We start from the raw sequence: 576,716 nt of genomic DNA, 5'->3' as shown, positions 1-576,716 counted from the left end.
ATTTTAGGCTGCTACAGCAAAACACAACACTCGGGTGGCTGATAAGGAACAATTATCGCGCTCTCTGCTTTCCGCTGTATAGATGGCCACGGTGGGACTGTCCAGTCTCTGGTTACATGCAAACAGTAAAGCATGTAGCCCTTAAGGCCCAGGCCAAGACTGACCAAGGCAACATTTCAGACTGGCAGGTAAACTCAGGAGGGGAGGCTGAGAATTCAAGAGTAAGGCATTGCCTATCTATTTACCCTTTGGCCCATTAATCTCCCCTTTGGTTATGAATCAGATAAATTCGCAGAAATACAAGTGGTGCTTTATGACATTACCCACTGTCTTAGATATCAATTTGTCTGCAATGGCGGAAACAGTCCTCCCTCACCAACAGGAATTTGGCTACATGTATTACTTACAATTAATTAAATCTGACGTCTATAAATAAATATACTATGACCTTGTGATGGAATTGTATGAAACTAGAAGAGTGACGTCATCTATAAATGAGACATCATTGGCATCATTTATTGAAAGAAATGGAGGTCAAGCAACGATTACAGTATACTGCATTGTTTATGAAAAAGAAGGCATAGCGGCACAGTTGCTTTTATTCTCTTAAATAAAATTGCTCTAGAAAAATAGCAAATAAAAGAGAAAAAATGATTTCTCAGAATCTAGAAGCTGAAAATCTGAGGTCAGAGCAACAGTATGGTTGAGTTCTACACGCACTAATTCTCTCTCTTGGGCTTTTCTTATTGGAACACTAATAGCATTCCTGAGTGAGCCACGCCTGCCCGGTCACCTCTGGAAGGCCTTGCCTGTCAATACTGTCACAGGGGGACTTGTGTTTGGGCACTTGAATCGGGAGGGACTTGATAGGCTGCCTTGGCTAATGCGTCTCGCACATTTATCATCCATTAACTACTCAAATATATTCTATTTGTAATGTGGGGCACTGTATTAGTTGTTATTAGTTTTTACTTATGCAGCCAACTAAGTAAGACAAGCAGTATTTAAAACCAAGAGAAAAATCAAGTAGGTACTGAAAATGTTTGGCTTTTTGTCTTCTGAAACGGGTCAGACACACAATCTATGAATTACACGGTACGATGGCAGAGAGGAATCGTTCTTTTAAATCTAGGGCCTGGGGAGAGGGTCAGACACAGCTCGGGTGTAGACTGCATATGCAAGACCCTGGGTCCAATCCCCAGCAACCTCCAAATGAAAAGAACATAATAAAGTAACTAAGCTTAGCATTTGGAGCACAAAGTGGATTGTCATCGAAGGGGAAAAGGAACACACCCATGTGGAGTTTCATTTGTAAGTTTCATTTCTTCTTTCAAAATCATAAATATAAACTATTTTCATGAGTTGACTGTGCTTTTTTTCATTTTGAGAACATATGAACTGAGAGTCGAATTTGTTTAATCTGACTTATTACATAAACAACGTATGGGAGGAACTTCCACAAATGCTCACGCCCTAGCGCATTAGGTTCATTTTTCTTCGTTGCTTTCCGTATCAAGCCTATTTATATGACATGTTTTGAGTTGCAGTTTAAGATTTTCGGATGTCATTAGGTCATAGCCATCTGACCTCTTTCCTTATCATACTACACATCCTTCTGGGAGAACTTTTAGCCCTTCAGTAAATGTTTGTCAAGAGATTCTCGGGTGACAGGCACTTTTGTAGGTGCGGGAACAATGATGAACGAGACAGATAAGGTCTTGGCTTTCAAAGGCCTTAATTCTATTCAAGAATAAATATCTAAATCGGTAAGTGAGAACAATTTCAGAAGTTTCATGGTGGACGGCCGTCTTTAGGTGAGGGAAGCTCCCTTCTCTAAGGAAAATTGATCTGATAGCAGATTAAGGACACAAAGGCCACTCAGTGAACCGAGGGCATCAGGGTCAGTACATACAAAGGTTCCAAGCAGGATTAAGCTTGGCTTGTTATAGGAAGCAAAGGGAAGGCTGCTGGGGATGGATTTAGCGAGCTAAGGCCCCAAGAAGCAGGCAAGAGTCCGCTTAGTAGACCTTGTGTGGACTTTGGATTGCATTCCAACTACAGTGGGAGGTCTTTGGAAGATTTTAAGCCAAGACAGCACAAGTTCTGTCCTAACTCTGAGATTACTCTCATCACCTAATGAAGAGTGGATTACGGTAAAGCCAGATTGCATGCAGGGACACCGCATAGGGGGTTGTGTCTGTTATCAAATCAAAAAGAGAACAGTGGCTGCAACTAGGATGATGGTATGTGAAACAGACATAGATAAAAGGATTTAAAATACGTTTTGAAGGTAGCATGTACAACCTGTTAATGGATAAGGCTGAAAGAATCCAGACTAGAATGGATTAAGTCCCAGTTGGTTTTTTTTATTATTGTTTATGCAGTCTTTTAGTTAGGAACATATATATATATGTATATAATATGTATACACACATATACATATATATATGTGTATATATATATATATATGTGATGGTGTTATTTATCAATCTGGGAAAGTATCGTAGTTATTGATGTGAAGAGATGCCATGACCAAGGAAAGTTATAAAAGAAAGCACCTAACCAGAGTCTTGCTTACAAGTCTGCAGGGTAAGTCTATGACCATCATGGCAGAAGCGTGGCAACAACCAGGGAGCCATGGTGCCAGAGCAGTAGTGGGAAGTTTACATCTACTCCACAAGCAGCAGGCAGAGACCGGGCCTGCCATGGGTTCTGATACCTGAAGCCCACCACCTACATCCTGTGACATACCTTCTCCTAGAAGACTATACCTGCTAATCCTTCCACCAACTAGGCACAAAACATCCAAATAGATGAGCCTGTGGGGGCCATTACCACTCAAACTATCACAGAAAGGATGATATTTAGGGTGTAACTTTTTTTAAAATGTGCATTGAATTTTTTGTGTCTGCTTGAAGTCCAACTAGGAATGTCAAGTATATCAGGGAAATTACTGGATGTTTACGTCTATGTATTTCTATATTTAGGGCATCATTAATCACAGTAAGACTGAAAGCCATGCACTGGAAAACCACAACCCAGAGACTGAACTGGGAAAGAGAAGTAAATAGCAGATCATTGACCCTCCAACTCTCGGAGGTCAGCTCGAGGTGAAGTGGCCACCTGTAAAAACTGAGGGGTTCCCTTCGTAGGTTAGGAGGAAAATCAGGCCAGCCTGAAGTCACCAAAGCCCAGAGCACACGCTGAGTAAGAAAGGAGAGCCCTCTCATCTACGTGGCATGCTCTCAACAGGGGCAGTAAGACAAGAGAACAAAGGGAAAACCAGCAGTTTTGACAACATCTAGTTTTGGGTGATTTGGGCATGATTGATTTCAGTGGTGTTTTAGCAACTGAAGGCAGCATGGAGTGGGTTGAAAGTCAATGGATTCATTGTAATTCCAGTAAAAACACAAATAGGTTATTTCTTTACAAGATGGTTCTAAAATATACATTGAAGATCAAAAGACAAAAAGAAAGAAAAGAAGAAAAAAGAAAGAAAGAAAGAAAAAAAAAGAAAGAAAGAAAGGCCAAATTGTAATAATGACAATGGAGTTTTTCATATCGAAATACTAACAAGCTAAAGTAGGAATACGGTGTGGGGTGTACATGGCTCAGCTTTCAATAAATGGCATGATTGGCTATGACATGGAAAGACTCAAGTTGGATTTTTACTTGGCAACATTCTTAAAAACTTCCACAAGGACTGAGAACGTAAAAGGGAAGAGCCAACTGTTACACTTATCCTTTTTCTGAGAAAGTGTCTCACTGTGTAGACCTGAATATTCTGGAGCCTGCTATATGGATCAAACTGACCTTGAACTCAACAGAGATCTGCTTCCTGCTGTCTCCCCAGTGGTGATGTCAAAGGTGTGCACCCTCATGCTGGATCAATTTTTATATTTTTAGGCAAGACTTTTATGATGTCAAGGTAAAGAAGATGTCTTAAATAAGTTACGTAATGTCCTAACCACCAAAGACCAATAAATTTGGTACAACAAGATTTAAAATACCTGTTGCGTAAAAGACATTCGTCAAAAACTAAAAATCCAAAAAACAAACTTTGATAGGAAGCGATAATTGCTACAACTGAAACCAATAAGGGATTAGAATCATGGAATAGCTAATGATCTACAACATCAAAACCAAGTGAGTTGATAAAAAAGGCAAAGGTTGTGCAAAAGAATTTCACAGGGAATTCAAATGGCAAACATACGTGAAGACACACTCAACATTTTCAGTGATAGAAGTGGAAATGAAAATGATTTTGGGGGTGCCATTTGGCATGCATTACACTGACCAAACAGTAGCAAGTGTTCGAATGCACAAACGCTTCTTTTATCATTGCATTTTGTTGATGTATTTTGTGTGTGTGTGTCTGAGTGGGCACACACCTGCCACAATGAACATGTGGGGATTAGAGGACAACTTGTGTTGGGTTTTGTCTTCCAACATGTGGGTGACAAGGTTTGGGCTCAGGTCATCAGGTTTGGGAACAGGAATCCAATGTCGCTAGGTCCTCCTCTGAGCCAGAGACAGAAACTCTTTAAGATAGTTCTGAGAATCCTAATTGGCATATCAATTGGGAAAATAGTTTAGCATTATCTAATACAGCTGAATAATCTCATTGGCTCTACTTCAGCAAATTTATCTCCTTTATAGGATCCAAGAAGATAGTCTTTTATAGCCCTACTCTCATAGCAATCGGTATCCAGTACTCAGAAAATGTAAAATTTAAAAATTATAAGATGCTCTTTTTCATGTCACCTCCTAGGTGGTAGGTGGGGTCGAGATGAATCTGAATACCCCCTTCAGAGCCACTGGCTGTCAGAAACTCGCTGACGTGGGGGATAGATGCAAGCTTCGTACTTTCTATGAGAAGCGGTGGCCACAGAAGTATCTGCAGATGCTCTGGCTGAGAAGGAAGGGCTACGTGGTCTGAATTTGTGGTGAGAAGGACAAACAAGGTTTTCCCATGAAGTAGGATGTCTTGACCCATGGCAGACTGTGCCTGCTGTTGGATACAGGGCATTCTTGTCATAGACCAGTGGTTCTCAAGCTTCCTAGTGCTGCGACCCTTTAATACAGTTCCTCATGTTGCGGTGACCCCCAGCCCTAAAATTATTTTCATTGCTACTTCATAATCGTAATTTTTCTACTGTTATGAATCATAACGTAAATATCTGTTATGCAGAATGACTGATATGTGATCCCTGTGAAACAATTGCTTACCTCCTGAGGGGTCATAACTCATGGGTTGAGAAACACTGTGATAGACCTAGGAGAACTGGAGACAGGAAGTACCTTGTCATTTGGGGCCCCGGAGAACTAGTAAGATCTGAAAAAAAAGCTTCTGAGTCTCTGTAAAGAAGATGACGTCCACTAATAGGTCATCAGAAAATCCTTAAACAAAGAAGGTGATAAGGCCAGGACCAAAGCCCTCCAGATCCAGCATCTTAACATCCATGTGTCCTGCAACACAAATGCCAGAGTACTGATCTGAAGAAACACACAGTAGGAAGAACAAGGAGGAGGCTGCAGAATGTGCTGAAGTTTTGGTCAAGGAGAAAGAAGCCGAAGTGAAACACCAAAAACAGATTGCCAAGAGACCTGGCTGTCCTCACTGAGAGCTTCTACTTTTGAGTCTGAGTGCGGTCGAAAAGAAGCCTTTAAGAGGAACAAATAATTCACCAGACCTTGAAAACATTTATAAGACATTCTTATAATGCACTAGATATGTCAATGGAATGTAGCTGTGTGCAACAATACAGCTTTAAAACAAAAAAAAAACAAAAACAAAAAAACAACAGCAAACTTTTGAAAATCAGAAAGGTGGCCTTCGGGCTGTTTTGTTTCCCAAATATAGATCTAAAAAAACTATCTTGAAATTCAAAAATCCAAGCAATGACCCCTTTGTTCTGTCCGCAGCAGACAGTTTCTGTATGACAAATGTTTTACATTCAGTCTATGCCTAATGCTGCTGCCACAGTGAAAAACTTCTGAACTCCTTAAAAGGAAGGACAGAGAGTCTAAAACCTTAGGCTGCTCCCTGTAGCATAGCACAGAATGATATGCCCTTCCAAGTGCCGGCGCTCTCTAACGCTCTGGCTGTGCTTCTCCACGGTTTCCCAAGGCATTTGGAGTTCTAGCTGCTATTGATTCCCCTACTTAGAATTCCCAAGAGCGCCAGGCACTTGGCTGGAGAGCATCATGTCTGTGCACTTACAGTTCCCGTCTGCCCGAAATGTCCTCTCTGCCTGCCTGCCTCCTCTCTTTAGAAAACGTGTTTCCAACCATACTGTGGAACTTTGGAAGCCATCTCTGAGGTCTGAGCTGTGTCTCTTTGCAGTATCCATTCAAGTTGCTAAATTCTGAAGACCTCAATCCTTGCCCTTGGCTTACCCAGACCGGGGGTTGGGGCGGTTGCTTCCTGAAGCTGCTAACTTGAAGGAAGCTCGGGGTTCTCATGGTGCCTGATTGACTGGTGGAAATTCTTCTGTGGGCTTTTGTCTTGCTGACTGGCAGCTGTCCTTTAGACTACCTGGTCCATTCCCTCCCCGTCAAAGCATTTGCTTTTGGGCTTCAGTAGCACATTGTAGAGGCTCATACAATTTGTGGTGTGGAGTGCAACCTGTCACTTCTGGAGGTAAGTATCTGACCACACTGTTGTTAGCCTCTCAGATGAGGAGTTCATGCTTTATTTATCTTCAGATGGCACCTGTGTTGATCACAGTCAGCACGCATTCCACAGGTGGCTATGAAGGCATCCGATGAATAAAGCCTTACTACATACGTATTCTGCCACAGTTGTAATATTTTGGCCTCTAAAGCTTACAACAGCACTTCTTTATGGACTAAACCCCAAGGCCCTGTTAATCTGGCCCCTGTCTGCCTTGGTGGCCTTCTCTCCCTTCCACACTTGTCACCCAGTCACACTGAGTGGCCTAAAGATCTTAGTGCACTCTTTATTTCTTTTTCCTCTTCTTCTTTTTCCTCCCCCTCCACCTCTTCTGACGACAGCTTTCTTTCCTCTCCTTCTGATTTATTTCCGGAGCCCTGAGCGGGTTAATACAGATGTCTCATTTAGGCTGAACACTCAACACTGATTCTCAGTGCCTTGACAAGTTAAAGTTTCTGCATCAACTGCTGCCCATGTAAATGAGAAGCTTCTTTGACCAAGGGTGAGAGCAGCCCTAATCTATGGGTCTACTAGAAGGTAGCGTTTTTTTTTGTTTTGTTTTGTTTTGTTTTGGTTTGGTTTGGTTTGGTTTGGTTTTGGCTTTTATGAGACAGGGCTTCTCTGTTTCGCTTTGGAGCCTATTCTGGAACTAGCTTTTGTAGACCAGGCTGGCCTCGAACTCACAGAGATCCACCTGTCTCTGCCTCCCAAGTGCTGGAATTAAAGGCTTGCACCATCACCACCAGGCTCAGAGGGCAGTTTTTAACAACACGTCTGTTTAGCAAAACAACTGTAGCGGATACTCCTCCAGGGTCTATGACCTCCCAAACCATAGACTTTTGACCAGGTTTTCAGTACCAGGCATGAATCCCTTCCTGTCAAACCAGCCTCAAGTCCAACCAGAAAACAGCTGGTGACCCCTCAAACAGTCGTACCACTCTGAGACCCCCGGGCACATTTTGCCTGGCAGTTTGGTATTGCAGCATTCATAATCTATCACTGGATAAGTCCATCGATAAGTTCCCAGGTTAATTCCAGCTTCTCTATGAGCTACATCCAAAGTGTGTTGCCTTCAGCAACTGGGTCTTGCCATCTCCTTATGGAGGGCCACAAAGAACAATGGTAATAGACTTTGCTACTTGGGGTCTCTAGTGCCTCACTGACCACTAACTTGTAGGGAGGTAGCCTGTGCCTGATAGTGAGATTTTAATTTTATAACCCATGTCTTCTCTAGGTTGCATTGTCTATTCACGCAAATTATCTATGTTGCAACTGTTACTTTTCTATTTTAATTAGATTATAAAATAATGGATTTCCATAAGGCTTTATTGGCTACTAAGATAGCTTCCAACTTTCTCTGGTCTAACTAATATGGCAGCTCATTTGTTTTTCAAATACCTTATTTTCTTATGAAGGAAGTTATTTTTTTACCATCAGAAAATATTAAGCATAAGTTGGTAAAGAAACAAACGAATTTTAATTTTTTTTTTTTTTTTTTTTTAGTTTGTTACCAGTGATGGGGGACCTACGGTCCTCAGGATGATTTGGGAGTCATAATACTTTTAGAAGGCCAGTTACATAATTTGAAATCTTTCCTTAATAATTTACAAATCACAGTGCTAATGACCACACCTCTTAGGTCTACAGTAGCTGTCATTGCCTCCAGCTTCTCTCTGAGGACACAGAGAAGCTAGAATGCAGATGGGCATCTGACCACCACAGAACGAAACATGACTGAGGAACAGCCAAGAGCAGGCTGGGGGTTTGACGTAAAAATGGAAAGTCAACTTGAATCACGTTCGTTGAACCAAATCAATGTCCATTTCAGTACTTTTATTTGGAAACTTCTGAAAAATACAGGAACGTCTGGGTATGTGGAACAAACAAACATATTCGTGAAAATGTGTCTAAAGTAGACATCCCCAGACTGAACATTGTTTTCCTAATTACCTTTTATCTTGTAATAGCTGTATTTCCAACTATGGTAAGATGTTCAGGCCATTTTATTTCCCACAGTGTCTGACTTCCACAGTTTCAATAGCTTTTCAAACTCTTCCTATAGAGTTTCCATCTATTTAAATAAGATAGAGACTGAGGTGATGGGGGCTGGGGGGGAGGTGTTGGGAAATGATAAGCCAAGTCTTCCTGGGCTTGCATCCTCATCCACCACTTGACTAGAAGACATCCAAATTCCTAGGGCCTTCCATGTTTTAGTCCAAACTAGCTTTTGGCTTTTCTGAGTTCAAGATCAAACAACACAGCCTCACTACCTCCTGAGGTAGAAGTCATCCTGCATTTCACCTTCAATAGTGAAAAATAATAATAACAGGGGGTGATGTTACCCACTGATAATCCCAGCACTTGGGAGGTGGAAGCAGGAAGATAAGGAGTTCGAGGTCTTCCTTGAACTTGAAGATAAAGAATTCAAAGCCAACCTGGGCTACAAAAGAATCTGTTCCTAAAGAAAACAAATAGAGCCGGGCGATGGTGGCGCACGCCTTTAATCCCAGCACTCGGGAGGCAGAGGCAGGCGGATCTCTGTGAGTTCGAGACCAGCCTGGTCTACAGAGCTAGTTCCAGGACAGGCTCCAAAGCCACAGAGAAACCCTGTCTCGAAAAACCAAAAAAAAAAAAAAAAAAAAAAAAGAAAACAAATAGACTAAGCTATAATAAAAACATTTTTCTATGACTTTAAATCAGCATTCAAAGTAATGGTTTTATTATGGCATTTTCATATATATATATATATATATATAGTTCTTTGTCTTCTTCTCCCACGGACTTGCCCTGTGCCTCTTTCTCTCTTGCTGGCCTCTTCCTTCCCCTGTCTCCCCTCCTGTTTTCTTGTCATGACCACCAATACTCTGTCTAAGAACAAGTTGGGAATTTAATTGCTACGACACCTCATAGAATATTTTTTGCATTTTATTAATTATGATTTGTGCATTATCTGGCCTCTAAATCTCTGCAGAATCTCATTTGAACACATTTTACAATCTTTGTTTACATCGAGTTCGGAAATAAATCTCTTAACATATGCAAAGTGGACCCAGCTCAATTGAACTACAGGACCTGGCTTAGACACGGCTAATGACTGCCCTTCTTACAGCTCATTATGTCTGTTTTTAATTTTATATTATTTCTTGTTGTTTAAACCAGAGTCAAGGAATATTTGCTCTAAGCGCAGATTCTGGACCTTCCCACATGCCTTGGGCTCAGTTTGCAGATAATAAAAGGACCGCTGTCTGCCCTGCTCCTTCAGGTCTACCCACAATTCTGCAGAATAAAAGGCATTCATACACTCCATGCTTTGCTTTCTTTCATCCAGGCCGTCCCTCCAATTTCCTCTCTAAAAGGACGTGGGGCTGTTTATAAAACGTCTCTCTATTTAGAAGTTCTCCTTAGGAGGCAAAAGTAAATCTCAAGGTTCTGCCGTGTTTGGCGTTCTGCATTTTTGCTTTCTGACAGTGTTTTGTGAGCAGCGGCGACACTGGAGAACATGTTACTATTGAAAAGGGAGGCAGAGGAGCCAAACCGGTGTTCCCATTGCACCAGAAACCTCTGAGGAAAGCGCCCTTCAAAAGCAACAAGCGCTCTTTTCTGCGGGCTCATTGGCTGGAAGCCAGGACCACCAGGGTCCGGTTTAACTAACTGGGAGGAATTGTTTGGAAGGGGAGACAGAGGTCACTCATCAGGGCAGCCCATATTTGGCCATCTCAGCACTTTAGAAGTTATGTTAGACATTCGAAGTGATGAAAATCAAACAGGGGCCTCAGCCGGGGCAGCTGGGCGCTCTCGGGAGAGCAGATCTGCCTTGTACTGTTCCTCCGATGAGGTCAAGTGAAGAATGTTTCACGACGCTCAACCGACAGAATAAATGACCCAGTGAGTCACGACACGATGCAATGCATATCTTAAGTACAAGCCAGAATTTGCCATGTAATTAGAATGCGGCTAAAAGGGAGTGCCGTCTTCTGCTGTTGTGATTACAAGTGCAGCTGAAGGAGCATTCACTTCCTGCAGCCATGCTCAACCAATTTTACACTCAATGAGGAACTTTCATTCAGTAAATTTTTATGGAGACATTCTAATTCACAACTCTTTATTTGTGTTTTCATATTTCAGATGGAGTCTCGAGACTTTGCTGTGGCTGGTCTCCAGCTCACGGGCTCCAGGGATCTTACTGCTTCGGCTTCTCAAGAAGCCAGGGTTGCCGGGTGGTGGTAGCGCACACCTGTAATCCTAGCACTCGGGAGGCAGAGGCAGGTGAATCCCTGTGAGTTCGAGGCCAGCCTGGTCTACAAGAGCTAGTTCTAGGACAGCTAGGACTGTTATACAGGAAAACCCTGTCTCAAAAAACCAAAATAATAATAAACAAATAAAGAAAGAAAAGAAAAAAAAGGCAGGGTTACAGATGTGTTGCCAAGAGGGCGTCTTCTTTTTTTTTTTAAGCATGATTATTTAAATTGCTTCTCTGTGAATTTCATATCACGCACCCCAGTCCCCTTCCCGATCGCCTTACACGCTTGCAGCATTCTCTCCCATACACAAAAGAAAATTTACAAAGAAAGAAAAATAAAACAAGTAATAAATAAAAATATTAATTAAGAACAAACAAGCCAAAAACACAAAATGAAACAGAAGCAACAACAAGAAAGCAAAATAAATACAAATGAACAAAAACCCTACCTCACTCCTCCATCTTTTTGTCTCTCCCTGGCCTCTTCATTCACCTTAGTGGCACTGGAGCTTCTGTATGTCATGCAGTATACACATTTGTCCACACAGCTTTACCTGCAAACGTTCAGCGTGAGATATGGTGTTGGTCAGGTTCAAGGCCTCTGGCTTCTGGCACCATCAGTACTGGACCCTCTCAGTGAGTTTCAGTAACTCTTCTCGGCTTTCCTGCTGTTATTCCGAATCCTGGAGATCCTGCAGCTATGGTTCCACAGGACCAGTCTATAAAGGGGACTTCTAATTCAAACGTCTAATTCTGGCTGCAACTACTATTTTGTTTTTAATGCAAATATTAAAACTGGAACATTATACTGCTAGGTCGTTTTCTGAGTCTGCAATCTATTTTTCCGTGGGCTGGCAGAAAGAAAACAACTTGAATAACATCTACTACTTAAGATGGAGACAGATTTTTAGCTGGAGACACAGTCCTGAATAGGAGAGAAAGGATCTCTGTTCATACGAAGATGTCAATCGACAAAGGAAACCAGATACTAAACAAGCAAACAGATAATTGCATTTCTGACCATTCTAAGCTCTAAGAATCAAAGGAGATGTACCAGAGACTGAGTGGCAAGGTGAGACATGGCTACTTTATGGTGGTCATGAAAGAGGCACCAAAGACCCCTCAAGTCCAGCTGGGGAAATGGTTAGCTTTGAAAAACAAGAAAGATGGTCAAGTCATGTGCTTGGATACAGAATTGAATTTTGGGATGAAGGGGAGCAATAGGTTAAAGATGAAGGTAGAACTCAATAATTATTTGCAGCTCTGTTTTATAGATAATTTCCACTGGACAGCAGTCTGGAGATGTGTTGTAGAATATTATTTTAAGATGTGATGTATTCGTTTATGCTGTGGGATATTTGTTTGATGATGCAAAGATATGCTATATTTGTTTAGCTCTGTGAAGCTGTGTTACTTTGCCTGACTGAAATACCTGATTGGTCTAATAAAGAGCTGAACTGCCAATAGCTAAGGAGGAGAAAGGATAGGCGGGGCCGACAGGCAGAGAGAAGAAATAGGAGGAGAAAAAGAGAAGAGTAAGCAAAGGAGAGGGGAACAACTGGGGCCAGCCACCCAGCTACCCAATCAGCAATGGAGTACAAAAGAAAGGTACACAGAATAGAGAAAGATAAAAACCCAGAGGCAAAAGTTAAGCTGAAAAATTGAAGAAAAGCTGACTAGAAACAAGTCGAACTAAGGCTGAGCATTCATAATAAGCCTCTGTATATTTGTTTGCGATCTGGTTGGCAGGCCCCCACAGTGTAAGAGTCATAAGAGTAGAAGGAAAAGGAAGCTAAACTAAAAATGAGAGCAATTGGTGTATAAAATGCATACAAAGGGATGGGGGGGAAGAAGAGCAGCGAACAGATGTGGGCCATGGGATACTCTACTGTGCAATGACCCAGGGGAGTAGGTCATAGAACTCAGTGAAGTAGCTAGTGGAAACCAAGCCAAGTACCAAATACAAAATTCAAATGTGTCGAAATATGCTGAAAGCGGCAATGCCTGCCATGCTAACTTTCTGGTGCAGAGAAAATGAAAATAATTTTATCTGAGGTAGACGATACTATGAAAAACCAAATGAGCACTTGTTTTCACAGGGGCTTTTATATCAAGCAGCTCTCTCTGCACTGCGAATGACCTTATAAGCAGTCAGGATCTGTAATTGGCCTCAGTGTGGGGGTGTCTAAATTCTGAATACACATCATACCTCTATTTTTTTTTCATTATTTTGAAATCCCAGTTCAGTAATACTGGGTCATTTTTCCTTGTGGTTGTGTAGAAGTTGAAGAGAGGCTGTACATATCTGGTGTGGGATTCTCCTCTGTATGCTGTGAATATGTTTTATCACCACTGGTTAATGAAGAAGCCGCTTTAGGCCTATGGCAGGGCAGAATATTGCTGGGGTGGGTGAGAATCTGAACAGAGACACAGAAAGAGAGTAGGTGGAGCCAGAGAGATGCCATGTAGCTGCTGAAGGGGATAGATGCTAGAACTTTACCCGGTAAACCATAGCCGTGGGGTGATACACACAATAATAGAAATGGATTAATTTAAGATGTAAGAGCCCGCTGGAAATATGCATAAGCTATTGGCCAAACAGTATTGTAATTAATATAGTTTGTGTGTGATATTCACATCCAGGTGGCCAGGAAACGAACAAGCATTCTCCGCCTACACATATCTAAGATCTCTGAATCAAATCTATAGACATTTTGGCCTAATCCAGCCAACTAGGAAACAAATGCTTAGGAGCCTTCTTTGGGGACAGCAGTCATGATTGTCTTTAGATAAGCTAAGCAGGACCCAGTCTCATGGCTTTAGAGGATGGCCTGGGCTTCAGAGGCAGCTGCAGCTTTGTTCAAATCCTAGCCCTACCATTTTTCAGGCTGTGTGTCCAGAGACACGTTGGCTAAGGCCACTCTAATCATCCATTGGATACTGACAATTCTGGCCAGCCTGTGGTGAGGCTGGCGAGGTACTCTGTGCTCGGTGACTCACGGTGTCTCAGGGGGTAGCGATGAGACTGAGGTGCTCAATAGTTATTGATCTGCTCTCTCCTTCCATCTCAACAGCTCGTAGTAATAAGCTAGGTTTCATTACAACTCCCAAATGGTCTTCATTCCAGCCCCATCCCCATTCGCTACAAAGTTTTTTAAAATGCAGGAAAAATAAAGAGGAAACTAAAACGTTAATCTTTAAGGTCATTCCCTGAGTCTTTTTTGTGAACTGGCAGAGAAAACCTGGGTAATTTCTACTGCTATTTCAGTATGCAGAAGAGCCTCCACAAAGAAATAACACTCTTTATAGGCCTTGTTAATTTCCTCAGTATTGCTGCTGTGCTGCTAATAACCCAGAGTTTAAAATCTAAAATAGCCATTAAGAACAGAGACATCGCCTATCAATTTCTTGCTAGATTGCCCCACTGCATACAGTACCGTGATCCGTCGCGGAGCCACTGACCCTTGCCTGCTACAATCTACTAATCAGCCAGAATATACTAAGACCTTGCTGAGTGGCCGGCAGACTGGACCCTGGAAGGGCCGTGAGAAGTGAGAGCCATAGTGCACACTCCGGGCCCTCACTCTGGCATACACCAAGGTTACCCAATCTTTCCATTGGCAGAGAGGCGACCTTCCTTCCATGCCACACTCCCAAAAGGTCTTTTACTCGGACGGAGAGACAACCTGTTTACAGTTCCGGAACTGTTTAAAAATAGGAACTAAGGGAGATCTTTTCCCAGACAGCTCTCTCATGGAGGAATAAGACTCCCCGCCTTTCTGTTGCATGTTTTGAAAGCCACATTAATCCACGCTTAATTCAAATAGAACTTCCGGTGAAATGGGAAGCTTCTCGTCCTTATCAGAGGTGCCACTATCTAGTAGAACTTATCATTCAAATTTTCACTTCTATTGAAGTAGATACAAACATTTACCTCAGAACACTTACGCATTCTGCATTACGAAACAGTGCCTTCACAAATGCCATTACCGTTTCACTTCTAGAATTTTCCTTATGTGTGTAAATGCTTCTCTGTGCAGTTGTGCATGCCTGTACATATGTGGAGGCCAGCTCAATGTTCAATATCTCCCTCAATTGCTGTCCACCTGATAGTTTGAGACAGGACCTCTTACTGAGCTTGGCACCTACCAATCTGGCTAGACTGGCCACCATGACACAAGGATCTGCCTGTCTCCATGACTGTGGCTTTTTCAGATGGCTATGGGAACATCGAAGTCAGGTCTTCATCCTTATGGGGTAGGTACTTACTGACTGAGCCATTTCCCTTGGTCATCAGGCTGGAGAACCTCTCTAGCTTTGTTTTATTTTTTATTCATTTTGGGGGGGGGGAGTTTTTACTCTTATAAAATTTTTATCTATTTATTTAATATGTATATGAGTGTTTTCTTGCGTGTATATGAACCACCTGTGTGTCTGGCTGGTACCCATGGAGGTCAGAGCCTCTGGAACTGGAGTTACAGATGGTTGTAAGACACCATTTGGGTGTTGGGAATTGGGACTTCTCTTAACTGCCGAGCCATCCATCCAGCCCAATTTTGTCTCTGATGACATTGATAATTAGATGTCCTATACTGTCTAGTTTACCAGGAGAGTCCTTAACATGTTGACCAATTGTTTTAAATTCCTTGTCTGATTATCCCACTTTTTCTCCCACTCATCTCCTCACAGTGTATTTGCTTGTTTGTTTGTTTTGTTTTGTTTCTGTCTTTTAGTACACCTTGTAATCTCGGGCTGAACACCAGGCATGCTATGCCTGTAGTAGGTTCTGAGGTAAAACATGCCTTCAGTGAGGATTTCTGCTAATCTGGCTTAGAGTCAGGCTTTATGTGAAGCTTGTTCTATAAACTCCAAATGATTCAGATACTTCTAGTGTCTTTATTTCTGAGTCCTCTCTTAGCTTTGGAGTGTGTCTGATTTCACAGTTCTTTCAGCTGTAACCCACTGAGGGTTCATTCACTCTGTGGTGATGGGGTGTGGGGGAGGGGACGTGCTCTATCTCGGGAGTTTGGTAAGAGCCAGGGAAAGAGCCCGTAGATTTGAAGATGGTCCAATAGATATTTCCCAGATTGAGACACAAAAAGAAAAAAGAACTAAAAACTCCAGAACATTTAAGAGCTGAAAAGAGCATCAAAATGGATCATACATATATAACTGGAACATTGGCGGGGGAGTGTGGGGCGACGAGACAGGAAATTATGATCACCTGTTTGGAACTACTATTTTCATGGTAAGTCAAGTGTTATCAGATGTGTAATTTTCAGCAAAATGTCAACGATAGCTTTAAAAGGGAGATGGGTTTCTGTGCTATCAATTCTATGTGTGTGAGCGTCTGGTTGCGGAGGCTTAGGAGAAGCGTAAAAGATTTTCTGCACCGAAAGAGTTAAAGGATTGTTTCAAGTCAAGGATGAGTAATCTTTTCAGAGTGTGAGGAATTGGGAATAAAAAAGATACAGGAGACAGCAATGATATAAGAATAAAACCACCTCCAGACATCGAGCAGATGGTGAGTATTTTCTACTATAAGATTTGCCTAATGCTGTAGATTCCAACACGTCCTCATTAAATGGATATATATTTATCCCAGGGAGCACAGTATGGCTGTTAATAGAACGATGACAGCGAGGCTTATGTAGTATGAGTCACATGCGTAGAAAAGCCATTCATTCACAAGGGTCCCATTCACTGAGAACTGAAACTTTCACAACTTAAGGTGATTGCAGAATGACTGAATGCCACTCGGCCTTTTCGTAAACCTTCTGACTTCTCCTGGCTGAGAATGCTCAGCGGTCTCTTGTAGGTCATGTGCTGCTCATGGGACTCACCTAGCCTGAGTTACAACATCTAGGCCGCACCATGCTCAAGAAGCATTAAGTTCTTTAACGTGTGTCAGAGCCAGAGGGTTTCGGGAACCCTTAAGTTGATGATGCAATTGACCCCGGCTTCCTGTTTAGAGAGTGGTAGCTTCCAAACCAATTGACTAGGCTTCACTCCAAGCACACCTTGCTAGTATGGAACTCACTTTCCTTTAGGAAGATGCTGTTCAGTGGATCTTCTCCAAATAACCCATCAAACGACTTCTTGCATAGCAATTTTGAAGGCTTAAGTCTAAACCAAGCCCAGGAGCTCACAAAATCTTCAGTTTGCATGCTGAAGGAACACAGCGGGGGAGCGTTCTATTGTAAGTAGCTAGGCACACCGTGCAGCTGGAATGAGACGAGCACTCAAGAGCTCACAGCGTGATGCCACTGAATGTTTGCTGTCTTCAAGAGGGAAGCTGGGGAAGTTTTGTTTCTCTGGTTTTCAAAAACATTTGCAACCAAGCACGGTGAGGAGGAGAGGCAAGCCAGACAGTTCTAGGAGACAGAGCACCTTTTGCCATCTCATCAGGGAAGGGGACAGTTGCTGTGGGACAGTGGTCTTTCATCCTGTCACTTGTATTATTTTTAATAAAATGCTGATTGGCCAGTACCCAGGCAGGTAGTATAGGTGGAGCAACGGCGACTAGGCAGGAAGTAAAGGCATGGCAATGAGAAATTATGGGAAGAGGAAAGTTTCAGTCACAGCCATCATCCAGATGCAGAGTAAGCAAGATGTGACTGCCTCGCCAAATAAGGTACCAAGCCACGTGGCTAACATAGACAAGAATAATGGGCTAATATAAGATGTAAGAATTAGTTAATAAGAAGCCTGAACTACTAGGCCAACCAGTTTATAGTTGATGTAGACTTCTGTGTGTTCCTTTGGGACAGAAACCTCCGTCAACAGACAGTGGCAGCCAGAGTCCCTGAAATAAAGGGATATCGAAAAGGAGAGGGGAAAATAAATCTCAAGTTCAATCTTAATTTAGGTCCCAAAGTAAGTAAACAACTGTCCACATAATTCTTGCCCTCTCTCTGCTCCCAAAGTTTGATTTCTTTACCAAACCATCAAGAATCATGGGCTGTCCAAAGTGAGTAACGGAAAACCTACAGTTCTCAGCATTTGGTTTAAAATGCACATGGAGTCACATTATGGGGGGTCAAAATGGCATCTGTAAAATCTAAAACACCAGGCTTTAGAGCCGTGTATAAAATGTCCCTAATTCCACGGAAATGTTGGGAGCGTCTATCTTTTAATATCAGTATTAATTGGGTGGCCACGCTTGACCACTCTTGTGCAGACAAAAGAGGGAGAATTGTCTTACGAGCTTGCCAATCTCAGAAGACTAGAGTCAGGGTTGCTTGTTAGCCAGCACCTTCTCAGGAGCCAGTTTGACGCTTCTCAGAGAAATTGCAGCGCCTCTGCGGAAATGAAGCTCTCTGCTGAGATCTGCCTGCAAGGGCATCAGATTCTCGGTGATGATTTCTGGCTTGTGCAAGAACTGCTGTCCTTGCGTGTTCTGTGCTGGCTCTTCTATTGATCTCCCCAGTTCGGGTTTTTTCTTCCCAAAGGACTGGAGCCACCCGCCTGATGTGACCTCACGTAGCGAATGCAGACCCACACAAAAGTGGCACAGGGCTTCCTGGTTCCGAAGCACATTCAAGGACAGAACTCTCCCTTTACCTTTCAACCTCAAGCTCGGTGGATTTATCGGGATGGTGCTGACATTAAAACAAAAATGAAAGATAACATCTGAGTCTAACAGCTGCCAAAGTTTAGACTCGTGTAAAACTGGTCTGACATCACACATTCTGCATGTGAGTTCCACGAGGACCTGGCATATGGAGCTAATACAATAACATGCATACAAAGTCCCTGTGGTTTGCGGCATGATGAACTCCAGAACGGGGGGGGGGGGGGGAATGAAGCCAGGAAGGAAGGCTACTCCATTTGCTGAACGGAGCTGGCTTTGGATACAGTCTCGGTCTCACTGAGCTACTTGTTTCACTAGGGAGATGCCAGACTCGGTGGCGTGGTAGCAGGAATGAGCTCTATGATAGGACTGCTGAGCCACCCTTTTCTGAAGCGGGGAGAGAGGGGGAGGGAGGGAGATCTCACAGTGCTCTTTGCCTTTCTCTATGGAAAAAAGCGTGTGGATGAAGGATGGCTAGGTAAAGCCAGGTTACTCCTTACAGACAGTGAGGGAAATACATGTGAAAGGAGAGAACATACTGTCTCGATACAGAATCCTGGCAGGACACAGCACTCCTTAGCAGGGAGGCTGGAGTTCTGCCCAGACACGGTAGCATTGGTCAAATGGGTAACACTCCACACTGACCCACAGCTGTAAACAAAGGCACATGTCTTCTCTTTCTTCTGCTGAAACAAGGACTACATGCACTCCGCAAATTGCTCCGGGCTGCTCTGACGGGCTAGACGTGTGCCCTAGAAAATGAAAAATGTCCTCATTGAATTTTTTCAAAGGAGAACCAAAGGCACTTGAATACCTCTTGGCCAATCAACCACATAGAGGAAGACTCTAGGGGAACAGCCAGCAGCACCTTGACCTCCGGTCTGCTCGGCAGAGCCGAGTTTCCTTCCCCACCATCACCAGTTGGGGACGGAGAGTACGCAATGCAAGTGCTGTGTCCTAAGAAAAATTGTGTGATAGATTTCAGGCCAAGGGACTTATAAAATCTAGCTGCATCTGCAGAAGAGAATTATGAAGGAAATAAATACAGGAGGCTGAGCCTCCACCTTCAGAACACTGAGAGAAAGCAGGGCAGGAATTCAAGGCAGGAAGCTGGAGGCAGGAACTGAAACAGAGGACACACTGCTTCCCGGCTTGCTCTCTGGGTCTTGCTTAGCCTGCTTTCTTATACAACCTGGGACCACTTGCCAAGGGGTGGTGATGCCTGCGGTGGGCTGGACATCAGCCAATCATTATTCCAGAAAATGTCCCAGAGACTTTCCTCCAGGCCTATCTGATGGAGATATTTTCTCAACTGACATTTGCTCTACCAAGATGATTCTAGCTTATGCCAAGTAGACAAAAAAACTAAGCAGCCCAGAGAGGAAAAGAATAAAGATGTGAAGGAAACAGAAATGTGTAAACTCTCAAATTATTATTGGAGAATTGTAGAGTAAAAGCCCGGCCTCCTCCAACAAACTCTACTTGGCTACCTAAACTGATAGGCCAATTAAAAAGCAAGCAAATGATGTGTGTGTGTTGGGGGGAGGGACAGAAAAGGGGAAAGGTCACATTATTCAATATGACCACACTGGAAGATGGAATTAATAAAGGGGTACAATGACCCCCCCCCAGTTCATTCTGAGGGTACTAACATGAGATTGAGGGTTAAACAGAGGTCAAAGGTGTGCATAATCAAGATCCAGTCCCAATCAATACTGACCCATCATTGTCTCGGAATTAGCAAGATTCCTGCAAGGTCCCCCAGTCAATCGTTAAGCTGTTAACCCGTTAATTGCTGAGGGGGCAGCCTCACTTTAATGGATAATTGTCCTACCGTGGGGACAGGTGCATCTGTCCTACCAGGTTTTATACTCTTCCTAAAATTCAGAGCGACTTAAGTAGAAAGAAACCCGCAGTTTAATCTGTTTTCAGACAAAGTACAGGCTCTAAACAAAAGCAGGCTCCAGGTTCTCTCCGGGTGTTTAGCTACTTTGTGGGCCAAGTGAGGGGTCAATGCCTCTCAAGAGAAGCAGTTTCTAAGTTTCTCAAGGTCAGAAGAGTAGCACACATTAGCCCTATGAAGTCTGTAAGCATGAACAATTCAACATTAGCTAGCTGCCTTATTTTTACTCACGGGCAAACCTATCTTCATTTTTTTTCTTAAAAGAAATCATTAGAAAAATACAGTATGTATAGTGGGTCTTTTGAAACACTGTCTCTTGAAGCCCAGAATGACCTCTAACTCCATGTTTGGATTTCTGATCCTCCCATCTGCCTTTCTCACGTTCTGGGATTCCAGGCGTGCAGTAACATACCTAATTTTATGTAGTGCTGGGAATCAAACCTAGGACTTCAAAATCACTCTGCCAAGTGAGTTACACCCCCCAGTCCAGTTCATAGACACTTTGACTAAAATAAATCTTCTCAGTGAAAATGAAAACTTTCTGTTAAGCTAATTGAGACTCCAGAACACATTGAAGGGAGCTTAACTCTGTCATCATTCTAGGGTACATCAAGCAGCTGGCTTTTGACGTCCGAGTTCTGATGAGTTCTATTGCTCCCCGCCATCAGGACACAGCAGTGGTCCTCCCCGGGTGGGTCGTGACCCCCGCAAGGGCTTGCACATCGGAGATTTGCATTATGATTCATAACAGTAGCAAAATTACAGTTACAGGGTAGCAGCAAAAATAATTTTATGGCGGGAAGGGGGGGGGTCACCACAATGTGAGGAACCGTACTAAAGGGTTGAAGTACCGGGAAGGTTGAGAACCGCTGCCCCAGAGATTATTGTCACAGACAGGAAAGTGCATGTCCCAGGAATTCCCATCTTTGAATCTCCTGGGCCCACTGCCGCTAAAGTCAGAGTCTATTTTGGAGCTCCAGGCAGGTTCTAGAATCTTCTCTAATTTCCCTGATGGAATTAAACAAGCTACACAGTGCTAACAAACTGTGTGGCCACATCTGCCTCTGCCAGGCACACGGTAGCCCTGCCATGTGCAGTTAGGTTACCACACACTAATGCTATTTCGTGTTTTCTGCACATTCTTTTCCAAACCAGTGGGCTCTGCCAATTTGTCCACAGGGCATTTAATCCCTAAATGAAGTTACTTCCTCTTTTGCCTAAGAATGCCCCCCGCCCCCGTGACAGGCAAAAAGGAAACAGAAGCAGTAGAGGGAATAGAAGCAAGACCTCTCTTTTACTGCCTCTTAGATGTAAAGAAAAGAAAAAAAAAAACCCTGTAGGGTAATATATAGCTTCTTTAGTGACTGCCATTCTGTTAGGTTTCCTGTCTAAACCAGAGAAAATAAAATGTCACTGTTTTAGCTGAGAGGAAAGGGGAGAACACACATGTACTATACATATACACACACACCACACACACTACACACACACATTACACATACACACACACACCACACACACTACACACATGTTACACATACACACACACCACACACACTACACACACATTACACATACACACACCACACATACACACACCACACACACTACACATACATTACACATACACACACACCACACATACACACACCACACACACTACACACACACACTACACATACACACACCACACACATACACACACATACACCACACACACGCAGGTGGATGGTGTGGAATTTAAGCACACCTGGCAAAGGACTAATCCGCTCTCCAGGGGCTCTGCACGGGGAGGGGGAGGGGAATCTGCACGGTTCTCCCTTAGCTTCCTGTCTTGGCTTGCCCACTCATGTCAATGCACCAGGCTGCATGCTACAGCCCAGAGAGCAAGTCTTTTGAGATCAAGCATTCCCTGTCCCGCCCCCACTTTTCAATAAACCAGTTGCTTACTGTTCGGAGGCTCAGCTTCTCCATCTGACTCTGGGGGTCTCTTGGAGGCGCGGGAGGTGGCAACTCACTCAGTGAGCTACTGTGAGATGTGGCTTAATTAACACAGATGTGATCTGTGAAAGTGCTCGCTGCACGCTGCTGTGGGAACCTGTACAAATCATTTAAGTCCTGTCTCACCTGTAAAATGGAGCTATAATAGCCCCTTTCCTTAAGCCGTGAGGACGACTGAATATATTAACATCTGTAAAGTACTTAGCAGTGCTTAGCTTTAAACATTTTCTGCAATTTCTATTGATCAGAGAGTAAAATTCTGCTTATTTTCCACATGTACTTCACTATACACTAGTTTAAATACAGTAGAATTGATGTAGATAGTTAGATGATGGATAGCTAGATGATAGATAGATAGATAGATAGATAGATAGATAGATAGATGATAGATGGATGGATAGATAGATAGATAGATAGATAGATAGATAGATAGATAGATGATAGTAGTGTTTTGACACATAAAATCGTTTATGTACAACTGCTATCTTGCTGTAACTCTCTGAGTATGTATGAGTCTTAGCCAATTCTTCTGTTACAGAATACCATAGACTGGGTCATCTAAAACGAACATTTATTTGGCTCATGGTTATAGAGACTGGAAAGTGCATGATCAAGGGGACTGCATCCTGTGAGGGCCTTCTTGCTGCATTATAGCATGGTAAGAGACATCACGTGGACAAAAGAGAAAGGTTTATGTAGGCAGGTGCTTGCCTGTGTGTGTGTGTGTGTGTACGCACATACACTCAGGAACTCACTCCTGAGAGAACAAACCCATTCTTGCAACCATGGCATTAATCTATGAGAGAGAAAGAGAGACAGAGAGAGAGAGAGAGAGAGAGAGAGAGAGAGAGAGAGAGAGAGAGAGAGAGAGAGAGCGCTTTTACATCCTACATCAAACTCTCCTAACTCACTTGGAGGTTGCACCATTGACATTTTGGGGGAGGGCTATCTTGTGCGTTTGGGGTTGTTTAAAAGTAGCATTTCTACCCGTAAATCCTCATAACGTGTCCTACCACCCTTGAGCTGCAGTCACGGCAGCTCGGAGTCTTTACATATTGCCAGATGTTCCCCAGTACAATGCTGACCTTTGTTCAGAAACACTCCAACTGTGCTTGTGCTATCTTCTTCTGCTTCCTTGAAGAAGCTTTTTGGCTTTGCGTTTTACATTTAGATCCATAACTCCAAAGGAATTCCTTTTAAAGACAGGATCTCCAGTAGACCAGGACAGCCTCAAAGTCATTATGTGGCTGAAGACAACGCCTTCCTGCCTCTACTTTCCAGATGCACGAACCGCCACATCTGGTTTATACAGTGCTCGGAACTAAACCCAGGACTTTGTATGTGCTAGGTAAGCACTCGGCCTGTTGAGCTACACTGTCCACTCTACAAGAGTTTTGTATTTGGCGTAGGGGTTGACTTCTTTTTTTTTCCATGTTGAATGTTATGGTCTGATTTGAATGTCTGCAACCAACTCCAAATCCATATTTTGAAGAGCTAACCTCCAATGTGATGGTATTCACGGGTAAGTCTATTGAGAGTGATTAACGTTCTCTGTAAAAGGGGTCCTAGGGGTCCATGATCCTACTGCAGCCGGGGGCTGTATTGATGTATTTTTCCACTGAAGGCCATGAGAATGTTCCTGACTCTGCTGCTGCCTGAGTTCTTGTTGATGTCCATGGGCTGTGCCACTACCAGGGACCACATCTGGATTCATGTCCTACTGTAGCTGGGAGCCTCTGCAAGAAGCTACTGGACACCAGTGAGATGGTTCATCAGATAAAGGCCCTTGAACCTTGAGCCTAATCAACTGAGCCTCACCCCTGGGACTCTCAGAGGAGAGAGGGAGAACCAACTACAGCAAGTTGTGTTCTGACCTCCACTTGTCCACCATAGTACATGTCTCTCTCTCTCTCTCTCTCTCTCTCTCTCTCTCGCTCTCTCTCTCTCGCTCTCTCTCTCTCTCTCTCACACACACACACACACACACACACACACACACACACTAGCTGGAATTGTCATTAGAATTGTCCTCTAATCAACATGGCAAATTTGAAAGAAGTAACATCGTAACAATACCGAATCTTCCAGTCTACAAACATGGTATCTCTTGTTTGGCTCCTCTTAGCTCTTTTTTCTTCAGTGTTCTGTACTTTTCAGCTCAGAAATCCCACTTGATTTTCCTAACCCCCGAGCTGTGGGTGTGTGTGGGTGTGCATTCTCAAGAGCAAGTATCTGAGCATGTACGCGATGGCTAAGGGTATTGTTTTTCAGATTTTGAATTCTAATTGTTGAGTGTCAGTGAGTAAGAACAGCATTGATTTGTGTGAGTTGACTGTACCCTTAGACTTTATTAGACTTATTTATCAGTTCTCAGAGCTTTTGTGTAGGTTGCTTAGGAATATTTATGTGGATAGTCATGTTATTTATGATAGTTATGTTATTCACGTATAGAGACATTTATTTCTGTATTTTGTCTCATTATAATGACTTGCTAGGATTTCCAGGGTAATAGCAGACAGAACATATCCTTATAATATTCACCACATGGGAGAAAAAAAAAGCTTTTCAGTCATTTAACATTAAGTTCTATGTGAGCTATATAGGTCTTCTTTCTTTTCTTTTCTGTTTGGATCTCTTTTTGTGTTTTGTTTTTGGTTTTTTTAGACAGAATTTCTTTGTGTTCCCTTGACTGTTTTTTTATTAAAATATTTATTTATTTATTATGTATACAATATTCTGTCTGTATGTATGCCTGCAGGCCAGAAGACGGCACCAGACCCCATTACAGATGGTTGTGAGCCACCATGTGGTTGCTGGGAATTGAACTCAGGACCTTTGGAAGAGCAGGCAATGCTCTTAACCACTGAGCCATCTCTCCAGCCCCCTTGACTGTTTTGGAACTCACTCTGGAGACCAGGCAGGCCTTGAACTCACAAAGATCCACCTACCTCCTGAGTGCTGGGTTGAAAAGAATCCGCCACCACCACCAAGCTGAGCCTATTTTTACTGTTACCATTATTGTTGTTGTTTGAGACAATAATGTCTTGTGTATCCCAGGCTGGCCTTGAACGCAGTATGTTTGGGAGAATTACTTTGAACAGCTGATCTTCCTACGTCTACTGTCAGACCCAGATTTTAATCTTTTTTTTTTTCTTTTTGGATTTTTCAAGACAGGGTTTCTCCGTAGCTTTTTGGTTCCTGTCCTGGAACTAGCTCTTCTAGACCAGGCTGGCCTCGAACTCACAGAGATCTGCCTGCCTCTGCCTCCCGAGTGCTGGGATTAAAGGCGTGCGCCACCACCACCAGGCCCAGATTTTAATCTTTAATCTGCAAACATACTGTTGTACTTCGAAAGTCTTTCCAAGTTGAGCAAATTTTCCATTGCTTACATGGTTACCATTTAGTCCTAGTGTATTGTACATTGTACTTTTATACACTCTGTATTTAATATGTTAATGTTTTAGTGAGGATTTTTTTTCTCATCAATATGCATGAGGGATATTTGTCTGTAGTTTTCTTTTCTTTTGTTTTCCTTTGGCTTTGCTTTCCTTAAAATACTGGCTTCAAGCATCCCAACATTCAGAAAGTGGAAACAGGAGAGTTGTGACTTTGGGCCAGTGTAGTAATATGGGCGGCGGCAGGGTTGCGTCCCCAACACCCCAAGCCGCCTGCCCTGCCCGGCTAGCTTATGCCCCGAAATAATTACACGGAAACTGTATTCTTTTAAACACTGCTTGGCCCTTAGCTCTAGCCCTTACTGGCTAATTGTCACATATTAATTTAGCCCATTTCTAATCATCTGTGTAGCGCCCCTAGGTGCGCTTACCGGGAAGATTCTAGCCTAAGTCCATCCTGGGTTGGAGCTTCATAGCGTGCGTCTTCCCTGGAGCAGGTAGCATGGCGTCTCTCCTGCGTCTGCTCCCGAGAGGAGAGCTGTGGAGTCTGACCTCACTTCCTCTTCCTCCCAGCCTTCCCTTCTGTTTACTCCACCCACCTAAGGGTGGGCCTATCAAATGGGCCTAGCAGTTTCTTTATTGCTTAAACAATGAAATCAACAGATTGATATATGACACTCCACATCACTTCCCCTTTTTCTGTTTAAACAAAAAAAGGAAGGCTTTAACCTTAACATAGCAAAATTACATATAACAAAACAGTTATCAAGTAAAAGTTACATCAGAAACATTTATACATATAACAAAATTGACCTTAAATCTCTATAAATAAAGCAAAATCTATACTAATGCAAATTATTCATACCTATATCATATCCCCCTTTAAATGTAAAAGAATGTTTATAAACCATATTTGGGAACATGGGCGCAGTTTTTCTCTCCAAACTGCTTCCTGCTGAATGGGGGCATCGTTAATCAGATTATTTAGGGTGTAACCTGTGTGCCAGGTTTATCTCAGTTGGCAGTTGAGCAAAGCAATTTTCTGAAGATGTTCACAGCAACCCTTCAGGAGGACGTGGTCCATCATACCAAATCGGAATAGAAGAAATCCATAGAGTCTCATCCTCTGTGAAAACAAAAGAAGACTCTCTCCAAAGCATCATATCCTTAGACCCAAATTCTGAAATCGTAATACCCTTATATCCATTCTGGTTTAGCTTGGCAGCCCAGGTAATGAAATGTCTCTCTGTACTTAGCTCCTTCACAGTCAAAAATTTTAAAGAAAACACAATGTACATAATCCAGACTCTCTGTGAATTTTCCATCTTTACGCGGCTTATTTTTATTTATATCTATAACTATCTGTACTCTGTCTCTTTAAAGACTTTACTTTTACTTTTTTCTTTTTAAACCATTAACTTTATTCTCTATATTTTTTTTTTCTTCTCTCTCCCAAGCCTACGTACATTCATCCAACAGTGTGACTCACTTAGTGGTCTGAATCTGTCCTATTGTGAATCTGCAATTTTTTACTATCCAGGAGCACTTTTGATTTGCGCCTTTAAATCACTAGGCGCTTAAGAATCTAAACTGTGACATTCCTAGGTTAACTTTTTGCTTTTTGAGCGTATATCTGTAGACCAGGCTGTCTTTGAACTCTCGGAGATCCGCCCGTCTCTGCCTCCCAGGCATTGGGATTAAAGGTGTTTGCAACTACACCTTGAACTCACAGAGATCTGTTCGTCTCTGCCTTCTAGGCACTGGGATTAAAGGCGTGTGCTCCCACACCTTGAACTCACAGAGGTCTATCTCCCTCTGCCTCCCAAGTGTTGGGATTAAAGGTGTGTACTACAACACACAACAACTCTCTTCCTTTTTTTTTTAAGAACTTCAACTTTTAGCTTGCATATATTTTTAACACACTTTAAACCATTTAGAAATTTTCTTTGTCTCTGAATCTCTCTTTACTGTATATCTCTCTGTTTTTTGACCACATGAGTCTTTAAATTACTGAGCAATATCAGTAGGACTAAAGGCGTGGCTTTGACGGCTGGATCCAGCCCATTCCTTAGCTTTCCAGCCTCATGGCTGACGTACAGGCTGCAGCCATGTTTATAGCCACACCTGGCATTTCAAGGTCCCTGCCAGCCAGAGAGCTACAACAGACAACACTCAAGTCCTCTCTCGGTAGCCAGCCCTCCTGCCTCAAACAGTCAGAGTTTGCCCTGGCAGGACAGCACAGAAAGCCGGCATTTTTAAATGGCGCAGCTTTTTTCCTGCTACGGCTGAAAACCGAAAAGCATGTGTTCAGCTTTTCATCAACACTGTTTAAGTGTTTTGTGGCAGGACCTCTTAATGAGCTGCAGGGTTTTGCAGCTAAAGTTGAGTCAGGAAGCCTCTCTTAGATGAGAGCGCTTGCTTGCCTCTAGCAAGCAGAGTAGACCCAAGAAATCGCTACTATCAATAAAACATGCTTTACTCTTTCCCAAGCTTTTTCAGGCTTTCTGTGGATTCAGTTGGCCACACGTCTGGGAGTAATAAGGAGCGGCGCTCAGCACTTTAATTCTGAGACTGAGCGTGCAGCACAGAAATTCTTTTCATCCAAGTTACATCCAAATCTGACACGCAGAGCACTACGCATCCTGAAAACACATCTCTGTATGGCAGCAGGAATCCGCCATGCTCTTCCGCCTGCCTAAGCCTGATTCTGCCTTCTGCCCAGGAGCAGGCGGGGAGCTCTGAGTCATCGTCACGGTCTCAGAGCACTCTCCTTCCGATCCCAAGTGGGAACACAAACATAAAGCCAGAGTTTGCACTGGTGGCACAGCCCCAGGAAGCAGCGCTTTAAGATAACACAGCTTTTTTTCTGCTGCTGTTGCTGAATCAGGAAATCTCTCTACGGCACGCCACCAACAAACAGCAAAAATCTGTGTTAAACTCTCTCTCCCTTATTTTTAAGCCTTCTCAGGTTTTTTAAGTGGGTTTAGTTAGCCACACGTCTGGGCGTCATTTGTAGTAATATGGGCGGCGGCAGGGTTGCGTCCCCAACACCCCAAGCCGCCTGCCCTGCCCGGCTAGCTTATGCCCCGAAATAATTACACGGAAACTGTATTCTTTTAAACACTGCTTGGCCCTTAGCTCTAGCCCTTACTGGCTAATTGTCACATATTAATTTAGCCCATTTCTAATCATCTGTGTAGCGCCCCTAGGTGCGCTTACCGGGAAGATTCTAGCCTAAGTCCATCCTGGGTTGGAGCTTCATAGCGTGCGTCTTCCCTGGAGCAGGTAGCATGGCGTCTCTCCTGCGTCTGCTCCCGAGAGGAGAGCTGTGGAGTCTGACCTCACTTCCTCTTCCTCCCAGCCTTCCCTTCTGTTTACTCCACCCACCTAAGGGTGGGCCTATCAAATGGGCCTAGCAGTTTCTTTATTGCTTAAACAATGAAATCAACAGATTGATATATGACACTCCACATCAGGCCAGTCTGGGCTACGCCATGAGACCCTGTCTAAGGATATGAGTGGGATTAGGAGAAGCTGAGTTCCACCACGTTGCCCAGACGGACCTTGAACTGTTATACTGAAGCAATCCTCCTGCCTCAGCCTTCTAGGCAGTTAGGAGTGAGCGTAAGTATGTGTCACCCACGCTCCACTTGTCTGGCTTTCGAATGAGAACAGTGCTGGTCTCAAAATGAATGGCAAAGTTCGCTTCTCTTCTAGTTCTGACTCAGTTGTGTTCGATTTCTTTGTTTCGTTCGTTATTGACTGGTAAATCTCAGAAGGGAAACCAGCGATACTGCTGTATAACTGCTGTATGCCTCATGACCTCTTTTTATGTCTTCTTTCGACTTTTGCTTTTGGCTTTTTCCTTGCTTTTTATTTTATTTCTTTATTTTTTATGGATCTCATGGACCCCGGGCTGGCTTTGAACTCCCTGTGTATATCCAAGAAAAGCCTCGAACTTCTGATCCTCCTGTCTCCACCTCCAAGTACAGGAAACATCCACCACCGCACCTGGCATTCTGTGGTGTTGGCTGTTGACTGTGGGGCTTTAAACAAGGTGATCAAGGACTCTACCAACCCAGGCCCTGGAAGGTGGGTTTAAAGTGTAAATTAAATTTCTTTCATGAAGATAGAATTTTTCAGGTTATCTATTTGGTTGTTTTTGTTTTGTTTTGTGAGTTTCAGTAATTTGAATCTCTCAGAAAGTCCATTTCTTCTATGTTATCAAATACGTAAGTACCCAGACTACCTCGTTAATGTCTGGGGATTAGGAGATGATATTGTCTCTTTTTGTCCCTCTTATTAGTAATGTGTGATTTTTTCTTTTATTCTTGGTCATGTTGGCTAGAGGTATATCAGTCTTTTTATCAATCTTGTTAAATTTTTGTTTCAATAGTTTTTAATTTTTTTGTCTATTTCGCTGGGGTATTTTGGTTTTTGTTAGTTAGCTAGTTTGTTTTAATTGCTGTTTCATCCCTCGACTTCTATATAACTTGGATGAACTTTGGTTTTGGCTTCGTTATTTTTCTATTCACCAAAGGGAGAAGCTTGAGTCACTAGTTCAGAACTGTTTTTCTTCTGACCCCCTGGCATGCTAATTCCTCCCTCAGCAGGATTCTGCTTATACTCCCCAAGTGTTGGTATGTTATCTTTTTTTCTTTTGATCAAGAACATTTATGAAATATATTTTGAAAATATATTTATTTTGAAAATATATTTATGAAATATATTTTGATTTCTAAATAACTGAAGCGTTTCCCAGGTATCTTCCCGCTTGTGACATCTTTAATTCCGCTACTAAGAACACATGTTATATGGCTTCTATTCTTTCAAGTTGGTTGAAATTTCTTTTGTGCCTAGGACATGGTATTGTGTGATGAATGTTTCTATGTATTTGCAGAAACAAAACAAAAACAATCTTCCAGGTATTTCTGCACCTGTCAGTTGATCTCCTTGGTGAGGCCTCTTCAGCCGTAGAAGCTGACTTAGTGCCTCTTTTGTTGGTTCCTGAAAGAGGCACATTGAAGAGTCGAATCTGGTTTTGTCTTCTTTTCCAGCTCTTTTACCTCACCTGAGGAAGCCTGTGTTGGGGGAAGCTTGTATTTACTACTCCGCTGATAGTTGATTTTGTTTGTTTGAAAACTGAAATCCATTATCATAGTATTATTATTATTATTATTTTGTCCTTGGTAATATCTCTTGTTCTGAAGCAGACTTCATGTTGTTACAGGTGTCCTAGCTTTGTTTTGATTGGTTTTGAACATTGTATTTTTCTTCATTGCTTTACTTTTAAGTGAGGTCTTTGCAATAAGGGTGAGTTCATTTGTTCCACCTGTCCTTTTGCTTCTTTTGTTGCTACTGTTAATTGAATACTTTCTATAATTTTTTATACTTTTATTAAGTTTTCCCTTTTCTTTTGTGGCTGCTTTTTAGCATCCCCCAGGGGGTAAATATACATCTTTAGTTAATGTAATCTGCTTTCAAATATTATAGTACTTACTATTGCATAAGAACCCAGCCACAAGAAATTCTTATTTTTCTTTCATTTCATCCTGCGATAGTCCATTTGCATAACAGAATACCAGGATGCTCCTTAGGAAATGACATTCCTTTTTTTTCCCCTCTAAATGCATCCAATACTCTCTCTCCCTGCCATAGGGGTTCATGAATGTCAATATTATACAAAGATATGTGCTATGGTTTGAATATATTCCCCCAAAATTTATGTGTTGGAAACTTAGTCCTGAAATCTCACCAATGCCATTCAGAGGTAACACCTTAGGATGTAATCAAGACTAGATAAGGTCATGAATGCAAGGCCCCATAAAGGCATTTATAAGAATCAGAAACCAGATCTAACATAGCATGCTTGCCCTGCCTCATCGTATGATGACTGCTACCATGTTATAATACAGCGAGAAGACAGATACTGGTATCACATTCTTGAACTTCTCCAGACCCATTAGCCAAGAAAATTTCCGTTCTTCATAAATTACCCAGCCTCTGGTACTTTGTGATTGCAACAAAGAAGTATGACAGTTTGTGTGTGTGTGTGTGTATGTGCATACTTGTGAGTATGTATGTCTATCTGTGAGTGTGTGATGTGTGTGTGGTATGTGTATGTGTGAGAGTATATATATTTGAGTATATGAGTATGTGAGTGTGTGTATGTATGTCTATATGGGTGTGTAAGCGTGTGTATGTGTATGACAGTGTGTATGTGTGTATGTGGGTATATATATATATGAATGCATATGTGTGTAAATGAATGTGAGTATGTGTGTATATGTGAGTGTGTATATGTATGTATGTGTGAATGTGTGTGTACATGTTGTGAGCATTGTGTTTGTGTGTGTGTGCATGTGTGACTGTGTCCATGTGAATGTGTATATAAGTGTGTGTGTGTGTGTGTGTGTGTGTGTGTGTGTACTATGTCATCCTACTTGGTCTTCTCCAAGCTCCTGAGGTCTGTGGTTCTGTATCTGCCATTAGTGTTTGCCATTCTCATCGTGATGTCTGCTGCAATTGACATTACACAGCGTTAGCTCTGGGGGGCTGTGCTCTACCTTCCCGTCACTCTTCGTGTTTCCAGCTCTGTGGCACTAACGATCTACCTTGGAACTCACTAATTGCTTCCATGGCCGTGTGAGTCTACGAGCGAAACTGTCTTAGTCACTGCTTCTTGTGGTTTTCCCCTTTGAGCAAGCGTTTCCACCTGATTCTCGCAGCTTCTGTCCCAGCGGACATGTTCCTCCTGGGCTTACATGTCACCTGCCTCTTACATTAGCATAGTTAACAAACTAGCTGTACTCTAAAATTCTTGACGGCAGCGATTAGTCTCGCAAGTCTTTCTAGTCTTCCACTCCTTGCAGAAAGTTGGAATACTTCTTTAGAACATCTAAGAAGCACTTGCATACAGGGTAGAAACTTTTGCAAAGACATATTGATGAGGGGACTAATTTCTCCCAGCATCATTTCCCCCAAGCCAGGAGGCACTTTTAGGCATGGGGTTATTGCTGTGGACCCTGACACTTTCTTAATAAACAAGGCAGCAGGCCAGCCTCCATGGCTCCAGGCTCCAAGCAGACAACCACACGTGGAGTTTCCAGAGCTACCCCAACCCCAGGCTAGTCCATGACCCCAGGCTTGTAAACACACTTTTGGCTTAGGTCTACATCTATGGATCACAGCTTCATGCCAACTCCTGAAACTCCAGGTACAGGGACACACCCCCAGATCCAAAAGGAGAACTAGTCCTAGGGTTTCACTTTCAACAGAACTAAGGGATAGGCCTGCCTCAGTAGACTCTTCTGTCCTCCAGATCCAGGCTCTGGACCTGTTTCCTCCCAGGCCAAGGTTCCAGGTCTTCCTCTTGACCAGCCTGATCTCAGACTTCAAGCCAGTTCCCTCTACCTAGTGTCTGTGCCGACCTCCATGAGCACAGGTGACCCTGGCTGGACTCAGTGACCTCCACCTGTGACCCCATAGATTCTTGGACGACTCCTCTAGGCTGCAGCTCCAGACTGATTGGCTCTTGCACACTAAAGACATAGGCCTTTCCCTGCAGACTCAGGTTCAAGACCTACCTATGCCGTGTATGCAAGTTTCAGGCCAGCTCCCAGGACCTAAGTACCAGCTCAGCGTCTCAAAGCCCTGGCTCCACAGCCACCCCCCTCCCCAAGCTACAAGCTTATTACAATAAGACTCACTCTCCAGGCCTCATCCAAGTAATTCAGCCCATATGCTCTATCCAGCCTAGGAAGGGAACGCCTGTGTTTTCTTTACCCAGTGAGTAGTGGTCAATATTTGCATGGAAGGGAAGATGCGTCCCAGCTGCCATCAACAACAAAGAGAAGCAGAAGACAGTCCTGTTCATTTATTTCTTCTCTTATTCTGTGAAGTAGCCTGAGCTGCTTTCTGGTAGGAGGCTTCTGCCTCGAATCAAAAATGGTTTAACGGAATCACAACAGGAAATGGCTCTTGTTACATCCTAGCTTGCTCCAGCTCTTATTGGGGCAAACAGAGCATCTTATTTCCACTTCTTTAGCTATAGACCTAGCAGGTAGCTGTCCTGGGGGCAACACCTCGCTGGACTTTGCCTTTGGAATTTCTGTTAGGAGAGCGACCTCAAGGAAGATGAGTGTTTTTGAAAGGAAAACACAGTAAGCTGGAGTCCTGTCTCTAAATGTAGCTAATTTCTATTTAATTGGCCAGTAACTGCATTTAAAATAAACACCAGTTGGTAATCAAAAACAGGAGGATAAAGGCTGAGCAATTGTGTAAGCAAGATAGAATTACTAAGCCAAAACAAAGTTGGGGGAAAGTGGGGAGACGTGCTGCTTCAGAGAAAACACAGGAGATGAGGGACAGCTGTGGTCCCGCCGGCCTCATAAAGACAGGCAGGAGCTTCTACGGTCAGCAGAATGGAGCCTAATCACCAACTGGTCTCCAGTTAGAAAGCATTTGTTCCTTTATTAGATAAAAATTTAAAGCACTCATAAAGGGCAGTTTTAAAACTGTCAGGCAAGATGAGCTTGGCACACCCTGGTGCGTCCCCAGAGACAGAGAAAAAAGAGATCGGATGGGTTTCTAGAAGATCCTCTGCTCCCCGCTGGCCGAGGGCTGGCTGCCGGGCTTGCAGACAAGCAAGACTACCTTCCTCCAGGGGCCCCGATGTGCCAGGGCAGAGCAGGGAGAGGCATGCTTGTACTCCGTGCTTTCTGCACCACCCAAGATGCACAAATATGTCTTGCACAGGCTCGTTCCCGTGGCCCTGCTGTTTGGCGCTGAAAGAAGGGGAGAGAGGAGAAAGGGAAGGGCGGGGGTGGGGGATGACAATGTCTTGAGAAGGACCTTGAGGACCTGAGCAAGCTCTTCAACTTGAATCTCCATCATTTTAGGTTAGACTCAAAGCCCAGACCTTCCTCGATTCTGTCTCTGAAAGGCAGATTACACACTCTCCTAATTAGCATGAGTCCCTCAACACCCCCCACACACAGAGATTGATTTCTTTTTTTTTTTTCCCCAAAGGCAAAATTCACGTCCCTGCTTACTGTTTGATTCATTTGGAAGCAAAGCATATTCATCAAAGGGACTAAAAAGCCCTGGGAGGTTGAGCAGAGAAGAAGGACTATGTACAAGGGTCACAGTAAGGAGTATGTCTCATCAAATCAGCTGCCCAGGGATATTAAAGGGCTTTTTAAAGGGGGAACTAATAAGGTCATTCAGTGTTTACTGTTTTCTACGAGCCTTAGCTAAATTAATCCTAGCATACAATAACCCTGTAAGGTACAATAATGATTCCTGGTATTTTGAAAGTAATCGGTGATCCACAAAGAGGGAGTTAATGCCCCCCCCCCAGAACCAAGATTAAAACCCACACATTGAGGGAGGTTCCACTCCCTTCCTGTGATCGAAGGCCAGCTTGTTTGTTTCCAAGCGAGACCTTGGGTGAGCCACACTTGGTCCAAGAGGCCCCGCAGCCGCAGGAATGGCAGGCAGCACTCAGCTGAGTTTGTCAAGCACAGTTCTCCAAAGGCTGTGGGCATGCAGGTTTGGCTGTGGGGGGGTTGGTGAGGTGGTTTGCTAGTTACATAGTCTTGTAAGCTGTCAGAGTCAGCTGTGTCCACCCCCCTCCCCCACTCCAAACACACACACACACACACACACACACACACACACACGAGGGACTCAACCCGGTGAGGCCTGCCCTGGGCCACCCACACACTGGCACGCTTGTGCGCATGGAAGCCAGCTCCCACTCCGCATTAGCTGTGGCGTGGACTCTTAGTCACATCTGCAGATGCCAGAGGAGCGAAAGCCTGTAATTTTCATAGACTCCGTTTCTTTGAGTTAGAGGGGAAGATCGGTGTTGAATTTTTTCTTTTCATCGTCATTGGTTTGGGAGGGAAGCCAGGGCTATCGACAAGGGCAGCGGGCTGGTGAACTTGAAGCCTGGGACCCTCTCCCAGGAATAGTGGACTGCAGCGCCCCCCCAACCTCCGCCCCTCTACTCCCCCCCCCCCCCCCGGGCTTGCTGAAATTTTATTTCAGAAAACAAAGGAGCACCCCAGTTCCTGTATAAGGGGGTGGGGAGGCTGTAAAGCCATCTGTAGTCAAAAACCAAGCGCTAAGGTCACACTGAGTCTGCCAGAGTCTGCAGGAACCATGGGGCCACCATATTTGCATATGCTAGTCCCCCTTCTCTTCTGTTCCCCACTGGAAGAAGAGCTTGGTCCATTCCATTAAAGATGACTAAATATTTTATTGACTGAAACGTGGGGGGTGGAGCTGGACATAGACGTATTTGCAGGGCTGATTTTAGTTGTGTTTATATTTTATAGATGGAATCCCTTTTAACTCCGTTCTGAAAGACGCAGAACAGCTCTGGAATTCAGACACTTGATGGGTAACAACCGTAGAAGCGTCATGGCAACATTTGGACACTTTGAAGATGATGGCAGGGACCTTAGTGGTGAGGCAGGAGAGAAGAGCTCTTTCCTAATTATGACATTTTAGTAGCTGGGTACAGACTTCAAAACACAGGACAGACAGTAAAATCTGAAACTCTGCCGGAAAGATTCGTCTGCCAGCCGTCACAATGCGGAGAGTTCATCTTTTCATCTCATCAAGTAAAAATAGCCCTCAGTTCCCCAGTAGATACCCAGTTAGTTCAGGGGGTGGGGGGTGGGAAAAGGCATGCACTCTGGACACGCATTCTGCAGGCGACTCTCCTTAGGGACCCCATGGTTTGGGCCAGCGAGGGAGGTGCCCTCTGCCCAGAGCTCTGAGTCCACAGAGATCAGCTTTCAAGAGAACAAAGGGCAGGCTTCATCTGCCCACACCCACAGGCCCCTGGACAGGGGGAGTGCCATTCCAATACCCATCACATGGCCTCTCGGGCATAAAAGCTTTTAAATAATTCTGATTTTGAATATCAAATTGACATGAAAAGTGCATTTAAGAAGAACAGGCCTGCCTGACCAATGCTGAAGAGCAAGTTCTAAGCAAATCGCTTGGGTGGTCACTTGCTCATTTACAGCCCTGGTTTCCAATTTGGGCTGTGCATTATATTGCTTGGTATAAAATTGTGATATCCTGTAATGTGTGTGCTTGCACGCGCGCACACACACAACACACACTCAAGAAAGCAGAATGTCATCAATCTAGGTGAGCCCAGGCATCTGTATTTTTAAAAGCTCTCTATATATGATTAAGGCTGTAAAGTGATTTAATACAGAGTGTTTTAACTAGAGTGATTTAATAGAGTTCAAGGCGTCTTTCAGTCAAGCTCCAGGCTGCTTTACTTTTTGACTTTTTCTTCCCCCACCCTGCCTTACCTTCTCTTTTGTGAAACCTCCCCATCAACCTCACCTTCGCCGGTGAGTCACTGCTCGTTCCAGAATCACAGAACACTTTGTACATATCTATCTTAACCAGCGCACTTCTCACAGTGCATCAAAGATCCGAGCAAATAGGTCAGCGTGCTCCTCCTGGCCAAGAGAATTTAGACCCTTTGTCGTTTCTGCAGTGAGCACGCAGGATGTTTGGCAGGGCATCCGAGTCTATTGATCAAATGGGCAAATGAATGGATGTCTGTCTTGTGTATGATTGCTGCCCAGCCGTATTGAACCCAGCATTCTGAAGCCAGGCCCCACTGGGGGGCTCTGAATCAGCAATCTGGAGGTGGGAGATCTACCACCTGCCACTCAAACCTGCTCCGTACGATAGCAGCACCTCTATTATATGGGAGCTTGTTACAAGGGCTTAATGTCTCAGGCAATTCGTATGCAAGTCACAGTTTCAGTGATATTTTCCAGTAGCTCCCAAAGGACTCCTACACAGCCCGTCTGCCCCTCAGAAGAAGCCACTGTTCCAGGCCTCTGGTGAACACAGAAGACCCTGAGTGGTTTCCTTCTAGTTTTTGATTTTTCCCTATTCCCAACCTGAAGAGCTGTTTCCATTCTTTGAAGCCAAAAGCATTCTTTCATATCCTGAACATCTTACTATGACTATTCAGTCAGTTAATATTTGAACACTTCCATTAGGTCTTAGTGTAGTGATCTATTCTGTCTCTTTAAGAGACAAGCCACGCCCACTCCCTCCCCCACCACTGACGCAGGCGGATCTTCCTTCCTGCTTATAGCCTAAGCCTCTTCCTTCTCTGTCTCCCTCTTGGAGAGGCAGCTTCTTTCTCTCCCCCACTCTGTGTCTCCCTTCTTTTCTCTCTGCTCTTCTCTCCTTCTCCTTTCCCCCTCCATAACTCACTAAATAAATATCCAACCTGACTCTATATGGTGTGTCTATCTGGCTGTCTCTCACACACACCCACAACCCCCCCACTCCCCCCCACCCCCGCCACGTGGCGAAACAAACCATCCAAGGGGAAATACCTAACATTCCAACCATTGTAGATGGGCTCATCCAACGTCCCTTAGCCTAGCACACACCCATCCCATCTCACCATACAACCCTAGACAAATTGCCAGCCAATCAGGGGTTCTGAACCTTAGAAATCCCCCTCACCCCAACCTCTGCTATAATAAAAACCCCTCCCCAGCTGGACTTGTGGCGCTCTGACCTCACGGCCATGTTGGATGGATGGAGGGTCCAATCTCGAGTTTGAATAAAGGCTCTTTGCTTTGGCAAGTAAGTGTGGGTTCTGTGGTGGTTTGGGGGGACCCTGTGATCTGATTTCTGTTTATAATACTTAAAATATTATCAATGAAATCATCTATATTCAGCTTTTTTCTTGAACTGAATTTTTTCTGACATTTTTAGTTGGGAAAAGTTTCGTATAATTCCAAGGGGGCATGGGGACCGTCTAGAGCAATCTTCCCCAAGGCTATTCAGAGCAGCTGACTTGGAAATAGAAACTCTGGGCTATTTCCCTGAGCCAGTCCCCTCTTCCAGGAAGGAAAAAAACCCTAAGTCATTGAACTAGAACAAGCACCCTTAGGACTGGGATTTTCTTTTCCCTTGCTAGAGAGGAGAAAATGAATGTAGTTTGCTTGAATCCCTACAGTGGGAAAACCCATTTATCTTTTCCACCTTGCTGGGCTTCTCCACGCCACAGACACAGCCCTTTGAATCCCGCTTGCACTGTGGAATTCGCTTGATGCTACCTGAAGGGTTAAGGAGGGAAAAAAAGATGAAAACGGATCCTGTTCTTTCTTAGCAGCCCGGGCTGACTCAAAGTAGGGGAAAGGCTGGTCACGCTGCCCGGGCTGTATTTACTGACCCGATCTCTTAAGTGCTCTCTCCGTCTGTGCCTGTGTGTGGGCAAGACCGACAAGATCAACCTGAACTTACTCTGGAAAAAAAATGGTGCTGCCTGCTTTGCTACATTGTTAGGAGAAAACAGAAGTTTTGTTTTTTGTTTTTTTGTTGTTGTTGTTGTTTTTGTTTTTAAAGAAGTTTAAATCCGAACATAGTCCAAGAAGGCAGATCAGATCATCAGAGAAGTAGTCATGAGTTCTAAACCTTTAGCTGCCACCACCCCCCCACCCCCCCACCCCCCACCCCCCGACCCAATGTTTAGATGTTCTTTCCTTTAGAGCCTGTTTTGTTTTGTTCAGTTCGGGTTTTTAAGAGAAAAACAACTGTTAGACCTTCCCACCCTCACTTCTGTGATGGAAGAAGTGGTTATAATCTCTCGGGCTCTTGGCCTCTGAATCTTGAGTGAAGATTCAGCCTGCACTCAGGTACAGCCCACACTGGGCCTGGGGCAAGTCAAGAAACTAGGCGCAGGTGAGTCCACACACACCACCAACCCCCTGCCCCCCAGAGACCTCCAGTTCCGTGTGTCCGTGTGCTTCACCCGGCTCGGTGCGCTTTCAAGCCTTGGTGTGGAGGAATGTGAGATATTCTGGGTAACAGGCCCCGCCCACGCTCCACCCCAGGGTACCTTTTTACTTTCCCGTTGAGCTTTTTTTTAATCATTATTTTCACTTTCATTATCTTGCTGGTAGAACACCCATTTCCTCCGCAGCTCAACGTGGGGCGTTTCTAATTTGTACTTGAAGGAGAAATGGACCCATACTCCGAGGTAACTTGTGTTCTCTCTGTGAAGCAACGTGGTCAAAGGCATCGAAGAGTCATGTCCCTCGTCTAGACGCGTAGGAGGGCTAAGCCTGATGCGCGAACTTGGAGACCTCCTAGTACCGGTCGTTTTATGACAGCAGTGGCCATCCAAGCTATGTGGGCCGGTGTCAACCACTGGGAGCAGATGGGTTTCAATCGGAACATTTGTTTTGTGTTTCCTTAGGCACTTCCCCCTCTACTCCTGGCAGCTCCAAGCCTCTGGGCCTTCTAGGTGGTCCCACGTCTTCGGACCACTCCCTGACTCTTAAGGCCACAGTCTGGTCCTACAAGAGATGGGCTGTGGAGTGATTCTAACAATACCGTCTTTATTTAAAAGAGTGCAGTGGAAGGTCAGAAATCAGGCAGCAACAGCAAATAACCACAGGTGGGGTCAGAGGTCATCTGTAGGCGGACAAAGCTCAACATTCCTCAAGTGCCCCGTCCTAGCAACCGCACAAAGAGGCTTCTGGCGCAGGGAAGGACGATCATCGCTGGTGGAGGTGTGTGGGATCAGACAGGTCTAGGAATGTTCTCCTGACCCGCCCATGCCCACACGCATGGGCACTGAGGACCAGCTTAGCTTCCTACACCAATGACGGTGATTGGCACGATCCCACCTTCAGGATGGGCCTGGCGTTAGAGAACTTCAGCACTTGGGAATATAAACATTTACTGTGTGAATTTCACTGCTGCTGCCTCGGAGCAAAGGCCAAAAAACGTGTCATCTGCAGGCAGTCCCCTGATCTTGATCTAATTCACACACACACACACACACACACACACAGAGAGAGAGAGACAGAGAGACAGAGAGAGAGAGAGAGAGAGAGAGAGAGAGAGAGAGAGAGAGAGAGAGAGAGAGAGAGAGAACAATTTATGTAGGAAGAAAAAAGGAAGGGAGGGGAGAAGGGGGAATGTAGGTGATTTTAGAGAGAAAACAGTCAACAGAGTAGGCGACAATGCAGAACACTCTGAAAGTGTAAATGAACAAGAAGCACAACTTTAAAAAGATCCCTTCATTTAGAAAGTAAATACCAACAGAAGGCTCTGTGTGGTGAGGAATTTGGAGTTATTGACTGGCAAGGCGGCTCAGCTGGGAAAGGCACTTGCCATCAAACCTGAAGACTTGAGTTTAGTACCTAGGACCCACACAGTGGACGGGAAGAACCAACTCCCCCAAGCTGTCTTCTGATCTCCCCATTAGCCATGGCACTCAGTGCACCGCCACCCCAAATAAATAAATGTACCATAGTAGCCAAATAAAAGTATTGTTTCCTCAGGTGTTTACTCTAGAAAGCTAGTAAGATCTCATTTAGAATGGAAGCTTCACCTTTAATCCCAGCACTTGGGAACCTGAGTGAGGCAGGTGGAATTTTTGTTGTTGTTTTCGGTTTTTTAGCCAATCACCTATGAGGCCCTGGGTTTGGTCCCAGGGTTATAGACTAGCCAATCACCTATGAGGCCCTGGGTTTGGTCCCAGGGTTATAGACTAGCCAGTCACCTATGAGGCTCTGGGTTTGATCCCAGGGTTATAGACTAGCCAGTCACCTATGAGGCCCTGGGTTTGGTCCCAGGGTTATAGACTAGCCAGTCACCTATGAGGCCCTGGGTTTGGTCCCAGGGTTATAGACTAGCCAGTCACCTATGAGGCCCTGGGTTTGGTCCCAAGGTTATAGACTAGCCAGTCACCTATGAGGCCCTGGGTTTGACCCCAGGGTTATAGACTAGCCAGTCACCTATGAGGCCCTGGGTTTGGTCCCAGGGTTATAGACTAGCCAATCACCTATGAGGCCCTGGGTTTGGTCCCAGGGTTATAGACTAGCCAGTCACCTATGAGGCCCTGGGTTTGGTCCCAGGGTTATAGACTAGCCAGTCACCTATGAGGCCCTGGGTTTGGTCCCAAGGTTATAGACTAGCCAGTCACCTATGAGGCCCTGGGTTTGATCCCAGGGTTATAGACTAGCCAATTGACTGTTAAAGTCCCTGAGCTGAGAACTAGAACACTGATAGTAAAAGTAATAACAAATTAACCAAGTCACGAGAAAAAAGTAATTCAGTGGACCCAAGGAAAAATAGGGTTGACTTAGTTTTCACCTCTACGCTAAAAAAAAAAAAAAGACTTCACAGCTGGTGAGAACTCCATGATCAAAAGCATCTGCCTCACAGTCCTGAGTTCATCCAAAAACCCACTAGGTGGAAGGAAAGACCCAACTCTCAAAGGTTGTGCTCGTGCGTCTCTGTACACTTAGTGAACACACATGCGCGCGCGCACACACCCACACGCCCTAAAATTAAAAATGGAATTTTGACTGGGCATGGCAGTGCAGCTTTTTAATCCTAGCATTCAGGAGGCTGAGACAGGCAGATCTCTATGAGCTGGAGGCTAGCCTGGTCTACATAGTGGGTTCCAGGTCAGCCAAAACTACGTAGCGAGACTTTGTCTCAAAAAAACACAAACAAACAAGTCAAGGGAGAAAAGACCACTCCATCTTCTGATCTGTGAACTCCAGCTCTGGGTCCCTCTTGTGCCACCTTACCTCTGTGCAGTGCCGGGTACCATAGCTCGGTGATGAAGAAGGTTGAAGCCCTGAATTTAATCCAGAGAAGGGAAGAAAGGGCAGGGCTTGGGGGTGGGGGATAGAGATGACAGATCAGGAAGAAAAGAAGAACAAAGGAGGGGAACGGAAGGTAAAAGGAGAAAGAAAAAGAGATGGCAGTCATGTTTTATAATAGTTATCTGACGTGCCCCGTCTCTGACACAGCAAGACCATGTTGTCAACTGCAAAGTTCATATCCAAGGACTGTGCAGTTGAGTTTTTTTTTAAATCTTGTGTTTTAAGCATGTGTATGACTTTGTGTTGGTTCACAGACTTAGCTGTCTGAGGCTGCACAGGACCCACGGGCTGCAGCTCGAACACACAAACATCAGAATCAAGAGAGTTTTAAAGAAACTTCATCTTCTTTGAGGGGAATGTTGCTTATAGAAACCTCTCACCTGCCAGGGAGTAATTTGGCCTATTTAAAGGATGCAGGTGTGTAGCAGTATTGTGAATTGGGACGTACTCCGGCACAGAAGGCTGCCAACGTGCCAAAGGCCACGCTCATAATCCACAAAGAGACAAAGTGTTCCTTCCTCTCCCTCAGATGCACAAGAGAGAAGGTTCTCGGGGCCATGTTCTGGAGATTAAACTTGAAATATGTTCTGTTCTTTTCTATTCTGTAGCGAGAGAAATGCCAGGTCCTTTTACCACCTTGGAATCAATGCAGCAAGCTTCCCTGGTAAAGGGAGCTATGGAATAAGTTGTCTCGTTAAAACAGAAAGGAGGGCGAGAAGAGCAGGTGGAGAGGAAAGAGGGGCAGAGGGCCAGAGCGGCCGTCTCTTCATGGGTAGGGTGGCACACGTGGAGCAGATGGTATTTGTTTGGATCGGGGAGAAACAGGTGGATGCTGTTACCTATGCTGGGCCACTGTCCCTGGCCTCTTGGCCTCTGCCAGGTGTTTATCTGTGTACAACCGCCAAGTGTGCGGGTAGCTAAGGAGGGTGGCGGGATGGCTTTGCCAGAGACTGGGTGTGACTGGTATCAGCTGCTCGCACTAATACTGTGAACTGGCAGCGCTGAGGAGAGAACAGAGAAACGAGGGGGAAATTAAATATAAAAGGAAAGGAAAGGAGGGAAGGGGAGGGGAGAGGAGGGGGCAGGAAAGACTTTTCTGGGCATCATGAGCTTTACCATCAAGCTGGCTTTCTCCCTCTACCCCCTCCCCCATCCCTTCCGTATGGGGGAAAAGCAGAAAGGAGCACAGAGGCCAACAGTCTTAGCAGGGGGTACTGAAGAGACTCCTTCCTAACCCCTGTCCCTCCTGCCCTGAGGATAAAGGTACCTGGAAGGAATTTCAGGAAGGGTAGAGTCTCTCTGTCCCCCAGCTGGACAACTGCCTGAGCTGTGGGCATTAGGCCTCCCCTGTACCCACCTAAGAAAGAAAAAGAGAATTGGGTGAGGAGAGGAGCTGAGGCATGGGAGGTGGCAAGAGAAATAGCTGGGCTTTGTTGAGTTGTCTGGATGCATCCAGAAGGCCGTCCCATTAGCGGGGGGGGGGGGGGGGAGAACTCAGGAGAAAGAGGCTGCATGGTTACCAACAGTGCTGAAAGGCAACCTGAGAGGTCCTCTGAGCTGGGTCTCAGGGATGGAGTGACTGTCTGCCCCGTTGATTCTTCCTACTGCAGGGGACACATCTAAGGGCGTCTCAAAGCTGAGAGACAGAAGCAGAACACTGACTTAGTTATGGGAGTCTTAACATGGACAGACTGCAGTTTAGCATCTAAAGAGACAAGAAGAGTAAAGGAAAGAGGAGTGACATTCCCACGAAGTGTGGGGTTGTCACTCATGCCGGGGACAAGCCAAGTTGGAGGGTAGCAACAAGTAAGAGCATTTCATGCTTATACCCCACTGAGTTGCTATGACAGAGCAAACATCTGTGTAGTCATAAGCAGTGGGAGGCCTGTTGAAGCTCGGACTAGACAGAATTCCATAGCCTTTCCCCCACCCCCACCCCACCCAGGTACAGGTTCTGCCTGCAGGGATATATCACTTGAAAGATGGCGGGTCCCATGCCTGAGTCTCTATGTGTTCAGTCTTGTCTGTGGGATGGCTAAATTAGTCAGCCTGGGCCCTTGTCTGAGTCCTCAGGGCAAAGTGGGAGGAAGGACTGAAAGGAAAAATGAGGAGAGAGAGACTAACTCACAAAACCGGGTGAGATGGTGGGGCCAAATGACTGCTCTAAACCAAGCCACGTTTATTGTAAGGCGCGCTCTCTAGTTCAGAGAGCAAACATTCTCAAGAGGCAATGACAGAGACGCGCAGGAAGGTAATGGCACATGGCAAAGGGTCTCCAAGCAGGGCAGTGTCTTCCCTGCTGGAAATGCTCAGAACTGAGACAAATCAGGACAAAAGCCTGGGAAGAATACATCCCAGCCTCGCATTTTCCCACCGAGGGCAGGGAACGGGATGCAGCAGCCGTCTGGTAACGATCCAGTACCAAATTACTCCCAACTTACTGGCCTGAAAGAACAGTAATTATTTGTCCCTCTCAGGGTTGCTCAGAGTGGCTCAGAATCTTGGGGTCAGCCTAGCCAGATCATCCTAGCCAGACATTTCCATGAAGTTGGCATGATGTCATCTGAGGCTCGGTGGCCTAAGAACCCAGTTCCCAGGAGAGGCACCACCGCTGGGTAGTCACCTATCACAGGTCAGCTGGGTAGTTGGCGCTGGCTCAGCAGGAGGCTCTATACATGGGCTTTTCACATGAGATTGAACATCACTGATGTCCTCTGGGAAACAGCACGCAGCCCCACAGTAACGGCTTACGTGAACTTGTACTGATTTTAATTGAGCACACGTGAACATGGACTTCTAGTCATGTCTGAGTTCCTAATCTACCAATAAAAACAAGTGTCGGAGTTAGGGTTCGGCAGGACACTGCTGGACACGGTCACTGTGTGGCCAGCAGAGATCTGCGGTCTGACTCGCTAAGGATGCAGCTGTGTGCGGGTTATTGCAGCTTTGTGTTTAACACTGACAGGGAGGGTGGGATGCTGTGCTCAGCCCTTTATCTGCCACGTCTTGTTCAGTTCTGACTTCTTACAGTCAAGTCTATTGTTTCCCTCCCTTTTATAGGTGAGAAATTTGAAGCTTAAGAGTGACATCCAGTGATTAAGAAAAGGGTCCATGGGCGGGTGAGAAGGATCAGCGAGCGAAGATGCACCAGCCTGACAACTTGACTCACGTGTACGCTGTGGCATACCTGCCCACGCATAATAATCAGGCACGCACACACGTGTGCACACACACACACACACTAACAATAATTTTTTAAAGAAAGGGCTTTATTATACGCAACATCTATTTAACAAAGCAGGTTAGTTGAGAACAGTTTATAAGACATCCACTCAGAGCAGTTCACAGGGGACTTTTTGAGGACATTAAGGAGTAATTGGCGAGTCACTTATAACATCTGAACACGGAGATGCAGTTCTAGTCTCAGAACTCAGGAGGCGGAGGCAAGTAGATCTCTGTACATTTGAAGCCAGCTTGGACTACATAGCAAGTTCCGGGGCAGCCAGAGCTACGTAGAGAGATCCTGTCTCAAAAATAAATGAGTCAATAAATAAATAAAATGACCTTATCCTATGACCAGGCACATCAGTCAGGTGACGCTGGGGGGTGCCTCCCAGCACGACCGTGCATTCTGGGACACAAAGGTTATAAAGGAAGTTCTGAGAAGGTTATCTGTTGGAACAGTTATCTCTCTCGGCTGTCGTCGGAGTTCTGTGGGACCCTAGGGAGGTCTGTGACAGAGGTGAGGGCAGTCTCTCTATAGAGGCATCGCCGTGGTGTGAGAGATTCCCACAAAGCTTTTCTCTGGCCAACTAGGCAGGCTGGATGAAGAGACACAGACTTATGCCTCCTTTGGGGTGCCCACATGCCACAACTGCCCGCATCCCTGTCTCCAGACTAGAAGGACACATTCAAAGAAGTCTTTCTTTGGGAGGAAAAAAAAGTGTCATCTTTGGACTTGAGGTCAGTATGGACCTCATTTGCTCTCCCTCTGCCCCAGTTTGAATGTTTTCTTAGCCCTGGCCAGCCAACGGATGGGAAAACTTTGGCGTGGATTCTCTCCCAATGCTGTTCTAACAGACCTCTTTGGATCCCACTCCCTCTCAGTGGGGGTGACATCGTACTGTGGAAGAGAAATGTCTCTCAAAACTGCCGGGAGCCTCTGAGATTGTGTAGTTTTCATGGGTGTGGTGTGTATGTATGGTGGAGGTGGGGTGGGGTGGGGTTCTGATGGGGTGTGGGTTCATTCAGGTAAATATTTCACAAGCCAACATATGCCCCTCAAGTCCTGAAATGATGCTGGGGTAATTTATGCCCCGTGGAATGTCAGTATCTACAAAGAGCTCTGGAACCTCATGGCTTTCTGGAATCAGACCATGATGTGAAATGTTTCCATTGTGACCCTAAGAGACTCTAAGGCATCCATTGTCCTTTGGAATGTCATGGTTCTCTGGAACCCAGACCCACAATATAAAATGTTTCAGTTTTGACCCTTGGCAGCTCTAAGGAGTGCCTTCATTCTTTCCAGCCTGGGAATGACTCTTGCTTCCATTCAGCAAGCACAGGGCTGAGAGAGAAAGAATTCCACTTATCAAAATGGGTCTGTGAAAACTAGAATTGGCTATGGATTTCAATGTTCTGTAGGATCGGAGGGCAGGGTGTTATCTTTTAGAGGGATGACTTCTTCAGGGTTTACTGTGTACATTGCAATTGAACGGGGATGCTGAGTCTCCCTGTCCTTTTTAACAAGCAACCATTTCCACCATTAGTGACTCCAGGAGGCATCTGTTGCCTGCTCCTAATACACCAGGAGAAAAGCTATGCAATGAAGAATTCAAAAGGAAAGGTGTGGTGTTTATGATATTGTAATATTTTATGCCATCCAGAAGTCAACGTCTGTAAAGACGGCATGTAAGAAGCGGCTGTTGTTTCTGGGAAGAGCATATGTGAAACAGCGTGTGTGTTCCCACTGTCAGGAGTTCCACAGGAGGACCATGCTACACAACTGTAACATATACACAGAGTGCCTACGTCGGTCCATGCAGGCTTCCTGGTTGTGGGTTCAGTCTCTGTGAGCCCCTATGAGCACCCAGGTTGATTATGTGAGCCTTTCCACGGTGACCTTGATCCCACCACCACCACCACCACTCACTCTCTCTCTCTCTCTCTCTCTCTCTCTCTCTCTCTCTCTCTCTCTCTTACATTCTTTTCTCTTCCTCCTCCGTGGGATTCCCTAACTCTCTAATGTTCTGCTGTGGGTCTCTGTCTACATCTGCCTCTCTGATGACAATTGGTCCAGGCACCAATCTGGTTGCAGGCAGTTCAGGCTACTTATCAAAGATGATAATTCTTAATACCATCTGAATTAAATAAAGGAAATAGCAATATAATTTCTCTTCTTTCTTTCTTTTCTTTTTCTTTTTTTCTTTTTTTTTTTTTTGAGACAGGGTTTCTTTGTGTGGCTTTGGTGCCTGTCCTGGAACTAGCTCTGGTAGACCAGGATGACCTCGAACTCACAGAAATCTGTCTGCCTCTGCCTCCCAAGGGCTGGGATTAAAGGCGTGTGCCACCACTGCCCGGCTAGCAATATAATTTCAAGTGGATGTTCAAAACCTTAAAAAAAAAAACATTTATTTAAAAGTTTTCAAGCATACATAAAAGTATAGAAAAGAGTTGGCTAGCAACACACACACACACACACACACACACAAACAGCCTTGCCTTTGTGTAATTTTGTTCAGTTTACTTAGGTGGTGAGCAATGGAATGATTCCCGTGGTGACCTAGGCTTTATCAGTCTTAACGCTCCTGGGAGATGATGCTATCTTTTACCAGAAAGGGAAGAAAGCTTCTCAGGATCTGTTAACAGTGATGACCTTTACCCAGCTTTCTGCCTGTCCAGATTTCTTGTCATCTCAGCTCCTTAGGTCTGTATGATATGTCCACAAGGGTGACCACTGCCTGGACCAGTTAGCTCAGAACAGCTATGATAACATATCAATGACACTGGGGTCAACTCCAAGTCCAATAGGTAGGTGTGTGTCTGTCTGTCTTCCTTCTTTTTTTCCTTCTTTCCCTTCCTCCCTCCCTCCCTCCTTCCCTCCCTCCCTTCCTTCCTTTTTCAAGACAGGACCTCACTATTTGCCTCTGGCTGTCCTGGATCTATGTAGACTAAGCTGACCTCAGAATCATAGAACTCCATCTGCCTCTGCCTCTGTGCTGGAATTGAAGCATTCACTACTACTAACAGTGTTAGATGTGCTTTCTAGGAGAGCAGAGGGGCTTTGCTGGTGTGAGCACAGGCACGGTATGGGCCGACCGAGGCCCCGCCTGCACCTTGGCCACCACATCTGGTGTGTGGAAACCACTGTGCAGGGGATCCTTCCAGTGGGTGAAGTGCCAACAGGACTGGAATCCTGCAGCACCCCTGAGTGAAATGGTTGGCCCAGGGGAGCATGGAAGCATTTGACATCCCCTCACCTTGCCTCCCAGCCGGACTTGTACACCTTAACCGCTTGGCAGAGTCTTTGGGCAGTTGTAGCTCATCACTCTCAACCCCGGAGGAAACTCCCAGCAGCTCGGGTTTATTTATTCATGAGATGACACTCAATTGAAAACAGATCCTGCTAAGAACGAGTGGCCCTAGTCCCAGCAGGCAGACCGCCTTCCAAGCCCGTGGTTAATGATTACTTTGTTGTTGTTGTTGTTGTTGTTGCTTAGGGTTTTTGTTATGTTTTGTTCTGGGTTGATGGTTTATGTTGTGATTGTTCTGAGTTTTGGAGACAGGACCTCACTGTGAAGAAAAATAAATAAAACCAAGCACCAGTGTGATCCAGAGTTCCAGGGTAGAAATCAGGATAAAGACCCACTATTGCCAGGTACCTAAGCAGTTTAATTCCTCTCTCTCTATCTCTCTCCCTCTCTCTCTCTCTCTCTCTCTCTCTCTCTCTCCCTCCCTCCCTCCCTCCCTCCCTCCCTCCCTCCCTCCCTTCCTCCTATTATTTTTTTTTTAATTTAACTTTTTGAGACATGGTCTCATTGTGTATCCTGGATGGTCTGGAACTCACAGACATCCACCTGCCTTTGCCCCCAAGTGCTGGAATTAAAAGTGTGCACAATCACTTCTGCCCTAACTGTGTTTTGAACATTTATTCTCTCATCCACCAGCTCTCATTCCTCATCGAGGAAGCTCCTTTTTGCAGTAGACAGAGACTGTTGCAGAGACCTACAACTGGTCAAACTGAAAAGGACGGCTCATCAGGGGTGCTCAGCCCGACTTGATACATTTACAACACAACCCCACATCTGAGGTCAGGGAACATGGAGGAAGAGGGTGCAGAAAGAGCTTAAGAGCCAGAGGACCCGGGGTGTCTGCTCCAGGATAGGGGAGCTGCACCCATGAAATCCTAATGAAGACCTGTGTAACGTCACCACCAGTTGACATTAAAGTGGGTGGGGAAATCTCACATGGTCACCACCCAGATAAAGAACTGTAAGCAACCAATAGCTGCTGAGAGGGGGCGGATCAGTTTGTCCAATCCCAGTGGTTAGCACTAAACATGTCTACAATCAAACAACACTGCTAAATGGGTTCTGCAGAAATCAGGGTAAAGGCAAGGTTAGATGGCTCCTGGAGGCCTGTGCTGCTGGGAATAGACTCTTTCAAGAGCCCCATCAAAGTCACATGAGGCCTGGGATGGACAAAGAACAGATTCAGGCCAGAGGGAACAGCAGCAGCCTGCGTTCTGTTCTTGCAGTTCTTACACCTCTTGCCCTTGGAATTTGCCAGGAAGCCTCCGAGAAAATTCCATATGCAGTCAGTCTAGGATGCTGTGCCCGCGGAATCCCCCTGCGCTCTCCTCCCAGGCCTTCTAGAGGAGGCTCTTCCCAACAGAGTTGGGGGACTTATTGCAAAACTACCCTAGAGCCCGCCTGCCAGCCAATGGTCACTTACATTCCTACTGGATCTCTTTCCTGCCCAGTGACACCACCTGGAAGTCCATAATGCCTGGAACAGTGTTCTGGGCCTACAAAGTGGAAAGACTTATCTCCCAAGGCCTTGCTTGTATTGTTACTTTTCAGTCACTCTAGGGATGTGACGTCTTAGGCACTCCAGACTCGTGACACCTCAGAGGGTAGAGAAGTTATAAAACAGCTGCCATTTTTCAATAAACCACTCTAACTTGTTCCTGAGAGGCAGGGAGGGTAACCGGAGGGAGGGCAGGAAAGGAGACTGTTGGCCACTAGTCACAAAATAGCAAGCAGACCAGGGTCCTAATGGTTATCAGCAAAACTGCAAACATTTCCTCTTTAGCTAGGGTGTGTTTGGGGGTTTATTTGTTTGTGTGTTTCTGAGAGACAGGGTTTCTAAGCCCCAGGCAGATGGCCTGTCTGGGATTACAGGTGAGCCACCGAGCCTGGCTGCACAGTGGTGAATGCAGACACAGGGTTCCTGTGTCTAGATGAGCTCTTTACCCCCTGAGCTGCATCCCTGGCTGGATGTTTTACCTTTCTTAGGATACAGTTTTTGTTCCTTTTGAGACAGGGTGTGCTAGAAACTGTCTTGTTGTTTGCTTGTTAGAGCTGGGAAAGACGGCTAGAGCGCTTGTTGTCCCTGTACAGGACCCAAGTTGAGCCCCCAGTGCTCACTTCATGGCCAATAACTGTGGAACTGTAACCCCAGTTTTAGGACCCAACACCTTCTTCTGGTCTCTTCATGCATGTGGTACACACACACACACACACGAACAAATCTTAAATTTTATTTTTATTTTAAAAAAATAAAAAAACATAGTTTTCTGTCACACTTTGCTCTGACAGCCTTCAAGACTCTGCCACAAACGTATATTGAGTTGTCCTCTGTGTTTTTATTAATATAGCAAATAATTTTATGGGGGTCATTTGACATGCGCCCGAAGAACCTAGAAAAAGGCCCACAGTCTCTGCCTACTTATAACACCTCAGAAAATAAATGCCGGCCACAGGTAACATTGTGTACCTTGTGTATGACTGAAACCCAGCAGCCCTGAATATGGTCTACATTTGCTCGGGGATTCTAATCTTGTCAGATTAAAATAAGGAGCCAGAGAAAAGGGCTGTTCTCCCAAGCCCCAGGATGTTTCTCTGGCTCCTCTTAGCCTGTGCCTCCGTACAGTCAGGATTGACCCAGCATCAGGTTGATTACATGGCCCTGTGTTTACACATGCATGCCCTGAAAGGCCAGCCCTGAGGTAGCAGCACCAGGGCAGGCTACAGAGCTCAGCACATTTATTTGCCCTTCCGACTAAACAAGACTCTCCAAAAACTGGTTCACACACATCCCTGGGAGACAGGCACACAGTGTCAAATTCCTGCTTTGTCAAAGATGAATTAGACACAGAGGGGCAAGTGGTGGGCCAGGACCACACAGCGAGCATCTTAGTTGCAGATTCCGAAAGTACCCGTGGGGCCGGGCGATGGTGGCGCACGCCTTTAATCCCAGCACTTGGGAGGCAGAGGCAGGCGGATCTCTGTGAGTTCAAGACCAGCCTGGTCTACAAGAGCTAGTTCCAGGACAGGCTCCAAAACCACAGAGAAACCCTGTCTCGAAAAACAAAAAAAAAAAAAGAAAAACAAAAAAGAAAGTACCCGTGGGGCTAGCCTCGGGTTCCTCTGCTCCAAGTCCAGCAGTTTGCTGTACTCTGGATAGCTTACCCAGTGGACTGTCTTGCAAGCTACATTGGCGCTCACTTACGGCATGTAGCACTGGCCAAGCGTAGCCCCTTAGCTGGCCAGGGGCTTTGGTTCTGTCTCGGAACTGCTGAGGGAGAACAATGGAATCTTCATGAGGGCGAAGGAGTAAGATGTTACCTACATCCAGCTGGCTGCCCACTGGACCTAGACAGAAGAATTACAAGGAGGAACGGAGGAAGCCAAGACCTCATCTGTGCATCTATTGTTATGGTTTTGGTCCCTTTAAGAGACAAGCCACACCCATTCCCCTCCCCATCCGCTGAGGCAGGCTGATCTTCAGCTTCTGGCCTGAGCTCGCTCTCTTTTCTATCTTCCTCTAGGAGAGGCAGCTTTGCTTCTGCCTCTCTCCCCATTTCTCTGTCTCCCCCCTTCTCTGTCTCTTTCTCCTCTTCTCTCTCTCTCTCTCTCTCTCTCTCTCTCTCTCTCTCTCTCTCTCTCTCTTTCTCTCTCCCTCCCTCTCTCTCTGTCCCCCCCTTCACCCTTCCTCCTCCATAACCCCCTGAATAAACATTCAACCTCACCCTGCATGTTGCGTCTATCCATGTTTCTGCCTTCTGCCCGCCTGCCATGTGTCTCCCTGCCTGGAACCAGCCATTGTTCGGGGACCAGCAGCCATCTCTGCCTGGGACTGGCTGCTCCCAGGGCCCGCTGTCTGCTGCCACACGGCCCGCCACCACCACCACCACCGCTCGGGCCGCCTCTTTGGGACCGGCAGCCATTTCTGCCTGGGACTGGCTGCTCCCAGAGCCCGCTGCCTGCCACCACATGGCCCGCTGCCACCGTTTGGGACCTACAGCATTTCTGCTGCCTACTGCCGTGGGGATCTTGCAGCATTTAAAAAAAAGAATAACATCTATGGTTCGAGCTGGGCCGAAGCACAGACTCCTGTGAGCCATTCGTCTGAAGGACTGGCTTAGCGAATCCAGCCTTTGGAAGGGACAGCTCTCGTAGTGAGCATTTGGTCATGGGAATGGCCTTGGTGGATCCCCTGGAACTACTAACAGCGCTCCATCCCGCTAGGCAGGCTGTGTTACCGTCTGTCCTCCTCCTGGCCCTGATTATGTTATTTAGGAGGAAGCTTATTTCCCAAGCAGAAAACTGAAAGCAAACAGATACATTTTAAAATCTTTTGAACAGCAGTTTTGCTGGGTGGTGGTGGTGTACACCTTTAATCCCAGCACTCAGGAAAGCAGAAGTTGGCGGTTCTTCCTGAGTTCAAGGCCAGCCTGGTCTACAGAGGAAGTTCCAGGACAGCCAGAGGTACACAGAGAAACCCTGTCTCAATAAATAAATAAACAAACAAACAAACAAACCAAAACAAACACCCAGTAGTTTTATTTTGTTTTCATTTGGGGGATGAGAGTCTCATGCTATAGACCAGCTTGGCCTGAAATTCACATCAAGCCTCCTGTCTCAGCTTAAGCATGCAATGATAGTCAGGGAACACACCCAGCCACGTATTTGAAATTCTATAAGGAGACGTGTCAGGAAATCTCAAGTGGGACAGAATTCCAGCATGACCTCTTTTCAAATTCTAGTACATTTTATAATCACAAAGCAATACACCATGCTTCTTTGAAATGTATTTCATAAAAGGCCTGAAAACTGTGTTATGAAAGAGAGAAGGATCTAGAACTCTCCCGATCAATATTGGGTCTCAATAATGGGCATCACGCACTGCCTCTAGAATGCACTGGTCCGCCACATTGCCACATTGTCTTTTCTTTCCAGGTTTGGAGAAGATGCTGCCCAAGTGCCCAGATCTTGGAGGATCCAGAACCTTGCATCATTCTTCTGGAGAAGGCCCGATCATTTCTCACTGTTAATATTGGGAAGTTTCTAGCCAGAGAGCCTGGGCCCAAAGGAATCATTGACAGACCCAGAGACATCCTTTGAAGTCGGGGATTTCAGCTCTGTCTCCCACAGCGTCACCCAGCCCCACCACATTCTCCCACAGAGGCTGAAGTTCACACAGTCCCTGGGCTACTGAGGTTAAAGCTCAGGTCACTAAGAAGTTCCCATGATCCTATACGCTCCTGAGTGCACGCCCAACCAGGAAGGAGAAGAGCTGAAAGGTGAGGTTATCCTTAGGCAGATAGTCTTTTGTGGGCTGCTCTCTCTCTCCTTGATTTTCAAATCTAGGTGGCCACACCCAAAAATGACCTAAGGATTTCTCAGTAGGGGTGCTGGGGAACAGTCACCTAGCTGGCGTGGCTGTTATTCAACCTCCAAAGCTTCTCTTTCACAGCAATTTATATAAGCTTGAGGAAACGCTATTATTTCTATTAAAGAACCAGCGAAGGTGGCCCTGATGGGGATAAAGTGTGTTTGAGGCGTGGCACTCATGCATAGAAGCCTACACGTAACTCCCACATAAGAAATGAATAAAAACAAACAAAAAAAAAAACAAAAAATGAGAGAAATGAACAGCAGACTTCTGAGTAACACCCATTTTCTGGCAATAAAGGGGAACTTCCTTCATATAGTTAATTGATTAAGACTGAGAAACATTTTGCAGTGAGAAAATGTAGTTGCTGTCCCCGGTATCTCCCAGGGTATCTACTGCCTGGAAAGCTCAGATGACACTGTCTTCCTGGTGCCAGGCCAGGGACTGGGTGGGACAAAACAAATACCAAGTCATTACTGAAGTTTCCCACTGGCTGAATCCAATTAATTAGGCCTAGCCAAACCTGCCAGCCACACCCAGCACCCAGCTGAATAACCCTTAGGATTCAGGAACACCCCTTCAACAGCGAGTGACTGCAGATTCCTCGACACAGCGCGCCAGACGCCAAGTCCAAAGCCTCCGCTTTAGAGATCATTAAAAAAAAAATGTTCTTTAAACCATTTTACAGACGGTCATTTATATGTTTCTCTGACCCATGGTATGCTCACAGCCAAGGATAACGTAACTTACTTTTTAGGCCTAAATCAAAGGACTGGATAGATTCTTCCAGCCCTATCTGTTTTCCTGAAGTTGATGTCAATCTTTTCTCTCCAAACAAAGCCTGTGGACTGGTAGGGGAAGTGCCAGAAACTCCTCTGGGCCCTGAGCTTTGAACATATGAGTTAGAGAGTTCTGGGGTATCCCGGAGTAAACTCATGTCCTTGCCTACCAAAGGTACCAAAAGTACTCTGGACCCACTGTTTCCACCAAGCCATGTTTATTGAATGCCAATTACTGCCAGGTACTGGATGGAAAATATAGAGTTACCCTTTCTCCCATCCAAGTACTAACCAGGCCCGACCTGCTTAGCTTCTGAGATCAGATGAGTCGGGCACGTTCGGGGTGGTAGGGTCATAGATGAGAGTTACCCTTTCTGATCTCCCAGGATTCCCTTCTAGCTGGTGGGCAGGTAGGGAAAAAAAATGACCAAAGAAAAGAAGGCACTTCTGAGAGCAAGTGATGCTTAGATATTTCAGAGGACGAGGCTGGAGAGATGGCTCAGCCGTTGGGAGAACTAGCTGTTCTCCAAGAGGACCAGAGTTCACTTCCCAGCACCCACATGGCAGCTCACAACTGTTTGTGACTCCAAGATCTGACGCCTCTCACATAGACATACATCCACACCCATACACATAAAATAAGAATAAATAATTCTAAAGAAATCAGAGGCCTGCTGGGGTGGAGCTCAGTGGTAGGGCACATGCTTAGCATGGGTGAGACCCTGGGTTGGATCCCCAGTAGCTCTCTCAAAAGAAGAGAGGGCTAGCATTTGAGTGAGCTGATGATGATACGATGTACTCTCACACTCTGTTATACTTCTCTATTGGATTTATTTTTGCCACAGGGTCTTACTATATAGCTCTGGGTGGCCTAGTACTCACTCTGTAGACCAGGCTAGGCACAAACTCCCAGAGATCTGCCTGTCTCTGCCTCCTGAGTGCTGAGATTAATAAGGACTGTGCCACCATGCCCAGCTTACACATCCTGTTTTAAAAGCAACTCCGCGCCGGGCGATGGTGGCGCACGCCTTTAATCCCAGCACTCGGGAGGCAGAGGCAGGCGGATCTCTGTGAGTTCGAGACCAGCCTGGTCTACAGAGCTAGTTCCAGGACAGGCTCCAAAGCCACAGAGAAACCCTGTCTCGAAAAACTAAAAAAAAAAAAAAAGCAACTCCGCAAAGGCATTGTCCTCGGGTGCCTTGATTTTGCTGAAGGGGAGGTATTTGGGGAAATGCAGACATGTTGATTCGATCTCCAAGGTAAGTGACAGTATAGTATGTATCCAAACTTAAAATGCTTGAATAGAAATCCTTTGATTTATCAAACTCACTTCTATGAACTTAGTCTGTCAAAATGGAACATGCTCACTCAAAACAAAACAAAAAACAAAACAAAGAAACAAAAGCCAAAAAAAAAAGAAGTAAATCATAGAACATTCATACAACAGAAGACTTCAGAGCCATTAAGAAGAGTGAAACTGCATTCCAAGACTGTGAAATGAAAAAAAAAAGGCAAGGAACACAAACCATGTGTTTAATATTCCATCATCTCTAAAAATAATATGTATTCACCAGGATGGTCCTCGGAAGGATCTTGTGGGCTAGAGATGGAGGGTCACCCACAATAGCTCAAATAGTCTGCTTGCCAACTGATGGCCTTTTCGGGATGCTAAGAGGATCTTGAAGGCGAGGACCTAATCATTGTATTAATCCATTGGTGAATTCGTGAGAAGACACAGTAGAAGGCGGGGCCTGACTGGAGGAAGCAGGCTGCTGGGGATTCACCTCTGAGGAGTATTAATTGTCCTGGCCTCTTCCTCTGTCCCCATCTCTGTTGCCTGATCACGAGGCCAGTGAGTCCGGTTTTCTCACGCCTTCCTTCACAATGACTACAGTCCTATAGCCACAAATCAAGCTGATGGTGAGCTGAAGTCTCTGAAACTGTGATCCCAAACACCCCTTTACTCCTTCCGAGTTGTCTACGTCAGGTTGCTGTTTACCTGTTTATTTGGGGCACAGTGAGAAAATGCCGCCCATCCCAAATATAGAAGAAATAGAGGAAATATTGCTTCCTCTGGAAGACTACATGCTTGTTTCTGTTTGCATTTTTGTGCACATATCTGGCTATTCAGAAAAGTTTTGAAAAGGCGTTGCGGTATTGGGCATTACACACATAACTTCCACAGTTTGTTTTGTGTGTGTTTCTACTTGATGGCTCTGTCTGTCTTGAATGTAATCTTATCGGTAGGCAAACACCCCTAATCAGTCAGCACAGAGGATGGGGAAGATCAAATGTAAGGAATGTTTTGGAGAAATGTTTTCTCTTGGGGAGAGCTCTCCTCTTTGGAAGATGGTACGCTTATCTCAAGCCATTCAAAGATTGAGAACTGAGTCTGGGAGGCAGCGGGGAGGGGGAGTCTTAAAAGATATTTGCAGTGTGCCTTTATGGTCTAAAAACAAACTTCTTCCAGCAAAAACGCCACCCCAGTTCCCGCTACTACTGAGTTGCTGGGACACTGTGGTGACAGACTGGTAAGAGCGGAATGCTAAGGACTGGGACGAAAAGCGTGTGTTTTTTCAAATGCCTGTATTTTGAGCTAACTCTGGTTTCCTGCAATGTTGTGCTAGGGAAGGTCAGCCAAGAATCCTCATAATCTGTTCATTATGAGAATAAAATCTGTCTCACGTTAAATGAAGCCGGTCTGCATATGTAAAAGTCTTATTTGAAAGAAAATTTGCCACCAAGAACCTGAACTAGTGATGGAAATGACTTTCAGTCTCTATTTTTAAGAGGCATTAAATATGTATCTTAGCGGAGATGTGAGGAATTGACTTGCTTTGGGGCAAAATTTCCATTACCTCTGAGGCAGCTGTGGGAATGCGTGCAGGGGCCGAGAGCTTGGGGAGTTGGCAGGGTGAGTGAGGCTGCTGGGGAGCAGAACTGCTCATTAGAAAAGGCCACGGGACACCCCGAGAGCTGCGCGTGTGAGGCTGAGTCAGAGAGCCCAACCTGATCACGGAGTGCAGAAACAGAAACTGCTAGTCATGAGCCCAGCGATGCAGACTCCATTTGGAATCAGTCTTTAGTCTGCCTGCTGGGAAGCTGGGTGGGGATGAAGCTCGGGAGTTGAACCCCAGACTCCCCGGCAGCAGGAACCCCAGGGAGAAATCCAGGAGAAACCCTCCAGGTGGCAGGTCTATCTTCTGTGTTGACAGAGCCTGGTCACAGAGGAAGAAGTTATTCAATATGGGTCACTACAGAAGGCTGAGCTAACCTCTCAATCAGAATCCTGGCCCTCATGATGAGGCTTCAGAGAAAGCCTTCATTCTTCCGGTCCTTGATGACAAACCCTCTAATATTCTGGGGGAGAGGGACTACATGGCATGTGGTGGTGTGGGCACGAGGCAGTGGAAGTGGGGAGGGAGGGAGGGAGGGACGGAGGGAGGGAGGGAGGGAAAGAGAGACTCCAGAACTCAACTCCCATCACCGAAAAGACTCTTGTGGGGAATTCTGAATTTCAATTTTATTTCTCTTCTCTTTTCTGAAGCTCTTTGGGGTCCCTCAGATGACCTTCTTTGTGACAAAGGTCTTAGTACTAACAATGGACTAGTTCTTAAATTGTCATAGGATCATAGAAATGGCCGAGGTCTGAACCAGTCATTTTTCAGGTAAGGAAACTGAAACCTGGAGGAGTGGTTAAGAGACTTGGTCAAAGCTCACAAACTAGCAGGGACTAGAATTCAAGCTCTCATTCTCCCAGGAGTCCAAAGGACACTAACTTCTCCCCTTCGCGTTTTACACACAGTTCTATGCACTGTTTAGAGCTATGTGTTCCATTCCCCGGTCTCCAGAAGAACACGTGCTGTTCTCAGGAACGACACAGCAGACAGGACAGACCAGCAAAGCTTATATATATATATGGGTCTGTAAAACAGAACTGTATTAAAGAAAACTGGTTGCTGTTCTGAGATGGGGCCTTTTCCTGCAGTACAGACTGGTTGAATTTGAACTCACGGCAACCCTCCTGCTTTAACCTCCTCGGTGTTGGAATGACAAGAATGGAGTGACCATTCTTGGCTTGCAGGAATTTAACGGCTGAGACGGAAAATCTGATCCCAGCTCTAGCCAACACAATGAAGGTCAGCTGTCTGGCCTCAGAGAAGTCTCGCCTGCTAAGCTCAATCTAATTGTCAGCCGGGACGAGGACTCATCCCTGAGTCACTGCAGGTGATACTCACGCGGCACCTAGCGAAAAGAACCCGGTGTTTCCAAGTTTAGTAAGTCTGAACAAATGGCATAATTTGACAGTAAGTACATTGCATTTTCCCAGAATTTCCTGGCTTGGCAGTTTATCTTGATCGAATCGACTAAATTATTGCCATCCTGGCTGTCTAGGTAAACAGAGAATGAAAAATCTGGTGTTTTTTTCAATCACTTCGTGGAGCACATTTCCCAGCTAGGGCGAGACAGCTGATTTTTGCTGAAAGCGGGGGAGGGTCATATCATACCTCCTTCATTTGGGGGCAGGGCTGCGACACTTGGCAGATAGTTATCACCCTAACTGTTGTAGGTGTCTTATCTTAATCTTCATTAACACTAAATTAACCTTATTCTTTAAGAATGAGCTTCAAGGCTCTTTGGTTAACAATGCTTTTCACGCAAGCCTGAGGGTCTGAGTTCAATTCCTGGAATTCAGTGTAGAAGGAGAGAACTCATCCTGCCCCCCAAGGTTCTCCTCTGACTACTACATGGAAAAATAACAAATAAAATAAAACTAAAAAAGAATATTTTTCAGATATCCTGCACTTGGCTGTGGCCACTTAAGGAACATTATATTGAGTGCTTGTTTGAAGCACCTGGCTTCTAAAAAGGCAAGCAGATGTGGCTGTATAGTCCTAGACCTCTCCATGCTGAAGTGGGCATATGGCTTTAATCGGGTCTACAGAGGAAGACCCCATTTCCACTACGACCACGCCTAACAGCAACAACCTATCACCAGCGTCAGGCCCCATGACTTAGCATTGCTAGCTTGACCATGACCACCTCTGTCCCCATCGCTACCATCGTCAGTCTCCATCAACACGAAGGACCACCACCACCACAGCCATCGCTACTTCCTTACTGGCTTTTCCTGTGGGAACTCTAGCGACAGAGCTGCCAACACGTAGAATTCTTTATCCAGGATTCTATAGGCATGGCTGTCAGTTCTTTCTTTCCAGCCTTTTGGCTCACTAGACACTTCTGAAAAAAAAGGTCTTACAGTTTGGATATGAAGTGCCCTCCCCTCAAAGGCTTATGTCACACTGTGCTGGGAGGTTCTGGAAACGGTAGGAGGTTGGACATGGCTGGAGGAGGTAGCTCATAGGGGATAGAATCTTTGGGAGAATCTTGTCGCTGGGCTCCTTTACCCACCTCCCATTTCTATAGACCATGAGACGTCTCTACTATGTCCCCATTGCCACCATGTACCTTAGTACAGGTCAAGGGACATGAGACCAAGTGAGCATTGCGACACCACAGATTCAAACAACCCTTGCATTCTTTGTTGCTTTCATGGCTATTTTGGTGTTAGCTACTCAACAGAAACCAAGACGACAGAATAAAACCCAGGACCCACACCTACCCGCCTGTCTTGCTTCCACACAGCCCAATGAACAGGCTGATATTGGCTTATTTGGGGCTAATCCTCAGTGTTACTATTTATGTGGTCATGGTTCTGGCATTATTCCTTCCCTTTCATCCTGTTTGACCACTGTTGTTCCTAGAGAAACCTCCTTGGCTTATCTGTTCGATTTGGAAGACCGCATCACTATTTGAATCTTAAAAAGTGGGCTTGGGAATCCTAAGGCTTCTTTTGCTCCCTTTGGCCTTGAGTCATTCTGTGACAGAGAACTTGAAAGCCAGAAATCTTTTACCACTCACCCGGCACCCAGGTACCAATCTGTAGTGACTCCTAGGTCCAGTTAGCTGTTCATCCATTCTGCCTCCTGATGGGAGGTGTCTGTTGAGCCAGAACACCAGGAATAGGATTGTCCTCCAACAGGAAGACGTTCCAGTTCACGGCAGTCTCTTGATCCCGCACTACTGCCCACCCGACGGAAAAACATAAGCACGGTGTATCTTCAAAATAAGACCAGCTTTCGAGGTAGCTTTCCTAAGGCCACCACTGTTCATTAGATATGGCCTACTTTAGGATGTACAGGGAAGAAAAGCCACTTTTTTTTTTAAAGAATGTGCTCCTGTATTAGGAACACTACTATAATAAGAGCTAGAGGCAAAAATTGTAAATAGAACTCCCTCGCCATGTATAAAATAACAAACCAAGCTAGTTGTTCGGCTCAGTTTCCTAGGCAGAATGAAAGTAGGGACGATGGCAACAGCCAGCAGCGACAGAGTGTGAATTCCACAGCCAGCTGCCACTTGTTACTTAGAATTTCATAGAATTCTCAACAGGCATTGGGGAAATTTCAGATTTGGAGCGCGTTTTAATTATCAATTTATACTTGAACGGTTTGCCGATGGAAGACTATCCAAATATTATTAGCTACCCATTCGCTGCTACTCTTACTATCCTACTGATAAAACCCACTCTAACGGGTTATCTTTTGGTTCTAAAGGCTAGTCTTAAAAATCAGGCACTCATTGACATGGCTGTTTCCTCCAAAGCTCTAAATAAAAATCTATTTCATTTTCTGGCTTCTGGAGGCCGTTTATATTCCTTGACTAACGACTTCAACCTCTATCTCTGAAGCCTGTACATAGTATCTTCTCAATTGCTCTCTGACCCTTGTCTTTTTAGAAGTATTCTTTTGTGGGGCTGGAGAAATGGCTTAGCAGTTAAGAGCACTTGATGGTCCCGCAGAGGATCCGTGTTCCGTTCCCAGCACTCACATGCTCACGACCTTTTTACTCCAGTTCCAGCAATCTGATACGTGACTTCTGTAGGTATGACGCATGCGTGTGGTGCAAATACACGCACACAAAACACTCGTCACAGAAAACATCTTCAAAAGCACTCTTTGAGGACACTGGGCTTAAATGGTTATCATCTGAATGTGGTTTATCTATACTAGAACTTACACAGGCGTTCAGGCCTCAAGGTGATAGGATTAAGAGGTGAGGCTAGAAGGGTGTTTGGGTCATGGGGCAGGGCCCTCATGAATGGGCTGCTTGATTCTCAAGAATGAAGTTATCAAGGTAGTCTGTGCCCGCTTTCCCTTTTACATGTAACCATTTGCTTTTCTGCTTTGTGACAACACACAAGGCCTTTGCCAGATGAAGCCTCCTGAGTCATGGGCTACGCAAAATTTTTCCTTTATGTATTACCATGTTCCAAGTATTGTTATAATAATAGAGCAAGCCATTACCCCATCTTAAGATCCCTAATCACCCATGTAAAGGCCATCCACCACAATATTGACAAGTAATATACTGACAAGTTCCTGGAGTAGGATTTGAACATCTTTGGGAGCTCTGTTCACCACACCACTGCTCCTGCTGTTCCTTTTACTCTCCTATTAGTGGTTAAAGTTTTATTGCATACCATAAGCTAGACACTGTTCTGCTTTGCATTCTTCATTTCCCCACAGTTACTAACATTGTGACTTTCTGGAGCAGACAGGCCTGTGACTAAGCTGCTGCTGACGAATGGCGGTCGTTTATCATAAAATTGGGTAACAGTGATTCATAAAAACCTGCATTCCCACTCATCTAGCGTGACGGGTATACACTAACAAATTAATGATAAGACTACAGAAGCTGTAGCTCTAGAAAAACGCAGGTATGGATCTAGAGCCCTGTGGAGAAACTCACACTTAGAATGAATCCTGGTACATTACACGTACCAGGCTCAGTCCGCTTAAAAACCCGAGAACAATGCTAGTTAAATTTATGATGGCTGTCCTTAAATGCACAGCAATGATGCCAGTTTAGAAAGTACAACTTAAGCCCTTGAACGAAATACTGTTGCAATGTGGGTTTGGGGCTATGGCTCAGTAGTACAGCATTTGTCTAGCGTGCACAGGGCTCTGGGTTTGTTTGCTCCACAGCACCATAAAAACAAACTCTACAACCTTCAAGTGGGGCTGACTTTTGTCAAAAATCCATCAGTGATGCTCAAAAAATGTGCAAACTAATGATTATACAGAAGTGCCAATTTCACTGTGTGACGTTAGCATGCCATCGAGCATCACCTGCTTGGAGTACAGTACGCCTCGCACTCAGCGGTTAAATGCAGTACCCAATGACCTGGGGGGCTGTTCCAAGTGCAGTTCTGCTGTACCTAACCCCAGACCCACCAAACAATTTGGCACCCAAGACATGGAAAGCATTCGAGGGGTTTAGAGGCTTTTGAACACCTTACTTAGGTGAGCCAGTAAGGTAACTAATTCAAGGGATTTTTCAGATTGCACAGAGTTAAGGAACCCCAGGGATCTATAAATAAGTTATTTAAACACGAAGTAGAAGGTCTAGCCCAGTAATTCCCAGCCTAATTTTAACTCTAGTAGCACAAAGGAACCCACTAATCCGAGTGAAGTTGAAATGTAACACTGCTTGCTTTTACCCTTTTTAGCGTGCTCTTAGTTAGCCCTCAAGACCCATCACTGACAGGTTTGGTCTGCCCTGTTAGTCTGTCTTACTTTATGGCTTAGTCCATTCCTAGAGTATCTTTTGGAAGACTTACTCCTACCCAGAACTGTCAGGTGACACTTCTGAAGTGTTTGTCAGCAATATTTCCCAAATGTGCTAAACCCAACCATTTTAAATATGACAGAATTTCAGACTTTCCTGACGTCACTTAATTGCACTTATAAACCTAGTAATTAATATGAAGTACAGAAAGGCTAAAAGCTATTGGAACTTCATTCTGCTTCATTAATTTGCCTGCGAGAGAACAGAAATCAGTAAGCAGGCTGGACAAAGCTGTTTTTGAAGACTCAATACTATCCTAAGAAAAACTTAACTATCCAGTTTTTAAGTTGATAAGGAGATCGTATCAGTTATTTACACAGAAGTTTACAAAAATCCTAAGGCTATTTCTATTATTTAATCTTTTGAAAAAGCCTTCCAGACAAAAATTTATGGTTCAGGCTTATAGTCCTAGCCACTAGGGAAGCTAAGGCCAGAGAATCCAAAATTCAAGGTCAAACTGGACAACTAGTGAGACTCAGTCTCAAAAGGTAAAAAAGGCTTGGAGTTCTAGGACAGACAGGGCTACAGAGACCTTGTCTCAAAAACAGAAAAAAGAAACATCTTACCTAGTATAGGACGATACAACACTGAAATATCTCAAGAGGCTGTGGACTCACTTCTTAGATGTTTCAACCATATTTTAAATGAAATGGTATATAAATTATAGTTGTGCTGGTAGGAAGAAAGCCACTAAATGCCTTTTAGTATGTTTCAAACCCATAGAGCCATTACAAAATTCAGACTGACTCTCTCTCTCTCTCTCTCTCTCTCTCTCTCTATATATATATATATATATATATATATATAGATAGATAGATAGATATAGATATAGATATATATATACACACACACATATATATATGTGTGTGTGTAATTCAGAACAATAAAAACAACATTTACTATAGAAATTTAAAAGTCTGTAGTCAGACTTTCTTTTCTGTCGTCAGTCCCAAATAACAGCAGACTTATTATCAATTATGAAACCTTGGCCTTAGCTTAGGCTTCTAGTTCTTACAATCTACCCCACTCATGTTCCTCTCTGCTCTGCCTCGTGGCATTTCAGCTTTCTTTCATTACGTAGGTCTGACTTCCTCTGTATCTCGTGTCTTGTTGGCATCTCTCTCGCACACCTAGCTTCATCTCCAGGTTTTTTTTTAATTTTTATTTTTCCATTCAATTATTTACACTTCCTTCCCTCCTCCCAATTCCTTCCCGCTCCCCAACACCCTCTCTGCCCTCTCCTGCCCTGCTAGAGAGAGGGCCGGGAACCCTGCCCTGTGGGAAGTCCAAGGCCCTCTCCCCTACATCCAGGCTTAGGGAGCTGTGCATCCATATAGACTAGGGTCCCAAAAAGCCAGAACATGCCATAAAAACAAGTCCCAGTGCCTTTATCAATGGCTTCTAAGTCAGCCCCCATTGTCAGCCACAATCAGAGAGTCCAGTTTGATCACATGCTCATTCAGACCCGGTCCAGCTGGATTTGGTGAGCTCCCATTAGAAGAGGCACACTGCCTCAGTTGGTGCACCAACCCTTCGCGGTCCTGACTTCCTTGCTCTCATGTCCAGTTTTCTGTCCCTGCCTGGAAGTCCTGCCTAGCTGTTGGCCATTCAGCTCTTTATTAAACCAATCAGAAGGAGTCTTAGGCGGAGACATCTTTACAGCATAAACAAATATTCTGCTACGAAAGTCATTATCGCCGGGGCATTTAATTAGACTGAAATCTTGAGTTTACGATTCCTTTTTATAGTTTCTTCATACAGTTAAAAGTGGCACGTTCAAACTAGCTTGTGTTTTCCTTGTAGATATTGCTGACATAAAACTTGCCCCTTGCCCCAAATACACATCTGCAAATGAAAATACTCATTCTTTTCTTGTGACCTACAGTTGACAACTAGGCAATATGCTTTCTTCAGTTCCCAAGCACAAGAGTTGATAAGCAGCATGCTCTCAACAGGTCTCTTCAGATTCCACCATAGTCTAACACCACAGCAACCCACTCACCCAGCCAATCAAGCAACTGCTCAACATTTACAGATGGTTAACTATTTAGTGACTCGTTATTTTATATGGAAACAGAACAAAGCAGAAGTTTTAAAGAATTAACTTTTATTTTTGCTTAGTTTTATTAAAAAAATAAATATGTCATAAAGCTTTTGTTTCTTTTAAAGAGAAAAAAAGGAACAAGTTCCATAAAATCAAACAAGCAATGGTAACATGTCTTAACTTGAAAACGACTGGGGATCACTGGTTCACAAGTTATAATCGAATGAATGACTCCTATGGTTGCTCTTTTCTTCCTGCCAATGGCAGGAAACAACAAGATCAACTAGGGCAAAATAAGTAGTTGTGTGGAAGCCCTGGCAAGTGCTTAAACAGACTGCTTCACTGAGACGTGTACAGCTTTATCTCGCTTTAAATAACAGAGAAGCTCCTGTAAAGTTTGGGTAAATGAGACAGCCACAGACATACAAGGAAAGCTTGATATCTGAAGGACTTCTGTGGCAAATGATTTCATGAACAAGCACTTTCACTTCAGTCATTCAGGTTTTGCTTTGCTTACAAGTACTACCTCTGGGAATCGAGGCAGCAGCACATTCACCCAACAACGCTCTTGCTGGGCCAGTGGCACAATTTCCAAGTTTGTGTTTCTATTAAAATAAGTAGTGTAAGGTACAGAGTCAGCCAAGAAATCCAGTGCATCTGGCAAAGCAGGTACATGGATGGGCTTGCTGTCTCTAACAATTCAACTCAGCAGATAAGGCTAAGAATATGCTTTGTGCAAAGCACAGTAAGCAACCTCTTTGCTTTGGATGTGGATGTCTTCTGTCTAATGCCTCCCCAGGGGTAGGCTTGGAACCAAAAAGAAGTACTTTTAACCCTCAAGACTATGTTTCACCAACATAGCTGTCCAACTTTGAAACTAAAGTGGGCAACAATGGAAGAGACTGAGTTTTCCATGGCTGAATTTTAACACATGTATCACAACCCACAACTAATTAATGGAAATTTTGCTGGTGACAATTTTTTCAAATGGTGCTTTTATTGTTATTATTTTACTTCCTCTGAACAGACCCTGAAGTCTCAGGAAAATTCTGGAGGTTTCTGAGTGGGTGACGTATTTCAGCCCTGGCCACCTAATGAAAAACTGTTCTTGCCTACCAGGAGTACGTGAGTTTATTCTCCCCGAGGTATAACACACGATGCTTTGGGAGGTAATAAGCACGGTAGTGTCAGTTCCCATTGGTTTTATCTGTTAAGTACACAGAATCTTCTCTTTGCTCACAGCCTCTACGTGTTTTGACCAAACTTCTGCCAGCCCCAAGCAACATTTCAAAGGCTAGTCAGTTGTCTTTGTTTTTGTCTCTGAACACTGCTAACACTGCTACCTACATGTACAAGTGTGAATGCACTCTTTACTCTTCTCCACACCAGTACACTAGCAATTAGTAAATAATTAAATAGTGAGCAGTCATTTAAAACCCACTGTTTCTTTTAAAAATTACTTTCTAGCACTTAAGAAATTGGGCCTGAAAAGAATGCTGCTTCTGTTCAATGCTGTTTCCCACCCAGCCCCACCCAAGCCTGCTACAAACGCTGCTGAACTTGAGTTCATATCCAATAACTTAGTAGTACCAAGGCTTTCAGATGGAAACAGTGAGTTCATATCCAATAACTTAGTAGTACCAAGGTCTTCAGATGGAAACAGTGTTACTGACTTCTTCATATTGGATAACAAAATAAGGGTAACTCTGGTCATCATTAAAAATGACAAAAATCTGAGGCTCAAAGAAATTATCCACACAAGAGTCATACAAGTCGCTGGTGACACTGCCAGGATTGACTGGAGGGGGCCTTCGCATGCCGTGACTGCCCATCGTATACCTGCCAGTCAACACTTTGGCCAAAAACATGAAGTGGACTCCTTTGGAGGATTTCTTAGAAAAGTTATGAGAGTAGCTTGCCTTCTTTGCAAAATAACTGCCTTGTCCAAACATTGTAGCGTGCTTTCCACAGACGCGAGGGTCAAAGTTGTGCTTGCAGATCCCATCCACCACATCCTGGGATGTTCCGTGAAATAAGTGTCTCTCATTTATTATTCGGTCACGGCCAATCATTTTTCTGTTCATATATTCTTTTTTCCTAATGCAAAAAGTAAACAGGCATTTAGAAAAGGGCATGTAGATTATAATAATAAACAATTCAAATTTTGAATAATTTATAGTTTTTAAGGGTAAGGATATAGTAAACTAGCTATGAAAACAAAATGCCAAAAAAAATCATACTATAGTTTATTATAGGTGTATTATGAATGTGTGCCTATATGGGAAATATGAATATTATTTTATATAAAAAATATTGCACTACACAAAGGTTTATTGTGTTCTATACTTAACAATTGCTATATTAAGAAATGCTCTCTTAAATTTTTCCCATCTCTGACTCACCTTTTATATTTCTCCCAAAGAAACTGGTTTTGGACTCTCAATATTTGTAAAATTCTGTATTTAAATTCAGGTACAGTCTTATGAAAAAGGTTGTAAATGATTCGGTAACTTTTATCCTCTGCAGAAACAGGCACTTGGATGAAGTCCTGAGATGGATGCATATAAACCCATGTTTCAGGGTAAAAGTTTGCTGAAGTTACTCCATCTGGGCAGATGATTTGTGACGAAGTTGCTTCAAGAGGCAGAGAAGCCTGAGTGGGAACCCCACCAAGTGTCCTAAAATGGAGAAGACACTCTAAGTAAAGCAGTCAGGATTCAGTACAGCTATCTCATGGTATACAATGCTTTGCATTAGTGTCCAGTTTTATAACTCAACAGCTTAAGTGCTTATGTATTAATATGTTATTCATTTACTGAAGAAAAAACATAAACCTGAGTGTGGTGGTGTCTGCAGTGACACCAGCTCTCAGAGGCAAACAAATATAACCTCAGGTCAGCCTGGAAAACTGTCTCAAAACAACTTAAAAACCCAAACAAACAAGAGCGCTAATAAAGAGAGGTAGGCTCAAGTAATGAAATGATTACCTGCAATGCCCCCTTCTTCCTGCCTTCCACCCCTAAACAGAGCCAGCAGACGCCAGAATGTGCGCTGTTCCTTCAATCTCTAAGTTCACCTCTGTCACTTTCCAAGAAAAGTTTAAATAAACAGTGGGTTTGTTCTTTCCTGCCTGGTTCATTTATTTAAATCATACTTTTCAGCTATTTCAAAACAAGGAAAAGGGAAGAGGCCAAGAATAGGAACTCCTGACCCTGAGACCTAGTTTCAGCAACAGGGTACTGTAACACTCCTCAATACGTGGTGGTCACAAGGAAGGAGCAATTTCTGCCAAGTGGGTTAGGAAACTGTCATTTTCTAAAGCTTTGTGACACACAGGTACTGATTCTACTACATTGCCATTACACTCTTAAAATACGGCCTATTAAGAAGCTAAAGCTATGGAAACACAATTGCCTTCTCTAATCCTTGTCTACTTCAAGTAAGTAGTAGCTGTGCCTTTAATTCAATGTGCCCTGAAGCCCTTTTGTAAGTAACAGTTTTAAGTGAGTGGATTCAGGATTTAGCAAATCCTCCCACCACTGTCCCCCATCTGAGATCCAGGGGCACACTTCATTAGCTCCTCCAACCTTTACAACAAAAGATACACATTTCTTATCTTTTGGACCATGAGCGCTCTGACAAATTCCTTTGAAGACTTGGTACAGGTATATTTTCCTGTGACAATGGTTGCATTTTTCACTGGTATGTTTTTCAAAAGAGAAGGTCCACTGCTTTAATCAGAGTCTCAAAAAGTCTGGCTCTCCTTAAAATGCCATCACGGTTCTGAACAAATTATAATAAAGTATTTAACTTTTAGCCCCTCCTTTTAGCCTGCTTTGAAAGGTAGGTAGTAGCCCATCTGATTTCAATAATGGGTTTGATAGTTCCAACAAAGGTAAGATTATTCCCAAACATTCTACTCGAAACATATTTGCTATTTACAGTTGGGATACAAAATAATGGGCTTCATTCTGATGTTTCATAGATGCTGTGATGGTTAATCTTACATATTCAGAATAACACAGGAAACAAACCTAATGGCATTCTGAAAAGACATTCCCGACAGTTGGTCTGGGTATCAGACTAAGTAAAAAGGAAGACAGCATTCTTTCTTTCTGTTAAGAGACACAGCACAGCCAGCCATCTCGCACACCTACCTTAACTTCCCTGTCATCACCGACTGTATCCTCAAATTATGAGCCACAACAAACTGTTCCTTCCTTAAATCTTGTTTTTGTCAGGTATTTTGTGAAAGCGATGAGAAAAGTAAATAATACACATGTGTGTCTTTGTGCTCTGTTTACTCCATTCCTCACTATTGCCCCATCCTCCTTCCAGACTCCCTGTTCCACTTTCACACCTGCCCTATATGCACACTGCTAAACCTAGATTCTGTCAGTGAGTCTGCTTTATTTCCTTTAGTACGAGCTCCAGGACAATGCATTTCTTTTCAAATGACTATTATTTTTCCTTGTGGATGAATAAAACCCAGTAAACATATAACATATTTTCTCTATTTATCGCTGATGGGCATGGAAAGATGATTCTTTATTTTGACTATTACTAGTGCAAATATGCAGATATTCTAGATTCTACATACGGGTAACATCTATTCTATTCCCACATATACATGCTTTCATCAAGCTAACATTCTAACCCTACTCAAACATCTAAAGACATGTATGATGGACTTTTATGACTAGCTCCCTGTCAAAAAAGTGTGTATGTGTATCTTTATACGTACATGTATGTTTCAAGCAATGTTTCAAATGTACCACTAAGAATGCTGTTTCTGTTCAGCTTGTATTATACCAATAACATACTGAATGCTTCAAAAACCTCCAAAGAATAACTTTCTGATTCCAACCTTACTCTTCTTACCTCCCTTTACCGTTCTGAAATGTTTCCTAAATCAATTTCAGTACTGAAATAAAAAGGGATTAATTTTTATCCCTCTAAGGGAAGAGTCAAACTAAGTTTAGCATTCTTGTAATCATGAGACGATCACATGTAATAGATGTCCTGTCAACTTTAAGACAGGCTCCTCAAGCCCCTTATCTTGACCTGCTGTTCATGCTACTTCTGCTCAAGTACTCTAGGAATATTAAAGAATAGGCTCTTTTTCATCAGCATCAGGAAAATTCTTTAAACAATGGAAGATGCTGGAAATTTATGACCTTTACATCCATTGTTTCCATGACTCTTTGAAACTAACAGTTAAAAGTAAAACACAAAACATTCTCTCTAGCTAAGACCACGACCTCTGAAATCTGCTTTTTGGAACCAATGCCCCTTCCTCCATCTCCCCATTAGGAGGGATTGTCCTCCAGCTGTATTCCAGAAAGGCAGATAGGATGCTGCATTTAACCCTTCACCCTGGCCAACCCACTCCATGTTTTCTTCTTGAAACATCTGTCTATTCTCATTGACTTGCTGATCTCTCACTTTAATCCTTTTATTATCACTGTTTCAGACAGGAAGACTAAAACAAAATTTTTAAAAAGAAAAAGCAAGTCAATATTTTCTTTTTTTGGAAGTCTGCATTATATAAAAAGCATATATCTGTGCTTATATGATTTTTACATTTTATACTTTTAAAATGAGTAAAAAGTTTTTTTTTAAGGCATAATCCCTTAAGTACTTCTTTTTCACCATTTAAAACTTTCCCAGCACTGTAGCATCTGAATGAGGATTTTTACCCTAAGAGAGGAGCCACATCTAGCTTCTTTTAGCTCAGCATGCCAAGCTGCTGGTCTTACTAATGAGTTGTACTGTCTCACCAGGAGGACAGTATGTTCCTAACTACTGGAGGTAGACAGTAGCTCCAGCTGAGCTACTAGTAAAATCCCAGCAATAGCATTTTTTATTACTTCTAATTAAAAAAAAAAACAAGCAAAACTTATACTTCTAAAATTACCTTATTACAAGCTGATTTTGAACTCTAATTGTTTGAGGAATTCTTTTTATTTTGGAGTTTTGTGTACTTGTTGTAAGACAGGGTCTCCTTTGGTTGCCTAGGTGAGTCTGTATTTGGTATGTATCCCAGGCTGGCTTCAAACTCAAGGATCTCCTACCTTTTCCTCCTAAGTACCAAGATTACAGCTTGAGCCATCATGACCAGCTTGACTTCTCCTCTTTCAGTTCCAGAATTAAACTCATTAAGTGCTTACCATGAATGACTTGAAATAAAAATAATAGGAATATGAAAACAGCACTTTCACCTTACAGATCAAAATGGACCAAGTGATATTTCAGTTCATAGAGCCCAACTATACATAGTATCTATCACTTTCCAAATCAAATTCTAATAATGGTGTCTCTGGATAGAAGGCTATGATTATCCTAGACCAACGTTTTCACACTCACATGTTTCATGAAGCATGTGTGATGTCAGAGGGCAACTTTGGAGAGTCAGTTCTCTTTCCACCCGTGGGTTCCAAGAATCAAACTCAGGTCGTCAATCTAGGCAGCAAGTGCCTTTACCTACTGAGTAAAACCAGCCTTTCAAGGCTACTGTACTAATGGTGGGATGATCGTCTTTCAGTATCTACAGAGACATACCAGGGGACTGTTTGGAGGCCAGGAAAGAGGCAATCGGGAAAATGAAAGCACTCACCTGCAATTCAGAAGGCTCAGGTACACCTAACTCCTTTTATTAAGAAACTATATTTTTAGGAACTAGGACAGATAATTTCATTATCACAAGAAGCTATGCCTTACATAAGAAAGAAAGAACATAAATTATTAAAATTTGCTCAAGGAAGAAAGAATGGAGGACACTGCCTTACTGAACTCCACTCAAGTCCCCTGGCCATTTATCTGGGTGGGAAGTAATTTTGTAGTTTGAATTTCCTGAGAAGCAGCAAACTCTGCTTTACTCCAAACATGTTACTTTAGTTGTAGGAAAATGTTAGCTGCACCCTGCTTTTCAGTTCAAAACTCCAATAAAAAAAACTCATGCTTTTAGGGTTGGGTGAACTATAGTTACATGGATAGCTATATATTTGAACTTGGATGTACTGAAGAATTCAATCTAAGGTATGAACAATTTCATGGTAATAGTAACCAAGATAATTCTCTTAGATTTGCAGTCCAGTAGAGCGTTTACACAAACAGAAATAAGAATGAAGAGTAAAAACGACTGGATACTTACTGTAAATATGGGATCAGTATGAAACAGGAGCGGAAAAGGGGTCTCCGCTTTATTTCTCTCCGGAAGAATGAGTTGTGAAGGATGTAGTGGTTGTTCCACATCATAAATCTAACTTCTTTCAGACCCTGAGAGTTGGCGTCTTCAATTAATCGAACAACAGACTATAGAAGAGAAAATAAAAGGTAAATGAAAACCAAGTTTATAATCTCTATAAGAAATGAGAAAAGTAACTGAAAGCAAAGAACAGTTCCCTTCACTGCTAACATCAAAGGAATCTCAATAAATACAACAGACCAAATTAATTTCTCTATTTAGGACTTCTGTCCCTCAAATATGTAAAGTAGAAGATCTTCCTGTTCACAAGCATGGATATTGGCTCATGGCACAATGAGGCTCAGGGGTCTGTCCTATTTTCAGTCTTAATGACGTCCTACAGACTTTCTTGATTGACATTTGTTAAGGAAGTTTTCAGAAAGGGAACTGAAGGAGCAATGCCTAAATTACAAAAAAGAATCACACACACACAAAACCCAAACAAGTGTTAAGCAGCCTAAGAGCCCTGAGAGTAAAAGCACAAGGCCGGTCCAGATATTCCACTGAGACAGCCCCTGCCCATCTGGAAGGGAGATAACCACAAAATCAAATGTGGTTCCATAGTGTGTTAAATTGGGGCAAAGGGACTTCTCATGTTTTTAAAAAACACACACATACCAGAATCTCTTTTTGTAATTATACAAGCGAAATTAACAAACTAACAGATGGCTGGAATAAGAACTGATCTCTAACATTCAGTTACAAGCAAGGCTCTGTGACTGATGAGTTCTACCTCATCCTATGGGTGCCTGTGTACATGATAACCATAGCTTAAGAGACATAGTCAAGCACTTCTCCCATGGACTCAGACTGACTTTTGGTCCATTTGGCTTCTAAAAATGTTAAATTTAACAAGATTCAATTTCTATAAGCACAGAAGGCAGCTATATCCAAAAGTTACACCAGTTCTCCTCTCATTAAAACTATCATGAAAATGGCACCAAGTATTTCATCTCTATACTGAAAGATTCTGGAAAAGTCCTTTAGTGGCATTCTATGTGTGGGTTTCAGAATAATGCAAATAAAAATACTTTTAGAAATATGAAGAGAGAAGTTTTACCTGTACCAGCAAGACTTTTACATTTACATCCTTAAGTTTATGAGAATGAGATATTCAGTTCTACTTAGTCACTGTTGGGAAGGAAAAAGACATAGGAAAAAACGTAAAGTATTTAAAAGGAAAAAGAACATGTAAATACCTCAGGATACTCTCTCCATCCAAAGTGGTCTCTACAGAAGAATTTCCAAAATGTGTTGTAAAGAGAGCTTGTATTCCTACAGGGTGGTGTGCACAGCCTTCGTAGTTGGTCAAATTCAGTTGTTTCAAATACAGTCATAGCATTCAAATCTGCCCAAAAGTCTTGTCCTCTAGAAAGACCCAAGAAAAAAAAGACCTGTTAAATAGAAGTACCTAATCATCTTATTGGGTATTAAGAATATCTAATATATATAGTCTGCTGTAGGATTGTCAAAATTTGTTTTACTTAGTATAAAAGAACATTTTTGGTTGTTTCCCTAACATCCATTCTCTACATGCTTGTTCCTAACTATACCAACATTTCCAGGTCATATCCTATGGTATGATTCAAACAGTTGACAATAGTAATAAACCATGGTCATCACTGGCTCAAGCTATCAATCAATAAAACCCTTGCTGCTTCTGCCTGGTTAAGATGAGCCAAAGTCTTCCTGCCATCAACCAATTATGAAGTCAGTTGGAACAATGAAACTGACAAAAACCAAACAAACAGGCAGGAAAACAAACAAAAAATTCTCTTGAAACATGACCCCCCTTTTCAGAAGCATCAGGTTATCTGTGCCAATTTAAGTACACATTATTGTCTTAGGAGATATGGGAAAAGATAACAGAAAGCTAAAATGACACCAGATGAAGCCAGTTCTGTTGATTCAACAAGCATCAATATTACATTTTATCCTATAAGTGGGAAGACATTAAAAAGTAGTTTTTTTTGGTCATTTTGTTATTTAGCCCGTTACTGCTAATTAAATCTTTACAGACATCTCCATATTTACTTTTCTTTTGAGACAGGGTCCAAGCTGGCCTTGAACTGTTATGTAGCTAAGGGCTAGCCTTCAACTCCTGATTTCCTACCTCTACCCCCAAATGCTGAGTTTACAACAGGTGCAGATGTGGCACCATACCTGGTTTACATCTTAAACTGTTGGGAGACAAGTCCACTATAAGAATTAAATCCACTTAAGTCATTAATTGACAAAGAATGGCCTAAATAAAACATGTTTCCTTAGTGAATCATTAAAACATCTGAACCATTAACTTTAAGACACTGGTAAAATGTTCACTGTACTGTGTTCTGTATAAATGCACGTTTGCAAATTACCCAAGAAAATATCTTTTAAAACAGAATAACATTACAGATATTTGTTACTAAGTTCCACTCTCAATGCAGACCTCTAAGTGTGTATCTATAAAACAGGACACTCCAGATCAAGCAGACCTTTATATGTGAAATCAAGTACTGGAATAGATTTTAAGAAGGGTATTCATTATTACCTATTTGTTAGTCAACCCTGCTTTTGGTACAGTTGTCTCAAGGACTGTAAATGAGTAGCAAAATACCCTCTGTAGTCAAATGTTTGAAAATCAAACTGGTTACAAGTTAAACCACCTCCTGTGGCCTTGCTCCCTGAGATGTGCTCAGGCTGACATGGGGGCTATGGTGAGGATGACAAAGCACACTCCCACACCAATGAACCCTCTCCCTTTCTCACTCGAGTATCTACTAACACTTCTCAGTGCACACACACCCCTGGAAACACTCAAGGAAAATCTATGACTCCTTCGTCCGTCCCATCATAAAATATGATCAGGTCCTACTCTTTGGGAAACAAAACAAAGCAAAACTAAACTAAAGCCACCTATATAACTGAAGATACCCAAAATAAGCTAACCTGTAAACAGTATTATGTTCCTTTAAAAATTCCTAAAGATTCTCCTGCCCCAAAACAAATTTCTTGCTTAGAAAGAGTACTAACTAGGATTTGGTCTTAAAAACAACATTCAACTTAAATTAAGCATAAAATGGAAATAAAATGTAGTTGAAAATAACATTTTTGGGAAAAAATAACATGAATATAGAAGAGAGACTATTAGACAGAAGTAGCAGGGAGGCATAAGGAATAAGGGTAAGGAGACAAATTTCCTCCAAGTTCATTACAAAATAACGAAACACATTTATTCGGTATAATTAGGAATTTTCAAAGAATAAGGGGCATATCACATTTGGACACTATTTCATTTAAAATTATTTATAACTAGTAATATTTAATTTAAAAGGAACAAGTTCATAGGAAATTCTAGAAAAAGGGAAAATTAACCCTGAAAATAAAAATTCCTATGCTTAAGTCCAACTTCATATTACCCTGCCTGGAGCAATTTTCATGTCACTTTATAAAGGAGACTCTGACGTTACAACTGAGGAAAGATAGAAATCTTTCTCTCTCTGAAGGACATTTCAAGTCTCTAAACATATTTCCGGTTAACTTCATTTCCCAGTGACTTCTTCTCAAAAAGCTAATGAACTGTTGTTCCTACTTTCTGTTGTTTAGGTAGGTTTTATTGTGGACATCACTTTAGGAGTTTCTGTATAAGCCTTTATCACTTAAACTTCGTAGATAATGATTTGCATGAGAAAACACTTATAAACATGGCTTTTGCCACATCTTCTATGCATTCTAGTCCTTGGGGCATTATGAAACTTCTATGACAAGCCCTAATTTTCTTTCATTGAATTGATTTATTAAAATACTGTTATACTATATTTCATTTCCAATGTTTTTCCAGACTTGACAGAGATAAAATAACAAAGGTGATAAACACTGTCTGGTGCAGAGAATTGTCTGTATTCTGTCAATCATGTTTTAGATAACCACTGATTGGCCAGGCAGGAAGCATAGGCAGGAAAACCAGACAGGAAGTAGAAATGATGCAGAGAACAGGAGAATTCTGGGAAGGAGGAAGTTGATTCTCCCCACTCTTGCCCAGACCACTGAAGCAGCAGGATCTGCCCCACTGAAAAAGGTACTGAGCCACATGGCTAATATAGATCAGAAAAATGGGTTAATCAAGATGTGAGAGTTAGCCAGTGAGAGGCTAGAGCTAATGGGCCAATCAGCTTATAATTTATGGAGACCTATGTGTGATATTCTTTGGGGCTAAACAGTTGTGGGGTACCGGGCATGACACCCCCCACACCGTTCATGTTACAACTGTCTTTTTTCTTCTTTATCAAGCCATTATTTCCTAGTACCAGAAATCAGTTATGAGTCATCCATGCATGGTCATAAATGGTGGGCTGAATTAGACAATGCACAAAGAATTAAACAGAAGTGATCTCAGTTTTCCAGAGTTCCAAAGAATGGTATACATCTGTCCATATAAATTCATTAGTAGTGAATAATATATTCAAACAGTTTGAGTAAATGATAAACATGCAGAATTACAGGAGAAAAATTGGCTATTTGTATCCAGGAATGGACAAAGGTCAGGAAAAATAAGACCTTATTAACACAAGTACAGAAGAGAAGAACTTTTGGGAGTTTAAATATTATGAAAAATCAGCTAGCAAAGGGGCTATGTAGGAGAACAAGAAAAACAAGCTCTCTCAACTGTTTTACTGCTTAGAGCATGAAAGCAATTTAAGTTGTTGGAGAAGACCTTCTAAACAGTGCCTAAGACATGAAGGAAGTGCATACCATGTCCAGGCAATGGGAGAGCAGAAGTTAATCCAGGATCTTGGAGTACAGAAGATCAAGAGGGAGAAAGCAGAAAGATGCAGTAAATACAGGACGTGTGATGCAGAAGAGAAACAAAGCTATCAAAGAAGGAGAAGGTGTTACCACAAAAGCAGAGCACACTGATCCTGCAGATGAGAACCCTACTCTTATAGGAGAGAATTCCTACTAAGAGGTGGCCAGAATGCAAGGGAGACGGGTGCTGTACTGTAGAACCTAGTTATAACCCCATCATCAATCAGAGGGACAAAAACACATCCTGTGAACAAGCTTTACTAAAGAATGAAATTAGAAACTATTACATGTTTGCTAACGAACATACACCACACATACTTGTTAAAAATAACTTGATGCCGGGCGGTGGTGATGCACGCCTTTAAACCCTGTCTTAAAAAATTAAAAAAAAAAAAAAGACAGCAGCCTGGTCTACAGAGCTAGTTCCAGGAAGGCTCCAAAGCCACAGAGAAACCCTGTCTCGAAAAACCAGAAAAAGAAAAAAAAAAAAAAAGAAAGAGAAAATTAATGTGAAATTCTGGAAAGGACTCCATTCTCATAATTTAGATTCTTTTTTTTTTTTTCACCCAAGACGGGGTTTCTCTGTAGCTTTGGAGCCTGTCCTGGAACTAGCTCTTGTAGACCAGGCTGGCCTTGAACTCACAGAGATCTGCCTGCCTCTGCTTCCCGAGTGCTGGGATTGAAGGCGTGTGCCAATTTAGATTCTTAACAAAAGTTAGCTTATCTCACAAACACATTCATTCACATACTAATTAAGCTAACATTTCCAGATGTATCTTACAATGTTGTACATTGTACGCACCAGTACCCAGCCATACATTGTATGTATGCCCCACATACCATTTCTCATTCATAATATGTGTATGTATATGTGTGTATGTATGTGTGTGTATACACACACACACACGAATATATATCTATATATGTTTCAGATACTAAGAAAGAAAGCGAAAAGATACCACAATGTGAAAGATAAAATGGAGGTGAAGAACAATCAAAACCAATACAGAAATAGGTGCTGACTGAAACAGAAATTACGTTTCTTGCTCAGATCGTTTTCTATTTGTGCATTATGCATTTGGGAACTCAGCACACAATCTAACAGTCTTGAACAATTTTTGTACTTCTAAAGTAATTAAGGGACTGGTGAGTTGGCTCTGGGGTAAATGCATTTGCTGCCAAGCCTGACATCCCCAGGATCCACATGGTGGAAGAACTGACTCCAACAAATGGTCCTCTGACCCGCCATAACTGTGCTAGAGTATGTCTTGTCGTCCTTCCCCCCCCCACACACAGGCAAATTTAATGTAATAAAGTATTTGAAACCATGAAAGAAATAATGACAGTTAAGAAATAATTTTAAGAAGATCCACTGACTATGTACTAGATTATGCACAGAAGATTGAAGAAAGTCAAAATGCCACAGAACATTAGCTGAGAGAGAAGAGCAAGCCACTACTCGAGTGTGAAGTGCACCATAAAGATGGCCTGAAGATAACTCAGAAGTAAATGGCAGAGTGTGGTGGTGCACACCTTTCCATCCTGCACTCATGAGACACAGTACACAGGAAATTCCAGGCCAATCACATAGTGAAATCTTGTCTTTTAAAACAAAAAACTACCAATCAATGGCCTGCCAAAGGTATCAAGAGAGGTAAGAAGGGCTGTCTCAGAATGTGAGACATGTGAACTTGAGTCACCGAACAGACCACAGGTGACTTCACATGTGTAGAAGTAACTAAGCAGGGCATGAGGGTAGAGTGCACGAAGCACACGCAGTTCATGTGGGAGGTCAGAGTGTCTGTGTGTGGGGGAGGTGATTACAGATAAGACTGGACTGGAGAGATTGGCTGGAGCCAGATAAGAAACAGCTTTGTGTGCTGGGTTAAGAGGTTAGGGCTTGATCCTATGGGCAGGATGGTTTTCAACAAAGCCCACGGTTCCCTTTTTTAATGCTTACTCCAGTGAGATGATTTTTTTTTTAAACAGGAGATGATGGAAAGAGGAGGGAAGAGTAGAGACCAATACTCTTTTGCAAGATATTAGCATATAGCATATTTATTAATACTCACTACTCTAAGTTTAACGGTTATATGAGACAAATGTTGACAGACCAAGAAGGCAATAGAAGGGAGCTGTTTAAGGGGTTAGGATCAAACTACATAAAGAACAATTACATGTGGGCAACAAAGTCCAGCCCATGATGGCCTGGTGGTAGCACACACATGTAGTATCAGCACTCAGAAACAGGCAGAACTGTCAAGTTTGAGGCCAGTCTGAGCTACACTGAAGACTTTCTCAGAGTCCAGAATGTGTCCATGTTTCTAATCTGTGTTCTCACATGATGATGTCAATAAAAATTGTAGGCAACACAACACTTGTAAGCGGGAAGATGATGCAAATACAAATTAGAACTCAGACTTCAGCAAAAAAGCAAACTAAGAATAAACTTTTCGGAACATTACCCTGGTCAGTTTTAACGAGATCAACTAGACTTCAGAACCTCGGCTTTCTGCCTGTTAAAGAGTTAACCGATTTCTACAAGGATAAATCTATGACCTCAAACATTAGCACTTATCCTAATCAGCTGAGCTAACCTAACCAGTCACAATTAGCAAGCCCTCTTATTTTATTGCTACCATGTAAAATGAAAACGTCTCCTTAAGTTGAGGGCCTTAATGGTAGAGGAAAAGATCAAATGCTGCCTGGAGAGTATGTCGGCTCTCCTGGCTTAAGACAAGCTTGACAGATGAGAATGTTTGCTGTTGCTGCTTAAGAAATTTCACAGGGACACAAAATATAGCTGGCTTTTGATACCATGGCTTTGATGTTTCCAGAACTCAATTATGCTGGAGTATCTACCCGCTTACACACACCTTCAAGATGTTCTTACAAGGAGATGAGAAGCAAAGACATGGTGTATAACATACCAACGTATTTTGTGAAAGTACTGTACTTGTTAGACTTCAGAGAACTATGCACTTTATTCCTTACACCATGCAGTTAAACTTAAAAAAATGAGTAATATCCCCTTTGCTAAAAGTAAGATTTTTTTCCTTACCTCAAAGTAGACAATAAAAATGCTTACTATCTACATATGCTGAAGGCACAAATACTGGTTAATTTTAATTTGAGAGGAGAGTATTTAATCCAGGGCCTTATTATGCTAGGCAAGAACCTACCCACTCAGTTATCTCTGGTCCCTTTTTTTTTTTAATTCTTTGTGACAGAGACTAAACTGTCTTAGGCTGGCCTTGAACTTGCAGTCCCCCTGCCAGATCACCAGGCCTGGGTGGTAACAATTCTTCAAGTACAGAGTATTTAAAGAGGGCCACAGTTTTCTATATCAGAAGCACTATCACTGTCAATTATCAAACCCTGTTACTGATTATTATTTTTGCTAACATTGCCTTAAACAAATAGTAGAGAGCTCCCAGGGGATAAAATAAAACATTTATAAATGCTGACAACCCATGCAACATCTTTCACGATTCACTAGAGGCATAAAATTATAAGCAATTTATATACTTGGATTCCTTTTGTATTTCAAAGTAGCGATTCATACGACACATATTCATACGACAAATTACAGAGTTTACATTATCCATAGGGATCTCAGTAGTTATGGGGAGATTAAAAAGCAGATGTTGGAGCTAGAGATACGGCTCAGCGGTTAACAGCACTTGCTGTTCTTGCAGAAGACCTGGGTTTGATCTGAGCATCCACATGATGGTTCACAACTATCTGAAATTCCAGTTCCAGGGGATCTCTTCTGATCGCTTTGGCACCAGGCATACACATGGTGCATATACAGACATTCAGGAAAAATAACAAATCTTTCATGTTGATTATGAATTAAATATGTCTACTTTTAAAGAGGCTAATCTAGCAGAGGCAGGATTACCTAGGCTTAGATCACTCAGTAAAACTACAAACATAAAATCAGAATCACAGACTTATCTAATGTTTCGAGTTTGGGGTAGGAAGTAAGGGTATCCCCATTTTAAGATACAACGCATTTTTTAAAAGTGATCATTATTCAAAATGATGCCAATGTGCGCTGCCCCCATGACTATCCTGGACATGAGCCACACGTCTGAGAATTTCTGAGAAGCAGGACATCACACTTGTCTGCATGTCAAACCTCATGCCTGGTTTACAGGTCAGACATTTAGTGTGTGGTCCTGAGTCATTCTAGAAGAGAACATAGCATAGGGGGTGGGAGAGTGGAGATGAAGTGAGGTGAAGAGATAGGACAAAGGGGAGGTTAATTAAGTTTCCTAAGTGAAAGAATACTGAAAAGAATATGGGGAATGGAACAAAATGCAGTTAGTATTTATGGCTTATGCTAAAACAAATAAAACAAAAAAAAACTATGATACGAAGACAAAGCCACTTGAATTCATTTACAGGTTTGTTAAAATTCTACTGATCCTATATTTGAAGTTCCTGAACTCCACACTAGCACCCATTTCCACCAATGCAAGCACTAAAAGCAAATTATGATATCCATACTCAAGGAATAAAATATGAGAGGCCTTTTGTAAATTTAAAACTGCAGATTAAAGCAAAGAACACAGGCAAACAAAATTTCTAATGTGATGTGAATAAGTCTAAAATCTTTTGTAAATAAAAAGTATACTTGTAATATTTTACTGCTATCTATTTAGAGCACTAGGATTAAATTTTGCACACTGAAGATCCCAGAAACATCATACAGCCTTAGCTCTGATCCAAGTTCAATCACATGTTCTAACTATAAGTGAAACCTATTTCATTGTGGCCTAAAAAGGAAGAAGATTTTAATTTCTATGAGAATAGCTGGGATCAGAAGCACAGATTGTTTTTTAAAAAACATGCAAAAAGTTGTATTTATACCTGATGTTGCTTTAAACTATGCAGTTAAAAATGACTGAAATAGGTAAATATTCTCTTTGTTGAATAAAATAGTTTAAAACAGGAGTTTCAAAGTGATCAATCAAAACTGTGTGCCATATATTCAAGGCACGTTAATTCAGTTTTTAAAAATTTGAAAATAGAAAAGACTAAAATAAATTTATTTATAAAATGCTTCTACACAAATATTTAATAGTATATATAAAATGCATATAAGTGATAAAATCTTTAAATCACTTTAAAATAATCTCAAATTAGAACTCATTTATACATAAACAAGACACTAGTTATAAACATCATAGAACATATTCTAATATTATCTAGAAAGATACAATGTAGTAGTCCAATTTATTTCTAGTTTAATATTTCAATTACAAATGATGCTTTAAAAGAAAAAAGCTATTCCAAATTTTATTTAGCCTTGTCTTTTTTCCCCAGTTACGACAAATAAATTTAACTGGTAAATAGGAGAAATGGAGAGAGACTTACTGATGGCTGTTTATGTATTTGGTGCTAACAATCTAAAGAGAAGTTAACAAGTTTCTGCAGACTAAAGTTTAGTGGACACAAACTAATGCACAGAGAACCCATCACTGACAGCTCCTCAAGCAAAGGCTTGTGGGAGGGATGAGGAAGTTTTTACAGAAAAGGTATTGAGAGACTTTTAAAAAAAGAAAGAAAAAAGAAAATTATGGGTTTTTACAAATAGTGATCAGAAAAATCTTATCCACGATCTTAAATGGTAATTTTTGGGAGGAAAGAAGGTGTCTATAAAGTCAGGTTTTTCTGATGAGTTCAATTTTAGGGAATAGTCTAAAGTTTTCTTAATTAACAAATTAATTGTAGAACATTTTTTGCAACAATTCTGATATATGATGGTGTTGGGATAATCCAAATATCAGAAAGTAAACAAGAAGAGTTTATCTTTATCCAGATTCAAGAACACCATTTATTTTTTTTAAATAAATGACGGTGAGTATTAGGAAGAAAAACCCAGTATTTCTTCTATGCTTATTTTTTTTTAATGTCTAGAAAGAAAAAGCTAAGCCAGGTGCCAGAAACCCAACCACAGCAGGAAATTATTTAGGGTATTTTGTACTGTTTGCACTGTCTGTGCCCTTATCAGCTGTGGGAGCTGGGACAATCGGAGTAAACAAGAGCCTGAAAGCTCATCCTTGGTTTCCATCCCTGCCACTCTTTGAGGCCTGACCAATCAGTGCTGGTGAAAACTTGGAGGAAAAAAAACAAAACAAAACTTTGAGATATTTCAAATCAGAAGGAATAGGGTGGAAATCTCTGAAGAGGCAAAGAGGAATCCTCTTTAAAGAGAACAGCACAGCTAATGTTAGAGTGCTGTCTCAACCAACACAGCACAGCCTTTATTTAAAGCATAGGACTTGAATTTGTATAAAGAATACAAATTTACTAAACTCGCAGACAACTTAGTCATGAGAGTTTGCAATCTGCTCTGTCCATAACTTCTCGCAGTACAAACACTGGATGGAGTATGAGGAAGGCAGCAGTCACCCCACCGTTCTCACTCTTTTAAAGGTTGTCCTCTGCAGTAACCACAAAAGGGTTCTTTACTGGTCAAGTGGGTGCTCAAGCTAGTCAGCAGAACAAAGCAGGGGAAGACTGAAAAGACAGGCATATTTTATCGTGCAGAACAGCAAAGAGGAATGCCTAATTACCTTTCTATGCTTGTCTTAAAAACAATAATTGGCTAGGTCAAAAAAATAATCGATGTTTTATATTTGATAGTTAGAAGCTTTTCGATAGCATTAACTTTTAAAATTTGCATCTTCTTGACCATAGAATTGGTTCTATTTAGTTAAGTTTGCAATATTTTTTTGTACAGACTGATAAATCTACAAAATACAAACTGAGATAAATTCATTTGCTTTTAAATAAAAATCTTTACTCTCAAAACTGCACACCACATTTCAAAATCCACTCCTTGAAAATTCAAGCTCTTTTATTTACAATTTGAGCTTTCAGTTATTATTTTTGAGATTGGGCAGGGTGAGGTTTACCAATTGTAGGAAAAAATCAGCGGAGGGTCTTTATGCAGTAGAATTCTGGTCCCTAGAAAGCCTGCCTTGTCATAAATAAGTATAAAAATACTAACCTCAAACCCAGAATCTAACAAAAAGTGGCTCAAAACCTTTAGCATTCTGCTCTCTCTCTCAAAGATACAAAACTATTCAATTATAAGAGAAACACTGCTTATTTTAAGAACTGAGTTTCTTTCAAATTCACCGGTGTCCACTTTGAGTCTGCTTTTCACAAAGCTGCGCCACAATCAATCACAATGGAACGCAAAGCAAGATTTTTTGCCTTTGTAAAGTGATATACACACTCACTAAGTTTTCCCTCCACAACACAGAGACTGGTAATTACTGAAGGTTGCTGATCTAGGGTAAAAAGGACTTGACAACCTAATCTAAATACATTCCAGAACCAAACCCATCAGACAAAGAATGCACAATCTGGTGGTCTCAAATTGGGTGTGGGGGTGGGGATAAGAAATTAGGAGGCTACAGAAAACAGTTATATTTTACAAGGGTTGGATTTTAGTATCATTTCGTCTGTAGTTAAGGTCTATACATAATGTAAACTGCTTCACTCTTTAGAGAAAGCATTCAAATATGGAATAAGGTGACGGTCACTAATCAGAAATAGAATTTACCTTTGCTTTATAACTAAATGTAAGTCTAGAATTCTATCTAGTGCACCAGAAAAAAAAATCAAACAGATTTACAGGGGCACAGAAGAGTTAAAGTATCTTGTATGCCTGAGTTCTTTCTTTATACCTTAATATTAGTGTTACTAATATTCCTTTTTAAATAATAAAATAAAAATTAAAAGCTTTGGATTCAACCAGATAATAAAATATATTATGTATCATGCTATTATATTCAGGAATTGCCAGATAGTCTTATGAGCTTTGATTTTTACTGTCTGAATTAGAAATCTTTGCTTTTTCCAAGATTCATTTTCATTACATCAGGAAAAGCCTGACCCCAACCTGAAGCCAGGTGACAGCTGCTTCAAAAAGTAACCTACTTATTGATGAAAAGCCAGAAAAGTAAATGAAAGACTGCTATTGATTCTCATGATAGCTCTACACAGACCCACTAACTTCTCTAGATTAGTACAGATAGATGCCAATTAGCTTTATTTCATATGTAAATAGCAGCATAAAGAGGTAGAAAAAATAAGTCACTGCATGGCTTTATCATAATAGCACAAGGCACCCATTTTGAAAGTCACTTCAAACAAGTTCTTGCTCATGAAGTTCTCTCTTTCTTACACAGGAATTTTAAAAATAAATTCAAACTCATACAGCTGTGTATATTCAAGAAATACCAAGAAGTCACAAGGCACAGTTAGCTTTCAGCTGTTCTTCTCTGTCCAGTGTGTGCAATAACACATAATGAGTTAGTCATACATCATCACAGCTGTGGAGACCATAACTAATTTGGCTAATTTAACTATTCCAGTCAAGTTCAGTCAGGCACTTGCTGTAGTTTAGATAATTCACTGTCATATTAACCACAACATAAGCTTTCTATGATTACTATATGCACTTCTTTTGGTCTTCTTACAGAGTCGCTCAGATGTCATCTACTGGCATTTCCCTTAGATAGATTTTTGAAAAGACTCATGAGAACTATTACCAATAAAAATACACAGCAACCAACATTTTAAGCAAGTAAAATTCTATTATCAATAAATACTAAGCAAACACACATACCAAACTCTGAACTAGTGTGACAACTCAGGCCTATAATCACAGCATTTAAGTTATGGAATGAGGACTGCCATGAGTTCATTGCCGGCCTGGGCTACAGAGCAAGACCATGTCTCAAAATAAACAACAACAAAAAAAAAACTTCTCCTTGAGAAAAAATAACTGGGGGTTCACCCCATTCCTCTTTCAACAAACTGAGAATTAGGAATACTCATTGGTCACAGTCTCATTAGCAAGTCAGTCCCAAACCCAGCTTGTGGTTCCCTTCCTTAACGATGAGTAGCAGTTCCTAAGACATGTTCTATGTTCTGCCTTACTTGAAAATGAATGTAATGTGAAACTAATGGAGATCTTGGTTGTTAAAGAGATTTGCGCTGCCTCCAGTTTCAATTATCAACAACAGTATTCCAATTAGCAAGGATCCTTCAAACTTCTTAGTTCTGCCACTCAAAAAACCACCATCTTCTTACTATGATGAGTATCCATACTGTTGGAGATCACTTTCTTAATAAAAAATACACTTAGTGTTGTTGCTTTCTGATGCATGACCATGGACAAAAGAAGTCTAAAAACCAAATTTGGAGTTCAGACCCATAACTAATTTTCAGTTGATGTTGGCAATAAACACTTATGATGTACAAGAGCAGAGATTGCAAACAGGAACATATCACAACTTTGCTACAATGAATCAAATAGGTATTTTTTCCCCCAAATCTCATAAATGTGTTTTTAGTATATAAGCATCATCTTAAGAGCTGAGAGGAGCTGTGAACATATCTGGCTCAATTTCCTACCCAATTTCATTCCTGAAAACAAAATAAATATTACACATCCAATTTTGATTAACTTAGGACTTAAATCCTCATAAGTGCAAAGAAAAATAATTTTATCTGCATAGTTTGAAACTATGACCTGTCTCTGCTAGAGACCCAGAACTATGAAAGTCCCTCAAAGTCCACAAAATGACATATGATATAGTGTATAATTAATTGAGTCATATAAACTACTCCAAACCAGTAGAACAAACAACTGCCATTCATCCATTATTCCAGAATCCCAAGACTGCGTCCAATATGGTCATATACACAGCTGAACACACATTTCCTGGTTATGTGCAATCTGCACAGATAGACCAGCTTTACAGGCCTGACCACAGAGATTAATAGCTTTAGCCAAATAATGTGGTAACCATGTGAACCTGGGCTGCTCCAGCTTGTTTGTGAATCTCTCAGCAAGGCTCAACATGCCGTTATCTGCATCTTGTTGCCAGGAAACACAACATCGCTTTGGAATACAAGGAAAACCAGGTTGCAATGACCACAGGTCAACTCTCCAAAACCCTAATTTTTTGACAATTATTTATAATCTTATATTTCTTCTTGTAGTACACTGAGAATTTCATTACTAATTAACAGTTCATGTTTCCAGTTATGTTATTACTGCAGGACCACTTACAATGTAGTAGCAGCAGTATCAATTATAATACGACTCCCTCATATTATTCCTCTCCTAAGTGTCATATAAGTATTACTTAACATCATTAATACTAATTTGGATACCAAGCTCCTACTATAATTACTTTATAACTGATCCTATAGTGTATGCTAAGGGCTCTAAATCTGTGTACTTTTCAGCAAAATATAAATGCCCACTATGTTGTTGACCTAAGAATTTTTGGACCTTCTGGGACCAAAATGACTGTCTTGCCTTGCTCATGGTTACAGAATGTAATGTGTTAGATAATGGTCCTGCTAGTTTCTTTCTGACCAAGTCAAACAGAAACTTAATGTACCAAACTGTTCAAGTACTCAGTGAACTGGAAATCTGCTTCGTAAGTGAAGTGAGAGGCCACTGTTCTGAAGTGCCTGCAGTCTGGAGACGGAAGGATTAGTGTGGCTTTGAGAATCCGTAAACTTAATTACTCTTGACAGAAGAATTATAATTACTAGCTCAGGGGCAATATAGTTTTTGAACAATACCTTATTAAAATGATTTTTAAGAAATGGGGGCTGGGGTGATGGCTCAGTTCTCTTGCAGAGGACTAAGGTTTAATTTCTAGCACCCACATGGAGGCTCATAACAGTTTCTAACTACAGTTCCAGGGTATCCAAAGTCTCATCAGGCTTCTGCAGGCACCAGGTGGACATACATTCATGAAGGCAAAACACTCATACACCATCAAAATCATAATAGCATAGATACAAATATATACATATATGTCTTACATATATGTGTATATGGGAAGAACGTCTTCTTTTTTTTTTTTTTTGGTTTTTCGAGACAGGGTTTCTCTGTAGCTATGGAGTCTGTCTTGGAACTAGCTCTTGTAGACCAGGCTGGCCTTGAACTCACAAAGATCCGCTGTCTCTGCCTCCCTAGTGCTGGGATTAAAGGCGAGTGCTGGGATTAAAGGCGTGCGCCACCAACGCCCGGCTCATGGGAAGAACTTCTGAGTTACTCATATAAAAATTGTTTAGTCAATCTAATGAGGGCCACAAAAAGCTCCAAATATTTCCCCTATTTAAAAATACTGCTACCTAACAAATAAAAATTTAAAAACTAGATAAATTAACTATTCACTTGAAGATTCATGTGGATTTTCTTTTAAAGGCAAGGTGATTACTAGATTCACAATGCTCAATGTATATACAACTTTCATTCACGCACACACTAAACAGATACATCTAAATTGCTCGATTCATAAAAACAGACTACACACTAAAACTCAAACACCATGAAAAAAATCAGAATAGCATAAAAGCCATAAAAGAAAAAAAATAAAACAAAAAACTTGGTACACTACTGAAAGAAACCACCATGCCAAACTTCCAGGGTTTTTTTCCTTCTTTAGAACATTTAACAATTTTTTTTTTTTTGGGTTTTTCGAGACAGGGTTTCTCTGTGGTTTTGGAGCCTGTCCTGGAACTAGCTCTTGTAGACCAGGCTGGTCTCGAACTCACAGAGATCCGCCTGCCTCTGCCTCTCAAGTGCTGGGATTAAAGGCGTGCGCCACCACCACCCGGCCCATTTAACAATTTTTAATTATAATACGTACCCATACTTCATTCTCATTCTATCATTTTCTGGGTTACAATAAAATCTTTCCAAGTGCTCCTGAGAATCATTGGAAACACTCTGCCACTTCTGAGTAGTTGTCCTTCTGATCTGCCAATGATAGGGCAATCTGGTGTGATGTTTCAAACAATCCCTGCCATAATCGCAAACGCCTTGCAGAAAGTCCATACAGATTTCAATTCCATTCTCTTGGTGAGTGTGGTACTGTAGCTGGTTTACTAGCTCAAACACAATGTCAAGGGAAGCTTCCTCACTTTTGTCTTGGAAGAGCTCAGTACTCAATTTATCACTGGTATCCAAAATGTACTGGATTGTACAACTATCGTCTTGGAAAGCTCCTGGAACAAAATCCATCACTTTATCTATGCAGTCAGGACTAGTGGGAACATCACCCGAAACAGGATGCAAAAGATCAGTTTGGAAATGTCCTGGGGTAGAATCTGCCACTGTCCCACTGATGGTTTCTGGTGGAAAACTGTGATCCTGGATCGGAACCACCTGCTCTGGAGCATCAGCAGAGGGATGAGCTTCTGGTAATTGGCCCTCAATATTTGTCCCGTCAGGAATCAGGACGGACATACTGTTTTCTGCCGGTGAACATGAAGGGTTAATTTCCAGGGGCTTTTTCACCATCTGTTCATGTAAGGTGCTTTCATCTGCATTTTGGTCTCTAGCTCTGAAAACTCCACCAAGAGAGCCAGATTCTAGCAAGGTATTTAATATTGGCCTCAATGACCTCAGGGTTCCAGTTCCTAATCTCTTTTGATCCTGTTTTTTCTTAAAACAAGTTTTCAATGGAGTGATCTTCTCAGAGATTCTCATTTGGCATGAGAAGTCATCAGGAGGAGAGGGAGGCTGTACTACACAGTCTGGCTCAGGTTCGGTGGTTTCCATTTCCATGGTGTGGAACAACTCCAAATTTACCTCAGTATCTGCAAAACCTACAGGGGAAGGAAGGAAGATGATCATTTGAAAACTGACAACTGAACCCATTCATTCATTAAAACATTGTGCTGGTCTATGGTTAAGTATCTTCAATCACTGTTTGTATTATATTTAGTTCTTACAGGTCAATTTTCATTTTTATTGAGCAATGAAGACTCCAAAGCTAAGATAAAACCTGTACTAGATGGTAGTAGATGAGAATGTATCTTTTAACAGGCATGTATCACTCACTCATGGGCTGTGATTCTAGTGAGGTATGAATTTTTACTGTGAGGTAGAAGTAACTGTCTCTTCTAGATGATGAAGCAGGGAAACCACATCTCTACTTCACTTTGTGGTTCCCTTCACAGTTGTTATGTATGATCTGTCTCATGAGTTTGCAAAAACTTAAGTTTCTTGGGGAGGGAAGTTCATCAAAAGGATAAACTTTAAAAGTCAAGAAGTGAAAAGAGTGGGTGGGGGAGGGTGTGTGAGAACAGACATAGAGCTTTCAACTGAACCGGGATAGAGAGCCTGCCAGAATTCTAATGTGCTGAAAGTCCAGTACTTAACTCCCAAATGTTAAAGATCTACTTTTATAAGTAACAAAAACATTACCAAAACTGAAGGAATATCAGGACACACTTAACTTCAATAGTCATTGTACTGTGTGTTAGAAACCAATACAACATGGATTATATGAAGGGTCTGCTAGTCCGTGTCTTTACAAGTTACACATATCCATTTTTTAAAAATCAAATGAAAGCATATTATAAGCAAAAATATAAATATAAGACACACATTCAGAATCTGCAAGAACCAGCCTCTTTAAAATGAGTGCGAGTTCCAGGTATTTACTGAGATTGTGCCAGATGAGAAGGGGCAGTGTTGAACAATTAGTAGTCTTTTTTCCTTGTCCAATAGACTGAAAGAGCTCCTTGATGCTGGAACGTACGATTTAATCAAGCATGCATCTTAGCGGACCCGCACAGTGCCTAGCACGGTGCTCTACCAAGGATGTCCAGAAATGTTTTGTGGCTGCACTAGAAGAATGGGCACACGTTAGCTGCTTTGCTCTTGGTTGAAGGTCAGAACCAAAAGTGATAAAACTGCGTGCTTTAAAAAAAATAAATATAAAATCTAGGAGAGATTTATAAGTCTATGACTAAAAATGTTTAATAAAACTCAGAAAAATACAGGGCATGAACAAAGTGTTAGTCTAAGTACAAAAGAGATTTTTTTTAAAAAAAGAGTTCAGTATGAGCTGGCTGGCATTGTTAGAGAAAGCTTCGCGAAGGAGGGAGCTGACATGAGACATAAATAACTGGAAAGCAGCCAAGCCAGGCGTTATTATTCATCATTCGGTGCTCTTGCCTCAAGGCTCAATTGGCACAGACTGTGGTATTCCCTCTCCGTATCGAACCGGTCTGTGCCTTCCCCCCACGCACGCACATTATCCACTCCTATCACAATCCAGGCAAAACACTAAAGCCATCTTATTTATACGTGCACACACGCTCGCACGCTCTCTCACACACGCACGCAAACACACACGCACGCACACAACTTTTCCTCTTACTGCCCCCTTCACCCAACTCGGAAACAGAACCGGGAAACAGAGGAGTAGAGTACGGAAGCATCAGTTCCTCAATTAGTTTGCATAACAGAAAAATAAAGACTGGAAGGACGTTTCCTCCGGTCGCCCGAGGCAGGCAACCCAACCGCGCTACCCTTCACCTCCTGACACCCGGGTCGTCTGGCACTCCCGGCTGATCACACCTTCCATGGAAACCGCCCGCTCCAAACAGCCCGCCGGGAGACGCCCGGGCGCCGAGCCCGGGTCCGAGCGACGCCTCCTGCCGGCCGCGACGGTCTGCGCAGCCAGCACCGTCCGCCGCGCCCGTTCCACCCGGCTCCGCACTCCGGGGTGTGGGTGAGCATCCCCGCCCTCACGTTGTTCTCAGAACCGCTCCCCCCGACACAAACACTCACGGTCCATCTCAGGACCCGACCTCCCCACCTCCCCCAAGCCACTCACCCTTCCTCCAGCCCTGCCACCGGGGCTGCGGGACCGAGCCCCAGCCGGCGCTGCCCGGGTGGCGGGCAAGAGGCAGGGGAGCCGTGCGCACTCAAAGTTGCCACCAACACAGCCTGCAAACTTCTGGGCTGCAGCCCGGCACACGCGCCGTCCGGAACTGTCCCGCAGCGCCGAGCCCTCCCGCAGGGGCTGCCCGGGTGGCTCGTCCCCGGGGGGAAGGGAGGAGGGGACGAGTCGCCCGTGTCCCCGCAACCCTCCGGCGCCGGCCCATCGAGACACCTGCCCCAGTCCCGGTGACCGGAGCCTACCCCAATGCCACCCCGCCACCTACGGCCGCCGGCGCGACCAGCTCCCACGAGCGGTCGGACGGAGCCGCCGCTGTCCCGACGGGGACTTGGGGCGGCGAGGCCGGCGCCCGCCATCCCGCTGGGGGGTCCCTCCGCGGCTCGCAGCCCCTTTACCTCAGGCGGGTTGCCCTGAGAACGGACCAGAGACGCTCGGCTTGGCGGACCGGGTCTGCGCCGGCGGGGCTGAGCTGAGGGCGGGTGGTGTCCGGTGTCCTAGGGGTCGTTGGCGGCGGACGAGGCGAGCCGCGGGCGGGTCATTCCGCGGACCAAGGCGCCGACAGCAGCCGCGGCGCTCCGGGCTCAGGCTCGCTCTCCTGTCAGCTTCAGCTCGGTTTTAAGCGGCTTCCGGTCTCCTCCTCCCGCGGCGTTCTCGTCTTGGGGGGCGGAGCTTAGGTGTCGAGGGGGTGGGGTGGGGTGAGGGGGCCGGGCGCTCAGTGGGTGCCGGGAAGCGGACCCGCCTCCCGTGCGCGTGCGCCGGCCCCCGCGCGCGCCCGCCCGCTCGCCCGCGCGCCCGTTGGTGCGTGCGGCGGCTCGGTGCTCCCGGGAGGGGGCGTGTCCCCTGGAGAGCCGCTCGGGGGGTCCCGGGGGGTCTGTACGTGCACGCGGGGGGCCTGGGTGGGTGTGGGGCGGCGCGGGCGGCGAGCGCCGCGTGGGACGGGCTCCACCTGCCTGCGGACGGACGCAGGGTCACGGTGTTCCCGCGGCGAGCAGGGCACGCGATGCGAGAGAGGACGTGAAACGGAACGACCGGTTTCGGTGCGGTTGCCTTTGTGTGTAGACGCCTCCGGCTGCTTGAGGGGGAAGCGAGTGGCGGCCGCCGCTGCCTCGAGACCCGGGTCGCCTCCGGCCCCGCGCCGGACGGGCGGGAAGGCTGCGCTCGCCCCGCCGCGTGTTCTCGGACACCGACTCTGCCTCCGCCAGTTCGGGAAGCCGGCGCTGGGGTTTTCACAATAGAGATGCGTGTGCGCGTGTTTCACAGCCCACGGACCCGGGATGACTAATTCATGGAACAGCTCAGAGCATCTCGGACGCGCCGAGCGTGTCCTGGGTTTAAAGCTGTAGCCCCTCGTCACCCAGACCCCACGCCTGCCCTCAGAAATGGCGGGGGGGGACCTCAAAAATGGACATGAAACTCTCATCTGCCGTTGGAAAGGACCGGCGGGTTGTAACTTCATGTGTTGAATAGGCTTTCCCATAGTAGAAAGGAAATACTATATTAAATTAGTATAGTGGGAATTTCGGGAAAAATGAAAAGGTTGCAGTTGTTCCGTTTTTGGAATCCTGGGAAAATAGACGCGAAGAGGAGGCTGTAGTTCCCAGGTTTTATGACACTGATAAGCCTGATTAATGATCACCCAGCAGTGTTTTAGATTGCATCAAGTCAAGGCCCTCAGACTGAGGTGGGAAGGTTGGGGCAGAATTCAGAGACCAGTACTTAAGCAAAATATAATTCTAGTTTTTTTTTTAAAAAAAAATATATATACATATAATAAGATCGCAGTATTTCCAGCTTTTAAAAATTGTAGCAACTTCACCTACAAACTTAATGATTACCAAAAATTTTTGCAAAAACAATTTTTTTTACGTGATTTTACGTTTTTATGTTGGACTGCATTCAGAGTTAACCCGGGAGCACACATGCAGCCCTCATGTTCAGTCAGGTTGGACATACCATATTTGGGTTTAAAGCTATCATCTTACTGTTTATTTTTTGTCTCATCTATTTTGTTGGTTTGCTTTGCTTTTTGTGCTATTTTTAAAATTCCATTCTCGTCCAACCATTTTTTTGTTATACATTCCTTATACTTTTAGTAACGTTTCAGTTACTGCTGTGTAATGAGACCAAAACGTAGTTATTTAAAACAATAACTGATTTGTTGGTGATTCCAGACTTTTTCCTCAGGACTCCCGTCAGGACACAGTACCAGGAGCTTGTTTGTACAGCGTGATGGCCGGGGCCTGGCTAGTCTCCTCAGAGGCCTTAGAGAGTGAGGTTGGAGCTGGAGTCTCATACAGAAATAAGTTGAGGAGAGCCGGGCGGTGGTGGCGCACGCCTTTAATCCCAGCACTCGGGAGGCAGAGGCAGGCGGATCTCTGTGAGTTCGAGACCACCCTGGTCTACAGAGCTAGTTCCAGGACAGGCTCCAAAGCCACAGAGAAACCCTGTCTCGAAAAACCAAAAAAAAAAAAGAGAGAGAGGGAGAAATAAGTTGAGGACGTGGAAAATACAAAGACAGAAACTTTTTTCTTCTGTGTGGATTCTCTTCCTGGCTGGTCAGGGCTTCCTCATAAAAGGATAATCTGGGTTACAAGAGAACAAGCCTCAGTATGGAAGCTTTTGCTTTTGCTTGCTTTGTGATTACTAATATTTCATTGACCCAAGCAAGTCACATGACCAAGTTCAGCATCTAAGTGAGAAGGTTCTTTCTATGAAAGATTGTGGGTCATTTATTAGGGGTAACTTACCTTAATTCAACTAAGGGTTGATACTTAGATGTTCCTTTCATAGCTAGTTTTATTCTTTAAATACTGGTTTTCAGAACATTGGAACTCTCATACTCTTAAAAAAAAAAGTTGGAGGGGAGAGGACTGAAAAGACGGCTCAGTTAAGAGTGCTCGCTGCTGTGGCAGAGGACCCAGGATCCCTTCTCAATAGACCCATGGTTGCTCACAACATTTTGTAGCTCCGGTTCCAGAGGATCAGATGCCTCTTCTGACCTTAATGAGTTTCAGGCACAGACATAGTACAATACATAGTGTAAGCAAAACATTGTACACATAAAATTAAAGATTTTTTAAAGTTTGGAATATGAATGTTTAAAAATTATAGAATGCTTTGTGAATTTTTTGTCATTCTCGCAGAGGTCCATGTTAATCTCGTTGCCATTTCCAATTTCAATATATTTGCTGTTGAAGTGAGCATGGATTCATACACTTGATGGGAAGTACCAGGTTCATCATGAGGGCTCTTAGAGCCTGCACTCTGCGCTTCCTCTAGTAACTGACTGAAATTTTGGGGTTTTCTAGGGAGGGTAGGAGTATATTTCTTCAATGAGAAGAAGGGAGAATTGAGCCATACAGTTCCACTTGTCCTTTCCTCCTTTATTGGAAAGTTCTGATTCCTTTTTTTTTTTTCTCTTGAGAATGAAGGGTGTCAGGTTGCCTAGCTAAAAAATTAACATCCCAAGATGCCATGCAGTTATGGGTACCCACAAGGAGATGACAATTCTAGAAACTGGTCAAATGGTAATACTCTTCTAATACTGAGCCTCTCCTTCCCTCCAGCTCCCTCCCGCCCGCTCCTCTTCTGACACATGGATGGAAATAGTGTCTCATGACAAAAATAAGAGAGAGCCTAATGTGGAAAACACGAAGAGGGAAGCCATAGGCTGAGGATGCTTGGAAGGAAAGGAGGAACCCGGGTCATTCGTGATATCCTGAAGCCGTTCCAGCAGTCCTGAAATGGCTACTACTGTCCCCCAAATAAGCCTGAATTCGACTCCACTGCTTCCTGGAGAATGTAGCTGAACATAGTCTTGGCTCGTACATCAACCGTTATATGTTACCTTCTTCTGAGTGTTCTTGCTCCAATAGTTTACAACTTAGATAGTAATGACTTTGTGTGTCAGAAATGCAAGCACTATCATAAAAGAATGTATCAACTCCTATACCAGTTTTCTGCTAAGTCCTGATATTTCAAACTATTATTAGATCAAGAAACATTTATTAAAGGAAATAGAAAGTAGAGAGAAGAAGCAATACCTATACTTGAATCTCCTAAAGTCTCATTTTAGCATTTTGATATAATTATGTTCTCTGCCTTATTTTCAAGTACTTTTTTACCTTATGACAGTAGTGTATATTTATATTATTTTACCTAATGTTATACTATAAATAGCTTTCCAAGTTAGCACAAGTTAGCAAGGGTGTGGCTAAGTAAGAAAACAAATACATATACTTTGGTAAGTGACATAATATATGCACACAGAGTGGTCCTAAAAATACCCAGAAGGGCCGGGCGGCGGTGGCTCACGCCTTTAATCCCAGCACCCGGGAGGCAGAGGCAGGCGGATCTCTGTGAGTTCGAGACCAGCCTGGTCTACAAGAGCTAGTTCCAGGACAGGCTCCAAAACCACAGAGATACCCTGTCTCGAAAAACCAAAAACAAACAAACAAACAAACAAACAAACAAACAAACAAACAAATACCCAGAAGGGAAATTAAGGAAGTAGCTGGCTAACTATAACATGTTTTGGTTAACTAGTTCTCGTCACTGAACATGTCAATTAACTTTTAAAAATTATTATTGTGTGTGCAGAGCACAGTGTGTGTGTGGGTGCACACATAGCATATTGTAGAAATAAGAACTTTATGGATTCAGCTTTACATGGATTCTGGGGATCAAACTAATGTTACCAGGCTTTCACTGTGACTGCTATATCACTGCCCTCAATTAATTAAAAAAATGTTTAATTCAAGTCAATGGATTAAGCATGAGCAAACATAGAGGTAGAATGTATGGCCTATGGCATCTTAGCGGACGTTTTTCAAAACTGGAAGACATACCATGTAGCGTGTGTGTGTGTGTGTGTGTGTGTGTATGTGTGTGTATATATATATATATATATATATATATATATATATACCTTTTATTTGTGGCCATATATTTTTATAAGTCATTTAATTCTTCTGAAATATGAATATAGAATGGAAATATTTTCACTTCTAGGCATTCTTTTCAGTGCCAATTTTCACGATTCTTGGTGTCTGGATCTGCCTCTGCATAACGGATCAGTTTCTTTTTTTTTTTGTTTGTTTGTTTTTTTTTAACGGATCAGTTTCTTAACAGTCCCCCTAATACTCACTATTTCACGTAAGAACTAAGGCTTCCTTCTGAAACTTCAAGTGACTCAAAGCCTCTAGTTCTCATTTCCTTCAACAGTAAATGTTATCAAGTCTAAATGTCGGCATCCTGTTGCTTTCGGTTTTTGCAATTATTAGTACTCGTTAACTTCCCAACACGCTTCTCCAGGAAGTAGAATGAGTTTTGGTTGCCACACCAAGTAGGAAACAATGACCAACATGGCCAGGAGAGCTCAGGAAAGACTTGAGATTTCAAACAGAAATCTGTCCTGTAGAAGAGCTGAGCTGAGACCACATAGAGAACACGATTGCGCAGTAGTAAGCCAGGATCGCCTAATCTATGAGTGCTAAATTTAAGTTTTGTTTTCTATGGCTGTGTGAATAGTGGATGGTTTAGGTTGGCTTAAGGGTTTTTCTAAATACGTTTGGTAACTGGAGACTTAAAAGTCATATTTTCGGCAGGGCGGTGGTGGCGCACGCCTTTAATCCCAGCACTCGGGAGGCAGAGGCAGGCGGATCTCTGTGAGTTCAAGGCCAGCCTGGTCTACAAGAGCTAGTTCCAGGACAGGCTCCAAAGCCACAGAGAAACCCTGTCTCGAAAAACCAAAAAAAAAAAAAAAGTCATATTTTCTAAAAACGACGGAAGACCATTCCATATTTGGAAAAACATTTCTTAGAATCTTTTCTTTCTCTTGAAATTCACTTTTGTCCCTTTGCCTCTAGTGAGGCGGCAAGTACTTGTGCCTGGGAAACTAAAGGTAAAGACCTGGGAGAAAATTAAACATAAAATCCCAGTACAAGCCGGGCGGTGGTGGCGCACGCCTTTAATCCCAGCACTCGGGAGGCAGAGGCAGGCGGATCTCTGTGAGTTCGAGACCAGCCTGGTATACAAGCGCTAGTTTCAGGACAGGAACCAAAAGCTACGGAGAAACCCTGTCTCGAAAAATCAAAAAAAAAAAAAAAATCCCAGTACAATAAGTGCTAAATGTTTCAGCAAGTTCGCATGCTCTTCTGGTTATCTGAGATGTGCAATTTCACACGTTCTTCTGGTTATCTGAGATGTGCAAGTTCACACACTTCTGGTTATTGTGAGACGTGCAATTCACATGCTCTTCTGGTTATCTGAGACGTGCAATTCACATGCTCTTCTGGTTATCTGAGACGTGCAATTCACATGCTCTTCTGGTTATCTGAGACGTGCAAATTCACATGCTCTTCCGGTAATCTGAGACGTGGAATTCACATGCTCTTCCGGTAATCTGAGACATGCAGTGTATATTGCCTCGTCAACTGATGACCTTTTTGTTTTTGTGCGATTCAGAAAATCTGGTGAGCTCTTCTTTCCCTCCAGTGTGGACCTGCTAAGTAGTTCTTGCTGCATATACTGAAAGTGCTTTCTAATGTAATTGGTTCGGGGTCTCTATGAGGTGATTCCCTCAAAGAAGTTCCCAGATATTTTCCTGTTCTTGTATTCAGTCTTGTATACCTTTCTAAGTATGTATCGCTATGCAGTAGTTTCGTGATGTATGTTAAGACAGCCTCTACTCTTATCAGTTTGTCATAGTGAAACTGGGGAGCCTACCATCCAGAGGAGTCAGGAAAGCCTGTTACAAGTTCGGCAGTCCTAGCCCAGATCTCTGGAATTGGAATCTCAGACCAGGCAGGGGAGTGGACGCTGGTGCTCCCGAGACACTACTATTCTAAGAGATTTTCATCATTTGGAACACTGGAGAGCCAGGAGGAGGTGGATGAAAAGTGTGGCTAAATAAGAAAACAAATACATAAACTATGGTAAGTAACATAGTAGATATATACAGGAACAGGGCTTAAAAATATTCAGAAAGGAGGTTCATTTTATTGTCAGAAGAGAAATATTAGCTTCAGACTTCCTGAACTATGTTTAAGTATTGTTCCTAAAAATGTTTATAAATACAGTTGTTTCTACTTAGAGTACATCTAAAATTAAATAGGAACATAAAATAGGAAACCTACTTTTTAAAAAAAAAAGTTTATGTGTATGTATTTGAGTTTAGTTTGGAAGAGCCTGTATGAGCCAGAAGAAGGAGTTGGATCTCCTGGTCTGGAGTTACAGGTGGTTGTGAGCTGCCATGTGGGTGGTGGGAACCAAACCCTGGTCCTCTGCAAGAGCAGCAAGTGCTCTTAACTGTTGAACTGTCTCTCCATCCACAAGAAACCCTATGCTTTACAAAAGTGAGATCCTCCAGTAAGATCCGGATAAGTATATACATAAATCATCTGAATTAGCAGCCTTCTGCTTATGGGAATTTATTCTAAGGCTATAATTAGGGTTGTGTGCATGGGTTTGGTTGCAAAGCAAATAAACTGAGTAGGTTTGAGTGGCTCATTTTCCCCCAGTCCAAGACCCCGTTTCTCATTTCTTATATCATTAGGAGACATTTTAGACCACAAATACTTTACATGTTAACTGTTTAGCATCTGAAGAAAACCAACATTATTTGTGAGGACCGCCCCCCATTTTCCCCTTTTCTCTTCTGAGACAGGGTCTGACTTCAGACTCACTATGCAGCAGTGGATGAGTGTGAACTCCTAGGCCTTCTTCCTCCGTCACTCAAGTGCCTCAAGATTTTTATCATTTTCACCAAGTAACAGAATTTAGGAATTGAGTTCATTAGACCCTGGCCAGCTCTGTTGTCCAAGTTCATTGTAGCTTTAAAGTTTTCATCGCTGTCCACACTCAGATTTGTGCTTTTGGCTGAGTGGAGGAATTACTGTGGTGTCTGCCACCTTCCTTCCTCTGGTTCTCCCTCTAGGTAGTGTTCAGCCCAAGGATTTCAACCTGGCCAGCATCTGAGACTTATTTCTGAGTGTATGCATTGTATATCCATTTGGAATCTGTGTCCAAGGCCAATGAAACCAGAGTTTCTCAGATGAGGCTTGTGTACTGACAGCTGCCATATTTGTCTTTCCCGGAACTTAGCGGAACACGGGATATAAATCAGATAGTCACTAACCCCTTTATTTATTCAACACAGTTTTGAGCATCAGCATTCTAGGCTTATTTACTTATTTTGCATGCCGTGTTCTCGGTGTGTCTAAGTGTTAGATGGTACAGAAGAAAACAAATCGCAGATTCTTAGTAATGCTATAACTGGGGAAAACAGACAAGTCGTTCTCCCCAGTGTATTGGATGATGCTGAAAGCTGTAGAAATAAAACGTGGTAAGGTTAGAACAACCACTTCAGCAAACAAGAGCATGTGAACGGTAATTATTCATAGTTATATCTGAGCAACATAGGTTAAATTAAGACTGTCCTAGATAAAAAAAATGTATACTCATCCTACATTCCTACATGAATCTTTTTTTTTTTTTTTTTTTTTTTTTTTTTTTTTTTTTTTTTGGTTTTTTGAGACAGGGTTTCTCTGTAGCTTTGGTGCCTGTCCCGGAACTAGCTATTGTAGACCAGGCTGGCCTTGAACTCACAGAGATCCGTCTCTGCGTCCCGAGTGCTGGGATTAAAGGCGTGCGCCACCACCGCCCGGCTTCCCACGAGAATCTTTAGAGTGCTGTTGGAAAAGGAATGAGGTACTGAAAAAAAAAAGTCATGAAGGTCTTCTATAAGTAGAAGCTTGAAGAAAGGAAGGAGTAAGCAACAAGAGTTTGAGAGGAGGATTCCCAGGTAACCCGTGCACCGCATTCAGGTTCTGAGACAGGTGCAGGCTTGGCACGAGAGAGGGAAATCCCAGGAGCCAGTTAGATCAGAGCAGAATAAACAAGGAGATTGCTTAGGCCTTTAAAGCCAAAGGCAATGTCATTTACAGTTAAAAGGAACAACCCAGCGGGGCGGTGGTGGCTCACGCCTTTAATCCCAGCACTTGGGAGGCAGAGGCAGGAGGATCTCTGTGAGTTCGAGACCAGCCTGGTCTACAAGAGCTAGTTCCAGGACAGGCTCCAAAACCACAGAGAAACCCTGTCTCGAAAAACCAAAAAGAAAAAAAAAAAGAAGAAGAAAAAGGAACAACCCTGGCTTCTGTGTGGAGAAGAGCTTTGTAGGCTGGAGAAAACGCAACCAAGATTAGTTAGTCCCAGGCAAGAGGCTACGGTGGTAACTGAGGTCCTGGGTACACCCTGAGTGCTGCTGAGAGGGCTTGCTCATCCATCGGGATGTGGATGACATTGAAGACCCAGGTGGGATTCCATCTGTAGCTGAAGCAGCTAGAAGAATGGGAGGAACCGGCTTTGGGAAAGGAGGAGGAGGACTGGAGCTTTGGTTATTACTGCCGAGACATTCTAGGTAACACCTGAAGAGGTGCTAGAAGTCGGTTAGGCAGTGGCATCTACCAATTAGGGGAGAAGTTGGAGTTCTTTGTCATTGTAACCAAGAATGTCCTCAACTGTATTATTTTTGCTGCATCAATTTGTGTGTGTGTGTGTGTGTGTGTGTGTGTGAGAGAGAGAGAGAGAGAGAGAGAGAGAGAGAGAGAGAGAGAGAGAGAGAGAGAGAGGATAACTTGTGGAATTGGCGCTCTTTCCTTATGTGAATGAATCCCAGGGATTGATTCTGGCCATCCAAAGTGTGCAAGCAACTATCTCCCTGGTCTGAAAGCCCTCATTTCTAAGTCTACATAGCAAACACACTGGTTTCTCCATTTGACATTGCTCTGTGGCAAACCCTTCCCTGGGGACTCACCCCACATAGAGAACACATAACAGACCAAAGTCCAAATTGGTGAACCGATGGGTTTTATTGGGGTTACCTACAGACACATGGGGTGAGGGGTTTTTACAGAAGCTGAAATGACTCAAAGACAGCTGCATAACCAAGGTCCACCCAGCATGGATGACAGCTCACAAAAGCCAGGAAACTGAAGCACACTTTTAGCCTGCAGGCAGCTCAACAGGCTGGAGAGTATCTTTTCCAAGTGACTCAATTGGTCTAACCCTCTTCCTGGCAGCTCAGCTGCTTTCTGCTTCTTCCAGGCAGCCCGTCTTCTTCGTTGGCAGAGAAGGGAGATTTATTGTTACAAGGCCTTTAAATGGGGTGCCCTTGCCCTTGATTTGTCCCCACGTTTATAATGGGACGCAGTGGGGTTTGGTTCTTGGTGAGTACCAAGCTGGTAAGCACAACTAGGAAACAGAAAAGTGAAGAAAGTGTTCTTGCAGCAAGCGAGGCACACGCTGGGATGTTTCCCAAGTAGAACTCTGAACAAAGTCTGGGGTTTTAATAGAGGACACTCATGCATGTTCTTAGAGGGAAGAGTCATCATCATATGCTCGGCTGGAAGTCATGCGTTTGTAGATATCACATGTTCAAACCGTGGCTGCCGGTAATCGTCCTGGGCAGAGAATTTAGTATTATAGTCAGCCACATTTGTTTTAATTCACCTAAAAGGAGATGCGTATGGTGACTCGGCAATTCTGGCTGGTTCCTGGTTTCTCTGGCGAGTTTTACAGAAAGTGAAGGGTAATTTGAGAAGGACACTTAACAGTCAGAGGAAAAGATACTCCACCCTCACCCTGAGCATAGGTGATTGTTGTCACCGGTGCCTGCCTCCTGCCTAACAACTTCCTGTTTCTCCAGCACAGGCAGACTGCAGTCCCTAAGAACCAGAGCTGATGTAAAGCTCCCAGGGCCTGCGGACTGTGACCTGGCAACCCCGTTTAAGGAAGCCGGCTGCACAGTGAATGACACGGGGCTGATGAAGTGAAACAGGTGACATTCCCATGCTCTTCTAGGGCTAAAGAAAGAAAACTAGCAAAGCCAAGCAAATTAACATTTGAAAACAAAAAGCTGGTACAAACTTATGCAGCTTTATAGTAATGGAAGCTGACTCTGTCTCTAAAACAAAAACTTACAGTATCAATTTGAATTCCTATTATTTATTGGCATCTTGCCTATAGACTTTAAAGCCGCAGCTGTCTCTTATTATCAAATGTTAAACAGATGGAAATTTATTGTACCACTGAAGTCTATATTAAGCCAAAGAAAATATTTGCAACATTATTTACTGTATGCATTATTTTGACTTCATCATGGTTCTATTTTTCGTTTTCTGAAGAGTTAGAGCTAATTAGAAGTCAAGAATCTAAATTATTTTTTTCACCACATTCACTGAATATATTTACACTGAAACTATGGCAATCTTTTGGTTTGAAAGTTTTACTGAAGAATAGTCTTTCTTTGGTTAAAAATAACTTCTCGTTGAAATGAATTCTGTGTGACCATAGAGAGATGGAAACCAAAACTGTTTTTCTTAAACTTCAAAGGGAAAAGCCAGGAAATTTTAGCTGCCTCAACAGAACACCAGGTACAGACTGGAAATAGATGGGCTAGTTGCATAAAGTGACCCAGGGGGGTAAAAAAAACAAACAAACATAAAACCCTCAAAGATTGATGTACTTTGTATTTATCTCACTTTTGTTGACTGTCTCTGTAAGAAGTTACTGAGCATGCAGTGTCTGAGCAAATGAGACAAAACCTGTTGTGCCTTCATATAGCACACGTGATAATATACATTACTCAGATACATAAATCAAGTTTTTAAAAATGTGTGTATGTGTGTGTGTGTAAGATGGATGTGTGTGAGCATGGGCTCACAGTAGAAGTCAAAGAGCAATCTCTAGAAGTCAGTTCTCTCCTTCCACTGTGGGTCCCGGAACTGGAACACAGACCATCAGGCTGAACTCAGCTAGGCTTACCCAGCTGTTACTTTTATTCACGGAACTGTTTGTCCGTCTCTACAGTTAAAAGTTTTGAACACTGAGGAAGTTCAGACATTCAGTAATTGAGACCCTATCTAGACTGGGGAAGATATGCCTGGTCAAAAACCATTTGGACATGAACGCTGATGATTAGATAGCAAATAGATCAAGGGGCAATGTGTTGGAGTAGTTAATAGTGATCAACAGACAAGCACAGTAAGTGAAAAGTGGTGAAGGTGTGGTATGCACAAGAGAACCAGTGTGCCTGGAAGCCACTGAAGTGAAGAAGCAGGGGGCGCGGGGGGGGGGGGTGTAGGGGGTATGTAGTTCAAGCTGGTCTTAAATTTACTATATATCCCAAGCTGCCCATGAACTCAATAAAACTTAAGATCCTCCTGCTCAGTCTTCCAAGTGATTGGTTGTAGGTATGCTCAGTCACATACGGCTGAGACTAAATAGTGTTTCGCTTGCTCAGAGGTAACATGACAAGAAAGAATCAAAGGGACAGATCTGGGAGAAGGAAAGTTGGAGAGGTAAGTAAAACACTTGGGCCCATGTGGTTCAGAGAGGTGGCTGGGATGCTGCGCAGAACTTTGAACAATTAAGAGTCATAGAGATAAAATGGAGATCTGAGGTCAAGGGGAATGGCGTAAGGCTTTGGGTTGGGAACCAAAGAACTATCTAGGAAGAAGGGGTCAGCTGGAAATTGACCAACCGTTCCAGAGAGTTAAACCCTTCTCTCTCAAGTTCTCTAATGTCATTAGTTGGACTGGGTTAAAGATGCTTTAGGATTCCCATTGATTCTAATCTTTTGCTGCAAGGTAAGTCCTTTGAGAGAGATAATATTCTTTAAGACCTGGAGCTATTTTTATGATTATTCGAATACAATACATTCACCAAAAATAATGTTCATAAGCTGATGGGACAGCTCAAAGAACATCGAAGCCAAACTGGAGATCTTACTGAGCACAGCAGGTCAATCTGAACAACGGTGAAATAATGGCAGTTCTACACATATTTAACTTAAAAGAAATTAAAAAATATACAAAAATATTCCAAAAGTGGGGGGAGTATAAGAGAAGAGAGCGAGCTCTTGGGCGGTTTCATTTGTTTGCTTGTCCTTTGAGAAACAAGTATACGTAAAACCCAGGTTGACTTCGGTTTTTTTTCACTTATATACATATATGAAACCATCAAAGAATAAAACTTTGATAAAAGAACTGGGACTGCAGCCATTAAACACCACACCTAGCTGAGAAAGTTCTGCCCAGAAGAACAATAGCTAGGAAATGTGGACAAACTGATAGAATTAGAAAATCATTTGGCTAGCTAATATGATAATTATTAAGATTACTAAGTTGATATAAATACTGCTAGGTGAAAGGTTAGAAGATATTCAGTCTTAAAGTAATCTGTATTGTCCACGCTTTTCCAGCGAGGCTACACCTCCTCCACAGCAGCACCACCAGTGAGGACCTAATGTTCAAATACCTGAGCCTATAGTGGACATTTCTCATTCAAACCACCACAGTGAGTTTCAAGCTTACTAGCAAGACCTGTTTCAAAATAAAACCAAAATATCCATGTCATGAATTCCAAGTTGTGGGATTTCCTATAAAACTGAAAACCTATTCATATCATGAGAAATAAAAAACTATTTTGGATTGAAGGACATTAAAGGCTATGTTTGATTGTTACTTATATGGTGGATATTTTAAAATATTACAGTTATATTCAGGTAAGTTTTTGTTTTAATTTTGTTTTGAGACAAGGTGCTCACTCCCTGTGTAGCCCTGAATGGCATCAAACTCACAGAGATGCTTCTCTCTCTCTCTCTCTCTCTCTCTCTCTCTCTCTCTCTCTCTCTCTCTCTCTCTCTCTCTCTCCCCCCCCTCCATTTATTCATTCATTTTTATTTTAGTGGGTGTGAATATGTGTATGTGTGTGAATGTGAGAGAGAGTGAGTGTGTGTGTGTGTGTGTGCGCGCGCACGCACGCACGTGCACACACACGCAATAGTGCATGTATAGAAGACGAAGAACCACCTGCGTGAGCTGATGCTCTCCTCTCACCCTGTGGGTCCTGAGGATTTGAACTCAGGCTTCTCAGGTTGGTGGCGAGTGCCTCTACTTGTGAGTCAGCTCCAAAGTCTTTGTTTTTCTTTAATTACATCTATTTATTTATCTATGTATATTTATTTATATGTGTGAGGCAGACAACTTGGGGGAGTCAGTTCTTCCACCATGTAGGTCCTGAGACTAAACCTCAGCCTATTTTCCTTCATAGCAAGTGCCTTTATCCATGAACCACCTACAATAGCCCACCGTTTGCTCTTAAAAGAAAGGGGTACATGCAGAAATATTTAGGGGATGAAGAATCATATGTAGAGTAAGATCACATGCTTCGGGTGCATCTAAATGTTTATACATACAGAGCTACAGCACACGTCCCTCACTTTGAATAACTATAGAAATGGTGCAATGCTTGGTATGGCTGAACACCTGTAATTCCCAGGAGGTGGGGCAGGGGGATCAGTTTAAAGTCATTGTCGGCAGCTCCACGGTGAGTTCCAGGCCGACCTGCATTACATGAAATGGCTTGACAGGTGAAGGGAGAGAACCAACTCCCCCTAGTTCTCTGACTTCCACATGAGCACCGTAATATATACCTGTGCACATACAAACACATACAGATAAGTGAGAAAAAAGAAAAAGCAGCTGGGAGTGAGGAACTGGGGTGAATATGTCCAAGATAATTATATACATATATGAAATCATCAAAGAATAAAACTATCATTGTCAAAATAGTGACTCATTTATAAAATGTAAAATGAAAGTAAAACTGGTTTTTATTTAGTACATAGTCAGTTAAAAAAAATTAGGAACACTGGGCTGGAGAGATGGCTTAGCAGTTAAAAGCACTATTATTCTTACAGAGGACTGAATTTGAACCCAACACTTACATGATGTTAGAGAAGCAGAATGGTTCATACATCATGGAAAGACACATAAAAGAAGAGAGGTAAATGGAGAGGGTTGGGCAGATGTTAGAGGTCTGCTTGCCATCCCAGGCCATGGCGATGTCCAGATCAGGCTGCTGCCAAGGGCCATGCCTGGGTCTCTGGTCCTACAGTAGCCAGGGTCTGTGATGATATCCATGGCTCCGTTTACCATTGAGTACCCTGCAGACTCCAGTGGGCTGGGCCGCATCCTGGGTCCGAGATCGGGTTCACTAGCCATGCTGCCACTAGGGCCGTACTGATCTGGATGGCCTTTGCCGTTACCTGGGGCCACAGAAATAGTAACGAGGGCGACTAGCTTCCCATACCTTTATCCTTCACTGTTATTTTCCTTTCTGTGATAACGAATGTTATCATGGAATTAGGACTCTAAAAAAGATACATTGAAAGTCCTAACAAATCATGTTTCAAAACATGAGTTTGAAATGCATGGAGTTAGTGAAAACGAGGGCATATTAAGTGGGCCCCAAACTAATAGAGTTACTTTTATGTGGAGATGGCTATATGCACAACAGACCCTCAGGCAGAATGCTATATGATGACAGAGTAGAGCTGCAAGAAAGGTGTCACAGGTTGTCACCATACCACTAAAGGCTAGGACAGGGATGTCACAGGTTGTCACCATACCACTAAAGGCTAGGACAGGGATGTCACAGGCTGCTACCATACCACCAGAGGTTAGGACAGGGATGTCACAGGTTGTCACCATACCACCAGAGGCAAGAACAGGGATGTCACAGGTTGCTACCATACCACCAGAGGATAGGAAAGGGATGTCACAGGCTGCTACCATACCACCAGAGGTTAGGACAGGGATGTCACAGGCTGCTACCATACCACCAGAGGTTAGGACAGGGATGTCACAGGCTGCTTCCATACCACCAGAGGTTAGGACAGGGATGTCACAGGCTGCTACCATACCACCAGAGGTTAGGACAGGGATGTCACAGGTTGTCACCATACCACCAAAGGATAGGACAGGGATGTCACAGGCTGCTACCATACCACCAAAGGATAGGAAAGGGATGTCACAGGCTGCTACCATACCACCAAAGGATAGGAAAGGGATGTCACAGGCTGCTACCATACCACCAGAGGTTAGGACAGGGATGTCACAGGTTGTCACCATACCACCAGAAGCTAGGACAGGGATGTCAAAGGTTGCCATTATACCACCAGTGGCTAGCACAGGGATGTCAAAGGTTGCTACCATATCACCAGAAGCTAGCACAGGGATGTCACAGGTTGTCACTTCTAATCTCCAGAACTTAGAAAATAGATTTGGGTGGCAGCTTGTTAGAGCTTTTCTAGAAAACACAGCGAGATGGACATATTCCAAAATGTTCTTTCCTACATTCTGTCCATGGCCTGTCCTTGCTCCTTTGTACCAAACTTATAGTCTCTCTCAGGACAGAGAAACCCTGTGTGAATCAGTGGATGTGTTCAGCATAGCAACAAAAAAGAAAGAGAAGAAAAGGAGGGAAAAAATCTCATTTCTTCTAGCATGCTGGAGCTGAACTTAGCACACATTATCTGTTCTTGATGGGATGCCCGACTTCTGCCTTTGCTGTTGAGAAATGAATCGGTCCATATGAGATAGGAAACTTATTGGAGGAGGTGTATATGTAAGATATACCTACATGTTGCTTAGAAGGTACCTCCCATGAAGAATGTTCAGGCTTCACAAATGCTGAGGAAGCTCCTCCGTGCATGTAATGGTTCCTGTCCCCCACGGCCCCCCACTCTTTCTACTTTCACTGTGTCTCCTTGCTTCTTACCCAAAGGAAATGCTTGGTTCAAGAGTTGTTGGAAAGACCACACTAGCTCGCTTTAGGAAGGATTAAGTTCCTGATTTATTTAGCAAAACCTACAGAAAACAATCAACAGTGAGGTGTCGCTCAGAGAAGGAACAAAGAAACATACTATGTCACATTCGGCTTTCTGAGGTCTCCAATGACTCCTTATTCCGATATGTCAGACCAATACCACTAAAATATCACTTAGAAAAATTAAGTTTTCAGGAAGTCCCCAAGGGTTCAGGCGAAGGACTAAAGGGGTTTGAAGATTCCTGAGGGAGCATCCAGTAGTTGTTGCCAGCTTAGGAATAGTCTAGGACTTACGTGTGGAAGAGGGGCCGTGGGCTAAGCTTTTTCTTTTGTTGCACAACCTTCAGGATGGACTGGAGGAGGACTGAGTATGTTAGAAGGACATATGGGCTAGAGATACACGTACTTGATTCTAAAGCTTAACCCAGCCCTCCGTAAGGTAGTTTTACTCAGACGCTCTGGAGCTAATGGAATCTCACTGCATTTAAAACTTAGCTCATCCTCCAATTCCATCTCCCTCCTCCAATTTTGTCTCCTTCTCTTCAATTTCCTTTTTCTGTGCTCTCCTACAAAAGAAAAGTCTTTTGTGCTGATGCAAAGTGCTTCCTTTTGCGCGCTCTGCAATCACTCTCCATTCTTCTGAATCCTCCTGAAGCTGCCTGGTCGAGGCCCTCCGTGACCCTGGTGATGTCCACCCCAACAGTCACTGTTCATTTCTCATCAGCATTCAGACGGCACACTCTCCAGCTGATTCGCCTCTGCTTTTAGCCTCCGGTACTTAACATAGTCTGTTTTCCCTTCTCCTTCTTTTTTCCTTCTCTGTTTTTTCATAGTCTCCCCTGCAGCAACCTCCAAAATATAAACTTTTCCTGACATTTCTTTAAATACTATTAATAGATACTAATACTATTAATATTGTACTGGTAGTAGTCTCCAAACTCCTAAGTATAAACACTGATTGGTTGTGGTTCTCTTTTGCTTGGTCTCTGTAAAGCATCTGAAAAATGGCATGCCTGACCTTCATTTTAGTTTTTTGTGTTTATTTTGTTTTGTTTAGTATTTATTTGCACATATGTGGTTGTGTGTCTGTGTGTATGAGAGAGACAGAGAGACACACACACACACACACACACACAGAGAGAGAGAGAGAGAGAGGAAAGTCACTGCATGTATTTGGACGTCACATGACAACTCGTGAGTTGTGAGTTTTTGAGAATGTGGAGTCTCTAGCTTCTGTGTTTCTCCCACTCCAGGCTCCATGGCTCCAGTGCTTTCTGCAGATTCTGTCTTTGCTTCCTGGCTCACCTACAGGCATTATAGGTGTATGCTACTGAATTTGGCATGTCCATGGGTTCCAGGGACTGAATTCTCCTGACTTTCATCCCCACTGAACTGTCTGCCTGGTACTAATTTGCTTAGTGTGAGACTGAGTCACACTCAGGTGCACAGACTGTTGAATAGCTAGGATGGCAGGGTTATGTCACCATGTATGGCTGGTTCAGCCAAACTTGCGAATTGCTTCAAATCTTCCTTGCCTGACCTGCTCTTCCCTGTATTTCCAGCTTAGTAAATGGTTCTTTAGTTTATTCAAGCTCGAAACCTTACCATTCCTTTATCTTGCACATCTAAATACTTTGTGATATCTATGGTTTTCTAAAAAAAAAAAACAAAACAAAACAAAACAAAACCCTCAAATCTGGTACTTCTGTTTATTCCCCTCCTATCGCTTTGGTTTAAGTCAACACTTAGATTCTGGCCAGCAGCATCCACACTGATGGCTCAGATGTACTTCTCGGGACTCTGTTCCCAAACTCGGCCCCAATATCTTTGCCAAGAAAGAGCTTGAGAGTCGACTGTTAAGAATTGAATGTGCCCTCAGGGGCGTGCACGGAGTGCCTTTTGCTAGTCTCTCCAATCTCACTGTATTCTCTTCTTTCCACCCACAGAGCTTCAGTGTGTTGGCCTTTCAGTTTCTGGGACCAGCCCAACTCTTTCCCACCTCGAGATTTTGCATAAATGGTTCCCTTTTCCTTGAACACTCTCTGTCTACTACTTGGCATGTGTTCTCTTTGATTGCACTTGACATTTGGTACAGTGATTGGCACATAGTAGGCTCTTATAAAAAGTGAATCTAACTGGAACGTTTAATGAACAACCTGGTGTTATGTGAAGAGTGCGTAAAGAGACTGTATTAGTCATGCTTCTCTAGAGGAACAAAATGTATAGAATGACATGGAGAGAATGATACATAAATCCCATATGTATGGGATTTTTAAAAATGGCTTACAGGCTGTGGTCCAGCTAGTCCAGCAATGATTATCTGTGAATAGAAGGTCCAAGAATCCGTCAGTTGTTTGATCCATAAGGCTGAATGTCTCAGCAGGTCTTCGGTGTTCACCATAGTCCCAGTGACATATGCTCTAATGACAGTAAAGGAATGGACGTACCAGTGAGAGCCAAAGCAAGCAGGCAAGTAGATCAAATTTTCTTTATCCATGTCCTTTACGTAAGCTGCCAGTAGAATGTGTGGCCCAGTTGGATCTCCCTGACACAAAAGATCTGGATTAAAGGTGGATCTTCCTACCTCAAAAGAGTTGATTAAAAGTAGGTCTTCACACTTCAAAGTACTTAATTGAGAAAAACCCCTCACAGGTGTGCCCAGCCACTTGAGTTTTAGTTAATTCTAGACGTAGCCAAGTTGAAATCAAGAGTGGTCATCACAGGGACCATCCCCATGAGCCAGAAAAATGCTCTGTGGAACAGTGGGATGATGTTTCTATAGATACCCTTGACTGGTACTTCTTTTGTCTTAAGGGTTCTGCTTTTCTGTTGGTAGATTAAAAATAATTTTTGACAGAGTGGTATTTAGGTAGCATGAGACAATTTAACTGCTCTCACAAGAAGAAAGATTATAATTTAGATAAATAACAATTTATTAACAGTCAGTGATATTGGAGAGGAGTGCTTGCCAAATGGTTAGTGTAGACTCATGGGTCCTGACATTCTCACCACCAGAGATTGAGCTCTTTATACCTTTCCAATAATATCTCATGTTTTCAGAGTCTGCTAAGCAAACTACATTTACTATGGAATAATTAAATTTCTATTTTTAGTCACATTTAACCTCTAATTAGACATCTATAACCCTTATGTAGAGAATTGAATGGTAAAAAGTATGATGTGGGATGTCCTTCTGTATATGTGTTGCTCTTATTGGTTAACAAATAAAGCTGCTTTGGCCTATGGTAGGGAAGAAGATAGCCAGGCTGGAATAGACCCGTGCCAGAACCTTACTCAACCACAGCCTCGTGGCAATACATAGACTAATAGAAATGGGTTAATTTAAGATGTGAGAGTTAGTTAATAAGAAGCCTGAGCTAGTAGGTCAAACAGTGTTATAATTAATAAAGTTACTGTGTGATTATTTGGGTCTGGGCGGCTGGGAAATGAAAGAGCAGTCTCCTAGAAAAATGTAAGCCAAAACTAGGGCCAGGTAGTTCATTTAAGCATCATTAGAATTTTCACTAGGATTCTATATTTAAAACACTTTACCATACCCCATATTCTATTCATAACTTTAACATACATATTATGTAAAGAAAATGCACAGCTGGGTGATGGTGGTGCATGACTTTAATCCCAACACTCGGGAGGCAGAACTCACTCTGTGAGTTTGAAAGACCAGCCTGGTCTACAGAGCGAGTTCCAGGACAGCCAAGGCTACAAAGAGAAACCCTATCTTGAAAAACCAAAAAAGAAAACAATATGCAGAGTTTATCTTTTACGTGTAAGTCTCACCATTGCTTTCTGCAAATTATTAACTGTAAGTGAATTGTATTTCATGGGGGAAGGGGGTAAAAAACTTTTTTTTACCATGTGATATTTTGAAAATAAGGTAAGTAAGGTTTTTGTTGTTGTTGTTGAAACAGTGGCTCATGCAGCCCAGGCCGACCTTAAGCTTGCTGTGTGGCTGAAAATGATCTCAGAATTTCTGATCCTCCTGCCTCCGTCTTCCAGGAACTAGGATTACAGGCATGCATTTAGTGTGTGGGTAGTGCAGGGATGGAACGCAAGGGTTTTGTGCATGCGAGGAAATGCTCCACTATTTCCTCAGGCTGCAACTCACTTTCTTTTTTTGTTTGTTGGTTTAAACTTGAAATTGAACCCAGGGTCTGGAGCATGGTAGGTATCAAGTTATATCCTCTGTGTGAATAAACTTTCTTTTTTTTTTTCTTGTTTTTTTTTTCTGGAACTATTGGGTAACCTTTTATCTATCCTGCATTTATGGTAGGATATAACATGATAAAACTAGTCAAATCCACTTTATCCACAAAAGTCTCTGTTCTTATTCTGTATTTCGTAAATAATTGTACTCATTTGCAACAGCATACATTTCCCCAAAGCAATTTTTGTCACAAGAAAGAGAAATATGTAAATATTTTATGTACATAAAATGAACACTCATCCATGTGCTTAAAAATGTCTGAAATGAACTAATGATACATTTTAGGCTGTTGCTTTGGGAATATTTCCTAAAAGCCAATCATTCTGAACCAAACTAGTGCTTCTAAAGAGGTATTCAGAATAATGAAGCCAAGAATGTTACATAAGTTCTAAAGAGGAGGTGTGCCAACCATACAGTTTTGGGGCAACTTAGCACTGGAATGCAAGAAATTTCAATTCATAATTTTGCTAACAGGTGCAAAATCTTGTATTTTTATAGCTTCTGTGTGGGAAGCAATTTGTAGTGGAGTTGGTGGCAATTTTATCTTACTAGACAAGTGCTTGATAGATCAAGCATTTTAGGTACATAAAATCATCCCAAAATGGATCTAAATTTTGCCCTTTTTTTCCTGTCAAGCTATTCAAAAACAGCCCCATCTTAAACCCATTGAGGAATTTATAGATAAATACTTTTCTTCCCGTTTTTGCCACCGATGAGATGGAACAGTTATCCTGACTTTTCTAACGTAACATCGTCCCTGCAAATCCGTAAAGCAAAGCTGCAGGGTTGTTTTTCTCTGTCGAGTACAAATGAACATTTTACTGTGCTAAAACTTACAAACTCACCACCTTTAATTATGATTCCGTGTCACCAGTACCATTCGCAACATTGGACAGCCGTCACTACTATTTCCAAAGCGTCTTCCTTCTCTCAAGGAGAAACTGCAAACAAACACAAATATTTGAAATGGGCGTTTCCTCTCACTGCCCACTGGCTTCCTCCCACACTGCTCATGTCTGGTTCTAGCATGGCATTGCATACATGACAGATACCTGGATAAATGTGTCGTTAATGAGTAAACTGTTCAATAAACGCTTACTTAACCAGTTGAGAACTGTGCAGTAATGTTGGGAAAAGATGGAGCTCTGGTTGCTCCATGCCCTCACCAACAGTGGCCGTGTCAGCTTTACGTTTTAACCTTTTAAATGGCTATACTGTGGCTTTAATCGACACTTTTTTGAAGACTAATGATATCGAGAATCTCTTGCAATTTTTATTACCGTGACAAAATGACTGAGAGAAAAAACTACTTGAAAAATGTGTTTTGGCCCATGATGTGAGTTCAGTCCACTGTTAGCTGGGTCCTTCGTTTCTCAGCCACTGGGAAGCGGTCCGTCGTGGTGTGACAGCCTGCAGAGCAAACTGCTTGTCTAATGGTGGCCGGGAAGCAGAGAGACACTGAGAGATCAGTGTCACGGTCTAACTCTTCACTTCCCCGAGCTAATGTCGCTTCCCAATAAATGCCATCATGTTGTGGATCCATCAGTGAATTACCACACTGATTAGGTCACAGCTGGCAGATCCAGTCACTTCCCCAAAGCTCATCAGGTGGCAATCAAGCGAACAACGTATGAGCCTTTCTGAGAACACTGGATTCAGACCACAACAGTATCTTTTCCTTGGTGTACTCAACCGTCCCAATATCTTGTTTTACAAAAATCATCTGTTCTGTGTTTTATCAGATTGTTTTATTTTACAATTAAGCTGGCTGATACATACCATAGCTGTTTTTAATATATTATAAATATGGGTCTCTTGTCATGTGTATAATTTGCAAATATTTCTTCCCACTTTGTGGTCTATCTGTTCACTTCCTTGATTTGTCTAAGAGCAGAAGTTCTCCATTTTGATGAAGCTGATCGGTTACGATGTCCTTGCTTTTGTTCTAAAGACTCTTAGTCTATCCCAAGTTTGCTAAGTACCTCCCAAGTCCCCCCCCGCCCCGATAGTCTTCTTGAATCGAATTTATGTCTTCTAAGGAAGTGATCCATTTGTTTACTTTTCCTGACCTTGGACCACACCATCAGCTATTCAAGACACTTAAACATTTTCTATTTCTTGAGACAGGGTCTCTCTCTGTAGCCCTGGTTGTCCTGGAACTCACTATGTAGCCCAGGATGACCTTGAACTCCTAGAGATTTGTTAGATCCAAACTGGCACCCCAAAATGGCAGTGCTGGTGGCACTGTCCTGACCAGAAGGACATTGCCTAGGTAAACAGAAGGATTGTTGTTATGTAAACAGAAACCTAAAGGTGGGTTCCTGTTTTCCAGGAACCTCATTTAAACTACCAGGAACCTTCCTTAATATATGACTCCAAAGGTCAACTCTCTTGGGCAATGGCGTCTAGTTCCCAAGGAATCTGAACAGGCTATATCAACTCAAAGACTCCACCCTGCCATCTGTCATATAAAATATACTTTTATTTATTTATTTATTTTGGCATTTTGTTCTTTTCTCTGCCCCCTAGCCTTGGCGATTGGCAATTTGATGTCCAATAAACCTTTCTTTCTAATCATGGGGCAGTTTAGCTCATTGGTTTCACAGTTCGGCCCTCACTAGCGGGCTCTACCTGCCGTTCCTGTGAGTGCCGAGATTAAGCTATGTAACGCCATGCTGGCTCTAGTTTCTTCTTTGATTCGTAGGTTATTTTAGGAATGTGCGGTAGAACTTGGAAAGTGTTGGTTGTTTTCCAGTTACCTTTATTTGATTGATTTCTAATTAAATGTCTTATGATCAAAGAATATACTTGGAATAATTTTCATTTCTGAGGCTAGCTTAAAGGTGCAGAGTGCATTCGTCATCTGCCTTTTACGCATGTGTGAGAATGTATTCTGTTTGTTGAGTGGACTAGTCTATAAATGTTTAAAAAATTCTAGCGGATTGAGGGTGATGCTCCAACTATTCTGTGCCTTTTCTGGTTTGCTGTTTACTTGTTCGTCTCCGGTTGAGCTGTGATTGCGGATTTGCCTACCTTTTCCTTGGGGTTCTTTTCAGCTGCTTCTTACTGCTCTAATAAACCCCACAGCCAAAGGCAAGCTAAGAAAGAAAAGGTTTACCCAGCTTACAGATTGGGGGGGGGGCGGGTCTACTATTTTGGGGGAGGAAGAAGGGTGGCAGGAAATGGAAAGATCACCTCTTGATCCACAGCAGCGAGGATGAACTTAACGTGGGGTGAGGCCGTAGATAGACTCCCTAAATATCACATAACCTCTCCAAACAGGATCACTGGCAGGGACCAGATGTTTACATACGTGAGCCTATGAGGGACATTTCCCAACCACCATAGTTCTGTTAGTTTTCATGTCATGTGTTTTGAAGCTCTGATGCTAGGTGTCATGAAGTATATTCTGCTGTGGGTGATTGAAAGCCAAATGTCTTCAAGGTCTGTCTGAAAACTGGGAATTTATCTGAAAATTCCGTAGCTGTTGTAGGATGAAACCTCACTGGAATTCCACCCTATTTCATTTTTACTATTTATTCATCAATGACATCAAAGATAATACCTTTATTTAACTGTACTTTCGGAACTCTACAGCTGTGACCCACCCAAGAGTCTACCCTGTGACTGGAACTCCGCAAGCCAGCACACTGTCTGTGACTGGAACTCCGCAGGCCAGCACACTGTCTGTGACTGGAACTCCACAGGCCAGCACACTGTCTGTGACTGGAACTCCGCAGGCCAGCACACCGTCTGTGACTGGAACTCCACAGGCCAGCACACTCTACATGACCTTGTCACGCCACCCTGAAAAGCACCTCTTAGAGAAACCAGGCCTGCTGCAGACTCGTCTCGTTTACTACCTGCTCTGAGACCAAGACAGCACTGTCTGTTGCTCCGTGGCTGGAAACAGTTGCTTACACGTTTTGATTAGAAGAGGAATGTATGTTCTAGACCCAGTTACTCCAACATGCTCAAAAGTAGAAGGGGGGCATCTCTGGGCTTTGGAGGGAGGGGTAATGGTGGACAAATATGACCAAAATACATTGTATAAATGTATGAACAGCCGGGCGGTGGTGGCGCACGCCTGTAATCCCAGCACTTGGGAGGCAGAGACAGGCGGATCTCTGTGAGTTCGAGGCCAGCCTGGTCTACCAAGGGAGTTCCAGGACAGGCTCCAAAGCTACAGAGAAACCCTGTCTCGAAAAACCAAAAAAAAAAAAAAAAAAAATGTATGAACATCTCAAAGAATAAGTAAAATGTTATTTAAAAAGAAAAAAGCAAAGCAACAACTCTTGAAAGAAGACAATACTGAGAAGGTACTACAATAATCACAAATTATATCTTACACAAAGGAGAACGTCTTTTAAAAAGAATGTCTTTGAAAAATCCTAGTGACAGCTGTAGTGATACATGCCTGTAATCCCCATTAACACCACTTGAACCCCCCCCTTACAGCAGTTATGGACGAAAAGCAAGATCATCAAGAATATTGCCATCCTGTTTCTGCTGAAGATAGCGTCTCAGTCGTTCAGTCCTATGTCACTAAGAATGAAACCTCTCAAAGCTTTTGATCTACTTCTCTCTAGTGTTATTTGACCCAGAAGGAAAAGTTGGGATTTATTATAGCAAGATAAAGGAGGAAAAAGAAAATAATCACGAATCTCATGAGCATCTCATATTAAGCTTTTATAATATCCCTATCATTCAGTAGGACTTGAGAATGAACAACCCTAAAACCTGAGGGTTTCTGTCTTAAGGCAACATAGGTTTGTTTCTTGCTCATGATACATTTCCATTGCTTTCTGGCTTTAACTCTGCTCTCTGGGACTTAAAGTGATGGAGCAATTACTGTCTGGAACATTGCTGGTCATTATGCTGTACACAAAGAAAGAACAAGACAAACTGGGTACTGGTTCTGCTCTTAGATAGTCCTTGTCAAAATGCCACAAATCATTACCACTAGGACATCTTTGGTTAAATCAAGTCTTAGGCCCCACATTAATGACAGAGGGACTGAGAAGTCACCCCAGGAGGAGTTTCAAATGTTAACAGTTGAGCCTACCATTTTAAGCAAATATTTTCTCCTTGAGTCTTCATAACAACAGCCTTCTAGAAATAATCACTATGATTGTTCCATTTTACAGGTGGATGAAGGTTAGGATGATAGCTGGGAGAAGTCAAAGGCTACCAAATGGCAGGGCCTGGACATGGCGTATCAACCCGGCTGGTGCTGTAATGCCATGGAAAGAGGAAAGAAAGACTGGAGATGTTTGAAAACGACAGCACAAGAGACAAAGGGGGACATGAAAACAAGAAACCTCTCCCTATGGAAATCAGACCTGGTGGTTAAAACTGAATGGGGAGGCAGAGGGAGGAGGCGCTTCTCCCACTTCTTCCCAGCCCACCTCTCGCCTGCTTCTCCTGTATGGCGTGCCCCTATCTAGTGTCACCCAAGAAAACCTGGGTTTTCCTTCCCCGCATTCTAAAGCTCCCACTCAGTTTCTTTCGTGGTCTATGCTAATTGACTATTTCTTACTGTGAAATGAAATAAGTCATTACACATATCTAGCACTGATAATTAACTTAGCAAAGGCTAGGTATTTTTACCTTGATAATGCCAGATATGTCATAAAAATCCCAACAAATTGGCCACTTTCTGTTATCCTCCCTTGGGGTGTATATTTATTATGTACACACACACACACACACACACACACACATGCACACACAACATTTGTGTATGCCTTATGAAACAGAGCCAGTATCCAACACTTTCTAAAGAAATTCTGTGAGAACTAGAGGCGAATGTGGCTCATTAATGAAAGTGAAAAAGCAGGGTCTCACTCTGTACCTGGCTGACCTGGAACTTGCTGTGTAGAGCAGGCTGACCTAGAACTCCGGGCGATTAGTCTGCTTCTCCCTCCCAAGTGCTGGGACTAAAGACCACAACACCCAATTTGTTTTTTTTTTTTTTATTTTGTTTCTAGCGGCAGCGGTCTACTCTTAAAATGCTGGTGTTTCTCAGTACAAGTAGAGAACCGTGTAGTAACCCTGAACTAGATCATTAAAGTCATGACCCTCCTGCCTGTGCTTTCCTGAGAACGGATCTGAGCTTGTCCCGGCAGTCAAGGAGCACGCTGCAGCTGCCTGCCACACAAACCTCTGTTGAGAAAGACGGGAGGCTGTAGGTGGAGCCCCAAAGTCCCTCTTCTAATAGGGGACGCGAGACCTTCCCTTCTTCCTGGCTGCTGGTCATGGCCCCCTACTTCTTGATTAATAAATCCACAAGGAGGAACGACCTGCACTAGGCATCCACGTGCTCTGTATTATTTGTTTTACAAAGGATTGGATAATAACTGCTGTACAACAAGCAATTAACTAAAATACAATGCAGTGTAACCATTAAAGATGTATGAAGGCTGAACTAGGGAGATGGCTCACTCAGAAAACCATTTGCTTTGAAAACCTGTGGTCCTGGGTTTAGCTACCAGCTCTTACTAAGAAAGGCCAGGTGTGGTCACATGCCTGTAATCGCAGCACTAAGGAAATAGAGCCAGGAGGACCCCTAAAAACAACTTAGGCACCCAGTCTAGATGAATAATATAGCAAGCTCCAGGTTCTGAGTGACACTCTGCCTAAAATAAAATTATCCAATTCTTCATAGCTACTCCAGCAATGTGGAACATAGAGAGTGGTTTTGGTGACAACACACAATCCCTGAGGTTCCCCACCGTTGCTGGGAAGGATGCAGTCAGACAGATTTTGACCTGTCAAACAGACATGACAAGATTGTAAGCAAGATCTTTTCCCTCTTATTTAGGCTTATTGTGTCGTACAGATGGAATATTTATGTAATAAAAGTTCTACTTTTAGACTAAAGAAAAATAGGACACGGTGACCCTTTCCTGTTCTGTGTCTCATTGGACATTGGATTCCATTTCCAGATCGTTAAAATGCAAAACCCCAAACCATCTTCAGTTTTGGAGGATTGCGATGAATATATTATTAGACTCACGTAAGTTTCTGTTGCTCTTTCCTAAGAGAGTTTATGTATTGGTAAGTAAGTGGTTCCTATAGCAACCCAATACACTGTGAATTCAGCAAACCAATCATGGTGTCTTAAGTTTCAAGGAACAGACATGAGAAGACATAAGAGAAATTCACATTATAAAATTATGGTAGTCATACTTAAAAAAAAACAATCTCTGCATTTTGTTTTCAAATACATTTCAGAGGAAGAATAGCTATATTTCAAATGGCTGTTTCTAGTGAGATGGTGCATGCCTTTAATCCTAGCACTTGGGAGGTAGAGGCAGGCTGATCTCTGTGAGTTCAAGTCAGCCCGTTCTACATCACAAGATTCAGGCCAGCCAGGACTACACAGTGAGATCCTGTCTCAACCAAGCAACCAATCAATCAAATAAAATAAAATGACGGATTTAGAGGCTAAACTGGAAAAAGATAAGATGTAATTTGACTTATGTTTCCAGGCTTTTAGATACTCTTGTATTTAACTGTACTTTTTTCAGATTAATAATTAGACTCATCCCATCATATTTAGAGATCAGTTGCTAAAAAGGGGCCAGGAGATTAAAAAAAATGTTCAGCATATTATTTGAAACTATGACCTAAATATTGTTTTTAAACGAATGTATGCCCTATGTCCTTACAGTATGAATACCTTAGTACTCTATCTGTCTCATATTCATAACGGTAAAAATAGAAAAGATGAATTCATCCTCCCAAAGCTGGGGCGTGGAAGAATGGAGCAAAGGAGGAGGCAGGTGGGCCCTGTCTTTAGTGGCTGTTCTGAGTGATGAAAGGTAGGTCTTAACGTCAGGCCTCTCATGAGTTATGGGTTCCCTGATAGATGGGAATGCACTGGCAGCAGAAAGGAATAATATACCCTCCCCTAACTCCCAGAACAGCTTTCTTAGTTTTTCCATATTGAGGTTGAGACAAACTTTCCAGGTAGATGAAGATGTAATTACTGGTTTCCTTTTAGATGCTTCCTTAGCCTCAGAGGTAACACTGGAAACTGGAAACCCCTCCCCCTCTTTCTTTCTGTGTGTGTAGGCAGGTAGGTAGGTAGGTAGGTAGGGTGGGTGGAGGTAGTAGCAGAGGCAGGGGAATGAGGAAAGAGAGGAACATATCAAAGAGGATCATGAGCTCAGAGCAGAAAACATTCCTGTGCCTGCACAAGAAGAGACAGCCAACTGGTGTGAGTATGTTTGTGTTTCTCCTTTTAGATCCATTCATTCAGGAGCCATCTCCCTGGAGACTGGGGAGATGGTGGGAGTCCTGGGGAATTCTGGCAGCTCTTTGTGCTGAGTTTCTGCAGAAAGAGAAGAACACGAGATAAAGGAAATGCCTGCGGCCAGTTCCCAGGAAGAGGCCAGACTTAGGAGAAGAAATGGAAAGATAAGAAGGACCCCTGACCTGAATAAATTAAAGACATTTCCAGATGTACTTCCCTCCCCGTACCCTCAGCCTCAGGGACCTAGCATTGCTACCGGGAGAGACATCTGGCCCTCTATCTATGGCCCCTCGAGCTATGGGTCAGCAGAGAGACATTCCTCACACACTGCTCTCACCTTGTTTGTAGCTAAACCTCAAAATCCCCAGCCTTAAAGGGGACTCTTCCCAAACGGCGGAGGAGTCCCAGCAGTGGTTGGAGAGCTGATAAATTTCCTAACAAGCACTTCGGAAACCCTATGCCAGGTCCCAAGCCACCTTTCCGCTTCTATCCTTGTTGAAGGCAGAGAAGCCCGTGGAGTGGGGAGGACACATTATAGTTGTCTCCTGAGCAGCTCTGTCATGGCAAATGTGAAGTAGTTCATCCGCCTTCTAGCTTCCGTGGTCTCATTTATACCACTATTTTCTGAGGAGAGTGTGTTTTGGCAGGCTAACAACAAACGCCTGGTAGATAAAACCGGGCAGCATAGACCTTGTAGCCGTGAGGAAGGTCACCTGTTGAGCGAGGAGACATTTCCTGTGCATCCCGTGCTGGGTGTGGGAGGACTGTACGTGTGCTCTCGGAAGCTGGGTCACCACATCTGGTTCTGTGATTTGACACCACACACTGACAGAGCGAAGCACGCTATGGATTCACAACGTGAGACAGTGACTCCAGTTCTCTTTGTGGGGGGACAACACACAGGAGACCGAAGTTTGGAGCGAATAGAGATCTTCAGCGGCCTTTGTAATCCTTGCTTGCTACTATTATTCTTAAGTCACTGTCTTAATAAGCCACTGCCCTGGAGTATTTGACTGGTTTCTGGTTAGACTTTAATTTCTTTGCTTTGCTTTTGTTGCATTTATTTTTAAACTGATTCCTGTTCCTGCCTATTGATGCGGTTTTCCTTTTCTGTTATAATCATGTATTAGAAAAGAAAGGCCAGTAAAAACCGAAAGATCTCTTTTAAGAAAGAAATAGTTATTTTTACCAGGAATTTGGGGGTTCCCTTGGTGGGTGCTTAGTCTTGTTCATAAAAGAATTTAAAAGCAGACTGGAAAGAAGTTCAAGGACCCTTTACTAGAGTTTGAGAGAAAAATAACAGGGCAGGCAGGCCATAAATCTCTGTAGCCATCAAGAAAAGAAAGATGGACACAAAGAAGAGAGAAAGCCATGGCTATTATGTTAGGATCCAAGAAACAGGCAGGTTCAGTGTGCTGGCTAGTCTTCTATCAACTTGACACAAGCTCCAATTATCTGAAAGAAGGGAACCTCAATTGAGAAAAGGCCTCCGTGAGATCTGGCAGTAAGGCATTTTCTTATTTAGTGATTGATGGGGTGGGTCCAGCCCACTGATGGTCCTGGCTTCTATAAAAAGCAGGCTGAGCAAGACAAGGGGAGCAAGGCAGTAAGCAGCTCTCATCCGTGCTCTCTGCATCAGATTCCTGTCCGGTTTGACTTCCTCCAGTGATGGACTATACGTGGAAGTCTAAGTCAAATAGACCTTTTCCCCCTACAACGTCGCAGCAACTGAAACTCTCACTAAGCTATTCGGCAATGGAGACAGGCAGGTAGCTGCACGGTGGACAAGTTGGGTGGGCTTCAGAAAATGTGAAAATGTCTAGAGGGTCGTGGAAAGGGAGGATTTATTAAGAATAGCCCTTCTGAGTCTAGGAGCAGGCAGTAGAGGGCTGAGCGGAAATGCCCCCTCAGCAGCAGATATGGGACTGGCTATGGGAATTGTGTGTCCAAAGCACTGCCACCCCGCCGGGTCTGAACAGCGAGGCCTTTCCTTGGTGTGTTCCCTTTATTAGATGGAGCCCCGGCAGGAGGGGCTTCTTTCCTACGTTAGTCTGACGCTGCAGTCTCCAGGCCCCGCCCTTCCATCACAGTTGTGACTTTTCACAAACGCACAAAAGCCGGAGAGTTTGAGGAGCTCGGCTTGTGCGTCCACGGAGAGCAAACGGCTCGGGTCACTTTCTACTTCCAATACTTTCTAATTTGTCATTAAGTTTTATAAAATCTAGTAGCTAGATTATTACAAAATTATCATGTTTTGGGCGTGGAGGGGCGGCCACGTTGCTGCGAATGTTTTCGAACAGTTACTCGTTGACTACAGGCTTCTGTAGGGCAGCGTTCCATAACACTTGGAAATAGCTCGCTACTAGGAAATGAAAACAGAAACAGAACCTAAGCAAAGTCAGGTGAATCCAGGAATCGTTTCGTACTGAAAGCAAATTGGCTTGTAACTGAATGAAGCCCGGCAGTTCACGGGGCTTTTTATGTATTTGATTGATTGATTGATTGATTGATTGATTGTGTAACTGGAGGTTGAACCCGGAGCCTCACAGTAGCCTCGTGTCAAAGCAAAGCCACAGCTTTCACCTCAAGGGGAATTCTGAAGGCAGATATACGTCACAATGGTCTTGGAATACAGACGCAGGTCCAATAAATACTATGCTTCACGGTGCTCGCGGTTTCCCCGTTTTTATAGTTAGAGGACGGAGGAGAGCCATACGTTAAGGTATTTTTCACAACACTGCTGAGAACTTCAGGTAGACAGACTGTAGCAAATGGGGGAAATAATCGCTATGGCTTTAGACATTATCTGGTGATATTCTTGGGGACAGGGTTGACAGAAGCTGGTGCGCTATGAATACAACCCAAAAGGTCTCTCATGATCATCCCAGAGAGGTTAATGGTAGGAATTAGGAACGAGACAGCTTCTTCGTTCAACCTAATCAAGGTCACGGGCTCAAGGGAGCCAGGTATCTGCACGCCCTGGTGACGTCGTAGTCAAGTCCGAGAATAATCTGGAAGCTTTATAATAAACTCTAAGGAGCCAGTGAATAGAGTCTGGAAACAGAAATGAGAAGGGCCCTGACTCATCAAGATGTCAGCCAATCTCTAGTTTTTGTTCTCTGGCCCTAATTCCTTCTGCTGGTTGCTTTTGGCAGGGGGTGGGGCAGGGCGTGGTGTTATTGGCTTATTCTGAGTATGCAGCCTTTTGCCAGCTCCCTCCACCAATCAGAATTCTCCATCTGCATGCAAATTGACAACCAGGTTCATCTTGACTCTGTGCCTCATTTACATATGAGCAGGACCAAATTAGCATATTCCCCCAAATATAAAAGAACCTTGGGTCCAGCTTTCTACCTGGCAACCCACTTTGGCCCGCCCTCCCGCCCCACCCCTGCTGCTCTATGTCTCAATAAAACCTCATCCTCTCGCTCTCACACACTCCTCTCAACCCTGAGACTACAGACTCAACCTGACCCAGGGAACCTGCAACATTAAACATGGTGGTGTGCAATGAATGGCTGTTAGGAGGGCTGACAATAACCCGAGATAATTTGATTCCAGATTTGTAACATCCCTACTCTGCAGTCACACAGTTCTAATAAGGACCCAACTTGTAGAATCCTTACCGTAGGTGTGGCTCTTCGTCTGGACTCTTAGCTCACACAAGCCAAGAGTCCATCGCTAAGCTCCTTCCCTTGTTCTCTTTCTACTTTTTTTTTTAATTGACCCTTATTTGTTCAGACTGGCCTTGAACTTCTGTAGCCCAGACAGGGAACTGACTTGCCTTCCTCTTGCCCCAGGCCTCCAGCCCCCAGCACTGCAGTCCTGTGACACCGGATGGATTTATTTTGTTTTCGGTAGCACCTAGACATTCTTTTGCTTATCTAACAGAAAGTGTTTGCTGTGTACAAGATATTGTACAAAACCCCAGGAAGTGGACATGGGGGGAGTAGAGAACGGGGTCCATTTGATAAAAGATGATTTAAGAAGAACCCCCTAGGAGTTTATAATGTAAAACAGAAGATAGTAAATATTACAAAGTACTCACTCGATAGAACCATAAATAGGGTTCTAACTACAGCAAATAGTAGAAAGAGCGCTTGCTCTGTCCCACTCCCCTGCCTTTTAATGCCTCAGAAAGTTATGTCCACAATCGTGGTGGGTGCTACCATCCTCAAATCAAGAGACCATGAACCAGGAATAATAGAATCCTTCTGAGAAGGTATTTGACACCTACCATAACATTCATCTGATCTGCAAAGTTGAATTTTCTGATTTTCTTTATCACGCATGGGTCCCTTGTGAAGACTCTTAGGAACAGGAGAGTTTGATGGCCGTAATTTACATGTGTAAATTGAGAGGTCTACATTTCCACAGTTCACTATTTGCCTGGGTTTTATCTCTGACTGCCACCGGTCTACTGAACACATTTGTCAATTTCAACCAAGTAGAAAATCTCCTTGGCTCTCCACTCTACTTAGAACAATGCCTCCAGACCTAACTGGACTTGGGTCTGCTCACAGCCTGTGCACAAGAAGAGATAAGCCGTTGTACCTTGGAACTGATGGGAGGGCTGGAGTTGGAAACAAGCTGCACTATGGAGATTTTCGAAACTTAGGCACATTCTATGCTGGTCAGAAATTGTTATTTGGGTCATGAACCAAACAAACAAAAGAGGTAAGATTTTTCTGAAGTAATTTTATAGTTTACTAAAAGGTGTTAAAATATTTGCATGAGTTGGGTGGTGGTGGCTCACGCCTTGAATCCCAGCACACAGGAGGCAGAGGGAAGTGGACCTCTGTGAGTTCGAGGCCAGCCTGGTCTACAGAGTAAGGCTCCAAAGCTACAGAGAAACCCTGTCTCAAAAAAAAAATTGCATGAAAGGTTTGTAAAATGTTTGTAAAAAGACAAAATACAAGGAAATGTTTTGTTTGAATCAGATCAGTGAAAAGAAACTCTGCTCACATAGAGCTTACATTCAAGTGGAGAGGGCTGGAGAGATAGCTCAGTGGTTAAGAGCATTGCCTGCTCTTCCAAAGGTCCTGAGTTCAATTCCCGGCAACCACATGGTGGCTCACAACTATCTGTAATGGGGTCTGGTGCCCCCTTCTGGACTGCAGACATGCACACAGATAGAGTGTTGTATATATAATAAATAAATAAATAAATACATACATACATACAATCAAGTGGAGAAAACTGGGCAAATGAAGTTAATTAAATGTTTACCATTAGTTTACCATGTTGACAGCTGTAGTAGTGATGATGACTCACCACAACAGAGGAAAGTAGAGGGGACCTGGATGCTAAGAATTTAGATAAGACGGGCAAAGGGAGGGCTCCGTCTTAATAAGGGAGCCTTTCAAAGCCTCCCTTGGAAGGCATCACTAATACCCGAGGGAACTGAGGGAGTCAACCATGGTGGCACCTAGGGTACAAACGAATGGGCAGAAGGAATATCAAGCACAGTGGCCCCGAGGCAGGAGCATACCTAGTGAGTTTGAGGCAGGTGAGTGGGCTGGATAGTTTTACGTTAGCTTGAAACGAGTTAAAGTCATCTGAGAAGAGAGACTTCAAATGAAAAAAGAAATGCCTCTGTAAGATCCAACTGTAAGGCCTTTACTTAATTAATAGCCAAGGCGGGAGGGCCCTGCCCATTGTGGATGGTGCCATCCTTGGGTTGGTGGTCAAGGGTTCTAGAAGAAAGCAGACTGAGCAAGTCAGTAAGCAGCTCTCCTCCATGTCTGTTTGAGTTCCTGTCATGACTTCCTTTCCTGGTAAACAGTGATGTGAAAGCCCAAGCCAAATAAACGCTTTCCTACCCAACTTGCTTTGGCCATGGTGATAATGGTGACACACACATACACACACACACACACATATATATACATATATATGTATACATACATACATACATACGCACATATATATGTTAGTAAGCCGAACTAGGACAGTGGGCATAGGGTGGCCCAGCTAAGGGCATCGCTCCTTGGGAAAATGTGTCCACCTTTCTGGTAGATATCACCTGCCCTCCTTAGGGGTAATTTGGGGTCAGGTACACCTTGGTAAGAGAGATAAATAAGGCTGACTTAAATCAATATTGGGCATGAGCAAACACAGGAAGAACGAGTCTGTCCTTGAATCCATGTGTCAGGCGGAGGGGAAAAAAAATCCCCACTTAGCATCTCGTGCATGCAAACCCTTGTGTATATATGCGTAAAGCTATGGAACGTGTGGCTTTCACACACACAGATCAAAGTTACGTAACAGCCCATCTGTCAATCAGCATAAGGACATACCCCATTCCCACCCCAGGAAACCAACTCCTCCAGACTGAGCTCATTAAGAGAACCTAAAAAAGAACTCCCGGCTCCCGAGCCGCGTGTTTGCTCAAGCCTGTTCTCGTGCTTGGAGTGCCTCTCCACGTTGGCTCCTACTTCTCCTAAATCTATATTTCCTTTCTGCTCTGCATGCCTCATCCAGACTCCAGCTTGTTGTTTGAACCCAGAGACCCTGGACCTCACATCACGGACCACCCTGAAACCCACTGTAGTAACCGATGCCGGCAACAAAAGACAGGAGTGGGGGGGGGATTAAAACACAGTGGACAAACAGGAGTTCTGAGGCAAGCAGGGTCCGAAAACATGGGGAAGACTGTGTGAGCTCCTATAGGGACTTTGGCTTTAGACAGCGTGGAGTGAATAGCCATGCTACAAGGTTCTAACGTGAATTTTAAGGGAATCACTGTGAATGTTAGATAAAGAATGAGCTTTGGGGGGAGAAGAGTGAGGCCTGAGAGACCATTTAGGAGACTAATGCTGTTGCAGGCGAAGATGATGGAGGTGAGGAAAAATGGCCAGACTTGATATATTTTGGTTTTTTTTTAAAATATTTATTTATTTATTATGTATACAATGTTCTGTCTGTGTGTATGCCTGCAGGCCAGAAGAGGGCACCAGACCTCATTACAGATGGTTGTGAGCCACCATGTGGTTGCTGGGAATTGAACTCAGGACCTTTGGAAGAGCAGGCAGTGCTCTTAACCGCTGAGCCATCTCTCCAGCCCCCAGACTTGATATATTTTGAAAATAAAGCCAGCCATCCATGTGGACTCTTCTCTTTCTGTCTCTCGCATTTGTGAACATAGAGTCACAGGCAGAGTCAGTAAAGATTTCATGGATAAAGGACTAAGCACTGTGTCTTCTACCAGGGAGAAGACTTTGGGAGAATTGCCTTGGGGTAAGGAAAGGGTTGAAATTCACTGCTGGACATGCTGGTTTATGATAATTCATTCAGTGTCTAATAGATAGATTTCTAAGTCAGAAGTTCAGTGGAGAAGTCCAGCTAGATATACACATTAGGGAATCACCAGCATCAGGATGGCAGTTAGAGTCACACAATGAGAGGAGGGCACCAAGAGCCGAGGAGGATCACCATGAGTTCAAGGGCAGCCTGAACTGCAAAGCAAGAGCTTGTCTCAGCAGATAACAGCCCCCATACACACACACACACACACACACACACACACACACACACACACACACACAGAGAGAGAGAGAGAGAGAGAGAGAGAGAGAGAGAGAGAACCAGAAAAACCAGTTGAGTAGTTCGGAACAAGGTAGGAGACAGGAAACCAAATGAGATACCGTGGACGTAGATGTTGGACTCCGGTAGTACAGCTCAAAGACCAAATAAGACAAAATATAAGAACTACATATTGGGTTTTGCCATAGAGTGCGGGCCAGAGATTTTGACTGAGCATTGGGGAAGCGGTAGGGCAGATCCTCTAGCTCACAGCTGTGGGAGCAGGAGAGGGAAACCACAAGCCGTTACCGAAAACTCTTCCAGGAGTTTTACTAGAATGGAAACGGGAAGAACAGAGGAGTCGGAGAAAGACAGAGGACGCTGTTTGGATCCTGGAGGCTGATGAGAATGACAGAGCCTGATGAAAAGGGTCTGGTGGAAAGAGAAACCCATGATGCAAGGCAAAGGAGAATTGCTAGCGACGCGCTCTTGAATAAATGAAGAGTGAGGATCTAAGGCCACATTCAGAGCAGCTGGCTTCTGCTAAATTTATTCACAGTAACCAGCAAGCTGGGTTTGGCTATACTCTGTCGGTGGGTGGTGGTGATGTTGGTGGCAGCTTGTTGAATTCTCTTCTGATTGTTTCCATTCTCTCGGTGAAACAGGAAACAGCTACCAGCCTACCCTGGAGCTGGAGGTTTGAAGAGAGAAGGAAAGGGGTGGATAGTGTAGGAGAGTAGAAACAGAGCATGAATCACAAGCTCTAACAGTAACTTTGAGGGTTAGGACTATTGATTTGTATGATGTCCCGTGGTTCGCGAAGTATTAGGTTATCTGAAATAAGTCCACCTGGAGGAAGTGAGGGCAAAAATCATTGGCTCCAATTTAGAGGTGAAATTGTACTCTTAAGAGATACCGTGATTGCCAAATTCGTATGATTGCTGCAGCTTGCCTTAGATCCTCTGAAACTTGGTTTACTTAGATCCCTCTGTGCTGCCCAGGGGCCATCAGTAGTACAGAATGAGGAGAGAAAGTTACTGAGGATTGGACAGTAGTAATCTCAGGATGCTTCCAACTTGCCCAAACCACTGGAAGGAGCCAAGATTTTCAGGTGAAGAACAACAGGAAAGACATGCTGGACCGGAAGGGTTAAAAAGAAAACTTGTAAGGAAGTGTATTAGTCAGGGTTTTGTATAGTAACAGAATTTATAGAATGAACCTCTCCCTCTAAATATATATAGGAAGGGGATTTATTAGAATGACGTACAGGATGTGGTCCAGCTAATCCAACAGTAACTGGCTATGAACGGTAAATCCAAGAATCCAGCCATTGCTTGGTTCGCAAGGCTGGATGTCTCGGCTGGTCAGTATATGCTTCCATCCGGAAAAAGTAGGCCCTAATGCCAGCAAAGGGACACACTTGCTAGCAAGGTGAGATCAAAAAGCGAAAGCTTTCTTCTTCCACGTCCTGATATGGGCATCCAACAGAAGGTGTGGCCCAGATTAGGTCCAGATTAAAGGTATATCCTCTTACCTCAAAGACCCGGGTTCAAAGTAGATCTTCCCATTTCAAAGGAAGCAGAAATCTCTCACAGGTTTGCCCTCTCTTTTTGGGTTTTAGTTAATTCCGGATGTATTCAAGTTGATAAATGATCCTGAATAGCCATCCCAGGAATGTTTGCAGTGTAAGCAGACAGACTTGGTTGATACAGGAGAGAGAGAGAGAGAGAGAGAGAGAGAGAGAGAGAGAGAGAGAGAGAGAGAGAGAGAGAGAGGTGTGCAGGGCCCTGGGGGTGGATATCTAGATTTCTAGCTTATGCTGGATACAGAATCTCTAACAATCACACTCCAAATCTCTGCATGGCAACACCTGACTATGTATGTATGTATGTATGTGTGTATGTATGTATGTATGTCTTGCTATGTAGCTCAGACTGGCCTTGAGCCCACAATGCTTTTGTCTCTACCTCTTAAATGGTGGACCTACAGGTCAGTGCACGGATTCCTGACACCTAGGCAGAAACGTCTGAAATGTGAGGTCCCACCAGGATGCCCATGTCTCTAGAGAGAGGACAGGCTAATAGCAGGCATCTGTGCAGAGGTAAGAAGTGAAGGTGGTAGAAAGCTGGAGGGAGGCAGAAAGAGGGCTCAAGAGCAGCTCGTTGGGGATGTCCATGGAAGTATCGCAGCAATGATCTGAGGTGGAGGAAGAAGAACTGGAGATCCATGCTGGTCAAAGGGCAAGGCATGGGTGTTCTGTTAGATCAGAGTCTGCAGAGAACAAAGGGCCAACGAATAATGGGAAAAACCGAAGGTGTTTTCTAGAGCCAAGCTCTTCCTATTTATCGATTGGATACGTTTTAATTTTTATTATCATTTTATTTATTATTTTGTGTGTGGGGGCACATGCCACTATGAGGTCAAAGGACATCAGCTTGCAAGAATCAGTTTTCTTCCATTATTTGGGTCCTGGTCACTGACTGGTTGGCTTTCTGGCACCTTTACCTGCTGAGTCATCTTACCGGCCCCTGACTTAACAAATGTTTATTGAGAATCTGAACATTATCCTGGTCAATGGAAGTGGACCAAATGAAGATATTAACTAGCCTCATGGAGCTCGTATTCTGCTTAAAAGCATAGAATCCACATGGATATTAGTTGTGGTTAATGCTCCAATGGGAAATGGTTCAGGTCCGTGAGTAGAGAGTAGGAGCCAGAGAGCCTTCTCTGAGATGGTAGCATTTAAATAGAGTCAAAGAGGAAGTGAGCAAGTGAGGCAACTGTCAGGGAAGCGCATTCCAGGCGGAGAAGAATCCAAGAGTAAGGCTGGGTCTGGCATATCTCCATGAATGTCCAAAGAGCTAGGTTACTGATTGGAGAGCAAGTCGGGTGGAAGAGCGGGAGACATGGACCAGACCACAACAACCAGGCAGGCCAAACTGACTTCTGATGTCAGTCCGAGTGTGAGGGGCATGCAGAGTTTGCAACTAGGCAGTGATGTGGTGTTACTGCTGCTTTAGAAGGACCAAATGACCTCGAGAGTGGGCCAGGGAGGAAGGACGTCACAAATGCCAGCAGGTAGTAGGGGTGGGGCAGGGGTGCGCTAATGGATGCTCAGGTGTGGGAGGAATGTGGAAGTAGTGGATGATGCTGGAGGAAATAAATAACGAATAAATATCAGAGAGTGAGATTCTAAAGATGCCGTGATGAGGGGGAAGAGCGGACTGTTACAGGGCAGTAAAACCGTCTCCTCTCAGAGGTCGTTTAGAAGTGCTGAAGCGCTGGGCGGTGGTGGCGCACGCCTTTAATCCCAGCACTTGGGAGGCAGAGGCAGCCACAGAGAAACCCTGTCTCGAAAAAACAAAACAAAACAAAACAAAAAAAAAAACAAAAACAAAAACACACCCCCTGGCCTTCATCTCCAGTATTTTTGTTTTGCTCCTGTAGGTCCATGTAGTGTGGCTGCCCGGGAATGAGTTGTGAATATTGAAAACAAGTCCTTTTGGGGGAAGAAACCTGGTTGTGTGTTTCTACTTCATGACAGTAAACAGGACGTCTGCAGACCGAGACACAGGTCTAGAAAGCAGGGCCTCTTGCCTCCTTCTCCTCAGCCCCAACACCATGCTTTCCTGGATCTGGAGTTGGAGTGTGGGGGTGCCCGCTCTGGCTCCTCGCTCATCTGCATCACACTGGGTAGGTTGGTCCTCTGGCTCTCCAGTGTGCACAGTGACACGGAGTCAGTATTCTCCAAGTCCCGCCTGGGTCATTGCAGGGCTCTTCTAAAAATTCCCAGGCTCTCCTTGCTTACCAGCTTGAAGTGTGTCTTCTCATTTCGGACCCAGCAAAGATGTCATAGCTTATCTTTAAACATAAAGCCATCTTCTTTTCTTCTCATGCTTTTGACTATATTGTTCCCTCAGACCCTGTCCCCCATCTGTCCCAGCCCTTTGAAACCCCACCCAATATTCAAGACCCATTTTTGTTGTTGTTGTTGTTTTTGTTTTTGTTTTTGTTTTTCCAAGACAGAGTTTCTCTGTGTATCTTTGGCTGTCCTGGAAATCACTCTGTAGACCAGGCTGGCCTCCGGCTCATGGAGATCTGCCTATCTCTGCCTTCCAAGTTCTGGGATTAAAGGCGTGCGCCACCACCACCCAGTTCGATAAGACCCATTTCAAACATCACTTTTCCATTAAGGGTTTCAAGAGAGGCCATCTTCCTTAAAATGCCATTATAGCACGCACATTCTAGTGGCGCTTGCTAGACTCTTTGTTGGGGTTATCTGTGCGCTTAACTGATTCTCTCCTCCCTCCTCACAATGGTCTGGAGCTGAACAAGAACGAAATTCTTTTCCTCTTTTTTTTTTTTTATTTTGTATCATCTGAGGACCTCAGTACAATGTCTTGAACACACCAGGCAGTTAACAAACACTGAATTGGATTACTCTGTAAAAAGGACAAAAGAATTCTGAGAAAAATGTGCGTGTGGGAAGAGAGGCTTGTAAGCGAGCATTCACAAAAAGTTGGAATGCTCTGCTGGGATTAGCAGAGGGACAGCCAGGGAGATAGAGGCGTGGTGGGCAGCAAGGCCCCAGCACTGAAGAATGCGCCAACCTAGGGGCAGGACGGTAAAGTCATCCAATCTCAGCGTGGCCCTGCTCCCTGGACCGGCGTCCTCCAGCCTACAGAAGTTACAGGTGCTGCGGTCTCATTCAAGTTCAGACTCTTGCTCTAAGCTCTTCTAGACGGCTTGGGGAACCCTCTCGTCGGTAGATTTTACCTGGAAGTCATGCGATCATAGATCAACCGGCCTCAATATTCTCCAGACCTCTGACTCTCTCCCTTTAGTTTATTTTGGATGTTTAGTCACCAAGAAATCAGCCCAAAATCTGTGAACAGTACCTAACTGTCGAAATCAGTTGGCACGTATTCACGATCCCCAGCTACTTCAGCTGTAGTAAGTGAAAAGAGCCTCTCCAAAGACCGATGTCAGCTGCGCCCTTCTAGATGCAGGGCAGAACCAATGGGCGTAGGTTTTCAACATCGCAGCCCTGGGGGTTCTTGCTCAGAGGCTTGTCATATGACCTGGAATCTGAATTTTATTTTATCCTGTAGCTCAGGTTGGCCTGCCTCAGAGTTTCTGTGTAGGTAAGGATGGCCTTGAACTTCAATTGTTTGGCCTCCTACTTCTGGAACGTTGGGATTGTAGGTGGGAGCCACCACACCTGACTTCTGCGGTAGTGCTGGGAATGCAAGAACAGCCCCCTATCAACTGAACCTCAGCCCTGAATCTGAACTTTATTACACCTCCTAGGCGGTTCCTATGCAGCCTTAGGCCCTGCTGTAATTTCTCCCCTCATAGATAGACTCTGAGACCATAACACCTTGTCGCCCACTCCCTGGTGATTCTACTAATATTAATAAAGAGCCTTATCCTTTCACTGCGTACTGACTTCCTGTGGTTCCCTAATATCCTTTGAGGCTGGTGTTGTCAATGAGCCACCCCCATTTTACAGGAGGAGAGTTCCTGTACAGGAGACAGGGACTTGTTTAAGGTCTCACTGTCAATGAACGAACCAGAATTTGTACTCCAATTTCTTGTGTCCTGATTCTGCCATGTGTTCACTGGAAAAGAAAGGTCCCCCCACCCCGCAAATAAGTATAGTGTGGCTGGAAGGGACAGGCATTCTAAATAAAATTCTACATGGTTCTAGCTTGATATTGCTTGCTGTTACCTAAGAGAAATGAGTACACAAAGGTAGACATTTTTTTCCTACAAGGTTTATAAGCTTTGTAATGATTGGTTGAAACTTTAAAACTTTATGAAAGGGCTCAAATGAAGAAAATAAGAAAGAACAGAATAATCCAATTACCCTAAAATTAAACTGGAATAACGAAATTTAACTTATAGAAAAATCTATTTATTCAATACCCAGATTCAACAACAATCACAATTTTGCAATATTTGCTTTACGTGGCTTCTTTCTCCCTCTTCCTCTTCATCGTTATCTTGCTGAAGCTTGACATTTGAGTATGTTAAATCCCAGACATCATGTCCTCTTCTCTTTGTCTACTTCTGGATGTCTTGTTAAAAAAAGCATCTTTGTGTTAAAGGAAAGGGCTCCTTAAGTCACAAAATAGCAGAAACACAGTAGGCCACACAGCCGGGCACCCTGGCCAGTCTGAAAGATGGGTTCTCAATCACGCTGACTGACGAACACATTTGTGCTCCTTTCAAGCCCTTTGATATAACTGAGTGTTGATTCAGTCCATTTGTCGTCTACCAGCTGCTCTTGGATGCCACCTTGCCTGCTCTGAAACCGTCAGAAAATGAAGTACGCGAACTAGCTTCCAGACCGCAGGTAGGGCCGCTCCTAACGCCCTCCCCACAGAAAGATGCAGAATATCTATCCCTGCTGCCATCAGTCTGCACCACAATGATGAGCACGGAGGGAGGAAGCCACGACTCTAGCATATACCAGGCATTACCAGCCACTACTTGGGTGACCATATGTATGATATCTGCTTCATGCTAGGGTGGTCCCTGGTCACACTAGGTGAGCAGTACTCTGATTCTACTTCTACAGAGGGAAGGAGGTTGTGAGGACAAGGCTCTTACTGTTCATCAAATCTATCTTCCCCTCATGGTACTAACTGACAGACCTATTGTACCATAAAATCAAAAGCAAGAGCCCCAAACCCCAAATCAGGCAGGTTTGTCTATAGGGTTCATCCCGTACTGCTTCGTGGAAAGCCTTGCGTGGTCCTCCTTCATCTTCCCTGCCAGCAGCTCTACCTTCCTGCTTACCCTGGCAACGCAGTCTCACGAGACTCCAGAATTAGACTGGTATTCGTCTGAGTGCGTTCTCCTTATCCATTGTTCAGTATGAGGCGGGTGTAGTAGCCATGATTTTGGCTTAAGTCACCTCACCCTTGAGTCTATTTCGGGTAGATTGTGGCATATATAAACCTCAGATGATTTGGGGAAGCAGCGGTACCCAAACCTTGGCACACATTTTCACAAACACCTACTACTTCTCGCTTTCCACTCAAGAAACAGATACTGGACCACTTGGTAGCTACATGAGGCCTTTGGTCTTGGATGCTGCCACCACCATGCTGATATTTGACACCTATTGACTCACTTAATCAAATTCTTCTCTCGCAGGATCACGTCCCTGTCCCATGCGGGTGACTAGGGACTGAGGTAGCCAGTGCTACAGTTAGTTTTCGGCTCAGAAGGGAACTGATGTCATTTGACCCCGTCCCACAAGCCCTTAAATTGAAAACAAACCACAAATTGCATTATTTATAGAGCAAAGGTTTTGTCTTTGCGATGCTAGAATCAATGCTGAAACAAAAATCAGTGGCTTGGTTGCTCAATTTTTGCAAAAGATTATTTGGCTCGGGTTCCTGTCTCATGACAAATGACAGGAGCCACTTGTTAAATTCATGTTCTTTTGAACTGGAATAGAGGTGGGATGAGACCAAAGGAAATGCTTAGGATGCACAATGAAGACGGCACTCACTCTCGGGGCAGACAGCAATCACACCCCACCCTCATACAGTCAGGAAAACAAGTGCTTCCTTAACTTCTCCACCTTTGCCTCAGACAGAGGGTGGCTTAGGGTCAGCTGAGGACAAAATTTTGATCATCATATGACTCTGGAGTGTCTCATAGCCCAAGTCTGGGCGATTCCAATTCAGTACAGTTGGGGTGCGGTTCGGGCATGGTTTCATGTCAGCTTCATCTCTTAAATATGCAGTTAGGTTTGGGAGCCATTGGTGTCGTGTTTAGAATACCACAATTGGAAGGTGATTGATTGTTCTCGCATGATTTCTGATGCTGTGATGGGAAAAAAAATAAAAGTAACCAAAACAAACCTGGGGAAGGAAAGGGGTTTATTTGGCTTCTATGTGGCAGTTTGTTACCAGGGAAGCCAAGGCAGAAGCTCAAGGCAGGAACGAAACAGAGACCACAAAGAAATTCTTCTTGCTGGCTTGCACGGCTACTTTTTGTATAGAACATAGGCATCCTTGCCAAGAGAGAACAGTACACACATCTGGCTGGGGCCTTCTCTACATCAATCAGCGAGTAAGACAATATCCCTCAGACATGCCCACAGACCAATCCGATGGAAGCAATTCCTTAGTTGAGGTTCCGTCTTTCCAGGAGACTCTACCTGGTGTCAAGTTGACAAAAGATTATTCAGAGCAGTGAATCTCCCTGGAATTAGGTATTTCCAGATCGAATTCTGTATATAGGATTGTGCTTCCCTACAAGTAAAATAAAATCCCTGAATATTGGTTTATACAATTAGAGCTTTATTTTCTGAACCATGGATGTCCTTCGCAGTAGGTAACAGTGAAAATCTCTGTATTCTCTTAGACTTTCCTCTGCTGTTTGTTTCTCTCTACATAACTCACTGTCTCATAACTCACTATGTGGACCAGGCCGGCCTTGAGTGTTGGGATTTAAGTGTCCACCACCAGCCAACTCTTTTCTTTTTTTTTAAATATTTATTTATTTACTTATTATGTATACAATATTCTGTTTATGTGTATGCCTGCAGGCCAGAAGAGGGCACCAGACCTCATTACAGATGGTTGTGAGCCACCATGTGGTTGCTGGGAATTGAACTCAGGACCTTTGGAAGAACAGGCAATGCTCTTAACCACTGAGTCATCTCTCCAGCCCCCTGCCAACTTTTTTTTCTTTTTAAACATTGGGAGCTGGGTTCTCATGCTTGTTTATCAAGCCCTTAACAGATCAAGCCATCTCCCCAGCCCCCAGAGAGCACATTTAAAGGTACAGACTTCCCGGGTCTTACCACTAAATGTTCTGTTTTAATTCTTTTATGGAGTTCAAGCATCCTTATTGTCAAACATGACTTTAAGTGTAGCAGGAAATGGAGCCGTTCGTTTAGGCCAACCACAGCCTTTTTTCTCTGAAGCTGGTATTAGGGTTCTCTGAGTAAGAGGGAAGAAAGAAAGTAATGGGACATAAATTCCGACTGTGATATCCAGATCTGTCTGCATTTTTGGAACACTTGGGAATCCTTAAGAATTCCCAGGTACTGGGTACATCCCAGACCACTAATTCACTGAGATTGACACTAGGGCCTGAGGATTCTGATGCTCCCCAGATGTCTAATAAACAGGCAAGTTTGGAGAACCCCTAGTTAAGAGAAGATTGCCGTGAAAATGATGACGTTTGAGAATCGTTTGCAGAGGGAGGTGTGAAGGAATGCTGTTGGGATGGGAGAGGGGCCTGATTTATTGAATTCCAGCTTTCAAATATGTGAGAAAAATCCAGTAAGAATGCCGCTGTCTCTGAACTGACGAGCAGCGAGAAGGAAATGGGATTAGTGGGGTCAGAGCCCTTGGGTTAGATGCAAAGAAAAATGTCCCAGCTGCAAATTGTTGCAAAGAGATCTGGTGTGGTGAGGACCAAGTTGCACAATCCTGTCATTGAAGAGCAGTAAAAAAAATACTATAGATTTCCATCTGTTTAGAAGGCTCTGATGCCATTCTTTATAGAGGCGAAGAGGTGCCTGGGGTGACCTGTCTAGTTTTCTTTGAAATATTTTTATTTTACCCCCTGTCTCATTTCATGCCTCAACTTAAAAGGCAGACCTCTGCATTAACAATTCAGAGAAAACATAACGCCTGCCTGCCTATCTGCTTCAATGGACAAAATATCTGACAGCTGGTAATAGGGTGAGATGCCTCCAGCACAGACTGCTTGGATCTCGAAAAGGCTATTTCGAGCATCTCAACGACAAGCACACTGCCAAATAGAGAGGGCCATTCACGTTTTATTTAAATAGGTTTCTGTATTGGAAAATGTTAATACCATATTAAGGATGATTCACCATAGTGTCTGAACTCTGCTACACACACACACACACACACACACACACACACCAGAATAACTATTTTCATGACGTATAGGAATATAGCTATACCTAAACTGTTTTCTTTTATGCATGAAAATGGTTGTTGAGAATAGGACCCGTCCCCTGAACTGTCTTTATTACTCTTCTGCAAGGCTGGAAATAGACTCACCCTGACCACACCTAATCACTTTTGCCAGTGGTGCACACTAGCCCTCGTGCAAGGGTTTCAGCTGCAGAGGAAAAAGCAAGAGACCTTCAGGGACGTAAACTATGTAAGACTTAGCCTGTAGTGGGTCTCAGGCAGAAGATAACCTGATGGGATTAAAGGCAGGAATTAGGAGTGTTTCCTTGCATTAGTCCAGTGATCGCCAAACGGTGCTGCACAGCAGAATCCCCATGGGGCACCTTAAATAGTTTGATGTTCAAATCCTTATCTACAGCGTTTAAACCAGAACGACTGCACGCGGAAGTCTGGTATCAGTAGTTTGTTGTTTTGCTCCTTTGAGATACAGTTCAGGCTAGCCTTGAACTTAGAACTTTCCTGTCTCAACCTCCTGAGTGCTAAGATTACAGTCCTGAGCCACCATACCCCAGTAGCATCCGTAATTTTATTTATTTATTATTTATTTCCATTTTACTTATTTATTTATTTTAATGTGCATTGCTGTTTCACATAGGATCAGATAATTGTGAGCTGTCATGTGGGTGCTGGGAATTGAATCCCAGTCCTCTGGAAAAGCAGTTAGAGCTCTTAACCACTGAGCCATCTCTCCAGAGCCTCAGCAATGACCTCTATGGAGTCAACTTTGAGAACCACTGTTTTAGTCACCTTATTATGGGATCTAGAATCTTATAGGAAAGTGCCTAAGCTTCTTATTCAAGAGTAAATGGAGAAATTAAGTAGAATTTTCTCCTTGCTAAGCTTTTCGGGTGTTAATCTCTACTTTTCTAATTCCTCTGTCGTAAGAAACATCATTAGTTAGCTCTACAGAATAAAGACACTTTTCCCAGACTCCCTTGCAGCAGGCCATGGCTATAGTCGCAGTTTGGGCCCAAGGGATTAAGCGAAAGCAGTGCCTATTCTGATGATTGTTAAAAGAATAGCAGGTATTTGTTCCACCCTCCAGTTCCTGTCAGCTGGAATGTAAGCATCATTTCGTGTAATAGCCAGGTAATGAGATGACTTGGAGAAAATGCAAGCCATGCACACAAAGCAAGGGGTCCAGTTCCTAGGTGGGTATCAGACCGACCCTGACTGAGTATTCCGGACGTGTTACAAGTAGGCGAGAAAAACAGACTGTCTTTTGCATGCGCTCTTACATTATAGCTGAAGTTAAGCCTAACAAAACTAATGGTTCTCAATTTCATTATATATCAAAAACACTTGGAGTGACAAAACCTGCCAAGCAAGAGCCCTTTGACTGCCTCGCAGCCTTGGCAGCCTCCCAGCAGGAACCCATAACTGCCCCAGGGCAGAGCAAAGGCCAGATCGGAACACTACACTATGGCTGTCTTGTCAGTCCCTAACTTGTGGGGTTGCCCAGATACTGATCTGTAGCAGCGGTCCTCAGTGTGGTGAGGGAGGGAGAAGCACCTCTGTCACCGATAACCGCTCAGTGCAGTGTAGCAGGCCGCAAAAGGAGTGGTGCACACGCACACTCTCTTGGGAGAATGTTAGACGCTCTCTCTCCTGGGCATTCTTTCCTGATGCTGGACTCTAGGTTCAAAACCGCTCACGACGCTGCTTTATCACCCGTGGGCAGTCTTAATCATGGCTAGAGTGGGTTGAGTAGGCACCGTGGAGAGTGGACAGTTCGGAGGTACCAGTCCCCAGGTCTATTTACCAACAAGAGCTAAAAGGCACCTGAAGAATTCCAGAGAGTAGCGAGGAGCAGAGACTGGAGAGCCGAAACTACAAAGGACTGTGAAGTCCAGAGGATGCAAGCGCGTGCATGGGACCACAACAGACAACGGGCTGCAAAGAGAGGTTTAAGAGCTGTAAGGACTGGTGGGAACGTTTGTTTTCTACTGAGAGACAGAAAGGGAGTGGAGAGGTGGGGAGGAACTGGGAGGAGCAGAGGGAGGGGAAACTTAATCAGGATACAATATGTGAGGGCAAAGAAATCTATTTTCAATAAAAGGGGGGAAAAGGGGCTGGAGAGATGGCTCAGAGGTTAAGAGCATTGCCTGCTCTTCCAAAGGTCCTGAGTTCAATTCCCGGCAACCACGTGGTGGCTCACAGCCATCTGTGGTGAGGCCTGGTGCCCTCTTCTGGCCTGCAGGCATACACACAGACAGAATATTGTATACATAATAAAATAAATTAAAAAAAAAATAAAAGGGGGGAAAAGTTACTAGGTCTGGTGATTGAGGCACTGAACCAAGAGCTGAGAGTTCTGCCTCTCTAGACCAGAGCTCCTGCGTCACTGGGAACTTCGAGTTTCAAAAGAGCCATGACATTCGGAGTTGTTTCTTGCCTGAGGGTCAAGATGTGAACTTTCAGTTGTTTCTGACACCACATCTAGTGCTTCCCATGACAGTGGGTAGTCTTGTTCCTCTGGAACCAAATAAACCCCTCTTTCTGTAAGTTGCCTTGGTCATGTTGTTTTACCATGACAATAAAAAAGTAACCATGCGAATAACTGCCATTATTCATATAATAATGATAATTAAAGACAATAACAGATGTTGACAAAGTTGTAGGGAAATTGGAACCTGTACACATTTCTGGAAGAGATCATTGGGAAACTGTTTGGCTGTTTCTCAAAAATAAGGAGTGATTTTAAGACCCAGCAGTTTCCCTGAGGTACATACCAAGGGAAATAAGAATAGAGTCACGCAAAAATTTGTATGATTGTTCATAAAGCACAATTATTCATAGTACCCAAAGAGTAGGAATATATATTAGGTGATGAGTAAGTAAACGACACATTCTATACTATGAAGAAGAAGTGCATATTCATGCTACGGTATGAGGGAATCTTGAAAGCATTGTGATAAGTGAAAAAGCTAGGTCACAGATACCTGTATATTAATAACACCACACCCCAAACCAAAACAACTTGGGTAGGAAATGGTTTCTTTCAGCTTATACTTGGTAATTCTTCACTGAGGGAAGCCAGGTTAGAAACCCAAGGCAGGAAGGTGGAGGCAGGAGCTGAAGCTGAGGTCACAGAGGAATGCTGTTGACTAGCTTGCTCTTCAAGGCTCGCTTGTTCATCTAGCATCCCTGCGCACCTTAGGACCACCTGCCCAGGGGTGGCACCACCCACGGTGGGCTGGGCCCTCCCTTGTCAATCATTAACCAAGAAAATACCCCCACAGACCTATCTACAGGTCAACATGGTGGAGGCATTTTCTCAGTTGAGGTTCCCTCTTCCCAGATGATCCCAGTTTGTGTCAAGTCAAAAAGCCGATCAGCACAGCCGTTACAGTAGCTTTTGGTTTCCGATCAAGCTCATCAGGTGATAAAGAAAAAGAAACCAGAGGCATTGCTGAGTCATTCTTTCCCGCTCCTGTTAGGCGACCCAGAGTAAACTCAGCTCATTCTAATAGTAAATGTTCTGCCATATTTTGAACATACAATGTATGAAGTATGACCTCAGCTGAACATGCTCCAACATGCTCCTCTCCCCTGGAAAGAGGAATCTTTCCTGTATGGCTGACTGCCTGTCTGTTTGTTTAGACACACATTGCAGGTTAGTAAATCTTCCTTCACTCTTTGACCCACCGAACGTGTGCTCACTGAGATGCAAACCATAGCATCAGGTGACACCAGGTCCCTACCCCTACCTGTCCTGGCACAGAATCAGTATCAATAAAAGTTTATTTAAGAAAAAGAATTAATTTGTATTTTCTGCATCATTTTAATAGCAAATGAATGCTTTAGTCCTTTCATTTGCTGGATTATTGGCATCATCTAAAAATTAAAATTAATTTTAAAAAGTCATCTTAATTATTATCCATGCAATATTAACGTGCCAAGCTCTTTGTCGTATCCACTCAGCAATCTCATCAGAAGACTCTTATTTTTATCCCCATTTTCTGGATGAAAAAAACTACTTGAAATTTATTTCCCAAGCCACATAGGTAGGAAGCAACCAAATGAAGGTAAACTTAGCTAAAAGAATTATTTATTTTACATGCACTGGTGTTTGCCTGCATTCACAACTGTGTGAAGGTTCCAGATTTCCTGAAACTAGAGTTCGAGACAGTTGTATGCTGCTATGTGGGTGCTGGGAATTGAACCCAGGTCCTCTGGAATAACAGCCACTTTTAACCACTGAGCCATCTCTACAACACCTGTATACAAGGTTGTTTTTTTTTTTTAACCTCAGTTATTTCTGTTACGATCTGCAGCCCATGTCCTGTCACTTGGGTACCCTGTCCCTATAAGAGACAAGCCCACTCTGAACCCTCCCCTTCTGCTGAGGCAATCAGATCTCCTGCCTCCTCCTAGCCTGTGCTCTCTCTTCCCACCCCTCTTCTGAAGAGATGGCTCTGCTACTCTCTCTCTCTCTCTCTCTCTCTCTCTCTCTCTCTCCCTCCCTCCCTCCCTCCCTCCCTCCCTCCCTCCCTCCCTCTCCTCCTTCCCCTCCCTTCCATAACCCATGAAATAAACTCTATACCCAAACTCTCTATGCATGGCATATCTGTCTGTCTCTCATGTGCCATGGTCTCCCACCCACCACTGTCCCACTTGGGACACCTCTCCCTATACACACACAGACTCACAAACACACACTCACCACCATACATACACAGACACACACACTCACTCACCCCTCTCACACCCACCCCTCCCTATACACATACACACATACACACATACACACACTCACGCCCCACACTCACCCCCCCCATACACACACAGACTCACAAACACACACTCACCCCCCCCATACACACACAGACACACACACACACACTTACCCCCCCCCCATACACATACATTTTCATAAACAGAATTCAGAGAAAGATGCAAGCCAGTTGCTGTGAGGAAGCCGGTAGCAGTTTTATGCTGGGCTTTTCCTAGAGCCAACAGATTTGCTCAAGGGAACACTGTAGGAGAGGGGCAGGGAAAGATCTGTTGCAAACCAGTAGGGAGTGAAAACCATATTCTTTTGAAGTTACATTTTGTTCTTACCTCCTGCCGGTTGGGTTGCTTATATGTATCCGTCAAGCCTCAGCGTAGGCCTTTTTTTCAATGCTTCATTGAACAAGTGCCATAGGACACTGGACGTTTCCTGGAATTGACTCATCCCATACAGTATGGAATATTTTAGGTGCCAAATGAAAGAAAGCCTCCCACCTCCTTGCTGTAGTTCAGACAGGCTTCTTTGGCAACCGTACGTAAGAAAAGACAACTTGGCAGCGTTAGGTGTGGGAGAGCAGGGTGAGCCAAAAGCGGGGAGGGCTCATAGGTGAGGCAACAGGCTAGTTCCAAGACCCCCCCTTACCTCTTGGAGGACTCAGGACTTGCTCCGTGTACCCTGGAGGAGCCCACCTATGCTTAACACAGATCTGGGTATGGGGGCAATCATCAATGTGTTCTTTTCTTTCTAATGCTACCTTGGAACACCAAATATTTTTGTAAACAACAATTTAGCATTATTATTTAGTCAGAATTCATCTGGGAAATATTAGAAAAAACTAAACACACATTTACTACTTTAATATGGCAAGAACTAAAACGTATGTATTTGTTAAGGATTCTGCCCTTGAGTTTGATACCTATGAAACTTTTTGTCTTCTGGTTCATAATAATTCTGATCTTGAGGAAGGCAGGACAGTGCAATATATAAGGTTCCAGAATTAAATGAAGCTGTGAATGACAAAGGCCTTAAAAAATAGCAGCTTAGAGAAGGTAAAACTTTCTCTCCCTGTTCTTTTCTTTCTTTCTAATTCTCTTTTCTTATTTTTTCTTTTTGGTAATATCTTCCTGTTTTGTTTTTATTGTGTGCATGCATGGTGTGTGTGTGTGTATGTGTGCATGCATGGTGTGTGTATGTGTGCATGCTCACGCACGTTGACACACATGCCAGAGAGCATGCCACAGTGCACAACTGGAGATCAGAGGGGTTTAAGGTGGCAGATCTCTCTTTCTCTCTCTCTCTCTCTCTCTCTCTCTCTCTCTCTCTCTCTCTCTCTGTCTGTCTGTCTTTATGTGGGGTCTGGGGCTCAAACTCAGGTTGCCAGGCTTGTGTGACAGGTGCTTTTTTTTTTAACCTGTTGAGCCATCTTACTGGCCCCTTCTTTTCCTGTTCTTTAAACTAATCTATCAGCAATCAATCCAGATCGCTAGGAGATAGCATTGCTTCCAGCTTTGTCTTTCTGCCATTTTGGGGCTGTGGCAGCTCTCAGATAAATAATTAAAAGAAAGAAATTGACAACGGAGTCTGAGAATATAGCTCAACTAGAATGCTTACCTAGCATTCACAAAGCCCTGAGATGGATTCCCAGCACAACATAAACCTGGCAAGATGGCACCAAGAGTGTGATCCTACCATCAGGAGGTGGAGACAGGGACATCAGTTCACTCATCCATGTCTATATAGTGAGTTGGAGGAGCTCTGTGAATCCAGCCTGTGAATCCTATGCAACGATATCATGTTAAACAAAAACAAAATGTTTATTAAAATAAAAAATACTTTTAGGGACTTTCAGGGCCTGGATGCTGGCAAAACCCTGATAACATTTCCAGTGTTCTGGTCATCAAGGTATCACTTTCAGTGTTTACTCTCTCTGTCACCCAGAAATCTTTTTTAAAAGGTAAGTCTGACCACATTATTCTGTGCTTAGCTTTTAATATTTTCCCCTTCGATTTAGCGTGAATTGGAGGAGAGGCGAGGACCTGCTTCCCTGAGCGCTCCAGATGCCCCCGCGTGCCCTCATGCCTCCTTCCCCTGTACTGCAGTGGATGGCACCCACACTGGCCTCCTTGCTGTGTCCCCAGCAGGCCAGATTTAGTCCCAGGAGAGTTCTGGCACAGTTCATTTTGCTGCTTTTATCTCTTTCTCATAGACATCAGTCTCACAACTTAGCACTGGCTTGTTGGTTATTAGCTCTCATCCTCTTTACTGTCTAAGCCCTCATCCCCACTCAAAATATAATGATTAATCTCAGCCTCGAAGATGTGCTCCTAGATACTTAGTGCTCTCCCTCCCTCTTTCCCCCCTCCCTCCTCCTCCTTTCTTCCTTTCTCTCTTTCTTTCTTTTGGTTTTTCTGAGATAGGGTTTCTCTGTGTGCCCCAGCCTGTCCTGGAACTTGCTCTGTAGACCAAGCTCCCTTGAACTCAGAGATCCACCTACCGCTGTGATGGGATTAAAGATGTGCACCATCACTGTCCAGCCTAGTGGTTTTTTCTATCTTAAAGTTCTCTCATATTCCTAGAACTTAGTATAATGCACAGCACATGCAACAGATTTGATTGCCTAGGAGCAACAATCCTATTGTTTAAGAAAGGATTTTCCACAAATAAATGCGAGGAATGGATTAGATGATATAAATTCTATTCTGAAATAAGCTTGGTTGGAGAGATGGCTCAGCTGTAATGTACTTGCTGTCAAGCCTGATGCCATGAGTTCAGTCGCTGGGACCCATTTGGTAGAAGTAGAGAAATGATTCCTCCACGGTCTCCTCTCACATCACACCTCATAGGTGCTCATGTGTGTACATGTGTCCGCACATGCGTACACACACACGCACACACAGATTAACTAATTAAAAATTTTAAAGGGCTTACCAATCTCTTTTTGTTTTTGTTTTTGTTTTTCCAGACAGGGTCCAGCTTTCTGGGAACTCACTCTGTAGACCAGTCTGGCTTTGAACCCACAGAGATCCATCTGCCTCTGCCTTCTGAGTGCTGGAATCAAAGATGTGAACCACCACCCACCCAGCTACTAATCTATTTTGAATAGAGCTAGTTAGCATCACTACACTAACTGAGTATGTGTCCAGTTGAATTAAAGCCTTTTAACCCCTCCTAAAATATAACTTTTTTTTTTCCTGATTAGGAAAAAAAAACTTTCTAGTCTAAAAACAGTAAGGTGAAAAGATTAATATATTTGAACTCACAAACTCTGCTAATTTCCTTAGGATATGTTTTTCATTAGGTATTATTTCCTTATATTTGAATTCACAGAGAAATGCAAATTAAATGCAAAGCAAACTCCTATAACATATCTATTAGAATAGCAGCCCTTCTCACGAATCTGAAAAGCAAAAAACAAAACAAAACCAAGAATTCCAAGTTTCACCTGTAGGTAGCTACATACCTCCCTGTGGTAGTTTGAATGCAATTGGCCTCCATAATCTCATAGGGAGAGGCACTGTTAGAAGGCGTGGCTTTGTTGGAATAGGTATGGCCCTGTTGGAGGAAGTGCATCACTGCAGGGGCAAGCTTTGATGTTTCCTATGCTATGAATACCACTCAGTGATTCTATCGACTTCCTGTAGCCTGCAAGATGTGGGATTCTCAGCTACTCCTCCAATACCACATCTGTATGCTTGCTGCCATGTTCCCTATCACGACGATAGTGGACTGAAATTTCTAAAACTGTAAGTGAACCCCAATTAAATGTTTTCCTCATAAGTGTTGCAGCCATGGTGTCTCTTCACAGCGATGAAAGCCCTAACTAAGACACTATCATACAATCCACAGTGTTGTTTGGCTTTTCATTGCTACAAGGAAAACACTAAAGCGAATTTACCAAAGAGAAGTTGTATCTTTGTTTCTGGTTCCCAGGTTCTGTTAACCGCCCTGATTGCTTTTGGCCTGCGGAGAGTCAGCACGGGTGTAGGAGTACGTGGCAGAGCAAACTCAGGACAATAAGGACGTCAAAGAGACTGGGGTTCACAGTCCTTTCAAAGACATCCACTGACCTCCCACGAGGCCCCATTTCCTGAGTGTCTCCCCATCTCCCAGTTCTGTTTGTTGGGATCAAGCCTTTACTGCACAGCCTTTGGTGGAGGACTTTGAAGATCAAAACTATAGAACCAGCAATCACGCTTGTGGGTATTTACCCATGAGAATAAAATTGTTTGTGCAAACGCTTACGTGTATGTGAATGTTTGTCGCAGCCTTTCATTATTGACAAAAGCTAGAAATAACTCAGCTGTTCTCCAACTGGTATAGGGATAAACAAAATGTTGGGATTCTACACAACTGAACGTTACTCAGTCATACAGAAGAACAAAGTACCAGCACGCAATAGCATGACTGGCTCTCCAAATGCTTTATATTATAGAAAGAAGGCATCCTCAAAAATCTGTATTTTGCACGATAGAACATTCTGGAAAAAACTAGACATTATGGGGACAGAAAAGACTTGACTGGCTGACAGGAGCTGGAGATGGTAGCAGGGCCCAGTGTAAGAGGGCATGTGGGGGGTTTTTGTTGAGGTGGTGAAAGGTTCTATAGTGAAGGTATGATACTGCTTACCTAAACATAAGCACTTGTGGAAAATTCACAGAACATTGTCCTAAAAAGAGCTAACTTTCTTGTAAATAAAAAATGCCACAGTAAATCAAACTTTTAAGGAAGAATAAAACAAAACAAGACTCCTTCCCCCCAAGAAAGGATTCAGGAAAAGCATTTAAACTGAGAGGGATTTAATGGGGAGGGAGGAGCCAAGGATGGGGGAGGAGTGGCATTTGCATCTGTCCTAAATATATACATTTTTCTTTTTAAATTTCCATTCATATTATGTTAGAAATTAGAACAATTATAAAAAGTAAAATGAAAGAGCATAAAAATGACGAAAGAAGCATTACAAACCATTTCCACGATTAATACGTAAACAGTGTGTGAATCTGGAAGGAAGAACACTGGTGGCTAAATGACAAAGGTGAACAAGAAGTTAAGACTGGATACTGAGGCGCTCAGGATACATTCTTCCCTATTGCCTTTTATAAAGGTATCAGGGTGTATTATATGAAATGCTCAAGTAGTTAACAAAAAACATTATGATGGGCGAAGAGGAATTTACAGAATGTGGGCTCAGTGTGCAGAGATCTATGTGCTCAAGCAGTTTGGGAAAGGGTGTAATTGGTTCAAATCTTTCCAGAAACCAGTTTGGCAAGTCTATATCAAGACTTTGGGGTGTGTGTGTATGGTGGTGGTGGGGGGGCGGTGCTTGAGAAATGGTTTAGGGTTTAAGAAATAATATTTTTGAATTTAGCTCCCAGTACCTCATGTGCCTATAACTCTAGCTCTAGAGACCTGATGTTCTCTTCTGCCTCTGGGGACACACACACACTCATACTTAAAAATTAAAATAAATCTTTTTTAAAAGGGAATAATAAGTAAGTGTTTATGCATTTTGTTTATGCAGTTTTGCCACTGGGAATATATCGTAAAGCTATAAACAAAGATAATGTTGTCGGGATTTCTGTCCTGCCCAATTCCTGCAGTCGTTACGCCCCAAAGAAATCACACAGAGGTCTATATTAACTATAAACTGATTAGCCTATTAGCTCAGGCTTCTTATTAACTCTTATAACTTATATTAGCCCATTATTCTTGTCTATGCTAGCCACATGGCTCAGTACCTTTTTCAGCGATAGAGTCACATCTTGCTTCTTCTGTGGCTGGTCAGGACTATGGAGGAATGGGCTCCTGTTCTCATTGAACCACCTCTACTTCCTGTCTGGTTGTTCCACCTATACTTCCTGCCTAGCTACTGGCCAATCAGCATTTATTTAAAATATAATTGACAGAATACAGACCATTCTCCCACACCGCTATAGAAGAGCAGTTTTATTAAGGGAGGCACAAAGTTTGGAACAACCTACATGTTAACATTAAGGTTGCAGCCAGAATAATTTCAGCTTATTATTTTGATAGTAGTATAAGGTAAAATTAGTGAGAATGCTCTTTTTGAAGAATCTTTAATAATAGAAAAGCTAATGAAACAATATCAAAGAGTAAAGAAGAGTATAAAATGTCTTGTCTTGGAGATGGCTCTGGGGTTAAAAGTGCTCCTCGTTGCTCTTGCAGAGTATCCAAGTTCACTGCCTAGCACCCATTTGGCAGCTCCAACTGCCTGTAGCTTCAGTTCTGAGGGACCAACACCCTCTTCTGGTCTCTGCAGGGTCCCGCACACACATGTGCAAATAAATGTTGTGGAATAATCTTTTTGTACACTGTGAAGATGTGTCTTTTTCAAAGCACCTTCTGATTGGTTTAATAAAGAGCTGAATGGCTAATAGGCAGGAAGAGGTTAGGTAGGATTTCCAGGCAGAGAAACAATCCAAGCTAAGCCTGGGTGTTCATAAGTAAGAATAAGTCTCTGTATTTATTTGGGAGCTAGGTAGTGGGCCCCTAAAGAGTGAAAAACAAAACAAAACAAAACACAACTACAGTGGGTTTTTGTGTTTGTTTGTTTTTTAAGATAAGATTTCTTGGTGTAGTTTTGGCTGTCCTGAGACTTGTTCTGTAGACCAGGTTGGCCTCAGAGATTTTCCTGCCTCTGCCTTCTGAGTGCTGGGGTTAAAGGCATGGACCACCACTACCCAGCCAAAGATGTAATATTTGGGAGCAAAATACAATACCACTAATGTCAGAAATATGTTAGACGTTTTATTAGAAATTAAATTATGGTTTTTGCACTTCTATAGTTTAACTTCATAGCTTTTCAATATGAAATTTTAGGTACTAATATTTATCTATTTTACATGTACAAGCATGTGCCTCAGGGTATGTATGTATGTATACCACTGTCTTAGTTAGGATTACTATTGTTGTGATCAAACCCATAGCCAAAGCAACTTGGGGAGGGAAAGTTTTATTTGGCTTATACTTCCACTGTAGTGTTCCTCATCAAAGGAAGTCAGGACAGGAACTCAAACAGGACAGGATCCTGGAGGCAGGAACTGATGCAGAGGCCACGGAGGTGTACTGTTTACTAGCTTGTTCTACATTACCTATTCAATCTGCTTTCCTATAGAAAGTCTTATAGATTTCCTGCTCAGGATGGCTCTACCCACAATGGGCACCCCCCACCTCCCATACCAGGCTATCAGTAATTAAGATAATATCTTACAGTTGGATCTTATGGAGGCATTTTCTTGACTGAGGTTCTCTCCTTTCAGATGACTCTTGCTTGTGTCAAGTTGACATAAAAATTAGCCAAGACAACTTCCTATGTGCAAATGCTCTTGGAGGCCAGAGAGCATCAGATTCCCTGAAACCGGAGATACAGCTGGTTGTGAGCCTCCCGATGTGGGCCCTGGGAACTGTAGCCATATCCTTGTAATAACTGCAAGTGCTCTTAACCACTGAGTCATCTTCCAGCCTCCACATTGAAGGTTCTAAGAATGCGCCATCTAATACAGTGGGCACTGGTCATATGTGGCTATTTGAGCCATTCCCACAGAGCCACAGAGCGAGATGGTAGCACAAAATACATGCCAGAGCCGGGCGATGGTGGCACACGCCTTTAATCCCAGCACTCGGGAGGCAGAGGCAGGCGGATCTCTGTGAGTTCGAGACCAGCCTGGTCTACAAGAGCTAGTTCCAGGACAGGCTCCAAAGCCACAGAGAAACCCTGTCTCGAAAAACCAGAAAAAAAAAAAAATACATGCCAGACTTTGAAGAGGAAGAAAACAACAAGCAAAAACCTATTGTTTGTCCTTTGCATTGATTACATTTGGAAATAATATGCTCTTATAGGTTAAATTGAATGTCTTATTAAAATTAATTTTAGCTTTATTCTCTAAGTCACTAGAGAATTTCAAGTTAAACCTACGGCTTGCTTAAAATCTCTTCTCAATCTAGCCTTTGAGCCTTATTTTCTCCTTGTGTTTGCACACGAACGAACAACACGACCTTTCCCTTTGTCAGAAGATAAGGCAAACCCACTTTTCATCCCGCGCTGCTCTGCTTCGTAGGCTGTAGCACCTTTATCCACCTTACTTCTTGGTCAAAGGCTATTCATCATTTGAGCCCCGTGCTCAAATGCTGCTGAAATCCTCTGTGTTAATCAAGGGTCCTCTATAGCTGCAAACTAAGGACATCACATTGAGAACCTGAATTGAATAGCCCTTTCTCCCCCTGTACCCAAGGCTGGGCCATGGGAACAGCAGCTCCCAAACATTTCCACTGTTTGGCTTTCTGTTTTGTTACGTGTGGTGTGGTCACAAAAGGGCTGCGTCACCTCCAGCCATTAATCTGCATCTCGCAGAGAGGAGAGGAAGAGACCATTTTCATTCCATGAAATTTCACTCGTATCTCATCTCCTTGCCTTGGATTCTGTCAAATGATGCCCCATTTTGCAAGAAAATACGGTTCTTCTGGGTTTGCTGTTGTTTCTTTGCTGTTATTTATTGATCTGGTTGGCTTTGGTTTTTTTTTTTTTTTCCTGGATGCATTGCTGTCAGGGCGCAGCAGTGAGGCCAAGGGGTTTCTGAGTCACGCTGTCTACGCGTCTTTGGCTTCTTTCGGCAGAACTGATTTCCCTGGATGGTGCTCCACACACACAGAGGAGTGTTACTATTTTTACATTTCCTTTCCTAGCTGCAAAGGGACCTGCCTTCTCCTGTAAGCATCATCTCTCCTCCGGGCGAGGTACACAATAGTTTATCACATTTTAGTTTTCTTAATTACCACACATTCCGGTCAGCCTCTGGGGCCTTTTCCTTTGTCTCACCCAGTGCCTGGAGTCTGAGAGCTTTGTAGAAGCTTAATATTCAGATGTGGGGGGACAAAAAAAACCCACTGGCTTCTGTATATACAAGGAAAACAGTGATATAAAAACCTCAGCCAAGGTTTAGCTAAATGTCTATAAATCATAGTTATGTCCAATATACTGATGTTATCTTCAGTGTCCACAAATGTTGTTATAGATATACTGTGTTATGATCTGGCTTTCATGAACAGACATGATTATACAGAGAAGATAATAAAGTAGCCATGTAAGGGATGACTTTCAGTAGAGATTTTTTTTTTTTAGTAGCTCCCTGCATCCTTTCCAGCCAGAATATCAATTCAAATCTTTCACAGAGTTTTGTGAATTCTAAATTAATAAATTGGCAAAGCCAGGTGTAAGCTATTCCCGCTAATAGCCTGAGTCGAAGTGGGCTGGTCCTCTTCTCTCCCTGCCCCTCTTAGACGTGAATAAGGAAGGAGTTAGCCCTTTCTGCTGGATATAACCACACCAATGAAGAGGTGGAGGCCCACAGAGCAAAAGCAGAGGAAAAAAAATGATTCAGGCCTGTGAAATCCTTTGACTGCCCTGAGTCAACAGTTCTGACTTCTTTCTGGATGTACAGTTATGCGTGCAAGAGAATCCCAAACTGTATTCTCTTTATAATAAATTATATATTCGAGGGATGGAGAGGTGGCTCAGCTCTTTATTCTTTTATTGAAAAAAATTCACATAAAACATATTTTAATCATGTTCCCCCCCCCCACTCAGTTCCTCCCAGGTTCTCTCCACATCCCTACCCACCCAGGTTTATGTTCTTTCTCTCTCTCTCTCTCTCTCTCTCTCTCTCTCTCTCTCTCTCTCTCTCTCTCTTGCTTTTAAAAATAAGCAAAAATAAAATAGTAAACACGCACTGAAAACTTCCACCATAAAAAACCCAGAAATCATAATAAGCAAGCAAAAGACCAATAAGGCAACCACAACAACAATAACAACAACAACCTGTACAAACAAAATAGGACAAAAAGTCTGCAAAAATACCATTTGTTTGTTTTGTGTTCATCAACTACTTCTGAGCATGGGGCCCACCCTGAAGTGTGCTTACTATAGCCAGTGAGACTCCGCTGGAGAAAATGGATTTTCCCGTTGCTAGCAGGTGCAATTAACTGCAGATAACTTCTTAGTTAAGCGTGGGAGCCTGTGTCTACTTTCTCCTCTCAGGGCTGGGACCCCTTCTAGCCTGAACCTGTGGAAGACTTGTGTGTTCTGTCACAGTCTCTGGGAGTTCCCATGTGCATCAGTCACGTGGTGTCCGGAGACCACAGTTTCCTTGAAGGCATTCTACACCCACAGTTCTTACAGGTTTCCTGCGTCTCCATGAAAGAGCCTTTATGAAGACATCCCATTTAGACTGAGTGCTCCAAAGTCTCTTATTCTCTTACCTTGCTCAGTTGTAGTTCTTTATGTTAGTTCCCATCTACTGCCAGAAGCAGCTTCTCTGATGAGGGCTGAGTGAGGCACTGATCTATGGGTATAGCAGTATGTTATTAGGCGCCATTTAGTGCTTAGCAAATTAACAGTACTAGGTTTTCCCCTAGACCCATGATCTAACTAGTCTCAGGTTCTTGGCTACTTTGGTAGTGTCGAGTATAGGCTCCATCTCATAGAGTGAGCCTTAAACCCAATTAGAAAGTGGTTGGTTACTCCAATAACGTTTGTCCCACGGTTGTACCATATATCTTACAGACAGATCACCGTTGTAGACCATAGGGTTTGTAGTTGAGTCAGTGGTTACCTTTCTCCCTCTGGTATCCTTCAGAGTACCGTCCAGTACCATGAATGCTAGTCAGTGAGGGTGAAGCTTCTAGTTAGGCACTGGATTGACTTCTCTGTGTTCGATGACATATGTAAGTGTTGTCTTCTACAACAGTGCCTTGCCATCAGTTTGTGGAGAGCAATGCTTGGCAATGGCCTGTGATGTTTGGGGTTTTCCATGGCGTTCATTTGGCCATTGACTCAACAAGATGGAACTCATTTCTGGTGCTGGAGGTTTTACTTGGCGGCATAAGATATATAGCTGGGGCATTGTCTCCTATATTATTTGGTGACTTTATTTGGATTATTTTATTTGTATATAATTTAGGAAGTGTCTTCTGAAGTAGGTGTCCGTATGTCTCATCAAGTGATCTAAAATGTTAGTTGCCACTCTCCGTGTTCCCTCCCTCACCCTGTTTCTTCCACCCTCCCCTCTAACCCTCCTGTTTTAGTTTCCCCTTTGCCATTCCATAACAGTGATTATACTCTTAAAAATTCTACCCCACCAGTGTGGACCACACATCCAAACACATGAGCCTGACTCAAAGCATGACATGGTTCTAAAGGCTGGTACAAGACCGTAATAAGATCGTGCATTAGCAAGTGTTGTTTCTTCTGAGGCCTTACTGTGCTCTGCTGTTGGCTTCTTTCCTGCTGTGTCCTTCTCCTTGTATATGCCAGTTTTCAGAGTCTCCTTGTGTGTCCAAATTACCCCTTCTTATAAGGTACTAGTTTGCATTTGAGGATCACTTTAATGGCCTTGTTTAAACTTGAATCACTTATTTAAAGGCCCTGTCACATCCTAAGGTACCAGGGGATTAGGCTGCAACTAACAAATTCTTGAGGGAAACAATTAATACTCTAATGCTTAAAACTGTTACCACGATGATAGAGTTCAGATCATGACCCGCAGTTCCCCATTCCAGCTGTGCTTTCTTTATCAAGACGAAAGGAACATTGACTGTCCTGCAGTCTCAGTGTGGGCTCTAAGAACTTTCAGCAATAATAAAACCAGCATTTTGAAGGAAGTGGAGGTGGAGATTCGTCACCAGCGTAGCTGGGAAGTATAGGAACCAGAACATTGCAGTGTGACTCACCTCTGTGAGGGTACAGCTCTGTAGAGGAAAAGCTTTCGTTGGATTAATCAGAAAATGGGACGTCTATCACGTGCTAGTCAGAGCGGCTGTCATTGATGAAACAAAGGACAATGAAAGTCGGTGGAGATGTGGGAAAAGAGGAGCCCATATTCACCGATGGCAGGAGAATAGACTGTTAGAGCTATCACAACAAACACGGTTTGATATTTCTCAAGGTCTTAAAAATCCAGCTTCCATATGACCCACCTATACTATTTCTGGGCATACAGCCAACAGACTCCATATCTTACACAGAAGTCCTTGGGTATCCTTGTTTATTGCTGCTTTATTCATAAGAGCAAGGAATCAGAATCAGCCAAGATGACCATCAACAGAATGAAAATTACACAGGGACCGTGCGAAAGAAGAAATCCAAATGGCTAAACAAAAATATTTTTTTAAAAAAAATCTGTTAAACATCCTTAGCCATCTGAGCGATGCAAACTAAAACTGCTTTGAGATTTCTTCCTACTCCAGTCACAGTGGCCACAAGAATAAATAAACAACAACAACAACAAAAATGATAACAAGTACTGGGTGGATGTGGAGAAAGAGTAATACCTGCTCACTGTTGGTAGGTGTGTAAACTGGTGCAGCCACATGGGAATCACAGTGCAGAGTCCTCTGGAATACACACCTGTTACTGTTAACTGGGCTCAAACCTGTGACTGCCTCAGTCCCAGAGAACCCAATTCTGTCATTTTCCCTAATGGACATGGTATAAACAGCCCCCTAAGTTCTCACTCTTATACCTGTAAGTTAGGGCATCTTTCAATCTTCATCAGAGAAGCTGCCTTTTTCAGTAGATCACAACTAACACTGAGATAAATGACTCATCTATATCCAGAGACTAAGAGATCATGGGGTGCTCAGCTTTAAAATGAGATATCTATATTGTTATGGCAAAAATAAAACAGCGCTGTTCCCAAAGTGGCTGTAGTGAGCAATAGGCCATGAGTAGCTGTGGTAGGAAAACACTGCAGTTCCCTGAGTGGCCCGTGGGTCATGAGGGCCAGCAGGTCTCAGGAAGGGAGCAGTGGGGCAGGTGAGAGATAGAGACATGCCATGTAGAGAAAGTGGGTATTTATTTAGTGGGTTATAGAAGGGAAAGGAAAAGGCGGTAAGGGGAAAAGGGGAAGGACAGAGAGAGGCAAAGAGAGAGAGAGAGAGAGAGAGAGAGAGAGAGAGAGAGAGAAACACAGAGGAGGAGGTGGAGGAAGGGGAGACTTGGGGAAACAGGAGAGAGGCAGAAGCTGCCTCTTTGAGTGAGAAAGGAAGGAACTCCAGCTGGAGGCAGAAGGAAGATTTGCTTTGCCTCAGAAGATGGGGGGGGGGGTCTTGTCTCTTAAAGGGATAGGACAGACCATTACATTCCCATCTCTTCTTTTATAATAAAATGGTGGGAGGTTAAGCACAACAGGTTAAAGAAATTGGGACAGCGAATTCTCAAGACTGCTTCCTGCTTATTACCACCACAGCTCCTTGTGTCCTGCCACCCGCTGCAGCCCCTGGGAGACCTTCGCCATTTTATTTTTACCATAACATATAGTACATCCCCTCTGTTCCCACGGCTTGGGGATCATCACAGAAGAGGAAAAAAGATTGTACGAGTCAGCAGTAGTGGATGCCTGCAATGAAGCCATGTTTGTCAGGCATGACCAACCATTGCACATACGTTCAAGATTGGAGCAAGACCAAACCAATTGAAAAATCCCCGAATTCAAGGGAAAGGCTCATAAAGTTTCCCTCTAATTGAGGAGCTGTTGGTAACTGCTGGTTACTGGTGGAGCAGCCTCAGTTTCCTTCAGGGGCGTGATCTGGCTTTAGCGACACTGGGCACACACATGGTGCACAGATATACATGCAGGCAAAACACCCATATACATAAAATAAAAATTAATAAAGAGCAGCTGTAAATTCAAAGAAGACTAAAGGAAAACTAAAGAATACTGGATTTTGTATGATTTCCTGAATATTCCAAACAAACACGCAAGCAGCAAAGGCAAGAGAAATAGGATTACAACGTATCTGTGAACTCTTGCAGTCAACAATAGTGACAAGGCATTCCCTTGAGTGGAAGAAAATATTTCCAAATTATATGTGTTATAAGAAACTAAAATCTGGCATATTATAAGAAACTTCTATGCCATTAACAAGGAACCCAATTAAAATATGGGCAAATGACTTGAATGGACAATTAGCCGAAGAACCTTTACAAATGACCAACAAACATGCGAAAATGGAAATTAATATTAATTATCTAATTGATATAATATTTTTAAGAGAAATATAAATCAAAACCACAGTTAGACATGATTCCATACCCATTAGAATAGTCAGTATCTAGAGAACAGAAAATGGCTGGATCTATTGATGATGCGTAAGAATTGCCACCTCTGTGTGTCACTGGTCGGAATGCTAAATTGTGTAGCTATTACGAAAAGCAGTATGGGGTTCTTCAAAACATTAAAACTAGTGTTACCATATAATTGGGTTATCTCACTTCTGGATGTATATTCAAAAGAATTCAAAGCGAGCTGTCAAAGAGATGTTTGCATACACATAATTATTATAGCCAAGAGGTAGAAACTACTCAAATGTCCATTGACAGGTGAACCGATAGGTGTGGTACGTACAAAGAGTGGCCCAGGAAGATAGTTCAGTGGGCAGGCCCTCTTTCTTCTCAAGCATGAGGACTTAAGTTTGAATCGCTGGCATCTAGGTATGGTTATCGGTGCCTGTACTCCCGGTGCTGGGTGCAGGACGCCAGCAGATCCTGGGGAACTTGCTGATAGCCAGCCTGGCAAAAGGGTGGCTTCAGGTTCAGCGAGAGACCTTGTCCTAAAATACAAGGTGGAGAGCAGTAAAGGGGGAACTGGAGGTCTTCCTCTGGCCTCTGTACATGTGTCCCTGCATAGGTGAATCACACACACACACACACACACACACACCCTGTGTTGTTCAAGGCAGTCTTATGCTTCTTAAAAAAAAAAAATGGAAATCTCGACACGCGCTACCGTGTAAGTAAACCTTGAGGATACTATACTCAGAGGAATAACTCTCACGAAAGGGCAGTTCGTGTGACTGTGCTCAGATGAAGGGCCTAAAGTAGTCAAAATCACAGAAGTTGACAGTTGACAGGTGGCAGCTAAGGCTGGGGGTGTGAGTTGGGGAAATCCATATTTAGTGGGCGTGGAGTTTCCCACTGTTCCAGGGGGGAGGGGGAAGAGGGCAGCCCTGCAGACCAAATCCGAGGCTTTGCACAGTGAGGCAGACCCTCTCCAGCTAGGCTGCACCCCATCCAACAGTGTCAGGGTTTTTTTTTTTTTTTGAAAAATTTAGGAGGATCTTCAGGAAAACAATAAATATGTGTGACAGTGTAAATATTGAAATATGCATTTAAAAGCAAGTGGCTATGTTCTCAACCTCAGTAACAATCTTAAAGTCTAGATCACGCTTATGGTATGTTCTGATTTACAAGGGCATTTATTCCGTTACTGGTAGTGTACAATGGAACTATTAAAATAACACTTAGGTTATGAGAAATGTGTTTCCCCCGCGTTTTTCCCTCAAAAGCGTTTTGAGCGCAACTAGCAAGTTTATATATTGACTACGGAGAGCGGCGTCAGCACGTAGTGTTCAAACATGGCGTCTGTTCTTGCCTGTCTAGCGGCTGGCAGTCAGTACTCAAGCGGGTGAACTTTGGCAAACTGAGAGCAAGCTGCTGCCCTGGGGCTTCCTCCCCACGGAGGGAGCACAGTTCTCTTAGTGCAAGAAGAGGCAGTCCTGCTTTTCCGCAGAGCTGGCGTCCTGCCTGCCCCCTCCCTCGGAGTGTAGGCAAAGTTCTTTTATTTTGTACTTTTCTCCCAGCGCTGCGGGGAACAAAGCACGTCCTCCTGTCGCTGTTTTGAAAGCAGAGGCTCTGAGCCCAGGCTTGGGGAGCGCTCAGCCTCTGGAACATTCACTAGCTCTTGCAGCGTGCAGCCAAGTCACCTGCTCTGAGTCCCCCAAAGTTTCTAAGCACAGGCGGTGCTGGCTGGTCCTGGCCCGCAGGAACCAGGCTGTTTGGTGAAGTGTTTCATCACCAGGAAGGAGCCGTTTGAGTTGATTGGAAACATCTCCTTCCCGCCTACTCTCCACCCAGAGCGTGTACCCTTGACTCTGATAATAGACTTATAATTATTGCACGATCAGCATGTCCCAGCGTCCGGGCGTTTCATCCTGCCAGCCAGCCGTTCTGGAAGGAGTAGCAGGGCGGCTGGGTGTGGCCAGATCCCAGCTCATTAGTCGTTCTGAAGGGCTTTGCGCTTGGCTTACAATCTAGAGCTTTCTGGAACTGTTTAATGATCGTTTTCCACTCATTTTTGCCTCCTGCCGTCTTCCTTCTGTAGAGCTGAGGTTGCAGGCTATGTCATTACATCCCAGCCTGGCCTGGAAATGGTTCAAGAAGTAGATCGAAGCTATCATTGACCTTCCTTCCTGGCTTCCTTTACCAAAAGCCCTAGACTCCACCCCACATTCCCCCACCCTACCCCCAACCCGGCACCCCACCCTCAGCCACTCCAACGAAGAAGTGACAGGTTCCCCTTCTGTAAGAGTGTGACGGTGTGCTGGGGGCCGGGTGTGGTGGCACACACCTTTAATCCCAGCCCCGGGGGAGCAGAGGATCTCTGGGAGTTGAGGCCAGCCTGGTCTACCTAACAAGTCCCGAGACAACAACAGCTACATAGTGAGACAGGCTGCTGTAGTATTCCTACAGTCAAGAGCACTGAAGAAGCGAAACTTGCCTCCATCTCCTTGGATCACGGAGCACCAATGATAACAGAATATAACAAGTGAAACTTGCCCTGAGTCACAAACAGTTTTACTACTAATCACAAAGTTTGGGAAAGGTTTGGCTTTTCGGTTACAAACCGGGAGATATTGAAGACACAGCAGATGAAACTCTTCTGTGGGAAAACTTCGGCTCCTGTGTGCGCTCGGTTGTTTTCAGTCTCTATGAATCAATAGAGGCTAACTCTATTTGCGCCCGTAATTGAACAGTTGTGATTTGCCTCAGCTAGACCCATGAATTACGGTGTAAATCTCAGATACACTGCACAGAAATTAAGAGTAGATTTGACCTAAGGACATTTTGCTTGCTTTTATTGGTGTATACGTGTGGAGATCATAAGGGCGGCGGGCTTGAAATGATTACAAAATTCGCAACTGGGAAAATAGCTCAGTTGGTAATATTTGTTGTATAAGCGTGAGGACCTGAGTTCAAATCCCCAGAACTCAAAAAGACTGGGCATGGTGGTGTGGGCCTGGAATCCCAGTGCAGGGGAGATGGAGACAGGCTGAGCCCTAGAGTTTGTTGGTCATTCAGCCTAACTTAACAGATTTTATGTCCTAGTTAGAGATTCTGCTTAAAATCACGGTGGAGAGGGCAGCCGCTGAGGAATGGCACCCGAGACTGACCTCTGGCCTACACACACACACACACACACACACACACACACACACACACACACACACACACGAAGGAACCTGTGCACGTGCGCATGCACGAGCGCACGCACACACGGGGAGGGGGCAGGGGAGGAGGAAGAAAATGTTATGATTTTTTTTTCTAAAGGATTATTTGTGGGGAAAGCAGGTCTCTAATCATGGACAAAGAGATTTGTCCGTCCTCACTCTCCTGTCTAGTTAGGGCCGTCACAGGATGGAGAGAGGTGAGGAAGGCAGATCTGAGAGGCAGCTGTGTGTAGGGTGTGTAGGTTGCTGTTCTGGTTTCCTGCTGCCCAACCCTTCGTTGGAAGAGACACTTTCCTGCTCGAAATCATAGGAGATGGCTGAGCAGCCAGGACTGGACAGCTGAGGCTGATGTGGTTTATTAGTAACATATATCGTTTCAGAGAGGGATACAGGCCCCTCCTCATGCGTGCAGGATCACAGGGGAGTTGCACTAAGCCTATGTGTAGTGTGCTTTGTGCTATGTGCAGCAGGCTTTGTAGGAACCAGGGGCCGGGGAACCCTGACTCCTGATGTAACTGGCTTCTTTAAATAATTTCATGGATTTGCAGAGAAAGAAAGCCCTGTAAGGCTGAGGACGGGGTAGCAGGTAGTTGATTCAGTGAATGGGGGATTGAGGCAGGCGGGAGCCTTTCCCCAGGGGGCAGGGGCATCTCTGGCAAGGGCAGGACAACTCCCAATGAGGGTTCTGGGGGCTTTGTAGGGCATCTGAACAACACAGGCTATTTTCCACCTCTCCACTATCAATCTGAAAGGATAGGGGAGCTGTGGGTTACAGTGCAGACAGAGCCAAGGCCAAGAGTCATGCCATAGAGGCCATTCATCAAAGTGGCACAGAAAAGACATCAAGAAAGTCTGCTCTCCAAGATACAGATCTCTCGGTACGAATTGCCAAGTTCCTAAGGAAACTGATCTTTATCAAGAAGGTCATAATGGGGCCTGGGGAGATGGCTGAGTGAGTGAAAGGTTTGGCATGCAAGCTTGAGGAAGTGAAGTTCGGATTCCCTCGGACCTACATAAAAGCCAGATGGTCTAGACCTGTCTGTAATTCCACTGCAAGGGAGGTAGTTAGAGACAGGGAATCCTCAGAGACAACTGGTCAACCAGACTAGCCGAGACAGTGACTTCTGACTCCAGGGGAGAGACCCTGCCTCAATATATAAGGGAGACAGTGATCGAGGAGACATCTGTTAGCAACACTTTGACATGTATACGGACATATATGCTTGTGTACCCTTCACATGTACCACACACATCTGAATATTTGTGTCCGCAGAAGTTAAAAGTGTAAGCCCATAAAGGCCTGGAAGAGATGTAAGACAACAACTCTGAGATCAAAGGGCCCCTGAAGCCTAAGGGAAGTAAATCCAAGATCCCAAAGGATGTCAGCTGTTAACTCAACCCCTTTCCGACATCTTTCATTCCAAGCTTGGGAAGTGTGCTCCAGCCTGCATGGCTAAGGGCCCCAGGTTCTTCCCGCAACGGCCAAGAGCAGGGCTCCCTCCCAGACCAGGCTAGGATGAATTTTTAGGAGAGAAAGTTTTATTTGGTCTCAGAGTTTTGGAAGTTTCAGGTCTAGGATCACTTGGCTTTCTTGTTTTGGACCTGTTGAAGCTGCAAATTTTGGTGGAAAGATATGGCAGAGCAAAACTGCTTATCCCATTCACGGTGGGAAAGTGAACAAAACTGCTTATCCCACCCACAGTGGGAAGGGAAAGAAAGTGGGCGTGTCCCGCAGCTCCACTGACCCCTTGAAGGAAGGTCTCTGATTAAATGAAGACACCTGATCAGGCCCCACCTCTTAAAGGTCCCTCCACTCCCCACTGTGTTAAGCTGGGATGGAGTCTAACACACGAACCCTGGGGAAATTTCTAGATCCGAACCAAAGGAGCTCCATATGGAAGATTCTGCCTGACAGGGTGGGGACAGGAGGACTGGTGTGGCCACCTGGGTGCCGATGGGCTTCTAGAAGTATTTAAGGTCCATAAACTGGAGGCAGCAAAAGGGGGTAGAGGCATGGTTATTGCCTGCGAGGACCTTGATTTCTCTAGTTGGAGTGAGAATGGGGGTTGGGGACATACGGTGTTAAGCTGTAATGTGTGGCTCTGACTCTAAACACAGGAGTGCAGAATATAGAGGAAACTGGCTACATTAATTGGGCTACACAGACTTCATTAAAAAAATATGGTACGTGAAACTTTGCTAGACCGTCAAGGGTGGGTTAAATGCAAAACTGGGGGTAGCTGAGTACCGGGCAAGGCATTTTAGGAAAGAGCGAAAGTTAAAAATAAGTTCCTACGTATGTTTAAAGAGTGTCCAATTCTTTATTCAACATATGCTTCTTAAAGACCTTGGTTAAGGTCTGACCCATGTTAGTGGTGCACTGTGGGCATCCTCTGGCTGGGGCTTGCTAGCCATAGATGGCCTCAAATGTGGACACAGTTTCCAATACAACGGAACAACTGGTGGCATTACAATACTTTCAACTTGTAATTTTAATTACTGTAAGCACCTTTAGGTAGATTGTAAATTTTAGTACACAATAACTTTAACATTCTATCTATCTTTTTATCTATCATCTATCTTTATCTATCTCTCTGTCTATCTATCCATCCAGTGGTACTAGAGATTGAACCCAGGGCTAACACATTCTAGGCAAACCCTTCACCACTGATCTATAAGGTGGGTTGTATCTTCTTTTTTTCTTTTGAGACTAGGTATTTTAAGCTCATTAAGCTAGGTTTGAATTCATTATAGAGCCTAACCAGGCCTCTAACTTGTGATCCTGGTTGCTCAGTCTCTGTCGTAGCTGGGATTATAGGCATGTGTCATCATGCATTTTAAAGTGTATTAGAATCCACAGCTTGGTGGCATAGCACTTGCCTAGCAGAGCCCTGGATTCAACCCCTCATCCTCCCCCACTCTCTGCTCAAATACAAATCAAGGTAATTGGCTTTAGAGGCTCTTAACTCCCCAGAGACCATTGGCCAACCTTTCCCTGTGGCCCTATCTCGCCCATCTGGGTGGCTCTTCAGGGCTCATCCCTAAACTGTACTCCTTGGAGCATGTTGAGCAATTCATGTCTACACTGCTGGAGCACAGGGGGCATGTTCCTTCCTGTGGAGCATTTGGTACTTAATGCTCCAGCCAGCTGAGCTACCCAGAGTGTATGGCAACCACAAAGAAAAAAAAATAAGCCTCTAAATTACTGAAGGAGCGCTATGTTCTTTCCAGGACAGGGCAGTCCTTTTCCAGTTGTCTAGCATGAGTGTGTACCCTTGAAGATATTTATCAGAGACTTGGTTCACCTCTTGTTCTTGGCAACCATAGAGAAAGATGCTGCCAGCATGCCCTCAGGTTTGTGCTTGTTTTGAATCTCAAATAACCTCTTTACAGTGAAGATAAAGGGGAGTTCTTTATGACTTGACTTTTCTTCCTTAGTGATTATTATATGAGATACACATATATACATATATAAGTATATATTTGTGTTGTTTGTTTGAGACAGCATCTCTAGTCCTAGGCTAAGACCAAACTCATTTTGTAGCTAAGGATAGTCTTGAACTTCTGGTCCTCCTGTCTCTACTTCCCAAGTGTTGGGATTACAGGTAGGCACCGCACACCCAGCTTATGCAACATTTTACGTAGTGCTAAGAAATGAACCCAGGCTTTGTGCATGCTAAACAGACTCTCAATCAACTGACCTCCATTTCTGCTTCATTTGATTTGTTTGTGACACCAAATAGTTTTTCTGGTAAAATATAGAAAGACAAGAAAATGTACCATTCCTCTGGGAATCAACAGCGATAATAACCAAAGAACACATTAGCCATCCTGAGAACTGTCTGCAGAATTTAAAGGCAGCTGTGACCATTTTGGGATGACTGGATGGTGACAGTCTCAGACCTGAATCTCAGGAAATCCTGAAGGATAGGCTAGCTTCATTAGAAGGAAGTTGTGCAGATCCTGTGATAATGAATTTGACTCATGATACCTTACTAGGAAAAGGAAATGCCCAAAGGCCGTTAATGAACCAGCAACACATAGAACGTCTTGGAACATGGCATGCTGTACAGTACATTTTTGCAGATGGGACAGCTCGGATCTGATCTTTCCAAATGGAAATTATTAACAATCACAAGACAGACAAAGCATCACTTATATGATAAAAAAAAAATCTGACCTCATCTTTGGGCTGTGGTTTTTTTTGGATCTCTGAGCTGCTTTGAATGACAACTTGTGCTTAAAACCCACCAAGTAGCTCTAAAATATAAACCTTAGATATGAACCTTAGAGGGCACAATAACAAAAAAAAAGTGATGACTAGCAGATTCTCAGCGTTCACACCATGTGATACTTGCTCGACCCCTACTTTGGGATCTGGGTATATTGGTGCCACAGGTTTGCTCCCAAAGTGCTGAATGAGCATTTGATCAAGGAGGTCCTTGGGCCTCAGGCCTCTCCTGCTGTGGGGCAATGGTCTTGTACCCTGTCATTTATATTGTATTGTTTTAATAAAACACTGATTGGCCAGTAGCCAGGCAGGAAGTATAGGTGGGGCAGCCAAAACAGGAAAATTCTGGGGAGTGGAAAGGTTCAGTCTATAGTCATAACCCAGACACAGAGGAAACAAGATAAAAATGTCTTGCTAATAAAAGATACCAAGCCACGTGGCTGACACAGACAAAATTACGGGCTAATTTAAAAAGTAAGAGTTAATAAGATCTTGGGCCAGTAGGCCAATCGGTTTATAATTAATATAGGCCTCTGTGTGTTTTCTTTGGGACTGAATGGCTGCGGGACCAGACGGGACAGAAATCTCTGTCAACACACTCCATCTAAGATTAGAAAATGCTGCGGTTTCCAATTTCTCTGTCACTCACAGAAATGTTCTGTGTAGAATACAAAGCAGCCATATAGGATAATTCTATAAACATAATGCAGATGGAGCTTTATTTTGGTTTAGTTAGTTGATTTTGCATGACTTTACTTGTTCTACATTCAAACTTTCTCATCTTCTACTTTGAAAGGAAGCCACTATTTGCCAGGTCCTGAGAACCAGGGTAAAGTCAATAGAATAGTCCTATCTGGGGCACAGTGAAGGGGCTGCTAATACTCAATAATCTAAATAAGTAATATTTTACTATAGTTTAAAAGATGGTAAGCCATGGCTTGAGAGTCAGTTGTCTATTTTTGTGGATGAAGTTCATTGTGACCAGGGTGAGAATTTGAGCGAGTCAATCAATGATAAACAGTCTTGCAAATGTCCTTATTTATATTTTTCGAATATTTTCAGTATAATTTTAGCAGTAATTTTTTAAAACAAAGAAAAGCACTATTCGAGGTTTCCAAGCTGTCTTCAAACCTCACTTTGACTGATGGCAACTCATCAATGACCAAGTTATCCTAGACTCCACTCCTCAGACGTCTCTTTCTTTCTCAAGGTGAACAGTGGCCCCGTCATCTTGACTTTGCAACTCATAGCTGTCTTGATCCCTAAATGTTCTTTCTCATAGATTTATATATTTTGAAATATTCCTTATTCCTCCCTTCTAATTGTTAGAATAAGATCTTTCTAGGATGTTTACTTTTTAAAAAGGCACACTTCATCTGGATTTGAAGGAATCTTTAATAAGTAATCTGTAGCAACAGTGTGATTTGTGGCAGTTCATTAGCCTATATGGAGCTCACTTTCAAGACCAGGATTTCCTGACTGAGTCACACCTTGCTTTGCAGCTGCAAAAAGAAGCACTAAGTAACCTCCTTGCAAACTATATCCCACAAGTGAATGTGCACACACATGAATGAACACACACACTGGCACATGTATGCCACACATACACATACATGCACGTATGCATATATACAATACATCCCTACCACACATGGCACACGCACACCACATGTTCACCCTACATACGTAAACCTATATACATCACACACAAACATATGCATACACACGTGCACACAAACATACAAGCATGCATGGAGACGCACACCACATACATGTGCACATATGCATTTATACACATGAATACATATATTATACTCACATATTTGCACACACATGAACACATGTACACCACATAAACACACATACACACATAAAAACACACAGATCACATGCACACGTGAATAAATATGTACATGCACACATGGGCACACACTACATACACATGCATATAAATAAACACATGTGCACACATGCATATATCCATTTCACACACATACATACAGATATATGCACATAAATGCACTTACAGACATAGACACATGCAGGCAGACACATCCATACACTCTCTCATATACACCAAACACACATTCACACATGCATACGTATATACATACATACATACCACGCACATTCCTGCACATCCACATTTACCAACACACATCTCACACATGCATACCCACACACCACAAACATATGCATTCATACCTGCATGTTTGCACACATACATATGCACACATAAACATTATATACACACAGGTATACACATCCACACCACACACACATACAACACACACACATATATATATCATATACACATGCACATATCATACCCCACATCCCCCACCCCACATATCAAACACATACATGAACGCATTTATACACTCATGTGCATACACACAAAACATATGCATATACACATTCTGTAACACATGCAATAAACACATGAACATACATATGCATATCATGCACATCCCAATACCAGAAACACAAATACATGCATGCATATATACACACACCACACCACACCCATATACATACATGCACACAACCCCCCACATGTATGTACATATCACATACACAAACACATGCACTCGGACACATGCATGTACACAAATGCTTGTGCACACCTCTCCCGCCCCCGCCCCCATATAGACACCAGTTTCAAAACCTTACCCTGTTGAAATTTGCTGACTTTAATCTAAATATTCTCATTCATCTGTGGGCTTTCAAATGGATACTTTAGCATGTCTGGTGAGAACACAGGACCATACCGAAAGCAGGTCACACCAGAAAGGAGCCCACCTTACTGTTCTTACTCTATGTATACATATTTGAAGTGCATAGATCAATGCTTCAGAAATAATTTTGGTTTTGACATGCTTACTGCCAGGCCCGGGAGATGACTCAGAGGGTAAATAACCACGGCACAAGCCTGAAGATCTGAGCTTGATTCTCAGAATTCACATACAAATGGAAGGAGAAAGTCGACTCCACGAAGTTATCCTCTGATCTCCGCATGAGCGTCACGACACAGTCACACCCACACACCCACACATCACATACATACAATAATAAATAAAAACAAAGTTCTGAAAATTGTCGAGGCCCAATTCCATCTTTAAAATGCTAAATCTAAATCAGTGATACTCATTTTTAATATGGAACACTGCCTGAATTCTGACAGCATGCTTGAGACAGAATACTCACTCCGTGGAGCTGACCTTGTAACCTGCACGCTATTGAGGTCAGGATGGCTGGCAAGGACCTCTTCATCTGCCTCCCTGCCAATACTGTGACCCAGAGAAGGAAACCACAGCAACGAGGGGACTGAGGGCAGAAAAGTATGAGAAGCTGAAACAAGCAAGGAACAGATCTGCCTGGGAAACCCGTGGGTCATCTGAGCTTCCAGAGGTGAAGTCAATTTAAAATTATCAGCTCGCTGACTGTGGGAGAGCCGCTACATGTGGCCGCCTTTCCCCTCTTTTGTCCTATGGTGGACACGGTATTTACAGGTAGTGAATGCTTACCAAGCCCCTAGAAGCAGAGGTAGATTTTTTTTCCCCTCAGGTGAGGAACTTTCAAGACCATCTGTCTCCCTGATTTCTGCCTTGCCTCAGCTCCAGGGCTCCCTCCGTTATTGAATGACCCTGACTGAGCCCTCAACATTCAGTCCTAATCACAGCACCTCTTCCCCTGGCCTCTGGCTTTCTGAGTTGTGTCCAGCCAGACCTCTTAGCTTCTGAGCTGGCCTGAAATCCCACTGTTCCTATTTCAGCTGGACAGCCTTCTACATGCTCGCTCTTTCTACCATTGGTGCACCTTATGGTTCCGGACACAGGCATAGGCCTGTGTATCACCACACCTGAACGCAATCAATGCATAATATCCTCCCTTGCCGCCCCCTCCCCACCCCCCCGCCAGTCTCTGTAAGCTTGCCGTGTCATCCCTGGGTCTCTCTAGGTTTTGCCTGCTCTTAACCAGTTTATGAATAAAATTATACCATTCTCGCTCCTTTAGGTGCCTCATCTTTCGCTCTCAGCACTTGGGGAATTCATCCGCCAGGCACATAGACTCCGCTCGTTCATCTTTTCCATCCCTCACTAGCACGCTGCTGGGTTGGGTGCACCACCGTTTATGAATTGCTCTGCTGCTTCCTAATGTTCTTTAAGGACTTAAAATTGTAGAAAAATCAGGAGGCCATTTCCTGAGGCCTGGTGTGAGGTGGGGGTGGGGTGGGACGGTGCCCACCTGGCCCAGAGTCTGCCCTCGGCAGCCTGGATTGTGGGACAATGAGGAGGGACTCAGCCAGAGAGAAAATCAGCCCCGTTTATTTATTTATTGTGAGAAATCAGACCATTATATTCAGGTGAGTTCGTTTCATATATTTTTCAAATGCTTCTGCAATATTTATGTAGCCTTCCTTCCAAGGAACTGAGAATACATTTAAATAATGAGCTGCCGCAGCGCCCCGGTAAACAGCCTGTTGGGTTTACAAATGAAGCATTTTGGATGAAAGAAAGAACTGGAGGAGCTCAAAGCAGGCTTGCAAGAGGGAAGCTCACCAGGTTTACCCTCTGCGTTCTTTTTCCTCCAGCTTCGAGGCTGTCAGTCTACGGGGTAAGGCAACAGACTCCGGGGCCAGAGGCCTTTGGTGCAAGTGTGTGCCTGCCCCGCTGCCGCCACTGGAACTCAGGCAAGTCTCGGTGTCCCCCTCCCCAGGGCCTCAGCTGGGCCACTTTAGGATGGGATAATAGGTAAATTAGCTGGCGAGGCAGAGTGACCTGAACAATGTTGTCATATAACAAGCAATTAAGAAATGCCAGCTGCTATTATTGTCTTGGGCCCTATAAATTATCACTTTGCTCATTCTCAGAAAATTAGATCACATTTAGGCATTAATAACTCTTAAGGCTTCAGCTGAAAACACCAGGACGAACGAAACATTCCTTATCCTCCTGAGGGACCGAGCATTTCCAGAGGAGGCTCGGAACCGGTGACGTCATTTTACAGGGTGAGGAGGAAGGGTTTAGAGAAGCCAAAGGAAGTTTTACTCAAGGCGTGTCAACACATTAGAAGGCTTTAAATACACGTATTGTGTTAGAGGCACTGGCTTGCCTCCTTTGCTTTGTAGAATACACTCTAAAGAGACAGGGTGGGAGACATTATGAAAGCTGAAGCCCCTTCTGGAATGTTGCTAAGGAAACTTAGGGATCCGAGGCCGCTAATTAAAATTAATTCAACTGATTGTGCATAAATTGGGTCCTAATGAGAGGAGAAATTGCAGGAAAATAATTAAAGAATGACAATATTTTCTCAGAGCAGAAACAAAAGCCACGCAGGCTGTACACTCTCGGTTCATGTGTTTCTCTTCAGCTGCAGCTGGACAGAAAGGAAGAGGCGTGGGGAGCAAAGAGATGGGAAATCGAAATAAAACCTTTCATGTGGTTGGCTCAGTCTGGGCAGGGCAAAGAGGACACCTGTGGGGAACCGAAAACGAAGTCTTCCCGGGCATTGAAAGAGGAGGCATCTCAACAAAACCAGTCTGGAGGAAAATGCTGAGTGCCAGGGAAGGATTGCTCTGTGCAGCCAAAACGACAAGAATCTAAATAGTGGGGAATCAGATTCAGGAGAAACAAACTGTATCTCAATTCCTCACGTCCTTAAAAGATTCCTCTTTAAGAATGTGCTCAGATTTTACTCTGCGGAGAGAGGGGTGGGGTGAGAAAAGAAAAGAGATACGCAGGAAGTCTGAGAACTTCTATGTATTAAATTTTTCAAAAGACATAAGTGTTCAGTGAGACTTCCTGGGAAGATCAAACCCCAAGCGGCTCCCTTCATAGTGAGTTTATTTTAAACATTATGGAGTTGGGTCCTGGGCCTTCTGGAGATCATAGCCTGGGAACCGACTTGCAATCGTTTTTTGTTTATCCGTATTAGGCTTTAATCTGTTTTTGAATTCTCACTTTTAAAAAATGTTTAAAATAATTCTAATTTCCAGGTGAGAAGTAGCGGCCCCTCTCCAGCTCAATGGAGCCCAGGCTGGGCGTACCCCCATCTCTGTTACCGCAGGCTCTGGGTGATTTCCTGCAGGATCTCACGTGCTGATGGTGTACCTTCTTATCGTAGGTAGCTTTGGGGGTTGAGGTGGGACATCAGAATAAAATCTGTTTTGTGTGTTTGAAGGCAGTGGAGGGAAGCAGGAGAGAATCCTGTAGAGTCTCCTTGATGATTCTGAAGACCTAGTCTTTGCTCCTCCCGCCTCTAAATGGAAGCCAATCGCTTCTCGTGTTGCTATTGCAGTATAATATGTAGATAATCACCTCCACTATGAACTTCTCCAGGGCAGGGGGCAATCCTAGTTATTACTGTTTCTGGCTCTGCATCCCTCAGTATGACACAAAGTTAGTATCTAATAGATATTTGTTGAATAAATAAAAGCTTTGATGGCTGGAATGGTCCTCACCTCTAAGATGCACCTGAGAAAGTATTTGTTATAAGGAATAACTTGATTCTCTAGATATGGTCTCTCCCCGCCATATGTTGTATTCATGCTTTTGACCCTCTGGCTCAGGGGAAGCTCAGCTCTAACCACTAGCATCCTGGCCAGGGGACTAATCTAGCAAACTAGACCACCGCTGGTGCCCTTCCTGGTCCTTTAAACGAGTCTCCCGGGAAATGAGCCAAGAGTCTCTGAACTAAAGAGCAGCTGCCCAGTTTGGGGCGTGGAGTGGACACAGAGGATTTGTCCCTTGCACGTCTGAGCAACGTGAAGTCTTTAAAGGAGGATACACCCAGCTCCCACACACCCAATGAATACTTCAGTGTGAGCCAGCTGCTCTCACTTTGCTGAGAAAAAACTGCTTCTCAGTGTTCCAATGGACTTGCTTGGCCGGATTTTCCGCAGGCTGGTAATGAAGACAATGAGTGTTGGCTGTTTGGAAACCCAACTTATAAATGGGTGATTCTAAACTCTGGCCTCCAGGGCCAGACGAGCCGAGTGAAGCCTGCTGGGGAAGTCGGCTGGGATAGCTGTCCTCAGGGGCTAGGAACTGCAGCTAAAGCAGGAATTTGTGCCCAGTGTTGCCAGGCCTGATTTTCCAAGGGATGCCAGATACGCAGATTAGATGGGCATTTCCCGATGAAGCAAAACAAAACGGATCCAACTGCGCAGGCAGATGGAGCGCTTGCCCCTCAGGTCCTTGAAATCTGCAGTTCAGTCGGGTGAAGGATTTTGTCACCCTGTGACTGGCAACAGAAGACCTCCATCCCTCCATCCCTGTTCTCTACCTTTTCTTGGCTCTATTCTTCACTAGACATTTTGGAATCCTTACGAAAACAAGAACCACATAAAGGTAAAATAGTTAACTCACATGTGGAAGTGAATTATTAGTATTAGCATCTTAATTCCCCTGCAGGCAGCTGAATCTGTTATAAATGCTAACATCTGTATACATATGACCATGAACTGCGAGTTTACGTACATAAACAGGCATGAGTGTTTATTTTTTAATCACTGATAATTGTTATTTTCTTTAAGAATATATATTTTAGTTCCAGAGTGGGTTTGAGTTTTGTAATTCTTTTTTTCTTTTCCATAACCATGGGATGGAAATGAATCCTTTGCCCAGAGTTGTTTTGTTTTGAATGTGGGGAAATGAGACTACATTTCAGGCTTTGATCCCCGGATCAGATTATTTTCTGTCTCACAATGAGGTCACAGACAGGACATGGGAACAGAGCAAATGCTGAGAGCCGGCACTGGCCCACGCAAAAGCAATCCTTTAGGGCCCTCTGCCTTGATTGCTTTGCTTTTATAAGAAGAATGGAAATAAAACGCCAGATAATACCGCTTCTTCTCCGTTGTGTGTCTTATATGGAGAAGCTGGAGAGCCGTGATGGAAGGTTGAACCATTAGTAATTCCGATTGGGAAGTGTTTAAAGTGGAATTCTTTCCCCCATAATTTCTGTGAATGGTGGTAGGGTGAATGTCTATAAGATACCTGGAAGAGAGGTTGAGGAGATGGTTCACTGGGTTCAGAGCACTGGCTGCTCTTGCAGAGAACCAGAGTGTTCTTCCCAGCACCCAAGTTGGTGGTTGTCAGCTAACTCCAACTTCAGGGGACTCTGACACTGTGTTCGATCCCCCAGGGGCACACACACACACATGCACACGCACAGGCACACACACAGAAAAAGAGAGAACGAGACAGACAGACCGACATCACATCATTGGAAAAGTACGTTCCGAGTGCAGAAACAAACCCAAACACTAGTATACAGTAGTAATGCTATTACCTTAAACTACATTTATGATTGAAACTCAGATAGTCCACGTGTGACTTGGGCTCAGCCGTGTCAGCATTTCTTGCATGCTTGTTTGAAATATGAGGTCAGAGCCACCCCTGGAGGTGCTGCCTTAAAACCTGTATGACAGCATCCCCGGCCCTTCACATGCTTTGCCGCCATGGAGACACACTGCTCTATGACACACACCCCGGCCATTCACAGGTCTTGCCACCATGGAGACACACTGCTCTATGACATATACTTCGCACTTAGAGCTTTCCATATTTTAAAAGTCTTTAGTGAGATAAAACTTGAATTATTTTGTACCATGACTAGAATATTCCCTCTATCTCTGTTCCATCTGCACTTTTATCTATTTGATACATATTTTGAATCATTTTAACTGAATAAAGAGAAGAGCTTTAGTCCGCTCCTAAAAATAAGGGCACGAGGCTGAGGAGATCCATAACTTCAGTTCCAGGGGACTTGACGCCGTCTTCTGACCTCCATGGGCACCAGGCACATATGTCATACACACACATATATATGCAGGCAAAACATTCATATACATAAAAGATAAACAAAAACTTGAAAATAAAATCCCCAATATCATGGATTTTATAACTTTGCTATACTCATTCCATTATGTTATAGTTGGACATAAATAAAAAAAATGCATGTTTAAAATGTGCCTTATAAACCATTGAAGGCATCTTGGCATCCCGTTGGCTCTTTGAGGCCACTTTCCCAAGAAACTCACTAGTAGCATACAGTTGGTGTGGAGTGACTTTGAGAAGTAAAGACTCGGGTTGGGGGTGTAGCTTAGCAATAGAGTATCGCATAGAAAAGATCCTGGGTTCCAAACCCTGGCCCTCAAAATAAAGATTTTTTTTTTTAAAAAATCTATCTGCATAATTACTACCCATCTTTTCTATTTGGGCCATGCGGGTGGAGGCTATGTGATGTGACTGAAAGTGGTTACCAGTCTCCCGTATGTTCCTTTCTTAGCATGTACCTGTACCAGGTCCCAGCAGCCCCTTTTACCTTTAATTAAAACAAAGCAAAATGCGTGTGCAGTTGCCACAGTGAGCGTGTTGGCAGTCAGAGAACAACTTCCAGAAGGTGACTTTCACTTTTTGCCTTGCGACAGGATCTCTCCGATTTCTGATGTTGTGCCTGCTGTGTGTTCTATTTTAGTTGGCCTGAGAGCTTCTGGGAAATTCTTCAGTCTCCTCCTCCCATCTAACAGTGAGGTCCAGGGACTCCAGATGTACACCACTGCATACGCTTTTTATGTATAGATTCCGGATAGCAAACTCGAGGCACCAGGCTTGTTCAGCTAGAGCTTTTGTCCCCTTCTCTTTTAAACACCCAGCCACATATAATGAACAACATTGCCAAAATTTGTGCTTAGCAGGGAAGCTGGGGCCGAGAAAGACAATGGTCCTGTCTGGTCGGCTGCTCTAGAGGGTTGAGATAATCTGAGTAGAAAGACACGTGGGCAATGATGAAGCGTTGCTCAGAACACCATGGGAGGGCTGGAGAGATGGCTCAGTGGTTAAGAGCATTGCCTGCTCTTCCAAAGGTCATGAGTTCAATTCCCGGCAACCACATGGTGGCTCACAACCATCTACAGGTCTGCTGCCCTCTTCTGGTCTGTAGACATACACACAGACAGAATATTGTATACTGTATACATAATAAACAAATAAATATTAAAAAAAAAAGAACACCATGGGAAAGCACAGAGCATTGTACTGGCCCTCCTGTGGGATCCAAGCAAGACTTTTTCTGACAAGTGGGGCTGGCCAGGGAATCTGTCAGGGATCACACACTGAAAAGGCACTGACAACGCTGTGGTCAAAAACTGTCAGGCGAAACCTCTCAGTCTCATTGGTAATGTGGAATAGGAAGGATAGTTTCCTCATTAGGTCATTCAGAAGATAAACACGAAGCCATGTGTGTTTATATGTGAGAATCATATGTCTACACATTCAGAGATATAGAGGGAGGCCGTGACAAGTAATAGATGCAACTCTATGCATTTCTCGTTACATTCCCAAAGGAAATAAAAAATATGTCCATGTCCACACCAAAACATACACACAAGTGTTTATAGTATCGTATTAATACTCAAAAACTGGAAATACTTCCGTATCCACCAACTGATGAATGGACAAACAAACCACTATGCATTATGTATAGACTATTATGTATGCCTACATAATGCAGCATTATTTGGCAATAAAAAGAAATGAAATGTTGATGTCAAACATGATGGCATACTTCTGTAATTCCAGCACTCAGGGTGCAGAGGCAGGAGGACTGTTGCAAGTTCCAGGACAGCTTGGTCTACATAGTGAGTGTCTAGGGCAGCCAAGGCAACATAGATTCTGTTTAAAAACTGGTGTAGGAAGTCCTTCTGTATTTGTATTGCTTTCATTGATTAATCAATAATGAAACTGCTTGGCCTAATAGGGCAGTACTTAGATAGGCAGGAAGACAGAACTGAATGCTGGGAGGAGGAAGCCAGACAGGGAGAGCCACCATGAAGTCGCCAGGTCAGAGACGCTGAATCTTTCCCGGTAAGCCACGACGTCATGGTGATACACAGATTAACGGAAATGGGTTAGATCAGGATGCGAGAGTTGGCCAATAAGAGGCTAGAAATAATGGGCCAGGCAATAATTTACTTAATACAATTTCTGTGTGGTTATTTCGGGTGTAAGTTAGCCAGGCTGTGGAACAAGGCCGCTCCTCCTACTACAAAAAAAACACAACACAACAAAACAAAAAAGAGTCAACAAACACCCCCAAACAAAATCCAAACAAAAACAACAACAAAAGAAATGAAATATTAACATATGCTACATGTGAAGGAACTTTGAAATATTAGTTCTAATGAGTCAGCAACAATATGTACGATTTTATATGAGTCTATGAGTGTGGAACGTGTAGAGATTGTAATAGATGTGAAGATCTACAGTGGTGAAGAGTGGACTAGTAATTGCCTATGGGCGAGCTGGGGAGGAGAAGAGATCAGTGGATACCAGGTTTCTTTTTCTGAACTAAGGAAATGTTCTACATTGGTTCCAGTCGTGGTGAAAAATACCACTAGCAAAAGCATGGAGGAAGAAAGAGTTGATTTCTGCTTGCAGGGTCTAGTCTGCCATCTAAGGAAGCCAAGGAAGGATATCTAAGGCCCAGATATCTGGTGTGGGAAGTCCTTCTGTATATGTGTTGCTTTTATTGGTTAACGAATAAAGAAGCTGGTTTGGCCTGTGGTAGGGCAGAATAGAGCTAGATGGGAAAACTAAACTGAATGCTGGGAGAAAGTAGGTGGAGTCAGTGAGATGCTATGTAGCCCCTGCAGGAGACAGATGCTGGAAGCTGAATGGAACCTTACCAGTAGACTACAACCACATGGTGATACACAGATTAATAGAAATGGGTTGATTTAAGATATAAGAACTAGCTAGCAATACACTAAGTGATTAGCCATGCAGTGATTTAATTATTATAGTTTGGTGTGATTATTTTGGGTCTGGACAGCCAGGAAATGCATGAGCAGCCTCTGCCAATAGAATAGCACCCACCACCTGGGGTATGGATTCACATAAGACCTAAAAAATACTTATGGGAAAAAAAAGAGTGCTTCTAGACCCACAGAAAGGGGAGTCAATTAGAGCTTGTTAGTAGCTGCATTCTTTTCAGATAGGCTCTGTTTGCTGTGGCTCCTTTTACAGAAGGCTTACTGGCTCAGCATAAGAAACAACAGCTTCCTGGTCTATGCTGGCAGCATGAACTCAGGCTTTTTCAGTGGGCCAAGCATTTAAACGGGGTTTGTGAGCAGAGTATTACAAACTGCTTAATGGCATGACATGATGAAACCACTGCATACCTGGAACTGGGGTGGTGTGCATGGCTTGCAGAGGCACTGAACATGTCTCTGCCATGTTGGACTGGGCAGAGGCAAAAGGCAAAGCAACCTTAGTCCTAGCCACACTGCTTAGCATTTTAAGAAGTGGTGCTGATCAGAAAAGGATTAAAGAAAAGCAATAAAGACAGATTCAGATTTTTTTTTTTAAAAGAAAGACCTCTAAATGGATCACAGGGTTAAATAAATGTATGAAGGCTTGGGAGATAGAAGAAAAAGTAAAGGGACCATAAAAAAATAGTAATATAAAAGAGTACAGACAGTCATAGATTAAAGGAGTAAAGGTAATAAAATAGAAATTAAGCTTGTATAAAAAGTAATAGAGTAAGAAAAATAAGCCACACAAAGATGGAATATGGATAGAGATTCTGGTTTATGTATATATTTTTGTGTTTCCTTTGAATTTTTTGACTGCAGAGAAACATTTGATTCTGGGTGCTGCTAAGTTAAACCAACATAAAGGTATCTTGACTTCAAAATTTGGGTCTAACAATATGTTGCTTTGGAAAAGAGATTCTGCTTTTATTTCCATAGAAGACGGAAACCAGTGGATTCCTTCAAGAATAATGTGGTTTGATGGACCAAGACCCCTGAAAGTTCTCCATGAACTCTCCAAAAGAAAATACTTTGCCCAACAAAAAGCAGGAAGCAGTTTGGAGAGAACTACACCAAAATTCCCTAAATAATTGTTTTTAAATATTTGTTCACATTTAAAGGGGAATATGATATAAAGATGAATACTTTGCATTGGTATGGATATTGGTCTACTGACACAAATTCAAGGTCAATTTTGTTATATGTATATTTCTGCTCTTGATTAAGATATTGTGTTTTTGTAGCTCATTTAAAGATGTAATGTATAATTGAGAAATACAGGTTAATAGATAGTTGTCTATAAAAGTCAAGCTTGTAGTCATGTTAGTTAGGATTTGGGGATGCACAGAGCTATATTTCAGATGGATAGGTATTCTTCAAAACTTTCAAAGACTAACAGAATACAGCATTTAAATGTTTTAAGAATATAGACTTTTCCTGACAATGAGACACATCTGCTCCTGGCAGCACCAATTTACTTCAAGAGGATGATGGGCATCAAAAAGGCTCCTTATGGAGTTGATTAGCCATTTGGGCAACAAACTGCTCTTGCCTGGACTGCTTAATGTTATGCTATATGATCTGGACATGCAGGACCCACAGAAAAATGACAGCTGAAGTTGCCTAAAGAAGGTGAGATGGTCCTTCAGGGTTCCTGCTTCAAGGAGAGTCTGCCAAACATTCTACAGGACACGGAAAAAAGTTACTAACAAACTGCCAATATAGGTGGAACTATCTTTGAAATTTCCTGCTTCGTGGAAAAGTCTGCCAGATACTATGGGCCAGTAGCTGAAGATGGACACCCCAAGGTTACAGAACTTTGGATAACTGTCCAGGGAGCAGCAAGATGTCTCTGTCATTTCTAGAGTTTTGAAAGTTGCTCACTGACTTCCACCACTCTATCATGGCCTGCAGCTTGTTTGGACTTTCAGCAAGTAGTGCTGTATCGTCCGCAAAATGCAAGTTATTGATTCACACACCACCTGTCTGCACGCCTATCTGCTCATGGAAACGCTCAGTCATAATTCCCATACACACGAAGAAGGACAAGCTGGACTGCTCAAATTACAGGGGCACTAGTTGTGCCATAGCAGCAAGATCTCCTCCTCCATTATCCTGCAAAGGACGAAGGGTAGAACAGAGGAAATTCTAGCAGAGTCCCAGCATGGATTCAGGGCTAACAGATCTTCACTTTGAGGCAACTAGGCAGAAAAACACGAAGAACTGGAAAGAACTTAAATGTCTGTTACATCGACTTCAGGAAGGCATTCGATAGCATTTAGAGGGAAGGACTTTGGGAAACAATGAGGTTCTACAGGTATCCAAAGAAAATCCTAAGAATACTAGAAAATGCCTATAAAGATACCATTGCATCAGTCAAAGCCTGGGGAGAACTAAGTGATGAGTTTAAGACAATTGTAGGAGTGTAGCAGGGATGCGTCCTCTCACCACCTCTCTTTATTATATTCCTGGAATTAATAATAGCAACAGCTGTGATGAAACACCATGACCAAAAGGGAGGAGGAAAGGGTTGATTTCAATCAGTTTTTTTTTTTTTAAATAACAGCTCTTCTTTGAACTGCAATAACTCAAACAGGGCAGGAACCTGGAGGCAGGAGCTGATGCAGAGGCCATGGAGGGGTGCTTCCTACTGGCCTGCTCTGCATGGCTTGCTCAGTCGGCTTTCGTATAGAACCTAGGAGCTGCAGCTCAGGATGGCACCACTCACAATGGAGCGACCCATTTATCTCACATTCATCACTACTTAAGAAAATCCCTACTGGCTTACCTAGAGGCCAGTCTTATGGAAGCGTTTTCTCAACTGAGGTTCCCTCCTCTCATTAGACTGTGTCAAGTTGGCATAAAACTCTACGACACAAGCATGGAGGCAGGAAGTAAAGCAGAGGCCGTAGAAGAGTGTTGCTTACTGGCTTGCTTATCTAGCTTTCTCAAACAATCCAGGCCAACTAGCCCAGGGATGACACCACCCACAGTTGGCTGGGCCCTGCTACACTAATCAACAAAATACCCCACAGACATGTCCCAGGCCAGTCTGGTAAAAGTGAGTCTTCAGTTGAAGTTCTTTCTTCCTAGTTGTGACAACCATGGATAGCCATCACAGAGATGTTTTGAAATTGGGCTGGGATGTATAGCTCAGCGGCAGGTCACTAACCTGGCATGCACAAAACCCTGGGATGTAGGGGGAAAAAAAGAGTAAATTAGCAATGGCTAACTATAATTTTGTAATCATATGGGATGTAGAATATGTTGCAATAAAGCAACTTCTAAAAAGTGATAGATAACACTTTCAGAGCAGAACCTAAGCATGTTTACAATTAATTGATTCCAGTTAATTCTTATAGTACTCAATGAGTTAGGTACCACAGCAAGAAGGAAAGCCCCAGTCCAATCTAAGAGACCCTGGAAGTTCCCAGAGGAAACCACCCAAGGCCACACAGCAGTTGGTGGATGGAGCTGGCTCTTGAACACACACTTAATGTGACCCTGCACTCCTTTGGCTGGGAAACCATTAAGAGCTTTAGTTTTTAGTTTGAGATAAACCTAGGTTTTGATCTTGACTCTGATGCATCCCAGCTGAGTGATCCTGGGCCAGCTTTTCTGAACTTGGTTTTCTGATATGGCCAATGGAGATAATAATAGGGCATAGCTCATGGGATTGGGGTTTCGCACTGGGACTATCTATAGCAAGCTGTTATTAGCGATGAAGTTCTTTTATGTAGTGCTATCACTGGTTTGAGAACTGAAAAGCACCACACAAACCAGCACAGCAGGCCGCCGAGCACTGTTGCAAGTGGAAGAGTCAGCTCTTTCTTTCTGCAGGGGCGGAATTCTGTTTTTTTTTGTGTAGAAATGCCCCAGTAAACCAGCACGCCAGCATGCCACCTTTTTACATAATAACATAGCTCGAAGCACAAGAAAAGTTGAAGTTTTAAATGAGGATAAAACTATTTACCATATGTGCTACATGTTTGAAATACGGGGAGTTTGGCTTTGCAATGCACGAAAATAAAGCACCATGTGGGAAGGAAAGAAGAAATGTGTCGCTTGCCCAGTGCTGGCCTGCAAGGGCAGAGTGACCTTACGCAGAAGAAAAATGCCAGTAATTTTTAAACTAATCTAATTTTAAATTTCTGGATTTTTTTTTTCATTTCGTTGTGTGGAGACAAATTATTCTTGGAAGAAGGAAAAACAAAACAAAACCAAACCTAGCGCCGTTGGTGCTAAAAGAGACCATGTCAGTTTTGCCGGCAAATGCCAACCGCACAGGGCCACTGAACTCATTTGGAAGCGGGGAGGGGAGTGAGTCAAAGCCATTGTGGTCCTCTGAGTGCCCAGCGGTTTCTTTGAACCCAGGTTGTGACTAGAATTTATTTTTTTTTATGTTTTATTTTGGGCTTGGCACGGTTTGCTAGGGTATGATTCAGCCTAATCTCTCATCTCCTGTTACGTTCCTGCTAACTCAATGCACCCGCTCCGGCCGGCGTTTCTACCCAGTGGGCAATGTACCGCACTGCCGGTTTGGCTGCTCGGGTCATCTTTGGTTCCTCCTCTTCTCCCCCCAAATCAGTCAGTGGGTACCCCTGGTAGGCTTCCTCCAAAACATGGCTTTAGTCTCTTGCTTCTCTTTAACTCCTTTACCACAAACCCAAGCCGCCTCCTCTATCTCCTGCTGGAGCCAAGACCAGAGTCTTCTAAATGTGCTCTTGGCTGCTGCCATGCTCCTCATGGCCAGTTCTCCGCAGAGCAACCCGAGAGGGATTTATTTAAATGGCTAATCATTTCAGTCACCTGCCTAAAGGCTGATATTAGTGGGGGGAAAAATCCCCAAACACAATTAGAAGTTTTTAAAAGGTGTTAATCGTTATTAATCTCCAGGAGAAGAAAAATGGAGGCTATAATGGGATTCCATTACACATGACAAAATGGCTAAAGTTGAAAGGATGACCAGTACCGGGAGGAGGGGGATGAGCTAGAACTCCCTCCCATACCATGCAAGTAGATGGGAATGCACCACGAGCCTGGAAAGTTGCTCGGCACTATACCTAAGTGTCTATTTCCTGGGTTTTCTGTCTTAGTCCCGTTCTACTGCTGTGAAGGCATACCATGACCGAGAATCCAGATAAAAGAAATCACTTTATTGGGAGCCTGCTTATAGTTTCAGAGGGTTAGTCTATGTTCATCACGGTGGGGAAGAAAGGTCACGTGAGTAAAGTGTGCAATCACAAGGATAAGCCGAATGTGGCAAAAACATGTTTTGCCATAAAGGCGTAGAATAACGACAGCTGAAGTGAACTCACTCCTGTCTACTACACCGGGGAGAAGTGGGAAAACACTTGCCTAGAACAATCCTGGATTTTAAAGAAGCTCAGTTCACAAGACTACTGTTTTCTTCAAGTTTTCTCACAAACATTCAGAATTCTCACATAACTTCATGTTTGGACTGTGTTCCGACATATCTATGTTGGGTTTGGGGGATGGTTCCATAGTGAATTGCTGGCCGAGGCATTAGTGAGGTCTTGGGATCAATGCCAATGAATTGCATCACGGCCTGGCTCCTGTTTTCTTTTCCTTACTCTGAACTATTCTTCCATGGCCTTTTTAAATAAAGCATTTTATTTTATTATTTTGTGTGTGTGTGTGTGGGGGGGGGTTACCTGAATGTACATGAGCCACATGTGTGTGGTGCCTACAGAGGCCAGAAGCAGGTGTCAGCTGGGACTGGAGTTACAGACGGGTGTGAGCTGCCTTGTGGGTGCCAGGGATTGACGCAGGATCCTGCGCCGAAAAGAAGGGCAGGATAGGTGAAGGAGCTTGAGGACTCTCAAAGCCTATCCACTCTTCAGAACGCAGGCATGGTTTTCCCGGCACCCAGCTCACAACCACCTGTGACTCCAGCTCCAGATGATCCCACGCTGTCTCTGGCTTTTGTGGACGGCTGTCCACCCATGCACATAGTCACAGGCATTTGTCCATCACACAATGAAGACAAATCTTTACAAAATGAAAAAGATCTTGTGTTTTAGTCTCCACCGGAGCTAGGTTCCCTAGGTGACCCAGCTTCCACGAACAGGGATTCAGAAGGTAAAAACAAATGCCGTCATGCGGTGGCCACCAAGTCCTAGAGCAGGAAGGGCGGAGGGGGTGCTCGTCTCTGGTGGTGGTTGCGGGAGTTTTAGAATCCTGGCAGTGATGCCAGAGGAGCTGAGCAGCAGCCAATGGCTGCTGGGGAGTTTCCGTCCGTGCTGGATGGCCCATGCTTTCAGAAATTCTGTAAACTACCTCAGACCCTAAAATAACCCCTTCCTTCTTAAACCAGTGCATCGCAATAGGACGTGGTATACGCAAGGCTGCAGGTAAGCCTTAAGCACCTCAGGCACTGTAGGATTCTAACTCTGATTGGAGGACCGGTAGCAGGTGGTTGATGCATCATGAGCTAGACTTAGTCAAGTGGAAGCAAAGGGGTAGAAGGGATTTAAGGTGAAAGGAACGGCCTGCGTGAATGAGAAGCTCAGGAGAGGCAGAGCCCTAGCTAATTCTGTAGGCTCCTCACACAGCATGAGGTGTATGGGGTGATGATGTTGCTTTGCTGGGTGCAACGCAAATGGTCTTGAACAATGTGAAAGCATCGTCATTGTGTTTTGTCTGCTCCGCGCCATGGCTGTGTTTTCTCTGTTCTTCCCTACCCAGGTCTTTGCACACTCACTCTCTGTCTCTGCTTCTCTCTCTCTCTCTCTCTCTCTCTCTCTCTCTCTCTCTCTCTCGCGCGCGCGCGCGCGCGCGCGCGCGCACACACACACACATATACACACACACACACACATGTGCGCGCATGCGCACGTGCCCTCACTCCCACCCCTAGCGGGTACATAGGAACTTGTCTGTGGAGGAAGAAAACTAAGTAGAAACAACAACAAAAGAGAAAGACAGAAGACGCAAGAGGCAGAGAAAGACGGGAAAGGGCAGTGTGGCTCAATCTCAGGATGTGTAGGCTCACTCTTGTCACACTAACCTGTTTTGAACAACTCATTTTTACTCACTTTCGTCTACACTCCTTTTCCTCCTCCTCCTCCTTCAGCCTTTTGTCCATTTCGGTCATTACACTGTGTTCCACTGGCTTGAAATCTCTCCATTTCCTTAACCATGGGATTACTTTCAAGATGCCAGACCCTGTTCTCAGAGTGTGGACCGGGAAAGAGGTGGCGGCAGAGAGCTTGCCAGCTTCCGGGAATGGTATTTTAAAAAGACGTGGAGGCGAGAAAGTACACACCGTGTTTAGGAATTATCAATTAATCTCGTTTGGCTGGAGCTGAGGAACAGCAGGAACAGAAATAACTACATAAAGATCTCATGGCGTGCTAATAGTAGGCTATGTGGAATGAAAAGTGCTGTGTGAATTTGTATGAGGCACATTGCGTTAAAAAAAATAAGACGGCGACATGAACAGTATCGTGTAGCAGTCACACTGGCAACTCCAGTTCGCTGTTCTCGAAGCTCCACGTTAACTTCATCAGTGCATCAGGAAGAATGACCACACCCACGGACATCTTCAGCAGAGCATGGAACATGAAAGAGCTGCAAAAAGTCACCTGAAGGAAGACTGGCCACAGGCAGACTGAATTGTATACAGTTGTCCAGCCTATGTATAGATTTGGTTGCCGTGTGTGTAGTGGGGTGGGAATGGGTGCTTCTTCGCTTCTCCTTCAGCTTTTGGAGGAGAGGTTTTCCTGGTTGGTTGCCCCGTATTTCATAGAAACAGGATCTGTTGTCAAGAAGGTGTAATGAGGTAAAGCATTATCAAGTGATTGATGCTGGCCCTGAGTGGCTTCGTGTTTTGGAAAGACTAGGTCCGCGCCTTTCAGTCAATGCCCGCTCTTACCTAGGTGCTCGAGGTGTAACACATTGCTTCATAAAAGACTGGAGGCAAAGAGTGTGACTTTGTAACCACAAATATTAGCGAAAGAGGCAAAGGGTGCTTCCGAAGCTTCAAGGCATGAAGGAAAAATTTTAAAAGCAGAATGTACTTGGCCACACAAAAATTACAAATTTCTCTAGATATGTTGTTGCCTGGCTCAAACCTGAAATAAACGTAGAAAAAAATTCTGTGCTAATAATGAACCACACCCAATTATTATACAAACAGCTTATGCTTACGAGAAAGTAAAATTGACAAGATTTTTTTTTTAAAAAAATGGCAGAATAAAATTTCCTAGCAGCTTGTGTTGGGTATTTTTCAGACACCCAATTAAAATAAACAAACTACAAGGTGGATAGACTTCTGGTTGACCCAGGGGGAAGCTGGGAGTTAGAAGAGCACGTGAGTCAAGAAATACGTCCTTCCCAGCACCCTCTCAGCCAAGGTCATTACTGAGCCCCAATTTCCTCCTGGCAGCCACCCCACCATTCTCTGCCGGCTAATACTCCTCAGGGCAGCGGGAGCGTGACTAGCCTGTATGGTGTGCTTTCTGAGGGGACCACCGGTGTGGTGCCGGTGATTGGTTTAGGATGGCAAAGTCTAGCTACCAAAACGAGGGAGAAAAGATCTAAGGGGCTTTGGGGACAGGCTGTCTCGTGCTTAGAAACAGACAGGGTGCTGCCGTTTCTTTTTTCTTGTGGCAAGATCTCAACATATAGTCTAGACTGGCTTTCAACTGGTTGTGTTGTACAAGGTGGCCTCAAAGTCACGCCCTTCTGCCTGTGACTTCCGAAGGCTGCAGGTCCAGGTGTACCCCCCCTGCCCTACAGACAGTGCCCCTCTTGCCCCTTCGTGCTTTTGTCACTGGAAGAGTGACAGACATCTCATGATTACATAGGTTAGGATAGAGCCGAGAGTCCTCAGGAAAAAAGGCCAAATTCTCGTTGGATTCATTACTTCTGGCCAAGTGGCTTTAAATGAGGGTTTCAGTTCTAAGTTCTGGAGAGATGGACCACTTCTTAGTTCTCAGTCCTGCCTGTGAAGACCGGGCATTCCATGCTCTCAAAGCCAAATAGCAGATGAAGACCTCAGAGTTGATCCCGAGGAAGCCTACTGTGCTAACAGAGATTAAGTGATTAACAAACATTTCAGGAGAAAGGTTCGATTTCCTTAGCAAAGAAAGGCTTATTCATTGAGATTAAGGCCCCATTCAAAACAAAAAACAACAACAAAAAACCAAAAACAAACCACCACCACCACCACCAACAGAAAAAATCCTCTTCTCCCTAAGAGTGAAACCAAGCAAGGCACAGACATTGTATTGTGTCCAGTTATACTTTTCAGTATTTGAGAACATAAATGACCATAAGCTTTTAAAATTATTATCATCATTATTCTTGTGACTATTAATTATCACATTTGGTTATTTATTTTTGAAGGGGAGGGGTGTGTCACAGCTTGTGAGAAGGTCAGAAAACAACTTGTGGTACTCAGTTCTCTTCTGCCGCTGGGTGGGCTGTGGGGGATCGAACTCAGATTCTTAGGCTTGGCAGCAAGTATTTTAATTGTAGAGTTATCTGGGTGGCCCTGTCACATTTTTTTAAACTTTATTTTTATTTTATACATATGAATGTTTTGCCTGCATGCATGTATTGCACAGCATGCATGCCTGGTGTGTGTGGAAGCCAGAAAAAAAAAAGCATTGTGTCTCCTGCAACTGAGGTTATAAATGGTTGTGAGCCACTATGTGGGCGCTGGGAATTGAACCCTGGTTCTCTACAAGAGCAGCCAGTGCTCTAACCACTGTGCAATCCTTCTAGGCGCTTATTTTTAAATCTTTAAAAAATAGTTTTTATTTTAAAAAAAATTATGTGTGTGTGTGTTTGTCTGCGTGAGGCCTGCCCTGTGTGTCTAGGAGTCGTTGCTGCCAGAAGAGGGTGTTGGATTCCCAGGAGCTGGAGTGACTGGAAATTATGACCTGTTTGATACAGATGCTGGCACCCTCGTTCTGGTCCCCTGCGAGTGTTTTTCACAGCTGAGCCGTCTCTCTGGTCCCTGTCATAGCTTTGAAAAACTAGCAGCAGTGTCTGTCATTTATCATTGGAGGGGACCTCTACACGGTGGGCACTTGGCAAAGCAAGCGAATGCGTTAGCTGTGAACCCTATGGAAATTATGTGATTATTTTTAGCTTCAAAACAAAGCTCAAAGAACCCCCTGGCTTGCTGAGGTCTCACAGATATCAAGGCTAGATCTCTAGGATCCTATGGCTGATCACTGATAAAGTCGGAAGGCCTCCAAAAAATGGAGACTTTGTTGTTGTTGTTGTTGTTGTTGTTGCTAGAATTGGGAATTTAATATAAAAAAGCATTAATCATTGGGAAACCTCCAATCTTAGCCCTCACAACATATTTATTTTGAATTTATCTTGCAAGGGAGCAGGCAGCACCACAGGTTCTTGTCAGTATTGATTGCCTGTGAGGGTTTCCTTCCAGGTATGGAGCCAGGGTTCAGCTCAGACAGACTCCAAAGGCCGCACCCTGGCAGACCACAGGGATTCAGCTTGAAAAGCCATTTTACAAATTAAAGTGATAGCTTCATAATGTTCATGCTTCTTAACCTTTTAAGTGAAATATTTTGACAAATTTGTAAAAAGCTTCAAGAATAAATGTATTGCCTGGCAGTGGTGGCACATGCCTTTAATCCCGGCACTTAGGAGGAAGAGGCAGGCAGATCTCTGAGAGTTCGAGGCCAGTCTGGTCTACAGAGCGAATTCCAGCACAACCAGGGCTACACAGAGAAACCCTGTCTGAAGAAAAGAAAACGAAAAAAAAAAAGAAAGAAAGAAAAGAAAAAAGAAAAAGAATAAATTAAGGCAACAGTGAGAAATTAGAGTCTAATCCAGATGATTTACTACGGGGCCTTGTTAGTTAAATTATAAAATGCAACCATTATACTAGTTTTTATGCAAAACTGGTTATGTGATTCAATGTCAAGTGAGAAAACTGACATGGGAAACCATTTATAAAGTAGCCAGACGTGTAAAAAAGAAAAAAAAGTCCTAAAAGAAACACATTAAAAAATAATAGGGGTGGGGGGAGGTAGTGCAGAGAGTAAAGGTGCCTTCCACCAATCAGTGCAGAGGGTAAAGGCACCTTCCACCAATCAGTGCAGAGTGTAAAGGCACCTTCCACCAATCAGTGCAGAGGGTAAAGGCGCCTTCCACCAATCAGTGCAGAGGGTAAAGATGCCTTCCACCAATCAGGGCAGAGTGTAAAGGCGCCTTCCACCAATCAGTGCAGAAGGTAAAGGTGCCTTCCACCAAATCTGACCAAAGTTCACTTCACGCATGAGAGAAATAGAAAATTGACTCCTGCAAGTTCTCCTTCGACCTCCACGAGTGCCTTGGCATGAACTTCTTTGCACACACATTCACAGAAATAAGTAGGTGAATGTAAAATTGTTTTAAAATACCAGGGACTTGATGTTGACATACTGAATCCTTTTTTTTTCCAATTTATGTCTAATTTCTTGTATTTATATAGTAAATTCACCAATGAATAGTACTTTTGGAGTAGAAATAAAATGAAAACTCTGCTTTTTAAAAAAAGTTTGAGTCTTGGAAGAAGTCTTCATTTAGATAATAAATAATCCATTATTTCATAACATAAAGAATTCATAATTCATTAGATAGTAAATAATTCCTGGCGGATGGACAGGTTCCCTCCTGAAGACAGGGTCGCTGACTCCGGGGCTCAAAACCAACGCTGGGAGAGAGACCTACCGTGCCTGGCCTGGCCTGGCCTCTCCGTTTTCTAGCATCAACTCAGGTCAAAGGTCTTGCCTTATGGTAAGCTCACGTGATCAATACCTAAGTAGTGGGCATAGTGAGTCCTACTCAAAATTCACGCACTGACGCAGCTTCTGGGTGGCTTTGTATGTTTCTGAATCATTAAACCCGGACACAGTTATCCTGGTGCAGAACTTCCCAATGCTCTCCGATGCTCTCCGCTGCTAAATAGCAAAATAAAACAGCACCGTGGAAGCATCACAAGGCTCATTGTAGCTCATTAAAATTCACCCTTTTGAGGAAATCTTTATGATGCTTATATTGTCTGACTTGTGTCTCTTCCAGGTATCTCTGGGTTTTTCTTTTGCCTGCTCTGAGGCTCCTCCCTCTACACTTCCCCGAAGTCTCCACCCTCCACCTGATCTTGTCCACAGCCTCCCGTTGTCTCTACAGCTAGTTGTGAGTCCTTCGCCCGTCAATCAGTTCTATTAGTTCTAGCTGTCTGCTCTATCGGAGAATCTCCCTAAAAACTCCTAAGATGACAGAGAAACGGGTTCAATACGAAAGTCTTCAGCCACTTCCCTGGTGTGTACGAGGCCCAGTGTTTGATCTTTAACCAGGTATAGAGCAGAAGATACATTTTGGGGTTGAGGATTTAGCTCAGTAGCAGAACAAATGCCTAGCAGGCATGGGGCCCCCGTGTTGATTCCCCAGCACCAAATGTTTTATTAGCTTTTATTTTTGAGTAACTGTGACCCTGAGCAGGGCTTATAAGAACCGCACTTTTAAAGCGGCACCTTGCCCTTTGCCTACCGTTCGCATGTGGGTCTGGAAGTCTTTGTTCTGTCTTCAAACCACAAACGGTCTTACTTTGAAAGCGCATCCCCTCTGCAGGCGTTTCCCCGTGATTTTAACAGCTCATTGGTGCCATATGTGAAAGCAGGCACTCAAAGTATACAGTCTCTCCGGACCATCCCAGCTGGCTGTACCTTGGCGAGGGACCAGGGTGACTCCAAGTATGATGTCCGTTCCAGAGATGAATGAATGTATAAATGGATAATGTGATAACCTCCAATTATCTTTCCTAGGCAACCCTGCCTTTCCTGTAAACGCTCTGGCCCTCATCTGGTTCGCATTACTTTGCACTGAGAATCAGCACGGCTTGCTGTGGTCTCATCAAAAGATCTGTGGGGCACATTAGCCACAGCTTCCTCTTTTCCCCTTTTAGCCATCGGTCTGCCTCTTAAGCACTGTTCTCTCAAGTGGGTCAGCTTGGTTAAGTATTGTCATGTCCCCCAGCCCCGGGCCCTTGTTGTGTTTGGACAGATGTTAGACAATCGTTTTGGCTCAACAAATGTTTTTGAGTATCAGCTACGCAAGAAGAGCTGTGTTCGGCACAAAGCGGTGCAAGATAAATAGAACAAGATCTCCAGAAGTCTTTCTCTCCCCTCAGCTGGCTTCCAGGCCTGACCAGAACATCCAGCACAGTCAATGAAAACGATTGCTTTATGTGTGGAGCTCAGGGGGAAAAGCAACTCGGGATTGGTTAGTTGGCTTTTAAACATTTATTTATTTATTTATTTATTTATTTATTTGTGTGTGTGTGTGTGTGTGTGTGTGTGTGTGTGTGTGTGAGAGAGAGAGAGAGAGAGAGAGAGAGAGAGAGAGAGAGAGAGAGAGAGATGCTTGTGTGTAGATACCCTCATATTCCAGAAGAAAGAGATGGACCCTCTAAAGTTGGAGCCACAGGCGGTTGAGCTACCTAGCCGTAGGTGCTAGAAACCAAACCTGGTCCTCTGGGAGAGTGAATGGCAAGTCACCTTACCTACTGAGCCACCTCCCCCGCATGTGGATTTGTTCTTGATTCTTCCCGTTAGGGTAACTATAGCCATATAAACTTAAGTATAGCCATACCCCCCAGCTCGATGATGAATATTCCAAATGTTCTCTAGCCATTGCTTCCTACATGAAATGTCCTTCTCCTCTTCAAACTAGAGTGCTCTGGCCACTTCTAAAAAACCGTGTTGCATTCTGGGGTGGGGTGGGGGATACGGGCATAGCAAGGCACTCGGGTGGAGAGCAGGGAATAACTTGAGTGGAGCCCGTGCTCCCCTTCCACCATGGGAGTCCAGTCCTGGGGGTCAGACTCCAGGCATCTTTAACCTGCTAACAATCTTGTCTGCCCTGCAATGTTTTTATTTTAGGGGGAACGTTCCCTCCCCCCCTCTTTCCATTTAGGAGTCTCCTCAGGCAAAAATGTGATTTAAATCCACATAAATCATGTTTCCCTATACAACTGGTTTTCTGTGGAACTCAAGGAAAACGTTTGAAACACCTCCCAACAATATAGTCTATTGTTATTCTTTCCTCTTCCACAGCGAGTTAGAAAGTGTAGCCATAATTACTATTATTATTATTAATGCTGACATTGATTTTAACTTTTGACTTAATTTTTTAAGTTCAAATTGAGAACAGACATTGTTTAGCATTCATTAAATAGTACTTGGGCACTGTAGCTGGGTAGTGGTGGCCCACACCTTTAATCCCAGAACTCAGTAGGTAGAGTCCAAGGCTAGCCTGGTCTACAGAGCAAATTCCAGGACTACACAGAAAAATCCTGTTTTGAAAAATCAACCAAACATAAATTGGGTATTGTAGTGGTTTAGATAAGAATGGACTCCATAGGCTCCTATAATTGTATGGTTAATTGTCAGGGAATAGCACAATTTGAGAAGGATTAGGAAGTGTGGCCTTGTTGAAGGAAGTGTGTCAGTAGGAGTGGGTTCATAGGCCCAAGTCAAGCCCAGTGTCTCTCACTTCCTGTTGCCTTCAGATCCAGATGTAGAACTCTCAGCTATTGCTTCAGTGCTGTATCTGCCTTCGAGTTGCCCAGCTCCCTGCCATGATGATAACGGACTAAATCTCTGAAATTAAGAGCCAGCCCCAGTGAGCTGCTTTCCTTTATAAGAGTCGCCATGGACATGGTGTCTTTTCACAGCCATAGAACAGTGACTAAGACAGCTGTTTTTCTTCCACATAAAAGCATCTTATCAGTAGCAAATTAGCGGACCTGGTGCCATCTATGCAAGGTCCACGGAGCAAAGACCAGGGCCATCCAGCGCAGTCGGTCCTATCAGGTCCCCGCCAAGCAGCACCGTCTTATGATGCTGGGCGTCCTCCAAGTGCTCAGTGCCTTCTTCAGAACCTTACAGGCCTGCCTTCGGAGAGCGAGCTCATCCCGTATGCGAAGAAGGGCGGCATAAGAAGAAGGAGTCTGACGGGAGACAAATGATTAACTGCGCGATTTCCTGAAAGCTGTACCAGGGGCGCTATGGACAAACAGGACCTCTCAGAACCGGTAACACAAACTTAGACTTCAGAAACTACGGGTTAGTAAAAGTGGAGGAGAACCAGCTTTTAGACTCTGACTTTTTTTTTAAATTATTCCCTTATAAAACAAACATTTGAAAGTTCACAGAATTTTTAACAAATTCAGTCTTTTCTTTAGGGTGCTCTGCACCTATGAGCCGCAGTGTCCTTAGTGCATGGCAAGAGAATTACAGAATGGCCCTCCTTAAGTTAGCAAAGGCTGTTTCTTTTAAGCAAGGGAAAGTAGGGAGGATTTGATAGGAGGTGGGTAGTATACAATACCGTTTTAAATATTTAATATGCTCATGGGACTTATAAATGCAGAATGGACTTTTAGAGTAGGGATACTCTCTTTTCTAGAACTAAGATGAGTTCAGACTAATTTACTTGAATTAAAATGTTAAGCTTCAGGCTATATTTAGATCTAAGAACATCCACATTTATAGCCAGACTTTGTCTCCTCCATCCCTTTCTTTCTCTTCCTCCCTCCCTCCCTACCTCCCTCCCTTCTTTCCTCCCTCCCTTCCTCCTTTCCTTCCTTCCTTCCTTCCTTCCTTCTTTCTTTCCTTCCTTCCTCCCTTCCTCTCTCCCTCCCTCTCTCCCTCCCTCCCTCCTTCATTTCTTCCTTCCTTCCTCCATCCCTCCATCTCTTCCTCCGTCCCGTCTTCCCTTCCTTCCTTTTTTCCCCATCTTGAGTAGAGGGCCCAGGAGCCAGGGAGGAGCTTGAAGGATTGTGGGATCAGTGTTTCTGATCAAGCTGCATGTTATAACTATCTGGGGAGCTTTACTTTTTTTTTAATCCCCTGCAAGGTACAGCCCAAGCACTAGACATCTTTAAAAACTATCCCCAGATGATAATAAAGAGCAATCATGAGGAAAACATCTAGAAGAGAAAAGTAATCCCCCCCCCTGATTTGCCACACCTTTAATATCTATTAGAAAATACATAATTACCAAAACCATGGATTCCGTGATATAAATGCTTAAGATGAAATACACGGGAAGTTAGACCTCAGTTAACCTCAAGAAAAATACTGAGTAAAAAGTCCTGGGAAGCAACTTAGAAATCTCTGTTAGAAACAAGTAGAGAAAGAGCCAACAGCCCTTCTGGTTCCCCTTCTAGGAACCAACACTAGGTAACTTTCCTCTCAGAGTTCAGCTTTCCGACGGGGGTGTGCCGAGCTCCATGTGGTGTTCCGTAATAGTAACTCTCAAAAGCGCTGTTAAGCCAAGAAAGCAAATTGAGACAATTCTAAGTGCCATCTGTGCTATACACAGTACACGTTCAGTGATTCCATTTAAAGCTGGGGATGAAGTGAGTGTGGCTAGGTGCTGGGGACCCGAAGCCTGAGAAGCCCCTGAGGTGTGGCCACAGTAACTAATGGGATTAGATTCCTGGGACTGTAGGTAGGATTTAGACAGTCTGAGGAGCAGAAAAGCTTCCTCCAACATAGACAACTTTTACTAAGGAAGGATCACGAGGAAGCTGGGGCGTGATGGCGCCAGGGTGGCCGTTCTGCTGGCACCTGCAGGAGGTAAGCGTCTTGAGCAGGCAGGGTCGTCTAGCAGGTAGCTCATGTGCCCTATGTGGTCCAAGACAGTTCTAAATGCGGTGCAGTACGAAACTGGAAACATGCTTAAAACTGCATGAGAAATGTGTGTGTTTTCATGACTCCACTGCACAGTTCCAAAACCTGAACTTTACAGATGACTCCACCGTGTCCCAATGTCAAAACGCTGCGCCCGTAAGAACCTGATGTTCTCTGAGAATCAGCCAGGGAGCAGACATAGGATAGAGATTTGGAGGGGAGTGGAGAGCACTTGCAAGGCCCACTGCAGAACTTGTTGCTGCATTAGCAGTGTGTGACTGTTCTCGGCAGAACATTAGAGAAAAAGAACACAAGGCATACACAACCTTTACGATGTGCTGTTTGTCATTTGGAGGATTCAAAGTTGAAAATTCAAGAGCCAGGGAGGCATTAGATTTGGTTGGGGAGTGATTACGAATTAATGAGTGAAATCCCTTGTGTATAGTTGTATTCTAAGCCTAAAAGGAAGACAATAAAACACCTTATTAATGTAAAAATGTGCTTTTGTAAATAAAGAGAACACCATTTCACAAACTTTAGTGAGTAAAAACCCCTTATGTTTTTGCCATATTTACTTCGTAAAAACATGGCAGGCTCTCCCTTTTCTGAGTTGCAGTGACATGTTTACAGATACATGTATGGATTAACTTCCCACACTTGCCACATTTGGTCTTGCTCAATCTTCTCTTCTGGTTTCATTCTGAATATTTTGAAGTTATAAGAAGTATGTATATCTGAGTTAATTCATGAGTGCTTGAGTATTTGGATTTTGCATACGTCCCCTCCAGGGTGGTGAGGAGGGTAACCAATTGACAATTTTGCCAGAATCTGAGCACAGGGGCCCAGGGGCTTCAGTGACTAGAATGTTCGAGTCCCCCAAAAATGGGTGGAGGGTTGATAACTAATGTTTCCTCTCCTCCTTTACTGGTGACAACATGACTTGTGAGGTTGGCTGAGGGGGTCATGTGTGCTCTATGTTCCAGATTCATGGAGGGAAGAACATGGTAAGAAAAGGCAGGGAAACATATACAAGTATAGTAGAAGGTCACTTGTGTGTTCCTGGCTGCCCAGACTCCTGAAATAACCACACAGAAACTATATTATTGGCAATATTGTTTGGCCAATAGCTTAAGCATACTTCTGGCTAACTCATATCCTAAACTAACCCATCTCCATTAATCTGTGTATCTCCACGTGGGTGTGGCTTACCGGCAAAGTTTTGGCATATCTCTGGCTGCGTCTCCATGGCTTTTCTTTGACTTTGCCTTCTTTCTTCCAGCATTCAGTTTAGTTTTCCCCACCTAGCTCTATTCTGTTAAACCACTGGCCCAAATATCTTCTTTATTCATTAACCAATAAAAGCAACATATAAACAGAAGGACCTCCCACATCGTATGAGGAGCACAATACACTTCTATTATCTTCCTTTCAACGTTTTCCTTAGTGTATGGAGCATTCATACTTGTTGACTTCCTAGCACCCCCACCAAGCTTTCCTCACTGCTTCCATCCCTTTGAGGAAGTTGTTGTGGCATCTCTTAGGTTTGGGACACCTTTATTTTCCCTGAACCTAGTATCCCAAGGCTTCCTGTATCCTAAATTTAGTATACTAAGATTGGTTTCACATGTCTTTCTCCCTTTCATCCCAGGATAACATAAACTAAGGTAAGTGCCTACTTTAGTTTTTCAGGCCAAAGAACTTCTTGGAGTGTAGCCTTTCATGTTCAGGTTAATTATTAATGTCTCACTGTTCCCTTTCTGAATGTGGGAGGTTATAGAATATAATCATCACTCCTCACTCGAATACTTGACCCCAGACCAGTCTATGTGACAGTTGCCAGAGGGGAATTCACATACTTTAGCCTAATATACCCACTCCTAGGAATCAATGCCAAAGAAATAAATTGAGACACCTGGCATCTTCCAGAAGGCATTCCTGGAATCCCCTGTGGTATGGTGTTCTTTCCTCCCCACCCAATAGACAATATTTACGTGAATGTTGCTGTGCTTATAGTAGAAAAGAATAAATGCCATCAAAATTTCTTCTAGGCAAGAAATGGCTTGATTAAAGTGGATGATAACATATTAACCATCTCAGTATTTGGATAGTGTGGTGGTTTAAATAAGACGGCCACCCTAGTCTCCTAGATTTGAATACTTGGTTATCAGAGAGTATCACTTGTTGAAAGGATTAGGAGGTGTGGTCTTGTTGGAGGAAGTTAGTTACTGGAGGTGGGCTTTCAGGTTTTCAAAAGTCCAACCCCAGGCCCAGTGTCTCTCTCTTCCTGTTGCCTTCAGATCCAGATGTAGAACTCTCAGCTTCTTCTCTAACACCATGTCTGCCTGCATGCTGTCTTACTTTCCACCATGAGGGTAACAGACTAACTTCTGAGACTGTAACTAACTCCTGATTAATTTTTGAATAAGAGTTGGCTTGGCCACGGTGCCTCTTTATAGGACAATGACAGGTAGCAATACTTAGTGACAAAACATTTCTGCTTTAGTCTTAAATTCAGTAATTAAAACTTGGAAGTATTATTGCTAACTGTGTAACTATGCATACAAGTGTGTATATATGTGCAAACATGTATATGTACATGCCCATTTGATCACTCCAGGGTAGCAGAAACACAGCTATTCATTTACCTTCTCTGACTAGTTATCTTGAATCTGCGTTTATTTCACAATTGGAAAGGAAGAGGTAGTATTGTGAAATAAATGAAAAAGGAAGTGATTTAAGAGGAGGCCCCGATGAACAAGGCAGCTAGCAGCCTTCTCCATCGATCCCGATGGGAGATGGTGGGATAAAGTAAGGTGTGGTCACAGGTCGACCCCTACTGAGGGTCACACTACCCAGTTCCGCCACCAGGGCTCGCTCCTCTTCCCTTCTCAGGACCCTGGTGCCTGCAGGGATAGAACCTTAGACCTCCTGTCTGGTTGGGTGTGGCTTTGCTGCTCTTTCTCCCTTCTTTGGAGGACCTCGCTCCTACCCTTAAAGACAATGTAGCAAACCTATGCCCAGCCAGGTCTGGCTCCCTCAAGCGGCTTTGTCAAACAGATGTTCTGTCTTTCTGACCAAGGTGATTGGATTAACCTGGGCTTCCAGAATCTTCCTTGCTTAGTTTGTCTCCAGACAAAGTACCAAGTTCAAATTTGGGATCAAGAACTACAACGATTACATAAGTTGGACAGTCTTGTGACCAGCTTCCTTTCAGGAATATATTTTTTCTTGTTTTAATTGTTTTTATTGAGCTATATACTTTTCTCTACTCCCCTATCTTCCTTCCCTCCCCTTCTACCCTCTCCCATGACCCCCACACTCCCAGTTTACTCAGGAGATCTTGTCTTTTTTATCTTCCTATGTAGATTCATGTAGGTCTCTCTTAGGATCTTCTTTGTTGTCTAGTTTCTCTGGGTTTGTGGCCTGTAGGCTGATTTTTTTTTTTTTTGCTTTATTTCTAAAAGACACTTATGAGTGAATACATATTATATTTGTCTTTCTGGGTCTGGGTTACCTCACTCAATATGTTTTTTTCTAGATCCATGCCACTTGCCTGGAATTTCAAGATGTCATTATTTTTTAACGCTGTGTAGTATTCCGTTGTGTAAATGTATCAAATTTTCTTTAACCATTCTTTGGATGAGGGGCATCTAGGTTGTTTCCAGGTCCTGACTATGACAAATAATACTGCTATGGACATAGTTGAGCACATGTTCAGCACATAGTTGAGCACTGTTCCTCATCAGGAGAAAGATGCTGGCATGATCAAGGGGCAGACATCTAACATAAAGTCCTCCAGATTCACCCTGTGCCCTTGGACTCATCAAAGATGGAGCTTCCTTTAACTTACCTAAGCTGATGTATTTCTTCATTTCCTTCATGGTTTTTCTTCCATTCTCCATTTCTTCTTTATTTAATTTTTTCCTCCCTTAAGCTCCTTTGGGAAGGGCTTCTATCATTTGTTACTGGAAAAACTCTGACTCCAAACACTTACCTTTTCTTGGCTTCTGTGCTCCACTGGAAAGACTTATGCTAAGCAAGTCTGGACTCTACAGAGCTTCTGCCCTTAGAGGTTAGACATTTCTCTCCCCTTTCCAGTAAAGGCATTATATTAGACATATTTAATTTCATATTTTATAGTCACTAAGAATTATATTTCAAAAGCAGTTTAAATGATAGACATGGGAAACCACTTATAATATATGAGCTCAATTATTTTCAGCATATAAGAGGTAATCATAAAAAAAAACCAGAAGGAAATAAATCAAAATATCACAGTAGTTATATATGAATTATAAGATTATGGATGGTTTATATGTTATGCCTTCCAACTTTATAAATGGACATAATTATTTCATGATTAGAAAGTAATAAGCATTATTAAGGTAAATACATAAATTATGATGCATTCATCTAAAAGATAATTTTGTAGTCATTGAAAATAGTGTTTTAGAAGCATTTTTAGTGACATTGAGAAATGCTAACATTGGAGCTATTGGAAAGGTAATCAAAACTACATTTAATATTAGCTATGTACACATGTCTAGATATATGGGAATGACTAAAGGAGTTATTTCAGAGTGTTAATGAAAGTCACCTGTGTTGAGATCATGGCTATCATCTATCTATCTATCTATCTATCTATCTATCTATCTATCTATCTATCTATCTATCTATCTATTATCTATTATCTATCTATCATCTATCCATCATCTATCTATCTATCTATCTATCTATCTATCTATCTATCTATCTATCTATTATCTATTATCTATCTGTCATCTATCCATCATCTATCTATCTATCTATCTATCTATCTATCTATCTATCTATCTATCTATCTATCTATCTATCTTTAATGCTTGTTTTCTAACATTCAGAATCAGGGTTCTTTTATAGTTGTAGCTGTATTTGAGTCTCGAGAGAAACAGAACCAATAGTACATACACACACACACACACACACACACACACACAAATTAGTTGTGGAAATTCTTACTATAATCATGGTGGCTTAGAAGTCCCTCAGTCTGCTGGCTCCCAGCTGGTTGCTCGGGAAAGCCGGTGGTGTAGCTTTAGCCCAAGCCCAAAGCTTGACAGCATGGGGTGCCGATGTCTGAGGTGCAAAAGCTCCCCAAAAGATAAAGCATTCGCCCTTCCTCAGTCTTTTTGATCTATTTGAGCCTTTAGCAGATTGGATGATAGCCACCTCCACTGCTGTGTGAACTTTTCTGTTCAACCTCCCGATTGTAATGTGGATGTCTTCCAGAATCATCCACAGAGACATACCAAAAAATATTTTATTCTAGCTATTACGGCATCCCTTAGCTCAAGCAAATCAACTCCCTCCCTACTGTCTCTGCTGTAGGAAGTTGGACATGCTCCCGTTTTCTTCTGAGTAGAACCTGAAATCCCCTGTCTTTACCAAAGGTTGAAGCGGATGGGGAAACCTTTTAAACTTACACTTAGGTGGATCTTTCTCCAGTGAAGTTCCTCCCCTTTTATCTCCCAATTTATTCTCTCTCGCCCTCTCTCTCTCTGTGTCTCTCTCTCTCAGTCTCTCTCACTCTCTTTCACGCACAGATGTTTATTTATGAATAATTAAGAAAGAATTTCTTAGAAAGGGCGGGACTAAGTCTGGAAATGAGGCAAAGGAGAAATATTTACACGACATATTTTGAATGTAACCATATGTCTTGCCAGCTGCTACGTACGCGTTTCCACTTAATCTTTCCCAATTTACCATGAAATGGGCACAGCCTTTTTCTCTGAAGTAGATTGGCAAACATGGAGCCTTGGTTGGAATAACTCCTACAACTTCATGTAACTAAGAAATGCCTTAGGTGAAGTTTGAATTGAGGTGATCTTACTGAAAAGCCTCCGCTGTTAACAAGCTGTGCTAATATATACCAGGACTTGTTTCGCTTGGTTAGAACTGGTGAAACCTTTGCAAAAGGTTTCATTTCATGCTTGCAGCAACCTCAGGAACCTGTTATGGGAAGTGGGGCACTGGGAAGGTAATCGGTTTGCCCAAGACCACACAACTATCATTGCGGTAGGCTAAACAGACAATTCTCTCTGATTCTAAAAACCTGCAAGCCCAGATAACGAAAACAACATATGTAGTATATAAAGGTCCCAGAGGGGTGGCTAGAGTTGTAATGAAAACATATAGTAACATATAATAAACATATAGATGAGGCAAAGGACCTCATCTTCCTCAGAGGCAAAGGGAATGGTATCAGGAGATAACGTGTATGAAACTATCATCAAGTGCTATTTATTTCCTGGATACAAATAGCTCAGGCCATTGGCTAGGTGTCCAGCTTTGGTTCCTAAGGAACACTGAGGTTCTGTAATTACATCATCATTTAGAATGGTGGGTTCACTCTCCCCAAACTTCACAGAGGGATTTACACACAGTGTGCTGTCCTTCCACTGTGGTGGGTAACACTTTATATAATGTTCCTTTATCTGAAATTCCCTACTGCTGACTATGGATTTGGGACATGATGAGAGAACCGGTATGCTAAGTGAAATAGGCACTGAGGTTAAATAAATATCACTAGGGAATGTAATCTTATGATTTTTATTCAATGGGTTGTTCTTAGATGCGGCGGTTGAGTAGAGCCTCAAAATGAAGACTCCTAAAAGATGCATGACAAATTATGACTGGCTTTTGTATTATTGAAGCTCTTCCAGTTGAAGCCCATGACCTACTTTATCTTATGTTTTGTTGCCATAGAGCTTGGGCTAAATGTGTAACAAAAGAAAATTGATTTCCAGTATAAATCTTTTTAATTTTTATTGTGCCCCACCGCGCTGCGTGGATGATGCATGCGTGATGAGCCTCACAGTTAGCAGACTCCAGGGGGAGTTTTGCGAGTTTCAGTGTGATAGCTTTAGTCAGTGCTTATTAAGATAATACGTTTTCTGTTGATCGCTATCACTCTCTTAAAGAAGCAGGGAGCTCTATGAATATCCTTAGGCAGGAAGGAAATGGGATTTTCTGATGACTCCAGATGAGGGTCCCTCATCACGAGGGTCACATCAGTCCTAAAAATGAAACCAGTATTTATCTGGAAAGTACATGCTTGAAGCTCAGAGACAAACACTTGCCTTTCAAATGCTTCAGTGCCTTGTTTAATTTAAAAAAATCAACTCCACACTAAACTGTGCAGGGTCTCAGACCTTGTTTTAACAACAATAACAACAACAACAATCTTTGTGTATTGAGTAGTTCTGAGGCATTCTGAATGATGTAGTAATTACAGGGACCTGGTAAAGACAAGGCCTGACATTTCCTCGAGTACACTATCCACGATAAGACCCGTTTCTTTCTATTATGCGAGGCTTTCCCATTACATCTTGGTTTTTCCCCACTCCACCTTTCGAAAGTCTCCCTCAGTCTCAGAGTTTCACGAGGCAGAAATAACCCTGAAACCTGTGGTGTGTGGCCTTAAAAGATTTCCTGTTGATTCTATTGATTTATCCGCTTAGTCTATTTACCTCCGTTTGAGTGCCTTCTGAAAGGGGGAGCTTTTGAGGTATACTGACGGCATCACTGTTTCTTTTTCTTTATCTGGTGTGATCTGCTCCCTGAGGTTATGTTTCTGGATCTTACAGGTATTTGATAATGTTACCTTATTTTCGAGGAGGCAACATATAAGTTGGAGGACTGTGTTGAGCATCGATGTAGTCATTTGTATGTGGAACCTGTTTATGCTATTCATACTGATACTTTTCCTATACATTTTTTTTTCACTTTGGTGATGAATGGTTTGATTCATTGCAAGTAACAGTGGTCTCTCTTAGGCCTACGGAGAGAAATGAGGAAGCCCTGAGGGTTCCAATCCCTCCCTCCATGAGTTTGCAATTGCCGGGGAGTGACAGTTTTTATTTTGCCCTTTTTCTCAGTTTGCTTTCCTGCTTCTGTGTATCTCTCTGAACTATCTCTTTCTGGGGCATGACTTTTGGATTTACTGAGACTGACAATCCAGCATGGACGAGCCCAAGCCTGCTCACCTAGGGGCTGGGCACAAGTCTCCCTGTTTGAACATTCAGAGGTGCAGTGTGACTTTGATTCTGCATGGTAATTAGGGTACAAGAAATTGTCTGGGGCTTCTGGCTCAACACTGGGCTCCTGGGGGCAGGTGGCACATGTTCTTAGAGATACCACTGATATAAAAGATGCCAGAACTCATCTGTAGTTAACAATGTGTATACTGAAGTCATGGTTCCTAGTTTTGTAGTTTGGTCTACCAGTTATAGCTGTGGGATCTTAGGAAAGTTCTATCCTCCCTTTCTTCAGCTGGTGAATGCAGATAACAATACAAACTTCACAGGACCGCTGTAAAGGTAACGTTAGACCATGCGTGTAAAGGAACTAGTGTAGACGTATATGTCTAACAGGGACTCAGTAGAGGCTGGTCATTATAATCATCATAATTGACGTTGATATTTGCTTACCTGTTGTACCTTTCGTATTGTTGCTTCTCAATTAATATTTGCTGAGTAAGTATATATCATAACGCATCAGTCCTTGAAAAAAATGTAATTTGGCTAAGTAAGTAATTTCCCAGGTGATAAGGGAAAACATTAAACATGAATGTAAGTATTTCATATCCTTTCTAAGGATATCCCATAATAATTGCATTTCAAATGGTCTTTAAAACAAAAAAGCGCCTTCCCCTCCCCCACCCCACAGTAGCCCTGGTTATCTCATTTGTTGTTCTTTACAAGACTTAGTGAAAAGTGAAAAGTCATTTTTAATTGAGTTTTTTGTTTTCTTGGTATCTAGTTTCGCTAGGTTAGGAAACTTGCAGTGTTTCAGCCTTAGGAAAACGTATTAATTACTAAAGTGACAACCTTTCCTACATGAATTTACCAGTAATGGAGGAGAGAAATCTACTATTCCTATTTGCAAGAGTAACAAATATTATTGCTTAGAAATGTTCACCATTCTGATAAGTGGAAAGCGATCCGAGAGACATATAAAACCTGAGACCCACATATTAGAGCCAGGCTGGCACAGAATTGAGTCCTTGTTGTTCCTTCCTGAAGATGAGTCACACTGAAATACAGTCTCTATTAGAGTTTTGCTTGGATAGACTTTGTTGGCCTCTTCTATTGACGTATATACTGTCCTGTTTGTTCATTGGGTCACAAGTATATGCCCAGTCCTTAGATCATGATGGTTTAAAGAAAAGAAAAAGGTAATTCAGGTGCCAAAGAGCATCACTTCAGCCCTCCCGTGTGAGTTCATATCGTCTGTCACCTTCATTCTTACCATCAAAAGCTTTCTCTGTAGTAAGCATCAAATGCCTATTACATTTCTCTAATTGATGCACGAAAAATTACTCCCCCTACATTTTTTCTTTTAATGTTTCTCTTCCTCTACTTTTCTCAGTTCCTCCCCACCTTCCATCCCATCCAGATTCACTCCCTTTGTCCCTCATAAGAATATAAATAAACTTCTAAGAGATAATAGTAATAATAATAAGATAAAAGAAAAGCTAAATCATCCGATTTGGACAAAACAAACCAGCAGAAGGAAAAGAGCCCAAGAAAAGGCACAAGAAACAGGTAGAGACACAATGACCCCACTCATCCACAAGCTTAGGAGTCCCATAAAACACTAAACTGGACTGTGGGGTAAAAAAGAGAGAAAAAATATTTTAAAAAAATAAAATAAGATATTTTTTAAAGCCCCGTTATGACATTATGAGACAAGAAACCTCCAAAGATGCTGCTGAGTGCATTTTCTGTTGATTATCTACTGCAGGGCATGCACTCTGCCCTTAAGAGTAGTTTGTTCCCCCACTGAGACTCCCTCGGAGAAAATGAAGGTAGATTCTGGGTATGTTTCTCAGTCATTTGAGTTTCCTCTTTTGGGAATGCTCTGTTTAGATCTGTACCTCATTTTTAATTGAGTTTTTTGTTTTCTTGATATCTAGTTTCTTGAGTTCGTCCTATATTTTGGATATTAGCCGTCTATTAGATGAATAATTGGTAAAATCATCCCCACACTGTAGGCGGTCACTTTATCTGAATGATGGTGTCATTTGCCATGTAGACGCTCCTCAGTTTTCTGAGGCTCCTTTTATTAATTCTTGTTCTTAGTGCCTGTGCTAATGGTGCCCTGTTCAGAAAGTCTTTTTCCTATGCTAATGAGTTCAAGGCTAGTCCCTGCCCTCTCTTCTTTTAGGTCCAGTGTATTTGGTTTTATGCTGAGGTTCTTGATACATTTTGAGTTGAGTTTTGTGCAAGGTGATAAGTATGGACTTACTTGGATTTTTCTAATGCAACCACCAGTTTGACCCTAGCACCATTTGCTGATGATGCTGTTTTTTTTTTTTAAATCAGGTGTTCATAGGTGTGTAGATTTATGTCTGGGTCTTCAACTTGATTCCATTGATCAGCGTGTCCATTTTTGTGCTAATTCCATGTTGTTTTTATTACTATAGCTCTGTAGTTCAGTTTGAGGTTGGAGATAATGATGTCTTCTGCAGCTCTCTGATTATTTAGTATTGTTTTAGCTACCCTGGCTGTTTTTTTCATATGAATTGGAAGATTGCCCTTTCAAGACCTGTGGAGAATTGTGTTGGAATTTTCATAGGGATTGTATTAAATCTGTTTTTTGCTTTGGGTATGATGGCAATTTTTCTATATTAATCCTACTGATCCATGATCTTAAGACAGCCTATATTTTATATTTTCTTGTATACAGATGCACTTGTTTTCTCCCATTATTAAGCATCGATCCCAAGGCTCTTTGCATGGTAAAGAGAACTTTACCACTGAGCTACATCCTGGACCTTTATTCTTTTCAGTTTTACAGCATGCTAAATTTTTTTATCAGCTAAGTCCTTTTAAATCAGTTTAACTTTTAACATTTTTAAAAACATTTTTATTATTTTTAATAGTGTGTATGTGAGGATGATTATACACACATGTGTGTGACTCTTGGATGCCAGAGACATCAGATTCTCTTGGAGCTGGAGTTATAGGCAGTTGTCAGCCTTGTAAATGGGTGCTGGGAACTAACCTTAGGTCCTCTGTGCGAGCAGAACCTTAGGTCCTCTGTGCGAGCAGAACCTTAGGTCCTCTGTGCGAGCAGAACCTTAGGTCCTCTGTGAGAGCAGAACATGCTCCAAACAGATTTTGCAGCATCTCTTCAGCTTCGAATTTCAGAAAATTTTATTTATATAACATTATTAAGCTTATCTATTTTAACTATTATCTTTCTCAGGCATAATTCTTTTTAGCCTCATCATTATTGTTTCTGATTTTCTTCTTTTAAAAACTATTTGGATGATGTGTCTCTTGATCTTACAGTTTTCTTTCTTTTCTTTTTTTTCTTTTTTTGTTTTTTCAAGACAGGGTTTCTCTGTAGCTTTGGTGCCTGTCCCGGAACTAGCTCTTGTAGACCAGGCTGGCCTTGAACTCCCAGGAACTCCCAGAGATCCTCCTGCCTCTGCCTCCCGAGTGCTGGGATTAAAGGTCTGCCCCACCACCACCCGGCGATCTTACAGTTTTCTAATTTTTCTTTTTTTAATGCTCTTTTTATACCTTACCTTATAGTCAGAAGAAAACACAGTTATAGATATAGGTCCCCAAATTTGTGTTTATGAGTTGGTCAGAGATGGAGAAATGAACAAAAAGAAATGGCCATCAAAGCCTCGTCTTTTAACCAGAGCACAGAAATAAAATGGGTGTGGTTTACGAAAGCACCCAGATTGGAGAATGAAGAATGTAGAAAAGTTTCTCTTTCTGTCACTAACATGCAATGCAGGGAAGAGCTCGGCAGCATCGGGGATAGACCCAGAGATTCTGAAATGAGTGCTTGCCTTTTGCTCTAAAATATTCTAGGTGGTCCGTTTTTAATTGTTTTCCTTTTGCGGTGAAGTGGGGGAATGTTCACTGTTGATATTAGATGGACTTATATTTCCAGAAAACTCATTCTGGAACCTGTGTAGAGAACAGATTTCAAAAAGGACTGAAGATAAAAATCTCAGTGAGGATCAGGGCTCTGCAGATCAATTGCTGTTTGGATAAAGCAAAAGAAAAAGATATATACAATCTGCTGCGAGGGAAGCTGAAAGCTGAGGAAATTTCACCCAGTGAACTGGAATGTTTGCAACGATGTAGTGAAGAGAAACGTTTGCTGGGACGTGATGTGGTTGTGTATGTCTTTCTAAAAGAAAAGTGATCAGCTAAAATGGCACCTGTGCTACTACAGTCATTTTGAGCTTCAGAGGAGTCTTACCAAAAGTTGTCCTCAGTTTTATTTAGAATATCATCAGAAGCCGTGGTACTCTAAAAAGGCTTAAGGTGAAATAAAAATAAAAAAAATAGTAGAGATTTGTGAAATGAGACAGGTCTTGAATATCATCATTTGAAGACCATTCCTTCATCACGAAGAATTCATGACTATGGTGACTTCCTTAGGTCTAGATTTTGGGTGAATGGGCTCATGCCCAGGAGAATAGGGCCTGTCTCTCACCTCCAGGTTCTCCATCTGCGATGGGCACCGTGATGTGCACGTCCAAGGCTTCTAGGTGTGCGATGAGGGATGTAATTCACCTGCTAGAGTGCTTGTTTAACCTGCAAGAAGTCCTGAGTCCCATTCCCACGACCTGCTATAAAACCAGGCACGTTGTGGGACAAGGAAGCTCTTGGAGGCAAAAAGATCAGAAGTTCAAGATCATCTTCTTAGGCATCATGACTTAGAGGCCAACCTGGGTAACATAATAACGAAATAATGGATTTGTACAAGTGTTAGATATAACTTCCTTCTGCAGTGTTCAATGTTAACCAGATGGCCACACGTTCATTGAATTACTGAATGCACGTCCTGTCCTGTGTGGCCTCATGAGCTTTTTACTTTCGAGTTCCTAAGAACTGAAATAACAGAGGCTGTCAGGGGCTAAGTGGTTTTGCTAATTAAAACAACAACAACAATAATAAAATAGAAAAATTTAAAGTATTCTTCAGGCAGTGAAGATGGCTCAGAGACTAAAGGTGCAAACCTGACAATTTGGTTCAATCTCTGGGACCCAGAAAATGAAAGGAGAGAATTGACTCCCTCAAGCTGTCTTCTGATCCACACACCTAGATTGTGGCACGGCCCTCTAATCAATCGATCAACCAACCAACCAACCAATCATTCAATCAATGTATTAAATTTAAAAACAAGAATTAACAAGTACACATGTGAAATAAAGTACCAATAAAGTTCGTTAGTTAAAACAGTAATGCTTGTGTGGTTGCTCAAGTCAGTTATCCAAGCTTTTCTGAGAATGAAGCAGGCAAATTCGAGACTAGCTTGAGCTACCATGAGTGCCAAATAGATAATACTAAACTACAAATCCCTCCATTCCTTGCGGCGCTCTAGCGTCAAGTGCCTTAAGGAATGCGGAAGTCGTGTTCTCACGTCCAATCGTGCCTCGAGGCTTGCGTAACGGCGGCAGGCTGGCCAATCCTGAAGCAGCGTCCCCTGCGGAGTCCCGCCTCCACGTTGCGCTGACGGGTCGCGGGCGGATACGCGCCTCGGAGGGACACGCGTCTCTCCGTGTCCTTCTGGGTTTCCTGCTCCCCGTCTCAGGTCCTTAGCTCTGCCATGGCTCCTAAAGGCGGCTCCAAGCAGCAGTCCGAGGAGGACCTGCTCCTTCAGGACTTCAGCCGCAACCTGTCGGCCAAGTCGTCGGCGCTCTTCTTCGGCAACGCCTTCATCGTGTCCGCCATCCCCATCTGTGAGCTGCGGGCGGGCGGCGGCGGGGACGTGGCGGGCGCGGTGGGGGAGGCCGGAGGCCGCGGGGAGGCGGGGGTCGGGGACGGCGTCCCCGGGAAGTCAGTCGTGGCGTGCGTTTGAGTCGGGCGCGGGGTCTGGCCCGGGTTCTCCTACCGGTACACGCGTGTGGCCGCCTGTCCGTTTAGTGCTCCAGATGAGAGACCCGAACCGATATCCCTGAATTAGCAGCGTGGCCCGTGGCGAACCTCTCCTCACCCCCGAGCATCCTTTTGATTTTGCAGAATGACCGAAGCCAGGCCAGGGCCAGGGTCAGAGGTCACCGGTCAGCTTTGTGTAGGATTTTAATAACCCTGAGAGAGCACCTCTAGACTTCCCGTTTGAATGGGAAACTGCAGACCGGTCAGGCCGAGGCAGTTTCCAGGCTCAGGTGTTAGGAGTTTCTGTCTCCTGGTCCACACTGCCACACCGTCGCAGGCCAATCACATCCAAACGTATTTTTTTATTTAGGCCTTGCAAAAACGCAGTGTGCAGTGAACGGGGCGTGGAGCCCCCTGCTTTGCTGGCCCGACAAAGCATTATTTTGACTTCAGAGAGCAGCCACGTCAGCAAGTAGACCAATGTTTTGGGACGGCATTTTATATCAGATAGTATAATAGTACCCCATGAATGAAATTTAAATTCTTATTTGTGACTCTTTTTTAAATTATTTCCAGTTCTGTTTCAAGTTTTTTGATGAAGAACTCTCTAGACAAGTCTTAGCCCCCACAACTCAAATTTATGAATGGGGAAAGCCTGAACTGCGACTAACCCTGTTTATTGGATGTCTCACTTCTGGGGAAGCTGCCCAGTTTGGGTGGGATTTACCAACTCTTTCCCCTGGGTTAGCTATAACTAATCTGGCAGGCTTGTGTGAGGGGTAGTAATGCCTGTTCCCTTTTGTGTCCCTCCCTTCCTTTTGTCTCGACTCAGGGTTGTATTGGCGGATATGGCATATGGATCTTATCCAGTCTGCTGTTCTCTACAGTGTGATGACATTAGTAAGCACTTACCTAGTAGCCTTTGCATACAAGAATGTGAAATTTGTCCTCAAGCACAAGTAAGTACCTTTGTCAAGCGTCCCTGTGATACTCTGCATGGAAGAGAGCGCTTGTGTAGATGCTCTATAGTTAGAGGCATTAGTTCTACGTGTCTCTTTCTATTTTGGGAAGAAGGGAAATCGATACCTGCAGAATTGATAACCCCTCGAGCCACCAGACACTTCAGTGGAAATAGGTGTCAGAGGGTGGGATTCGAGTCTTTAAAGCACCAGTTTGGAATCGCTGGTGTCATCAGAAAAACAGATCTACCCAGTAAATCATGTTAGGAGAAGCTCAGTGGAGTTCTTTCTAGAAATTGTTCTGGGAACTAATTTTGGAAGCAACTTTTTTATCTTATGTGCATTGGTGTGAAGGTGTCAGATCCCTAGAACTGGAGTTACAGACTGTTGTGAGCCGCCATGTGAGCACTGGGAATTGAGCCTGGGTCCTCTTAAAGAGCAGCCAGTGCTCTTAACCACTGAGCCATCTCTCCAGCCCCTTTGGAAGCAACTAACATTTTCACTGCCAGTTACATTTTTTTAATCTCATAAGTGTATTCACTGTAGAAGATAATAATATTTCTTGAATTTTAAGATCACATATATTAAAAGACAGATTATCTTAATAGTGTTTAGAGAAGAAAACCCAAGTTTTACCTCAGTAAATGTTTATGTTACAAACATGTGTATAGTTTGCTTTCCTAAAGTAAAATAGAAGACTACAGACTTAGGAGTGATTGTAATATTTGTTTGTTTATTTGAGCTAGGGATTATGTAGCCCAGGCTGATGTGGTGAGTGTGTTGGGATTATAGGCATGAGCAACCATACTCGCTGTAATTTATTATTTTAGAGTGTCGTGGTCCTCTTGGGAAGCTGAGTATGAATAATATTTAATATGAAAAGATGTTCTCTAGAGTTACTTTCATATACACTTTTGGGGTAACAGGATATTCTCTGGCTTATTACAGTAGGACCTTTAGAATTTGGCTTTTCTTTGAAGTAATCTTTGTTATGATTTACTTGCCTGAGGGGGGGGCAGAAGAGAGTGTTAGATCCCTTGGAGCTTGAATTACACATATTCTGAGCCCCTGAAATGGGTGCTGGGAACTGAACTCAGGTTCTCTGCTAGAGCAGTGTGTGTGTGCTCTTAATTGCTGAGCCATCTCTCCAGCTTCTATAGTAATTTTTAAAAAAGGAGTAGAGATTTTGAGCTTAAACATGCTGTGTATTTAACCTTTTTTTTTCTTTCATTTCCTGTAGTATCAACACTTAATTAGAAATTTTTTGTTTGGATTGATATAGCAGTCTCCATCAGGTCTCTTGAAGCAAAATCATAGGGTCCGCTCTGACAGGTGCTGTATAAAGCTGTTTGATATTTTTTCCTCCTTACATCATTCATATCTTATCTTCTAAAATTACACATACAGATGAGGAATTGGAGAGATGGCTCAGTGGTTAAGCATAATGTCTGCTCTTCCAGGGACTCAGTTTCAATTCCCAGCACCCACATGGTGACTCACAACTTTTTATAACTCTAGTTGTAGGGAATCTGATGCCTTCTGGCCCCTGTGGTCACCAGGCATGTCTCTGGTGCACAGACATATGTGCGAGCAAAATAATAAAATAATAATAAATAATAATAATAATATTTCAAAGATCTTAGCCAAAAGACTGGGAAATAGCATATTCCTCTTTATTTGTGATTTTTGTTTTGTTAACTATCTTTACTCATCAAGGTCCTTTTTTCTAATACAGTAACACCAAAAATCCTTTCAGGTTCTTAGAATCAAAGTCATCTGCCTCCTTCCTCTGCAGCCTAACCCCTTCAGAGTTAGACGTAGCCTTCCTGTCATCCTTTGAGTGTGTCTTGTGCCCATTTCTGTTCAGGACCTCCATGCTTTCTGTTCTTTCATGTCTGTTATTTCAGGACTCAGACAACCTTTCCAGAGAGTCCCACCTGACTTTGATCTTTGTTTTGTTGTCTTTATGCTAGACTCTTGCAGTTGACCCAGAATTAGTGGTGTGTTATGGTTTCAGGTAGCAGGGTTTTAGTTAAGAGGTGGGCAGCAGTGGCCTGAGCAGCTGCTGTCCTGGGCATGCAAAGTCTCGGCTTCATGGTTGCAGTTCTGCTAGACCAGCAGACTAATCAGCTCATCTCTGCCGTCTTTCTGTCTAGCAGCCTCTTTGCCAGCTACCGTTTCAAGATTGAGCTCATTTTGTCCTCTACTCTCCTGAACTGGAGACATGGTTGTCTATGATAGAGAATCCATCAGAAATAGAATCTTGCATGATTGTCCTTTATAATCCCTTTGTAACTCAGTCCCTTTGGTGTTTATTTTGAATGCCCCTCACTGTCTATATACTTCTTTGGGATTAAATTGTTCTTTTTTACCCGAGTCCTACTCTAGGCTTCTTGAGACTGCTATATCTTTTGCTTTATATCTCTTAGAATGGTTAATGGTACATTTTAGTTTAATAAATTTCACTGGCTTGCTGGCTTAGTAAACTTCTAAGTAGAATTTCCTTTAGTCATAGTCTTGAGGTAGTAAGTATTGTAGCTGACATAGAAACTATAGATTTAGGGCTGGTGAGTTGGCTCAGTGGGTAAAAGAATTTATGTATGCATAAGTTCATATATATATGCCCATGCAAGTCCAGTGACCCAAATTTGTTTTTCAGAACCTATAATGGGAAGAGAGAACCAAGTCCCAAAAGTTGCCCTCTGGCCTCTGCATGCCCATCCCCCCAGTAGTCCTAAAGTAAAACAGCTATAGATTTACACGTTGTGATGTGTAAGGCTTATTCAGCAAGAGCTTGAATGCTTGTAGGTTGTGGTGACAGAGAAGACAGCTCCAGAGTAAATAAACCTAAATTCCAGTGTTTGCTCTGCTGTTCTTAAATGTGTTTGTTGTCTTGAGTTATATAGTTTTCCTATATATTTTTACTCTAGAGGTGTAGGATTAGGATTCTTACAGTAACTCAGAAGCGGGAGTGATTTCTTTCTAATCTGTTGCTTTCATTGGTTAATTAATAAAGAAACTGCCGTGGCCCATTTGATAGGCCAACCCTTAGGTGGGTGGAGTATACAGAACAGAATGCTGGGAGAAAGAAGCTGAGTCAGGCAGTCGCCATGATTGTCCCACTCCAGACAGACGCAGATTAAGATCTTCCCTGGTAAGACAGCTCATGGGCTACACAGATTATTAGAAATGGGTTAGATCAATATGTAAGAGCTAGCCAATAAGAGGCTGGAACTAATGGGCCAGGCCGTGTTCAAAAGAATACAGTTTCCGTGTAATTATTTCGGGGCATAAGCTAGCCATGCGGGCGGCCGGGTGCCAGGAACGTAGCCCGCCGCTCCCTATTACAACAGTGAAATAGGATCACATGTGTGACATGTTGTTAAACATAGCATCCAGCATGTAATATATGTTTTGTTCAAGGTTGGCATGGAAACTTTTGTTTTTAGAAAGATGTCATGATGTAAATAGAGTTTATAAAGACATTTTAGGCATTTTGTTTTAGGAAATTAAATGTGTGCTTTTTTTCCCCAAAGGTTCTGATGTACTGTTGAAAGAAAATAGAGTAGAAATAATTCCCCTGAGCTGTCTCAGTGGATAGTATGCTAGGCCCTGGAGTGACTTCTCTTGTTGGAAACTGCCCGAGATATGTTTTCCAGCAGACTTAAGACATCTGGTACTGGACAAGACTCTCTTTTGGATAAACCTGGTGGCAAATAATAACATGCTAGACCTAGAAGAGAAGTTGGTTTAGGGTTTTTCAGATAGATTTGCTGTGCATAATATCCATAAGGGGGTTTATGTAAGTAATTATTTTGAAGACTTAGGTCTTTTAATCTGGCACCTAAGAGTGTATGTTTTGATGTTCAGCTACGGATCATTCGTCCATTCCCATCTCTCTTTAGAGGCTTGCTATAGGGGAAAAGGCGTGAAGTTAAGTTCAGGAAATGATTCTTTGTTTGCTAGAGATGCTGAGAGAAGATTCTCCCTCTAGAACCCAGCTTCTCAGGAATGAAAGAGACGACAGAAAGGGTGATTTTTATGTAATAAAGTCATGTGAGCTTGGGTCTTTGGAATAAAAATGTACCCTGGAGAGTTCTAAATATTTCACCCCACAACTCATCTGTTTTCCTTAGCTTTACCTCCCTTGAGTTATCAATTTGGGGGTTATAAAGTTAAAAAGTAACCATGACCCTTTAAAAATATTTGTCCATTGACTTTTCCCTTTTATGCATTTCAGTTCTCTCTTTGTTCTTGTGAAGTGGAGACATGGGGAAATCAGCTATAGTTCTCACTGTGCATTGAGGCTCTAGATTCTTTTGTTTGTTTGTTTGTTTTGTTTTTCTAGACAGGGTTTCACCGTGTAGCCCTGTCTTGGAATTCGCTTTGTAGACCAGGCTGGCCTCAAGAGATCCGCCTCTGGAGTACGTGGATTAAAGGAGTGCACCACCACTGCCTGACTAGACTCTAGATTCCTGAGGCTCTCATGGTTGAATGACTGATCTTGGGTGTTCTACAGGAGTCCGTCCGTATTTCTCCAGTTTTCCTTGGTGTACTGACCAGAACTAAACACAGTGTGGTAATGTGAATCTGAGGACTTGAGCACAATGACCAGACTTCGTCTGTTCTTCCTGCTGGGCTGTCGTGTTGAACACCTTCATAGTGGGAGCACTGTGGGGCTGGTAGGGACCCTGTGGAAGTTTGATGTTGTCATTGCTACATTCTCTCCTATAGGGACAGCTGTAGCTCTCATTCTGTGAAAAATACACTACATTGAATAGAAGTGTCTTAGTTTATGGGTGACTATATTTTATTTAAATATACCACTTTCTTAATCACCCCACCTGATAAAATTCACCTGTAGAGTTTCATTGTTGTTTTGATCTGTATACATTTTTGAGACAAGATAGCACGTAGCTGAGGCTGGCCTTGAACTCTTGAACCTTATGCTTCCACTTCCCAAGCCCTGGGATTATAGGCATTTGCTATCATGTCCACTGGTGAGTATGCTTTTCTTACCCTACCCCCCAAATAAGATCTGGAGATTCCGATCTGAGTTCTTGATCAAACTTTCTGTCTGCCTCTCTTAACTCAAGCCAATGGCTAATTTAACTAAAAGGCTATGGTCAGCCTGTAACCTTTTTTTTTTTTTTTTTTAATGAAATTGTCCTTTGGATTGGAGCTATAGCATAGCTTTAAGATACTCTAGTATTTTCTTTCATGTTTTAAATCAAGACGTCTGTTTTGTACTATACCTTGGAATTTAATCACATGAGTAATAAAACACCCCCTGTAATCACAAAGATTCCCAGTGAGTTGTGCTAATAGCATTTGACTTTTATATTCATATTAAATACCCCCACTTTGGAAAATGTTCCCTTTCAAGCAGCAGTCAAATCCCATAACTAAGAAACTATCTTGAGGGTTTCTTGAGCTTCTTTTAGGCTTGTACAGTGTAATAAATTTGGAACTTTCTGTCTAGTTTATTTTCTTGAAATGTAAAAGTATCATTCAGTCGCCAATCTAAAACATGAGTACAGAGTGTTTTGCAGGACTGACTTTCTTCTCTAGAGCATGTAGAAACCTTTTTCTTCCTGTGTTTTCTTTCAGAGTAGCACAGAAGAGGGAGGATGCTGTTTCCAAAGAAGTGACTCGGAAACTTTCTGAAGCTGATAACAGAAAGATGTCTCGGAAGGAGAAAGATGAAAGGTTCGATGTGTGTGTGTGTGTGTGTGTGTGTACATTTGTATACTTATGTGTGTGCCCTAGAGGCCCAAGATGATGTCAGATATTTCCTCCATCACTCTCCACCATGTTCTCTTTTTTGCTCAACCAGGAGCAACACACAAGGGTTGGTGGCCAGCAGGCCCTGGTGAAGCTCCTGTCTTCTCAGGGCTGGGGTTACAGGGTGCACCGGATGATGGCTGCTGGATTCTGAACTGTGCTCATCATGACTGCTCTGCAAGCGCTGGTTAATCTCCCTCGAATCCTTGTTTAAAGTGTTACAAAGCTTTGGAAAAAATAAGTTTTTGAGTTCTCATTAAAGATGATAGATGTTGGAATTGTATAAGTAGTAGTAACGGTGACAGTACTAGCTGACATTTTTGGGTTTTTGTTACCACTAGAACCTTTTCTTTGCACTATCGACACACAGCTGATTTGTTCGAAGTGTTAGGCATACATCCACAACATGAGTCCTGCGTTTCTGGCTCAGGAATCATTACTGAAGAAGGGAGAGAAAGATTTTAAGAACTAGAGGAATAGGAAATTTGCTGTGAGATTGTGGTCTGCTAGAAATGTCAGAGAAGTTACACGCATGAACTCTGATCAGCATGGATGCCTAAATGTGACCTGAACAAGGAAGAAGACATCTATAGACAGTGATGTGGAAGGGAAAGCTGAGGCCCCAGCCCTAAACAAAGAACTGCAGGCAATTAGAATGCCGAGGGGGAGAAGTAGTCACACTGTGGGGAAGCCGCATGGTATGCAAGCCCTGTGAAAAAGAAGTCTTCCCGGCACCACCGGTGGAAGGTCTTTATCAAGTAGACCCTAATTTAAAGAACACCAAGTAACTTAATGAACATTGCTTCTGCAGTGGTTTGGAAAGGCACCAAACATGAATTATCTTCTCTGGCTGCTTTATAAAACTTAGGATATTAAAGTCATGGCAATGGAGGCCTTTGTAGGGAGCAGTCAGAGGTTTGGCTGCATAGCTCTTTGGTTGTGTAATTTTGAATAGAAATGAAGTTAGAGAATCTGTAACCTTATAGCCCCCTCTTCCTAAATCATGTAGGACAGTATTTGTTAAACTTGGGTACATGCCATAATTAACCAAATTTCACAGTAATTGACCCAGCTATCAAGGTTCTGGAGGTCGTATTGGAAATGGCAAACCCGTCTCACCTGTCCACTGCGAACTTGGCTGCTGTGCTCTATGTACTGGTTTTTGACCCTGGCATGTCTCAGAATGTGCCACGGTTAGGTAGTCGCTAGCAGTGAGTCAGAATGGGAACTGGAAGTGAAACTTCTTAACTCTTCAGAGTTGTGTCGGGTGGATGTGTAAAGTGCAGATTATTCCTCTGTCACCAGTATCAGTGCTGTTAGTATTTCTCTCCCAGAAATGGTTTACCCCAATATAGACTCAATTGCTCTGGATAACAGATCAGAAATTCATTAAGATGGTAAGTTGCTCTTGGAGGATAAACTACTTCCAAGAGGTTTGGTGTAAGAAAAGGTGCAGCATCTGTGTCTCTCTTCAGGCTCCATTTATAGCTGTTTAGGTGCGTATCTGTCTTACCTGTCGTGCGCTCGCCTCAGGATGGAAAGAAGCAGTTAGAGAGAGGTTCAACAGATGTTGGACGTGTGGTTGTTACTTCCTGATTTCACGAATCTCTTTTGTTTGTATTATCTGCTTGTAACAGTTGCTGTTTGGTCTTCCTTTTCTCCTTTCTTAGTAAACTGTTCCTGAAGAATGATTCCTTGAGAGGTATTCTCCCAAGCTAATTTTTTCTTTTCTTTTTTTTTTTTTTATTTTTATATTTATTTTTCGAGAGCCAGGTTTCTCTGTAGCTTTGGTGCCTGTCCTGGAACTAGCTCTTGTAGACCAGGCTGGCCCCGAATTCCCAGAGATCCACCTGCCTTTGCCTCTGCTGGGATTAAAGGCGTGTGTCACCACTGCCTGGCTTCAAGCTAATTTTTTCTACCAGTGAAACCTTGGTGGGCCCATTGGTAATGATACATTAGGGTTTTTTAAATTATTTCAAAATAACTAGTATGTGGGTGAACCAGAAGACATTTGGATGGTCCTAACTTGTATACCTTGTGTAACATGGGAGCTAGGGTAGCACTGTGGTCAGACTTTCATCTCGGTTGTTTTGGAGGTGATTCTGTTTCAAGTCATGGTAGGAAGAGAGTTAGGGAGACCTGCTCAGATGTCACTGGGGATGATTTTAATCAGCAGGGTAGAAGCATGCCATAGCTCACTGAGTCTTATGCCAGAGTTTAAAATAGCTGTGTTGATTCTGAGTATATTTTAGCATTCAGGTGCATTGGGCCTGTGCGCCTTACTGTGCTTGATTTCTTTGAACAGTGTAAGAGTGGTAAAATATATTTCCTCCAGTTTAGATTGACATTTACTCTTCTTTGAACTCAGAATGGTTTTAGTTGTTGGCTATACTTTAATGTAGTATTCTTCCTGTTTCCCAAAGTAGAGTACGTTTATTAAGTTGTAGTGTTTGTAAAAATCAAGGAAATAAAGCGGAAGTGTTATTAGAGACTACAGATTCCCCATGGTGAAGATGGGTGATAATACCCTCATTTTAACTCCTGTAGCCAAGCTTCAGTTTGGATGAGAGCACATGATGTGTAAAAGTGTTGGTTAGTAGTCCCTGTGGGGGTGAGTGGGAAGGCTCTGTGTCATGCAATCAGAGTTGGTTGGCTTCCGGGGAGGACAAAGCGTCTACAGTTGCAGTTTTTAGTCTTTTTTGATGACGCCACAGTGACGCCGCATTTCACTTTTACCAGGTATAATAATCTGTACATACATACAGATGTTTCAGAAACAGTAATTACCATACTGTGTGTGGTGGATGCTTAGGTTTGTTGTTGTTGTTTCTGTGCATTAAAGAATAAAGCAAGTCTCAGCTCACTCGGTTAATTTCTTTAGGCATTGAACAACTTCATTTCATACCCCATCAGTGGATCATAGTCTACTCTTTAAAAAAATGACTTTATGAAGTTAATTGGCCAAGTGGAATAAAATCTGCCTTAATCAAAAGCATTCTGAAATATCTTCTTGGCTGATTTGGAAGAATAAAAGATAAATAAATAAGGGAGCACTTGAGACAGATTTAAAAGTAACAATTTTCTAGAAGTTAGGAATATTGTCCTAAAAATCATGTGATTCCTCTTTCACGTTAGTAACGACAGCCGAGGATAGACCTGGTGAGATGGTGGCTTGCTGTGTTCTTGGCGTTATCCCTTTAAGATGCAAAACTAAAGGCTGAAGCCCTTGATTAGAGATCCTTGAGCTAGGATGCAGCCAGAGAGGCTAAAGCCAAAGAAGCCCGTGCAGTACCAACTATGGAGACTAAGTGCAGACTTCACCAAGGCTCTCAGCCCTTTGGCCTGTTTTACGACATCATCTAACATTTGTGTTAGGCCACATCCATGGCAGTCCTGAGAAATGTGTGGCTGGTCCACAGGCTTTAGGGTGAGACTTTTAAACAAAGACACCTATTTTAGATGCTTATAAAATCTTGTCAGTTGCAATGAATGTCATCCCCGTCTGCTGTAGTGTTGAGTGTTTGGGAAAATGGTAACACGCCCAGTAACTGCTATTTAGCATCAACAAGGAAAACAGAATTCAGTGGAAAAAAGGAGATAATTTGCTCTAAATTTAATAGTGCAAATGCATTCTTACCCTTGAAAGCAAGGAAAAGTTTGTCTTGTAATAAATGAGAACCACTTGGTATTTAAAGTTTTTGGTCATATTTATAAACTTGTTTATCCTGTTTTTGCATCTGTAGAATCTTGTGGAAGAAGAATGAAGTCGCCGATTATGAAGCCACAACATTTTCCATCTTCTATAACAACACTCTGTTCCTGGTTCTGGTCATTGTTGCTTCCTTCTTTATACTGAAGAACTTCAACCCTACAGTGTATCCTTTTAAAAGTTCTCAGAACCCTATAAATAGTAGTTTGCTTTATTCTTAAGCTGTCTGGTATGTTAGTGGAAACAAAAACTTGTCAGTTAACTAGTATAACTTTAGGCCGGTGTCTGTAGACTTAGAACTAAAAGTTTCTGGCTTGACTTAGTGTTTTTTAAGTTTGTAAGTTAGTTTATGTAAGTAGCAAGTATAACAGAGCAGTTGTATATTGTGTGTGTGACTTTGTCTACTTACTGGAAAGGAGTCAGGAAGTAGACGGTCTTCACTAGTTCCATTGTATGTATCTGCTGGCTTTGCGGGTTTGGTGCATGGCCAGGGGAGTTACAAATGCCAGGCGCATTTTATATATTCAGTATTCAGGATGCTTTGAAATTGAGCTTTGGTCAAGAGTCATTTGTCTTTTATTAAAGGGATTTCTTTTTTTTATTAAAGGTGTTACCCAGGAAAATGTAGCCAGACTTTTAATAATCAGAAGTTCTGGTATAATAAAACATCAGACCCCTTCCAACTCGTGTCTTTTGGGAATACCAGTGGGCCTTGCCAGAATGGCCCCAAAACGGCTTGTTCACAGAGGCTGCAAATAGCATGAACTTTGTGAACCTCCTTCCCTTATAGGCCAGCTGTAGCAGGACTCAGGACTCTGACATGAGGATTTGTCTCCTTTACTGTTTGGTGTCTGATGTTCTTTGGCCAGCTCTTCTCATGAGGCCTTAAGTGGAACCAAGATGTGTTCTTTGTGATTGTTACTTCTAATTTGACTCAAGTGTCTTTTCAGTATTGAAACATTGCTTGTATTTTTTCATGCTTTATAGCCTTCATATTGTAAGTTGTGTTTACAGACAGTGAAACTACACGCACATGCTTGTGTCAATAAGGAAAAGCCCCTTTATTGTTGAAAACTAATTTGGAGGTCTCTCTTTTTCCTTAACCTTATTTCTGCAGGAACTACATTTTGTCCATAAGTGCTTCATCTGGACTCATCGCCCTCCTATCTACTGGCTCCAAGTAGACCCTGTAGCTTGGCCCCCTGCCTTTGTATCTATGGGTGGCCTGTGGTGTATGGAAAAGTATCAGGGTGGCCAGGCTGGGAGACACACACAAGATGTTTTTATAGTCTGGAGCTTGAGGGATAAAAATGCAATAGAATGTAATTTAGTGTTTGTTTATTGGTTCTTTTTGACAGATTGTTGAAATTAAATGAATTAAGGGGAAACTCAGAGTACCAGGACATTTATTAAGGCAAGAAGTCTTGCGATGTGCTGTAATCACAGAGAAGAAAATAACTTGTTTCCTACAGCTGTCAGAGGTCATGGTAACCTGGACTGAGCTGTTATTATTTATAATAGGAGGAAGAAGTTAATAGCTGGTTCTCTGTGTTCCAAGCACAATATTACAACTTTTGACTGTAAATCTCAGAGTGAATCCTCTTCCCAAGGGATTAAACAGAAGTCTCTGAGTTTGTAATTTATAATAACTCAAACACATGGCCTCTCCACTTCGACGGAAAGAACCTTAGAGCTTTTTTTTTTTTTTTTTAAAGAAAGGCAGCCAAGGTAGTGACCTAAAAATAGTACCCGGCTATGAGTGTTGGCCTGTGAAGCTAAAGCACACACTGTTCGGCGGTATGGCTTTGGCCCTGGGCGGTAGGGAGGTCAGCTTGACCCTGCCTTGTTGGTTTGATGTGTGAAGTCACTGGAATCATTGTTTTCTGTGAGCAGGCTCTCAGCACCACAGGCATAATCGTAAGTGAGAAAGCACATCTTTCCTGATTATTGACACTTGAGAGACCAAAAGACTTTTTTTATGAACTTAGCCCTGGAATGCAGTGACCTCTCCAAGGAATTTACAGTGGTTTAAAAGGATTGTCAACATTTTTCTATGAGGACTTTAATAAATTTGTCCACTTTTGCCCAGGGTTCCTGTCAATTATGAGCAAACTCTGATCATAGGTTTTGGGGTCTAGCAGAAGAGCAGCCTCACATTGTGTCCCCCACCCTACAACATGTGCAGATTGCTTGTTCCATGATTTCCAGATTTGCTTAACTTTACACTTAGGGTCATTGACTTCATATTTCTGTTTACTGTTCACCACACCTGGGCACTTCCTATAAATGGCACCTCAAAGGGAAATTACTCCTAATCCTTAGTTTCTACCTGTAAACTTAAGAGGAACATATGATACTATTTGTAACTTTAAAGATGTATTTACCAGGAGTTGAGCTATTTTTGTCCTGGTAGATGAAGTTTCAGTAGTCTGCATTACGAACTTAGGAGGCCTGGAGGAGTGTCTTTATATGGTCACCTTACTTCTCATGCTTCTGGCCGTGTTCAGCTCTTTGTTGTGGTGCATTGTTACCTAAGTGCCATCACCAGGTGATGTGGAACGAATAGGAGATGAGGAGAGATGCAGTGCAGAGTGTATTTAGGTAACACACATGAGGTAGGGTGCTTTGTTCTTCTGTTTTAATCAGTATTTGGCTGGTAACAGTTTGTGTGCAGGGTGTTTATCTAATAAAATAATTGGGTGGAACATCAAGCTCCTTCTAAGTGACTGCTGCAAGTGTGCCACTAGGTGGCAGTGCCTGTGTGGATGGGAAGAAGGTCACCACCATTATTTGATAATATTGTCAGCAGCTCAGGAATGGTGAAACAGAGGTGCCAGCCTCAGATTTTTAATTCTCTTTAATTAGTAACCAAAATTTGCTGGGTGAGTAATTTTGCAGTTTTTTTCTGCCTTGAATGTTTCCTACAGCTGTCTTTTCTTTTAACTCCCAAAATGTCCTCTGTCTCTGCACCCCCAGAGAAATTTCTGTGTACAAAGTCATAGCCAGATCTGATGGCTCCCTTAAAAGATTTAATGTCTGAGTTCTTCACACTTAGAAATGTGGGTCCTGTTCCCTAGTCTATTCTCCATAGTCGACCGTGGCAAATAGAATTATGAAGTGTTGAGTTAGACACATAGACAGTAAAATCCTATGGCAGAGTTTCTGTTTTAAAAGGACCCCCTATGTAACACCAGTAAAACAGGACACTCAAAAGTGCTTGCTTTTTTTTCCATATCTGTAATAGGTAGAATATTAGTGTTAAGCATTTTCATTTCTTGATTTATTCATTGCTTAATAAGTCTTGTATCTAGATTTACAACTTGTACTGTTTGGTATATTGTTTGAACTTGGGGAGAATACTTTGAAACAGGATGTGAAGTTAATTGAAATAATGGAGGTTGAATTTATACTCAACATTCTTACAAAAGCCTTGTTTTCAACAAGTATGATTAAACTGTTTTTAAAAATGTGTTTTTTTCTGCAGTTCTTTATGTGAACCATGTGAGTATCTTTATCACATGTTTTATATTAACCGTCTTTCCTATGAAACATGTAAATTTTTGAAGTTGTCTTCTAAGTGTAGTCTAAGCTGGCCAGAAACGTAAGGTCCTCTTGCCGCAGTTCAAGTGCTTTGATTACAGGTGTGTGTGCGCCAGCACTCAAGGCTTGCAGTGCAGATTTGTTTGTTTCTATTTTTTTGTGGGAATGGGGATGGTTGAGAGATGGTCTAATGTAGTTTAAGTTGAACTCTTGATCCTTCTGACTCTGCCTCCTCAGAACTGGGCGTAAGAGTGTGTACCACTTTCTCGCTTCAGCCTGTTTTGGTCTCTGTGACTTCAGTCAAGCATTCAGTGCAGTATAGCTGTCGATTTAATTCATTTAGATGATTATTGTTTATTTCATGGTGACATTTTATTTGTATTTTATATACAAGAGAATGTATGTATCTTAAGCCTTATAATGAAAGACCCAAAAGATCTATTATGGGATTGCACAGATGCCTTTATTACTCTAAGCAAATGAATTGATTTTCCTTTAGACAGCACTCCACTCATTTATACATACAGTAGTTCAGTGGATTAAATTTACAATGAATAGCTGGAAAGTTAGTCTCCATCATTAGTCACATACTCATGGGCGGACTTCCAAATTGCCTATTACACTCTAGGTAATAACAATCGTGTATTTGTTGATGTCTTTCCCTGTTAGCTTAAGATACAGAACTTAGCCATATGATAAATATCTGAAAATGATTTTAAGTTCATGTATTTCTTGTGTAGATCTTAAAGTGATGGAGAACTTGCTGAGAGGTAAAGTAGAATTTTGTCCATTGACAGATGGACAAATAGAGTTAGAAAATGACCCCACCTTTACAGAAAGGAAAGAAAAACTCATCCTGTGATTTCTCCTTATTTGCAGGTATAGTCTTAAGTTTTCTCAGGTGGGATGCAGGGAGGCGAAGTATAGAGTAGACTGGGTGTATCTCAGCTTCTGAGCACAAAGCTGAGCCTTTATTTCATGCAGAGAGCTCTCATGCATACAGTGTAGTGTTGTGTGATAGAATCAGGAGCTTCTGGAATATTTTGCTTTTTCTCTGGGCAAGTTAATTCATCCAGCATATGTCGAGAAATGATGGCATTTTTTTTACATTGCTTATGCTTTGCTTTTCATGTTAATAACGCCTCAAAAAATACCAAGCTGTATATTATAATGTCCCAGTGGTAAACTGGACACTTGCCTTTCTCGGTATTTATAGGTTTAATTAAAAAACTCAGCATGTGTGTATTTTTAAATCTCAGATACTTAAATTTGTAGAAGTTGTGCCTACAAGCGATTGAAAGTATATATACGCAGGCTTTAATAAAATGTAAAAAGTGAACACAATATTCAAAGCTGTTTTCATAACATTGTAACCCTTTTATAAATTAGCTATTATGTATCTAGTAAAGATGGGGTGTTCGTACTTTTATACCTCTATGTGTAAACAGACACTCTAGAATCCTAACAGGTTACCCCAGATAAACTGTACAGGGCCAAGCAACATGTAACTTCAACGATAGTGAAAGCAAGTACCTAGAAACTTTAGAGTGACAGGTGACTTAAAACCTACTAATGTGAATATGAAATATGAAAACATATGTAAATTAATTGTTTGTTCTCCCAAGCAAGACTAAAGAGTGAGGATATCCTGTTTCCTATGTAGCCCACATACTGTTCTGTTCTGTGATCTTTGCTCTTTTGAAAAAAAAATAGATATGTACAGCCTTCTTTAAGTTACGAATGTCTGAAGATAATAGATTCCCCTATTCCAATCTTCCTTCCATTGCAGAAGCATGAGCTGCGTAGAGCAATGCAAGGATCGGGGACCAGTTCAAGATAAGAAAATAGAATGGATTTTCTGGGCTGTGAATTTTCATGTGTTCAGAATTCAGGGTGCACAGTGGTAGCAACAGCAGAAACCTCAGAGAATCCTGGGACACCAGAGGTTAAGCAGCAAGCTGCTAAGTGATGGACAAGTGTCTAGTAAGGTCGTTCTGCACTGCCTAGCCACCATGATTTTACCCATGCAGTTTCCGTGCCTCATGCATTGCCTTATGACCTATAGTCCTTTTTGCTGTAGGGCTTGTTGCGCAGTATGTTGTCGATCTCATTTACCACATGTGATGTCATCTTAGGGAGGACCTGAGGAGGAGGAGAAACACCAAGGACGGTGTTAGTGTTGAGTATTCAACATTAAGTAGTCATTTCTGCTTGCTCTATGTTTGCAAAGCCGTAGCTGGAATGAAGCCCCACCCTCATACCTCGCACTGGACAGAGCTTCAAGCCAGGGATTGTGTTTGTTGACTCAAGAAATGAAAACATAAGTGAAGTCTCATAGTGACACAGAATAGCGCTCTATACAGTGGAAATTCAATGTAAGTAATCTACATTGGTTTAATTTTTAGTAGGTAATCCAGCTGTCCTAAAATAGTATAATTACATTTTTATTCCATTGTATCCACCTAACACATTTTATTTAATCTTTGTATCATTTTAATGTGAAATTAGTATAGAAAATTAAGGAACTTTGGGGGTATTAGTAAGCCCTTCAAATCCTGTGAACATTCTATACGTACGAATACACACACATCTATAAACTCAGGTGTGCACACATTTGGACAGGCCGTCACCATCATTCATGCACTCAAATAGCCGTATGTTGCTAGAAGCTGTGGCAGTGGATAGCATTGATGTAGGACTGAGAATAGAGGTCCAGCTATTGACTTAGAACTGTTGAAGATGTTTGCAGCTTCACAGACTTCCCAGATAGATGGAAGGTGTGGAATTGAGTAGTGAACTGGAGTGATACACGGGTAGACCAGTGGGGATGGTAAGGATGAGGGAGAAGAAGCTGATGTGTAGGGCAGCTTGAATGCCACTGGTGGCTTCATCCTGTGGGTTGTGGGGGGAACTCTAAGCCAATGTTGTAACCATGTTCCTCTTGTTGTGGTGACCCTAACCATCAAATTATTTTTGTTGCTACTTCATAACTATAATTTTGCTACTGTTGGGAATTGTAAACATTTGATATGAGACCCCTGTGAAGAAGCTGTTGAACCTCCAAAGGAATCAAGACCCACAAATTGAGAACCACTGTTCTAAGGACTTGGTCCCATTAGATACCTGGGGGAAACTGGAAGGATAAGTTGGAGGAGGGTGAAAGGGATCAGGCATTACAACACAGTCTTAAGGGACAGTACAGGACTTAAAAAGGCTAGTGATAGTGGAGTGGGAAGTGGGGAGTCACTGTGGAGCAGGAGGTGTTGTGTGCATGTGGGCTTCCTGTAGAACTGGCATGCATGAGGCCTCTGCTCATTCCGGGCCAGCATTTATTATGAGAAGGAAACCAAAGGGTACACATTATACCACGAGACAAGGGACAAAGACCAGCTTTTTCTGTGGAATAGCCTGACCCTGTGTAGAGAGGCTGGGTAAGATGCAATTAGGATGACCAATTCTGAGGTTTGGGCCTCACCCTTTGCTGCAGTCCTACTGGCCGAGGTGACCTTGTCTCTACTCCAGGACTGTCCTTAGCAGCCTGGGGGCTTGGCACAAGAGTGTAGCTCCTCCTCCGCCCGGAAACTTGTGGTTCTGGTTAAGGCTTTTCTACCTGAAGCTGACTAAGGAGTTTTGTTTCCCTGCCAGCTAGCTCTGGAATCTAAGGTTCTAAATAGCTAGTGTTACTTGGAGAGTTGACAGTGAGACTGGAAATCATAAACTGAGTTTAGTGGAAGAAAACTCCAGTGGGCTAGCCATGTGAGACAAAAACAACTCTTCAAAATACATAGAGCTAGGAACAGTGAAGACATTAAAGTACTTGAATAAAACCTGGAGATGTGTGTACTGTTAAAAGTCAAGTGTTTTCTAGAGGAGCCATACTTTCAGAATTTCATGTGAAATCACTCTTTAAAAACACTGTGGGTACTTTATAACATCTTAAGCTATTATGCAGATCTAATGAGATTAAAATTGTACAACTTCTAAACTATTGTGCGGATTTAATGAGATTGTACCAGTTGTTCAGCCTTATTGTTACGCTGCCTGGAAGACTCGGCGGTTTACAGGGAAGTTTGGCTATTGTTGCTGGGACTGGGTGTCCTCAAGGAGGCCCTCCAGGACTGAGTTCTTTGATGATGGGGATTTTGTAGGGTGGACCACTATTAACTGGGATGTATGTGGGGGTCGGGTTTGAAGTGTTTGTGGTGACTGGAGATGAGAATCCCAGGGGGAGGGTGTGTGTGTGTGTGTGTGTGTGTGTGTGAGAGGATGTCCGGTCCTCTTGGAATTTTCCTTTCCTTATGGCGGCCAGCACACTTTCTGTGCCTTTGCAGCCAGTCCCATCGTCAGTGTTTGGCTTCCATAGCTATCATATTTAGTCTACTTTTCACCACATCCAGGGCTTCCATTACATCACGTCTAGACTCTTCCGTGCTGGTGCTCGGGGTTAAGGAGAAGGGAGTTTGGGAAGCCCTTGTGTTAGCAGTGAGGCTGCCTGGGTATCATCCCTTTCCTTTGCCCTTCGGGCATGGAAGTACCCTTTCCCTCACTGCCCAGGGCTCCTCCAGCTCAGATCTAGGGCTGTTTCTTCGTGCCTGCCCCTGGCTGTGACTGCCCCTGGGATTGGAGATCATAGTGTTAGCATGATAGGAATTCTGCATTTCTCTTCCTGCCAAGATTTTTGTCTGTCCCTCCCAAATCTACAAATCCACCCACTACACTTCCATTGCCTAGGTGATGACCACATTCTGCTTTCTTTGGGGGCAGCCTCAGGAATCTGGACATTCCCATGGAAGCACATCTGCCCTCTTTAAATCCTGTAAAGGATCCCATACCCATAAGCTGTGTTTCCTCCCAACCTAGGTCCCTTACATTGCTCTACCTGTTCCTTGAATATATATATTCTCTTGGGCTGTGGGAAGGCATGGAAGTCAGTCCAAAGACTCAGAATAAGCATCCTATAGGGAGGGGCTTTTGCAAAGATACTATGTCAAGTAGGCCTACTTGTTTCCCAGTTGCTGTTTGGTACCACATTCTGTTCGCTTAGTAGCCCTGAAATATTATACATTTTTTTTATCAGTCTCCTAGTATGTATGTAAACTTGTAGAAGCCTGGACCGTATTTTGTGTCCTGTGGTTTTGTCAGTACCTCTTACATAGTGAGTTCTCAGAGTCCAGCTTTAAAATGTAGATTTCTTAATTTCTTCTTTCTTAGCCCACCAGCAGTTTGAGGGCAGGATGTCACTTGTACTCATTACAGTAACCCAACCTGCTAGGTGCCAGATGGAATAAGTACCTGGTCTATTAGTGGAATTGAAACCACTGAGTCGAATGTCAGTTCTTTTGGGTACAAATGCGCCCCTGCCCCATCATCTTTATGTAACCCTATCTTTGGCCAGTGCATAACTGAAAATGAACGGAGATGGTGTGGCTCATTAGAGGGGACATTCCCGGGGCAGGCAGGGTCAGACCCCCACAGAATCCAGGAGAAACTGTGGCTGGGCAGGGTTTGGGACCAGGCAGAGGATTACCCCACCGCCTGATCCTGAGAAAGGTGGTGGCTAGGCAAGCAATCTGTACCAGTCTCTAGAGCATCCTGGTCTGTTTCTAAACGGGGTTTTAAATACCCTCGTCTCCACCCTCCTTCCTGGAGAGGTGGCAGGGCTTGTCTTAGGAATAGATGGTTAGAGGAGAAGCCATGACATTGTATTCCCCCATGAGCAGAAGGGAAACACTTTGTTTCAGCAGGCTATATCTAAGTAGTCGGTAGGCTCAGCCTAGGTGTCAGCAAAGTGGAGGGGGCAGGCTCAGGACTGAGACATGTTGAGTGGTGAAGAAAAGGACCCATCCTATCAGGCCACTAACCCCACCCCTTTCCTTAGATGACCTGGGCATCTTCTGTTCTTCCCTGCATATTTCCCAGGTGCTGTTGTAACTTCAATCCAGCACCCAGCCTTCAGGCCATCACTTGGGGGCAGATGGGCCACTTGGATTCTCTTCTAGGGGGATGTGATCTGAAAATTCCAAACAGGAATTCATTTCCCAGTTACTAGTGGAGTAATAACTAGGGCCATGTAGTAGGAAGTGGGAAATCAGTGGGGAAAGAGAGTCAGAGGTCTCTGATCTTCAGCCTTCCAGTCCAGCAAAGGGGACAAGCAGTTACCACACATCTTATCCTAACTGATATGATGAGTGGATATCACAGGATGCTGTCAGATGACCCGAAAGGAGTAAGTCGATGTAGTGGGCTGGCAGTAGTTTGTGACAGCAACAAATGAATGAATGGTGTGTGCATATCGTCTTGGAAGTGTTACATACTCAGGCAGGCAGTTAAACATTCTCTGTGGCTAGACTTAGGAAGTTGTTTGCCGGGTTTGTCATTGGAATGTGCTGCCCCACAAAATATGAACCACTGTGGAATCGGAGGAACGTGTTTGTTAAATAAGCGGAGGGCAGCCCTAGATCCCATGTGTTGTGTAAGCGCGCTGTTGCTGCTTACAGCTTCCTGTCCCCCAATACCTTGTCCAGGACTCTGCCTGGGGACACACTGTAGCATTCCTGGAGTTTGCCGGAAAGGGCTGCAATACTTGCCTGAATGGCACCGAGGTTTTCAATGAGCTGTTCGGGAGTGGATGATCCCAGGAGCACAGAACTCACACCCTCGTTTCTCAGGCACCATGCTGGAAAGAGCAGAGCACTGGGTCAGGATTATTGGTGAACGCAGAAGCATCAGGTACAGCTATGTTGTAGCCAAGATTTACTAACCTCTGTGTGTGTGGTGGTGGTGGGGGGGGATGGAGGGTACACAGTGTTCTCTGGGATTTAAAACTGGGACAACACCTCACCTCTCTTGCTCAGAGTCTTAATGAAATCAGTCTATGCGTTTGAATAGTAGGTTTGTTCTCTCCGGCTTTCTTGTATTTTGCCTCAGGTACCGGATTATTCAGTACAGCTAGCTACCCATCATAGGAGTACCTTATTCCTGAAAATACCTGGCACCGCTCACTTTCTCGTTTTTGTCCAAGCTGACCTAGAACTTTCTTTGTAGCTCAAGGATGACCTTAAACTTCTGATTCACTGCCCCTACCTCCTGAGTCCTGGGATTGGGGGCGTGTGCTACCATCCGAGGTTTATGTGCTGTTGAAAAACTCAGGGCCTTCTGAATGTTGGACAAGCACTCTGCCAACTCAACTGTATTTCCAGCCTGGGAATTTAAACATTAAAGGGGAAGGGAAGGAAACGCTTCATTGAGGTAGAAATTACATATCAAAAAGAATTGTATCTGTTTTAAAGTGTACATTAGCTACCTTTTTAAAAAAGTTTACCAGCCCTCGGTAATTTTAATGTGTAATCATTAGTATTTTAAATTCAGTTTTAGTAGAAAGTTCCCATCACCCTAATAAAATCCCTCATGCCTACGGGCATTAATTGATACCTAGTCCTACTTCAACCGTAGGTAAGCACTTACTCCTTGTTTTTAGATCTGTCTTCCTGAGCATTTTATTTAAATAGAATAAAGACATTGCCTATTGTCTTGGCTATTCTTCACCTCGTGTGCACATGGTCTCGCGCTTCCGTGGTGTTGCGGTGTATCCTTGCTGCAGAGGGATTGTGGCGGGCTCCATCCGGCTTTGGCTGCTGCTCTCCTTCCGCCCTCAGCTCTCCCTAGACTCACTGGTGTTCCTACTTTATGCTTGGGCTGCCCCTCTCTCAATACAGATCCCCTACTCCTAGCCACAGCCGCTCTGACATCACTTTGCTGATTTCAGTTGTGTGGGACAAGACCACTTTCCTTTAAGATGACAGGCATTTCTTACCCTGGCAATCTCATTTTCGATTCTGCCGCTTTAGCTTCAAGGTTCCCTGCCAGGACTTTTGTGTTTCATGAACACTGCTTTGTTAATCTCTTTTTTCCTAAACATGAGTGATTTTTTCCTCCTCTGGGAGCCCTTTGCCCAGAATGCACTTTTGCCCTCATGTTTCCTTTGCCTCATTAGCATCTCATCCTTTGAGGTGCCTCGAGGTCCTGTATTCTTCGGAAAACCTACTCTGAATTCCAGGCCAACATGGGCACTCTACACGTTAATTCCCTGCCCCATATCCAAAACTGTAAACCCTGTACTCACGTCTATTAATTGTCTTGACTTGCCCATTAGGCTGTGGGATGTGGCTATCTTGAATTGGATGCTTAGCAACCCACTCCATACCTGGCACATGGGTCACACTTACTAAATGTTTACTGGAGAAACAGGCATAGATGCTGGATTCATCTCCAGCACATTCGCTTCCTTTCCCTCAAGGCCCTGCTGTCAGCTGGTCCTCCAGCATGCAGGCTGGCCGTTGAGGCAATCACTGAGTCCTTCCAGGTGGTCATTTCAGCACTCCTCCCTCTCCTTTTCCTCCCTGCCTTGCCTTTATTACCTTCTGCTTTGCACTTAGAATCCCTTTCGGAACAAGTGGAAGTTCAGTGCAAAGCAGTGAACTGATTTCAGCAACACCCAATTCCTCCTAGGACTGCCGGGTCTAAGAGAATCCGCTTTGCAGAGCTGACCATGGGTTGCACCTGCAGCTGATTCTTCCTAATCAGCCTGCCTCATTGGGTATCACTGGCAAGCACATCCGTGGTGCCTGTGAGCTGCCAGTGAGCTGAGTGCTGGCTCCTGGGCATGTGTGCAACTGGGAGCACCATGCAGATCTGAGCAGTCTGTTTCCTGCTGGAAGCCTCCCCTCCCCTAGTCACGCTGTGTCCTTGGAGATCAGAGGCAATGAGTCTGGAAATCATTCCTTTTTGGGTCTGAGAATTTTGTGGATAAAAACAGCTGCTTGTTTGAAAAGAAAGATGACGGGCAAGAAAAACATCTGCGGAAGTAGTTCTCAGCTTTCCTAATGCTGTGACCCCTGCATGCAGTTCCTCGTGTTGTGACACCCCCCAACAAAATTATTTTTGTGGCCACTTCGTAACTAGTTTGCTACTGTTATGAATTGTAATGTAAATATAAGATATGCAGGGTATCGGATATGCAGCCCCTGTGACTAGCTCTCTTGAACCCAAGGGAGGAGGAAAATACAGCATCTATCAATTTAAACCCACACTCTGTACAAAGGGTATGTCATGAATATCTCACTTCCAGAGGACGTTCTCCCTAGGAAGATAATGTTCTTCCATTTCTTCCAGACTTTAATATAATCATCTTGGTATTTGTGGGGAATTGGTTCCATCCTCCCTACAATGTAGACACACTCAATTCTGTTTTTTTTTTAAATTCTATTTTTTTAAATGGCATGATATTTGCATACACACTCTCCTGTATTCTTTTTTTGTTTTGTTTTTCGAGACAGGGTTTCTCTGTAGCTTTGGTTCCTGTCCTGGAACTAGCTCTTGTAGACCAGGCTGGCCTCAAACTCACAGAGATCCGCCTGCCTCTGCCTCCCGAGTGCTGGGATTAAAGGCGTGTGCCGCCACCGCCCAGCTCTCTCCTGTATTCTTTAAGTCATCTCCATATTACTTATAATGCCTATTATAATGTAAACGGTTGGTTGCCTATGGATATGGAAGGTCAAGTGTACTCAATTCATGTTGCCACCTAAAATCTTATTTACTATATAGTAGATAATATTTTCTTGTGTGTGTTAAGCGTATCTGATCTGCTGCTGTTTCTTATTAGGACTTTTCCCCCTCGGAGTTAACACCTATTTTACTCCTTCATTCTTAGTTACCATGGCAGTTGTAGTAAGTCATCCAGTGTCATGTGTGAGCCAGGGTTCCTCATAGCACGTTTCTCACGGGATTATTCTGAGCCTCAGACGCCACGGCAGCGACTGTGTGTACGCGGCACAGCCTGGCACCTCCCCACCCCCGCAAGTTTGGATGCTTCTGTATTCAATTCGGGGTCGGCACAGCCTGGCACCTCCCCACCCCCGCAAGTTTGGATGCTTCTGTATTCAATTCGGGGTCACGAACCATGTGTGACTGCTGAGCTGAAGGCGCGTCACATGGAAAATAGAGGCTGTGTTTTGAAAACACTTGATAAAGAATATTTTAAAAACCTCAGTAATTTTATATATGTCTAAATGGTAATATGGGGGTAGATCATGTTAAATAAAATGGATTATTAAAATTAATTTCACTTCTTTCTGTTTGACTTTAAAAATATTTTTTGAATTTATGTGCGTGTGTGTGCGTGCGTACGTGTGTGTGCTCATGCGTGTGTGTTTGTGTGAATGTATGTTATTTGTCTTCAGGTGCCTGTGGAGGCCAGAAGTGGGGAGGTAGAGTTACACAGTTACAGAGGGTTGTGAGTTGCCAGAAAGTGTTGGGAATCAAACTCTGGTCCTCTGGAGGAGCAGTGAACACTCTTAACCACTGAGCCATCTTTTCAGTTCCCGTTTTACTTTCTTAATATGGCCATTGGCAAATGTGAGACGAAATAAGTCTTTCCCATTGTGCTTTAGTGGACCGTGCCAGCGCATGTGGTTTTGGGCGGCCGTGACCTTTCACGGACTACACAGCATGAGAAGAACAGTTTTCATGGCTGTTGAAAAGTTTCCAGGGGAAGCTGCCCTTGCAGTATCCACTTTCAGTGTGCAAGAGCCAAGGGCCTCTTTGAAGCCCTGTTTCTCAGCCTCGTACCAACCTTGTCTCAGCAGGGGTAGGAGCTTGTCAGAAGAAATGGTGTCATTGGGTAATGTAATGGCACAGTTCCCCTTAGACACTTGAATATGTGTGTTTTGTCTTTTAGTTTTTTTAATAATTAAAGTTTTTTCATACATTTTTATCATTTTCCCCTTCCAACTCCTCCCAGGTCTTTCTTATCTGTCTGCCCACCTAACACTGTTTTCTCTTCTTCTTCGTATTTTATGCAACTGTCTTATAAGGGAGAAGGGAAAGGAAAGATGTTGTGATATAGAAAAGTCATTCGGGAATACCTTGAATAACTCCCTTTCTGATGCATGTACCAGAACTACCAGAATTGATGCTTCTGAGATCAGCCTGCCCCACAGGCAACATGTGACCATGGCAGGGTGTCGGTCAGCCATAGAAAAGTCCATTTTTAGTCATCTCAGTGAAAGTTCCCCCGTTCCAGGCCCGCTCTGCCATCCCCAGTCCTTTTCTTACCCACAGCCAGCTGAGGTAGTGTGCAGCCCAGGCGCTCAGCAATCGGAGAAAGGTCTTTTAGCTTGTTCTGCTGCTTTCTCCCTTCTTCACTTACAATTCTTTCCTTCAGCCACTGGTAGCACTGCGGATAACAGCACATAAGCAGTAGTGTCTTGTATGGTTACCATGTCAAAAGCTGCTAATTTAATAAAATATAAGAACCTCAGGTGAGGCTGGAGAGAGGGCTCAGCAGTTATGTCTGTCTTCCGCTCTCTCAGAGGGCATGAGTTTGATTTCCAGCGCCCACAACAACCACGTATAGCTCTAGCTCCACTGGGCTGAGCTCCCAAAGTCCAAAGAGTGGGAGGAGTGAGAATATGCACAAAGAGGTCAAGACCATGATGGGGACACCCACTGAAACAGTTTACCTGAGCTAATGGGAGCTCACCAACTCCAACTAGACAGGGAAGGAACCAGCATAGGACCAAACTAGACCCTCTCTGAATAGGGGTGACAGTTGCATGGTTGGGCAGACTGCAGGGCCATTTGGAGTGGCACCAGGATTTTCCCCTACTGCTTGTCCTGGCCTTTTTGGAAACTTATTCTCTTTGGATGGATACCTTGCTCAACCTAGATATAGTAGGGAGGGCCTTCCCCAAAGCTATGTACCTTACTTTCCCTGAGGAGTGAATGGGGGTGGGGTGGGGTGGGGGAGGTAGAGGGGCTGGAAGGAGAGGAGGGAGTGGGAACTGGAATTGGTATGTAAAATGAAAAAAGATAGGCCTCCAAGGACACCTGAACTCACGTGACGTGCTCCCCCCCCACATACATACACACACACACACACACACACACACACACACACAGTGGCCCAGCTTTGTGTCAAGAGAGTTTTCTGCTCCCCTGAAGATCGTTGTTTTACATCATTGTAATAACTGTCATCTCTTTTGCCTTATTCCATCCCTAACCTCATTGTTATTTTAAAACATTTTATTTTTGCATTTGTGCATACGTGTGCCAGTGCCCTTTGAGGCTGTAGAGGATGTTAGAGCCTGGAGTAACAGGCAGTTGTGAGTTATCCAGTATGGGTTCTGGGGACTAAACTCAGGTTCAAGTTTAAAACCTGAGTTTTAAAAAGCAGCAAGTGTTTTTAATCACTGGACCATCTCTCCAGCTCCCTAATACAATAATATAATAATTATAATAATTACGGTAATAATGATATTATTATGTGGACTTTGTGTTTTGATGCCACAGATTAGAATCAGTAGAGTAAGAGTTTAAAAGACAACCCAGGAAACTTCTTTTTAAAACATGGAAAAAGGCTGACCATGACCTGTAGACCGTTGAGTTAGTTTACTTTCCCAAATATGAAAGGGCTTTGGGAATTCCTCCCAGTCCTACTGGCAGAAGGCTCTGCTCTGGCAGGAGATGAGAAATAATCCTCGGACAGAAAAGGCTAGCACTGACCAGCAGTGGCTGAAGGGAAGGACTGAGGGTCCGCAAGGACCGACCTCTTTCCTTGCACCCATGGATCTGAACCTTAGAGGCAGCAGGAAGCTCTGCAGCTAGCAGTGGGCATAGGCACTCTTCCCAGTGATTTCAATAGGCTGCTGGCTTTTGTTTTCGTGTTTCCTCATCACTCTAAGAATTTCCAAAGAAAGGGCTAACCACATTATGTTTTATTGTGATTTTTGGAATAATTTTTATAGATGTGAAAAAGAGAAGGGCAAGCTGCCCCAGTTCTGTCTGCTCCTAGATACCAAAGGCTTATGGTCTGGCTCCTCACTGGGGACTTTGCCTGGGGAAATGGCCAAGGCGTTCCTAGCTTCAGCACTGGGAAGTCTCTGATTCTTCCAGAGGAAGGGTGCCTGAGGTAACATGTTCGGAGGTGACAGCTGGTGCCAGTGATGCTGGGGTGGATGGCTGTGGACAATGAGCACATGATTAGGGCCCAGGCAGCCTTGAGTCAGGGAGCTGCCATTGTCAGACATCCCTGAAGAGCTGTGGGACGTGGGAAAATATGTATGAAGTGGGAAATACCATTAATCCTTTCCTAATTTTCATAATTTCATGATCTTTCAGGGAAACAGTATCTCTAAGTGTCACTCAAACACAAAGTAAGGAAGTAATATGCTTTTGAACATACTACTGTGCATATGTGAGTGTGAACGCACACATACTGTGCATATGTGAGTGTGAGCACACATACAACTGTATACATGTGAGTGTGAGTGCACACATACTACTGTATACATGTGAGTGTGAGCGCACACATACTACTGTATACATGTGAGTGTGAGTGTGAGTGCACACATACTACTGTATACATGTGAGTGTGGGCACACATACTACTGTATACATGTGAGTGTGAGTGCACACATACTACTGTATACATGTGAGTGTGGGTGCACACATACTACTGTATACATGTGAGTGTGAGTGCACACATACTACTGTATACATGTGAGTGTGAGTGCACACATACTACTGTGCATATGTGAGTGTGAGCACACATACAACTGTATACATGTGAGTGTGGGTGCACACATACTACTGTACATTTGTGAGTGTGAGCACACACATACTACTGTATACATGTGAGAGTGAGCGCACACATACTACTGTATACATGTGAGTGTGGGTGCACACATACTACTGTACATTTGTGAGTGTGAGCACACACATACTACTGTATACATGTGAGAGTGAGCGCACACATACTACTGTATACATGTGAGTGTGGGTGCACACATACTACTGTATATATGTGAGTGTGGGCGCACACATACTACTGTACATTTGTGAGTGTGAGCACACACATACTACTGTATACATGTGAGAGTGAGCGCACACATACTACTGTATATATGTGAGTGTGAGCGCACACATACTACTGTATACATGTGAGAGTGAGCGCACACATACTACTGTATATATGTGAGTGTGGGCGCACAGATACTACTGTATATATGTGAGTGTGAGCACACACATACTACTGTATACATGTGAGAGTGAGCGCACACATACTACTGTATATATGTGAGTGTGGGCGCACAGATACTACTGTATATATGTGAGTGTGGGCGCACACATACTACTGTACATTTGTGAGTGTGAGCACACACATACTACTGTATACATGTGAGAGTGAGCGCACACATACTACTGTATATATGTGAGTGTGAGTGTGAACGCACACATACTACTGTATATATGTGAGTGTGAGTGCACACATACTACTGTATACATGTGAGAGTGAGTGCACACATACTACTGTATACATGTGAGTGTGAGTGTGAGCGCACACATACTACTGTATATATGTGAGTGTGAGTGCACACATACTACTGTATACATGTGAGTGTGAGTGTGAACGCACACATACTACTGTATATATGTGAGTGTGAGTGCACACATACTACTGTATATATGTGAGTGTGAGTGTGAACGCACACATACTACTGTATATATGTGAGTGTGAGTGCACACATACTACTGTATACATGTGAGTGTGAACGCACACATACTACTGTATATATGTGAGTGTGGGCGCACAGATACTACTGTATATATGTGAGTGTGGGCGCACACATACTACTGTATACATGTGAGTGTGAGCGCACACATACTACTGTATACATGTGAGTGTGAGCGCACACATACTACTGTATACATGTGAGTGTGAGCGCACACATACTACTGTATACATGTGAGTGTGGGCGCACACATACTACTGTATATATGTGAGTGTGAGTGCACACATACTACTGTATATATGTGAGTGTGAGTGCACACATACTACTGTATATATGTGAGTGTGGGCGCACACATACTACTGTATATATGTGAGTGTGAGTGCACACATACTACTGTATACATGTGAGTGTGAGTGCACACATACTACTGTATACATGTGAGTGTGAGCACACACATACTACTGTATATATGAGTGTGAGCACACATACTACTGTATATATGTGAGTGTGGGTGCACACATACTACTGTATATATGTGAGTGTGAGTGCACACATACTACTGTATATATGTGAGTGTGAGTGCACACATACTACTGTATATATGTGAGTGTGAGCACACATACTACTGTATACATGTGAGTGTGAGTGTGAACGCACACATACTACTGTATATATGTGAGTGTGAGTGCACACATACTACTGTATACATGTGAGTGTGGGCGCACACATACTACTGTGCATATGTGGCAGTCGCGTGTCGCTGCCTTCTCTTCTGTGAGACAGGCTGTCTTTTCTTTGTTGCTTATTCCTCTCTACTCAGGCTAGTTGGCCCATGAGATTCTGGAACGTTCCTGTCTCTGCCACCCACATCACTACAGGCACACGCACCATTCCCCGTTTTGCTTGGGTGCTGGGGAATCCAATCTCAGGGCTTCAGCGCAGCAAGCTCTGTACCCACTGTTTCCTTTTACAAGTCTTTCAATATGACTGGTATACGTGCATCACACACACACACACACACACACACACACACACACACAAACACACAGTGTATTTCAATCTTAACAAAAAGAATTTTTAATACAATATTTTAAAAATAGAGTAGTTCTATAAAAATGATAAAACCTTTTTTTTTTTTTTGGTTTTTCGAGACAGGGTTTCTCTGTGTAGCCTTGAATGCCCTGGAATTCATTCTGTAGACCAGGCTGGCCCAGACTGGCCTCAAACTCACAGAGCTCTGCCTGCCTCTGCCTCTTGAGTGCTGGGATTAAAGGGGTGTGCCACCATCACCCAGCATTAAATCAAGCATTCCTAAGGTACATGGTACGTATTGAAATCTCATGAACTCTACGTTTTAGAAATAAACAGCTTTAACTTCATTTCAAATAGGAAAATGTTAACAGTGGGAAGAGATGAAATCTAATTAAAATATTAATAATGAAAGTGACCCTGTATTTTGCAAGGAGGTTGATGGTGAATTTGGTCACCACTGTGGATGGGAGGCACAGTGCTGGGGATTCTGTTGCTCCATCATGGTCCCTTCACAGGTGCATCTGTGGAAGCCCCTGAGGTACTTCTTGAACATCAGGGTTATCCAATTTGTCTCTGTATTCCAAAGCGAACAACACAGACAGTAATATTTGCCAAAGTACTCATTAATTTATCTTACATTTTGGGTTATTATGTTCACCCAGCATTGAGTTGTGCTAGGCTCTGTGATGGGATAGAGGGTTTTAGCTCCTCTCTTAGAAGCATCCACAAGTCGGTACCTAGGAACTGAAGTGTTTCGTAGATGAGTGACCTTCGTGCTTCAACAATCGCCTCACAAGCCGTGTTTGTCGCACCTGCTTTACGGAAACTACTCCAACAAAGTGGTGGATGACTGAGCTGAGCAATGTGATTTTCTCTTTCGGCTGCCATTGCTGGTCTCACAGGTTGGACATCGCCAACTTCGGCCGTTCTTTTCTGGTCTGAAGCTAATGAATAAAAGATCTCTTTTCTCCTAGGATACATTCTCTTAAGGACATGGCTGTCAGTTTTCCTGCTCCCAGCTTCACTGGCAAGATTCATGTGGAGTGGAAGAAAATGGCATATCCATATTGGAGATAAATAGAGGAGGGCTGACCGTGTTCCAGTCCCTGGACAGATGGCTGCTGAGCCATGCCCACCCCACCCTCAAGGATCGTCTTTGTGGCAACAGAGTTCTCAGAATAGGGCTGTTCACACTGAGGTCTGTCACTGGCAGCCAGAGAGCTCCAGCCTCTGTAAGAAGTGTTGATGGATACATAGAGGAAGGTGCAGATAACTCAGTAACTTTATTAAGCCACAGGCTTTGTTCTTGAGGACAAGGTGGGAGAACCACAGCAGAACGGGAAGAGCACGTCTGGGAGGCAAATGGAGTGCAGTGCATTGGGGTGGGAAATGAAATAACGTGGGGAGGAGAGACAAGAACGGGAAGATAGACTTGAGTTAGATTCCAAGAGGATCTGGGATTTATCCCATAAACTGGGAAGTCAGGAAAGCATTTTGAAATGGTCTCTTAGATATGGTCTCTTAGAAAGATAATTAGCCACAAGGGTGGATTGTTGAGAAGAGGGAGGCAGGGAAAGCATCCGAGTTCACTCCTGCAGTAATCTGGAAAGGGAAGATGAAGACCTACTGGGGCTGTGCCGAGTGGACCTGGCTGGCAGGATGCTGTGTGGAGGAGCCCTGCTCAGTCGTGATGTGGGGTAGCACTATGACTAGATCTTGGGCAGAGACATTGCTGAGCTAAAGGAGAGTTAAGTGTGAGCAGAAGGGTGGGTGAGGGTAGATTCTATTGGGCTTGACAGGTTGGTACCCAAGGGTCATCGATTAGACTGGAAGAAGTGGTTTGCTTCTCAACAGTGGAGTCAGAGTGGAGTCAGAGTTGGTGGCATGCAGTTGGAAGTCACTGTTAGCGGGACGGGGCCAGCCAGAAGAGGCTGCGCAGAAAATTCCCTGGCTAATCTTGTTTCCTGCCAGAGCCCCGGAGAGTCATTTTTAAAGAATGATTGATTCTTCAATTTTAGTTCAATATAGCAGGCACAAAGTATTAGCATTTTGTTGATAATAACAACAGACAGTGTTATATGATCCATTCGGAGGGCTGTGTTAAAAGTTGCCAATGTATCTGTCCGCTTCTCTCAAATTTTTCCTTTAGCACTATCCTATAACTTAGTCCTGGGGATGCCCTTCCCTTTGCTTCTTTCATTTTTATTTTCATCTTCACTGTGGCCGTTCTGCTTAAGCGGCTTCCTTAAGCACAGGCGTCTCTCAGCAAGCACTTGATAGTGCAGAGCCGGACACTCTACAGACCTTGCTCTGGGGCAGGCTCTAAACAATCCCTGTTAATATTCCAGCAGCGCCTCTTGATCGACTCCGTGAGACACAGCCATACATTTCCCAGCTGCTTTTGGATTGACCACAGTCAGACACTTTGTACATCTCCCCACCCCTTTCCTACTTTCCTTAGCGCATTTGTGGACATTTTTCCTCGGTGTGTGAGCTTTTATCAAACAGTGCTAGCGGCTGCAGTCAGACCGACCAGACACAGCACAATACTGCTTCCTTTAAAGACCTGGGTGTGAAAGGAAACAGATGCCTTCAGGGAAGATAATTCACTGACAGCAGGAGGCCCAGCTCCTCACTTAGCTTTATCTGTTAGGAGTTTAAGGTCTTAATGTTGCTTAATGTCCTCGGGCTTCAGTTTCTGCCTGCAGAAGCCTGCCCTTTGCAGGATTACTCTGAGAACAAATAGCCCACATATGTGAAGTGCTTTGAATTTTTTGGAAAGCCTATGAAAGAATATGCAGATGGTCCCCAGCTTAAAATGTTTGATTTAGGATTTTCTCAACCGATATGTAAAAGTTGTATCAATACAACCTCTGTTTTTCACTTTCAGTCCAATGTTCAGTAAATTACATGAGATAGTCAACTCTTTGGTATAAAAAGGATTTGCATTAGATTTTTTTAATTTTTCATGATAAGGTTAGGCTAAGCTATGATATTAAGTAAGTTAGCCATAATAAGTGCATTTTGACAGGATATTTTGAGTTTATAGTTTGTTTATCTGGGCATTGCCCGTTCATAAGTAGAGGAGTGTCTGTGTAGCACTTTGGGTTAGCCACAACTGATTGCAAGCTATCTTGTTTGCACTGTGAAACTGGAAGGCAGTAAAAGGTAGCTCACAGCTCTCTGCGTGGCACACAGTAGGTGTTCCTCAGTTCTTCCTTTTCCTTCACACCCCTCTTGCCTTCCTCCTCCTTCACATCCTTGCCTAAGATGCCATTAGCTTTTCCTCATGTTCTTGTTTAGAATTTGTTATGAACGACCTTCAGTTTTCAGGAACAAGATCTCATTAAATATTCTGAGATAACTGTGCTTTGGGGCAATTAAAACCCGAGAACGCTGTCATGTCAGCACACTTGGGGGATATTTATATCTTGTGATTCTAGAGGACAAGCAAGCCAAGAGCTGAACTCGTGTAGTCAGAAAGGCCCAGAGCCTCGGGAAGGGTCTAGTTAGGGAAATGCCTCTGGACAGTTGTCCTGTCCCATCCGTGTGGGTCCCCCCACCCCAACACACACACACACATACACACATACACACACACACACACACACACACACACACACACACACACTCCCAACTCCTCTGGTAAGGGCTGGACTTGGCTTGGGCTAGTCTGCTGGCTCAGTGCTAATGGAAGCTGGAGCCTGGGTCGGGCATGTGCTTCTTAAGATGATTTTGGCTTGTCTGAATTTTTAAATTCCTGTATTCTCTCTCCCTTGGTATTATAGAGTAATTTGTGATTCTAATGTTGCCGCCCATTTTCTCAAGCCTTTAAAGCATAGACACCTTGTCGTTATTGAAGAAAGATGTCTGTAGCACTCCCCCACCCCCAACAAGTTAATCACCAGGAAGGGGCCTAAGCTGGGACTGGGCAATGAGGAGTGAATGCAGTTGAAGAATATGATGCAGCTGAGCAAAAACGCCATTAAGAAATCCACCACGTTGTACAATCCATATTGACTTAAAATTAAAATAAAAATACCCACCGGGCAGGGTGGAGACTGTGATGTTTCTATCTCCTGAGGCCCTCTTTCTTTCCTTCCTTCCTTTCTTTCTTCCTTCCTTCCTTCCTTTCTTTCTTTCCCCAGTTCCCAAGTGCAGTAGGAAATGTAAGCCAACCTCAAGCCTTACTTGGCTACAGCTGTTTCCCTCGAATGGATTAAGCCCTTACGGGTTAAGTTTTGTTTTCTCAGAAAAGGAAAATTAAATCCTCTTAGATAGAAAAGGGATTTTAAATTTTGTCACTTCTAGACAAGGAATGAAATACCTCCTTTAATATAAGAATAGGTAAGAATGTAGGGATTTGGTCTACAGAGCTAGTTCCAGGAAAGGCTCCAAAAACCACAGAGAAACCCTGTCTCGATAAACCAAAAAAAAAAAAAAAAAAAAAAAAAAAAGAATGTAGGGATTTGAGTTTGCAAGTCACTGGCCACTTTTCTGTCCATCCTTAGAGACAAATTCTCTGTGCAGGCAGATTATGAAGGGCTGACTGATCTGTCGCCAGCAGCAGAGACCTGGCCTGCCAGAGGCCATGGCAGGCCAAGGCTACAGTGTGCTTAAGCTGGGAAGCCCTGGACCACAGCTCTGCTCCTTCTCATCCATCTTCTTCCCTTCTGCCCTCCCTGAGACTTTCCTAAAGTTGAGGAAAATACCTTCAGTGAAGCTCTAGAACTTTCTGGCACCCCATTTCCGTATTTTCCAGAAATAATTCCACAGGCAAGCGGAGACCATGTCATTGCACCAACCCCTGTGGGGGGAAAACAACACAGTCACAGAAAATTGCTGTGCCAAGTGGGACCAAAAGTGAGGGTGTGTTTAAACAGAACTCTGTCCGTTCTGGAGGAAAGCTGGCCAGATAAATGAGTTAATACCAGCATTCGTCTTTCCATTACAGCTTAGGACTTACAAACTGTGCCTCATTCTTTTATAAACCAATTAAACATGTACTGTCTGTTCCTGGGAGTGAGCCGTATAAGTGGACCCGAAAATATGGCTTATTCATGACTTTTTCATGGCCACAATTCGTAGACCGAGAGAAAAGAGCGTCTACTTGCAAAGAGCCGGGGCTTCACTTGTCCACTAGGGCCCAAAGACACCTGGTACTTAGCAGGAGCACAGCCCGGCACACGGCAGAAACAGCACCAGCTGTTGTTGAGTTTGAGTTGTTTTTGATTCAGCGTTTGGAAAAAGTAATCTTTGGAAATGGCTTTGGCATATAAGCCTAGTTCTTGTCATCTCTATAGTACATTAATCAGGGACATTTGGGAAAGCATTTTCCTAGCCCCTCCCAAATCATTGATTATCATATTGTGAAGAATGTGGCTTATTGATATTTCTAATATCCAAATTTCTGGTGTTTGTATTGTCTCTATATCCCCACCCAGGCTCTGCTTCCACACAAACAATATCCCAGCCTGGGCACTGCTTCCGCACAGTCCAATTGTCCTGACTTGTTGCTTGTTGAATTCCTTCTGTCTTACCCGGTCCCGGGCACAGCACGAGAGACATGTGGGTATCTATATGCTTTGGAAAGGCTACCCAGTCTCCTCACCAATGCATGTTTATGGTTTTGAACCCCTGCTGAGTGTATCCATGACAGTCAATTTACAAGTCTGTGATTGCCATCACCGTTCCTGTAGACCAGCCCCGGCCCAGCTGATTCTGCCACAGTCTCTGAGATGCTTGGTTCTCATCATCTCTGTGTTACATTAATTAGAAACCCTTGGGAAAGCATTTTCCTGACACCCCTCCCCCAATCATTGATCCTCATATTGCGAAGAATGATCAGATGTGATTTTGAAGGTTACCTATTTTATGGTAGAGCTCTGGCAGCTGGACCTCCACCTTCTCTCTCTGGAAAAGATGGTACTCGGCTTGTTCACAGACGGGTGGGATCATGTTGAACTGTCGTGCGACAGAATAAGCCTCCTAGGGAACAGAAGAGATTGCAGCTGAGCTTCTGCTGGTGAGCACTGGAGCTTCATGCGATGCATTTCCACAGGGCTCGTGCACAGCTCTGGTCATAAGCCTTACCAAGAGAGGTGCCCAGGTGAGAAATCTTTATTATTCTTTGGGAAGGTTAGACTCAGTAAAGTCTGGGGTGAATTAGTCAAAGCTCGAATTGTTTATTATGAAGAAGATTTTATTTGAATATGGTTAGGTTCTTAAATAAAACTCAGATAAACACCCAGAAAGAAGTGGTCTTTAAGTGGCATCTTATGAGCAGAATAATTTCCAACAAGCTGATTGTAAGAAAGCTAGAAGACTCTATTCCCATTTCTCATTAGCTTTGAAGTTCTCTATGCTTTTTTTTTTTTTTTTTTTGCCAGCAAAGAACATGCTAAAAGATGATTCCTATTGGAGATTTGGCCCCTTGGGTTTGTTCTAAACTGCTCGGCTCCAGCCCTGCCAGCCGTCTCCCTAATGGTGGAACAGATCCTAAAATTCCAGCGCCATGGTATTGTGATAAAAGTCTCGCAAGAGATTGCAATTTAAACGTGGTTTCTAAACAACAATGACACGGTGCTCAGCAGCTATTTAAACCAGAAATCAACTCACCATGATCTCCATCGCGCTCCACCTCGAGGTGCCCCAGTACATTGCCATGCCTTGGTTGATCACGTGTGTCATGGCTCGAACAATTTCTGTGGGAACCCAAACAGTATCCCATGAACTCACCTCCTTTACAGAGCTATGTGTTTTCCCATTCTCCCTCTACGAGTTAGAAATGTGATGTGTTTATCTGATTAGCATAGTTACTCTTACTCTGGTGACAACATACATTCACCGTCAGTGGTTTGGAGGCTTGACAGTACTTTTTGGAAAACGGACACTTCATTTTCAGTTTGCAGCAATATTAAACAGTATTAAAAATGGAATGACCATCGCAGGTCTTCCTTTACTTGTGTCGCTCGATGGTTCTTGTTCTGAGAAATGAACAGAGTATCTTGTCCACAAAGTGAGAAGGGAGGGAAAGCGTTTGTTTTGACTAGAGAATGTACGGCCACAGAGGATGAACGGCCTGTCTCTTCTGTATGGTGGATTTGCCGAGCTGTTCCTTATCCTCAATAGCCATTTAATAGAGATGACTCAATAAGTGTGTCTAGCAGAAAGATAAACATATAAAATGCCGAACAAACAGCCGAAGCCACAGGGACTCCGAGCCCACTTTGACACACCCTGGCCTTGACTGCTTTGAACCAAACTTTGTGCTAAGACACCCGCGTCATTGATTTCACCAGGGCCTGCCAGTGGGCCCACCCAGCTTACACTTCAGCCTCTTTGAGTTCAGCATCACATTTCCTGATCAGGAAGATTAATCCTCCTCTCCCCATGGGGTGGAGCTAAACTAATCCTCTTGGCACCAGCCAGATGAGCTACAGACCTGGAGGAATGAAGAGCCTCAAGTTCAAGCTGGCCAAGCCCTCAGACAACATTGGGTTTCTTTTGCTTCCACAAAGCCCGGCAACTACACTCTTAGATTGCCAGGTCCCCGGATGTACTTAAAGGGTCAAGGTCTTGGACTTCTTTATGTCCCAAATAATACCCATAGATTAGACGTCCTACAGAACAGAATCCTTGCACAAGATAGAATTGGGATCGAGATATGCCTTTCTCTCTCTTTTTTCTTTTTCCTTTTCTCTTTTTTTCCCTACCTCCTTTCATCTCTCTCTCCCGCTCTTCTTTCCTGCTCTTTGGGAGTCACTGGACAGCCTTGACTGGCCTGGAATTCGCTGGTAGATCTACTGAGTTAGGGCTAGGAATTATGGGAATTATGTGAAGCGTTAAAATGAGGACATCTTGTGGAGTATGGAGAATGACATTTTTAGGGTGACGGACAAGCATGCGGAGGGCCCTGAAAGAAAGACAGAGTTCAGTGAGTTCCAGTGATTGAAGCAAAGCTAGGTAGCAGAACCCAGCAAGGAAGCATTGGAGTTTCAGGTAAAGTTGGCGGAGGGCAAACCAACTGTATGTTATTAGGAGTTGAGTGGACTCAGTGCCATTTTTAGGCAAGGGAATGAGAGAGACGTCCTGTAATCAGTCTGCATCTCGGAATGCCATCCTGCCTCTGCTGTGAAGGATCTGAAAGAGGAAGCCCTGGAGTACGGGGCCCTGGGAAGAGTCTGTGGCAAAGAGTGACCGGGAGGGTTTGGTAATTAAGACAGAGTGAGTGTGGCCCTGAGTGGGCAGGAAGGGATCAGGCCTTCTCCCAGATACCCGACTGTTTACAGAGAGGAGGGCCGTGGGGGAAGACCAAAGCAAGGCTTTTGGACGTGAGGAGCACGGGGACGCTGTGGGTGACAATGGAGGGCATGTTGAGCTGATGAGTCTGAAGACACAAGACGATGATGGCCCCTGCTGGACACTGGTGTGTTAGGGAGCGCAGCTTTCCTACTGCCGCTGTAGTGGTGGAAGTCAAGAGAAAAAGAGAAGAGGTTTTCACTGCCAGCATGAGGTCACAGAGAGGACCCTGTGCAGCTGACTGACCGGTCAGAAGCCAGCGGGGAGGGGCATTTTAGAGCCAAGAAGGAGAACTGTGGAGTGGAACGCGGGGAACAACCACGTCAGAGGCTGCAGACAGTGTCTGCTGAATTCACACACACACACACACACACACACACACACACACACACACAGTGACTATAGACATGAGAGCCATTTCAGTGCCATTATGAGGGCCCAAGACCAGGCTGGAGAGATGGAAGGATGGAGGGCAGGCAGGTTCAGAGACAACAGCAGTTCAGGGGATGCTCAGGGAGAGTTTTAGTTAAAGATGGGGAGGTGAGAGAATATCTGGGCGCCACTGGGAATGACCTAGAATGAGACCCATTGTGAGACTGGGAAGGGAGGGGAGAACATTGGGGTGAGAGAGAGGAGGAAGAGTGCTTGGGGGTGGGGGACACCTACTGAAAACAGGGACCCGCTGGGTTTGTGGAGTCAGTGGGAGATGGGGTTTCATTGGTGATGTCTTCTCAGGGGACTGTGACATAGTGAAAAGGGTGGGCGGGAAAGGTAAGGCAGAGGTTCACAGGCCTTTAGCTGCTGGCCACGCCTTCTGCCTGTTGTGTGTGGCTCTGAAGAGAGGGCAGGGAGGAACTGGGGAAGGAGGTATAAGGAGTTCTTGTCTGTGGAGGAGGCTCAGCAGCCAAAGCAAAACTTGTAGAAGAATTGAATAGGTAGCAGCTTAAATTTAAATTAAATTCTTGAAGTATTTATTTATTGATTCATATATTTACATATAAATAGAATTATATATTGTATTTATAGATTGGTTGGTTGATTTGTAAAGAAAAATCCCCTGAATTTTGCTAGCCTGCAGCATCTTATTGGTGGCTCAGGTAATTTTTTACATGATGCTCACTTGTAAAGACACTAGAGGGCAGCATTGTCGAAAGAAAAAAAAAATCCTGACACTAATACTGTTTGCTTGTGAATTATGGAAACTCATTTTATTTATTTTTTAACATAATAGAGAAATTTAAGTGTAAGATTTTAAAATTAAAGTGGTTACATTTTTATGTATTTATTGTGTGTGTGTGTGTGTTGGGGGGTGCAGTTACATTCGTCAGCCAGGGTAGTTAGTGAATGTCATAGGTCGGAAGTGGGTTCTCCTACTCCAACACAACGTGAATCCCATGGATGGAACTTGCAGTAAGCGCCTTTGCCTGCTGAGGCATCTGGACCGTCCGTAGAACCTCACTGAAAGGCTGGTTAGTACCAGAGCATTGACTCTGAGTGGGGGAAAGGACCCCAGAATGAGTGAGTATTTAGGGTGCTACATTCATGGGACTCCAGAAAAAAACACCGGCGAATGTGGTCAAGTCTGTTTCCCCGGGACTGATCCTGGCTCTCTCAGCCCCTGCTGTTCCCAGCTCTGCCTGCACCCTAGAAACAACCTCCCACCCCATTTCTCAGGTAAAGACTCTACTGAGGTCTATCATGTTCGGCGGGCTGAGGCCCTGGCACAAACATTTGAGAAACTTGGCATGGTTGCTTCTCTTGCTTGGACCTCTGGTCTCAAAGTGTAGCTCCCAGGCCACCGGCTGCAGCAGCAGTCAGAAGCTTATCGCACATGGACTGCAGATTGTAGTCACGTGGTACAGTCACTCTGACACCCGAAGTCTGGTTGCCGCTCGCTGTGCCCTTCCCAAGCCCTGTCAATGACCGCGCCCTCCATGCTTCCTTCTAGTCTGTGTCCAGCTAATAGAGCGCTTCTTTTAAACTTTGCCTTAGTCCGTATGCGAGCGGATAGTAATACGAACACCCGTGCGCACCCATACACATCGGCACGTACCGGATCACTGGAGAGTCTGATAAAAATACCTGGTTTTGGTTTCCATAATGGGACTTCATGCCCCTCCTCTCTCCTCCTTTCTCCTCGTCTCCCACTTTATCCCCCCTTTCACTTTCTCTCTCCTTTCTGTCTCTGAGTAGAGTCTCTTTATGTAGCTCAGCCTGGTCTAGAACTTGCTAGGTAGCCCAGACTGCCTTCAAATTTGAAGTCCTGCTGCCTCAGTCTCCTGGGTGCTTGGATTAACAGATTTCATCTGTGATTATAGGTGTGTCTAGCATACATACATACATACATGTATATATATTCAAAAGTTTGAGAAAAGCTATGTAATTGGTCACAAGGCTTTGTCAGATCTTCCCAACCTTTCTCAGGTTGAAATTTTATTCTTCAACGGATGGTTCTCCCTGGGGCTGCTGGATCAATTTTGCTTAGTATCTTATTTCCACCTATAAAATTAAGAGGCACTAATCCATTGATGCTGTGGCATTCGCTCACGGCTGGTGCAGCTCATGCCTGTAGATGCTTGTGACCCTGAAGCACCAACCCAAGCTGCACAGCCTGTGTGTAGAATGCGGCCTCGGTTCCTTCTCAGAGAGACCCAGCCCTCACATTTTAATAGTTCTTCTTCCAGTAATGCAGTTTATCTGTGTTTAACACAGCATTTCATGCCGAAGGAACGGATACAAATGTTTTGAGTAGAAAGTTTCAGGTGATAGATATTTTTAATTTCGAAAGCAGAGCGCACATAAATCATGATAGCTTACACACCCGCCTCCATCGCCTTCTACTAAATAAGAAATGGCCCCAGCACCTTGAGAGCTGCGAGCAGATACTAAGATTGTATGGACAATGAAGCATGAGGACTAAGGACATAAGTGTATGGAAATTAGCGGTTAGGTCACACGCAGTCACTCAAGTGAGCCTGGACATAGAGACAAAGGATCAAGCCAGAGTCTGCGCAGCAATGACTGCAGTTTCCTTTGACTGTGGCGAGGCAGTAGACCGGGAGTCCACTGGGTGTGGACATGACTTAATGCTGGGATACTATGCTTGCGAGGTGCTGAGAGAAAACCCAAACTTACTGTATTTAGGATGCATTTTTTTCTGTATTCTCCAAGCTTTACATAAATGTGTATTATATTTTTGTAATGGAAAAAGAAAAAAGAGAAAAGAAAACTTATCAGCCAGGAAAGGCACCCCTTCCAGCAAACATGTCACAGGTCACTAAATGCTGCTTTTCTAGGCGGATAGTTGGATGTGGGCCGTGTGGTGTGGCTCGATTCTGTGTGCTTTCACAGGCTTTTCTTGATGAGGCAAGGGATCAAAGTTGGTTTTAAAGTTTTCAGCTTTCTCCAGAAATACACCTGTTTACATATCGACATTCTAGGGCAGGATCTGAGTCTGAGGGAAACTCTGCAATTTTGTTCTGAGTTTGGGTCTAAAGTCTAAGACGTAGCATCGGGTCACCTGGAACTGGCCTTGTGCATTGCTGTGCCGTATCTCCAATCCCTGGACGTAGCTTTCTGATCTTTGAGTTCTCCTCTTGACTCATGGTTTCCCTGAAATAATTTTATTATCACATCTGGTCCTTCCAACTTCTCTTCTAGACTCCTGGTCTGCTGATACTCTCCAAGATGTAATTATGTAGAATATCGATAAAAAATTGTTCTATTGGGAACTCACCAAGGCCAGCTGGCCTGAATTTGAAAAAGCCTGGGATAAAACTGGACTCGCTGAACATAGCAGACAATGAGGACTACTGAGAACCCAAGATCAATGGCAATGGGTTTTTGATCCTACTGCACGTACTGGCTTTGTGGGAGCCTAGGCAGTTTGGATGCTCACCTTACTAGACCTGGATGGAGGTGGGTGGTCCTTGGACTTCCCACAGGGCAGGGAACCCTGATTGCTCTTTGGGCTGACGAGGGAGGGGGACTTGATTGGGGGAGGGGGAGGGAAATGGGAGGTGGTGGCGGGGAAGAGACAGAAATCTTTAATAAATAAATAAATAAATAAATAAAAAATTGCAACACAAGTTTCGACAGAAGTTGACATTTTCCCAATAAAACCTGGTGATTTCAAGTTATTAGATTCTAATTGCCACATTTGCTTAATACTAAGCAGTAGCATCTAAAGAGACGTGTTCTGTCCCAACCAAAGAGAGATAGTGTCCTTGATAAATATAGAATGCAAAGCAATTATTTAATAAGTCAAATATCTTAGGATCAATGAGCAATAGAACAAATTCCAATTAATTAAAATAAAATTTGTTGGGGGCAAGGCAATGAATGAGTAAAATTAAAGAAACAAGCCTAAGCAAACTTAAGCTCCCGGATTGTGATTTTTTTCTTGGTAAGTGGCGTATCTGTGAAGCCACATGCTCTCTAATCTGTAGGTTAAGGGAAGGTGTTTCCCGACATATGCTAGGATATTCTTTGACAATGTAACTGAAGTCACCCTGTAATAAAGGAACTTCCATAGTTTGAACAGGGATGTACTAGCTATGTTTTCTGTTGACTTGAGATCATCTGAAGAGAGAACTTCAGCTGGGAAAATGCCTCCATCAGATGGGCCTGTAGCTAGATCTGTGTGGAATTCTCTTGATTAATGATTGATGTGGGAGGCTCCAGTCCACTGAGGATGGTGTCCTGAGTTATATAAGAAAACAAGATGAAGACAGGCGGTGGTGGTGCATGCCTTTAATCCCAGCACTCAGGAGGCAGAGGTAGGGCTGATCTCTGTGAGTTCGAGGTCAGACTGGTCTACAAGAGCTAGCTCCAGGATAGGCTCCAAAGCTACAAAGAAACCCTATGTCAAGAAAACCACACAAATAAATTAATAAATACAATAAAAAAGCAAGATGAGCAAGTCAATAAGCCGTGTTCCTCCACAACCTCAGCTTCGGTTTCTGCTTCCAGGTTCCTGCCTTGCGCTCTTGCCCTGGCTTCCCTTGGTGATGAGCTAACTTCCTTCCTCCCCAGCTTGCTCTTGGTCATGATGTTAATCAGAGCAATAGAACACGGACTAGGACGGCAAGCTTTTCCCTGATCCTATCATAGAGGAAAATACTAAAACGTGAAAAGGTATTTTTGCCGTCTACTGAAATGTTTAAGTTTTATGCTTGTCATGTTTCTGACCTGCAGGTTACTTTAGTGTGTAGATGGTACAACCTAAGGACCTAGTTTCATCTATTTCTTCTTACCACAGAAAATAGACATTTTCCCCTGACTGTGTATTAGAATTTTTTTTTGTCTAACTTGAAGCAAGGTAGAGTTATCTGGGAAGAGGGAACTTCCACTGAGAAAATGCCTCCGTCAGATTGGCTTGTAGGTAAGTCTGTGGTGCATTTTCTTGAGTAATGATCGATGTGGGAAGACCCAGCCCACGTTCAGCTATTGAGTGGTGTGACGGATGTCTAGCCCTTTCACATTGTGATAGTGAGTTATCATCGACAAATGTGGCGTAGCTCTCCTGGGATAGATGCAAGGCCTGGTCCTTGCCCCATGTATGTATGTATGCATGTATGTATGTATGTATGTATGTATGTATGTATGTATTTATTTATTTATCTTCTAGGCCACATTGCTATGGGTAAAGTCTCCTTCTCGCTAATGCCTGTTTCTGGCATCTCCATGGGTTGAGTATCCCTCACGGAATGTTGCATCCCACTGTTTCAAATCGCAAGCATTCAGCATTCAGAAAGTGTTGGATTTTGGAGCATTCTGGATTTCAGATGTCCACGTAAGGGGGCATCCTCTGTCAGTTCCTCTGTATCCTCTGTCAGTTTCCCCCAGCCAGGAGGAGTTACCGAGGTTTGATAGTGATAGAAAGTGCTGAGACCTGGCAGCCACTTCCTCGCCTTTCTCATTGCCGTGTCCAAATATCTGACGAGAAACGACACAAGGTAGGAGTAGCTTAGTCCACTCACAGTCTGAGGGGACAGTCCTCATCGCATGGAAGGCATGGGGTTGGGAGCAGCTCCTGGCTGTTGTAGCAAGAGCTGGCCTGTACCTAGGCAGATTAGAAAGCACTGAGGGGAGAGGAACTTCAAGCCTACCTCCCAGAGACCCAGCTCCTGTAGGTTGGCCCCAACTCAAGAGATTCTGTAACTTTCCACAAGACAGCCATCAGCTGGGGACCATGAGCCTATGGGAGACTTTTACATCTAATACATAACATTAAGGCCTTCTCTTCCACTTCCTCATCTTCAGGAGTCTTTTAGGCTCTTTTGGGCCTTTAATATTCTTATGAATGCTTAATTTACTTACCATATTGACTTTCAGAAGGCAGATTTGGCTGGCATAGATCTATTTTAGCAGAATGGACAAGTTTAAGACCCTAAGCTTTTCTGTTCATAGTCTTGGTCTGGCTCCCCACTCAGTCTCCCATACATGATATCATCTTATAAACATTACAAATTTAAAGTATGCAAAGCTTAATACAATTCTCTATATAGTTCCTGCACATTAAAACTATACCTACCTACTTAATGGATTTTTTTTCTTGCCTTAAGGCTTTTTGGTTCTATCCCTTCCTTTTCATTTTTTTTTCTTTTCCCTTCCATCAGTTGCTCAGTCCTTTCCCAAATAAATCCACTGGGTCCTCTCCTCTTTCAGGCTCATCTCCTCATCTTTGTCTATCTATATAGAAAGTTAGAAGCTGATAGAGGAAGCCAGCACTGGATATGGGTGTGGAAGTTTACCAGGGAGGCTCATGGGTTAAAATTCATTTTTCTAGCACCAGCATTCTTTGTTGAGAATGGGTCTGTGTTAGAGAAGTGCTTGCTGCAAAGCGTGTTCCTGGGGGGAAGGCTGTCTAATTTCTCCTGGGGCCTCGGATACTGTGGTTCATGCTAGTATATTTGTACATGCGCCACGAAGTCCCTATCATACAACGTGGGCAAGATAATTTTTGACCTAGAACATTCTCCAAGCCAGATGTGTTCCTAGATGTGAGTGGCAAACGGTTGCTGTGGAGGAGGAGACTCGTCAGCAGAGGCCCTTGCAAGAAGAATTCCAGGGATGTAGCTTTCCTGAGTTGAGCTGTCACTTATGATGGGATGTACTCTCTATGTTACAGCTACTTTTGAATCACCGATGCTCCTGTGCGTAATCCACTACCCACGTTCCTGTTACTAATCCAATAAACTCATTGGCTCACCAAGCTAGACTTTTGTTCTGCCATCAGTGACTTATCTGGGGGGAAATAGATGCCTCTTTACATTTCCCCAAGGATGGGGACACAGCAGGTGGTATAGCCACAATCTCATTTTGTGTTTGAAGAAATCAAGGCATGGAAGGATGAAGGCTCCTTTGTGCTAGTTTTGAATTTTCCCCTTAACTTCCATGCCCAAAGAAACGAAACAACACATCTTTCATTCCTTTCACTCACGTTTGTATCTCATGCCCAAGAGACAATATTTATTGTATTCTTTGAAACACAGAGAGTGGCAATACTATCTGAATCGACTGAAGAAACAAGCCTTTGGGCATGTCAAAACGAAATACATTGGGCAAAATAATTGCTGAAGAGTCATTTTCCAAACATTCATTGAGCTGCTAAACAAATAAATTTACCCAGCTCTGCCAGTCCTACATGGCACCTACTGTACCTGTACCCATTACCAACGGGACAGCTATTTCTCTGATTGGGAGCAACCGTCATTTCGTTACAGCTACTGACTCAAGGCTTTTATTTCCGGTGTTTTAAGTTACCTGAACGTCATTCTCATTGGTCAGACAGACGGATGCAGAATCTTGACACATAGCTCCTTCTTCTATTATCCCGTCTGGAGCCTTTTATCCTACAGCTGATGGTGTATCCGCTGCTGGGGACAGGCTTTTAACGATATTTTAAAAGGCACGCTGTCTTGTGGATGAAAGAATAAGGCAAACAACGTGGCAGAGATTGATCAGGGCAGAGAAGATATCGACCCTAATGAAATTTTCTACCGGCAAATCCAGTTTGATGATCCAAAGGAAGCAGTCTTTATTGCCCTTTTAATAGTCTGCGCTCGCTGTCTCTTTGGTCCTGTCGCGGGGAGATGTCTGCAAGTGAAGCTATCTTCATCTTAATGACATTAAAACCTTCTCCTCTTACATCCCAGGCAGCTCCTGGCAGCCCTTAATCCATTTTGGCTCTCTCCTGCTCGTCTACATCTGCGAGGTATCCGGTAACCAAAAGGCGGCTTTTAAACTTGAGGCGTCGGAGTAAAATAACTTTCTCAGGCTTTTGATAGCTAAACTACCTGGTCAAGAGGAGCGACTAACCGTGTAATACTCTTACCGGCTGCGTCTATAAAAACACGAGGCTGCCCCGGGTGGGGGCTGGGCAACTCGCACTGCAGAGCTGTTAGGAGACTGGCCTGTTGTTTATAGTTTGTGCACGAGATGAGCAAAGGCTTGGGCATCGGTGGCTTTGGTCCTTGACGCAGACAGAGGCGGGGCTTTTGGAAAGTGATTTGGCCACAAGTGCTTTGCTCTATCAATGGATTAATTCAGTGATGGATGCAGGGAATCTGTGATGCAAAAGATGTGACCTGGCCTGGGTGGGCCTGTCCTTAAATGTCCTGTACTTTATTCCTTGTCCCTATTTCACCACTCCGCATAACGTCTGCTTATGCCAAGTCTTTCTTTGGGGCTTCCCTTCCTATTCGTGTGGTTCTTCCCCACCCTTCACTCAAAAATGCCAGTTCTCCTATTTTATCTCATAGAATCCTCTGTTAAGGATGGATTTAGTGAGTATTTTTAAGGATACGTCAGGGCTTCCTCTCTGAAAATGGCCATACACACAGCTCTATTAGACAGCTTTGGCTTTAGGACAAAAATGTAGGCAAGCTTTCTATTGCATACCATAATAAAGATTTAAGATGGCAGTATTTCCTTCATAAATCTTTGAGTAAGATTGACACAGAGGAAAAGTGTCTCGTGTTTATCCTGGCTCTTGTTCTGCTCCCCTGACCTCGCGCTCACCTGTGACTCACACGAACACTTCCTTGCCCTTCAGGGGAAAGGCATGCCTGCTCTTGAGGCAGAGCCCCAGGAATGTATCGGGGACAGAGAAGGTGTGATATACTGTCCCTCAAAGGAAATTGTTCTAATCAGGTACAGGAAGTGGTTTGACAGAGTTTTTTAATGTTCTGAATGTTTGCCTATTTTCATTCTAGATTTATGAAGCCACTTTGCGACAATGTTAAAGATCCTCTGTCACACCTAGGGTGTTAAAAATAATAGTTCACACTTACATAGCACTAGCGCTGTTCCTGGCAATGTTCTAAACACTTTGCGTTTATTAAAGAATCGATTCCTCAGGACAGTTTTATCAAATAGGCGGTTATTGTTGTTTTCTACAGGAGGGAACTGGGGCCCAAGGAAAATGAGTAAATTGTTAAAAAAAAAAGAAGCATGGACAAGAGATGTTTGGGGGGGCTCCTAGAGTAGGTGGGAGAGGGGAGTTTTGGGTGCACAAAACTGTCAAAGAATAAACAAAAGAGATACTGCATTAAACAAACAAACAATACAAAACCAAACACTTTTCTATGGGACAGTAGTAAACCAGCCAGTCCCTTCCCAGCCAAGGTTCTGGGGTGTACAACGTAAGCTTCTTGGAGAAGAAAAAGTTGCTAGGGCAGCCTACCTGCATGGTGTTGCCTAGGGAAGTGTCCTATGCAGACGTCATCTCCCTCTGGTCACTGGCAGCTCCGTGAGCATTTCTTTCCTCCTCACTTCTTGCTTTCTCTCCCAGAGCATGTCCCTCTGCTAGATGTCTTCTTTTTTTTTTTTTTTTTTTTGGTTTTTCGAGACAGGGTTTCTCTGTGGCTTTGGAGCCTGTCCTGGAACTAGCTCTGTAGACCAGGCTGGTCTCGAACTCACAGAGATCCGCCTGCCTCTGCCTCCCGAGTGCTGGGATTAAAGGCGTGCGCCACCAACGCCCGGCTAGATGTCTTCTTATTGAACTTTTTACCGTCAGACTGTTTGTTTCTTACCTCCTCTTCTAGCTTTCATTTGTCCCACAGGGCGAGGCTCTCTTCTCTTTACAATGCCTGTGCGTGCCATGGTGTGTAGTTGGCATGCAGTCAACAGTGGCTGAGAGGGCCATCTTTGGACATGGGTCCTGTACTCTCCAGTGGTTCTTGATTGGGCTACCCTGAGTTTCATATGGTGACATTTTAAATGTATCCTTTTGGTGTTTCGAGAAAAGATCTTGACAGTTTGATCTTTCTGGGAAAGAGAGTGGGGAAATGGGAGGAAGAAACAGAACTGCATCCTTCTTTTCTTAAAAGTATCTTGGTTTTAATATTCCCAACTTCCCGTCTGTTTTGTTTTATGTGAATTCTTGTCATAGGTATTTTCTTTGTCTCATTTTATAAAAAATACTCATTTCTAGTGGGACATTGGGTTTGTTCTATAACATCGCTTTCAGTTTCAAAGCCAATGATGGGATACGCTCCATTTCTCCCAATAAATGACAATGTTGGTGATACTTTCTTTCCCTCCCGACTGCTCTGCACAAGTCCTCCTGTCTGCTGGTCCTTAAAACTCACAACCTGGTCTCCTTGTATACGTCAGGTATGGCCTATATTTGGATTTTGAAAGTTAAGGTCAAAACAGTATTCTTGTTTAGCTTTCATTATTTTTGTATGGTTGGGTCAGCTGAAGACAGTCAGCCTCACGGATCTCCTTTCTGAAGCTAGAGCCCAGCGTGGAGATGTGGTGGACAGGATGGGTGTGTTTCAGATTGAGAGCCTGAGGTTTCGGGGCATGCTTTCTAGGCCCCCAACACTGGCAGTGGTTACATTGGAGTGGCACACCTAGGTGTCTCCTCAGGAGGGTTTGTGGAGTGTAATGAGAGGTATGAGTGATGCCTACCTGTAGTGTATAAACACTGCGAATGTGGCCAAATATCCCCTTCTGTAGTCTGTGGAAGTCTGAATGTGAAGCCACAGCACTTTCTTGCACTCTGGTTATCTGGGATAGAATGGAATTTTGTTATGAAGTAAACATGTTTTTTTTTTTTGCATGTGGAATTGAAGTCAGATAGTTTTAAAATTATGTATTAAAATATATAAACTATATGGTGTGAGCATGAGTGGTAATGTAATCATTTGGTTTCTCTTTTTGCATTGCCTTTTGGTCTTGATTCCCTTGGCCCCAGTGAAATTCCACACTTGTCCCGGAACTTTTCTGCCTGTCCTTAAGCATTTTGCAGATAACTTTAAGCACTAAACATATCCTTCATAGGTTTAATTAACAGTCTAAGTTAGAATTCTTCTCCCTCTCCCTATCTGGAGCCTGTAGAGCCTAGGATGTGAGAGTCGCTTGGAGTATGGTGGGTTTCCATATTTTCCTACTCTCTGTACCCCTCCCTATCCTTGGCCCCGATGCTAGACACCCTCTAAGAGGCCTTCACCTGAGCACCCTGTCACCCCCAGGAGGGCAGCACTTAGCTAGCTGTGCCGTCAAGGCAGATGGTCAGCCCCACAGTCCACTTTTGGATTTTTCCAGACAAAAGCCAGGTCCCAAATCACTGTGCTCCTCGGCCAAAAAAGTTACATTGAAAACCCAAAGACTCTGAAACTTCCCACCTCAATCAGGGTTGTGGTGAAGGACCAGCACCCCACCCCCCACCCCAGCTGGGGCTGGTGGAGCTCACAGAACAGGCTTCCTCAGAGCTAACATTCTCCACCGGATCCCTTCTCCTCCCTGCTCTCATGAGCTTCATATTCTTATGCTAGAGTAACCTCCAGATTCATGAAGCCGAGTGGAGAGGGGGTAAAAGGAGAGCTCCTATTATAGAAGAATTTCGGTCGTAAATCAGGATGTCACCATCGCTCAGCTGCTCCGCAACAGCTGGTGTCAGCAGTTAAGACTGGTCTCAGCCCTTCACAGGATTTCCAGGAAATGGTGCCAAGGTGGGGGAATGCCTGTCAGGCTACACCCTGCAAGGTTCCCTTGAACTCAACAATAGTGGGACACAGTGAGCCTTCTTGAACCTTGGAGAGAGACACTGGGGAACACCTGCGAAGTGTTCTTACCAAAACCGCTGAGCCCAATCTGATCACGAGAAGAGATTAGACTGAGGTTGGGGGCACTCTCCAAAATAACTCCCAGGGTGTTTTGGTTGTTTGGTCAAAGAGAACATAGGGTAGAGAAATCATTTAAGATGAAAAGAGATTGAATAGTCAGAGCAAGAAATCCTATACAACACTGTAGGAATCCTATTTTCTCCCTCTCCTGTTTCAGTGCTGGGGTTTGAAGCCGGGGTCTCACGCAAGCTAGCCAAGGGTTCTACTCAACGACACTCCACTGCATCTGTCTCACTCACGGGGGCGGGGGGGGTTTCAGTCAAATTGTGGTTCTGCTTCCTTCTCAAGAAAACACAAAACAAAACAATCCAAACAAAAACCAATACAAACAAATCCCATAAAGGAAATGGAGGAAATAGGAACACGCCTCAAGTGCTATGTTATGGGAGTGTATTGATGTCTTGCGTGTGATGCCTGTGGCATTGTCATATGAGCACTGCTTTGCAGTGAGAAGATACCAGAGAAAGCATTCATGTCTTACATGTTCACAGTGAGCAAGAACGGACAAAGCCCATAGCAGCTTCATACATGCAGGAGAAGCATAGCAGGTGTTCATTCTTCTGACTTTTCTGTAATTTTTAATTTTCTCAAAAAGTTGGGGAAGAAAAAAAAATCATGGAACCAGCTTTCAACCTTTTCCTATAAAAAAATGTAGAAATGGCTTGTCCCCTCCTTCTGATATTTTGATTGTGTCTTCAGACCTAGCTGAAACTCTTGATGTGGAAGCTCCTTCTATATATGTGTTGCTTTTATTGGTTAATGAATAAAGCTGTTTCTGCCAGTAGCTTAGCAGAATAGAGCTGGGTGGGAAAACTAAACTGAATGCTGGAAGAAAGAGGCAGAGTCAGTGAGAAGCCATGGAGCTGCCAGGAAAGAAAGATGCAAGATGCAAGCTGGAACCTTGCTGGTAGGCCTCGATCCTTGTGGTAAAATATACAATAAGAGAAATGAGCTAATTTAAGATATAAGAGTATCCAGAAATACAATTAAGCTATTGGCCAAACCGTATTGCCAATGATATAGTTTCTGTTTGATTATTTCGTGGTTTGGCAGCCAGGAATGAACAAGTGGCCTCTGCCTACAAACTGACCTCATCTTATGTATAGAAAATCTTTAAAACATAAACATATGTAACAACAATAAGCACAATGAAATATTTATGCTGGATATTACAGTTTCTAGGACGTTTCCATTTAAACAAACACAGTTCTTCACAACGATGTTTGGAAGAGAATGTGATTTTTCCATTCTTCCTTTTTATAAATGAGAATCGGAGAGGAGGTCTAAGCCACTCATCCAGATACACACGGGACACCTAAGCCCTCTCACTGTGTCTTCTCAGCATACAATAAACACCCAGAAACTTAGCAAAACAACTCACTCCCTTATTCTTTTTGTACAGAAAATAAGAAAGGGATCGTGAAGTATTTGCCAATCCCATTGCCACTGCGGGGGAATTACAGATTCGGAGCTGTGCACACGCCCTTGCTCACCCCATTAAACATGCATGCTATGGAACCTTTAGAGGCAATGCCACTAAGATATGCAGCCCCCACCTGGGCAGGCTAGAGCACCAGTGTGGGTGACGTTAGTCTCCAGTCCTGTGCATGCCGCTGCAGATCTGCAGGGGTGCAACGAGGAACCTCTAGAAATGTATTCTCCCGAGAGTGAGTCAGTGTGCTCCTCAGAATATTGAGTGAAATCCTGTTGCATCTCCAGATGTTTCTCAGGGAACTGACATCTCTCAGAAGAAAGGGCACATGAGTCACAGGAGAACACAGTTCTGTCTTCACCTGACAGCTGGGGCGAGCAGACGCCTTCTGTCTCCCTCCACCCCGCCCCTTTCTCTCTCTCTCCATCTCTGTAGTGGAAAGCGGCTTAAGGAGAAGAGAGGAGGAACAAAAAGACACCAACATTTAAACCTGGTGGGGTCCACAGCTAGAGAAGACATGTAGCCCACCTTGTTTCTTTTCCTGAATGTTCTATTAGGGGCTGAATCGCTCTATTTTTACAACTGAATAAAGATGGAGAGAAAAAAGAGGTAGAAACGGGAGAGAAGATATAGGAAGTTGCTAAGTGGCATAGAATATACTCATGCCCTTTCTCAAGATCATCCATTCCCACCAAGATTTTACAGAATGACATTAGGAACCTGCTGTCCAACCATAGCACTGTATGACTAAGAACTGAACTTGAGGAAGTAGTTTACTTTACATCAGCTCCCCGCATATACCCTTCAGAGTTGGCAAACTTATCTCTTCAGTATCCTGTAATTCTTCTGAAGCTACCTCCTCACACCACAGATCTGGAAAAACAATGTTAGCCAGTGATCCAGGTACAAAACTCTTCAGAGCTCTCCTAACTCTGGGGCACTTTTCACCAGACTTTGTGTGAAGTAGCATGCCAGCCATCCAATGTGAACTCTGTACCGTGACCTTATTGCATGCTCTCCAGGAAGAACAAACAAGGAGTGAATGATACCAGGTGGAAAGCTAGCAGCCTGGGAGATGGAGGCAGAATTCACAAAACAGGATGAGTGACAGGCTCTCTAACAGGCCCAAACATTACGAACTTGACAACAGAGGGTCTTGCCCTTCTCCCCCTTTCTCTTGCTAAACCATTAGATTAGATCCCTAAAGCTAGCCCCCAAGTTCTGTTCCCTTATTTGACCACATCCTTATGCCTGACCAAATTCCAGGGTCCAACAATCAAAACACCAAGGTCCAACAATTGAAATTCATTACTTGACTATATTGGCTTACGTGTCCAATCAGGACTTCCCAGCTCATTCTAGCATGCCTCCTCATCTTTATCTTTAATAACCACTATTGCAGAGAACTTCTGCCTCTGCCTTTGCCCTATCCAGATGCAGCCTCTGCCCACCCCGACCCAGGGAGGGATAAATAAACCTTCTATGTGCTGAGAATTTGCTGTCTGGGTGTGTGCCGTGCAGACTCTGAGGCCCCTTAAAATTGGTAATTACCGTGTGATAGTAGTCAAGTAACTAGTAGTCGTGTAACTAGTAGTCAAGTAACTAGTAGTCACATAACTAGAAGTCAAGTGATTGTTAGTAGTAACTACTAATTTTGTAGCCAAGGCATAGAAAGGAAAGAATGGGGATATGTGCCATCCATAACAAATTTGTGTTTTAATTTTTAAAATTATTTTTATTTTATGTATGTGAGTGCTTTGCCTGCATGTATATACATGTGCCACATGTGTGCCTGGTATTCACAGAGACCAGAGAACACCAGGTGCCCTGGAGCTGGAGTGACTGACGTTTGTAAGCCACCATGCGAGTGCTGGGAACTGAACTTGTGTCCTCTGCAAGGGCAGCAAGTGATCCACTGAGGTGTCCTTCTAGTCTCCTGGGTGTGTTTTTGAAATCTGAGTACAAATGAAACATAAGAAGATCCTCAGTGTTTTCTATTTCCATCCATTTGTATGCAAAATTCAAGAAGTCCTTGTTTTTTACTGCTGAGTAATACTCTAATATGTATATATTCCATACTTTCTTCATCCATTCTTCCGTTGAAGGGCATCTAGGTTGTTTCCAGGTTCTGGCTATTACAAACAATGCTGCCATGAACATAGTTGAGCATATACTTTTGTTGTATGATAGGGCCTCTCTTGGGTATATTCCCAAGAGTGGTATTGCTGGATCCAGGACTAGGTTGATTCCGAATTTCCTGAGAAACCGAAACACTGCTTTCCAGAGTGGTTGCACAAGTTTGCATTCCCACCAGCAGTGGGTGAGTATCCCCCTTGGATAGAGGTGGGCGGTCCTTGGGCTTCCCACAGGTCAGGGAACCCTTATTGCTCTTAGAGCAGATGAGGGAGGGTGACGTGATCGGGGGGAGGGGGAGGGAAATGGGAGGCAGTTGCGGGGAGGAGGCAGAAATCCTTAATAAATAAATAAATTAAAAAAAAAAAAAGAAGATCCTCAGTTAGCTGGCAACTGGCCTCCGTTCCAGCCTTGACTGTGCATTGCATAAGACCTGCAAACAGACCTGAGGCATTTGCAGCGGATGGGTGAACCGCAGCTATTGGCCAGCTGACTTGTCCCTGTGGATTTCCAAACTCCAAGCCCTAACCCAGGTGCTCTACCAAGTGCTATTGTTCAAATCTCACATCTGATCCCTATAGCCGCATCACTCCGAGGAAGGCCAAGGAGGAAGAGAGAGAGAAAAGACCCCAGGGCCTCGGAGTAGCCTAAGATTTGGGCATCTGGGTCTTTCCACGTTTCAGTCCTAATTGCTTCAGCCATCCCTGTCGGCTCTCTGTTTCTTCTTGTGCTATATTTGAATGGATTTGACAAATGATGTGATTCACGCATTCTCTTCCTTTGTTTATATATGTGTGGTATGTGAAAGTTTGCATATGTATGTGTGTGCGGTTATAAGTAGAGGCCAGAGAAAGACTACTGGTGTCCTGTTCTATCAGTCTCCCTGCGTTACTCCTCACCGAACGTGAATCTCATCAGTTTGATCAGGGCAGCCAGCTCCTGGGACCTGCCTGCCTCCGCCCCTCCAGACCCTGGAGTTACAGGCATGCGCGGTCTCCGCCCCTCCAGACCCTGGAGTTACAGGCAAGCGCAGTCATAGCTGACTTTTGTGGGGTTGCTGGGAATTTGAATTGTGGTCCTTGTGCTTGTGTAGCGAGTACTCTTACCCATGGAGCCATCTCTCCAGCCCCAATGTAACGTTCTTAGTTATTATCGGTCTGCAAAGCAAGCAGGGATTTGACTTTTATAAGGGCAGGATTTTTGTCAGATTTATCAACTTCTAGTTCTCCTAGGTGTTCAGAAAAGTGCTTGGCATATGGTAGGTATTCAGAAACTATCAACTAAGAATGAACTGATCTTCTATGTCTTTTTTTTTTTTTTGTAGATAGCTTTGAAAACAGCTGTTGGCACAAGATGGTCTTTTAGACTGAAGCCTGGAAAAATCTATTATTAAGTTAATGCAGGACGATATTCCAAGGAGAAAACAAATAGCTTATAAGACAATTATATCAGCACCTCTGGCTTGACCCTTTCTTGACCTCATAGACCCTGTTTAGCCCAGTAACTTGGACATCTTTGGGTTTTCATCACGTTATAATTTCAAGGCCTTGGACATCTCCCATTGTTACCACTGAGAAGAGAGGTATATGTGTATGCATTAAATAGTACATGCTAGAGATAAGACTTGTGCTTCTTTGCCTTCGCTGCAAGAGAGGTGGTAAACCCACACTGTTAACTCATTCCCAAGGTACTTGGATTTTATGTATTTTCACTTTCAAGTGAGGAACTGAGCCTGCCTAGGGACAGTAGCCTGCTTCAGTGTGTGACCACTGAGAAAGCCTGGGTTTGCAATTGTCTCTTCTGCCTGTCTCCCTTGCTGACACGCTGCTCCAATGAGGAGTCCCACCACAGACCATGGAGGGAAAGACCTTGGAGTGAGCGCCACCTCTCCTCATTGCTGGTTCTCTATTTTAGCTTATGTTACTGAAATCAGTAAGATTGGGTTCAAAAGTAGTGGACATATTTATTTGGTGGAGGGGATTTCAAGACAGAGTGACATTTGTTCTGTAGCACAGTTATTGCTAGCTGCCTTGAGTCAGGCTTACAGAGTGAGTCAGGGCAAAAGCAGATAGAATGATATAAAAAGTAATTCATTGGGCCTGACAATGTACAGTTTGACATATATGTACTCAAAGCTGCAGACAAATCAAATATAGACAAAGGGTTTAGAAATTAGTACCATTAACAAAAGCAAAACAGTTTGCACAGGGGAAATAGAAAGATGTCTGGTGGGCAAGATCTTATCCGTTGATGCCTCCAGGGTATAAAAATACAAACGCATTTGAAGGACTTTCTTTTGAAAAGATGCCCAAAAAGAGAGTAGCCAGGGTGCCTTGCTGGAAATAAGGAAGTGTTTTTCTACGTTCAACATCAAAGTCCTACGAGGCCTCTGCAGCCATGGTCCAATGTGGCCTGATTTCTTCTCAGGCTTGATGTAGAACTTTGCATCATCCACATGACACTGGCTTTTCAGGCACACGGAACACAAAAATTAGAAGATTTTAAAGGAAAGTCTGGGAGGCCAGGCTGTGTGTGTGTGTGTAGGATTGGACTCCCTATGCGGAGCCCCTGAGTAGGCTGTGCACGAAGCTGTCAGAGTAGAGTGAGTTGAATTAGAGACCCTAGGAGCTGTGGGGTGTCTGCTGAGGAAGTCTATAGTGAATGAGTGGAGCCATCTCAGGAGGGAGGCTGCGTGTGTGGCAGGCATCACATCTGCTTCCCCGCCTTGCTGGACATGGAGCTATAGGACTTCATCTTTCCCTCCTCGCTTTTTGTTGTTGTTGTTGTTGTTTTTTTATCTTGCTTTTGTCCAGCTTTTCCTCATGTTTCCGTCTCCTACCTTGTGTGCTGGGAATGTTTACTCTGACCATTGCACATGGGAAATGTGTAATAGATTTCACTTTTAGAGGATCTCACAGATGAGAATCAATAGAACATTTGGATTCTGAACTTTTAAGCAGAAGGAGGACTATTAAGACCTGGGAGGGAGGTCCTTGGAGCTGGGCTGATTGCTTTTGTAAGATGAGAGCCTCTGGTGGGTCAAGAGCAGCATCTAAACTATTACCCACAGGCTTATATTCTGAACACTTGTAACCGACTGGTGGCTGTATTTTGGGAGGCTGTGGAACTTTAGGAAGCCTGTCTGCTAGAAGTCACCAGGGGCATGTGTGGGGAGCTTACAGACTGGCTCCCAGGTCTGGCCTGTCTCTGGTTCCTGGGATGTCAGAGAGAGAGAGAGGAGCCTCTGTTGCATGCTTGCTGTAATGCCTTTGCTGTGGTGATGGCTGAAATGGCTCTTGGAATTCTTTCCAAACAGCTTGTGTTGTTTCTGCTGAGCATCGTAGTCAGAGCAACACAAAGGGGTTGGTACCCCCGGCTTCTGTCGGAGCGCGAAGAGTTTCTACTTCTGTGGTCATTAATGGTAGTTTTTCCCCACATATAGCTCTTGAGCGTTTGAAATGTGTAGGTCCAAATTATGGTGTGCACTGTAGATTTTAAAGACTTAGGAGGAAAAGAGTAAATTAAATTATCATGTTAAAAAATTACTGCATGTTGAAACAGTAAATTTTATATATGTGGTATTGTAATGAAACCCATCTGTTTATTTCATTTTTTTTAGTGTGGTTAATAAATAGTTTTATTTGCTTAGCTGTCTTGTTTTATATGTTTCTGGGGCAGCATCATCATATAGCTTGTGGAGGGTTTCTTCTTTCTATTATAAATTTTGGGGGACAAGGTGGGGGTATCCATCAGGGTAATAATGAAAGTTAAAGCCAGATGCACGGAACAGTCATGGCTAAATGACATATGTAAATTCAGGTGATTATGTTTTTTTGGAATTTTCGAGACAGGGTTTCTCCGTAGCTTTTGGTTCCTGTCCTGGAACTAGCTCTTGTAGACCAGGCTGGCTTCAAACTCACAGAGATCCGCCTGCCTCTGCCTCCTGAGTACTGGGATTAAAGGCGTGCGCCACCACCGCCCGGCGTGATTATGTTTTTATTCTAAAAACTTTACTTTGTAAGATAAAATACCTGGGTACAGTATTTTGGAACTGATAAAATATTGACAATCTAGGCTGTTGAAATGTTTCTTGTGGTCTCTTATTTTCTGAGTTGTCATGGATATTCTAGATCCCCAAATATCCATAGATTCCCGCTTGCATGTAACAACAGTGAAAAACATGACTTATGAAGAAGTAAGCACTCACAGAATTTGCTGTTTGATGAATACTGTGGGGATTAATGAGATGAACTCTGGTCTTACCCCTGCTATCTGAAACAAAGACATCTAGGTTGCTGTCTGCCTGCGCTATTCGGCAAGAAGGAGAAAATGAACAACGTGAAGAGTAATTAGTACAGACACAATACCCAACCATGCAGGAATTCTCGGAGATTAGTTTTGGCAATGAGTTCTAAATGAAAGGACTTGGTCTCAAGCATGCCTTAAAATTAAGTATTTATTAAAATGCAATTTAACTTGAGAAAGCATCATATTCTGTCAGCAATTTTAAAATCTCTATATGAAAGTGCTCTTCTTGTGCTATTATTCACAAGTGGCCCACACTTACCTCCATTTCACCACGATAGTGGCACCCAATGGCTTTCTTCCTGTTTAATTACCCTGCCATTGGCCATAGCAGGAAAACAACCCAAACTCTCCTAGCACGGGACACCGTGTCTCTATCGATCCATGTGCAGCGTGACTTAAGTTGCCTTGAACCTTCTCCTATGACCAGCTTTGGAGAAGACATGAAAATGCGTCCTGCCTTACGGAGTGAAAGGATTAACAGTTGGGGTTCTGTAGAGACGAGGAGCTCTCAGTGAGTCCACGAGGAGGGATGTGTTGTTATAAGAAGGAGACGTGAGCGCCGGGCGGTGGTGGCGCACGCCTTTAATCCCAGCACTCGGGAGGCAGAGGCAGGCGGATCTCTGGGAGTTCGAGGCCAGCCTGGTCTACAAGAGCTAGTTCCAGGACAGTCTCCAAAGCTACAGAGAAACCCTGTCTCGAAAAAAAAAAAGAAGGAGACATGAAATGTGGGGCTAATTTTTCTCCTCCGCTTGGAAAACATCCACCGATGCCAGATAGTGTAGCAGGGACAGATGGCACGGCAGCTGCCGTGAAGGAAAAGTGCCTTACTACTAGGTGAACCATGAAAAACAACGAGAAGGACGGAAGGAAAAGCACACCAGTCCCCTCTGCTGTCACATCTTCCCGTCACCACCAACTATCTCATTGTATTCCATCAGGTGGCAGACTGCAAAGGGAGCACCTTCCGGGTTTCTCCACTGACTGAACATTTGGAATTTGCCACCACTCTCTTTGACAGAACTTGCTTTTTGTCTTTGGTTTTTTCTGGCAGGACTGGAAGCAGGGATGGGTAGCAATGACTAACAGGATACACAGTGCCCATATATGGTAGAGAAGGTGCCAAGACGGATCCTTTTCTGGCTCAATTGGTTGCAGTTTGATTGCAGAAATTGGCCAGACCTCATCTTGGTTTATTTTAGATACGCCTCCAATTAACACTGATTCATGCTACAGATCACATAAATGGGGATGGCATTTTAATCAGATTTAAATGGAGGTTATTTAAAGTTGTGGCTTAGAGACAGCCGAAGTGGGCACAAGCATGATCTTGATATTCACGCAGTTCGTGCCCAGTGTTCCGTGTTGGTTGTTTGAGTCCACTAGCTTGAGTGTTCAGCAGTGATGAAGGGCTAGTGGTGTCATGGCTGGGTTGCCTCAGGAGGGAAAAGCTTCCGCGTCTTCAGTTTAAAAGAGATGCCCCAACTCAATAGATTTGGAAAGGAACGGTTAAATGTACGAAGACCTACAAATGCTAGGCCTTGTAGTTTTGATACATATACAATTAAACAGTATCTGTTTGGCAATTACTGTTGTATAACTAAAGTGAATAGAAATGGGTTCTATCATCAACTAAGTTGTGATGTCCTGAGACAATAAAAGGATGTGAACGATATTAAAGATTGTTTTTGTTTTTCCAGCTATTTTTTAAAGAAATTGGCTGGGTGAATTTCCGAATATGTTTCTGCCATTTTGTCTAGAGGAGTTGAATAAAGGCTGTAGAGTTACATTAACAGTCACCGAAGGGTTGCAAGGGTAGTTTTGGTAAGACACAACCTGTCTCTTAGGCATTGTTTTAAGAAACACTAGTCATTCTCCAAGGTAGTTTCCTTGTGTGTGGATGACTTTTACTGAAGCACATACACAGGATTTACTATCACCGTCATCATGATTCTTAGCATAGACTCTAGAAGCAACTCAGGTCTGTCCCCATCCCCGCATTTGAGGAGGTAATGTCCTAATTCACCTGGCGGTCCTTGGCTCTCTATTTCCCTTTTCTCTCTATTTCCCCAAACAGCACTGGCCTCTGTTAGAATAAAGCAGAAAGGGTTGATGGTAAAATCTGTGCTGCTGGGACCAGAATGCAACTCTGATGTTTCTATTTGACCTACGAACAAGTTAAGTATAAATTACAAATAAGTGTATGAATTTAGATATATGTTTTCAGAAAGCTAGAACTTGCAAGCTCCATGAAAAACAACAGCACCACCACCAACAAAAAACCCAACTATCTGCTATCCTGTGTATATATATGGTATAATTGTAAGACACCATTCTGAAGCGAGAATAGCCCCCAGGCACTTAAAATGTGAACTACTTAGCCTTTCAGAATCCACTACCTTTTGTTTGATTTCGTAGTTTTGCTGACTAAATGGCTTTAGTGTTCTGTTTTAATGTATTTTTGTGAATTGTGTGACAACATATAATCATTGAAATAAATATTTCTAATACTGTTTATGATTTGCTTTATCAAACAATCTTTGCTTTGACAGATATATACACACATATGTATGATATATAAGCACAGATGAAAATGTTTATATAGATATAGTTATGCACGTTTCTCCATAGTTGGAAAAGATAAATGGCAATACAATTTTAAAAAAGATAAAAAAGATAAATGTCTCTAACATTTTTGTGTCTGGTCAGAAAAGCAACCTAGAAAAATCCTATGAACTTTAAACATTTTTATTTCCCCTTAATTTCTATGGCCTGACAGCAAGGAAGGCTAAATCTTTACAGAACTAAATTTATTACAAAAATTTAAGCAGCTTTTTGAATTATGAAGACAAAATTATTTTAAGTGTAATTTTATGTGAATTATTTGAATTGTTAAAAAAATTGATAGTTCAAATGTTGTAAAACTTAAAAAAACAACAAAAAAAACCCAAACAAATATTCCCACTTTATCTTGAAATATCTCTATCCTTAGGTTACTGTGATCCACTTATTTGGAAATCTCAATAGTCTTTTATATTTTGTCTCTGAAACCATTGTATTTCCCAGCCATCCCAGGCAGGATTGGAAACAAATATAAATGAAGAAAACATGACTTTAGGAATGTCCTGAAAGTTTCTCAGGGGACAAACCGTGTTTTTCTGACAGAAGGTGACAGCTACACAGCTTGATGAGGAGCCACAACCAAACGGCAAAGAGGAGCCTCTTTTTTTGTGGCTCTTCTCAACTCCCCACCCTCGGCATTTAGTACCCAGGAAACTAATCAAACACTGCCACTATCGAAAATGAAGGTCCTTGATCTTAGCCATTATGACTGGTGTAGGATGGAATCTCAGAGTCATTTTGATTTGCATTTCCCTGATGGCTAAGGATGTTGAGCATTTTCTTAAGTATCTTTTGAGATTCTTCTGTTGAGATCTGTACCCCATTTTGAAAATTGTATTATTTGGTATTTAATGTCTAGTTTCTTTAGTTCTTTATATATTTTAGTGCTGGAGAGGATGTGGAGTAAGGGGAACATTCCTTCATTGCTGGTGGAGGTGCAAACTTGTACAGCCACTTTGGAAATCAAAGTATGGCGGTTTCTCAGAAAATTGGGAATCAACCTATCTCAAGACCCAGAAATACTATTCTTGGGCATATACCCAAAGAATGCTCAATCATATTACAAGGACATTTGCTCAACTGTGTTCATAGCAGCACTATTTGCAATAGTCAGAACCTGGAAACAAACTAGATGCCCCTCATTCAAAGAATGGATAAAGAAAATGTGAAATGTGATACATTTACACAATGGAGTACTATTCAGTGGTAAAAGACAACGGCATCTTGAAATTTGCAAGCAAATGGAGAATGGATAGAACTAAAAAGAACCATCCTGGGTGAGGTAGCCAGATCCAGAAAGACAAAGATGGTATGTATGCACTAAGTGAATATTAGACATAAAGCAAAGGATAACCAGCCTACAATCCACGATCCCATAGAAGCTAGGTAACAAGAACCCTAAGAGAGATATAGAAGAATTCCCCGGGGAAGGGGAAATAGACAAGATTCTCTGAGAAAATTAGGAGCATGGGGGTGAGGGGAGAAGAGAGGGCAGAAGAAGAAGAGGCGGGGAGGACAGGGGGAGACAACATGAGGGAACAGGATGATTCAGATGGGGGAAAGACAGAGAGCAAGGGAAGAGATATCTTGTTTGAGGGAGTCATTATGGGGCTAGCCAGAAAACTGGCGTGATTCCAGGACATCTTTCTCATTTGGCAGCTACATGGCATCTCTCTGACTCCACCTTCTTTCTCCCAGCATTCTGTTTAGTTTTCCCACCTAGTTCTATTCTGCCCTGTCACAGGTCAAGACTGCTCCTTTATTAACCAACCATAATAAAACATATTCACAGCATACGTTGGGGAATCCCACATCATGGCACAAGGGAAATTCTCAGGAATCCACAAGGATGACCCCAGCTAAGACCCTAAACAATGTGGAGAGGGTGCCTGAACTGGCCTTCCCCTCTAATCAGATTGATGACTACCTTCATTGTCATCATAGAACCTTCATCCAGCAACTGATGGAAGAAGATGCAGAAATCTACAGCAAGCATTGGACCGAGTTCCCAAAGTCCAGTTGAAGAGAGGGATGAACAATAATATGGACAAAAGAGTCAAGACCATGATAGAGCTACTCTCTGAACAGCTGACCTGAGCTAACCGGAGCTCACTGACTCTGAACTGATAGAAGGGGAACCATAGGGCCAAACTAGGCCCTCTGAATGTGGGTGACGGGCAGTCTGTGGGGCCACTAGCAGTGGGCCAGGATTTATTCCTAAGGCTTGTACTGGCTTTTTGGAACCCATTCTCTTTGAAGGAATATCTTGCTCAGCTTAGATATAGTGTAGAAGGCCTTGGTCCTGCTTCAAAGTGATGTGCTAGACTTTGTTGACTCCCTATGGGAAGCCTTACCCTCTCTGAAGAGTGGATGGGGAGGTAGAAGGTAGAGGCGGTAGTGGAAACAGGGGAGGGAATGGGAACTGGGATTGCTATGTAAAATGAGAAAAGATTGTTTTTTAAAAAAATAAATTAATTAATTAAAATAATTGAATCTACTGCAAATAAAGATGAAATGTAAAAGGGTTTTAGATGCTGAAGTGGGGGAGGTGGTGGGGTAGGAAGGTCCTCCAAGGAGTTGCTTGGAACCAGTGGTTGAGTTATAAACCCCTCTGATGAATGCAATCATTATAGTTGATGAAGTCACGAAAGTGAAATGAATCTGGAAAAAGTGAATATTTTGCAATCAAGAAAAGCCACTAAAAATCAGGGGGAAGAAAGAAGTTAGAAGAAGAAAGAGGAGCGGAGGAGAAAAAGTAGTCTATAGGTTTTCAGGGTAGATGCAGTAGATAAAGGACGTCGGAAGGGTTTTGCTTTTTTTCCTTCTATCTTATCGGTCTTGCTATTTATTACTTACTGTGAGTAGAAACAGTCTTCAAGCTGGGACCAGCAGCTCTGTAGCTTCTTTTTCTTAAGAAATTCCTTTACTCACCTTCCATGGGAGTGTTGCTGTCTGGACGGTTTGCGAAGACCACGTCCACATATTCCAGCTGCAGTCTCTGGAGGGAGCCTTTGAGTCCTAGAGGCGGAAGCAGAAAACAGAAGAAAACATAGCAAACGGCCCAAGAAGTCCAGATGGGAACACTATTAGGACGGGCTGGAGTTTGATTTCTTTCAAGAATTTACTTAAAAACAAACACTGAATTAGTTACAAAAAAATCTCTGAAAAGGGCATAGTGAGACCGTAGTAACTACCCACAGAAACGGCAATCAGCGTTATTTACAAAAGAACAACTGTCGCAAGAGTTAAGGAAACCAGATGAGAGACCTGGTTTTTAGCATAACACTGGAAAAATGGTTGAGAAAACTGGAAAGGAATCCTCAAGTCCAAGAATCAAACACCCTAGAACAGTGGTTTTCAAGTTTCCTAACGCTGCCACCCTTGAATACAGTCCCTCAGGTTGTGGTGACTCTCAATCATAAAATTATTTTTGTTGTTACTTCATAACTGTAATTTTGCTACTGTTAGGAACCTAAGCTAGGGATGCTATCTTTCACAAACAAAACAGCAGCGTTGGTTTTAGAGTTCCTGGGACTCATGCTGTCCAGTGTTGGAACAGTGGCAAGGATCGCAGACTCCAGAGCAAACAGCCTGCTTGGAATTCCTGGAAGGCCAGGCACAGTTAAAGCCAAACAGTGAAGCAGGCGTCAATGCCGGATATTTCAACTCGTGGATGCTGTCAGATACTAACAAGCATCAAGAGCTTCCAGGGAACTGTGAGGCGCCAGAGCTGATGATGAGGTGATATGTTTATGTGTGACCTTAACCAAGAATTCTAAACAATGGAAATTTAATAAATTTAAAGAAAATCCAGAGAAGCTGGGCATGGTGACACATGCCTGTAATCCCAGCACTAGAGATATGGGGGCAGGAGGATTGCAACTTAGAGGCCAGTCTGAGTTACATAATCAGATCCTGTTCAGTGAAATAGGCAGCTGAGAGTAGGAGAGATAGTCTCCCTCAGGGAAGAGCAAGCTGACTGCTTATCCATTACCAAATGGTTGGCTCTGAAAACATACACACAAGTAATGTTATATAGGTTGTATTTATGAATGAAGGAACAAATATATATATATGTGTGTGTATGTATATGTATGTAAGTAAAAATGAATAATAAAAATAGAGGCCATGATTTTGAAGGAGAGGAAGGAGGAACACAGGGGAAGGTTTGAAGGGAAAAAGGGGAAGGAGGAAATGATACAATTATGATCTCAAAAGATAAAAGAAATGTATTTTTTCAAAGCCCAAAATGGTCAGGAGTGGCAAAAGTTTTGGAGATAACTTACTGAAATATATTCCTTTAAAACACAAGAGAATCCCATTGGTGATGATGCATGCCTTTCACCCCTGCACTCAAGAGCTACAGATACAGTTACAAGGCCAGCCTGGTCTACAGAGTGAGTTTCAGGACAGCCAGGGCTACACAGAGAAGCCCTGTCTCAGAAAACAGAAACTAAACCCAAAATAAAAACACAAGAGAAACAATTCAGTAATCATCAGATACCCTTACTACAGAAAGCAAAGAAAATGACAGCATCCATTTAAAAAATGAAACAAATCCTGAAGCTGGAAAGCACAATAAATGAAATGAAAACGGAACTGACGACATCCATAGCAGAATCAATTTAATAGATGATCCAGCCGACGCCAAGACAATCTCTGAGGGGTACGGTGAAGGGGCATGAGGAATGCTCATAGGAGCTTAAGAACATCATTAAAAGAACAGATACTCAGGTTTGGGGCATTAACAAGTGCTTCAGAATCCTCGAGTTAAACATTTGTTAAAAGTAGCAGGAGGCTGTGGAGATGGATCCACAGCTAATAAGGCTTTTCTGCTCATCCAGGGAGCTCCAGGTTAGTTCCCAGGACAGTTGGGTGACACACAATGGCCTGTAACTCTAGCTCTCAACTGGCTTTGAGCACACCCTGCACAGACATGTGGCATCTACTCACACAGACATAAATACATACACGTAAACTAAAAAGAGATGCAAAGAAGTTTATAAAAGATTTAATAACACGAACAGTATTGCACGAGCTGAGGAAAAGTGACGCTCCAGTGCTCAGGCCTAATGAGGATATCTACACCATCTTATTGATTCTCAGGGTCATTGTAGAAAGAGGGGCCAGCAAGGATGTAAGAGCCCGAAAGACTGTGAAATGGTCATCTCTGGGTAGGACACAGTCCGTGTGACCATGATTTCACAGCAGCTGTGGCTCTCTCCACTGGACTTGTATAAGACTGGACTTGATGTCAGTCAAACACCCATGAGAGAGAAGCTTATGGGCCCTACCCCTCCCTGCTGAACTATTGGCTACTGGTGGACTCTGGGGGATGCTCAGTTGTTATATTTAGTTGTATACCCATGTGTGACTCCCAATCATCAGTTCCAAGCTCATGATCACACGACAGCCCTGTTTAAACTCGGGGTGTCACAAAACAAAAGCATATGAATGTAAGAAAGAGCCTTGGAGTGAAAAGGGGTGATTGGCAGGACCGAGAGGATGATGGGAGAGAGGGAAGAGGGGAGACAGAAAGAGAGAGTAAGAGGAAGGGTGGGAGGAGGGGGAGGGAAATGGGAGGCTGGGAGGAGGCGGAAACTTTTTTTTTCTTTTTCTCAATAAAAAATTTAAAAAAATTGATGATTATTGAGGAACACAAATAATTTAATACGTTGTGACTGGGAAGTACAAAAAGGCATCTGATCTATACTATGGCATCCAGGAAGGATGGTTTTTAGTATTAAAGATCAGGTGATCAGGAGTAAAAAATCAACTATATATGCATTTATATTTTGGCAAAGAGAATCCTTTGTATGCTCATAGCAAAGACTGTAAATAAAGGTAATTAAGAAACTTGAAAAAAAAGAATGTATTATGCACACGTATAAAATTGACAAAGAACGCATTTAATAAAATGTATAGTAAAAACTAATTCTATAGGAATAAACACTATTTACATATACATAATGCAGGAAAATATTTGCCCACTATCCATCTGATCAAGGATACCAAGAATATTGAAGAAACTCAGTAGCAAATTGGTGTACGAGGTCCTTCTTTCTATGTGTTGCCCGTATTGGTTAATGAATAAAGAACCTGCTTTTGTCTGATAGGCCAGAACTTAGGTAGGTGGAGAAGACAGAACTGAATTCTGGGAGGAAGAAAGCAGAGTGAGAGAAGTCATGGATCCTCTGCCTGAGACAGACGCCAGCTAGAATCTTTTCCTATAAGCCACTGCCACATGGCAATATACAAATTAATAGAAATGGGTTAAATTAAGATGCAAAAATTAGCCAATAAGAAACTAGAGCTAATGGGCCAAGCACTGTTTTAATGAATACAGTTTCTGTGTGGTTATTTCGGGTGTAAGCTAACCAGGTGGCCGGGACAAACAAGCGGCCTCCTCCTTGCAACAGCAAATCATTATCAACATTACCACCATTATCATCATTATCATGATTCAGTTATGAAATGGGTAATGAGCTGAAATACACAGTTCTTAAAATAAATGAAGAAAATGTGGCATTTATACATAAACATATTTTATATGTTCATGCAGATTATAGTCAATCATTAAGAAGAGTATATCTCATTATTTATGACAACATGAATGGAAAGAAAAACATTATTCTAAGCTAAAAAGCAGTTACAAGAAAATGAATACCAAATGGTCTCCCTTATATGAAGAATTAAAAACATTGCGTGGGGCCTGGGGAGATGCTCAGCAGTTGGAAGCCAAGGGTCCTCTTTAAGTTTGGTTCCTAACGCCCACGTGGTAGTTCATAGTTGCCTGCGTCTCCACATCCGGGGGGACCTGATGACATCTTCCAGTTTCCTTGGACACTACAGGCACATAGTGCACAGATATACATTCAGACAAAATGCTCCTACACACAAAGTAAAAATATATCTAAAAAACGAGTGGAGTAACCTTTATCAGACGCTGGATGTGGGAAGCAGTGAGGAAGGAGAGATGGGGAAAGGTTGGGTACCAGATGGATGCTAAGCTGAATATATAGAATAAATAAATTCTGCTCTGAGGTAGAGTAACACTCACAATAGCAATGTACTGTGTATTCCAAAAACAGATTAAAATTTGAATGTTTCTAACAAAAGAATTGATTGATAGCTGAGACGAAAATTAGCCTAACTTTTTTTGTTTTTTTTTGTCTTTCAAGACAAGCCCAGCTGTACTGAAATTCGCTTTGTAGACCAGGCTGGCCTTGAATTCACAGAGATTCCCTGCTCCTGCCTCCTCAGTGTTGAGATTAAAGGTGTGCACTGGATTTACTTATCTTGATTTAAGTGTTATCTAATGTGTGCTTGCACAAGGTATTCCCCAAATACGTGCAATTTTTTGATAAAAATTTTAATTAAGGATACAAAAAGTACATTGAATGCAATGATTAGTTACTCCCTGTAACTGTTAAATTACATTAAAGGCTGACTTTGTGTCAACAAAGAAAATCTCAGGCCTCTCTCAAGATGGCTCGTACTCTCCATGGGAACTCTGCAAGCCTGGTAATAACGTTCCACAGTGACACTTGTGGCCATCGCTGGAAGCCAAGTTTAAAATAAAAAGCAGTTTCTTTCCAAGATTCTCTTTGTTCCTTTGTATAAGTCAGGAATAAAAGACTGCTTTAATGCCACTAAATGAATGTATGTTTTAACAGCCACAAAAATAGGAGAGCAAATAAAGGCTATGTTTAACACTTACTAATTCTATCAAAGTTTAGAAAATTTAAAAAGTGTGGTCAAGCTACATCCTTTTAGTGATCCCTCCCTCTTTCTCCTTCTGCGATGCTGGGTCTTGAACCCAGGACCCATGGATGCCAGGCAGGCAGTCTGGGACTGAATTAGGTCTCCACTCATGGTTTCGCTTGCCCAGGCTGCCCTTGAACTTAAAGTCCTCGGCCTTAGTTCCTAGTGTTCTGGGGTTACGTGCCTGTACCAACGGGTCCAGCTTCATTTTTCCTTTGTTTTGGAAAGAAACAAAATGGCAGAAGCCATAAGGCTGTGAGATCTAATATACCAGAAAGAGTGAAACTCTGGAAATCTGGAAGCAATAGCTTATATTTCAGTTCTAAACTTTTGGTCAAATTCTTAGGAGTATTCAGGAAAAAATTAATGAATTTCACTAATATGAATACTTCCCCAAAACAGAACGTATTATATGTATTATGCAATCAAAAGGAGGGCGGGGCTCAGAGAACTGTTTTATCTCCTTCCCGGGGGGGCACAGCAGTTCCTTATCAGCCTCTTTAATCCCTTGGGAAGATGGAAGGGTTTCTCTTTTTATTATAAGCATAAAATTAATTGCCTGTTAAATGAGGCCCTTATAAATTTAAATTTGGCTCATTTAAGTTTGATTTTCAGGCTAGTTTATTGGATAGCCACAATTACTTTTTGGACAGAAAAATGGAATGCTGGAATAGAGCCCTGGAAATATTTTCTGTTCATGGAGAAAGGGTGTAAAGAGCTTTGATGAGGAGGTCAGAGCAGACAGGCAAGTAACTCTTCCGTGGTTGGGATAGCACTGACTTCCTCAGGGAGCACCTTGAAGGGAAATTCACTGTGCCAGCTAGTCCCTCCTCCCTCCTCTCCTTCCTCAATTATCCCTTTCCTTCCTCTCTTTTTTTCTCCCTCCCTTCTCTCTCCTTCTTCCTCTCCCATCTGGATTCTCTCTTTCCCTCCTGTCCTCCCTTCTCCAGCGTCCCTGCCCTTCTCTCTCCTTCTTCCTCTCCCATCTGGATTCTCTCTTTCCCTCCTGTCCTCCCTCTCCAGCGTCCCTCCCCTTCTTTCTCCCTCCTTGCCTGCCTAAGCAGCCCAGACGTCTTTAGAAGCCTTGGCTCTCCTGACCTAGTCTCATGAATGCTGCATTTAGGGTTTCAAGAGTGCATTGTTCCTGCCTTACATGATTTTCAGTTTTTGATCTCTCACGTCGTGATCCTGACGAAACCAAGTCAGGACATTCAACCGTTTGCAGGTTTGATGCTTTAATCCTGGAGAAACAGGTAAATCACAGCGCTACGGCGATGCGCTGAACAAATGTCTCCTTAAGATCTAGTTAGGGATTCGCTAAAATAAACCTTCCTTTAGCAAATGTTTTGTTGAGCACTGAGTTGGAACCAGGTATCATTTTAAGTTTAAAAAGACGTGCAGAAGTGCACGAATCCCGACTCCACCACAGGAGCACGTGAGCAGCCAACAAGCTGGACACAGCTGCGGTCAGTGTGCTTGCAGAAGGCGCTAAGGATCTTGGGAAGCGAGTCCTGAAGGAGCAGAAGGCACGCTCCGCACCCTAGAAGTGGTATCTAGAAGTCAACTGGCAAGCTTTCAAAAGTTCACAGGATAAAAAATTAAGTACTTTCAAGTGACTGTAAGAAAATAGATCTGTCTGTTTTTCTTTTAGGTTCTGATAGTGTTTAGAATTATTTATTCATTTATTTTGTTTTTTCTTATTTTTTTTAAAGATGTGTTGTTCCTGTATGAGTATTTTTGTCTGCATTTATATCTGCACTCCAGAAGAGGGCATTAGATCACATGAATCTACAAGTTACAGAGCTGCTATTTGGATGCTGGGAATTGAACTCAGAACCTCAGAAAGAGAAGCTAGTACTTTTAATCACTGAGCCAGTCTCTCCAACCCTCTTGCTTTTTGCTTTTGCTGTTGTTTGTTTTTGAAACAGGGCTTCTCTGTGTAGCTCTCACTCTGTAGACCAGATTAGCCTTGAATTCAGAGATCTGCCTGCCGCTGTCTACCCAGTGCTGAGATTAAAGGTGAGCACTACCGCGCTTGTCTTAGAACTGATATTTTTACACAGGTTTCTAAAACAATGAGTTTATTGCAAACTTTAAGCAGACGGGCATGGTTGTAAGGGCATCAGCTGCTCAGTGTTGTTGCTTTAACCATGTATCAATAGCTAATTAATGTACACAGTCTGCAAGGGCTCTATTTAAATACAGTTGTTTTTTTTTCTTTATCAAATCTATCACGTTCTTGCTTTCCTCTCTAGCTTGGAAAAATGTTGTATTAAATAATGCACAAGATTTCCCTATACAGCCTCCAGTTTCGTCTGCGGGATCCTCTCTGACACCTGCTTCTTTTACTAAAGGCACCTATTCAAATCCACTCAAATCACATACAGCTTCACATTCCATTGTGAAACGTGCTTATTATGGGGCTTGAGTGTTCATGAACATGGTATACAGGAAAGGAACACTGTGATCACTCACTTTGCTCCAAAAATGTATTCTTTCACTGAGAAACTATTGACGGCCTTTTTTTTTTTCAAAGGAGGGGTTGGGTTTTATCATTTGGCCCCCAGGGGAAAGTTCTGAGCTGAGATTTGCCACCTGTTTTCCTCTCCCGAGCCTTCAGCAATAGCTTGTGATTTGGCATCACTTTTGACTGTAAAATCTTGTGAGGAGTGTATTTATTGTGACAATGTCACTGTGATGGTTTGAATGAGAATGGCCCCCAAAGGCTCCTAGATTGGAAGGCTTGGACCCCAGGGAGTGGCACTATTTGGAGGAAGCGTGGCCTTGTTGGAGAAAGTGTGTCCCTGGAGGCGGACTTTGATGTTTTACAGTCTCATGCCAGACTTAGTGTCTCTCCTCCTATCGCCTGTGGATCTGGATGTAGAACTCTCAGCTATTCCTCTAGCTCAGTGTCTGCCTCCACTGCCTCCATGCCACCACACTTCCCACCGTGATGATAATGGATTAAGCTCCTGAAATTATAAGTAAGCCCTAGTTAAATGCTTATTTTGTGTGCATTGGTGTTTTGCCTGCAGGTATGTCTGTGTGAGGGTATTGGAGCCCCTGGAATTAGAGTCACAGACAGTTGTGAGCTGCTGTGTGGGTGCTGGAAATTGAACCCAGGTCTTCTGGGAGAGCTCTTAACCACTGAGCCATCCATCTATCTGATTTTACGAGTTACTGTGGTCATGGTGTCTCTTCACAGCACCAGGACACTGACCAATACAATGACTTACCAAACTGTTCCTATTTCTTTATGTGAGGCACTCAAAGAATTGGGTCTGTCTGATTCTTAAGGCACAGTTAGGGTCTTAGGAAAATGGCTGTGAATCAGCTCAAAGAGTATAGAGGATTGTAGATCTCCAAAGACCTTGGGATTCAGAAAGGATATAATAAACCTCTTGGCAAAATGTCTTCTTTCTCCTTGCAAAAATAAGAAGGAAATCATACCCACTGGGCTGAAGTCAAAGACTGTCCATGATAAGACATCTTTGTCGTATTTTCCAACATCGCTCCTTGGATTTAATGTGCACACGAATCAACAATGTTTAATAAGGTCACCTTCCTCACAGGGAATGTGCCAATAAAACCCAAGTATAATTATCTGTAAACCTCTTCCAACTGTATTTTGGTTTAAGAATCTCATGGCGGCCCGCCTCTGCGGAATTCATTTAATTCTTTAATTTCAATTTGCATACAAATGTCCTGTGGGGGTACGCCTCCTACTCATTAGCCCTTGTCTTTGGCTGAAGCTACGAACTTCAAAAGAGCACCAATAAAAACACAACAAGTGGTCCCAACCTCAAAACCCTCACAGTTTGTGTGGAAGTGAGTCTGGGTTGGCTTAGATTCCTGCTGAACTGATTTACCATCCTTTGAGAATTCTTTAACTAAAACAAGTAGAAATCTAAGGTATTCCTATTAAGTTGCATGAGACCTTGAAGAAAATCTATTGAAAAGAGAGAATTCCGAAGGCCCCCCAACACACTTAAGTCTTAAAACAGTGGGTATTCAAAGAAGAGTTTCTCCATTCTTTTTCTTTTTGATTTTATATAATATAATATAAAATAATACACACACACACACACACACACACACACATATATATATATATATATAAAATCTATTTTTGGTAGATTCCAGTGTGAACCTTTTTCTGAATCCCTTTTCCTAACCGATTATATTAAAAAGAAAAGACCTTTTTTTGGGTAGCACACTGCCCTTCTTGGGCAGCTGGGTTGTTGGGTATTGACCAACCCCATGGTAGAGGACACACCTGCTGGGCCATGCGAGAGCAGAAATGGTGGTGATTGGGAGGGGCAGGCTTGACTTCAGTATCCAATTGTACACTAAACCTCAGCAGATTGTGTTTAGAAGAGAAAACTGGAAGCTTTCTTTAGGGAAGGGGGTGGCCATTCATCATGGCACTCCACGTTATCACAGGCTCAGGACAGAGTGTTCTCCATAAAGCAGTTATGCCCATAAGGCAATGCTGATTATTGTGACAAAATGACGCTGTTCATTATGTGATGGTCATTATGCTTCATGTGAATGAATGAGTTTTGCTCTCTATATTGTAACCTTATAGTATAGGAATACTTGTGATCTGTGCTATAGCCAAGGAGGCAGATGTTTAAGGAACTTGTAGTTACTCAGCACATGTGGAATTATTAGTACATAAATGCACAGCTCATGGCCACATAAATAAAACAAAGAAGTGAGAAATACAAACCTCAGATAATGACTTTAAACCAATGATATAATAAACTTTATGGCTAAAAGTGTGTGTGTGTGTGTGTGAGAGAGAGAGAGAGGGAGAGGAGGGAAAAAAGGAGACACACACACAGATGCTTTCAAATGTCTCCTTTTAAAATTAAAATTAAGCAATTGAGGACTGGTGAGATGTTAACAAGAAAAACTCCTGCCAAGTAAAGACTAACGGCCCAAGTTTGCTCATGGGGACCTCCATGGAACAATAGAACTGACTCCTGCAAATTGTTCTCTGATCTCCCCATTGGAGACCTGGCACCCCACTCCTCCCTGTACCCAATAAAATAAAATGTAATAAAATAGAAATTAAATAATCTAATAACAGAATTATCTCTTTCTACTACTAGTCTGACATATTTTACAGTAATATGAATATGCAGGATTACAGGCATGTACTACCAGGTGTGGCCAAAAAACCTTAGATTTTTCTATGAATTTGTCCATGAACTTATATAGCGAGATTGAAAATACGTGACAGCGCCTTAAGACTCCCCCCCCCCCACTGTAGCAAAATGTACAAGTGTAAAATCTTTTATATACAGGCAAGCAAGCAAGAAATAAAAAACACTCAAAACTCATTCCTTACAGTGAAATAAACTAGCTGTGTCTTACTACATAATGGCTTTTGCAAGCTGTTTTATTTTCTGTTTATTTCTAATCTATATAAAATTTTGATTACCATTAAGAAAACAATGGCACTGTTAATTTAGCTAGGGGTAGTAATAAACTATTCTCTTTTTCTCCCTCCCTCTCTTTCTCTCTCACTCTCTTACACACACACACACACACACACACACACACACACACACACACACACGCACACACACACACACACGGTTTATTTTTAAATTTCTCCCCCAAGACAAGGTTTCTCTGTGTAGCTCTGACTGTCCTGGAACTTACTCTGTAGACCGGGCTGGCCTCGAACTCACAGAGATCCACCTGCCTGTGCCTCCTGAGTGCTGGGATTAAAGGTGTGCACCACCATCACCACTGCCAGGCAACACATAGTATAGTAGTGTTAACATGTGCTCAAATCAAAACAGGAACATTTACATAATTCTCCATAATAGTCTCAAAGAGAGAACAATGCAAACGCACATTCACTGATACAAGGATGACTTAGGTTTAGCCTATCCACAGAGTGGAATATTATTTGGAAAAAAAGAGAAAAGTAAAGTACAGACTCATGGCATTGTGACTAGTGAAAGAAATCAGCCACCAAATACCATCAATCATGTGATCACATTTACAGAAGGGCCAAGTGTTTAGAGACGAATGGTAGGTTAGTATTTGGGGGGAGGGGTGTGGAAAAGGCTGTAAAAGTGAGATGGTGAATGACTTATGTTTTTTTCTAAAGATTTATTTTTTATTTTTACTTTTATGTGTGTGAATGTTTGCCCTATATGTGGCGGTGCCGGCAGAGGCCAGAGGTGGTGCTGGACCCTCTGGAGCTGGAGTTACAGGTGGTTGTAAGCTGCTCGATGTGGGCTCCAGCAATCAAACTCTGGTCCTCTGTAAGATCAGGGAGTGCCCTGACCCCTGAGCCATCTCTCTGGCCTTGGTAAGTGACTCCTAATGAGTACAAAGTTACTTTTGGGGTTGACGGAAACGTTTTCACATCTGTTATAGTGGTTACTGTTCTCAGAACCAAGGAACCACAGTTTTAGTGGGTCCCTTTTGTGGTTATGTTTTTCACAGCCCAGTAAGGCTGTCTTGGGTCTCCTGTGGTCTTCACTACAGCAGCAGTGACTATACACGAGAAGAGCTCCAGACAATTCACCTTCCCCTTTCGGGTCCTAATTCTTCCTGCATCTCCAGGTTCCCTGAGCTCCAGCCCTGGAAGAAACTTGGTTGATGGTCACTCTCTTCGTAAAGAATCTCCCCCGCTCCCCGCACCTTTCCAATGTGTTTTTAAACCTATTCGACTAGAAGGAAATGGAAACATCAGTACCCACCTTCAATGATGTGCTTTCTTGACAATCCTCTCTCTGTCTCAGCTCTGCAACAGAAAAGAGGTAGAGGGCTTTGGCTGGGGAATGCTGTTTTATTTTCTAAATGCAGAATAATGCCCATTCTTAACTTCCTTTTTATTTATTCTTTGTGTCTTCCGCATTATGCCTCTCAATCCTACCCATCTCCCTCACCCAAAAAAGTAAATAAAGAAAATCTAGGAGAAAAAAGTGTGTGGGGGGGGGAATGGGGGAGGAAGAAAGAGAAAAATCTCATCATGGAAGCTGCAATGTGACACATTAAACACTAAACCCCTTTATCCAGACATTTTTACATGTGCAGGCATTCATTGTAAAGAACCCTTGCTCAGGTTCAAAGACCCTGGACTCTGCTACCTCCTGTGGTGGGTGAGAGAGCTGACCCTTCTTCCCCTCACCAGCTGCAGCACTCGGAAAGTGGACCCTGCTCCTCACCTGGGCAGCACAGTAGAGCTGATCCTATTGGCTGAGGTGTGAGTGAGCCAGTTCTGATGGGTGGGGGAGCTGCCCCCATTACTCATCTGTTAAATGGCATAATGGGCAGGGGGAGGGTGAGATCCCCCCTGAAGAAGGTGGAAGAACTGCCCCTGACGTCATAAGAGCAGGAGAGTGGTCCCTGCCCCTCATCAGCTGCAACACTCAGGGCCAGCTCTACTGTGTTGCCCAGGCGAGGTGTTGCAGCACTCAGTACCCCAAGTGTGGGGACCCTAAAAGATGTGGCCAGGCTATTGATAGCACTCAGCACCCCAAGTATGGGGACCCTAATGTGTCCAGGCTGTTGCTAGCACTCAGCACCCCAAGTATGGGGACCCTAATGTGGCCAGGCTGTTGCTAGCACTCAGCACTCCAAGTATGGTTACCCTAATGTGGCCAGGCTGTTGATAGCACTCAGCACCCCAAGTATGGGGACCCTAATGTGGCCAGGCTGTTGCTAGCACCCAGCACCCCAAGTATGGGGACCCTAATGTGGCCAGGATGTTGCTAGCACTCAGCACCCCAAGTATGGGGACCCTAATGTGGCCAGGCTGTTGCTAGCACTCAGCACCCCAAGTGTGGAAACCCTAAGAGATGTGGCCAGGCTGTTGATAGCACTCAGCACCCCAACTGTGAGGACCCTAAGAGATGTGGCCAGGCTGTTGATAGCACTCAGCACCCCAAGTATGGGGACCCTAATGTGGCCAGGCTGTTGCTAGCACTCAGCACCCCAAGTATGGGGACCCTAATGTGGCCAGGCTGTTGCTAGCACTCAGCACTCCAAGTATGGTTACCCTAATGTGGCCAGGCTGTTGATAGCACTCAGCACCCCAAGTATGGGGACCCTAATGTGGCCAGGCTGTTGCTAGCACCCAGCACCCCAAGTATGGGGACCCTAATGTGGCCAGGATGTTGCTAGCACTCAGCACCCCAAGTATGGGGACCCTAATGTGGCCAGGCTGTTGCTAGCACTCAGCACCCCAAGTATGGGGACCCTAATGTGGCCAGACTTTTGATAGCACTCAGCACCCCAAGTATGGTTACCCTAATGTGGCCAGGCTGTTGCTAGCACTCAGCACCCCGACTGTGGGGACCCTAAGAGATGTGGCCAGGGGACCCTAATGTGGCGAGACTGTTGATAGCACTCAGCACCCCAAGTATGGTTACCCTAATGTGGCCAGGTTGTTGATGGCACTCAGCTCTAGGTCAAGCTACCCATCAGCCATGCGCACCCTTCCCTTAGAGAACACAATACACAGCTCAAGCCTTGTTCCTGACCAGTCTAGAGAAGAAAAAAGTCTTGGCCTAAGTTCATAGCTTTACTCTGTTGTGGGCACACCACTGATGCTGAATTTTTGGATAAAGCAAATCTGAAAGCATTTTTTGACAATAAAAATGATTCAATAATGATTTTTTTAAAAAAAATGCCATAAACTAGCCTTAAATTATCATCTGAAGGGACGAGACAAGCCTTTGATGACAGCTTCTGTTACTCCAGAAAAGCCCTAAAGTCTGGGCAAGCGGAAAGGATGTGGTGGCTGGGTCTTAAGTGCTGGTGAGGTACATCTTCAACATCAACGCTTTGGCACAGCTTCTACAGACCTGTGTGCCACCATTGGCCTGCTTAATGTATCTGTTCCCAGACTTTTACAAGAACATCAGTTAAAATTGTGTGTAGCCCTGCTACATAGTGGTCCTTGCGTCTGGTCTCATCTCTGGATTATCTTTGCCCTCGAGGCGAGGTTTCACGTTCCATTGCAAACACAGGGATAGGGAATCTCCTCAATCAAACTACAGAAAATGGGCACCTGGATTTCTTATAGGTACCGTATTATCTAAAAAAGAGAACATTAGGAATAAAAATCTAAATTCCATCTTTATGTTTTCATATCTTTTAACAAGCTCAAGGGTCATCACCATGTGAGCAAGTGTGTGTGCACACACCAAGCTTTGTGATTACGATCTTCCTAAAAAAACTCGTCCTGGCCTCCTATTTTAAAACACAAACTGATGACAACAACTAAAGAGAAAACAGACACTTTTCTGTTTCTCCCCACCTATTTCAGGGTGGTCAGTAAGGTTTTGCCGGTTTCTGGTTTGTTGCGATTGTTAGAATACCAGCATCTTTGAGATTTTGACAGCCATTGCTCCCGTATAAGGACCAGTGTGCTGTTTTCTTACATTTTGATAAAAGCAGCCAGCTCCCTGGTTCTTGTTGAATAATGTAAGCACTGTTCAAACATTAACAGGCTGGTTCATTGGAATCCAGCTCAGCCTGGGGATTTGTTCTGCACCCAGCAACGCCAAGAGGGCTGCTCTCATTTGACCTGCTGGTGAGCGACACAGGATAGTGTCTGTCACCCCCTAGTGTGACGTTCTTTCTGATCAGCACTCTTAGAACCTTCTGCAGAAACGATCAGAGACTTGAACAGGGAGGCCAACAGGATACTTTTATCTTTGCCTTCCATGGAAATCTTTGCGATTTGGAAGATTTAAGGAGCTTGTCTTTTGTGGTGCTTTGTTTTCCTGAATTCTGAACTCTGTTTTGGAAATGGTTGTTAACTATGACACTGAGAAATCTACACCGGTCACTTAGTAGCAAGTGGCCACCTGCTCTGTACTAAATTTCTTTGAGAATACTCTTCATTTGTGACTAGCTCTGCACTCTGATCTTCAGGCATGAAGTATCACCACATCTCATCTCATAGAATAAATGAATGAGTGAATGAATGAATGAATGAGTTTAACTTACTTTCCACCCCAGTAGAGTTTGGTTGTGATGACCAAGCTGGACCTCCTGCACATCAAACAGACACAAAGAAAGAGCAGATCATTGTGGGTTCTTGATGGCCCGAATCATTATGATAGCACCAGAAGGAATTGGCGATAGTACCTCACTACAAAAAGAACGTGGAGACGGAGTTCTGAACTCATAGCCCGGAAATGTGAGAACAAGGGAAGTTGGTAAGAGGTGACTTGAAGCCAGACCCTTGAAGGGACTGAAAGGAAGCAATCTTTGCCGGAGACCCTGGGAGGAGGAGGAGGGCTGCCCAGCATGTCTGTGCATGGTGCTGCAATGTGTGCTTTTGACAGCTTTTGGCTGAGGTGATCTTGGAGGTCAGAGATGGCTCCTGAGAATGGAGGTGACCTACAGGAGGAGCTGCCTTGGTAGCTCAGAGGAGCGGCCACTGATTAACACTTATTTAGAATCTGGCATGACGTTGATGGCCTGTGAACCTTTCCTGGGAGGAAGCCTCCTCTCTGCCAAGGAGCATGGGCGCGAGTGTCTTCTAGTTACTATCGTATCCAATCAGTACCCTCATGGGCAGCGGGAAGTGACTGAAGAAACAGGAGCAATGAGTTAAAGGCTCATAGTCAGTAGGTGCTTGAAATCCTTTATCAAATGTCCTTTCTCTTTACTGCAAAGGGATGAAACACGAACATCATGTCGGCAAACTGGTTCCCCACTCGAAAGCCCCACCCAAGGGCAGCAAACACTCTAGTGTTAGGATCATGAAGAACTGTTCTTTGGGAACCACAGGAATATAATTTAAACTTGGGAGGCAGCAAGAGCTCGGTGCACGTTGGTTTAGAATAAAATCTTTTGAGGTTCAGAGATTAAGACCCAACTTTGGGATTATTTGAAACACAAGGCATTTATAATTCTGTCACGTTATCATTCTGTCGATACCTTAAAACTCTTGGGCGTACAAGGCCTCCGTGATGAATGATGACCAGTGGGGGGTGATGGGGACAATTCTGACAGCTTGGTGGCAAAATGAAAAATGTGTTGAAAACATCGGCCTCTCCATCCCACTAAGTTAATTCCCTGGAAAGTAATTTGAGTTACAGGATGGAAGGTCTGCAGACATCGTCCTGGGGGTCGCATACTCCTAATGGGCTACGTCCTTTTCACATTAACACATCAGCCTTCCACGACCAATGGTAACGGCAATCTGCACAGGGGAGCCAGGGCTCCTTTAGCAAACACTTTCTATCTTCCAAAAACAAGGTTGTTTGAAAATATTATTAAAAAGTAAACATAAGCCCTTTTGATTAGTCAGAGCAAATATTTTGCTAAAGCTGCACATTCTCTCCAAACACTGATGTTAGACTCCACAAAACTGTCCGCCCCACACTGGCGTTTAGGCTCAAGTGGCAAGATTAGATCGAAGCCTGACAAAGGATCGCTGAGCCCTCGAGGCTCTCAGAGTAACTGTTCCGGGTGGTGGAGGAAGATGACACAGTCCCCCGAGGCTTTGCTCGCCTCTCGCTCCATCAGCAGGGCACCTCCACAGCCATTTTACAGCCGGGGAAATCAAGGCTCAGAGATGCGACATCACTTTTGCCCGGCACTGCTGCTGGCATGTGACAGCAGAAGAACAGGGAGCCAAGCCAGCGAGTTGAACAGCTTGGTTAGGCTCCACGCTAGGATGGCAAGGTTTATCCTCTCTCCGGTCTCCTCCCGGGGGCAAATGTGAACCGTATAAACTTTTCATAGCATAGCACTAGCTGGGGCTGTTATTGGCAAGGCTGGAAGGTGGCTTGTGGAATATTCATACGCATCTATTTTCCACAAGGTGTGTACGATAGTTTCTGCAAGTAAGGAGGATGGATCGGTGCTCGCTGAGGGAAAACCACTGCCTGTCCTTCCTCACGCACAGGGCAGTCTTTACTTTGCTGTTGGTCTTGCTTTGCTGTGTTGCATGAATCTCCCCTTCCCCCATCCAAACATCATGTAACCCCCCCATTGCCACTTGCTTTGTGTAAGGTTGGTGGAAGGGATGGGTGAACACACTCCTTGAATTTCTTGGAGCCCCCAAGGATAGTGGACATTCCTCTGAATACTCAGAAACTAGAGCTCCAAGCACCCAGGACAGATGCTGGCAACTGTACCCGGATGAGACAGCTTTCGGCAATTATCCTAAGGGCTTTTTGGTTTCATCGTTGCTTTGTGCAGAGAGCTGTTAACAAAATGAGAGGTGAACCTAAATCTGTGTGTCTAGATGGTTTCCTGTGGCTCACTTTCTTCACTCATTACAAGTGCTGTCAGAGCTGTGAGAACGCCACTCTCTGTGATGCTCAAATACCTCACAAACGGTTCTTCTTCTCTGCCTGACCCTGCCGTCACTCACTGGAGCCAGTGGCTAAGGAATTTCTGACATACAAGTAATGAACTCCTCAGTATTTATTTCTAAACCACTAGAGATTGTTTCTTTACCAAGTGTTGGTTTCTTTTGGGGACAGCCTTTTCGTCCAGTGCCATATGATTTTATTTTTGCTTTTCTGGGGCAAACCAGTGAGTCTTTAAAAAAGGCCAACAAGCAGTTATGGTAGACGAGATTACCTCCAGCCTTTCTTCTTGATGATGTTCCCCAGGATCACCTCAGCCCTGAAGGAGAAGACAATGTCTCAGAAGGCAGCGTCTCAGAAAAGCAAGAGTCAACCCAGCACTACAGCCTTCCCATTTTTGAACTCTCAGAGCCTACAGAACCCCAAAATAGAAGCTCTCTCAGCTGGTAGCACGGTCTCCACTGTTTCTGCTTGTGCCGGCAGAATCCGGCTCCCAGGCATTCCAGAAGCACTTGCCAAATGCTGGCGCTGGCAAGAGACCGCCTGTGGTCTTGACATAAGAAACAGAGGAGTCATCTGGCAGCTTGGTCCCACATAAAAATATCCTACTCTGTGGCGTTCAACGAGAGGCAAGGTTTCTCCATCTAATTGCGGTGGAACAATTTAGTTGTGCCCAGAGGACAAGAGACCTCAGACTGTTTAGACAGAAAATATTGACCCCCCCAGGTGATCTTGGAAGGAAAAAAAAGAATCGACATGTGCATTCAAATGTCCCCAAGTCCAGCAGTTATGGTGATTCATACTGAAAATGTCCTAGGATTGAGTAACGTTTGCCGTAGGACTAAGATACAAGGAGACACTACAATACCTTTCCTGTCACCAAGACTGGGCTGTGGAAAGATGTACTGAAGACATCTTATTATTCTCTCCCCCTTCTACTTCCTCAGGCAGACTCATCAGGATTGAGGAAACTACAATGCTCTCCTATATCCCTCCCAGTTAGATCCTCAGCGTGAGAAGCCGTGGGGCTGCCAGAGACAGGAGGGGGGAGGTTAACGCAGTTAGCACTTGGATCATCAGTGAGCTAGATACGGATGCCATTGCTAACTATTCTTTTATAGAAACAAATGTTGTTTTTGTACAGCCTCCAAGACATTATGATGCAGGCTAGCTGTGCAGCCTGCTCCAAACGGACAGAGATTGGATGGTACTGGAATCTTTTCTGTTTCTTCTTGTTTGGCTATTGTTTCGTGTAACCTCACACAGTGAGACCCTATCTCAATTCCACAATTCAATAATGATTCAGGTGACTATCCCTCAGAATTGGAGTTACAGTCAGGTCTATAGTAGGCTCACAATATTTCCTTTCTCTGCCTTAGCCTGTTTGCTGTTGTACAAGATTCAAAGAAGAAACCCCGGACAAGAGGGCATGCAGAAAGGAGCAAGGTCTTACAACTTCTTTCTTTTCTTGGACTAATAAACAACAAGTTCTCTGATGGTCCTTAAGCACATACAGAGCCTTAAAAAGAGGACACAAAGTAAGGAAAATGTTCTTCTATCATCTGGGGTTGATGGGTCAAGCCTCAGCTCAACTGTCGCTTGCTTGAGGGAGGGGCAGCGGGCCTGATGGGGCTGTACTCCACAGTTCCCCCGCGAGACCAGCAGGGATGTCTGCTTCCGTGACTGATGGAAGTTGGACACCCATGTTTATTCCAGGAGAGCAGGGCTTCATCCCTATTCTAAAGCACAATAGTTACGTTGTGTCATGTGCTTGGTGACCTGGCCTGACAGAGCATCAGCTCCGTGTTCTGGTTTGGCCAGCCATATTGAGAGTACCGACTCAACACGCGGGTCCAGACACTAGAAGTCACTCCTCAACAGAAGTGAGGACTCTCTGCCACCTGCTGTCTTCAGAGGAGGCTCTTAAGAGCCTTCTTGCAAAAGCTGTTGATACTTTAGCATCATTTGGGAATCACAACTTTCATGGAAATCAGCCCAGGGACAGGTGGTCAAAATTAGTTAACACCTCTCCATTTCCAGCATCATTTCCCTGGCATGCTTTTCTCGCGTTTGCCTCTCTTCAGCGCATTTTTCTTACAGGAATGGTATGGGTAGACCAAGAAGGTCCCAGAGTTCAACTCTCCCGATTCTACTGATGGACTGAGGAAAAGCGTGCCTGCTGAGACACGCCCAAGAGAAGCAGCCCCTCCTCCCCAATGCCACAGCAATGTCTGGGCACACCCTCTTGGTTCCAGCAATGCCAGGTGAGGGACGGTAACTGGTTCTGACTTACTTCCCAGCGGCGTAGACCTCGGCAGTGTCGAAGAGATTAACTCCACTTTCATAGGCAATTGTCATCAGCCGTTCAGCAACCTGCCAGAGTGCAAAGGTCAGTCAGAAATGCCAAAACTGCCTTCCTAGCTGGGAAGTGGTGTTAAATACTTTATCTGCCTTTCACTCTGAGATCTCATTACCATTTCTCATTTTTCTCAATTGTAGTGACTGACAGAAGAAAGAAGAGCCGAGCACAGGGCATGTGATCCTTCTACCCTCCAAGTAGGCTGTAATTCCTCTTCCGTGTGTGTGTGTGTGTGTGTGTGTGTGTGTGTGAGTGTTTGTGTGCACGCGCGTGTCTGTGTGGTGGGACGGGGGGGGGGCATTGTTGGTCATCCTCCAGCCGAGGTGTTCAGATGTGTGTTTCCCTCCCCGCTGGGAAAACCTTGTTTGATAACACCCTTTGTGACACGTAATCTTGCTGACAAAGAGGGTCATTTGTATCAACGCCGCCTCCATCTCTCCACTCCTTTCTGCAAGCCGATAGTTTCTGGCAGTTGGGTGACTCCTGACCTAAAAGCTTGTGACTTTCCTCAAGGCCTAGCCAACTGTGCTGATGAGTCACGGGTCCGACAACCATGCCCGTTGTGACGCTCCTGGCACCTGCCGTTCGGTGGAACAGTGAGCGTCATCTTGGAGCTGCTGCTGAGTCAACACAGGGGAGGGAGGAAGACCCTGACTCACTGGGGGACAGCTCCTACTGCTTAGGCTGCAGCAGAACAGAGCTCCAGGATTTATCCAGCTGCTCAGAGCAAGCGAGGAGTGTGGGGGGAGAGTAGACGCCTATCTGGGTTATCTGCAGCAACCGCGGGAGGTGTGGCTGTCTTAGCATACCGGGGAGCAGCACTAAAGGAGTCTATCTTCACCTTGCTGGTTTATTTATGAGAAGTTTGAACAGTTTCCCCACTTCACAAATCATTACAGTTGATTTTCCAGTATGTTCTTTGATGGTGGACAAGTGTTGCTTCTTCAGCATTTCTATGATAAGACTATGTTTTGGGTGTTGTGAAAATTTGCCTCCTAAGACCAGGGCTAGGCCGGTGGGCACAACCTTTGCATTACCTGCAAGAAAGCAGTTGCAGCCTTTAACCCACTACTGTAAAAACATCATGCCTGAGCAGAGCTGAAAAGTAGAGCAAATATAATTTCCTCCTTCTGAATGCCCTATGTTTTAGAAGTTACTGTGCGTGCAGTAAAAATGATAATGGTATGTCATACGGCATATTGGTGGATTATTATTGTGAAAGGTAGCAATTATGTCTTATCTCCAGAGAAGGTTTGAGATGGAGAATTCTGGATGACACTTGGCTTGACTGAGAGCAGGAACACTTCCAAAAATACAGGATCTGAAGACCTCATGAGGAGCAGTGGGGAAGACATTGAATTAAGTCTGAAGACCTGCTTTAGGCCTTGAGTTTTTGATCAGAAACGCCGTACGAAAGCCCCTGTATTTGGTTCCTAGTCTGTAGCATTATTTGGAGATGGCAGAAACTTTAGGAAGCGGGAACTAATGATAGGATGTTGTTACCAGGATCCTGCCTCTCGGCTCTTCCTGTGCACACGTCCCCTAACGCACACTCAGTCATGACCGGCTGGCTCACTACAGGATCCAAGTCAGCAGAGCCAAAAGGAGGGAAAACCCTGAAAGTTTAAGGCAAAATAAACCTTTGCTTCCCTAAAAGTGACTGACTTGAGGTCTTCGGTCAACGTGATGAAAAGTGAGCACAGTCCATGAACTCTATAAACTTGAACAAATCATTCGATTTTTGCAGATTTCAGTTTCCTTCTCTGAAAACTGAAGCAGAGTCTATGAAGGGATCTCCTTCTCCCTCACGGAGCCTGGAGGCAACAGGGGAGGCTGGTCTCACTTCCTTAACAAGGGCCTAATGGCCTGTGAACCACGTGGCCAAGAAAAGTCTTGTGAGATATTCACACTAATGAGACATTGCAAAGAATTCTGGGAACATCTTTCTCTTCTTCACAGTTTCTAGAAATAGAGCTTTTGCCTTGCTCTTTTTGAGTCTTAACTATTCCTGCAGCTATTTCATTCCTGCTGCCCGAAGAGGAAGTTGATACAAAGGGCTGTTTAGAGCCAAGAGAATGGTTTTCTTCCTAATAGCTTAAAAGTCTAAATGAATTCTCTCTATTTGGCTAAATTAATGTGAGCAGGGTTTAATGTTACCTGCTATTAAAGCTACTCCAACTACATTACAGAAAACATGGAATAAATCCTCAAATTCAGTGCTTTTTGGATCCTAAATGTGCTCTCTTAAAAATTATTTTTAAGAAGTTATTCCTCATATGAGTAACATATCTCTTGGTTTTTATTTGAAAGGCATACCATCGAGTTACTAACTTTGTTGATATCCCTGCTAAGTACCTATCCGATATGTTGTTGAAATCTTCGGGGAGAGGGACTTCACACCCTCTCGGGGTGGCACTGATAATTACAGCACCCAGCAGATTATGGTGTGGTCATTTGTGCCTGCTTTAGGATGACAGCACCTGGAAGTCTTGAGACGGAGCTGAACAATCAGGGAGGTGAATGCATTGCTACTGGCTTACCATGTTACCCCTAGAGAATAGGTGGTACTGAGCCGTGCAGTGGTGGGCATTGGCTCCCAGCTGGCCCCTCTGCGCACAAGACTAGCCATATTTGTCTGTTTTCTTCCACAGAGTGCATCGGGCAGTAGCAGGTCCCATGCATGCAGGCTGGAGACCCTGGCTAGGAACTTAGTTCTCTTCTAACTTGCTGCTATCTTCGTGCCTAACAGTGTCTGTGTCCTTAGCTGCATTCCTCGTGAATGTGCCTCTGTACACCTCTATACTTCTCTGAAATTGAATGACGTGTTTGCCCTGGCAATGCTGAAGCAAGCATGGGCAAACCGTATATGGTGGTTCTGTTGAACTTGTCCATACTGGGTTTTATGGTCTAAGTTGATGAGGACGACTGATTAGATCTCTTCATCTCTATCTTTCCCTACCCGATGCCAGTTATAAGGCCTCTTGATGTGCACCCAGGTCCTCCTGTAGGGAGGAAGGACTTACTTCCATAGCTACGGAGACTGCTGCCCTTGAAAGGCCTTCTGCTGCCAGCCCCCAAAAGCTATTCTTGGATGGAGTCACCTCACCCAAAACCTCATTCTAGGATAGCTTTTACCTGATGTCTGAGCAGGACACACACACACACACACACACACACACACACACACAGAGAGAGAGAGAGAGAGAGAGAGAGAGAGAGAGAGAGAGAGAGAGAGAGAGAGAGAATCCAAGAAAAAAATGAGAGGGAAGAGAAGAATAATCCCTCTGCACATTTTCTGCACACTGTAGAAGTTGAAAGTGACTACTCACCTCGTCTGAAACTTGACCTCCAAATGTCACCCATGTTCCTGGAAGAGAAGAAATATTTGTAGTCATTTTTATAATATTGTACACAATAAGATGAGACCTTTATGTCAGAGCAGGTAGTTCATAGATGCGCCTAGATGGGGGCGCATGCACACTCTAGTCTAGCCTTTGGCCCACTTCCTAATATTCCAGGAAGGGTCAGTGTCCCTTTGGGGAAGGGTGCCTCTTCAAGCCACCATGGATGCTTATGGTGCACATCCCTGCCTTCCGTGAAACTTTGATTCTGCTCTGGGACCAGATGCACAGGAAGTCAGTGCTGCAGAGCTCACACTGGCTGCATGCCTTTTTTTCACTCTTCTGCAGCTAGAAAGGCCTATTCTGCAAGCAAGCACAAGAAAGCGTGGCAGCCGGAGTGAGCCAGGCCTTGACTTATGCTGCTGGCCTTGTTTGTAGAATCTGGAATTTTTAGTTACATTTCCAGAGGACTTTTCAGACAGAATTCTGCCAGGATCTGTTGATAAAACCCGGGTGGTGACCCTTCTTGTACCTTCTCTGTGTACACTGCTCTGGGAAATTTCTGTGGGTTTGGGGTGAAGGTAGAGGCAGGAGCCAGGACAAGGTGAGGAAGGCAGAGGGAGGGGGCACAGCCAGCGGTAGCATGTGTGAAGCAAGACACTGAGCAGGCACACGCCGTGCTGGGCTCCAGCAAACCTCTTTAGTTGGTCCCTTCCTTAGCCGCCTTTTTCTTGAGCCGTGAGTCTATCAGACAGAGAAATGGCCTCATGTGCCAAGGAGAGTGAGGTGAATGGCGCACTTCCCATCTCGAGTTCCCAATTAGCCGTGGGTCTTGATAAAGGCTCTGACCAAGGCAAGCACAAGACATGCCAGTAGAGAGTGCTCTACCTGGGCTGGAGGAGCAAGGACTCCTAGAGGACTTCCTAGAGAAGGACACTGTGATGGAGTCTTACGGAAGTAAAGGGAATGGAGAAGAAGGGGTAGGTGTTTCGACATGGACAGGATCTTGGAAAAACAAGAAGGCGGGGAATGTGAAAGTGTTGATGAGCTGTGTCTGGACCATCAGGCCACGGGGTGAAACATGAGTCAGAGGGAGACCTGGGCAAGAGTAGAAGCAGTTAGGGTGTGGGTATGGTTAACGTTTCTAGGGCTGGAAAGAAATGCTGCTGGCAATATATATATATATATATATATATATATATATATATATATATATATATATATATATAGTGCATTTCACTGTAACAGTCATAGCTACCACCACGGCACACCTAGATGCCAGGAAGTAGACGACAAAACTTTTCTTTTTTTAAATATTTATTTATTTATTTAAGATTTCTGTCTCTTCCCCGCCACCGCCTCCCATTTCCCTCCCCGTCCCCCAAGCAAGTCCCCCTCCCTCGTCAGCCCAAAGAGCAATCAGGGTTCCCTGCCCACAAAACTTTTCTTGAATCATTTGACAGACTCAGAGGGCAATTTTATCTGTGTCTACAGTTAAGGAATCTCACATCAGCCAACACTAGGTGACACACCCAAGCTCCTACCAACATGCTTGGCTTTGAGAAGGTTGCCCCCTTTAGTGTACCACACTGCTGAATTCCACTATCTCTCATCTGGTACCCACAGACATAAGCTGATGTGCTATTTTCTTTGTCCTAAGACAAACGTGTGTGGAAATCACCTTACGCATGCACGCTTTATCTCCAGAGGTTGTGGATAGGCAGCCCACGGCTGATGCTCAGCTTGCAGGCTCATTCTGCTTCACTACAACGGAGCCAACCAACTTGGTTTTCAGGGAATTTTGAATGAGTTACTGACATTTAAAGACTTAGGAAATTTTTCTGAAAAAGTTTGGATTTTCAGCAAACACTGACAACTAAGTGTCAATGTCCTTTCTAGGTAGGCATTCCCCAAACTGGGGGGGGGGGGGGGCGCTTTTGTGAAAGACTGTGTCGGTTCGTTCGTGAACCTCCCCACCCTGCTTCCAGGTATATTCTTAACATTAGATGAAAATGGCTACTGCTTTGTACCATATGCTAATTGCCATTTTTCTTTCAGCAAAAATAAGAGGATGCGAACTTGTAATTTAAAAAAAAAGGAGTTAATTCTTTTAAGAAAAAAAAATAGGCAGAGACATTTTTTTTTCCAAAGAATATTCCAAACAAAGAATGCTAACAAAGAAAAATCCCACCCTAAGGAACCAAAATAAAACCAGTCGTGACCTGTACACAGAAAAGATGGTCTTTGAAAAACTTAACGGTCTGAGGGAAATGGTCCATGTTTGGTTTGGAATGGGAATCAAATAAGTGAGGTGCTGTGATTAAACTCGGTATTAAGTGAAAATAATTGCCTGGGTGTCACAACCTTTTCACAGACAAAATGTTTATAAAGAGTCCTTTTGAATGTGGCAGAAAAGACGAGTCCAGAGAACAAACATTTGAGAACGTTAGCAGAACTGGCTCAGCACGTCAGGCAGAGAGTGAAGAGGGCTCAGCACAAGTTAAACAGCTGGAGCCACTCTCTGTGGCAGCAAAGGAGAAAGCAGATCTGAGGGACAGCACACTGTTGACTATTTGTGGCCTGGTGAGAACTTTGAATTATCAGGCCATGAAAGGAAAAAACATGTGTGTGTATGGGGGGGGGGGGAGAGTCTCAGATCATTTAGAAACGTAATAATCTGGTCAAAGTCACTGTTGCCCGAGGCGGGTGGGGTTGCTGCAGACCGAAGATGACACTATTTTGTTGGAACATTGTACCTGAGTCCCTTAATTTCCCCATTTATTAGTAATGGCTTTGGGCGAAGAGCTAAAATGGGACAAGCCACGGATTCAGTAATGAATCCCACAAATTAGCTGTTCTTCTATGTCTTCAAGCAAAATCAGGTCAACGTTTGCTTAACGAATTTCCTAGCTGGCTTGGGCTGTGCTGTGAAAGCAGTTCTTTTGTTTGTTGTTTGTTTTTTTTAGTTGTTCAAGTCGTCAGTGAGATCAGACCCGTCTCTACTGAGTCCCGGAGACTTCCTGGAGCCTGAGCTTCTTGCTGATCCTACAAATCAGCTGTGCCTGAATACTTCTCTATGGGGACAGTCCCAAGAACAGATGTTCCTTGACTGGTAAATCTAGCGAGTGTTGGCAATACCATGAGCCAAACGCATTTCACATACCTCATTTACCAAAGACCCTAGCTTAGCAATTAACTTAGCAGCCTAATGCTTAGAATCAGCTGTTAGCTGTTTCCCGCATGGCGGTTGGCTGACCACGGGTTCACCCACCTGCTGCTGCCCAGCATCGTGACAGTATTTAATGCAAATTCTACCCCAGGAAAGGGTCGAAATTCACAGGCAAAGTGCAAAGGTTTGGGGTTTAGCTCAGTGGTGGAGTACTAGACTAGCCTGCACAAGGCCCGGGATTTCATCCCTAACATCACAGCAAAAATCAAAGTATGGTTTCTACCAAATGTCTATTGATTATAATCACCATCAACAAATTATAAAATGTAGGTCAAGATGCCATTAATTCAGAAACTGCGTTTGCCTGGATTATTTGTTCGTCTCAGATGTGACAAAGCTTGGGGAAGTCACTTACTGAGGAATGACAATCCGTTTCTAGATGAGAATTATAGCCTAAAATCCAACCTTCAAGATTGTGTTGTTCAAAACCGGACGGTGGTGGCGCACTCCTTTAATCCCAGCACTCGGGAGGCAGAGGCAGGCCTGGTCTACAAGAGCTAGTTCCAGGACAGGTACCAAAGCTACAGAGAAACCCTGTCTCGAAAAACAAAACAAAACAAACAAACAAACAAAAACCTGGATTGACAAAAAGGTCTCGGATTTCAAGGTTTTTTTTTTTTGCAAATAAACTAGCATCATTTAGCTCACTTTTATTAGTATTGAAAACAAATAACGAAAGCCAGAACTGTACATATATATGTCAGAGAAAGACAAGGCCATTTTACACTTGAAAACTGGCAGTGATTCCAGTTGTGTTGGGATAACACTAGTTTAAGGAGCAGTTTCATTCCAAAAAGAAGCAGAAAAAAACCCCCAAAACACTCTTCCATGTCTCTTTTAAGAACTTAAGGTTGTATTTTATACATCACAGTGAAAGACAGCCTGAAGGACACGTTCATACAGAAGAACAGATGTTAGGACAAAATTGTGGTGAATTATGATGGAAAATAGTCAATGGTGAATAATTTTCTTTTTATATTGACTAAATATATTATCATAAAACAGCATATGTATCACATATGCTTATGTTATTGCTGTAGTTTGAATGTGGTTTGTGTGCCACCAAGGGTTCTTACGTTGAAAATTTGGCTTGGTGCTATTGGGAAGTGGTGAGAATTTAAGAGGTATAGCCTAGTTGGAGGTCAAAGGTTATTGAGGATAGTCCCTGGTAGAATTCATGAGGTAGTTGTTACAAAAGGAGCAATTTTTGCCCTTCTATCCTCTCTGTTCTTGTTTGAGATGTAGTCATTTGTTTGTTCAGACATGTATTCCTGTCGCAATGGGCCAGCAGCACCTACTGACCTCATAGAGGTCAAGTGAACCTCTATACCTCCTACCACCCCATTTCCACTTATCCTGGGCTTTGTACCTTCAAACTTTCAAGCTAAGTAAGTATCCCATGTCAGATATTTCATTATAGCGATGGCAAGCTAATAAAGCTACATATATAGCTATAACTTAAAAATAAAATAGTGTTTCCCCTTTTTGAAGTTATCTATTGTTACATTCATCTTACTTTGTTCAAGGAGACCACCTCCCTGACCCTTGACACACTCACCACTCTCCAAAGCCCTAGAATAAAAGTGGCAACTTAGCAGATGGTTGGTCAATGTTGGTTAAGTTTAACCGAATCGCTTTTTGCCTATCAGTAATCTTCAAAGTAAGGGGGTAATTTCCTATCAAGCATAATTACTTTGATTTCTTGAAGAAGGAATGATGCTCACTGGTAATTCATCAGTTCTTTTAGCTTCCAGGTGGTTGGGATGTGGTTCGACCAGTCATAGGGTGCTAGGGCAGTTCCCACTTTGCAGCAGTGACTTTGGTGAGAAGGGGTGGTGACATTGTGGGCAGATGCTGGAGGAAGAGATCTCACAGTCCTTCTCACTGGGGGGGGGGCTGGAGCAATAGCTGTGTAGTCAGGAGTCTCTGATTCTAGAATTTAACGCATTACTATATCATCCTAGGTGGGCTAATGTGGTTTTCTATTTATCGTGATTCTCTTAATCAGATAGTGTGGAAAGAACTCTGCTCACTCATTAAGAGAAGTTCAAGAATAAACAGAGTAAAGAACCCAGAAATCCTTGGCGTAAGGAGGAATCTCTAGGGACGGGTCTAGGGTATCTAGACAGGCGGCTGAGGTCAGGTTGAGGAATTCACTTCTTGGACTTTTCACCTCCTGTATGAAAAATGGAGATGCCTGCTTGCTGAGGAAGCAGTGTAGCCAGGCAGGCCAGGGCTGGAGTCCTGAGTTCTCCACTGAGGATAGCTGCAGGTGGCAACAATAATAATGGTGGTGTAGATGGTGATAATAATGGTAGTAATAATAGCAATAGCATAGCATCAACACAGGAGTTTTAGGAGACAGGTGAAATAGAATTTAAACGGTTAACAGCCTCCGCCCCAAAGCTGCCATTAACTCTCCGTCTTCGCGGCATGAGTGTTAAGCATTAGAATTCCCTAGAAGCTCCACTCTGAGATTTTGATTATTTGTATCTGACCAGCAGCCAGATCACCTGCGTATTTCACAAGCAACATGTCGCACTGAGAAGCCCTGCTGTGACCACAGCACGGATGCTGTGGGCTTGTCAGGCTGTGACTGCGACACAGCTCAAGGCCACGTCTCCTGCAAATGGCGCGGAGAAACCATCCCTCCGTGTTCCCGCGCGCACTCGTTCCTTCGCGCAACTGCCAGTGTTTGACACGGAGCCTGGCCCTTATTTTCGGATCCAAGCTGCTGCAGCCTCGTCTCTCGCTTCTGGCGTCTGGGGTGTTGCTAATGAGCATCTGGCCAGAGTTAACAAATGGGATAGCAAAGGAGCCTCTTTTGGCTATGATTACCCATCCTTGCAAGAACGGGTGACACCACCCACGCTCCCAGGGGGTGAGGGTGGTGACCTTTCACACCTGGACTTCTCAAAAGAGCTTGGAAGAGCAATAAAACTAGACAAGGCCACGTGGAACTTGAGTGTGCCTCCCAGGCATGTGAGGTGTGAATAGTAAGTACCCCCCATTTACTGCTAAGAAAGTGTGCTTACACACGTACACAGACTTCTAAGGACTAAACACCATCTAAATCCTTTTCTCCACCCCTTGGAATATAGTAAAATAGGAGGGGTGGCAGGTATGTGACATACAGAAGTGGTTAAAATCCTAGAAGAGTGTTAAAGCGCATCACAAGTAGACTCGACTCGTCACCGTAGCTCAGGAGCTATGTGAGCATCAGTAGGACAGATATCTTGGCGCACCATAAGCCTTGATCTGAACTTTGGTGTTAGATTAGCCGTAACTACTAATGTAAAGCCAGAAATTTGCCCCCTGGAACTTCTTTACGAAGACATGAATTCTGAATTGATTTGGTTCCTTAAGCCTCTTAGGAAAATTCAAAATAAAAACATGTAATATCCTTAAAGTTTTTATTCTTTAAATTCTTTCATTTCTTTTGCATACATCAGTAAAGTATGTACCTATTACTTTTCTAACCTAAAGCAAAAGCTACTTGAAAATTTTTTTTTTTTGTTGGACAATCCATTCATAAAAATGGTTCAACAGATCATGATTCTTCCTACTTTATGACCATGGAAAAGGAACACGGAATGTGGTTTGTATTCTAAGTCTCTGGGTCATACGTACTAATATTTTCTAGTACTGTTGACTATATATTGAAGATTATTTACTCAAATGGGCACAAAAAACTCAGCACATAGCATCACCAAAGCTTTGTCACGCTGCTCTTTGAAAAGTTCTCGGAAGAATATGTAGAGTAGTTAATGTAGGTCAGTTAAACACTGTTAGAGCAAAAGTAGACGTTTATTGTAGGGTACAAGAAATACATGCAATTTCTGATTCTTAAACTTAAAAAAATTAATATTGTCTTCCAAAATGTGACCTATGACTAAGATACACGATGTTTTTTTCCCTATGAGATCTTTGCACAGTTCCTGGAATTTAGTCTGTGCTCAAACACATTCTTTTGTTCCTTTTTGGGTTGCTCATGCTTTTCCACAGCAAGTTACTATGCGTAAGAATTTTGGAAAAATACTCTTACCAAGAAATCGGAAAGTCAGTGTGACTTTCTGCATCTTTCCCTTTGTGAGTGTTTGTGTTGAGCCCTTTTCATCACTGGTAGTTCAGAGAGGTGTCCTACCTCAAACAGCGATAATGTTGGAAACTTTGGTGTTTCTGAATATAAAAGCACAGGGTGTGTGCGTGCGGCTGTTAGGATCTGTTAAGAATGCATTTCAATTTCCTGAAAGGCAAGGAAAATGTCTAGGTGAAAACAAGAAGATAATAATTGTAAAAAAGATGAAAAAAACTGTTTTGCAACATTTCTTTCAAAGTCTTCTTCCTGGGCCATGAACGATCAGATGCGTAGGATATTAAATGTTATTAAAAGACAAATTTCGTGTTCAGGAAGTAGGAATAGTGTGACATTCTTGCTGAAGCAGAGATACAAATGTGATTTCTGGCTAAGAAATTCTTGAACCATAAAATAATGAAAACAGAAAATATATATGGGACGATTTGACAAAAACCTAAAATAATTCTCATTCTCAGCCATATTGCACTCAAATTAATTCAGTTCCTATGTTTGCCTGTAGATTCATTAATTTACATAGAAGCATTAGCTTACTTCATTAATGCATTAGGGATATTAGCTGTTAATAATTTCAGCTTTAAAAACGTATCTATAATCTTTTCCTAATGGAAGATTTACAACTATACCAAGTCCTGGGTGAGTATTTCTACATTACCTGCAGAATGACACAGACTCTTCTTATGCAGACTCTTCTATTTCTTTCAGCATGGTAGAAATGTTTCTTGTTCAGTAATTATATCCAGAAATTTAGCTCAACATTAAGAATAAAGTGGAGCGATCCTAAATCATAAAACCATACTGATCTATCTTTAATATCAGGAGATTCACTTTATTCTAGACTCTACACAGAACCCGAGGGCTAACCTTCATTTCCTTACTATTTTCTTGATTAGATTAAGGGATAGCGAGGAGATTAGAGGAAGGCTTTTCAGAATGTGTCCACGACAGAGTTTCTTGAGGTGTTTAGATTGTGTAGGCTCTGCCATAATGAACGCACAGATCCTGTGATGGAGTCGCAATATGATGACATTATCAAATGGTAGTGAGACCTAGGAGGTCTTAGATGAAGGAAGGTCTGTGGGTGTTCTTTTAAGGCCCATGTCCTTCTCTAAGTTATGCTATTTGCCTTTCCTCTGCTTTCTGGTCACCATGACAGGAATTGCTCTGCTCTGATTTTTCCTCCCCGCCACCATGGATGAGGCCTCCAAACACTGGAAGCCCAAAATGCATCCTCCCTCAAGCTGTTTCTGTCAGGCTTTTGGTTTCAGTGACGATAAAACTTATTAATGTAGAGGCAAACTCCTTCTACATGGTAGGCTGTATTGAAAAGTCATTTTGGGTCTGAGAGAAGCATAGAGCAGCTTCTGGAAGCCTGGCGTCTAGAGACAACAAGCTGTTGCCAGAACACTAGCTTTCCTACCACGGCTACAGCATTGAGACAGCGATATTACAATAGCACCATCCTGACTGTATAGTGAGAGAGCGAAATTTCCTGGCACACAATATCGACAGCAACCTACAAATTTAGGTATGCAGACATCAAGAACATAAGCATTATCTTTTTATTTTAACAGCGTCCCATTTATCAAACATAACGCAAACTTTCTTGAGACATTTTTTCCCCAACAAACTGCTGAATGACCTTTTTATCCCCAGAGACAGTATAAAACCTGGCATCTATCAAGTGTTCACGGACTGTCTTATGGATGAGAAGAGGTGATCAATGAGAGATAAATATTCGGTGAACTTTTTTTTTATTGCCTGGTCCTCTTTTTTTGAATTGATTCATTGATTGGAAATGAGTTCATCAGAATGAATCCATCATTATTTTAGTTAGTGGCCACATGCCCAAGTGCACACCCCTAGAATGTTCTGGAGGGAGCCTGGGAGGTCCTCATGGATGCAGGGAACTGATGTGGTAGAATAACGCTACCATATGCTGTCTTTAAGCATCATCCTGTCAGCTTCTTCTTCTGATGGCTGCAGTGATCCTGACCATGAGAAAGAGGGGAGTGTTCCCCGAGGGAGCACCAGGATGGAGAGCTGCCTGACGGTGCTCCACTTTGGGTAGTTTTGTGATTGGTCAAAAATCTCAGGACCACTCATTATGAATGCACTATATTTTGTCAACACAGCTATAATAAATGTTTCTTTTAAAACATGTTTTACTAATTCTTTGAAAATATATACAGTGTATTTTGATAGTATTCACCCTCTACTCTTTCCCATAACTCTTCCTGGATTCACCCCCACCTCCCTGGCCCCCTCTAATTTTTTGTCCTCTGTACTGTTATTATTTCGTGTGTGTATGTGTGTGTGTATGTGTGTGTGTGCATGTGTGTGTGTGTATGTGTGTGTGTATGTGTGTGTGTGTATGTGTGTGTGTATGTGTGTGTGTATGTGTGTATGTGTGTGTGTGTATGTGTGTGTGTATGTGTGTGTGTATGTGTGTATGTGTGTGTGTGTATGTGTGTGTATGTGTGTGTGTGTGTATGTGTGTGTGTATGTGTGTGTGTGTATGTGTGTGTATGTGTGTGTGTGTGTATGTGTGTGTGTATGTGTGTGTGTATGTGTGTGTGTGTATGTGTGTGTGTGTGTATGTGTGTGTGTATGTGTGTGTGTGTATGTGTGTGTGTGTATATGTGTGTGTGTATGTGTGTGTGTGTGTATGTGTGTGTATGTGTGTGTGTATGTGTGTGTGTGTATGTGTGTGTGTGTATGTGTGTGTGTGTATGTGTGTGTGTGTGTGTATGTGTGTGTGTGTGTGTGTTTAAAAACCCATTGATTCTAATGTGTGCTGTGCATACACTCCTGGGTCTGGGGATATCCATCCACTAAAGTGTGGTCGACCTACCTGGAACCACACCCTTAAAGAAGAGCAATACTGAAGCAGCCCCTCTGTTAGAACTCATAAACCTTTTCCTACTCGGTGCTTTTGTCAGCTGGTTTAGTCTTGTAGGGGTCTTGTGCACCTACTGAGATGAAGAATGACTTCTAAAGGTAAGGGCAGGTGGGACACTTAGGGTCCCTTCCTCAGGACAGGGGCTCTATTTGTCTTGTTTATTACTGTCTCTAACAACAGAACAGATGTCAGTTTTGCAAATCAACTTCCTCCTCAGTTACAGGCAGCAAATTATAAAACCATTTCTCTTATTTTACAATAACTCTTAAGGTATATTTAAATTTTTTTCTTTTGGATAGGTTTAAAATTATGTCCATAGACAATTTATTAGTTCACTCTGGAGACTTAGCACATGCGTAATGGATAACGGTACATACTCACTGTAGAGTTGGGAGACCTAGATGAGATGATGTTGATGATGATGATGCCAATGGGTGTTCTTATTTGCAGAACTTACATTGTACCAGTCACTGTGGTATATATTCTGTAGACATCATGTCAGTTAAAAATCATGACTTAGGTCAAGAATTAAGTCTAAGCAGAGAGGCTCCACAGCTCACACAGTCAAATGCTTTCAGCCCATGCCGACAGCAGCGCTCAGGCTATGACAGACTCGCTGAACGTTATTTTCCTTCTTGTCTCCAAGGAGGAATTATCTGAAGTAACAGAAGCTCTATAGGAAGCTACTCCTTTAAAGACTGCTGTGAAAGCCCACATCAGTAGAATGTACCGACTCTAAAGGCAAACCCAACTCAACAAACTCAGGAAGTAGTTATTTATTATAGAACCTGAGGTGAAGCATTATGAATAGAAAACATTAAAAGGACATTGCAATTTTCAAAGATTTTTTTTCAAACACTGGGTATCAAAGGTAAATGAAAACTGAACACCTGGTCCACTACTTGCTTCTTACATTGGTGAGCAGGAGGGCACACGCCCACTCTCTGGTTGGGCCTCTTGCATGCTATGTGGGAAGCCATATTCTTTCAGATGTGTGTCCAACTTCCATAACTATCTAGTCACTGATGAGCAAGTAACTTAGGTAAGAAGGAAGTACTGCCTCTCAGCAGGAAGCCAGGCTGGTGCCTCAACTCCACCCCAGTAAGTGGGACCACCTGGGGAGCTGATGATCTGCCCCACTAGGGACCGTGATTTAGTTAGTCTGAGGAGAGGTCCAGGCATAGCTGTTCTTTGTCTGTTTGTTTTTCTGTATTTATTTATAAATAAATCTTTCTGCATGGGTGGAATGGCAGCCAGAGCCAATAGCTGTTCTCAGTGATGCTTAGGACATTATGGGAATGCACTCAGTCCATCCATGAGAGAAGCCAATGTAACAAAGTGAAGAATCATGTAGCAGAGAGGCCGAAGGTGGCTTTGATCCCAAGCTGGAGATTGTGACGTCTTGTAGGGCCTTTGGCTTCACCAAATGGTTACAGACTGCGGTAGTTTGAATGAGAATGGTCGTAATAGGCTCATCCCTTTGAATGTTTGGTTCACAATTAGTAAAACTGTTTGGGAGAATTAGGTGGAGGAGGTGTGGCCTTGTTGGGGGTAGTGTATCCCTGGGAGTGTTCAAAGCCCATGCCAGGCCCAGTGTCTCTGCTGCCTGCATGTTAGGTTGTAGTTCTCAGCTACAACTGTTCATGCCTGCCTTCCTGCCACCATGCTCCCTGTCAGGATAATGGACAACCAAATCTGTAGCAAATCCCCAATTAAATGTTTTTGGTTTTTTTCTATAAATCGTCTTGGTCACGGTGTCTTTTCACAGCCATAGGCAATTACCAAGAAAAGCCTCTTCCTTCAGCATTCTCTCTTTGGTTCTCTGACCTTCATTTTACTAGTTGCAAAAGTCCCGGTGGAAGTAATGACTACAGTAAAAATAGCTTAGCAGAAAAAAAAAGACGGGATAAAAAGAGCATCAGCACTCTTGTTTCTGGGACAAGATCACAAGGGTCACCTGTGGGTTTATTTTTCTTGCCCTGTCCTCTGCTCCATGGCTTCAGTGCCAATTCATGGCACCTTCCTGGCAAAGCTCTAAGGTGGACAGACCCGACTATCTGGCTCTTCATCATCCATAACGAAGATGCTGGACACATGCCGGAAAAAGAGTCACAAGTGGTGGAGACGGAGCCGTTGCCAGTCCTCCCTCTCCAGAAGTTTGTTTGTCCCTTAACCCTCCGGCCTCACCACACCTCTCCTTCCAGCTTCCCAGATAACAGACCGCTCGCTGTACAGAGAAGAAGAATAAAGCTGTCGAACTACAAACGCTTTCTGTTTCCTACTGCAGGATCTGCCAAGGTCCTCGAGGGGATGGGATTGCTGCTCTGCCTGATTCCCCACGAGCTTCCCACTGCCTACAACTCTGCTGGCCAACAATGGCCCACCTCCTTGCCCATGGGTGCACATTTGCCTAAGTCCTTCATCTTGTTGATCCCGATGCACACTGGCTCCTCCAGTGGTTGGCCTCCCTCCCTGATCCACATCTCTACCGATGAAGATGGTGATGACTAGGACCATCGCGGAGACAACTGCTTGCCCTCAAATTGCTTTCTTAGACCCTGCTTCATGCATACAAAATCAACACACAGCAAGGCAGTGCCGTCTTCTGCTCCCGTTAGGGACATTCCTCCCCCATGCTCGTATTTCCTCCTTTCTTGGGATCCTCTGGTTTGATTTTCTTCAGAGATACCAATCCAGCAGTATCGCTGTCCAGCAATGCTCTACTGTTGCTATCATCTGGGGCCTCAAATGCTTCAGTGATTTCTCATTGATTTCATGATGAATTGTTACTATTTTTTCCTGGTGTGTGTGTGTCTGAACGTGTGTGCACGTGCATGAGTGTGTGCAGTTACCAGGACATGTGTGGAAGTCAGAGGACTTTTTTTTTTTTTTTGGAAGTTAGTCTCTTTCCACTATGTGCATCTCAGGGATCAAAGTCAGGTTGTGAGACATGCTCAGCAAATGCTTGCATTCACATGAGCCACATGAATAAATCTTATAAATAATAAATAACCACCCATGATAAATTTTATAGTCATTTTCACAATTCCTACTTCTTCATATTTGAGTTATACTTGACCACTTTGTTTTTATCTTTGACCTTCTCTTTAAAGAAGGCAGCCAGACTAGTATATGTCCTGGAATTTGGCAACTTACTATTTTTTAATGGTATTTTATGTTTTTAAAAACATCCCAAGTACAGACCCACCCAGCCCTGCTCAGTCTGGGTGGGTGGAAGACACCTTGAGGCACCAGGCGGGTGGGCGCCATTACAGTGAGCAGCTCTGTAGACCTGGACTCATGATGCCTCCCAGGCCTAGGCTGCTGCTGAGAACCATGTCCAGGTCTGTGGTCCTGCTGCAGCTGGGGTCTGTGGTAATGTTCATGGCCCATGTCGCCACCAAAGGACATCCAGACCACCAGCTAACACCATGTTGGTGTCCAAGAACCATGCTGCCCAGGGCCATACAGATTGGGATGCCCTGCGCTGCCTCCTGAGACCATGCTGGCATCTGGACCTGAGATGATGCCAAGGGTCATGTCTGGGTCCATGACCCTAGCACAGCCAGGCTCTGTGTTTATGTCTGTGGTTCCTGTTTCCAACAACAGTCATGCAGATGCCTGGGGGATGAGCCACCATCTGAGGCCATGCTGGTGTCTGGGGGTCATACTGATCTGAATGACCTGAGCTGCCTCCCAGGACCATGGTGAGGTCCAGGCCTGAACTGCTGCCAAGGGAATTGTCTGGGTCAGTGATCCTGCTGAAGCTGGGGTCTGTGCTGATGTCTGTGACCCACGTTACCACCAGGGGCTATGCAAACCATGCGTGTTGAAATTTGAGGGTTGTGCTCACCTCTCTGGGAGATCTGGCTCTGCCCCCACACAGGAGAGCTAGAGCTGTTGACCCCAGTCCTGGGAGAGCTGCCTCCACCCCCTATCACAGCTGCAGGAGATCTGACCCCCCGATGAGGTGGGTGCTGGAGAGCGGGCTCTGACCCCCACCTGTGTGTGGGGGGAGGAGCAGTACTGGCAGAGGCCAGACTGGCCAACTCACTTACTACTCAGGCCCACATCCAGGGTTTTGAGCTGGCACTCCCCAGCATGGACCCCATCTGTGACCTGCTGGTGTGTGGACTATCAGTACACAGCATTTCAAATAAGCAGTCTGTGGGGGCGCTGGAGCCCGAGAACCAGGATCCTTTAGGACAGACTGTGCTAGGATCTGCCCCTGTGACCTTTCCTCTCACGTTCCCAGCATAGAATCTGTTGGTCCTTCAGTCTTGTGCACACGGAAGGACCAGCGGTGCACTGGACTCCCCCTCTTACGGGATGCACTCGGCTTAGTCGGCCTCTAGCCTCAGAGAACTCACGAGACAAGATCCAGGCGGCTCTTGTAGTTTCTTCTGAGTGAAGGCTGAAGGAACAGCCTGGTAGAGCCTACAGTGTGAATACGAGGTCAGAGACCAAGAAAGAACGCGAAGCCGCGGCTGGGAAAAGCTTGTTAGAGTTCAGAGTGCCCAGTAAACCTTTCATTCCCCTTGCTCCCTCTCTCCAGCCGCAACTCGTCCCCGCGGTTTGCCTGTCCGCTCTGATTTAGCTTCTGCTCATTACCTCATCAGCCGTTTTCTATAATTACATGTTGGGCAGCTCCTTCTCTTCTCATTTTAATTAGTCGTCAGCTATGAAATGAAGCGGTACTTTTTGCTTCGCTCTCTCAGACGCCTTCCCTTTGCGTGTGTTCATTCTCCAGGTGGCAGGATGAAGCTTTTGTTTGTAAATGAGCCACTAATCTCACGGATCCTTCAAGATTATTGGGAACGTGTAGGGAAGAATATATTAAAAGCCTGGCGTGGTAAAAATGGCCCAGGAGGAAAGGCACTTGCTGCTAAACTCAATGACCCGAGTTGGTTCCTGGGGCTCAGATGTTGCAAGGAGAGGTTTGCCCCTGCAAGCTGCCCTCTGACCTCCACATGTGCGGAGCAGGCACCTTCTCTCATGAATGCAACTTCAAAAATCAAAACAATAATATGTTAAAAGTCATAGCTGGGGTTTGGAGAGATGGGTCAAACAGTAAAGAGAACCGGCTGCTCTTCCAGAGGACCAGGGTTTGAGTCCTAGCACCCACATGGCCGCTCACACCTGTCTGTGACTCTATTTGTAAGGGATCTGACACCTTCTTCTGATTTCCACAGGCACTACACACACATGGTGCACAGAGATGTATGCAGGAAAAACACCCATCACATAAAATAGAAATAATATAAATCTTAAGGGGGGGGAACCGAAGCTGAAGAAATTGTCCACTAGGTAAACTGAGGCAGCAGGAGGTGAATGTGGACTGACTCCCTAAACCCTGAGCATGCTTCATGTCGAAGAGAAAGTGAGAATTTAGATATTTGACCGTAGCTATTAACAGCCTAATAAAGACTCAGGGAGGCTGAACATGATCGGAAGGGTCTAACTCATCATGGTGGTCATGTGTGCATTAGAGTCAACCAAAGTCTCCTCTCTTTAGAAAAGAGCCCTTGACATTTCTTCTGAGAACGCAATTTCAGTTGTGTGTAGTAATTCCTTTTTAAAAAAATCTTAAAGAAGATTTACTTTATGCTTAATTACGTGTAGATGTGTATGTTTAATGTCTGTGTATGGCTATGTTTGTGTGAGTGTAGGTACCCTTGGAGGCAGTGGCATCTCACCAGCCTGGCGCTACAGATTGTTCCAAGCAGGGGTGAGCTGCCATGTAGGTTCTGGGACCAAAGTGTGCCCTCTTAACCACCGGCCATCTCTCCACCTCTGTTTATGGGGTACTAGAAATGGACACAGGGCTTCATCCATGCTAGGTAAATGCTGTACCACAAAACCATATCCCCAGCTGGGCAGTTCACGGTTGTCTGAAGTCCTTGAGGAACTGGTTCACAGAAAGATACCACAGCCAATGAGATATGAGGCTTGGAGCTACGGCAGCCATTTTGCCACTCAGATCAGCCTGATAATGGAAAAGCCTTGCAGAACTCAATCTGATTTCTCACAAACACCATATGAGTCTACTGCTACATGGACCTGAAGAAATTAGTATCTCATCTAGAAATTTCTGTGAGTTTTTTTTTTTGAAACTGTTTTTGCATGGCTTGGATCCAGGATTTTTACTCAATTGTCTTGGAAAGTTTTTGATTAATTCATCCTCAGTCTATCTAGGAAGACCTGGGACTTTATTTGTATCTGGAGCTGTGACCCCTATGGCATGTGAACACTGACCCGCAGGGAGACCACTAAGGTATTTATGGTGTCCTTCCAGAGATAGCTGTCTGAGGTGCCATTCTCTACAATGAACATCCTAGAAGCACAACCCCTCCCTGTGCTGGAAGGTGGCACCCCAAATGATTCCCCCAGTGGTTTTCCTTCACTGTTAAAGGAACTCAAGTGTACTACTGATCAAGATGATTGAACCTGAATCTGAGTGTTTGTACTGCAGAAGGTTTTGAAGAATAATGTCTCTATAAACTTAGAGCAAACACTGGGATTCGAACTATATATATACAACACATGCTGTGGCCAAGATGCTCAGTAGAGGGGCTATGGGGAAATACATGGTATCATCTAGGTAGTGGACCAACAATTAAAAGGCAGGACATCATTCATGACATCTACACAAAACCAAAACCTTCTTTGCTTGGTAGCATTCTGACTTTGAAGTCTCACAGTGAAAGTGGGCCTGATCCCTGGTAGAAACAGATTCTAGCTCCGGTTACATCCAGGGAGCACTGATGGTTGTTGCCACCCCAATGCTGGGCAGGGATGCCAAGACTCAGTTCGTGTTCTAACAGTGTCTAGTTGGAAGCCAGCTACTGTCAGAAGTTGTGCTGAATCTGCCTATGCGCACACGACCTCTCTTAGAGCTGAAATACAACAGTGTCCCTGTTTCTTTTCTGTTGCTGCCAGAAAACACCGTGACAAAGACCGTTAAGGGAGGAAGGGTTTACTTCAGCTCACAGCTCAAGAGTAGAACCCATCACAGCTGGGAGGTCAACTGGAACCTGCAGCAGTTAGTCATATGGAATCCGTAATCAGGAAGAAGAGAGCCATGGGTAATCATACTCCTCTCTCTCTGTTCTGTTCAGTCCAGGATTCCTAGCCAGGGAATGGTCCCACCCGCAGCTAAGATAGATCATCCAGCATCAATGAACCCGATCAAGATGCTCATCTGAGGACATTCTCAGAGGCTAAAGAAGAGGATAATCCCTCACAGGTGTGTGCAGAGATTTGCTTCCTAGAGGATTCTAAATCCTCTCAACTTTATAGTTAACACTAACCATCACAAACTACCGTCTTCTCGCCGAGGAGGCTAAGGTCCGGGATGCAGAGACAGTGGGTGATGACAATGGCTGCATGTGCCTTGCAGGTTATAGGTGGCTGAGGTTGCCCGGGAGGGAGAAGGATGACTAATCTCTATTGTTAAGTTGGTTGGATTGAGAGACACCCAGGGCCTTAGTAAAGCACAGCTCTGAGTGTAGAGGAGCCAGTGTTTCCAGAGAGGACTAGATCCCGAGGGGTGTGACCTAAAGCATGTTGATCCATTGGTGAGCTAAAAAGTCATGGGAGATGGCTGCTCTCAAAGGTGGAGCCTGGAAGGGGGAATCGGGTCCTTGGAAGCATGCCTCTGGGGCTGTAACTTGTCCTACCCCTTCCTGTTGTGATCCCCTCTGTTTCCTGTCTGCCATGAGGTGAACAGCCTCTTCCTTCCTGCTGCTTTTGCTGTACTGACCCACCATGAGCTCAGAAATACTGGCCATGCTCTGAACCTTTGAAACCATGAGCAAAATAAGTGTTTCTTCCTTTAAACTGTTAGATGATTTTCCCCCATAGCAGTGAGAGACACAAAACAAGGGTTGAGACTGCCTGCTCTACCACAGGCTTTGGGCAGGGATGGGCTCTTCCTGAGTCTGTTTCCCTCTTTTGTAAAGGAGCTGGTGTTTGCAAAGACGGAGTCTCTCATGACAGTCTTGCTTTTTTTTTTTAAATTTTATTGATTTTAATTGGGCTCTACATTTTTCTCTGCCCCCCCCCCACTTTGTCTCTTCCCTCCCCTTCAACCCTCTCCCAAGGTCAATGGGATTGCTTTTTAGGAAAGCCATGTTTATAATTTTTTTACTCTTCCTGCCAATTGCCCAATCATGGGTTCTGACTTTTTTTTTTCTATTCGCATTCTTCTAATTGCTGGATGGAATGTTCAGCTACTATTTTCCTCCCTCCATTGTATCTTTGGTCCTAATGGACTCTTTCGAGCAAAGGCAAGTGCTCAGAGGCCATGTTTGTCAGCAATTCTTAGGAAGCAATTTATCCATTAGCTATTCACTTAAAATCCCATTTGGGTAGGGCCCCGGGAGAAAGTTCAGTGGGTAAAGCGGTTGCTGTGTAAACACCAGGATCAGAGCTCAGCCTCCGGAATCTGCTTGAAAAGGCTGGGGGTGAGGCATAATGCTTCTACTCCCAGCCCTGGGGAAGGGAGACGGGTAGATCTTGGGGGCTCCCTGGCCAACCAGTGCAGACCGCTTGTCAAGCTCCAAGTCCATGAGAAACACAGGTGGCTGGCTCCCAAGGCATGACAGCTGAGGCTGATTGCTGGCCTCCACACACAAGGCACACACACAGGTACCTGTGCACACAAGAGCACTAACAGGAACACGTACCCACACGTACACATACAAGTCCTATTTCATAGAAAAATAAATGCCTACTCATTTTCTATGTATGTGTTGTGGTTTTGTTCGAAAGCCTAGAACGCCCCTGTGCATCTAATATTCATGCACCACTTGGATGCCGAGGGTATTTTGGTCCCCTGACACTTCATTCCGTTTGCATTATACAGGAAAATTGTTAAAAAATCTTTAAGAAATTGTACTTTTAAATGGTCTCTCAGGCGTCTGGAGGCACTTGATAAACGCTTGTGACTGTTGCTATAGCAATAGGTGAGGTGGCTAGTTTACCGTGGCCTTAGCAACAGAAATGGGAATCACGAAGGGTATCATAAAAAGAATCCTAGCCGTGTTAAATGTTTAATGTCATGTGCTCCTGGTGTCAAAATATTTAAGCACAGCGAGAGCATCGCAAAGGCAGAGGGAGACGAGCCAGCAGTACGCTCTGCACACACGCAAGGCTTTAGAGAGAAACCCACAATGCCTAGCTGTAAGATTCACTGCTTGTACTCTAGAAGGTTGCTGTGGTTCAGCAGGGTAGGGGCCCAGATGGGAAAAGCTGAAAAGCAGGGTGTCAGCTCACTAACTTACCCTACTAGCCTCCTCAGGCTCTGGCGGCCACAGAAGCCCTGGGCTTATTCTAGACTGTATTTGCTCATTTTCCCCTCCATTTTGTTTGTTTGGTTTTTTTTTCTTTTTGATACTACTAGGTCTTGATGACGTGGGTGGTGTATTTACACACTGGGCCTGTTGATGCTCTCTCCAGGTGAGAGTTGCCTCTTCTTTCTCTATTTTTCCTCGCCAGGCCTGTGTTCCTTAGCTGTATCTTCAGGTCATCCTCAAGTCATCCTTGCGTTCTTCTCTTCTCTCAGCTCTTCATCTGCCAGAAGAAAGCTTGGCAGGCAAGAAGCTTCTAGCCATTCCTCAAACAGAGAAGGTCAGAACTGTCGCCTTTAACTATGACCTTTAAAGCATTTCGACAAAAGATATCTGCGGTCTTTTGATTGCCCGGAAGTGTCAATGCCTACTTTCCAATGTCTCAGATGAACATGGGCCATGATGACTGAGCTGACATCTAAGCCTTGAGCAGTAACCCAGCTTCTTTGATCTGACAGCGGGGGTCTGGGGAGCCTGATGAGATACCTAAGGTGGGTGCAGTATTCCTCCTGCGAATATTTAATCTTTTCTTGTTCTCAGAGGCGGCAGAAACACACCCTGAAAGGACGTCATGCCATCACCTGTTTCGAATGAAGCCAGTCAGCCTCGTGAACTGCCTTGTTTTATACTTTTTTTTTTTTTTTACACAGTGTCTTATCATAGGTATTTAGGCTTAAAAATCTTGACGCTCAAATTGATACTTACTGCTCTTAGATTATACCCATTGTGAAGTTCACTAAACTAAATGGTTCATACAGATTGAGCTCAAACAACCAACCAAACACAGAAAAACAAACACAACCAAACAAACAAACAGAGATGCAGCAGGCTGCTCTCCAGAGACATATTTAATATTTTGGGGCCTCTTCAATTTGTTTGAATTTTCCTTTAAATTTGTTTGTTTTTTTCCTTTAAAAGTTTAGAGATTATACTTATTTGTGTTTGTGTGCAGAGTGTACGCAAATGCATGTGTGTATGTATGTATGTGTGCACACATGTGTATGTCAATGGTATACATATGGAAGTCAGAGAACGACTTGGGAGTTGGTTCTCTCCTTCCACCACGTGGATCCCAAGGATACAACCTAAGCTGTCAGGTTCTGCGTCCTGCACCTCTACTTACTGAGCCATCTTACTGCCCTCTTCTCCTTTCCTTTTCGAGACAGGATCTCAGGTAGCTCAGTCTAAGTAGAAGAGGATTACCTTAAACGTTTGATCTTCCTGCCTCCACTTCCCAAGTGCTAGGATTGCAAGTATTTGCCACGAGGACTAGATTGTGCTCAATTTCCTATGTGCCTACTGACTAAACTATTCCAACTTCAAGATAGTTGGTCAATACTTTTTACATCATAGTTCTAAATACATCGATATGTGGTGTGTGGGTCTGTGTGTATTTCCTTTCTCTTTTTGAGTGTACGTACCATTTGTAGGATGCGTGCATGCTTGCATGTGTGTGGGTACATGTCAGTTTGCAGGCTCACATGTTTGTGTGTCTATGTGAATGGAGATTGAAGGTTGATGTCAAATGTTTTTCCCAGTTGTATATTATGTATTATATCTATTTTGTATATTGTGGCAGGATCTCTGACAGAGTCTCAAAGCTTGCAGTTTTGGGTAGTCTGGCTAACCAGCTTGCTTCAGGGATTTCCTGTCTCCACCTGCTCATGCTGGGATTGCAGGCAGGCAGCTATGTGTACATGGCTTTTACATGGGTTCTGGGGTTATAAACTCTGGACCTGATGCTTGTGTGACAAACATTTTATCTGCTGAGTCATCTTCACATCTGATATCTTCTTAATTTACTATATTTTAAATCTTATGCCCCTGAGAAGTTCCTTTCAATAAGGTATAATTACGATTTACCATACACATTCTCAAAAAAAAACTTGGTGAAATTTAATTAATCTTCATTGTCAAATTGACAGATATTAAAGTCACCTAGGAAACACATCTCTGGGAGCATTTGCCTGCAAGAACATTTCCAAACAGTTCTAACCAGAGGGAGGAGAACCACTGTGTGTCTGGGGTCTCAGAATATTCCGCCATGTTGCATTAGGCCATGCTGTTCTTACCACAGAACACAAACTAACGCAGCTTCTCCATCCTGTGCCATGATGGGTGGCCCCAGTCAAACTGTGAACCCGAGTGGACCCTTTCTACATGGTTTCTTCTTGCCAGATATTCGGCTGCATCAGTGAGAAAAGTGACTGATACAGGTGACCGGGTGTGAAAGGTTGGGAAGCTGGTATATGAAATCTGACCATTCGGTTTACAGGCCTTTTGAACCAGTTTAAAGGAAGAACGCTGAAGATTTTGAAGCCACAGTGCTAGAGTTCTATTGCCAAAGAATAGCGGACTATTCTGGGATGACACAAGAATGCTGACGGAATGTGGATAGCAAAGAATAGGTGCAAAAAGTTCCAGAACAGAATGGAGACTCTACCGGGAGCCGAACTAGAGGCCATTCGTGTTATAGCCTGTATATATTCTTCCAGAGTTTCAAAAACATGAATAATGCTGAATTAAAATATATGGATTAGTTGGGTGTAGGGGTACATGCTCTTAATCCCAGCACTCAAGGGCAGAGGTAGGTGGATCTCCATGAGTTCAAGACCAGCCTGGTCTTCGTAGTGAGCTCTAGGACAGTCAGAGCTACATAGAGACCCTGTTCTAAGAGAGAGAGAAAGAGAGAGGAAGAGAGAGAGAGAGAGAGAGAGAGAGAGAGAGAGAGAGAGAGAGAGAGAGAGAGAGAGAAAGTTATGGACTAAAATGATGCAGGGAATGTCATGACGTTATCATATCTAGGTTGAGGCAGGGCCTCTGCTCACTGTTCTTAGTGGTATCTCCAATGACAGAGAGCAGGAAAATACGTAGTTTAGCAAGGAAATGCATGTAAAGGAGTTTAAACTTATAGGCAAAACTAGTGAAAAGGAGGCCACTATAATTGTTGCAGAGATCAGCATTATTTAAAGACAAACCTTGAGCTCTTTCTTGGGACTAGAACTGAGACAAGACTCTGTCCATTGAAGGCACCATCTCGTGTAAAGACCAATTCATTTGAAAGGAGAGACCCTGAGCTGAGAAGTCTACTGAAGGCACTTCCTACTCAAGACATCCCCTAGGAAAGTGTTTTTCCTGGTTCAGTTACTGAGACACAGTAGCTATGGCTGAGATAGAAGAGGGTCAGATTGTATCTTTGAGCCAGCACAGACCTTGGCAGCATCTTCTGGATGATGCCGGATGTTGCAGAAATGCAAAATGCAGCAGTTACTGGGCTATAGAGTCTTGCAACAAGCTTCCAGAAAGCCTCTGAGGTCAAGCAACGTGCAGCAGGTTCAGATTCCCTCCAAGGAGAACTTTAGAAGCTCCTCCATGAAGCTGTGAAGCTAGAACCTCGGTAACAGTGGAGAAACTAGGATGCTGGCAGGGCCAGGATAGGGTGGTGTGGGGGGGATATCTGCTGAGAAAGTCTCCAAGCTGATACATGAGATAGCGCTCATGCTACAGGTGGCGTAGCTAGAATGGCAGGGGTGACCACTGAGGTCCCGATGACTTCATCATGCATCCCAGGTAGCAGATGCATGTAAGAATGTATTAGCTTTCAGACCAGACCTCTCAGGCTACAATAACGGAAGCAGCCCTTTGCTGTCTGACAGGAAATCTACTGAGACCATTGTCTGGGAATCTCTAGCTAAGACCTCTAAGGGGTAGGATTTCTCACAGGGGAAATGAGTTTATGTGAAAGGGAGTATTAGTGGGCACACATGCTGCTCCCCGCTGTCTTTCCTGTGTTCTGCTTGGGAATTATATAGCCTGGCTCCTGCTGGGAATGGCTTGTTCTCTCAGGGAGCTGTAAGGAGAGATGCTCACTCCTGCTGCGCTGCCCTTTGCCGGTTTGTGGACCTCAATCCCCTCAACGCCCCGACCACGCGGTCACCCTTCTGCCTATGCATGGTGTTAATAATGCTTCTGAAAATGCCTTACCCCTACAACCATCTCACATCTGAGACCTTTCAGTGTGGACTTGCAGGATTTAGTGTTTTACATGTTGACTCAAAAATCTTCACCCATATTTTCCTGGGTATATCACCATTTCTCTCTCTTGGAATGGGGATGTTTCTGTACTGTGGTATTTTGGAAGTATTAACTTTTTTTTTTTTTTAAACCAGGGCTCACAGTTAGGAGGCTACCCTGAATTTTTTTTCAAAACAGTAGCTTTGGAGCCTGTCCTGGAACTAGCTCAGGCTGGTCTCAACCTCACAGAGATCCACCTGCCTCTGCCTCCCAAATGCTGGAATTAAAGCCGTGCACCACCACTGCATGGCCTGCTACCTTGAATCTTACCGGCAACTTTGAACTTTTGAACAACGGTGGAATTGTTAAGATCTGGAGGGACTCTTGCAGCTGGACTAGCTTTGCATTCTAAGATGGTCGTGGAGGAGGACACTCAAGAGGATAGCAGAAGGTTACAGTTAAAATGGATGCTGGGATATCAAATTGACAAGGTGTAGATTTGTGACGATTGATTTTCATTTTCGGCTTGACTGGATTCGGAGTCACCTGAGATGCCATCTGATGTGTCTGTGCGAGCGTTTCTAGAGAGGTGAATGTGTATGCTGCTGTTCCACGTTAGCATCTCAGTGAATACAAACGGAAAGGAGAAACTGAACTGAACACCAGTGCGGTAGGGAAAGGAGTGCAGAAGTTCCTCCATCTTGCAGTCTTGCTGAGGTCATTTCAAGTTTCCCCAGAATCTGATCTCCATCTCCTCTAGAAACCCCAGGTCAGGATGTCCTAGCTAACTTATCTCAGTCACTGTCAAAATTACTTGTGCAGAACCTCCTCCAGCTAACTGCTGTCTTAGCTGCCTGTTTGTGCAGAGCTCTCCTTGGGACTGGCTAACCACTTCACTTTTGTTGAAACGGTTTGATTCCAACTGCTTACTGTGTGAAGCGCCCCCACCCCCTGAAGCTGCCAAATGAGATGCCTGGACAAGGCCTCTGCTCCTAAAATCCCAGTATTCTGGGCACTTTGGACCACATCTAGGTCCCTGAACACCTGTGTGGGGTCCTTGTCAGTTGGAATAAAGACTCTTGATTGGTCATGCTCTGTGGACACAGTGATCCTTTCTCGTGAGTTCCTTGTAACCCTAGCATACTTCTTTCTTTCCTTCCCGACTTTAGACGCAGCCTGACATACATACAGCACAATATCCATACTATGTTTTGACAACTGTACAATGGCACAGAATAAACATTTCCATTCTAAAAAGCACCCCCTCCCCCATTTTGTTCAGTCTGAGATCTACTGCCAGGGAATGGTTCCATCCACAGTTCAGATGGGTCTTCCCATAGCAACCAGCATAATCAAGATGGCGACGGACAGGAAAGCCTAGAGGACCATCTCCCTTGTTTTTCTAGATTCTGTCTGCTTGACAACACTTGAGTGGGCCTTATCTCAGCTTGCTCCCAATAATTTGGAGTAGCTTTTTAAAAACACACAAAATACATAGCAACTTCGAGAAATAAGTGGAGAAATTAATTAGTCAAAGGGGAAGTAAGAATAGAGAGGCATTCAGGTAAACTGAAGACAGTCCAAGGTAAGCACATGTGTGTATGTTTACATCTTATACACCAGGTGAGCAGGAGAGGAGCATGGTCCTCCTCCTCTAAGGCTGCTTTCTGCTTGAGGGAGAAGATGAATGAACATGATGGGTCCCTGGGAATAGATAGGGAGAGGGGAATGCTAAGAAGGAAAAGTTCAGAGTGGAAATGGGGCAAAGCTGGCCAGTCTCCCTCCTCTGAGATCAAACCCTGGTTGACCTACATCACAGTCACTCTCTGGTAACCCCTCAGGCTCCCACCTTCCCACCCGTTCCTCCAATAAAACCCAGAGTACTTACCAAGACCCAAGCAAGACACTCTGAGTCCTGATTTCCCAAGATTCCTAGAACAAAAGCAAAGTAACACAGTTAACATTTCCCCGCGTGAAGCAACATGCAACTTAGCCCTGAATATTATCTTCGTTGACCAGCGCTGAAGCAGAGAAGAATCTCCTTGTGGCCTTGGGAAGTTCCTCTCTTTTTCTGCTATTTTCATGGCATTCCTATTTCATTTTGTCATTGAGAAACTCAAAAATCTCTCAGGCTTAGCCTAAGAACAAATTATCTGCCACAAAACGAAGCTTTGCAATTTTCAATTGTCTTTATTAATTTGATACTACATTTCCTGTCTTTCTCTTTCCTTCTAGAAAGTGCTTTCTTCCAGAGCAAGGGCATTTACCTTTTTCACAAACCAACTCTCGATCACTCATCACAGACAATGCCCCAGAAGACGCACATAATAAATGTTGACTTATTGACTTCATGCCTTCTAAGATAGACTATTACTTCCAAATGAAGAACACACATAAATCCATCGTTACTATAATCTATTGTATACAAGTTTGCAGAAAATTAACACAGGAAGTTCAGATAACCCTTTAAAGAAGAAGTTGTCTTTTATTTCTCAACTTTTTTTGTTTTGTTTTCATCTCTAAAAATTCATCTAGTAAAAGGAACGTAGCTTTCTAAGTCTGCATAGCGATGGAAGCGGGTGTTGTAGCGTTCATTTAAGTCTTTATGGAAATCCAGAATCAACCCATTTCTGTCCTCGAACTACTATTTCTCAGAGAAGACACTAAATTCCCACCTGGCGAATGTCTCATAGAACCGATGTGCAGATCACACCAAGGAGGCAAAGCTGAAATAATTGCAACTTTGGGGAAAATTTCTCCCCTATTCTGACCACACGCTGCACAGTCCCCTTCCAGCTTCTGCTCCAGAGCGAAACCTGGATCCCTTTAGCAGCCTGTTCTCCTCGCTCTGTCAGCCGCTTTGGTTTCTTTAGAGTTAGGAATCAGAACTTTCATTTTTTCACCCTCAGTTTTTCTCTTGCTTTTTATAGCCTATAAAATACCACCTAAGTGATCCCTGTGATTGCACAGCTAGTCAAGTACACATCAGAACACAGAATGAGAGGCCTGGGGCTTTCACCCATCGCTCCACTAGCTGAGGGACCCCAGGAAAAAGCTTCCTGGGGCTTGATTTCTTCATTAGTAGGATGGGCCATTGGTATCTGCGGCATTCATTCAGTGTCATTTCTATGTGCATGGAATCTGATTAACTGTGACAATGGTATACAGTTGGCCAAAATGGGGCGTTTAGTGCTGCCTGGCTGCTGGCTCTAACAGAGATGGTGTTGGATTTTCCCACACTCTTTGACTATTTGCGACTGCAAGGAAACTTGCATGCAAGTTCGTGTGAAACATGTTTTGAACTACTAGATAGGAGAGAAGTAATTGGACATCTTCCTTGAAAAAAATTCTTAAGGCATTGTTTGTTCTTTGATTTTTTTTTTTTTTTTTTGGTGTGTGTGTTGGGGAGGAGGGAATCGTTAGTGCAACCGGAAGATCTTCCTCTGTAACAAGTCTGCTTATTTCCAAAGATGGGAACTTAGAGAGGAGACAGTTTAACAGGAAGAATGAAAGAACACACCATTCAAGATGAAATAAAGCAACAAATGAAATGCAGGTGTGCACCGGAGTCTCCCAGGTAAGACATCCAGCACAGATGGGGAAGTAAATGCTTAACGAGGTCACTGTGTTCCAGGCACAACTTTGGGACACAGTGGGGAACAAGGCACAGCTCTCTACTTTGCAAAAACCCAAGTCCAAGGAGGAACAAGGTAGAACATAACATGTCATCACAGTTCAGGAGTCTTTGGGAGCACGGGCTGGGCACTCTGTGCTTGGCATGAGGAAACAGATCTAGACGAGGCTTGCTGGGGAACTTTACCAGCATTTAGTGAATTTAAGAATCATACAGAGGGGGAATAACAGTGCCAAACAAACAAGATAGCAACAGTAACAACCACTCAACAAGACAAAGCAAAGCAAGGCAGCTTTAAGGCTAAGCCTGTGTAGACCAGAGCTCTCCAACAAGTTCAAAAATGGCAAGTTGATGTGACTGAACACTTTCTTAGCAACCCACCCAAGGCAGAGAACTGCCTGCCCTATTTTCCCTTTGGCGGTGACATAAGACAATTAATGATCAGTCAGGATGAAAGACTGAACTAGAGAACTATCAGCAAAAACAAATGGCCAAGTAGCAAGAAGTAACCATAGCCCACTCCCTTTCCATTGCTAGTTACACACAGAAGGCAGCCTTTCTGGAATAAACATCTTAGGAAAATGTGGAATGTAAGGAAAGTTCGATTACAGACAAATGCTGATCCACTGATCACAGCCCCGTCGGAGCCTTAGTGGTTTTGTTTCTTTCAACTCTTTAATCTCTGGTATCTTCTCTAAATATTTTCTCTTGCTACAGAGAATGGTCACAAAACTCACGTGGCCATTTTTAAGTGGCAGACATTTTCCTTACAATAGAGGTGTCCGAGTCTTTCGATGCACTGCCCTGACTTTGTTTTCAAAATGAGCACCCCATAAATAAATCACTCTGGACACATGATGCTGCTGCTGTTCACTTTACAGGCAGAGAAGGTGGAAGGAAACGCCACTCATGCGGAGCATGAAATCCCAGCACTACTGCAGTTATACCAAGTGTTAGGACAAACATTTTCCCTGACTTTGTCCAAATTCATGGGAGTCAGAAATGTGGCAGTGACCAGCTCCTCTGACCCATGTAAACCCTGCTAGATGACAGAAGCTCAAACACTTGACAGATGGGACCCACTGAGTCCCAAAGGTGCCTTCAGTTCTTTGTACGTGTGGACACAACATCCAGCAACCAAGTACATCACTCACGCTGAGCTGAAACACATCGCCGGGGTCTATTCTGCCACCCAAGTAGGGTTTTCACAAGCCCATCATGATCTTTGGTGGCGCTGAGTGACCAAAGGTCTTTATCAGATTTCATTGTATTTCTTAATGCCTCAGAATTCACGAGCGAGGTGAAGAGAATGTCTTAAAGCACACTGGACTTCCAGCCACCTCGGATTCCTGCCCCATTTGATCCAAAATAGTCTTGCTGCGCAGGCTTCCCTATTCTATCTGTGTCAGATACGCCAGAAGGAAGTCTCACCATCTTCATTTTTAGTATCTGTTCTCGTTCGACTCAAAAATAAAAGCTCCCCTCTCCCAGGTGAACCCAAAACGCTCTGCTGCTAATATTAGACATGAATGACATCAGTATGGGGACATGGGGCACTTCATCCTGTCAGTCAGATTTCTGGAAACCCTGGAGCTTCAAGCCTCAGTGAAGTCATCCGGAGGAAGGCTCTGGCTTGTGGAGGCCTGGAAGGTTTGCTTCTGTTTTCTTTTGGGAGGCCCAGTGTTGTTTTATGGTGCCCCAGGCTCGTTTTGCTCTGAAGGCTATAACAGAATAGTGTGAACCGAACGGCAGCAGCATCTCGGCATAATAGTGCATGCCTTTCTGCGGCTCCCAGTTCCTTTGCAAATCGGAGATGCTAAAAGCAGAAGATTAGCAGGCCGAACGTGTTGTTCTAAATTGTCTGCTTGTGGATGAGTGTATCTTAGATATTATTCACAGTTTTAAACGAGAGCACGGGAGGAGTAGCTAGCTAAAATGTGCACCTTGCGTTTGCCCGAGGAAGAAGCATATTATGCCTGACAAAATTCCCAATTTAAAGGCTGTCACAGCAGGGACGGACGGAAAGCATATGTAAGAGGCTCCAGTTGCTGTGTAGGTGGCGGACACAGTCGGATCTGACCTGGTTTTCCTGTGGCCAGAACACTATACTGTTCATGATGTCATTTGCAATCCCTACCTCAACATCTCTCTGACTCTCCGCACTCCGCTCTGCAATGTGCCGTGTCTTACCTGGCAATTACAAAGGAACTCTCTCTATATATATTTTTTAAATGTACGTTTAATTTGTCAAGCCAGGTGACAATGAGGGTCATATGGTACATTTTTTATACTGTGAATGTGACTGCAATTGATGGATAGGAGCCTTGAACTAGGCTTGCAGGAGGGGCTGAGTAGCAGGTAGCTGCTGACTCATGGCACTTACTTTATGGGAGGGGAGATATGCAGTCAACTGAGGTGACCATTTGATTATATTATACTAAAATACCTTTGGCCTAAGGATGTTTCCATAATTCGAGCCCTTGCCTGATGAGCCTGCCGCCAAATGATATATAAACTCCTCATGGAAGGCACAACTTAAGTATATATGTTGATATAAACTCATGGAAGACACAACTTAAGTATATATGTTGATATAAACTCATGGAAGGCACAACTTAAGTATATATGTTGATATAAACTCATGGAAGGCACAACTTAAGTATGTATGTTGGTAACAAATGTCTGAGTCTTCAACAATCACAAACTGTCGGCTGATTAGACTACGCTCAGATGAAAGAAAACACAGGCCAATGTATCAGCGTAAAATAAATGCAATGCAGATATTAAATAATATTTACCACTTTAATGATAAACTTACAGAACCGAAGTTCCAGCCTAGTACAGGAGGTAAGAAGGAAAAAGGGCCGAGCCGCCTCCCTGCTCGCCCATTTATTGGCAGGCATTCGCTGGAGGCAAACCACGCCCCCTAAAGGGGCTGTCTTAACCCTACAGGCCAGTCTTGGTGTTAGCAGTCTGCCAAGCAACTGTCCCTGCCCCTCACTCTGTCTTGGTGATGCTTGCCCATGCCACGGAGTAGAATTTCCCAACCTGTCCTGTCTGCTGCAGCTTTGACGGCTGCCTGATTCATGAATTGTTCTCACCTAAACTCTGTAAAGTTTCTCTAAAGTTCTTAACAATTATAAGAGGAAATAAAAAAAGATAGTGTGATTTAAATTTGAGATTGTCAGGTAAAGACCATAAGGCCTCACCCTACAAAAAGAAGCATGGGCAACTAAGAAATGCTGGGAGTGGGAGAAACAGTCTGCTGGTGGATGGCACACTGTTATCCAATACCGGATGGTCAGCCCTGAAAACATACATACAAGGAACGTTATACCGACTGAATTGGTAGCGTATATGTATGCCAATACCGAATGGTCAGCCCTGAAAACATACATACAAGGAACATTATACCGACCGAATTGGTAGCGTATATGTATGCCAATACCGGATGGTCAGCCCTGAAAACATACATACAAGTAACATTATACAGACCGAATAGGTAGTGTGTATGTATGTGTATATGTGTGTATATACATGTGTGAATGTAACAACAATTAATGAAAAAAGAGGCCATGGATTTGAAAGAGAACAGGGTTGCAAATATAATCTCTAAGAAAAAGGATGGTGATATGGTGGAAGACTGCCCGGCTGGGGCAGCCAGGAAGAACATTTTTAGGGGAGTGACATTTAAATCTAGAGCCAGAGAGCTTAAAGGATAAAGCAGGGACTAGCATTCTAGGCAGAGTGAACAACGCGGACGAGAGCTCAGACTGGAAGAGGCATTGAGAAAGCAGACTCCCAGGGCAGTAGAAGAGTGACCCCCAGGGAAGAGTGACTCCCCGTGAGTGGGGAGTGGAGTAGAAGCTGGGTCTAGTAGAGCCTTGTAGATTAGGGGGTAGGCTAAGGGTTTACTCTGCAGGGGCCACTCCTGGAAAACATAAGCTGGGAAAACAGGTCCAACAGAGGCAGGAGAGGAACTAGAAGGCTATGCAGGTGGTCCTGATGAGAAGTGATGCTGTCAGTCAGATTCACGGTGATAGGGCAAGGGAGCCTGCAGGTGTTCGCAGACACAAAACAGAGGACTAATTGATTAAGTGTAATGGTGGAAAGGGAGTAATGGACCCTTCTAGGGCTTCTGACTTGGACAGCCGGGTAAAGGGGCATGGTTTTATCGAAGTAGGGTGCTTTTCACTTTGCTAGGCTTTGTTGGAGAAACAAGATGGCTTTAATCTACCTTAGGACCTATGGGCTTTTCTGGGATTAGGGATACCAGACATCATGAGCAGAGACAACACTACGAGAAGTCATATTCGTGGAGACAAAGGGATGGATGGACAATTTCAGGGGCGCCAATTCTGTATTGCAGTGGGGGAGGAAGATACATTAGCAAAGGAAATGAGGAGAGGCAAAGGTTCTGGGGGCTCGGATGGGGGTTTATGCAGGAGGCCATCAGGAGACCCCCTCAATGGGGGTAGGTTGGCAGCGATGCTGCAGGCTGCTAAGAGATCAAGAGGGGGTGAGAAGAAATGCCCTTTGGGCAATGTGGATGTCTCCTGGGTGGCTCAGTCCCTTGTGCCCTAAAGTGGTCAAAGGTGAGCACTGCACTGACTCTGGCTACCTCTGCTCCTTACGTGATTCACGTTCTCAATCCACTGATCCTCCTAACTGTATCCTAACTGGAAGGACACCGCCCAATCATCTGAGGGCAAACACCATGAAGAAATTCTATGTGAATTTAAGTTATTTTCTTGGAGTCATTAGGCAAATATTTCACTGAATCACCAGTGGGTGGGTGGAGAAGTCGTTCTTACTTCTGTGATGGAAACTACCAGAGTTAATTATTTCTGTCTTGATACTTTGGTGTTTAGATGATTAAAACTATTAAATAATATATTGCAATGAAAAGAAGTAAAATGCCCAAAGCTTAAAAAGGAATAAATAAAACTATCTCTATGTAAACAGCGTAATTGTCTTTTTGGAAAAAAAATCTCTCTGGGTGGTGGTAGAGCACCTCTTTAATCCCAGCACTTGGGAGGCAGGGACAGATGGATCTCTGGGAGTTCGAGGCCACCCTGGTCTACAGAGTGAGTTCCAGAACATGCTCCAAAGCTACAGAGAAACCCTGTCTTGATAAACAAACAAACAAACAAAAAACCCAAACAAATAGACAAAAAAATCCCAAATAATCTCCTAAATTCTCTTAGAACCAGCATATGAATTTAGCAAATTTGACAGGTATCACATTAGCATAGAAAAGTCATTTGTGGATTGATTGGCTGGCTCAGTGGCTGAAGGCACTTGCTGTGGAGCCTGAGGACCTAAGTTCAACCCCAGGGATCTACAGTAGAAGGGGAGAAATGATGCCTGCAAACTTCTCTCATTCCAACACAAGCAGAGGCATGTACAGCCACATAAATCAATGTCATGCATGTTAGAAATCAATTACGTATTTAATAACAAGTAACTGGAACTTGAAATTGAAAAGAACATTGCTACTTACAATGGCCTTTTCAGTACGAGATGTAAATCTATCGAAATATAATTAAGACTTGTAAAGGAAAATATTGTAAAACTTGGAAGAGAGATGTAAAAGATGATCTAACCGAACGGAGATGCACAGCAGGTTACAATAGTGTCAGGATGTCAGGTCCCTTCGTTTTGATCTATGAAGTAAGCCTAATCCCATTTTAAGTCCTAACAAAGTATCTTATAAATATTAATAGGGTGGTTCTAAAATTGACTTGGCAAGGTGAAAAAAAAATACTGGAACAGCCAAGACAATTTGAAAATGAAGAACAAATTTGGGAGATTCTCACTACCTGATTTTAGAGTGTAATAGGGAGTTTAATAATCAAGGCATGCGTCGTCGTCAAAGGAATGAGGAGTACAGGAGGAGTATAAAACACAACAGAGAACAAGAGAGGTCAATTGTGCAGCACTTAGCTGACTTTTGTCAAAGGTACAAAGGCAATTCAATGAAAAAATAACTTTTCAGTAAATGGTGCTGGAGCAGATGGAACAATTGTCTTTAGGCTAAAAAAAGTGATACAGACCTCATATTCTGTATAAAAATTAACTTAAAATGGGTTATAGTCCTAAATGCAAAACATAAAACTATAAAACTTCAAGAAGAAATGTCAGAGGAAATCTTGTGGCTTTGGATTTAGCTGAGTTTGTGGGGAATGGGACTGTCTTAGGATTTCTGTTGCTGTGAAGAGACACCATGACCATGGCAACTCTTAGGAAGGAAAATATTTAATTAGGGTGGCTTACAGTTCAGAGGTTTAGTCCATTATCAGCATGGAAGGACATGGCTGCACGCAGGCAGGTGTGGTGCTGGAAAAGGAGCTGAGAGTTCTACACCCTTATCTGCAGGAAGAAACAGGAAGTAAACTGTGTACCAGACTGAGTGTAGCTTGAGCAAAGGAGAACTCAGAGCCCATCCCTATAGCAACACACTCGCTCCAACAAGGCCACACCTACTTCAACAAGGCCACACCTCCTAATAGTGCCCCTCCCTTTGGGGTCCATTTTCTTTCAAACTACCACAGGGACCAAAAAGATAATCTCTCCAAATTTAGAGAGATTAAATTTAACAAAAATCTAGAATTTTTTGTTTTGTTTAAAATATCATTAAAAGTTGAAAAGGCAAGCTACATTCTGAAAAAAAAAAAAGATGTTAAAGGTCAATATGAAATGACGTAAGTGTTGAAGGGATGGGGCCTGAAGAAGTTATTTGGTGACAATTAAACTTCTAGGAAGAAAATCATCTCAGTGTTACTATATTCTGGGAAAAATCAATTTAAAACCATTTAATGAGATGCATTAATATAACTATAAGATAAACATTAAAATAGCAGACACAAATACATAACATCAAGAGGTGGCAAAGACGCAGAGCCAATGAACTCTCATTCCTCGCTGGGAAGAGCACAAAATGGTATACCCCACTTGAAAGACAGCTTGATGGCTTCTTAGAAAGTTAAGCATATTCATGCTAAGTGATTCAGCAGTTCTATTCCTAGGTATTTACTTGAGTAAATTAAAAAACGTCTGTTCACACACAGAGAAATGTACTCAAATATTTATAGCAGTTTTACTCACAATCACCCCAAATTGGAAACCACCCAGATGTCCATCAACTAATGAATGGATAAACACATTAGGCTCTCACGTAATGAAATACCACTTGGCAGTCAAGGGAGGGGAACAATCGATTAGACGAATAACATGGCCACCTCTGAAATGCAGCTTGCTAAGTGAAAGAAGCATTGATTCCGTTTATACGACCTTCTGGCAAAGATGAAAGTAGAGGGAGTAGTCAGTGTTTGGAGGTGAGAAGAAAGGCTGAGTGTAAAGAAGGAATTTGGGGACTTACGCAACTGCTGTGTATGGGATGTGGGTGATCAAAACTCATACAATTGTAAAACACAAAAAGTGTAGGGTGTACTCATCCATAAATGAAACATACCCTTTCTCCAAGACTCAGGGATGCCTCAGAACACGAGTGCATGTGAGCATGTATACGTTTGTGCATGCATGTGTGTGTGTGTCTTCTAAACAGTATCTTCTGGACATGGCATGGCTTTGTGCTCATGAGCTCACGGCAGCTGGGGTTTTCTACACAGGACCTGCACAAGGGCAAGCCAGCCAATAGTTTAGCATGGGTGGGAGAAGAAAACACGAGCTCCCTCCCACCCATTGCTGAGGGCATATTGATGGTTGATCTTTTGGGGAGGGAAAGTCAGATTCCTTTAGGGATGTGACCCTGGAAAGTTGATGGTGGCCCTGTGGATGGCCCAAATCTGTGTATATTTGAGAAATACTAGTGGATTTAAGGAAAGGAAGGAAGGAAGGAAGGAAGGAAGGAAGGAAGGCAGGAAGGAAGGAAGGCATGAAGTTTGGAGGGAATATAAGCAGATCTAAGAGAAACTGGTGGAGAGTGGGGGTGGGTATAGACAATATACATTGTATCCACATATAAATTCTCAAAGAATAAATAAAAATACTATATATTAAAACCCCACAGAACCATAATCTCATTCCATGAAGATTTTAAAGAGTCTGTCAGGACCCTAGGGTACCAGAGATGAAATACAGCTTGTTGGAAATTAACCTAACTGTATTATAATGAATACTAAACCACACAGGATGAGGCGAAACCCAGAGATCTGACCTGGCTTTTGAAAATAGAGTTCTAACTGCATCCCAAAGACTAGGACAAGAAGATACATGTGCAAACATCACACTGGGTAAGTTTCCTCCCCGCAGGCCCATGAGTTAGTGACTCTGAAACTAGGCTTGGTTGAGAGATGCAATGAGAAAAACTTTGGACACCAGGTTGGGAAATTAAATAAAAGCAGAGGAAAACTGAGGATCTCTTAAAGCTAATCCCCTTTCACTGCAAGTCATTTCCTCTGTAACCACGCTCAAGATGCCAGAGCATTCTTAGTTTTCAAGATCTTATTTTACACATTAGCTCCTGAGCTGTGCTGTGAACCGGCTATTAGAATGACGGATGTGCATCCTCTCCACGAAAATAAGAAAATGTGACCTGGCTACTAGTGGAAATTGAGTCCAGATGGCCTGCGGTGGTGCTGTGAACCTTTGCAATGGCTGGTGATTGGCCAGGCTGGACTGCTGGTCTTAGGTTACCTTCACCTTTCATTTGCAATGGCGAGTGATTGATTGGCCAGGCTGGACTGCTGGTCTTAGGTTACCCTCATCTTTCATTTGCAATGGCGAGTGATTGATTGGCCAGGCTGGACTGCTGGTCTTAGGATACCCTCATCTTCATCTTGCTCTTTTCATTCTCTCGGGATCTGTTTGTTACGTCTTAAACCAACTTGTCATCGCTCTTCCTGTGGTCACCAGGAGCAAAGAGGTGTCTGACCCGAGGGCAGGAAATGGTGGTGGCTAGTGAGGACAGCTGTTCTGGATGGTTCTATGAGCAGAGGTATCTGTGCCAATCCTGACTTTAGCTGGATTAAAGGGAAAGCTCTGCTGTAGGTGCCCAGAATGGAAGAAAAGAGAGGAGAGCAGCTTAAACCTCAGCCTCCGGCAGAATGTGTTCTTTACAAGCCGGCAGATTAAACCGTATTTAATTGAAATATTTGAAGTCCCCTTGCACAGGAAAACAAAGCCACCTCTCCATGGGGCAGAGGCACAAATACATTTTAAACATCGACTTCAGGCATTTTTAAATTAATTGCTGTACAACAACCTTAAAATCCTGTGAAGTATTTTGTCTTCTGGTTGATGAATAATCCACCCGAGAAAATTAAAGCAATAGATTTCAATTGGCTAAAGTCAGTGTCTGTGATTTTCAGGCTGAGAAGTTAATTGATCCTGAATAAGATTTAGATGACAGGACTTCATAGCTGAATCCCAGTATTGATGGCCAACTCGTGGCAGATTTGAGAACTCCTTGGTGTGGCTTCAAAGCCATCCATATTCCCCTCTGGTGTCATCATATGACAAGGAGGAAAATCACTGTAAGAAGTAGGCACTGTCGATGATACAGCAGTCTGACATTTTGTTACCATAGTGAAAACTTCAATTATTTGGACAGTTGCATGTGAAACTAGACAATATAATAAAGCCGTGAATTACTTTGTGTCACACACGCCTTTGGCTTTTAAAACTGGAGAAGCTCAGCCACTCAGAATGTATGCGTGGTTCTTTTTCACTTAATGATTTTGTCTGTTTAAGCCCGACTTCTTAACTAACAACGCTGCACGGAACACTTGCAGGGTGCTGCTGCCGTCTGTATGTTTCCCCAAGGTGCCTATGTAAGAGCCACAGCCTTACTGGGCAAGCATTGTGTACCCATTTTACACACGAGGAGTAGATCCGAGAGACTAGTGAACCCCAGTCCCACACACCTCTCTAGTATGTAGAGAAGTTTGTCATGGCTAGCTTGTTGGAGACTGAACTATCCACTCTTTGGGCTGTGTCATATTCTCCGCCTAAAGAAACAGGCAACTCAGGATCACCCAATCAGCCGGGGTTCCTGCTCAGTTTGGTCAGATTTGGCAGCTTAGAGATGAGGGAAAACAGAAGCTGGTGCAACCCGACTGGTGAGGCATGCGCCTGCCTGTGCCTTCCCAGGCTCTGCGCCACCTCTGCCTTGCAGCTCTCAGCAGCATCTTCCTGATTGACGCCAGCTCCAGAGGTGGGAGTTGGTAAGCTGTCAATCATTCTGCTCTTTACCTCATCAGCCCTCAGCCAGAAACAACCGGGGGGGGGGGGGGGGGGGGGCGGGCGGAGAAAAAGACAGAAGGAAATTTACAACTTGAAATGGTGGAGAATCATCCGTACCGATGTCCTCCTGTTTTGTATGTGTGCTTTTAAAAAGAGAAATTAAGTGAAGCTGTTTGTGTGTTCTGTTGGCGGCAGATGAGAAGCAGGGCGGGAGGGTCGTATTAACAACCTGTGGCCTGTGGGCTCTTAGGACACTGAAGGGCGATGGAGAGGGAACCTTGAAAGCGACAGCTGGCTTAGGCTTTCAGCGCCTTTCAGGTCCGTGACTGCCTCACAGCTGTCGGTAGTCGGGAGTTCAGGACCTAAGAGCGATGAAGAACATCTCAAAGATGTCGTTCTTTCCTTCACCTTGCTCATGCTGAGACCCTGCTCGAAGACAGCCGTCAAACAGGTCAAGTCCTGACCCCAGGAGGCTTATATCCTGATTGGGGAGATCCGTAGGAGAGAAGCAAACATGAGTGACAGGTGCTCTGGAAACGCGGAAGAAGCATAGAGGCATGAGCTGATCCCCCCCCACACACCCTCACCCCCCTGCCCCCCAGTGTGAGGACAACTTCTGGAGGAGGTGACACGGAGTGGCCCCTTGGAGGATGGGAAGATTGCAGAACTGAGGACCAGAGTTCCAGGCAAAGGCATCACAAGGCCTAAAGGAGCGGGGACAGGCTTGAGAAAAAAAAGAGTTAGGCCTGGTTAAGTTTTAAAGTCACGAATGGAGAGCCAGACCAGAGGGGACTAGAGAGGCCCTCATATTTGCAGACGCTTGGAATGTTCTTCTCACAGATGTCTGTTCCAGTCTCCTCTCACAGAAAAGCTTCTGCAGGGAGAGAGCTAGCTGCTTTCCAGACGGCTTCAGCTCTGCCCTTCTAGTGCAATGCTGTGCACTGCCTGGTGAATCCGTCCCTCTACAAACGATTGCGTTCGTAGAACCAGGCAGACAGTCTGTCTCGGTTATCTGTTCTCTGGGTCAGTGCACAATGCCAGACTTCCGTCTACTGACCACTCTACTGGGAAGGATCATAACCTCTTGGCCCACCAGAGGCTGATGAATCCACACTTAGCAGGAGCTCCTTTTCTGCTCCTCCTTGTCTCATATTATCTTCCGTTTCATGTAACCGCTTTTATAATAACTGTCTAAATTTCTATCAATGTAAGAGACATTTGTTAGCGAGTATCCACTTTTAAAATGCAGATAGACCCATGAGGACTGAGCTTATACGTTTATTCAACCATCATGTGTTTCAACCTTTGCTGTGCACTGCCCAATTACTGTGCTCAGGTCCTAAGGGTCAGACAAAGACTACATTTTCCCCCCTTTTCATATATTGAGTCAAGATCTGCTAATTAATACCTGGCAGTTCTACTTTTGAAAATGCATCTAAAGCAAAACTTCAGATTTGCAAATTAAGTTTAAGAATAAACACATGGGCTGTAGTAATTCCTGACTATAGAAAAGGAAGAAAATTGATGATGAGAGAGAGACTCGTGAGGTTTTATCAATATGATGGATAACTATTTGAAAGTTATTACAGAGTATTTTAATTAATGTTCAACAAAAATGTTCCTATTACAAAGCAAAATATGAAATTTGTTACAGTATTTTTAGAGCTGCTTTTTCAACACAGTTTTTTTTTTTTTCGAGACAAAGTTTCTCTGTAGCTTTGGAGCCTGTCCTAGAACTAGCTCTTGTAGATCAGGCTGGTCTCGAACTCACAGAGATCTGCCTGCCTCTGCCTCCCGAGTGCTGGGATTAAAGGCCTGGACCAACACTGCCCAGCAAGTTTTTAAACTTCTACTATGTGCAAGGACTGAGACAGCAAAGGGAAAGATGGATAATCATCACCCTCATGGGCCTTAAAGTCTTGCTGAAAAGACAGCAAATGATTACCTTACATTCTGCTGTATGTTATAAAGAAGTGTAGGGAGAAATGAACACTTTTGGTTTGCCAAACTGTCAATGTACAAGAAGGGGCTCAGTAAAGAAACTGCAGAAATGGCCACTCCATGAGTGGAGTGTGTGTTTGGGGGGGGGGAGGGTACGACGTTTTTATTGCGAAGAAGAGAGAAAATATCCAGAGGCATCTGGAAGATTCCAGAACGGAGAGAAAAAGAAACACATTGGGCAGGGCCTGCAGACTGGAAATGGCCAGGGCTACCCGTGGGAGATGGAAGACTCCAGGAGGTAGCCTGACAGCAGAAGCAGGGGGAAAACCTGCAAGGAGAGAACAAAGGGGTATCTGGGAGGAGGGAAGCCCAAGGAGGTGAGAGGGGCCAGTATGCTAGCATGGGGGCTTTGAAATTTATAATAAGTGGTGGGAACAGAAACCGAGGGGACCTGGAAGCCAGCGGGGCTTTGATATGCTGAGAGCTGCCACAGGTAAACCCAATGGAGAGTCTTCTCTTCTGCCACAGGTGATGGAAAGAACTCCTTTGGTTTGACAGGTTTCTAAGGAATTCTGTCTTTTATCTAACCACCAGAAATCCTTCTTTAGTCCAGCTTGAATTGTGCCTAGACATTCATTTTTGAATGTACGAATTGCCTTTTGGGGTTTGGGGAATTGACATTTCCTTTGGACCTGACAGTCAAGGGTCCTTGCATATCACAGCCCAGAGGCTCCTGGCTGTGAAGCCCTTAAGAAGCTGTGAGGGGTGATGTAATAAGAGAGGCAAAATTTCCAGCACTTGAAGGAATTAAACACTGGCCACCTGTTTGGGGTCATATCACTTATTCTCATATGAAGCCTTATTCTTAATCCTCCACATCTATAAAACACATACCTTAGTTTTTAATTATAAAGTTACAGACTTAAAAACTGTTCCTGTTGGAAGCCTACTTTAATGCCCGCTATACAGAAAACATTCAAAACTAGGTATTATTAGGTATTATCTAACAAGTATCAACTTGTCTAATTTTCAAGATGCTTTCTAAAGGCTTTGAGATGGTTTCATAGCCCACAGGACATCTACTAGTATGCTTGTCTAGCACCATGCTTGGCTCCAGTTTTGGCTGCCATCTTTGTTTTTCTTAACTGGAATAATACATACTGTGGCTGAATGATGGAAAAATAAACAAATTATGACAGGGCAACATAGTACAGAGTTTCCCTCATCTTGGATTCTTGTTGAGGTCATTTCTGGTTTAACCAGAATTTGATCTCCTTGATAGAGAATCCCAGGGAAAATCACTCAACTCTCTTCCAGGAACCCAAGGTCAAGATACCTCGACTAACTCCCTTAGGTTCTGTTAAACTTCTTGCTTGCACAAATTCACCCCTTGCAGCTGCAGATTGGGATAAAAGGATGCGGTTTTTGCTTTCAAAATCCCTTACCCTAAACCCTCGTCCTGAATACTTGAAAGTAGCCCCAGCCAGTGGAACTAAGACTTTCTGTTGGTTATAAACTATGTCTGAGTAGTCATCTTTGCCACACGGGCACCCCATAACTAAGTGACAGATCTCACAACTAAGTTAAGAAATCACACTTTCATCTGGCCAACTGTGCTCAGGAGTCAGGCATCTCTGCCACAACTTCAGAGACCAATCTGAGGTTCCTACACATTAACAATGCTTACCTTGACTTCAATATGTATTCAGACATGAGTGGATATATTGATTCCCTGAGTAAATATCATATGGATCCAATAACTTGGGAGAACAGCAGCTATAATAAAAAGCATTGCCAAAACAACCCATTAGGTGATTTTAGAAAATACATTACAAGCCAAACTCTCTTATTGAGGTTTCTGCCTGTGTCTTTCTTGTGTCTTGTCTGGGTACAAAATAAAAGTAGATGCTAGTATAATGCAGTACTGATTGCAGCCAATGATTCCTGATGTTACTAAATTCTTAGGGCTACACCACACACACACGTTTTCTCGTGGTCCAGGCCTATATTTCCATGTACTCAGGAGGATGATTGGAGAGCTTCCTAATTGCAAGTTCAGGTCCAGTTAGGACAACTTTATAAGACCTTGTTTCAAAAATAAAGCATAATCAAAGGGTTGAGCATAAAGCACAGTGGTGGAACACTTGCCTAGCAGCATACAAAGCCCTGGGTTCAATCCCTGATAACATCTAGCACACACAAAGTTTGATGCACGATGTCTTGCTCTAACAGCTGGGCAATGACTTTAAGGAAGCGTCACTATAAGCCCTGGGCGACGAACCCTAAATCTGGAATATATAGACTTTGATCCTGCCTAATTAGAGACCATGTCTCAAAACTGACTATTTCTTCATGCTTACCTGTGAGTGTTGTGTCTATCCTGTCTTTTACAGATGAAAGTACTCCAAGTTGGAATCTAGATTACGTGATCATCCTACTTCAATTCAGTAAATAGCTATGTGTCTATGAGTCTCCTGTTGGAAACAAAACATCTCCCTTTTGAAGAAAGTAGGAAGAGAGGCAAAGAAGCCAGGAATTTCTAGGATAACTGAGATTTCTGATTATTCACCACCTGTCTGCTCTGATCCTAACTCTCCAGAAGGGACAGGAGAGATGAGAAATCATCAGATCTGTAGGAGCCTCAGACCGAGAGCTTACTTTTTGGACCTCAGAGTTCCCAAGAGAATTCCAAGCCTTTTCCACCAGCAGGGCTTGGCCAGAGGGCAACACCACAGGGTGACCCAGCCTGAGATATTTCTACACTTTCTTCCACTCATTGATGACATTCGAGTAAGAAAGACAGAGGTGCTAGTTTCCAGATAAATAATTTGACTGCTTAAAGTCAAATGGGACAGAATTATCTTTGAATGGAATATTTTTAAAAGCCTTTTCACCTGTCATCTTGCAGATGACAAGCTGTTACAGCACTGTCATCTGCAAGAAAGGACACTTTAGGGAAATATATGATCAGTTATATGAAAAAAAAAAAAACCTTCTCCCTCCCTGCACACTTATATCCTCAGGGACAGGACAAGGTGAACCTGTAACAAATATTTGTTCAATGAGTCATAAACAGACAGCAAAACCTGATCCTGGTATTATCCTACTGAAATATTGAATCACTTCCTGAAATCATATTTCTAGTTATCATAATAGAGTCTGACACACAAACAAAAAAGAATTATCTGTGTCATTTGGACAGTGGTTGTCTCCCTGGGCTATAATAGAGGCTGGTCTCCAATATTACAAGCATTTAGTTTTCCTTTTTGATGTTTTTCACAGCTGTTGCCAGAGGCAAGCTTACAGTCTCTACTGACTTTATTCACATATGGAAATCCCAGAGTTCCAATATTTACCAGTTAAGCAAAAACCACATTTTGAATAATTACGTATCATCTCCTCATCAGATGTTCAGAGAGATTAAAAATATACAGGAGACCCATCATTAAAATAGCAGGTGTTTATTTATCTGACTCTGGGAAGTTTGATAATAGCTATATTAAAGTTTCCTAATATACATATTTTCAATGAAAACACGGTAGGCTAAAGATAGGTTTATGAAGAGAGCTTGCATGAAGTGTGGGGAGAGATCTATTTCTTTTCTTTAAGTGGATAGAAAATATATTTTATGACTAACTTATAAATGTGCTATTTTTCTATTTAGAGATATTAGATGCTTTAGTATTTAATATTCATCTCAAGGGTTATGAAACATTGTGATCATTGCCTTTCTTGCATGCTCACACCCACAGTACATTTTCTCGTATTCTTTTTCTTTAAAACCATAATTTACTTTTCTAGATGCATTTCTAACTAGTGTAGACAATAAAACTGAAAATCTTCAGAAATTTTGCTTTTTTTCTGTTAATGAAATCCTTAAAAAAGAGTCCTTTCTTTCCTTCTTCTTCCTTCTTCTTCTTCTTCTTCTTCTTCTTCTTCTTCTTCTTCTTCTTCTTCTTCTTCTTCTTCTTCTTCTTCTTCTTCTTCTCCTCCTCCTCCTCCTCCTCCTCCTCCTCCTCCTCTTCCTCCGCCTCCTCCGCCTCCTCCTTTTTCTCCTCCTCCTCCTTTTTTTTTTTTTTTTACAAATGTAGAGCAAACATAAACATCATTTTTAAGTTGACTTTGGTTCATTTTGGAGATTGCTCATTTTATGACTTTGTTCTCTTTCTGAAAAAGAAGTTGCACAAGTAGTGCTAGTCTTTGGGTACAAATAATTAGTCGAAGGAAATATGGAATGTACATTCCTGTTGTGAGACAAATGGAGGGGAAATCTGGACTCAGACCCATAAGGTGGATTAACTGAATGAGCTTGGTCGCTGGTGATGGATCAAAGTAGCCTCATTTCAACATCAATATAAGCGTCTGTCAGCTGATGCATCCTTAACTTTCATTGCCTCTACAGAAATAGGGACAATGAAGACTCAATTCAGCAATCCATTAAGTACACTTTCAATGTCATGCACTAGAGCAATCATAGAACATCAGATGTAGAGCCTCTGACAAAAACCTAGTCTGCAGCTGGCTCACCTTGGACTCCTAAGGCTTCCTAACACAATATGCTTAAGGCAAAGCAAATATCCATGAAACAAGAGACACGCATGCTAGGAAATGAAGGATAGCACCAGAGGGCTGTTTCAGAATGACATTTGTCTGTACTTTCTTTTACCTTGATGCTTTTTGCCTATTTACTGGAAGCCCTATGATTGGATTTAAGATGTTTATAGGTGATGTGATGGCCGAATCAAGGTCTCTTCCTATCTGGACACCTGGGACTGGGCTACCAGTAAGTAAGAATGGTCCTTGCTAGGGCACTGTCTGGGTCACTGTGTTGTCCTCAGCGAGGATGCTCTGAGTAGCCTATAGGTCTCACTAGTTAGGTTCTGGGGATAAGGAGGAAGGAAATACAAGAAGATAAGGCTCCCTCCGTGACAGGTGAAGGACAGAGCTAAGGAGGAGAGGTGGGAGCAGAGCCGTGGGCGGGAGCTCTGTGTGTTGAATTGTCTTCCGAGACAGATGGATTTGAGCTGACAGGTTTCACCAGGGGAAGAAGGGAGCAGAGGATGGTAAGAGTTGCAACTGAATAGGAAGGCACAGACGGTCAGTGGGTCTGAGGAGAGCCTAGGATCCTGGAGAAGAGCTAGGGCGATTGAATGGGACTGGAGAGAGACAGCTTGAACGTCGTGTATAATTTGAAACATAACCCGTAGGTGATACAGAGCTATCAGAGTATTAAAGCAGGATGAAGTGGCATCCAATTTGCATTTTAGAAAGATACTGACAGCAGTGTGGAGGATGGAGTGGGGGAGGTTGCTATTGGAGGGAGTTCAATTAGGAGGTAATTGCAGTAGCGGCAGAAAGGAAGTATCAGAGTCTAAAGTACTGCCTTCAATTGACAGGGGCTTTCTAAGGGACCTGGACGCTGAGGCTGTTATCTCTACAGACAACAGAGCTTTATGGGCTCCAGAAACATTGTCTGTATGCTTGGCAAGTGAAGGAAGACCAATGCGGGGAAACAGCCTCAGGGATGTAGACAGTTTTAGCGCTAATGTCCGTCTTCCGTAATCTCTTTCTTCCCCTTCGAAAATCGCTGACAGATAGTTCATCTTCCTTGCTGGGAGGCATTAAAAGCAAATGAGCGGTTCACACTTGGGAGCCATGGGAAGAATTAACTATGGATTCACCACAACTCTGAGGCGTTTGGAACCATGACCAACGTAGAGGGAGTCCCTGATGAGACGGTGGCCAGGGAGCATCTGCTGGCCCCCGAGGGGTGGGATGTACAGTTTAACATTAATGCAGGTGACGGACCAGCAAGGGCCCTACCGGGAAGGCGGGGCAGTGGTTCGACAGAGCTTCTGTATCGGTAGATTGCAGATGGCTTTGCAACAGAACGATCTCTCCCCCCCCCCACCCCCCACATCCCGCTTTTTATGTGATGGAAAGCTGTTCCAGAGAGAAAACCTGTTAAATTTGACTTTGTGTTCCTCCTGTACAGGACGGATTTGATTCAAGAGTAGCTTTTGGCAGCACGGGAAGGGTGTGGGCCTGTTCACGGTGAGCTTCTGCTTCTTAAAAGAGTTGGGCCTTTCACCTTTAATGGTTTCAGTCTCACGGGCATTGTTGTCAGGCTTGGACAAACCACACAGCTTTTAAAGTGGTTCTGCCATGGCCTGTCGACGCCAGCTGTTTGCACTGCAATTTCATTTCCCTGGTCTATAGCTTGTCTTTGGAGGAGGGATGGAAACTCTCTGGAGGAAATGTTCTGTCTCAGGAGAACCCCACATGTCCCGGACTCCTCAGTCACACACTCCAGCTACGTCAACCAGCTCTTCCTTGTACTGGCATCTGCACCCCGGAACAAAAGGTGGGACTGTTTCTGCAAAGAATTTTACCCTATGTTTTCCTGAGTGGGTGGCATGTGTATGTGACCTTTCCAGCTGACACACTCAGAGGTGACCAAATACCATACCGATTTCAGGGTCTTTGGCAACAAATAACTTTGGGGTGCTGCATGTGTTTGTTAGTCAAAGGGGAAAATGAAGGCGGATGTAAAGTTCATACCAGGAAAGTAATCCTTGAAAGCACTAGTCTCGGCCAGTAAGAATCTAGCCCGCTCTCAGTTCCCCCAGGTGCCTGGAGGGTTGATGTGCGTGAAGGAAGAGACAGTAAAGAGAAAACACCGGAGCAGGAGACAGGGGTGGGGTGGGGAGGGAGCAATAGAGAGACTATATCTGGGTCCTGATTGGCCAGTGCAAGCACTCAGTCCTGAAGCCGAGTTGGCTACTGCTCAGTCCTAGGGGAAAGCTGCCAAAATATGCCCTGGAGACAACCGTGGTTCTGCAAGAAGAAAATGCCTGAATCACGGACATTTGTACTTGAAATCTCTGCTTCAGAATATTTCGACCTTTTGAGGATTTTTATAATTAATACGATATGAACATCACAGACATACATTTGTCAACAGTGCTTCTCAAAAGTGCTTTGTTTTTCTAATTAAGGTACGATATTAAAGCACTTTGATGATGATCTACTGTACTGCAAGCAAACCATACACCAACATTATTATTATTATTATTATTATTGTTATTTTATTATTTTGCAAAGGGCTTCCCGTGACCAAGCTGAAACACACACATCATAAGCATCCGTTGGTCTATTGCCCACCCCACTCCCTGCCCAGGTTCTTATGTAAGTGCAGTGATCTTTCTCAAGGATGGGGACAGAACCAAGAGAAGAGTAAACAGGAGGGAGAGGAGGAAAGAGTCTCCATTTCGCCTTGCAGTAGGACGGACTTGGGAAGTTGCAACGATTATTCTTAAGTGGGCGAAATTATTAATACACTCCAGCAAAGGGGTGTTTAATATTTCTGTAGAAGAAAAATGAGGGCCACAGCCATCTTCAAAACAACAGCTGTCAAGAGTCATCCCATTTAGCTCAACAGGAGGAGGGTATTCTGCTGACAGCATGAGCAGGTAATTCCGTTTCTTCATAAAGGTAGCTTAACTCCCCCTGCGCCGTATCTGAAGCCTTTCTTCCTTTCGTGTAGATTAAACAGAGACAGCTCAGATGTTTGCAGTGCAGGCAGACTCGAGCTGGCACTCTGAGTGCCTGGCTCTCCATGCGTACATTCTTTACAGAGAAGGGTCAAGTTCTTGACACATACCACTTCATTTACCCTGATAAACGCCAGCTGTGAGTGGGTGTCCTCTTTGCCTTGCTCGAGATGGATACTGAGACAGTTTTAGTGACAGATTCAGCTTTCTTAGCTAGCAAGTGTCAGGGAGGATTCCACCTACCCCACCCTGGGTCTGCTCCTGAACGCGTTGTGGAAGGACACCTTGCTCGGGTGACTTGGCGCTGGTCCTGGGAGTCAGGGTGTATTCGTTCTCTAGCCTTGGGGCACAGTGAGGATTACTACTTCTCATGTGCATGTCAATATACCCTAGTAAATATCATCAAACAGGAGTTGGCAGCCAAGCCGTCCCAAATGTTTTATGATTCTTACCATATGTGTTTAGTCGTGTTATGACGTCGCCTGTCCTAATTACGATGATAGGAATCTGAGCCGAAGTAACTGGCTGTTCGGAAGCCAGAGTTGAGGCAGCATCCCTAACCCTCTGAGCCCTTCCACTCCCAATGCTGCTTTCTATTTGCTGTCCATTTTGAAAACAACTGTCACTGCAAACGTTAAAAAATGAATATTTCTGTCAAATATATACCCAAACAGATAAAGCAAACTCAGTAAACTTGAAGCAGCGGGGCCATGTACTTTATTGAACTGTGAATCTGCCAGAAAACTTTAGAGCTTTCCAGCAGTTCTCTGGTCCCATTGAATGGAGGAAGGATGCAGTCATGGCAGAAAGCGACAGGCTGAAATAGTAGATAGTTTATATGACTGGTAAGGGGGATTCATGATTGGGCATTGTGGCGGTGAGTTTTTGTCAACTGGACACAAACCAATGCCATCTGGGAACAGCAAACTTCAATAGAGGGGTTGCCTCCATTAGACTGGCTTATGTGTGTACCCATGGTGGAAATTTTATTGATTAATAAGTGATGTTGGAGGGCCCAGCTCATTGTGAGTGGTGTAGCTCCTGGGTAGGTGGTTCTGAATGATATAAAAAAGCAGGCTGGGCATACCACGATGGTATATCTATATCTATCTATATCTATCTATCTATCTATCTATCTATCTATATCTCTATCTATCTATCTATCTATCTATCTATCTATCTATCTATCTATCTATATGGAGAGGGGGGGGGGGTTTCTGTAGCCTTGGAGCCTGGAGCCTGTCCTGGAACTACCTCTTGTAGATCAGGCTGGCCTCGGACTCACAGAGATCTGCCTGCCTCTGCCTCCCAAGTGCTGGGATTAAAGGCATGTGCCACTACTGTCTGGCTTCCAAGCTATATTTTAATATTGGTTTTAGAAGCACTGAAATACACATCAAGCCAAGAAACCTGTTTTTCTAGTTCCCAGTCTACCATCCACAGAAAAACACTTAGCTATATTTATAAATTTTTCCAGTTTTCAGAAATTATACATATACCGAATGCATTGATTCCACTACAGAAAATAATAATAATATGTACATTCTTACTAACTGTACATTGGCAGTTGGTAATGTTCACAGACATGGTCATAAGCCATAAGTATAATACTTTACTAATTGATGCTGTATTTCTTAATAAACTTGCTTAGCATTAACTATGACTTGTGCAAGACTTCCCGATCCCAGTTTTATATTTTCTGTCTTTTTCATTCGCTGGTCCAATCTGTCAGGAACATGTTACTGAAGAACGGCCCGTTGGTCCAGGTCAGTCAGTGATCCTTCATGATCTCTGCCTCAGCTCCTGCCTCTAGCTTCCTGTCTTGAGCTTTGCCCTGGATTCCCACAAAGATGGGTTGTAACTTGTTAGATGAAATAAACATTTTCCTCCCCAAATTGCTCTTGCTCAGTATTTCAGCACAGCGACATAAAACAGTACAAGCATTCTGGTAAATGTGGTGACTGAAGGAGAACTTAGTGAGAAATGATTGCCTTACTCTGGTTGAAAAGATGGACTTAAGGACAAAAGGATGGAAGCGGCTGTCCTGTTATGTATTACTATTTCAGAGATAAATCTTGCAGTTTGATTATCTAAAGCTACAATTTAAACCTTAACTACAAGGCCAACTCTGCCAGTCAAGATGTGCCATTTGCACAACAGGGACACTACTGGTATGGGAGTGACCAACTTGTGGTTCGAATGAGATATTCCTATCATCTCCCGCATTTGAGTTCTTGGTCCCCAGTTTGTGGCGCTGCTGTTTAGGAGGTGTGGCTTTGCTGAAGGGAGTTCATCACTGGGGGCTGGTTTGGAGGTTTCTAAAATCACATTCTTAGAGTTTAAGACGTGGGCTCTCAGCTTCTAGTCCGGCTACAGACAGACTCTTGTTACTCTGGAACCATTGTGCCTTATAAGTCACCTTGGCCTTGCTATTTTCTAACAGCGATAAAAACCTAACTAAGACACAATTGCTTTCTGATTGGATCTGAGATCCACTGCAAGGGAGAGAATCCGTGCCTGGTACTGCAAACGTAGTCAATATCCCACGGTAGGTGAGGCCATAGGCTTTAGCAGGGAACAAAATATAATCATTTAGCTAAACATAACATCAGAATGCATACTTCCTTTTATGTCCACAGACAAATGCTACTCCCAGCCTTAGTCAGAGAAATGTTCATTTCCGGAGAATAGTGGTGAACATAGAGACTCATGGTTGCACAAGGCATTGAGGATAAGTAAGCAATGAGGGCTAAGCCCTACACAAGACATTTATATCACTGATCCTAGGGCTCAAGGAACACTAAGGGAAAGGGGGCAGAAAGAATGCAAAAGTCAGAATCCTGGAGAAGTTCGGAGAAATGACACTTTCTAAGTAAGGAGACGTATATAATTATTAAATCAAAACAGCTGCAGATGCCCGCGTGGGGTCTGTACTTGAATGGTTTATCAACAGTCAGGCATGGATGGAGGAGGGCCTTGGGGGACTCCAGCCAGGTTCAGAGAGGAGGAAATCATTGCCATCGGCTGTGTACCCACTGGTGACTCCACTAGGCTCAGTGAACAGTTCCAACCAACTGATCACAATGATAGCCCTGGGTAAGCTGAATGAATCACAAACCAAACCGAAAGCCTGAAATCTGGAAAGAGATTGATAGGGAGGATGGGAGTTATTGATAAGGATAGGGGTGAGTGAGAGAAGGGGGAAGAGAGAGTGATTGAAGTTCATTATATACAGGTATGAAACTGTCAAAAACACATTTAATAAAATTAGGCTAAGCAAGATATTTAAACAAAATAGTGTGTACTTTCCATTTTCTGCTTGGAATTCCTATAGTCAGTGCTTTTTTGTTGTTTTTTTTCCTTTGCATGCTTTAAAACAGCCTTTGTATTTTAAGTTAGAAATAGATAAGAAGTAAAGAAAAGAAACTCATCCACAGTCACAAGCAGTTCAGGTGGCCTATCCGCGGAAACAGCTTTGTTTAACTACAGAGCTAGCAAGAGTAGTGCCGGCTAAGATCTAGACGTGCTGGTTGAGAACTAGCCATTGTTCAGGTCCAGCAACCCGAGACTTCAAAGAAGAAAAACAAACAAGCCTTAGTGAGTGAGACTGTCCTTCAACTTTTCAAAGGAACCCAAAGCAAGGCTTATGCAGCAATATGGTTTTAAAGAACCTACTGGGTTACTGTAATGTTCCTCGCCCATCCTTGGTACGCTGTTGCTAGGTTTCTTTGAAGCACTAACAGTCTCCACTGACGATTGATTGAAGCACCATCCCTAGGGAGGTCTGAGTGGGGACTTTTATATATGGCAACAGATGTGAAGGAGGCAGGGCTGTCTTTCCTGAGTATTTGAGGCAATGATTTCCCTGCAGTCCCACGTCTGTCCATTTATGTTCACATGTACATTTGCTTGGCATATGTTTTCAGAATACATATTTATCACTGGGAAAGTGGTCTTTCTAACAGGAAATAATCCTGCTTTGGGAATGTTTATTGCAAATTCAGGACCTACTGTTTTCTTAGCAGAGAAACACACACACACACCAGAAATTGCGCTATCCACTTTCTTTTATGAATAATTTGTTGGCACTAATAGCCTTCACAAATCATAGGACATGATTTTGTGACTGCAAGTTCCAGTGTAGATGAAAATTTATTAAGCGCACACGAGGAGGGACCAGACATCCGTCTTGATAAATGAACCCCGGACTATGCTTGGTGAGCATTTACATTCACAGTACATGGGTTAAAGCATGCAAGTCCATTAACCCAACACTGTAAACAAAGAAGCTTCAGCAAATGAACTTAGGGACATTGTACATGGTATCTCTATGAAGCAGAACGGCAAGGAACTAACGAGAAGTTACTTTTAAAACAGCTCACAAATCACTGTTTTTGGTTATTTAGGAGTATTTCTATAACTGCAGTGAGCTGCTTTCGATACCACTAGATGACTGACATGTAATTACCACAATCACTTATATCCCGAGCTACTTCCAAGTTCCATCGAGCACTGCGGCAGGGACTCTCGCTGCATCTTTCCTGGCTGTGAGAACAGAGTGAAGCTCGTAAACAGAAGCAGGCACAGACGTCAGAGTGGCTGGTAAAGGGGAAGGGCAGGGACTGCTTGGAGGGTGTTTGGAGGCAACATGGAGCCAAACAGTTCAATTTCATCCATGGAAGACAATGTGTTCACCCTCACCATGTGATTTGGGCTGGAGACATCCCTTTTCTCCCGCTTCAGTCCCATAGGCTGTCTTCTCCAGGTTCAGCTAAGCTGGAAGTAATCACCAGGCTGGGGAGGCAGCTGCCACCCTTGACTCCATGACTGGAGACCATCCCGAGTCTCCTCTCCTCTGCCCAGAATCAGCATGGGTGTGATTAGCTCTCGGCTGAAACACAGTCAAGACTTTTTGTTCTTATCTTTACTCAACTTCTTCTGCCAGTTCTGGAACCTACCTTTGAAAATAGACTGCACTCTTGTGGACCCATTTTAGAACATGGTAAAAACAACACGTCTTATTCTAGCTTCCTCAGGGACACTTAGCTCAGAGAGGTAGTGAAGTTCATAAAAATGGAGGGTTCATTTACAGTTTGTTTCTCCCCTACCAGAAGTCAAATCCTATCTCTTAGACACTGTGTATTTATACAGCACTGTCTCCTTTAGACCAACCGTATTCATTACTCCTATTTGAAGTGGGCAGGGCGGATGTTGCTGTGTCATGGGTGTTTAATGCTTCAGAGGTCACTGACTTGGCAGAGTAGAGACTGAGGAGTCTAGAGACAGGCTCATACCCTAGCCATTTGGTTTGTAAGTAGGTGTTCTCACTCTAAGCCATAGAGCCTCTTCAGCTGGGAAGAGGAGGGTTAAAGACAAGACAACGCCCCTGTCTTTAATGTCTTCCAGGTGCTGCTGTGGCAAGCACTTTCAATCTGTGCAGATGAACTCTTAATTATACATTTTTTTTAACCAGATCTTGCTGTTTATTTTAAACACTGTCTTCAACCCTCCCTGGTAAGAAAGAAGACCTTACCACTTGTCTTGCTACCTATGGGCTATCACAATCTAGACACAACAACTTATGCTGGAGAGCTTGTAGGGTAAAGGGAACACTCCTCCGTTGCTGGTGGGAGTGCAAACTCGTACAGCCCCTTTGATTATCAGTATAGCGATTTCTAAGAAAATTAGGAAACAACTTTCCTCAAGACCCAATAATATCACTTTTGAGTATATATCCAAAGAATGCTCAAAAGTACTACAAAGGCATGTGCTCAACTATGTTCATAGTAGCATTGTTTGTCATAGCCAGAACCTGGAAACAACCTAAATGCCCCTTGATCAAAGAATGGATAAGGAAAATGTGGTACATTTATACAATGGAGTATACACAGCAGAAAAAAAAAACAATGACATCTTGACATTTGTGGGCAAATGGATAGATTTAGAAAACATCATATTGAGTGAAGTAATCCAGACCCAGAAAAACAAATATCGTATATACTCAGTCATAAGTGGCTTTTAGACACAAAGCAAAAAAAAAAAAAAAAAAAAAAAAAACCAGCCTACAAATCACAGTTCTAGAGAACCTAGACAACAATGAGGACCCTAAGAGAGACACACATGGATTTAATCTACATGGGAAGTAGATAAAGACAAGATCTTCTGAGTAAATTGGGAGCGTGGATATCATGGGAGAGGGTAGAAGGGAAGGGGAGAGGAAGGGGGAGTGGAGAAAAATATATAGCTCAATAAAAACCATAAAATAAATCTAGTCGCAAGCATTCATTGAGATGGGGAGTGTCCTTTGTCCTGCCATTGAGGGATATGCATCAAGATTGCTGTGCTGAAAAAGAATGCCCCATGGATTGACAGAGAGGGTAGACTGAAATAACAGCTCGAAAAGGCTTAGCAGGAAGGGGTATAATGCTAAAGAGGGCGGAGAAGTGAGTAGGGCAGGGTTAGTAGAAGATTGCCCAGGAGACACACATTGAGACCCTGGCAGCAAATGAGCAGTCATCAGGGAAGACAAAGGGCATCCTGGCGGAGAAGATGAGACTGGCAAAGAGAGGCAGAGATAGAAACGTGCATGGGACGGACTTAGGGGGTTAAACATTCAGGCCAGTGCTAAAGTAATGTCTGATTACTAATTCAGTGCTGGCTTCCGAGTGAGACTACTGCCTCTGCAGCAGTCTGCTTGGGGGTCTATATGTGGGCCTCATAATCCCATGTGGTGTGGCTTGGTCTGGAGACCCTGTTTGGGGGTATTTCTTCATCCTGTTTCTCTTTCTAGCCAAGGCTGAATAGGCCTAATAATGTCTTTTAAATTTTTTTTTTAAATTGAAACAGCTAAATTTTATTTGTATTTCAAATGTATTACTTGGGAAACATTTTAACAATTTTTGAATTTTTACTTATACATGGAAAATTTTTAAGTAAGCAGCTAAAGCAGATGAGAACAAAATGTGTGCTCCCTTTCCTTTGCCAACCCCTTTACGTACATCGTGAGGTCCTTTTTATTTATTTATGGCTTTGATGTACAAATGTTGTCTTATGCACTTTATAGGCAACATCTCCTTTAGCTGAGAAGTCTTTAGAGGGAGGAAAAATATTGCCACTATTTCGCAGGAGATGGCAGAGCCGAAAGCTGAGTAATTTGACAAATGGAGCGCTGGGAGCCTTGTCTTCTGCCAGGTAGTGGCCCTCTTCACTAGCCTGCCACACTGCTTTCTCCGTGTCTGCATTCCTTTTTCGTTTTTGTTGTGCTCTTTGTTGAAATAACCTTCCTTCTCCTTTGTCACTGAACTTCTGCTCCTCTGAGAGCCCAGGCTAAAATATGGCCCGTTCACTGTGCTTGTAGACAGAGCCAGCCTCGTCTGTTTCTGTGGGTCTAAACCGGCTTCCGTCTCTGCCCTGCGGCCTGTCTTTTGCTGTGAGTTACTGCTGCCTGGTAATAGTGTCTAAGTAGCTGAGGCAAGCGATCAGACTTAGTTTAGAATGTGGAGACAAGTGCAACAGTCTGGGGGCTTGAGATGGTCACGGTTCAATGCAGGAAATGAATCAAGATCTGGGAGAGGCTGGAACTCAGGGCAGAGAGCTAGGAATCGGGGCATTTAGCCTACCAGTGAGGCAAAGGTTGGTTCTGAGTCTCGGAGGGTAAGTAATGAGTTCAATAGAGCTTTTGTCATCCTTCATAGGCTAAGGGCTATGAACCCGGTTTGGGATGAAGGTGGAAGTCTGTATAAACTTCCTATAACTGATGTGGAACTCTGGGTAGCTAAATTGAAGAAAGAAGGGCAAATTGAATGTATGCTGGCCCCAAAAGGACTGCAGCCAAGACTTGAATTCTCTGAAGTCCCCAAACTCATCTAGATATGGGCTGTGGCTTGTCTTAGTTCCCACAGAAGCACAGGAGAAGTCCAGACCTATGTGGCTTCAACAGCAGATTCTACCGAGGGAGAACTCACACCTGTCTGATACAAACCTCCAGAAAATAGAAAGAGGAAGCATTCTCGCATTCCTTACAGCCAGCACAGCTCCATAATCGTACCAGACAAGGACACAGTGAGAAAAGAAATTTGCTGCCAATGTCATTTATGAAAACAGATGCGAAGATAAAGGGCGACATATTAACAAAATAAGTTCAACCCAAAATGAAAAGGTTAATGCTTCATAACCGCATCAGATTTCTATCAGGAATGTAGGGATGGTTTTACATTTGGCAACAAGGGAAGAATCCTATGGTTGTCTTAACAGGTGAAGTCTTTGCTTGAATGTAAATTTTTAAAAGTTAGCAATTTAGGAATATCTATGTTTTTAAAAATTGCATTTAATTCTTCCTTCCTTCATTTGTGCCTGTGTGTCTCTCTGTGGTGTGTGTGTGTGTGTACGTGTGTGTGTACATACACAGAGAACAATGTGCAGGGATCAGCTCTCTCCACCATCTGGGACCTAGGTCATTAGGCTTGGCAGCAAGAGCCTTTAACTACTGAGCCATCTCACTGTCCCCAACCTAGGAAGAGACAGGAACGTCCCTAATCTCAAAATTCTTTTGAGAACAGAGTCAAGAAAAAGAAGGCCATTATTGTGACTACAATCATGGATGGACTGACTGAACCTGTACAGTCAAGCTATAAATGGAAGGTGTATCAATCAAAAATGAGCTAATAAATAATTACACACACACACACACACACACACACACACACACACACACACACACATATATATATATACTTAAACACCAAATATATATATTTTTGTGAAGGTCTCATTATGTAGTCTGAGCTGGCCTGGTACTCACTATTTAGAACAGGGTGGACTTCAACTCATAGAGATCTGACTGCATGTGTTTCCAAGTGCTGCTATTAGAGACATGTCTCAGCCTGCCAGGCATAAAATAGGACACAAAATTATAATCAAGATTTTATGGACCATTTTAGGGAGATTTTGCTGATTTCATTAATGAATAATTATGTGACTGATCCCCAGACACTGCTCTAGGCCCTGAAGACACAGAAATGGGGGAAAAAAAGCCATTTTCATTCTGGTTGGAGAGACTGACAATAACCAAGCAATGAAGCAAATGTACCTCATACAGACTTATAATGTGTGATGGCATTTGGTCAGTGATGGACCATATACACAATGTTGGCACCATGAAGTATAGAAGCTCATGACACCGTAGCTATTTTGGTTTGTATAAACACACTTTGTCATGCTAACACAATGGTAAATCTATGCAACAGTGTATTTCTAAGGAAATGTCCTGAGTATTAAGCAACACATGACTGTCATTTCAAGCGATAAAGCAGAGAATGGATCAGGGGAGTGTCTAGAGAGAAAGACGACTTTAGAAGGGAGATGGAAAATCCCTGAGGAGCTGTGTGTGAGTGGCAGCACCCTGTGCAATTCATGTTACACACCAAGACCATAGCCCTTCTGCTTACTGAATTAATTGATGTGTTTCTTTGAAAGCAGTGGGTCCAGCCTCCAATAACAAAGCACTTCATAAGGAAGTTTTATATCTACATATCATAAGAATTCCCTATTTAAAAAGTAATATTTTAATGATATGTAAGTTATTGGGCAACTACAAACCGTAAGATTATCTTTTGATGCTTGTTCTTAGCATTGTTCCCTTGTCCCACGAAACCCATATGACTTTTTGGAAAGGGTAAACGCAGTTGGGGCTACTTTAAAGAACTCTGGAGGAAAGTAACTTGCCCATTCACTGTCTGAGGCAAATCTGGACTTCTATCCTGTTAGAGTTGTGTTTGAACTGGGGCTTCCATCCTCTGTGGTCAGGACATCTTAAATTCCCGTGTTCCTGCTGGCAAGTCCTCCTGCCACATTTTATACAAACTTGCCGCTTAGGAAGAAGCAGTTTTAATGACAGCTACTCAGCAGAGATGAGTAAATGAAGCACTTCCTTGAACTGGGGGTGACTCTTCAGGTACCTCAATCCCCTTTCCCTACCAAAGATCTCTCCTTTCTGGGGTCTGCTAAATTTTCTGAAGCCACCAAACAAAAGAATTTGGAAAAACATGGAAAAGAATCTGGAAAAGCATGGAAGTCAAAGCATCAACTTCAGCCTAGGGAGAAATGCAGGGACATTGACTGAGAAGACCTAACCCACCTTAGGAACTCTCCAGCCTGATTCTGGTGATTCTGATGTGGACACAGTGTTCCTTATGGTGCCTATGAGGGAACCATCCAAGGGGCTGAGCCTTAGGAACAGGTACATAGACCCTCCGGCACGAAATGACAAGGGTAGGTTTCCACTTGATACCATACCAGAGGTTCTGCCACAGCCCCTCCTTGAGAGCCAGCGCTTGTCTCAGAGGAGTGATCCTGTTTTCTGTATTTCTTAGCAAAGGGGGAAATGCCTTCAAGGTGAAGGATGCCCTTGCTGAGCGGCAGACCTTGGAGCACATGAGTCAGCCCCACAGCAGAAAGAACGTTGCACTCCGGCTTCTGACATTGAGATTGCTCTTCCTATAGAAAAGCACAAGCTGGGAAGACGTAAGGAGAAGGCATATTCCATCACTGGAGAGCGAGGTAACAATGAAAACCGGAGTTTCCTGGCTGCTCAATTTAAACATCCTCCTTTGGGTCTAACCCAATCAAACATACCATCGATACAAAGACCTTTCATTTGGTAAACTTGTTGATCTAGGAGATTCATGAGTGCCTTACAAATTGAGCTGCTCTCCCGCTCCCTCAGCATCTCGGCAAACAAATGCATGACTGCTAAAAAACCTAGCCCTATCTGTCGCCAGCTGACAGCTCAGCACTCCTGCCTGTCCATTTCGGGGTACCTGCAAATGCTACCACCTGCCTGGTCCTCAGACCCGAGCTGGCCCCGGGAACACTGCTGCGTCAGCCTTTAGCAGATCCCACTGATCTCAGCTAGAGCTGAGCAGACAGGCTTTGAGAGGGAGGCACTTGTGTATTTTCTTTATAGAAAGAAAGAGCAATCATAAAAGTTTCTTTTTGTGAGGCAGAGAAGTGTTCCCGGTTCCCTGCTGGGTCATCAAAGATGACGTGGTTGAGGCTCCATTTGAAAGTGTCACATGGCTGTTGCGGCTAGGGTTTGCTTGGGCAGAGTAGGCATCCCAGAACCCTTTCTAGCGAGAGTTTTAGTTTTGTAGGACATATGGTCACTGTGGAAACTGTTCAGATATGCTATATGTTGCTACAAATAAGCCACAGATATGTAAATTATTGGGTGTGGCCATGTTCCAATAAAACTTTAATTACGAAACCAGATAGATAGACGGTGGGCCATTTTTGGGTTGCTGCCTACAGCCATCCTGTGCTTGATATAAAATAATGATTTCTCAGTATGTGCAAGCCAGATCAAACACATGAGTATTGCCTAGGCAACTGCTAGAAATGTTAATAATCAGACCTTGGAAGTTTTCAGAATCAGCTAACCTAGCATTCGGTTCCAGACCTGGGACCGAATTCGGTCTGGGTTGGAGCTTGAGATTTTGTCTTTCTCACAGATACCAAGAACACGGCAGACCCAGGGACACACCTTGGAAATTGCAGCTGTGAATGACTCTTCCCCTACGTGGTATGTGGGGAGGGCCTTTGTGTTCCCAAGAGCAGAAAGCACGGGCTGTCAGGGGGAGGGGGATGGAGAGCTGGGGGAAGGGGGGCAACGACAGTCCTGTTTTGGCTAGTTGACTCCTTGCTGGGGTGCAGGCAGGACAGTCCAGGAAGCAGAAAGACTCAAGGCTGTGGCCTGGTGAGGAGCTGGTGTGGACTAGAAGCTCAGCAGTAAGGAAGACTTCTAGAGAACAGTCTGTCCCCATGCTCTGTGGCTGCCTTGGGCCATGATGATGACACTTGCTGGCATTCAGGCAAAGGAAAGACCAGGAGCAAGCCTGAGCCCCAGGAGGAGGAAACAGGGAGAATCTACAAAGATTGGACATGCCGTTTGAGGCTACAGCATGTCCGGGCCTAGCTTTCTGTGAGCCTCTTTCTGTGAGGCCCCAGCTGCAATGTTAAATCATGTCCTTCAGATTTGAGCTTCTCCATGTGTAGTTATGGAACTGCAGACTCCCAGTGAAAGGGATACGGAAGCTACTAGAGCTTTTCCAGCAGATGAGCCTGGCCCTTCTCACCTGCAAATGTTTCCAATTCCCAGGAACTAGGAGAGTTGAGATTCCTTAGTTATGAAATTCCCCAATATAAAAAGACAGACTTGTCAAAGCCACGGGCTGGTGTGTAAAGAGCAGGGAAGCCTTCCACCCCTGTTGGCTAGCCCTGGGATTTGTCAGCAGCTGGTAGTGGAGCCTGGGCGGGGTGTCTTTGAACAATGAAAGAGCTGCCAGAGGATGTGCAGCAGGTAGGGTGTGCTCGGGGTTTCCTACAGGGAAGAGCGGGGATGGGCATCATTGCCTCCACAGACACTGGTTCAAATAGCATTCCAAACTTCACCTTGTTCTGTTCTCGCCTTACCACATGTCTCTAGCTACACAGAGCCTTCGAAAGCTCCATGCTAGAATTTTCCAAGGAAGCAAACTGAAGAAGGTCAAGGGCTGGGATGCACAGCTTTGGAATATTATTAGTGTCTCTAAAATGGTATTTTGAGAAGCAGGGAGGTCCTAGTAATTATTGCCCTCACTATGATGCTACCAGCTTTGAACCCTCCCTACTCACCCAGGAACTTATAACTCAATTCTACTCTTGGTTCCTCTTAAAGAATAGGCAAGCCCAGCGGCGGTGGTGGCGCACACCTTTAATCCCAGCACTTAGGAGGCACAGGAAGGTGGATCTCTGTGAGTTCAAGGTCAGGCTGGTCTATAGAACTAGTTCTGAAAAGCCAAAAAATAAAACAAAAAAATAAAAAGAAGTTTGTGCTCAAGTCTTTTATCAGAAGCAACTTAGTCAAAGAGAGGACTAAATCCGGAAAGAAGGTTTCACTTTCTGTGCTCTATTTTTCTGGTTTGGCTGGATTCCAGTACTGGCCCTGGGAAGCTTCGGTACCCATCCACATCCTGCCTATTCAGGATCCTAGGACCTCAGGTTCGTGTCATTCATCTTGGCTTACAACCGTCTTGTTCAGCCAACATCCTATAACACATAGAGCCATTAAGTTTTGAGGAAAAGAGTTTGTGGTTCTATGGAGCTTGTCCTGTAGTTCTCAAGAATTCTTTCAAGATAAAAATTAAGTACAAATTATCCAAGGTCAACAACAAATCCGATTAGACACAGAGGGGAGTTGGGCCTCATATTTACAAATACTTGTCTTTCCCTTGAGCTCTGTTCCATTTGCTCCAAGATGGGAAGTGGCTGCCATTACCGGGTAAGGGAGTTCAAGAGGGTCTGGCCTCAGTCTGGGAAAGGAGCCGGTAGATGCACTGACAAGTGAGGTGACTTCACCCAGTGTCCTATGTCTAATGGATAAATTGGATCTAATTTGAGATAGGATGACTCAACCATTTGGATTATCCATTGTTTAAGAGCAATAAGACTGAGGATAATTTTTCTAAGGGGCCTAAAGAATTGATTCACTGTTTTAAAAGCAGAAAAAAGCTATACTGAAAACATGAAAATTCAATTTGCAAAATAATACAAATACACAAAATCAAAACTGCTCATTTAAATTTACTGACATATTGGATTAGTCATGGAGAAATCGCTCATTATCAGAATGAAAAACTGAAGGAGTCTAACTTCCTGAACAGTTTTGAAAGTCTACTCTGCTCCATATATTTAAAATGTAACATCTGGTCTCATCTAAAGTACTCATCTATAAGATTGATTTTATTATAATTTGTTTTCATCTTTATTTCTCCCACATTGGGTGCTACATCGGACTTTTCAGTATGATTTTGAACCGGGCATTCTAGAGAACTGAACAGGGAATGCAGGGAGTCAGTGATGTGGAGCAGGTTGTGAGAGTTAGTCAAAGATCACAAGGGCTACTTTTACTGTCATTTCTGTCTCTGAGCTTCCTCAAGCCATACAGCTCAAACTCACTGCTTGTCTCAAAGCCCAAGGTGTTGAAAGCCCTAAATTCCACTAGCTGTTGGCTGACCTTGGCAGAAAAAGTCCAAGTGCTGTAAAAATGAACGCAGTTAAAAGCGATCTACTCATATAGGTTTACTAATGCTACAATATTGAGAAGGCTGCTGGAAAGGAGAGGCCGAAGCAAGTCGCTTTAGGCTCTTCTGTCTCGTTGTCTGTCCCCTGAGCTGAGGAAAGCTGTGGGATTAAGGCGACCTTCCTTCCAGTCTTCCTGGTGACCCTGCTCCCTCAGGTGCCAAGCTCCCGCGGCAGGGGGATGAATCCTGCTTAGAGAGCTGGCTGATATTGTGGACGTTTCCTGAGGACTCAACTTTAATCTAAATAAAGGAAGAGAAAGAATTTCTGGTGCTGGGGTTCCTGTGCCAAAGCAAATAGGTAAAACAAGAAACCTGACATTTCTCTCACTGTATTCCTGGCACCCAGGATTCTGCCTCCAGATTTACCTTCTCCCCCCGCCCCTTCCCTCCCTTCCCTTCCTCTGTTTTTGTCGGGCAATCCTCGCTTTTTTCATTTCCTCCCCAAACTTATCTTGGAGATTTTAAAATCTTCTGCACTCTATTTTTTTTCTTTGTGCATTGCTCAAAGAGCTAATTGTTTCTAGAACGCCTTTGCCCTGCGACCTAGAACATTCTAAGACCCAAGGGGGTGTGGAGGGTGACAAATCTGAAGTTCCTCTCTTTGTCAATGGGCTGCAGAGGAAGGGCATTCTGGTAGGGAGATCACCCCAATGTGTTTTCTTTCTAGCTACATGGGAATACCTTGTGTGAGCTGGGGCAAAGCAAATTCAGGGATTCTATTATTTTCCCAGAAAGAGTGCATTAAGTTCTTCATTATCCAGCTCCAGCTAAAGGTCAGGACCAAAAGTATCTTACCTGACAGCCCTCTAAGTAGACTCTCCCCATAAGATACAGAGCCATCCCTAACATGGAATGTTTCCTGGGGCAATTCTGCTCTGGGACTTGTCTGTCTTGAAAACAAACCACCCGAGTATTAAACACCCATCAAAAGACATCTTGTCTAGTTGTCAGAAGAGGAAAATTCAAAGCTGCCCGGGGGTGACAGACTGTGGCTTCGCTGCCAGTGCCTTGAAACCTGGATGCCTTCAAGTGGTGGAGCTGGGAGGCTAAAAACCAGCTCAGGGGTGGCACAACTCTGCTGGAACCCCCATCTCTGCCAAGGCCTATTGAGCTGGCAACGGAATTGAGCTGAGAATAGATTGCTTTTTTTTCTTTCTTTCTGGCTAACATGTTGAAATCTGTAAACCACTTTCTGCAGAACAGAAGCTGTTGGGGGCTTATTTGTTCTGTCCTGAGCCAGAGCATACAGAAAGAGCTGGAATCTAGCTTTGCCAAGGATGCATCAGGATGAGCTGTGGGGAGTTTAGATTCACGGTGACATTACTGAAAAGTCATAAAGGGGCTTGCAGGGTGACTGTCCATTTTTTCCCAAGACTGAGGATCTTAACAGATCATGGGCTGATCTGTGCCAGACTGCAATAGTTTGAGGCCAGGTAGAATGGCTATTCACCCTTGGGGTAGATTGACATGGACCAAGTTGTGGTGCTGAACGGCTCTGGTTTCATACAGAAGTTAAGTTTTCTATAAAAATTGAAGTGAAAAGCAATGTTGGAAAGGCACTGATATGTGTCTAGCTGCCTTTAGTGAGGTGAGTCTTGGAAAGTGCTGGATGTTCACTCCGTGCCTGTAGCTGCTCTCCCTGTAAGTGCCTCTGCACCTCAAAGCTCAGCCGTGCACCCCACAGATGTCTACAGAAACAAGCCACCACTTGCGTGCAAAATTCCTCAATGTCAGAGTCAACATTAAGCTCTCTAATGGCTGCATTCGTGGCTCCCTTCCTCCTCTAACTTTAACTTACTGAGGGGCGCTATCTTCCTTAGAGGGATGGATCACTCAGGTGCCATGTGTAAAGCACTCATCCTGGTCTAATATGGCAGACGTCTCCCTGACCCTACTGTCTGTTCTCCCCCACCTAAACAGCAAGCCCCACAAGACAGGGCATCTTGTCAGATTTGTTTATTGTTGTCTGCCCAGGACAGACCAGAGCTTGTGGATCGAATCAGAAGCTAGTAAATACTCGTGGAGAGAAAGTGAGTGAGAGCTCAGAAAGGGACAAGAATCTGACTGTTCTCAGCAGGCTGGCCATCTCTCTTCCTAGCGGGGCCACAAATGAGCTCAGAAGTTCCCTCCTGGTGGGGCAAATGAATTGAAAACCATCCTCTGGTCCTGTTTCTAGGGATGTGTTGACTATGCATCCCACAGGAAGCAGATCCCTGTGGACAGGAGCTTCATTGCTTTGGAGAGTCTCTCTGAGTAGAAACCACCAGAGGCAGCTTTAGACTATGGAATAGACAGTACATCAGCCACTGGTCCATGGGGATGCTCTTTATCCTAGCCACACCTCCACTGCCATGCCCAATCCTGCTCCTCTGCTTCTGTTGAATTAACGCGGTTCTTGACTTTCCTTGCTCCATAAGGTAAGGAATATTGCAACCGAGGGACACTATCTGAGCCTCTGTGGCATGCCAGGCTCTGTGCTGGGTGGTAGTGGCACAAACCAACCAGTCCAGGACTCTAGCACTCTATTGGCCCTGTCTGGGAGAGAAGGCCAATGCACACAGGCAGGAACACTGTGAAACAAGTCTCAAGTGTTCAACGTCTAGATCATAAGTTGAATCTCAGAGATGTCTTTCTCTAAAATCTGTGCTGAAGGTGCCTGCTCTCTCTCTGGGGTCCTGGTTGGTTCAGTACAGTTCCTCACAAAGACTCCTCCTCTATCCTCCCCTGGTGTGTGTGCTTCTGTCTGTGCGCTGCTTTTATTGGTTAATGAATAAATCTGTTTTGGCAGGTGGCTTAGCAGAATAGAGCTAGGTGGCAAAACTAAACTGAATGCTGAGAGAAAGAAGGTGGAGTCAGGAAGAAGCTATGGAGCTGCAGCTGGAGATAGACATGCTGGGACCTTGCCAGTAGGCTACAAGCCTTGTGGTAAAATATAAAATAGTAGAAATGGGTTAAATTAAGATATAAGGGCTAGCCAATAGAAAGCTAGAGATAATAGGCTATGCAGTGATCTAGTTAAAACAATTTTTGTGTGCTTATTTTCGGGGCTAAGCAGCCAGGAACAAACAAGAGGTCTCCTACAACAAACTGGTGCTCCTACCTGTGCTAGCTAAATCCACATAAAACCTGAGAGACTATAGGCTGTCAATGGTTGCCCAGGAAGGGGTGCATTTTCCTCAGTAGTGTCGCTCTTGATAAGTTGCTCATGTTCTAGGAGATGACCTCCCATCCATGGTTATCTATAAGTATACAGTGGGGGGAGGGGGAAGAGACGTTAAAGAGGAAGGGTCTTCCTGAGAAGAAGGGCTTCTGCAGAAGACGGGTAGATAAGAGAGGGTGGTAGGTGTATGTATGAAAATGACTGAAAATTCAGTGTTATATGTATAAAACTGGCAAAGGAAAAAAGGGAGAGTAGGTTATAAACATTTTAAGTGCACTTAAGATTCTGTAATGTTCCTTTTGCATTTCTTCACTGTCTTTTGCTTAAGTGTTGAATTCTTTTTCTGGACGGAGGGGCCTTGATTCTCCCATCCTGAAGCCTCTCCATATTGCTCTTTCTCGGGAACAATCGGATTAAGCCCCCAGTTAAGGATCAGCTGCACCAGGGGTGATTAAATCTGTCTGGATTCCACGCGGCCTGTCTCTCAGGAAATTTCTGAGGCTTGCGTGGCTTTCTCCCTCACCCGGCTGTAATTGTTTTTTCGGTAGATAAAAATTGCTCTGTGGGTTTGCCCTGTTCTGCTGGGATGGAATAATGAAAGGAGACAGTTGCATTACCCCCAGGTGGTGGAATCTTGAGTCTGGCTCAAAAAGCTCAGGGCTGCCTGTGTTGCCCAAGTCAGGGGTCTGCTAACTAACTGGTCAGCTGGTAACCTAGGTGATTAGCCAAGTAATCCGTTTCCTCACCCAGCACACAAACACCCGTTGCAAGCCTTGTGCAGATAGATGCCGACATCTTCCCCCCAGTAGCCGGTGTTCTAAGAGGCACAGTCTGAGAGGAGTGCAGTACAGGGGCTCACCAGGTCCTCATTTCAGGTTTGTGGCCATCACAGGCACTCCCCGCTCTCTCCTCTACCTCTCTCTAACAGGCTCAGTTGGTCTCCTGTAGCCCAGAGGTGTCCCATCCTGTAGCAACACTCAATTTAATTTGCCGAAGAGCCCGAAGTTGTTCATCTTGGCTTCATTTTTTCTGGAGTGCCTTCTCCCGTTTGGAACCCTCCTGTCTATCCTCTGGAACCCAGCTCAAAGGCGTACGACAGCTCCCGTTTACTGCTTGCATGTCACACGGCGATTCTGAGCCCTACTTACATGCTGTCTCCAGCACCAGCATTGCTGGGGAGCTCCTTAAAAAAGCAACTTTTTAAGACCCCACCCTGGACCAGGATCTAGGGGTGGGGTAGAGTCTTTTTGTCACAAATCCTCCAGGCCTATCTGTAGCATGTGCAGGTGTGAGAGGCACCATGTAAAAGTGAAGCTGGCAACCTGCCCTGTCGGGTGGAGGACGTTCTCATTTTGCAGCTGAGTTCCGCATTCGAACACAAAGAACTTGAGTTAAGTACCCAAAGCCACATTCGTTTACTACTCAATGTATTCTTCTCTTAGAATCTTCTTTTCCCCTTTAGCAGTCCATTTGTTCTCTGAATTACCCTGTGGTATTGCTCAGCATGCCGTATTAAACTTTCCCTTTCCTCGCCAGAGGGTACAGAATGACTGTAAGTCTCTGATTGGCCCGAGGACAATGAGATCTTGCAGGCCAGAGATGATGCAAGCAATTTTTTTTTCAACCCCATATCTGACTTGAGGCAGACGTTCATGGATTTTTTTTTTAGTAAATTGAAAAATGAACCAACCCCAAGGCCCCTAAACACTGTGATGCAATAAAATAGGTTTGCAATCGCCTTTAATGTCCTCCAAGAAGTGAAAGCGTATGGGTTCACCATGCTGATTACATGACCTTCTGGTATTTTTTTGTGAGGAAAACTGGAATAAGCTCCGCCTTTCCCAAATGCAGGGCTAGAATGACCCTCATTCAACACCCATTGACTACTGAGTATTTATTATCTATAAACTACTGAGAAAGCCGAGGGGCAGATTTAATTGGCTTTCACTAAAAGTTATTAACATTGCAATACATTCAAGCTCCATTCCCTCTGTGTGTGTGTTTGGTGTGTATGTGTGTGTGGTATGTGTTGTGTGGGGGTGTGTGTAGTGTATGTGTGTGTGTGCAGTGTGTGTGTGGTGTGCTTGTGTCTGTGGTGTGTGTGTGTGTGTGTGTGTGTGTGTGTTTGTGTGTGTATGTATCATGGGAAAACATGCCCCCAGGACTCCTTTGAGATTGCTTTTCTGTAAATTCTCAAAACGTGGTGAAGATCCTGGGGTAACCAGGTGATTTCCTCTGAATAAAAATGTGTGCCCAGAAGTGGAAGAACAGGATTTGAAGGTGGAAAGAAATGATGACCTGCTTGGGTATTTCAGTAGGAAAACAGAGGGAAGAGGATTGGGGCTCGAGGAAATAGCCCAAAACACTGAAGCTCATGGCCACCCTGGGCGAGCCTCCGTTCCCCACACTTCTTAGGCAAGGAAGCTGGAGCTCAAGAAGTTAATAAGCGTTCTCAAGGTTTTAGCGTTTCTAACTGGCAAGTTTAAGGCCACACTATCTGCCAAACAATTTCCTGGGCACTTGAGGTGGGTGAGACAGAGAAACAACTCCGGCAAGGACCCCTTGAATTCTATGGTGTCAGCTTTCCAAGCCTTTCCAGTCCCCTGCTGACTGCTGTCCAGCAGCCTTTGCTGGATGTTTGAGTGAACAGCTGCTGTTCCTGAGGCCTCATCCTGCTTAGTTCTTGGGCAGGACAAACACCTCCTCTGGGGACTTAATCCTCTAATCCTGGTACCCGGCTCTCGGCTTTCCTCTGTCCGCGCTAAACATTTCTTTCAGTCCACACTGTGTTTCACAGTGCAGATGCTCCCGGACTCCCAGTGGAGTCTCGTTCTGATAACCTGATAAGTTCAATGCTCATTCAGGGCTTGTTCAGCAACCCTGGCCGCTGCAGACACAGGCTGCTCCCATCAGCGCTGGCCTGGCTGACCAGCATCGTCCCCGTTAGTGGGGATGGCCTGTGCCTTTCAGATGACTCTACCCACAGCCATGTCCCCAACTTCTTAGACCTTTAGCTTTCCCTGAAGGGCCCTAGTCTAGTTGCTGTTTCTCCCTCTTATGATTAGGTCCGAAAGAAACTCCACTTCTCCAGACTCCAAAAGGCAGTCCAATGAGCTCCACCTGCACTATAGGAAGATTCCTGGCAGTTAGTTGGAAGCCATCATTCCTCAGGAACTTAGGAAACTTGTTCCCATCTATCAAGAGGAATCATTTCCCTTACCTTGGCAGAAGGACATATGGCTCCCTGTGGGCCAGACAAAGCACCAGGCTCCTTCAGTATCACAAGTACCTCTTATACATTTCAAAGTTCATGTTAGCATCCTAGCCCTTCTGCCTTCCCTACCCTAAACTCCCTTCAGCTCCAGGGTTCCCCTCCATCTACCCATTCTCCTTATGGCCCTGCCGTTCTCACTATGACCCCCCTCTCTCTGTTCTTGCTTCTCTCACTGTTTTCTCTGTTCTCTAAATCCTATTCTTCCCTTTCTCTTAGATAGTCCTGGCCATGCCCTATCTACTGGTTCCATCTACTACTTTCTCTGTCTCTGCTCTGGACTCTTCCATATGCCTCTGGCTGAGTTCTCTCTCTCTCTCTCTCTCTCTCTCTCTCTCTCTCTCTCTCTCTCTCTCTCTCACACACACACACACACACACACACACGAGTGTTCTCTCTCTCTCTCTCTCTCTCTCTCTCTTCTCTCTCTCTCTCTCTCTCTCTCTCTCTCTCTCTCTCTCTCTCTCTCTCTCTCACTCACACACACACAATAAAATCCTTCCCCTTAAACATACCATGAAGTGGTTATATACTCAGTTTATCTATCTACAAGGTCCAGGAACCTCCTTCCTAGAACTTCACACTGCAAAACCCATGCCTTTGTGTTTCTGTCTCTGTAAAGAGACACCATGATATGGCAACTCTTATTGAGGAAAACACTTAATTGGAACTGGCTTACAGGTTCAGAGGTTTAGTTCATTACCATCATGGCAGGAATCATGGCAGCAAGCAGGTAGATGCTGAAGAGCGAGCTGAGAGTCCTATATTGAGATTGTCAGACAGCAGGGACAGTCACTGGGCCTGGCTTGAGCATTTGAAACTTCAAATCCCCCTCCCCCCCGCCCGCCCCGTGACACACTTCCTCCAACAAGGCCACACCTTCTAATAGTGCTAGCCCCTGTGAACCTATGGGGGCTATTTCATTCAAACCACCACAACCTGGAACTGAGGCTCAGTACTGAGCTTCCAGAAAAAGAGAGACTCAGTGCCCAGAGAAGACAGTACCTGCTTCCTCTGCATGGCCAGACTGTGACCTCCTCACCTCCTCACCCAGAGGCATGCGGGGGTCTTTGGATCTGCAAACTCCATACATGCCCTAACTGCCTCAAATAGAGAGTAAAAGTCTTACATGAGCATTGCCTAGGAACATTTATTCTGTAGAATATGTAGTTTGGGTTATTGCTTGCCAACTGGAAAAAGCCTGACGCTGTTTAGATAGCTGTTGCTTGGTAAGCAGACTTGTTATAAAGTGTTTTCTTATGTCTAAGAGGTGTCATGCAATAATGTGGTAGCTGGTACAACTTGTGGACTGATAATGATATCATTCAGACTTATGTTAAGAAAAATGAGCATAAAGAAGACTTGAGCATAGATTTTATGTAAAAAGAAACTACAGAGGAGTATGTTTAAATTTGCATCTACCACTCCTAGATGAGTAAGTGAATACGCTCCCAAGTTCTCAGTAGATTCTCCCATCCGAATAATGTTAAATAAATGTCAAATAATGTCCTAAAATCTGGGCCTGTGTTCCCAGCATTAGGGAGCAGTGATAGGAAGATCTCTGGTGTTTTCTGATTACCCTATTTAGCCAGTCTCTAAGCACCAAGTTCACTGAGAGGCCTGCATCAAAAACTGAGGTGGGCTGGAAAGATAACTCAGTGGTTAAGAGCACTGCTTGCTCTTCCAAAAGTCCCGAGTTCAATTCCCAGCAACCACATGGTAGCTCACAACCATCTGTAGTGAGATCTGGTGCCCTCTTGAGGAAGAGACCTGTCAGTCATCCTCTTCAGCTTAGACCATGGAAACCAACATGGACAAGTTCAACAGAACCACCATATACAGACAGAACGAGTGTCCATGCATGCTTCAGCATCGCCAGAGCATAAATTTCAAATTTCAGGAGGATAGAGGAAGACTGACCATGTCGACCTCTGGTCTCTGCTTGGATAGTATGTATGCTCACATACATGTGCTCACCACAGACACACATACACACGCTAAAAACAAATCACAAAAAGGTGTCAGTGTTCTCAATAAGTTCCCAGCTTTGTGTGGGCCACACTGATAGCTGTCCTGAGGTACTCTGGACACACTTGTGGTGCACACAGGCAAAGGTGTCAAGTTGTATACTGGAGATTTGTATTCTCAACAATAAACAAAATAAACACAAACAACCAGAGACAAAGAAAAGAAACAAAGAATCATAGCAAGAAGCAGCTGTTAAGAGCACTGGTTATGTTTCCAGAGGGCCTGGGTTCAAGTTCTAGGGCCCACAAGGCATCTCACAATATCTATGACTCCAGTTCCAGGGAATCCAACACCTTCTTCTGCCCTCAAGGGCACCAGGTATGCGTGTGGTATAACACCTGGTATACATGTAGGCAAAACACCCATACACATAAAATTAAATTAATAATAACAATAAAGAACTCATCTGATATGGGATTCCTTGCTGTATGCTGTTAATAAGTCTTATCGCCATTGGTTAATAAAGAAGCTGCTTTCGGCCAATGGCTTAACAGAATATAGCCAGGCTGGAGGAGATATATATAGAGAAAGTAGGCAGAGAGACACTATGTAGCCACCGCCGACGGAAACAGATGCCCGGAAACTTTACTGGTAAATCACGAGCCTTGTGGTAAAATATAAAATGTCAGAAATGAGTTAATTTAGGATTTAAGAGCTAGCTAGAAATACTTTTAAGCTATTGGCCAAACAGTATTGCATTTAATGTAGTTTCTGTGTAATTATTTTGAGTCTGGGTGGCTGAGAAACGAACGAGCAGCTTCCGACTACACTCATCTCTCAGTGTTTTCTAAGAGAAGTATAGGAGCCCAACAATTTTAGAATTTCCTTTCCTGGGACACGAATTGAGGTAGGAGATAAAGCAACCTTGGGCAGTTGTCTCTTACACTGATATGTTAGGACCTATTAATTTTCATTTTCACCCAGCATGCTCAAAGGACAAATGTTTATCATCCCAGGTACCAAATGTGAGTTTGTTATCCTGAGGTCCGCTACAAATAAAGTCCCAGTCAGAACTGTACTCTGGTGTGCTGGGACTGGGTGAGGCGGGCAGATCTTCCCATTTAAGGCGTGGCTAGGCCAGGCAAACTGAATATGCAATTACAGATGAGAAAGCCAAGGGCAAACCCCTCTCCACAGCGTAGCTGCAGAACTGTGGAGTGTCTTGAGACATCCTGGTCTGTCCTGGTTAGAGCTGCAGCTGAGCAGTCTGTCCAGATGTCAAGATTCCAGGGGCCTGGTACACAGGAGGCCCTTCCCAGGTTTGGCAGGTGAAAATAGAATGACTGGTTCAAATTGAATTTCAAATTAACAACTGGTACGTCTTAAAAGAAAAATTTGCATTTTATCTGAAGTTGAAATTTAGTGAGTGTCTTGTTTTTATTGCTGTCTTAGCTCTTCCATTCATGATCCGAGAGCCATTCATTTCCACACTCACAAATTAGATTTAAGTGCAAAGCTCCAGAGAGACAGGCAAAAAAACCTCGAAAAGGGCACCAATGAAGCTTGGGATCTGGGGTAGGAAAAGAGACCCTGCGGGTGGGGAAGTTTTGCCACTTAAGATTTTTGCCTTAATTTTTTTTCGCCTTGTTGCATTTTAGGAGAGAGGTGAAAACATCTCTCAGCCTTTACATTAATACATGAATCAGTGAGCAGATTCTCCTCCATCTCTGGCATGTTTGCCCACAGTATGTTTATCTGGGACAAAGGAAATGATGCGTGGGGGTAATGTTGGTTGTCAACTTGACTACATCTGAAGTCAGCTAACACCCGAGTAGCTGGGCCCTACTGTGAGACATTTTCTTGAATTAGAGGTGGCAAGACTCTCCCTGGATCCAGATTATTTAAGGTCTGAAGACCAGCTCTGAATCCGGCCACACCTGGTGGAACCTGCTAGAATCCCCTCTCCCCCTTGGGATTCCAATAATGACCGAAAGCTAGCAGCCATCTAGGACTTCCCTGGGCTGCTGGTCCTGGGTTCTATAAGAAGGTGGATGGAGCTGGCCAGGGGAAGCAAGCCAGTAAGCTTTCCTCCATGGCCGCTGTATCAGCTCCTGCTTCCAGGATCCTACTGTGTTTTGAATTCCTGACCTGACTTCCTTCAGTGATGAACAGCAATGTTGACATGTAAGCCTAATAAACCCTTTCCTCCCCCACTTGCTCTTTAGTTTGTTGCAGCAATAAAACGCCCAAATGAAACCCTAACTAAACGTGTGTGTGTGTGTGTGTATGTGTGTGTGTGTATTCATTCTATTAGTTCTCCTCCTTTAGGAAACCCCAAATCATACAAACTGTGGTAAACTCTGGAAGAGGAGTTAGGTGGCATGGCTTTGCTGGAGGTGGTGTGTCATGGGGACAGCCTCTGAGGTTTAAAAAGCTCACACCATTCCCAGTGTCCCTCTCTCTCTGCCTCATGCATTAGTTTTAAGACATAAGCTTTCAGTCTCTGCTCCAGCGCTATGCCTGCCTGCTGCCGCCACATTCACATCATGATGGTCATGGGCTCACCTTCCGGAACTGTAAGCCCCCAGGAAACTCTTCCCTTCTCTAAGGTGCCTTGGGAATAGTGTCTCTACACAGCCATAGAAAATTAACCAAGACAGGGTTTCTCTGTGGTTTTGGAGCCTGTCCTGGAACTAGCTCTTGTAGACCAGGCTGGTCTCGAACTCACAGAGATCTGCCTGCCTCTGCCTCCCAAGTGCTGGGATTAAAGGCGTGCGCCACCAAGAGCTAGTTCCAGGACAGGCTCCAAAACCACAGAGAAACCCTGTCTCGAAAAACCAAAATAAATAAATAAATAGAAAATTAACCAAGATAAGGAGTGTTAGGGTATCTCTTACACCTTCACAATGTTGTTGTGGCCTTTCCTATTTGACAGTTTGTCAAGGATAATGAAAAACCCCCAAACTACCAGCTGTTAAACAATACCAGCTATGCCTATGCCTCTTAATTATCAATTTGGCATGTGTGTGTAGGGGGGGGGGGGAGTTAGGTATCCAGGGAGACTTCTTCTATAAGTAAAGGACCTGTGTTAGTGTTGCCGGATAACTCAGATGTGCTCTACCGGGGAGAGGAATGTTGAATATGCACAAAAGACTTATGTGAGCTACAAAAGTATCTGCAATGCTTCCAAATAAGACGCATACAACTTATAAACTACATGGGAGGCCTCAGCGAATAGAGCGTTTTCCCTGTGTGAGTGCTATTAAAATGAGACGAAGCTACAGAGATGCTGGGTTCCCTTCCTGTCCAGGTAACGATTCCAGACCATGGCTGTTAACATAGACTTGACTGGAAATGCAGCCATCTGTGGTCCTGGCTGGAGCGGTTGCCCTTGTCAGTTAAAGGGGTGGGAGGAGGCTCGGAATGCTTCTGATTTGATCTTTTTCCAAAAATGATATTGGAGGAAACTATGGAGCCCTAGGGCTTGCTTGCTATTGGGAAGGTGAGGCTTTCTGTCTGAATGTATCAAACCCCGTAACGTTAGGAGAGAGAGCTGAAATTCCATGTTCTCATTTCTACTAGGATTCAGGCACTATGCTGGCCCCTGCTACCTGGCAGGATGCACCCAGGCAGTGCCCTGACTAGCCCAGGGTCCTATGGTGCTACATCACCTCGTATGTACACAGGTACAAAAGGTTCCTTTAATAGGCAAGCTCCACCCACTCCTGCTTTCTTTTCCACCGCTCTTCTGAAGAGGCTCGCTGGTCCTTGCCTCCTCCTCATCTTCCTTTCTGTATTTTTCTTTCTTTCTTTCTTTCTTCCCCCTCTCCCTTTATCTCAATAAAGCTCCCGCGTAAGTTCTGCCTGCCTGGTGTGTCTGTCCCTGACCTTCCGTGGGCTCTCACCCACCATGTGGCCTCTTGGCCCGCCAAGGTCCCTCTCCTGCCTTTTGCAACAATTTCTGACCTCTGAAGTCCTTTTCTGAGTGTTTGGGCACAGTGGTGAGTCAGATATCCAGCGCTTCTCTTGCTAAGTTATGACAACTCTTGTTCAGACGAACAAGCAGGCAGACAGTAAGCCAGGACAAAGCTCACAGTTTCTACCCCCCCCCTTTATTCCCAAATAACAGTCTAAAGTGCATCTCCCTCCCCCCATGTTTTTATTTGCCTTAAATACTGTGGGAAAGAGAGAGGGAAACAAGACTAGAAAACAAACAAACACAAAACCTCAAACAGAAATATTTTCTATTTCCAGCATTTAATATTCATGAAAATTCCACATCCCAGGAATATTTGCATACATTGTATAAAACTTTATATATAAGTTTTGATAACTCTTTTAAGGGCCAAGAGCTTTGTTTTCTTTCACTTTTTGCCTATAGGCCAAATATAGAATTAATATGTGGAGTCCAATGCCTAGAAAGCACCAGGAGCAGAGTATTTTCCCCTCTGCCTTATAATGCGGACAGTAAGCCTGTTACAGGGACTGACAAGCTTGGGGGTCATTGTGGATACTTTGAATCATCACCTGTTTCCATGGTAATGAAAAAGTAAAGCATCATATCTGCCTCTCCTTAGGCCTCTTGGTCAAAAGAACAGCCTTGGGCAGAGACTGGACGTTCTGATCTCCAAAAACCACATTACACATCCAGCTTGGCCTGTCAGTAACCGAGCCAGGTGTCTACCCGTGCCCCAGGAAAGCTGATTTATCTGAAGATATTCTAATGAGATGGGAGGGATAATGACCCCTTCATGAGATAGCATAGTACCTTTCCTGAGGATGCTCCTTGGTACAGCGACTTACAGGGCTGCCCTCAAGGCAACACTGTTAAGCCTGCCTTATTTTCTGAATTCAAACTTCCAAAAATGTAGCTTTTCCTTCTATTTTTTTTAACTTCTACATTTTTCTTTCAATTATTGGCTAAAAATCTTAGCAAGCTTTCTCTGATACTTTGGGCTTTCTCCCTTCTTCTGAAGTCCCTTTCCTCTTCTTCCGCATAACTGCTTATAGATTTCCATTGCTGGGCAAGCCTGCTGCTTTGGGCCATAACTGGGAAAGGCCTGGCTCTCTTTTTTTGCTTCACTTCCCTCCTCTTGGCAGCTGCCAAGATTTCCAGCTTGCCTGCTTTGTTGTTTTTCTCTTAAACGCTAATAATATCTTGGAGCTTCCTTCTGAGTCCATTTTCTTTTAAAACATGTCCAATTCTTTTAAAAACAACACTAAGAACCCCAAAAGGGAACTCCAATTTCCCCAGTAGCAAGCCCACCCCTCTAAAGCTGCAGACTTCTTACCTTTTAGACTTCCACACCCCGTACGAAGAATTTCAGTTCTGCAACTTTTCAAATCTTGTTCGCTGTGACTACTCTGATCTGTATCCATTTAGACCATGTGCGGATGAAAACTCCTAGGAGTTGGGGCCTTGTCTATTTAAGTTGATTTTGGAAAGACCAAAACCAGAGCCACGAAAATGCTTTGAGAGATAATGAACAATGGTGAGCAGAAACTCCAAATGAAAGAACCCAGGCCCATTCTGATGAGAGGAATCGATTTCAATTTCCCACGTCCTCCTCAAATTATCGCAGACTGAAATACGTAACAAAATGGGCCAGCAGGAATGCAGACTAAAAGGTAAAATAGAAGAAAGTATCTGAATAGGGAAGGCATGTGATCCCTGAGAATAGATCTATCAAAAATAGATAAAGGGCATAAGAGTAAACACAGGAAGGGTTGCAATGCAGTGAGGATGGGGTATCAATGCCTCAATAATGTAATATTCTGTGGCACTAAAGGAAGCTCAAGGGCTTTTAGTGTCTCTTTAGGTCAGAAGAAGATGAGACTGTTGCACACGTGTTACCAGTTTTCCTTCACGCACAGACTGGAAACCAATATTGCTGATACTAGGTAGCAGGCCCGTGCACACTAACCGTTCCATCCACCTTGTGAGGTCAGTGCTATAATCATTTCTTTCCATTTCCCATGAACAGCAAATATCTGAGGCTAAGTAGCATACAAAGAAAAGCTCAGCTTGGGAGGTTGGAAGCTCAAGGTCAGGTTCAGCCTCTGACAAGGGCCTCTTTAGCTGTATCATAGCAAGATGGAGGTCGTCACAGCAGAAGCCCATGTGAGAAGGAACGAACATGGACAAGAAGCCGAAGAGTGATTCAGGGATTAGGTCTGCTGTTTGTATAATGATGCTCTCTGGAGAACTGACTAGGCAGGTCCCATGAGAAGTACTGTAACCTTGACCTCTTCTAGGAGCAGGGGCCACCAGCCACCAAACCAACCAGAGCCAACCAGGACAACCAGAGCCAACCAGGACAACCAGAGCCAACCAGGACAACCAGAGCCAACCAGGACAACCAGAGCCAACCAGGACAACCAGAGCCAACCAGGACAACCAGAGCCAACCAGAGCCAACCAGGACAACCAGAGCCAACCAGGACAACCAGAGCCAACCAGGACAACCAGAGCCAACCAGGACAACCAGAGCCAACCAGGACAACCAGAGCCAACCAGGACAACCAGAGCCAACCAGGACAACCAGAGCCAACCAGGACAACCAGAGCCAACCAGGACAACCAGAGTCAACCAGGACAACCAGAGCCAACCAGGACAACCAGAGCCAACCAGGACAACCAGAGCCAACCAGGACAACCAGAGCCAACCAGGACAACCAGAGTCAACCAGGACAACCAGAGCCAACCAGGACAACCAGAGCCAACCAGGACAACCAGAGCCTGCCTCTTAAAGTTTCACTGTCTTCCATGCCTCCATTCAGAGAACAACCACCTCCAAACCATGACAGTTACCTCAAAAATCTTCCACTTCGTAAATGAGAAAATCAGAAGTTAAAAATATCGGGGCATCATTGTGGGTAGTGAAGCCAGAATTCAAATCAAGGCTGTTAGCTCAAAGCCCTGACCTTTGCTTCTTCCTCACATGGCAGAACTAACTTTCTTTCTTTTCTTTTCTTTTCTTTTCTTTTCTTTTCTTTTCTTTTCTTTTCTTTTCTTTTCTTTTCTTTTCTTTCTTTCTTTCTTTTCTTCCCTTCTCTTTCCTTCTCCTTCCTTCCTTCCTTCCTTCCTTCTCTCTCTCTCCCTCTCTCCCTCCCTTCCTTCTCTCTCTCTCTCTCTCTCTCTCTCTCTCTCTCTCTCTCTCTCTCTCTCTCTCTTCCTTTCTTTTTTTTTTCAGTTTTTTTGAGACAGGGTCTCCCCACATAGCCCTGGCTGTTTTGGAACTCGCTCTGTAGACCAGGCTGAACTTGAACTCACAAAGATATGCCTGCCTCTGCCTCCAGAGTGCTGGAATTAAAAGTGTGTGCTGGCACACCCAGCTGTATTTAGAATCTTAAGCTTACAATTCAATTGTTACAGAACAAAGTACCTTGCAATGATAATTCTGTTCCATCTTTGCCATGCCACCTCGGTGGGTTTCCTTGGAATTGTAAGAGTTGAGTAGGTAGAGACGGACAGACTTGGAAAGATTGTTAAATGATGTATGGAGCAGTAAAAAATATTGGTTGATTACTAAGCACTAAATTATTGCATTAGATTTACAATTTTTGCTCATATTAGTAGGACTAGACGCAGCACAATCCATCATAATGGAGCAGGCTGTCGGCATTCTGGTGTTGTCTTGGAGAAGAAGGGTGGATGCTGAAGTTTTCTACCTTCCCATGTGCGGCTGTGTAAGCACCCCCCGCTGTAATAAGTACGACTGCTGAAGTATGGAATTTGCCAATGTCTTAATACTTATTTCTACATCCAACAATGGGCTTGATCAGATCTAATTGGGTTATTTATAAAGCAGTATGACAAAGACACTGGATGAAAACACACTTAATAACATAATTACCTTTGACTGGCCATGCAGTAAAAGAGGCCTAAATAAAAGAACGAATACATATCCCGAATACTAACATCTTCAAAATTAAACTTGAGAAGGCATAATCACTTGTATAAAATAAAATGAAAATAAAAAATACCATCATATTGGAACAAGTTGTTTTTCATCATATATATTTAGCTACTATACAATTGTGTTCGTAGTCATAAGTGTGATCTTGGGCTAAGTTTGATTCTTTGGAGACAATGTCACGGCTTATCTGACTTTGATACAGTTCATGTTGGCAACCAGTCACTGTCAGTGTGGTGCTGATGACACGGTGTATTGTCACTACCCTTAGCATGGCCTTGGAGTAGAGAATGCCTGCACTCTCTCCTTAGGTGGACAGGACCCTCGCTTCTACAGACAGTGCCTGAGAAAGTTCCGAGGACTTGGGTTCATCAGGACTGACTGCTGCTTTTCTTCTAATTGCTTAGCTCTTGACAGATGTGTTAACAGAAGACTATAGCATCAACACGCTAGTGTGTCAACAGAAGACTATAGCATCAACACGCTAGTGTGTCAACAGAAGACTATAGCATCAACACGCTAGTGTGTCAACAGAAGACTATAGCATCAACACGCTAGTGTGTCAACAGAAGACTATAGCATCAACACGCTAGTGTGTCAACAGAAGACTATAGCATCAACACGCTAGTGTGTCAACAGAAGACTATAGCATCAACACGCTAGTGTGTCAACAGAAGACTATAGCATCAACACGCTAGTGTGTCAACAGAAGACTATAGCATCAACACGCTAGTGTGTCAACAGAAGACTATAGCATCAACACGCTAGTGTGTCAACAGAAGACTATAGCATCAACGCGCTAGTGTGTCAACAGAAGGCTACAGCATCAACACGCTAGTGTGTCAACGGAAGACTATAGCATCAACACGCTAGTGTGTCAACGGAAGACTATAGCATCAACACGCTAGTGTGTCAACGGAAGACTATAGCATCAACGCGTTAGTGTGTTAACAGAAGACTATAGCATCAATGCGCTAGTGTGTCAACAGAAGACTATAGCATCAACATGCTAGTCAATATTGTGCATAGGAATAAAGCTCTAAATTGTGTCAATATGTCAAAGACAACCGTTTATAAACATGTTGCCACAGTTCTGTAGACTGTATTTCATTCTTTTCAAATCATTTACTCTCGCTCTATATTTTTTTCTGCACATCCACTTTTCTCTCCTCACAAATATTGTATTTTAGTTTCAAATATTTACTTTTCTTTGGTGTGCCTCCTGCACTGTGATTTCCCCCATTAATAAATTTGTGTCTCTATTCCTCGCTTGCCTATTGTCAGTTCATTTCAGTGAACATTTGTAAAGAATTGGGGACGTTCTCCACTTACCCTCACGTGAGGCAGGAGAAAAGTCAAGAAAGATTCCAAAGTTTCGTAAGCTGTCAATAACTCACATAGAGAAAGCTTAAGAAAGGCTGGGCGAGGGCAGAGGCCAGGAGTTTGCCTTAGGACATAGAAAATCTGAGATCCGAGTAGCGGAGACAACAAACAGTAGATGGAGTGCAAATCAGAGTAACACAAGATGGATACAATGGCACGCACACCCAGTTACAAAGTTACCTTATTCTATGAATAATATAGTAACCCACCGTTTGTATAGAACATTTTCTCATGTAAATTAAAGTTGTGTGTTTTCAAAGTTGTTTATGAATAAAGCATTTAAAGTTGAGATAGTTATCCATTTTAGCCTCTCACACACCGTGGCATAGTTATCTTGATGGTGGTTCCTAGGTAAGGAGAGGGAGGCTGCCTGCTCAGTGTCATTTCCATTCCATGGAGACACAATTTCGACTTTCTAGGGCTTCTCCCACCAGCCCACCATGGCCTCTAATACAATATTCTCAGTTCCAGTCTTCTGGAGCCATGACATATCTATAGGGACCTTGTTGCGGCTAAATATCTGTGAAGTGTTTCGGGATGCTTTCCCAAAATAGACTCTGCACGGGCACAGTCCACGCTGCAAAGCAGGCTGTGCAGCTTCTATCTAATCGGATCATTTGCAGACGGCATGAACTCCATAGTGTCCCCCCACTGTGGTGATTATTTCCTCAGCGTTACATAAGCCACCAACCTCTGCCCGCCTCGGGTCCCTGCTCATTTCTCTAGCCCCTGGATCCCGGCTTAACTCACTAGTCCTTCTGTTCTGGAGGCAAGAGCTTAGATGTCAAACAGGAAGAAAACCATGGCTTAATCACAGGGCTGCACCTTAACGCAGCCTTTTGATAAAGGATGGCAGTGGGTTGTGGGGAAGGATGAGCAAAGCCTGAGGTGGCCACAATCACCTTAGAACCGGCGAGGAGGTGAGAAACTGGCAAATATTAAGAGGAAAAGGCGTGAGCGCATTAGAAAGGCAGATGAGGAGCCACTGGCAGCATTTGCGTTTTCCTTTGGCAATGCAGAGGGTTGTATACATTTTTAATGCAGGCGAACAGAAAGACTCAAACAGGATGATTCTGATAGGAGGTAGGCACCGATGTAATACATGCTTCTTTTCATGGTGGAAATGGGAGATTGGTTATCTAAAAGTAATTTTGCCAAACCGTACAAAGCATTTACTATTTTGTGCTCTGTAGGAGGGGATGTTCTAAATAATACTCATTTTGTCTACAGTGTCTCCATGGTGCTTTTACTAATAGGTTTTAGAAGGATCTAAAGCAGTCACTGTAAGCTTTCTCACTTTATATCCATCAGACTCCCTGGAAGGGGTTTCAAATACCAACTCATTTAATGCTTGATGCAACGGTATTTCTTCTACTGGGACCTGAGACGTGTTTTCTCAGATAGGTGCGAAGGGAAGGCTCTAAAAGTCTGGCCCAGAGCCAGCTTAACCTCTCCGTTCAAACTAACGGAAAAAGAAGAACAAGAGAAAATAGAACGCCTACCCAAACCAAAGCCAAAACAGCAGTGACAGAAGCAGAAACTGTGCCTCACGCAAGAGCCCACACTGGATAGCTGACCGAATCCACAGGCTTGTGCACAGCTCCTGCTTCGCTGGGAAAACCTCTAGACTTCCTAGGGTTTCCCTATCCTAGGAGTCTCCCACTGAAACTAGAGCTGAAAGCTCTGCAGCTTCTGCCTCCTTGCTGTCCTTCTCGGGGGGGGGGGTCCCCGTTTTGCTTCTCCGTTGTCCTTTACTTCCTGGCGTCTTCCTTCCCTGGCCTGTAGCTAGTATCCCCCTGGGCAACAGTTAGTCATAAATGGTGACTGAACTTACGTCATCACTTTAGTTTTGGTGGTGGTGCTTTAAGTGGAGGGATGATGATGACAATTCTTAATCTTGGGTCCAAGCTTCTAACCCTTTAAGATGAGACCGTTTCTGAGGAGGCCTTTAGTGGTTCCAAAATGGAGAGGGCTCTCTGGTCTAAATCTGTGCCATCTCGTGAGGTTGCTTCCAGCTCTCTTGGAGAGTAGCCACTGCAACTGAGGCATATTACTGAATTTTAGTGAATTTAAGCTAAGATAGACACCCAGGTTAGGGACATCTGGAAACAAGAAGAGCTGTTTCAACTCGAATATGAAATCTTTTTTTTAAAGATTCATTTATCTATTATGTATAAAGTATTCTCAGAACTCTGCCTGCTGGCCAGAAGAGAACACCAAATCTCATTACAGAGGGTTGTGAGCCACCATGTGGTTGCTGGGAATTGAACTCAGGACCTTTGGAAGAACAGGCAGTGCTCTTAACCACTGAGCCATCTCTCCAGCCACCGAATATGAAATCTAAGTGCACATTATGCTTTTCTGATGAGACTTAAGACTTTAAACTGATTTTTTGTTAAGTAACATACTTTATTTATCTAACAGAATTTGAAGATTTACTATAGGAAAGTAATATCTGATATCGACTATCTCAGCAATTTTAATCCTTCATATTGATATCATCTGGGAACCCTGTGGGGTAGGATGACATACTGAAATGATACATACACATGCAATAGGTGGAATCAAATAGATTACGGAGGTGGTTTGACTAAGGCTCATATTTGTATACTTGGTTCCTAGTAGCTGCGTTGGGAAGGATTGGGGTGCGGCCTTGCTGGAGAAGGTGTGTCACTGAGGGTGGACTTTGAGGTTTGAAAAGGGCCACACTAGGCCTACTCTCTCCCTGCCTCCCTGCAGGCAAGATGTGAGCATTCAGTTGCTGCGCCAATGCCTGCCTGCGGCCGTGCTCCTCACCCTGGTGGTCATGGACTCGCGCTCTGAAACCGTAAGCAAACCTTCAGTTAAATGCTTTATTCTATATGTTGCCAAGGTTATGATGTCTCTTCACAGCAATAGAAAAGTAGCTAAGACAATTATTAAACACAATTTTACCTGTTAGCTTTTTTTAAAATAAACTTTTTCAAATACAGCTATCTGTAAGTTAGATTACATATGTAGCTTCTGTGTATTCTATTGGACTACTACTATCTACTGCCTTGATACATCTTATCATTTATTATAAACTCAATACTAAAATTGACACAACAGTCCAAGCATCAAATAGGCTTGGTGGTTTGTTAACCTGAATTTGCATAAAGGAAAACAGTAAACCTGTTATATACTATGTGCGACTTAGAGTCACAGAGTTCCCTAAATATTTCATTGTTACACATTAGGGAAGAAATGGAATTCTTGAGTGTCTTATAAGCAAACTGTATTCCCCCAGTTGAAAAATCATATCTGCTACTCTGCCCATATTTCTACTTCAAAGGTCCTAGCTACAGGCAGCATGAATCCATTCTTCAACCAGCAAATGCATTCACTGTGGGAATGCCAACATTAGTATTAAGATGCAGCAAACATATATCTAAGCTTGGTACGTGAGCCCACGGTTTCAGAGGAAGGTTTCCTGTGGGTGGATGGAGGGGTGTGTCATGTGATATTCTCACGTATACATTCATATTTCATTATGATTCGGCCATAGACTGTTTGTTTCTTCCACTTCACCACCTCAAATAAAACACCCACAATATCACAACACACCAGGGGCATCTTGCCAAGTGAGTGGGAAGTTCAAGGAACTCCCTGTTGCTGTCACTTGGAGAGAGAGTCGCCAAGACAGGGGATTCCTCCTGAGATCCACTCTGACTCCAGAGTTCTTCTCCTGTATCCGGTCAGTTCTCTGTAGCATTTCAATCATTGTTGTAAGGTTGTAAGACATTGCTTTTCCAGCCTGTTTCCGCTAATGTGGGAAAAGACACTTCTCTACAGCACAGCCAGGACTGGAAACTTCTGCAGGAACCTCAAGTGTGCTTTGTGGGGTGGAGACAAAGCCCCAAGATAACTACAGATTCCACTTGTTCTGAAGTCTGCTGTTAATTGCTCAGATAACCCCAAGAAGGGGAACGTTGAGAATTTCTAATTTAAACTAGGAGCTTCTTGGGGTTACAAAAACTTAGTGTGTGAAAAATCAGAAAGGTTGGCTTTAGTTAGTACCTGCTGGTATGTCATCTGGCCCCTCTGTGTGACTCTATTGGTCCATCAGCAAATTGGGCCAGTGATCCCTGGCCCTGCCACAACCAAGGAATGGTGTGACCCAATCTTTCAGTGAGTTCTTGAAGCTTATAGTATTTTCACAATGAAAATAGAGTCAGTTATGTTTTAATCACTGTCTTGCCTGATGTGTTTCCACTGGAAACTGGCTGTGCAGGGTGAAAAGGTTTCCACTCTCTCATAAGACAGATTCCCACGGACTACCAAGTGAGCACTGACTGGAGCCAAGCCTTCTCTAGAGTGGCATCTTAGGTGTTTGAGAGTAAATGCTGATATGAAGGAAAAGGTACGATTTCAGAGCCTGAGGGTTAAAAATCAAGTTCCTCAAATAGGTTTGAATGTGAATATGGAGGAATATGGACATTATGGTGAATACCAAATGAATTTGGATTAATGAGGTTACTGACATTCGTGACAGTAGGCATGAAAATAGTCATCTTCTGAGATTTAGATTTGCTTTGATTTTGTCTTGCTTTTGCATCAATATTTGTTCAGTGTTTCAGTTCACCATGACGTTCTAGACAGGTCAGCATGCAGGTTAACTGTTCTGCAAGGCAGCATGTGCAGCAATGGAAGTGAGGAGGAGGCTGTCCAGGCAGCATGGCTGCTCCCACCTCCTGCCCTGCGACTGTTTCCTCAGGGCCTGCAGTGGTCACCACGACAATGATGCAAGACAGGATTAGAATCTCAAGCCGAGGCTCCCATTTTCACGCTGGCAAGTAAATTATGTAGAGTAGAATAATGGATTCTTTGATGAACTGTCGATGTTCCTTATAAAATAATTAGGTATTGCCAATCTTTTTCTCTAAAAATCCTGGTCGAAGTGGTAGTGTATTCTTAAAAATCTTAAACAAATTACCTTTCAGAATCCATCTGTATGATACATTTTTAATCTTCAGACTGAAATATGAATTTCTACAAATCAAGCCCAACAAACACTGAATATCCATCTATGTCATTTCAAATACATGGTCCCAAGGCAGCCGACTAGGGATGCCTTTGCTCTCTTTCATTTGGCACTGTAACCAAATATTAACCAGGCACAGATGATTATTGAATGGCTATCTTTCATTTGGATGTAGTGTACACCTTATGGGATGCTGAAAGTTACAAATATTGTGGGCTGGAAAGTTGAATTCAAAGCACACCCAGTCACGTCAGCTCATCACGCATTGCGGTGCCTTTGTTTTTCTAGAACCAAGGAGGGAGCAGTCGCCATCTTTTCATCCCTTCCTGGCACTCATCCAGTTTTTGTTTGGGGTGAGGATATTCTTGGTTATACCTAATTGATGGGGCTATTTAATTTCCCATAGAGACAAAGGTGCACCTTTGGGCAAAAAATAACAATAAGAAGTTCAGGAACAGTGAAACCTTTTTATTCTATCTTTGGGCCTCTTTTAATTCTCCTGTAGTTTATAACCCTTCTCGCTTCGTCTTAAAGATGTAATGACTGATGTTTCTACTCTGCTGCTTTGGGCCCAGGTGATTTGAGTCTAGAATGCTTTTAGAGACATCTTCAGTGACTCCATGGTAGGGAGGCTATAGTCTGTTCCACAGAACGGCCTCCCAGCATTCTTCCTCCCTGCTATCTCCTCCCTCAAAAAGTGGTCTAGACTCAGTGACTTGATCAGAGCTGGTAGGGTTGAACAGAACTGGCTTCCTTCTTGCTGACCTTCCTCTTTTCTCTCTGATCGGAGCAAGTCTCCATGTTGTTCACATCTCTAGAAAGAGACTTACCCGAGAGGAGCTGGGGAAGATTCAGAGAGGAGCAAGGCATGGCTACAGCCCAGGGAGTCTGGAACTGGGTCTGCCCTGGTTAAGGCCTGAGATGCTGACAGCTTAGGTTGATATCTTGACTGAAGCTTCACAATAATACCTGAGCGAAGTCCCACCTGGATTCCTAATCTCTGGGGAAGGCGCCACACAACAAATACAGCACAAGGCATTAGACGTGGCATGACACTTCAGCGCACAGTCAATACAGCCCCCAACACCAGGCATACCACACTGTCTGTAAGCATCACGAGACCAAGATCTGGTTCTAATGCCTCCTTCTTCGTCTGCAGGCCAACATAATGCCTAGCAAATATAGAAACTCAAAAGGGGATGGGAAAATGAAAGAAGAAAAAAAACAAAAGAAAAGAGGAGAGTGAAAAATTAGCACCAGGAAAGTAATGGAGACTTGAGTTGTTTACCTAATACGGAGACTTGAGTTGTTTACCTAATAGGCCTGAGAATTAAGGCAGCTGCCCTAGACTTATATTCCCTTAAATGACTTTGATTCTGGTCTTAGTAAAGCGTTTCTATTGCTGTGCTAACACATGATGACCAAAGGCACAATGGGGAATAGAGGGTTTGCTTCTTACAACCTGCAGACCACACTCTATCACTGAGGGAAGTCAGGGCAGGAACACACGGCAGGAACCGGTACAGAAACCAGGGGGGAATTCAGCTTCCTGTCTTGTTCCTTATTGCTTACTCAGTTTGCTTTTCTTTACACAGCTCGAGGGTGGCAGCACCCACAGTGGGCTGAGCCCTTACCCATCCATCATTCATCAAGAAACTGTGGGGGCAGAGAGAAATCGCCCAACAGATTTGCTTGAGACGCCGTCTGATGAAGGCGGTCCTTCAACTGAGATTCCTCTCCCCAAACAACTCTGGCTTGTGTCAAGCTGACGTGAAACTGACCGACATGTTTCTACTTCTGACATAATTTTATGTTTGGTGAATTGCTTAACAGGTTGCATGTGCAGAGCTCTCCTCTTGGATATGTGCTAAAACCTTCAAAGAACTTTGTTGAAGGTGGCAGCGCAGAATGGCCGCTTCGCTAGGTGGCGGGGCCCGCTGGCCATACATGCTCCTGGGAGGAAGTATTAGTTCTTTGAAGGTGGGCAGCCTACAAATGGGGCTTAGTGATAGAGCCTCCCACCCCATGCTGAGGATGCCGGAGGCAAAAGTGAGGCACAGCACAGGATAGACAGGAGGGCTTCGGGAGGGTCACATGGTTCTGGGCAGGGCTGCTCCCCAGAAAGGCTGGACTCTCTGTCCATAGCTTTCCCCCTGATAGTGGAGAATGTTTCCCTTTCTACCTGAGCATCCCAGAACATCAAGAGAACATGGAGTAGATACACAGATGCTCACCTTCCAATTAGGAGGGAAAGAACTTTGGTGGAAATAATAGCCTTTGAAGAGTTGGTGATCTGATGTGAGGGGGATTATGGGAGGGAATCTTCAGAGGAGAAAAGGAGAAGCCTGAAGGAGGTGGGAGAGCTTGACCTTGATGTGAGTCTAAGGGGAGCCATAGATGAGGGGGAGATTGACCCGATGCTCTCATAGATCTGTATGGGAAGGGGAGGCCAACTCCCACATCACGGCTACGGCAGGATTTCCTCCATCTCTTCCCACAGCCTCAGTTCCCTGCCCCTCACCATGGATTTGAGCCTGGGAGAGCCCCCAGGCTTCTGCAGGGCCTTAAAGTGGCACAGAGACCACAAGTAGGCAAACGGCTGTAAGAGGGTAGTAGAGAACCCAAGAGCAGGGTGTCACAAGATTAGCACCAAGGAAGACTCCAGGCTGAATGGGAACAACAGTAGCTCAGCCCAAATTTGCCTCCACACCATAGGAATCCTTCAGAAAGAGGCATTGCCCCAGAGGAGGGGCAGGGAAAGTTGCTGAACTCCTAAGCTGAAGTTTCACCAGCCCGTAGGATGGGATAATAAATGAACTCAGACACAGAGGCAGAAAGAACATCACTGGTCTCACTCAGTTCAGCTGGTGCAGTGAGATGCTTAGCTACCTCAGGGCCTCTCATTTGCCAGGAGGGCAATTAGGGGAGCGGTGGGGAGAGGGGAGCTTCTCCAATAACCAAAAACCCCAGGTCCCTCCACCTCCAAAAGGGCTGGGGACGTTCTGTGTGTGACTCAAAAGTTTGCTCTACCAGCTAGGCCCCAAATGATGTTTTGAAAGTGAAGGGGAATCAGGGGGTGATGAGCAATAGCACAGCGAGAACACGCAGAGTTGGAGTGAGACTGGAGCTTTAATTAACATCAGCTGGCTGCCAAGGACTGCGGCTCAGCCAGGCACGCTCGCGCGTGCGGCATTGCACTGACAGCAAGCCTGCACGCGTTCACAAGTCCTCAGCTCCCTGCCCGTTCCCAGGAAACATGCCTGTGCCCTGACACCGAGCTTCCTTCTGCTGCCACAGAGCTGTCCTGTTGCTTTGCTGACTTCTTTCCCTGACTGACAGGATCCAAGTCACACCAATGGAGCAGGGTGCAACAGAAGCATGGCTGGGTCTGCGGTGGAATTTCTCAAAAGACTTGAGGCTTTTCCGGTTCAGGTTTTGCCTTTCTTTCCCACCCGAATGATTACAAACAGACTTTTCTGTTACTCCACTATCTTTTCATGTTTGATTTCTGCTCACGCACCAACAGGGTTTCTGTGAACCCTGTGTGTATCTCTTAGGGACTGGCGCGGGTGCACGAACTCAGGGCTTGTTATGTAGGCACTCTACACTGTGGAGCTACATTATGCTGCTGCGGCCCTCCCAGGTGTAGCAAACATGAGTGAGTCCTTACCTGGGGGCCTAGAAAAGGTCCCTGCATTGGTACACTAATCACTAATTTTGAGTGTTTTAGTACGTTTGGGACAAACACCAGGAAATATAAAGAAATAGCGACAGCGGTTTGTAATGGCTAATCTGAAGTCAACTCACTCATGTTTGCTGTACCTGGGAAGGCCACAGCAGCATAATCTAAGAACAATTCCAGGCTTTGAAGAAACTGAGGTCGCAAGACCCTTGTCTTGTTTTCTTGCAAGCACTCCGAAAGGTCATACGATTATGTCCTGGTTGGTCTTATGTCAACGTGACCCACAAATTAGAGTTATCTGAAGCGGGAAGGAACCTTAATTGAGAAAATGTAGTTACAAGGTCTGACTTTAAGGCATTTTCTTCATTAGTTACTGATGGGAGAGGGCCCACCCCATTATGGGTGATGCCATCCCTGGGCTGGTCATCCTTGGCTTTAGAAGAAAGCAGGCCGAGAAAACCATGGGAGGCAAGCCATTGAGTGGAACCTCTCAGCAGCGATGCCTCAAGCTTGCTGGAGTACTTAGGACTGCTGAGGGATGAAATTTTTGTACCTTGTGAAGATGTGTCTGTTGTACATCATCTGCTAAGGCATCTTCTAGTTGGTTTAATAAAGAGTTAAATGGTCTACAGCTAGGCAGGAGAGGAAAGGTGGGTCTTCTGGACAGAGATAGGAACTCTGTGGAGAATCTGAGAGGTGGAGGAAGTCGGGCATACCCTGTATTGAGGAAAGGTCACGAGCTAGGTGGCAGAATGTAGATGAACAGAAATGGGTTAATTTAACTTTTAAGAGCTAGTTAGGAAGAGGCCTAAACTAAGGCCAAGTTTTCATACTTAATAAGAAGTCTCTGTGTCATTATTGGGAGCTGGAGGTCCAGAGAAAGTCTGACACCAGAGGACTGCTATGTGATACTGGTTTTGCAGCCATGAAAGTTGAGATATTGAAGGGATCATGGAGTCTTTCCCCATAGGTGTTTTTTGTCCGGGTACCACAACAGAAAAAGCAAGTAAGACAAGAGATGTGCCTGGCCTACTCCTGTGTTGGGGTACACATGCACACCGCTGTGTGTGGTCCTGGCCTACTCCTGTGTTGGGGTACACATGCGCACCGCTGTGTGTGGCTTTATAAAGGGACTGGGGATCTGAAGCTAGATCCTGGTTCTTATGTAGTAGGCATTTTATTCACTGAGCCATCTCTCTGGGCCTTGTTCTTATTTATTTTTTAAATCAGTTTAAATAAATGGTAAGGGGTGTACTATATGAGGAGCATGGAAATATTAATAGTAACCTAGAAACCAGAAATGCCCACGGGCTTAGCTACAAAGCGCAAGGGGCCTGAAGGCTTTGATAAAGTCCCTGGGAGGCCTGAGGCAAGCAAGAATTCCCAAAAAGCAGCCAACAGCTGACCCAATTTTCAAAAATAGGGAACCCGAGCCCTACGCATTTGATACCTGGGAGGACGGATGTTGATTCTTTGGCAGATAGGTCCTCGGCAGAGAAAAGAGGTAGCAACTTTGATTTAGCCACCAGCTTGGATTTGAATATAAGCCACAAAGAACTAGACTGCTTTCACTTGTTCACGGTTACTCCTTTTATTATGAAAGCAGATGGGATTTTACACACTAACATTTATTTTAAGGCTTTTGAAGTTTCCTGTAGGATTCATTTTCAGAAAATTTAAACTAATTATATTTGAGAAGAAGTGCGTAAAATGCCATGATTTTAAACTCTCTTTTAATTCAATTCCAGTCTCATTCAGGATTTCTTTGTTTTCCCCCTCGGAAGTTCCAAGGTAGGATGAGGGTCCTGGCGTGTGCTGGTTAAGTACTCTACCACTTGGGTCATATGACAAGGAGAGTATCAATTCCTCCCAGAAGATCTTTAATTCTTCTGTAGAATGTACTTTGTACTGTTCTGAATTCTGTTTAAGGAATTTTTTTTTTGTGTGCGACTAGAAGCGATTATTGGATTTCTTGATGGCCTGTAGCCAAGACAGACAACCTGGTTGCAACAATGACATGACACCAACCTGACAAATTCAATTCAAAAGTTATTTGAATTTGCTCTATTTAATACATCAATGTCATAACTATAGGGGGAAGTGACCCTATTAAATAAAAGGTCACCATATTACATTCTGAAGACAACTACAATAGGATATGTGCCAAGAATGTGACACAACTGTAGAGAACAAATAGTACTGACTGCCATGGATTATTTGACATGAGCACACTCATATCAAGTACTCCAATGCCTCAGACCCATAGGAAAATGGGAAAGCCCCAGCCCCTGCCAGGGTGAGTCTCCAAGGGATGGCAAAGCCTTCCTTTGGTTCTTGTGTGGATGGTGATAATGTGTACAGAAAATGTCTACCATAGCTTCTTTCTCCCTCTGGATAGCTATGGTCTGAAGACTGCTATAGAGACGGCTCCTACTAAGATTAGGTAAACCTGTCCTTCTTCACTGTATATAACACCCACCACCTTGTTTAACTGTATGTAATAACCCGGATTCCCTTTTCAACAGTATAAAATAAACAGGATGAGCTTCTGGGATGCTGCAGTTTCTCCATCAGAGAGTTCAGGCCATCTAATCTCAGCTTCTCTGTATACTCATGTGTTTATCTCTTCTTGCTGACCCTGTCAGGTCAGTCCCTGGAGCCATGCAGACTATTTCACACAGCAGTTGGGAAAGCCAGTAAATTTGATCTTACTGATGGAAAACCAGTGTTCCTCAGAAGTATTCATCTCAGTGTAGTGTGTCCTAGAAAGTTTAATGCCTTCAGCCCAACCTCTGAGGTTGGATAATTCTGCTCACCAAGTGTTCCACAGATTTCCCCTTGATTCTAGAACAGAGCCCACATTCTATTTTTACGGTGTTTCTAGCCACTCACCTTCTTCAATGACCCAGCTTCACTGACTAATATTCCTTATTCCTATCTGTTGTTTCCTCACAGGCTGTCACACGTCTTCCCTGTCAGGCTGTGGGAAGGAGCTGATGAATGGATAGTGTCTTGGAGTGATGGATATATGTGGGGGATCAATTCCACAGGGATAGACCACATCAGAGTACAGAGAGATGTAAGAGGCTAAGATAAGAGCTATGTAGAAAGAGGAAATGAATGTTAGATTTGGACCTTAGAGGGAGACATCAAATCTATGGAAGAATGGAGAAGCTAAAACTAGGAAGAGAAGCAGGAATGAGCACGGACCTAAGATGTGTGCGATTTCTCGTCAGTCATCAACACAGTCTTGACTCTATCTGTCTCCCTGATACCAAGAGGGAAGAGAGCTAACTCACTCCTCCATATATAAGTTTTATATTCTGAATATTCCCCTTTTGGCTTCCACAAAGTACAGATTTTCACTTTTCCTTTATCTGCTCTCCCACCATACTGAATTCTTGGTTAATAATAGAGCTGTGGGTTACTCTTGTAAGAGTCCAGGACCCAGCCGATATCCCTGGATCTGTATAGTGATATGGCATCTCCTAGATCACACATATGTAAATTGATGTCCAACTCAATAAATATTGACTCAAAATAATATTTCCCAGAGTATTCTGAAGTATTAATGTACAAGTGTCAAGGTATCATGATGGAATATCTTCCTTTAAAAACCACACTGTTGAGTGTACATGTTCATGTTCTGAGATGTATCTACTCAAAAGGAAGGCATTTGGATACCATGGCCATAACACCTGCACTCCTGACCCCCATGGAGATTTTTGTGAATTTTAAATCCTCTACTGTGCTTGACATCAACAAAAGCTTCCACAAGCTAACAGTCACAGACACAGAATGAAGAGGAAAAAGCACAGTTCCACAAGATGGAACATTTCCCACCAAGTTGCTGACCAACTTACTGCTAATAAAAGCAAGCTTTAATGAATTGCAACCCACACATGCAAATTATCATTATTCCATTTTACCCATCCAACAGTAGAGTATGGATGAGCCAGTTAAGAAGTGATGCTTTGAGACAAATAGGATAGAATTACAATCTGATTTTCTGTCTCATCCCTCAAACCGTTGGAAACTGAAAGGGGAGAAAATGGCCGGTGATATTAGTTACTGTTGTGTATATTGTGTTCAGTTCCTGAAACTTTCTTCATGTGTTCCATTCTGGTGTCTGTCATATAAAATTAATTATGTTAGTAATATTTGCTTGTTTTCCATAGAAGGCACATAAGTGTCTCATTAATTCTAGCAGATCCAGCTATAATAACTTTAAATAAATTTAAATATAATTGGATGATAATTCTACAACATTATAATATAAATTTGTACTTGCTTATATATAGTATTTATAACAAATGTGTATTTATATATTTAGCTAACAAAGATTTTATCAATAAAGATTGATAAACTCAAACAACAAAAAACCTACTATTTCCTTCTTCCTTGACTCCTTTCCTTCCTCCCTCCCTCCCTCCCTCCCTCCCTCCCTCCCTCCCTCCCTCCCTCCCTCCCTCCCTCTTTCTTCCTTCCATTTTCTTTTTCCTCCTTTCTTTCTCCATTCCTTCCTTTGTTCTCTCTCTCTCTCTCTCTCTCTCTCTCTCTCTCTCTCTCTCTCTCTCTCTCTCTCTCTCTCCTGTCTCCTCTCTTTCACAAATGTATCTTAGGTTACTCTAGAATTCACTCTATACAATAGTCTGGCCACAGACTTATGGCTAGCCTCCTGCCTCAGTCTTCTAAGAACTGTAGGCCTGTGCCACCATACTCAGCTTCATTTGTTTTTAAATCACTAATATGTGAGCTACAATATGAGAAATGCTCTATATTGTTAACACAACAGGCTTTAGTCATTCATGTATTTCACAACTGTTTATGTCAGACACTGCTCAGGATGCTGGGGGTATATAGCTTAATAGAACTAACAACAAATGTTCTCAAAGGCTTTGCTTTAATTAAAAAAAAACAGAAAAGCAAGCAAACAAAAATTCACAAATTGTTGTACACATATAGGTTATTATACCAAGAAAAGTTATTTAATATAAAGAAAATAATAGAATGATGAACATCTTGAAAAGTATGTCCAGATAAGACCCCAAGTAGGAATTCTGTATATATACATTTTGAATGCATTTTACTTTCTTCTTATTGGATGGAATGTCACAGTGGTTAATATTTGATATTTTAATTGGCATACAAATGACAATTTTCATTGTTATTTTCATGCATACATACTATTGTATTTTGCTTGTGTTTCCCTTTAGCCTCTTTCCTTCTCCATATCCCTCATTGTCCCTTCCTACCCATACTCTTCTTTCTCCTAACTAGAAAAAGGTCACATTTGAGCAGGGGACTGGGGTGAGGAAAGGATCCAAGCCAACTGCTGAAGTGGTATGCAGGAGGCTGAAGGCGAGGGCATGCTTGTAGTGTTTGGGGATGCTGAGAGTACATTTGTGCCGTGAATGGAGACAATAGCAATAAGAGCTTGGGTTAGAGAAACTGTCAGACCACATTTTTGAGTAGAATTTGGGACTGTATTCACATTGTGGCGGGAAGTAGTTAAATGTTTGAGCAGCATAGTAACTTGATAAAATTGTGTTTCAAGAGTCACTCTTACTCCTGAGAGAGGAGCAACATCAATCAGATACTTGTTGACTGAGGTTTCTGTCCCACCTGGTCCTGCAGCTGATAAATCCCAAGGAATCACACAGAGGTCTACGTTAATTATAAACTGATTGGCCCATTAGCTCAGGCTTCTTATTAACTAAATCTTATAGCTATATTAGCCCATAATTTTTGTCTGTGTTAGCCATGTGGTTTGGTACTACTTTTGGTGAGCCAGTCACATCTTGCTTGCTCTGTGTCTGGCTTCCTCTCTGTCTGGGTGATAACTGCAGACTGAAACTCCCCTTTTCCCAGAATCCTCACTTCCCCGCCTCTACTTCCTGTCTGGTTGCCCTGCCTATACTTCCTGCCTAGCTACTGGCCAAACAGTGTTTTATTAAAATTTTATAATTGACAGGGTACAGACCATTGTCCCACAGCAGATACCTACAGATGGACTAGTTCAATGGGCACCAGGGTTTTCCAAATTGTTTACAGGGAAAGTGTTTTCTGGTCAATAAATCTGCTGTCTCGGATTTCTCCCTAAAGGGAAGATTGGCCTGTGACAAGTGCCCAATGCTAGCAATGGCTGCTGTCAGTAAGCAAGGTCTGTATGCTTGGCTTCCTGTTCTTCATGCTCTTCTCTGGGCTGTTCTTGAACTGGGAGCACTGCGGTTGGATTTGCTCATTGACAAAGGCCTCTAATTACCAGGCTAAGAGATTTTCTGTCAGTTAAGTTCACCATGTATGGGAAACTTATGTATTACAATTTCCTTCTTAGGAACCAAGTTCAGTAAAGTCAGAACCTACTGAATGTGTGTTATATTCACTGAGAAAGATGGGCAGAAGGCCATGTCTGTGAACCTTGGGTTTCTATCCTACACTTGGCCTTGTATGTCTGCCAACCTGATGTTTTCCAAACGAGACCCACACAGTGAGCTGGGGTTACCACTCACAGAAGCTACATGTGTCCCAGGCCACTCAGCGTGTGGTGAGCTTGTTCCCAACCTGATGATCCCATGACTGCCCACAGTGTGATCTATAGTGGCAAAGAGGCAGTCTCAATTCCTGTAATGGCCAAGACAACTCAGGACAAAATATAAAAACAGCAAACAAATTTAGCTAAAAGAATAGAAATAAAAACTACCTAAAAGACCCTAAGAACCACTCTCTGGAGATTGTCAGGAGAGACATTCTGCTCTAAACCTTGGATGTGCCTGTATGTTCCTACTAGGTATGTCAAGGATGTAAGACCCTAAGTGCTCTTAACTGCGAAAATTACTGACAGTTGAGTTTGCAGCTGAAATCTTGTTAAGCCTCCCTCGGGGACATAAAGCAGAGTACCAAGCTGCTACTATAAGTGGCGAATTCCCCAATCCTGGTGGTGTTCCTCACTGTGCACTGTACTAGAGCCATCTGTCTAGGCCAAGGGTTATCCACGTGGGTTTCCATGGTGATAAGGACAATCAGTGCCAGCACGTTGACCCTCCTGAGTAATAAAATCTTTGATTCTGACCCATGAAATAGTGATAATCTGATTTCCTGGCCCATCACTAAAGTAAATCAAATTCCAGACCCTAAGAGAGAGAGTCAAAAGGGAAAATGACCCTGGATGGATTTACTGCTGGCGTGACTTAGGCTCAGTCTATGTCATGGGAAGTAATTACGGTTTTGGTAGGAAACATACAGTGTATCTGGCTTGAAGAACTGAATGACAGAGTTTGGGATAATCACAGCACTTAAAATTCAGGAAAATCACAGATATGAGAGAGCCAAAGGAAGGATTATGGAATCTGTATGTGAATTTTATACTTCACATTCTTGGCCTATGAACTATTTACAAAGCAGACCTCATATGGCCCAGGCAAGATCAATTTTATAAAAATGAGACTTCAACAGCTTCCTAGTTCACAGTTTGCACTTTGAATTCAAACAACGTAATCATCTTCTACAACAATAAAAAGCTCTCTGGAGAAATGTAATAGGATACCGGGCCTTTACAGGACAATATTCAGTGTTCAGAATCTAAAATGATTTAATATAAAAAGAAGCAAGAGTATGTGACCCATCCTTGGGCAAAACAAAACCAAATAAAACAAAAAGCAAACCAAACAAACACACACAAAATAGCACCCATAGAGCATGACTCTGAGTTGCCCATGGTAGAAGTAGATGACAAAGGTTTCTTCTTTTGGGAGGAGGAAGAAATTGGTGCTCTGTCACTGTTTGGTTAGCCTGGTATTTCCTATGCTTCTCACTCTGGTCTCAGGCTCACAGTACCCTCCTGCTTTAGCCTCCCAGGTGCTGGGAACACAGGTGTGTGACATCGCACTTAGTCTAGAAGACTAAGACTTTAAGGCAGAAATTATAATTCTACTTTAAGATGGAAAAGAAAACATATATACAATGATGGAAAATATTGGATATTTCAAAGAAAAACAGAAACTATTATTTTTCATACCTCAAACTCATATTTTTTTCTTTCATTTAATACTCTACTACCTCTTTCCCCATTATCATCTCTTTATTTCTTAATACTAATAACTACAATCAACTTTGAACTATGATTTCCTGAAAGTATCTTGGTGCCTCTGTCTGAGCCATATTGGAACATAGGTATTTTTATTCCATATTTGTTGTAGGATAATGTTTTTCTACCCTCTAAAGATTGTCACTCATATTGGCTTAATAAAACACTGATTGGCCAGTAGTCAGGCAGGAAGTAGAGGCGGGCAACCAGACTAAGAGCATTCTGGGAAGAGGAAAGACAGAGTTGCAGTCACTGTCCAGATGCAGAGGATGCAAGATAAAGATGCTGCACAGAGAAAAGGTACCAAGTCACATGGCTAAACATAGATAAGTATTTTAGGTTAATTTAAGTTGTAAGAGCTAGTTAATAATAAGCCTGAGCTAATAGGCCAAACAGTTTATAATTACTATAAGCCTCTGTGTGTTTCTTTATGACTAAACAGTTGTGGGACCAGGTGGGAGAAAAACATCTGTCTACACATATTAACATCCAGATTGCTCTCAAATGGTTGTTTTTGTTATTGCAGTTTGTTTTCTTGTACACAGTAGTTGAGAATATAAACTCAAGTGAAGACAATTTACCAAGAAGAGTCACATAAAACCAACCAATCGGAAAGAGCAGGGAAAGGAAAAAAATAAAAACAGAAAGATACAGTCATATTAACAGATATATAAAATACAACAAAAAGACACCAAACAGTGAGTAAACAAACAACCAAGACACTTCTACAAGCTCAAAATTCCAGAAACCACTATAAATGAGATAGTTAAAATTCTAGAAATAAAGTTCAGGGCCTTCCTTTTAAAAATGACCAATGGCCACACAGATGAATAAACAATTATAAGGAAGTAACGAAGTAAGGGAATCAAATCAACTCAGTGTCTAGATAATGTTAGCAAATTGATGTAAATGTCAGAAATATAGTGGGAAAATTCAAAAGCACGACAGAAACATTGATTTAGGAAAGTAAGATTCTGTAAAAGAATCACAAAAATAGGCTCAAAATAGATTCAATTTTTAAAAAAGCATATTTGAGAGCATAGTCAATAGACAACATCAATCAAAAGAAACAGTATTGAAGTAGAGACAAGAGAATACATTCACATACATGTAAAGAAAAATTGATCATAATCAAAACTTTGAACAATTCTGAGATATGAGTAGGAAACAAAAGCTAGCAGTCCATTAGGCAGAAGGAGTTGGGATAACCTTTAAAGGCATAATGAATCCACTCAGTAAAATTATCAGAAATTTTCAAAAATCTATACCAAGAAATAATTGTATCCAACTTTCCTCTTTCAACACACCATCCAACCCAGAAATCAATCCGGAAATTTCAGAGATAAGCTACATCACAAATGTATACCTCTCAGAAATATATAAATCATTCTATCCAACAGCTCTAGAATACATATTACTCTCAGAAGCTCATAGAACATTCTTTAAAAATAAATCACACTCTAGGACATAGAGCCAACATAAAATATGAAATAATTGATGTAATTTCTTATATATTATCAGATTATAGCAAAATAAAAGTGGAAATCCACCCCAAAAGAAACAACCTGAATATTTGGAGAGTAAACAATGCACTATTGAGTGAACGGTGGGACACTGAAGAAGCCAAGAAGGAACTTCTAAAATTCTTAGAATCAAAGGAAAGTCACAACAAAATTATTAGAAATTCTGAATAAATTTTATAAGTGATAACATTAAAACAAATCAGGAAGATTATAAATAAATAATCTAGTGATAAACACCGAAAGCTTGGGAAAAAAACCAAACTGCAAAGATGTAGATGACCAAAAATTATAAAAACCAAAGTTGACAATAAGGAATAGAAACAAAAAGATCAATGCAGGGACTCAATCAATGAGTTGGTACTTTGAAAAGATAATTATGATTGACAAACTCCTAGCCAACCTAGTTGCATGAAAGGCAGAGAAGACCCAAATTCATTACATTAGACATGAAAAGGGAGTTGTTGCAACAAATTCTAATGAATCTAGAGGGCCATTGGGGAAAAAAAACACTTAGAAAACCTATACTCCAGAAGCTTGGAAAATCTATAATAAATCAATGAATTCCTAGGCATTTATGATTTATGCAAATTGAATAAAAAAGATAAAACAGCTCAAATAAATCCATAACAACCAAGCAGGGTGAAGTAGTAATAGCAAATCTTTACACAAAGAAAAACTTAGGACTGGACTGATGTGGGATTCCCCTCTGTATGCTATAAATATGTTTTATTACCATTGGTTAATAAGGAATCTTGTTTGGTCCATAGCAGGACAGAATATAACAAGGCAAGAAATCTAAGCAGAGCTAAAGGAGGAAAGAAGGTGGAGTCAGGGAGATGCCCTGTAGCTGTCAAAAGAGAAAGATGCCAGAACCTTACCAGTAAGCCACAGCCTCGTGACAATACACAGTTTAATAGAAATGCATTAATTTAAGATATAAGAACTAGCTAGTAATACGCTTGAGCCATTGGCCAAAGTAGCTTCTTTATTAACCAATGGCAATAAAACATACAGTATAAAGAGGGGAATCCCACATCACTGAACAGAAACATTCATTACTGAATCTCACCAAACCTTTCCTTTAAGTGCTCAAAGTCTTGGCTAGAAAGTAAGACAAGAGAAAGGAATGAAAAGAAACAGGACTGGAGAAGTCAAGATATCTCTATTTACAGATGACATGATCCTATACTCAAAAGACTTTAGAAACTCCACCAGATGGCTCTTAGATGTGATTAACATCTTTAACAAGGTAGTGAGATACAAAATCAACATACAAAAAAATCAGCAGCCTTTTTCTATATTAATAATGAAATTGCTGAGGAATAAATCAGGAAAATAATATCACTCTTATTAGCTTCACAAAGTAAAATGATGTACCTAAAAATAAACCTAATGAAGGAAAGGAAAGACCTTCATGACAAAAACTTTAAAACACTGGAAAAGGATTTGAAGAGGACACTATAAGGAAACACCTTCCACACTCATGGATTGGCAGAGTTAACATCATATAAATGGCTACATTATAAAGGCAATTGTCACAAAATTCAATGCAATTCCCATAAAATTTCTAACTACCTTTAAAAAAAACTAGAAAAATAATTCTAAATATTACAAGAAAGTACAGAAGACCTCAACTAGCCAAAACAACCATAAACATAAAGCAATGTTAGAGGAATCATACTACGTGATCTCAACCTGTACTACGCAGTGATGATAACAGAACTGTACAATAATGCTGCAAAACCAGACACAGAGACCAATGAAACAGAGTAGGGTGTCCAGAAATAAATAGGAACAGCTACAGTCGTGTATTCTTCACCAACAATGCTTTCAAAATGTATTTTAGAAAAAGGATAATGTTTTTAGCAAATGCTGCTGGGAAAACTGGAGATTTACTTGGAGATGAAGAAACTAGATCCACATGTCTCACATGGTATAAAAATTAATTAAAGTGAACCAAAGATCTTGATGCAAGAACTGAAGCTGCTGTACCAACCATGCATGTGGCATACATACATGTGTATGCATGCACATACAGCCAAAGCAGTCATATAATAAATAAACCTTCAAAAATAGGTTAACAAATGACTTCATAACTTCTATGGTAGTCGCATTTCATTTTTATTTTAATAAATAAGGTTTGCTTGAAGACCAGAAAAGTAAAACAGCCACACTGGCCAGCCTTAGAGACCAGGCAGCAATGACACACACCTTCAATTCCAGTAGCCACACTAGCTTGCCATAGAAACCAGGCTGTTTTAGTGCACATCCTTAATCCCAGAACTAGAGAAAAGACAGTTCTCAGTCTCAATCTCATTCTGAGATTCCTGGATCACCATTTTGGACCAAGGTAGAAGAGCCAGTGACTGATTGTTTTGCTTTTCTGACCTTCAGGTCAAACCCTAATTTCTGTTTTTAAGTTTTTATTAATCGTGCAATTAATCAAATGGTATGAGTATCTGCAAGCAAACTTTCATATTACAAAGTTCCTACAGTCTATGTTAAGTTTAAAAACTATTAACTCAAATTGCAAAACATGAGAATGAACACTTCATTTAAGTTTTTAAAAAAGCCACATATTACCAAAGACAGTAGCAAACAATAACAAAGGAACAAAGAACACAAGATAAACAGAAGTACACTCCAAACATGAATTCAGCATTGTTAGTAATTACATCAAATGTTAACAGACTAAACACTTCAACTAAATGTCAGAGATTGTTAGGATGAACTTTTAAGAGGATCTGAAATAGACTGTCTTTGAGATTTGTACTCCACATAGGTTGAACGTAAATGGATGGGAAAAGCTACACCAGGCCAGACACAGGAGACTTTAAAACAAAGAGACATATCATGAATAAGTCCAAGATGATAAGTAATCAGGAAGACAGACAACTACAGACATATCCATGGGATTAACAGAACTTCAAAATGCATTAAACAACTTAGCAAAAGAAATAGAAAAATCCCTGTTTTAGCAACTGATAGAACTAGCCAAAAATAAATCAATAAGAACATTATAGTCAGTCTGCTTTGAAAATAACCACTTAGAATGTCCAACTGGCCCAACTGTTCATGCCAGTGTTCTAGGGCAACTTTGAATTTTTCATATGGAAATAAGTGCTAGACCAAATTAAACATATTTGAGATGGTGCCAACTGCACTTCTAGCTCTCTCTCTCTTGGAAAATGTCTCTCTGAGGAGTTTACTGAAGATGTGAGATCATATCTTTCTATAATGAGGATCTTGTTCCCTATCATTGAGCACCACCTTTAAGAACCAAGGCAGTATGGGTGCTCCACTATAGGCCTGAGATAGCTTTAGATTTTCCACTGTCTTATGACACACAATTAAGACTCTGCCTAAACAGAGAAAATGGTCAAAAGTTGGGTCTGTGTGTCTCCCAGAACTTTTGGCCAGGATATAAGAAGAAAAGAAAGCTGTTAGGGAGGTTGGAGCTGAAAAGATGTGTGGAGATTCCATGGCAAAGGGAGTCTTGAGTCATGAATAGGAAACCCAGCGTGGCCCGGAAAACACAGGAAAGAGGAGAAGAACGAGCAAACGAGAAACGCAGAACCAGGCAGACACTTGGAGAGTAGGGAGTGCAATTGGACTCGCACCAGGGAGATGATGTCATTTCCTGTTTCTGCCTGAAGCAGAGAACGGGCTGTTCTGAGGTTATTTGCTTGGAACTTTCCGGAGACCCTTATTTATGGTACTTTATTGTATATCCTTAGGGTGAACCCGTCTTACATGATTGACGGTGAGAGAACTCTTACGCAGTCGAAAGGCTCAATTAGGCCAAAGCTATCGATAAAATATATGAACTGTTTAGTAATCACCAACCCTCATAGTTGGTATAATTTAAGCTTGGCAGTACCCTTTTTAGTCTTCCATATTTTGCTGAAATTTTAGATTCTTTAATGCCAACACTGCTACTTCTAAAAAATAAAACAGTTAACATATAAAATTCGTTTTGAAAAATGTGGAACAAGTATCAGAGGAGTCAAAGAAAACTTTAATTTTATTTATATCTTATTGGCTTTACAAGTCATATTTTCTTTTCTTTCCTTTTTTTTATTGTTTTAAATTTCATTTTAATTCCAACTACAGTTCTTCCCCACCTCTTCTCCCCCCCCTTGACTCCTCCCCAGTCCCCCCATCCACTCCTCCCCATGGGTAAGGGCTCCCACGGGGAGTCATAAAAGTCTGGTCCATTAAGTTGGGGCAGGACCAAGCCCCTTCTCCCTTCATTAAGGCTGAGCATGGCATCCCACCATAGGGAATGGACTTCAACAAGCTATCTCATGCACCTGGGATTGATCCTGGTCCTACTGCCAGGGGCCTCTCAGTCCAAGTTTCACTACTGTCCCCCACATATGGAGGGCCTTGTTTGGTCCCATGGAGGCTCCACAGCTGCCATTCTAGAGTTCATGAGTTTCCAGGAGCCTGGTTCAGCTGTCTCTGTAGATTTCTCCATCATTGTCTTGACCTTCCTTGCACATATATTCCCCCCTCCCTCTCTTCGATTGGATTCCTGGAGTTCATCCTGGTGCTTGGTTGTGGATCTCTACATCTGGTTCCATCAGTTACGGGATGAAGGTTCTATGATGATAGTTGGGACATTCACCAATCTGATTACATGGCAAAGATGTTTCAGGCTCCCTCTCTACTACTGCTAAGAGTCTTAGCCGAGGTCATCCTTGTAGATTATTGGGAATTTCCCTAGCACCATGTATCTTTCTAACCCTATAGTGACTGACTCTATCAAGATATCTCTTTCATTGCTCTCCCATCCTGTCCCTCTCCTCTCCCAACCATCCTCTTTCCTCATGTTCACATCCCCAGGTCCTCCCCTTTACTCCCCTCTCCCACCCCCACCCCCCATTTTATGCAGGAGCTCTCATCTAATTCCCCTTCCCAGGGCGATCCATGTGTTCCTCTTAGGGTCTTTCTTGTTACCTAGCTTCTCTGGAGCTGTGTATTGTACTCTGGGTATCCTTTGTTTTACATCTAATATTCACTTATGAGTGAGTACATACTGTGCTTGTCTTTCTGAGTCTGGGTTACCTCACTCAGGATTTTTTTACCCCTAGTTCCATCCATTTGCTTGCAATTTTGATGATGTCGTTGTTTTTTTTTCCAGCTGAGTAATACTCCATTGTGTAAATGTACTACCACATTTTCTTTACCTCTTTTTCAGTTAAGGGGCATCTAGGTTGTTTTCAGGTTCTGGCTATTACGAATAATGCGTCTATGAATATTGTTGAACAAATGTCCTTGTAGTACAATTGAACATCCTTTGGGTATATCCCTGGGTGTGGTATTGCTGGCTCTTGAGGTAGATTGATTCCCAATTTTCTGAGAAACTGCCATACTGATTTCCAAAGTGGCTGTACAAGTTTGCACTCTTACCAGCAGTGGAGGACTGTTCCCAATTCCACATTCTCTCCAGCATAAGCTGTCCTGAGTATTTTTGATCTTAGCCATTCTGACAGGTGTAACATGCTATCTCAGAGTCATTTTGATTTGCATTTCCCTGATGATTAAGGATGTTGGGCAATTCCTTAAATGTCTTTTGGCCATTTGAGATCTTCTGTTGAGAATTCTCTGTTCAAGTCTGTACCCCATTTTTATATTGGATTATTTGTTATTTTGATGTTTCTTGAGTTCTTTCTATATTTTGGAGATCAGCCCTCTGTCAGATGTGGGGTTGATGAAGGTCTTTTCCCATTCTGTAGGCTGCCATTTTGTGTTATTTACCATGTCCTTTGCTTTACAGAAGATTTTCTTTAAAATGCATCTTTTCATATATTTCACCCATGGAATGCAATATTGTTTATATGTATATACTAATTTATAAATGCAAAAGGACACTATAGACTGACTCACTGCACAGCAATTGTAAAAGTGATACACATTTTAAGAGTTTAAGTAGAGGCATCAGACTAAGATTGCATCAGACAATTGTAGATCTCAGCTTTTCTCCTTATGTGCTTATGAGGTTTGATGTTTGCTCAGGACCTCACTTTTCTACCTCTTAGGTGAGAGTTTAGTGAGAATACTTGTAAAATGTTTCTCATTGTAACAAATGCACTGACGACCAATGGCAGCTGTATTCCTTTGCCCATGGCTTTACTCAAGCTAGAGGAAGCTTGGTGTCATGGTTTTAGGAGATGCACACTAGTCTGCATTACTCAGAGGAGGAAAGAATGGGGGCATTACAGAGACGGAGGAATTTAAAGAAAAAAAAGACTTTGACGTAAGTGGGATGTGCTCAATAAGAAAATAAGATATCCTGAGGTTACAATCGAGGATTTCAGAAGGGCCTGAAGTAAACTTCTTAAGAGCAGGGGTGCTCTGGACTTTGTACCTTAGAAAGGCAGAGATTCTGGCGTAACAAATGCCATGAATGAATAAAGGAATGAATGAATGACGTTATGATAAAGTGCCGCAGCAAGATGAACATGACTGAGGATGCAGGGAAAGTCAGCTGGTAAAACCCCAGAAAACAGAGCAGCCTCTGGCCTCTAGCTCCTGTTCTGGAACAGATCTGAACTTAAAGAAGTAAAGAAGAGAGGGAGAGAGGATAGAGGAGGGAGGGGACACTGTGTTTTTGTCCTTACCACAAAGCAGGTAGCTAATAGTCTCCATGGAGTGAATGAATGTTTGTGCAAACAAGGATTTCTTCCAAACAGCCTAACACCATGCCACTGATGCCCCACTGATTCATGCGCAACCAATCCATCGGCAGTATCGTCCTGGTGCTGCTTAGAAACCAGACATCGAGGTCTTAAAGAAATTATTTTGCTATCTATTATACCTCTATTATCATCCAAGCGTGCTGCAGTATAGACTAATTTAGAAAGTGCAGCTTGGCCTACCACAGGTTTGCGAGAGCCAAATGGTTGCCAAGGACAGGGTGAACTTGAAATATTTAAATGAAAGCACATGTCTATCCATTCAGCTTGAAAAGAAGCTGATGTAGCAGCATCTAGGTGATGCTTGCAGTTTTTTTTCTATTAGTTCTGACTCATATTTACAAAAGTATGGCTCATTTTTCATAGATTTCCAAAAAGCATTTGGTTGCCCCGAGGAAATATGAAATTATGAAATAAATTGCTCCAGTTTTGATCATTGTCCCATCTGACTCTTGGGATTCTGAAGTAGTACAATACATAAATGACAGTGTTAAAAAACAGAACAAAAAAATAACCCAAGGCATTCTACACGTTTAAACACGAGAACTTTGCCTTCATGCTACCTGACTCAAAGCTGTTTCCAGACTGTTCTAAAAGCAGCATGGGGTGGAGCAGCCTTGGCTAGATATCCAAATCCCTGTGATTATGGAAGTGCGGACCAGGAAAAGTCAAGTGCTGCCCAACCCGCGGTAACAGGCGCCCAATATGGAGGCCCACGTGCCAGGCTTCCAATGCATTTCTCTCAATATTACACAATAAAGCTGTTACCGTGGCAACTGGACGTTCAACCACACAAAAGAAACACCTCAAATTCTTTCTTAAGAATGCCACAGATTGCACATGCACAAGGGATTAGTTTAAAAAAAATACTTTCCTAATGCTATTTTTAATGTCTGACAGATTTAGGATTCTAAATCAGAGATGATGAACAGGCAAATGAGATGAACGGAGTAGATACACAGGTGAGTTGCACCCTGACAATTGATTTGTTGCATGTGTCATGTATACATGTGTGGATGCATATTTGCACATGTGTGGGTTGCATTTGTGTGCAGGTAGGTACATGCATGTACAGGTGGGGGCCAAAAGTTCAGCTTGTACCAGGATCCCTTGACTGTGCTTCCCAAGAGTAGGGTTACAGGCAGCTACTACCATGCCCCTTGGGCTTTTATGTGGGGTCTGGGGAGCAGTATTGAGCCATCTTCTCTGCCCCCTTGATAGTTTTAAATGGCTTGAAGTTTTACTGTAATGATGCAAATAAATACAAGTCTATGTAAGTGGGGTAGAGATATCTAATGAATGTGTTATTTCCCTCCCAGAATCACAGTGAAATAGAAGTCTTTCAGTTTAATGTGAAGCACACCTGTAACCCACTCGAATCTTTGGTCCTTAGTGTCTGGCTTTCTACACAACATACAACTTACATGACTTAGACTCACATGAGAGAAGAGAACGCACCATGGCAATGAGCTCAAGTCACTTTTGAAAATTAAAATTTAAGAACCAAATGATGGAGAGTGAATCTGAACTTAACTCAAGCCACCTGCCAACTATAGTAGCAAGCACAGGCCGCAGGAAAGATTCACCTTCTTGAAAATACTACAAATAAGGGTTCCTCCTGGCGCGTGCACAGCATCGTCCTTTAGTGAAAGAAGAATGCTGTCTCATGCGCTCAGCAGCGTCCCTACCAGTGTAACTGAGATGGAAGCCCTTAGCTATACCTGTGCTGGCTGGCGGGGCAGACACTCGGCAATCCTAGCAATCAGGAAACGGAGGTGAAAGCTACGTAGGCATCTTTGTTTCTTTTGTTGTTGCTTAGATAAAACACTTTGGCAAAAGCAACTTAAGGGAGAAGGGGTTTGTTGAACTCGCGGTTCCCAGTTACAGGGAAGTAACCAGCAGGAGCTTGAGGGACCTGGCCACATTGTGCCATCGTCGAGAAGCAGAAGCCCAGGAATGCATGTTGACTGCTCTGCTCCCTTTCTCCTTTCTGAGGTTCAGAATCTAAGTCAGGGTATGTACTGCCTGCCTACCATTAAGATGGGTCTCCCCATTATCGCCTTATCAAGATAAACCCCCTATGCACGCCACAGGCCCACCCATCCCCTTGATTCTAGGGTCTGTCACATTGACAACACTACCATGCTAGGAGACCCTGTCTCAAAGTCAAACTGATAAACAAAAACCCTTCAAATCTTTCCATCAGCTAAGGAAATAGGCTCCCTGAGAGGGTGAGACTGAAAGTTTGGAATCATGGAAACAGTTAGTAATCTGCCTGTCCCTTAAGAGCGCTTTACCAGAGGGATCCCCCCCCCCCCCGCCCCAGGAACCAGTGGTCCAGTTAAGTCCTAAAGCTTTGCATTCTACAGAGGTGAGAAAAGAGGTAAGAATTTGAAGGCTTTTGTGATGGGTGTAAAGAATCATTCTCAGATCCAAGGTTTTCACTGGCCTACCTAATAATACCAGCAGGTTTTAGGCTCACAAATTTAGTTAGCTTTAAATAGATGATAATCAGAGTTAAAACAAACAAAACCCAACTCGCTCGCTTTTCTTCTTGTCACTATTCCTTAGGTAATATGGAAAAGCAGCTATGCACACAGCGATGCTCTGTATTAGGTAATACCGTAGACGATTTGGGGACAGTATACAGAAAGATGTCCACAGGGTCTGTGTAAATGCTATGTATGCCATTTCACACAAGAGATTAAACATTTCAGTAGTTCGAGAGACTCTACCCACCACGAACTTCACTGAGAGGAACTGTCTGCATTTTGAGTTCAGTTGCATCATTAATTTAACATACTCCATTTCAACAAAATGCAATTAGAAAAACAGAAGAAGAGAAAGATAATTAAAACCATTTATTTTGTGGTTTCTTTCATCTAAGGAGTTTCTGGGTAGGACATGAGCTGGGAGAGCCCATGTCACTTCGCTAGACCCCATGCCTGGGGCTGCCAGTGTACAAACGGATCCTGAAGCGAGGGACCTATTCAGGCCCTCAGCATAGCCACTTGCTCTTCAGCAGAGGAATCCACATGTGGAGTGGGACAGGTCTGGAGTAGGAAGTCGGCCTGATGGATTTCTGAGGGTAGTTTGACTACATCTTATTTTCTCTTTGCATTAAATTTGAAACGTGGCCCTCGTGGAAGACAGATCTCCACTATTTTAAATTCTAGTACGTGTTAGAGAATCCTGACATTCTGCTTCTTAAAATACCATCTTAAGAGACTGGAATTTCAAGTGAAACCCAAGGTTGGGGGAAAGTCTAGCTTGTGAATACGATGAGACTCAAAAGTTGACTTGTATACCGGCTGTTTGGAAATTTGAGTGTGTTTGATGTTAAAACAATATTATAAATGGTAATTTATATTATAAATGGTATAAATAGCATATGGATTCCCAGAAAAGCACACGTAAATATGGATTGTAATATCCATACTTCTGCAAAGAATTAGAAGGTGAGGGGGGAAAGGCTACAGAGTAGGAAGCCTAGTTCTAGCAGGAAAACTCTAGGCCGAGAGTCTGAGGGCCAATCTGACTGCACCCAGACAGTGGTTCTCATCAATGCTTAGTCATGGCACGCTAATCTGTCTCTGCCTGAGTTTGCTCCTCTGTAAAATGTGTAAATAGGGCTTTCCTTCAGGACTTTGCAAAAGGATATAATTGGCCAATCTTACACACTGACCTGCTCAGCTCCTTTACTGTTCTCCCGTCTGAAGTCTGTGCTGAAAGGTCCATGTGACTGTGAGACCTTCTTTCAGCTTTTGAACTCCCACTGAACAGACCTCACAGAGGATAAAGGCAGAGACAAGGGTGAGGTCCTTCAGCTGCATTCCCGGAGTCTCCCCTTTGCCCTGAGGCCCTGTGATCTGAGCGGTTCTTCTAGGCTTATTCCCATTTTCAAGGTTTCCTCCGGGATCTCCCAAGTGTTCTTTAGCGGAAAACGAAAGCTTGCTCCTGTGTGAGGTGGCAAAATCCTAATGTGGTCCTATGGAGGCAGTGGCACTTTATCAGTGAGACCTGGAGCCAGGGTCAGGCCATTGAGGCACTGCCTAGTCCTAGGAAGGGGTCAATGGTGTCCGATGAAGTTGTTTAGTTCTTCAGAGACTAGCGAATCTTCCTCCTCCTCCCCCTCCTCCTTTCTTCTTCTTCTTTTCTTCTTCTTCTTCTTCTTCTTCTTCTTCTTCTTCTTCTTCTTTTCTTCTTCTTCTTCTTCTTCTTCTTCTTCTTCTTCTTCTTCTTCTTCTTCTTCTTCTTCTTCTTCTTCTTCTTCTCCTCCTCCTCCCCCTCCTCCTTTCTTCTTCTTCTTTTCTTCTTCTTCTTCTTCTTCTTCTTCTTCTTCTTCTTCTTCTTCTTCTTCTTCTTCTTCTTTTTCTTCTTCTTCTTCTTCTTCCTCCTCCTCCTCCTCTTCCTCCTCCTCCTCCTTCTCTTTATGTGTATAAATGTTTGGCCTACATGTATATGCATAATGTGTGTGACTGGAACCCATGAGGGGGCAACAGATCTCCTAGGAAAGGACTTAGAGATGGTGGTTGCATCACTATGTGTGTGGGGGGGTGGGGTTGAAACCAGGTTCTCATTGAGAGCAGGAAGTGCTCTTAACAGCTGAGCCGTCCCTGCAGGTCTAGCAGTGGTTTATGTGAACTCCACACCTTTGCCTCTTCTGCACTCAGCCATTCCTGTGTCTTGTTCTGGCTCAGCCAAGAGCCAGATGGAGCTTTTGGATCTCAGAATGATAGCCTCTAAAACTGTGCACTAAATCAGGTGGGTTTTTTTTTCACTTCCAAAGGTATAGCCAAATATAGCATGCTTGAGGGAAAAAAGACCACAATTTCTGACTGTTTCTCATGCACTAAGTACATAGCAAGAGCTTGTACCATTCATCCATCCATCCATTTTCTCAAGACGATGTTAGCTTCTGAGAGTGAGAAACACATAAACCTTTACATTGTGTTTGAGGGAATATCATTGTTCTCAAGGGGTTCACAAATAGCTCCAACTAAGGATAGACTTAATTACCTTTAGTTATTAAGTCAGGGCTTTGCAAGCCTGCAGCTTGGACCCAGTGCCCACACCTAGAGTCCACAGAGGGTACTCGGGAAAAGTGTGAAGACGGAAATGCTATAAATAGGAAATTTGAAGAGCGAGGTTATTGACCTGATTTACTGGCCCTTGAATAAACCATCATTATCTTGGGACTTTGATTTTCTTGCTCACCACATAGCCCTTAAGGTAACAAAATAGTAAACAGCTCCTAGCCATGCACAAATGTGGGCTCCCCATTTGTACATTTACCTAAACTGTAACAAAACAAAAGTCTATTAAAATCTAAAATTATTGTCAAAAAATGCAGCTTGCTTGTTCTTTAACTCAGCAGATACCCTTATATGCTTACTGTGTGCCATACCTCATTTAGACTCTGGGGTCACACTTGAAAAAAACTATATAAAAATGCCTTTATGAAGTTGATTGACATTCTTGTAGGTTCCCAGGTTTTCTTTAGAAAATTGGAAGCCTTGAAAGCACGGGGTCAACATTTAAACAAAGCGACAGTGACCGAAAGCTTCTTGCTTGAGGCTAGCGTTTGAAACCTTTCTCTTTTAGGTCATCAAACCCATGACAGGCCTTCGCATCATCCCTCTGGGCCCTGTGGTGCCTGGACAGTCATCTATTCTATTTCAGGCCTGAGTTCCTAAGATCCAGGATTCTGAAAGTACATGCTAGGCTGGGGATTTGTTGCTAGTTGGGACTCGCCTTGAATTCACAGGGATTGTTCAGGGCCTTTTGCAATAGATCAGTGAATGAACTAAAGAATGAGACAATCAATGCCCGGAAGATCCTGCAACCGAAAATGAATGCTGCCATGCCTATGGCCTCTATGAAGGGAAGAACATCTGCCCTCCCTTTTCCTCGGCTTCACCGTCTCTCACTGAATTCTTCCAGAAACCTTCAGCACAACCACATTTCCTGGGCTTCTTTTTCTGCTTGCTGTAACTGTTCTCCCAGGAGGTTTTTCGTTTTAGAGAAGCAGATGAGCTTTGTAAATAACCAGCACTACCTATGTCTTGGGTATCTTAAATATTTAACTTCCAGAGTAAAGTGTTAGTTGTGCTATCAGAAGGAATTTGCATATGGACTTAACGAGATTCTAGAAGTTCCCATCTCTGTGCTGCAATCTATTTGCTAATTCTGTCTCTGTTCTTCCCAGAGAATCCCAGAAGGGCTGTGGGTGCAGTGATGGTTGAATGTATCAGCTCTGATGGGAAATGGCTTTGTGAAAAATATAGGGGCTAGTAAATACTAAAATGTGTGTGTGTGTGTGTGTGTGTGTGTGTGTGTGTGTGTGTGTGGTTGAGGCACGTCACCTGTCTTGTGGCCATTCCTTTCATGTCTTTCTCTCTTTCATTCTCTCTCTTCCCCTTCCCTTAGATGGTCCTGCAAGTGACTCACCTTTTTGAGTCACTTTCTTTCAAAGTGGCAAGGTTAATGGCCTTGCACTAGTAAGAAAGGAGACAGAACAGAGAACTATAGCCACATGTATTAATGGGTCGATGCACACACACTTACACCCACAGTGCATACACAGCATTCTGCTACTCAAGTGGAAGACAATGAAAAGGATGTTTTTCTCTTAATTTTTTTTTAAATCTAAAAACTGAGACACAGTAGCCAAGTTTCCGCCGGAGCAAAATTTCATAACCAAGTTATAAATGTTTGAAAATAGCAAGCCACAATGGAAGCCCTGTCATGGTCTTAATTACACTGTCAGCAGACGCAATATTAAAATATACATATAAATGTGCCTTTTTACAATCCTGTGATTAGTCCTGTAGAGAGAATTAACTTCTAACATCTGACCTACCTTTCGCAATTCTGAGAGAGGAATAATTATTCTAGGTTCCAGATCAAAATAGGTTCTTTCCAGTCGAGAGCCTAGAAATATTAATATCTCCCTGAAGCTGAAAACACCGAATGCTGAGGGAGTGGTAAAAATAATCATGTCAACAGCTGACCTGTGGTGAGGCCTGCTCTGCTCTGGGCTGTGTCCCAGGCGTTTCCCGTTGTAGCTTATCCAATCATCCAAACCTCACCCCACGAGGTGGTCCTTGCAGGCAGTCCCGCATCTCCCCTCCCCATATGCACCCTGATCTGTGCCCTGGGTGCTTCCTTCTGTGGATCTCAATCCCCCCTCCCCGGCTCTCAGAGCTCCCTGGTTTTCATCAGGATCCAGCAGTCGGATGAGCATGAAACCCTTGTAGTTCTCCCGGCTTTATTCTTGAGGCCCCGGGGTTACACATCTTTCCACAGCTCTGGGTTCTGAGCCGCTCTGACAGCCACAGATCTCTCTTTAGCTTCTGGGCATTGCTGGCCCCTCCTCATTGCTGCAGACATGGGGTTTCCATGCTTTCCCCAGGACTTTTACCAACCTTCCTGGAGTGCTTTTAGCTCTGTGTGTACTCTGCCCATCGATACCCTCTAAATAAATAACTTCCTACTACCCCTCCTATTACAGAAAATAAATGTGTTTTCTTTTCTGGATCCTGAATAATTTAGTAAGTCCTTTCCATTTTATGGATTGAAATATATTGAAGCCCTGGCGTGCTCCGTACAAGATCACAAGTTAATCAATGGCAGAGCCGGCATATGAACTGAGGTTTTACCCTAGCTCAGATCTTAGCTAACATGTCACACAGCCGTTCACTGTATTGTTTTCGGTAGGGATGTCTGTAACAGACCTGGATTTCCTGTCCCGGGGTGGGGGGGGGGAGGGGGAGGTAGACGGCCTGATGTTACCACTGATGGCTGGATGATGCTGGCTTTCCAGAGTCACTTGCTTTCTGGACTTTGGCTTCATCTGTACTTGGAGAAGGGGAAGCCTTGTTCTACTCACTGCATAGGATTCTTTTAAAAATAAAACCAAGGTAATAAAGCTGACATGAATGCCATGTAACTAAGTTATTTAGGGTGACTATACTTTTTCTAATACTATTAATATGCATATCTCTGTCTATGTTATGTATATGAGGCACATAAGCATCAATCCAGTCTGTAGGTTAAAATGTCATTCTCCTAAGACAAAAACCTTTGCCAGGGCATCTCCATTGCTTTCCCAGTCAACTTTGCTCTAAACAGTGAACCCCACATTCCTATTCAATTATATAGCAGCTTTTCTACCTTTGATTCCACTCACCATTGACAATTTCCTATGCAACAAGACACACCCACATCCTTAGAAGCTAAGGTAATGCACATATGACTTAGATTCTCTTCAGGAACTCCCCCCCCCACACACACACATTGGCCTGTATATGCTACAATGAGATATAAAAACACTAAGATGAAAAGCAAACCAAAGCATTGGTTGGTTGGTGAGAAGCTAAAAGCTTCTCTCTGCCGTCAGTTGGGGGTGCATATTTGGTAATATTCTGGACCCCAGTTCTCAAGATCAGAAGCAGCTCTTGAAGTTCAAAGCCTCAGACCTTGATGAACTTCAGAGAGCAAGGCACCTCGGCTGTGGTGTGATAACAGGTGGCTCCCAGGAGACTGCAGGGACCGGAGAGTGTCCCTTTGCCAAGCAGAGGCACCACCAAGCCTAGTAGTGGCCTGCTTGCAGCCCACATGTTCACAGATCTTCTTTCGGATTCCTCCCCCATCGGCAAGGCTGGCTGCCCAGGCCCCAGAAGGGAAAAGCAGGCCCTCCCATGCACCCCAGATAAAGTCCTCACTCTCCTCTGCCCAGCCTTCTGACTCATTGTCTGGCGTTGGAAATATCATTTAATTATGGAGTGACTAAGTTTGTCTATCGACAAAGCGTGTACCAGCTTCCTGCCTTGCGCTCACATGATTCTAGATTGCTGGAGAATCTGTCTCCAAACATAGCCGCAGAGCAGTGAAGAAAATCTTTTGCACCTTTACCTAGAATCAAGGATACACTTGTCACGTGTACTTATTTATGTCCAGCTTTTAATCAAACAGACATGAAATGTCTTGACATTCGAGATCCTGGCTAAGGGCAGGCAGCCCACGCATCTTTGCTCCTTCCACATGTGGTATCTCCTCTCAGGCATATGGTACGGAGGCAGTGAATTATACGGCTCCATGGCTGGCCTCTATAGAGTCAGGGAGGTTGGATGATATTGAATGTGTTACCTCCCCAAACCTCCGTTTACCTGGCTATAAAATATAGGTAACCACACCCATTTCACTGGAAGTTTTAAATGAGGAAAAATACAAACACTCAGCCATAGGTCTTGGACATAGTCCCCTTTGTGTTTTTTTATGCGTGATTACCACAGTCTATAAACTGACTTACATTTTTGTTTGTATACCCCTCTTCCAGCTCTTCTCCCACACGCTCACTATGTGGCAGGTGCCCTGTAAGTATTGATCAAGAGAAAGAAGATGTATCCTCGCCCTCCAGGAGATCACATATTAGAGTTAGGTACCAGGTAGCTAGTAGTGTTTCTGGCTGATGAGTGGTACACACAGAAAGGAAGGCTGCTTTGGGAAGTAGGGCTTACAGCTGAAATCATACTGACCTCCACATAGCAGGGCTCAGAGGCAAATGCCACTCCAGCTCTGGTCCCTCACACAGATAGCATCTCCCCCACTCCTTTCTGGGTCGTCATGTTTGCCCTGACCTGGTGACAGGTGACTGCATTTGATTCTTCTTGCTGCCGCAACAAATTCACATGCATTTGGTGACTTAAAGGAACTCAAGTTTATCTTGCATTGCTGTGGAAGCCAGAAACACTCAATGAGTTTCACCAGGCGAAAATCAGGGCCATGGTCAGGGCAGGCAGGACTGAACCCTCAGTGAGAAGGCTTTAGCAGAGAATCATTTCCTGGCCTTTTCATCTATGCCACTGCATTCCGTCCCCTGCTTCTTCAGACCCAGCTGTGACCATCTTCCCACCTCTCTGCTGTCAGTGAGTCACTGTCTGTCCTCAGAATTTCCCACTACTTCACTCTCGTGAGGATGCTTGTGGTTACACCAAGGTGTGCCTGGATAATCCAGGATAATCTCAATTCAGGATCTCTAAGGGAACCCCAGCTACAGATTGTGTGAGCCATACACTCACCATGCAACTGTTAGAACCTGGTAAATAGTGAGCTGACAACAATCGATTTCCTTCTAAAAATATGACCAATTAAAATTTAATTTTTAATTCAACTATGTATGCGTATACATAAACATATGTGGGAATGTACACATATGAGGGTACCTGTATGAGCCAGAAGAAGACGTTGGATCCCCCGGAACTGAAGTTACAGGTGGTTGTGGGCCACCCAACTTGGGTACTGAGGACTAAACTTGGGTCCCTTGCAATAGAGCAAGCATTCTTAACTGCTGAGCCATCTCTCCAGACCCCAAAGTCTATTTTTTCATGTTAGAATTTCAACCATTTGAATGAGCACAGTATCACTCGCATCAGGAGACTTTTGCTATGTCCATGATTGGCTTTTCTACATATCCTTCTGAGAGCTTTTATTGATTTTAGTCTATTACAAATTCCCCTTCTTGGTGCTCAAACCTGTTTGCTTTGCTTTTCATTCCTATTTAAAACCTCTGAGAACTTGTCTCCTCAAGGTAGAGACACAGGCTTATTTTTAATCTTGAGTTTAGTATGCACATTTATTAGAGGAGGTATAAGTCTGCTATATAAATGTGGTTTCAGTACCTGTCACCCCCTTGTTCAGGGAGTGGCACCCACTCTGCCAGCTTTCACATGAAGTCAACATAGCACTTCACTTGTGCATGGCACTAAGCTCCGCCCCTTCTAATAATAATCTGTTACCATGGTTTCTAATTTATTTCCAGGAGTGGGGCAGAGTCGTTTACTATCATAGACAATAGCAGAAATATAAGTAGCATAAATAAGATTGCAGAAATGTGCTGTCCCAGCTCTGACTGAAAACACAGAATCTTCTAATAGGTTGCAGATCCCCAGGTCCCACTACTGAAACCCAGTGAGCCCTTTAAACACTTAAGAGAGATGAGGTACAGTCAATAAATGTGGTTACAGAAAGACGTAGGAGTAACTGTAGAGGAAGCCCAGCCCAATGGGGGGCGTGTTCGCCTCGGGCTAATGTTTACATATAAATCCGGTGGATGTGAGCCCCGCTAGTTCCTTTTGTATTTCATGCCCATCGCTGGATCCCTGGTGTTGTAAGCTATCCCTTCATTAAAATTTGCTGTTTCATATTAAGCTAGCCTGGTTATTATGCCACATACAAGTAACAGTCACAATCCCTTAGTGCTATACCTGGGGTATGGAATAGTATCCTGAGGGACACCTTGCTTCCTGTGCTGGTTTAACTAGGAATGGCCCCAGAGGCTCAAATATGTGAATGTTTGGTCATTAGGGAGTGGCACTACTAGAGAAAGAATAGGAGGTGTGCCTTTGTTGGAATAGGTGTGGCTTTAGTGGAGGAAGTGTGTCATTGGAGGTGGGCTTTGGGGTTTCAGAAGCCCAAGCCAGGCCCAGTGGCTCTCTTCCTGCTGTCTGGGGATCTGAATGTAGAACTCTCAACTTCTTCACCACCATAATATCTGCTTGAGTATCATCATGCTTCCTGCCAAGCTGTGCTAGTCCCAGTTCCCATGGCTCACTTTTCTCCCAGCCTCACCTCCTATCTAAGTTCAACAGTAAGATTCAAGTCCCACCCATATTCCAAAGCCTTTTTGGTTATTGGATCAGAACTGATCTCTCTCTCCCCTATGCCTCCTTCACATACTCTTGCCTTAACTCACCAGCCTATACACCTCAGTTGGTTTTATTTCCTACTTACCGTTTTCAACTCCTTTGACCCAGTCCCACCCATTCTCCCCCCCCCCCCCGCCGTGGGAGCTTTCACTGAGGCTCTGTTGGCTTAAGTCCATAAGTGTTGAATCTCTTCATTCTTAAAACACTTCCTAAGACTCAGCTATGCTCTCTTTAGACCACTAACCTCATATTTAATTCATAGCTCTCTTCTCCATCCATAGTAGGCTCTAGCAGTCTGCACTATCAGCGAGGAAGAACAGGGAAGGGGGACCATCCCCCAGACCTGAGACTCAATCTCACTTTTCTTTGCACATTTTGCTAGTGTTGGTCCAATTAAAAAAGAGAAACAGAAAAAAGATCTTTCTCTTCTGCTGGTAGAAACGTCCAGGTTTTTCCATGTCCAAATCCTAATTGCTGGTCTGGCTTGATTTCTTGGAGCTAAGCATGTGGATAATGAAGTAGATGATGGCAAGCAGGTCTCAGGGGATAGATGTTTCATGAGTCAAGTTTATAGACCCTTAGATAACGTGTCCCGTCATACCCACTCCTGGAAATGCACATTGCCCTGCATTGGTCAGAAGTCTGCAAGTTGTTTATTCTTTGTATCAACCCAAATGAATACTCTCTTCCTACATCTGGATACTTTGGTATCCTTGCTTTACACCACCCCCACTGTCTTTCTCCTGACACCCCATCCCTACTGGCAATTGTAATGGTGTCAAAACTGTCAAGATGACCATCATGTCATTACCTGCATTAGGGCATGGTGCAGCATTACAGTAAGTAATGACAGAAATACTCTACTTAGGGAGGTTATCCAAGGAGAAAGACCACTGTACTCCACCGAAAACAGACATTCTCTCCACTAAGCCTTTTATATTAGCTCGGGAAGGGTGATTTATGGGCATGGTAATCTAGACTGGCTTGCCTGTAGCCCTCTCTGGGTTGAGTTAGGTAGTTAGGCAGCTGCTGGAACAATAGGAAGCACTACATTTAAGCACCCACTTTTCTTTCTAAAATTATGAAGCCCCAGACTTCTGCTTTCATTGACTGGGGACTCTTGACAATAGGTTTGCTCAAAAAGATGTCACCAACAGTAGGGAAATCCTAGTGTAAGCTTAGAAAATCTAGTTTCTATTTCACTGATGCTGGCCACAGGATTGGATAAGCTGAGCACCACAGTCATCATTATAATGTTTAAGTCTGTAATTCAAAACTATCAAGATGATATTCTATCGCCACCTCTGACCATGAAGAAGATAGAACATTATGACATGTTTATAAATCATTTTCTTAGAGGTACCCTCTTAGCAAGGGAAATGCCCCATTTTAAGTTAGCACTGGAGAGATCTACAATATCATACATTGTCTCCAACTGGTGACCCTACTACCTGATGCTATGCACACAACAGATAAGAACTGGATACTTTTGCTTCTATGGGACACAAGAGAGTGCAGGGACCTCTTCACTCTGGCAGCCTGTGATGGCTACTGCTGCCATCACATAGCAACAGGTGGTGGTGAGTTTCTGTGGTTAGGAGAGAGAGCAGCATCCTGACTCTCCTGCCAAGGGCTGCACCTGCAAAAATCTCAGTTGTGACAATCAGAAGTGACAGTAGGAAAGACATCAATGAACTTATATAGTGCTGGCCCCTGCATGCTATATGAGGCAAGACGTGCTCAATGGAGTAATGGTAGCAAGACTGTAGGGGTAGTCAATCATCCTCTTGATGAGATGTGTGATTGGAGCGAATTCATGTCTGGTACTATAAACTTGGTTAAGGTGGTCATAGAACCTAGGGGAGAATCTGCAGTCAATGCTTTGTGAAATAGTCACGTTGTCAAAGTCCCTTCTAACTTTTTGGGCTTTTGTCTTTTTATCTACAGACTGGGACTTGTCTCAACTTTGGCCAGAAATACTTCTTTCTGCAGTGGGCAACAGTTAGTGCGGAGACTGATAACTGCTCAAGGACTGAGACTAAGTGCCTGAGATATCTGTACAAACCCATCTCCCACCCAGGTCCAGGGAACACCATAGGAGAGAGGTGGAAAGAACTGGACGGTGCTGAGGATGCTGTAAAAGGCATCGTCTGGACACAACACGGCTTTGCAACATGAACTAACTTCAGCAGCAGTCAGCTGCACAAGACATGCACACAATCAAGCCAGTTAAAAACCCCAGCCTGGATGGGAGATGATCTACCAGGCTGCATCCTTAGCTAAGGAGTTACTGGTAGATGATGGATGCTACGGAGGAGGAAGGGTAAATTTTGGGGGGATAATAGCCATGGGGTAACCCCACAGCCACGGACATACGGATAATACTGACTGGATTTGAGTGGCTTAAAAACTATAAAATTTTTAAAGCATGACACAGACTTGGGAAAGAGATGTATTGGGTGAGTTCTGGGAATAACTGGAAGGAGTGAGCTGGAATACAATCAAGATACATTGAATACATGTGTGAAATTTCAAAGTGCAAATGAAAAATACTGTTTGAAATGTTTGTGTACATCCTTTTGAACGTGTTTTCTTCTATGACCATCAATCTTCAGCGCCGTTTATCTTCATAACAATGATGCCTCTCGATACGCTAAGCTTTTATTGTTTTGATTTTCTTCTTTCCCTGTTCTAATATTTAAGCTCTCAAAGGCAAAGCTCTGTTTTTGTTCACTGCCTTATCATCAGGACCCAGAACAGTGCCTGGCCCAGAGCTGGTGCCCGGGGAGTATTTGTTAATGAATCAGCTCTTTTGAACCTTCTGGCCTTAGTGGTTAGGAATTTACATCTGTACACACAATGCTCTGTTGGGGATTTTCTCTTCTGCAGAACTCCTACTCTATTTGGAATAACCACAAGAAGTAAAAAGAGAATTCTAAAAGCCAGAACACAGCCTGCCCTCTGCTTCCTGCTGCACTGGGATTGGAATTGAGCCTGGGATTCTGGAAGAGAGATGTACACCGGTGACTTCCCATTTATACGCTTGGTCTTTCTTTAACCCAGAGGTGGATGGAGCTATCTTGGTTTCTCTTTCTCGGAGCTGAGATGAAGGCTCCAGAACAAATACTGAGCCTTAGTTGATTATTTAGGATCTCCTCTGCGCTACAAACTCAACTGGACTTTTAATAAAATTCTCCCATGTTCTGAGTGAAGACAGCACTTCATCTTCTGAGGGGAAAAAAATGTACTCTAGTTAGGGGAGATTTGTTACCAAGAAAATAGCTTCGAATCCTGCGGCAGTGGAAGAATTAAAAAAAAAAAAATGAAATGATTAGAAAAAAAATCCAAATTAGAGAAGCTCCCTGTTTTCATAAAAATAACTTCTATTCTGAAATCAAATCAGTAGTCTCTGCATGGCTGAGCGTGGAGACTCGTCTCTGCACTACGAAGCATATGTCATCGTGCTGCTTGGCTGATTTCCCATCTTGAAACGATGCCTGGATTCTCAGGCTAGTTCTCCTTCCCCACCTTGCAAAGTGCACGCAAACAGAGAACCCTGGGCTAAAATCTCAGGTATTGAAAACAGTACAGCTGCCGACGCTTTGCTAATTTGAATCCAAGGGCTCCCTTCCCCCTTCTTCCAAGCCCAAAGGAAATGTAACTTTTAGCCAATATTGGTTCACTCGCAAGTCTTTCTTCATAGTGCTGCTAGGGTTGGGCCAAAGTCCTGGGTCATATGTTCCCAAGCACCAAGGACCATAGCGAGGCTCTTTCTTAACTCGTTCGATTTCAAAAGCCATACGGATATCCACAGATGTTGGCAGGTTGGTAATTCATGGCTTGGGATCCAGTCTCTCTCCTACTCCGGGTCCACCTCTCTGGGGGGCTTGGGATCCAGTCTCTCTCCTACTCCGGGTCCACCTCTCTGGGGGGGCTTGGGATCCAGTCTCTCTCCTACTCCAGGTCCACCTCTCTGGGGCTGTACAGAGGGTGGAGGCCTTCGGGAAACAAGACTCAGAGGACCTACAGGTTCCTCACCAGACCCCCAAAGGAAAGAATTTCAGTGTGATCTGAGTAAAATATGTCCCAAATCTCACTCCACACTGAGCCTAGGTGTTTGGAATTTTTAAAAAAAATCATACTTTCTTCAGTTAAGGAATCATACTGAATTCTTGAGATGTCTCACACTGGTGACTTTGAACGGTGTCTCCTCACCAGTCCCAGAGTAACTCAACCAGATTCTTCTCTGCAGATTCATCTCAGAAGAAAATGCAGATGCCTCGGCAGGGAGTGGGGGGGTGGGGGAAAACTGGAGCTAGTGGACTTGGAACTGGGCACTCATGTGGCCTCAGCGACTGGCTGCTGGCAGAGACTCAGTCTCTCAGGCAGTTAGTCATTGAGAGAAGGGCAGAGAGACTGGACATGCCCCACAGAAGCTACAGTTAGTTCCGCTGCACAGAGAGTTCTGTTCAACCCCAAAAGTGCCTTGTCACAAGGTGACTTTTAGAATTTTTATATCATGTTTGGGAATTGGTAAATTCAAGCCTATAACCGTTGTTTATCAAAATATCCAGTGCCCCCAAGGTACAGTTTGTCGGCTGATATTCTCTGGGACGTGATGCGCCATTGCTCAGGGAATACAGCTTTACAAAACGCTTTGCTTTTATTACCCTGATTTGTAACGGATCAAGTGATAACTTAACTGTGTTTTATGATGCCTATTCTTAGCAGAAGACCAACTAAAACAAAGGCTCAAGCAGTATGTGTGTAATCATTCCCCCAGGACCTTTTGCAGTGATGCACTTTCTCTTTCAGAACAAGAATAAATGGACAGCAATTTTTTTTTTGAGGACATGTGCATTCTTTAGTGTCAACACGGGTCATGGTCCAAAGCATCCTTAACTTCCCTCTCCGCTTGCTGCCTTTAAGTTGTCTTTTCTCTTGTAACACATGTCATTTTGAGAAGCACCTTAGATTCTTTTCTGGAAAAGCTGGATATAGATTAATATAACAGACACACTAGGTGCAACTTTTAGGGTCTGTCTAGTCAATAGGGCAGAATAATCTGGTAGATAAGAAGGACAGGCCATGCTGTTCAGCAGCCAAGGTCAACAGCAAACAGAATTTCCTTCTTTGAAAAGAAGAAATGGCAATCGTGAGTGTGAAGAGGGGAGAACCGGTAGAGGATGAAGTCTGTGTCGGAGGCCAGGAGGGTTCTGTTCTAGTCTAGATGCAGAAACCTTTGAAGCTCCTGCAGCTGAATTGTTCATCTAGCCAGCGAACCTCTTCAATGGCTTACAATATGCCACGTGGCTATGTGTAGACTGGGAATGACGAAAACAGGAACATTCCAAAGAAATGAATGCGAAGATGTATCACAAACATCTCTTGCCAAGACGTCATATGCTCAAAGACCTATTCTCCCTTCCTCTTGCGCCATTCTATATAAATATACCGATGACAATGATAGTAGATAATTATTGCGCCTTCCCATGTAATCTTCAAAACAACCTGAAGCCCTGGAAAGGGGTTACCAGATCCACTCTAAGGCCCTGTTAGCAAACACAAAACTGACGAAAGAGGTACAATAGTACCCTTCTGCCACATGCTCTTGCCAGTCATTAACCTTTTCTGTCACACAGAAATGCACACACATATATACATGCGATCTTAATAGTGGACAAAGTACATACAATGAAAATATTTTAAAACCACTTGAAAATGTTATCTTCGTGAGTGAGGTATGAATCTGACTGCTAGAATTCGGAAATCCACTTATTTCTTTCCTGAGAATAACAGCCTGAGCTGACCGAAATAAAACCAAAGAAACAAAATTCCCACACAGTGGCCAATCTTTCGATCAGCCTGTGGCTTCTAGAATTAGCTCTGAAATCTTCATCACGTGTTCCTTGCACCACTGCGACCTCTGGTCCTGCCTCCACCCTGCTTTCTGCGTATTGTAAGGATGGGACCACAGAGCACTGGATACTCCATTGTCTCACACCAATGGGGGAAAACAAAACCCCGTTTGGAACTGCCATGTGCCACTGTTAGATGTCCTAAGTCACGGGCATAAGCCTAAGTGCTGGTCAGTCTGAGAGACGAGGTGAAACCAGAACCCAATGCTTCAGACAGCACAGTGTGTCACTTAGTTCTGGCTTCTGCCCTTGCTCCCATTATTAATGATGGACATAGTTCTACCGGCGACACCTTTCAGACAATAACGCTAATTAAATTTGTTCAAGTCTTTGACTTAAATGCTTACATGAGGCAATCAGCATAACATAAATCGTATTTGCAGAGGGTGTTATTTATAGAGTGTAATAACCAGAAAATCCTGTCGCTAAGATGTTTCTATCTCATAACATGGGTAGACCCTGCTGAGAGGCTGAGCAGTAATAATCAATGAGCAAGATTATAGCCGGCCGACTCTTTTTGAGTGTTTATGTTTCTAAACCTAATTGTTAAAATAAGACCAACTACTGTGATTAGTCATATCACCACGGGACGGTACCACTTTCCTGCTAAGAAATGAGACTGAAGGTTGCTTGCTGAACTCACCATCTAGTTCCCTTGTGGCCACGACGACTTACAATCAGGCTGACCCATTAGCGGGCACCTTCAGTGCCTTTGCGTTTCTTTCTACTGTCAACAGTACTCAACATCACTGTGGTCCTATTAAGCATATATGATAGATATAGTTTTGGTTAGACAACAGAGTCTGTTGATAATAACTTAGAATACATCAAGAGTAGGTCTTGTTATTCCCTCTTCTGTCTTCAGGGTACCTGAGCGAATCCAGGTGTCTTTTTTTTTTTCTCTAAATCTATTGTCATTTGGACCTTATGGAGAAACTGCTAACAGGTTAAAAATGCGTGGTTATCTGGCCAGAAGGGCTCGAAGGCAAAGCTCATCAGTTTCTCCTTTAGAATGATTTCTACCATCATTACATTCTAACCCACGCTTTGCCTCCCAGCTCTGGTGGATTAGGGGGCAGCGTAATTGATCAGCAGCAGGACCTAAGGAGCCATTTCCTCATTTTCCTCTTACTCAGGCCTTGTATTTCTTTTAGCCACCAGGAAAAGATATTTGGCTACAAGAGACGAACTTGTAAAACAAGCTTAAATTTTAGCTCTCAATTCCTCTCATTTCTAACATGTGCCTAGCTCTTGAGGCCCCGTTCCAAGAGAAGAGATACTTAAATGGTTTAACATCAAGAGTCTAATCTCCAAACACTAATATTCCAGATAATGGTAGGCTCTGGAAGGTGATGGAAAGAACCAAAAACCATCTCTGTGGACGAGTGTTCTAGTTTCATTCCGTTGCTATGATACAACACCCTGACCAACAGCAGCCTGTGGAGGAATGAGTGGACTTCATTTTACACTTCTAGGTCACAGCCCATCACCAAAGGAAGTCAAGGCTGGAACCCCAAGGAAAGAACCTCAAGCAGAAACCATGCAGGAACATTGCTTGCTGCCCCAGTCTCTGACTCATTCCCAGGCGGGAGTTAGCTAGCGCTCCTATACAGGCCAGGATCACCTGCCCAGGTGAAACCCATAGTGGGGTGACCCCCCTCATTCCTTATCAGCTAACAATCAAGACAACTTCTCACAGACATTCCCATAGGCTAACCTGATCTGGGCAATTCCTCAAATGACGCTCCTTAGGTAATTCAGGCTGTGGCGAATTGATGATGAAAGCTAACCAGGAGAGTCTGTAAGACTGAGCTTCACAAAAGGAACTACGCCAGACTTCGGGCACTTGAAAATTTCTGTCAGAATATGTCAGGATTTGATTAATAAGAAGAAAAGCGGCTTTGTGATGAAAATAAAATAACCTAGTGACTTCAAATGAATAATACAAAGGCTCAGAGGAAGATTTTCACATCCTGGCAAGAGACTCCTTCTTCCCTCCTCCTCAGCGTGGTTCCGACAACACTAATGAAGCAGGGGCAGCATGGGTGTTTTGGAAGAATGAGGTGGTTCTGCTATATGAGGTGCACAGAGTCATGTCGATTCAGGCATCTGGAGAGTCACCGCTGTTATCCATGCCCAGGACCCCAAGTGCACAGAGCCCCACAGACGCACAGCAGCAGGAGAGGGACTCACCACTGTTACCCATTCCCAGGACCCCAAGTGCTAGGAACAAGTTCGAACACCATACATCATTGATCACAGCCAGGAGATGTGGCAGGCAGATACATTTCCTGGGCTTGGAACATTTTAACGATGGTTTGATTCAGCTTGATCTTTATGGCCATCATACTGTTTTTCTGTTACGATTGCCTAGATTTTAGTGAGGGAATAAAAGAGGCACACCAAATTCCAGCAACAGATGCCACAATGGTAATTATCAAGGCCCAAGCTAAACTTTCTCATATCAGGTCTACCCAGATAAATGGCAGAGTTTTAAATTCTGACTCAGGTTGAATTTCCCCTTCACTCTGGAATTTAAATGATCTCACTGCCTCTTTGCTGTCTTGCCTCCCTCTAACAAGTTTTCCACTCTAGTGAACGGAATTTGGGAATAATGCCTCTTCTCATCAGGTCTCTTTAGCTGTGCTCTCGTAACTACAAGTCCGCACAACGTGAGGCAGGCTGTAAGATGACGGGCTACGGAGAACATCTCTGCCTGAGCCACCGAGCCTGTGAATCGATTTCCCTCTCGGATAAACAGACTTTATTGGCCTAATGAAATGAGAGGGCCTGAGACGGGAAGGTTCTCCTGGATTGTCATGATTGACCTGCTGGTACTAAAGAAGTTCTCAGCAACGTGTAGAGGGTCAGAGTTAGAAGAAGAGGTAAAGACGGAAGCAGAAGTAGGGGTGGTAGGCTTGAAGATGGTGGTAGGAGTCACAGGCCATGGAATGAAGGGCTGAAGGTGACCTCTAGAAGGTGGAGGAGGGAAGGGAGTGGTTTCTGCCCTGAAGCTTACAGAAGGAACATAGCCCCGCTGACTTTCGTGTTCAGACTTCTCACTTCTATGTGAAAGAAAAAAAAAAAACATGGTGTTTCAAGGCATTAGATTTGTGGTAATAACTTATTGCAATACAAAATATACATACAAGAAACTTCTCAGTTTGCTTTTTTTAAACATCAATCTATTTGGTGTGCATGTGCCTGCATGTGTGCGTGTGCCTGCGTGTGTGGGTGTGTGTTTGTGTGTGCGCAACACAGTGGGCTGGGGGAGGTCGGAAAATGACTTGTATCTTTTTTTTTTTTTTACCATGTGGATCCTGGGGATCAAACACAGGTCATCAGCCGTGATGGCAAGCACATTTACCCTCTATGACATCTCAGTGACCCTAGCTTTGCTTAATGGCCCTGTATTTCTTCTTTAATCCATCCCTTGTTCTAAAACATGACCAGACAAGGTTCCATTGAAGCTTCCAGGAAATATCCGACACAAAATCAAAGGTTTAGACAATGTGCACCTGCTTCTTTGATGAAGGAGTCCCCCTGAGAGTTTTTCAAAAGCTGGGCCTTCTGATTTTCAGGGGCCTACCTCCAGAAAAATTGCATTTGAATAAAAGCAAATGATGCCTGCCGTTTTTGAGTGACTGGCTGTGTGGTTGACTATACACTCTGAAACTCCCCCGCTGTATTTGGATCTCACTGTCATAGCAGTGTGTTTGTTTTTCTTTTTAAAAAGGGAACAGACCTGTTTTGCATCACAATGAAGACTCCCTGGAATAAGACCGCTAAGATTTCTCCCAAGCACTTTAGGTTTTGTAAGTAAAGACAGACATTAGTACGAAGAAATGCTTCTGCATACATGGATAGGAAATCGAGTATTTGTGAGTCAGAAGGTCTGGATACACAATGCCCCAGAGGAACGCTGTTCTGCTTCTTGAGATAAGGGAGAAGCAGCGGTCATTAAAGCCACATTATTTCTGCAGTTGATTTTTAGAATGAGCTTGTTGTAGCCTCGGCCCACAGATATTAAATTCTAAAAAATCCAATAATATGAAAACCTAGTTTGAAATGGAAATTAAGTTCGGAGAAAGTGAGAGCTGGGATCTTACTGCTCTGTGCTTCTCAGGCACTTTTCTCACAGTAGAGCTCTGAGAAACCACAAGGGCTTTCCAGTAGCTGCTAGCTCATCACAGAGAGCCAAGTCCCTTCTGGGACGAGGTCCTGAGAGAGGCTACCTACCCACAACAGCAAATTTTCATTGCTGATTTACCCTATTCATCTGTGGTTGCCTTTATAGCTACTTGGCTAGAATATGCTCTCTGTAAGAGTACCTGAGAAAGAATAACCATATTGTAAACCCTTAGTATTTCTATCTAAATACTCAACTGTCATTGGAAATTTCATTAGGAAACCTTTTCCTATTTCTTTTATTTTTTCTGACAATCTTCAATGGGCACCATAACCTTTAGAGTTGATGATCTCGTAAAGTTTTCAGTTTGTCATGACATAACTAGACCCCATTACTCCGGAAACTTAGAATACTTTTTGAGTGTTCCACAGTACATTTTCAACTATTAGCTAAAACACCCCTTTCTCCCCTTTCAGTTAATAACCCTGATCAAGAAATGAAAGCAAAGTTCCAGAGAAGTTTCTAGATAGGTTAATCCCGTTACTTTGGGCTGCAACGTCCAGATGTATACAACACTGAACGACTTAAAGGGAAGACAGTCATCACATGCAGACTTTAGATGAGAGATGCAATCACAGTGGGGAATGATAAGATGAAATCTAGGAGGCGTGGGAAAGGCGAGAACCATTCCGGAAATTAGGAAGCTGAGTCGTGGTAATGGTTTTCAAGTACCGGAACCCTCATGAGGCAGGAAATTACAGCTAGCTCATTTTCCTTTCAGTAGAGAGCAGGCACAGAAGATTCCAGCGCAGCGTTGAAGAGCCGAGTATGTTGTTGGCAGGGCTGTTGTGTAACCTTGAAGCATAACGGCTCCTAGAGGGTCCCTCTCCCCAGCTGTCTCCAGGAGGTTGACCCTCTGCGCACCTGCCTCCACAGTTTGCCTTCCTTGTTTTCCTCCCCATCCTGACTGTGGGGTCCAGACAAGCGTTCTAAAAATGCTCACCCCTCACCCCGGGACTTAAACACTTAAGGATGATCCTGGTTCTTAAGATGACAAGCTAAACTTTTCGTGGCTGCTGTGAAGGGGATTACACAGATTTCTTCAAAGGCCTTATAAGCAGTTGCTGCGTGGTGGAGCAAGCTGGAAAAGCAGGGCAGATTTCTCACAAGGACTGGACCAGATGGCCCACGCAAGTCCTCTCTGGCTGTCGACTCCGACAAATGAAAATGACTCCTGGGCTTCTGGTTTGGTTTCCAATCTGGGAGCCAGAAGATGAACCAGTAAAGATGTTTAAATGTATTTTGATTCTCACTTTTCAGGGCCAAAGTTTTTTTTTTTTAATGCAGTCTCTAATAATCTCAAGTGGCCAGACGAGTGTTTCTGACTAGCACACACATGCAGCCCTGTCTGTTCCCCATGAGGCGGAGAATCGCTTACTGAGGCATCACTGTCATAGACAGCTTAGCAGTAGCAGTGTTATCATCTGGAGTTTACTTTGTGACTGACTTTAGGACGTGCAACAGCATAGACTTGCTGTGGAAACACTTTGGGGTCTTTTAAATCTTCCCTGTGTTAAAAAAACAGGCCAAGACATGTCATCCAAACCTAAAAGAATGTACCTTCTAGGAACCTCATGAAACCTTCTCAAAAACTTGACCACATACTAGGTAACAAAGTAAACCTCAACAAATACAAAGAAATTGGAACGACCCCCTGTATCTTATCGGATCACAATGGCTTAAAATTAGAATTCAACAGTAACGCTAATTTCAGCCCACAAACACATGGAAACTGAATAAATTCCACCTGAATCACCAATGGCTCAAGGAAGAAATAAAGGAAGAAATTAAAGATTTCCTAAAACTCAATGAAAATGACCACACAACATACTCAAATTCATGGGACACAATGAAAGCAGTCTTAAGAGGAAAGTTTATAGCACTTAATGCCTACATGAAAAATCTGGGAAAATCCCACACTAGTGAGTTAACAGAACATTTGAAAACTCTAGAACAAAAAGAAGCAAAACTCACCCAGGAGGACTAGAAGGCAGGAAATAATCAAGTTGAGAGCTGCAATCAACAAAATAGAAACAAACAAAATACAAAGAACCAATGAGACCAAGAGTTGGTTCTTCGAGATAATCAACAAAATAGACAAACCTTTATCCAAACTAACCAAAAAGCAGAGAGAATATCCAAATTAACAAAATCAGAAACAAAAAGGGGAACTTAACAACAGACATGGAGGAAATCCAGAGAATCATCAGGTCATACTTGGAAAAACTGTAGGCCACAAAATTGAAAAACTTAAAGGAAATGGACAATTTACAGAATAAATATCACTTAAAAAATTAAATCAAAACCAGATAAGCAAATTAATAATTGTCAAAGAAATAGAAACAATCATCAATAGTCTCCCAACCAAAAAAAGTCCAGGATCAGATGGTTTCAGTGCAGAATTCTATAAGATTTTCAAAGAACTATAACCAATACACTCAAATTATTCCATACAATAGAAACAGAAAGAACAATGCCAAACTCTTTTTATGAGGCTACAATTACCCCGATACCCAAACACACATAGACATTACTAAGAAAGAGAATTACAGACCAATCTCCCCATGAACATTAATGCAAAAATACTCAATAAAATACTGGCAAACCAAATCTAAGAAGACATTAGAAAAATCATTCACCATGACCAGGTAGGCATCATCCCAGAGTCGCAGGGATGGTTCAACATGAAAATATGTTGATATACTCCACTATATAAACAAGCTGAATAATAAAAACACGATCATCTCATTAGATGCAAAAAAAAGCCTTCAATAAAATATAACATCCCTTTATTATAAAGGTCTTGGAGAGAGTAGGGATACAAGGAACATACTTAAGCATAACAAAGGCAATATACAGCAAGCCAACAGCCAACATCAAACTAAATGGAGAGAAACTCACAGCGATCCCACTGAAATCAGGAACAAGACAGGTTGTCCACTTTCTCCATATCTATTCAATATAGTACTTGAGGTTCTAGCTAAAGCAATAAGACAACAAAAGGAAATCAGGGGGATACCAATCAGAAAAGAAGAAGTCAAATTCTCATTATTTGCTGATGAAATGATAGTTTATATAAGTGACCCCAAAGTTTCTACCAAGAAACTTCTAAAACTCATAAACACCTTCAGTAATGTAGCAGCATAAAAGTTTACCTCAAAAAAATCAGTAGCCCTCCTGTACACAGACGATAAATGGGCTGAGAAGGAAATCAGAGAAACATCACCCTTCACAATAGCCACAAGTAACAAACTATCTTGAGTAACTCTTACCAAACAAATGGAAGTCTTGTATGAAAAGAACTTTAAGTCTTTGAAGAAAGAAATTGAAGAAGACACCACAAAGTGGAAAGATCTCTCATGCTCTTGGGTAGGTAGAACATAGTAAAAATGGCAATCTTACTAAAAGCAATCTACAGATTCAATACAAAGCCCATCAAAATCCCAGCAAAATTGTTCAAAGACCTCGAAAGAACAATACCCAACTTTATATGAAAAAGCAAAAAAACAAAACAAAAAAACAGGATAGCCAAAACAATTCTGTACGATAGAGGAACTTCTTAAAAAAGAAAAAAAACCAATAGAGAAACTTCTGGAGGCATCACAATCCTGACTTCAAACTCTACTACAGAGCTACAGTACTGAAAACAGCCTGGTATTGGCAGAAAAACAGACAGGAGGATCAATGGAACCGAATCGAAGACCCAGATATCAATCCACACATCTATAAACACCTGATTTTTGACAAAGAATCAAAAAATATAAAATGGAAAAAAGAAAGCATATTCAACAAATGGTACTGACATAACTGGATATTAACATGTAAAGAATAAAAATAGATCCATATTTATTGTCATGCACAAAACTCAAGTCCAAATGGATCACAGAACTCAACTCACAGCCAGCCACACTAAACCTCATGGAAGAGAAAGTGGAAAGTACACTTGAACACATTGGCACAGGAGACCACTTCCTTAAAATCTCAATAGCACAGACACTGAGAGAAACAATTAATAATGGGACCTCCTGAAACTGAAAATCTCTGTAAAGCAAAGGACACAGTCAACAAGACAAAACGGCAGCCTACAGAATAGGAAAAGATCTTAACCAACCCCATATCAGACAGAGGTCTGATCTCCAAAGTACACAAAGAACTCAAGAAATTGGTCATCAAAAGAACAAATAATCCAATAAAAAATGGGGTACAGACCTAAACTGAGAACTCTCAACAGATAAATCTAAAATGACTGAAAAACACTTATGGAAATGCTCAACATCCTTAGCCATCAGAGAAATGTAAATCAAAACAACTCTGAGATTCCATCTTATACCTCTAAGAATGGCCACGATCAAAACACTGATGACACCTTATGCTGGAGATAATGTTGGGTAAAGGAAACACTCCTCCATTGTTGGTGGGAGTGCAAATTGGTACTGGAAATCAGTATGGTGATTTCTCAGAAAATGTGGTATATTTACACAATGGAGTGTACTCAGTGATAAAAAATAATGACATCTTTAAACTTGAAGGCAAATTCAAAACATCACATTGAGTAAGGTGACCCAGACCCAGAATGACAAATACCACATGTACTCATAAGTGGCTTTTAGACATAAAGCAAAGTAAAACCAGTCTACAATTCACAATCCCAGGGAACTTAGATAACAAAAAGTAACCTAAAACAGACATACATGGATCTAATGTACATGGGAAGTAGAAAAAGACAAGATCTCCTGAGTAAATTTAGAAAGTGAGGATCATGGGAGAGAGTAGAAGGGGAAGGAATAGGAAGGGAGGGGAGAAAAATATATAGCTCAATAAAAACAATAAAAAATTGTCAGGAGCCATTTTCCCCCCAAAATTATTATAGGAACCATCGCCCTGGGGAGTCTGCAGAGAACCCCACACCCCCAATTGTATTAAGAACTGTTCTATTGACAGAGCCTACTCCACACCCAATTAGCTGTTAATAGAGAGCTATTAGCGGAACCCGTCCCACAGTCCAAACTATCTAGGGAACTTGCGGCAAGATTCCATGCCCCCACCCCCATCCCAAGCCAAACTCCTTATCCTATATAAACTGTAACCCTGTCTCTAATAAACGGAGGCTCTGACAAACCTAGCATGGCCTCCTTCCTCTCTCTCGCCCATTATCTTACAGATAGTACCTCTCCAGGACCCTGGAATAACTGATCAGCCAGGCGGGTTACACCCCTAGACTGAGTAACCCAGCCAAGGCGGTCTACAGAATAAAAAAAAAGTAACAAGTAAATGATCAGATCTTGGGAGAACAAAGTCAAACATTTACTGATAATTGACAATAAAACTTTATTTTAAAAGAGTAAAAAAAATAAAAATAAAAAAACAGGTCAAGACCCAGAAGCTGCAAAATCAAAGCTAATGGAACATCAAGGACCCTGTTCTGGGAGCCAGGAGGCTTGAGTTCAGTCTTGATTGCCTCCCCTTGATTGCCTGTGTAACTCTGACCGTGGACATGGTGTTCTGTATAAAGCAATGTCACTCCTCAAGTTGGTATCTGAGGCACCCTTAGCAATGCCTGCCTGACTAATCAATCACTTGATGGTCATCCTAAAATAATAGCTCTCAGTGTTGAAATTATCAGGGGTGTTTTTACCTTCACCAATAGCTGGCCTCAGTGCTCTATTTTCTAGTTCTGGAGTGTAGAAATCATTGACAAAACTATTTCTTAAGCAGGAAACATGATAGCCTCTCATATGAAATAATTTATCGTGTCTAATTAGTATTTGTCTAGATGACTCTGAAGTCTTTAAAAAATTATTTATAAACATGAGGAGGTGAGAGAGCATATTTCCAAGACCCAGTTCCCTCCCTCTACTGTGGGTCCTGGGTGAACTTGGTTGTGAGGCTTGCCTTAAACCATCTTGTTGATTCAGCTTTGAAGTTATTTTTTATTGTTTTTTTTTTTGAGCTAGATGATGTTTTTCTCTGCTCCCTTTCCTCTTTCCTCTCTTGTGATTCCCATGCTCCCAATTTACTCGGGAGATCTTGTTTTTTTCTACTTCCCATGTAGATCAGACAGCTTTGAAATTCTTAATGGACACCTGTGAGCCAATGTTTATGAATTCTATTATCCTTGCCTAACAGTAGCTTCAAGACATACTCAATGAAGCCAAGATTCCTCAATTTTGATCAACTTTTCTTCCCCAAATCCCATACTACCCACTTATTAATCTACCAGAAAAAGATGGGTAGTTTGATCAAGTGAGTTTGAAAAATCAAAATGAAACCTGAGAGTTTGATTTTCCTTTTGAATCTGATGGGATCCTTTTCTCTTCTCAGAACATTTATCCAATTACCTTAAATTGAAAAGTTGGCAGAAATGATAAACAGAAGAGTTTCTCTAACATGACGACAGTCATTGGGTGAACTGGGGATTAAAGGCTCCAGGTGGAGCAACCAATTAGAAGACTACAGCAAGGAAATGAGATGGTTCTGGAACCTGTGGATCAATCACTGAAAATAGATATGCATTCAGGCCTGGGCAGCAGCACACAAATATACATAGTCCCCATGCCCACCCCCACACTTCCAGAGCCATGGAACTGGGACAACATTTCCCTGACAACATCCTGCGGTCCCCCATCCCTCCCACCACCTTCTCACCATCCCATGGATGCCAGACTTCTGACTGCTGCCTTGCAGAGGTGGAATAAACTCCACGAGACTGACTCAGCAGCTACTTTTTAGGAAGGTTCCTCCACCTCTCCATTCTCTCCATTCTCACTCACCATTTGGCTTTGAGGCAGAGAAGAAAGCCCACACCCATGGGCATCAGTGAAAATCATGATGGCAGTCAGCAAATTCTCTCTAATTAAAAAATTGACATTTTAAATAACCAGGCCATTCCCTTCTCAGGACTAAAATCTAAAATTTAATACTAAATACTAAAAGTATTTCCATCTGAAACATAACCACAGATCTGGCTCTGCTCGCATTTTTTCAACCCACCCTTTCCTCCCACTTTCCCCACATGAACACACACACACGCATACACACATACACACACACACACACACACGAGTGCCTTTTATGTAATCAGATGATAAGATTGATCTCTTCTTTGAATTGCTTTGATTTAAAATCCACCCACTATTTGTGGGAGGTACAGGGAGATGGATGCAATGTGTGCTTTAAAGATTCAGGAAGTACGAGGCCATGGATACAATGTGTGTTTTAAAGATGCAGGAGGCACAGGGCCATGGACGTAATGTGTGCTTTAAAGATGCAGAAGGCACAGGGCCATGGAGGCAACGTGTGCTTTAGAGATGCAGGAGGCACAGGGCCATGGATGCAATGTGTGCTTTAAAGATGTTACTGAGGAGGGCCACATCAGGGATAGGATCTGTGTCTTTTCGGTGCAGTTTTGATTTTGCTAAGAGGGCTATAAAATTCATCACATATTCTCCTATTTCACAACTATTTCACAACTTCAATAGTGGAAGAACAGCTGCCAGGGTATTGGTTACCTAACTGAACCATAGGCTTACACGGCTCACAAAGCCTTGTGGATCGCTCAGTACTGATGCCCACCCCACGTCTTGATGTCTTCCTCTACGTTTCCGTGCTGTTGCAAGTCTGACCCCCTTTGTGGCCACAAAATTCTCTCTCCCCACTTCTCTGGAAAAAAAAATTATCTGAAGGGAGAAAAGACCATTTCTAAAAGATAGCATTTTGTATGTTTCCATTTATACAATATTCATAAAAGAATGAAATTACAGATCTGTCACAGACTGTTGACTTCTGGGCACTAGGGTCTGGAGAGCATATAGTTATAGGTGTACAGGAATAGTACCAGGAGGCCTTGGGACTGGGGAAACACTCCGACTCCTCACTGTGGTGAACCCGCATAGACATCCAAATGATCACATGCCTGACCGGTGAAATCGGAATCAATTCTCTTTTATAAGAGTTTTCAAGGTTTGAAACCATGGTATCATTATGTTGCCACTGGAAATGTAATAGGTCATCGAAACTGTCGATAGAGTTAAAAAAAATCCTGCACATCTATAATTATTTATAAAACGTTTAATGGTCAAATGCAGCTAGCTAAAAATAGGAAAATGTGAAGTTTTAAAAGGGATTTAAAGCTTATTTCTCAGGTTTGTAATGTTCTTTTTGCAGATAAAACCTTAAAATATTGTAAAGCCTGTTTCCAGGTGTGTACTAACTGCAAAGCACGTTTTATGTAACTACACAGCACAAGGTCATATCGTCATGGTTCAAATACATTTTTCTTAATAAAATTAAGGTTATCAATATTTAAATTGTCAAACTAAAATAATAATTTCAGAATAGGAAGAGGGGTTTAATAAACACAAATACGTTGTGTTATATAATCAAAAAAGCTCCAAACCATGTCAAACATTGGCAACTGGAGCATTCTAAAAAGTTCCCTTAAAACAGAACACCCCCCAAACAAACAGAAAAAAAAAAGTCAGCAAGTAAACCTGGTTTAACTTCTGACAGATGAGCTCTGGGGGATGAAAGGTGCGTGTGTGTAGGGACGTCTACCACCCGGAGATCCATCATGTATGCCTGGAGAGTTCCCACCAAGCTACCAGGCGGTGCTGAACACAGAGTAAAAGCATGGAAAACTAAGACAGAGTAACTTTCGTGATTACCAAACTCAAAACAGTCTTAGATACAGCAGCCCCCGAGTAAGCATTAGGAACAGTCTTGTTCTTCCGCTAACAGTAACGTTGGAACAGCAGCATGTTCTCGTAGGTTATTTTGTTCATATTAAGCCTTGAAAAGAATATCCGGTTTGATAGAAGATTCTTACACAGTTGTGGTGAGAATCTAATTACACTGAAAATTTAGAAGACTTGCACAAACACATTAATTGTTGCTAAGCTCCTAGTTTATATGAGCTCTTGACCTATGCTTATTTTTCCTAGGCTTAAGAATTGAGACTTAAGAGTCACGATCATCATAGAAGCGGAAAGAAGCCAACTTATTCCTCAAGGTCATAAACAGGTCCTAAACTGCCAGGGAGCACCAGGGCCTTACAGCAAGGCTGAACCTAAAAGCATGGGACTGCAGAGTGAGTGGGAGATTTGGTCAGTTCATGCCCCAAGATGAAATCACTCGACATAGAATGCAAGCGGAACTCGCAGCCCCCAAAGAGACAGGAGTAGCACCCTAGTGTGTAGCCCTACAAGAGCGTGTCACAACAGAAAATCCGAATATCTACTTGCTGGTTTCCTTTTAGGGGTGCCTTTTCCCAGCTTGAAGGTAGTTCCTAAGTCTTGTTCGGCTTCTGCATTTAAGTACTCCATGCACGTGAAGAGTAGGTGTGCAATAAATTATGACTGGCTACCTGAATGCATATTCACTGTACAAAATTTCTGAAGAAAACTATGATCAACCTTCTTGAATTCCTTCCTTCCCCTGCCCCAGGATTGGTGGCCAGTCCTCAAAGCTCTAACGTGGAAACCATCTTCAAGAGTTAAAATGTCATTCTGATCACAACCAATCACTAATTTAGGGTCCTGGTTCACCAGTGTCTGTCCAGACAAGCCAGCTATCTTCCCTTTAACCCAAAAGCATTACAATTTCTTCCTAACAACCACCCCATGTACTCACATTATATTCTAGATGAAACGATGTAACAAAAACCACAATTCAGGCAACAAAAATACTCTCACTATTTTGGGGAGATAGTAATTGCCCTACTCCTCCATACCCTGTGAAAGCTTGGCATGCATATGACATTCTCTCATAATCTTTCTCATAAATGTCACTCTGAGTCGAATTTGAAGGAGGGAAGTCTGATTCACACACACATAAAACACCTGCCGTAGATGGAGAGGCACTGCATGGGAAGAGGACTGGAAAAGAGGCATTTTATTTAGTTACCACAGACTCAAGAGGGCTGAAGGACCCAGATGATAGCCAGTGAAGGGCTGTGCTCAGCCGCAAGCAAGGAAAGGCATCCCTAGGAGCGCTGCCCACATTGAGCTTGTGGGGGGGAGGGGGAGACAGTTACAGTCCAACCTGAGTTCAACTGTGTTCCTAGGAAGACCTTACTGAAGAGCTCCCCACTTCAAAAGCCCGGTAGACAGAACCATGCCATGACACAACACACAGCTTCCTGTGGCCACACAGTAGGGGCGTGACTTTGTAATTTGTGCCTTACAGGAAACCACTTATTGTTCTGCCAAATACCGCAGATCACAACTGGGGCCACCTCAACCTGGGGTGCCTTGTTCCTGGGCTCTTCTCTGGTGGCATCAGCTTAGCTGCGGGCTCAGCAGCACTCACTGTGCACAGGACTAAGGCTGCATGTGTGCCACCGCAGCTGTGCTGAAAATGCCAGAGCGGGAGCGACTGGGGTCATTGTGGGGTCCCATGCCCACTAGAAATGCAAGGGAAAACAGAGGGTTCATGGCACCGACCCTTGAGAGGAAAGGACCACAGTCAGGTGGTTTATATGGTGGCTTGTCCTCACCCTACAGTTGTGGCTCAGAACTTCGACTATGGGTGACTTCCTCCCATCCCCATTCTGGGGTTTTCTTTCTCATTGGCTTGAAAACATCAGAAGAACAAGATTTACTTTTGCCATGGGAGGTTTCCCTTAACTCTGCAGATAAACTTTCACCAGGGGCAACTTTTATAGAGAAGTTAAAAATGCTTACTTCACATAGAAAACACAGTCTTCAATATGCGGTATCTTAATTGTACGGAGTTCACCTTCTCCAATAATCTGGTCTCTCGCAAATGAGAGAGAGATAAAAGTAAACAATGAACAGTGTCCCCTGCAAAGGAGAGTAGCCACGGACTTGGAGGATGTGTCAAGAGCTTCTCTCCTTTGTAGGCTCAGACACTTAGAAGCTAGAAGTGCAGCAGTATTGCAGAACTGACGTCCCGAGGGCTGCGCAAAACACACACAGTGAGGCGGCAGGAAACCCATCCCAGAATGATGAGCTGTTCCTACTACAGCAAGTTTTCTATCTACGAAAACAGTGAATTCCTTATGCTACAGGAAATAGAAACACAAGACAGCTACGAGCCTTGAAAAACTGACCCTCCGTATTTCACAACGTTCATCTCAGGCAGTGATTTCGGTTTAAATACAGCAGTGCTCACTCTAATGTACCATTGTGTTTCTGCCATGAACCTTCCTTAAAAGCTGTGCTTAGCATGTTCCCTTGGTCTCTCAAAGGTAAGGGTGTAGTGTGGGATGGGAACTGCTCTGAGGATGAGCACAGAATCTACTGTCTGTGCATCAAGCCGGACACACACTTCTGCTCCTGACAAACTCTCCTAGCAGAAGAGAGTTTCCGGCTCCCGTGTCTTTACTGCCTGGAATTCATTTAGGTCCTAAGGTGTTCAATAACACTTAGAATATACAAAATGGGCCACATCTTAAAAATCGCGCCCAGGCTTCCAACCAGCTTGGGGTTTTTTTTTTCACCCCTCCCCCCTAAAGTCTAATTTCAAAGCAAACACCTGAGAATTCTAAATTAAGCCAAACAGCACTGAGTTAAGTCACTTCAAAACCGAAGGACCGCCTGACTGCGCCTGCAAAGCCCATGGAAACCCCCCGGCGGAGGGACCTCTCATTCCTACCTATATTTCATGCCAGTCTGCTTTGCGGTGGACTCTTTGAGAGAAATATGATGCTGAGGGGTGAAGGTCCCCAGGCTGCGAGCGATGATAGCGACAGTGCGGAATTTGGCCCGGGCTGCGTTCACCACATTGGGGGCGGTGGAGTTCTGCTTGCTCAGAAGTCGGTCCTCACCATTTCGACTCTTCAAATTGTGCTCTGTGCAGGCTATAGAGACTTGCATTGCTTCCCAGGACCAGCGCAAGGTCCTCTCAGAACCCCACAGCACAGGCGGTCGGCAGAGGGTGAGCAGTTGGGGGACTTCTGCTGTCTTTTAAACCCTCTTGCCCCCCTTCCTGGATGCCTTCAGAGGAGTCCCCGCCGCTGACTTCAGAGCCCACAGAGTCTCAGGAGAGGCTGAGGTTCAGGACAGAGTCCCGGGGACCCAAAGAAGTAAACAGCCAAGCTGGAAGTTGTCTCGGCAGCTGGAGCGCGGATCAGCCTCCCCAATCTTCCCAGGCTGTGAGCTCGGCTGATTAAACAGCCAGATCCATGTGGTCAGGAGGCTGGTGCAGAAGCCTAGAGCTGAGCATTCATGGTGACTGCACACAACCCTGCCTGGAGCCAGTCCGAGGTGCCTGGATGCGGAGGGCTGGCTTCTGGGCGCTGGCTCAAAGCAACGCAGGCATACCGCAAGATGCGCCGCCAGCACCCTCTGGATCACAGGCAGGAGGCTCAACTGGAGAGGAGCATCCCAAGAAGCAGCTAACAACAAACCGGGCTCCGCGGACCCGTGGTCTCCATCCACTCTGCCAGTCAGCTGCCTCCTTCCCGGATTTTGAAGGATGCGGAGGTGGAGGCGTCTCAGGACCCCTCCCCACTCATCCTCAGGGAAAAGCTGGGGCTCCTGAGCCTGCACTTACTCGGGTTGGCGACGGCATGGAGGAGCTGGAAGGTCCCTTTAAGAAGCGCCTTGCCGTTGTGTGCAATGGGAAGGAAAGATCACTGTGACCACTCCTTACCAGAACAGGACTGGGAGGGCTGCTCCATCAGGGGGCTCTGCCTAGATGCCACCAAATCTTGCTGCAGCACAAGAGTAGGAACTGGGGAAAGCTGAGCGGGGTGCTCCTCAGAGTGGCATGCCAGTGATTAACACGTGAATACTGCCTGGCTTGCTGGATTACAGCTTGGAATTCTGCTCATAGCCTTGTAAGGGTTCACATCTCCTCTGCATGCTATTTCTTATGCAGATAAGTTCAAAGTTTCCTGAAAAGCCACGGGGCAGTCTATGTGGAGTCAGGTCTGCTAACTTACTGCAAATCTACATAGAAATCCAGAGTAGGGACTTCTGGGATGCCGCAGGGAGCGATGAGTTCTCCACACTGGAGGGGCTGACTGGCGGTGGGAGCAATGGGGAAGAAGTAGATCAATATCACTGCCCAGAAGGGTCCGGAGGGTAAGGGGAGCCATAGATACTGCTCTGGCCACAGGGATGGGCAGCAAGAAGCCCTGTGAGCTGAGCCTAAATGAATCTTATCTGTCTGTTCCATCCAAGAAATGTGCTCAGACCAAAGTATCAGTTGATTGATAATTTATCTCTCCATTTGAAGTATGTGAGAATGTTTTTTTTTCTCCAAAAGCATTTTTTTTTTCTGAATGTGAGTCCCAACAGACCTCACTGCCAAGCAAGGAGAAACAGCAAACACTATTTGGGAGGAGCATCTCTGGATTTGCGACAGAGATCAATACAGAAAGGAAAGTAGGAAGCCCTGTCTCCCTCGTGGAGGAACAGGCAATTGGGTGGAAAGGACAAAACATTGTGTCTTCAGAGACTATGTTGGAAGTCGCCTTCTACATGTACCCAAGTCTGATAGCCAAGCTGAGCCCACCAGAGTGAAGCGGGGACAGATTTCTGGAGCCTGGAGAACATTATATTGATCCATTGCCCCCTCCTCAATGGAGTCCCTATTGGTATCTGATTCTGCTGCTGGGACACAAATATGTCAATGTCTGGGGGTTCCAGAGGCACGTGGGAGACTCAGGGAGCCTTCCTAGAGGAATGACAGTCCTATGTGGCAATGGGTCTGATTTGATTGGCAGGAGTGGGGGGAAGCAGTCACCCCTGGACTGGCATGTTCAGGGATGATACACACTCTGCCTGTGTTGACTAAAATATAAATAAAACAGTTGGTCTGATCACGTCTGATTACCATTGAATGAAATGGTAGAAATAAAATTTTCAGGGAGATTCTAGGCTTGCATTGAGATCCATTCAAGAAATCAGTCTCAAGATCTTTGAACCTGAAGATGAGATTAAAACCACATTATGGAGTTGCATCCTTGACCCTCCATGTGTTTTTTTTTTTTCCTTTTGCTCTTTTCTTTAGAAAACAAATGTGTTGATGAATGGGAAGAAATTTTAGGATCAGTGAGGGTGGAAGGGTTGAAAGGGAACCTCTTCTTCGCACTCCTTTATGCCAGGCAGGAATACTGGGGTGGAGGCGCATATATGTATTCTTTGGAATAAACAGTGGGCAGAGAGGAAGCAGATCAGAGAAACCTTTATTTTTGCACACTGAGCCAGCTCATCGGAGATGATCAACGTGAATCAGAAAAGCAGTCAAAAATGAGAAGAGGAAGAAGTGGGAGGAATCAAAAGGAACAGCTTTTAGCACATGGAAAAAAAGAACCACCAACAAAGCAGCTTGGGACCAGTTGAGTGAGCTGATAACCACCAGGCTGGAAGGGTCTGAAACCTGGCCTTCAACTCAGCCCCTGGCTGTGAGGGAGGGGGTGTGTGATGTAGGCGGGAGTTCAGCTGAGAATGCTGACAGTTTTACAGCAATGACTGGGAACTTTGAAGCAAAGAGAGGCCTGGCTATATTAATCAATGTGGCACTCAGCTTTGTCGAAGAGCTAGCAGAGGAAGGCCAGAAAGCACAGGCTAGCCCAGGACAGGGAAGAGGTTATCTGAATAAGACATAGAAGGCAGAATATGCATGAGTCACCTCTGGCCCCCACAGGACTGCACTGAGAGCGTGGTCTTCAACAAGCCCTCACTCTATAACTGAGAGAAGCTGAAGAAATAAATAGGAGGGAGAGAGGAATGCAGGGAGATGGGGAGCGGCCATTTTCTGGTAAAGTCCTGACCATTCACTCTGAAGGACAGCCTGTGTACTGAAAAGGTGTCCCACGTTCCCTTCTGCTCCTCTTGTGTGTAGTCCAGTGTCCCAGCCTTTGCGACACACGACATAGAGAATCAAAGACCCGAGGCCAGAGGATGCTCACAGTGCGAGCCTCGTTCTCGCGGTTCACAGTGCCTTTCATCTCTGACACCACGCGGGCATTCTGACAGGCAACCAGCAGCCCCACAGTCTCCCCAGACATCCTCGCTCTTCCCGGCATTAATGGAGCAGTCGGTCTCGGGAGCCTGGAAATTAGATAACAGTTGGCTGGAGAGAGCCTGTTCCTAATAAGTTTGCTAACAGGCCACGCGCTAATGAAGCTGGGAAAATTAGACTTGGAATGTGTGCCCTCTTGCTGTCACCCAACAGAATTTAGAGGAATGCTCACTATGAGCATTTCAGGCTGTAGAGACATATAAGCCTGCATCTAGATACACCTACATAGATGTATACAGATACAGATACAAGTATAGATATAGTTATGGGCTGGGTCGCCTCATCCCAAACTTCATGTGTTGAAACCCTGGCCTCTCCCCAGTGCATCAGAATGGGACTGTATTTGGAGACCATCTTTAATGATGTACCTGAATTATAATGAGGCTGTAAAGGTGACCACTAGCCCAGTATGACACATGTCCCTATAATAAGGACTAGGGTCAGACACAAGACACAGAACAGAGGATCATCGCCAAGCTCAGGGCAAAGCCCTCAGAAGAGGCCAAGCTTGCTGTCACTTTGATCTCAGCCTTACATTCTGCAGAACTGAGAGAAAATAAACTTTTTCTGGTGCAGCTACTCAACTTGTGGTACTTGTATGTGACAGATGAATTAATACAGGCAGAAATATAATTTATATCTGTAATGTTGTCCATAAGAAACAATTGGAACTTACTAAAGTACGAGCTCCTAAGAGTCATTACTAGTCACGACGAATGTCCTTACATATTCTCCACACAGCCTAAGCTGCCATTATTAGTGTTTTATAGGAAGATAGTGAGTTCCAGCTCAGCCTGGGCAACACAGCAAGAGTCTGTCATAAAAACCTAAAGATAGACAACAATCTTCAGATCTGTTCTCTAGGAAGGCTGATGAAATGTGCTCTGAAGCAAGGTTCCAAGTGAAACCCTTTGTTCCTCTTCACAAAGTCAAACAGGGTTCTTTATGTTTGCTGGTGGCTGCTTTTACTAGGGTACACTAATTATAAAAATAGTAAGTTTCATCCTATGTGTGTGTGACAGTCTGCTAACAGTCACCTCCAAACACCCTCCTCTCACCCATCTCCGGGTCCCCATCCTTTCCCACGTTCATGCTCAACGGTGTGTCTTGACTGGGTCATTTCCTTCGTGTTTAGCAGTCTTCTCAGTTTACCTATTTTCCTTTGCTTGCTCATGTTCCCTGAGGCAGGAGTCAGCACCCTCAGAGACATCCTGAAGCAGCAGAGAGCACCACACCAGTAGACAAAGCACAGTCCTGACCTCTCACTGTAACTTAGGAGTCATCTGCGACTCTCTTTTACTTCCTTCCCTCACCAGAAGCACGGGGGTGGGGCGGGCATCTTTATTTCAAAGACCTCTTCCTGTTGTGATTGTGTTCTGTAGATGCCATGACTACATTTCTAGAGGTTGCCACGGCACAGGGCTAAATTATCAAACTCTTCAGCTTGGCCACGACTGACTCCTATTGGTTACCTTGCAGCAGAGTTTTGGCATCAGCATCAGCCATATTGGGTCTTGGCTATTTAAGACCAGGCAACAGGATGTTAAGTTTGCATCCATGAGCTTTGGTCTTTGTGGTCATCTCAGTGTTCCTGGGAACCCTGGAAACTTGACAACGGGGATATATAAGATGCAGTTAAGCCTGGTGCTTAGTTTTTCTCTTCCTCCTCCCTTTTCTGTGCTACTGAACAGGGTGCTAGCATTCTTGGAACCTTGGTTTCCTCATGGAGACCCAGTAATATGAGAGCGTGGCTCTCCAGAGCCGCTTCCTGTGATGGAGCTGCAGTCTCTGGTTGGGGAAGCAGAAGGTAAACATATCCAAGATGGCTCTAGCTAGTTAAGATGAAACTGAGGAAGCCTTCCCCTGAATGTTTGGTTCTTAACCACTATGCATATTGTTTTTCACCCACCATAAGCATCCCGCTCATCAGAAGGACTTCACATACACCCTCTTATGAATACAGTTTAAAAAGAAACCCTATTGCCATTGTGAGTACTAGAAATAAATTCAATTTAGAAGATCTAAATCTCAATATTTTATGAAAAGTATCTTGTGAATGTTTATTCTTGTCCTACTGCTGTAAAAATTTCCCAATTACCCAGAAAAAAGAAATTGGTTTATTCAATTTCTTCCCGGCGAAGTCAGAACCAAATATTTTCCACTGGTTCCACTTAGAACTTATGGTTTCTATTCCACTGGAAAGCACAGCCAGCAGGAGCCAGGAAACATTTGGTCATGCAGCCGGGCAAAATTGGAGTTATCCAACACAGAAAAGAATCTGCTAATATCAGAAGAATTTTAAACATGAATCTGTACAGATGGCAAGCTGCTTCTTGTGCCTCATTTGTGAGCAGTAGAGCTATGTCATTTATCAAGACTATTAAAACCTGGTGAGAGAGTTATTATATCCTCACAATTTTAACCTGCCATTGGAAACCGTCGTGGTCCCATGTGTACAGAGACACAGCCTTTACAATGGTAAATAAAATTGAGACTGAACATGTGACTTCTAGGTGTCTACCCTTTGACTAGAATAACAGACTTACCAAAGCACCCAGCAGGACATGCAGAGGACAAACCCATTTCACACACCAGACTCTATTCTAGAAACAAAGCGCCATGAACCAAAGGATGGACACGCTTTAGTCCTGGGAAGTAAACCCAGGGCTTAAATGTGAGAGACAAGTGTTCTGTTACTGTGCTATTTCCAAGGGGCAGTTAGCACTTAAACTATGTCCATGGCCACTGAAAAACCATTTCCTTAATCCAGAATATTCTAAAATAGATGAACCACACATTCTAATATTTTTCATCAATGTTCACATTGGAAACATGGCGCACCAGTAATACATAGAAACAGTTATAGTGAAATGGCAAATTCACAATTTTGTTCTGCCAGCTTCATAATAGGCAATTTCTTGTGCTTTTTGGGAAAACAAATGAAAGAAAACTGACTGCTATTCTGCCTGCTTTTACGAATGTTATTTTACTTCCAAATTGTTCTCCATTGCCATGATTTCTAACATTGTCTTCTATTAGCCTCTGACAACTAGAAACATGTGCTGTGGTTTTCGTTAAAAGATCTTCTTGAGAGGTTAACTCACAGAGAAATTGATTTCAAAGATAGAGTTATTATATATAAACAATCCATGATAAAATCAGCTAAATGGCACATTGCTATTTCATGCACTACAAAGTGATTAATTAATTATGCCATAATGCATATGGTTAACTTTCAACAAATTAAAATGTTTTAAGTCATAGACTCCCTCGCTACAAAAATCACCATTTTATAAACTTAAGATGAAAGTATAAAGGAAGTAAATTATTTAGAACACAGTTCTAAAACGTATTCACATTTAGACTTCAAAGTTCTGATCTAAAGTTCTGAGCTGTGAGTACCCACACTTTTCTCCTATCATATTTATATTTCAGAAGCAATGCTGTTTAAAAGCATGCCCGACTTCTGTACCTCCCCCAGATGCTGGCACAAACTCTTAACGTTCGTATTTTAATCTATGAGCAACAGTGACCACAGCATCCTAAGAGCTCAGCCAGCAACAAGCCATTTAACAGTTTCCAGGGGAAAAAAAAAAACTATTACAGAGAATTGATGAAGTATCATTTTTAAGATTGTATTCCATAAACCTTTATCTAACAACAATTTATAACTGATATACTGCAGAAGGAGAGAGACAGGGGAAGGGGAGGAAAAGATGTTGAGTTGCTTTTATTTTCTAGGCATTGTGGCAAAAGCTTCCACACCCATCCACTTAGTCCAGAGGAAAGAAAAAACAGGCTATTGTTAATCATTTCAAACAGCTGAAAACTAAGTGTTGCTGGGAGGTGGTTTCGTGAGCATTCATAGTCAACATTGGAGGTAGAGGATTTGCCAGCATGTGTTTGGGTCTAGGTGTGATCCCCAGGTAACACCTATATACATAAATAATAAATATCTCGAGCATATGATGTGTGTTACATATTTTCAAACCTACAGTGAATAGAGTTCCCAAAGAGCCTCCCACAGAAAACCATCTTTACAAGATGAGGCTGAAAAAATATTCAACCTCCAAAAAGTTACTAAGACAAAGTCACTTTCTTTCTTTTTTGTTCTTCCTAGAGCAAGAAAGAAAAGGTATTATTATACACATCTTTCTATCTCATAATAGTAATATATATTTTGCAAAGGGCCTCCTGACCTTTTCTTTTTATTTAATTCATTCTTTGAACCAGAATTCTTATAAACCAAGCAGATCCAAGATTTTATGGGATCATTTTTCATTTAATTCTGCCCCTTTTAGCTGATGGAGCAAGGTTAATGCAGGTGACCCCTTTAGTCTCTCATCGCAGTTCAAATGAAAGTCATTCTGAGTTCACAGTGGTTTCCTCTCTCCTCAGACCTAGTAGGATTGCTACTACAGAACAAGACAGGAAAAATATTTGTGACCAGACTAGAGAAACAATTAGTTTTCTGTCCTCTTTCCTAACTCATGTGTCTATTACTATATCTGCCTTCCTTCCTTTCCTACTTTCTCTTTCTTTCCTTCCTTCCCTCCCTCTTTCCCTTTCCTTCCTTCCTTCCTTTCTTCCTTCCTTCAATCATTTTCTTTCTTTTTCTTTCCTTCCTTCCTTCCTTCAATCATTTTGCTTTCTTTCTTTCTTTCTTTCTTTCTTTCTTTCTTTCTTCCCACCTAATCTTTCTTTTCCTTCCTTTCATGTATGAACATGCTTTGGATGTCTCAAAAAACCAAAACCAAACAAACAAATAAAAAACAAAACAAAACCCAACAACAACAAAAAAAAACATGATAGTGAAATTCAGTATAAATACTAAATCCAATGAGGATAAGTCCAAGTTTAAAATCCAATGTAAAGCTCCATAGCTTCTCAATGGGTATTATAACTGTGTCAAAGCTCACTTAGGTGTAAAAACTTTAGGTCTGGCTGATTTCACTGTGCAAGGCTTTTTATCTGAGACTTTTTTACAGTAAAGTTTTAATTAAAGTAAAAGACAGGAAATATGGGAAGATGCATTAGTAGGGATTCAAAGTGGAATAACTATTATTAAAAATGGTATGCAAGTCCCTTAGTGAATCAGAATCTGAAAAGCATGCGAGTCATCCAGTCCACTGCTAAATTGATAACTAAAGAATTAAATCAACACGTTAAAGAGCTCCGTGCATGCCCACAGTCACTGCAGCATTATTGGTAAAAGCCCAGGTGTGTCAGCAGCGCAAGTGCCCATGACTGGATTAACAAAGAAGCTAAGAAACATATGCCTTGGAATATCAAACATGGGTAAAACCAGAGGTCTTTATGCTTGACTAAATAAGCAAGCCGCAGAAAGACGAATACCACCCGATCCCACTTTCGTGTGGAATGTAAAGTAAAATCAGTCAAGCACATAAAGCTGTGACAAGAGTAGACTTTATGTGTTCCCTACTACTGATAGGAGGAAGCAGAGGAACTGAAGGAAAAAGACAAAGAAAGAAAGGAAGGGAAGGAGGGAGGGAGGGGAGAGGGAGGGAGGGAGGGAGAGAGGGAGGGAGGAAGGAAGGAAGGAAGGAAGGAAGGGAGAGAGATTGATATGGTAGCTTTGCTAATTAGCATGGCCATAGCAATGGTACTGTATGTCTTGATCAAATCAAGTTATGTACCTTAAACACATAAATTTTCCATTTATCAATTATACTGCACTAAATTGAAGAAAAGGAAGCAAATCACTTACCCAGCACTATGAAACTCATTTCCTGCTTAGTCTGAATCCCCACCCAGATACCCCAACTCATGTTGAATGACCTGACACACCATTTGTTTATTTATATTTTTTAAAGGAACCCTCAATTATGTCATCCTATGAAAACATTCCTACTTTATGGAAAAACCTCTCACTTGTGTTCAACCAAACATGCATATTTCACAATGCATACATACTGCTTTTGTAAACAAAATAAAGTAACATTTTAAAGTTACCTTTCCATCACAGAATTATGCCAAGTTTTTAACAAGAAATTTTAAAATACGTAGATAAATTCTCTTAGATTTATATAAATCTTAGTCACAGAAATGAGATAAAACAGATTTAGGAAGAAGGGAGGAATGTCATTTAATCAGTGGACTTAAAAAAATCATCCTGGTCAATATTTCTATGTTTAAGCTTTTCTATTTTCACACACAGGTTTGTGGTTATTATTATTGTTTCTGTTATTGTTGGACACAGCTGAGAATCCTTCAAGGTTTCTTTATCAATTACCCTATGCTATCAGCTTTGTTCTTTTCTGTTTTTCATATATTATCTTTTCTCAAGACAACTATTTATCCTCACCAATTATTCTTTGCTACTTGCTTGGCAAGCTCTGAGTGCCAATGAGGAAAGGCGGAAGATTCCGCCTCCCTTTATGAGACTCCCTAGCTGGGAATATGCAGGCATGCATGGCCAGCTGCCTAGTGGGCATCAGATCAAACGCCACTGGATATTCTTTAGAGGAAACAGGGAGACCCACATGGGCTGAGGGATTTAGAGAAACCATAGTGGTACCAGAAAAGCTCTGGGCAATGACAGAGGCAAGCCCAGAGGAAGAACAGCTTCCATGGGGAGATTTAGAATCTTGTTGGAGAATGTGCACTGTGCTTGGTGTGCAGTGTCTTTGGAAAGAGGACTTCAAGAACACAGAATGCAAAATGAAGTCTATACCCCAACTGACAGTAGAGAACAGCCTGGAATAAAGGGAAGAAAACTAGGGCTCTTTCCTCAGAGCAGGCATGTGACACTTTCCTCGGGACAGTCATGTGAATCCGGAGAAAAGTTCATCAGAGTCTCAGGTGGGGTTGGGAGTGTAAGCTGTATTTTAGGCAAACAAGGCTGGAAACCATGTATAGGTAGGTGGCCTGAGGCAGGAAGGCAGTGGGGGCTGACAGGAGCCAGTCAGCCGTGAGGTACAATCTGCTGAAGGAATTATGATGGTTTCTCACAAGGAGCAGAATGGAGAAAGGGCTCACTAGGCATGGCGGTCTGATAAGCAGTTGGATAATACATATAGCAAGAGCTTATTTTGTCAGAAACAAAAATGTTACCAGTAGTTACCCGTGGGTGGTAGGATTATGGGTAACTTTTGATTCCTTTATTTTGCTCATATATGAATTCCTGCTGGAAGCACATATTACTTTTGTATTATGGAACACAAAAAGTGGTGCCCAGAAAACAAGAAATGACGCTAGGAGTAATAGCAAGCCAGTGGGCATACATATCCTTACGGAAGCATGGTGACTTTGTTTGCTTCATAACATGTAGGCTAAACACCACTAGGCAGATTCAGTTTACTTTTTAACCAACAAGCCTCCAGATGTAGATTATCCAGACTACAAACTACTGAACTCTGTTAACCAACATGAAAGTGAGATCGGATAGTATTTGTCTTTCCGTGCCTTGCTCATTAAAGCAAGCGTAAAGCCCTCTGGTTTTATCAATGTTCTTGCAAATAGCAAAATTTTAGACTTGATATTCCATGGTATATATTCATAGCTTCTTTATTGCTAATCCATTCATAGGCGCTTACGTTGCTTATGTATCTTGGCTTTTGCCAACAATGCTGCCATGGCTATGGGCATGCATAGAGCTCTTCAAAATACTGATTTAATTCTTAGGGGATAAATGATGCTTTCACAAGTGCCGCATATCAGTTATCTTGTGTATCATATATTTACATTATGATTCATAACAGTACCAAAATTACAGTTATGATGTAGCAACAAAATCATGTTATGGTTGGGGGTCACCACAGCCTAAAGAACTGTATCAAAGGGTTGCAGCCTTAGGGAGGTTGAGAATCTCTCATGGCTCTAAAGGATCTTCTAGCATCTGGTGGTGGTCAGCATTCTTTGTGACTACATCACTCTGATCTCCGTGACTGTTTTGCCATGGTGTTTTCCATGTATCATGAACCCTTGTCATTGAAAAGAGCTTGCTTCAGTAAATTCATCTCAAGATCATAATCTTAATTACATCTTCAAAAACTTTTTTTAAAGTAATAAAGCCTAGTTCACAGACTTGAAACATCAAGACGTAGTTCTATCTTTCGAGGACCTAATATGTAGCTGTTAGTCTGTAGAAAAGATGGTCAAAGAGGAGAAGAGAAAAGAAGGCATGGGAAGGAAGCAAGGAGCTAGACTTTCTCTCTGGGGTAACTGGAGAAAAATGGAAGATACATGCAGGCAGTGAAGGAAAGAGCAGTAGCTGATAAGATGCCCAGGAAATGGGGTGTTGTCATTGTTTCCCTCCTGTCCTCATCAAGAGCACCTATATTTTCCCATGAACGCCTTTCTTATTAATCATTGTTTAGGTCACCATGTCCATAGAGGCAAATACGGAGTTGTGTTACTAGACACTCTAGTCTAGCCCTAGAGTGACTCAGTTGTGGGCTCAGTGGAGCTCAGTTATGGAACAGAAAAAAAACACTGCATCATTTGAAAGGTGGCTTCAGAAGACCAACTCAGCAGGATGATCCCTGTGGTCAAAGCTGTTCAAGCTGTAAAGTAAAACCGCAGTTCTGGAAATACTATACAAATGATCTAATACAAGGTTTACAGGGAATCACACTATTGTGGCTTAATATGAAAGGACACAAAGTCATGTGAAATGGCATCCATTGTAAGTTTAGTACTCAGACAACAGGCAGCGTGACTGAGAATTTTACCCCAATCTCAGATGCACAGTCTCAAAACATCACAAACCCAATGATTTTAATATGTTGCAATTTCTAAATCCATACATGCATAGATGATATGATACAAAAGATGGGGAGGAAGTAGCACTGGGAGCACGTTTCTACATTTTTCATAATTAATTTACTTTCGATCTGAAATAGATTGTGTTAAATTAAACTATATTCTAATCATGGAGCAGTCACTAAGAAAATAATTCACAAATAAAATATTAGCACAAACATTGATAAAAAGAAACAGAGTAACAGGAAAGAATGAGGGATTAAGAAAAAATAACAGCATAAATAAAAATCAAATCGTGTCAATAAGTACATTAAATATAAATAGTCTAAGTGAACAGGCAAAGACTGAGATATGATGTCCATAAGAAACATAATTTGCATTAAAAGGAAAAGTAAATAGAAAACAAAATAATGTGAAAAGCTATCCCATGAAATAGCCATAAAAGAGCTATAGTAAGAAATTGCCATACTGATTTCCAAAGCAACTGCACAAGTTTGCATTCCGAGCAACAGTGGAGGAGTGATCCACTTACTCTACATCCTCTCCAGAATAAGCTGTCATCAGTGTTTTTGATCTTGGCCATTCTTACAGGTTTAAGATGAAATCCCAGAGTTATTTTGAATTACATTTCTCTGATGACTAAGATGTTGAGCATTTTCTTAGGTGTCTTTAAGTCATTTGAGATTCGTCTATTGAGAGTTCTCTGTTTAGGTCTGCACCCCATTAATTTTTATTGAATTATTTGTTCTTTTAATGTCAAGTTTTTTGAGTTATTTGTGTATTTTGGAGATCAGTCCTCTGTCCAATGTGGGGTTGGTTAATCTCTTTTCCCATTTTGTAGGCAGTCATTTTGTCTTATTGATAATGTCCTTTGCTTTACAGAAGTTTCGCAGTTTCAGAAGGCCCCATTTATTAATTGTTTCTCTCAGTGTCTGTGTTACTGGGATTATATATTTAGGAAGGGATCTCCTGTTGACAATGTGCTCAAGTGTACTTTCCACTTTCTCTTCTATTATGTTCAGTGTGGTTGGTTTTATGTTGAGGTCTTTGATCCATCTGGACTTGAGTTTTGTGCAAGGTGATGGATATGGATCTATTTGCATTCTTCTGTGTGTTGATATCCAGTTATGTTAGCATCTTTTGTTGAATATGCTTTTTTATCTCAAGACTCATCAATACCACTTTTGGGTATACACCCAAAGGAAGCTCATTCATAACACAAGGCATGTGCTCAACCATGTTCATGTCAGCATTATTTGTAATAGCAAGAAACTGGGAACAACCTAGATGCCCCTCAGCCGAAGAATTGATAAAGAAAATGTAAAACATGTACACAATGGAGTACTACTCCACTGTAAAATAATAATAATAATAATAATAATAATAATAATAATAATAATAATGACATTTTGAAATTTGCAGGAAATTGGATGGATCTAGAAAAAAACTATATTGTGTGAGGTAACCCATACCCAGAAAGACAATATGATATATACTCACTCATAAGTGGCTTTTAGACACAAAGCAAAGAAAAACCAGCCTACAATCCACAACCCCAGAGAACCTAGACAACAAAGAGGACCCTAAAAGAAACATACATTGACCTAAATAGGAAGCAGAAAAAGGCAAGATCTCATGAGTAAATTGGGAGTGTGGGAATCATGGGAGAGGGTAGAAGGAAAGAGGAGAGGAAGGAAGTGGAGTGGAAAAAAAATATAGCACAATAAAAAGAAAAAAATAAAAAAGAGCTATAATGTTTTCATTACTATTGGCGAAAATAGACTTCAAGAATTATTAAAGAACATTTTATAAAAACAGAAAATCAATGCACCAGCAAGGCACATTAACTATAAACATATGTGTACTTGAACCATGCATGTTTTAGGTCCTCTAATGAGGCAGAGCATCGTGTCTGCAGGACATTGGAGGCTAAAGTCTTATCTTATGGTAGCCAGGAGTGAGAAGAAGACACAGCAGGAACCAGGGATGTGGCTTGCCTTTTAACCCCCCACCTCCTTTACCCTGCTCTTACCTCCTTGTAGATTGTGCAGTGTGAACTCAATGGATGGATTCATTGGTAAATTTAGCAGACTCCCGTGCCAATCACCTGTCAGTCAACTGTGCTAGTAGGTGTTGATCAAGCTTTTAGAGGGAACATTGCTTATCTAAACCAATAGGTACTCTTAAACATAAAGTAAAATTCCTTAACTGGGTTGGGGAGACAGTTCCTCGAACAAAGCACTTGATGTGCAAGTTGGATACCCTAAGTTTGGCTCTCCAGAGCCCATAAAAAAGCCAGGCACAGTATAGTACACACATCTGCAATGGCAACACCCTCCTGTGGGGTATGCGAGCTAGAAAGAGGGGGCGGCAGTTCACATGAATAATTCAGTCGATGCACAAATCCCATTTAACGAAATCCAGTAGCCAATAATGATAAAACCTCCCAAACAAGATCTAAAAGAGAACTTTCCTCAACTAAAGAGTATGTTAGTTGTGGTTTGATATGGAAAGTGTTCTATAGGCTCACGTATTTGAACACTGGGCCTTCAGCTAGGGGCACTGTTTGGGAAGGATATGAAACATTAGGAACTTTACCAGAGGAAGTTGGTCAAAGGGGGTGGGTCTTGAGAGTTTATAGCCTGGTGTCATTTCCTGTTCACTCCCTGATTTCTGGCTTTAGAAGCAGGGACCAGGCAATTTTTTGGTGGAGAGAACTTCAAGACAGCTTAGCATTTCAAGCATGGTTACAGCCCATTGCTCTTATTCAGAGCTACAGGGCGAGGGAACAACACACAGAGCAAAACAATTTTTTAAATCCAAAGTTTGAAGTGAAAAAATGTGCGAGAAAGCTTAAAACTGTGTACCGGGATCACGGAGAAGAGGGAACACCGGTGGGAAGAGCAAAGGAGAAACCTCATTGTTTTCCCTGAAACCAGAGAAAAGATGCCCTGAAGGCAAGACCCCACCCACCAAAGTCTCCAACTTGTGAAAGCGAAAACCTTTTTTGAAAGGAGAAAGCCTCAACCGAGAATTCCACGGAAGGGATCCTTTACTTCCCAAAGAAATCACCTTGGAAAAGGACTCAGATTCAGCCACCAAGACATACGGGATTCTGCCACTGTGGTCTAAAAGGACAAGCTCCTTCTTAAGCTAGCAGCAGAAACTGGCAGCAGCAGCATTTGGTACTGGGTCTGCAGACATGAAAGATTCAACACTGAGGGGTCATGGGGTCTTGTTCTAGGGCTCCAAAAGACCTTGGAGGACAACTGTGGTGTGGAAGTGTTGGTGTCCCTGCAAGGTGTTCAGTGAAGGCCCCTGCATGAAGCCATGGAGGGAAAGTCTGTGTTGCAATGGAAACTGTTTTAGTTAGGGTTCTCTAGAGGGACAGAACCAAGGGGATAAATGTACATACATAAATGCACACATAGACACTATATATAATAAATCTATATAATATAGCAAATCCATAACATATATTAGAATTTGTATGTTAGTCATCTTAAAATGTAGCAGCAGAATCCCACCTGAGATCTGAGAACCCAGTAATTACTTGTCCTGCAGGCTGAATGCCTCCACAGAGTAGCTCCACAGCATTCTCTTCCAGGGAGGCAACAACAGCTGGCTATTCACCTATAAAAAGCAGTACCCCAGTAATTTCAATCTGGTTCCCGGATCACAAAAGATTCCTGGAGAGCAAGGGGTCCTTGATCCATCTTGATAGCTTGGAAACACTGGGTCTTCTGCCAACAAAGGAATCAGCAGCAGCAATGACAAATCAACTCACAGACCAGCGGGAAAGCCAGGCAAGGCAACATGAGATGGTCTTCCTTCCGACACAGCCATGTTATCTCGGCTACTAGCAGAAGGTGGCACCGCAATCAGAGTGGACCTCACCACATCAATCACGGCAGTCAAGACAGCTCCTTCAATGAGTTCTAAGCCATGTCACATTACCCATGAACTGTAATAGAGACTTAGGGATGTTGGAGGTGTCAGAAACAGGGAGACTCTGTCAAGGTAAGCTGCTGATAAGCAATGGAGCTAATGATAAAAAGCTGTGCATAGCTCCAGTTTAAGAGGGATAGCTGCTATCCAGGCCCTGCTCTTACTGAGCTATTGGAAGTGAACAGTTTCTGAGGCAGAGAGAAAATCATTCTATTTTGTAGATGGGGACCCTGGTTGGTTTCCATGCTCTGGTGAATGGCTCACACCCATACACATATGAGCAACTCTAACTGAAATTTGTGGGCTATATATATTTTGAAAAAAGACAATAAGTTGGGAGGGGGTTATGCTTGAGGAGTCATAGGGAGAATTGGAGGAGAAACTGAGATATAGATGTGATTATATTTGAGAAATAAAGAAAACTGAAGGGGAAGCATGTGCGTACGGGACCCAGGAGTGCAGAGCTGTGGTAAGAATGTAAAATGTCCCTGATCAGCTCCTGTGTTTGAATACAGCGTCAATTGAAGACGCTGTAAGGGAAAGTTATGAAATCTCCAAGAGGCGGAGCCTTCTGCAGGAAGTGGATCATTAGAGGTGGGTCTTGAGATTTTCACTTCCTGTAGATGCAGTGTGATCAGCCAGCTTCTACTACTTAAACTCCTGCTGCCATGTCTTCCTACCATTCCTGAACCAGGAATGCAGCTCTAGCTGTGAAGTCCCAACAGACTTCTTTGTAAAAATTGACAAGATGGCTCTAAAATGTATATGGCAATAGAACATTAACAACAACACTTAAATGGACAAGCAATTTTAAAGTGAATAGTTATTATTAAGAAAACTTACCATAAATGCATAGTAATCAAGAAAGTGTGGTCTTGGCGAATGGAAAGGATATACATAAAGGAGAAGAATGGAAGACTGAAAGCATGTCTTTGCTTCCCTCCCCACTGACTCTCACAATAGTGCCAAGGCAGTTCAACTGAGGATGGAGTCGGTTTTGAAAAAAAAGTAAGTGAAAATTCCCCAATGAAATTTATTATTTTACATAATTAATATAGACTAATGCTAAAAACAGAAAATCTGATACTGGGACACCTAGACACACTCACGAATCAGAAATAAAAACAATAAATAAGTACGACTCAGGTCCTCAGCACAAATACCACATGAAAAGAATGCACAAATACAAATACAAGTCATAGAATGACATTTAACCCTGGGAACATTTAGGAGACATCTTGGTAAAGCTACAATATCAAAGGCACAATTTATAAGCAAAAAAAAGTGGATTTTCTAAAAGTCGCTGTTTCACCTCAAAACATGTCACTTAAAAAAAAACAAAAAAACAAAAAAAAATGTCACTTTATTACTGGGTGAGGAAGCTTAAAATGATTGCTGTGATGAGGATCTTCATACATAACACTTAAAGAACACTAAAACACTAAAAAGATGATACAACTGAACTGAAACAGTGGGTGAAAGAACAAGATGTTTTCATAGAAATTTTATTAAAGAAGATAAATGGCTAATAAGTTCTGAGTGGAGGCTAAGCCTTGATAGTCCCAAGGCCATACGAAACCCTTCATGGGACAGCCCTCCACACACATGACAACAATGATCACAGAAAAATTCCCCCATGAATCAGGCTACAGAGAGACTAGACGTCTTAGACTGTTAGGCACCCAGAATGGCACAGTCACCCTAGAAAACTAGTGGGTAGCCTCCTTTATCATGTGACAAAAAGCATCGCATGTCCAATGAATTTCACTTGTATGTGTGAGAAACACACACATGACTGTTCATAACAGTATTAATTAAAAACCCATCACATTAGAGGTTAGTAAAAAGGCCTAATTATGGAATTCTGCTTAGCTATAAAAATCAATGGGCTGTTGACACATTTCATATGAATTGTCATTAAACTCCTACTAAAGCAGTTAGCTAAAACCCTGCACATTACACTAGTCATGCATGCATGCATTCTAGTGGTAGGCTGCATATGGAACAGTGGTTCCCTAACATGATAATGGAGATGAAAAAAATCATATCACCTAGTAACATCGTAGCTATGATAATTTTGCATCAGGAAATAATGCATTTATGGTAATGTTGGTGTACACAACTTTCTGTGCTGTTAGCCATGTAAAAGAATTGTCCAGGTCTGGGTATCTAGCTCTGTGGTACATACTTGCCTAGCATTGGTGAAGTTCTGGGTCTGATCCCCAGCAAAGTAAAAATGAATAGTAACAAGAAAGCATATCACAACGCTGCACAGTACAGGATTATAGGAAACAATTGTTAGCAGTATACGTCAGAACTACACTCTATGTTTTAATCATTGTTTAGAGTATATTCCTTCTACTTACAAACACTGACTTGTAAGAGTGTATGTGTTATGCTGGAGCAGCCTGATATTCTGAAGTTACCCCATATACTGATTATAAGGGGCCATACATAGAGACTGACTGAACTGCACCTCTTAGATGAGTTCATACCCTCTACAATGACCACACAAAGACTAAACCTCTTAGCCACATATCTCAGAATCAACTGTCATGGCTGTAACTTTACTTTTATGACACAGAAAAAGAAGGAATATTTAGAGAGACAGAAATGAGATTAGTAGATGCCTAGGGCTTGGAACAGAAATAGGGATTAATAAAAAAGGGGGCACAGTAGAGTTTTTGAGGCTAAGGGAATGCTATAAAATTAAAATGAGATTTATTTATGGTTACACAATTCCATAAATTTACTAACATCATTGATTAGTACGTTCATTTTAGAAGGATTTTATGACATATAAATTATGCTTCCATAAAACTGTTTAAAAAATCTCTACAGGAAAACAAAGTATGACTTGGTTGAGAAAGGTTTGCTGTTTTGTTGTCCACAGAGCAAATATTGGAAGTCAGAATAAGGATTTATTGCCATAGCAGACAAAGGCAAAGATATGGGAAGCCTCTGAAAGGAGTTTTACAGCAAGATCAGAAAAAAAACAATGTGTTTTGTTGTTATAAATATTCTTCAGAAGGACCTGTGTGTTTTCCATCAAGAAGCTGAGCTACTATGAATCTGCACCCTGGCTGGAGGGTTTCCAGAAAAGCCCCATAGAGTCATGGTGCTGGATCAGGACTGGTGGGCAGGGATGACAAAGCAATGTCTCAGGATGGTTGCAGAGTCCTCTGTTAGTTGCTCACGGTGTGGAATGAGTTGCAAAGCAACTGTCTTAGTTGGGATTTCTATTACTGTGAAGAGACGTTATGACCATGGAAAGTGTTATAAAGAAAAACATTTAATTGAGACTGGCTTATAGTTCAGAGGTTTAGTCCATTGTCATCATGTGCAACCTGTTCCCACCACCGTGATGTTCTGCCTTGGCACAGGCCCCACATCGACACAAATGGAAGCCGGAGAGGGAAATCTCTGAAATGAGTGAAATATACCCTCCTTTAAGGTTGTACCAACTACTTTTTCACAGAGATAAAAAAAATCTAACACCCAAAGTTCCTGATTTGGTAACAGGGGAGTTGCTTTTTAATGGTAAGATTGGAGCCATTTGCTTCTTCAGGTCTGAAGCAAGATGAGGGCCACAAAAAAAAAAAAAAAAACACAAAAAAAAAAAACAACAACAAAAATCTCTCTCATTTTGCTTTTTATGCTTTGTGTGAAGCTTGGAGTGCTGTGATCTTTGAACTTAGACTGCTCAGGCTGCCCAGTCAGGAGGGGCATTCCATGTTCCCTAGAAGACCACTTTTCTGGGTCTCTGGGGGCCCCACTTTATCAGATCAGGAGTCTCTTGAACAAGGTACCAGACAGAACAACAACTTCCTTGTCACTGGAGTCTTATGGCTTCCGTTCCCAAGAAACCCCTAGGGACCAGGGAAATGCTGGTGCCTCCCCCCATCCCCCCAGTCACTAGGTCCCAGTGGTGCTTCTTGCTGGGTTAAACCCCAGGCGTCTCATTTGTAACTGTGTAAATAACATTTTAAGATGGGATATCATTGCACACACACAAAAAGTTGGAGTTACTAACATTCTCCTTCCTGGTGGTCTCATGGGCTGTCTATTGTGGCCCACATGGACAAAGGTTATATGTCATTCCTCAACTGATATCATCGTTCAGACCTAGAGTTTCCTCATGCAGCAGCACAACACATCACTTCCAGCAGCAGGGCTGTGATAGATGGAAAAAGAGAGAGGGCATTTGGATCCCTAATGGTTCTGGCTTGAGGCTTTTTCTCTTAACTGTGTGGGAGTAAGTTATTAAATGCTACTTTTAGGTAAATGAGAAAATATGTCCCTTCCAGCAAGTGACGGGCTGATTTTAATTTCCCTGTAATTGTTTTTAATTGCTAACTGTCTTCTGAAACGCAAAAGGTTGTCGTGTGGAGGAGGAAGGACATGCAGGGGTATTGTTACACAGGGTAGGAACAGGACCATAGAGAACTGGCAGCTGTCAGGATGACTGCAGGCTAAGGACTGGGTGGTACGTGGGCCGCTGCACAGTACGTCAGGCTGCCTACCCGCTGATTTGGTGAGCCTCTTTAGCACTCTGCATATATGTTAGAGTTGTGTAGCTTGGTCCTTTTGGGGGGAAAATTGTCTAGAGGCCATCATTTTACATTCCCATAATGAATTTGGCTATATTCTGCCAGTTTGTAGTTGAACTCCAAAGAAAGACTACCCACCCTTTTTTTTTGGAGGCAGAGAAAGAGGAAGAGGAAAATTCAAGATAATATAACATCCAAGCCATGATTGTGGCTGGCTGCCTTTCTTGCAGGTTGACAATGGGAATTCTGGGTGAGAAGCAGAGAGGAAAATGTCCCTTGTGATGAGAAAAGGAACATGGGCACACTTGAAAGTTTCAGACAAGGTGAATGGTACAAACAGTAAAGAAGTGAGCACTGTTAACAAGACACTTGGAACTCGCTTTGCAGGGACACGAAGAAAGGTGCCTAACATCCACGGGTTCCTGAGTTGAAACTGAAACCAAAAACACATTAAAGTTTTTTTATTTCAAAAAAGTGAGTGCCTGAGGCCAGAGGGTGCACGCCTTTCACCCACAAGCTCAGGAGGCAGAGATAGGCAGAACGCTATGTGAGCAGCTTTGCCATTAAAGTGAAGTCCAGGTCAGTCAAGGTGATATTGTGAGACCTTGTCTCACAAAAACAAGACGGAAAAGATGATTTTTGAGAGGATGGAACCTGTTTGGTATTTGGTTTCAGCAGTGACAAAGAACGCTAAGACAAATATGGACACTAATACTGGGTATGTTTGGCAATGACAACACCGACTCAAACAAGACCCAGTGACAGAAAGATGGGGAAGTTAATGCAGAAATTATTGGCATGGTGTGCTGGGCATCCCTGAAAGGAGATGTAAGTGCCTAAAGTCGCAAAGGGTGACTCTGTTCCTGAACTCTATCACGGCTCCTCACCCAACAGAAGCAACTAGAAGGAGCAGCTAACAGACACCGAGGGGCTCTGTGGTTAGGGCCACGTGGCAGAATAGGCAATCTTCTAGAGAGGAGCACACCTGTGCCATAGGAAAGGGGCAGGATCCTAGAGAATCAACATCTTTATTCCCATCACCCTCTGATTTCCTGCCAACTGACCCAACCCACTGGAAGCCTCAAGCCTCAGGAGCACACAGCAGCCACCTAGAAAGGCAAAGCAGTTTAGAAATGGGAAGATCTTGGATGGAAAACATCCCGTGAAAGGGTGTGTGGGGGAGCCAAAAAAAAAAGGAGAGCAGTCTCCAAAGTGACCATTTAAGATGGAACCAGTTCCTTCAGGCATCTCTAAGAGCTACATGGGCATGACACTCATTCTTTCAGTGAGTTGCACAGTTTTCCATTTAATCAAAAATATGGGGAGATAATTCATTTAAGAGGAAAGATATGAAAGGTATCGGGAATGAAATATAGGATGTCAGAAAGCATTGCCTTCATTTCTTACTCAAACATGATGTAAGTGGTGCTGGAAAGACAAACCCTTGTCATTTGCCAACTCATTCTGCTAAAACTTAAAGACACAAAAATTTCCTGAAATTACTCAAACTCAGCAGTCTAAATGACGCTTCTTTTCCTAGGGAGTGTGTACTATGGGAGAGAAACCACATTAATCTTCCATTTAGGCAAATTTTGTACCAACAATTTCCACTCTTTGAGGTGTGGAAATAGCAGGAAAGTAAATACTAAAACTCCCCTATTCCTTGAGCAGTTTAAAGATGGAGAGAGAAAAGTAGAAAGGCAACCACCCACAGTACAACACATGGCAGGAGAATTGGGGAGTCCGAGGGAGGGAGGGCCTGGGAGATCTTCATTAGGACTGATGCAGAGTTGGAGAAGTCTAAATGGAAGAGCCATGTCCTTGTGCACCTTGAAACATGAGCATGATGAAGACAAAGGGAATCGAACTCAGAATAGAGCATGGCAGAGAGCATCATGAAGACAAAGGGAGTCGAACTCAGAATAGAGCATGGCAGAGATGCGGGGGTGGAGGATGCTGGGCAAAAACAGAACATGGCAGGCAGCGAGGAACAGCTTATTGAGCTAGGAAGCATTTAATATTGAAATATATCAGAATGGAAACTTTGGGGGAACCTTAAGTGCCCATCCAATTCAGTTCAGGAGAAAAAAGGACTCTGATGGGTACCATGTCTGGGCAGGATGAATGTCACATTCATTTTTCTTTGAAATTTTTGATCCTCATTGGTCCACGGCAACTCTCATGCCTCGAGTCTATGCCCCGTGCCTTTCCATGACAGTGACATGTGTAGTGCATTTGTCCCTAATGTGCCACATTAAATCACTCAACCTCATGACATCCACAGCCTCAAACTGCAAATAAGATCTGGCTCACAGAACCCATAGGGATAATGGACAGTTCAAAACCAACAATTTCAGATGGAGTAGCTAGAATCAAAGGGTTTGTCGGAACAAAGTAGCCTATAAATAGTGGTACAGGACAGGCAGGCCACACGGCCCCTCAACTAATGGGCTGAATCCTCCACCAATCAGCCGGAGCACAGGGAGGGGGCTGAGTGTCACCCACACAGTCGGTTCAGCAGTGAAAAGGGAGAAAACCTGCTAATTAATCCTCACCTCCAGTTGCTGGAACAAAGCCCACTGCAGTTTCTGTTTATCTGGGCAATTGGTATTAAAAATGACAGGAAAAGAATCTGTCTGCTCGCTTTACAGCCTACATTACTTTACCTCTGAGGCCATGTCAGAAAATATTATTTTGCTGTTGCCTGGGGAATGGAAAGCCACTGAACCAGACCACCCCTTTCCAAAATCACCTCTGACCCAGATGGGGAGGAAGGCTGAGTCCCTAGCCCCTCTCAACAGTCAACACTTCCTCCGCTGTAGGATTCATGCGGGAAACAGAATCCGCGAAGGTCACAGATTCACCAGTGAGCTTCACGACTAAGTATAACACGGCATACCTCCCTTCTGCGGGGTCCACATTGCAACATTGTGTAGACGGTAAGAATTGCAAAACAGCCAAGAGCACAAGAACGTGGACTCGGTCGACACCACACATGATTGAGCAGTGGACCCTGACACAGATAAGAGAACTCTGGGGGGCTCTGCCTTTCAACAGTCAGCCCAGCAGAATCCAAACAAAGCCAGTCTTCACCATCCTGGGAGAATAGGAGGAGCCATCAGCAAGAGATCTGCGTGACGTGGGTGACCCCATCCCTCAACGCCTGACCTTGAGGACCCTCCCTAGGATCCAGTTCGTTCTGCTGAGAGGACCCGGAATGAGAGGTTCTCAGTTGCCTTAAATATCCAAATAAATTATTCATATAACTGATATCAGCCCCTCTTTGCGATTTGTCTATTTATCTGTTTGTTTATTTTAATATTTTATGTTTCTCGAAGAAACCAGGATGGCTGTTTTCTGAAACACAAAACCACCTCTTAGTAAATAAAAATTTGCAGTTCTTGGATGTACAGGGCAATGATCTTTGTACAGCAACCTGTAGAGGCAGAGGCAGGGGATACGTCTGCTTTCCTTTCTTTTGTTTGTAAAGCTACTCAATAAAACCTCTCTCTAAGTATATCTCTGCTTTACTGCCATGCTGAGGACATTGAGTGAGCCCATCTCTTTTCAAACGGTTCATTTCTTCGGCCCCATCCTACTGAAATCACACACTCCCCCCCCAAAAGGTAATTCTTCATGATTGAGAAAGACCAATGGTTCCTCAACTTGAGTGGGTGCCGTGATCACCCAGAAGGTACACGAGACAGATGATTATTGTGGATTTTTGAAAGTTCTCACTTTCAGTTCCTGCTGATCTACACATAAACAATGTGGCTTAGATGTGTCCAGAGTCACCCTTTGGTACAAAGAAGAAGCCGAGACAGCTGTCAAACACATGACTGCCTGGAAGAAAGCGAACAATGACAGCCGCCCGAGTCATCCATATTGGAACTACTAATGCTTGACTTCAGAGAGCTGAGCGAGTTTTGTGGTCCACACCAATGCTGGCCTCACTTTCTTCTGGCTAACAGCACTCGGGCTCTTATGGTTCCTGCCATACCCAGGACTGGAACTGGCAGAGAAGATTCTGGGGCAAAGATCATCAGTCACTAAACCCAGAATACCCTGTGTGGAGGATGCAGTTACCCTGGGACACAGAGCGGGGAAGCATCTGTGATCAGTAATGCATCTTACTCTAGTTCAGCATCACGGAAGAATACCCCCATTGTTTGTGATAGCGTGGTAAAGCATAGTGGGAAAATGGTGGAGGCCAAGTTCAGAGAACTGTTAGTGCTAAGGCAGCCTGGATGGAACAGCAACTGTCTCCAGAAACAAACGAGGAAAACAAACTGCCCATTTTGGACTGCTACCTTAAACTGAAATAGGACAGACTATACTATAGATACGTCCCAGCTACTTTCCATTTATATGTCTTATAAGTAGTTAATAAAAATAGTTGTGCATTAGGTCACAAGCTAACAGTACATGGTAGCAACAAACCTCTCTGTAATCTGTTAATTTGGTCTTTGCTGGGCGAATCCTCACAAAATGTGAATTGCTCCCAGAACATTTTTTTAAAGTATCCATTTTCTTATTTTAATTATGTGTGCCTCTGTATGTGGGTGTGTGCACATGGGTGCAGGTATCTACAGAGGCCAGATACCCTGGCATTTGTGTTACAGATATTTGTGTGACGGGGGCTGAGCTCATGTCCTCTCTGAGCAGTATGCTTTCTTAATCACGGAGTCCTCTCTCCCTTCCTCCCTGCACCCTTTGGATTTTCATCAGTAAGTGATCTAATCACTGGCTGTGTTCGGAAGGAATGCCTATCATCATTTAGCTGAACTTGGAGGTGAAATCACTGAGGGATGAGTTGTCTAGGAACTTAGCAAACGATGTGAACCAACAGCTGTCATTTCTGTCCTACCTCAGCTCGCTCATCCTAGCTCCCACATCAACACTGGAGTCTTCCTTGATATTTAAGGATTAGGGAGGAGAGATTTAAAGATCATTTTAAATCTTGGGCACTCAGCTTCCTATAGCCATTTGATCCACGGGCGTCCCCGCTGCCTGTATATTTGAAGAAAGCTAAGTCATTTCTAGTCTGTGTGCCAATTCTGGAGAGCAGTTACTTTGAAGGCAGTTCATCAGCTTCATGTACTGATAGAAGAGAAAATATATCACATATCATCTTAATGCTGCCTTTCAACCAGAGGGTATGAGCTGGTTAAACCAGAGAGCTAGCAAAGACAAATCCATTCTCCACACCTGTCTTCTACAGGCCTAGGCAGAATTTAAAACTCCAAAGGAATAAACAACAAAAGAACAAAGGCGTTGGTTTATCAAATGTACACCATGTTGCTCTGCTTTCCCTCCAGCAGGGAAAGTAATCTAACAAGCAAAAGAAAAGGCTCTGCTTTCCACAGAGTGATTTAACTAGTACAAAGGATACTTAGGCCCGTGTCAGAAAACAGAAAGAGCCACACACACAACACTCAGTGCCTGCTGTGTTTCCAGCACAGAAGATGCCGAGGCCATGTCCTAGGCTCTGTGTCCCTGAATACTTGGACTGACAAGGTCCTATGATGGGCAAGCTTCTCATCTGCCATCTCCAATATGTCAGACCTTTTCATATCCTGGGTCATCATGCCCAGCATACATGCCCCACCTCACCAGAAATGTATGTGATGAGATCAGGAGAGAGGCACAGGAGGGGCCTGGAAAGCATGTCCTCCTAGGTGCTGTCTGAAAACGCAAGCCTTCTCTGGGAGGACATGTACGGAAACACCAGGCTTCTTCTGGCTGCATCTTGGTATCTTCAAACACACGAATCGATTTTTGGCTAGTATAAAACTCCCCAAAGCCACCTTTCTTTGGAAAGGACTCTTCCGAGACTAGATCTGGATGGGTGACTAAAAGCCATGAGCTTTCCTCACTCAGGATAGCTACAAATATTAGGGTTCCCTAACCTTCCATACGTTGTCGTTCTCTGGTCCTTTTCATCATGCATGGCTTTGCACTCATTTCAGCTTGAGTATAAATCTGTCCTGATCATAACATGCTTTTGCTCACCCTGACCTTTCATAGATTTCATTTAATTATCCTCATTTTAACAATGAGAGGACATTGGTTTAAGTCGTCTCATATTTAGACCTCAGAGCATATTTAGCATAGGAATTGCTTAGAGCCTCCTCGCACAAACCTAGTTGAACTTTGACTTGTAAACACATTTGGTTATTCCTTTGGGAGGGGGGATGAATAGGCGTGTGTGATCTAGAGTCTCACCGTGTAGTGCAGACTAGCCTTGGTTGCCTTGATTTCACAACCATCTTGCCTCAGCCTCTTCTAAAGGCTGCGATTACAGATGGGAGCCATTGTTATACCTGCGTTAAGTATTGTTTTGTTGGTCATATCCTCTAACACAGAATATGGATCAGTGATCCAAACTTTTCCATAAGCTGGATGTCCAGTTTAGGTTTCTCTCTCTCTCTCTCTCTCTCCCTCCCTCCCTCCCTCCCTCTCTCCCTTTCTTTGTTTTTGCTTTGTTTTCAGTTTTTGAGAATGGAGTTCTCTGTGTAGCCCTGGCTGTCCTAGAATTCACTCTTTAGACCTTGCTGGCCTTGAACTCAGAGATCCACCTGCCTCTTCCTCCCAAGTGCTGGGATTAGAGGCATGCACACTCCTATTCAGCATATATTTTTCACAAAGATGTTCTTTTGGTACTTTTTAGTTTCTTGGTTATTTATCTAAGGATGAAACAAAAAAGGAAAGTGCCAGTAAAGAAAATGTTAAAAATCAATAAAATTCTTTTGTGTATTTAAAAAAAAAACCTCTTAAACCGGGCGATGGTGGCGCACGCCTTTAATCCCAGCACTCGGGAGGCAGAGGCAGGAGGATCTCTGTGAGTTCGAGACCATCCTGGTCTACAGAGCTAGTTCTAGGACAGGCTCCAAAGCCACAGAGAAACCCTGTCTCGAAAAACCAAAACAAACAAACAACAACAACAAAAAAAAACCTCTTGTGAATTTCTAGCAAGATAACCAGTCCTTAAGGGAATATTCTCGTTGAGGTCTTTGAAAGCATTAGCCTGAATGTAGCTTGCTTGTGTCAGCAGAGATTTTATTGACATTGTCACCCATTCATCCTTGGGATAGTTTGGCTCATTTGGCCAACTGGGCAGTAATTCACTTTCCACATCCTCTCCTGAGCTTACCCACTCATGACTGAGGACACCCCTTAAGAACCTTTGACTATAGACAGAGTGAAAGCCATCAGCTCTTCTGTGGAACCAATCTCTGAGCATGCTGGGATAACAGCAGAATTGTTTCTCACTGATGGTACCAGCCCCACATCCACATGTTATACCATCCACTTAGGGATTGCACATTTTGCAGAGTGGGTGCAAAGAAAGAACATTGACTGAATAAGTATTGCTGCAGGAACTATTGGTTCCGGGACAAAGGACCATATGGTGAACAATAGGAGGAGGGGGGAAGGAAGGGAAAGATAAAATAGTGGGTTTCCTTCTGGTCTCAGGGAAAACTGGAAAATAGACTTTGAGATGGGATGAATTCTGACTGATTTCAGTATTTACATATTCTTTGAATTTACCTCTCATCCACCCCTTCTTTGAAACTCCCCTGCTGTAATCTAGAGAGGCCATTTGCCTGTTGTATTGGTTCCCATCCATTTTTCTTTCTCAAAGTCTTCTGCTTGCCAGATTGTTAACTTTGTCAGTGTCTCCCTAGGGACATGATCGATCTTAACAGCATTCAAGTGTGCCACGGAGCTTCTGGGTTTAGACAAAAGATCTCCCAGGTCCAACATTCTTATAGATAATACACATTCGCTCACAGATGATAAGAGTCTCACGATGGTTGCTCAACACCTCACAGCAAGCTCTTGTCTTGCGGCGGTCAGTGTCCTTTATGTTGACAAATCTGGGCTCAGTTCTCAGCTCATCTGATCAAGAGCACACTAGAACATAGTGTCCCAAAGATCTGTTCCTTCCACGTGATTCTTAAGTTATGACTCTTGAGCTGGAGACCCTCACCAGCTGTGAATATTTGCCAGTGAACAGGGACTAGTCATTGTATTTCGTCTTTTACAGCATCGTTAGGAATGGGGATTGTTTAGAGTATGACAGAGAGCTGGATGGGCTGTAGGATGGTCTTCCTCTCCTTCTAAGCTTCAAAGCTTGCCCCTGGTATATTTATTCTTATGCCCTCTTCTGTAGATCCTTACACGGCCTATGGGCTACAACATCTCCATTAACTAAACCATTCAAATAGCATCTGTATCTTCATTCCTCATGGTATTTTCTTTGTTTTTCTATATGGTATTTATTGTTACTATTAGCTTTGTAGTGTGTGTTTTGAGTCTCAGACTTCACTGTGCTTGCTAACACAGACCAGGTTTCTATTCAAAGTCTCTGAGAATCCATGTGAACCTGGAAGGTTCCCAAATAATTTGCATTTAACAAAATGGTTCTGATCCAAAGTAATTGCAGATAACAAGGGCTCCTGATCCTGCCCAATGGGTCTGTTCTCTTTATTTGGACACTTGAGATACAAATGATGCATTTTCAGGAAGGATAAATCTCTGTTGAGTGAGGATTCTTTTCACATGCTACTTCACCCATCTTAACCAGGTGAAATGAAACAACTTACGGGGTCAGCTGTTTTAGTCCTAAAACTAGGAAGGATTGTGTGTCTCAGAATGCTGTTTTGTTTCTATGGATCTCTGTTGGGATATTTATGAAATGTGAGGGTGTAGAGTTAGGTATTCTCTGATATTCCTCACAGAGCCCCTGAACTATGTGCATACATAGACGCCTTGAATAAAAACATGAAGGAAGAATTTCTAAAGAGCAGAAGCATCTTCTATGAAAGGATGGCCCTTTATGCTTCCAGAACTAGGCAACAACTTCCCAAGGCACCAAATTGGCAGTTAACAAGAAGTACTGCTGCTTGTTGGTTCCCGGCCACCTGGCTTGTTAGACCCGAAATAATGACACAGAAACTGTATTAATTAAATCACTGCTTGACCTATTACCTCTAGCTTCTTATTGGCTAACTCTTATATTAGTTTAATCCATTTCTATTAATCTGTATATCACCATGAGGTCATGCCCTACCAGTAAAGTTTCAGCATGTCTGTCTCCAGCAGCTCCATGGCGTCTCCCTGCCTCCTCCTGCCTCCTCCTGCCTCCTCCCATGCTATAGGCCAAGCCAGTTCTTTATTCATTAGCTAATTAAAGAAACACATAGACAGAAGGACCTCCCACACCATACTTCCAGGAGCCAAGGCCTAAAGAACTGCCGGGGAGTTCTAAACAGCTGCCCATCAGAATTGTGGTGGTAAATGTTGAGAATATGGCATTGAACTACACCAAAGAATTACATTGGCTAAAAAGAAGTCACCCAAACAGAAAAATTAAAGCACAACTAAACAAATACAATCATTAAGCTGTACAAGTGCTTAGAACTTTAACACTGAGAACAGTCCTATTGATCCATTGGTGTCAATCTGATAAATAGTGTGGCTCCCTTAAAAAAATATTCAGCAGAGAAATCAACGCTAAGGAAGGGAGTCTTTATGAGATGGTGCAAAGACATGAAGAAAGCAGAAAAAGCTATAGAAAAAAATGACTGTTACCCTTTTATTCAGAAAGTATTTCTTGGACCCATTACTCTGTTAGGAACTGGAGACAGAATTGGTTGAAAGCATCACCGGTCCTCAAAAATCAGGAAACTGTTAGCAGATGATAGTTTTTCGTTAGTTAGTTATAACACAAAGGATCCCGTGCTCCAGTATACAGGGGCAAAAGCCAAAGCAGATTTCCAAAGGATACGGTTATTGAACTACTAAGGGAAGGTTGAGCAAGTGTCCCAGGCACCCAAATGCAAAAGCCCTATCCACCACAGAGCCTGTAGGCTGTGTTGTTTTGTGACGATATTTCACTTACTTGACAAGATCAGCCATGAATGTATGTTGGCTTTCCAAGTTCCATTAGCCAACAGAAAGCCATGTGAAGGCCTGGCATGCTACTTCTTAGCCCACTCATCACAAGCCTTTCTGTACTTCTATTGATTTCGCAGCCCACTAAACTCCTGTGTGAACAAGTCCAGGACAGCTTTCTGGATCATGGGTAATCTCAGAGAGCGTAGCCCTTCTGAAGCAGCCAGTCTCCCGGATGCTCTGCCAGTTGACTGTGGCTATTGAGCCTGAGGCAGCCAAGACCAGCCTGACCTGGGCATGCTTCTTCCAACCAGTCATACTGGCTGTTGCTTTAAACCCTCAGTAGACAGCTGCAGAAGCTCATTCCCTTTTGAGTTCATAACAAGGGAAGAGCTCATGCCCTAAATCAGCTCTGCAGATGGGCTCAAACAAAACACTGTAGAGATAAAAAGGAAAAAAAACCCTCTTGTCATTGCATATTGTAAATGTCCCACTGCCATCACCTCCTTTGTTTCTTCCTGATCAAACACAGCAAACGAGATGCAATTATCTTACAAGAATAACATCCCAGAAGAACCCGCTACAACAAGCGAGAATAGACTTTTAGACAGCGTTCCTTTTAGTCACCTAAACAAGATCTACAACAGAGCACAGTGCACATAAATAAGCCAATATAAAATACTGGGCTTTGCTCACTGTCTATATTTACTTTTAGTTTAAATGCTGCCTTTTGGTTAGCTCACAAGCCTCCTCTCTTACTTCCTGACTTGAGTACACATATACAAAGGAAATTTCCTATGACCGCATTAAGCTAAGTGCAAAAAACCGAAAAACCAAAACAAAACATTGGTCCTATTTAATTGGCCACTACTTGGTACGGGTTTTAAAGGATTTGGGTACAATTCATGTTTAAAGATGGAATTGTCATTTCTTTACATATGCATCTTATTGGTCCATTCGTCCTTCATTCTTGCAGAAATCAGAAAATACAACATTCCTCATGAAGAGAATGTAAAGATCTTTCTAATGCTCTAAGCCTGTTTTTTTATTTATTTAATTTATTTATTTATTATGTATGCAATATTCTGTCTGTGTGTATGCCTGAAGGCCAGAAGAGGGCACCAGACCTCTTTACAGATGGTTGTGAGCCACCATGTGGTTGCCGGGAATTGAACTCAGGACCTTTGGAAGAGCAGGCAATGCTCCCAACCACTGAGCCATCTCTCCAGCCCTCTAAGCCTGTTTTTGACCAGTGTCGATAGAAATAATCGACATAAGTGAAATTATTACTTATGATTCCATGTGAAAAAAGAGCCCGGCACAGACTGAATGTCACATCCTGGGCCCAGGAAGTTTATTTATTCTATCTAGTGTTGGAAAATGCCTCTCTCAGGTCTTATTTGAAAATAATGGGAAAGTTCCAGAGCATTTCATTCTTTGGATGATGACTTCCAACTATGCGAAACTCTAAAATTAAAAGATTAAAATTAGTTTAACAATACAAGTTCATAAATTCCAGAAGAGAAAGGATAGCATTAATACAATTTGAAAGCATTTAAACAGATGATATAAGATAGTTTTGTAGATTTCAGAAGCCACATTCAAAGACAGTGATAAGGAATACCAAGAAGCAATTTTGAGTCACTATACTATCCCAGCATTGGAGACTAATAGCAGCTTGTGTCCCTGAACATGAAGAAGCAAAGGCTACTTGAGAGGGACCCAGATAACAGCTGCACTGTTCAGAGTCTCCCCATATGCTAATACCTCCCCTCCACAAACTCACTGCTAGGGACTGCTATCTGGGAAACACAGAGCAAAGGATCTTTATGGGGTCTCCTACAACAGACAAATGAGGACCTAAGCAAAACAAAGTCAGTAAGTCGGTTGGTGTGACCCAAGATGAATCTGCTACCTGTGTGTCCTCTGAACTCCCAGATGCTCAGTAGTCAATGCTGACCATCAGGTTGGAAATCAGAAGGACTTGGGACAATCCAACTAATCATGACAAAGGGCACAGATATGTGCTGACATTGGGAGTGTAACCAATAGGCTCCGCCGTGAAATCAGAGGCTCGCTCTAGGAATTCAGTCTTACATGAATCTGGGGGGAACAGCAGCTAAGCATGCAGAATGGGCTTCTGGGGAAAGGTTTCTCTCAACCTCTCATAGGAACAGTGATGCTAAAGCAAGAAAACCAAACATAGGTCTGAATTTCCTTGCAAAGGTCCCTGAGTGGCTCATCCTTCAACAACAATCGAAGCGTGAAATCCCAAGCCCATACTTCAAACTTCTAACCAGAGTACTGGCTTCCAAGTCAAAAACAAGGAGATTTTCAAGGTCGTTTTATTAAGCACCAATGGAAAGCCTTGAACATGCAAAATAAGTTGCAAATCACCGAAATGGGTGTCTCATCCAGAAACAGCCTCAAAATTCAAAGGACGTAGATGCTATGCCCAAGGAGAACCATACAGCACGCAACCAGCTGAAACCACTGGTTCACTTAGGCGTGTAAGAGAAAAACGAGGCATTTAAAACATGTCTTTCGTAGGTGCTTTAGATACACTAGCACCCAGGATAGTAAAAGGCACTCTCAAAACCCTGAACATACCATTTGTAGAGGAAAAAGACAAAGTTGAGGGTCTTCAAGAAAGGTTTGAAAGAAGAACAGAAGGAAGAAAGAAAGAGAGGAAATACAGAATGACTGGCTATGGAATAGAAGATCTCTGGGAGCAAAAGGGGCATCAGACAGAGAAGAGAGAAGGTGCAGCAAAGAAAGAAAAGGAAATGCAAACAAAATAATCTAAGAACATTTTCTATAACTCAGGATTTGAATTTGCAATTTAAAAAAAGGGCAGCTCAGTTGCAGCCAGCACAATGGGTAATCAGCCACACCATGTGGCCTCAGCAAGGAGGTTCAGAGCAGAGGAACCAGAGGGAGGCTTTATCAGTTCTGGGGATTTAAAAACATCAACAACAGGTCAAATGCAATATCATAAATATAAATTCCAATGCATCTGGTATATATCAGAATTTCTTCATAATTTGTTTTGGCAGCCTTGGGAGATAGACTAATAAAGAAAAATGTCTTCAAATTCTGAAGTTAAATGGTTTCCAATATGTTGCTGTCAAGCCAGCCTAACAGTCAAGGGGAAAATAAAGATGTTTTCAGAATCACGAGGTTTAATACATTTACATTTCAAGCGGCTTTTGTAAGGAACTGGGTGTTTTATTTTATTAAGATGAGGGAATAAACCAAGAAGAAGGAAAGTTTGTTTTTTGTTTTTTAATGAGAAAGACAAGGGGACAAAGACAGACAGAGAAAGTTTAGTAAGAAGGGTATTGAAGTTCTTTCCCTGGGTTGGGAAGTGAGAAATGGCAGCCTCAGCAGGAACAACAGCTCCAAACTCCAGAGTGACCATCTTCTAGCTCACCTGTTCTCACAGCAGTAGAGTTTCCCAGGAATAAATGAATTGAGGGAAAACACCAAGACCAGAAAAGCAGGGGAACCTGTGGTGGTTTGAAAGAAAATGGCTTCCAAAGGAGTGGCCCTATTAGAAGTCATGGCTTTGTTGGAGCAGGTGTGGCCTAGTTGGAGGAAGTATGTCATTGCGAGGGTGGGGTTTGCAGTCTACTTTGTTCCAGCTATGCTCAGTGTGGAGCTCAGTTCACTTCCTGTTGCCTGCAGATCAAGATGTAGAACTCTCACCTCCATCTCTAACGCCACGTCTGCCTGCTTGTCGCCATGGAGACAATAGACTAAAAACTTCTGAAACTGTAAGCTAGTTAATTTAAATATTATCCTTTCTAAGAGCTGCCATGGTCATGGTGTCTCTTCACAACAGTAGAAACCCTAACTTAGAGGAAATCCGACTCGCAAGTCTCTGAGTTCTCTGGGAGGTCCTGGATGCCATCTGCGTCGATGGCCTTTTGAGTTCTCAGCCCACTGCCTCTAACTGACTACCAGGACTGTCTCTGAAGACAAAGATGGTACTGACAGATTCCTTGATGAACTTTATAGACTGTCAAGTTAAACTGTTTGAGGACATGGGAAGAACTTGTAGTGAGTGTCAAGAATCCTCACTGAAATTTAAAAGGCAAGTTCAGGACAAAACAAGAGGGATGGCCGTGCAATCATGGTGTGCTAGTAGTTAATGTTGTTGACTGACCAACATCTGTTTCTCTTTGCAGAGGACATTGATGACAGCTTCAGAAGGCCATGCTTCCTGAACAGCAGGCCAGAAGGGCTAAGGTACCAGCACCTCTCAGAGTATTCAACAAACGACCAGCAGGAGCTGACTTAGAAATACCATTTCCAAGCCGGGCGGTGGTGGCACACGCCTTTAATTCCGGCACTCAGGAGGCAGAGGCAAGCTGATCTGTGCGAGTTCAAGGCCAGTTCTACAAGAGCTAGTTCCAGGACAGGCTCCAAAGAAACCCTGTCTCGAAAAACAAAACAAAACAAAAAGAAAAACTTTGTTTCTTTCAGCCATCATGGTTATGATGTCAAGTACCCAATACCATTATTCAAGCTTCCCTCATCGGATTAAGCTACAGTCAGTTACTCATCATAGTAACCACTTAAATAAGATACCCTTTGTTGCTACTTTTCCTTTATATTATCGTTTCCTTATTCTTCCATTAGTGTTGCTTGCTGCTCACATATAGACCCTTCTAGCTGAATCTTTGTTCTGGTCTACTCCTTGGGAAACCTGGAGTTTACAATTTTCAGCTGTGAATAAAATTTGCCTAATTGCAGCACTGAATACACCCTGAATGAAATTTGGAGTCATATTGTAGATGGATAAAGAGAGGGGAACAGGGGACCTGATGGGACGGAGTTCAAGTCCTTACTTTCCAGAATAGTGAAGCCGCATATCATTTAGATACACCAGAAGGAAAAGCTTAAAGAAGTAAATGTGTTCGTCTCTAGAAGGGGTAAGAAAGAACGCAAAGGGTGCAGGGGAACCATGTGTTTTGATGTACAAAGCTTCCAATGTTACGCTAAGTACCCTTACTTTTAATAGGATGGCTGGATAGGTTACCTCTCATATCATGAACAAGAAATATCATAAGTAGGAAAGGAAAAAAAAAAGCTACGAGAAATGTCAAAACGTGTTTCTCTTCAGCTTGAGCAGAACTCCATAACACTAAGGTTGAGTTAAATGCTAAACTAGGAAAATATAGTTTAGTCAGCCTTGGAGTCAGGAAACCTGTCTGTTGTAGGACGTATTTTTAGACAATGAAATGCATCCACAGTTACTCACTAGAGGTGTAAATGACTTCATTAGCGTTTCTTATTTCCCCCCTGCCTCAACATGACAGAACTTAATGTCTCTATAATATGACAACATGACATTTTTCCTTCTGCAATTTATGTTTCGTGAGGCTGCGTTTTCCCATCATTCCTTCAAAGTCACTCTCGTCCCTGTTCTGGGTGTCTTTTGTCCCCTTGGGTACAAAGAACAGAAAAGATGAACAGAGCAGATAACTTGCCTTTGTGAATATGCATCCTTAGGAAGGAGTTAATAATGAAAAACTAACCGACATCAAAAAGCACCCGTCCCACCTTGTGATAATGTGTGAAGGAGATACTTGGCGTCATGTGACAGAAAGTACCTAAGGACCCACTCAGATAGGAGCACAGACAACCGTCTTTGGAGGAATGGGCCCAGAGGCCCGGCCCTGGGATCCAGGGATGGAGAGCATTTCTGCCTCCATAGAGGGAGCATGGCTTGGAGCAGACAGATGAAAGAAAGTGGTTTCTGAGAAAGAAGGCCCAAGAGGAACTGGAAGGCTGGCCTACTCTACGGTGTCGCTAAGAGCAGACTCTACCAGCCGTCTCTCTGCTGGTGTGAGAGCACAAAGTACAACCTTAGAGGCCATCTTTTTACCCCAGCATCTTACGTGAAAGGGGAGGAAGAACTCAATGTCTCCACAAAACAACCTCAAATCCCCCAACAAAGAGCGAAATATCACACACTGCATAAAATGTGATTTATTCCACTCCATGCAGTATGTGCTGATTTCAGAAAAATATTAGATAAAATTTTCTAGACTTAGCTTATCACAGTCTCCATGAGACATATTTCTGATTAAAATGCCCATTTCTTCTATTAAAAATCTAAATGCATAATGATCTGCATTTTTTTCCTGAAGGTTTTAAAACTTTAGGAACTTTAAATTCTTTTTCTTTTCTTCTTCCTCCTCCTCACCTCCTCCTCTTTTCTCTCCCATCCTCTCCAGACCCTCGTCTTCTTCTTTGACAGGATTCCTCTGTTTCGTCCCGGCAGCCTTGGAACTTGCTCTGTCAACCAAACTGGCCTTGAACTCAGAGATCTGTCTGTCTCTATCTCCCCAGTAGTGGGTTTAAAGGTACATACCACCACCGCCTGACAAATTCTTCTAATGAAACAATTTACCTGCCTCAAAGCCCCCTCATCTATGATGTAAAACCGCGGTCCGGCTGTAGACAGTTTTCACAGGCGCAGCCTTGTTGCCTGGCAGCAGATTTATGGCGTGAGCATCCATGCATAATTTCCTAGCTCAGCATATTGCTCATTTGTCATAATTTTAGATCACAGACAAGGATGTACCATGAACTGAAGCAATGGCACAGAAAGCAGTATCATTTGGGAGAATTATTCATGTTTTGCCCTAGTCAACAACCGCAAACTGATGAGTAACCACAAAACTTGAGGGTAAGCAATAGAACCGAAGGAGGCAAGCTGCAACAGGGAGGGCATTATGAATCTTAAAGGTTCAGATTTTAATTTTACCAAATCTTCATTCAGTGCTGAGAACAAAGAACCCTTTTTTCCACCAGGTTTTGCCACTTGTCATGTGAGGGGCCAGAAACACCTTGAAGATCCTTTTGGAATGATGGAAAGTGATCCTGTTTATGCACCCCCCCCTTGTTTTTTCCTGTTAGCCCGAGCTAGGGCCTCAGCTCATCTTCTCCTCACTCTGGGCCAGTCATTTCCTTATACTATGAATCGCCTCCTCTAGGCCAGTTGTTCTAGGAAATGGGCGCACTTGTGAGATAACCCCCCACCTTTTAGACATGTGTATTGTGACAGAAAGAAAAAAAATCCCAGGAAGCATGTGAACGACCTATGCAAAAAAATCACCTCAAACGTAAAGAGACTAGAGAAGGAGGTGAAGAGGGGCTGTGAGTGGTCCGGGATGTCACATCTGGTCTCCAGTGTGAGTGATGGCAGAAAAGCTTAGATGAACCAGGTGGGTAAGAGCTGCAGGCTGGGTTACTGCCACACATGTGCAAAGGCTTCAAGGGGTAATTAAACTATGGACAGTGGAGCTACCTACGGTATGTTTTCAGCTTTCTAAACCACCATTTTGACAAGTTATAAAACACAAGTGTGTATGTGCGAGTGTGTGTGTGTGTGTGTGTGTGTGTAGTAATCAGTAAAATTGTTCCCCTAATGTCAATAGTCATTTTCTAGTTAGCAAAAACAATGCCAAATTGTAGCCTCTTTTAGCATTTTGACAATTTCTAGTTGTTCTGCTTTAAATATTTATTACTTATGTGGTTAGAAAAAGAAAATTGTCTGAAGACTCCCATTTATCTTAAAGACAATAAAATACAAATTCAGAGAAAAGTTCAATTTCCTTAATTTTGTGCACTGAGTCAATCTCAGACATTTACATTTAAAAAATCTCAGACAATTTCAGAGATGGTGAAGATAGCTTTGCTGTGATCTATGAAAAAAATTATCCCCATCCCTACCAGCCTACAGTCCACTCACAAAATATCTTCTATTTCCCCTTCTGGTCAAGTTTTGGGGAAAAAGGGGGAGAGTACTGAAAGAGACTAGAAAGGGGCATTTTGGAGTGAAGTAGAAACCTGGTCCAAGGGAATCTTCCAGGGATCTCCAAGGATGACCCCAACCAAGGTTCCCAGCAATAGTGGATATTTAACCTGAACCATCCATCTCCTGTGACCAGACAAGACTTCAAGTGATGGGACTGAGACACTAACTCAGCCACACAACCTTCAACCTACAGAGTGTCTTGCCTATGGGATATGCTGAGGTAAGGGTGACCTAGAGATTGAGGGAGTGACCAACTAATTGGTCAAGCCTGATATCCATGCTAGGAGAGTAAGCCCACCCCTAACATTGCCTGGAATACTAGGACCCACAGACTGGATGACCTAGGATAGAACCAAACATGACTGGAGAAAAAATGTCAATCTAATGATGCCTAATTGATGTGGGATTCCCCTCTGTATGCTGTGAATATGTTTTATTATCATTGGTTAATAAAGAAGCTGCTTTGGCCTATGGCAGGGCAGAATATAGCTAGGAAGGAAAACTAAACTGAATACAGGGAGAAAGAAGGCAGAGTCAGGTAGACGCCATGTAGCTGCTGAAGGAGAAGGATGTTAGAACCTTACCAGTAAGCTATCATCTTGTGGCAATACACAAATTAATAGAAATGGGTTTATTTAAGTTGTAAGAGCTAGCTAGGTATGTGCCTGAACCATTGGTCAAACGTGTTGTAATTAATACAGTGTTTGTGTGATTATTCAGGTCTGGGCTGCTGGGAAACAAAAGTACAGTCTCTGTTTACACCTAATGATATTCTGCTATACTCATAGATTGGTGCCTAGCCCAATTGTCATCAGAGAGGCTTCATCCAGCAACTGATGGAAACAGGTACAGAGACCCACATCCAAACATTAAGCAGAGCTCAGGGAATCCTGTAGAAGAGGGGGAGAGAGAATCGTAGGAGGCAGACAGGTCAAGGACACCACAAGAAAACTCATAAAATCAACTAACCTGGGCTCATAGGGGCTCAAAGAGATTGAACCAACAACCAGGGAAGCTGCGTGGGACTGACCTAGGCACTTTGCATATATGTTACAATTGTGTAGCTTGGTCCCTTGGTGGGATTCCTAACGGTGGTAACAGGGGCTGTCTCCTAAACGTTTACTGGCTTTTACTCTCATACTGGGTCACCTTGTCTAGGCTTAATACATAGGGCGGTGCTTAGTTTTATTGCACTTGATAAGCCATGTTTTGTTGTTATCTACGGGAGGCCTGCCCTTTTCTGAACAGAAACAGAGGAGGAGTGGATTGGGGCTGGGAATAGAGGCAGTGTGTGTGTCTGTGTGTAGGGGAGGGGGAGAACTGAGGAGAGAGGAGGAAGGGGAAACTGTGGTCAGAATGCAAAATAAATTTTAAAAAAAGAAAATCATTTCATACTAATTCAAAGAAAGCGATTGATCCCCACAAGGTATAACAAACAAGCTGTTTCCGCCCTACCTGATCTCTCTGCTTATAAGAAGCACAGTCTACATGACTCCCCTACAAGTAACATAGCCCCAGGCCTTAGCGGAATTCAAGAACTATTTCACCCCAGCCTTTGCCCGGATCCTACCTCAGTCTTTGCAGTAGTGAGGGAATCCTTGCAGTTGTGCTGTGCCTATTAAAATTCAATGTGTTGAAAACCACTAAGAAACCAAGCATGTCTCATCACAAAAGTGTGAAGAGTACGATCTTGGAATAGGCATGTAATTCTGGAAAATGAACATTTCTAGCTTCGGTGAGGTTTGTGCCAGCAACTAGACAGTAGAGTTATGCTTAAATCATTGATGCACTCTATAACCTCATGTGTTGAAGTCTTGGTCTCTGCTTCAGAGAAATATTTAGACCACAGGTTCAAAACTTATACTGGGAATGGTTGGAAATATTAGGAGTTGGGTCTTAATTGGAGAAAGTAGGTCATTGGGAAAATACCTATGAAGGATGGATACATCTTGTCTCTGTCTCCCCTTGCTTCCTGGATACTGGGGTGAAAAAAAATATGTCACCATATCCTCTTACCACGATGTTCTTCTCGCAAGAGATTCAGAAATAGTGGAGCCCACAGCCATGGGCTGAACCCTCAGAAACTTTGAGCCCCAAACTCCTCCCTTGAAGCGAGTCATCTCAACTGCGTTCTTGCAGAGCCACAGTGCTGACTAATACTGACAGAGAGCTGGAGGTGGCCACATCAGAGGACAGCAGTGGTACAGTGGACAGTTGGGGGGGGTCAAAGGCTGAGGAAGGAAAGGGAGAGATTGAAGAGCAGGCACACGGAGTGGTTGGGTAAGGGCAGGGCTCGGACTTGACGCCACAGCAGTTAGAGGGCACATTGTCTTTTCATCGGCTTCCCAGTCCTGTAGCATTGCCCCTGGTCATAGACTTCTGCTCCTGACCCTGCCAGATCCCTACAGTCATCTGAGATGTTACTGAAGAAAGGTTCCTGGGCTCTGCTCCCAGAGACCACAAATCCACAGGTCTGTGTTGGAGCTTCAGAATCTGACTTTGCAGACCCCCCCCCCCCCCGGAGGAGGAGGACCGGCAGGCCTGCATTGCTGTGATGCATCCTTGAAGTACCACACCCTAGGAGACGGGGCGCTGCCAACATCAAGAGCTGCCACTGGCTCTCTTCCCAAGTGACAGATTTTGATCAGCATAAAGAGACTTTATTAAAGCATCCGAAAGGACCTGGTGTAAGGGACAGTTCCATTTCCATCCTAATTGACCATAAGAATTAAAGTTGCTATTGTTTCTGCTATTCCTTTAAATACAGGTCCCAGGTCCCCCTGAAATTCAGCATGTCGGGATATCTGGGATAAAGTTGTCAGACCTACACTGCCATCATCCCCAACCAAGAGGCTAAGAACTACTGAGTTTCAAGATTCTTAGAGAACAGCCCTGAAACACAATATATGTATATGCTGCTTTGTCACTAAGTGGTGATGTCTTCCCTCTCTCCCCAGTTCCTACCTGCCAAGACTTTAGTCTGGAGAAATAGCCAGAAATCTCAATTTTGAAGAGCAACTTAAGCGCCTATCTTGCAGAGAACGGTCTGCCTTTTGGCAGTCGTGGATCCAGAACACCAATACTGTCCCTCTTGGTGCTAGGTTTTCCTGCCACCAAAATGATATTAAGTGATCTGCACCTCTCACCACCTTTCAAAGCAAGGGAATGAAAGATCTTATGCAAATTTCAGAGTCTTCCGTAGCAGGCATGTGCTGATTTGTTTTTATAGGCTCTAAGCAAACTCATCAAAAACGCCAAATACACAAACCTTCAACCTCAGGACTTGAACTGACCTGGGGAAGTTGACGCGTCTGTGATGATGCATGCGGAAAAGGAACCACATGTCATGGTTAGGGGACCTCGCCGGGCACTATTGAGCGCTGTACCGTGAGATGCGTGGGAGGCAAACACTGAGGCCAGGATGTGAACCGAAGAGACGGGTCATAAAACACAAAGTGGGAGGAGGAGCCACATGAGTGGACCATGTGAGCAAAGCGAGGCTCCTGGGTGTTTAGGACCATGTAGCCGAGCAGCTGGATTCCAGAAGGTGAATGACGAGCACAAAATAGTGCAGATGCTGTCGGCGGTTATGAGTTCAGCAGCTGCCCTTCCCTGGAGCGAATGGGGTGTCATGGCGTGCTTTTGAATGTTATAATCAAGGCTGGTGCATCAGAACGAAGCACTGATGTGAGTCCCATTACCTGCAGGCAGACACATGGCAATGGAAGTTCATTGCATTCCTGGGGTTAAATAAAAAAGAAGGAAGCTGTTGTTTGGGGGCTAAGATACTGTACTAGACTTCGAAAGATCCGGTGAAAATTACAATAGAGTCAAGCTAACGTTCCACACCGCCACGCTGTAAGTAAGCAGTTAATGTGTCTGCAGGATTCAGGATGAAGAACACAACAGCCAAATTTAGTTTAGCAAAGGTTAGTTCCAATTGGTAAGACACTAAGTTCCTTCTGCCGCTGTTCTTAGAGGAAAAAAAAAAAACCTGTACTAACCAATCATTGGAAATCCTGGCGTTTCTCCCACTGTTCCTACCTTACAAGAAAAACAAACACTTGAGGCCAAGTGTGATGGCCACATCTTTAACACCAGGAATCAGTCAACAGGGAACTTCAAGTCTGAGCTGTGGCCAGATAAAGAAAACCTATCCCCAGGAGCCAAACACAAAACAAAGTCACAATATGGTGGCCAATCTTCCTTTCATTTTGTTTCGGCTGTTTTTCAACTCATTTGTTTACACAATCAACCTCCCGCTGCTCAGTAATGAGAACACACTCACATTTGATGAAAAGAAATTTGTGTCTAGAGTTAAGACAAATCTAGTAAAGACTCTTGAGCTAAATTATTATCATTTTATTAGCATGAAGAACTGGAAAAACTACAAAGTCTTGGGGCTGTGATACTGGTGAAGAAAAAGAAAGACAGGTCTCAAAGCTACAGAGAAACCGTGTCTCGAAAAATCAAAGTAAATAAATAAATAGATAAAAAAGAAAAGGAAAGAAAAGAAATCAAAGGCAACAGTGATTCTGTCTCCAGTGTGCACTGTGAACACTGGTCCTCTGGACCTCTCAGGAGCACATGGAGATGACCAGTCTATCCTTGAGAAACTCACTAACTCTGCCTGAACCTAACTGCAGCTGCTCTGCCTATACTTACACCAGTGCAGATAATGTGACAGGAACGAGCTACACAACCAGTGTGGACAGTCTCACCTGAATTTCTGGACCAGACCCCAGGACTCAGCTCTGTATAGAACCCACACCCTGTTTCCTTCCGCCCTCCCACCCAAAGCTCCATCTTCCAACATCAGACCTGCTCCTCCACCCTCAAACGGTTCATCTAGTTGAAGCGTGATTCCTCCATCTAGTTAAAGCATGATTCAGTGTCCCTCTGGGGTACTTAGGGACATTGCCCCAGCAGTTCCCATTCCCTTGCCTGACTGGCAGTTCCTCCTATGGAAAGATTTGTGTGTGTGTGTGTGTGTGTGTGTGTGTGTGTGTGTGTGTGTGTGTGTAAGAGAGAGAGAGAATACATTTTTGCTTGTAATACATTGTTGTATGTAACTCTATCCATAAAATAACTCAGCTTATAGAATATAGAATTGTTACCAAGTTACCTACTTTGAATACCAAAGAAATAAAACAACCACAATTTTTTCCCCATTAGAGGTTATTTGTTGTATTAAACCAATTTACTTTGGTTTAAAATAAAGTAAATTCAAATGATATAGAAAACAACTATAAGAACAAGAAACTCATTTATGGATCCAAAGATTCGTAAGGGTGCTTCCTATATCCAGGAAGAAAGTCCTTAGCTTCTGCGGCTTCTTGGATCAGCTGTCATTGAAAACCTTTTGCTTACTGTAACATGCTGCATTAACCAGGGAAAAAGAGTAAACAAGAAAATTGTTCAGAGAAGCTTTGGGCAGCATCCCAATGTCACACTGGAGCCTTTTACTCGTCTCCCACCTAAGTCCCTGTAAGCTAGCAAAATAATAATAAGAAAGAAAAAAAAGAAAGAAAGAAAGAAAGAAAGAAAGAAAGAAAGAAAGAAAGAAAGAAAAGAAAAGCTATAAGACCACATCAACACTGTTTTCCAATTCTGCAATAATAGTCTTCGGAGCCCAGGTCTACAAAGGTCCCTGGGCATCCATAAAACAATTAAATAATCTTTTCCTGCTAGTTTCGTATGTCTTATAAATGGCATCCTTATTTACTCCAGGAAGAACTGCAGCACTCAAGCAGGGTATTCTTCTCATCCAAACCATCACCATCCAATGCTTGCCCTTTCAGAAGTCCCTTGCCGCCTGTGTCCTGTACCTGGTCCCATCCTATTCTCTCTGGCAGTGGCCCTCCCACATTCCCATCTCCTCCAGTCTATACCCCACAAAACTGATGAACAATTACTTTAAAACACAAGGCAGCTATGTGAGGGCTGGGGAGATGACTCAGTAGATAAGATTACTCTTCCACAGGATCCGGGGTCAATTCTCTGCACCCACAGGGCAGTTTACAACCATTTGTAGCTGAGCTTTTAAGGGAGATCTGATGCTCTATTTGACTTCTGCAGGCACTGCATGAAGGCAAAATACCCATAAACAGAAAATGTGAAAAGAAAGTAAATCTCAAAAATAAAATCACATTTGTGCCTTGAAGGTGGTATGGAGAGAGAGCTAGCAGCTTCGACATACATATTGAAGTCCATTTCCTCCTAGAGTCTCACTAAATTCCAAGCAAAGCAACTGTAAATTAAGACAGAAACCTTCAAGGACAGAGAAAATAATAAAGGAAAGAAGGATCATTAAATTCTGGAGGCTGAGAAGCTGGAAAAATGTGACAACCGGCTAGCCCTGAACTGACCACAGGAGAGCCAGGAAACACTCTGATTTATGCTCAAAGATGAAGAAAGGCTGGCGGGAGGTACCGAGGAAGAAGATAAACGGGTATAAAATGAGGACACAGCCCACACTTTTGAAGGGGTCCCTTTCCTATACCACGAGGCCAAAGAGCCATTCTCCATCTGAAGACTCCATGCTCTTTAGTCTTAAGAAAAGGTCGGCTCTGGGGCCCTGGTACTGGGAAGGATGGAGTCCCCATCCAGTTAAGGAAGAAGACTGTAAAATGAACGCTTAGATTTTCCAGCCCTCTGTGCTGGGCCTTCATCCTCCAGACACAGCGTGGCAAAACTTGGTCTGAATGTAGCTGATCAAGGAGACAGAAGGCACAACACCCTCACTAGAGTCTCCCACAGAAATGTCCGATGAGCTCACCTTGTTAACAGGCTTCGAGTTAACGAGATCCATGTCCTCAACTGGCGTTTTGCTCGTTATGTTCACCCATCATGAAGACTGGAGATTAATTCCTTATAGTTCCGGAGGCTTGAAGTTTAAGTCAAGGTGGTCCTCATCTTGCTAGGACCTTCTTAATTCTTTACTTCACGGTAGAAAGTGAGACCACAGAGAGCATGCCCAATGGTGAGAAGGGAAAGGCCACACTCATCCTTAGGAGGCCACTCCTGTGACAACTAGCCCACTGCCATGGTAACAACAACCCATTCATGAGGTCAGAGCCCTTATGACCTAAGCCCCTCTTAAAGGTCCCTCTTCTCAATACTGTCGCACTGTAGGGTGCTTGCAATACATGAACTTTGGGGACACGTTCAAGCCACAACAGTCACCCACTATTTGTTACAAGCACACAAAAGATTACCAGGTTCTTAAGGATTTTAAAAAGAAAGGTACAAAAAGAGAAAGCTGGAGGCAGAGTTAGGGGAAGAATAAAATAGAACAATGTAGAGAAAAGAGAACTTAAAAGAGGACTCCATAAGAGCCTCATAGATACAGAGGAAATGAGAACAGGGAATTGGATTTGAAAGAGGAAATTCAGAGAAAAGAATACTGTGAAAATTAAAGCAGTAGGAAAAATGAAAATCTCAGTAGCAAACCATGACAATAAAATTGAGTATAGCTCACAGGAAGATTAAATAAGTAGGTGCAATGAAGAAGATGAGGAAAAACCAAAGCAGCATGGCATAGCAGTTATGGGATTTCTAAAACGAGGAAGGTGAAGCAAAGTTGAGGATGACAGAGCCAGTGTGGAAACACGCAGGACGGAAGAGTGTGAGCTCCCTGGATGAGAGGCCCCAGCACAAGGAACAAAAATAGATTACAGCGCAGGACATTCATCACTGAACTGTTTACTAGAGCCAAGGAGTAATCTCTAGAAACCAATGTTATTGGTTGACAGCACCATATATTCACGTAATGGATTTTAGTCACTTTTACCTCCCTTCCCCTTCTCCCCCTGTTTTTGGGTTGGAACTTTCTCAATAGGTACCTGTCCCATGTACACGTGGTATTTTTGTGTGGCCCACTGAGTAGAGCTGGAGTATCTTGCCTGAAGAGGGGGAGGGTAAGAGGTAGGAGGGTCTTTACTGGAGCAAAGGTGGCTTCTAAGTGACTACATTGTAATAAAGAATGATGCCCCTTCCCCAACAACCTTGACGTGCCAGGTATCCCTCAAGAAGGAGTTGGGCTTCATGCCTCCTCCCTGACCCGTGATGGCATGTTGACCAGCCGAAGTTTGTCAAGGCCATGGGGCAGGAGGCTGCCACACGTTCACAGGTGCAGAGCCTCTGCCTAGTGCAAGAGACATCTTTTAGCTGTACATCTCCCATCCTCTGGCTCTTAGAGCCTCTCGTCTTCCTGTTCGGGGACTAACCTTTGAGAGCTTCCAGAGGGACAATCAAAGCCAAATTTCAGATGCAAGACAAAGAGTTGCAACATCTCTGGACAGGTCAACAGCGCGATAGGAAGGATTACCGTGGGTTACAACTTCAGAAATCCTGGAGACAGATTATTGTCAGCCTACACACCCATATAAGCAAGCTACAATTCAAATGCTGAGAGAAAGTAAAGATATATTTGAACAATTACAATTTCAAAAGGTTTACTTCCTGACCACCCCTCTCCCATTTTTTTTTTTCCTGGATGATATGACACAGAGAAAGAGAGACTGAAGCAACCAAGGGAAAGATAGAAAAGAAGAAACCACCAGCCAAGGGGTGAGCCAAAGCCTTTAAGATGAAACATAGGAGAGACTGCTCACCCAGACCAGAGCAGGCCCACAGATCCCAGTGGGGCCTTCTCTAAGGATATGTGATTGCCGTGTGCCTGATCTCAACAGGCATTTTGGGAAAATATTTAGACAACCAGTGAGTCTTTGAAATGAGTAAGGGAAAAAATACATTGAATTTTATACAAGGTATTTATTAATTCCAGGAAAACAAACATAATTACAAGCAACCCCAGCTCCACTGGGGTCACCAGAATATGTGTGTTGGCTATTGCTCTACCTGAGCTGCCGAGAAAACAGAAGCAGGCAGATGAAAGGGATACATCTGTGAGCAAAGACAAGCGGAAAGGAAGTTCTACTATTCCAAGCCAGAGCCCAAGAAAATGCCTGAAAATCCAAGAGAGGAGACAGTTTCCTCCAGAGCAGAATCTTTCCCTCTCTTGGAAATGCTTGGAGGCTATTACCCCTCACAGAGCCTGGGACAGAAACTTGCTCACTGTCTGAAGTATGAATATTCAGCTTTTTGTTTAGTCTCTGGTTTTTTGGGGTTTTTTTTGTTTTTTGTTTTTGTTTGTTTGTTTTTTGTTTTTTCCTGACAGGCTTCGCTTGGTAGCATAGGGTGTCCTAGAACTCGTGTTTCTCTCCCCACTGCTTCTCAAGTTCTAGGACTGTAAACGACTATGACTTAAGACTGTATTTGTGCATACTCTCAATGTTAATCCACTTTGTTTGCTATGCTACCGTAAGTCTTGTAATAGCCGTCACTCTGTATAAAAAAGATGGCGCAGTCATCTGTGTTGCTCCCAAACACATTCTGTGACTATACCAAGCTCAAACACCTAAGTTCCTTTTCTGAAGACCCCTCCCCACACTGTTATTCCGTATCCCATCGTCCGTCTTGTTCACCTGATGACATAGAGGTGCATGCGTGTGTGTTCCTGGCTCTTCACCTGCCTGTTGTCTACCGCTTCCTCTCACAGGTTCAGTTCTCCGTCTCTACAATTTGTTGTCCACACAAAGCCATTGTGTGTTCATATGCTATGTTGGTATTAATGAGGCAAAGACAGACGAAGCGAACACAGCCTAATATGACAAGAATAGAAATAACATTAAGTCTTAAAACCGGACATAACCTTATCCCTAGAAATTAGCTTCACGTTTTGTTGTTGAGGATGCTAAGCGTCAAAAGGAAGAAGATTATTCAAGATTCAGCCAAGGGGAGGCTCCTGGAGAGGGATGGGGTGAGAGCTCGGTAGGCCAGAACTTCCCTCTGCTAGAGGCCTGCCTCAAGCTGTCTTCTCTCAGACAGTTTATCTTGTGTTTATTAAACATTCTGTAAAGTGAAGAGAAATCTCGGGACTCAGGAAAAAAAAAAAAACACAGTGTGCTGCTGTAAAGCGTGGGGACTGTAGGCAAAACCATGCTGCATTTCCCAGACAGGAGAGCCCATCTGAAAGCTTTGTCACAAAAGAATGTTAAATGTTTGAGTCGATAAATATTTCTTCCCTGATTTAAACATTGCACAATGCATTCCAATCAAACCGTGGTGCTACTCAATTTAACACCTACAGTCCTGGTGCTTATTTGCGTATGCCGGTTAAAAAGCAGATACATTTGAAGCAGAATCCTCCCTTCCCCACAGGGTGGTGTGACCACCAGGATGAGATTTGTTCTGAGTCCTGTGTTAATGTGCATGCCAGTGCTTTCCAGGAACTGTCTTTGTAGTTTGGAGACGTCAGGCTCATGTCCCAAAAGTAAGCCTGTGATCTCATCATTTCAGAATGAAGAGACAACATGATTTCTTAAACACGATTGATTCATCCTTTAAAATGCTGCAGATACTGACTAAAACATTTTCTCAGATTATTCCAGTGATCACAGTATTGAATGTAAGAATCTTTCTACATAATAAAGTGACTTGTGATTTAAAAAAAAAACAAGTAACAAGCAACATTCTTAGCTTATATATTGCAAGATGGAAAACCAAGGCCTCTTCTACAGTTGGCCATTACTACAAATCAACCATGTAAAATTCAAGCCAAGAATCAGAAGATCTTTGATACATTTCTGTTTTGGTCGATTGCCTATTTTCTGTATCTTCAACGTTTCCCTAATTCAAGCCCACAGTACTCTCCTGCATGACTCAGCCCAACTTCCTGTCACATTAGGAACAATCTCACACCATTTTGCTCTTCCACTGATTATGTTCCAAGAAGAAAACAGTATGATTACATCCAATTAGTATAAAATAACCTTGACCTGTTGTTTAGTTATTTTTCTTAGTCTTTATTTAACAGAGGTCAAGCTGCCCTCTCAGGCTGTATCCAAGACTGGTATCTCTAAAAATCTACCACAGAAGAGAGGAGCTTGAGGTGCACTCAGTAGAAAACCCCTAGGCTCCATGATGGCTGAGTGCCTTCCCTCTGGCTAGGCCCTAGTCTCTGCTAGGATTCATTCACACAAGTGTAAACTCATAGGTGGGCTTCTTCGAAGAGCTGTCGTGAGCGAATTAGCATTCTTCCGAGGGAAATGTGAACAGACACTAGTCTTAGCAGAAGGAATGTGGGGATCAGAAAATGACACACAGTGGCTATCAGTGAGGATCCCCTCTGATCCATTCATTGCTAACCCCACCCAGACCAGGTCGGAGGAATTGGGCCTGAAACACAGACTGAATGGATTGTTTCACTAAGGTCGTATGAGCTATTAGAGCCCTTCAAACCAGGGCCGTAGGAAAAGGAGGAACAGGCTCTGGTGATTCCTCCGTCTATCTCTAGCACATCATTGGTGAAAGAAGACAGAAGCTATAAGAGGCCAGCTGGGGAGCAGAAAGCATTAGCTAGCGCTATATAAAGGGTCACTCAACTTGTTTGCGACCATCGAGGACCACAGTCCAGGGACTCCTGGAAATTCTGGAACAAACATTCTAGGCGTGAACTTGGGGTAGTCAGAAGAGAAACCATCAAAGGTCAGTGATGTTCACAGCGTGTGTTGGGGCAAGAGATGTAACTGTCTGTGAATTGAAGCACTCAGGACTAAAGGTGCATCCTCCCCCTCAGCAGAACCTGTTTCTTTCTTCCTATCCTTCACCAGAGGACTGAGTACCACTGGAGGCAAGGATCTATACCTGTCCCCCAGCACCATTACTGTAGAGGTCAGGTACTCAGAGAAAATGTGTGCAATGAGTCAGTGAGCAAACCGAGGAACAGAATCAGATCATTCTAGTTAAAAATACTGTTATGCAAATCTAAAAAAAAAAAAAAAGGACAGTTCTGACTTTTACTTTCAACCTCTGCAACAAGAAAGTAGTCTTGGGTTCTGCCCTATCTGCTGTATCCTCCAGGATTTTCGCTGAATATCCAGATGTTTCCAGTGTCCCTTTGTTTAGCTAGTGTCTCCTTCAGACCTTGTACCATTGGTACAATAGGGAAAGCCCAAGAGCAAACGCCACGTGAAGCAGACAAACTGGGTAAGGTAAGGACCCTTCTTAAGCATGGCTTGCAGGAAAGCCCTGAGCAGGACTGGGGCCCTGGAAGAACGCTGTGGAGCTGGGGTAAGAATTTACCTCTTTGCGTGCTGAGGAGGGCACTGATTCTGTGTCAGAGAAACAAAATTTATCAGGAGTCACAATGACCCAAGTTGATGTTCAAGCACTTTGTTTACTGGCTACATGGATCCAACGATGTCACCTAACCTCTCTGGGTCTTATTGTCCTTTCATAGGATTGGACAAAGGAACCAATTTACGTTTTTCACTTACTGTCTTTTATATATTCCAATGTAAGGTCAAAGGTATTATGAGAAAAGACAATTTTCACTAAAGTAAAAAATAAAAATTTTTCCTGTCTTCTCAGAGCTGCCCCTTGCTGTAGCCTTGTATTGATAAATGCCAAATACCATTTTTTCCTTTCTCTAAGTCAGATTGTTAGAGCTTATTAAATGCCTCTGAGAACAATATCCTTTGTCAGGTTTCTTGAAGGTACATACATTCTTATAAATGACTGGTATTTTCAGCACTAAATCAAAACAGACTCATGTAAAGAACCGAAGATTTATTTTCTTTTAGTTCATTATTTATCCTTAGAGTAAGGGCCTACACTTATTCCCACAAATACCCAGTGCATACTGTTTTCTAGAGCCGCAAAGCAGTACTCGGGGCTTGGGAGCCATTGTTATTGAATAGAAAAGCTCAGAAGTACTTGGCAATCCCCAACACTTTCTATTTGTGTTTGGAATTCATTCTTTTTTGTACTTCTATTTCCCAACAGTCTCTCTAAGCTCCGGGCTTTATAGTTTGTTCTTTAATTAATAAATGTTCATTCCTTATGACTCTATTGCATAGTTCTTGATGATTTGATTTGCCCCAAAGTCAAAATGCCAGAGATCACTGTGGCCAGAACTAATCAAGTCTGGCAGGGCTATAATGGAGCTTACATAACGCAGAGGAAGAGGGCCGTACAGGTGGGGCTTGGCTATGGGGTGTTTTCTGAATTTAGGATAAAACGGGCCCTTTAAAAATGGAATTTTTTTACAAGCTTTGAAAGTAAGTTTTATTGTGTCTGGAGCCCTTGTTCCAGGTTACTGCAGGCTCAAAACCCCACAATCAGATGCATTTCTGAGAGAAGACTGGGACCAGATTGTTCCAGAATCTCCACCCTGGAGGGAGGCCCAGGCAGGTTGAATGATGAGCTCCCTTTGATACCAATGAAAAACACCCAGGCAGCTTGGGGCTGGTGCAATTCCAAGATGAGGACAGCTTCCTGGTCTGTACGCCTCTGACACTCAAGCAGGAGAAAGGCTGCTGGGGTTTTGATTCTCAGCAAGCAGTGGTGACAATTCGGTGGTTTTAAGAGGACGGAAAACCTATTAGAGTGGGTGCCCATATTAGGACAACGTCTTTTGGCTGCGACCTTCAAGGAATCATCCTTGAAAAAGAAAGTAAAAATATGTGTGTACGTTACACTTTTATCCAGATCTTATGTCTCAAAACCTTATTGACAAAGAGGTTTAAACTATATGAACATTGTTTTTGGTTGCTGCTACCAAATATGGGATAGAGAAGGCAAAGTGACAATAAGCATTTTTCCAATAATTACTCAATGACTGGGAGCAAATCTTTACAGACCTCGTTGACGTCTCTTTCCCATGACTGTTGGACTTGCCGGGATGCTGCAGCCTCATTACCGTGGCTTTAAAACGCTGCTTTCAGGCCCCAGCAAATGTCAGCCCTCTGTGCTTGACACTAATTCTCTCTATAGATTGTGTTACATTGTCAACAGATGGTTATGATTATTCTGTTTTGTTCCCATCCAGGTTGAAAGAAAAATGCGCCCGTGGACAAGCAAGCCTTTGAGTCGCAGGCTTTTTCTATAAAGCTGAAAATTCTTTGTGTTGGGCATGTATGGGAGGAGCTCAGGTGTAGGGGCTGGCCTCACTCTGTGCCCCCCTCCTTCCTTTGTCTTAACCAGCAGGGATTTTTCTCAGTGTATTTACAACCAAATATTCCTGCCTTCCCTCTCTACTTTGTCTTGATCTTGTACAGTACTAAATAACACTTCTGAACAACAGTTTTTTTTTATATTTTATGCATCTACTTTTCAGGGAAAACCCCAAATCCCTGTACACAAACTTGTCTGTCTTATGTAGAAACATTAACTTGGTACCTATGAAATGATCATGATGTATTTAGACTCTCAGAAAACGTTTGATAAAGATATGTGGATAAACTCCAGGCTGGGAATCATAGCATCTCTGCCCTGTACACTCTCAACAGCAGGCTTCAGTAGCCAGTAGCTTGTTTGTTTGTTTTTATCAAGAACTTCATATAGTTTTCATTTTTTATCTATTATCCTGCCAGCAGATATTAGAAAGTCTCATGCCTTATCTACCACTGTGCAACGCCTTGAGTCATCAAAGAATGGACTAATTTGTAACACTGAGTAAATCAAGTTTCAGGCTCAAAAAAAAAAATTCAGGGACTTGACTAAATTAAGAACTTCAAAGTAGAGAGAAGTATTTGTGAAGTTCACTAAGGGCAGGGAGACCCCAATACACTGCCAATGCTACACGCAAAGGTTTGCCATGATCAGAAGCAGAATCTCAACATGTTTTAGTTTCACCGTATTAAATTGTCATTGATCAGAACCCATGATCATGTGCCAGGCCTCCATAGAGTTCAATTTACTGTCATTGAAAAGCCACTAACAGACCCTTTAGTCCTTTGCTCTTCCACAGAAATATGCTGTCTTGTTACCTCTCCTTGACAGCTCCCATGACTACCCTTTCTTTTTGAACTCTACCCTTCTTTCTCCCAGCATTCAGTTTAGTTTTTCCTGCCTACCTCTATTCCCTGCACACCCCTAAGGCAGTTTCTTTATTCATTAACCAATAAAAGCAACACATAGACAGAAGAACCTCCAACACCAATCCACCTTCTCCTAGTTACCCAAATTCTATATCCCCCTTACCCTTTTTTTCTAATCAAAAATGAACTAGTAGTTATCATTTCTAAGATTTGTTCCAAAGTGTAAAGATAGATGAAGCTGTATTTCATACAGGGGGAAAGAGAAAAATTATGTTAATACAGATAAATCATTACTTTGCCCATTAAACATCTGACTGATAAGTAACAATTCTAAAGAAAGAGTAAAGTGAGAGAAAATCCTAAGTCTAGACACCCCCAAATGGGTTCTACTCCATGGGAGAATGAGTTCTAAGATTCTGCTTACAGTGAGCAATAACTGCGTGTGTTTGATGCTGATACATTCATCCCCAGTGCTCCACGTGAGAAGAATACACTACTCAACCTCTATTTCTGATATCCACAGGAAGATATAGCTGGATTTGCACTTTTGAGGAGTTAGAGTTTGACTTTGATGCATCTGGGAGAGCTCATTTTAATGTGGGGCCATTTAAGAAGATGGCAGGACGAGCTGTGTCCGGCCAGATGCAGTGACACAGTCCTTTAGACACTGTCTTGGCCTGAAGTCACAGGAGGCAGCTAACCTCCTGTTCTAAGCTGCAAAACCTTTGCATATCTCCAAAATGGGAGCAAGGACAGGAACCCTAGGAAATTTGATTTAAAAACAACAACAAAAACCAGACTACGTAGCCTTGGCTGGCCTGAGGGACTTTGATTTTTAAGGAGTTTCCCATTTTTTGTTTTCTTGAGTGGTAAAATAAAACACCTGGCTTTCTCTGCTCTATGTTTTGAACATGGAATATGTGGGTTTTCTACACCAAGAGAGGTTCCTACTCCCTGAGGATGAAAGCAGTGTTCTACAGTTAATCAAAGCTTAGGACTCAGTTCTGCAAGACCTCCCTGAATTCACATGCCAATGGCAACACACTGGTTCCTCTTCTCAGCTATGCCTCTGTCTTGGCCACAGATTTGGGATTTCCACTGATTCATACATAGTCAGTCATTTGTTATAACAAATCATAAAACTCTAAGAAACATCTTTCTCATGATTAATAATACATATGAAGAGTCTGATAAAGAAGCTCCTGGAGCATAAACATGAGAGGCCCTAAGCCCAGGATCTTCTGACCCCGTGGAGTTGGAATCCACAGTCCTCTGGGCACATGGACACGTTTATCAACACAGAAGCTCTCGGAGCCTTATTGTTTGGGAATCTTTATGGGAACTTCACCATGGAGACCTCCCCATAAAAGCATGGCTGATGTTTACAACTGTGAGCTTCCTTTCTCTCCCTGGAGGATGGAAGGATAGAACGAATGTCTTCTGGTTTTAATCGTGACCTGGATAGATGATCAGTTCTATGCTGAAGCTATTCAAGAACTCCAAAGAACAGACTCATTTAAACTGAAGATGCTTTCTACTGTTTAGGAAATCCCAAGGCATTTAATGAGCTATGTGCCAAGAAACGTAATCAGGAGCAAAATATTTCCCATTTTTTAAGTCAGAAAAGAAGTAGCAAGGAGTCCTGCTTATTGCGTATTGCCCAAGTCCCAGGCTAGTGAATGGTATGGGTGGTAAAGTTTCCCCGCCATTCCCCACTTGAAGTGGGAAGCAGAACAGTGCCCAGCTATCTGGAATCTTATTTGGGGTTGTGGGGTTGTAGTCACCTGGGCAGAATCTAGCAGCCGACGAAACACATGATTGAGGAAAGAAAAGGAGACTAACAAGACCCCAGCTTCTCTTGCTTGGACAACTAGGCGAGCAGTAATGTCTCTGACAGGTACAGGGATGGAGGGTTCCCCCTGCTCAACCAGTCTTCAGCTTTCTTCCATCTTTCTTGGGAAGTGAGCTTTTCAACCTAGCACTAACCTTCCAGCTTCCCTATTCGCAACATGAAATTCGTTCTTCAAATGGCAGTCAGCATGTCTTTATGTTGAAATTCTACTCCCCGTATCTTTATAGCTGTTGATGTTTCCACAGCTTTATCAGTGTAGTTATAAAGCTTCTCTCTCTACAGGGTTCTATGGTCTAGCCTTTGGCAACTCTACTGTTTCTCTCCTCCTACCTGCTTTCCTTTCCACGTGACTCATACTTTCAGAGTCTTTCTTCTGCTATGTCTGACTACTGTTTCTAGATTCCTCCCTCCCCTATGCCCTCCCATCATTGGCCTGGGTCCCTGCAGTTCCTTCTGCATGGACTGCTACCTTCCTTGCCCTTACTCTTCAGGTCTCAGCCCAAACATTGTTTCTTAAGAGATCATCCTTCCAAATAAATTCTTAGAGTCACAGTGTGGCCTCTGCTGCCTGGTGGTGGATGCAACATCACGCCCAGCCGACCATTGTCAGTTATCACATCCCCAGGTGTAGATCGTAAGCCCGGCCGGCTTCTGCTCCTTCGCAGTCATGCTGGCCTGGTGCTCATTGCGCTTCCTAACCAACCACTGAGTGTGAGGTGACTATGAAAAAGCATTTCACATCGTCTGTCATGGTGTTTAAGCCCAGTACTGAGGCTTTGTCCCCACAGAGGTGAAAGACTTTCAGGTCTTCTGGAGAGATTAGTAAATGGGAATTATCCCTGAGAAGGGAGTTCTGTGTTCACATTTGAGTATGAAGAATGCATCAGCTTTTCCAAGGCACCTGTACAGTCTCTGTTTTCATGTCTCTTCTTTCATATCTACATCCAGGAGATTAATTACCACTAGCATTTGGAACCAGCAAGATACTCTCTTCTCTGAATTAATGTGGCTAGGGAACATAATGTTTCCTTGCAAGGTTTCCTTCCGTATCAGTAGAAGGTCCCCTCAGCATGGCCGGATGCCTGAAATCAGGCAGACAAAGCTTCCTATGCAGCCATGGTAACCAGGGTCACTCCCATGCCTGCTTTCTCATCCTCTTTTGATCTGAGAGCCTAACCTCTTCCTGGTTTTCAGCCCAGATCCTCCTTAGAGCATCTTCCTGTGAACAGCTCCTGCTAGACCTGCTACGTCTCAGGTGAGAGACTGAGAACTGTGCACCCACCATATGTTCATATCCAAAAACATCTCCAAGTTTCCTGGAGACAGCCACTTCCTTTGAGTGATCACTGCACAATTCTGGAAAGCATAGAAGTAGGTGAGTCTCTGGGCCATGGGTAGGCAAAACCCACCCTTCTATACTATGGCATCTTCTAGCTTCATCTTCACGGGGCATGATGCAATATCAAGAAGCAACTTGCCATTTAAATTGCCTTTTGCATAGGGCTCTTAATGGGTTGTCCAATATGTGGATGCTGGCACAGGTTTAAAAATCTCTATGCTGAGGGAATGATTTTAGGACCGAGTCAATGACTTCCAAGCTGAAAGGCATCAATACCTCCTGTCAAGATCCATGAGAGGCAACTGTTCATTTCCCATTGCACTGACTATGTGTCTAAAAATAACACAGATCTGCATATTACAAATATTAGTCATTATAGGTGATTACTCAAAAAAGGTAGAGAGAGGGGGGGGCCCAACTGAAAGAAATGATTTACTGGAACACATCAGGCGCTGAGCGAACTCTGAAGACGGTTTCTAATCAGAAATTCACTTGGTGACTCTTTGTTGAACTCTACTTTGATTTGGCATCCTCAGAACAAGATGTTAAGAAGTACAATTTGGGAGCTGGTAAAATCTCAGAGTGTAAAAGTGCTTACCACGCACACTCAACAACCTGAGTTTGATCCCCAGATTCTCAGGGAAAAGCAGGAACTGGTACAAGCATGTCCTGGCATGCACAAGACTCCCACCTCAGTTTCTCTTGTCTTCCCTCTTTCACCCTTATGCACACACTAATACTAAATAAATAAATAGATAGATAGATAGATACCATTGTTAAGTATAGTTTTACTCGTAGTTGGGCTCTTACTTCTGGCTCGTCTACCCCATTCTTGCAGTGTCAAGGAGAACTGCTCCTCCTTGTACCCTACTTCACCATCTACTCTTCCTGGGGACTATCTCAGTGACTGTCCTGTTAAATCAGGAATGACCTAACAATGAGGATTCCATTAGCATTCATGAAGATAATTTTATTCTTTCTATGTTTTTTGGCTTTGAAATCTTGACTTTACAGTTCAACCCTGTTTCTTGGACCTAATTCTGTGGGAAAAATCGTAAGTTGGAGCACCCATCACTAAGGTTCTCTACTCCATACTGTTTTTGAGCAGGTAAAAAATAAAAAAGCAAAAACAAACAATAAGAACAACACTAAATGGCATGTGTGTATGTGTAACAGTAATTGCAGAAAAGGTCATGAACTTAGGGAGCTGGGGGTGTGTGAGACAAGTTATGATGGTGAGAGGGATTTATAGGAATGAGATAAATATGTATTCATGTATGAAAGCCTCAAAAAATTAAAAATTATAGGCTATTTACATTACTTCTGGTGAAGTAGAAGGTGAAACTCTATTGCTGAAGACACCACACATTTCAGACACAGGACCTGGACAAATCAGCTTGCACCTGACCTAAGCCTCTTCCCTCAGGACTAGATCCCATAATATTGGAAAAGACATGCAAGCTGCCAAGAGGAAAAAAAAAACAATCAATAGACCTATCCAATTATAACAACTACAAACCACAGCAATGACAAGTATGACAATATATTCCAAAGTGGACAATAGTGATATGTTTTATCCTGGGCAGTTAATTGGACATAAGGGCCACATAATGGGAAGAAGTTCATGCTTGGCACTGTAAACTTAACCAACTACTCAGAGCCGCTGGGCCCGTGGTACCTAGAGGAGAACCTACTACTGGCTCTGCCTAAAGCAGTAGAAACTTTTAACAACATCCTAACTACTTACTTATGCATGCGCAGACAAGTCTTAATTCTCACCCATCATCAAGAGAGTTTCTTTTTATAGCAGATGGCAATTATTACAGAGAGCCACAACCATCAAACTGTAGCCATCAACTGACTGTGGGGTGCTGCACTGAAAGTTCTGGAACATTGTGGAAGAGGGGAAGGAAAGACTGTAAAAGCCAGAGAAACAGGGTGTCTGCTGTGAGAGTGTCTTCTAAGAGGAGAAGGATGCCAAGTGTGGTGGGGCGGGAGAGGAACTGAATCTAAAAGGTGTAGGGGTGAGCATGATCAAATCTTCAAAGAATAAATAAAATTATATTATCTTTAAAAAATTTTTTAATGAAAATAGAAAGAATGCAACTTGCATCCAATAGAGACTCAAGAGCATACCCAGGAGCCTGCCTGGGTTCACTGCCTATTTGCAGGAGGCCAGAGGGCATTAGAAAGTGTGTGATCAGCTACCCCAGAAACAGTACCTTCTTTCTTAAACTTAATACTCCCTCCTGTCCTTTAAGATAGCCTCTGGTCTTGTTTTGTTGGTGGGCAGCATGTCAAATGAGTGAAGGAGAATGCTCCCAGCATGAGTCCTGGCACATAACTGTGATGTACCTGAGATGCTAGGGAAGAAACCCAGGGCCTTGCTTGTGCTGAGCCGGAGCTCCAGTGCTAAGTTACAACCCCAGCTAATAATTGTCTTTCATTTGATGCACATGATTTTAAGTAATTGACTTTATAGCTGCCTAAGGAAAACATTTTCCCTCTAGCTGTCTAATGTCTAAAAATGACATACTGAATGCTGGGAGAAAGAAGGGCGGAGTTAGAGAGAAGCCATGGAGCTGCCAGAGACAGACGTGCTGAAACTTTACTGGTAGGCCACGATCTCATAATGATGCACAGATTAATGGAGATGGGTTAAATTAAGATGTAAGAGTTAGCCAATAAGAAGTTAGAGCTAATGGGCCAAGCAGTGATTTAATTATTACAGTTTCTGTGTGATAATTTTAGTTCTGAGCAGCTGGGAACAAACTAGCGGCCTTCTTCCAGCAGAACCTCAGACAATTATCCACATTTTCCATACCAGAAACACAGTCTAGGAGTATAACCCAAAACAGTGTGGAAAATCAGGATAAAACTCACACACATTGGTCACTCAGCCTACATTTCATTCCCAAAGTAAAATGGAGGAAAGAGAGACTCCACAAAGTAGAAAGAAATTATAAAATAAAGTAAGGGAAAACCAAAGCATTCCTGGTTAACAAAACACCCACCCAATCTGTTTAACCAACAGAAATTCAACCTGGGACTTATTCCATGTCAACTAATAACCCAACAACACACCTTGATGATGGTTGCCTACCAGTGTAGTAATATGAGCGGTGGGGCTGCCTCCCCAACACCCCAGCCGCCTGCTTGGCTAGCTTATGCCCGAAATAACAACACACAAACTGTATTCATTTAATCTCTGCTTGGCCCATTTCTATCTAGCCTCTTCTAGGCTAATTCTCACATATTAATTTAGCCCATTTCTAATCATCTGTGTAGCGCCCCTAGGTGCGCTTACCGGGAAGATTCTAGCCTATGTCCATCCTGGGTCGGAGCTTCATAGCTTGCGTCTTCCTGGAAGCGGGCAGCATGGCGTCTCTCTGAGGCGTCCGCTCCCAAGAGGAGAGCCGTGGAGTCTGAGCTCACTTCCTCTTCCTCCCAGCGTCCTGTTCTGTTTACTCCTCCCACCTATCTTCTAACCAATGAGGGCCAAGCAGTTTCTTTTTATTTAACCAATGACCTTCCTCCAACATACCAGACTTTCACAGTACACCTGGAGAGTGAAAGGAGCGATTAAATAAAAATAATACTATGGTTTTAAGATCTTCAAAACTTTTTCTTTATTCTGAATAAAGAATAAAATAACAGAGTGCACTAGTGAGAACTTAGCTGCTCTAATTTCCACCATTGCCCCCAACTACTTACTTTTTTGACATTCTTTAATAGGATTGCTAGGTAGACATTGAATGACATGGACAAGATGTGAAAGATGTTGGACTTGGATAAAAGAGTCACCTCTAAAATGTGTAGAGCAGCCACAGACACACACTGATGCCGTGTTGAGCATATTGGCCAGCATCCACAAATGTTTCTATACTCTCCTGTGCTGAAAATCTCCAGGCATTTTGTGTTTAGTTTACAGTGTAGAAAATTTGCATACCCACATCACAGAAGGTGAACCAAAATGCATGTGGTCTGCATTCTGTATGAAACGTCAAAGCCATAACGCCTGTCACTTATGTTTAGAAAATATTTGGACAGCCCTTTCTTCTCAGAAGGTTCTGCTCTTTTACACAGGTTTATAGACATGGATGTAGACTTATTAATTAGTATAAACACTTTATATGCAAAGAAGTCATTTGAGTCTCCTTTCTCCGTTTTGAATGGCCTTGCTTGCCTGCTATGGTATTTTTAATGTACTATTTCTTATTAATTCTTTGAGAATTTCATACATGCATATCCAACAATTTGATCATATTCACCCTACTCCTTCCTCCCTGAATCCCATCAAGATCACTCTCGCCTGCTTTCTTCCCTCCCAACCTCATGCCCTCTACTTCTTAAATAAACCACTGAGTCAAATTTGTGTTTCCCAGGTACTCAAAAGTGTGGGTCCATCTACTAGAGTAGATGTCCACACCTTTAATGGAAACTGATTTTAACAGCCGTCAACTAATAATAGCTTCTCATTTAGGGGAGGGAGCTCTTGACTTCCTCTCCTCTATGCTGGAATGTTGGCTAGCCTGTTTTCATTCTATATGTCTTTTGCATCATGGATCTTGACCCCATCCATTTCCCCATCCCTTTGTATCTGCCCTCTGCTCCTGGTCACCCCCAAAATAAAACAAAATTTAAGAGCAAAAAAGCAAAGGAATAAAAAGGGGAAAACTTAAAAAACTCATCATGGACGTTTCAGTGTGACATCATCAGTCATGGCATGAACCCCTTTGCTCGTATATCTTTACTTGCAAGTGTTTATTGCAAAGAGTCACTGATCCAGTTTTAGGTCTCTGGTTTCTACTACACTCTCAACGCTGGGCACTCACCTGGGCTCCTCCTAGACACCCTATTGTTGCTCTGTGCTGCAGAGATCCTGCAGTTTGGGGTTTGTAGGGCAGGTCCCTTCACATGCTCCAGCAGATCATAGATGGGGTGAATGATGGGGCGGGCCAAGTCATATCCTTGGGTCTGGGCCTGGGCAGCTATAGAATTGGTCTGCCAGATGTGCAGTGGGGCCAGCTCTCCCATGCTTACCACTTCAGGGCTGTTCACTCACCACCTTCACTAACAGGATTGGCTCTCCCACTCTCAGAATCCTGGGGCCAGCTCTCACACCTGCCCCTGATGTTGCTGGATGAGGGGTTTGTAGAGTTACTCTCCCCATATAACTCTTGCCCGTGCTATTGCAAGCCAGGTGGGTAGTGGGGACCATTCTCCCATGCTCACAATTTAGGGGCTGGCTCACCCACATTTATGCGAATGGGCTTGGCCAGGTGTAGGGCCTGCTCTCCTGAATTTTGCAGCTGATGACGGTCAGGGATAGTTCTCTCTCATGAGCACAGGGCCAGCTCTCCCACCTGCCACAGGCCACGCTGCCACAAGCCAGAGGAGGAATGGAGACAGCTCTTTCAGGATCACAATGTTGGGGCTGGCTCATTTACACCTGTGGTCACAGGGTTGACTCTATTGTGTTGCCCTGGCGAGGTGCAGGGCTTGCTCTCCCAAATGTTGCAGCTGCTGGGGGTCGGGGTTGGGTCTCCCACATTAATGACCACAGAGCCAGCTCTCTCACCTGGCTCTGGTGTTGAGGGGTGTGAGCAGGGCTTCACTCCCTCATCTATGCCACTACAAGACAAATGAGAAATGGGGTCGCGTCTCCCATGTTTACAACTTCAGGGCTGGCTCACCCACACCTCGTCTAACAGGGTTGGTTCTAATGCAACTAGCCTGGATCTTAGATGGGCTTTGCTCAGTCAGCCGTGAGTAGTTCACTATTGTTCACTGTTCTGCCATGTCCAGAAGACACTGGTCCTCCCCATCCTCTTGAGTGTACAATCTTCCGAGACTGTTTCCGAGTCTCGTGAGTAAGAGATCTGATATAAACACTCCGTTTATGACAGATCAAGACTGCATTCCCTGCATTTTAACAGCTGCAAGTCTCTGCATTAACTGCAGTGCTCTGCACAAAGAAATTTCTCTACTGATGTCTGGAAGCTACTAATCTATGGGTATAGAGATACAAATTTAGAGGGCAGCTTAATATCCATTTATCAAAAGAATAGTAGGCGGTTCACCCCTGGAGCTTATGAGCTCCCGAGCCGTGGATTCCTGGCCAGATTTATAGTAACGGGCGAGCGTGCATCTCCTTAAATCCAATCAGGAAGCAGTTAATTACCCCCATAATATTTGTGTCGCTACTGTGCCCATGGGTATCTCCCGCCTAGCTGCTCATTACTGTAACTCACAGCGGTCACAGCTGGGTAAAACTACTGATGACTTTTCTTCCCCAGAAGCCAGCACGGCACCTGCAGCGCTATGAAAGCTGGCTACCAAAGAGGAAGCGGCGCCATCAGTACCAACTTGATTTCTCCACGTGTGACTAAAATGTGTGGCTTCTTCATCAACAGGGTCCCGCCATGTTGGAGGGCAGCCAAGAGCGATGGCCATATCTAGGACAACCTTGATCAACAGCTTGCGGCAAAGTGTCCTGTACCCATCATTGGGCCTTTTATTTCTGGATCTGATATTTTTGCATGTGTGATTGCGGGGTCTGGAAGGCCTACGCCATTTAAACACTGATTCAGCTCCCACTGTTCCTTTCACGTGCCCTCCTTCCCGTCCACTCAGAGACAGGCTTCTCTGCACGTGCTATCTGCTGATTATGACATTCGCCACCTGCACTGCCTTACTCGAGTATTTCTGTAAGTTTTTTTTAAGTTAAAAAACACTCTCCTGCTCTTCTTTTAGTATTGAATAGCAGTGGGCCATTCCATTAAAGTGAGGCTGAAAGAATATCCGCCTGTTACGTACGCCTGTTACACTGTCCACCTGAAATATCCCATAACCGATATTTCTTAGTGAGTCCGCTTCTGATGTTTGTCACTTCTAATGGAATTTATGAGCTTCTAGAAACTGCGGTGTGTCTTGTGTAAACAATGAGTTTCTCAAGGTAAGAGTTCTGGCTAATTAGTGACCATTGTGCTAGCCGGGTGGGCGGTCGGGACAAGGGTTTCTCTCACAACAGGCTTCCATGGCACTTCCTCTTTGTTCTGGTCTCTCACAGCATGGCATTCAACTCATTGTCAGCATGAAAAAGCATTTTTCCATCCATATTAACATGGAACCTCATAACACATCCGAAGAACAACACGAAAACACCCCACCTCCTGCTCCAAGCTGCCAGAGATTTTCTTGGCCAAGACGGTTAATGACTCAGACAGGGCATTCGGAAATTCAAAAGCTCATGACGAACACGCTTTCTGCTCCCCACACCCCCCTTTCCTGCTAGTCTCGCAAGGCGTTGTTATTTTTAACTCCACATAGCTTCAGCTGCACTTCAGAGAAAGCCGAGCTGAGACAGAGGTGCAGCTCTGTTCACAGGGAGGGAGGCAGGGCAGAGAGAAAGAGAGGATGCAACAAAAAAAGGGGGAGACATTGGAAGAGAGGCCAGAAGCCCTTCTCAGCAAAGTCGGACCAGATACAGTCCTCAGCAATGGGAAACTGTGGTGAGCAATCCATTTCCCAAACCTAGGGTGTGATGGTTTGAATAAGAATGATCTCCATAGGCTCAAAGGTCTGAATACTTGGTCTCCAGGCTGCAGCACTATTTGAATGGATTAGGAGGTATGACCTTGTTGGAGGAAAGGTGTCATGGGATGGGGGGGGGTAGGCTTTGAGGATTTAAAAAGCCCATTCCCAGCCCAGACTCTCTCTCTTCTTGCTGCTTGCAGATCCGGATGTAGAACTCTCAGTTACTTCTCCAGCACCATGTCTGCCTGCCTGCCACCACGCTTTCCACCATGACGACAATGGACTCAACCTCCGAACCTGTTCCTAAGTCCCAATGAAATGCTTTCTTTTATTGGAGTTACCATGTCAAGATGTTTCCTCATAGCAATAGAACACTGACTGAGACATAGGGTGTGGCGGGGGGAATGAATGCACACCACTGCCCCAGCCCATAGAACTAGACAAGGATGTGGTGGAATCAGTCTAGGGAAATAAGGTTTTACCAATTGAAACTAAAGATGGTCTTTGGTCCCAATGTGTATTTTGATCTAAACAGAACTTCCAAGGTTTCATCCTCATCTTGCCTCCTAACTTTGATGAACAACTGTTAGTCTGTATTATTTTAGGACATTTACCCTAAAGGAGAAAAAGCATGACCCAAAGTAACCAAGTTGATTAGCGATTTCCTTCCTTCGGTGATGGCGAGGGATTCTCCCTGGTAATGAGTTTCAGCCCTCCCGTAACACAGGTCAGTTTCCTCTCATTCTTTCCCTGCTTGACAGAAAAGATTCTGGAGCTCAAATTTGCCTAAAGCAAACCTGAATTATACTGCGAAGGTCACCCTGGGGCAGCGCAGTGTAAGCAGTGAAGCCCAGACATTCATCTAGGCATTTCTTTCCTTGCTTTGGCTGTGCCGTGATTTCCTGTGGTCATAGCTAAGAGCAGATCATGTTCCAGCATCAAACTACACTGTATTCCATTATTTGTGCTTAATTCTTCTATTTCTGATGTGCGTCCCTTGGGTTGCCAACAGAAAGCAGATGGTATGCTCGAGCGAGGCAGTGCAAGCAGTTTTACTTGCAAAGGTACCTAGAAGCTGCAAGACTATATACATGGCAGCATCCCAGCGTAAAGAGCTATAGTGAGTGGGGCGTGGTTGTCAGAGCCAGAGTCAGGAGACAGCTCTAGGGAGAAGAATGGCGGAAGTCCATTGCCAAATGACAGTGCCATTTGGTGAGGAGAGTGGTTAACTTGGTGTGGTTCCCTGAAAGCAGAGAATTGAAACACCCAACCTCATCTGCATGGCCTACTGCTGGAGTCTCGATTGACCAAAATAAGGACAAGGTTATAGGCCAGGCAGGTCAGCCTCCTGAGAGAAGAAGGGGCGGATCTGGGAGGGGAACAGAAGACAGCTGGCATAAAATAGGATTTCCCCACCCCACGTTTTATTTCATCTAAACCAAAATGAAGAGTTTTCCAACTTTCTGTGTCTCCCAAATCCAGACAGCTCAGGTTCTGCAAATCTCTATATGCTCCTTGCTAAAAATAAAAATAAAAAAATTAATGAGAAACAGAAATTCTTATTTTCCTTCCTAGTTAAGTCCTTTGCGTTTGTAAACACGTTTTACATACCTTTCCCAAAAAACAAAATGCAAAAAGATTGAAACAAAAAATTATCAGAGCGCAGCCCTGTTATTGATACACATACATACACACACACACACACACACACACACACACACGTGCGTGCATGCACACATACACGTACACATATAGTCCTTAGGAAACCTTACAGTTTTATTTTCTTTCCAACTTTTCACAAATGTTTATTGAACAGCTGCTATGTCCCCAGTTCCCTGAAGTACACGTAGATGCAAATATAAGCATAAACAAACACATCTTCCCTATCTTGCCTTCAGCAAACACAATGGCGCGTCATTCATTTTTGTTTGGTTCAGAAAGATGTTCGTATAGAAAGTAGAACCTCCTATCAGACAAGATAGGAGGTTGACAAATATTTCTAGGCTCTTCTTTCATGTGGTTTTGGTCACTGTGATGGTTCCCATTTTATAAACACAGAGTAAGGCCCTAGGAGCTAGACAGATTCCCTGATAGGGAGAAGGGCCATGGCTAGGTATTAGACACAGTGAACTTCCAAGATGACCTGATCCTTTGTCAGCCTCCTGACCTGAGACAAAATGCCTGAAAACTTAAAACAAAGGCTTTATGGACTTTTTTCTTCTGCCAGTAGCCCCTGCTTACAGACTGGATCAGCAAATTCCAGGTCAAGTGGTATCTAGGCATGCTTCCATAAAAGTCGTGGAACAACCAAACATCCTGCATTTTCTTCAAACGAATTAACCCTAACAACGGGGTGGAAATCCTTCAGCGACTTTAAAACCTCAGCCCCTGAGAAGGCACTGAGTTTTCAGCTTTCGGGGGGCTCCCCTTCTGCTTTGTGGAGGGTCTTTCTCTCTGCATGTGTGTTTCCTCATCCCCAATAAACGCCTTTCTTCAAATGCTGATACTGTCTGCATCTGTTGACTGTGTTCCAGATTTCTCCATTGCTACCTGTCAAGACTGGGATTCTTCCTGCCATTTCAATATTTAGCTGGCAGAGAGAACTAACCAGATCAAGACCCCCTATATTGCAGCAGAAGGACAATCTAGAAAGAACAGGCAAGTTGGGAAGAGGGCCTATGGGAGGGCTGAATCTGAAGTTACTGGGTCTCCTCGGAGACCACTGAATTCAGGGGTAAGAGACAGTGTCTAAGAGAAGAAGAGGGGCGTGTAATTGGGGAAAAAGTTAGGTATTGGGACTGCTTGAGTCTGAACATCACTCAGATTTGACTGCTAATGTCTAATGGGGAAGACAGGAGTCAAGACTGACTCTGAGTTTACCAGGGTTCTAAAAAGGGTGCCCTACCCATTCCAGGTGCTTCTATTATCTTGCCTATTTTATATGCACCTCCATATTTCATTTTTATTATACAATCAAATTCTATTATAATTGAAGCTTCTAGTTGCTTAATTTGCACATATAAAGAAAGGAGACGCAGAAACGCAGTAGAAGGCAGGTGAAATATTTTGGCTTGCATGAAAATAATAAAAAAAATCTTGCCCAGGTGGATTTTAAAATACTTTTTATTATCTGAGTGATGAACGCTGACATAAAATCAACATAAGTCAACCTCAAAAAATTATGCGTAAGCAGCAAGCTTGGAACGCTGCCTTCTCTTTGTACACAGTCCTATGTTTACTTCGAGTTGACAAATGTAAGAAGAATAAATTGCAAAATAATTACTTAGACGTATGTGATTACTGATTGTCTATTCACGTAAGAGATGTTTCATTTTGCTGTTTCTATGAAATGACTTCTCTTTTGATTGAAAATCAGAATTTCAAAACAAAGAAATGAATTGATATAGTTTCAATGAGCCCACTGCAGCCCGCTCACCCAGATTCCTCTTTATTGCTACTAAAGTGGACGGGGTAGGGAATTCATGGCATCTCTAGACAAAGAGAAGTACGCCATCTTTATTCCTCAACATAAAACACATGCATTATTTTTATAAAGCGCAGGCGGCGGGGGGGGGGGGGGGCGAGGCTCTAAACTCTGAGTAATGGCTTAAATGTAGATCGCGTACCCAGGAAATACGCAGATGTTACCTGGAATGAAAGCGCTACAGATGAGTGGAGATGAGGGGGAAGGGTGGCCATACTCTAATCAGGGGAAGAGCAAACTCAGTCTTACACCACCAGCAAGTACTTAGTGCCTAAAATAATACAGAAAATAGGATATTTGGGAAGCATCAAAATGTACTATATAACAACCACAGGGGGGAAAGGTAGAATTGGACAGATCAAAGGCTTCTGCCTGGCTGCTTAACCAAACACTAACTACTCCAAAGGACATTGTGTTTTCACCCTAACATCTCTTCGTTCTTTACCCATGTCTGAAATGCTGGAGAAAGACTCAACTGGAGTACAACCTGGATCTGCCTGAAATCCCAGCTACGAGAGAAAAAATGGCTCTCCGAAAGCGTGGAAAGTGTGAATGGATTTTGACCGCTGCATTCCCAGAGGCGTGGGCAAAGAGAATCCCAAGAAGCAAACCGTGTGTTACCTGTGAAATAAGGCTGCTGAAAACATGGAGACGAGACCTTACAGTGTTTCTAGAGTGGCGCTTCTGCAATTTGAAAAGAGATGTATTTGATAAGTGGAATCTGATTAGAAAAATATTTTCAGATAAAAATTAGAATTGCTGAATTTAAGAGCACAGAATTGATAGCAAATAGTCTTTTGTTTTACGAAAAACAAACCATGATTTGAAAGAAGCGTTGGTAACTCTCCCATAAATAAAATAAGAACGTTTGTAACAGCTTACATCTTCAAAGAACGCTGCTGAGAAGACCACAGTTAATGCACTACAGTTATTATTATAAACAATGTCATTCACAATTTGTAAAGAAGATGTTCCAAGAGAGGGCTGAGCATCCTGCCGGCCGATTTTTATACTCAGCTCTTTCTCACTCTAGGTCTAACTTCAGAAGGAATTCTCTTGGTCGAAAGAAGCAGATGGCATTTCTATGCTATATAAATTATTTTTCTAGAACAGAGCCGGTGGATGTTTTTATTCAAGCTCGGAGAGTAAGTGTTCCCAGTCCCTGTCAAAACTTTTCAGCTCAGCCACTGCAGTACAGAGAGTACAGCCACATATGGCCTTGGATATCTAATGACAAGAGTACCTGAGATATCAGATTTACTCTGTCAGACATAATTTGCCATCTCAGGTTACAGGATGGCTAAAAATAAAAAGATGGCCATTTTGTGTGTGGGGTCATCTCAGCAGTGATACCAAGATGTGTAAGGCTCATTAAAGTTTCAATTTATTTCACCATGAATGTAAAGACAAAGACTAAAAATAAAATTTTTGCAGTTTGAAATTAGTAACTTGTAAAGAACAATTACTCACTGATCAAGCAGAGCACATTCCAGAAATTTAAGTTCTTAATTATTAGAAGTCTACTAATGTAGTAACATATAAACATTATTAATCATTTGTTTAAATAATAGCTTAAATAAATAAAACATATGCTAGTAGATCTTCAGAAGGTTTATCAGAATTTAGCATTCATTTGGGTCTCTAAAAAAACATAATCTTTTTGTCCCTTGAAAGTAATCTGCCTTTTAAAACATTAGAATGTATTTTTATTAATTCTTTGAGAATCTCATACAATGTATTTTGAATATATTTACACCCATTGCCTCCTCCTTTTACTTCCTCTCAGCCATCCCGTCTTCCCATTCTACTTTGAGATTATTTCCCTTTTAACTTCTCCTTCTTCCTTCCCTACTGAGTCCCGTTTGTGTGATCCAACTAGTCCTGCAATTGGGCCTCGTTTGACTCTCCCTCTCCCAGCCAACATCAAATGCTAATAGCTCCGCATCCAGTGGTGAGATTGCTTGTTCGCATTCTTTTGTCTAGCTGGAGTTGACACAGGATGTATGTGTACTGTCACAATCAATGTGATGTGAGGTCATGCGTGCATCTTCCCCGTCAGGACTAGAGGACACTAGAGGACAATTTCCTTTGTGTCAGCCATCCCCTCTGGTTCTTACAATCTTAACCCCCTCTTCCACAAGGCATCCTGAGCCTTGTCGGGATGGGTGTGACACACATGTCCAATTTTGGGCTGAGCACTTCATGGTCTTTTGTTACCTGCACATTGGTCAGTTGGGGGGGGTGTCTCTGTGTTAATTGCCGTCTACTGAAAATCAAAGGCTCTCTGACAAACAATGGGTATAGCAAGAAATCATTAAAAATCATTTTAATAATATGTCTATTTAGCAGAATAATAGTTGGATTCTCCACTAGGGCCTATGACATCCAACAACAGGTTCTTGGTTCTGTCATAGTGCCAAGAGTGAGTTCCATTTCATGAAATGGGCCTTCAGTCCTATCAGAAAGTGGTTTTACCCTCATAATATTCATGCCAATATTGCACCAGTGGTCTTTTCTTATCAGGTCAGTCCTTGCTGTAGGTTGCAGGGTTCACAGCTTAGTGAGATCAAGGCTTACTTTTCTTCTTCGGAAATGTTAGTACCAGGAATGCTAGTCAGTAGGATGAAGCTTGCGGAGGAGTACCAGCTTAAAGTCTCCATGTGTTGTGACTCAAGTATGTGGTATGTGGTGTTTTCCGCAATAGGGACTTACCATCAAGTTCTGGAGCACAGCCAGGGGTACCCACAATAGTTATGTGACCCATTGGTCAAGAACTCAAAAAGACTCAATGTATTCTTGGCACTGAGAATTTTCTTTGTTGGCATGGATTATGAGTTATGAATAATTTGGGTATGATTTCTGCCTACCCATTGTATGGCAACTCCATTAAAGATCTTTCTTTCTTTCTTTCTTTATTTATTTATATGCATATATTTTATAAAAACTTCCATAGTAGATTCCTATATGGATTTTTAAAAAGGCCTTTAATGTTACCCACCCCTCCCTACATTCCCTCTTCTAACCTGTTCCCTCTAGCCTATCTCCCACCCCAACTTAACCCTTTGTGTTCAGAATTTTGTGTTTAAGATGTCAGATGTCTCAGAAACCATGCAGGCAATGCAATTTGCTTAAAACTTGAAGTGCTAATAAAAGGGGAGGAGAAGACAAACAAGGATGAGATCTTTTCTTTTCAGAAAAATAATCGGAAATTTTCCTCCAAAACTGAAGCAGCAAAGACCTTCTCAAATGAATAAAAAATGAGCCTGTGTTCCTAGTAGACCTGTCTTGCAAGGGAAGCAAAAAAAAAAAAAAAACTTTTTGGAAAGAAGAAAAATAGCATAGGAGAAATATATGTATTCATATATATAATACATTTGAAAGGGAATCAATAAATAAAGGTAAAATTAAAACTTTAATTTTAATATTTTTATTGACCTAACGGATAAAAGTTTGTTCAAAATAACAATGGTGCCAAACACTTTCAGTTACAAATATTTTATGCAAAACCCAGTAAAATGTAAGGAGAAAGAGGAGCACAGTCGTTAGAAACTTTAATACTTCTTTATCAAAATTACACTCAACAGGAGGACATATTTGAATTGAGTGGCAGTACCCATCGGCTACCTATAACCGACATCTGTGGACTGCTCTATCTGATCGACTACCTATAACCGACATCTGTGGACTGCTCTATCTGATCGACTACCTATAACCGACATCTGTGGACTGCTCTATCTGATCGACTACCTATAACCGACATCTGTGGACTGCTCTATCTGATCGACTACCTATAACCGACATCTGTGGACTGCTCTATCTGATCGACTACCTATAACCGACATCTGTGGACTGCTCTATCTGATCGACTACCTATAACCGACATCTGTGGACTGCTCTATCTGATCGACTACCTATAACCGACATCTGTGGACTGCTCTACCTGAGGACAGCACAAAGCCATGGAAACTTCACCAACATGGACCATATTCTGGGGAGCGAAGTGCACTTCACCAAATCTAAACTCATTGAAATCACACAACATCTGCTCTCAGATGACCAAGGAATTAAGCTCAAAATCAATGAGAAGAAAAGGCAGAAAGTTGTCAGGTAATCAGAAATTTAACAACACACTCTAAATAACACACAAGTGAAGGGTTACGCCTCAAGGACAATCTAAAGATACTTTAATGTAATTAAAATGAAAGTACAACTTACCCAAATTTATGAGATATAACAAATACGGTATTAAGAGATAATGTTATAAGTGTACACAATATAAAAAAGATCTAAGTTTCAATTCAAATAGAAAAAGGAAACAAATTTTAGAGTGACAGCAAAATAGAATAATCAAAAGTTAGATGTTGGAGATGGTGGTGGTCCTGCCTGCAGCCACAGCAGTTGGGGGACTGAGATAGAATCGCATCTTAAACACAGGAATTTGACACTAGACTGAAAAATTTGGTGAGCTATTGTGTCAAAAGATACAATCGATGAAATTAAAATAATCAACTTGATAGAGAAAAATCAGTGAAACCAATTTGATCTATAAAGCCAAGCAATCCCAGTAAAATTTCCAGCATATGATTCTGAAGATATTAGCAAACTGATTCTAAAATTTATGTGTAACAGAAAAAGATAAAGAATAACCAATGTCATATTGAAAAGAATAGAATAAAGTTGGAGGACTACCTGAATTTGAAACTGCTATCATGTACCACCAATTGAGACAGTGTGGTGCTGATGAAAACATCGCCATATGGACCAGTGCAAGCAAACAAAGAGGCTAGGTGTGAACCATTAGCTGTCAATTTATCATTGACAAAATGAAAGGTAATGCATCCAAACATCTAACTGAAAAAGAAAAGCAAATCTGACGACAGACTTTGTAACTTTCAACGAATTACTTCAATGTAAAAATGCACATGTGAAGCATTTTTTGTGACTATAAAATGAGAGCTGGATGGTGGTGGCGCACACCTTTAATCCCAGCACTCAGGAGGCAGAGACAAATAGATCTCTGTGAGTTTGAAGCCAGCCTGGTCTACACAAGCTAGTTCCAGGACAGGCTCCAAAGCTACAGGAACACCCTGTCTCAAAAAACAAAAACAAAAGTTCATAAGAAAAAATTAATATGATCTCATAATGACTTTTGAGACACAACATAGGTATGATTCATCAAAGGGGTATTTGATAAAGTAGACTTGGTAAAAACTGAAATATTCTGCTTTGGGTGAGTTGATATAAAGAAAAGAGAATATAAGCCACAGTCTAGGGAAGAACATTTGCAAAATATACTTCTGATAAAGGGCACAGAGAGCTCTTCAACTCAACAATAAGAAAACATCAGATTTTTTAAAAGGCAAAGGATCCAAGAGACATCTCACCTATACACAGGTGATATACAGATGAGATGGAAATAGAGATTATGAAAACATGTTCAGCATGATATATAAATAGGGAATTTCAAACTATGGCACTATACATCTATGACTAGTTTATCAATTATTGAACATTCTCTTCTCTGACCAACAATTATTCTCACTGGTAGTTATCCAGATAAACTGAAACTTATCCACACAAAATGTGTACATGGAATTTAGAGAAGTGTTTTCATAACTTCCAGACTTGGAAGCTACCAAGATGACCATCAGTAGAGGGATGGATAAGTAAGTTGCAGTGCCCCCACACAATCCTATGTAACTCAGTATAAACAAATGAGCTATCAACTCATGAGGAGACATGGAGGGAGTCAACAACAGGGTGTCCAAGAGGAGTCCCAATGAGAGCTCAGTATTGATGGTGTAGAAAAAACTAGAAGCCTCAAACAAGACCAATGTCTCATTGCAATGAACACTTGGAAGCAAAGATATATAGGCTAAAGGGTTTACTGCGTGACTCGTGTCAAACTACAGCTTCCATGATGAAATTTTTCTTTCCTCCTCTCCCTCCCTCCCTCCCTCCCTCCCTCCCTCCCTCCCCCTCTCTCTCTCTCTCTCTCTCTCTCTCTCTCTCTCTCTCTCTCTCTCTCTCCCCTCATTCCCTTCCCCTTCTCTCTTTTCTTTTCTCAAATTTTATTTTATTTTATTGGGGGGGTTGCAAGAGCAGAGGGTGAATATGAAGGGACAGGGAGATGAATGGGATCGAGATGAATGTTGTGAAAGACACAAAGAATAAATAAAAAGAAAGTAAAAGAGATACAACATGTAATCGCAGTCACATGTAAAGTTTTAGGCAATGCATAGTCATTTATAGTGACTGATAGTTCACTCTTGGTCACTTGGAAACACAGGAAGGGGCCAGATGAAGACAGTCTAGAAGGGTGAATCTCTAACCACAAAACTTTCAGTGTTAGCTCGGTGGGAGACACTTGGAGAGTCAGAGTTCCCATTGCATCGCATTTACTCCTTGGTCTTGAGGCTCGCCTCACATGGCACCTGAGATTGGGCCTTTGCTCTTTGCCCATGGAGAGACCATTAAATGAGTCAAGAGATGAAAGGTAAATTGGGGAAAACACAAATGTAGCAAAAGCAAATATTATCAAAAGCTGGCAATTCTTAAAGAGACATTAAAGAACCTCATTACCTTTATCTCTCAATAGGTATAAGAACCTAGGTATATCTGCCAACCTCCAACTCTGAGGTTGTTCTCCGTTTACAGTGTTTAAATTTTGTGTTGTAGGAATCGACTCATTAAAAACATAAAATCCATTGTTTATGGATTTTACTCACAGGGGCAGCCAGTGGGAAGAACCTAATACTAGAGCTTTTGAAAGTTCCATTCAGGGAAGTATTCCTATGAAGTCACTTCCAAATGGAACATAATTCCTGATGTATACACACTGCTGCTATTTTGCAAAACAAATTGGCCCTCGTGGGAAGTTGTTTTCTTTGCCAGACAGGAAGGTTAAGGTACCCGGTGACAGATCTTGCTGACCCCTGCCGAGGCACTGACATTGGAAGCCATGCAGTGCTGCTGTGTGATCTTGGCAGTCATTGCTTGACCATCTGATGCCCTGAGTCCTTTACTTCATGCTCTTGCTATGATGCTCAAAGGCTGCTCATTCATGGTCTAACCTGAAGTGATTCTATCTCTTCAAATCCCCACAAAGGCAGAAATTCTCAACTGAGAGTCCCTTTCCTATATTTTAAAGGATCCACATGTTTATATTGCCTCAATAATATATGTTTTTATTATCAAAATGCATCTTGAAAATGCGTTTCTATCTCCTAGAATCACCTTACTAGATATTCATCTTGACTCTGAAGAGTCAGTAGGTCCAGCAGTATTATTGTCCTCATTTTGCAAATAAGGAACCCGGTGTTTGGTTTAGCAGTCTGGCAAGCTGACAGACATCTAGCTATTCCACAAATATGGGCTATTTAATTTCTTTAATTCCTCCTTGTACTTTATAAGTAACTAGCTCTATTTAGAAATGGCCTAAATTGATTCTTTTCTTCTACTTTTAAAGCTTCTTGTGCTTTTTGAACTGTCATGAGGACACATCGACTTCTATAAAAGAAGGATAAGTTATATTTGGACCTAAGTATTTTTATGTTGAACACAGAATAAGGGAAAATGCACAGTCTTCTGGTCCTCGTGGTGAGAAAGGAGGCAGGATGGGAAATTTGGGGCCTGAGGGTTGCGGGAAAGAGTACGGGTGGAAGAAAGGCACACTTGACACAGGATCCACTGGTAATGGCACAGCTGAGAAACGCATCATTAGGAAACGCCATAGTTACACCAACCTCACTGTGTGTACTTACATGCACTGAGATGGCTATGGCATCACTATGCAGTATAATCTATGGGGCCACCAGTGGGTAGACAGGAAGTCCGTTATTATACTGCTCATAATTGTACTTCGAGAACATGCCTGAGAAAACCAGAAAAACAGCTGTGGTGGCAAGTGGAGGGGAGTTTCAGGGCACTAGACCATTGAAGCTTTTGATTAGTGAATCCCACAACTCAGATGCCAACTTTAGTCGTTTTCTGGTACATCTGTAGACATTCTTCTGATAAGACTGACCATTTTAAAAGTTGTTATTTTGAGGTTGCCTTTGTCTTAGCATTTGGTTCCGTGCTGCACCTGCTCAAAGGGCTCCCTCGATTCAGCTTTGTTATCTGCACATGATACAAAAGCACACAGCAGTACCCTCCCCTTGATCCTATGTCAACCCACAAGCCTTGGCACATATTCAATCCATATATTAAGACTCTCACATTGTTTATCTAAAATCTTGATAACCAGTGCTTCCTAGCCTCTCTATAAATGATGGAGAAAAGGGAGACAGGACTAAAATAAGTGAGATCAGGCTTGGCAACAGTTGAGAAGGTAAGAAGCAGTGAGGACAACAGGATACTTCAGCTTCTGGTGTGAGCAATATTTTATCACACGGTGCTCTTTTCAAATTAATAAAATCCAAGGAGCAGACTAGGGGTGGAGAGGGAAGCACATGCTAATGCCTTTTTGGTGTTGGCAAGTTCACGTGACTGCGGGTCATCAGGGTGGAAGTATTCTGTTGGCCAGTCCTGAAGTTAGCCTGATGGACCTAGTCATCAGAAAAGAGAACTGGACAGTCAACAAGGGCATGGATGAGACAATGTGTGAGAATCTTCTGAAAGAAAAGGAAAGTCAAAGAGGCCGGACCCACTGAAGAAGACTGGGGTTGGAGGGTCAAGGATGTATGGGACCCATTCAGACCCAATTCAAAGATGAAGTCAAAGCTACTGTGACAAGTTAGGAAAATAATACCCTGAAAGTACAAAGAGGAGTCCAGGGACCCAGCTGGAAGCCTGGAATACAGCTTCTAGGTGATAGAAAGAATACACATCACCATGTGCAGAGACATGGTCCTGATGAAACGGAAGCTGGAAGCTAGGGTACATGGAAGACATGATGAGGTCACATCAGCTGTCAACAGGATGACACAAAGGGATGCTTCAGTAAAGAGAGACAAAGACAGTTTGATAAAGTGGGAAAGAAAAGAAAGCCTGGACCCATCTTCAGGCTTTAATTTTATCCACACCATTTATTTTCTGTGTGACCTTGAGCTTTCTACTCATACTGCCTGGATTTTTGTTTCTTCCTATGAGAATGATGTGGGGGCACTATAAATATTAATACACATGAGTGCTCTTCCCTGATGATCACCCTGCATCAATATTGATTAGAGCGGAAGCCTGGGGTATGAGAGATGAACCCAGAGGGGCACTGGGTCCATAGACGGAAGAGTAGATGACTGCCTAGGGCAGGCCATGGGGCAGGAGAAGGGAGCCAGGAAGGAAAATAATAAACTTCATCGGAGTTCCCAGCTTTGTGTAGAACTGACCTTATTTGCCTTCAGGTGGGTGGAAGTAAAGAAGATATATCTTGATCATGCTGGGCTAAAAAGGCAGACAGCTTTATTTCTCGTGATTTATGAAGACAGTTTTTAAATCTCGGCCAAAGTTTTTCTTAAGAACTTGCGTTCTCGAACCCATCGCCTCCTGCCTGCCCTAAGCATCCCTCCATCAATTATCCCCTCTTGCGGGCACTCGCCATCTCGCCATCTCCTCGGGCAGTTCCCCTTTGGCCACTGGACACTTGTAGTGTCCCGCTCCTTAAGGAGCCCCTCCCCAGCCTGCTCTCCTGCGCCAAGAGCTCTTTTGTTTTTTCTCTACGGCCTCCCAGACGCACTGAGACCCGAAAGAGGGCTGAGCAGAACACAAGATTCTCTCCAGGGAGAAAAGAGAGCTGGAACTGTAAGAACCCGATCCAGGCTGAGCCTGGTAAAGTCAGAACCAAAGCTGGGAGCAGCTGACATCAGAACAAAGGCAGCCTCAGGGTGGAGGCGAATTGTGAAAATGCATGAGAAGAACCACATGTCTCCACAACTGACTTCAACAATTTCTCTGTATTATTTAAACAATTGACAGCCGTGAGTCTTTTGAAGACAATATGTAAGTAAGTCACCTATCACTCACACAATAATGACAATAGCATACCTACATATAGCACTTACTAAATACCATGATTTTCTCTAAGGTCTTCACATGCGTGTTCTTATTTAAAACTCACACAGTCTTATGAAGTAGGCAGCGTTATTATCCCCCATTACAGATAAAGGGACTGTGCGTCACCAAATTACATACATGATTCAAGACCTCATGTTCAATAAGAAGCAGGTGTTGTGACCAGTCTAGGCAACTGAGTTTATAAGACTCAAAGATTTTTCTCGGCGATCCCCATTCACAACACTGGGGAATTTGGGAGCATGGAGAACTATGCTCAATGTCATATAACACTTGAGTGAGTGGAACAGATGGAGTGATTGCCTGTGGTTGACACAGTCTGAAAACAGTGGAGTCAAGAACCTGGGTTCTCTTATCCAAGATTACTGTTTTCCTTCACAGTCCAGCATCCCAAGAGAACCCAGCATCCCAGCATCCCAGGAGATGTCAGCACAGGTAAACCCAGAGGTGGGCTTTGCTGCCTTACTGTTTATTTCCTAATGCAGAGAAACTGAGAGTTCAAGCTAAGCATCACATCAGGCAAACCAAAACAAAAGCCTGCTGCTCTAAGTTTACAGAGCTGAGTACCCTCCTCATCACAACCTGGAATCGCTTAAGTCCAAATGCTTGCATCAGGTTCCTCCGGACCTGCATCCGGCTCTGCTCTTCTCTAGCTATGGCTACTATAAGAGTAGCCACCTCTCGGCTTTGGTTCCCTTGTCTGTAAACCAGAAATGCCCATGATTCTGTTAGAGGACCCCTGTGAGGACTGGCTTGGAAATAAGATGAGAGCCTGGGCTGGAAGCTCAGCTTCCAGCGCTTAGCAACCACGGTGCTCTGACAGTCATATCACCCCCTAAGCCTCGGCTTGCTCATCTGTAAAAGGATGGGTGACGAGAGTTCCCAGCAAAGAAGGCAGCTGTGCAAATCACTCCAGTGCCTGGCCTGGTGAGGGCTCAACATATATAAATCATTATTAAGTGCCCAGTACAGAGTCTGCTGTATGGAACATATCTAATAGACAGGGTTTATATTGGCACTATTGTTATTGCATACACCAGGAGGATGTACATCAAAACACAGCTACCGCCGTGAGTGAAAAGAAGCTTTTTCTCTCGTCTGCCATGGCAACCTTTCTAGCAGGATTCCGGTATCTGAAGCACCTTAATCTTCTGAATAAACTCAGTTTTGAGGTGCAGCCCTGATAAAGACATGCCCGTCTCATGGCCTTGTACCTTGGTCGTCCGGGATTACTGTCCTAACCAAGCAGCCAGAACTCCGCATTATAGTTGTTTTATGCTAGTCATTCATCATCTGTAGAACACGTGACTTCTGGTGGAGCTAGAGATGGTTTGCTCTCTGGACCCAAACACACAGGGCCCTTCCTGTGAGGGGACAAGAGAAATTAGCCAAAAACTCCAGGCAATGAGGCCTAAACCAGAGAACAGTGAAGACTGTTTTGATACAGCTGTCTCTTGTTTTATGAATGCTATGCCCCCGCTTTCTGGAAATGGAAAAGAAAGTGGTTTCCCATTAGTGGTATTTTGGCATACTTCCTGATGTTAGCACACATTGGACTTTACACGCTGTTCTTACATATCTACTACTGTGCCACACATAAAATAAAAGCCTTCGAGTTTCAATGGCTTTGTAACGCAAAACTTTAGCTAATGCTGAGGATTCTCACCTGATCTGGGAAAGAGCGAGGTCATCACAACATTTGCTTAAAAAAATAACATGAGGCACACTTTGTTGTTGTTGTTGTTGTTAATATTGGTTTGTTTTGTTTAAGATGGGGCCTCGGTTTGTAGCTGAAGCTGGGCTCAAACTTAAAAATTTCAACTTCCTTTCTTTGTATCCTCCAGAGTGCTGGAATTACAGCTGTGCCACCGCATACAACTGTGAGATGCAAATTTATTTAGTGAAAGAATGAATTCTGTGCCTACTGTATGCTAAGTCCCAAAGGCACTCACAACAAAACCCTGAATTAAAATAGATAGTCTTGAAGACTGAATAAACAAATCCTCCTCCCTATTCACTGTGCTGTGGGGGGGGAGGGGGGCGGGGAAAAGGGGGCTCTGCTCCCTCCCTGTGCTGGCTTGTATGAGATGCCCGCATAAGTCTGGGACATTTGACTAATGGGTCCCCAGTGGGCAATGCTGCTTAGGGAGGGTTAGAAGGTGCGGCTCTGCTGGAGGGAAGTGAGTCACTGGGGGTGCACGCTGAGATTTAAAAGCCATGCGCCATCTCCAGCTAAGGCTCTGCTTCCTGTTTGTGGTTTGAGAGGAGAGCTCTGAGCAATCTCTGCCACCATGCATGGTGCTTGCAGCAGCATTTCCCAGTCATGGTGGTGATGGACCCTTATCTTTCCAGAACAATTAGCCCAAAATAAACCGCTCCTTCTAGAAGTTGCCTCTGTCACAACAATGAAAAGTAATGAAGATGCTTATTGGCTTCTCTCACTAAACGATGAGATTGTGCAGCAGGAAGGAAAGAGCCAAGCTGCTCTCCCCAAGTCCTTTAGGGACTATTCCCTCGCTCTGTGGTACCAGATTGTTGGAGTAAAACCTCAGAGTGAGGGAAAACTGGAGCAAGTGCACGCCTTAGACCTCCAAAGCCTATTGAGCATGTCCGTTCACCCGGAAGAATCTTCAGAGCCACACGCTCCTGTCTCTACAATGACCTGTGTTTTAGATTCGTGTGAAGAACAATGGTGTGTTTCTTCAGTTCTACCCCTAGCTCAGAACTACTGACAGAAATTCCAGGTTTGCCTTGTTTAAGCGTGAATGCCGTTCCACAGGAAAGCAAGGAATTTGCCTAAAATAATAGTGGAAACTTAGTTTTTTTCCTTTTTCTGAATATCAAACTCGTCTGACCCTGAAGGTCTCGGAGGAGCTTTTGGACATCTGGTGACCCTTCCTGAAACCGTAAGCAGAACTGGGAGAAGTGTGCATTGGGTACGTTTGACTATCAAGAGGACCCATGGCTTTTTATCAGTTCTCAAAAAGATCTGTCAGTTCAAATAAATCTTAAACCATAAATTCAGACTTACATTACTTCCCACATAATTCTGAGGAAAATCTGGGCACAGTGAGACAAGACTGACCATACTGAACTGGGAGCTGCAACTCTCATAGACTGTGGTTTGGGAGGCGCAGCATCAACCTGTCCATAAGCACTTCCTAACAGCCCCCCAAAACTTTGCCTGAAATCTCTTGGTGATTACAGATTTTGTGCTACTCGAATGTCTCCCCTGGAGAAAGAGCATCATGCGCAATAAAGACAAAGTTATTATACTGCTTCCAAAGTGCTGTGTAAGAGCAAGCAGATCCAAGGGGACCTGGGAGAAGACACTGCCGAAAAGTGCTAGCAGAACTGCGGAGGAAGGTGGAGAGAAGTGGGAGGCATATGAATCTGAAATCCCCAAAGAGCCTGTGCTTTCCTTCGGTGATAGTCCTGAAGGTTGTAAGCGTAAACTCACCTGGACAGGTCCAAAAGCTCATAGCCGGCTGTTTGATTGATACTACACTAACCAAATAGTATGCAGTTAAGTGAAAAAATTGCACAACAGCAAGAGAATCCTGTGTTACCCTGGGGATTTTGCTTGCAGAGTTGAGGAGCTGAGCAGCTTTCCATCTGAAAAAGTTAAAAGGTGCACGCTGCTAGACAGAAAGCTCGCAGCAGACACTCCATCACGGCAGTCCAGCTGAAGGCCTCCCTGATGCCGGTTTGCATGCTTACATGTGGACTCCACCCCTTCTCCTCTGACCAGGCAAGACCAAGACCAAGTGAGACAAACAAGCCAGTGGCAGCAACCACATTTGCAGAATATCAGCCCCGCCAGCCTTTCCCTTCTGGGGCTCAACCACTCGTGCGTTAAGGAGGCAGTTAACCACCCATAGCAAACAGACCTGAAGAAGGACATGGCAGGTGTGTAGGCTGTTGATTTCCTTTTGGTACTTTCTGTACTCACTGGAACTTTCAGGATAGCAAGCAAAGGTCTGTTTCTCTCACTGAGGATAATGAAGCTGGCCTCCCTCTGTCCAGAGACTTTTCTTTTGTTGGGTTTCAGAGATCCTGCTAACTAGTTAGCTACCTTCTGACCACTCTCCCCACAGCTGAAGGGTTCCTCCTGCTGAACTCACATTGAGAATCTGGCTGCTAAAAGTAGTTCCTCCCCATAAGCCCTGCATGAAGTCATTGCCAGCTGCATAATGTTTCTAAATCCTACCCAGGAACAAACCTCTAAAAAATCAATTATTACTTGAAAGGAACAAAGAGAGAATACAGAGTGCTTAGCTCCTAAAATTATGTTCTGCAAAATCAGAGACAGGAGGACTAGACTTGAGCAATGTCTTTGTTCACAAATGTATAATGTATTAGTTCAAGTTGTGCAGGGAGGAGAGGCAGGAGGAGAGAAGAAGAAACTATTTCACTGGTTCGTGTGAGTTTGGAGTCTAAGAAGGGCTGTGATCCATTCTCTCTAAGATGGAGGAGACCCAGAAAAACTCACAATAGGTTCTAGTCCAAATTTAAGACCTAGGGACCAGGAGCATCCATGGCAAGAACTGAGGCCCGAGGGCACGAGAACAGTGTTCCTGATGCGCAGGCTTACAGAGAAAGTGAATTCCTCTGTTTGCTCAAGTCAGGCTCCCAAGTGATTGAATGAAGTGCCGCCACTCTATAAAGGACAATCTATTTTCAGCCCAGCAATTCAAATCTCGCTAGAAACACCTTCTTAGACAAAACCAAGGTAATGCTATTTAAACACCCTATGATCCTGTCAAGTTACCATACAAAATTAAATACCACATGCCAGCGTCTTGTCTTTTTGAGTTACATAGATCGTGGATGCTAGAATAAAACTTAAGACTTCTTATTTAAAGATGGGGAAACTGAGGTTGCTGTAGAAGTCTACAAGGTTTGGCTCAGAGTCTCAAAAAAAAATCAATAGAACCGGAAGTGACCCCCCAAATAAACTATGCTGTCTCTTTCTCATTGATCACTGGCACAGCCATCATTCATAGTTCTGAGACAATTGATTGCCCATTTCTACTCTAATTAACATTTCGAATTAATTGGTTAAAATGAACAAGAGCTCCAAGTCCCAGCAATTTCCTGCTTCTCCCCCAGTTCTCATCATTGTGTTCTCTCACTGCATCCCTCCTTTGCTGCTGTTGGTGATGGTGGTGGTGTGTACACAGAACTATGTTGTGGTAAACACTGGCAGGAAATAGAACACCCATTTCACAGTATCGGAGTTAAAGATGTTTGAGAAGTGACCGAATGACTTAGAAAAGTTCTCCTTGCCTGAAATACACGTTTTTAAATGTGTTCTCCACCGTGGAAACGCCCTGTCAGATTGGGGATTTACAAAAATCCTGATCTATGGTTTACAAGTTGGGACCTTCCATTAGGTTGGGCATTTTGGTCATTGATTTCAAAACATATTCTCAGCTGTCTGTGGGTATAGGGCAATGGAGAGCCCTTGAAATAGGCTCACAGCACCAGAGCGTAAACACATTCAGCTCTCCTGTGTTGCTTTGTTAGCAGAGAACGTTATGCAGACATGAAGAACTGTCTTCAGGGAAAACATAGTTCACATTCTTGTTCTTTGTTAGTTCTAGAGATGCAAAGTTTTCTTAAAATAAATATTGCTACTAAATGAAAAACACAAATCTCTTTCCTTCTTGCTCTACCAATTTCCCTCAAGGAAATTCTTTCCAGAATTCTATTTTATAGTCAGTAATAACTCACCCATGGCCAAAGGATCACTGGGGAGAACTTTACATTTAAAATGAAGTTATTTGTGTTAGGATTCTCAGGAAAGTTATTATTCAATGGTGTGCATAAAAAGGAGAAACAGAGAGACTACTCTTCTAAGAAGTCAGTGGTTATGACTCTGACAACTAGGAAGGGTGTCATAAGTCTAACGTATGTAAACGAGAACCGATGTGTAGGAGTATGTGACTGTGACCTGATGCTTATATTTGATAGAAGTGGTCCTAGGCAACTTACAGTTTAATCAACTATAAATTCTCCCTTCTGTGTCTCATAAAGCAAACGCAACAGAATTGGTAAAAGCCCAGAAAGCATGAAGTAAACTTTGCGTTGAGACTCAGAAGAGTTCTGTAAGACTAGGTTTCCTCCAGCCCTCCGGCAGACCAGGGCTTCACCCAGTTTGGAGAAGCATTCAGCTGACCAGAAAACGTAGGGTGCTTAAACTAACAGTAGCAAAAAGGGAGAAACTAGAGCGACAAGGAGTGTGGATGGGCAGTCTTGGGGGACTGGAGAAGGAATGTCCTCTCTGGAAAAGCAGTGAGCCAACAAATAAAGCTTAAAAAGAGCTTTGGACAGAGCCTGAAATGAAAGACCAGAGGCACATACCCAAATAGTCTATGAGGCAAAACAGCTAAAGGAGGGGAATTCATATAGTACAGGAACAGCTCTTACTCATCGCTGGCCTAGGCTCCCCGCCAATTTCTTCTTAAAGAGGGACATGCATCATTATTTGTGGCATGTTACACTTGAAATCGTTGCCTGTTGTTATTCAAGACTTTTATTATATACAGCAAGTTGAAGCTTTACAATTAATTATTTTGTCAGGAAGTAAGTTATTGGGGGGTTATACATGGTCCCTGTTATCTTTCCTGCTCTCCACTTCCGGACCTCATCATGAGATGAGAAGCCTCAGCCACATCCTTCCACAGGAAAGATGGAAACACTTTGTCCACAAAGGCCCAGAAATAGGAAGCCAAAGTACCATAGCCCAAACCCTCTAAACTCATGAGCTAAAATAAATCCTCCCCCATTGAGTGGTTTTGACCAGGTATTTCATTACAGCAACACTAAATGGTGCATTCTTTCATTTAGTCAGTGTGAAAATGAGGTCCTAAGGGGTCAGGCCCCAAACAATTCGGTTTTTCCACAGTAACACTAGAACTAGACCACAGTTTCTCTGTCAGTTGTCCGACTATTCCCTCACCGCATCACTTCACAGCGTAAACATTCTACAGTCTAAAAATGTAGGCCACAGCTAACATCAATGTCTGCTGACTTCTTTCTTTCAGTTACAGAACTGGTTGTTTTAAGCAAACACACCACTTTCCATAATGATGCTTTTGTTCTGTCGATCTCATTGCACAAAACATCTATTGCTAATTTTAAAGTAGGTAAGACTAAAGTTCTGCTTTGCTAGGCTAAGATATCTTAAATGATAAATATCTTAAAGATTTAGCAATATAAAATGTGTAATTTTTACTAGACATATTCTTGTAAATTTTAAAAAATTATTTATTTTGTTCTGTGTGTGAATGTTTTCATGCATGTATCTATGCGTACCATGTATATGAATGTTTGCATGCATGTATCTATGCGTACTATGTATATGAATGTTTGCGTGCATGTATCTATGCGTACTATGTATATAAATGTTTGCATGCATGTATCTATGCGTACCATGTATATAAATGTTTGCATGCATGTATCTATGCGTACCATGTATATGAATGTTTGCATGCATGTATCTATGCGTACTATGTATATGAATGTTTGCGTGCATGTATCTATGCGTACTATGTATATAAATGTTTGCATGCATGTATCTATGCGTACCATGTATATGAATGTTTGCATGCATGTATCTATGCGTACTATGTATATGAATGTTTATGTGCATGTATCTATGTGTACTATGTATATAAATGTTTGCATGCATGTATCTATGCGTACCATGTATATAAATGTTTGCATGCATGTATCTATGCGTACCATGTATATGAATGTTTGCATGCATGTATCTATGTGTACTATGTATATGAATGTTTGCGTGCATGTATCTATGCGTACTATGTATATGAATGTTTGCATGCATGTATCTATGCGTACCATGTATATGAATGTTTATGTGCATGTATCTATGCGTACCATGTATATGAATGTTTATGTGCATGTATCTATGCGTACTATGTATATGAATGTTTATGTGCATGTATCTATGCGTACCATGTTTATGTGCATGTATCTATGCGTACCATGTATATGAATGTTTATGTGCATGTATCTATGCGTACCATGTATATGAATGTTTATGTGCATGTATCTATGCGTACCATGTATATGAATGTTTGCATGCATGTATCTATGTGTACTATGTATATGAATGTTTGCGTGCATGTATCTATGCGTACCATGTATATGAATGTTTGCATGCATGTATCTATGCGTACCATGTATATGAATGTTTGCATGCATGTATCTATGTGTACTATGTATATAAATGTTTGCATACATGTATCTATGCGTACCATGTATATAAATGTTTGCATGCATGTATCTATGCGTACCATGTATATGAATGTTTGCATGCATGTATCTATGCGTACCATGTATATGAATGTTTATGTGCATGTATCTATGCGTACCATGTATATGAATGTTTATGTGCATGTATCTATGCGTACCATGTATATGAATGTTTATGTGCATGTATCTATGCGTACTATGTATATGAATGTTTATGTGCATGTATCTATGTGTACTATGTATATGAATGTTTGCATGCATGTATCTATGCGTACTATGTATATGAATGTTTGCGTGCATGTATCTATGCGTACCATGTATATGAATGTTTATGTGCATGTATCTATGCGTACTATGTATATGAATGTTTATGTGCATGTATCTATGCGTACTATGTATATGAATGTTTATGTGCATGTATCTATGCGTACCATGTATATGAATGTTTATGTGCATGTATCTATGCGTACCATGTATATGAATGTTTATGTGCATGTATCTATGCGTACCATGTATATGAATGTTTATGTGCATGTATCTATGCGTACTATGTATATGAATGTTTATGTGCATGTATCTATGTGTACCATGTTTATGTGCATGTATCTATGCGTACCATGTATATGAATGTTTGCATGCATGTATCTATGCGTACCATGTATATGAATGTTTATGTGCATGTATCTATGCGTACCATGTATATGAATGTTTATGTGCATGTATCTATGCGTACCATGTATATGAATGTTTATGTGCATGTATCTATGCGTACCATGTATATGAATGTTTATGTGCATGTATCTATGCGTACTATGTATATGAATGTTTATGTGCATGTATCTATGCGTACCATGTATATGAATGTTTATGTGCATGTATCTATGCGTACCATGTATATGAATGTTTGCATGCATGTATCTATGCGTACCATGTATATGAATGTTTGCGTGCATGTATCTATGCGTACCATGTATATGAATGTTTGCATGCATGTATCTATGCGTACCATGTATATGAATGTTTGCATGCATGTATCTATGCGTACTATGTATATGAATGTTTATGTGCATGTATCTATGCGTACTATGTATATGAATGTTTATGTGCATGTATCTATGCGTACCATGTATATGAATGTTTATGTGCATGTATCTATGCGTACCATGTATATGAATGTTTGCATGCATGTATCTATGCGTACCATGTATATGAATGTTTATGTGCATGTATCTATGCGTACCATGTATATGAATGTTTATGTGCATGTATCTATGCGTACTATGTATATGAATGTTTATGTGCATGTATCTATGTGTACCATGTTTATGTGCATGTATCTATGCGTACCATGTATATGAATGTTTGCATGCATGTATCTATGCGTACCATGTATATGAATGTTTATGTGCATGTATCTATGCGTACTATGTATATGAATGTTTATGTGCATGTATCTATGCGTACCATGTATATGAATGTTTATGTGCATGTATCTATGCGTACCATGTATATGAATGTTTATGTGCATGTATCTATGCGTACTATGTATATGAATGTTTATGTGCATGTATCTATGCGTACCATGTATATGAATGTTTATGTGCATGTATCTATGTGTACCATGTATATGAATGTTTATGTGCATGTATCTATGCGTACCATGTATATGAATGTTTGCATGCATGTATCTATGCGTACCATGTATATGAATGTTTGCATGCATGTATCTATGCGTACCATGTATATGAATGTTTGCATGCATGTATCTATGCGTACTATGTATATGAATGTTTATGTGCATGTATCTATGCGTACCATGTTTATGTGCATGTATCTATGTGTACTATGTATATAAATGTTTGCATGCATGTATCTATGCGTACCATGTATATGAATGTTTGCATGCATGTATCTATGCGTACCATGTTTATGTGCATGTATCTATGTGTACTATGTATATGAATGTTTATGTGCATGTATCTATGTGTACTATGTATATGAATGTTTATGTGCATGTATCTATGCGTACTATGTATATGAATGTTTATGTGCATGTATCTATGCGTACTATGTATATGAATGTTTATGTGCATGTATCTATGTGTACTATGTATATGAATGTTTATGTGCATGTATCTATGCGTACTATGTATATGAATGTTTATGTGCATGTATCTATGCGTACTATGTATATGAATGTTTATGTGCATGTATCTATGCGTACTATGTATATGAATGTTTATGTGCATGTATCTATGTGTACTATGTATATGAATGTTTATGTGCATGTATCTATGCATACTATGTATATGAATGTTTGCATGCATGTATCTATGCGTACTATGTATATGAATGTTTATGTGCATGTATCTATGCGTACTATGTATATGAATGTTTATGTGCATGTATCTATGCGTACTATGTATATGAATGTTTATGTGCATGTATCTATGTGTACTATGTATATGAATGTTTATGTGCATGTATCTATGCGTACTATGTATGTGAATGTTTGCGTGCATGTTTCTATGCATGCCATGTGTGTGCCCTGGTGTCTTCAGAAATTAGAAGAGGGTGTCAGATCCCCTGGAAATCCAGTTGGGGATGGCTGTGACATACCACATGGGTGCTGTTCTGGGAACTGAAACCTTGTTCCTCTGAAAAAGCAACAAGTCTTCTTAATAGCTAAGCCAAACCTCCAGCCCCGCCATCTAGGAAATATTCTTTTTAAAAACTCTATTACTTGGTACTGTTTGACTAAGATAATGATGTAGGGGGTAGAAAATGCCTCCAAACTCAGTATATACATACATAGAACTCTCGAACACTTTTTAAAAGACCAGAGTGAATGTCTTTCTCAATTTGGCTACAGAAAACACTCAACCCACCAAAGATTTGTGTGAGAATTAATACTGTCAACTTGACAGATCTAGGCTCTCTTAGGAGACAAACCTTCGGGCATATCTGTGACTAAGTCTCTAGGCTGTTAATTGATATGGGAAACCCCACGCTATAGGGTCAACAAGACTCCATAGCTGGAGTCTGGGACTGAGGAGTTTAAAAAGAGAAAGCAAGCCAACCACTGGTTTTATCTCTGTTTCCTGAGTGGGACACAATGCAGCCATGAGTTTTCTACACCGATGGACTATACTTCTTACTGTGAACCGAAGTAACCCATCCTTCCTTCAGGGGCTTTTACCCTGCATTTTATAACAGCAAGAAGGGTAGCTAAGAGACTCAGTGTAACTTTTTTTTATCTGTGAATGAATAGCGGAGCTCCTCTATAGATCTTTTTTTCTGTTACATTCACTTTTCTTCTTCTGGGCAAATAAACAGGTCATATACCAAGCCCCTTGCTATTTGCCAGAAAAACAAAATGAATAAGAATAAGGCCTCTTGCCTTTGGGCATCTCCAAGGCCAGTAAAAGAGAATAGTCACGTACACAATTAATTCAAAACAGGGGCCCATGGGGAGAACAGAGCCAGAGGGACTTTGAGGAAAAGGATCAATTCTTCTCAAGAGAGCTATCTCATTTATCGCAATGGATCTTTTTTTTCCCCTGTTTGTGCATAGACGAATCGAAAGATTGATGAGGCCACTGTAGGCGTTGTTCTCTTTCCTCTCAAGATACCCATCTTTGTTTGCCTGCCTCATTTGTCCAGTCATACGGGAACTGTCACACCACTGACCAAACTATCAAGGGGCAGCAAGCCGTTCTTCATACTTTCCAAATTAATTCACTTGATTTAGATAACTGATTCTGAAAGGCCATAAGGCTTCCTTCAGCCGTTGGGAATCAGTCAAAGCTAAGAAGTGTAAATAAGCAAGGCTCTGCAGGCTGGGTGCCTAGTGTCGACTTCGCGCATGCGTTAGTATTCCTCAACCTCCTGTGTCTGGGGTGGAAGGCAGGGCGACAAGCAATGAACCCCCTTGTAGATCGCCAAGGTTGTGTGCACACAGAAGGAATCTTCGGGCTCTGGCATCCCTACAACATTTGGCCTTGATTGATGATTCTGCACTAAGTTTGCCGTCGCTGCAGAGGGTAATGAATTAGCCAGGCGAAAGCCGAATTAGAAGTGCTTCGTCCCCTAAGAATCTACACCCAACCAGAAGTTATGACTGGAACTGAGCCAACACAAATAAAGGCAGAAGCCATGTATCTCTCTCCCTAATCACAAAATTAAGCGGGTGTCAAGAATGTGCTGATTGTGGTGATTAAATCACTAGGGCAAAAATGATGCTCCTCTATGACTTGAATTATAGCTGGATGTGCAGAATGATATACATATCATATAGATATGTGCAGAATGATATACATCAAGGTGCTTTTGCTGTATGTACATCCTGACATCTTTTCATTAACAGTTTTATTTATAAATCTCTAAATCAGCTCCACTGCCAGGTAAGAACTGCATAGTTTTAGACCGTAGCTCCTATACCTTTGCCACAGGGCTCACAATCGTTGATATCTAAAGGTTCCACTTTTGACTTAAGATTAGGGACTGTGTGTGTGTGCGGGGAGGGGGGGGTTGTTGGTTTTTTTTTTTAAGTGATATTGCTCACATGAAAACCTGCAAAAATCGCATAAAAGCATGGGCTGCTTGCCTCTTCTTCCAGACCAGGGTTTTGGCAGTGGCAGAGAGAGTTTACACATTCCCTGCTATCACTTGGCCTCCGGTCTCACACAGACTCTTGAAATTTAGCTGATGCCAGTATGGAAGCTACACCTTTAACTTAGTCTCAGGTAATTAACTTTAAGAGCCACAGGTTCCGAGCAGCTGCCTGTGAACAGTGTTGTTTAAAATACTTACTGCATAAACTAAGAATAAACTTATGCCTTAACAGCAGAATTTCTGAACTATTCAGTTAGTTATTGGCTTCAGAGCTCCTGGATTCTCTGCTTTCCACAACTGGTGGTTTTATGGGATGATTTTCCTTGGTTTTCTGATTTGTGTCTGTTAAACAAGTTAGTTGACTGAATAACTGACAGGCCTAAAATTGTCAGAAACATAACATTCATGCCATGCCCAGAGATGGGCAGCCATGATGGATGTACTGTTCTTTCTTCTGTCTTTGTTACTAAAATAAATTAATTGTAAGTGTTTCTTAGATGGTCTTTCCATTCAACTTCGCCCTGGGCAATGTTTAGAAAGCTACTGTGTGGTTTCAAGTGATAAAACCCTTCAGGTATAAGCTTTGCAAAGGTTAGTAGTTAATAATGGCCATCGGGCACCCTAAATGCAGTCTTCTCAATGTTCTGTGAGCTTGTGAATGCTTAGAACATCTCCATACCTAGACCAAAGAATTCAAAACTACTCATATGGATAGCTTCTTAAATACAGACAGTTAAAGCTTGCGTTATTTTTATAGACAAAGTTAAGATACATTGGCAGTAAACAATCCATCACTCACTTTCATCTGGCTGAGGTAGCTAGATAAGTCAACGACCAATCACTTTCTGAGAACCCTCACGCTCACCGCTTAGTTGATGTGGGCCCACCTATAGGTTACGCAGAATTGATACATAACTAGAATAAAAACATGTTCAAAGTGTATCTACAGGCTGTTTATATCCAAAAGGAAGACACACAAAACTGAACTGAACGTAGTAGGGCACGGAGTTCTAGGGAAGGGAAGAGCTCTGGAGGCAGGAGCCGACCTCAAGCATGTGCAGAGGCTGGAGCGCAGGTAGCCCATTCTTTCCTGATGCAGTCTTCTGGGGTCGGACCGGGTGGGGGGAATGGGGTGTGAGTGTGCACAGTTTGCTTCGTCTTTCACTTGGATTCTAAATCAAAGGATTCCCCAAACAGTTGCAGAGTAAGAAACACAAATAGGTCACAGGTTTTTTTGTTTGTTTGTTTGTTTGGTTGGTTGGTTGGTTGGTTGGTTGGTTGGTTGTTTTGTTTTTTTGTAAGGGAAGTTAAGAGTCGGGCATTCATGGGCAGAAACACAAAGGTAAGGGATAGTGGTGATGAAGGCAATGCAGTTGACCCACAGACCTCAGGGCACACTCTCAACTGAGGAACCTCTGCCCATTACACACCTCAGTGTCTGAGGAAGAACAGCCATGGGCCAGTCTCAAAGGAAGTCTTAGCAACCTAAAGGTAATGCATCGGAGGCCCCTCTGAGCTACTAAACTGTGATGACGAGACAAATGCCTCAGGAATATAGTCATTTAAGGAACTGCTTTAAAGTCGGAAAAGGAAGAAGAGACATGATAGTTCAAGGGCTCATTCCCTTTCTCTGAAAATCTGAAATGGTCTTTCATATGAATGAGAATGAGCGTGATTTAAGGGCATCCATGGAAATACGCTAGAGACAATGAGAAGCAAAGTGATTGCAGCTGCTGAGCAGTTTAGCCCTCCTGCGTGGCTCATGATGCCGCCGAGGCAAACCTCCCTGCCTAAATAGATCCACGAGCATGTTTCCCTTTGAGACAGCCTATTGATGTGCACGCAGAAATGAAAGTCAGAGTCAGTGACCAAAATGATACCAGAAAGCGTCCTGTTCATCTAGCCCCAGAGCGCCGGCCTTTGCTTTCCTTCCCTTGCTATGCTAATGCTTCTGTTCACATCTTCCCACCTAGGCTACAAAGACAACTCTCCTGGGCACACTTCGGATGCAGGATTTCTTTGGAGCTATCTTTTCAGGTACTCATCATTTCTCTCCTGAAAAATTTTTCACCAGTTCTTTAAGATCGGCTTCTGAAACCTCCAATAAACTCGCCTGCTTCTTGACCTCATCTTCCAGCACGTCCCTCCCAAGGAGGCCTCTGCAGGGCATGCCTGAGAAAGCCCACCACCCCGCAGCCTTAAAGGAAAGCTAGAGAGCCAGGAGGAAGAGGGAGGCGAGGAGGATACTGACGAATGGGTGCTATAGCTCCCTGCTCCTGAGTTCCCCTAGGGACTGCTCATAGAGCATCTTCAGAGAAGGCCTTACCATGTCCTTCACTGTGAGTTCAACGATGCTGCCCAGACACAGCTGATGCTCAGTACGTCTTTGTTTATTTGAGCAATTTTATTTTGCCAAGAAGAAACCCCTGACCCAAAACCTCTGGGCAAACTCTTAGCTGGAACTTAACAAGCCATCCGTGGGACTGTCAGGCTGTGGCCTAGCTTCTTCACACCACAGAAACGTCATTTGTAAGCTCAAGGGTTGAAGTTTCCCCGTGTGTCTGTATTCCCTCAAATTCTAGAGTCCTGTGCACTTACTCGTTCCCTAGAGAGACTGGATGTGAAGAGAGCACACCTAGACTAAATACAGGATAAAAATGGCATTTGTATTAACTGGCTTTACTGAGTAATTGACCAACCTAACTGTATTTATTGGAGATAGGGGTTAACTACCTTATAAATAAACCACTTTATGAGTTTTTAATGTGTTCTATATTTAAAATGCATTGCTTTCCACGGCAAATTAAATATCTTTTAAAGTCAATATTTTCCTTCTTGCTTTTGGTTAAATGAGATAAGGTTTCTGCATATTTCAGTGGTGTGACTAAGTAGCAAAAGCCACTTGGGAAATTACCTAGTAAAGGAAAATATCCCTTTGCACATAAAAAAGTGAGCACAAAAGAAGTGCTAAGAACCAGACCCAAATCTCAATGGCATGAGCTGTGGAAAGTGCTGGATGCTTAAGGGGTGAGCAGCGTCATCGCCAACGTCCAGGTGACAGGCCACCGGCTAGAAACTCGTTATAGCTGCGAGTTCATTCCACATCTGCCTCTCCAGACTCCATCAAGAGGAAATGCGCCTGGCAAATATAGTCTGCCTCACCATAATCTGCTCCTCTCTCCTCCAAATGAGGACATTCTGATTTTCCCATTTGTCAGCAATCTGGGAAGCTCAAGAGCAGCTGCAGGACTCATCCGTGGCTATCAGCTCTCAGCAAGGACATGTGGTTGGTCGGTGGGTCAGAAGCAATAGGTTACCCAGTCCAATCCAAGGAATGGAAAGAAAAGTAGTGTTTCCGGGACAAGAATGTTTCCTCCTAGAAGCAAATAAAGTTTGTCAAAAATGGTTGGAGATTCATTTTGGGGCTCTGTCCAGATGGAAATCGCAGCTAGGCAAAGGGCAGCTCTTTTAGCATGGAGGCCCAGAAGCTGTGAAGGACCACAGTTTGGGCTTCCAAATTGAGAAGTTTATAGTCTAAGCCTTGATTCAGAGGCCTATGGCTCCAAGGTTTGAAAGCCCAGACAGAGGCCTATTGATGCAGGTGCTCTGGACTTATTGTGGGTTTAGAGTGCTGACATCCAGCACCTAGTCTGAGCTCATGAGCCTGGGGATTGGGACCGTAGCTCTTTAGACCTTGGCAGATCTCTTGAACTCTTCTTGTAACCCGAATTTTCTGTCCTTATAGTCTTGGCTCCTGCTTTTAGCATTAAAGCATCCTGTTTACCAGTTGTTGCTTCTCTGCCTTTATGCTTTCTTCACAAGTCGTCCATCTTTTGTGGTCTTAGCGTCTTGAAGATTCCGACCTTGATATTTTCTTTTAGAACACTAGAGCTACCTTCTAGAGTTATAGTTTAGAACTTCAGGTGCTGTGGGGGCCTTAGCTTCTGATGGCTTTCTGGAACTCTCTGCCTCCTCTTGGTGTTACAGAGCTAAGCGCCGACTTTCGGAGTTCCAGAGAAAATTCTTCATCTGCGTCTTTATGCTGCAGTCACGGCTGCTGCTGGAATGTCCCGGGTTTCACCTGCTATTGTGAAACTTTCTCAGCGCTTCTATCCGTAATAGAGACTGTTGACTGACTAAGGCTCTGGAGAAGACTGGGGGGATGGGGTTTAACATCACAGATGGTGATACACACGAGAGGAGTCTCCTAGACTAACAGACAAGAATGAGATAGCCTGCTTATATTGCTCAAAAGGGAGCGTGCATGCTTAAGCTTCGAGCACAATTCTCTCAGTCACGGCCATGTACACGCATCGTTTCCAATTCTGTCTCTCACAAGTTTTACAAACCTCACTTACACACCAATCATGGCTTTTGCCCAGCTACTAGGGAGGCCCTCCCTCCATGCCCTGAGAGAGAGGCAGGGTAAATGGATTCATCTAGAGTCTTCCAAAGCTGATGCAAGCTGCCTGGATCAGTTGTGCCTGAGGCAAGGCCTCCTGAAGCAGAAAGAGAACGAGGTCCTGCCTAAAATATTTGTAATTCATTTCTAAAGTTGCACACGTCAGTGGAGTTTTTGCTTAGGTAAGCCAGTTAAGTTGTCTTCACAATGTAGGCCAGTCTATACCTGATAGAGAAGGCCTCTGCTACTTAGGTTCTCTGACCTTATGTGCTCGGACCATTTCTATGCCTTGTTCTCATCACTGCATTCTCTCTGTCTCCTCTTGGGAAGCTGCCAACACGCCTGCCCCATCCTTTGCTCTCCTCTCCCTAACACAAGTAAAAGTGTTCTCAAGCTTCCTTTTGAACTGGCTTTTAAGCTGTTTTCGTAATGAGATGAAGAATTCCAAAATGGGACCCCAGTTTCCCTGGATCACATGACATACACGATGGGGCTCCCAAAATTTCCACAGTAATCATATATACATTTATATCTTAAGTTCTTAAATTTTAATGACACTAATGTTAAACATATTTGCTTTAATTGCAAACATTATCTCTACCATTAAAGTAATACACATGCATTTGGCAACTAAGAACAGAAAGGCGGCAAATCCACTTTTCTACAATGTCAAAATAACAACTAATATTTGTTTTTTGCCTGCTATTTTCTGTATAAAATTCTTTTTTCTTTTTTCTGTGTAAAAAGTTTTTTGTAGCCGGGCGGTGGTAGCACACGCCTTTAATCTCAGCACTCGGGAGGCAGAGGCAGACGGATCTCTGTGAGTTCGAGGCCAGCCTGGTCTACAAGAGCTAGTGCCAGGACAGGCGCCAAAGCTACAGAGAACCCCTGTCTCAAAAAACTAAAAAAAAAAAAAAAAAAAAAGAAAGCATCCATTCATAAGCATAATTTTCATGTATTTTAATTTTGGAAGTAATGTATGGGCCAGTCTGAGAGATTTGATTGATACTGAACACTTCATACATACATATATATTCCAAACAATGTGGTTTAGAGTTTAGAACTTAGAAAAGGAAGTCCACAGTAAAGACTACCAGCCAGATACCAAACCCAAGGAAGTACTGCATCTTGAATGGCAGAAAGCAAGGCTACATGCCATGCCTTCCTTCTCTCTGGGGAGAAACAGAAAAAAAATATATATCTCATAAGGCAAACATTATTCCTATGTTATAAAAATTCTATAACACGTAAGCAAGCTGTCCTCCTTAATCATGGCCAGAGGCCTGGACTGGTTTATGTGTCCAGCTACCATGTTCTTTCTGCATGTTCTCAGGTAGAAGGAAGATCAGAAATGCTGGCGAATGGCTGGCAGTCAGAATTTTAAGAGTTCAGAATTTACTTTTAAAATGTCACTGCTTACATGGGCGGATCTTTCATTTTCCTAGTAAGACTGTCTTTCTGTGTGTTTATGTATATGTGTGCATGTATATGTATGTGAGTGTATGTATGTATATCATGTACCTATATCTGTATATGTATGTATGTGTGTGCATATGCATGTATATGTGTGTATGTGTATGTAAATGCTTGCATGTGTATGTGTGTATGTATGTATATGTCTGTGTGATGTATGTGTATGCATGTGTATGTATATGAATGATATATATGACTTTGACTTGTGCTCTTGTTAAAAATGACTCTTTGCTCCTGCACCCAATGGTTTCCCTCACCACTCAACTTCCTTGAGCCATCAGAGGCCACAACAGCATAGATCTCTGCCTCCTGCATTGTTTGGAGAGTGTCTCAACACTAGACTCTGGTTCTGTCCTTCCTGTCCTGCTTGCTCACCCACACGCCTTGGCTGCTCCTGCTTTATCCTCCTATCTCTTAACACGACAGAACCTTCCCTCTTTTTCTTTCTATGTCTTTTGGGCTTATCCCATCGCTTTGCAACCTCACAATAGAGTAACTCCAAGATTTACATCTTAACAACTTGGATATAAATCTCTAGCTCATGAATTCCAGGCTCTTTTCTGTCTGACATTTTCCTGTGCCGGTGAACAGGCTTTTTTAACTGAACATGTCTAAAAACAGCTCCTATAATTCCTCCCTCCAGACCTGTGTCTTTCAGCTTTATAGACCCAATTTAAGACACTTAACTTTCCCAGTTGTCCACCCAAAAACCTCCAAGTAATTCAATGTATTTGCAAATCCTCTTGACAGCTCCCAAAATAGAACCAGAATCCAGCCACTTCTTACCATTCCCATCCTGGTCCAAGTTGTTATCGCTTCATGTTGTGGTTTAAATAAAACATGCACCCCTTGAGCTCATGTATTTGACACTTGGTCCCCTTGATTGGAGCTGTTTGGGGGACTGTGGGACCTTTAGGAGGTGGAGCTTTGATGGAAACAAGGACAGTACTGGGGTGAGCCTTGCAGTCTTATAGCCTCACCCCAGTGCCTGTTCCTTTTTATGTTTCTTGTGTGAAGCTGAGAAGTCGTCTTTCAGCTCCCTGCTTTGGGTACCTAATCCCTTGCCTTCCCATCACTATGAACTCTAACCCCCTGGAATTGTAAGTTAAAAAAAAAACTTCTTTCTTCCTTAAGTTGCTTTCGGTCATGGGACTTTATTGCAGCCGCAGGAAAGTAATTAATAAACCGAGATTATCTTTCAACCTCTTTTACATCTTAACATTTAGATAAACCTGCTAAAAATAGCTCACGTCAGTCACTCCCACGGTCAGTACTCACGGACGTTCCCATGGCACTCAGAATAGAAGCTAATGTCTTTAAAATAACCTATAAATCCGTTCGTTCTGACTCACACAATAAGTGATTAACTGCCCAAGATCTGGCCCATTGCCCTCCTGCAAGTTAAACCTCTAAACGTTAGGCTGCGCTGCCCTATAAAAGGTGCGGCTATTTGCCTGGATCCCCGTGCTATGTGGTACTGTCTATGATCTGTGTTTAGCTGTGATGGGAACCCTGGACTCTCTGCTGTCAGCTCCATGTCTACAAAGGATAGAAAGTCATGCGGGTAGTTATCATGTCTACAGGCCAAAACTCCAGTAAAAATTCTGGGCCTAACCACTTGAGTGAGTTTAATCGGCTGGGAGTACTCCATGCATGTTGCATGCGTTGTTGCAGGGAGTAATAAGTACTACCCACAGTACTATTGAAGTACCATGCCTATATAACTTTACCTCGTGCTAATTTTAATCTGATATTGCTATCATAAAGTATAACCACGAATATAATGGCTTTTTCCCCCTGTGGATCCTCTAATGAGTAATCAGACTCGAGGGGGCCGTCTGAACTCAGTTGGCTTCACCCTACCTTTTTTTTTTTTTTTTTTTTGATTTTCGATACAGGGTTTCTCCGTAGCTTTTTGGTTCGTGTCCTGGAACTAGCTCTTGTAGACCAGGCTGGCCTTGAACTCACAGAGATCCGCCTGCCTCTGCCTCCTGAGTGCTGGGATTAAAGGCGTGCGCCACCACCGCCCCGTTTCACCCTACCTTCTTGATGTCATCCCTTGCTCCTCCCCCATTCACTCATACTATTTTTGGCAGCGTTGGTGTTTCTTCTTTAGAGATTGTTCTCTCTAGCTAGAGGACATCCCACACCCCCCAAAACCCTACTATCATTTTTCATTTGCTTTGAGCAATTGTTCAAATTCCATTTTTTTTTTCAGTGAGGTCTTCTCTGGATATATTGTGAAAAATTACAGCTGTTGACTGAATATGTGCTTAACCTTGCATGCTTAGTATTCCTCCATAATATATAGCCTACTTGAGGTACTTTATATTTAATTCATCATTTTGTTATCTGCCCTGCACTCATTAGAATGAAATACTCAAGAAATTGGCCAAAGAAGCCTATGGGGTCACTGCTTTTTCTCCAGTGTAAGAAAACAGTGTAACGCAAAATACATACTCAGTGAATACCTGTGAAATGAAGGAATGAACTTGTAGTCTTTTGTGAAAAACAAGTCTAAATGACAAAAAAAAATACAGTATCAAAGTCAGGATGAACAGTTACTATTGAAATAAAATGACTTCATAAAAATAATGCCACCCTCTCAAAAAAAACCGCCGGGTGGTGGTGGCACTCACCTTTAATCCCAGCACTCGGGAGGCAGAGGCAGGCGGATCTCTGTGAGGTCATGGCCAGCCTGATCTACCGAGGGAGTTCTAGGACAGGCTTAAAAGCTACACAGAGAAACCCTGTCTTGAAAAACAATAATAGTAGCAATAATGCCACCAATGTATTATACAATGCATATTAATACCACATGAACCTGCTTTTCAATCTAGATCATTCGTCAAATCAAATGAAGTAGTCATGCGATAAATCAGAGGAAGTATTGAAGTCATGGCAACCCAGAGCCAAGATGTGGTGAACATGGGATTGGGAGTGGAAGGCCTTGGAGAGAAGTTGCTCATGTAGAGGACTCAGAAGAAGATAACCAAGCTTGCCCCATGCTCCCTGAGACTTACTTGTATCCCTTAGGTAAAGCTGAGATATTAAAATGCATGACCTTCCCACTGCATTGCCCAGGCCTGGAAGCAGTGAGTTTCTGCTCAGTTAAATGGGGGCAGAGTCGTGCAGTCTTACCAAGGTAGCAGATTGGGGCTAGCATGAGGTGAGAACACTCATTGAACTGATGATATCACTAAAGCCCACTCTGCAGTTGCCAGAAACTAAATAGAGTTTCTCATTTGTAATCCAGAATTTTAGTGGAAAAGTCTAACACTCACCCAAAACAATAAGACTTAATTAGATCTCATAGTCATCAGCAATTATACTAGAGAAAACCCTCTAGTGTTTTTATATTTGAACTCAACTAGGAATCCCAAATAAAGGCCACTCCTGTCCCCAGCTTTTGGGAGATGACACTAATTGCTAAATTGAGATGATGGTTAATAGGAATGGGAAGGTCTGAGGAAAAGAAGTGAATTTAAAGAGGGCTATCCAATGGGACTAGGGCAGGGCACGGGCAGGATGATAAAGAGCGGTAGAGGAAAGGATCATGGCTCCAGCGAGTGTGTCTAACTAATGTCAGGTGGTCATCAGAGAATCTAGGTCAGAAGAAAGACTATGCTGGGTGAAAGCCCGAGACCTCACTCTAGTCAAGGTGACCTAGGACCACAGAGTGGATGGGGTTGGACACAGGTTATGTAGAACTTTCTTCTCTACGGTCAAAAATTTGTATTGGAGCTCTCCAGATAAACACAACAGGAGATACAGAGGTGAACGCACAGACTGATGGGTGATAGTTACAGAGGCCAAGTGATGGAGGAGAATCAGCAGAATTCCTTTGGAGTGCTAAATCCAAATACCCGAGAACCAAGAGAGGTGATGGTGGATGTCCAGGTCTGGAAGCAGTGAGGTAGGAGGAGTTGCGACCTACTCGTGGGAAGGTTAGCCTTTTTGTTCGGTTCAGTATGTTCAACATACTGGATAATGGCAAACACATTAGAAGACGCACCCTTCCTTTCAAATGCTACTGTCTTCCTCAAAGGCTTCTTCTTAAGCAGACTCAAAATAATGCTCAACCAAAAACTCTGTGGGTGATGAATCCTTCTGAAAACAATGCTGTACCCGATTATCCAGAATTTGGACCCAAGGTATTTTTAGTAAAATGATAGACTGTGGATGGTGTGCCTGGCAGAATATTCCCTTCATCATCTGGCCGGATTTGTCTTCCAGTAAACAACAGGATCTTATTTGTCATCTTCCGAACAATTCGTTTATTCAACCAATATTTCTTGGATTCTAGACTTGCTGTCAGATTCTGAGAATGCAGCAATTAACCCTACAGATGACATCAGACTCCAGGGGAAGAGACAGACAACACAGAAGCAAACAAGAAAGGCTGCTAAGAGGGAAGGAAGAGGGAGGCTTAACGGATCTTACAAACAAGTTGTGACGCAGGTTTAATCTTTGAGAAATCCAACAGGTGCTGGTCTTAGACAATGATCAACTCGGGAGCAATCAAAGCTGCTTCAGGGCTGTAACCAGCTTCTAAATCGCATGTTGAGTTACAGAAAGCTGTGAAATTCCAAAAGCTGTTGATTAGAGCCCCTGGGAATCTAAAGAGCACAGTTAACGGGCTGCACATTCCACGCCCACACTCCACAACTGTCAACGCTTCCATCACACTCGAATTGAGAGGACCATCGTGGAGGAAAACAAACAAAAAACGATAAACAGCAAGCAGACTGGCATCCTTTGCCTAAAAGCATCCCAGAACCCTTGTCACCTGGGTTCCTATCTCTCATCTATGAGCGCTCCAGGACCTCTACTAGAATCTATTCTTTTCCACTCAGGCGGCCAGCTCTCTTTGCCTTCTGTTCTACCCTTTCGGCTTGTTTCCTGGCCCCACGGTCCATGCCAAAAAGATAGGCAATCTTGAGATAGCTGCTTTGGCAGCCCCCACCTTCCTACCCTCCCAGAGCCAATTAGCGGTCCCCCTCTATCCTGTTTCATGGCGGTGCCTGGTGCCTCCTCGGTACACAGACCACAAGCACCACCTCTCTGAGGAGGATGTATTGCAACCGGAAGAACACAAATGACTGAGCTCATTTGATTTTATTTTTACGCGGTCAGCATTCTCTTGAGAAGAATGCTTCAGTTTAGTTCAAAGTTCCAGATGAAAATAAGGCAGGCATCCTCTGGCATCTGTGGTTACAATATGACTGTCTCAAGCTACTGCTACCACAGCCTTAACAGACGGGTCTCCCTGCCTTGCCTTCCCTGCCGTGATGGACCAAACTCGGTCAGCCCAAACCGTTCCTTCTTCAAGATTCTTTCACTAGACATTTTGTCAGCTAAAGAAAATAAAGTAATAAATACAGCTGGGAACGAAAGGCCTGCTTTTCTTTTCTCAGTCAGCCATGTTTAGGAGTTGGTAGCATACCTTTAGCTACTCAGCCAGGACGCTTCCGAACATATACTATTTGCTCCGTAAAACACTCACCTGACCATTTTGGAAGCTCTACCAGCAGATCATATGACAGGGCATATGGGCTTTTGACTAGGATTTCAGTACCGACAATGAAATTCCCTGCTGTAAAGCAGCTCTTACACCCCATTGGACAGTTACTCCTTAGCAACCATGCATGCCAATATTACAGCAGAGGACACATCTTGCATGCGGGACAGTATTGTAGCATGCATGGTCCCATGCTGGGTAAGAACAGTGATGTCATTTTTCTCCAGTAGCCTAAGCAGTATCATCTGGCACTAGGAAAGCTAGCCATGAGGGACGAGGTTTCCTGGTTTATTTGCAATTGAGTTCTCTGTTTCCCACACCCAAAATACATTATGGTGTTGCGGTGGTTTGAATGAGAATGGCTTCCATGGGCTCATATATTTGGACGCGTAGTCGTTAAGTCGTGGCACTATTGGAGAAGCACTAGAAGGCGTGGCCTGATTGGAGTGGATGAAAGAAGTGTCAATCACTCGGGTGGACTTGGAGGTTTCAAAAGCCCCTGTCAAGCCTAGAGTCTCTCTCTTCCTGCTGCTCGCAGGTCCGGATGTAGAACTCTCAGGTACTTCTGCCTGTCCCATGTCTGCCTGTGTGCCGCCATGCTCCTCCACTGTGCCGATAATGCACCAGACCTCTGAAACCTCCAACAAGCTTTAATTAAATATTTTCTTTTGGTAGAGTCGCTGTGTCTCTTCAGAGCAACAGAATGGTGACCAAGACAGGTGCCTGCAGCAATAGGGCCGTGCAGTTATGGGGGGTTACCACGGGCAGTGGCAGTAACCTGGACTGTTCTGAAGGCAATTGGGGTCTATCTGACTAGTAACTTGCTAAGGAAGTATCTCTAGCCTTGCGCTATGAGCTCTATTTAATAGCCTATGTCTTTTGGGGGAGCAGCACTATCTACCTCTACAGGATAATTCCATTCGAACTTTTTATTTTATGAAGCTATATTTTGAAATTAGCTTACAATACACTGGGTTTCCGTAATGTTTTTCATGCTTCTTTATTTGGGGTTAATAACCCACCACTTCTGCCTCTCCTTCACACACCCCACTTAATCCTTTAACCCCCAGGTTACTCCTTCTTCTCTCCTGTCAAAGTCATTCTTCCATGTCTCCAACTACATTTAAACTGATTGTAAGACAGCAGGCTTCTCCGGGGCTTCTCATAGACCTTCATTTTGGTTAACCCTCTACCCTCACATCTTGGTTTCCCCTGTACCTCTTCCTGCTTAAGCCTTACAGTCCCCAGTATTGCAGCTCTTTGCTTTCCTTTTGCCCGTCATCTACTGCATCTCCTCCCTTAACATGCCCTAGTCCCCCAGGCCCCTTTCTGGCTTCTGAAACTTGTGCTTCAAATTAAACACAGACAGGGAGAACATGTGACATTTATCTTTTTGTACCTGAGATGCCTTACTCAGTATTTTATTTTTCCTGCTTCATCTGTTTACATGCAAATTTAAGGATTTCATTCTTCTTTACAGTTGGGTAATATTTCATTGTGAATATGTGCTTCATTTCTCTTATCCATTCATCTGTAGACAGACATACAGTCTGATTTCATTTCCTGGGTATTGTATGTAGAGTGGTAATGGAATCAGCTGTTTTGTTTTTTTTTTTTTTTAATAAAAGGTGATGCTCTCAAATTGCCTTCACAATATTGACTTTTGTACCCATAAGCCAGGGTCACTTTCAGTCTTGGCCCAGAAACTTCCTTTCGCACAGTCAGTGAAGAGATGCATAATTGGTGAAAGTGCTGAGACCAAGAAGCTGAATGTTTAGCCCCAACTGGGACATCTTTATCGGCCCCTACTCCTGCCACTTCTCAGAGAACATTGTGGAAGAGGAGGCAGAGAGAACAGAAAAGACAGAGGAAAGGGGAGGAGAGCTGTGAACCACTTCTGGAGTCATGAACTCACGGCGGCTGTGACTGTCTGCACAAGACCCATGTAAGATCAAGCCAACCAAAACTCCAGCATAGGCAGAGGAAGAGCTCCCAACCTTACTCCTTACTGCAAAGCTATGGACAGTTCATAGCTGCGGGGGGATGTAGGATTATTCTTTTATGAAGATTTTTTATACCACTAGTAGTTGTCAGTATATGACTTCATACACTTGTGTGATGCCATACGGGTATCATTAATTGGACACAGTGGGTTATGGAAGAAAAAAAAAAGACGGGGAAAGTGGAGATGAAATTAGGAGGGGGACATGTTAAAGGAAACACAGAGGAAGAAGTTGGGGGGAAATTCAGGGAGTAGATATGATAGTATTGCAGTGTGTGTGTGTGTGTGTGTGTGTGTGTGTGTGTGTGTGTGTGTGTGTGTGTGAAAATCCCAAGAACCAAAAAAATTTAAAAAATAAAGTTAAAGTAATAAAACTCATAACTGGGTTAGGCTATAATAAACCTACTGTAGCATCTGGCCTTTTCAGAAACACAGGAACATAACCTCTTACTTTTTTTCTCACTATGAAAATTTCCTGTTGGCACAATCAGATTAACTCTATACACTCTAGGGGGAAAAAAAAACAAAAACCTGCCAGCTTCTTTCTAAGGAGGGGAAAGGCTTGCTTTTCTTTATGAGACAGCGCACCCTGCTGACATTCGCAAGCACTGCAGCGAAGTTCTAAAGGGTTCTTGCAGGTGGTGGAGTGGAGAAACAAGTTTGGCCTGTGGTTGCTCCTTTGTTAGGAAAATCAGGTTTCAAAATGCCTGTTGATTTCAGAGGAACAACAACTTCCAGGTGAGAAAATAGGGTCCGTGGAACTCTGTTATTTTTAGGTCCTGACTCTCCGATGTTTTCATCATGCTACAGTAAGGAAAGCGACTACTACCCTAGAAAACCACAGTGGAAATTCCAAAACAAGTTGAATTTTTATCTCTCGTCATTTCAGGCTGCTATCATGATAGCTCGGATTCTAGGGCCTTTCTTATTTAAGGCTACACTACCAAACTGTACTTGTTTTGAAACTTCTGTTCTCTTCCCTAGGCGATAAGTGTGTTGTTTCGCGCTGAATAAGCCAGTTTCCTATGCCTTTCAGGTCCTCTACCAGCAGCCTATAAAACCACACACATTCTGAGCCCCATCCATCTCTGTGTCATCTGCATCCCTCCAGAAATGCTGTGAGGGCAGAGGCTCAGAGAAATGAGCACGGGCCCCAGGACTGACCCGAATTAGACCGGCCTAAAATAAATCATGTCAGCATGTCTTAATATTCCTCCTGTACAGGCAGCATTTTCTAGGCTATTGTTTTAAGACATGGTCATACCTACTTTTAAAGCAGATTGGAGTGTGCCAAGCATCCCACGGAAAGGACAGGCCACAGGAACTCACGGAGAAGGGTATTGATATGGGGGTACTGGGAGGACAATGGGGAATGCAAAATGATGTTCCTCTTTTCCAGTACCTCAGTTCTGTAATGCTACAAGAAAGCAGAGTGGATTGCATGCCTAGTGCCTTCTATATGGCCTCAATGTGAGTGCTATTATCCCACAGGGGTGTGTTCCTCCTGCCGTATAAGCCGGGGAGCTACACAGGCGTCAGAGAAGCAGAGGGGCTGAACCTGCGAGGCAAATGCTATGAGGCTATCATACACTCACTATGACAGAATCCCAGGAAAGGCGTTCAGAGTGGCAAGGGCCTCCGATTGCTCTTTAGAATCTTTATTTTGAGGTCAGTGAAAACCAACAGTCAAGAAATATTCTCAGACTGTCCAGACGTGTCTGAGAAAATCTCTCAGCTGGGGTGTAGTGTCCCCTGACTTTACTCTCCCTGTCCCCAGTCCCCTTTTGCCTTTCTGTGCACAGGCAGTGCGGGGCACTGTGCATGCTTTCCACCTCAGGTCCACCTCTCCCTAAAGATCACACGCTTCTTTCCCTCTCCTCTTGGTTTTGGGACAAGCCAGGTCTCCTTCCTGTTTGCACCTGCTTTCTAGAAACCCTGCGTAGTTTTGCTTAGATGACTCACGTAGCATGTCAGAAGCCTCCGGGAATTCTCCAGTCTGACAGTACCATCTGACACTAGGAAGAGCTGACAGGAGAGGAACTCAAGCTGCTGGGAGTTCTGGTCCCTTCTATTTCCTTCTGTCTCAAGTATTTTTATTTTAGCCACATTAGTCCAGGCACGAAGAATACAGTGTGGGTAATGTATACCATCATATTACAACCATTTGGAGAACTAATTAGCCCAAATTTTAATTTGATCACATGGCAATCCATGTGTTAAGTGAAAAGACATAAGTAAAAACGTAGCATTTCTGCATGTTTTCTAGAGATACACTCCAATAAGATAAACAATGAATTTGTAAATACTAATGAGGGAGAAATAGCAATGAGTTCAGGGTTGTGTAAGATTCAATCTGTAGGTGTTTCATTTCTGTTCAACTTTTAATAGAGAGGTTAATGTGTGTTTCTTTCCAAAGTTTCAAGTTGAGCCAGATGCAGTGACTGAAGCTTAAAATATGAACTACTTCAAGAAAGGTACTACCGACAGGAAAAGCTTGCTGACCCCTGGGGTAGAATTCCACTTTACATCCATGTGGGCTTCTCCTGCCACTGTTAATACAACAAACTGCCTTGAAACTAATTATCTGTAGCCCCTTAGCAGTCTAGATATGCCTTGTGCTTGGCCCAAACTGCTCTTTGGTCTATTTAGTTTAATCTTGGCTCACGTGTCTGCTTGCTGTCTGCCTCAGAGTTCAACGTGTTGTAATAGAAATGGTTAATTCTCGCCGGGCGGTGGTGGCGCACGCCTTTAATCCCGGCACTCGGGAGGCAGAGGCAGGCGGATCTCTGTGAGTTCGAGACCAGCCTGGTCTACAAGAGCTAGTTCCAGGACAGGCTCCAAAACCACAGAGAAACCCTGTCTCTAAAAAAAAGAAAGAAAAAGAAAAAGAAATGGTTAATTCTCAGCCTCTGAGAAATGACTGCTGTCTTCGGGGTTATTTTGTAGCCCCTAATCCAACAGATTTTTACACTTCTACTTTTTCTGAGAATTCTAAGCTAACGAAAGCATCTCCACTCCACCTTGCTATACTTCCCACCATTCTCAAACACTTCCCTCCAATTTCTTTTCAGTTTATGCATGTGTTTGCATATTTACTAATTTGTCCTTCTTTCCTGGTCAACTTTTGTTAGAAATAGTACCGCATTTCCATGGGAACACAACATAACGGTCTCTCACGAATGACCTGAGTGGCTGTCCCTGGGCTGAAGGCTTCAATGGCATCTGGCCAGATTAGGAAGAAGACAGCAGCCTCCCTTGCTCCCAGGCTGCAGGGCTCTGAAACTCACAGGGAACTTGTGTGAGCTATGCGATGCTACAGGGCTTCATTGCCTTTTACTCTTGAGAATCGTCTCTTGGGATTTGTGTCAGCTGGCGGGTTTGCATCTTCCCTCACCCTCAGACTGACAGACAGAGGCTATGGCAACTAGGAAGAGAGCATGAACTCAATGAGGGTCTACTGTGTATTAGGTATCCAATACATCATTTCAAGATCAATATCTCAATTCTCAGACTGACAGAGTTGGATATGCTTCTAGTCTGCTTAATGCCAAGGTTTATCTCCTTTCCACTACATATGAAAGAGAACGATTTCTTTCAAAATCAATAGAAAGGACAAAGCCAGACAGACAAGTCTCTGCACAGCCATTGTCCTTTCTCACACCTTTTACCCTGGGAGGAAATGTTATCATAAAGAACAGTCTGGACTGTTTATAATAAATAAAGGTAGAAGCCAAGTTGAAGAGGAACCAAAAGAGTCACGGCCCTCTTCCATAATACTCCCTCTTTAACGGTTAAAGGAAATACCCTAAGTAAGGGCGATTAGCAGGTGCCTTGGAAGAAGAAATGAGCTCTGTTGGAATTGGGAGAAGTGCAATGAAGGAAGCATCAGGAGGATGTCAGAGCACCGCAAATTCTTCACATCAAAGCCTTGACTGGGGTCAATGGCGAGTTTAACTTGGCTTTCTTCTCCTCATATTCATAACATTCAGTAAAGTGTCCTTTAAGGTCCTATTTCTAAGAAGAGTGAGATCTAGGATTATAGGTGTCTGTCCAAGGCCTTGTCTACACAAGCCATCCCCCAAATCACAGAGCCTTGTCACAAGGCCACATGAAGAACTGCCCAGGACCTATACCCTCAAATCATGTGACAAATGGGATCCAGAGACATAGCTCAGGAGCAGGCTAGAGGCTGACTGGCCACAATGGAGGTGGGCTCCAGGCCCCGCCTCCAGCTGAAGCAATTCTACTCTCGTTTGAAGCAAGTGTTTCTGGTTGTCACACACACCCCCCACTTAAGAAGCACTGCCCTAGGACCTATCTGTATCTGAGCAATGGCACCCAACCTCAAACATGGAAAGGTATTGGAATAAGGACTTTTGAAGGAGGAGGCACACTCTCTGAAGGGTTCTATAGGAGTTCGTGGTAGCACTCTCTACCCTAAGACAAACGCAGAGAAACAACACAGCTCCCCTTCACCTGATCTGCATGCCTACACAACCCTCACAACCACCACAGAGAGTCAAGGGGAGCCTTGTAAGGAAGTGAGGGGATGTGAGGAGGCTGAGGGAGAAGGCTCCTTCCTGCCCAAGGAAGAGTCAGAAAGGGGTAGTGAGGAGCAGACAGCTTGTGCTCCACCCCAGTGTGCGAAGCTGAGTTCTCTTAGATGGGGGAACCAGTCCTGGTCCTTCCAAGACAACAGAGGGTAGACTGTCCTGAGCTCCCTGGGCATCCACAAAAGTCCGTTCCTCTCCTGCACCAGCCCTTTATTATATAAACCATCTGTGTAAAGCACGTTGCTCTCCAGAGAGGAGCCACATTATTGCAAATTGCTTTATTAATAAAATGAGCTGGTAAATCAGAGCAGCAGCTAGCTAGTCTACCAAAATAGACCTTCAGAGTGGGAAAACGAAGCCATTGGGGACAGCTTGTGCATGAGGGAAAAAAAAAACTCATCCTGAGAAGCCCAAGTTTTGACATTAGCTAGGACAAACATTCTTGACTGGTGTCTAAGTGGATTTTACTTCCAGACCCTGGAGGAAGAAGGTCCTGTGCAGTGGCTCAGATTCTGCAGTACAGCTTACTGCACTACAGGTGGGACAAATTGCTTGAAAAACAAACGATATTTACCTTCTCAGAGCAACTGATAAATACACACTCCACCTCATACCAAGAAAAGAAAAGATATACATTGGGAAATGTTCTGCTCAACTTTTGATAGATTGCCTTGAGGAGAATCGAGTTCGCACACTTCTGTTTGAGCTGCTCAATCACCTACTTCCTCAGAGCCAAAGCTATTTGTCCTGGGAGCACAAGGCCCTCCTTTCCCAAGAGAGCTTGGAACCTTCCACAGGTGTGCTCGACTCTGTTTTGTGCAACCTTTGAACAAAGAGAACAGTAATTCAAAGCAAAAGCAAGCAAAAGAGCTTAAGAAGAAGGCCGGCCGCATTTGGTTTTCTCTTCCCCCTGAAAGCTTGTCTTGCTATTTCAATCTTTATTCTCTATTGGAAAAAAAAATAAAAAACACCTTTGACTTCCATCTAAGGTTCTGATTGGACCTTATTGCAATCAACAGTACCTGTATGCCATGCCTGTCTTCGCCTTGGTGGTCTCCTGCAACGAAACTCCATGGACACGTAAAAACTTCTCTAGGCATTTCCATTCCGAAGTTCCACTGGGTCTGACGGGCCAGCAGGCTCCCTGAGGCTGAGTCTTGGTCACTGTTAAGTGCCGTCGGCATTTTAAAGCAGACTCACTAGATTTGGGCAGACCCAGCTTCGGACTGGGGATGTCTGCACAGGCAGGCTTGTAAAGGTGCATCACTCAAAAGCCCAAGGAGGCAAAACCAATTTCACAACACTTAGCTTTAAGACTGGCTGAGACTAACTCCAGCTATCTGGATATGGTCTGTCCCTGTAAGAGATCAGCTTACTTTTTTTTTTAAATCTCCTTCCTATCATTTTAATCTGAGCAGGCTCCCAAGTCTCCTAGCAGAGCTCTTGGTTGCCCATCTCTGCCTAGGCTTGGGCAGAAAGAGCCTGATAAAAGCCAACTGTCTTTCTTATCTTTAAAACTCTCAGGGTCAGATGTAAGACAGCTATGTATTGGCTCTAGGGAAAAATGTGGGCATGTTTTCCCACGTCTTTCTATTTAGGGAAAAGAAATATTTCAGTAGGGTACCAGCCAGATCTGTTACCATAAAGTCTTGGGAACGATTCATAACCACATCAGCAGACCTCTCTAAATTATCAAATATTTCATAAACAAATGATCTTCATACTAGTAGCAGGATTCATTTGGGTGAAATGCCCAATAACTAACTTTTTTAGCCGTTTCTGTCAAATGATAAGAAATATCAGTGAAGTGGGTATAAGAAGCAGAAAGCCTGTACAAATATGGACAATGGGGTGTTTAAAAAAAGCCTAGGAGGAAGGATGGAGAGGTCAACAAATGGGACGACTAGACATTTGTAAGGAAGGCAAAACAAAACCAGAAAAAGCTGGAGAGATGGCTCAGCCATCGAGAAAACTTTTGCTCTTACAGGGACTCAGGTCTGGTTCCCACTACCACATTGGGAGGTTCACAGCTACCTGAAATCCCAGCTCCAGGGATTTGATATCTACTTTGGGATGCGGTAGGCCCATGCACTCATGTGCACATGCCCACACGGATACACACACATAATAATTTAAAAACCAAAGGTGAGTAAATCTCGGACTTAAGTCTTACATTGATGTAAGCCTTAACTCAGAATGAACCACAAACCAAAAGTAAAATTGAAACTATAAAGGCAGGATAAAAACAGGTGGATTCTTTTTACATTTATTTATTTATTTGGTGTACGTGTGTGTGTGTGTGTGTGTGTGTGTGTGTGTGTGTGTGTGCCTGTGAGCACAGGTATAAGGCAGCTTGTAGGAGTCAGCTTTCTCCACCATGTGGGTTGTAGGGATCGAACTCAGCTCTTGGGTTTTGGCAGCAAGCACCTTTACTGGTTGAGCCATCTTGAGTTGAGCAGGAGAAAATCTTTAGTTGAGTGAAGGATTCTTAGATTTGGCACCAAAATCTCTATCCAAAGAAGGAAGATTTCATGACGTTGCTCTCATCAGCATGAAAAATATTTGTTCTGGGAATGCAAGGTACCTCAGGGGCAGGGACATGTTTGTAAATCTGATGTCCTGAGTTTAATTCCCTCAGATCCCACAATCAGTCCTCTGATTGTTTTGACAGAATCAGACTTTCATAGTTAATAGTAGTGTGCTTCACTTAATTGTGAGTCTACCCAGTCTAGGCTCCTTTCCCATCTTAGAATCTAAAGCTCTGAATGCCAGGGAGGAATAGAAGATTATAAAGAAAAGACCTGAAAACCAAGAAAGAAACCACATGGTAGGATTTCCCAAGTGAAGAGGAAGTGGGGTTCCCAAGTGAAGTTGTGTCTCTGCATCTATCACTTTGCCAGCAAGCACCATTCACACCCAGCTGTGGAACTCTAAGCATCCAGTTGTGACCTCTGAAGATGCCTCCTGCCAGAGTGGGGCCACAGAGGCAGCAGAAGTCTCGTGGGGGAGGGGCGCGGGGAGGGCAGGATGGCAGTTCTCAGGACAATGAGGCCTGTGCCCCTTTTCTTCTGTCCCTGTGCTCCATGGAGTTAACCAGAACTTCCAGGAAGTCGCCTGCACCCACCCCTCCTTCCACCTGCCTGTCAGCATCCACACCATGGGGTCTCTAAACTGGAACTTCAGAGCTACCTGCAAAGCCCAGCAAGCCGTCTACAAATGCCTGAATAGAGACAATGTTCTAAGCCTATGGAAGGTTTACTCGTAGGCTCAGAAGGTGAACCTATTCCTTGTCAAGCTGAGAACACTCTTACACCCCATTCAGAAACCAACAGAGTGGTCCCAAGATGGAGAGCTAAGCACCATTCAGCTGGTCCACAGCCTGACATATTGGGGTAAGAACAAATAAGGATATTTGCTGTTATAGTAATAAGAACAACCATTCTCAGCAAAGAGGAGACCAGATGCCCATACCAAGAAATACTATCAAAGACCTAATTCCAGACACCCGAATAAGCTAAATTGGTTTATGTACTTACCTACACAAATACATAATGCTTTTTGTGTATGTGTCTCTTTCTCTGTGTGGGTGTATGCCTGTCTGTATGTGTGTCTTTGTGTGTGTGTGTGTGTGTGTGCACGCACGTGTATGTATCATTTTATATTTTTTGACAGTGTCTCTTGCTGAAGCTCCCAAATTCTGATCGTGCTGGTCAGAGTCTTGCTGTCCCCACCTCCCCAGCCTGGGATACAGGCGGATGCCGTGTTTGGCTTTCTCTAGGGGTGTTAAGCATTCAAACTCAGGTCTTCACATTTGCAGAGCAAGCGCTGTATCAACCAAGTTATATCCCCAGTTCCCAGGCTGTCTCCTGAACTGTCCTTCCACTGTAGACTAATTATAAAAGCTCAGCTACTAAGCATAATATTGTTCCAAGCCTCAACTCTGCTATGAACGAGAAATGGATCGTTACCTTTGCCAGCTTGTGATGGGATGCTCTACTGGGTGGGACATTTATAACATCTAAACTACCGGTGACCCAACAACATTTTGGAAAACTGGCTTCTAAATGCTTGACCTTTCTCAAATCTCTTAGGGTTCCTCCAGATAAATACCATCCCGAGGCGACTCCAGGACCTGGCACTCTCCCAGACCAACTCGTGTTACTATAAACAGAGCAGCAACTGAGTTTTTTTAGAGGTGACCTTTCTCCAACTTTGCTGGACTGAATTCAGCCAAGAATCAAATGAACAAATTAGGATAAACAACAAATTGCAACAATTCCTGAATCTCATGCCTCAGGTCAAAATCCAAATGGGCTTTCTTCGTTATAGTTTAAGCATAGCTGACTTCCTTGTTTCCTGGTCCTCACCCAAGCAAAGATGGCAAATGGGATGAAAGGAGAGCGAGGGCCAGGTGTGCTGAAAGTTGACAGCGGCAGGAGACTACAGAAGAGTGGGGGAAAGAACGCAGAAACACAGATCCAAAGCGCCAAGTGGCAAATGCTTTCCCCGATTTCCAAGGCATCCCATACCTCTTAACAACCCCAGGGGACAATTCAGTTTTTAAGTAATGTATTAAAATAAAAATCATCTAGCATAAAATACAGAGTCTTAAAGCAAATGACTTAGCGGCAGGCGAGCATTGACAGCGTTCTGTGAGCTCATCTCTAGCTCTCAGTAAAACTCTTCCGTTCATCGGAAGCAAGGTGTCCCAGGCCATAGTTAATTCCTTCCATCTACTCTGTCAGCTCCAGAAAAGCCCTCAGTTTTCAATGTGCCAGGATGGACGTACTTGCCTTTGATAGTTTATCCAGAGAACCACAGGTGGGATGTCAAATTACATCCGGCTTCTTCCACTTAACCTAATATCCTGGAGGTCCACCCATGTAGTTACCAGTTCAGTTACTGATGACCCGAATAGCGTTCCATTGTGTGTACACACCACCAGCACAGTGTGGAACACACTGGGATATTTTTCACCGAATGGCCATTTTGAACAGTCCTACTGGGACATATGCTCATGCGTAGATACTTTAACACAAAGGCTTACTGCAGCAATGTGCCCAATAGCTACTCTGTGGGACCAACCTAAGGAGTCAACAGCAGAGGGATGAGTGAGAAAAATGTGGTATGTGAGGAAAGCGGAATCCGGTTCAGCTATAGAGAATGAGGCTTCGTGGTTGTCAGCAGGATGGACGCTACTGGAGATCGCCCTACTAGTCAAACTAAACCGATCACAGAAAGACAAATACAGATATATAAGATGACACAAAAGTAGAAACAGAACTGTGTTTGAGGGATAACATGTTCAACATGAAATATATGTAAGCGCAAAACCCTAAAAGCATCAATAAAATAAAACCCGAAAGATCTTTTAAGAACCTATCTAGGAGTAAGATTACAGGATCATAGGAGACATCTACCTTTAAGTTTTGAGAAGTTGTCAAGCTGTTTTCCAGGAGAAATGAGCCATTAAAATTTGCATCCTAGCCTTGCACATGATGTCAAATCTCAATGCATCTACGGCAGCAGCCCATGCTTGGTGTGTATTTCAAGTGTAAGTGAAGGATAAATCATTGCAGTTTTCATTCGCATTTCCTTAATTATTACCAAAGCAAACTGATGCCTGCCTTTATCTTGAATAGTTATTTTTTGTTGTTTCAAGACAGGGTTTCTCTGTGGTACAGCCTAGCTGTCCTGAAACTAGCTCTTGTAGACCAGGCTGACCTCGAGCTCACAGAGATCCGTCTGCCTCCGCCTCCTGAGTTCTGGTGTGCACCACCACCGCCCGGCCTTGAATAGCTTTTGAAGGAGAATGTTCAAGTTCTTTTGTCACTTTATAATTTGTGTGCTTTCTTTATTGACTTGTCAGATGTCTTTGTATAATCTTAATATTAAACTTAAATCTTAATATTAAACTTGCAACACACTTTTCTAGCACTTCCTCACATTCTGTAGGTTGTCACTTGCATTTTTAAAAGCTTCCTTGTTTCATTCTTTGACCTTTCATCACGTATATAATGAACTTTGTTCCTTAGCCCCTAGCACCTGTCTTAACTCCCTTCTTCTGCTGGAAATGGGCTTCTCAGCAAGTCTTCTCCTGATTTCATGTGTGTGTGTGTGTGTGTGTGTGTGTGTGTGTGTGAGAGAGAGAGAGAGAGAGAGAGAGAGAGAGAGAGAGAGAGAGAGAGAGACTGAGTTAAACAAGGGTGCCTGAACCTCTCTATTATGTATACAGTATTCTGTTTGCATATATGCATCCCTGAAGACCAGAAGAGGGCACCAGATTTCATTACAGATGGAAATGAGCCACCATGTAGTTGCTGGGAATTGAACTCAGGTCCTCTGAAAGAACAGCTAGTGCTCTGAGCCATCTCTCCAGACCTCATTTCATATTTCTACAGAATTCCCCTCATACTTCTAATATACCCATTTACACTACAGTCTTATGTCACTGAAAACACTCTAAGGTTGTTGGGGCGGGAACCTTCCATAACAGTCCTTGAGTGACAAAACTAGACCATGATAATGCTGAAATCTTTTTAGTGACTTATTTTTCTGGTTTGATTATTAGAGATATTTTAATACTACACATATACTAAGGAAAGAAGATCCTGGAAGTTACATCTGTTCCCATTTTTATTGTTTTGTTTTTGTCCTTTTCTGTTTCTTTTTTCTTCTTTCTCTTCTATTTTTTTTCTTTCTTCTTTTTGTTTTTATTTCTGAAGACAGGTACCATGGGAAATGTGTTTAAACTGAAAATACTTTAAAACGCATGTAAACTCAATACTTTTCTACCATATCTTTTGGATAATTCACCATCTGGGATGTAAAATACGACAAACGGGTTTAATGTTTAAAATGTGTCTAACAAGCAACTGTTATTTGGACAGTCTCATCACTCAAATTCCTAAGCCTGGAGACAAAGTTGGTGTTTTAGCACATCTTTCTTGTGGATTATTTATACTGATTAGCAGCTACTTAGCCCTGGAGGAAATTAAACAACTTAACAGCTCTTTTGTACAGTTTACTTCATACTTAACACTCGCAATGAAATGAGATATGAATATTAAACTATAAAATGCACATTGGGCTTTGCTTTATTTTTTAGTAAAGAATTTTAAATGAGAGATATTTATACTAAAACACTCTGTACACACGTACACACACACACACACACACACACTGATTGAAGGTTGTGACTCAGAGAAGAATGACTAACACAAAACCACACTGCATCCTGCTTCTGACAACCGTATGGCTGGGTTGACTGTCATCAAGCACCCTGTAGGTTTTAGTATGTAAAACACATAATAAACGTCACGTGAGTAGACATACTTAGCAAGATGCTCCTCTTAGAAGCACACACCTTGATGGTTCTGAAATAACAGACTGCACCAACAGGTCATCTGACTCCGGGCCCATGCTCTCTGACTTATGTTTCCGTGTGCCTGATCCTGTCTCATGAGCTGCCAGGCTGTGTGGCTGGCGCCAGAGGCTGCGGCTGTTGCCATGGAAAGGAAGGAGCTGCTATGCTACCAAGGAGTCCTCTCACAGCCCAAAGGAGGAGGAAGGAAACACAGGCTGCAGGGAAGCTCAGCAGGCTTCCTGGGTTCCTTGGGCCTGCACAGAGCTGCGACATTCAGAATGAGATCTCAGTGTTCATGGATGGATACGGAAGGATGTTTACTTCATCAGTGACCCATGTCCTGCCAGCCTGGTATCAGGTCACCTTCTACAGTTTTCTGAAGTGTCATCAGCCTTCTCAGTGAAATAGGAAAGCTGAAATCCAAGCAGGGAAGCCCAAAGAGATTGACTCACCATGTGCCCAAGAAAAGGTCAAGTCAATGGATCAGGCTTTGAAAGAGAGGAATGTGTTGTTAAAATTAAAGGGTAGTGAGGACCTCTGCTTGGTAAAGGGAATTACCAAATTCGTGCTGTGTGCTTGAACCACAGCCCTGGGGTAGCGACTGGCTAGCTGTAACATGTCCATTTCTCTTCCTTCCTAAGCATACATGTGGACTACGAGTCCCAGCATCCCATTCGGTTAGGTGTGGTCATGTGACTGAATCCCACCCTCACAGATACCATTTACAGGCCCAGCACCCTCTTGTCCTTGTGTCCAATGGATTGATGTCACTGCTCAAGCCGTCTAAGAAAACAAGATAAAGACGACAGAGCACTCACTCACTTCCGGCCCCATCCAAGCGGACCTTCAGGCTTGTGGATGGACTTGAGAAATAAATATTCTCAGATCAGGTTACTCATGTGTCAGGATTTAGCAGCTAGGGGTAACTTTGTGATCAATGGACTCATTAGGCATAAAGTATTTGCATAAAGCTCCCCTATAATCAGCATCAGGAGCCCTTCCCCAATTAGGGACACAAGTCTGGATGGTAGCCCAGTTTAAATGTCTGGCAACTAAAGAAGTATTTGGCAAGTTTCCCCCTTGCCATATTTAGATGACAATGTGTATGCCCATACACAGGAAACTGTCAATTTCTCTAAACTCAGAGATGCTTCTCTAACACGGGAACATTGACCCTTGGTGGCACTGAACGTGTCCAGAAGGCTGTGACTGAAGGAGCATATCTTCAGCGACCATCTCCAGAGGAACGTGAGTGAGTGTTCCTCAGCCCGCTGGGCTGCTTCTTTCCCACAAAACAAAAGCACAGAACCCACCAGGAAGAGTTTCCAGCGGGACATTCAATGACAAGCCCTGGAAAGGCCATGGTGCTTGTTTCAATCTCCCCTTCTTGGAGCTCAGATGAGACAGACCTAGTCAAGAACTGCTTCAAACGCAATGAATGAAACAGAGGTCAATTAACTCTATCAGGAGATAGCACTTGAGTGCCTCCAGATGGATTCTTTGAGAGGAAAAAGTCACGTGGGAAAAAAGACTGAGGAAATAAAGCATGACCGTGTGGTTGCTTCCTCACCCAGCTCTTTACTAGGCAAGAAGCAAGAATCTCAGATATGAGGGGAAACGCATGGCTCCACTCGCATATGTATCCAGAAACACAACCAGGATTTAAACCTAGACCTTTCTGTTCCAAATCCAAAGAGAGCTAGCTTCTGTTTGTAGAGTGAAAACTTGGTAGGCGGACATTTGACTCAGACACACAGAAAGGATTTTAAACCCCCACAATATTTTCCATTGCCAAAGCCAACACCTGGATTTGATACCCATCACCTTCTGTTCAAGCTGTGCACACCCCCCAAGTCCAACTCCAATTCACACCTGCCACGAACACAGATCCTTCCTCTTCTTTCTCTGACCTTCTCATTTAGAGTATTCCTGACCGAAGTGTAAATGTCACGACTCCTGTGTACAAGTAGATTTTGTAGTAATTCATCTTCACGTTGCCTCATATAGACAAGATGCTCAATCAGACCGGGCAGTGTTCCCTCACTGATCTCTTGATTGATAGCTGAGATTATCGTCTCGCATACATTTGCATCATAATCTCAGCTCCTTCACAAACGCTGCTAGATTCTTCTATGCCCTGGAATCGCGTGTTGCTCCCCTGGCAGGCTCTGAGTCTTTCAAAACACCTTGAGAACTGCCTGTGCAGAGAACCATGCCCTGCCTTCTGCAAACCAACGGAAGGGAACAAATTCCGGGGTTTCAAGTGCTTCTGATGGCCGGGCAATGGTGGCGCACGCCTTTAATCCCAGCACTCGGGAGGCAGAGGAAGGCGGATCTCTGTGAGTTCGAGACCAGCCTGCTCTACAGAGCTAGCTCCAGGATAGGCTCCAAAGCCACAGAGAAACTCTGTCTCGAAAATCCAAAAAAAAAAAAAAATCAAGTGCTTCTGATAACAGCAAGCGCAGCATTAGGATGCGGGTCATGAGCTACTGCCCTACACCATAAGGGATATGAGTTAAGAAGGTGAAATCTCTGTCAGAATGCTGCAACTAAATTCTCACCCACAGGATTGTGTGGCGAATACTGAGTGTCTCTGGTAACTTCCACTTAATAGTTTAGGCTGCCCTGGTTTGTTGTAAACACTGTGTTTAAAGCCTCTTCCTCGTCTAACCCCAATGTACTTTTGCTCAGGAAGTTGGTGCTTCCCTAAACACCTGAAAGAATCTTAAGTGAGCAGTGTTCAGTGCTCGGGTGCCAGGTGAAGCACACATTCCTGCCACAGACCTTCAGAGTCACCCACTCTTAGCAAACTTTGTAAGCCCTGACCACATAGACCAGGCATAACATGGGTTACACCTCAATTCTGACCAAAGTATGGGAGCAAAATGCATTAGTCTTTCAAATCATTTATACTTTAATTTGCTTGTTCTATCACACTTGCTTATATTGGTAGCCATCTCCTTCTCAAAAGAACGATATTTTAAATTTATTCTTTGAAATTTCCAGATGTGCAAACAGAGTATCTTGATCATGTTTACCCAGACCCAAGTCCCCCTAACTCCTTCCAGGACCCTCCTAACTTCATGACCTCCTTTTAAAATTATTCAGTTAGTTTTCAACTCTGGTGTGGAGTTCTGTGATGAGGTAAGGGCAACCCACCAGGGGCCACAGCCCCAAATAAAAGTTACTATTCATCCCCTGAGAGTCATCAACAGCCTTTATCTCCTCAGCGGAGGCCTGAGGAATCCTTTACCCCTACATGACGGTCTTTGTAACTGACTTGCTATTTGCAGGTCTTGTGTTGTGAATATGTAACAGCCGTATCACTTCCAAAGGACAGTTTTTCATAGGACTCCTCCCAGCTCTTTGGCTCTTACGTTCTTCCTGTCCCCTCTTCTGGGATGGTCCTTGAGTCTTGGTGGTTGTGATGATGGGGAGGGTTGGTTGAGGGGAGGGATGACACAGAGGTCCCTCTGCAGGTTGATGTAGAGGAGGGTTGACATAAAAGTCCCCCTTCAGCTGACCACTCACTGTCCCTTATTTTCAGCATTCTGAGGGCCACGAGTCTCTGTAGTAAGCACTACCCAGTGCAATAAGAAGTTGCTATGATGAAGGTGGGAACAGTACAAATCAATGCATGGTGCTCTTTAGATTTTGTCAACTTGATACAAAAGGGAGTCACCGGAAGAAGAAACTTCAACTGAGAAAAACCTCAATCAGATTGGTCTACGGGCTAGTCTTGGGGGGCATTTTCTTAGTCAGTGTTATGGGAGGGCCCAGGACTCTGGGTAGTGCCACCTCTGAGCTGATGGCCCTGGCTGATATAAGAAAGACGAAGGAATGTGAGCCCAAGGAACAAGTTAGTAAGCAGCATTCCTCCGTGGCCTCTGCTTCAATTCTTGTCCCAGGTTCCTGCCTTGAGTTTGCTTTCTGCCTTGGCCACGTCTTGATGAAGGGTTGTAATCTGGAAGCCAAACAAACCTCACCTCTCCAACTTGCTTTTTGGCCAGTGTTTTGTTGCAGCAATAGAAATCAAAATAGAATATATAAACATAGACATTTAGGAGGTAGCTTCATAATGTGACTATCTAGAAAAACAACGTCAGTAGGTTCCCCTTTAGGGCCTGTGGTTTGCATAACCATGGATTTTGACCATATTTCCCTCCTGTGGAGAAGGCTTGAAATCTAATCAAGAGAGCAATTGGTTGCTCCCTCTCTTGGTTACTATTCTATTTTGTGATAAAAATTCAAGGCGAAGACAACTCATAACAGAAAGCATTTGATTTAGGGCTTACAACTTCAAAGAATTAAAGTTCACGATGGTGGAGGGACAGCTGAGAGCCTATATCTTGATCCAAAAGTGGGAGGCAGAGAGAAATAGGCTCAGAATGGCATGGGTCTTTTGAAACCTCAAAGCCCACCCCCACCCCACCCCACTCCATGACACACTCACCTCAACAAGGTCACACCTCCTAATTCTTCCCAAACAGTTCTACTAACTGGGAACAAAGTATACAAATATATGATCTTAATAGAACTCTTCAAACTGTCACAACCCATAAAGCTTCTTGCCTCGTTTGGGCCAGTAGGCACATCATGAGGACAGATTAGGTTTGTAATATTCAGAATCCATTGCTATAGAAGGACCACTGATGTCTTTTCTCCCCTAGTAGAATATGGCACCTTCTAGTATTATAAAAGCTAGCCGGCAAGCAAAGAGTTTCCTACTTAGTTCAAGATTTATTCATGCCTATGCTCTGCAACCAAAGTGTGTGGTGTCTTCAGTAATAGGGTCATACCATCTAGTTACAGTGGGTAACCAAAAGTACTGTAGATAGACTGTACTGTTTGGGGTGCCTCTGGGGCCTTCCTGACCAGTAACTAATGGGCCGGTGGTGGCAGTAAACCATTTAATAACCTCTGTCTCTAGGGACATCATTGTTCCCTAATATGAGGTATCCCTGTTGAAATGCCTTTTAAAGCATTCTATCTTTAATTAGCTTATAAATTAGTAGGGTCTTATTTGGCTTCTTCCTCCATCCTGTTTTGGTTAACGCACCCTCTATCTCTCTTTTCTCCCCCCCCCCAACCCTCTGCCACCATCCACCCATCCCTGCTCAGCCTTTAGCTTCCCACATTCCTCTCCTGCTCTTTCATATCACGTGTGTCTCATTATCCACTTCATTATAATTTCAATGGGGTTGCAAGATCATAGGATTCACATATAGCTTGTTCACACAAGCTTTCTGCTGGTTAACTCTTCCTCTGGCCTCTCTTCTATCTTTATTATTCTACTCCCTGCTTGAACCCTTCTGCCCGAAATATTGCCCCTCCCTACTTTTCATTTGCTTATTGATGTTATGTGGTGGGAGGAAGAGTTATCATGGTTCCTATGTGGTGGTCAGAGGACAACATGCGATAGCCAGTTCTCTTACCTCCATGTCGGTCCCAGGGATCTAACTCAGGTCATCAATCTTGACAGCAAGCACCTTTACCCCCTGACCACTCCAGTCCATGAAATCATTGAGTTTTGTGTTTCAACAAACTGTTAGATATGTTAACTAATTTTTGAGTTTCTATTTCTTTGACCACAGGAGCAAGAAGTTGGGTGACTTCCCTGCAATGTTTCTTATCTTGTTCCCCTGAGACAGCATCTCTCCTCAAACTGGAATCTTGCTTTTACTAGGCTAGCCTGGCTGGCCAGTAGGCATCTGCCTGTCTGTGTTCCCCTCTGTCTCTGTCATGCTCCAATACTGGGGTTACAGGCATGCATAGATGTTAGTTAGGTTTTTATTCGCTGTGAAGAGACACCATGACCATGACAACTCTTATAAATGAGAACATTTAATTGAAGCGGCTCATATACAGTTTCAGAGATTCAGTCTATTACCATCATGGCGGGGGGCTTGGCAGCATGCAGCAGGCTTCAGGCTGGAACTACATCTTGACTCAGAGGCAACAGGAAATTAAATGACTCACTTGGCAGTATCCTGAGCATAGGAAACTCAAAGCCTGCCCCGACAGTGACACATTTCCTCTAATAAGGCCATACACACTCCAATAAATCTGTACCTCCTAATAGTGCCACTCCCTGTGAGCTTATGGGGGCCAAATACATTCAAACTACCACAATAGTCAGCAGACTTTTGCGTGGGTGCTGGGTACTGAACTCGGGTTCTCCTGTGTGCAGAGCAAGCTGGGTGATCACTGGGTGATCTCCCCAGCCCCATCCTGATTCTTGGAAACAGAGTCTCTCACTGGATTTAGAACTCGATGTTTGGCTAGGCTGACTGTCCAGCAAGATCCAGGAGTTCTCCTCTTTCCAGCTCTCCAGAGCTGAGGCATCTTAGTGGCTGACCCACCCTCCAGCCCCATGTTCTGATTTTTAAATGCTGAAGCCCCTAACCTAAAGTCAATGCATTACACATATTTGCCTCACCCACAACCCAAGCAGTAGAGAAAGTACTGAAGTGGAGAACATAGCTATGGCAACCATGGGTCCCCAACACCCACATCCTACTTCACAACACAGTATGGGTTCTATTCTTCCTGTTGTGGCTTAAGCTGCTCTGTCCCTCAGAGCTATGCTGAAGTCGTAGCCCTGGTTCTTATAGATACAACCTCATTTAAAACAGGGTCTCGAAGCCTCCTATCATTAAGTTGAAATACACACAGAATTGAAGTTGGGCTTAATCCATGACTGGTGTTCTGAGAAATCCAAGCACACCCATAGGAGAGAGAGAAGAGCGGGTTATGACAGAAGCAGACAGCATAGTGATGCATCCACAAGTCAAGGAATGACTAAGAGTGGCCCAAGTCACCACAAACAAGAAAAAGAAGAGGTACAGCAGAGGTTGCAAGCAGTGCCATCATACCCCTTGATTTAGGATGGTTGGTCTTCCAGAGTAATAAAAAAAAATTCTGTCATCATAAGCCACCCAGTTTATTGTATTTTGTTCTGCCGTCTACAGGTTAATTTTCATTTTATCTTCTATTTCGTTTATTTAATCTCTGGGTTTTTCCACTTTTAACTTTTGTAGTATCTTCCATCAAGATTTGAAGGCTACAGTTTTATTTAGAAGCATGTTTCTAGAAATGGCAGCATTCTTTGATGTGTTTGCCGTGGAATGTGATACAGCAAGGAGGAAGAAAGGAAATGGTTGTCTTTTGATACATTGTTTCTGCTTAAACAAAATGCTGATACATTGTTTCTGCTGAAACAAAGTGCCGATACTTTGTTTCAAAGTGCCGATACATTGTTTCTGCCAAAACGAAGTGCCGATACTTTGTTTCAAAGTACCGATACATTGTTTCTGCCGAAACAAAATGCTTTCAGCCGCCAGCCGTGTGGCAGTGCAGAGTAATGCGGCAGGAAGCATATAGCCTGAACTCTCCTTTGGCGTCGTCACAGATGAGTGGATTTGGCTCTGCTATACAGAGCTGTCTGCCCCTCATGAACTTCCTGTAAGAGGCTTCCAGAGGGGACCCCTGAGCGTTCACACCATTAAGTGCTGGTGTAACAAGCAAAGAACATTAGACTTGAGACCTCCTCATAAAATCGTCTTATCACTTAGGGTTGCAGAAAGAATAAAAGATGAGAATAGTGTGTTATGTATTAAGGGTTCCATAAAAAGAAATTGTTATCTATTGCAGGAAAAAAAAACCCTGCGTGTTTAATCATAAAGCACTTTTGAGTTCCTTATAAAAAGGGGCAAACTTTAGAAAAGTCCATGAGGCATATCCGAAGGGAAAAGTTACTTTTTCCAGAACACTCAAAAATTTCTTGATACTTTACCCTGTCTACAGATCTGTGCCCCGCTTCTGCTAAGTACCCACACTGTTCTTCCTGGCTCACATGGATACTCTCGTGTTTACAATGACCTGGGTCATGAGTCCTGTGCCTACCTAACAGAAACAAATAATTCAGAGAATCTATCGCTGCATGCCCACCAATACAGCATGTTGCCTGTGCATTCTTCTTGACCACATGTTAACCCTGATGCCTACAGGGTTAAATGCTAAGATGATGTGCTTTTGTGAAAACACTTGCTGAAATTAAGGTGCAATTTCTCTGCTTGGTTGGAACTAGTTCACAGATAACGTCTGCAGGAACTGATGGATCGTGCAGCTATTATGTGGCTTTGTCTGTTGAATGCTGTTCCCTGTGCCAAGACAGCCTCCAGCTAGCACTGTAAATAACGGCTCCTTGAAATAATGGCCCTTGATATGTCTCCCTAATGGGTGGAGTGAGGTTCGTACTTATCAGGGGGCCCATAGACCACAGGAGGGTGTCTACTGCTTCTACCCAGGTGATCCCTGTCAGAATGGAAGGAACCTTGTCTCCCTCTTTCTTGGAATAAGGGCCTTCTCTTCCTTTCTGCGGAGGCCTTCCTTTCTCTTATGATTGTGATCATATGATTTCTGTGTGACACACCATAGTTACAGAAAACCCTCTGCACCTGGATACAACTGCCAAGCACAACACCAGGAGATTAGACAGCAAGGTCCAGAGGAAATCACGTGAGGTGCTACTCCCAAACTGTCTGGAAACATCAGGATTATCACTGTCCTCTTTATTTTCTAATCATATTTTACTGTACTCTGATATCAAATTTAGAAAGGAAGTCACAAGATTAGTATAAACTATATCTGATATATTCTTATAATTCACCAGTTGCCAATTCAACATAAATAATCAATTACTTTATCCTATTTGTATTACCCATAATTCTTTCTCTCCTCTCTCTCTGTCTCTGTCTCTCTCTGTCTCTCTCTCTGTCTCTCTCTGTCTCTGTCTCTGTCTCTCTCTCTCTCTCTCTCTCTCTCTCTGTGTGTGTGATCACTCTTCCATATCTGTGAGTTCTACAGCTGTGAATTCAAGTAGTGCCAGATCCAAGATATCCCTTGTAAAAGCATCATTATTGAACATGTACAGACCTTTTATAACCTTGCTATTATTATCAGTATGACAGTCATTTCTGTGGCATTTATGCTGGATGCAATCTAATATGCTACTTAATACAAGCAGTATGAAGGTGATTTAAATTACAAGGAAAGATGTGTGTCCTGTACAAACACTATGCTGTTTTATATAAGGGACTTTAGTATCACTGAATATTACTGGGGATGAGATGAGTTGCATAGCCAATCCCCATGGATGTTGAAGTAATCATGGTATAAATTTGTATATTTATATATGTATATGTGTGTACATCTATGATATGCTTATGTGCACATGTACACACATGTGAATATTATCTTTAAATTATTTGCTTTTATTCTTGAATTATTTTACTGCATTTATGCCACTCTGTAACACTGCAGTGTGTGTGTCTTAGAAATAAAGATGTTCTCTAATAGAACCATGACAAAGTTTTCAAAATAAGAACATGTGGATTTGATGTAATTCTATTATCTAACCCATAGTCTGTCTTTAGAACTTGTCTGGCATCCCTACAGCGCATTGAAGAGCTGACTAGATTCCACCCAGAACTCAGTGCAGGGCATAAACTGTATTTGGGAGTCCTTCTCCTTGGTCTCCTTCAGTAAGGACAACTTTGCTCCTTTTTGTGGGTCAGAAAATTTCAGGGCAGTTCTCCTGCAGATGTGGCTCAAACCAATTCCTGATGAGAGGTTAGTGTGTAGAATATTGGGTCGACTTCTCTTTTCCCACATAGATTCAGATTACACATCTGGCAGATACATCACCGTGATGAACATCTTTTTAATGTCCAGTCTGAGGAGGCCTGTGCAGATAGCCCATGAACCACGGTACTGATACACACCTTCCAGATTTCTCCGCTGGACACTCTCTAGCTTTGTCTATATAGTGAACAGATAAACTGTGGGGACCTCATAAAATATGAGGTCATGGAAACTTCCTATCATTTTTTCTGTAGATTTATTTCACAGCAACCTACTTTTTATTATTGTCCCAATAAGTATAACTTTCAAGACAATTCGAGATTTACTTTAGCTGGGTTTTCTTCATTGAAGAACAATTGCCACACAAAAAGTTTTGCATTTTTTTGGTTTATTTATATTTATTTATTTTGTTTGGTTTGATTTTGTTTTGTTTTTGAAACAGGATTTCTCTGTAGCTTGGGAGCCTGTCCTGGAACTAGCTCTTGTAGACTAGGCTGGCCTTGAACTCACAAAGATCACCTGCCTCTGGCATCCCCCGAGTGAAGTTTTGCATATTTAATGCACATAAGTTGCTGAAGCTTTATGTGACTACACACACCTGGGAGCCCATCACCACAATCAATGCCACAAATTAGCCCTTCAACGCCAAGAGTTTCCTTCTTCTCCACTTACTTCTAGCTTTTAAAATTTGTGTCACCAAAGGTTTTTTTTTTCCTTTTGTGGTAAGAGCATTCACTGTAAGATTTACCTTCAGAGCCACATTTTAAGTGTAGTGGTACAGTGTTATGAACTATGAGGCCAATGTCAAACAATAGATTTGTAAGATTAAGTGCACTTCTTTTTCCCTGACTCGGTATGAATCATAGTTTACTTCCTTCAATGCGTATAATGCATTGCTGTCATTAGTTACTATTATACCTAACCCAATTAGCCAGCAGGCGCTCCTTCAAGCTAACTCCCTCATCCTTTTTATGTACCCATTTATCTTTGAGCATTTCTTTACTTTTAGCACAACAAGAGGCCCTGAGTCCTTTTAACAAAACTATTACATGTTTTAAAGAACAGTTTCCACACAAAGGAATCCTGTGGTCAGCAGCTCCTTTGTATGCCCTGTCTTGGGAGACTGGGACAGGGGAGGGAATGAGCTGTCCCAGGCAGGGGAGCTAACATGACCGTCTTGCATCCAGAAGAGTTGAAGACGTTCACTTGGAGACTGAGCCTAGTCAGTAGCAGGAAACTGTGCTTGGGTTGGTTTGTTTATCCATGTATGCCTTGCTAAAGCATCTCTGGAAGCTCTCTGTCACAGCGTCATGATTTCTGTATTCCTGCCTCCCAGATTAGAGTGGGAGAGGGAAGCTCGTATTGAAAAGGAGTCAAGACAAACAACATCCACATCCCAACTGCCAGTGTTCAATCGTATTTGCACACAGAGCCTCCATTCCAGGAGACCCGAGGAAGAGTCAGCAACACAGAGCAAAGGTGGGCTTCAACAACTGGTCTTGTGGCCTTGGAGAGTCCCAACTGGTTCATGCACCATGGGATGAGAAGACACAAGTATTGAAGAAAACGCGGAAAGAAGTTGACGCTTCATACTGAAAACCTAAATTCCCATCCTTCCTCTGGAAGCATTCAGCTGGAGAGATTTTTCTCCACTCGTTTTTTTTTTTTAAAGTGTTTTAGCAGATTTATTTTAACCTCTAATCCCTCCTTAGACCTTAAAGGAAGATTGACCTTGTAATAGGAGGATCTAATTCTACGGCAATTCTTTTGTCTTAGGATCACATCTTTTAGGAGCTTGCATGATTACAGTGTATTATTAATCACAATACAGATGAATTATACCTTCATTATGTGTAGGCCTCAACACAATTGAGAACTTAAGCCCTGCAAAAGGAAGCTGTCTGTAATGGTCAGGCCCAAATTCAACAAGAAAATCCCAGTCCAAGACAGTGCCAATCAATCGCCTTGGGGACTTCACAGACGGCCCTTAAGTCTGATTCTGCCAGCTAGTGCCTACTACATACACTAACTAGTCCCTTCCTGGAAACACACACACACACACACACACACTGCAACAGTCCAGGATGGATGGGCATTTCCTGTCCTGATGGCGGTGAGTAGATAAGACCTTTACTTTTTCAAAGCACTCAGTAAGCAAGGGCGACACACAACTGTTGTCAATCAATGGTCAATCAACTGGTGTCAATCACTGCCCTGAAGAGCACAATAATCTCAAATCATGTCTTATTTTGTCTTTTCTGACAATGGGGCCAGTTATCATTTAAGGAGAACAGTAAAGAGCGGTGATTCATTTCCCCCCCAATTTCTCACTAAACTTTATTATCTTAATTGATCTTTCACTTGATTCAGTGTCTGTTGACAGGACGAATTTTGTGGTCCTGTATTCTATTCATTACGAAAAGTTACGAGTTTAGAGTAAGGCAAAGAATATGTTTGGAAAAAAAAACCATTATCAGGGATCTCCTTTGTCATTTAACTCCCCTCCCCTGGAGAGCCTCTGTAATAATAGCTTTATGGATTTGAAAGATATGCAATGGTTTGGGATATAAGTTATGTAAGAAGGTGAATTTCCTGCAGGGACAAGCTCTTGCAAGCTTTCTTTAAATGAGACCATCCCTTCCTTAAGTCCTTCCTCCTCCTGCCCCAAATGTAGGCATCAGAATTTCTACAAGAATATACATGGGCCACCTTGTCCATGAATACTAAATCTATTCCAAGAACATTTCTAGAAAACTTATTTCATCCTTTATTTTACGTGGTGATTTTTTAATAGTGACCTATATTTTGAAACATTTATTTTATTACTGCCGATCGAAAGGGGAGAATGTAAGTTTGTTGAGGCATTTTGAAGAGTATTGTCCATGTTTCTAAGTATATGTACTATCTAATTCAACTGCTTTAGAAGTTTCCCTGGGATATCCTTTTGGGGGGGGGGATATCCTTTTTGAATTAGAAATATAACAACAGAAGCTGAGGAAAGACTCCGTGGAAAAGGGCTTGCTCGGCAAGTGTTCAGACCTGCCTGAGTCCAAATCCTAGCAACCCCTTAAAAAGTCGGGGGTGGGGGATGCATGCCTGTAACTCTAGCATTGTGGAGCAAAGACAAGAAAAACCCAAGAGTCCCCTGGACAACCAGCCTAGCTAAATAACAAGCTTCTGGTACAGTGAGACATCCAGTCTCAACGCAATAAAGTGGAGCATGGCAGAGGAAGAAACATGGTCTCCCTGCATACCTCCACGCTCGTGTGCAGGCACTACACATACCAGCATATTCCCACTACAAACACGTCACACACTCACAACACACACAAAGATACCACACACTCATACAATACACATATACACCACATACACACATATCACACATAGACAACACATATCACAGATGTGTTACACATATAATTCCAGGCACACACATACCACGTCACCCCATACACAAAGACACATGCACACACACACACATACCACCTATATATACGGAAGCTGCTAATGGCATACTGGATGTTTTGATACAATATGTTGTAGTCTTTACAAAAAAAAACATATTTTGGCTATTTCATTAATGGATTTTTATTATCATTGAATAAAAACTATTCTCTTGCAAGGTTATCTTTATTTCTTAAGAGATTTCTTAATAAAAAAAAATTGTTGGAAATAAGTCCACTTGGGCTTCAGGACTAAAGTTAGTCTGTACAGGTTGCCTTGCTGCGGTAGATTTAATGAAACTATCCTCCCCTCCTGGTATGTGAAGACTGAGAAGAGGAGAAAGAAAATCTGCCGGAAACTGCCTTACATTTACACCTTTTTAAAAAGTGCCCTTTTCCCCAGGGGTAATCTGTCCCCACCGCTGAGGTATATGGTTGTCAGGACAATATGCTGGGCACCCTCATGAACCACCGGAACCTTCAACTGTCCACTTTCGAACAGCTAAAGAGCCTTCCCCCCACGCCCTACTTCTCAAGGTAAAGGAAATGCAGGCAGGCTGCAATGACATTTTTTTTCCTTGGGGAAGAAACTTTTCTTTCCCTACACCCTCCGAATTCCTCGGATTTTTTTTCTTAAGAAAATTTTTTACTCTCTCCAGTAAACTCGTTACCGACTTTCCACAGGATGCTTTCCGAATCGCAGCCCAGAGAGCCGTGCTTACTTTTGCACCAGGTTCCTGCCCTTTGTTGTACAGGTTCGCAAGTGCCAAGCATCCGCTAGACCGTGAGAGCCGCTGCTAAGATTTCACAGCCTGGGAGGAAGACAACACACCTGCTCTCCAGATCCCGCCCGGGATGCCCCCATCAGCGCGCTCACCTGTGCGGCATCCCGGTGGTATGAGCTGTGGTGTGCTCGTTCGACAGCTCGCAGAGCTTCAGGTACCAGTTCATCTCCACTTCCCGCAGCAGGGCCAGCTGCCGCGCCCTGAGCTGGCTTTGCCCGCAGGGGCTGAGGCTACTGTCTTTGACATTCTCGTGGGCTTTCTTGGGAGATTTATCTTTCCCTCCTGAGGAAAGGCCAGACTGCTTTCTGAACTTGCTGTTGTCTTCGGAGATCTGACTCCCTGCAGCGCCTGTGCGGGCTGCCAGCATCTTCGAAGTTCCAGTCTTCCTTTCTGAGAAGACGCTAAGCGACTGTCAAAGTAATTTGAATTGATTTCTGCTTCTGTCTCCCTCTTCTGCCCTGCCCCCTCCCCCACCTTAACCTTATCCTGCCACGGACTTGTAACTGAGCCCGCTGCGCTTGGGATGAAAGGATATCTACCTCTAAGGTTTCCTGACGGGAGAGGTAAGGCGGCCACTACCTGTCACTTCCTGGAATATGGAAATTCAAGAACAAGTCTCCAAAACTTTGTAATTCTGAAGTCGATGCTGCTATAGCCTCTCGAAAAGTTAGGAATGTGGCTTCACTCAACAACGGAACTTTTACCGTTTTTAATAAGGTTTGAGTGAATTATATTTTATCATTACATCAGAGTTACATTTTTTAAAAAAAAAGCCCACTTGAGACTCATCAGTCCTTTTCAGAGTATATATATATATATATATATATATATATATATGATTTTTAAAAAAATACCAATCCAAATTCCCACACCCTTCATATATATATATATATATATATATATATATATATATATATATATATACATATATATATATTTTATTTATGAACATTGGTGCTCTGCCTCCATGTATATCTATCTGTATGAGGGTGTCAGGTACCCTGGAACTGGAATAACAGCCAGTTGTAAGCTGCCATGTAGATACTGGAAATTGGCCCCAGGTCCTCGGGAAGAACAGACCATGCTTTTAACTACTGAGCCATCTCTCCAGGCTGAGTTGGAAAGTTTTAATGTGAATTTCCTCCAATTAGATTGACCGTCTCCTCCAATTAGATTGATAAGACAGCTTTCCTAACCCTTTGGCTCAACCATAGAGTGAAATGTTGATTCTATTTCCCACTCCACTGGGAGCCGAAGGCTCTTTGAATCAGCAATTGACCCTCCAGACACTTAACATCCACGGAAGGCATGAAAATCATCTTACAATTGGATTTGCAGCCAGACTTGAGGTGAAGATGGAGTTGGAGGGAAGATAGGGGTGTGTGTGTGTGTGTGTGTGTGTGTGTGTGTGTGTGCGCGCGCGCGCATGTGTTTGAGTTTACCTGTGCACTTGTATGTTAAGTGCCTATGAACACTAGCTCTGAAGAAAGGAGAGTTTGGTCTTTTTGATTAAGGCGCACGGGTGGGACCCAAGCTTGCTCAAGGATATGCGACCTCTGACCTCTGCTTTGGCTCAGAAGAGCCATGATATTTACAATGCCATTGCTCACTCAAGATTCCCACTACCGTGTTGTTTGGTATCACTAACCTGTGGTTCCCCTAATTATCCTAAATCCCTCTTCCCTATCCCCTATCTCAGTGTCTGCTGTATGTGAGCCTGGGGACATATGTGAATTTTCCTGCTTATGACAAGGCCACAGGTTAAAATTATAGAGCTACAGTAAGGTCTTACGGGCTCTGGGAAGGCAGGAGAGAAAAGGACCAAAGAGGTAGAGGAATAGCTCTCAGAAGCATGCCAATATTTCTGTGAACACTCATCAGTTGTTAGTGGATCTAAGCCAATAGAGGACAACAGACACAGCCCAAGAACTCTCTTGTGTATAGGGAAGCGCCATTCTTGTGAAGTCTATTATTATTGTTTAAAAAATCTTAAATCATTATCTTAAATTTATCCAATGAAATTGAAGTTCCAAAGTAATTTGATATCATCCTTTTTTTTAAAAAAATACATGAGCAAGCTCTTCCTCGGCACTGGGAATTTTACATGCTTCCTTTTTCTATCTGAACTAGTTTCTTCAGCCTGTGGCTCACCATGGTCCACCACTCTCAGCTGCACACAATATTTCACCCATGACCTTATGAAATAACTCTACAATAAAATATAAAAATAGTAAACATCCCAATTTTATGTCTACTATATTTTTATAATAATAGGAATTGAATTATCCTGACAATTAACTATTGTACATAATTTGCCAAAGCTAGATTTGATATATTTTGATACCCTGGTACTTAGCATAAAAAGCAAATTCTTATTTTACTGTCTATATATTATATGTTTTTGTCATTCTCTGAGAATTTCACTCATGTGTATAATATAGGATTGTATTATAATTTTCCATTCTGCCAAGCCTCTATGCCTCTCTTAACTCCTCCCATATCCATCCTCACCCTTCAAACTTCATTTCTTGTTTTTTTTTTCATAATCCACTGAGTCCAGCTTGTGCTGCCCACATATGTGTGGGTATGGGCCATTCACTGAAGTGTGGTCAAACTACCGGGAACCATACCACTAGAGAAAACAGACTGTCTGCGCCCCGGAAGCCACCAGCTGTCAAAAGTTCCTCAGTCAGGGGAAGAGGCTCATGAGCATCCCTTCCCCAAGTTATCTGGCTTGATCTTTACAGGTCTCGTGCAGGCAGCTACAGCTTCTGTTCTTTCATGAGTACAGAAGACCTGTCCTATCCAGAAGATACCATTTCCTCCTGGATCTCTGGATCTTATCCTCTCTGCACCCCTATCCTCACCCCACCCCAATTTCCCATTTCCCAAGCTACGGGAAAAGGGTTGTGATATAGCTGTACCATTTAGGACTGGGTACTCCAAAGACTATCTCTCTGCACTTTGTACAGTTGGGGGTTCTAACGATTGCTGTCCGGTACACAAAGAAGCTTCTCTGATGAGGTCTGAGAGTTGTACTAATCAATGCGCGTAGAGATATCCATTTAGAAGTCAGCTCAAGACTACATCCATTTGCCAAAATGGCAGTAGTGGGTTTACCTGTAGGGTTTATGAGCTCTGCAGCCGCTGGCTCTTGGTCCAGTTGAGAATACCAGGCGTTCTGTTCCTCTTATGGGGCAGGTTTTAACTGCAGTCAGAAGATGGCTTGTGCCAGTATTGCACGCATGGACATGTCTTGCCAGGCCAGTCACTGTGCCAGCTCACAGGGTTCACAGCTGGGTAAGACGGTTGCTGACGTTTGTTCCCAGAAGCTGGCATTGTCCTTCCTGGTTCTAAGAGAGCTGTCCCACAAGAAGGAAGCTTCGCAGTCTGTACCAGCCTGGTTTCTCTATGTCCTGGAGCCATGTGTGGGGCACTTTTCCTCAAGGTGTTTACCAGAACCTTCCTAGCAATCCTCAAAACTATACAAGTTATTACCACTGGTCTTGGTTATTCACCAAAACTTGAAAGTAAAACCCAATTGTTGAAGAAGACATACTTCCTTGATAAAAACTCAAAATTGTCTTGGATATCATAATGAAAAGTAAAAACAACCCATATTTCTGATATATTATTCTCACCCTTAATGCTGATGGTTCTTGCTATCTGATAAAAAGAAATAAATCTGGGTATCACTCATTCTCAGAATAAAGGGATGTCATTTTGTGTAAGATGTAAACCTAATAAGTATTGTAGCGTTGTCTTTGACTGATATTTTCTAATATTATATTAGCTCAATATGATTATATTAGCTTATTAGATCACATTGTCTCAAAAGAACCCTCATTAATAAAATCCACAAATACAGTGAATGAGGAAGTAAATGGTAAAAGTAAGCCAATGGTTGTCAACTTTAAATGGAGGCTGGAATATCACTTAATTCTGCAAAAGCAAATTGGGACTTAATAGACCTCAGGCAGAGGAGGAGGGCTCAGCTCTGTCTTATGCGAACATGTGACCTGGACAAGTTATTTAAGACCCTGTTTTACTTAGGGTTACAATTGCTGTGATGAAACACCAAGACCAAAAGAGACTTGGGAAGGAGAAGGTTTGTTTCTCTGGCTTGCATATGCAGAACCACAGTCCACTGAAGGAATCCAAAGCAATAGCTCAAACCCAGCTGGGACCTTGAGGTCGGAGCTGATGGAGGGGAGCTGCTTGCTGACTTGCTCCTTAGACCCACTCAGTCCACTTTCATATAGAACCCAGGACCACCTGCCCAGGGGTGGCACCACCCACCATGGGCTGGGCCCTCCCATATCAATCACTCATTAAGAAAATGCCCTGGAGACTTGCCGACACCTTGGTCCATCCTATGGAGACATTTTCTTAGCTCTTCCCTCTCAGATGACTTTAGCTTGTATCAAATTGATATAAAACTAGCCAGCACAGTCTCCATGGGCAAAAAAGGAAAACATGGCTTATATTGTTTTTATGAGAATTGTGGATTCTTCAGATAAAGCAATTAAGACCTAGAAAGGCATACACAAATTATCTTGTCATTTATTATTATATTATTCCCATTTCAACACCGAGAAGGATTTTTAGATGCGTCAAAGCATGTACTTATTTGTCACTTTAAAGTATCTGGCCCATTTTTTCATAGTCTGATTAATAAAAGCCACTTTGTACTATGATTGGTAGTTCGTGTATTGTTCAGGTCATATCACCAGGGAGCTCCGGATTCGGCAATGTCTGTGGTCCAATTTAGGACACACTCTCCAAGGGATGGTTAGTAACAGAAAGAGTGGAGAAATCTAGAGATTCCCCTATAGAAACAGGTGCCTAACGTGTGGTGGCTCTTTAAGACACAGGATGCTTCAGGAGCCAGGACCAACAGTGCCCCTGACTCCAGAACTGCTTGCAGGGTTCGCATCTTTCCAATGGGGTCCTAGAAAATCCTGGGGTGTCCTAGGACTTTCAGTTCTGTAAGGAGCAGAAGCTCATTAGCTTTCCTTCCTTACATTCATGTAAACTAAGTGTCCCTTATTTAAAATATTTGGGGCCAAAGTAGTTCCTAGAACCCATGCACCGTGATTAATATTCCAGAATTTTTATGTGAGAAGTACATGCTCTTCAGACGTGAACTGAATAGCAGTTAAAGAATAAACGTGGTTTCTATTGAAGATTTTTCTCTTTACAGACAGTGGTTATCAGATAGTATACGAATCTCTCCAAGTGCCCTGGATTAGAGTAAAGATCTAACTGAAACCAGGACAAGGAAGTTTCCACAATGCAGAAAGGGCTTGCATTGTTAGATAAAAATCACACATGATACACAGAAAACTGTCTTTGCCTCAAAACCTAAGATCTGCTTCTGACATGGAGCCCCTTTCTTGATGCTGATGCTGCCTCCTGTCTCAATGAAATGTTCCCCCTCTCCTATGCATAACACTGACCGAAGCATCCTCTATTAAGCCCCTATGGCCCAACTTACTTCTACCATAGGTTTATTTTGTTCTAATTGAGAAGTGAGTGTATGCTATTAACATTAGCCGTGTTCTATTTATTAAACGTAAATTTCCAGAGGCAGGCGGATCTCTGTGAGTTCGAGACCAGCCTGGTCTACAGAGCTAGTTCCAGGACAGGCTCCAAAACCACAGAGAAACCCTGTCTCGAAAAACAAAAAAAAAAAAACAAAAACAAAAAAAAAAAAAAAAAAACGTAAATTTCCAAATAAAAACAAATTAATCTTTACCAATGCTGGAAAGTTTCAGTCACCAGAAATATGGTACTTTACCAGAACATGCTATCCACTGAGAGTAAGAGAGGCCACGTTTCATCCTTGATCAACAGAAGTGAGGCCACAGCAATTCAAACAGCTTTTCTCGGCAGATCGATGAGATATGACAAAAGAGCCATGATGGTGTCAAGAAGAGCAAATATTGAGGATGTACCTTGAGGATGGGAAAGCCCTGACCAACTACTAGAAAGGGAAAGCCAGTGTAAAACTGAGGTTGAGGATTCCATAGAGAAAAGACAAAAGGTTAATGAAGGCCCTTGGGGATATGAGGTCTTAGGATACAAGAACACAGTATGGACAACATCTACTGGTCTACTGGGTGATAAGAAGGGGGAGGCTGGTGCAGAGGCAGGGATTAGACTAAACCCAAGCTGAGGTCCCCAGTTAGTTCCTTGGGCAGCTGAGGATAGGGAACCTGAAATGACCCTATCCTAGAGCAATACTGATGAATATCTTGCATATCATCCTAGAACTTTCATCTGGCGACAGATGGAGATAGAGACAGAGACCCACACTGGAGCACTGGACTGAGCTCCCAAGGTCCCAATGAGGAGCAGAAGGAGGGAGAACATGAGCAAAGAAGTCGGGACCACTAGGGGTGCACCCACCCACTGAGACAGTGGAGCTGATCTACTGGGAGCTCACCAAGGCCAGCTGGACTGCTACCAAAAATGCATGGGATAAAACTGGACTCTCTGAACATGGTGAACAATGAGGGCTGATGAGACGCCAAAGACAATGGCACGTGGTTTTGATCCTACGCAATCTGCTGGCTTGGTGGGAGCCTAGCCAGTTTGGATGTTCACCTTCCTAGATATGGACGGAGGGGGGAGGACCTAGGACTTACCACAGGACAGGGAACCCTGACTGCTCTTTGGACTGGAGAGGGAGGGGGAAGGAGTGGGGGGAAGGGGAGAGGGGTGGGAAGAGGGGGAGAAGAGTGGGAGGAGGGGGAGGGAAATGGGAGGCTGGGAGGAGGTGGAAATTTGTTTTTTTCTTTCTTTATTGTCCTTTTATCAATAAAAAAAAAGATTTAATGGAAAAAAAACATTAAGCTGTATGTAAAATGAGTTTTTTCCCTTATACTCTTTTAACGGGTTGAAGTATTTCCTCTCTGTTTCTATTTCCTTGCATATTTTTTTATTATCATTAAATAATGTTGACTTGTAAAAAAAAAAAAAGAGTTGGTGGGCAGAAGCTATACTAACCAGCAGGTGGAGCTCGTTCAAAAATGCCCCGTGCTTGGCGATGGAGGATGGCTCAGTAGGGGAAGCACTCGCTGTGAGAGCATGAGGACCTGAGTTTAGAGCCCCAATATCCGTGTAGAATTTGGTGCTGGTGGTGTACACTTGTAACCCCAGACAGAGGAAAGGACCAGAAGATCCAAGTAACCCACTGACTTTGAGCTCCAGGCTCAGTGAGAGAATCTGGCTAAAAGAAATAAGGTTTTCAGCAAGGAGAACTTTGGCTACACTCCCCCCCCCCCACCATCTCTCTCTCTCTCTCTCTCTCTCTCTCTCTCTCTCTCTCTCTCTCTCTCTCTCTCTGTCTCTCTCTCTGTCTCTCTGTCTCTCTCTCTGTCTCTCTGTCTCTCTCTTACACACACTTACACACACACACTTTTCTTTTGTAATGAAAGAAAGCTGCCTAGGAGAAAGGCCTGCTAAGCCCTGACATGAGTTGAGCGTAGCATTTATGACCAAGAGAGATGAGTCATCCATTAAAGGTTAGGTTTACAGCCAAACTATATAAGAGAGTAGCCTTTATGTGAGGCTGTGTTATTACCTCCAGGGATGATCACTTACAGGTGTAAGTGTGGAAAATCAGGAGGACTTGGTGGGCCCAGAGGTGAGGTTTTGCAGGCAGGAGAGATGGAAACAGAGTGGGGTGAGCATGCTGACACTGGAACATCAGAGATAAGACCTAGACGAACGACACAAGAACCCAGGGTCATTCTATGGTCTGCAGCTCTCCAAGGCCTGGTGGGCTTCCCTGGCCTTGCTTTACAGGATGCTAGGCACAGTTTTGATGGAAGAAAGAAGCAGGCAAACATGGGAAGACTTCTTGTTTGGAATTATGCACAACTTTCTCTTCTAATAATGCACTTTGCTGTCTGACTCCTCTACTCACAAGTACTATGCACACATGCACACACACATGCACACACGCACATGCATGCACACGCACGCACACACACGCACGCACACACACACACACACCTGTCTGAACAGTGTGCCAAGGACTTTGAGCCCCTGTGCACATTTGGTTCCATTCACAACCCTCTCCGAGTAGAGAGATAAATTTCTCCTCTAGCAATCAAATTCAGACAATCTCTTAGCAAAGTGGGTTCCCTAAGGGAGCTGTAAGGAGAATCCCCTGTTTACTAAGTTACTCCTCTCTATCATTGACATGCACATGATTTTAAAAGGATCCATCGTGGGAAGGGACATCATAGCAAAAATGATTTATGTGGCCTAATCTAGCAATCAAAATAAAGAACCACTCAGACGATTTCTCCTTAGTAGTCAGCCCCTTCCTTCCTTCAGATGCTACAGCAACAATGTATTTCAGCCAGTGACCAGTGAAGTATCTTCATTCCTGTGGCTGCTCTCCTGCATTGCATTCCGAGCTTTCCTATCGTTTTGCTCTAGATAAAATTCCCTTGCTACTCTCGCAAATATGTGTGAACTTTTTATTTCAATCCTGCAAATTAAAAGCCAAGAAACATCCAGCTACCATTAATAAAGACACAACACTGTAACTGACTCCAGTAACGGAATAGCATTTTAATGTAGTCCTCTTTCTGTTCTTACTAACAATCGTTAACATTTATTGAGTGCTATTACATGGTAGCATTTTGCTAAGTAGGCATTCAGCTTATTTAAGGACATAACAACTCTACAAAATATCTGGCCCTATGACCTATGTCTTATAAATGAAGAAATAGAGCATCGGAAAGCTTGGCTAATTTCCTTGAGATAAAACATCAGTTTTGTGCCTCTTGATGACCCAGAGTGGAGTCATTTCCTCATATTTTTACCCTGAGAAGAGAAGGGTGGCCAGCCTTTTAGGTGACTACTATATGCTCAACACCTCGCTAGGCATGTTGTTTTCTTATTATCTCTTCCTTATGCAGCTTGATCTCTACAAGATAAGACCCTCTGTAAGAGTTGAATTAGAGAAATGAACTAAATACCTTGTTGATGCTTTGGTTATTTGCTTGTTCTGCTTGGACATCCCTTTGATTCTTCACAGCTGGAGAGTATTTCTGGGTACTCCTGTGATCTGGCCTATTCTCTCTCACACAACCCCTGCTCTCCGTTCAGCCTTATCCTTCTGACAATGTTGCCAGTAGGTCTACTTAGATAGAACTCATGAATAGACAAGGAGTAGTTATTCTATTCTTGTAAGTTCTGGGCTAGTGAGCGCCAAAGAGTCTTGGGCTATGCTGACAGAGTTTTAAGTCTCCAGGCCCTGAAAATAGGGAATCACAGTGCCAGGCTTTAGAGCACGGAGATTTGTAGGTCTAGGTGTTTGAATAGAGGCACAAAGTTCTGAGATTTGTTTGTCGAGGGTCCAGAACTCAGCACCTAGTCAAATCCCAGTCTCTAGCAGTAGCTAGAGGCGGCAGCAGTCATTAGCAGTCCATCCCAGCTAGTGCTACGGTTCCTGTGCCTTGGGGATCAGAACTATTGATCTTTACCCAGGCTGCAGCCTGTAATATTAATGTTACTGGAGGCTATAATCTTTCATCTTCAGCTTTTCATATCCTTTTGCCTTTTGTGATGTTGGATTTCTTCCACTTCTGTTCCCCCCTGGTTATGAGACGGCACCTCTGAATGTTTCTAGCCAGCTCCCATCTATTGATATCACCATTGGTGCTGTTGTTACTGCCTTGTGCCGCTGCCAGTGTGTCTTCATTGTGGTACTGGCTCAGCCTACAATGTTTGCAATGGAAGTCTCAAGTAATCAAAGCAAAAGACCATTCAAGGAAAGTCTTTCAATAATCGGCAATGGAGGGTAGCTCCCAACTGATTTGGAAAGTGAATTTGAAAGTGACTTAGATAGAATTCATGAATAGACAAAAAGTAGTTATTCTATTTTTGTAAGTTCTGGGCTAGTGAGCACCAAAGAGTCTTGGATATGCTGACAGACAGAGTTTTAAGTCTCCAGGCCCTGAAAATAGGGAATCACAGTGCCAGGCTTTAGAGCACAGAGATTTGTAGGTCTAGGTGTTTGAATAGAGGCACAAAGTTCTGAGATTTGTTTGTCGAGGGTCCAGAACTCAGCAGCCTTAAGCAGGCATGATGTAAATGTGGTAACTGTAGCTCTCACCAATGATAGCACAACTTCCAGTCTTACAAAGACTAATCACCACCGATGTAGGGTCAACATTCTGATCTCCACCAGAAAGGCCCATTAAGTTATGATTCTAGCATCTAGACCAAGGTACCAAATGATTCCACACTCCAAGAGCCAAACAGTTCCAAAGACCAAAGAACCACAGCTGTGGTTCATACCTCAGTACCAATTTCTGTCTTAGTTGTTTTTCCTGTTTTCACAATAAAATCTTCCTTAGAAAAGCAACTTAAGGAAGAAACGGTTTTTTCAGGCTCACAGTTCAAGAATAGAGTCTGCCATGATGAAGTCAAGGCTCAGGAGCTTGAAACGCAGGTCATATCACATCCACAATAAGGAAAGAGAGAGTCATGTATGTATCCGTGTTGCTCAGCACCTTTTATCTGTTTACATAGTTCAAGATGCCAGAGAAACCTGTGGGCAGGTTTTCCCACCTCGATAATCCTTTACAAAATGCCTAGAAACCCCTGTCCCGGGTGATTGGATTTTAAGTTCTGCCAAGTTGAAAATTAACTATAGCTATCTCTCTCTTTCTAAGTGTGAATGTGTGTGTGTTAAGTGTGCACATGCACATCTCAGTGAATAGCCCTGCTGTGCTCAAACTCATAGGTCTCCTGCCTTCACCTCCTAAAAATTCTGGGGGTCTAAGACATGCAGTATTATGCCTTGGTCTTGTCCTTAGTCAAAGTAAAAGAACATCTAAGATTGACATGATTACGCACTGAATTTAACCAGGAAAGCTCTGTCAACTTGGTTTCCTGGGATCATAAAAGAAATATATGGCCAGGCAGTGGTATTGCACGCCTTTAATTCCAGCGCTCGGGAGGCAGAGGCAGGCGGATCTCTGTGAGTTCAAGGCCAGCCTGGTCTGCAAGAGCTAGTTCCAGGACAGGAACCAAAAGCTACAGAGAAACCCTGTCTTGAAAAAATTCAAAAAAAAGAGAAATATATGGATAAATTAAATAAAAGGCTATCATAGAGTAGGCTGGAGTGAAGCCATGGAGAGTCTGTTAAAGAGTTCACTCTGTAAATGCCCACGATATATCGTTGTCTTTTAATTCACAAAAGAAGGTCAAACAGGTTACTTGGATTGGTAGTTCAAGGATAGGATTGAATTTGATAACAAGTCATATTGGCTAGAAAGAGCAGAAAGCAGATCCAGTGTTAATAATTTCGGATTTGGAAGCCAAAGATATGGAACAGATCATGATGGCTTTGATAGGCCCAGAGGAAGAGGAGAAGGAAGAACCAGGAAACACCGAGGGAAGGTGTTCAACAGGCTGGAATCTAGAGCGATGCTCCAGCAGCCAGACTACAGTTACTGTTTACTCTTAGAAACTTGGTGGTGATCTCTCGAGTGCGTGCACCTGAAAGGTTTATACAGCACTTGTAAGCCACCGATTATATGGGATGATTTAGATTTTAGAGACTATATCTGGGATTCAGAGATGCACAAAAATGTTCTGTTTTGAAAGTGTTATTTTTTTTCCTTTTGACTGACAGTTCTTAGATTGAGACCAGAGACACGTTCACCCCAGAATTAGAAGGCATTACGGAGCAAGTAAGAGCTTTAGTCTTGAGCCTACGAGGCTGAAAGGGCATTAAAGGATCACAGATACTGAAAAGAGGAAAGAAAATGAGAAGCATAATAATCTCTGATCTCTTCATTGACATTTGAGAACAATTCTTTGCTACTCACTAAGGAACTGTCTTGCTGCTCTAATAAATTCCTAGTCACTTAGAATTTCAGATAAGCTCCTACCTCTTGTTCTGATCTGGGTTTTAGTGGCAAAGAATTGATTGCTAATGGATCTTTTCAGCGACTTCATGATTGCTGACCCAGCCTGAAAATTTAGTGGAACGGAACTTTGTTCATAATCATTAACCTCTGTGGGTACATTGTTGGTACTTAAGGCTCGTCTGTGTCTGAGCATCTAAGAGGCACGGACCTTTGGGCATAGGCCGAGGAGTGGAATAGCTGAGTCACAGGGTAGATTTGTCGTCTGCTATTTGGGAATGCTATACTGATTTCCGTAGTGACTGCCACTTTCCAATCCCACCAACGGTGAATGAGAGCTCCCTTCTCAAAAATAAGTGACAATTAAATAAAGAGGGGGGTGGGCGTTGGAAGAGCCAGGCTGTTTGTCAGAACAATAGGAAAGCCTTTGCTAAGGAGAAGCGATCAGCTGATGCTCGGGGCAAAGCCATTTTCTTTGATAACCTATGAGCAAACGGCTCACCCACCACCCTGTAACAAAGACAGGTATCTCTGTGACATAACGGGACTCTTCATGAATTTTGACTCTAATATTTCTAGGAAGAGAGACACCGGAAGACTCAGAGACTGCCAAACCCTTCTTATACAAGCCCAGCAGCTATTTGAGAGAAGGCAGATGTAGTCTTGTGGGTTTGAATTAGAGGCATTTTCGTAAATCACAGATGAGCCCTATAGGTGCCATCAAAGTGTTAGTTTGTAACTGAGGTCTGAGTCCGTCAAATAAATGCTGCTTTCAGTGATAGGGAGAGGTGTCTTCAGGGCTATGGGAAACACATTTTTGAAAAGCCGCTGGCACATTTTTTTCATTACAGATCCTATTTTTTTTACATTTTATTTTGTGCACATATGTATGTATGCCCACATGGATGCTGTGGGACACATGTGGAAGTCACGACAATTTGTGGAAGCTGTTTCTTTCCTTTGTCACATGGGTCCAAGGGTTCAACTCAGGTTGTCAGGCATGGTGACAGATGCCTTTGCCTGCTAAGCCATCTCACCAGCCCCCAAAGACTCTCTGAAGTGTCACCAATATTTACCAGTTACTCCCATACTTTGGTTGCATTGAACTGAAATTTGACAGGTCACCCAATGTTGTCGGTCAATGAGGACCACACCATTATTAAGATGAGCGGGCTTCTGAATCCAGAATACTACAGAGCCTCTATTACTCAGCCTTTAAAATACATTAACATGTTAAGTCAAAACCATGTGTCTAGACTGGACTCAGGATTGGAAGTCTGAAAGAAGAGTCCAGTTTGAAATGTAACCAAATCAACTCGACGCTCTCGTTAATGCAGTAAAGTCACTGTATGGTTATCCATCCGTACATGTATCAGGCAACTACAGGATTCAACCATGGAGTGGTAACACCTAATGTATTTCTCAATTATGACATCACAATGTCATCTGAGCCTGATGTGTGCTTGATGATGGATGCAAATACTTCCTTACTGATTCTCATGAGGGAGTTCAAGGGTCACAGCCTCAGCCTCGACCACTGCTTCACTCCTGATGGGAATGAGAGGACCATATCTGAGTTCAGACACGTTATCCATTTTCTCAGATGTTAGGGTACCCACAAGAGCTGGGAGTTTTCTTTGTTTCCCAAGTACTAAAATTTTCCTGAGAAGCTTCTTACATGGGGTGACAAAATGCCCCAGTCCTGAGTTGCCTGCGTGAAACTGGGTGATAAGTCTTTATTTTTTGGAATCAGATTTAGGACTCTTCCCCCTGAGAGCCAAATAAGGTACACTGTGAATCCAATAATTAGCTGGATTGTTGGCCTTCCCATTTCTATTCTGTGACTTGTGTTCTATTTTATTATAAACCTGGGAGGAAGAAAAGAGATCTTTTCTTTAGTGTACTATCAATGGCTGTAGCATTTTCTAGGCAGCAAACTGAGAAAGTCCACACCCAAAATTAAGCAAAGGTGTGCACTGGAGGAACGCAAATATTTACTTGGAGGGGATTTTAGGCCCCAACTGCAGTCGTGACTGCTGAACTGAAGTAGGGATGGAGGGCATTTTGGTCTTTTGTCCTTGTAGAGCTTTGTGTTAGAGAAGTTTTTCGGTCTGTGGATGAATGATTCTAAGTTGACAGGACGCTGTGTTGACCTTCATGTGTGACTGCAGTGAGGTGCTTTGTTTCATAGCCTTGAGACTATGTTTCTAGATGCAAGCCACTGTTGATTCCATATGGTATTTATAACACAGTTTCTTTTAAAAATTAAAACTCTGTCCATCATCTATCTATCTATCTATCTATCTATCTATCTATCTATCTACTTTCCTTCCTTCCATCCATCCATCTATCTTCAATCTATCTTTCTATCTCTGTCTATCCATCCATCCGTCTATTTATCATCTATCTATCTGTCTGTCTGTCTGCATTTTTTTTGTCTCTGTAAGTATGCAGGCCACAGCACACATTGGAGGTCAGAAGACAACTTGAAAAAGTCAGTTCTTTCCTTCCATCACAGAGGTCCCAGGTCATCAGCCTTGGTAGCGAGCAGTTTTACCCACTGAGCAATCTTGCCAGCCCCCAAAAATAGCTACTGTGGCTGCTGCTGACACCTCCCCATTTCATCATCATCTTCTTCTTCTTTTGAGACAAGGCCTCACTATGAGCACTGGCTGGCCTGGAACTCACTAAGTAGACCAGGCTGGCCTGGAACTCACAGAGATCCACATGCCTCTACATCATAGCTTCCTAAACTGTAGATGGGGCACCATATAGAGTCATGCAACTAAATGCGGGGTACAAGAGTCTGGCGACAATAAAAGGTTTCCGAACAAGCAACGACCAACCTTACCATCAAAAATGTAATAAATCAAGGAGTTTCTGACAATCTCCATCCACACAACTTCACTGCATTATTAAATAAGAGCATGCACATCTTACAGGGCAGATACTTTCTTGAGCCAAAATACCAACAGACACTGTTTGAAATGCCCCTGTTCGAATTTGAGACTGTCCCGTGGTATAACTTGCAGCCTTCTTAGTTTACATCAAAGATTTTTGTTCTTCTAGAAACATAATGGTTTAAAAATGATAGAGACCTAAAAAATTTCCACCAATCATTCCTCAGCATGATTATGTAGATATATGATTTTTAGAAATATATTTAACTATAATTGATTACCAGTAAATACCCATTTTATAACCCTATAGATTTGTGCGATACAAAAACTTCCCAGATGAAAATAGTTCAGTGAAGATGGACATGAAAAAAGTCCCACATTAGCTCAGAATTGAGTATAATAAATTTAGGGGTAGACTCACGGATCACAGTCCTCTGCTTGAACGGAGAACAGCAACCGAATCCAGCAGCTGGAAGAGACAGGGGGCACACACTTTACATCAGCATTTATACTATAAGAAGCCACACCTAAGTGGGCAGGTAACTTAAAGGCTACTGGCTGAAGGATTTCCTACAGCAGTTCAGGAGTGGAAAATGTCGAAGACACTCTGATTTAATGGAGATGGATTAAATTAATATGTAAGAGTTAGCCAATAAGGATCTAGAGTTAATGGGCCAAGCAGTAATTTAATTAATACAGTTTTTGTGAGATTATTTTGGCTCTAAGCTAGCCGGGCAGCCAGGAGCCAAGCAAACAACCTCATTACTATACCTGTATCCTACAAGGGTAAATGGGTGTTGTTGGCTAGAAATCAGAACAGCTATCATGGCCTGTATGAGACTTTCGTAAGATTGGACCATTAACATGTCAGTGTTTGTCACCACAAAGCATCACAAGGGGAGGCCTAGGAGGGTCTTCTCCTTCCAGAAAATGGATAAAAA

At 43.2% G+C, this 576,716-nt stretch overlaps 3 protein-coding genes and 2 long non-coding RNA genes across 8 annotated transcripts; 3 read left to right on the top strand and 2 right to left on the bottom strand.

Annotated features, from left to right (window-relative positions):
• Window positions 1-65,936: 65,936 nt before the first annotated feature.
• Window positions 65,937-93,285, bottom strand: Tiparp (TCDD inducible poly(ADP-ribose) polymerase). 2 transcript variants are annotated; one of them, XM_075950632.1, is made up of 6 exons: window positions 93,077-93,285; window positions 89,634-90,594; window positions 74,340-74,508; window positions 73,048-73,208; window positions 68,297-68,572; window positions 65,937-67,991 (listed from the first exon to the last, which is right to left on the bottom strand). In XM_075950632.1, the coding sequence occupies exons 2-6, from the start codon at window positions 90,551-90,553 to the stop codon at window positions 67,544-67,546; spliced, it is 1,974 nt and encodes a 657-aa protein (XP_075806747.1). In that variant the 5' UTR covers window positions 90,554-90,594; window positions 93,077-93,285; the 3' UTR covers window positions 65,937-67,543. The 2 variants fall into 2 exon arrangements, with proteins under 2 accessions (XP_075806747.1, XP_075806748.1); XM_075950633.1 differs by lacking the exon at window positions 68,297-68,572.
• A 114,332-nt stretch (window positions 93,286-207,617) lies between these two features.
• On the top strand, window positions 207,618-221,907 carry Ssr3 (signal sequence receptor subunit 3). Its single transcript, XM_075950418.1, has 5 exons — window positions 207,618-207,852; window positions 208,821-208,947; window positions 214,558-214,656; window positions 218,475-218,606; window positions 219,558-221,907. Exons 1-5 carry the CDS (start codon window positions 207,720-207,722, stop codon window positions 219,622-219,624), a joined length of 558 nt encoding a protein of 185 aa, XP_075806533.1. The 5' UTR covers window positions 207,618-207,719; the 3' UTR covers window positions 219,625-221,907.
• Window positions 221,908-222,867: 960 nt separating this feature from the next.
• Kcnab1 (potassium voltage-gated channel subfamily A regulatory beta subunit 1) lies at window positions 222,868-561,383 on the bottom strand. 3 transcript variants are annotated; one of them, XM_075950414.1, is made up of 14 exons: window positions 561,068-561,383; window positions 319,764-319,807; window positions 294,273-294,310; window positions 290,878-290,957; window positions 288,859-288,903; window positions 286,264-286,308; window positions 283,005-283,048; window positions 271,444-271,530; window positions 244,201-244,286; window positions 243,450-243,570; window positions 242,295-242,389; window positions 233,093-233,213; window positions 228,568-228,656; window positions 222,868-224,122 (listed from the first exon to the last, which is right to left on the bottom strand). In XM_075950414.1, the coding sequence occupies exons 1-14, from the start codon at window positions 561,340-561,342 to the stop codon at window positions 224,033-224,035; spliced, it is 1,260 nt and encodes a 419-aa protein (XP_075806529.1). In that variant the 5' UTR covers window positions 561,343-561,383; the 3' UTR covers window positions 222,868-224,032. The 3 variants fall into 3 exon arrangements, with proteins under 3 accessions (XP_075806529.1, XP_075806530.1, XP_075806531.1); XM_075950415.1 differs by lacking the exon at window positions 561,068-561,383 and adding an exon at window positions 540,756-541,217; XM_075950416.1 differs by lacking the exon at window positions 561,068-561,383 and adding an exon at window positions 431,445-433,104.
• Window positions 290,888-297,315, top strand: LOC142836279 (uncharacterized). The gene is made up of 3 exons (XR_012908039.1): window positions 290,888-290,973; window positions 291,084-291,140; window positions 297,251-297,315. It is a non-coding gene; the product is annotated as an uncharacterized LOC142836279 (long non-coding RNA).
• On the top strand, window positions 495,221-498,010 carry LOC142836465 (uncharacterized). The gene is made up of 3 exons (XR_012908087.1): window positions 495,221-495,483; window positions 495,591-496,117; window positions 497,925-498,010. It is a non-coding gene; the product is annotated as an uncharacterized LOC142836465 (long non-coding RNA).
• Window positions 561,384-576,716: the final 15,333 nt, after the last annotated feature.

The sequence above is a fragment of the Microtus pennsylvanicus genome, chromosome 16, assembly GCF_037038515.1.
Source record: "Microtus pennsylvanicus isolate mMicPen1 chromosome 16, mMicPen1.hap1, whole genome shotgun sequence".
Taxonomy (NCBI): Eukaryota; Metazoa; Chordata; class Mammalia; order Rodentia; family Cricetidae; genus Microtus; species Microtus pennsylvanicus.
Note: the sequence above shows the minus strand (reverse complement) of the source record. Positions and strands in the feature narration are given on the sequence as shown.

Bases quoted from the DNA above. Each gene is read 5' to 3' on its own strand.
- Ssr3 (XM_075950418.1), top strand. From the start codon at position 207,720: ATGGCTCCTAAAGGCGGCTCCAAGCAGCAGTCCGAGGAGGACCTGCTC. The intron at 207,853-208,820 runs GTGAGCTGCGGG...GTCTCGACTCAG, and splicing joins CGTGTCCGCCATCCCCATCT to GGTTGTATTGGCGGATATGG. The intron at 218,607-219,557 runs GTATCCTTTTAA...TTATTTCTGCAG, and splicing joins AAGAACTTCAACCCTACAGT to GAACTACATTTTGTCCATAA.
- Kcnab1 (XM_075950414.1), bottom strand. From the start codon at position 561,342: ATGCTGGCAGCCCGCACAGGCGCTGCAGGGAGTCAGATCTCCGAAGAC. The intron at 290,958-294,272 runs GTGAGTAGTCAC...GCACTCTGGCAG, and splicing joins GAGGTCAAGTTTCAGACGAG to GTTGCTGAACGGCTGATGAC. The intron at 244,287-271,443 runs GTGAGTAAAGGA...GGGTTCCCACAG, and splicing joins CAGCAACACTCCCATGGAAG to AAATTGTTCGAGCCATGACA.
- Tiparp (XM_075950632.1), bottom strand. From the start codon at position 90,553: ATGGAAATGGAAACCACCGAACCTGAGCCAGACTGTGTAGTACAGCCT. The intron at 74,509-89,633 runs GTACGTATTATA...GGGTCTTTCTAG, and splicing joins AGAATGAGAATGAAGTATGG to AGGACAAGACTTTTGGGCAG. The intron at 67,992-68,296 runs GTGAGTCAGAGA...TTTTTGCATTAG, and splicing joins CTTTGGGAGAAATATAAAAG to GAAAAAAGAATATATGAACA.